Here is a 576,716-nt window from a genome sequence, read left to right as displayed (position 1 = left end):
TTGTTGTTAACACTCAATGAACCGCCAGCACATGCTAAACGCATGGTCAAATCTCTGCTCGTTATCATTTGAATACATGTCAATACATTTGAATATGAAAAGGTTTTTGGCTAAGATGCACATTCGCTGTTTATCTTTTTTCTTTGTTAGATTTCAAATGCCTTTTCGTTTCATCTAGTCTTTTTAAAGTCTATATGAAGGCAGAGGGACCATTTTAACGTTTGATTATTCTATTTACTCTTTACTTTATATTTTACCCGCTAAGATCAGGAAACTATATCGCTCTGAGGTACCTTTTTCTCACAAGGCCTCACGTCACAATTTCGCCAGTCCCAGTCATCAAAACAGAGGTAATTGGCTAAATATCTGGGATTTGCCATATTCACACGTACACAATCAAAGATACTTAAATAACCCCCTTGAATGCCTCCTCAGGAACTTAATTCAATCGTTTTACTTTAGTAGAGTACAAGACGACCACCATTAGAAGACGTTAGTCGATCAACTTTACTTTTCTTAAAATGGCTTTGGTTTGGCCAAGCTCGTGGCATTCCACTTATCTAAAGAAACATTAAATTAGAACAGAGGTAATTAGGCTCACCAAAATCTAGGTTGATCATACACCATTCGCTGATTCTAGACGTGAAATAACTTGTCTCCTCATCCAAGCACACTTGAATTTGATACCAGGTATTAGTCGTCACTAATCTCTGACACAAACTTGTGGAAATATACGAATCCGTTTCTACTTGGGAAAAATAATTGCGGAGTAATTCAGAATGAATTCAAACGTAACAATTTATAATTTCCGTTCAAAGTTCAGAGTTACTGCGTTCTCTGGAATGTTGAATATGAAAAGGTTTTTGTTTCAGGATTGATGAGATGCACGTTACTGTTTCTCTTTTTAGATTTCATTGTCTTGTGATTTATATTGTAGCCACATGGCAATCCTATGCTCCTGTTATGGTTTTACTGCAGCTATATCAAAAATAGCAGAGTTTCCACCAAGGAGACAAACAAATTAAACATAAACACACTTAATATTTAATCCAGTTTACACAAGATACATGGCCTAGCATGCATGGCATCTACAACCTTTTACCTAAGTGTTTCATACAACACTTACAGTAAAGCAATCATGTGTTTTAAAGAATAAACTTAACTAGCCTATGTGCACATTTTAGTTGCAAAAACAACTATAAAGTGTGTTCTATGAGCACAATGTGTTAAGCACAACTACAAATTTGAAAATCCAAACAGAATCATTTCAAACATGAACCATCACATCATCCTGTTTTACTCAACCTTGCTTTTCATAAACAGATGCATCGACTTGTCTTTTCGTTTATCCAATTACATGTTTTCCGATCGTTTACAAACTTAGAATTTTCTTTCTGTTGTTTGCTCATTCTCATCAAGTGTTGCTAGTGTTTCAACAAAGCCAATACAACAATGGCTGATTTTGTCTCAGCACTTCTAAAAAGGCAAAAAGAATTGACTTACCACAACGCCGGAAGAAAGAGAAGATGTTCAAACCTCATGTTGATTTTTAAATCCAAATACTTTGCTGGAATGGACATTGCTCGCCTGTGTTGCGAGATCACGTCGCCAGGTCACCACTTTTGTAAGGCTCACGCTCGATCGGCCCAAAACCGGCATCCAACCAGCGCAGAAGGTCTTTACGTGTTACTGTCCTTTTCTCAAGGCAAAGTATTTTTTGATTAAATGCAATACATTTGAATATGTATTTTCTCATTATTTCATCTGACTCCATAAATGAAAAAGTTTTTTAAGGATATCTGTGCATCATTAAATGTGAGCGAATGTTTGACTATTCCTTTTAACTCTTTAATGAAAATAATGGCAAAGTCGGTTAGAATAGTCAAATGTAACAATTTATTATGTCAGGTAAATGTTTCATGCCAATTTCATAATCAGTTCAAAGATAATCGATACAAGACATCAAATGCTCTGGAATAAGGAGAAGAGATGCGAACCCAACATTAAAATACATGATGCTGAACTCTTTGAGGTCCTTCAACATCATGGGGTCATCTGAGTAACAGAAGGCCCCGACCCAATATTAAGATACATGATGCTAAGAGTTTACTCTTAAGTAAGAGTTACTCTTAGCATCACGGGCCAACTTGAGTTACAAAAAGGCCCCGAACCCTTTGCTACATTCCATTATATAGACAGACCTCTTTCACAAGGAAACATGTACTAACAATGGAAATTTGCATTCAGAGGTTACACCTTTGGGTGTAGGGAGACCATTTGTCTAGAGACCAACCCCTCCTTGTGTGCCAGTTATCCCTAAATTCTTAAAAACCTTATTACCTTTTGTTTTACTTATTTGGGAATGAGACATTTGTACCAGTCGCAATGAGACATTTCAAATGATACTAAATATGTATAATATTCAATGTTAATCATTCACATTAAACCATATATTCTTGGGCGAGTCCTTGGTGATCTTCGCATGGGGGAGAAGGAGAGGGGGATGAGGGAAAGAGATGTAGATTAGGATGACTCTGAGGTGAGACTTTTGTCTCAAAAGTGCACGAGGAGGAGTTCAAATGTTAATTTCCAGAGAGGTCCTTTGTCCTCTCAGCGTCTGGTCGCTCTTCAACCAGACTGTTCAGCATCTCCTAATTTCTCAATTCTTACATTAGATACTAATAGTTAGTTATTAGGTACTAGTACTTATTTTTTAGATACTAGTACCTATTACTAGATACTACTATTTATTCAATAAATACTAGTACTAAATCATTAGATAATAGTACCTATTAAATAGATACTAGTCCTTATTCATTAGCTACAAGTACTTATTCATTTGATACTAGTACCTATTAATTAGATACTAGTACTTATTAATTAGCTACTAGTACTTATTCAGAAGATACTAGTGCCTATTTATTAGACACTAGTATTTATTCCAAATGTTACTAGTAAGATTTTTTATTTTACTAGTAAGATTTTTAATTGAACTCTCCAGTGGCCGTCCATACTATGGCAAGTCGTTTTAACATTTAATCCTTAAAACCTACTAATACTATTTTCATGCTAGTACTTATTTTTTAGATACTAGTATCTATTCCATTAAGTACTAGTACTATGGCAAGCCGTTTTAGCTTAAATTGTACCCAGCGTTACTCGTCGTAATTGCATTTTTACTAGTAAGAATTCAATTAGAGAGCTCTACAATTCAATTCTTACTAGTAGCAATTACAATTAGAGAGCTCTCCAATTCACTTACTACTAGTAAGAATTACAATTACAGAGCTCTCTAATTCAATTATTACTAGTAAGAATTACAATTACAGAGCTCTCTAATCCAATTATTACTAGTAACAATTCCAATTAGAGAGCTCTACAAATGAATTTTTACAAGTCATATGTCTCCATTGACTTCCATTCATTTTTAATTACGGAGCTGTACAATGGAATTGTTACTAGTAAGAATTACAATTAGAGAGCTCTACAATTGAATTGTTACTAGTAAGAATGCAATTGCAGAGCTCTTTAATTCAATTCTTACTAGTAACAATTTAAATAGAGAGCTCTCTAATTCAATTATTACTAGTAAGAATTACAATTACAGAGCTCTCTAAGTCAATTCTTACTAGTAACAATTACAATTAGAGAGCTCTACAAATGAATTTTTACTAGTCGTATGTCTCCATTGACTTCCATTCATTTTTAATTACGGAGCTCTACAATTGAATTCTTACTAGTAAGAATTACAATTAGAGAGCTCTACAATTGAATTGTTACTAGTAAGAATTACAATTAGAGAGCTCTACAATTGAATTGTTACTAGTAAGAATTACAATTAGAGAGCTCTCTAATTCAATTATTACTAGTAACAATTACAATTAGAGAGCTCTCTAATTAAATTCTTACTAGTAAGAATGCAATTACAGAGCTCTCTAATTGAATTTTTACTAGTAAAAATATGAATTTAATATGGCAAGCCGTTTTAGCTTAAATTGTACCCAGCGTTACTCGTCGTAATTGTATTTTTACTAGTAAGAATTCAATTAGAGAGCTCTACAATTCAATTCTTACTAGTAGCAATTACAATTAGAGAGCTCTCCAATTCAATTACTACTAGTAAGAATTACAATTACAGAGCTCTCTAATTCAGTTCTTACTAGTAACAATTCCAATTAGAGAGCTCTACAAATGAATTTTTACAAGTCATATGTCTCCATTGACTTCCATTCATTTTTAATTACGGAGCTGTACAATGGAATTGTTACTAGTAAGAATTACAATTAGAGAGCTCTCCAATTGAATTGTTACTAGTAAGAATGCAATTGCAGAGCTCTTTAATTCAATTCTTACTAGTAACAATTTAAATAGAGAGCTCTCTAATCCAATTATTACTAGTAACAATTCCAATTGGAGAGCTCTCTAATTCAGTTGTTACTAGTAAGAATGTAATTGCAGAGCTCTTTAATTCAATTACAGAGCTCTGCAATTATACATATCTTTAATTCATATTTTTACTAGTAAAAATTCAATTAGAGAGCTCTGTAATTGCATTCTTACTAGTAAGAATTTAATTAGAGAGCTCTCTAATTGTAATTGTTACTAGTAATAATTGAATTAGAGAGCTCTCTAATTGTAATTCTTACTAGTAACAATTCAATTGTAGAGCTCTCTAATTGTAATTCTTACTAGTAACAATTCAATTGTAGAGCTCCGTAATTAAAAATGAATGGAAGTCAATGGAGACATACGACTAGTAAAAATTCATTTGTAGAGCTCTCTAATTGTAATTGTTACTAGTAAGAATTGAATTAGAGAGCTCTGTAATTGTAATTGTTACTAGTAAGAATTGAATTAGAGAGCTCTGTAATTGTAATTCTTACTAGTAATAATTGAATTGGAGAGCTCTCTAATTGTAATTGCTACTAGTAAGAATTGAATTGTAGAGCTCTCTAATATGGCAAGCCGTTTTAGCTTAAATTGTACCCAGCGTTACTCGTCGTAATTGCATTTTTACTAGTAAGAATTCAATTAGAGAGCTCTACAATTCAATTCTTACTAGTAGCAATTACATTTAGAGAGCTCTCCAATTCAATTATTACTAGTAACAATTACAATTATAGAGCTCTCTAATTCAATTATTACTAGTAAGAATTACAATTACAGAGCTCTCTAATTCAATTCTTACTAGTAACAATTACAATTAGAGAGCTCTACAAATGAATTTTTACTAGTCGTATGTCTCCATTGACTTCCATTCATTTTTAATTACGGAGCTCTACAATTGAATTGTTACTGGTAAGAATTACAATTAGAGAGCTCTACAATTGAATTGTTACTAGTAAGAATTACAATTAGAGAGCTCTACATTTGAATTGTTACTAGTAAGAATTACAATTAGAGAGCTCTCTAATTCAATTATTACTAGTAACAATTACAATTAGAGAGCTCTCTAATTAAATTCTTACTAGTAAGAATGCAATTACAGAGCTCTCTAATTGAATTTTTACTAGTAAAAATATGAATTAAAGATATGTATAATTGCAGAGCTCTGTAATTGAATTAAAGAGCTCTGCAATTACATTCTTACTAGTAACAACTGAATTAGAGAGCTCTCTAATTGGAATTGTTACTAGTAATAATTGGATTAGAGAGCTCTCTATTTAAATTGTTACTAGTAAGAATTGAATTAAAGAGCTCTGCAATTGCATTCTTACTAGTAACAATTCAATTGTAGAGCTCTCTAATTGTAATTCTTACTAGTAACAATTCCATTGTACAGCTCCGTAATTAAAAATGAATGGAAGTCAATGGAGACATATGACTTGTAAAAATTAATTTGTAGAGCTCTCTAATTGGAATTGTTACTAGTAAGAACTGAATTAGAGAGCTCTGTAATAGTAATTCTTACTAGTAATAATTTAATTGGAGAGCTCTCTAATTGTAATTGCTACTAGTAAGAATTGAATTGTAGAGCTCTCTAATTGAATTCTTACTAGTAAAAATGCAATTACGACGAGTAACGCTGGGTACAATTTAAGCTAAAACGGCTTGCCATACTCTAATTGAATTCTTACTAGTAAAAATGCAATTACGACGAGTAACGCTGGGTACAATTTAAGCTAAAACGGCTTGCCATATGCCATAGCCTATGGTGACATTTATGGCAAGCCGTTTTAGCTTAAATTGTACCCAGCGTTACTCGTCGTAATTGCATTTTTACTAGTAAGAATTCAATTAGAGAGCTCTACAATTCAATTCTTACTAGTAGCAATTACAATTAGAGAGCTCTCCAATTCAATTATTACTAGTAACAATTACAATTAGAGAGCTCTCTAATTAAATTATTACTAGTAAGAATTACTAATACAGAGCTCTCTAATTCAGTTCTTACTAGTAACAATTCCAATTAGAGAGCTCTACAAATGAATTTTTACAAGTCATATGTCTCCATTGACTTCCATTCATTTTTAATTACGGAGCTGTACAATGGAATTGTTACTAGTAAGAATTACAATTAGAGAGCTCTACAATTGAATTGTTACTAGTAAGAATGCAATTGCAGAGCTCTTTAATTCAATTCTTACTAGTAACAATTTAAATAGAGAGCTCTCTAATCCAATTATTACTAGTAACAATTCCAATTAGAGAGCTCTCTAATTCAGTTGTTACTAGTAAGAATGTAATTGCAGAGCTCTTTAATTCAATTACAGAGCTCTGCAATTATACATATCTTTAATTCATATTTTTACTAGTAAAAATTCAATTAGAGAGCTCTGTAATTGCATTCTTACTAGTAAGAATTTAATTAGAGAGCTCTCTAATTGTAATTGTTACTAGTAATAATTGAATTAGAGAGCTCTCTAATTGTAATTCTTACTAGTAACAATTCAAATGTAGAGCTCTCTAATTAAATTCTTACTAGTAAGAATGCAATTGTAGAGCTCTCTAATTGTAATTCTTACTAGTAACAATTCAATTGTAGAGCTCCGTAATTAAAAATGAATGGAAGTCAATGGAGACATACGACTAGTAAAAATTCATTTGTAGAGCTCTCTAATTGTAATTGTTACTAGTAAGAATTGAATTAGAGAGCTCTGTAATTGTAATTCTTACTAGTAATAATTGAATTAGAGAGCTCTATAATTGTAATTCTTACTAGTAATAATTGAATTGGAGAGCTCTCTAAATGTAATTGCTACTAGTAAGAATTGAATTGTAGAGCTCTCTAATTGAATTCTTACTAGTAAAAATGCAATTACGACGAGTAACGCTGGGTACAATTTAAGCTAAAACGGCTTGCCATAGACATTTCACTAGTGAAAATACAATTACAGATATCAAGAATTACAGTTTTTACTAGTTGAAATTCAATTCTTGATATCTAGAATGAGCATTTTAATTAGTAAAAAAGTAATTGTTGATATCAAAAATTGCCATTGTTACTAGTATAAATCCAATTCCTGATATCAATAATTATAATTTGAACTAGTGAAAATTGAATTGTTGATATCAAGAATTCATATCCTGGAAATTAATAAAAGTTAAAACAGCTTGCCATATTCTGTTACCTCACGTACCCCAGTTTGAGAGCCACTGCCTTAACCCATCTTTGTAAAGCGACCTTGGGTGTTGGAAAGGCACTATATAAATAAAAATCATTATTATTATTATTATTATTATTATAATTATTATTATTATTATTAACCACCCAAACACAATACAAACTGCAGGATACCAGTGCTCTGTGAAAAAGTCAGTAATTATTTAATGCCAATTTTAAAAGGTTGAGGTATTCTTACACAAAAACAAACATTGCACAAATTTTGTATTTGAAATTGAACTTAAACTGTTTAGTTACTTTCTCAGACAGGTGCTTCATATCCCTCACTTCTGTCCTTGCTGGATCTGTCCCCGTTGTTTTAAAAAGTAAAATTGGAAAGCAAAATAAGGCATTAGCATGACCGCATCCAGCTAGCCAGACCTTTGTAGTGTACCAGCTCCGAAAGAAGCCTCGCAGGCTCGCGCACACTGCTTCCCTTTATGTCTGCTTCGCCCATCTCTACTAGAGATAAAATTGCCCATTCAAAATCTTGCCATTCAATTTGCCATTCAAAATCTCTACTAGAGATGACAAGATTTGAGCTCGCTGATTGGCAACTGATTATGTCAAACATTGATTATGTCAAACATAGCGCCTTAGCTTGAATGTGCATTGTGTACTTTTCAATCTAAGGAACTGAAGGGCTGTTGCATCAGATGAATGAGTCACAGATTCCTAAAGGCTATTTGGCTTCAAATTACGTGCAGTACAAGAGTTATATTACTCAGGAACCTGTATTGTTTTTCCATCTTGTTGTACCGAATTTTGCTTGTTCATTTTTCGTACCTCTGTACAGAATACATCCTAGGATACATGACAATGTTTCCATACCATAAAGGTAGGCTACTGTTACTATTTCGTCTATTTTTTTTTTTTTTTTAATTTATGAGTAATTTTCATCACCAGTAGTCCATGAGCCAGGGGGGTTGATCAGTATCATCGGGGGGAGAAATGCTATCATTGTTTTTTGGCAAGGTATACACCCCTAGTATTAGAAAAATCACGATAGCAGTGCCAGCCAGCACAAGTCTTCAAAATAGAATAGAGTGAATAGAATGGAAAAATAGGATGGAGACCTATTAGTTGTAAAAGTCAATAAAGAAACAGGTTGTAAAGTGAATATATTTAATCAAAGACTGGTTTGTATGTTGATGTCCATTATTTTATTATCTAATCATCATCATTTTCCATGTCGTCCTCGTCTTCATCTGAACTTTCTACACAGGTCACCTGGTTTTCACACTCTGTCAGTTTACCCATGTCTGTGCACCTGAGGCCATTTGCAAGACAAATACATTGTGGGAGTGAAAAAAATGTTGTGCAGCTGTAGGCGAGTAGATCCCGGATAGCTTCAGGTGCTGGCTGGCCTTCCATCCAGTGCAGCACCAACTGTTCACCTTCCTCCTCTGTCTCCATCTTCCATCCTCTGCCAACAGGGCTTGGCACTTGTGGGTCCTTTTCTAAACATCTTTTCCAAATACCAGCCTGATAGTTAGCTCACAGTGTGTGTTGCCTCAAGCTATCCTTTTACGGTGGGAGTGGATGACTCTCGATTTCACCTTTCTTTGCACAGAAAAGGTGGTACCTGAGCTTGTTGATCATGGTGGTTGATGCTTTTGGGGCATAGAGGACACATGTAAATGCCTCCAGTTTGTGTCTCAGTTCTGGTGAGAGGCCCAACTTCAAGAATGTGTATTGTGTTTCTTTGTTGTTCATCAGGAGTGTAAGTGCCCTTGTCTTCCCTTTGCCTGCAAAAGCGCTTACAGTGTCACATCCTGTGTAGGCATGCAACCCAATGAGAGCCCGACAAGTGTCCATGCCAACAGTGGCTGCAACCTTCCTGATATCTACCAGCCTTGTACGGGTTCTTGTGCCACACTTCAGGAACAATGGGGCCTCAATCTTGTCACAGAATGCTAAAGACATGATAAAGACATCTGTGTCTTCTGAACAGATAACTATAGATTGGTATCCCTCTCTTGCGGCATGGGCGGCATGGAGAAGTAGTCGTCCATCTGCTTCTTCTTGTTGACATTGAAGAGTTGACACCTCCTCACTGTCTTGATATGTGATTCTGTAACATTTGTCAATCACAGTTGCATATAGAATCTTCTCCTGTAGCTTTTCTCTGTATTCTGGCTTCCTCCATTCATTCACCATAAAGCTATAGAGACTAGTTTTGTTATTGACTTTGGTCAGGAAGTTCCTCCATTGCCTCACCATCTGTGTGCTTGTGATATCCTGCAACTCATGACCAGTCTCTTCACCCCGTAGAGATCTTTGAATAGTTTGCAAGAGGGTGATTATAAACACAACAAGGCTGTGAAAACTACTGATGATGTTCTTAATGACAACTGTCCCATTTAACCACTTGTTAGCAACCGCCTTATGCAAAATCACAAGTAGGGTATTACCGATGCATCGTAGAATAAAATGTGAAAATGTGATTACTTGAGAATGTGTTAAACACAGACCTTGTTTTTAGGCATTTAGCCAAAAACCCACTGACTTTAGGACAATAAAACCGGACTGGGCTAAAATGCTAAATCGTTTCTGGGTTTTGGCCTACAAAAATGCATAGTTCCTGTAGCAGTCTATGTAGAAGTACATGGTTTATTATGGCCTGACATTTCCTGGAATCCACGTTTGGACCCTCACATAATAGGCCGCCATTGGCTGGTGGTGGGTTGTAACAGAATCTGATTCGTTCCTGGATGCCTTGTCCACAGGTGACACTGCACGGGCCCCACTCCTCCCAGTTTGAGTAGCCTCCTGGGACTGCAACAGTACAGAACATGAATTACTCAACAACAACAACAACAATATATATATATAATATTGATGAACTTAATAATATGGTTGTGTACCTCAAATGGGAAGAAACACCCACTGGCGCTGAGCTGTATCTTGACATTTAGCACACCTGTTCGGAGCAATTACTGAGGCGCGTTAGGTTTTTGAGGCTTTATAAAAACATGTTTAAGTGTGGTCGTGTTATTCTCCCTCTACGTGTATTCATGTTCTGTGGGCCATCGGGGTTTCTATTTCCAGTTGCTTTTCCCTGGTGAGTCGCTTGCATAAAGATAAACATGACATAGGCTGTAATAAAATAATTTACCTTGTACTTTCAGGTATATTGTTCTTTCCGCAGTACCTGCCTCACTTTCAGCAACACATCTGCACTCTCCTGAATCTCCAATCTGGAAAACACACATTTATCTCTCAAACACATTTCTATTATCAGAATTTGCAGTGGTGAGCTGGTCAAGAAGCATTTAAAACCTTGAAAAGCCATTCAAATATTATTCAAGCATTTTAACATTGTACCAACATGGTTGACAGATTGCTTGACAACACAGTTGTGGAACATAGCTGTTCCTGCTTAATTCTGTGTTAAACACTGATACGTCCCAGCATCTCCAAGAGTGACCCGAGAGAACTTTAAAGCTCCATTGGAGAGCACCGTCAGTCTATGACCTTAAAACTATCAACACTAAAATATCATGCTAGATCATTTGTTTATCAGATGATCTTTTACTATTATTCTTATCTTCTATTACTATGCATCACACTTTATTTCTTCCTCACAGTATTAATATGACGTGATGTAAAATGGAATGACAGAATGTTGTCTTAGACCTTCTGCTCATGAACATTAATATTTCCTGTTTTATAATGCCATTGATAACTTCCTTTTGCGTTCCCTTTTAAAGATAGATAAGGCTAAATGTATAAAATGTGTAAAAAAAAAATATATTAGCTCTATTATTATATATATTAGATTAGATTAGATTAGATTAGATTCAACTTTATTGTCATTACACAAGTACAGGTACAAGGCAACGAAATGCAGTTTAGGTCTAACCAGAAGTGCAATAGCAGCAAGTGCAGGATATACAGTGGTTCCATAAGTGCAGAACATGGATATGTACTGAATAAATATAGAGTTGAATACTATTATAAACAAAAATTTACAGATAGATTTGTCCTATGAATATAATATACAGATAACTATTACTGTGAACAGAATTTACAGCTAGATATGTACTGAATATAATATACAGATGGCTATTACTATAAACAGAATTTTTACAGATAGATATGTGCTATGAATATATATACAGATGGCTGTCACTATAAGCAGAATGTGAGCATAATATACAGATGGCTATTACTATAAACAGAATTTTTACAGATAGATATGTACTGAATATATATACAGATGGGTGTTACTATAAACAGAATGTGAGCATAATATACAGATGGCTATTACTATAAACAGAATTTTACAGATAGATATGTACTATGAATATATATATACAGATGGGTGTTACTATAAACAGAATGTGAGCATAATATACAGATGGCTATTACTATAAACAGAATTTTACAAAAAGATATATGTATAAGTTAGGCTAAAATGAGCAGTATAACAATGGATTTAAAGTAGTGCAAATAAAGTTTGGACAGAAGCTATCCGAGTGAAAGTGCAGTGGAAGTAATTGCATATTACAGTTAAAGTATGGTATTGCAAATGTATATGTAAACAGTCGGTACTGTAAATAAACAGTCGGCAGTGCAAATTGAGCATATTCCAGTCAAGGTAGTAGTGCAAGATGCATATGTAAACAGTTGTTTCTGTAATAACAGTCAGCAGTGCAAATGAACATTATAGTATTGCAAATAACAAAATGGAGGCAGGTGTGAGGAGGGAGAGGAGAGTCAATCGGTATATGAGGGGAGTGGGATCAATGAGGGTTAGAGTTTAATAAAGAGACAGCTCTGGGGAAAAAACTGTTCTTTAGTCTGCTGGTCCTGGTCCGGAGGCACCTGAAACGCCTGCCGGAGGGCAGGAGAGAAAACAGTCTGTGGGCTGGGTGAGAGGAGTCCTTAAGGATGCTGCGAGCTCGATGCAGACAGCGTTTCCTCTGGATGTGCTCGATGGCAGGTAGTGGAGTCCCAGTGATGCGCTGGGCGGTTTTCACCACCCGCTGCAGTGCCTTGCGCTCTGCAACAGAACAGCTCCCATACCACACTGTAGCACAGTTGGTCAGGATGCTTTCTATTGCACAGCGATAGAAGTTCACCAGGATAGTGGAGGAAAGCTGATTCTTCCTCAGTGTCCTCAGGAAGAAAAGGCGCTGGTGAGCCTTCTTGACCAGGCTGGAGGTGTTGGTTGTCCAGGTCATGTCCGCCGAGATGTGGGTCCCCAGGAACTTGAAACTGGAGACACGCTCAACAGCCATTCCATTGATGTGGATGGTGTCGTGTGTGCCTCTTGACACTTTCCTGAAGTCCACGATGAGCTCCTTCGTTTTGGTGGTGTTGAGGAGCTGGTTATTTTCAGTGCACCATGTGGCCAGGTGCTTGATCTCCTCCCTATAGGCAGTCTCATCGTTGTTGCTGATGAGACCAATCACCGTAGTGTCGTCCGCAAACTTGACGATGGAATTAGATCCGTGCACAGGCTTGCAGTCAGAGGTGAAGAGGGAGTAGAGAAACGGGCTTAGCACACAGCCCTGTGGTACACCAGTGTTGAGTGTGATGGACGTGGAGCAGTTGGAGCCTGATCGAACATTCTGGGGTCTGTTGGTCAAAAAGTCCAAAATCCAGTTGCACATGGAGGTGTTGATGCCCAGGTCTCCAAGTTTGGCTATTAACTTAGTTGGGATGACAGTGTTGAATGCTGAGCTGAAGTCAACAAACAGCATGCGTGCATAAGTGTTCTTATTGTCCAGATGTGTGAGCACAGAGTGCAGTGCCATGGAAACTGCATCCTCTGTGCTCCTATTGCTACGGTAGGCAAACTGGTGTGAGTCCAATGTGGATGGAAGAGAGTCTTTTAGGTGTGCCAGGACCAGCCGCTCAAAGCACTTCATTACGATGGGTGTGAGTGCTACAGGGCGGTAGTCGTTAAGGCACTTCGGGCTGGAGTGTTTTGGCACTGGCACAATGGAAGTGCATTTAAAGCATGTTGGTACAGCTGCTTGGGCAAGAGACAGGTTGAAAATGTCTGTAAAAACCCCAGCGAGCTGCTCCGCACATGCCCTATTAGCTATTATAGGGCACTATAGGGAAGAGAGTCTTTTAGGTGTGCCAGGACCAGCCGCTCAAAGCACTTCATTACGATGGGTGTGAGTGCTACAGGGCGGTAGTCGTTAAGGCACTTCGGGCTGGAGTGTTTTGGCACTGGCACAATGGAAGTGCATTTAAAGCATGTTGGTACAGCTGCTTGGGCAAGAGACAGGTTGAAAATGTCTGTAAAAACCCCAGCGAGCTGCTCCGCACATGCCCTATATAGCTATTAGCTATTAGCTATTATATACCTATTATATATATTAGCTTCTCCGTACATACACAACCACAATGTGCATAAATTCATTACATACACTACCATTCAAATATTTGGGGTCAGTAAAATGTAATTTTATCTTTTAAGAAATAATAGTTTTATTTATCAAGGATGCAGTAAATTAAATCAAAAGTGACAGTAAAGACATTTATGGATATGGATCTCCATGGATCTCCAGACTGAAGATCCATATTGAGGGGTGAGCCGTTCCTTTTCCAGCTCACCTGAGGAGCAGGTATGCCTGTGCTCTCACAACTCAACACTGCCCTCTGACCTGTGACCACTGTCACATTAAAGGGGCCAGGGCTGATCGAGGGCCCAACTGACAGGATAAATAAGGACAAAGAAGGCAGAATTAGTCATGTAGGAGGTTGGTGAAAATGTCATTATGTCTCTTTAGTGCAACCCAAAGAAAGTAAAAGTGTTCTGATCCTGCCTGATTAGATACACTGGAATAGTAACGGCCAGCGTCGGACAGCTGGACTGTCGCAATACGCAAAGAGCCCTCTGACAGCAAGGTCAGTGTGCAGACCTCTCTCTGTGTGCAGGCAGAAATTGAATTCAGTTGGTGGCACTTTGAGATCCAATAAATTAAGGCCAGGATTAAATGCTGCTGTTTACAAACGTGCCTGCCATTGTGAAGTGGGACTGCACCTCCATCTTCCCTCCATAAGACAGATGAGGAAGGCCCTCCCACCACCTCACATGGCAGCACTGTATCCTGATTGACATGTATATGTATATATTTATTTCCTGACTGACTCATTAAGAATTAAATGTGCAGTATGTAATATTCACAGCTATTGTTTGAAATGGGTACTGCTGTCCAAATTCAAAATATCGGAGAGGGTTGTTTCCCTCCGCCCCCTTCTCCTCAGACTCGACGCTCACACGGCTTGCCAGTTTGAGAGCACACAACAGGAACGAGCACAATGGACAATGGAAGGCGACAAGCAATTACACTGTAAATTCATGAGATGATCAATCCACGTTTTAATATGCCTCTGGACATAGAGCTTTTTGGATGGATGCCGAGGCTTTTTAGGTCAGGTAGAATCTGCGATCTTTGACCTAGTTTCTTTGCTGGCTTCCGTGGCTACAATACGCTGTGTTTTCCGCCAGCTGGCAAAAAAAAAAAAAAAAATACGGATATTCCAACACGGAACGCATATTTCAAAGTAGAATAACTTTCTTGTATGTGAACTTAGTATGTTTCCTAAATATCTTAAACATATTATGGTATTTTTGTGATTTAGTATAGTCAAAACGTTACATACAGCACCTTTAACAATTAAATGAAATAAAAATGAAAGCATAAGCACTTGGAATACGGTCTGATTGACTTTTTCACGGTACAGTGCTTTTTGGAGCTTGACAGCCTCTGGACACTTCTCTACCATTCAGAAGTTTGGAGTGTTTGAAGTTTGGACACTGTGAAACTGAAGACTGGAGTAATGAATGCTGAAAATTCTGCTTTACCATCACAGGAATGAATTACCATTTAAAATATATCAAAATAAAAAAACAATTAGTTGTAATAATATTTTTTCTTATTACAATAAATTGTAATAATGATTCACAATACCACTGTTTTTACTGTATTTTTGATCAAATAGATGCAGCCTTGGTGAGTAAAAGAGATTTCTTTCAAAAACATTTAAAAAAAAATCTCACTATTCACTGTTTTCTTATTAGCAATGTTGAAAACAGTAGTGTTGCTTAATATTTTTTTGTTGAAATGAAACGTCCTGGTTGCGTATGCAACGGGAACGGAGGATGTAGTCAACATCAACTGAATGGGGATCACGCTTAGGGAGCCTGTCTTCTTCGTACTACTATTTAATCAAGCAAGCTTGGCGTGCGTGATTACCAATCCGCAGCGCGGGTATAAACATGGAAGTGGACGCATGCACCAGTTGTTTTTTCGCTGTGGAGCCGAGCGGCCGCTGGACTCAACGGTGGTCCAGCAGTAGTGGTGAGGGCAATTCGAACCGGCCTCAAGTGAAACTGGCTTCATGAGAAGGGAGCCCACGAGAAGCAGCGGTTCGACTATAGGTGTCGCCCAGCCCCCAACTCTAGAATATCTGTCAGCGAAGCACTCTGTGTCAACGCCTAGGTGGGAGCCCACACTCACTTCAGAGGAGCTCACCACCTAAGTGGACTTGGCATCTCGGGATTTTCACCAAGATGAAGGCAGCCACCATTCAGTGGACCAACCTCGCTTGGAAACAGCCTTCCCTTCTTGCTGATTTCCTTAACAGAAAAGAGCTGGTCTGAGGTCCTAAGGCTTGCGTTCTGTGCACGTATAATCGCAATGAAGCGAACGGACAGAGAAAGCCAGAGCTGGGTCTGCCCCACCAGTTGCGCGCCCTAACCTCTTCTCGCTGTTATAGCGAACCAAATCAAATGTTTACATTCTCACAAAAAGAACATTCATCCTCCTCTAAATGCAGTACCATTTGCTGTTCTTGTGCCTCAATGCGAGACGCAGCCTGTAATTCTTCAACCATTTGCCACTGGACTCAGGGCATGGCAGGCCAGTGTTGAGTTGGATTTTGAGGATAATAGAACGAGGTTACTCGCTCCAATTCGCTCACAGACCACCCCACTTCATGGGCATGATGCACACATCAGTCCCAGATGTCAGTTCTCATGTCCTCAGAGCCGGAGTACAGTCTTTGCTGGAAAAAATGCGCCATGGAGAAAATTCCCTTGGAACGCAGCGAGTCAGGCTTTTTCAGGTGCTACTTCCTCGTCCCCAAGAAGGATGGTGGCCTCTGAATCACGCCTTCATGAGACGGCCTTTCAGAATGTTAACTATAACACAAATCCTCACGCAAATTTGCCCTGGGGATTGTCACAGTCACAGAACGCTCTTGAGATTCACGTTCGAGGGGGTGGCTTACCAATATACAATCCTACCATTCAGACTGTTTCTAGCTCCACGCACCTTTACGAAATGAGTAGATGCAGCTCTCTTCCCACTGAGACAGAGGGTAGGTCGCATCCTGAATTGCCCAATCGAAGGAGGACCTGTGTGCTCATCATATCCTTTGTTTGCCCTCATGTATATAATCCCCTTGTTTGAGTCTGAAATTTTCATGATTGTCTCAATGATTCATGTTCCTGAATCCTAACATAAATTGTAGTGCTTCTAATGAGGTTGAATGATCTGTAAACAAATATAATAAGTATTTACAATGTAAAAAATATTAATTAGCCTATATAGCACAAAAAAAAGCTCTCTCTATAAATATATATCTATTCGTTAGATAAATTATTAAAATATCATTATGGAAAAGGGTAAGGTGGGACTATGGCTTAGCTTCAAGTAGCCTATAGCATTGAAGAGCTGGGCTGTCCTCAGTTCAAATGAAAGCTGGGTGATCTCATTCTGCACAGTCATTGAACTTCACCGCTGCATCATCATTTATTTGGACTCCGGCCATATCTGTAGGGGAATAATGTAACGTTTTAAAAGTGGCATGCAACAGGTTTTGTTTGCAGATATTAACAATTATAAATGTGCGTGTAAGTGTTAGCGACGTGTATTTAGCGAATTTTGCCTATAAGTGGTTTAATTAGTGGCGGCTGGTGAAAAATATCTTAGGTGGGGCTGTGCTATATTCAGTCAGTTTCAATAGTTTGGTAATCATGGGAGCCAGGTCTTTAAGCGTTGTGACTCCCAGGTTGTGGAATGCTCTTCCTTAAGACATCTGTCAAGCATCCACCCTTCTCAAAAAAACATTTCAAAAAAATAAAAAAATAATTTAAATAACATTTTTTTTTCTCTGAATATTACTCCTCAGCTCACAGTCTGTAAATTCTACCTTATTATATGTTGTTTGTTTGAATCCCTCTTTGTTTGTATCTTTAACATAACTTTGTAAGTGACCTCTGTATTACTTTAAGCCCTCTACAGTCACCTTTTTCAGTAATGGACAACATTTGCCCCCTTAAATTGCACCAAACTCCTGCCAAGTTATTAAAAAGATTAGAAATTATGTAATGAGAAGATATCGAGAGACTAATATTTTTAATACATTAAACCAGGCTAAATTATAATATGGGACAATAAAAATAGGCCAAAAGGGCACCTTTGTGCTTAACATACGCAGTATGCTCCCTAAACGTGAACAACTGGACCATATTCTCAGGAATTCAAATATTGATATATTAGGCCTATCAGAAACTTGGCTTAAAGAATCATCCCCTGAAGCTGGTGTTGTTTTCCCTGACTATAATGTGTTTAGAAGGGACAGAGGTAAAGGAAGAGGTGGGGGTGTACTGCTGTATGTGAAAAATAATTTGAAGTGTTTACAACTAAGTGTGCCAAGTGAGATCAAAATTGAAAATGTTTCAGTTAAAATTTCCCTCTCTGCAGAGATGAGTTTTACTCTGGTTTGCCTTTACCGTCCACCATCAGCCAAAGTTGACTTCTATGAACAACTGCAGGCACTACTTAAACATCATTCAACACACAACAAGTCCAATGAAGTTATTGTAATTGGAGATTTCAATGTGAACTGGGACTGTAAGAAAGATAGGAAAACACTAAAGCATACAATGGACAATCTTAATTTTTCCCAACTTGTTCAGCAACCAACAAGGATTACGAAACACTCTAAAACTAAAATAGATCTACTTTTCAGCAACAGACCTGAAAGGATAATTAGATCATACAATTTCCTGACTGGTCTCTCAGACCATAATATTATACTGTTTTCTAGGAAATTGCCCCAGTCGAGGGTTAATAATGATTTCCTTAACCCCACAAATAACAGGTCTCCTTATGAGTTTATAACAGCCAACGACAAAATGTGGCCACAGCCCTGTCATCACTGGAATGGGATACAATCCTGTATGATGACAATCCTGAATTATGTACCAGTAAATTTATTAAATCTCTGAAGGATGTTATCTCAACCCATTCGAGTAGAGGGATATATAAATGTAAAAAAAAGGTGCCACTTGCCATGGCTGAACAAAGAATGTAAAAATCTAATGTCAGCTAGAGACCTGATATTAAAGCAATTTTTAAAATCAGGTCTAACAACAGACCGTCAAAGGTTTACCCATATGCGAAATAAGGTAACACAGAGTCTGAGACAGGCCAAAGCGAATTTTTTCATTAAAATAATAGAGAATGCAAACGGCAATGGAAAATTAGTATGGCAAAACCTAAACAAACTGCTTGGTCGACATCTAAATAAAAACAATAAGGAAATGGAGCTTCAAATTAATGACTTGATTATTAAAGATCCATTTTCCATAGCCACCAATTTTAACAGTTTCTTTATAAATTCTGTGAAAGAGATTACGCAGCATTTTGATTCATCTCTGTGTTCTGACAATGTCTCTGATCCACATCAGCCTGTATTCAAAATCACTGAAATCTCAGACTATGAAGTAACAAAAATTATTGTTGGCATGAAAAATTCAAAAGCTCTTGATGCATTTGGCCTTAATACACATTTTTTTTAAAGAGTACAAGGATCATCTAATACGTCCAATAACCCATCTTCTTAATATGTCCTTTAACCATTCTATAGTCCCTGCAGATTGGAAAGTGACTGCAGTGACACCAATACTTAAAGGTCCCATGACATGCTACTTTTTGTAGGCTTTAATATAGTCCTTAGTGGTCCTTAGTACTGTATCTGAAATCTCTTTCCAAAAATTCAGCCTCGGTGCAGAATTATAGCCACTACAAGCAAGTCCCAGAATGAGCTTCCTTCAGACGGGCCGTTTCGGTGTCTGTAGCTTTAAATACTAATGAGGAGGAGAAAGGCGGAACAAGGTGGAGGGTGGGTGTGGCCTTGACCATCTTGCGCAACGGTACCATGCATGTTTGTTTATGTTGGATATATTGCAATGGCACGAAGACACGCAGTCGTTCAAGCATTTCAGTTTGACCCAGAATCTGATCTAGATCGAGAAGCAACGGATGAAGAAGTTGCAACTCAGCGGCTCCAGCAGGACGTTTCCGAATGGTTAGTTGAAAATATTATGTCTGGATACGGTACTTTATTCGGATGGTTTACAGTTATCATCATGTAGCTAACGCGAACCTACTGTTGCCTTTTCATGAGAGATCTGTAACGTCTGTAATTTATCTTATTACAATTACATCAAGCTCTGCGATCTTGAAATGCGGATATCGCGCGCGCCATATAACCAACAGGAAAACGGTTATCCAAATAACAAAGAAATGTACAACACTCGCGTTACAGTATGTGTAACTTGATGCTGTCTACCTTTACATTAGCGTAAGTAACTGCATAGCTAATGTGACAGGGAGACACAGCCTATGTGTAAGAAGCTAGGTAACCATAAACAGTAAAGCAACACACTTATATATAATTTGTTGACTTACTTGTCCGACGTTCAGCAAGCCCAGCTCTATATTGACCATTCGATGTTCATTTGTACATCCAATTATTGAGCAAGTATTATGCTTAGCTCGCTCAAAAGCCATGATATCTCTCGTGGACAAACTAAAATCGCGCGCGCGCATTCTACTTCCTAGCTCATTTTCTCATGGGCGAGAAATATTCTCTGGGCGGACAAAGCAGAGAAAGGGGAGGTAACATTTCTCCTTATGACGTCATAAGGAGGAGATTCAAGATCAGCCCGGTTGAGCCTCTATAGCAAAAGCTCGATTTACACCGATTAAAATTTTTAGAAACTTGGGGACCATATACAGGCTAGGGGAACTCATATTAATGTTAAAATACCTCAGAAAGTGGAAATTTCATGTCATGGGACCTTTAAATCAGGTGCTACAACAGACATGTCTAATTATAGACCTATCAGCATACTTCCCGTTATATCAAAAATAGCAGAGAAGTGGGTAGTCAGATAGTTGACGGCTCATCTGGAAAATGTCCAACCTTCACTACATCCATTACAGTTCGGTTTTCGGACCCATCACTCCACCGATAGTGCCCTGTGTGTGTTAACAGAAACTGTTAACTCTGTTCTCTCTTTTTATCAATAACCTACCAAATTCATGTCCAAACGTCTTCTCGCAGATGTATGCGGATGACGCAGTAATTTACACTCAAGCAAAAACCATCTAACAAGCAGCTGCTGATCTCACAGCTGCCCTATCTTATGTGCAGGACTGGCTCAAGAATTCATGCCTCATGTTGAACAACAGAAAAACTGTGTGCATGTACTTCTCAAAACGCCACGTCGAAGTAAGCAGATCAAATGTCTTTCTGAATGGAGAGGAACTTCACCTGGTCTCAGAATTCAAATACCTTGGGGTAGTCCTTGATTCAACACTTTGCTTTAAAAGTCATGTAAAAAAAAAGTAGCAAAGGTTGTCAAATTTAATCTTCAACATTTTTGGCACATTCGAAATAATTTAACTATGGGTGCTGCTAAAACATATTTTTATTCGATGATTATTTCTCATTTTGATTACTGTTTGACTACTTGGTCTCTTGCTTGCCCCACAACACTTAAAACCATAGAAAGTCTATATAAAAAGGCATTAAAAACATTAGATAAAAAACCGCTATCCCACCACCACTGTCAAGTGCTAAAAAAACATAGCTTATTCGATTTTTTAAATATGATTAATTTGAAAATGGTCTGTCTGATATATAAGGTCCTTCACTCCCTCGCTCCGCCACCTCTGAAGGACTTTATTAAATCCAAAGAAAATTCTCTGAGGACCACACGAGCCTCTACTAGAGGAGACTTGATAATACCCAGGCGTACCACCTTCGGTCAGACGGTCCTGTCTGTCCGGGGTGGGAACCTGTGGAATAGTCTTCCTCTAACACTAAGAGAATGTACTACATATAGCTTGTTTAAAGTCCAGGTGAAAAAATGGCTATGGGCAAATCAAAGCTGCACACATTAGTATGTATATTTTATCCTTTTTTAAATTGTTTTACGTTGTAATGTGTAAATGGATGAGTGTTTATGAAGTTGAATGTAGTCTTGTGTGAATATTGTATATGGATTTAGCTCATTTATGAATTGACTGTAGATGTAAATTTTATTTTGCAATGTTTTTGTGAGTTGTGTGATCCTAGCCCGTGGGACTACGGATGGAAATTAGCCCTTGGCTAAAACCCGGCATTTTTACATGCATGTACTCCATGTTATGTTAACCCTCTACTGCATGAATTTTGATGACACATGATAAAAATTATTTCACATCATTTCCTGGCTCATTTGGGAACATTTTATTGATTTATTGAAAAATGTCCCTCCCCCAACCCCCCCACCCCAAAATATTTTTTTGTTGCCTGAGGGCAACGTTATGCAACAATGGTAAAGAATCATAGAGAAAATGATCATTATACAATTCTCAGAGAGCAATACAAAAATAAAAAAAATTATTAAAAAATGTCAAGAAATCATTTAAGTAAAAAGGGAAAAACACTTAAATAACTCTGACTGGCAATCCAATGGACGAGTCTGGGTTTGGCAGGAAAACGGTACTTGCCTGACTGCATTGTGCCAAGTGTAAAGTTTTGTAGAGGGGGGATTATGGTTCGGGGTTGTTTGGTGGAGGGGGGATTATGGTGTGGGGTTGTTTGGTGGAGGGGGGATTATGGTGTGGGGTTGTTTTTCAGGGGTTGGGCTTTGCCCCTTAGGTCCAGTGAAAGGAACTCCTAATGCTTTAGCATACCAAGACAATTTGGACAATTTCATGCTCCCAACTTTGTGGGAACAGTTTGTAGATGGCCCCTTTCTGTTCTAACATGACTGTGGATGCTGCACATTAGTGTCACTTTGGTGACTTTGGGTGTTCCTGTGCACCCAGGAACCCTACATCTTCCCTACTTGTAACACATTATTTGCCATTGTGAGGTATTGTCCAAGACATCCTTGAAAAGTACCCCTTATCGCATAACGTTGCCCTGAGGCAACAAAAAGAAAAACTGAATTTGTGAACATGCAAAATAAAAAGAAATTCACAAAACCTGCCAAAAGGCTTCTCTACACCTTCATACACACACACATATTTTTTATGTACAGTTCATGTCATTTTAAATATGATTACTAAAGCAAATAATCTTGCTTTCATCTCACACCATGTGCTCCTGTGACCATGTGTCAGAAAAGGACGTCCCGCCTTCAAATGGTGCTTGATAGTGACTCCCAAACCTTATTGGACTGTTCTTTGATACTTTTTCAAACATTCTAATTGGTTGCAATCATTTAAAGAAAAATGTGCTGAACACAGGGCTTAAGAAAACTTTCCGTTGCCTGGGGGCAACGCTATGCAGTAGAGGGTTAATTAAAATGCACTGTCCCAATCAAATAAAAATAAAAAAATTAAAAATTAAATCGATATTTCCAGTGCATTTTTTACCTTTACAAATACCTTAATAAAATAAATAATACTTTAAATAAAGAAATGTTCAATAGAGAAATATGCAATGATTGTAAAAACTAAGTGATGCTTTTAAATATTAAATTAAATCCGCCAGTAGGTGGCAGTAAGTCACTGTCTTTATGAGTGAATCATTGACTCACGATTTGTTCAAAGCCGCAGATTCGTTCACAAACACTGCTGTGGCTTTCATTGGAGCTATTGTTTTGTTGCAAAAAATATGGACAATACCGTGTTTAAAATGAACATCACTTAATATTAATACCTATCGTTTGTTGAACTTGTATAAAATCAATGTCACATTTGAAAACGTGTGGATATTCGTATAATGTGTGATCAACATTAAACACAAGAACTCACACAGGGTATGTTTTTGTATCGAAGAGAGTTTGAATCTTAAATCAATCTCTATGCACAGAGATCTGTGTCTCTGTCTATATTTGTTCTTCGTGCTAGTATGTGCTAAATACCCACTTTCAAAAAGGTACATGGACGTGAACGGCAATATAACGCGTTTTACCAAGACAGCAAAAGATGAGGTAATTTGACCGGATGTCACTATTTACGCCATTTTACCGTCTAGAAATACAGGCTCAGTTTTAATGTTATTTTAAGGTGGAGTAGAATTAAATGAACGGCAAAATTCAGCATTTTGTTCGCGAACCCCCTTCTGTCACCTCACGTACCCCAGTTTGAGAGCCACGTACTGCCTTTACCCATCTTTGTAAAGCGACCTTGGGTGTTGAAAAGGCGCTATATAAATAAAAATCATTATTATTATTAAAGCTACACTGTGTGATATTTTCCCCCATCTAGCGGTGAAATTGTGTATGACTTCCCAGTGAATATTAGTTTCTGTTCCTTTCAATTTCGAGGGCGTTTTAACTCCTACGGGGGCCGTATTATTCCAAGATTAACATGGCTTCCAGTTCGACTTCATCCAATTGCGCCTTTAAAACTATCACCTGTGATCCGTCGTAGCACAGATTTATGTTACAAGGTAAACAATACTTTTTCACCATTGACGTGAGGAAAAGTAACGCAAGTTATACTAGAGGTCGTTCTGGCGTTATGCACAACCATGCTATGGTTAGACAAGCAACTATAAAACTTCGAATTTACACCAATAGGCTGAATTACCTGCCGAGAAGAAAGCAGGCAACTTCGGCGTCCGTTTTAAAATCATTGCTCCTCATGAGCTCTTTCCATCTGGGAAAAGTTACTCCAATATTGACTTTGGTTTTGCTGATTTGCCTGTTGCGTTGACGTTTTAATTCTCTCTTTGGCTTCCTTGGCGACTCTGCTACATGGGTCAATATCACTATAAAGTGCCTTTGGTGTCCTCATCAGAATCGCTCAGTCATCATGAACATAATGCAAAATAATGAAATTCTGAGGTTTTATTATAAATAGCCCAACACTTACACACATAAAAGTACAATGATACATCTCTTGAAATGTGTTTTTCTGATTTTATACCATTTTCTTTGATTGGATGTATGTGATTTTGGCATGTCCCACACGCTGCTCAGCTAACTTCAGTGAGTGTAAAAAGTGGTTAAATGACATAAAATTAAAATACTTTTTAAATGTACTTATTGTCCTTAGCAAGTTATTTCATAAAACAAGTCATTTTGATTATTTATATTTTATTTTCATAATAATATTAAGCAGTTTGCATGTGTCCCTGAAATTGCTGTCCACCCTGTCATTATGGGGTAAACGCCCATTTAAGAAACCAACTGATGTACTCAGTGACATCATTTCCCCCATTTGGTCTTTCTTCAGTGGAGGTTAAAACATCTGCAACACACACAATAAGTATCTACACTTATATTTCCTAATTTTCATCATATTGTGTTTGTAGTTGCCTGTTAGAGCTGCAAGCTTAACATGTCCACCCTGTCATTGTGAAATATTAATTAATATAAAAACTTTTCAGAAATTCTAAATATATATTTTAAACAGTGCACAGTCAGCTTCAACAGTGAATCACTTTGCTAATTTGTCCATGACAGGGTGGACATATTTTATCGTTTGCTCTTATATTGTTAGCTTGCAGTTAATTTATAAAAAAGTGCTGGAGCTTGACCAATATGCATTTCTAACAGCCTAATGTCTCCTTAATACAACACATATAAAGTTAAATGGAAAATCTCAGATTTTTTTTAGGGAAATTGTGAAGTCTCAAAGGCACTTTATGGTGATTTTGACCCACATGTCCTCGAGAATAGGTGTGATCCTCCATCAGCAATCTTTCAAATCTGCCGGCAGTCGCGAGTAATCTCCCCCTCGCATTCGTCTCTGTGTCACTGGGTGTAAAGCGCAAAAGGCGAAGCTTGAATTTACAGGTATGTCCCTCTTTGGCTAATGTAGTTTCAAGATGGAGGGGCAACATGGCGACCGGCATTCGAAACCCTCACCCGTATGTACTTTCAATGGCAGATTATAAACTTACGAGAATACTTTATTATTACTTGAAAGCAGTAAATATACATTAATGAGCACATATATTTTTGAAAGAACTAAGTGTTTTTTTGCTAAGAATCAACTAAAAAAATTACACAGTGTAGCTTTAATAATAATAATAGTAAATATAGCTGCAAGCAGCAATTATCGGAATATCACTGACCAGTAAGTGGCGCAATTACAAAATTGATGTGATGCGGTCAGAGTGAAGTTACAATGACACATACAAAGTTTGGTGTCAATATGTCAAGGCATTGCAGAGATAAAGCCGGAATAGTCATTTTGGCATCATGCCTCAACTTTGCTGCTGCGGTATACGAAAACGGTTTAGTCTATCGACACGAAATCCATAACTTTTAGTCGGCACAGTCTGGAGATGATACGATTCGATTTTGGTGAAAATCGTACAAACGGTCTAGGAGGAGTTAGAAAAAGTAAGTATTGAATGAAAATCAAGATGGCGGACAGGAAGTTCGGCCTAATAATGTAAACTTGGAATTCTCGGCATGTTCTCGGCATGACCCAAGGATCTATTAAGACCTATTAAGATCTATAAAAAAAAATGTATGTGTCCTCAGAGTGAGTCCATACAGCTGTGTGTCAATTTTGGTGGAAATATCTCAATTCGCTTCGGAGTTATAGACATTGATATGAAAAAACACTTAAAAAATTACTGACACCTGACTTTGATTGGATTTTACTACCCCTTACTATCAATATTTTCGCATTTGGGCACCAACAAATAGCCAACGACCTATGTTTCAAAACTTCTGACGGTGGTTTCGTCTTGGTCTAACGGTTTCGAAGATATTGTCAAATGTTTTTTAAGTGCTAAATCACAACGCTACACAAACCGTAAGGCAAAACCTAGCATGTTTGGTATCGTTGGACTCGGCAAGGATTCAGTAATCTAATGAGATGACTCCCCTGAAAATCAGTCAACCACAGTCAGAGTTATCAGCATTTTAAATTTTGATTTTACCACTAGGTGGCGCTGGTTCAAAACTTCTCAGGCTCCTTCAGGGATGGATGCTGATGACCAATACCAAGTTCCATACAAATTGTTTAATACAATCTGTTCATGCGTTCTTAAAATACAGCATTTTGGTGCAAAATTCAAAATGGCCGACGCCTAAAACGGTCAATATGGACAAATTGGATATCAGTAGGTGGCGCTGCGCTGAAACGCAGCATGTAGCCTCAGATCATGCTTGTGATGACATGTACCAAGTTTGGTCTGAATACGATAAAGCGTTGCAGAGATACAGCCTTACATCTGTTTTCGCAAGCGCTACGTAAAATTTGTTCATGCGTTTATTGAAAATCTTTTTGTCACCACTGCCTGAAGATGATCTGGTTAAATTTTTGTGCAAATCGGACAAACCGTCTAGGACGAGTTCGAAAAAGTAGGTTTTTTGGACAATTCAAAATGGCGGCCATATTTTTATGCAATCGAATTGTCATGAGCTCAGGAATCAGAGGAAAGGGGAATTTTGTTGATAGGCCTTACGGTTCAAAAGTTATTAACATAAATATGAGTGAAACGTTGGACAGGTGGTGGCGCTAGAGGGAATGAGCACAGATAGATATTCATGGGAATGGCAAAATGTATGGACTTTTTTCTAATTATATTATTCATATCCCAAGTACACTTTCATAGAAGGCCATGAGGGACATGACAAAATAGGTGGTGTCAACTGAAAAAACAAGATAATTTTTAATATAAAGATAATACGTATGTCATTATTTTTAAACTTTATTAAAGGAGACATTTCAATTGATACGAAAAGCTTTTAAAAATAGATTTTGGTGACCCAAAACACTGTAAAAAATTTCTGACCTCTCCAAGTCAAAATTTTCTAGTGACTGGTCACATCTAAATTTTTTAATTGGCCCAAGTGTAATTCTTGTTGCAATAGTCTGTTAACATTGGCTCAATTAGAAATAATACGTCAGACTAATTGAAAAATTTTGATGTGACCAGTCACTAGAAATTTTTGACTTGGGGATGTAATTTTTGTTTACAGTGTAGGTAAAATACACTTAAAAATGTCAGAGGGACTCAAATCATACCGGTTTCGTGGAATGACTCATTTAATGCCAATTTTAAAAGGTTGAGGTATTCTTTCAAAAAAACAAAAAACAAAACAAAAAAACAACTTTGCATTTGAAATTGAACTCAAACTGTTTAGTTACTTTCTCAGACAGGTGCTTCATATCCCTCACTTCTGTCCATGCTGGATCTGTCCCCGTTGTTTTAAAAAGTAAGAATGGAAAGCAAAATAAGGCATCAGCATGACCGCATACAGCTAGCCAGGCCTTTCTGTACCAGCTCCGAGAGAGGCTTGCGCGCAATTCTTCCTTTTATCGCTAGCCTGCTGTCTGAAGCCTTGTTTATACTTTCGCCTGGCTCCACAGCGCGTGTCTCCGCAGACTGCGCGCGCTCCTCCCCAAACGGACGAGGCGTTTATACTCGACACGTTGTGCTATTCTGTGAAACGACAGGGGGCGACTCAAGTCATTGTCCTCTTAACCATCAGGAATCAACGGTGAGGCAGGGGGGGCATCGTGTACTTTTCAATCTAAGGAACTGAAGGGCTGTTGCATCAAATGAATAACAGTAACAGATTCCTAAATGCTCTTTGGCTTCAAATTACGTGCAGTACAAGAGTTACGTGGAACTTAATCACAGGAACCTATTTATTTGTGTTTCCATCTTCTTCATTTTTCGTACCTCTGTACAGAAGACATCCGCTACACGACAACGTTTCCATATCGTAAAGGTACTGTTACTATTTCGTCTATTTTTCTATTTTAATTGAGTAATTATCATCACCCGGGATAATTCTGCAATTTTGTTGACTTAGGTGAGATTAAGGATCGATGCAACTAATGTTTACAGCATATTGAAACGTGTTGAACACTGTTTATTTTTAATTTTTATGTAGGCTTATATAAAGATATTTTGATTAATGAAGTGTGACATAATAAAAATCCTTTTAAAGAGAAATCGGCAACACTTTACAATAAGGTCTCATAATAAATGCATCAGGAAACACGAATTGTAAGCTCGAACAAACTATTTTTACAGCATTTATTAACTTTTCTTGCTGTTAATACAAATGTCCATGCTCATGTTAGTTCACAGTTAATTAATGTTAACAAATAACATTTTTGATTTGTAAAGCACTTGTAGTTAATTAACATTAAGTTTAATAAATGCTGTAGAAGTGTTGTTAATTGTTAGTTCATTTTAAATGATGAAACCTTATAGTGTTACTGAGACATATCTTTTTTAAATCTACTTGTAAATGTAGCCTACTGTTTGTATTCATTTTGGTTTTAAACCAATGTCTATATAGTTTTCTATAAAATGAATGAAGCTAAAATGTGACATTAACCATCAAGTAAAAAATACTTGAGTTAGAGTTGAATTTTGAGATGATTATTAAGATGGGATATTCTATTAGCCTGGAAATCCAGACCTAAATCTAAACTCGCTGAGCAAATTCAACTTCAACGTGAGAACTCTGGATTTACAGGTTACTGATCTGTACAAAACTTGTCTTTCTTCTCAGCCTCTGGTTTTCTTGTCACGTGACAACAAAATAACTTCCTGGTTACATATATGAACTATATTTTAAACATAATTGCTTTACTGTTTATTACATTTTTTTAACTAATAATAATCATAATAATAAATTAAAGCTGCAAGCAGCATTTATCGGGGTTCAAGCAGTCAAGGCCTTTTAAGGCCTTTAAGCACAATAGCATCAAAAGTTATTAAGTTTTATTTAGCAAGCATGTAACCACTGACATACTAGATGGAAAAGACCATTTACAGCCAATACAGGGAATTTACCATAGGAAATATATGGTTTTAAAACTTTTTAACAGTTATAGCGTCACCAATGGTCCGATATCCATAAAACTTTAGATGCTTGTTCAGAATGTTATCTCACATATGCTTTTTGTGAAGTTCTGAGTTTTCATTTAGGATTTATAGGCTTTTTAGTGTGTTTTGCCACGCCAATTTTCTAAATGACCCTGTTATAGCCATCCAAATGCAAAAGTTCAATTTTTTTTTACGCCCATTTTTTTCACCAATTTTTTCTTTTCTTCTTCTTCTTAAAAAAAAACAAACATTCGTTTGTAAGTGTACCTCTTGAATAGCCTTGCAGATTAACGTAACCTGGAAGTAACAATGACATAAACCACTGTATAATCCATAATGAGAGAACAGTGTCTTCAGGAAGTTATTCTTTATTGTTTATCATCAGTCTTCATCAGTTGTTTTACGTGAGATTTTTGTTGTTGTACTTGTTTATTGTTGATAGTACAATGCAAGACCATGACGTACACTATATACTGTCATCTCATAAGAGTGGTTAGTTCAGTTGTGTTTGAACATGAAAATCCGGTTTGATGACCCATGAAAGTGAAATCCCAAACTTTTATTTATACAACATACAGTACAGGCCAAAAGTTTGGAAACATTACTGTTTTTTACGGAGCCCCCCTAGTCCCACTTTGGCAAAAAAAAATTTATTATAACTATCTTGTGGCCTCAAGATAGTAACTCGTGGCCTCAAGATATATCTCGTGGCCTCAAGATAGTATCTCGTGGCCTCAAGATAGTATCTCGTGGCCTCAAGATAGTATCTCGTGGCCTCAAGATACTAACTCGTGGCCTCAAGATAGTAACTCGTGGCCTCAAGATAGTATATCTCGTGGCCTCAAGATAGTAACTCGTGGCCTCAAGATAGTAACTCGTGGCCACGAGAAAGTGAGTTTTTTCAAGGCGAACGTTTCCATGTTAATGTTTCCATGGCGACGCGTCACGCGATTGACCGCAGCCACAATAAAACTGTATGACAGATGTGTCGCTTTTATTTCGCTTTCCTTTTTTATTCAAAATATTCACAAACTTGCTTACCCCCAGCAAGCAATTTCGCGTCTAATAGACGTCTAATAGCCGTCTAAACACAGCCCAGACGTCTAGGCTAAATCGAGGCTAATTTTGGGCTGTCAGTGAAAATCTAATAGACGTCTAAACATAGCCCAAGAATAGACAGCTATTGAATGACTACATATATACGTCTAATAGACGTCTAACCATAGCCCAAGAATAGACAATCAGACAGCTATTGAACGACTATATTTATACGTCCAATAGACGTCTAACCATAGTCCAAGAATAGACAGCTATTGAACGACTATATTTATACGTCCAATAGACGTCTAACCATAGCCCAAGAATAGACTAGTCATCAATTAGACCACTATTAAACGACTACATATATACGTCTAATAGACAGGCAATATGGGTCTAGGCTAAAACAAGGCTTATTTTGGGCTGTCAGTGAAAATCTAATAGACGTCTAACCATAGCCCAAGAATAGACTAGTCATCAATTACACTACATATACATGTAATAGACAACAAAATGAGGCATAAGGATTCTTTTCACTCAAAAATAACAGGTTCTCATAAATGAAAATCCATCCAAACTAATTGAATATAAAGGGATTTATTTTGAACAATTATATAGACAACATTCAAACATAAAAATGAACAAATAAAACATTTGAAAAATATGTAAAACAAATTAAGATATTAAAATTTAATTAACAACTGTTTATTTAGATCCATAACCCCCACCCCCTGCCCTCCCTGGAGCTTGTTTGAAATTATTTGAAATAACGTTTTTTATTTCACATTCCGTAGCTGATGGACAGCTGGTCATCACTGCGTCTGCCAAATGAGAAAAAGGAAAGAATTATTGCTCAAGAAAAGCATTGTTGACAGTCATTTAACTAATTACAGTCAATCACTTTTGCTAGGATGCACACTAGAGCTGGCCAATATAGAGTTACGGAATATAGATTGAGACAATATAATTTATATATCAATATAGACAATTTATATCAATATTATTAATGTCAATAATTGAAAATGTTCGCCTGCATAATGGTGATGCACTAATTATATATACACACACATATATATATATATATATATATATATACACACACACATATATATATATATATACATATACATATATATATATATATGATGACTGACAGACAAGAACAGTTTGACCTAAAAATATCAAAATTGAAACTACTGCAGAAACAAAGACACCTACATCTTGGATGCCCTTAAGGTAAGCTAAAACATACCAAAATTGTATTTCAAAGTGAACTATCCCTATAAATCATTCTTTATCACTTACTCATATAACTCTAATGAACATAAAAAGATACTTATAGGGGTAGTTCACTTAAAAAAAAAAAAAATTACTCACTTTCACTTGGTTCCAAACCTGTATGGCTTTCTTCTGTTGAACACACACAAAAAAATATATATATATTGAAGAATGTTGGTAACAAGACATGTAATGGTAGTCATTGACAAGTGTTCTGTAAATTCAATTGCTGTACTTTGTTGACTGATTGCTGGATAATTTGCAATAAACAGTGTCTTTAAATCAAATAAAGTGGATTACATCACTCCAGTTCTGAGGTTTTTACACTGGCTATCTGTCTGTCAAAGAATTCATGTCAAAATACTACAGCTGGTTATTAAATTAATTAACGTTTTAAGGCCAAAGTAAATTTCTAATCTTCTGATGCATTATGAACCATCCAGAGCAGACCTCTCAGGTCATCTGGGACAGTAGCCAGCTACTTTTATATCTCCAAAGTCAAAACAAAACATGGAGAAGCAGCATTCAGTTTTTATGCACCATATATCTGAAACAAATTCACTGAAAACTGAATGTATGCTGCATCTTTTAATTATTTTAAATCAAGTTGAAAGACTTTACTGTTTGCCACTACCTTTTATTAATTGGAAAGGATTTTTTTTTTATATATATATAATTTCTTTGCATGTTGCTGTTAAGTTTTATGTAAAGTACTTTGAAAATTTGCATTAAATCAAAAACTATTATTTCTTACTCTAATCTAAAAACAAAAATATATTGGTATCTTTAATAATAATAAAAAAATAGTAATGATAAGTTTCATAGTTTCATGCTTACCACCTTGAATTTAGATACATTTTAGATTAAGGGCACACAGTTGCAATAACACATGCAGGTAACGTTAACTTGTTGGAGAAAAATAGTACTCTGCAATGGTAATGTTAAAATGTCACGGTTTCTACACATTATAACAACTAACTAATTTAAATAATGAACATAACAAAAATAACACGCATACTTACAAGATCAAAGTAGAAATTTGCAGGTTTTCAGAGTGTCGCTCGTGCTCTCCGACAGCTGCCTCGTGTAAAATAAAACTGAAAATGGCGGAAATGTTTATAGCGAGATCTGGCTAAAGTAGTCCCAGTAGTCATGTCTCAGTTGCGTTTCGATTGTGCCATCTAGCGGTTGAGAAATGCAATTGCTTTTGATTTAATTTGAAATGATAGATTGTGTATGAATGTTATGTTTATGTGTGACAGCAAACATTAAGCTGTGTGAGCGAAAACATTTTTAAGACTAATATTCTTATACTATATCGCTGGCCTGAATCAGGGCTATAGCCAAGCCGTACGTAGACCAGATTGCCTTGATTTCGCCAGGTGGGCTAAATCAGACTGCATATAGCCCGTCCAATTCGGAGCTAAATCGTGACTACAGATCGACCATGTAGTGAAATGACACATTGAACCTTGTAGATATCATTACCAATGTGAACATGATGGAATATCAACCATTTCATGCACTGCCTGGCAAAAAACTACAATTAATCAATTTTGACTAAAAATGGGCTACAATAGCCGGGTCTGAATAGGCTACGAGCTAAATCGTGGCTACGCACAGCCTACACATATAACATGTAAAATAAAGCAAACCAAACAACTTGTAATCACAGTTGACTTTGCTTACATGATGGAATATCATACATCTCACAAGTTATTTTGGAAAAAAATACATTTATCCAGCCTAAATGTTATTTGGGCTAAAAGTGGGTTACACATAGCCGGACTATATCGGGTCTATATTTAACCTAGACGTTGAAATGACGGCTATTCACAGCCTATAACATGTAGCCTAAAATAAAGTAAGCCAAACAACTTGTAATCACGGTAGACTTTGCTTACATGATGGAATATCATACATCTCACAAGTTATTTTGGAAAAAAATACATTTATCCAGATTAAATGTTATTTGGGCTAAAAGTGGGTTACGCATAGCCGGGTCTGAATACGAGCTAAATCGTGGCTACGCACAGCCTACACATAACATGTAAAATAAAGTAAACCAAACAACTTGTAATCACGGTAGACTTTGCTTACATGATGGAATATCATACATCTCACAAGTTATTTTGGAAAAAAATACATTTATCCAGATTAAATGTTATTTGGGCTAAAAGTGGGTTACACATAGCCGGACTATATCGGGTCTATATTTAACCCAGACGTTGAAAAGACGGCTATTGCTTGCTGGGCCATGTCATCAACTAGCCTATCTGATATTCCGATTCTCACATACGTGTAAGTGAGTGTGTTTAGTCGTTTAAAAACCTTTATAAATAATCTTGATCTATAATAACATGATGGGCGCTGCAATGTTGTCCGTCGGATTTACAGCACGTGAATTCATCAGTTTCTCCCGAAATAAATGCAAGAAAGTGGCCGGTGAACTGAGAAGAATAGAGTAAACTTTATAGTTCCTTGTCTTGCACTATGTTTGTCTTGAATAACACATGTCGGCAAATTATATTTGAATATATTGTTATTGCTGCTTCCACAGACATCAGTGTGTTTTACAAAGTCCAAATGTATTGTTTTACTCGTGCTATGTGTATTTAAATATCTGAAACCAAAAATAAACATTATGAAGTTGAAAAACTGCTTAGTTGTGATGACAGCGCTGAACGTGTCCGACTCTGGCTCGTTTAAAAACCTTTATAAATAATCTTGATCTATAATAACATGAGATGGGCGCTGCAATGTTGTCCTGTCAGTCGGATTTACAGCACGAAATTCATCAGTTTCTCCCGAAATAAATGCAAGAAAGTGGCCGGTGAACTGAGAAGAATAGAGTAAACTTTATAGTTCCTTGTCTTGCACTATGTTTGTCTTGAATAACACATGTCGGCAAATTATATTTGAATAGATTGTTATTGCTGCTTCACAGACATCAGTGTGTTTTACAAACTCCAAATGTATTGTTTTACTCGTGCTTATGTGTATTTAAATATCTGAAACCAAAAATAAACATTATGAAGTTGAAAAAACTGCTTAGTTGTGATGACAGCGCTGAACGCGTCCGACTCTGGCTCAGCGCCAGCCAATGCGCGAAAGCACAGTTTGAATCTGGCAGCACTAAACATTCTAAATGTGGCGCCGTACTCTCAGGGGCTAGTTGATGACATGGTAAGCAAGTTTGTGAATATTTTGAATAAAAAAGGAAAAGCGAAATAAAAGCGACACATCTGTCATACAGTATTATTGTGACGCGTCGCCATGGAAACATTAAAAGGAACGTTCGCCTTGAAAAAACTTACTTTCTCGTGGCCACGAGTTAGTATCTTGAGGCCACGAGTTACTATCTTGAGGCCACGAGTTAGTATCTTGAGGCCACGAGTTAGTATCTTGAGGCCACGAGATATATCTTGAGGCCACGAGTTACTATCTTGAGGCCACGAGTTAGTATCTTGAGGCCACGAGATACTATCTTGAGGCCACGAGTTACTATCTTGAGGCCACGAGTTACTATCTTGAGGCCACAAGATAGTTATAATAATTTTTTTTTGCCAAAGTGGGACTAGGGGGGCTCCGTAGTTTTTAATGTTTTTGAAAGAAGTTTCTTCTGCTCATCAAGCCTGCATTTACAGACCCTTTCCAAAAAATTTGTTCACACGTTTATTGAAAACGGTTTGACGAATAAATTTGAATTCCATATCTGGAATCCCATAGCTGGAAAATGAAGGAAGCATGAAGTGCTCTGAAAATGTCCTGGTAGACGGCTGCGTTGACTCTGGATTTAATAAAGCACAGTGGACCAAAGTCCTCTTTTCTGATGAGAGCAAATTTTGCATCTCATTTGGAAACCAAGGTCCCAGAGTCTGGAGGAAGAATGGAGAGGCACACAATCCAAGATGCTTGAAGTCCAGTGTGAAGTTTCCACAGTCTGTGTTGGTTTGGGGGGCCATGTCATCGGCTGGTGTTGGTCCACTGTGCTGTCCACTCAACGCAGCCGTCTACCAGGACATTTTCAGAGCACTTCATGCTTCCTTCAGCAGACAAGCTTTATGGAGTTGCTGACTTCCTTTTCCAGCAGGATTTGCACCTGCCCACACTGCCAAAATAACCAAAACCTGGTTCAATGACCATGGTATTACTGTGTGATTTCATGTAATATTCAATTTTTTTGAAATCCTGTTTTTCGTGGGTTTTATGAGCTGGAAGCCCAAATTATGTACAAATAAACAACTAAATATTTGAAATCGTTTAAGTTGTGGGCCCTGAATCTATAATCTATGGAAGCTTAACGTTTTGAATGGAATTATGGAAATAAATAAACTTTTCAATGATATTCTAATTTTTTGGAAAGGGTCTGTATTTGATCAAAAATATGATGCAAAGCTGAATTTTCAGGATCATTACTCCAGTCTTCAGTGTCACATGTGACATCCAGTCTATCACATGATCCTTTAGAAATCATTCTAATATTCTGATGTATTATGAGTGTTGGAAACAGTTCTGCTGCCTAATATATTTACTGAATAAAAGGTTAAAAAGAACTGCATTTATTCAAAATTTAAAAATATTTTCTAATAATATAAATCTTCTTTACTATCACTTTTTATCAATTTAACACATCCTTGCTGAATAAAAGTATTGATTTATTTCAAAAAAAGAAAGAAAAAAATTACTGATCCCAAATTACTGACCAGTAGTATTGTTGTTACAAAAGATTTCTATTTTTAAAACATTTGTTTTTTTTATTTTTTTTATTTTTTATTCATCAAAGTATCCTAAAAAAGTATCACAGGTTATGAAAAAATATTAAGCAGCAGAACAGTTTCCAACTTTGATAATGAATCATATTTGAATGATTTCTAAAGGATCATGTGATAGACTGAAGTAATGATCCTGAAAATTCAGCTTTGCATCACAGAAATAAATGATAATTTAAAGTATAATAAATTGAAAACCAATTATTTTAAATTGTAATAATATATCACAATATTACATTTTTTTTCTGAATTTTTGATGCAGGCTTGATGAGCAGAAGAAACCTCTTTCAAAAACATTAAAAATAGTAATGTTTCCAAACTTTTGGCCTGTACTGTATACAAACATAACCAGGGGAAAAAAACATGGTCAAATCTATAAGAAAAAACATTTACAATAACAAAAAAATATTTGTGTACACAGATAGAGAGAAGCACTATATTAAGGTTAAATCATATCTTTAAATTGTCATAAAGCATCATGTTGTGCTTTTTTGTTGTTTATTAGTCTGAGGGATGAAATAAGAGAGTTGAATTCAACAAGGAAACATGTGAATGTCTTTATACCTTTGTTTATTCATATTCTTTGTGTATTTAAGTTAAAGGTATAGCGGAGGATGTTTTACTTCCTGGTGGGTAGTCTAAACAATTGGTCCTCCTAATTGTCAATCATTCTGGTGAATCAATCAAACTTTTCAAAAAGTGGAGAGGGCGGGTCTTATCTAAAATTTGGAAAGATCCTCCGCTATACCTTTAAGAAACCAGTCTGATGCACCTATGAAATTAACAATATGGCCATTTTGGGTGAAAATAAAACTTAAAATAGATGTTGCTTCATTGATGCCCCATTGTGATGTTCCTTCTCCTGTAACCTAAGAGCTTTTGTTTGTTTATTTGTTTTTAACATTTTGCATTTTTTTGACACATTTCTTTGCTTTTTTTCTACAGATGGAAAAATGCAGATTTAAGGCACTTCTTTCACTATCATTTATTGTAACTGTTTTTGGCATACTGGTTTTGGTGTGCATGGACAGTCTTACAAATTACATACACTACACTCCTCCAACAATAAGAGCTCCTCCAACAATAAGAGCTCCTCCAACAATAAGAGCTCCTCCAACAATAAGAGCTTCTCCAACAATAAGAGCTCCTCCAACAATAAGAGCTCCTCCAACAAATAACAAATTCAAAATCCCGGAGGCTTCAAATTCGATAACGCCCATCAATGGCTCAAAGCATTTAATGGTGTCTGCGTTTATCGACCACAGACTGGACGGGGTCATTCGAGTCATCAGCATAATCAACAGAAACAGTCTTCAGCCACTTTACTGTGTTTACTGCAGCACTGAACATGACTGCAGAACTGTTCAGGCAGATGTCCAGATACACACAGACCATTTTAGCTTTCCGTATGGTGCCTCAGATGTGATTTGTAAAGGTAAACACATGCAAAATTCAACACATGTCCTCATACTGTCTCAACTGACCACTGTCCTCAATCTGTCTTCAACTGATGAGAAAGATTCAGTTGACCTAAAGATGGAGTATCTGCCAATTCGAAATAAGGTGGCAAGAGAGACTTTCAAGTTTAACTTCACGATTTGCATCTCCAACCTTTTTGGTGACTACAACAATGTACTGCAGTTTGCTCAAACTATGGAGATGTACAAGCTTCTGGGTGTACAGCATGTGGTCATCTATAAAACGAAATGTGGCCCAGACCTGGAAAAGCTCTTAAAACATTATGAAACAGAGGGGATATTGGAGATTGTTTCATGGCCTATCGACAAGTTTCTGAACCCATCCTCAGGCTGGAACATCGAGACGCACAAGGGCGATGTCCATTATTATGGTCAGTTAGTAACACTCAACGAGTGCATTTACAGGCACATGTATCAATCCAGGTACGTTCTCCTGAACGATATTGATGAGATCATCATGCCGTACAAACACACCAATTTACCATCTCTTATGGAGGATCTTCAGTCTGCTCATCCCAATGTTGGGGTGTTCCTCATAGAGAACCACATATTCCCCAAAACACAGTTTGAGGACAGTGGGAAGTTCAAACGAGCAGAATGGAATAATATTCCTGGTGTCAATATCATGGAGCACATTTACAGAGAGCCTGATCGAAAGAACATTTACAATCCCACAAAGATGATTGTCAACCCAAGGAAGGTGCAGCAAACCTCAGTGCATTCCACTTTGAAAGAAATGGGAGATTGTTACCATGTACCGTTTGATGTATGTAGGATTGTTCATGTGAGAGTCCCACTGCAGGGCCGTCTTACCAAAGACCAACTGTTTGTAGACAAAAGAGTCTGGGACTTTGAGCAAGAACTGATACCGAACGTTGACCAGACGTTGAAGCTTTCTGGTCTTCTGAACGTTTCCAGTTGAAATGTGTGTATTAATGTAAATAAAGCCTTTAACTGTATTGAAATGTTATATTTTCAAATAGGCCTAACTGTAGGTCTACTGAAATTTTTCACTTAAACGTTTAAATGTCATTTTGGTGATCAAATGAGTTTTAAGGGATAAAGTTGACTACTGGGGGACTTTAATATAAACCCAGTTACATGACATAAAAAAAAAAAAAAAATTTTCATGTCAACTAGCTACTCATGGCAGCGCAAAAAGATGATGATGGGGAAATGAAAATGTTTATAGCCACGCACCTAATAACACAATTTGCTGCCACCTGCCCAACACAACAGTGTGTTCAAAGGCGTGCTAATGACAAATAACTTATAATTCTGCAAAATAATGCAGATTTGTAAATCCAGAAATAATAAGCATAAATTACTGAATTTGGGGAAAATTTTAATGTTATATGGATTTGTCAAAAGAAAATATTTTGATACTCCGATACCAGATCTCGATAAAAACAAAAAAAACTAATCTTATGAAAAAGTATCTAAATGGAGAATGTGGATAATATTGGATCTGTATGTTTTAAGGCTTATGTTAAATGCCCTGTGTGATCAAGGCTGTTGAAGATACAAATAGAAACCAGATCAACACTGGATAAATAACCTATTGATATTATATTTGTTTAGAGAAAACAAATGTTGTGTGGATCTCTATGTTTCGGCATAGCTCATTTATGCACAAGCTCTTTGTGAATTATTTTAATTTTTTTAGGTAGATAGACATTATTATTACTATTATATTATTCATCAATTCTACTCTACCAGCCACAGTGAAGTTATGAGGAGTTAGTCATTCATTTTATTCCTTCACACCTGAAAAGTTTTCTAGAAGGTACTTAACTAACAATAAGAGTTAGATTGGCCAAACAAACCTTTCAGCTGTGCTGCCATTCTGGATTGCTGGAGAATAGGATGCAGGAGAAGCACAACACTCTTACTTCAGCAACAAAAGAAACACAAATGTGATGTTTTACTTATTCATATGGTTGAATCGGATCATCAAATGTCAGCAGCAAAGACATTGGTTAATAAAGCGAGATTAAATACATAAAGTATATTTGTATTATTTAACATAATTATTGCAGGATTGTGCAATATTCTGAGTTTGCATTTCACTTTTTTATTCATTTTGAGGAATACTGACTCTGTTTTTGTGATGAGTAAATGCATTCTTACATTAGTGTAGTTTATTGCTACAATAACCATCATGTTTATACAGTGCACGCCGCACACAAACCTCTGCACCTCACAACCAATTTCTCTCAAAATGGGGCCAGAAGAGGTGTTAGTCAATAAATGGGCTTACATTACTTTTTTTTTTTTTTTAAGTAACAGATATTTTCAATTTAAAAGTAATGTGTAAATAGTTACTTGAAAAAAGTAATCTGATTACATAACTCGCATTACTTCAAGACAATCTGCTGAAGTTCAAACTGAGCATCAGGTGATTTACTGTAAGTGACTTTGAACGTGACATGTTCGTTGGTGTCAGACGGGCTTGTCTGAGTGTTTCAGAAACTGCTGATCTGCTGGGGTTTTCAGACGCAACCATAGAGTTGAACTGATTATGGCTGGAAAAGAGAAAATATCCAGTGAGCGGCAGTTGACAAATATGCCTTGACAGCCCAATTGGCCAGGGCTACGTTTCTCAAAAGCATCGTAGGCCTGAATAGATCGTAGAACCTTTACCACCAATGGTTTCTTGAGCATGACATTAAGTTCACTATACTCAACTGGCCTCCACAGTCACCAGAACTCAATCCAAAAGAGCACCTTTGGGATGTGGTGGAATAGGAGATTCGCATCATGGATGTGCAGCCAGCAAATCTGCAGCAACTGTGTGATGCTATCATGTCAATATGGACCAAAATCTCTGTGGAATGTTTCCAGTACCTTGTTGAATATATGCCACACATAATTAATTCTGAAGGCAATATTTATATATTTGTTTTGATTGGTGATCCCAGGAAATGTTAACAAGACTGGATCACATCTCTCTACCATCATCTTCTGAATAGGTTCAACTTCAAACACACTGTCATCATCACAGAGTTCTATTCAATCAGTCTTGTTCAATGGGGACAATAGTAACTTTAAATTATTAACATTTACTTTAGTGGAAGGTAAAAGAGAAGAAAGCTTGTTGACACAAAAATAATAAAGACTGCTGCTGCACACCAAAGGACATGTCAGAAGGCAAACGGAACATATAGGAACATTTCCAACAGGAAGACATAGGCATTCACCTATTTTTTTTACTTCATGTAATTCTAATTGCTTTCCAGCTATTCAAAGGACGTTGTGTGTGTGTATATATATAATCAGAACTGTTTCTACACAAAGACGGAAAGAAAAAACGTCTGCTTCTGTAAAAAGTGGCAACATGTTGAATATTTGAAATTTGCATGTGATTATGTGGTAAAACTGTAATGTTGAATGAGTATGTCTTTAGCAGGCTTGAGTAGACTTTATTGCAAATGTGATTCAAGTGGATTTTTTCTGATGTTCATAAACAACAACATTGAAAAATATAGCCTGCAAGGTATAACTTGTGCACATTTTTGTTTCTTGTGATCTTAAAAACCCTTTCGTCGCAATGCCTGTGCTTATGCTTGTAATACATTTTTATTATGTGCTTATGACTTTTTTTTTTGCAAGACTTTTTTCCACCCATGAGTTGGATCAAATAGTTAAAGGAAAGCAACCACCAAGAACCCATTGATGGGTACTCCTTCAGCACTGCTGGAAAAGCACACTTGTTTGATATTTGTAATCTATGTTGTGGCAAAAACAAGAATTAAACTATCATCCCCAATGCATAAGAGACACCAAGAATCAAATTGTATTTTAAAAGATGTTTATTCTCTTGCAAGAGGCTTAGTCACAAAATCACAGCAGCTACCCCGTGAGACCTGACACACCCAGCCCAGGAAATCCTTCTTCAAGGTCTTTCCTCTGTAGTTTTCCACTCACCCAGCATGGCCAAATCTAGCTGATTTAGAATAGAACGACCCCTCTAACCCCCCTAGGCTAAATTATCTTCCACTGATTTCCGTATACCTGATCACTCTAGATTAAAAGGAAAAAGCTTAGGCTGTTTTGTAAGGATAGGCCCTTAAAGGACAAGTTCGGTATTTTACACTTAAAGCCCTGTTTACAGATCGTATCTGATGAAATAGAACGGTTAAGATTAAAATTTGGACACATGCTGCTGTCCCGAGAATTTTAGGTTTATTTCGCTCCCCCACCCCCCCCCCCACCCCACCCCCACAATGGTTGTCTATATGCACTGGAAGATTCCGTCCTAAAAACACATTAAACTTTCGTTTACAAAGACGTGAAACTCACCGAGTGGTCAGGGGTGTTCACTGATATGTTCCATCAAAAATCACTGAAAAAGATGCATTCCAACAGGTTTTATCGTAGTTTTTGTCCAACTCCATTGACTTAATAGGACGTGCTGTGAGACCGCAGCACCTTTACGGTATTACTCCGCCGCTTCTTCTTCTGCTTCTTCTGTGTATTCAATGAAATGCCCGTGGTTTGCTTGCAATTGGCAAAGGTGCATTATCGCCACCAACTGGGCTGGAGTGTCTATTATTCAAGCTCTCAACGGAAGAATCACAGGTGTGACGCGTTTGGCAAAATAGGTCCACAAAAGCGAAATAAACCTAAAATTCTCGGGACAGGAGCATGTGTCCAAATTTTAATCTTAACCGTTCTATTTCATCAGATACGATCTGTAAACAGGGCTTTAAGTGTAAAATACCGAACTTGTCCTTTAATTATTTGGCAAGCAAGTAAAGCTTTATCTGAAGCCGGACTAAATGAATAAACACTGTTATTGCACTCCCGACACTAGGTCCGACCCTCAGTCACCTCAGTATAAACAAGAAATAGTATAGATTGTATTAGTAGGAAAAACATATCAATTCAACACCCCTGGTTGATTCAACACGCCATACAGAAATACGAAAGAAATAAAAAGTAGATAAAAATCCCTCATTTCAAACCCCGTCCTTGTACGCCACCTCGTAACACGGATGACTGCTGCTTTTAACCCTCTTTACATACTGTATCATCGTCCTCAGAAAATAAGAAAAATAAGAAAAGAAAACATTTGTGTTCACCATTATCATCATCATCAGGATCATTTTCCAATTGAACAGACATCCCTGCTCTCACCAGTCTCTGTACTGAGCTGGAAACACATTTCATAATACATAGCAAGCATAACAATATCGCCAATCCTACTGCTAAAATTGGCAGTACGGTTTGAATCACCCAGTATGCCACCCTCCCCAGAGAGTCATGAACCAACCATCCCATTTGTCATTCGCATACTTCACATCATTGAATAGATTTTCTACTTTTCCTGAAAACATTTGCACAAATCAAATCATTAGATCTATATCAATACTAAGCCCTAGTTTGATTTAATCAAATAAAATCATCAAAATCGTCACAAAACAGATTCTTCTGCTAAACTTAAACCATAAGTTGGTCCACATCCTCCTCCAGGTGTGTTGATCATCTCGTTCGCCCCATGGACATTCCGTATTCACCAGGGTGACTCTTTACGAGTCGTTGCAATGAGCTTTCCCTCGTTGGCAAGGGAGGTACGTTACTAGCACGTCCTTGATCCCTCACTTTATGCTTTGGGTTGGTGTGTGGGGTCGCTGAGGTTGCTGGTGTAGTTTAAGGTGAGATGCTTGGACTTAGGTGTCACATCTCCAACCTTGCAACCTTGTCTTGAGGAGTGAACCATTTCCTGCCTGCTGTCACCTGTGAATGCAGACCCTAAGGATTTTTTTTTGTTTTGTTTTTTGTTAGTGACCGCTTGTCTAGCCGGTCGTCCCTTTTGGTCTGACCTGTGGAATCAACAACCTGAAACATATTATCACCAGATCATTTCTTGCTCACTTTACAAACTGAAACATTATCACTGGATAATTTCTTGCCTACTTAATAGCACTCAGAGTTTTAAGTTATTCACTGCGCGGGTGTGGCCCTGTATCAAAAGTCTGAATGCTCTGTAAAGAAAAACAGATGTCGATGTTATTGTCAGATAGTAAAGTACACATAGTTTATTTTGTCTGCTGTGCTGCCGCGGCCTTCGCTGCCAAATCCTGGCGTTTCCCGTTGTAACAAACCTGGAGTTTCCTGTTGAAACATTTCCTGTTATTAGCACACTTACAGACAGCAATTTTGTTAGGGAGAAGAATGACTTCTTGCAGGGCTTTTTCCCAGTTAAACCCAGTGTCCTCCCAACATTTATTGTCCCACCTGTGCGATGGCTTTCAGCAAATGTGAACCCCTTGGTATGGCAATTGTTACCATCCCCCTTTTGATGCATGATCCAACTCGTGCATCAATTTAACATAAGTGTTTTTTGGTAAACAAAGTTTGCAACACTAACCCAAATGCCGTCCTTCAGCCAAATTTCCCCCAGACATCTTTCTCTGCCTCTGAAACAAAATATTACATTCTTCACTCCAAGCCACAATCTCATCTTCTTATCGAAGTATTTGAAGGGCAGCGGCCCTCAGTCTCACCGCGTATCCTGCTTTTCAGGCCTGTTGTTTGGTCTCTTAAGTCAGTCATCTACAAACATTTTTCAATGTCAAAAGCCGCGTTTCCACCGAAATTACCCGGAACAATTTGTACCAGGAACTTTTTTCAAAGGAACTTTTTTTGCCCCAGACCGGTTGCTTTCTGCGTTTACACCGCGGTCTAAAGTACCGGGAAGGTAAACTGCGCGCAACTGCTCCTCCCAGTCTGCGACGGACATAATCAGTTGCGCCACATTTATAAGTATGGAGGAGATTCAAACTGTGCTGCAGTTATGTAGGCCTATTGGTTTACTAACGAGGTAATTAACAAAACAAAATAGACGAGCACTGATACTAAAGCGTGTTCGGAAAGCTCGTATGCGTATAAAATTAGACAACGTATGTTATCAGTTATTGTGAGATGCCTGGGACGAACGCGAAAAAAAATGTCCTCTTTCGCAAATACACTTAAAAAAAGCCTGAACCCCGTCTATCAATCATAAATAGTGACAGTCTTGTAAATAGTTTTTTGTTACTAACCTAACCTTGCAATAGATGACAATGTGTAAACATAATGACTTAATAATAAAAGCTGTGGCAGAAAAGAGACGAGCACTGATAAAGCGTGTTCAGTAAGCTCGTAATGCTAACGTTAGATATAAAATGTGTATGTTAGCAGCTATTGCGGACATTGACCGTGAGATGGCTGGGACGAACGCGCAGAAAGTTTCCTCTTCCACAAATACCCTTAATAAAGCCTGAAACTCGTCGCCAGTTCACCAGTTTTTTTTTATTAAATTCCATTTGCAGACAGACAACTCTTACTGCATGAAGCCACGACACGAACCGCAATAGATTTTTTTAAAAGGGAGGTTAAAAATAAATAAAATGCTGCGTGGAATCATCCAACCAAAATGCGGCGTGAACACAACCAATCAGCTTGTGCAGCGCACAGGTCCCACCCCTGAAAGTTCCTGAACTTTTAAAAAGTACTACCTCATGAGCAGGGACTATCGGAGGGGGAAATATTTACCCGGAACTTCATTTAGACCCTGGTTCCTGCGGTGTAAACACATCGAGTACCAGCCCAAAGTTCCTAGTTCCTGGGGAAAGTTCCTGCGGTGGAAACGCGGCTAAAGTCATCAATTGTCAGGTCAGGTCGTGGTGTACAGACTTGGTCAATGTCTGTCAAACAACATTCTCAGCCTTTGTTCACTATAATCTACCAGACATCTACAGTATAATCTTGATGACCAATCACCTTAAAGCTTGCCCCATGTTCTGTATTGTCTTTTCATCAGATTTTTGGCTTCTTTAAAATTTGTCATTTGCCTTAACCCATCTGTAAAACACTCATTCCAGAGGTTAATGACACATATACACACTATGGAGACAGAATAGCTCCCCTAAACTAACACATACCCCAAACATGAATTAACACTCATAAAACATACAATGATGTCACCATCCAACACACACACACACGCATACCTGACTATGAACCGCTCATATTCTCATATTCATATCTTTTGGCGTTTACATATTTAAATTTTAAATAAGATTTTAAACTTCACATTTTCCTGTAGCTTTTATCTAATTTTACATGGTCTCTTAACCAGTTTCAAAGCACATCTGTTCATTATTCTTTTTTTTATTAATTTTTTTAGAAAAGTCAGCTGGGTTGTTTTGGTTCATTATCATTCTTTTTCTTCAGCTTGCTTTAGCAGGCTGATAACAGAAAGACAGACAGAGTATCATCCCTTCCTCCACTCAAGCAGTCTCTCTCACTATACACAAATAATCTTTTCAACAGCCTCCTAAGACTGTAACTTAGACAAAATGAAATAATAAATTCATTACAATAACCTTTGATCATTCACCTTTGTTATCCAGACTTTTCTCGAATCTACAAAAGCTCCAGAACCTTTGGACATAGCTGTCTTTACATGTCTTACACATCTATCATTCATATTGGCTAATTTGGTTTTATCATCAACTTAACTCATTACAAAACAAGTACATATTTATTCTCTGGAAGCCGGCTAAATAAGCAAGCACTGTTGCTGTATTCCTAGCATGGGCTAGACCCGCAGTCACTACTCAGATAAATACAGACATCATCTATAATCATAAATACCAGGACATATAGGTTTCTATACATTTTGCTTGCCCATAATGCAACTAATATCATAAAAAGTTTTGTTACTGTCTCCACAACAAATAATTACATTCACCTCATGGTCTCAGCTGGCTCTTGAAAGCCCATTGCAATTAGCTCTTTATCTATAATCTCCATTAGGGTGTTGTCCCCTGGCATAGTTGCAGACACTTGTCACAATGAAAAACAAGCCATCCAATGAATGCGGTTTCTGGTGAGTGGTATGGAGGAACTCACATTTCTGTGTCAGACTGCCGTAACTTCTCACAGCTCATCTCCCCTTAATGATATAATGATTCTGATGGCCTCACAGTCATCCAATCCACTCTCATACCCATCTCACATAAAACATCTCCATTCAGGAGATGCCCAGTGTCGGCGGTTGCCCTCGTTGGCCAAAGAGGATCTTATCCGTCGTTGAGTAATCACTTCGTGCACACTGGTAACCGCTCTTCCCCATAACAGAATCTTTGACATCAGAATTAAACATCTTAAAATCAGCAAAATCGCAATACTGAGATTATACTCAGTGAATTTAGTTATCACAACCGTCTATTCAGTGTAAGTCAAGTTTATTTGTATAGCGCTTTTCACAATACAGATTGTATCAAAGCAGCTTCACAGTATTAAATTAAAATAATACAACAAAGTTTGTTTCAAGAGGAATTTATTGATTGATAAAATTAAATTAAATATCCCCAAAATATCCCCAACTGAGCAAGCCAAAGGCAACAGTGGCAAGGAACCGAAAAACTCCATCAAGTGACCTAATGGTGTCCTAAAACTCCATCAGGTGACCTAATGGAGAAAAAAAACCTTGGGAGAACCCAGGCTCAGTCGGGGGCCAGTTCTCCTCTGGCATTTATGAGCAGTTCTCCTCTGGCATGTACTGTTACATCTGTAGCCGGAGCCATCGGCCCTGTATGGTGGAGACTAAAATGAGACGAAGTTACTGGCCCTGAATTAAACTAGTCAAAAACGTCATTTCTATCCTTTAAGACTTCCTTAAAGTCATTCATTAAAACATTTACAAATTTCCCTTTAAATGTATGAAATCTGAACTGCCTGTAGCATGATTTCTTTTAACATCCCTATGTCTATGGTTTTCAACTAAAACACTGTGCCTTACTATAAATAGCTTATTATCACTTATGACACAGGCTCAGATAACAGCTTTTAGTTGACATTGAATGAGAGAGACTCTGAGGCATTCAGGACTGGTACACTGCACTCTCATCAACTTTTATCATAGTTTCATTTTACTTTCTTTTGACTCTAGCCCAACTTAATACATTTGCCAGAATTGACATGTATTTTCAAACAACCACATTTTATATTTGTCTTTTGCCCACATCAGGGAATGTAGACATTACAAATTTCCACTCAGATCGTGTCTCTGTCGCACTGGCCGTTTCAGCCACAGCACACACCAGATTCAGATAAGCAAACTGTTTCAGCCAATCACAAGCTTATCTTTTGAAAGCAAAACATCAGCTCCTAGTTCTTTCATGGTCAACACTATTCCTCCACGTTCAAAACACTAACAAGCTGTTTGTTTAATCAGATGCCTTTCTACACATTTTACATTTAGCAACTGTTAATCCAATAATACTGCTTCTGCTTATTTGATCAATTCACTTATTCTTTAGACGAACACTTTGATATCGTCATTTAAACACTGATCTACTTTCAAACCCACATTAATACCAGAAATTTCTGTTACTTTCATATTTTCTCACCTTCTGAGTGGCCATTTACAATTAGCCTACTGGCTAAATGGCCCTGCTGACCACAATTAAAACCCCCTCTGTCATCTGGTTCGTGTATCAACTCAACTACAGCAACAGACACCTTGCCTATAGTTTGATCACTGTGAGCTTGCAAACGGCTCCAACTTACTGCACACCCTTGAAGCAGTGTGTCCCAATCAGGAATGTAAACACAGCCACTATAGGAGCCAAAACACTGTACATATTATTTGGGATATGGAATAACCTTATATTTGATTTATAAGGGTTATATTACTACATTAATAGCTTATTGCTAATAGTAGTCAAACATAACTTTATTAAAAGATTATTATTTCTCAGTTATGTTTCTTAGTAATGTTAAGGAGGTTTACAGAAAACGATCATTGATATAATTTGAATTATAAATGCTGTTTTTGTGATTTGGAAACAATGAAAACCATTTTCTGTTTAGCTCAGGGTTTAGGTTGAATTTAGGGCTACCGCCCCACTGACTTTGGACGCTCGGAGCCAGCGGTGAACTAGGACCTGAGCGATATAGTTTTCTTACCGTAGCCTATGGACGTTATATTGTCTTAGAAATATCAGACAGCATTAGTTTTGGTTTAAGAAACATTTATTTTATTACTCCTGTAAAAAGATTTCACTGTGGGACCTGAATAAACGGTCATTTTTTGTTATCCTTTGACATTGGAGTCCAGTGGAGCTTTCTTTTTGCCCTGATACAACGTTCTACGGCACGAGTAACTAACTTTTTTTAAGGGATTGGACTGCTGGCCCTGACAGCCACTGATAAGCAGTTCTCTGTATTCTTTTACAGTCCACCAGTGGCGGATTCAATCACAATAGCCAAATCATAATCTTCATCATTATCATTGGCAGCACATTAATTTTCATTAGCTGCACAGAAAAACACTCAACATATTCTAAGAGGTTTTCACATTGTTTTTATTTAACTTGAAACACATTTGTCCAAGGAAATGATCCCCGACCCATAATTACATTTACTTGCTTTTTTATAATCATCGGAAGCAATACGAGACTAACAATTTTAAATTTTCAGTTTCTTTCTTTGTTTGTAGCCAGTCAAGTTGTTGTTTAAATTTCCTAGTGTCCCACATTAGGAAATGTGGTTTCCAAATCCGGGACAGCATGATCAGCCTAATGTGGGACAGTACTTCAATGAGTCAAAAATGTGTGGTCGGGCATGGTTTGTGGGACAAACATGGTTATTTACATGGTTTTAGTCTTGTAATGCAATATTACAATACTGTTAATGCAGATTTTTACAGTCATGTGAATTTTTTATTCTTGGAGGGTGGTTTGAAGGCTCTTTTTTTGTGTGTATGTGTGCGTGTGTGTGTGTGTGTGTGTGTGTGTGTGTGTGTGTGTGTGTGTGTGTGTGTGTGTGTGTGTGTGTGTGTGTGTGTGTGTGTGTGTGTGTGTGTGTGTGTGTGTGTGTGTGTGTGTGTAAAATGTAGGTACATGACTTAAAATGAAAAATAGCTCTGAATTTAAAAACGCAGTAAAACCAATAAAGCCATTCCACTTTATTTTATGCATCTGATTAATTCAATTAAATGTATTTCAGATCACAATGGCAAAGGTGAGAAAGACAGGGACAGATTGTCAGATGCAGAAAGAGAGGCAGAAACAGGGAAAGGATAAAAGAAAGAAACTATAAAAGAAAAGAGCCATAGAGGAGTATAGGCAGATTGTGGAGGATGGTGGGGTCCCTCAGCTGAGACTGTTGGCCAGGGCATGGAATGTCCCTAAATCTTTTCTCCAGCGAATCTAAAATAAAATAAGATTTTACTATTCTACATGTATAAATGTGATTTTTGGTCTTTTATCATAGATTTTTCAGTGTCCCACATTAGGAAGCTGCAGATTTTCTCAGACGACTTGCAATAAGAGCAATAATATGTCTATAATTTCTCTTATGAATGGGTTATCTGAATTTTCTCTTTTGATTTGATTAGGACACATCCTGTTTTTTGTTTTTGTTTTTTTTAATGGTATTGGGTGTAGATTTAATGTTTTGGTTACACATCACAATATGTCACAGAAGTCTGAAGTGCAAAAAATGTCCCACATTAGGGCAATTCACACCTAATTGCTTTACTGTTAATTACATCTTATTACATCAGTCTTCATCAGTTGTTTTACGTGAGATTTTTTTGTTGTACTTGTTTATTGTTGATAGTACAATGCAAGACCATGACGTACACTACATACTTTCATCTCATAAGAGTGGTTAGTTCAGTTGTGTTTGAACATGAAAATCCGATTTGATGACCCATGAAAGTGAAATCCCAAGCTTTTATTTATTTATTTATTTATTTGTACAACATACAAACATAATCAGGGGGGAAAACATGGTCAAATCTATAAGAAAAAACATTAACAATTACAAAAAATATTTGTGTACACCGACAGAGAAAAGCACTATATTAAGGTTAAATCATATCTTTAAATTGTCATAAAGCATCATGTTGAGCTTTTTTGTTGTTTATTAGTCTGAGGGATGAAATAAGAGAGTTGAATTCAACAAGGAAACACGTGAATGTCTTTATACCTTTGTTTATTCATATTATTTGTGTATTTAAGTTAAGAAACCAGTCTGATGCACCTATGAAATGACCAATATGGTAATTTTGATGAAAATAAAACTTAAAATGGATGTTGTTTCATTGACGCCCCATTGTGATGCTCCTGCTCCTGTAACCTATGAGTTTTTGTTTGTTTGTTTGTTTGTTTTTAACATTTTGCATTGTTTTTGACTAATAAAAATACAGATTTAAGGCACTTCTTTCACTATCATTTATTGTAACTGTTTTTGGCATACTGTTTTTGGTGTGCATGGACAGTCTTACAAATTACAGACCTGGAAAAGCTCTTAAAACATTATGAAACAGAGGGGATATTGGAGATTGTTTCATGGCCTATCGACAAGTTTCTACACCCGTCCTCAGGCTGGAACATCAAGACGCACAAGGGCGATGTCCATTATTATGGTCAGTTAGTAACACTCAACGAGTGCATTTACAGGCACATGTATCAATCCAGGTACATTCCCCTGAACGTTATTGATGAGATCATCATGCCGTACAAACACACCAATTTACCATCTCTTATGGAGGATCTTCAGTCTGCTCATCCCAATGTTGGGGTGCTCCTCATAGAGAACCACATATTCCCCAAAACACAGTTTGAGGACAGTGGGAAGTTCAAACGAGCAGAATGGAATAATATTCCTGGTGTCAATATCATGGAGCACATTTACAGAGAGCCTGATCGAAAGAACATTTACAATCCCACAAAGATGATTGTCAACCCAAGGAAGGTGCAGCAAACCTCAGTGCATTCCACTTTGAAAGAAATGGGAGATTGTTACCATGTACCGTTTGATGTATGAAGGATTGTTCATGTGAGAGTCCCACTGCAGGGCCGTCTTACCAAAGACCAACTGTTTGTAGACAAAAGAGTCTGGGACTTTGAGCAAGAACTGATACCGAACGTTGACCAGACAGTGAAGCTGTCGGGTCTTCTGAAGGTTTCCAGTTGAAATGTTTGTATTCATTCTAAATAAAGCCTTTAACTGTATTGAAATGTTATATTTTCAAATAGGCCTAACTGTAGGCCTATTGAAGTTTTCACTTAAAATAAACCCAGTCACATGACGTTCAGAAACATTTTTCTCTTTCATGTCAACCAGCTACTCATGGCAAAGCAACAGCAAGTTAGTAAAATTAATGTTTATAGCAACATACCTAATGACACATGATTTGTTGCTGCCTGCCCAACACAAGAGTGTGTTCAAAAGGCGTACTTGTGACAAATAAATTATCTTGCAAAATAAAAATAAATAAACTGGAGACTGTGATATGAAAGATTACACTGAGTCAATTAAATGAATCGTTTGAGTCATAAGCCCTCAAACCTGCAGCTGATTCCTGTGGATACTGGATAGCATCATGTCGAGAAGACACTGTGCTCTACAATGTGGAGGTAAAGCCTTTTTTTTTTCACTGCCCAAGGACGAGCATGTGAAGAATCAGTGGTTAAAATTCATCTTTACCACGATACCACAGCAGTATAATCCTAAACTTTTGCTGTGTTCCCTTTATTTTACTGACAGACTGCTTCTCAAATCTCGGAGTTCAATCCAGGATTCGTAAACCCCTTGCTCTTGAAAGATGATGTTCAAAATATTTAGGTTTGAGTTTTATATTGTGTAGGTATCCTGCTTCTGGCTAACTCACATTATTACTGTCTTACAGAAATACTTCTGCTGATCAGTTGTGGGCCACTATTACCTAAACCTGTGTATATTACCGGTAATACAGATTGTCTGTCGTTCTCACTACTTTGAGTAAAGATTAAGCAAGATTTGTTTTACCTAGGCTACGTTTATGTTACATCTATGGAGGACCAAACCTGCAGAAATTAAAAATGAATAAATACATAAATAAATATGCAAAGAAATGTAAAAAAAAAACTAAAATAAATGACTATTTATACTTTTATTTCCCTATTTATGTTTAATTATATATTTTTCCACATTTATTTATTTTTTCATTCATTTATGCATTTATTTATTTCCACTTTCATTTATTTTCACATGTATTTATGTATATATGCATTTATGTCTACATTTATTTATACATTTATTTATTTATACATTTATTTATTAATTCATTTATTGCTCTGATGCTAATGAGGGGGGCGTGTTTTACCTCAGGCATAGCATTCGAGCTCAGAGTGGCAGTGCTGAAGCTTTGAGGCCACAGTGACACCTTGTGGTGTGACCAAACAATACGCAAGAGGTTTGTGGACGTGACTTTACAGGTCATGCAGGAAATAAATGACTTAGAGATGGGCAATATGGCCAAAATCTTATATCACGGTTTATGTCCTTTAATATCACGCTAACTATAGGTTTACCATACATAGGCCTACTCTTTATTCCGGACGTGGCCGTAAAACATCAGTTGGTCGGGATTTCTCAAATGTCTGGGCACACATGAACAGAATCCTCTGATAACAGACACTTTGACACGGAAGCGCGTCATCTTATCCACTATTAACCACATTTATACAACCATGCATTGTAGATCCGTACACAGAAGCAAACTGCATTTTTAATGTATCTTCCAAAGCCAATGTTGACAGCAACAGAAACAAACTTTTCCATAAAGAGGTGATATTTCCGCTATAAATTGATTTCCTTGGGCATTTTTTAAAACATTATCAAATAGTAGGCTATAGGCCTATGCATTTTCATGCAGCCTATAGGCCTAAGTTCTTAATCTTAACTGATCAATTCAGTTAATAAGGCACTAGGCTATATAGGCCTACTAGCCCAGCTAGCAAAAAGTCGTCTATTAGACGTTGAATAGACGTAAATCTTCAACGTCTAATTACGGTCCACTGAAGGTTGAAAAAGAAAATTGAAAAGACGTCAAATTTGTCCGACTTTTCAACATTGAAAACAGGTCAATCTTCAACGTTTACTCGATGCCTATTGACAATTGTCAGTTCTAAAGTCCCAACACATTAACATGCCAAATAACATTTTAGATTAACATATGAATAAAACAAAGCTTTAAAGAGAGAATAGCTTTATTATACTTAAAACAGCACATTTTAAATAAAATATAGGGCAATAAAACACAGATTTCACATTCCAAGAGTCAACACAAAACACAACTCAGAAAATGTACACTAAATGTTCACACTTTGTGACCTCCACCTCCAGCTCTCCCGGGAGCATGTTTAAAGGGGTGGTTTACTGCTTTTTTTCTTTGCATGATTGTGTTTATGGGGTGCAATATAACATGTCTTCGTGTTTCTTTTTGTTTTTTTTGTCTTATTTTTCATAAATTTCACCTTTATTGTAAGCCGCTTTCTCCTCTGTCATTTGAACGACCGGTTGACTTCCTGATTCTATGAAACCACTCCCTCGGAAACAGGCAATGGGCTCAGATTGGTTAGTTGGGCCGGTGTGTTGTAATTGGCTAAACTGCGTAGTGCATGTTGTCCGGAAACTTCACGCCCATTACCTTTACGGGCGAAAGTTGCATGTGCTCCGGTCAAATGTAAATAATGGTGTCAATACTGCCGTATCAGTTTGAGCAGGAATCAGACCCAGAAAGCGGCAATGAAGAGAGTCAAGCAACCTCCGCAAACACGGCTCTTACAAAACGTTTCTGAATGGTACATTTTTTTATTATTATTATTATTATTCTATTCTATTCTATTCTAATCTACTATTATTATTATATAAGAATTTCGATACGCTGTTACTTGAAAATGCTACTGCTGCTTGTTAGCTTTTGAGATACGGTTTTCTCCTGATTAAACATTTAATATAACTGAATAAATGACTGAGTAATACCGTTTTTTAAAGTTATTGTTTTAACTTCAGCAGCTGAAGTTTGCTGTTGCGATTACATATCATTTTTTGAACTTTATACACGTTTGTCTTATACACACAAAATAGCATCGAACTAACTGGCTATAAACAAACAGCGTTGGCATTGGTATACGTTCTTGATCAAATCGAAAAATTACGTCATAAAATATACATGGAAAATACATTTACAAAATTAGTACATAATTACAAATTCAGGTCCAAAATGTTTGTACGTGTAAGTGGCTACTAAAGCCAGCGCTGGCATTTGTTTACGTCCTTGATAAAACTAAAACATTACGTCTGAAATTATACATGCAAACATTATAAAGTCTTACTTACAGGTTGTGGCCCAACAACTGCTGCCTCTGGTTTTAAAGTTGGAACTGCTTCATGTTTTAGCAACAGTTTCTTGTTGAATCCGGCATTGAATTCGTGGAGATTCTGGAAGCTGTCTTCCGTAAAATGCGCAGCACAGAGAGCTATTACGATTGAAATTTTCAGGAACATAATCAAACATAAAGTTTAGCCATTGTTGACGAACTACAGCGTCCGAATGAAGCCCGAACACAGAAGACCTGGCAGCGGGGTGAAAATAACACACTTTCGACGGCATGGCTACAGCTCTCCACTATAGGCCTAACTCTTCCTCTTCGACAAAGCCGCAGAAATATGGCCATGCCCCCTTTTTTGCATGGGTTAGTTACGTATAAAACCCGGGAAGTATCTCGTTGTAGTCCCATTCGAGTCGTTTTTGTAGGCATTAAACTTCCTGATTTTTAAAAGAGGATATCTCTGCTTACGTTGAACTTTCAGCGCAGCAACTTTGCAGATACTGTTCATGCACCAACAGCAACATTACACACCATTTAAAATGAAAAAAGTGAAATCACAATCAACCACCCCTTTAAGTGTCTCAGCCATTGCAGCCCCGATTTCAACTTCTGTGGCAGTTTACTCCCATTTCATTACTGCAGCTGCAAAATAAATATATTAGATGGTGCATGAATAAACCAAAGCTGAAATTAAATAATCTGGCTATCTACGATGTAACATAACTAAAAAATAAATCACAAACAGTTAAACCTTAATGGCTTATTAAAATCCGCATTTTGGGAATTTCACACAGATAGCTAGCTAACAGTCCATCGGTGTGGTGTGTAACGTTACACGTGGTAGCTAGCCGCATAATGTCTAGCTAGTACGTTTACAATCAAAAAGTCAGGTTTGGTTGAAATAAGGTAAACGTTTAATGTTACACTTATTTTGCCATCATAGCTAATTATTTTGTCATAGCTACTTACTTTACACAGCTGCTTTCTGGTGTGAAGAGCTTTCTGGCGGTTGACTTGATGATGGGTGGAAAGATACAGAGCGCGCACTTCCTCTGCTGCATGCATGTTCGTGCGCGCGCCTCATTGCTTCTTCTTCTTTCGGTTTAATGGCGGTTGGCAACTAACTTTAATGGTGCATTACTGCCGCCAGCTGGGGTGTGGTAATTCTTTCCATGTATGAATCCTCATTGCGCGTACAGTTTCAATGTATTTTTTTTTATAACTTTGACGGAATATGTAAAACTCTTTACATTTATTTGAGATAATAATGAACATGGTTTGGTAGTTTGTTTTCTCCGTTGTTTTAGCATGTATAACAGACCATCCTAGCTGTCTTAGATTATCAGTTGAAAACGTACTCGGTTACTAACGTAACCTCGGTTCTCTCTAGAGAGGAAACGAGTACTGCGTAAATCTTACGCTAGGGGAAAATCTCTTTTCCGCGAGATACTGAAGCCAAAAAATTATCCTTAATTTTGAAATAATGTAAAACGCGTTGCGGCAGCATGCAGACACAGGCGAGACGGCTTGTGCGCCTATTGGCTGCCCTGCGGCAACTGCAGCAGCCTATCGATAAGGCCCACTCGTGACGTCAGCTCCAATGGGGGCGCTTCGCGCCCAATACGTCACGTCCCGCCAGAATGGGCGTGGTCTAGGGCTATAAACATAGCTTCGAGAGGCTAGCTCACTGGTTTTTCATCGCCGAAGCGAACCAGAGCGTGTGCAGGCACGGCAAGATACGCAGTACTCGTTTCCTCTCTAGAGAGAACCGAGGTTACGTTAGTAACCGAGTACGTTCTCTTACGAGAGGTACTCTCGTACTGCGTAAATCTTACGCTAGGGGAAACAGTGTAAAACGCCGTGCATGCTAAGATCCAGCACCAAAGTCCCAAGGGCAAGTGCCCGGGCTCATATAGTACATGATCATAATGGACTCACAGAGAGCCCAGGAAAGAGTGGCTAGAATAGCATCATTCCTGTAATAATATAACATCTTATAAGGAGCAGTTATACTGATGATGTGTCGTACAGTCAGGGCGAGTCAGGGCGATCCAACAGCGAGCATTTGCTCAAGCAGTTTCAGTATTCTGGCCCGAACACATCAGGGCAGACAGTACCGATTTTAGACCGAAAGCAGCTTAGCCTGCAAGGCGGGAACCTCTAGGTTATAAAACCTTATAAATGTAGACGGGGAGGCCCAGCCTGCCGCCATACAGATATCTTGCAAGGCAATCCCACTAGACCAAGCCCACGACGAGGCCACGCCTCTCGTGGAGTGTGCTCTGACTCCAAATGGGCACTGTAAGCCCTTAGAGGTATAAGCCAGCGCTATAGCATCAACTATCCAACTGGATAGGCTCTGTTTCGACACGGCAAGTCCCTTAGAACGTCCGTAGAGTGAAAACAAAGAGCTGCTCTGTCTGTCTGAAAACAGACGTGCGAGACACATAAGCTCTTAATGCTCTGACTGGGCAAAGGAGCTTGCGTCTCCTTCCTCGTCAGAGACCGGTAAGGCTGACAGGGAATGACCTGCGCCCTAAACGGTGTGTTGAGGGATTTTGGAACATAACCGTGCTTAGGTTTGAGTATAACTCTTGAGTCATTAGGCCCAAACTCCATACACGTCGCGCTTACTGAGAGCGCGTGTAAGTCCCCTGTGCGCTTCACTGAAGCGAGAGCCAGAAGAAACACTGTCTTGAAAGACAGGTGTTTAAGATCAATCGTCTGTAAAGGCTCGAATGGGTCACCTTTCATGGCTTCCAGCACTGTAGAAAGGTTCCATACAGGGACTGAGGGAGGCCTGGGAGGATTCAGTCTCTTAGCTCCTCTAAGGAAGACGATGACTAAATCGTTCCTTCCTACTGACTGACCCAGCGTTGTTTTTGAGAACGCTGCTATGGCCGCCACATACACTTTGAGCGTGGAAGGGGTCCTGCCCTTGTCCAACAGCTCTTGTAGGAAGGAGAGAACCTCCGTCACCCCACAGTCTAGGGGCGACACGCCACGAGCTGTGCATCAGCTGGAGAACACTGACCATTTCGAGGAATAGAGACGTCGCATAGACGGAGCTCTAGCCTGCGTGATCGTGTTTAACACTCCGCTTGGGGAGGTCAGCGGGTACCCGTTGATGGCCCAAACATGAAGGGACCACAGCTCTGGGCGCGGATGCCAAAACGAGCCCTTGGCCTGAGAGAGGAGGTCCCTCCTCACTGGCACTGGCCATGGGGCAGTGCTTGCTAGCTGCATCAGAACTGGGAACCAGGGTTGGTTTTTCCAGAACGGCGCTACGAGTAGCACTGAGCATCCTTCTCTGATCCGTTCTATCACCTGAGGCAGGAGAAAGACGGGAGGAAAGGCATAGAGCGGGCGGCGGGGCCATACGTGAGCCAGCGCGTCCCTGCTCTTGGAGAAAAATTCCAGACAGTGAGCGTTTTCTTGAGACGCGAACAGGTCTACTTCCGCTCTGCCGAATTTCTTCCACAGCAGCTGGACTGTCTGTGGGTGTAGAGGCCATTCGCCTGTCGGAACATTGTTTCTGGACAGTCTGTCCGGTCCTACGTTCAGGAGCCCTGGCACATGCGCCGCTCTCGGCGAGAGCAGGTTGCGCTGAGCCCACACCAGGAGGCGTTCTGTCAGCCTGTGCAGGTTTCGGGACCTGAGGCCGCCCTGGCGATTTATGTAGGACACCACTGACATGTTGTCCGAGCGGACCAGGACGTGGTGTCCTCGTATTTAGGGACAAAAACGCGTCAGTGCGTTGTCTACTGCCAACATTTCGAGGCAGTTTATGTGTAGAAGCTTCTCCCGTTCTGACCATTGGCCGAAGAACGGTCTGCCCTTGAGCAGTGCTCCCCATCCCAAGGTGGAGGCGTCCGTAGACACTACCTTCACACTCGAGGAAGTCCCCAGGCTAACACCTGATTGGTACAAGTCGTTTGCTTTCCCAGGTTTCAGAGCTGCGATGCATTTCTGATTGACCTTGAGACGAAGCAGACCGGAAGCCCACGCTCGGCACGGTACTCGCGCTTTCAGCCAGAACTGTAGCGGGCGCATGCGAAGCAAGCCCAACGGAAGTACTGATGATGCTGAGGCCATGAGACCTAGCATCCTCTGAAATTTCTTGAGCGGGACAGATGCGCCGCAGCGGAAAGAGCTCGCTGCGCGCTGAATGTCTAGTACGCGCTCTGGTGATAGTCGCGCTATCATAGACAGCGAGTCCAGTTCTGTGCCCAGAAAAGATATTATCTGTCTGGGAGACAGAGAACTCTTCGCCCAATTGACCCAGATTCTCGAGGTGATCGAGCAAAATGGTCCTGTGCTCTATGAGCACCGAGTGAGATTGAGCTAGAATCAGCCAATCGTCCAAGTAGTTCAATACTCGCATGCCCTGTATTTGAAATATGCGTCTTTCAGATCTATTGACACAAACCAATCTCCTCGGCGAATGTGCGTGAGGGTTTTTCTGGTCGTGAGCATTCCGAACTGTTGCTTCGCAAGCACTCTGTTCAGTTGCCTTAGATCTAGTATGGGTCTGAGACCCCCGTCTTTTTTCAGTACCAGGAAGTATCTGCTGTATAGCCCTCCTTCACTCTGAGCTTGAGATAAAGGCTCTATGGCCCCTTTGCTCAACAGTTTCAAAATTTCGGCTCGAAGTAGGTGGTGCTACTTCTGTTTTTACCGTAGCTTCGACGCGCGTCACATAGCGGCGAGGGCGTCGGCGAAACTGTAGCGAATAGCCTCTTTCTATAATGTCTAGCACCCACTTCAAAACCCCCGGGTAGCCTTGCCCATGCATCTGCACGAATGGCTAGGGGCTGAATGCGGAGCGCGCTCTGGTCGCTCAGCGACAGAGGGGCTTCGGTGTGCTGTAACATAAGCGTCGCGCTTCGAGGCAGGGGGCGCGCTGATAACAGCGGGCAGATTGCCCGCGCTCGACTCCTTTGCGGTGGTCAACCGAGAGGGGAGGGCTGGGCGAGTCCCGTAGGACCTGTCATGTCTATGTGTGAATGTGGGCGCGGGATAGCGGGCACATTTACAACACTGAGAGCATTGTCCGCCTGAGCAGAGCGAATGCACGTTGGTTTTGTTTTTACAGAAACCTTGAGATATGCGGAACGTAGTGTTTGTGGGCACTGGGCAGTGGGCACATTTACCACGTTTAATGCGCAATCGACCTGGGTCGATTTCATGTGCGCGAGCCCTGTGTGACGGGCTGTGTTTGTGTGTAGGAATTTCGTCTACATTCGTAACACCATCGGCCGTGGCCGGGACACCAGAAAATACACTCTTATGGGATTTATCTGGGTAGCCGTAAAAGCGGCGTTTGTGTGCAGGCAAGCGGGCTATTTCGCCGACTTGTTTACTGCAGAATACACTGGAACAGTCGCATTTACTGGAACTGAACGAGCGAGAAGTTGCCATAGAAACAGAAAGCGTCAACATGCTGGCGTTTGTTTGCAGGCGTGCGTGTATTACAGCAGGCTTGTTCACAGCAATATTGACATTTCCAGTCGTCTGAACTTCAGAGGCGGAAACCATAGAAACAGAGTTTGGGTGTAGGCGACCGGATTGTACCACGCGCTCGTTGGCTGCAAAATACACATCTGCAGTCGCCTTTTCAGGGAACTGCCAGAGCGAGAATTGACGGCAAAAAGTGTGTTTTGCCGGTAGACCCGGGATTCGATCGCGGGTCTCTCGCGTGAAAATCTGACGATCTACCACTGGACCACAGAGGAAGACACATAGATATTCAGTAGCGCGAGTATTATCAAAGAGCGTCAACATGCTGGCGTTTGTTTGCAGGCGTGCGTGCAAAACAACAGGCTCGCTCACTGCAATATTGACATTTCCAGTCACCTGAACTTAAGAGGGGAATGAGAAATGTGTCAGGAGTGGAGGTCGGCCCGGCCGCAGCGGGGCTAAAAACACCCTATTCTCCTTTCGCCAGTGACGCACGGGAACCATAGAAACGGTGTTTGGGTGCAGGCGAGCGGGTTGTACAGCGCGCTCGTTGGCTGCAAAATGCACATCTGCAGTCGCCTTTCAGGGAACTGACAGAGCGAAGCATTGGCGGCATAATATATCTGCCGTTAGACCGGGATTCGAACCCCGGTCCCTCGTGCGAAAAACCTAAGATTCCGCCACTGAGCCACAGGGGGGGAACACAAAGGTGTATAGATGCATGAGCATATAAGAGAGCGTCAACATGTTTTCTTCGGCGTTTGCTTGCAAGCGTGCGTGTTACAACAGGCTCGTTTGCTGCAATATTGATATTTCCAGTCGCCTAATCAGGGAACTGAGTTGTCTTTTCGCCGGTGAGTGACGCGTGAATGGGGCGCAAGGGCAGGGTAGCTTTCTTGTAACGTAAAGAAAAACTAACCCCGATCGTCCGCTTCCAGCCTCCCTTGTGAACGGCGCAGTTTGCGCGGCTCGAACAGAGGGAGAGAGAAAGCTAGCCCCGTGACCGTCCGCTCCTGACATCCCCTGTGAACGGCGCGGTTTGCGCGGCTCGAACAGAGGGAGAGCAGGTATCATCCCCCAAGCAGGCAAGGCAAGCGGGCGCACCGGCGAGCTTTGCGGGTTGGGGGGGGCGGAGGAGCAGTCTCGGAGAAGGATGCCAGGTGAGTCCTCAGAGTCACCAGGCAGTAACTGGCTCGCAGTGAGGGCGGTCGCCGTCAGCGAGCGCGAGCGCGAGAGCTGCGTGATCCTCAGGAAAGGGGCGTCTTGAAAAAGACGCCCGGCTCTTTTAGTGCAATGAGAGTGTGTGTCGCGGCGGCGAGCACACACACATACACAAAACACAGTAGCAGAGAAAGGATATAACGCCGGATAGCGCAGCAGGAAGGCGACTGAAGGCGGCGCGGCCAGCGGCTTCAGAGTGTCGACTCGTCCCGCTGAAAGGCTTTTTCAGACGGCGCGGCTTCTCTCCGGATCCAGCGATGCGAGAGCTTCGCTGAAGAGATGAAAAATCAGTGAGCTAGCCTCTCGAAGCTATGTTTATAGCCCTAGACCACGCCCATTCTGGCGGGACGTGACGTATTGGGCGCGAAGCGCCCCCATTGGAGCTGACGTCACGAGTGGGCCTTATCGATAGGCTGCTGCAGTTGCCGCAGGGCAGCCAATAGGCGCACAAGCCGCCTCGCCTGTGTCTGCATGCTGCCGCAACGCGTTTTACATTATTTCAAAATTAAGGATAATTTTTTGGCTTCAGTATCTCGCGGAAAAGAGATTTTCCCCTAGCGTAAGATTTACGCAGTACGAGAGTACCTCTCGTAAGAGAACATGTCGTAGATGATCAGTTGAAAACACGTAGTCAAACAGTCCGGCCGAAACTACTTCGTTGAAATCACGTCGTTAACCAGTCCAAGGCGGACCGACTTATTTTCAACCATATTTCAACGTTGAAAGACGGTAATTGTTTACTGGGAGGCTACTTAAAATAAAATCAGTTTCAACAAAATCCATCTTCGCAGTGCAGATGTGGGACGTGCAGACGCTGACTCTGAAGGGCATTAGATATTATTTACAAAGACTGTTAATGCAGAGGAGCCATGGATGCATTTACACTGCAATTACAATTGCATAAATAATGTTATGAGATAAAAAAAAAATTAATATAACATTTTGAATATTTAAATATGAAATGATAGAATCGATGAAATTATACGTTTAAATATGAAACTAAAACAGCCAGTAGGTGGTGCCAAGCTATGGGCTGAAAGGCTGAAATATGTGCCACCAGAAACTGAATTTGAATCATTATATTTGAATTTGAATTGCTAAACTTGAATAATTGCATTGGAAAACTGAATTTGAATCACATAATTTGAAATTGTATTGTTTAATTTGAATAATTGCATTGAAAAACTGAATCTGAATTGTATAATTTGATTGCTCTTCCTTCATCCTCCAACTACCCGGATGTCTGTCACAGTAACTTGAAATTGAATTTAGTGATCTGAATCTGAATTGTGAGAACTGAATGTGAGGATATATAGAGAGTTTAATTTTCAGTGAGGATCAAATTGTATTGGACTTCTTTTCCAAACAAATAAATTCAATTTCAAATTATACAATTCAAATTCAGTTTTTCAATGCAATTATTCAAATTAAACAATACAATTTCAAATTATGTGATTCAAATTCAGTTTTCCAATGCAATTATTCAAGTTTAGCAATTCAAATTCAAATATAATTGATTCAAATTCAGTTTCTGGTGGCACATATTTCAGCCCATACCAAGCCACCGTTTTAACGAGTGAGTTCAATCATTAACTCAGAAGATTCGTTCAAATAGGCTACTGATAGCCTGGATGCCAGCCGAACTTAGCCCCGCCCACAAACATTTTAGGTCGGGAAGTTCGGTCTGGACTTGATCCGTTGAGGCGCTATTATCAGTGGCGGAGACAGGATTTTTTCATAGGGGTGGCCAGGCAAGGGCCAGCAATCAGTCTGGGGTGGCACAGAAATCTTAAATTTTATCATAAAAAATAATTTGATAATGTATTGGACTGTTTTAGTGCCTACACAACTGAATAAAGTTAATTTGTACTTAATTGTAATTGAGATAGTAGTGAATTAGGAATCATGGAATACTGAGTGAATTTTTTTTTTTATTACCCACCACCTCATATTAAAATTAATTAAATAGTAATAAAAGGGCACACACTATAGCTAAAGTTCAACTTGCTCAGTTAGCTTGGTTCTGGTTCTCAAAATATCCAATAGCTTGTTCTACATTGTTGCATCTTCATGGATGAGATAACATGCAGATAAATACTGTAGTCCAAAGATTATTCAACCTTCAATGCGTTTTATATAATTAATGAACTCTTCAACCAATTCTGAGTTTGTCAAAAAAAAGTCTAACTTTCTATATTAGTTGTCAAAATAAATAATTGCAACAGTTCTATCATACCTAAATTAAAAAGGAAAACAAAAGTTCTCTTTTGAATCCCCATGTGCAAGAATGTGAACAAGGCAGAAGTCAACAGCACATAATGTAAAATGTTATGTTTTTCATAATGTAATGTTGCCAGAATGTAAAATTAGTTATTTTATGGATTTAAAAATTATCCATTTTTGTTTGTCCTTTACATATTAACGCAAAATGAATGCCTATCGTCTAGTACAAATGCACAGTGCTCACATTTATTTGGACATCAAAACATTACATATAAGTTTGTGCCATACTGACTTTTGGCCTGACAACATCTCAGCTTTCCGAAGATAGCCAACTGAATAAGGACAACGCCCTTTTCTCAGCATCTGACAGAACTGCCCTTTTTAATTTAGGTATGATAGAACTGTTGCAATTATTTATTTTGACAACTAATATAGAAAGTTAAACTTTTTTTGACAAATTCAGAATTGGTTGAAGAGTTCATTGATATATAAAACGCATTGAAGGTTGAATAATCTTTGGACTACAGTATTTATCTGCATGTTATTTCATCCATGAAGATGCAACAGTGTAGAACAAGCTATTGGATATTTTGAGAACCAGAACCAAGCTAACTGAGCAAGTTGAACTTTAGCTATAGTGTGTGCCCTTTTATTACTATTTAATTCATTTTAATATGAGGTGGTGGGTAATAATAAAAATAAAAAAATTCACTAAGTATTCCATGATTCCTAATTCACTACTATCTCAATTACAATTAAGTACAAATTAACTTTATTCAGTTGTGTAGGCACTAAAACAGTCCAATACATTATCAAATTATTTTTTATGATAAAATAATTAAGAGTTCTGTGCCACCCCAGACTGGTTGCTGGCCCTTGCCTGGCCACCCCTATGAAAAAAATCCTGGCTCCGCCACTAGCTGGATCTGTCCCCGTTGTTTTAAAAAGTAAGAATGGAAAGCAAAATAAGGCATCAGCATGACCGCATACAGCTAGCCAGGCCTTTCTAGTGTAACAGCTCCGAGAGAGGCTTGCGCGCAATTCTTCCTTTTATCGCTAGCCTGCTGTCTGAAGCCTTGTTTATACTTTCGCCTGGCTCCACAGCGCGTGTCTCCGCAGACTGCGCGCGCTCCTCCCCAAACGGACGAGGCGTTTATACTCGACGCGTTGTGCTATTCTGTGAAACGACAGGGGGCGACTCAAGTCATTGTCCTCTTAACCATCAGGAATCAACGGTGAGGCAGGGGGGGCATCGTGTACTTTTCAATCTAAGGAACTGAAGGGCTGTTGCATCAAATGAATAACCGTAACAGATTCCTAAATGCTCTTTGGCTTCAAATTACGTGCAGTACAAGAGTTACGTGGATCTTAATCACAGGAACCTATATTTTGGTTTTCCATCTTGTTCATTTTTCGTACCTCTGTACAGAAGACATCCGCTACAAGACAACGTTTCCGTAAAGGTACTGTTACTATTTAGTCTATTTTTCTATTTTAACTGAGTAATTATCATCACCAGGGATAATTCTGCAATTTTGTTGACTTAGGTGAGATTATCGATGCAACTAATGTTTACAGCATATTGAAACGTGTTGAACACTGTTTATTTTTTATGTAGGCTTTATAAAGATATTTTGATTAATGAAGTGTGAGATGATGAAATCCTTAAATCGGCAACACTTTACAATAAGGTCTCATAATAAATGCATCAGGAAACATGAATTGTAACCTCGAACAAACTATTTTTACAGCATTTATTAACTTTTCTCGCTGTTAATACAAATGTCCATGTTCATGTTAGTTCACTGTTAATTGATGTTAACAAATAACATTTTTGATTTGTAAAACAATTGTAGTTAATTAACATTAAGTTTAATAAATGCTGTAGAAGTGTTGTTAATGGTTAGTTCATATTAAATAATGTTAAATGATGAAACCTTATTGTAAAGTGTTACTGAGACATATATTTTTTTAATCTACTTGTAAATGTAGCCTACTGTTTGTATTCATTTTGGTTTTAAACCAATGTCTATATAGTTTTCTATAAAATTAATGAAGCTAAAATGTGACATTAACCATCAAGTAAAAAATACTTGAGTTAGAGTTGAATTTTGAGATGATTATTAAGATGGGATATTCTATTAGCCTGGAAATCCAGACCTAAATCTAAACTCGCTGAGCAAATTCAACTTCAACGTGAGAACTCTGGATTTACAGGTTACTGATCTGTACAAAACTTGTCTTTCTTCTCAGCCTCTGGTTTTCTAGTCACATGACAACAAAATAGCTTCCTGGTTACATATATTAACTATATTTTAAACATAATTGCTTTACGGTTTATTAAAAAAAAATTAACTAATAATAATCATAATAAATTAAAGCTGCAAGCAGCATTTATCGGGGTTCAAGCAGTTAAGGCCTTTAAGGCCTTTAAGCACAATAGCATCAAAAGTTATTAAGATTTATTTAGCAAGCATGTAACCACTGACATACTAGATGGAAAAGACCATTTACAGCCAATACAGGCAATTTACCATAGGAACTATATGGTTTTAAAACCTTTTAACAATTATAGCACCACCTATGGTCCGATATCCATAAAACTTTAGATGCTTGTTCAGAATGTTATCTCACATATGCTCACCAATTTTTGTGAAGTTCTGAGTTTTCATTTAGGATTTATAGGCTTTTTAGTGTATGCACGCCAATTTTCTAAATGACCCTGTTATAGCCATCCAAATGCAAAAGTTTTTCCAAAAAAAAATCCAAAAAAACACTTTTTTTTTACTCCCATTTTTTTCACAATTTTTTTTCTTTTTTCTTCTTCTTCTTCTTCAAAAAAAACATTCGTCTGTAAGTGTACCTCTTGAATAGCCTTGCAGATTAACGTACCCTGGAAGTAACAATGACACTGTATAGAATCCATAATGAGAGAACAGTGTCTTCAGGAAGTTATTCTTTATTGTTTATCATCAGTCTTCATCAGTTGTTTTACATGAGATTTTTTTGTTGTACTTGTTTATTGTTGATAGTACAATGCAAGACCATGACACTACATACTTTAATCTCATAAGAGTGGTTAGTCCAGTTGTGTTTGAACATGAAAATCCGGTTTGATGACCCATGAAAGTGAAATCCCAAGCTTTTATTTATACAACATGTACAAACATAACCAGGGAAAAAACATGGTCAAATCTATAAGAAAAAACATTTACAATAACAAAAAAAATATTTGTGTACACAGATAGAGAGAAGCACTATATTAAGGTTAAATCATATCTTTAAATTGTCATAAAGCATCATGTTGTGCTTTTTTGTTGTTTATTAGTCTGAGGGATGAAATAAGAGAGTTGAATTCAACAAGGAAACACGTGAATGTCTTTATACCTTTGTTTATTCATATTATTTTAATTTAATATAGTTAAGTTAAGAAACCAGCCTGATGCACCTATGAAATGAACAATATAATTTTTGGTGAAAATAAAACTTAAAATAGATGTTGCTTAATTGACGCCCCATTGTGATGCTCCTCCTCCTGTAACCTAAGAGTTTTTGTTTGTTTGTTTATTTGTTTTTAACATTTTGCTTTGTTTTTTTTCTACAGATGGAAAAATACAGATTTAAGGCACTTCTTTCACTATCATTTATTGTAACTGTTTTTGGCATACTGGTTTTGGTGTGCATGGACAGTCTTACAAATTACATACACTACACTCCTCCAACAATAAGAGCTCCTCCAACAATAAGAGCTTCTCCAACAATAAGAGCTCCTCCAACAATAAGAGCTCCTCCAACAATAAGAGCTCCTCCAACAATAAGAGCTTCTCCAACAATAAGAGCTCCTCCAACAATAAGAGCTCCTCCAACAATAAGAGCTCCTCCAACAATAAGAGCTTCTCCAACAAATAACAAATTCAAAATCCCGGAGGCTTCAAATTCGATAACGCCCATCAATGGCTCAAAGCATTTAATGGTGTCTGCGTTTATCGACCACAGACTGGACGGGGTCATTCGAGTCATCAGCATAATCAACAGAAACAGTCTTCAGCCACTTTACTGTGTTTACTGCAGCACTGAACATGACTGCAGAACTGTTCAGGCAGATGTCCAGATACACACAGACCATTTTAGCTTTCCGTATGGTGCCTCAGATGTGATTTGTAAAGGTAAACACATGCAAAATTCAACACATGTCCTCATACTGTCTCAACTGACCACTGTCCTCAATCTGTCTTCAACTGATGAGAAAGATTCAGTTGACCTAAAGATGGAGTATCTGCCAATTCGAAATAAGGTGGCAAGAGAGACTTTCAAGTTTAACTTCACGATTTGCATCTCCAACCTTTTTGGTGACTACAACAATGTACTGCAGTTTGCTCAAACTATGGAGATGTACAAGCTTCTGGGTGTACAGCATGTGGTCATCTATAAAACGAAATGTGGCCCAGACCTGGAAAAGCTCTTAAAACATTATGAAACAGAGGGGATATTGGAGATTGTTTCATGGCCTATCGACAAGTTTCTGAACCCATCCTCAGGCTGGAACATCGAGACGCACAAGGGCGATGTCCATTATTATGGTCAGTTAGTAACACTCAACGAGTGCATTTACAGGCACATGTATCAATCCAGGTACGTTCTCCTGAACGATATTGATGAGATCATCATGCCGTACAAACACACCAATTTACCATCTCTTATGGAGGATCTTCAGTCTGCTAATCCCAATGTTGGGGTATTCCTCATAGAGAACCACATATTCCCCAAAACACAGTTTGAGGACAGTGGGAAGTTCAAACGAGCAGAATGGAATAATATTCCTGGTGTCAATATCATGGAGCACATTTACAGAGAGCCTGATCGAAAGAACATTTACAATCCCACAAAGATGATTGTTAACCCAAGGAAGGTGCAGCAAACCTCAGTGCATTCCACTTTGAAAGAAATGGGAGGTTGTTACCATGTACCGTTTGATGTATGTAGGATTGTTCATGTGAGAGTCCCACTGCAGGGGCATCTTACCAAAGACCAACTGTTTGTAGACAAAAGAGTCTGGGACTTTGAGCAAGAACTGATACCGAACGTTGACCAGACGTTGAAGCTGTCGGGTCTTCTGAAGATTTCCAGTTGAAATGTGTGTAATGTTAATAAGACCTAGGGCCCTATTTTAACGATCTGAAATGCAAGTATCAAACGCGAAACACAAGTAACTTTGTGGGTGGATCTCGGGCGTTGTTGCTATTATACCAGCAGGATAAAGGACTCTTGCGCCCGACGCAAATCTAAAATGGGTTGGTCTGAAGTAGCTTCATTACTCATAGGTGTGGTTTGGGCGTAACGTGAAATAAACCAATCAGAGCATCATCTCACATTCCCTTTAAGAGCAGGCGCGCTTGTTCCATGGCGGATTGCTATTATAACGGCGGATTCACAGGCGCGCGCCAGGAGCGGTTCACAGCCGAGGAGACCAACGTTCTCGTCAGGACCGTAAAAGACAGAAAAGTGACATTGTATGGGGATGGGAGAAACCCACACAAATTAGCTTCGGTTAAACAGGCGTATAATAATTTTGGTAAATGTGTAAGCTAGATTTATGCCTATTTTTTCACATCTTCATGGACACCACAATGATTTCCTTTATGTGGAATATTTTTCCTTGTAATATGGTTTGCAAAAATGGGAACTGCTGAGTCTGTGTGTAGATGAGAGAAGCAAAGTGTATGCGCGTTGTGCACACGCTACATTATGGCCAAGCATGCGCTCTTAAAATAGAATCTGAACGTGCCACTGAAAACACGCCACTGACTTTAGACTAGGTTTTTTCTGGTCTGTGGCGGAATTGTTTTCTGGAACTGCAAAATAGCACCAGGGAACGTTTGCGCCGAAACACGCCTCCTCTTTTCGCTGAACCGCCCCGGGAGCGCAAGTTCATTGCCTAATTTACCAACGTGTGTCTGTCAAGGGAAAAGTCCACTGTGTGTCGGGTGCAAAATAGGAATGATACATGTGTCGGTGTACAAAGTCAATTGCGCTGGGTGTAAGATAGTATTGAAAAACTGTATTAAATAGTATAAAACAATACTAAACTGTATTGAAATTTTATATTTTCAAATAGGCCTAACTTTAGGCCTATTGAAATGTTTTACTTAATGTACCCCTGTGGTGAAAATCAAGCTTTTAATGTTGTTTATATGTCTATGTGTTGTTTTTAATATGCTTTAAGACAAACCATGTGCAAATACATAAGTCAACATCATTCATGAGTATTTTTTCCTTAAAACTGCAGTGAACCAAAGACAGTCTCAAAAACGAGGTTTGTGAAATCACCTGTGTTTCCTACGTCACAAACTACCTTGTAACCAATCACGTCAATGCGTGATCTTCAAGGAGTGGATCTATGAGCTGGTGTGAGTGATTGGGGGCGGCGCTAATTTGCAGATTCATAGAACCATGTATACTAAATGAGGCAAGGGTGTAGAGCTACATTCAAGCTATTTTAAGTCATGAAGAATTTTTAAGTCATGAAGAACTTCCTCCCGAGGACGGAAGGACTCAAGTCCGATAATTCTGCAAATGGAAACGCGGTGTATTTGATAGTGTCACTCAGCTCGCTCTGGCTATTCCGGTTATCTCTTTATGTATATTTAGGCTACAATAAAACAAAATATGTTATAAACCACCACTCTGCCTCTTTTCATTTTCATTTAAAAAAATCTTAAACATATTAATGGCCACACAAATGTGGTTCAGGCAACGCAATTGATTATCTTCACTGCATATATTTATAACAACACGAAATATAAAACACAACCCTGACTCTTCTTGTTTTCATTTAAAAAATATGATACATAAAAAAACATTATAATATTGATCATTAAAACTGACATTTAGCAAAAAGAGACAGGGTCATTTATAGTGAAGATAATGTAGGAAACATGTATAATAAAATATTTTATATGTTTTAAATATATAAAATAAAATGACATTTAACAAAACCTTTTTTTGTTAAATGTCAGTTCTCTTACGAGAGGTCTCTCGTACTGCGTAAGATATCTTACGCTAGGGGAAAATCGTTTTCCGCGAGATATTGAAGCCAAAAATTATCCTTAATTTTGTAATAATGCAAAACGCGTTGCAGCAGCAATGCAGACATAGGCGAGACAGCTCGCGCGCCTATTGGCTGCTCTGCGGCAACTGCAGCAGCCTATCGAGCGAGGCCTGGCGTGACGTCAGACCCAATCAGGGCACTTCGCGCCCGCTGCGTCACGTCCCGCCGAAATGGGCGTGGTCTAGGCCTATAAATATCGCTCGCAGGCAGCTATTATCTGATTTTTCATCCTTCAAGCGAAGCACACGCATCGCTGGAGCTGGATTAGAAGCCGCGCCGTCTGAAAGAGAGCACCTTCAGCGGGACGAGTCACTGAAGTCGCTGGCCGCGCCGCCTTCCTTGCCTTCCTGCTGCGCTTTCCGGCATTATATCCTTTCTCTGCTACTGTGTTTATGTATGTGTGTGTGCTCGCCGCCGCGACACACACTCCCATTGCACTAAAAGAGCTGGGCGTCTTTTTCAAGACGCCCCTTTTCCTGATCACGCAGCTCTCGCACTCGCTGACGGCGACTGCCCTCACTGCGAGTTAGGTACTGCCTATGGTGACTCTGAGGACTCACCTGGCATCCTTCTCCGAGACTGCTCCTCCGCCCCCCCCCCCCCCCCCCCCCCCCCCCCCCCCCCCCCCCAACCCGCAAAGCTTGCCGGTTCGCCCGCTTGCCTTGCCTGCTTGGGGGACGATACCTGTTCTCCCTCTGTTCGAGCCGCGCACACCGCGCCGCTCACAGAGGATGTCAGGAGCGGGCGGTCACGGGGCTAGCTTTCTCTCTCCCTCTGTTCAAGCCGCGCAAACTGCGCCGCTCACAAGGGAGGCTGGAAGCGGACGGTCGGGGTTAGTTTTTCTTTACGTTATAAGAAAGCTACCCTGCCTTCTGCCCCCATTCATGCGTCACTCACCGGCGAAAGGAGAAAGATGTGTTTTTTAGTCCCTCCGAGGATGGACTGACCTTCAATTTCTCATACATATTCCCAGTTCCCTGATCATGCGACTGGAAATATCAATATTGCAGCAGGCGAGCCTGTTTTAATACAAGCGCGCCTGCAAGCATACGCCGAAGAAAGCATGTGACGCTCTTATATGCTCGTGCATCCGAAAACCTTTGCGTTCCCCCCTGTGGCTCAGTGGCGGAATCATTGGTTTTTCTCACGAGAGACCGGAGTTCGAATCCCGGTCTAGCGGCAGTTAAAATTATGCCGCCAATGCTTCGCTCTGTCAGTTCCCTGAAAAGCGACTGCAGACGTGCATTTTGCAGCCAACGAGCGCGTTGCACAACCCGCTCGCCTGCACCCAAACACCGTTTCTATGGTTTCCGTGCGTCACTGGCGAAAGGAGAAAAGAGCGTTTTCTGGTCCCCCCGCGGACGGACCGACCTCCTCTTTCTCGTACATTTCTCATTCCCCTCTGAAGTTCGGGCGACTGGAAATGTCTGTATTGCAGTGAGCAAGCCTGTTGTAATACACGCATGCCTGCAAACAAACGCCAGCACGTTGACGCTCTCTTATAATACTCGCGCTAACTGAGTTACAATGTGTCTCCCCCTGTGGCCCAGTGGCAGACTCTCAGGTTTTTGCACGCGAGAGACCCGCGTTCGATCCCCGGGTCTACCGGCAGATAAAATTATGCCGTCAATGCTCGCTCTGTCAGTTCCCTGAAAAGGCGACTGCAGATGTGCATTTTGCAGCCAACGAGCGCGTTGCACAACCCGCTCGCCTGCACCCAAACACCGTTTCTATGGTTTCCGTGCGTCACTGGCGAAAGGAGAAAAGAGCGTTTTCTGGTCCCCCCGCGGACGGACCGACCTCCTCTTTCTCGTACATTTCTCATTCCCCTCTGAAGTTCGGGCGACTGGAAATGTCTGTATTGCAGTGAGCAAGCCTGTTGTAATACACGCATGCCTGCAAACAAACGCCAGCACGTTGACGCTCTCTTATAATACTCGCGCTAACTGAGTTACAATGTGTCTCCCCCTGTGGCCCAGTGGCAGACTCTCAGGTTTTTGCACGCGAGAGACCCGCGTTCGATCCCCGGGTCTACCGGCAGATAAAATTATGCCGTCAATGCTCGCTCTGTCAGTTCCCTGAAAAGGCGACTGCAGATGTGTATTTTGCAGCCAACGAGCGCGTTGTACAACCCGCTCGCCTGCACCCAAACACCGTTTCTATGGTGTTCCGTGCGTCACTGGAGTAAGGAAAAAAGGGAGTTTTTCTGGTCCCGCTGCGGACGGACCAACCTCCTTTTTCCTATACATTTCCCATTCCCCTCTGGAATTCAGGCGACTGGAAATGTCAATATTGCAGTGAACAAGCCTGTTGTAATGCACGCAGGCCTGCAATAAACGCCAGCATGTTGACGCTCTGTTTCTATGGCAACTTCTCGCTCGTTCAGTTCCAGTAAATGTGACTGTTCCAGTGTATCCTGCAGTAAACAAGTCGGTTCTGTCACCCGCTTGCCTGCACACAAACGCCGTTTTTACGGCTACCCAGATAAATCCCATAAGTGTGAATTTTTTCTGGTGTCCCGGCCACGGCCGATGGTGCTTTATGTGTAAGAAGAATGCCCACTGCCCAGTGCCCATCTCTACACACAAGCACAGCCCGTCACACAGGGCTCGCGCACATGAATCGGCTCAGACCGATTGCGCTTCAAACATGGTGAATGTGCCCACTAACACCACGTTATGCATGTCTCACGGTTTCTGTAAAAACGAAACCAACGTGCACTCGCTTCACGCAAGCGGACGATGCTTTCGGTGTGATAAATGTGCCCGCTGTCCCGCGCCCACATCCACACATAGACATGACAGTTCCCACGGGAACCGCCCAGCCCTCCCCCTCGCGGTTAACCACCGCAGAGGAGTCGAGCGCGGGCAATCTGCCCGCTGTCATCAGCGCGCCCCATGCCTCAAATGTCACGAGCGACACGCTTGTGTTACAGCACACCGAAGCTTCTCCATCACTGAGCGAGCGGAGCGCGCTTCGTATTCGACCCCTAGCTATCCATGCAGACGCATGGGCAAAGCTACCCGGGGTTTCGAAGTGGGTGCTGAACATTATAGAAAGAGGCTATTCGCTGCAGTTTCGCCGACGCCCTCGCCGCTATGTGGCGCGCGTCGAGACCACGGTAAAAACAGAAGTAGCACATCTACTTCGAGCCGAAGTGACGAAACTATTGAGCAAAGGGGCCATAGAACCTCTCTCTCAAGATCAGAGCGAGGGAGGGCTATACAGCAGATACTTCCTGGTACCGAAAAAAGACGGGGGTCTCAGACCCATACTAGATCTAAGGCAACTGAACAAAGTGCTTGTGAAGCGACAGTTCAGGATGCTCACGACCAGGCAAATCCTTGTGCAGATTCGCCAAGGAGATTGGTTTGTGTCAATAGATCTGAAAGACGCGTATTTTCAAATACAGATAGCGTCACGTCACAGGCGATATTTGAGATTCGCCTTCGAGGGCCAGGCATATCAGTACACAGTCCTGCCGTTCGGTTTGTCCCTAGCACCCCGTACATTTACGAAGTGCATGGATGCGGCGCTCGCACCCCTCAGAATGAGAGGCATGCGAGTGCTGAACTATTTGGACGATTGGCTGATTCTAGCGCAATCTCGCGCAGTGCTCATAGAACACACGACCATTTTACTCGATCACCTCGAGGATTTGGGTCTGAGTGTCAATTGGGCGAAGAGCTCCCTGTCACCCAGTCAGAAAATATCTTTCCTGGGCACAGAACTGGACTCACTATCCATGATAGCGCGACTATCACAACAGCGCGCGGTAGACATTCGACGCACAGCGAACTCTTTTCGCTGCGGCGCGTCTGTCCCGCTCAAGAGATTTCAGAAGATGCTAGGTCTCATGGCCTCAGCATCGTCAGTGCTCCAGCTGGGTCTGCTCCGCATGCGCCCGCTGCAGTTTTGGCTGAAAGCGCGAGTCCCACGCGAAGCGCGGGCATCCGGTTTGCTTCGCCTCAGGGTCAATCAGAAATGCGTTACAGCTCTGAAACCCTGGAAAGCGAACGACTGGTACCAATCAGGTGTAAGCCTGGGGACTTCCTCGAGGGTGAAAGTGGTGTCCACGGACGCGTCCACCTCGGGATGGGGAGCGCTGCTCGAGGGCAGACCGTTCTTCGGCCAGTGGTCAGAACGGGAGAAGCTCCTGCACATAAACTGCCTCGAAATGCTGGCAGTAGACAACGCGCTGACGCGTTTTTGTCCCCAAATAAAAGGTCACCACGTCTTGGTCCGTTCGGACAACATGTCTGTGGTGTCCTACATAAATCGCCAGGGCGGCATCAGATCCGAGAAACTGTACAGGCTGGCAGAACGCCTCCTGGTATGGGCTCAGTGCAACCTGCGCTCGCTCAGAGCAGCGCACGTGCCAGGGATCATGAATATAGGACCAGACAGACTGTCCAGGAACAATGTTCCGGCAGGCGAATGGTCTCTACACCCACAGACAGTCCAACTGCTGTGGAAGAAATTCGGCAGAGCGGAAGTGGACCTGTTTGCGTCTCAAGAAAACGCTCACTGTCAAGAATTTTTTCTCCAAGAGCAGGAGCGCGCTGGCCCATGTGTGGCCCCGCCGCCCGCTCTATGCTTTTCCCCCCGTCTCTCTCCTGCCTCAGGTGATAGAACGGATCAGGGAAGAAGGATGCTCAGTACTGCTGGTAGCACCGTTCTGGAAAAACCAACCTTGGTTCCCAGCCGTGATGCAGTTAGCAAGTACTGCCCCGTGGCCAGTACCAGTGAGGAGAGATCTCCTCTCACAGGCCCGCGGCTCGATCTGGCATCCTCACCCGGAACTATGGTCCCTTCATGTCTGGGCCATCAACGGGTACATGTTGAACTCCCTAAAGGAGTATTAAACACGATCACGCAGGCTAGAGCTCCGTCTACAAGACGACTCTATTCTTCGAAATGGTCAGTGTTTTCGGGCTGGTGCACAGCCCGTGGTGTGTCACCCACAAACTGTGATGTGACGGAGGTGCTTTCCTTCCTACAAGAGCTGTTGGATGGGGGCAGGGCCCCCTCCACGCTCAAAGTTTATGTGGCGGCTATAGCAGCGTTCTCAGAAACAACGCTTGGTCAGTCAATAGGAAGGAACGATTTAGTCATCCGCTTCCTTAGAGGAGCTAAGAGACTGAATCCTCCCAGACCTCCCTCAGTCCCCGTATGGGACCTTTCTACGGTTCTGGAAGCCATGAAAGGTGCGCCATTTGAGCCTTTACAGTCAATCGATTTGAAACACCTGTCTTTCAAAACGGTGTTTTTGCTGGCTCTCGCTTCAGTGAAGCGCATAGGGGATCTGCACGCGCTCTCTGTGAGCGCGGCGTGCATGGAGTTTGGGCCCAATGACTCAAAAGTTATACTCAAACCTAAGCACGGTTATGTTCCAAAATCCCTCAACACACCGTTTAGGGCGCAGATTATCTCTCTGTCAGCCCTACCGGTCCCTGATGAGGAAAGAGACGCGAGCCTCCTTTGCCCAGTCAGGGCATTACGAGCTTATGTGTCTCGCTCGTCTGTTTTCAGACAGACGGAACAGCTCTTTGTTTCGTTTAGCGGACGTTCTAAGGGACTAGCCGCGTCGAAACAGAGCCTATCCAGATGGATAGTTGATGCTATAGCGCTGGCATACGCCTCCAAGGGCATGCAGTGCCCTTTGGGTGTCAGAGCGCATTCCACGAGAGGCATGGCCTCTTCGTGGGCCTGGTCAAGTGGGATTGCCTTGCAAGATATTTGTATGGCGGCAGGCTGGGCCTCCCCGTCTACATTTATAAGGTTTTATAACCTAGAGGTTCCCGCCCTGCAGGCCAGGCTGCTGTCGGTCTAAACTACCAGTATTATCTGACCTGATGCGTTCAGCTCAGAATGCTGCATTTGCTGAGCACAGCTCAATGTTCGACAGTTTAAAGCTGGGCAAACTGTGTAAGACCCACATTTTTCCCCATCAGTTCAGGCCGTACCCCGCCCTGTCTGTATGATGAAATTCGCGTCCCATCGACGCTACTTTATGTGGAAAAGTGAGGCTGCACCCCTCCTTCTTCCCGGACTCTCTGTGAGTTCACTGAGTGATTGTGCACTATATGTACCCCGGGCTTTCGCCCTTGGGTCTTTGGTGTCAGATCTCAGCATGCACAGCGTTTTACATTGGGTCCCCTAGCGTAAGATATCTTACGCAGTACGAGAGACCTCTCGTAAGAGAACGTACTCGGTTACTAACGTAACCTCGGTTCTCTCTAGAAGAGGGAACGAGTACTGCGTATCTTGCCGTGCATGCACACGCTCTGGTTGCTTCGATGATGAAAAACCAGATAATAGCTGCCTGCGAGCGATATTTATAGGCCTAGACCACGCCCATTTCGGCGGGACGTGACGCAGCGGGCGCGAAGTGCCCTGATTGGGTCTGACGTCACGCCAGGCCTCGCTCGATAGGCTGCTGCAGTTGCCGCAGAGCAGCCAATAGGCGCGCGAGCTGTCTCGCCTATGTCTGCATTGCTGCTGCAACGCGTTTTGCATTATTACAAAATTAAGGATAATTTTTGGCTTCAATATCTCGCGGAAAAGGATTTTCCCCTAGCGTAAGATATCTTACGCAGTACTCGTTCCCTCTTCTAGAGAGAACCGAGGTTACGTTAGTAACCGAGTACGTTTTAATGATCAATAATAGCCATTATAAAAGTATAAGTAGCCTAAAAGGTATACAATAATAAAGCAAACGATTCAGTCAAACATAAGTCAGCTCTCTAGGCTAAAGTTAAATAGACTAAATATATAAAGCTATGAAACTTCACTTTGCCCTCAGCCAAAACGTTTTGCCAGGGAACAAATTATAGATTAATGAGACAAATAAAATTAATAAATAAATCGCCCGTTATAGATATACACAAGACGATTTATATCTCATGTAGGGCTGGGGAAAAAATCGATTTGATTTAAAAATCGAGTTGGTAGGTCAAATCGATTCATATGTTCAAAAAATCGATTTTTTAAATTGATTTTTCTCCCCCTCTTCAGTAAGTTAGCCTATAGCGTACAATATACATTTGCCCCCACGGAAGAAAATGTTGAAAAATAACCCCTGAAATGATGACTTCTGGTGAATATTGTGGAAACTAATTGATACATTTAGATAAATATATTTCATACATTATAGCATATTATAATACAACTTAGGCTATATAACTTATTAGGCCTATATGTTTATAGAATAGCAAAGTAGGCCTAATCAATATACAAGACTGAACCACATAGATGTGAAAAATAAAGGCTATCATGATCATTTTGCCAACAATGAACCATGGATTTGTTTAGTTTATAATACGTTTTATTTTTAAAATACAATTGTTAAATACAACATATAACATTGAATGGGGTCATAAAACACCTGTCTGCAGGCAGGAACATGTCATAATCACTTATGAAAAAATGCAGTTCTGTTAGGATCAGCATTAAGTGTATGTAATACAGTGAGCTTGATATTTAATTGTTGAACTTTCCTTACCACTTTAAAATAATGTGCATAAATGTGAATCTCTTAAAATTCTTAAGTCATGCACAGATCCTGTAGCCTAACTACGTCAGACTTCGTACTTCCGCTCAACTTCATTTCGCTTCTGTGCTTAGTCTGAGACAGCGTCATAGAGACAGAGCGCAACGCGTCATAATCTGAAGACCACGCCCACCAAGGGGGAAAACAAACCAACTGTCTCCATTGACTTTACATTGCGAGAGGCTGCCTCCTTGTCATTTCTTGCTTCTAACAAAATACAGAATAATGCCTAAAAGCTGCTATGTGACAAGGTGTACAGCAAACAAGCTAAGAAACCCAGAAATAATTTTTCATAAGCTGTCGACCCCCAAAAACGAGCGTTTGAGGACATAAAAGTGGATACAGGCTGGAACGAATGGGTAAATTGTGGGATCCTGACACTCAGTATGCACTAAAATACACTAAGTGTGCAGTAAGTTAAACATTTGGTCACTGGTGGTGAGTCAAATATCCAAATGTGAGTTTTATATATTATATTTCTGTAAGATAAACGATCCTGTGTTGCCGATTATGGTCTCCTCCAGCGGGTGTACGTTAGTTCTCAGAGTAATGAGACACGTGACGCTCTGTCTCAACTGCCTGTATCCACTTTTATGTCCTAAACACTCGTTTTTTGGGGTCGAGAGCTAATAAAAACTTATTTCTGGGTTTCTTAGCTTGTTTGCTGTACACCTTGTCACACAGCAGCTTTTAGGCATTTTTCTGTCTTTTGTTAGAAGCAAGAAATGACAAGGAGGCAGCCTCTCGCAATGCAAAGTCAATGGAGACGGTTTGATTGTTTTCCCCCTGGGTGTGGGCGTGGCCTAAATACGCTCTGTCTCTATCCGATTGTTAAGTCTGACGTCACGCGTGACGTTTAGCCTTTTCTGGGTCCAAGCGCTCCTCTCGTCCAGAAATAACAATGGTGGAACCTGTAAATTTATTTACGATCACGTCCTTCTTAGTGAGGCACCCTTGGTGGTCGAAAAGGGTTTAAATTCCTTTAACACCAACAGAGTGGTTAGTGTAGCTCATCACTCAGGTGGCATAATTAAGGGTAGAGTCCAGTCATCAATGAAAAAGAAGATTTACGAGGTTGAAGTGAGTTAGCTCGGGACACGGGACACAGCACTGCGGCATTGTAAAAACACTCAATAATAACCAAAACACTAGCGAAAGCGGTAGGTAGGTAGAGAGGACCTGGACTTTGGACCCGGAAAGAGTATTATCGGAGAGTGGTTACGTCACGACTTAACAACCGAATAGCTTTCCGTTTTCCTCCGGCCTGAAAACAGCCGACCAATCAACGAACAGAGGGCGGGCTGAGAGCCGTGACGTAGACGCTGATTGTACCGTGGATGCGTAGATTTACTTCACATAATCTGCAAAAGTCGTTCACAGCCATGTTCACTCCGGTATTTCGCTCGATGGTTTTGTTTTCGCATCATACATGTGTTTACAGTGGAAGTTAGATGCGGCTGAGCCGGGCTGAGCAAAGCAAAGCAAAGTAGCAGAGTTTGGTATTACCAGGCTACAGATCCTGGCCATTTTGCTTTGACATTTGTGATATGGAAGATTTTAGTCAACTGCCTTCTTTTTTTTTTTTTATATAATATTACTAATCTGGAATATTAAAGGTGAACTAAGTAACTTTTTTTACCTTAACTGAACAGCTTCGGAGTCATTGGAATGGTTATATTACTTATTTCGGGTTGAAAATACGCACTTGCAACTTTGAGCCGCTGCGTCAGGAGGTCTCGCGTGATATCAGGTCTCGCGATGTAAACAATTGCTTTACGGCCAAAAGAAATCAGCTAAAATGCTGTCATTATTGCGCTCCCTCACGCTGTCCGAACCCGAATGAAGAAGACGTTTTAAAGAATGTCCCATCTGCTTTGATGTCGTTGATCTACTAGCCTCTGGTGTCTGAGAATCGCCAACGAGTTTTTACAACAGTGTTGTCAAATATCTATTCCGAAGCTGTGGGGGGAGCTCTAGAGAGAAACCTGCGAGCAAAAAGCGAGAATACAGCGAAGAAATCCCGAAGCTACTGAGTGCTGCTTTAAGAATCACAATAGTAACTGGGATGCACATTTACATTGTGAACACCCTTTCTGTTCACATAATCCCCTTCATTGAGGCCTTGATGGCAGTCTATGTTCTAGCCTATAGTCTATGGTACCAATCACGTTAGTGAAGCCTGAGTGACATATACTGTAATCGGCATGGTCATGATTGCATGATCTTCATAAATTATGATAGCCTAAAAAAATGTATGAAAAAAAACTGCTTTACAACATTGGGTCTTAAGTGGCTTGGAAATGCCACAAAAAAACCTAAAACTGTTTTTTAAACCTAAAAGTGCCAGGTAAACTCCGAATGACACGACAGACAGCACTTTCCATCAAGTTCTCCGCATCTCCAATAGTGTAAAGGAAAGAGCCACTCGCAAATAATCTTAGGGCAATGCAAAAAGTTTGTGCTGTAGTTAAAGGCCGACTCCGACAAGTCGAAAATAAATGTGCGTTTCCAACAAATTAATAATGTAAACGACAATCTCACTAGTCACGAGAAAAAAAAATTTGTCGCAGAAAGTGCACTATCACGCTGCGCTGGACTTCCCGTATCAGCTCCGCTTATGAAGCTGCAGTCCTGTTAACATGAAATAAGCCTGCTCCTGAGCAGGTTTAAGCTTGCGCACCTGTTGCTATGACAGCAAGTCCAGGATGAGCGTCGAAGAACCAAACAATCCAAGATCATGCCAAATCACCAACAATCAAATCCAGCTAACTGAATTAGCGACGTACGAAGAACGGGCCCCAGGTGAGTAGGAATCAGTCAACAAACACGGTGAGTAATGACTTCTCCTGTTATTATCACTTGCACACTGTAAAAACTAAAGGAGCCTCAAATATCCTGTCGGATACTCAAGGAACTTCAAAATGTAATTTAAGTGCCTCAAAGCTCTTTCTCCTATAGTAGGGTTACTGGAGGAGCATTGACAATCTTTGAGGTTCTTGCTGGAACTTATGGGATCCTTTAAGCACTTTGTATTTAGTTCAGAGGTTCTGGAGTCACCTTTTCATTACCATGAGACCTCGAAGTGCTTTGGGGGAAAATAGAGGAACTTGAATGCGATAAAATGGTTACTGGAAGATCTTTTAACATTTAAGTGGTTCCTGGAAGATCTCTTATGTTAAAGCCAGCATCTGGAGGAACCCAATGATTCAGTGAGGCCAGAATAAGATTATTATTATCCTATTATTATTATTATAGGCTACTTAAGTTTGATTCAGTATACATGCCCAGGTGAAAAAGACGTAGGCTACTATTAAATGTATTAAAAATGTACTTGAGTGTGATTTTAGTAGGCCTACAATACTTTAATGCATTTGTAATACATTTAACAGTAGCCTACATCTTTTCACCTGGGTAGCTTACATTTATTTAGTATAGGCCTATTTTATTGATTAATTTAAACCTTAAACTACAACACTAAATAATAATAATATTAATAATATGAAGAAGAAGAACCAGAAGTAGTAAAGTTTTAAGTTAAAAGTTTTATTCTGTCACGAAACTGCTGCTCTCGTCGCTTCAGTGATGCTCCGCCTTCTCGCGCACATCAAAGCTCAGCTGATCGTCATTGGGTTTGAAAGTAACGGCTCCTCTCATCAAAGCTTCCGCCGTTTGTTCGGCTCTCCGTTACAAGGTTTGTAAACTCGCCAAATAAATATAAATACAAAGTCTACTCACTAAATCACACATATAAACTAAATTTATTATACAATACTACGTTTTTACAGTGTTTACCACTCGTTTATTGCACAGTATCTGGTATGAAGGTTTTAGCCGCGATGCTAGATACGTTGATCTAATGAACAAATGGAAATTATTGACTTATTGTCTTATGCTGCGTTCACACCGGACGCGAATAGCGCGTCAAATTCGCGTCTACCGCGTCTAGTTTGACGCTTGACCACATGTGTACATTCGCGTGTCAAGAGCGAGATTGACGCGCGTAAAAACAAAAGTTTGAAGCGACATTTACGCGCGTCAGAGGCGAAAGTTTCGAAACCCGTTGGCGGCCATCTTTTTTAGATGTTTATCGAGCATTAGCATTAGCATTAATCGAGAGAGTCACCGCTCGTATATGCTCTGGAGAGCAGAAACAGCTGCGTAGGGGACATCGTCGCTGTACTCGGGTCCACCAGACTCTCCGGAGGGTTTCAGGAGTTTCACAATTTGGTCCAGGACCTAGGTTTGGTGGACCTAACGGTGAGGACGCTGACGAGGACAGCGTAGGCCGTATAAGGCCTCGGCCTCGAGTGGTCGCTGCCTGACGAGCCCGCGCTGTACAGCCCGGCGCGAGGTTCACCCTCGCCCGCACCCACCTAATCTGTCATTTATTTTTGTTTTGATAATAAATGGAGCCAGCCTCCAAAAGTGAAACCTGTCCTGTGATTTTTTTTTTTTAGTTTGTATACACTAAATTGTATTTGTTGTCTTCACATTACATTAATAATGTTTCATATAGATATGGAATAAATTGCATTCAATACAAAATGAGTATCTCTCATATATTGAAATCGAGTTTTTATGTGAAAGATTTGCTTTGTTGTGCATTTTAGTCATATTACAAAATAATGTATTGACATAAACATAAAATAACATTATAAACTGTCACTTCACCACGTGACAGCAGCAAGCAGCTGAAGCAGGCTTCTGATTGGTTAACGCGGCGCGAATTGACGCAGAAGTTCAGATTTTTCAACTCGGGCGGCAGACGCGAATTCGCGTCAAACACGAGAATGCACAAAAAGCACTACATAAAACATTCGCGCGTAACGCGCTTAACGCACCAGACGCTCAATTCGCGCCATCTTGACGCGCGAATGAGGCGTATTCGCGTCTACCGCGCCGCGCTCTACGCCTCATTCGCGCCGCAGGAATTTTTTACGCGCGTAACGCGTCTTTGCATTGACTTAACATTGAAATCACTCGCGCCTGACGCGCAATTCGCGTCCGGTGTGAACGCACCATTAGATTGATTTAGTAATTCAATTCAACATGTACAACTGTGTCTTCAAATTGCTGATATAGCCTAACTAATTTAGCTGATTCCTGCTGTTGTCATTGGCGTTTGTTATGAATAACAAAAGCAGGTTAATATAGTTTGGTCTGTTTTTGTTTAGCCTATGGCCGGTTCAGATTACACGTTTTTAGCCCGATTTTGCCACGATCCGTTTGACTTAGAGTGTCGTGGGAATTCGTATACGACAACGGGCGTCGGGACGCAAGATTCGATCGTTTCATCTCGTATAGTGTGTCATAGCGGGCGACAGCCTACATTGCGTCTGCGATGCTTCACGACACCACGACAAAAAGACTAGCATGTTTAATTTTTTTTTCGGTCCTCCACGACGGGTTCTATCACGTGTGACATTGACCAATAGGAGCACAGAGGCATTTCCATTCACAGCTTTCAAAAATGCCGAAACGAAATAGAGACGATGGTGTTGCTAAGTGGAATTATGAAATGGAGGAAAGGTTCGTGGAGCTGTGGCAACAGTACTCCTGCCTGTATGATGTTTCATCGAGAGAGTACCATGACAGAATTAAAAAAGAAAAATGCTGGTGAAAAATAGCAGAAGTAGGGGAGACCGGGGACAGTTGTAACAGGGGATGGTTGCAACATGTCATTTTTCTCCAGTCAGAAACAAGCTAGAGTGATGACACTCATACTGCATATGCTAGACCCTCCACCCACCAAGAAGACAGTAGACATATTCAACATCTGCTGCTGCATTTATTGAACAAAACTTGTTTTGGAGGTATGAAAGTAAATTTTTTCATGAGATATATTTTTGTCATACTGTCCTGAAATTTTGTATGAATTAATCAAAACTTACTTAGTTTGAATGATTGTTTTGTTGACTTCTAAGTGACATGGTTAGCATGTGTCAGAGTCAGTGTGTCTAGAAGGCATATGATGTTCTGTCATGGCTGATAGGGTTGGGGACGGTTGCAACATGTTATAAATTGCATGTTTAATAAAAGTTTGTTGCATTGCAAATTGCTCAATTCTTCCTGTCTGACACTGAAATATGGAGAGATTGAATAGCATCTGTAACACCTGCACACTGAATTTATGTAGGCCTATGTTCTACACATGAACAAACAAAACTCAATAACTGTTATTTGATAAATATGACTAAATTAATTAATAATAGGCTACAATAATATTATTGAAATAAATAATACTATAATATTATAGTAGGCCTAAAACAGTTAATATTTTCAGAATTCTTTGCTCATTGAGACAAAAAGCTTAAGTTAATTAATGAAATTTAAGGTATTTTTAACATGTTGCAACCGTCCCTGGGTCGGGGTCAGTTGCAACATCTGACTTCTTCCATTTAAATAAATACTGTGAACGATATGTCATATATAATCATCTTTAAATGGTATGAGTAATTAGCAGACAGATGCAAGTTTAATATATACAAATTTGGTTGGTCTAGTCCAAATAGTCTCTGAGTAATTGAGAGAAATGCAAAAAGTGTTGCAACTGTCCCCGGTCTCCCCCTACTTCAGCAACCCGGTGAGTAACTGACTGGAATTAGCATTAAGCTAACTAATCATTCATTAAATTGTACTTCGCTATAGAAACTTGTTTGTGTGAGTGTGATTATGTATGTGTGTAAGAATGCGTATTACGAGTGAGAATGCGTGAGTGTGTGTGAATGAATGAGCGAGCGAGAGTGTGTGTGAATGAGCGAGCGAGCGAGAGTGTTTGTGAAACATATTTTACCTCAAGTTCTCTTTGAAGGATTGACAGTCTGTCCTCTTCATGCAATCCAAGAACGTGTCCATTGTCGGGTTTTCTTTCTTTTTTTATCTTTTTCTGAACACAAGACAGCCAATAGGAAAATCGCGCTTCATCCATTGTTTGTTTACGTTCGTTTCCGGAAGTCAGGCGCTACTAGTTTCGCCTTCACGCGCTACTAGTTTCGCCTTCACGCGCGTCTTCAAAGACGACACGCGATGACTGGTCTGGAAGAAACGTGTAGTCTGACATGGTTCTTGTCCACGACACGACACGATTTTAGGAGTCAAAATCGTGTAATCTGACACAGTGACTATCGCATAAGATAAAAAAAACGTGCAATCTGAACCGGCCAACTTTACTTACTACAGGTGCCCTCATTCTCTCAAATACCATTTTAAAGCCATTTACTGGTCAATAAATATTTGTGAATAATCAGCTTTGTTCTTTTGCAAAAAGAACAAAGCAAAAAAAGAGGAAAAAGCTATTATATGTCTTCAGAAGACTTACAACACAACCCATAACACATGAGTTGTGAACTCATTGATTATTTTTAGGATCTTTTCTGGGACATTTTTGGAGCTTAACCATTTTTACATAAATTGTTGCATTGAATTGAACTATACAAGTGTACATAAGAATGGTTTCATGAATGATTTACAGAATTTCTTTCTGCTGGTGTTTCATGCAGTGAAAGCGAACGGTGACTGGGGTTGCATTATGCCTGAGATCTGCTTTTGGGTTCCACAGACAGAAAGTCAAACAGGTTTGGAACGTCACAAGGCTGAGGAAATTATTTAAATTTGACAACTATCACTTTAATAACCTTATTAACAGTAAATGTTGTACTTTGCAGGGATCTCGGTAAGCTGAAATACAAGTTTGAACAAGAATAAAAATCCTCCTGTAGACCCGAAAATCACTGAAGTGCCTGGACCATCCACCAGAAAAGAGGAAAAACAAACGGAAAACGAATCTGCTGTACCTTTTCACTTTTCTAACTCTGTCCCTTGTGAAGATTTTATTATTGATTGCATTTTATGTTGCAGCGAGTAAAGGTGTGGTCACATTTTTGAATTTCGTGAAATTACACGGGCAAAAAAGTCCATTGACCATTGTCAGCAATGTAGCGACGTAATGTATGAAGCACAGCTCACACAGGAGTCACTTTCAAGCAGCTTTCTGTTGGTCAAATCTAGCAAATTCCAGTGACCAACTTGGTCCCATAGTGACATTTTTGACCACAAACGAAATTGCTGATCGTGTGGATTCTTATTGAAATTACTGGAATTCTGCTTCTCTATCTCTACCTCTACTTCCTCTATCTTGTTTCATGAAAATACTCAACAACCATTTATGAACCCTGTTGATTCAAGTCACACATTTAAGCTTTTCAAAAGGCATAGTGTACATTACAGTCTCCAGTCTAACGGCATCCCAGACTTCAACATTTTATGATTCAAAATAGCTGAATAACTAATCATCAGAGATTTCTGTGTAGAGATAAAGGTTATAGGATCATAATTTTAAGGAATATTACAGCACAATGAGTGCATATCAGCACTGTTTGTTTGTTTTTGGCATCTGATAGAGCTTTTGGACTTGGAAACAGTGATGTCAGACTTACCATCGGACTGAAACACAAATGTTTTAAAGTTAAGTGAAGATGGACATTTTTAATTAGTCAAAATAATAAAAAATTACATTGATTTATTTCGTGGAACATATGTGTTTCCATGCATTTTGTTGAAATGTCTTTTCTTGTACAGCCTATTGCATACACTTGGTTGATTATTCATGTTGCTTATGTATTATACAATTTGTTTGTGTATTCATTGATATTAATCTATAGTTAGCTTTTTTCCCATGTGTGTGGAAGTGTATGTATAAAAATGAATATCAAATATGTAATAAACAATTCTTATTTTGTATTTGTAAATTACATTTAGCGAAGGCTGCAAAGCCGACTCCGTGTTACAAATATGTTAGACCTATCACTTCTGCCACTAAAGATTGCTTTATCAATAATCTTCCTAATCAGTTTCAGCATCCCAGATAGCTTAGAAGAACTTGATATTGAAACAGAAACTTTTAACTCTCTCTTTTCCAGCACTTTAGACACAGTTTCTCCGTTGCGCTTAAAGAAGATTAAAGAAAATAGTCCAACGCCGTGGTACAACGAGCACACTCAGGCCCTTAAGAGAGCAGCCAGAAAAATGGAGCGCAACTGGAAGAAAACAAAACTAGAGGTATTTCACTTTTCATGGAAGGAGAGCTCAATTGCATACAGAGAGGCTTTAAAAGCTGCTAGATCTGCTTATTTTTCAACCCTATTAGAAGAAAATAAACATAATCCTAGGTATTTATTTGAAACAGTGGCTAAACTAACGAAAAAGAAAGCTTCAAACCCAGAAGTTTCCAAGCAACAAAGCAGTAATGACTTTATGAACTTCTTCACTTATAAGATTGATAATATCAGGGACAAAATTATAACTATGCAACCGTCTACTACAGTATCGCATCAGGGAGAGCATTGTAGTCTCCCTGAGGAAAAATTCGATTAATTTATTGCTATAGGAGAGGAAGAATTTTGCAAACTCGTTAATTCATCTAAATTGACAACATGTATGTTAGACCCTATACCGACTAAGCTACTGAAAGAGATGCTTCCAGATGTCATAGATCCTCTTCTTAATATCATTAATTCGTCTTTGTCTCTAGGATACGTACCAAAAACCTTTAAGCTGGCTATGATTAAACCGCTTGTTAAAAAAACGCAACTTGATCATACAAAATTTGTCAATTACAGGCTGATCTCGAATCTGCCTTTTCTGTCAAAGATACTAGAAAAAGCAGTATCCTCACAACTGTGTTCCTTAGAAAGAAATGAGATCTGCGAGGATTTTCAGTCCGGATTTTGACCATACCATAGTACCGAGACAGCTCTCATTAGAGTCACAAATGATTTGCTCTTATCATCCGATCGTGGTTGTATCTCTCTATTGGTGTTATTCGATCTTAGTGCTGCATTTGACACTATTGACCACAACATTCTTTTAAATAGACCTGAACATTATGTTGGCATTAGTGGAATTGCACTAGCATGGTTTAAATCATACTTATCTGACCGTAATCAGTTGGCAGCAGTAAATGAAGAGATGTCTTATCGATCACAAGTTCAGTATGGCGTACCACAAGGCTCAGTACTAGGACCACTGCTGTTCACTCTGTACATTCTACCATTAGGAGATATCATTAGGAAACATGGAATTAGCTTTCACTGTTATGCCGACGATACTCAGCTGTATATTTCTTCAAAACCTAACGAAACCTACCAATTCACAAAATTAACGGAATGCATAGCTGATATAAAAAACTGGATGACTAGTAATTTCCTACTACTAAATTCTGAAAAAACAGAGATTCTAATTATTGGACAAAAAACTTCCACACGTAATAACCTAGAATACTGTCTAACACTTGATGGCTGCTCTGTTAAGTCTTCGTCGTCAGTTAGGAACCTGGGTGTGCTCTTTGATACCAATCTTTCATTTGAAAGTCACGTGTCTAGTATCTGTAAAACCGCATTTTTCCATCTTAAAAATATATCTAAATTACGCCATATGCATTGACAAATGCGGAACAATTAGTTCATGCGTTCATGACCTCAATGCTAGATTATTGTAATGAAGAATCTAGCCTGGCTAACGTCAGACCTCTTTCTCATTGAGACGTGGTCTGGGAACCACATGTTAATTTTCTCGTATTTGAGGCGTGGTTTACGAATGCCCAGAGCCGTTTATTGGGCGCTACGAATGTCTATCAAATGCGCCTGTACGTAGCTCATAGCCAGTCGTTTCAATTATACCAGATGACGTATGTAGAGCGACAGAAATTCGACGAGGAAGAAGACGATGGCTGAAGAAGACTAAACTACTTAGAACACTATCTAAGGCTGCATCGAAAGGTAACTTCGCGTCTGCTGCCATGTTGGATCCATAGATATAAACAAACTGCTTCGGTGTGTCGCATAGACGTCGTCATCGTCTTGCTGCTCCCTCCCCGTTCTGTGATTGGTCCCCTCGCTGAGGCGAAAATCTGGTCCATGGTATCCAGGCTGCCTAGCAGCGTGAATAAAATCGCGCTGCGCTCAAGGCAGCTTGGGGAAACTCAGGCTAACCAGAACCAGGAAGTAGGACCATATTAGCCCTGTTCTGTCAACACTGCATTGGCTCCCTATTAAACATCGTATACATTTTAAAATATTGCTGATTACTTAAAGCACTAAATGGTTTAGCTCCGCAGTACTTAAGCGAGCTCTTAACGCATTATAGTCCTTCACGTCTATTGCGATCTCAAAATTCCGGCCAGTTATAATACCTAGAATATCAAAATCGACTGCTGGCGATTCTATGATCCTTTTCCTATTTAGCACCAAAACTTTGGAACAGTCTTCCTACCATTGTCCGGGAAGCAGACACACTCTGTCAGTTCAAAGCCAGATTAAAGACACATCTCTATGACCTAGCATTCACATAATACATTATAGATTTATATAATCCAATGTTAGGCTGCATAGATTAGGTCAGCCGGAACTGGGAACACTTCCCATAAATCCTGATGTACTCATTACATCATAAGAAGAATGGCATCTACGCTAATTTTAGTGTCTTTGTTTATCCCGAGGTTTTACCGCAGCCTGCCGGATCCAGGCCGTATCCAGATCTGACGAAGGACCTTTGCCTGGACCCGATGACAATGCAGTGCTGAAGTGCCAACTAGTCTCTCCCCTGTGAAGGATCCCTTTCCCACTCTACAGATAAAGCGTTGTGGGGATAATTTCGGTTTCGTGTATCTACCCCGAAGTGATAAAATTCTGTATCAAAATGTTAAGGCCAGACAAGTAGTTTAAGGCTTGGTTTGTTGGGAAGTACAAATCTGCCCACATATATTCAAATAGGCATAACTATAGAATTAATTATTGATGCGCACGTGAGCGCCATCAGCGTTTTATTTTTTACTTAAACAAATACAACATATAACATTCAAAACTTATCGGCTTAGACTGCATTTGAAGAAAAATAAACACAACAGTTTTCTGTAGCCTTGTGTGAACTTATTCAATAGAATTAGACTTCTAGAATGTTCTTTCCAGTGCAAAAAAATTTATTTTTAATTTAATTAGACAACATTTTAAGGAAGTGTAGTGCAAAACAATAATACATAAAAAAACAGCTAATAAAATCTAAAATATTGCACTCAAATACTGCATTCAAGCAATACAACACCTGTATGTATGCACATGGAAAATCTCACAGAAATAAATAAACCTCCAGACTAAGCACATTGTGCAGCTATTTTTTCCATGTGTACTTTTTTTATTTCTTTACAATGTTAGGCTAAACCTGTACTATCTCTTTTAATATAATCACTTTCTTATCAACTATATTTGAGTTTTAAAAATCCACATGATTACATAGCCTACCATATCAGCCTCTGGAGACGTCTGACGGACAAGGAACCTTGACATCGCTCCCTCCTGTGCCCGGACAATTGGCCTTGTATTCATTGTCCGTCTGATCTGATGAGTCTCATTTTTTGCCGCGACATTCAGATGGTAGTCAGAATTTGGTGTAAATAACATGAAATCATTCATCCATCCTGCCTTGTATCAACGGTTCAGTATGCTGGTGGTGGTGTAATGGTGTGGGGGATATTTTATTGGCACACTTTGGTCCCCTTAGTATTGCCATGCCTATCCATTTATGACCAGTGTACCTATCTTCTGATGGCTACTTCCAGCAGGATAACACACCATGTCACAAAGCTCAAATCATCTCAAACTGGTTTCTTGAGCATGACAATGAGTTCACTATACGCAACTGGCCTCCACAGTCACCAGATCTCAATCCAACAGAGCACCATTGGGATGTGGTGGAAAAGGAGATTTGCATCATGGATGTGCAGCCGGCAAATCTGCAGCAACTGTGTGATGCTATCATGTCAATATTTACATGACAGAAGCCAAACAGAACATATAGGAACATTTCCAACAGGAAGACATAGGCATTCACCTAATTTTTAATTTCATGTAATTCTAATTGCTTTCCAGCTATTCAAAGGACATTCAATATATTATATATATATATATATATATATATATATATATCACCCTAATCAGAACTGTTTCTACACAAAGACGGAAAGAAAAAACGTCTGCTTCTGTAAAAAGTGGCAACGTTGAATATTTGAAATTTGTATGTGATTATGTGGTAAAACTAATGTTGAATGAATTAGTATGTCTTTAGAAGGCTTGAGTAGACTTTATTGCAAATGTGATTCAAGTGGATTTTTTTCTGATGTTCATAAACAACAACATTGAAAAATATAGCCTGCAAGGTATAACTTGTGCACATTTTTGTTTCTTGTGATCTTAAAAACCCTTTCATCACAATGCCTGTGCATGCTTGTAATTAATTTTTGTAGAGAAATAAAACGCTAATGTGCTTATGTATGACTTTTTTTTGCAAGATTCTTTTTCACCCATGAGTTGGATCAAATAGTTAAAGGAAAGAAACCACCAAGAACCAATTGATGGGCACTCCTTCAGCTACTTGAGCTAGAACAAATGTGGCTATTAAATAAAAAACATACCCTTTTTTAAAGCAGGAATATCCTAACATATTTTGTGCAACGATTAAAAAGGGATGATGTTTAGGGGTGGTCGTTTAGGGGTGGTCTGCTTGACTAAAATATCTTCTTTTTTTTTTTTTTATAATCTACATTAAAGTTTCAAGGAATCATGAGCAGAAAGGGCACAACTATATTCATGTTCACATACACATAACAAACACACTTGCAGTGATTCATACGCACAGACACTCGTTTACATATAAGAGTACACTCATTAATGTACAAGAACATACCAATACAACGTATGAACAATATTGTTAGGTAAATACATCTAAACATACCAGTAATTAATTTTAATACAAGAAATTAGCCGGTGATCACGTAACGCTGAAACTGAAGTCTAGCCAAAATGTCAGAAATTTTTCTCTGTCTTTTTTTTTCTTCTGATTATTTTTGCAGCAGATTTAATACTGGATGCATGACTAATATCACAAAAATGCAGCAATAACTGCACAACAGTGAAAACAAAAGATTTGAAAGCTACTAAAATATTTTTCAAATAATATTAAAAGGTGCAATGTATTTATTATCTTAATGATAATTCATGAATCCAACATTCCACTCCACAACAGGACACATAAATAGGTGGGAATTGAGTTCATTTACAAATGCTTCTCCTATGTCCCATAAAGCAACAGTACATCAGGGACTGAGTATGCAATCTCGCACACTCAGTAGGGGTATTTAGAAATGGAGATGTAGATAATAAAGATACTCTGGTAGGTTATGCGCCCCTGGTCTGACAGCGTAGTGGCTTGTACTCGAAGTCGCACCAGGCCGGGCCAGTCTAAAGGCTTTACTGTGAAAATGATGCCTCTTCCTGCTTCGTCCTTGATGCTAAATGGCCTCTCTCCATTTTCTCCTCCTTGCTCCAGGATAGTGAAGGATGTGTGGTCTTGGAGAACGCCTGACTCAGAGAAAGCTGACAGACGGGCCACGTTGTGGTGAGCTGGTATGCCCAGAGGAAGAGTGAGGAGCTTGTACTGGAGCAGAGGAAAAGAGCCTGCGGAGCCACAGTCCAGTCTGGAGGTGCAAGGTCTGTAGCAGGTGCTGGGGTCAAAGCAAGACAGCAAATGGTCAATAAGAGTGTCCATGATAAAAAAAAGGAAAAATCTTGTGAAAAAGCATGTGGCAAGTACTTAGAATTGTTCTCTTTGTATTCATGGTCGGTTTTAATATAGTTTTAAAAACATTTACTATTTTTTGGAAAACTTTATGACTAAATGACTAGTGTGTATACAACCATTACTTAAAAAGATTAAATGTCAGTTTTTTGGCGAATCACTATTACTACTACTACTATTAATTACTAATACAGTGACAAATCAAAAAAGGCAATGGTATCTCCTTAGCCAATGATCTGAATTCGTTTTTTACATGCTTTGAGAAGCCAGTTTTAAGCACGGTTATTGAGGGTTTTAAACAAACACTGAGTTTGCATTAAAGTTTGCATATTGTGCTAAAAGAGGCATGGATGATGCAAAACTGTTCCTGATGATATGGGAGGCACTTTTGCCAGACTGTTTGTTGATTTCTCCTCAGCGTTTAACAAATCCCATTATTTTAGCAAAAAAACAACAACAACAACTTGTTAATTAAATTAAAGTCAATCATGGATGAATGATTATAGATTTTGACTTTTTGACTGGAAGGCAGCAAAGGGTCAGGGTAAATGGAGACTTATTGAACACTTTATACATTTATATAGTATACAATATACATTTATTCAACTTTTCAATAATTTCATACTTTTACTCAGGCTTTGAGTAATTACATTACAAACAGTTCTCACCCTGGATTGCGTCCTCTTTGGTAGCTGGTGGGGCAGGGTGTGTCAAGACACTGGTAACCCCCCCGTGTGTTAAAGCACATTTGATTTGGTCCACACTGGACACCTTGCACAGTGCACTCATCAACATCTGCAAGGAAATTCGATTTTCAGGCTGTTTATTGCATGTAAAAAGCGTTATAAATCGGAATCAGTAAATTTATCAGTATCATCAAGCATAAAAAAAATGTTAAAGACTCACCTTTGCATGTTCGGCCATTGGATAAAAGTTGGTATCCTGGCGGACAGGTGCACTGGTAGCTTCCTATTGTGTTTCTGCACTCATGCTGGCAAGGCTTTCTAAATGCACATTCATCGATATCTTTGAAAAAGAAAAAAAAAAAAGAAAAAATCTGTTAAATTACAGTCTTAAATATATGAATTAAAAATGAAGCATAAATAAACCAATAAAATTAAATAAATAAAACAAATAAAAGTTATTATGTTACACACCTATGCAAGTCCCATCCTTGCTGGAATATCCAACTGGGCATTCATGCCTGGGACGACGTGAAGATCCGAGGTGCTCCGGTAAGACTGAGAGGCGAGTGAGGTAAGGTCTCTCTAAAGTGGATACCAGCTGGGGCCGCAGCCTGGCTTGTACCCGAGTACTGTTGGTAAAGATGTGCCCTCTCTCAAGCCCAGCACAAGAGCGACCATCACCCAGAAGAACAGACCCTGGTGGGCACAGACAGCGGAAGCTGCCTGGGACATTACGACACTGAAAAGCACAAGGGCTGGGCACCTGTGCACATTCGTCAATATCTGCAAAGCCAAACATAACTTGAATTAGTCTTACTTCAACAAAGCTGGACATTTACTGTACATGTTAATTTACATAGTTTAACTGTGAGTGTCAGGCAATTCACTGACTTCCATTTCTTTGCTAATATCACATTGCACTGTTAATGTATATGTGTGGCATTCCTTGATTATGTTATGAACTTCACCTAAGCAAGGTCGACCCAAGCCTTGAGAGCGGTAGCCTCGAGGACAAACACATCCATACCCACCAACCGTGTTCTGGCAGATTTGACTGTAGCGACACATGTGACTGCCGTCCTGGCATTCGTCAATGTCTGCGAGCAACAGAAAGGCATGTCTCATTTCAAATATTCCCATTGGTTAACGTAACAGGGTTTTAACTGAGTGGCGTCTTACCCACACACACTCCATTTTCTGCTGTGGTCATGCCAGCTGGGCAGCTGTCAAAACACTGATATCCTCCATCTGTGTTCCGGCACTGCTGGTGTGCTGGACACACGTTCCTCAAACACTCGTTTATATCTGATTATAAACAAGCGTAAATTATTTTAAGCAAAAAACAAGCTTACTAAGCTACAGTATTGATTCTGTTGCTTTCTACTGAGCTCAATATTGCCTGTATCATCCAAAAACATCTATGTATGTGTATTCATTTGAATTTCTGGTTACACTATGTCAATTGTCCATTTTAGACATTCTACTCAACTGTCAACTAACTCTCATTAGAGAGTAGACTGTTAGGTTAAGTTTAGGGTGTTAGGGTTAGGCTTAGTAGAATAAGATGACGTAGTTGCAAAGTTGCTTATAGTCAGTCTGTTGGGGGAGCATCAAAATAAAGTGTTAGCAAAAATTAAGCAGACAGTCTACTAATACTCTAATTAACTTTGTCAACTTTAACATGCCAACTAAATCTCATTATAATTAGTAGAATGTCTAAGGTGGACCATCCAAATAGTGTTACCAAATTTCCTCATAACTGCATTTGAAAATAGAAAATATATGTAAAGAGATAGTTTACCCCCCAACAAAATTCTGTCATAATTTATTCAGCCTTTGATTTTATGTTTCATAGAATGAGATGAGGATCTGTAAATGATGACTGAATGAATTTTCATTTTGGGGTGAACTATCCCTAGTACTTTAAATATGATGTACAATTTTAATATTAGAATTTAATAATATTCAGCTACCAATAAAGTATAATACTCCATATTTTATGCATTTTGCAAAATGTAGAGAACTCCAAAATGTCTATAAAAAAAAGTAAGATTCCACTGTATATTATGTGTCTTTAATTAGGTGTACTTAATTCAAAAAAAAAAAAAAAACTGTCTGCTACAATGTTCTTATTGTGTTCATGCATTGCAAAACCTTTTTACCACCATAGAGGTGGAATACGAGTAAGGTTAGGGACAGATGTCATGGAACTAATAACAATGAACCTGTGAAATTCAATATAGTTTTACAAAGTGACACTGACCCAGGCAGCGATGTCCCACCAGCTGGTATCCTGGGTGACAGGTGCAGCGGAAGGAGCCTAGAGTATTGAAACACTGCTGCTGGCATGGAGACACTGCTGATTCTTGACACTCATCCACATCTGAAGGAAAAGATCTGTCAGTTAACCTTCATCTATGGTCCCTGTATCTAGAACAATTACTTTTACATTCAGTGATGTGATGTACAAACATGATAATATTGAGTTTCATAGTGGAAAACTCAATGAATTTTCAACACATCGTTGACTTGAGGAGTAAATAAAGGAAAAACATTCTCCATCCATTAAACATGCTGGGAGTATGAACCAAATGCTGATACATATAAAAACAGTTCATTTTTTTATTTTATAGTAGTCAAGCTAACCTTCACAGCTGGTGCCAACTAAACTGGGTTTGAAGCCTAGGCCACACTTGGCTTGACAGCGATACGTCCCAACAGTGTTCACACACTGCTGGTTGGGGTGACACAAGTGGGAACCTTGGCTGCATTCGTCAATATCTGAATCCAAACAAAATCACTCAGTACATAACTGTTCTATTTTAAAAAAAAGAAGAAGAAACTAAATCTTCCATAACATTCCAGTTTATTTTGCAGATATCATCTAGGAACCTTTTAACTTTATTATGGATAGTGCCATCAAAATACTGAGTTCTCTTACGAGAGGTACTCTCGTACTGCGTAAATCTTACGCTAGGGGAAAATCTCTTTTCCGCGAGATACTGAAGCCAAAAAATTATCCTTAATTTTGAAATAATGTAAAACGCGTTGCGGCAGCATGCAGACATAGGCGAGACAGCTCGCGCGCCTATTGGCTGCCCTGCGGCAACTGCAGCAGCCTATCGATAAGGCCCTATCGTGACGTCAGCACCAATGGGGGCGCTTCGCGCCCAATACGTCACGTCCCGCCGAAACGGGCGTGGCCTGGGGCTATAAATATAGCATCGAAAGGCTAGCTTACCGATTTTTCATCTCTTCAGCGGAGCTCTCGCATCGCTGGATCCAGAGAGAAGAAGCCGCGCCGTGGAAAAAGCATTCAGCGGGACGAGTTCGGTACCTGGAGTCGCTGGCCGCGCCGCCTTCAACCGCCGTTCCTGCTACGCTATCCGGCGTCATATCCTTTCATTGCATAGTGTGTGCTCGCCGCCGCGACTCACACTCCTTCTCTAAAAGAGCAGAGCGTCTTTTTTAAGATGTCTCGTCCATCCTGTGGCTCGTGCCGAGCCCCACTCAGCGACGGGGACCGCCATGTCATCTGCGTTTCCTGCCTGGGTGAAGGACATGCAGCTCTAGCGCTCGCCGACGGCGGATGCCCTCACTGCGAGCTTATGCCTATGGCGACTCTGAGGACTCGCATGGCAACCTTCCACGAGCCTGCACTTCCCGCTGCGACACCGCGCCGTAAAAAGCGCCGTGCTCAGCGGATCCCTGAGCCTCCCACCGAGAAAAGCTCGCCGGTGCGCCTGCCAGCTTCGCCGTCTGCTTCTCTCGAGTCTCTCACTCCCGGACAGTGGCCGCCGCTGGCCGCCGCTTCCGCCGGAGATGACAAGGAAGAAGCGGCAGTTTTCGAGGAGGACAATTGCTCTATCCTGGCTTCGGACAGTGAGGATTGGGCGAGCTCTGTGGACCTCGCCCCTTCTTCTGCCCGCGAGTCGTCAGGAAAACGGGCCAGTATTGAAGCTGAGCTGATGCGTCTGCTCACACAGGCCACAGAGAGCCTCGGCCTCGAGTGGTCCGCGCCCGCCGAGCCTACACGCAACCGTCTGGACGGTTGTTTCTTACAAGGGGACCGCGTTTCCACGCCCTCAAGACCCGCCCCGTTTCTTCCTGAGCTTCACGAAGAACTGGCAAAGTCTTGGAGCGCCCCTTTCTCAGCCAGGCTGCGCTCCTCTGCTTCAGCGGCATTCTCCGTGGTGGACGGTGCCAAAGACAGAGGATACCTCGCTCTTCCTCTGGTGGAGGAGGCAGTAGCAGCCCATCTTTGCCCGCCCTCTGCTGGACGGCGGACTAAGACGGCGCTACCTTCAAAAGCCTGCCGCGCTACTTCTACCCTGCACAGTCGCGCTTACACCGCCGCTGGGCAGGCTGCATCAGCGCTACACACTATGGCCACTCTGCAGATCTTCCAAGCTAACCTTCTCCGAAAGCTGGACGAGGAAGGCACGGAAGCAGTCAACGTGGCGGATTTAAGGAGCGCTACGGACCTCGCTCTCCGCGCTACAAAATCCGCTGCACAGGCCATAGGGCGGAACATGGCCTCTCTCACCGTTGCTGAGAGACACCTCTGGCTGACGCTTTCAGAAATGCCGGACTCGGAGCGCTCTGTGTTCCTCGACGCCCCCGTTTCTGCTACTGGCCTCTTTGGATCGTCCGTCAAAGATTTCGCGGACAGATTCGCTGAGGTACAAAAGACGTCGCAGGCCATGAAGCACTTCTTGCCAAAGCGCTCTAGCTCCGCATCAGGCCGCTCTAAACAGCCGTCTGCTCGCAGCTCGCAGCCGCCGCCCCCCGCCGCCGCTTCACAGCGTCGACAGGCCCGGGACCAGAGACCACGCTCTCGCTCTGCCGGCCGCCGCCCCCCACAGCGTGGGACTCGGCCGAAGATTGAGATGAAGCCCGAGGCCTCAAAGTCTTCCTAGCCAGCTTAGGAAAACGACGGTGTTCAAGCCCCGCTGCGGCCGGGTTTCCACCAAAACTTCTCGCTCGTCCAGTTCCATTACATGCGACTGTTCCAGTGTACTCTGCAGTAAACAAGTCGGTTACATTACCCGCTTGCCTGTACACAAACGCCGTTTTCACGGCGACCCAGATAAATCCTGTAAAGAGCGTATTTTCTGGTATTCCGGCCACGGCCGACGGTGTTATGAGTGTAGTAAAAATGCCCACTGCCCAGTGCCCATTCCTACACACAGACACAGCCCGCCCCACAGGGCTCACGCACATAAAATCGACTCATGTCGATTGCGCACAGAATGTAGTGAGCGTGCCCACGTCCCAGTGCCCACAAACACTACACGCTACATGTCTCTCGGTTTCTGTAAAAACGAAACCAACACACATACAGCCGACTCAGGTCGATGGTGTTTTCAGTGCAAATGTGCCCGCTGTCCTGCGCCCACATTCACTCACAGACATGACGAATCCCTCGGTTTCCCCCACGCTCGCCGTCTCTCAGCTACCTGCCGTGAGAGAGCCGAGCGCGGGCGAACCGCCCGCTGTGATCAAAACACTCCCCGCCTCGAGCGCTGCAAATGCGGTGTCTATAATACAGCATACCGAAGCTCCCCGGTCGCCACTATGTCACGACCAGAGCTCCGATCTCATTCAACCCTTAGCTATACATGCACATGAGTGGGCAAAGCTTCCCGGTGTATCAGAATGGGTGCTGAACATTATAGAAAGAGGCTATTCGCTACAGTTCGCTCGACGTCCCCGCCGTTGTGCGGCGCGAGTCGAAACCACGGTAGAAAAGGAAGAAGCAAGTGTACTTCGTGCCGAAATTGCGAAACTGTTGAGCAAAGGGGCAATAGAGCCTTTATCTCAAGCTCAGAGCGAAGGGGGGCTATACAGCAGATATTTTCTGGTTCCGAAAAAAGACGGGGGTCTCAGACCCATTCTAGATCTAAGACAACTGAACGAAGCGCTTTCAAAACGCCGGTTCAGAATGCTCACAACCAAGAAAATCCTCGCGCAAATTCGCCACGGGGACTGGTTTGTGTCAATAGATCTGAAAGACGCGTATTTCCAAATACAAATAGCGTCACGTCACAGGCGATTTTTGAGATTCGCCTTCGAGGGCCAGGCTTATCAATACACAGTCCTACCGTTTGGCCTGTCCCTAGCACCCCGTACATTCACGAAGTGCATGGACGCAGCCCTCGCTCCCCTGAAACTTCGGGGAATGCGAGTTTTGAACTACTTGGACGATTGGCTGGTTCTAGCTCAGTCACATACGGAGCTCATAGAACACAGAACCATTTTACTCGAACATCTCGAGAATCTGGGTCTCAAAGTCAACTGGGCGAAAAGTTCACTGTCTCCCAGTCAGAGAATATCTTTTCTGGGCACAGAACTGGACTCGCTGTCAATGACAGCTCAAATATCGCTACAGCGCAGATTGACTATTCAGCGCATGACAGAAACCTTCCGCCGCGGCACTATAGTCCCGCTAAAGAAGTTTCGAAGGATGCTCGGTCTCATGGCAGCAGCATCCACAGTTCTCCAGCTGGGTCTGCTTCGCATGCGCCCACTGCAGTTCTGGCTACAAGCGCGAGTACCGCGTCGAGCGTGGACTTCAGGTCTCTTTCGCCTCAAGGTCGATCAAAAATGCGTCTCAGCACTGATACCCTGGAGAGCGACCGACTGGTACCAGTCAGGTGTAAGCCTGGGGACTTCCTCGAGTGTGAAGGTGGTGTCCACGGACGCCTCCACCTCGGGATGGGGAGCACTGCTCGAGGGCAGACCGTTTTTCGGCCAGTGGTCAGAACGGGAAAAGCTTCTGCACATAAACTGCCTGGAAATGATGGCAGTCGACAACGCGCTGAGGCGCTTTCGTCCCCAAATAGCAGGACACCACGTCTTGGTCCGCTCGGACAACATGTCAGTGGTAGCCTACATAAATCGCCAGGGAGGCATCACATCCCGAAACCTGTACAGGTTAGCGAAAAGCCTCCTGGTATGGGCTCAGCACAATTTGCGCTCGCTCAGGGCAGCGCATGTGCCTGGCCACCTGAATGTGGGACCAGACAGACTGTCCAGGAACAATGTTCCAGCAGGAGAATGGTCACTGCATCCGCAGACAGTCCAACTGCTGTGGCAGACATTCGGCAGAGCAAAGATAGACCTGTTTGCGTCTCAAGAAAACGCTCACTGCCCGGAATTTTTCTCCAAGAGCAGGGATGCGCTGGCCCACGTCTGGCCCCGCTGCCCGCTCTATGCTTTTCCCCCCATCACGCTCCTACCTCAGGTATTAGAGCGGATCAGGGAAAGCAGATGCTCAGTGTTACTGGTTGCTCCGTTCTGGAAGAACCAGGCTTGGTTCCCAGTTCTTATGCAGCTGACGAGCACTGCCCCATGGCCAATACCAGTGAGGAGGGACCTCCTCTCTCAAGCCAGGGGCTCGATCTGGCATCCTCGCCCGGAGCTTTGGTCCCTACATGCGTGGGCCATCAACGGGTACCCTCTGATATCCCAGAGGGAGTGTTAAACACGATCATGCAGGCTAGAGCTCCCTCTACGAGACGGCTCTATTCCTCAAAATGGTCAGTGTTCTCCAGCTGGTGCACAGCACGCGGCTTTTCACCCCTGGACTGTGGAGTGACGGAGGTTCTCTCCTTCCTACAAGAGCTACTGGATGAAGGCAGAGCCCCATCCACGCTCAAAGTCTATGTGGCGGCTATAGCAGCGTTTTCCAAACCAACGCTTGGTCAGTCACTGGGAAGGAACGATCTGGTCATTCGGTTCCTTAGAGGAGCTAAGAGGTTAAATCCTCCCAGACCTCCCTCAGTCCCCATATGGGACCTTTCTACGGTCTTGGAGGCCATGAAGGGTGCCCCATTTGAGCCAATCCAGTCAATAGATATCAAACACTTGTCTTTCAAAACGGTGTTTCTTCTGGCTCTCGCTTCAGTGAAGCGCATAGGGGACTTACAAGCGCTCTCAGTGAGCGCGACGTGTATGGAATTTGGGCCAAATGACTCGAAAGTCATACTCAAACCAAGGCACGGGTACGTCCCTAAATCCCTCAACACACCGTTCAGGGCCCAGGTAATTTCCCTGTCTGCCCTGCCGGTCTCTAACGAGGAGAAGGACGCCAGCTTCCTTTGCCCAGTCAGGGCGTTAAGGGCTTATGTGTCCCGCACGTCTGTTTTCAGACAGACGGAGCAGCTCTTTGTTTCACTCTACGGACGTTCTAAGGGACTCGCCGTGTCGAAACAGAGTCTATCTAGATGGATAGTCGATGCTATAGCGCTGGCTTACACCTCTAAGGGCTTGCAGTGCCCATTAGGTGTCAGAGCGCACTCCACGAGAGGCGTGGCCTCGTCGTGGGCTTGGTCTAGTGGGATTGCCTTGCAAGATATCTGTATGGCGGCAGGCTGGGCCTCCCCGTCTACATTTATAAGGTTTTATAACCTAGAGGTTCCCGCTCTGCAAGCTAAGCTGCTTTCAGTCTAAAAATCGGTACTGTCTGCCCCGAGTGCGTCTGGCCCAGAATACCGAAATGGCTCGAGCAACGCTCGTGTAGATCGCGCAGCTCTATGGGCAGTGTGTAAGACCCACTATATTCATCAGTCCAGGCCGGGGTCGCCCTGACTGAATAAAATACCATCACTATAACTGTTTCTTATAGGATGCTGCATTATAGGAATGATGCTATTCTAGCCACTCTTCCTTGGCTCTCTGTGAGTCACTTATGATCATGTACTACATGAGCCCGGGCACTTGCCCTTGGGACTTTGGTGCTGGATCATAGCATGCACGGCGTTTTACACTGTTTCCCCTAGCGTAAGATTTACGCAGTACGAGAGTACCTCTCGTAAGAGAACGTACTCGGTTACTAATGTAACCTCGGTTCTCTCTAGAGAGGAAACGAGTACTGCGTATCTTGCCGTGCCTGCGCACGCTCCGGTTCGCTCCGGCGATGAAAAACCGGTAAGCTAGCCTTTCGATGCTATATTTATAGCCCCAGGCCACGCCCGTTTCGGCGGGACGTGACGTATTGGGCGCGAAGCGCCCCCATTGGTGCTGACGTCACGATAGGGCCTTATCGATAGGCTGCTGCAGTTGCCGCAGGGCAGCCAATAGGCGCGCGAGCTGTCTCGCCTATGTCTGCATGCTGCCGCAACGCGTTTTACATTATTTCAAAATTAAGGATAATTTTTTGGCTTCAGTATCTCGCGGAAAAGAGATTTTCCCCTAGCGTAAGATTTACGCAGTACTCATTTCCTCTCTAGAGAGAACCGAGGTTACGTTAGTAACCGAGTACGTTTAAGTTAAGCTCAACAGACAGTACAGATGCTTATTTCGTACTGAACCGGAACATCTCCTAAAACAGATCATTTGCATGTGAATTTGACAAAAAGACTAATATAAATTGGAGAATTAATGATTAATATAGATCTGACCATGGCAGGTGTTTGACTCGGTAGAGATGGTGAATCCAGACGGACACGCGCAGGAGAAACCGCCCATGATATTATTACATGAGTGTGAGCAGGGAGAGTCAACAGCACATTCATCCTCATCTAAGAAAAAAAATAAATAAATCATTCTGATCACATTCTGTAACAAGTTTTGTATTAATATAGGTGAAAGAATGTAGTCTTTTATAGCTAGTATGCAGCAGCATATGATTTTTTTGGGAACATACCGGCACAGTAAGATGCCGTGTCCAAGACAAAACCTTTTGGACATGTCTCTCCATCGCCCTCTACACAGAAATGAAACATTGATTATGTAATTTTGAATTGAGCTATGATTTATATTAAAAAAAAGTGTATATTATGAAAACATATTGAAAAACAGTACAATGACCTGACCTGGTATGAGTAAGCTGGCAGTCATCTTGAAATCCAGGTTGAGAGTGAAAAGACTGTAGGTGCCACTAATTCCTGTCAGTCTGAGGAGCTGCAGCAGGGGCCCCTGACGATTCTCTGGCCCCTCAAAAACCACAGAATGATTGCAGCGCAGGGTCATGGGAGCCCCGTCCCATATGTGATTCTGTGAGGACCAGGAATAAAGCTGCCCGGAGCCTGTCTGCACATACGACTCGTCAAACTCCTAATGAAAAGAAGAAAACAAAACAAACTTTATTTTTTGGTTAACTATCCCTTTAAAGGCCAATTCACACTGCACAGACAAACGCCAACAAACACGCTTGTTGGGTTTTGTTGGATTCGGTGTGTTACTCCTGTTGGTGTCTGTTGCCGTTGGTCAGGGAATGTTTTCACCCGACTGAACATGTTCAATCAGTGTTTGTTGGCGTCTGTTGGGGCAGTGTGAACATGACAGTTATTTTTCATACAGTTATAATCCAATGACCAACTCATTTGTTCTTTTGTCAAACAAGAACAAACTTGTTTGTCTTTGCGGTGTGAATTGGCTTCAAGATTGTTTCTAACTACACCCAGGTATTTAGTTCATTATTATGAACTACTTTTCCAACTATATAATGTACATACACTACCGTTCGAAAGTTTAGGGTCAGTAAAAAAAAAAAGTTTTCTGTTTGAAAGAATGAAATTGATGCTTCAATTTAGCAAGGATGCAAATGTATCAAAGTGACAGTAAAAGACATAACATTACAAAAAGATTGTTTATAAAAAAAAAAGCTGTTTATTTAGAAATTTTATATCCATTAAAAAACATTATCATGGCTTCCACAAGTCTTAAGCAGCACAATTTCAATATTGACAATAATAATAAATGTTTCTTGAATACCAAATCAGCATATTAGAATGATTTCTGAAGGATCATGTGACACTGAAGACTGGAGTCTGCTGGAAATTCAGTTGTGCTATCACAAAAATAAATTACATTTTAAAATATATTAAAATAGAAAACATTATTATCTTAAATTATAAAAATATTTCACAAATTATACAATATTTCACAAAATACTGTTATACAGTTTAAATAAGTCAAATAAATGCATAAGAAAAACTCTTAAAACTCTTTAAACGGTTTTGTACCTAAATAAAATCTTACGTCCGTGAGTGTGAAAAACGAACCTGTAGATTGAGATTAGAAGTCATAAGCATAGGAGGAACAAAGCCGTTGATAACAATGTCCACTAAAAGAGTCCCCTCTGCATCCAGACCTCTGGCCACATGAGTCAGCTTTAAGACCTCTCCTGTCATTCCAAGGCAGAAGACACATTCAGTGGGTAGAATCCGAAATGCAGTCACTTAGCAGTAATTCTGTCCCATTTACAACTACAGATATGTTAATTAGGCTCTTCAAAGTAGTATGGAAAGCTGTAACCTGTGTCAAACTCAAGTTGAGATTCCTGTCTGAACTGCCCTTCAGTGAGGGAGAAGCCGTTCTGGGTCTCCGGTGACTGGTACACAGTCGTCCAGTAAATCGGGGCAAATACAGACACCAGTACTCGCAACAAAGGACCTGTAATGCAGGAAGAGTTGAAATTACAAAAAAAAAAAAAAAAAAAAGTGGTTTATTGCATTAATGTAACATGTTTATGGCAGAGAAACAAAAATGGCAATTCAAAGTTGCTGAAAACAGAAATTCTGGTACTTCTTGGATTTCCTTTTCATGTTATCAAGGACCAGGTTCTGCTTACAAACACATTTCATGTTCTTAAGTTCTTAAGTCAATACTTTTTTAATGGCTAGTCACATTTTTGAGCATGTGAATGCTGATTCTTGTCAGCGCTGGATTCTAGTCAGTGCCATTCTAGTTGTTGCAAAAGAAACGATACATAGCTTACATGTCGCATTAAACTAGCAGATTTAAGAATTTTGTAGGCAATTATTTTACAAGTAATTACATGTTTAATCTAGTCTTGCCTGGATCTTTGGTGTAAACTCGTGAACACCTGAACAAAAATCTTGCTTCCAGCGCCCCCCGTTGTTCTCTGAACGCCCCCGTTGAGAATCACTAGATTAGAGTTTGGTTTGGGTTTAGCTTGTACTTATGCATAATTTACTGTTATTACTATAGTAAGTACATGTAACAAGGCCACTGTAAAATAAGTGTTACCAGTTTTTGTTCTAGAAACAGAACAATTAACAAGACGATTACGGGCTATTCATGTATCTGTTGTGACAACACTTCCACAAAACCGAAATACATTTTTACCAACACACCTTCATGATAATTTGTAACTATTTAACATTATGGGGAATTGGGCTTCATTTCTACAATTCTGTCATGACCACTATTGTCAAATACGATTGACAATTAGCATAAAGTTAGGAATGTTTTATTTTTATTTTTTTTATTCGTTTATTTGTCAGGGACAATGCAGCGCACATTATTACATACATAATTATCATAGGCAAAGCCATAACAAAATGTGTAAATGTGTTGCATAAAAGGTTTCTAGACAATAGGCTAATTTGCAACCCCAGTCCCTGGTCAGGCCTTTCTAAAAACATATACCAAATATATAATTTGTAAAAAACTACATAGTGTAAATTACACAATCATGCGACAAATACATTATAAACACTAACATTAACATTTTACACAATCCCGACCACATTACACAAAACAACACATCAAATCCAGCACAGAAAATACATTACAACAAAAATGACTCAATATCCACATATTTGATTTTCTTTCAGCCAGTGTTTCACCTTTCTATTAAATGTTTTCAGGTCGGTTTCTGTTTTTATTTCCGTTGGTAAATCATTCCAAAAATGGGTCCCTATCACTGAAAAACTTGACTGGCCAAAAGTGGCTCCTAGTGGCAACTCTCCTTGTGTTTATTTTTGTCACAAAAGGACAGAGTACGGCTGGAGCTAGATTATTTGTGCATTTAAAAATCAGCTTAAGAAAAGAGAAGGGGTACTAAGGGGGGGGACTATCATGCTTATTTTTCCTAAATCTTTTTTAGTTTTCATTCAAATCAAATTGGACGAATTTATATAAAACATAAAATTGTTATGTTTTCTTCATCGGGTTGCTTTTACTGTTGTCCGAATGACAGTTTCTGCTGTTCTTGTAAGCTTTGAGTGAACATTGCATCGATTAAGCGTGACTGATTGCTTTAGTACACTCAGGCACATGGCCAGGCTACACTGTGAAAACAAATACATAGCAAAGTTCACTCACCAACACTTGGAGGAATGTTTTCCACGTGGGCTTCCAGGGTACTGGTGCCCTCCACGGCATTCTCTGTAATATTGGCCTCTAGAAATGCCACTCCAAATTCCTTCTCATTAACCATGCCAATCAAACTGCCCCGTGTACGCCGCGGAGACTCCCCTACTCGACAGAGAAGAAAGACAGTGTGTCAGGATTCTTGTAGTCTGTAAATAAAATGGCAAGCTTTTCAATCGGCTTAAGTTACGATGAGTAACGGCATACGCTACAGTGAGTGCTTTTGAATATTTTTTGATTCTGACAACAATGGTATTATAAACTACATTTTGGTAGCGTTTTGGGGTTGGATCACTGAAAAAAACACCTACTCGCCACCCACTGACCTAACACATGATTGTTCTGGGACGCGTTATGATGAAAGTGCATCAAAACAAGTGATTCACAAAATGTGCTGCATTGTACCAAAACACACAGATTTATTGCTGTTATCCTTTAATCCCTTAATTAGCTGTACAGATCGAAAGTGGTCACAGGAGACACATTTGAAACATTCTAATATCAGCTGGAAATGGTAATGTGTCTCGGCTGACCACTTGTGATCTGATGACAAAACACATTTTAATGCAAGGTGTAAATTGGATCTAGGAACATCAGGTTCCCTCAACAAAAACCCAATGGGATTTTTCCACAGGCTTTTGGATTATTCTAGAAAATAAGGGTAACACTTTAGTTTAGGGTCCAATTCTCACTATTAACTAGTTGCTCATTAGCATGTATATATATTACTAGGATATTAGCTGTTAATTAGAACTTATAAAGCACATATTAATGTCTTATTCTGGGTAAAATCGTTTCTGGGTTTTGGTCTACAAAAATAAAAATACATGGTCCCTGCAGCAGACTATTAGGATTTAGAAGTACATGGTTAATTATTGTTATTTCCATAAACAGAAATGTACCTGGACATAGTGACGCCTGACATTTCCTGGAATCCACGTTTGGACCCTCACATAAAAGGCCGCCATTGGCTGGTGGTGGGTTGTTACAGAATCTGATTCGTTCCTGGATGCCTTGTCCACAGGTGACACTGCATGGGCCCCACTCCTCCCAGTTTGAGTAGCCTCCTGGGACTAAAACAGTACAGAATATGAATTAAAAAAAAATATATATATTTTATATATATATACATATACAGTATATGTATATATATTGATGAACATAATAATATGGATAAACATGACATAGGCTCTAATAAAATAATTTACCTTGTACTTTCAGAGATATTGTTCTTTCCGTGGTACCTGCCTCACTTTCAGCAACACATCTGTACTCTCCTGAATCTCCAATCTGGAAAACACACACTTATCTCTCAAACACATTTCTATTATCAAAATGTGCAGTGGTGAGGTGGTCAAGGAAGCATTTAAAACCTTGAAAAGCCATTAAAATATTATTCAAGCATTTTAACATTGTACCAACATGGTTGACGGATTGCTTTTGCTCCTCTTTTGTAAGATGCTTTGGATAAAAGCAATAGGCTGTGTGTACACCAAAGTGTTTTTTCTCTAAGGCTAGTGTATTTTTCCAATTGTTCCAGCAGTGTGACAAGGCGCTGAGTTTATATTTCATGCTGAGCGCTGGCCGTTTTTTCGAAAAAAATCTTTGTTGGACACGCAGCCTTAAGCCCAATTTATACTTCTACGTCGAACTCACGCCGTAGCTACGTCGTAGGCTGTGTGTAGCGCGCGTACCCTTCGGCGTACCCTGACGTGCACCTCTCCAAAAATGTAACAAAGCGTCAACTCTACGCGGACACAAGCGCTTTGATTGGTCTGCTAGGACCACTCCCTCGGGTTTCACATGCTCCCTCTGCAAGTGTAATTGCGCGTCAACGCGGACAACGACGCAGAAGTATAAATGAAAACCAACGCGTTGCCTACAGCGTAGAGGCTCCGGCGTAGGTCCGACGCAGAAGTATAAATCAGCCTTTAGTGTAATGAAATACTTTGTAAATGTACCAGAAGTACTAAATAATGTAGCCATTGTTCACAAAGATAATGGGTGGTTACCGTAGCACTGTAAAGAGCCAGAGAGCCATTACGGAGGGGGTGAAACCGCAGAGAGCCAAGTAAGGGCTGGTCATCTTTGTGCCAGCGCAGGGAAGGAACAGGGTCCCCGCTGACAGCACAGTCCAGCATGGCTGCTTTGCCCTGAACTACAGTCTGAGAAGTTTGGGCTTCCCCTCTCAGCGTGGGAGGTTCTGTAGGAACAGGGTATATGCTTAAACTTTCAAACAGTGGCTAGATGTTTAATTTAGAAAAGGTTAATATATTACATTAAACAGCCAGAAGGCATCATCTAGACGCAATCAAACATTACTCAAACTTGAACTGCTTTTCCACACATTATGGATTTTGGATAGGATTTTAAAAAGTATGCATACCTCTGACACGCACAAATGAAAGAGCCCGTATTGATCCAACAGTGTTCTCTGCAATGCAGACGTATGTGCCACCATCACTTACAGTGACATTGTCAATAATCACTGAACTTCTGCCAGATTCATCAACACTTGCACCTGTAGGCGAATATGAGAGCATTCTTGTGATGTTAGAAAAGTAAACTTCAAAGGAAAGAAGAGAAATTCAGACTCTCATACCTGTATAGGGCCTGTTGTTGGCAGTCCAGGATATGGCGGGGGTTGGAGTTCCCTGAGCATGGCAGGATAGGGTAAGACTTTGACCTTTATTCAACGTCACATCACCAGGTAACTCTTTAAAAACAGGTCTCATGTTGACAGACAGGCGAATGTCCCGTCGAGCTATTCCAGCAGTGTTGGTGGCTACACAGGTGAACAGACCTGTATCACCAGGCTGCAAATAGATTGTAACATTATGACTTCATACAAGGGTTATTTTAAATGGGCATGCTGGTCATTTATACCTAATTAAAAACATATACTGACCTCTGCCCTTTCAATAATCAGTTCTCCTGACCTCAGCAAAGTGAACTTGCCAGGCAGGTTTTGCACAAGGATTCCCTGTTTCTCCCAGCTCACCCTGGGCTCTGGAAGACCCTGTACTGCACATGGCAGCAGTGCTTGAAATCCCTGGATGACAGACATCTCTGACTGACCAATAGAAATATGCGGTGGGGCTAAGTGAAGAAGCACATAAAGATATTTATGACCAAAATGTACAATATATCATTAACATGTTTAAAAGTGTAATATATTTAAGCATATATATATATATATATAGATTACAGTGCCAAAAAACATTTTCTTAATGAATATTTTTGTCTATTTATATATTTTTTTTTATGTAGTATAATGTTAATACTCGTTGATTTTCCACATTTACAAAATGTGTTTTGGTTGTTTTAAGCATAAATCTCAAAACACTGCAATTAGCATTAATTATTAATGCTTAAAACAAAAAGATTAGTTCAAAAAAGTTAGTTCAAGGTATATTTCTTATGCAGTTTTGTATAAAGTAAATGTATCTTGTTGTAAGTGTATCAATACCACAAGTGAGAAAGCATGAGGCAAATAAACAAATAAAAGGGGGAAATCCTGTCATTGACTTCATGTGATAGAAAGATATCACAAACAATGATTCTCTTTGTATTGTGCGGAACTCACTTTGCAGAATGAGTCTGACGTCATGGCTGGCTCTACCAACGTTGTTTCGAGCCGAGCAGGAGTAGATTCCTGCATCACTGCGTTGAGTGGCAGTAATGTGCAAGGTGCCGTTGGAGAACAATCTCAAGTGTGTACCTTCCACCACTGGCCTACGCTCCCTGTGCCACGTCACATCTGGCTTTGGCTGACCGTCCGCAGTACAATCCAGACTGACCGGCTGGCCAAGAACTGCCGTGTACTCCAGACGAGGCACAGACAACACTGGAGGAACTGTCATCGAAACAGTGAGATAGTCATTACACAAAGCCACCTTGTGATACTTGCATTGACTAAAACACATGAACATGTAACTGAATCTTTAGTTTGAGGTATAAAGGCAGATTTCCTCCAATAAATGTGACGTACCTTGTAAAATGAGGTGGGTCCTTCCCATAGCTGTTCCTGCTTCATTCTGTGCTAAACACTGATACGTCCCAGCATCTCCAAGAGTGACCCGTGAAAACTTCAAAGCTCCATTGGAGAGCACCGTCAGTCTATGACCTTAAAAAATCAACACTAAAATATCATGCTAGATCATTTGTTTAGCAGATGATCTTTTACTATTATTCTTATCTTCTATTACTATGCATCACACTTTATTTCTTCCTCACAGTATTAATATGACGTGATGTAAAATGGAATGACAGAATGTTGTCTTAGACCTTCTGCTCATGAACATTAATATTTTATAATGCCATTGATAACTTCCTTTTGTGTTCCCTTTTAAAGATAGTCAAGGCTGAATGTATAAAAAAATATATTAGCTCTATTATCATATAAAATTGTTATATTGGCTTCTCCGTACATACACAACCACAATGTGCATAATTTGGTTTAACAGATATGGTTTAATTTTCTATTGTGAAGCTTATAACAGCTTTTTGGAATGTACTACAAATGCATCTCACAGTGTGAGAAGTAAATACTAACTGCGTTATGGAAGATGATCAGATTTCATTTGGCAGCCAGGCAACAGACAAGTCATTGTCTCAAGTCACCATTGTTTGATGTCAAACCTGTCACGAATCCAGATTTAATTACTAGGCTACAACCTAGTAACTAACCGGTTGCCACAGGAATGCCTTCTCGCTGCCATGTAATGGTGGGTCTTGGGAATCCTTGTACTTCACAGGGCAGAACTACCGAGTGATGTAATACCACCTGGACTTCCTCTGCCATGGGTCTGATCTCTGGGGGCTCTAAGAACACAAACCAAATCAAACCATATATATTCTGGTAATCGCATTTACTAAGTGTACTTTTTATTCATCGGATGATTTCATGATTTCACTAATAGTTCTGGATCTAACCTTGCACAGTAAGAGTAACGTGTTTGTAAGCCACTCCAACTGAATTGCGGGCAGAACAGGTATATTTTCCAGCATGACTGGGTGTTGCAGCCAAGATCTCCAGTGCACCTACATCAGGATGAAACAATTACAAACTACTACTACACTGTATAGGTTTAGGAATATCAGTAATAGCTGGAACGTGTAGATTATGGTGGAAGTTTGACTCAGATTCACCTGTGGGCAGCACACGGTAACTGCCACCCCGAGCTCCCAGCTGCATCCAGTTCTTGTTCCAGCTGATGATAGGCTCTGGACGTCCCTTGGCATGACATGGCAACACAACAGGGGACATTTTAACAGCAGTGACACTGCTGCCATCATCTTTAATTACAGGAGGAACTAGAAAAAAACAAAAACAAATAAAAATTCAGTTAATGAATTTGCACAAACATACTGTTAAGTTCACAATATGCTACAGTGTTCAAAAAGAACTAAATTTTTTTTAACAAGTCTCTCTTTGTAAACAGTTTTACTTAAAAAGTGCATTCTTTTATTACAATAAATGCCACTTGGTTAGATTTTTTGTTTGTTATATAATGTAAAAATAGTATCCAAATAGTTTTTGGAGCCAATAGTATATGAGTATGAAAATGTATTTTATGTCTTATCATCCATGAACCTGTTACATAGTACCTTGCAGAATGACCTCTATGACCCTTCGCTCTTCTCCAACCTCATTGGTCACTGTACACTCAAAGTAGCCCTCATCCTCAACAGACGGCGAGGTAATGATCAGAGAGCCAGAAGACATTAACCTTCAAAACAAAATAATGTTGTAAAGATATATTATTATATATTATAAATAAACTGTCAGTGATTAAATTAAATTTGTATTAGTCAATAAATAAATGCTAACAAAAAATAATGAAAATAAAACAAGTGGAATATCATATAAACTATTTTTAAATAAAAAATAAAATAGTATAAATAAACTAAATAAAAAAAACGTAAACAGTAGCACTTCAAACCTGTAAGCTCCAGACTGAAGATCCATATTGAGGGGTGAGCCGTTCCTTTTCCAGCTCACCTGAGGAGCAGGTATGCCTGTGCTCTCACAACTCAACACTGCCCTCTGACCTGTGACCACTGTCACATTAAAGGGGCCAGGGCTGATCGAGGGCCCAACTGACAGGATAAATAAGGACAAAAAAGGCGAATTAGTCATGAAGGAGGTTGGTGAAAACGTCATTATGTCTCTTTAGTGCAACCCAAAGAAAGTAAAAGTGTTCTGCAGTACCGTAGACTTTAAGGTCCATGCCCCGATGGTCTGATCCTGCCTGATTAGATACACTGCAATAGTAACGCCCAGCGTCGGACAGCTGCACTGTCGCAATACGCAAAGAGCCCTCTGACAGCAAGGTGAATCTGTGTGCATGCAGAAACTGAATTGAGTTGGTGGCACTTTGAGAATCAATAAATTAAGGCCAGAATTAAATGCTGCTGTTCACAAACTTGCCTGCCATTGTGAAGTGGGACTGGACCTCCATCTTTCCTCCATAAGACAGATGAGGAAGGCCCTCCCTCCACCTCACACGGCAGCACTGTATCCTGATTGACATGTGCTATGATCAGTGAGCTGCCCTCTCTGATGACCGGCGGCACTAAGTGAACATGATCAATAAGATGTTTATTTCCTGACTGACTCATTAAGAATTAAAGGTGCAGTATGTTATATTGACAGCTAGTGTTTTAAATGGGTACTGCTGTCCAAATTCAAAATATGGGAGAGGGTTGTTTCTCCCTCCTCCTCAGACTCGACGCTCACGCGGGCGCAATGGACAATGGAAGGCGACAAGCACTTACACTGTAAGTCCATGAGTTGATTAATCAGCGTTTTAATATGCCTCTGGACCTAGAGCTTTTTAGATGGATGGCAAGGTTTTTTAGGTCAGGTAGAATCTGTGATCTTTGACCAAGTTTCTTTGCTGGATTCCGTGGCTACAATACGCAGCAGGCAACCCAGGGTTTACTATTTGGTAAATTGGCAGCGGGCGGGATCACACAGACCAAAAAAAAAAAAAAAAAAAGACATTCCGACACGGAACGCATATTTCAAAGTAGAATAACTGGCAGTAGCATTGTTTTTCAGAGAAACGAGTATGTGAACTTAGGATGTTACCTAAATATCTGCAAACATATAATTTATGGTATTTTTGTGCTTTAGTACAATCAAAAAGTTACATACAGCACCTTTAACAATGAAATGAAAGCATAAGGAGTATGCTTGTTATGTCCATGTCCACTATAGTCTGATTGACTATTTTTCACAAAACTTTTTGGAGCTTGACAGCCTCTGCACACTACACAACCATTCAGAAGTTTGGAGTCAGTAAGATTTTGTTTTTAATAAATTAATATTTTTATTCAGCAAGCATTCATTAAATTGATCAAAAGTGACAGTGAAAACATTTATAATGCTACAAAAGATTTCTAATTCAAATAAATACGGTTCTTTTGAACTTTCTATTCATCAAAAAAAAAAGATCTATATGTAAAAAATTTATCACACTTTCCACAAAAATATGAAGCAGCACAAATGTTTTCAACATTGATAACCAGAAGAAATGTTTCTTGAGCACCAAATCAGCATATTAGAAGGATTTCTAAATGACAATTTGACACTGAAGACTGGAGGAATGGATGCTGAAAATTCAGCTTAACCATCACAGGAATAAATGACCATTTAAAATCTATTGAAATAAAAAAAACAATGAGTTGTAATAGTTTTTCTTTTTACATCAAATAAATGCAGCCTAAGAGATTTCTTTCAAAAACATAAAAAAAATCTCACTAACTTATTATTATTCACTGATTTCTTATTATTAGCAATGTTGAAAACGCCTCGGTTACGACTGTAACCTCGGTTCCCTGAAGAGGGAACGAGCGTTGCGTCGAAATTGACGCTATGGGGAACGCTTTGCGTGATGACGTCTTGAAGCACATGTAAAATCAGTCCAATGGTGTGAACGTCAGAGGCGGGTGACGTCACGTACCAGGAAGCTATAAAAGCCAGCCCGAAACAGAAAACGAAAGCTTCGTAGAGTCTGAAGTCGTGCTGACAGGCATGAAGGAGATATGGCAAGGTGACGCAACGCTCGTTCCCTCTTCAGGGAACCGAGGTTACAGTCGTAACCGAGGCGTTCCCTTTCAAGGGAACTCGCGTTGCGTCGAAATTGACGCTATGGGGAACGTCTATACCAACGCCACCATAGCTACAAATGTCTGTCCTGTGTGAAATCAAGTGAGCAGCACTAGGAAGACAAAACCTGAGACCCTGGAGTAGAGTCTAGGTCTAAAGAGTAGAACCTGACGAAGGTGTGCGGTGAGGACCAGCCTGCCGCATCACAAACGTCCTGTAAAGATACTCCTGATAAAAGGGCCTTAGAGGCCGCCATACTCCTAGTAGAGTGCGACCGGACAGCCAAAGGAGAAGGCTGCCCAGCCGCCTCATAAGCAAGTGAGATAGCCTCAACCACCCACTTGCTCATCCTTTGCTTAGACACTGGACCTTCCTTGTTAGGGGACCCAAAGCATACAAACAATTGATCGCTTTTACGCCACAGGGCAGCTCTGTGGACATAAGCGTCTAACGCCCGAACAGGGCAAAGCAAATTATTCGCCTCCTGGTCCGCATTTTGAAAAGGAGGAGGACAGAAGGCCTGCAGAACAATAGGTCTAGCCACATTAGTGGGGACCTTGGGGATATAACCCGGTCTAGGATGAAGAAAAGCTTTAACCATACCCGGAGCAAACTCCAAGCATGACGGAGCAACCGACAATGCTTGGAGATCCCCTATTCTCTTGAGAGAAGAAATGGCGAGAAGGAACAGAGCTTTCAGAGTTAGGAATTTCTCAGGAACCTCCTCGATGGGCTCAAAGGGGGCCAGGGAAAGGCCTTGCAGCGCAATGGACAAATCCAAAGGTGGCAGCCTAGAGCGAACTGCAGGCCTCAGCCTCCAAGTGCCACGAAGGAAACGAGATACCAGAGGGTCTTTCCCCACAGACATTCCACCCAAAGGAATGTGGTAAGCACCTATAGCCGCCACATAAACCTTTAAAGTGGACGGGGTCAGACCTGCAGTGAACCGGTCCTGCAGGAACTCCAGAACTGTACCAATTGGGCAGTTGACTGGATCCAACCGACGGTCACTACACCAAGAAGTGAATACTCTCCACTTCAGGGCATAAAGTTTCCTCGTGGAGGGAGCTCTGGACTGTAGAATGGTCTCAACAACCTCAGTTGGGAGACCTGACTCTATGAGCTGGGCCCCCTCAGAGGCCAAGCCCACAGGTTCCACAGTTCCGGTCGGGGGTGAAAAATCGAGCCCCCTGCTTGGGACAGAAGGTCCCTCCTGACAGGAAGCTCCAGAGGATGCCCGTCGAGGAGGGACACAAGATCGGGAAACCATACTCTGCCCGGCCAGCGCGGGGCTATAAGAAGCAGGCAAACCCGGTCCCTGCGAACTCTCTCCAGAACTCCCGGGAGCAGAGCAACTGGGGGAAAGGCGTACAGACGTAGCCTCGGTCACGTCTGTACCATAGCATCCAGTCCCAGAGGAGCTGGATGCGTGAGGGAGAACCAAAGTGGACAGTGAGACGTCTCTCGAGACGCAAACAGATCCACTTGTGCTTGGCCAAACTCCCTCCATATCAGCTCCACCACCTCGGGGTGGAGCCTCCATTCCCCGGGCCTCGGCCCCTGTCTCGACAGAGTGTCTGCTCCTATATTCTGGACCCCGGGGATGTAGGCTGCCCTGAGTGACAGCAACTTCCCCTGGGACCACAAGAGGATATGGCGTGCCAGATTGGATAATGGGCGCGAGCGCAAACCCCCTTGGTGGTTGATATAGGCGACTACCGACGTGTTGTCCGTATGCACTAACACATGGTGTCCCCTGAGATCTGTGATAAAGCTCCTCAGAGCCCGGAAGACAGCTAACATCTCTAGGCGATTGATATGCCAGGAATGATGATGGTCTTCCCACAGACCTTGAGATGAGCGACCCTCTAGGATCGCTCCCCAACCCGTGAGGGAAGCATCCGTCGTTAGCAGTTTGCGACGACAAGGAGCTCCCAGCACTGGGCCCTGGGACAGGAACCAAGGTTTCTTCCACATAACCAAGGCACGTAGGCATCGCCGCGTGACCTTGATTGTGCGAAATGGGTTGCCCCTCGGGGAAAACCCCCTGGTCCTGAGCCACCACTGCAGGGGCCTCATGTGCAGTAGTCCAAAAGGTATCACGTTGGAAGCTGCTGCCATGAGACCCAACAGTCTCTGGAACTGTTTGACAGTGAGTAGCTGGCCTAGCTTTACACTTTTCACAGCTGCAAGGATGGAATCTATCCGTGGCGGTGACAGGCGCACCTGCATCGACACTGAATCCCAAACCATGCCTAAAAAAGTGGTCCTCTGAAGTGGAGAAAGCACACTCTTCTTGGCGTTCAGCCGTAACCCCAGCTCTTTCATATGGGCGAGGACGACATCTCGATGCCGAATCGCCAACTGATGCGACTGAGCTAAAATCAACCAATCGTCGATGTAGTTCAATATGCGAATACCCTGAAGGCGCAAGGGCACCAGAGCTGCATCCACGCATTTGGTGAAAGTGCGGGGTGATAAAGCCAGGCCGAATGGAAGAACTCGATATTGGTATGCTTTGCCCCCGAAAGCAAACCTCAGGAACTTCCAATAACACGGACGGATGGAAATATGGAAACATGCGTCCTTGAGATCTATCGTGACAAACCAGTCCTCGGACCTGATCTGTGGCACGATTTGTCTCAATGTTAACATTTTGAACTTGAGCTGCATGACTGATTCGTTCAGAACTCGAAGATCTAAAATGGGACGCAATCCCCCGTCCTTCTTTGGAACTATGAAGTACCGGCTGTAAAACCCGGTTTCCCTGTTGGAGGGAGGTACATATTCTATGGTCCCTTTCTCTAACAGAGTGTTTACTTCCTGTTCCATAACCAGAACCTGCTCGGGGCCCACCACTGTGGGCAGGACCCCCATAAACCGAGGTGGGCGTTTCTTGAATTGTATCTGATACCCTTTTTCCACGGTCTGCAGGACCCAACGAGGAACATTTGACAGTAGCTTCCACGCTGTCAAAGTTTCTACTGGAGGTACCAGCCTCTCGAGACTGGTTTCTGGATTTTGTTGCTGTTGAGTAGTCGGTTCGTCGCCCTGTAACGGCGCACCGGCAGGGAACGACCGAACAGACTGCTCTAGCACCCCCCTCAGAGGGGGCGGGCATCCCGAGGCCACTACGTTTCCGGGTGGACCTTGAGATATGTGTTCGCCGGAGACCGCTGCGCCCTGAAACACCGGAGGCGGCAGGGTTGGCAGACCGGTCCCCTGAGGGCACCGAAGAGAGACGGGCACCGTAAAACGAGGTGTTGACCGCTCTGCTTCGGGGGGGACTACCCTCATTTGTCCTGAGCCCTCGGACGTCAGGACTTTTTCCCAGCAGCCTTCTTGGCGGTAATAACGGTCCGCAGATCCGTTTTACCCCTCGAAGACTGCTGGGTTTGAGAGCGCCCTCCGTGTCCCCGAGATTTTTGTGGGGGAGCACGGGAGGAAACGCTCTGTTTCTGAGTGGCACGGTGCTCAGCGCTCTTTTTAGAGGAGTGAGGCTGCTCCCGCTCAGCAGCCTCATAGAAAGAACGGCGGGGGAGAAGTTTCTGAAGTGCAGCTGCCTGTTTTGAAGCTTCTTGAGATTTAGCTACAGCACTATTAACTGCATCTCCAAATAAACCTTCAGTGGAAACCGGTGCATCCAAAAGAACATGTTTTTTTTTGTCCTTTATATCACTTAGGTTGAGCCACAGATGCCTCTCAGTGGCCACCAGGGCTGCCATAGAGCGGCCGATGGATTTAGCCGTCTCCTTGGTGGCCCTGAGAGACAAATCTGTGGCTCTACGCAGTTCGGAAACAGTATCGGGACCAATACCCCCGCCCTCTACAAAATCACCCAATAATTCTGCCTGGTATGCTTGCATTAGGGACATAGTGTGCAAACACGCTGCAGCTTGGCCGCCGGCGGCATAAGCTTTATGAACCAGGGAAGAAGTGAATTTTACTGGTTTGGATGGTAATGCAGGAGCCTTCAGAGAAGATGCCGTTGCTGGAGAGAGATAGCTCGCAAGCGTCTCCTCCACCCTCGGCATCTCCCCATAACCATGCTCTTTATAATTGTGTATAGTGGAGTAGTGGGATGTTTATGCAGTATATACTCTGTATGACACTGGTTTTCCCCACGATCTCGACACCTCAGTGTGGAGATCGGGGAAAAACGGAAGGCTTCTGCGCTGAGGCTGTGCACGAGATGGCAGGAAACGTTCGTCGAGCTTGCTTTTCGAACGAACGCCCTGCCTATCTTCTGGCCACTCAATAGATAATCGCTCGACAGCTCTTGTTACAATATCAAGCAATTCCTCAAACGCATGAGACTGAGGTGGCGAATCCTCAGACTCAGCGTCAATACTAACAACGTCCAACTCCTCAGAGCTGGACAATTGCAGTATTGGTGCCTCCATCGGGGGGGAAGAAACCGCAGCGCGTGCTTCCACACCCTGATGAGAGGCACTGGATCTATCAGAAAGAGGCTGAGATAAGGCAGAGCCCGTCTCAACATCCACTGATAGATCCATTTGCGAACCCCAGGTCTGTGATCGACGCCATGCCTCGGCAGCGGCGGGACCAGAGCCCTGGGGAACGCGATCCTGGTAAAATAAAGCCAGGCGGGATCTGAGCGTACGCATAGGGAGCGCGTCGCAATGCTCACAGTCAGCACCCTCGAGTGCTGACTGGGCATGCTCTTCACCCAAACAAACAACACAAAGAGTGTGAGTGTCCCCACCCGTTAAATAACGCGGGCAGGGGTGAACACACACTCTAAACTGCTGCTGCTTGCTCGCCATAATACTGAATATAATATAATATAGACAGACAACACCAAATAACGAGGACAGATTCACACAGAGCGCAACTGAAGACTCAGAAAGCTTTCGTTTTCTGTTTCGGGCTGGCTTTTATAGCTCCCTGGTACGTGACGTCACCCGCCTCTGACGTTCCGCCACACCATTGGACTGATTTTACATGTGCTTCAAGACGTCATCACGCAAAGCGTTCCCCATAGCGTCAATTTCGACGCAACGCGAGTTCCCTTGAAAGGGAACAGTAGTGTTGCTTAATATTTTTTGTTGAAATGAAACTCAGATATTGTTTTTGATGAAATTCAATAGAACCACATTTATTTGAAACAGAAATCTTTTACTGTGACTTTTGATTAATTTAATGCACCCTTGCTGAATAAATACATTTCCCAATAATTTTTTTTTTTTTTAAATCTTACCCAATATTTTGAACGGTAGTGTATATGCTTTTTATTTTTTTAATCGTTCATATGTGCTTGGTACATCATGAGTGTGAGTGACACAAACTTACAGAGAATCTCTACAGTGAAGAATAGACTGGTGCTACCAGCGATGTTGGTGACCACACAGCTGTACTGTCCACTATCATGGGTCCGGACATCTTGAATTTCCAGATACTGTCCACCAGCAATGGCCTGAATTCGACCTCCCAACTGAGAGAGACAGAAAAGAGAGATTAATGTGATGTAGTAGTTAAAAATACATCCAGGATTTACATTTATCTGCTCTCACCTGTAGTTTGACATCATCCTTGTACCACTCAATCTCTGGTAGAGGGTCACTGTCGGTTTGACATTCCAGTGTCAAGTGACCTTTGGCTGGAACCGATACAGTTCTGATGTCATTAGAGCCAAGAAGAGTGGGTGGAACTGAAAGTGATCAGACAAAACAAATGATTCAGCCTTGTTAGTTCTAGTCTGCACTAAAAAAAAAAAAAAAAAAATCTTAATCAGCATTTCTGTCTTGTTATTTGTATTTCTTCAGTAAAAATATTTAAACAACATTTAAAACAATAAAATGTACTTGGCAAGCAAAACTTGGGTAAATATATTAAGATTTGTTTTCAAACAATATAAGCTACCATTAAAAATTGTGTCTCATGTCAAAAAAACAAACAAACAAACAAACAAACAGTTAAAACAGTAACATCAAGAAATATTACCATTTTAAATAATGGTTCCCTTTCAATTTGGTTCTGTCAGGACCACTACCGTCAAATATGATTGACAATAAGCATACAGTTTGGATTGGCTGTATGGTTCCGTTCTGGGCGAGAATTCCCTGCGCATCCATGCAGCCTAGCATGTTAGATTTTATCGCCTTTTGCACGAATACACATCTCCTTGCTGACTCTGATGACGCTACTCCTCTGTGGCTATCAGGTGAGTCTAAGAGAGCATAATTATTTAAAAAATATATTTTTTCACCGGTGTTTGTTTCAAAATGCCACACATCTGAGCATGTCTCTGGCTGGGGCCGTGTCCATGCCAAGCCGCGTTCAAAGACGGGCACTCTCACTGCAAGTCTCGCCTTGTTGCGTTCACGGACCCCTCTCCTCGTCGCAGGGCTGATGAGCTCAGGCCGGTCCATATCCCACGTGTCTCAGCCTCAGTGCCCATCCAGCACCAGCCGAAAGCGGAGCCAGAAGTCAAGCCTCCGCCTGGCCAAACGCTACCCATTTCTGAAGCGCCAAGGGCCTCGCCCCAACCAAGAGCTGGACCCTGTGCAGCCGAAGCAGTCCTGATGCTTGAGGATAGAGGAGGAAAGGGTTAAGTCACGGTTCTGGGTGCTGGAGACGTTGTGTTTGTTGCTGGTTCAGGGCCCGCCCTACCAGTTACGCGCCAAACCTCTTCTCACAAAAAGATCATTCATCCTCCTCTCAATGCTGTACCATTTGTTGTTCTCCTGCCTCAGTGCGAGACGCACCCTGTAATACTTCAACCATTTGCCACTGGACTCAGGACATGGCAGGCCACTGTCGAGTTGGATTTTGGGGATAATAGAATGAGGTTACCTGCTCCAGTTCGCTCACAGACCAACCTCATTTCATGAGCATGATGTACACTTTGGTCCCAGACGACAGTTTTCATGTCCTCAGAGCCGAAGTACAGAAGAAAATGCCATGGAGAAAATTCCTATGGAATGCAGTGAGTCAGGTTTTTCCAGGCGCTACTTCTCGTCCCCAAGAAGGATGGCAGCCTCAGGCCCACTCTCGATCTGAGATGTCCGAATCGCGCCCTCATGAGACGGCCTTTTAGAATGTTTCGCGTTCGAGGGGGTGGCTTACCAATATACAGTCCTTCCATTCAGACTGTTTCTAGCTCCATGCACCTTTATGAAATGAGTGGATGCAGCTCTCTCCCCACTAAGACAGAGGGGAGTTCGCATCCTGAATTACCTCGACAATTGGAAATGGACAGAGCCCATGTCGAGCTGGCCTGGAGATGATGGCAGTGCTCCTGGCTTTCAAGGATTTTCAGCAGGAGCTCAGGGGGCACCATGTCCTGGTCCGGTCGGACAACGTGACAGTCGTAGCCTATATAAATCTCCAGGGCAGTCTCAGGTACCGTTTTTTTAACAGACTGGTACACCGCCTCCTGCTGTGGGCACAGGACAATCTCCGCTCAATATCAGCTTTGCATGTGGTGGGCTCCATGAACTTGAGAGCAGATATTCTGTCCCGGGACGGACTGCCCCCAGGGGAATGGAGACTCCAGCCCCTGATGGTCTTCATGATTTGGAGCATTTTCGGCCAGGCGGAAGTGGATCTCTTCGCGTCTGAAGAGAATACCAACTGCCCAATATTATTTTTGAAAAAAATACTGCATTGGCCCACAGGTGGCCCCTTTTTCGCCTCCACGCCTTCCCTCCAGTAGCACTACTCCCTCGGGTCATCAGACGAATCAGGGAGGACAGATGCTCGGTCTTACTCGTGGCACCACTCTGGCAGAATCAGCCGTGGTTCCCGGGAATGGTCCAGCTGCTGTCTGACGCACCATGGCCGATCCCTCTGAGAAGGGACCTCCTTTCCCAAGTGAAAGGGTCAATCTCCACCTATGGCCACACGACGAGAGCCTCCAAGCCTCCACCCGGAGAGTCATGAACACGGGCACTAGGGCACCTTCTACCAAGCTTCTTTATAGACAAAATTGGGCCATATTTTCCGGCTGCAGCTCAGCCCAGCTTATTGACCTCATATCCTGTGAGATTGAGTCCATTCTCTCTTTTCTTCAGGAGCTGTTGGATGGCCACTCACGACAGCCGACCTTAGGCCTCTTTTACTAGAGACCGCTTTCCTGCTGAAGCAGTCAAGCAAATTGGTGACCTGCAGGCTCTCTCAGTGGATGCTTCCGGCCTCGAGTTTGGGCCTAACGACAGCAAAGTGGTTCTTAAACCCAGACGAGGCTATATGCCTGAAGTGCTCTCCACGCCCTTTAGAGCATAGGTTACATTTCTGTTTGCTCTTTGATCAGACACCACACCCATAATGCACGGTATGGGCTCCTAGGGCGTACATTGAGCGCTCCACCCAATTCAGGCAATCGGAGCAGCTAAATGTGTGCCTCGGAGGCCGCTCTAAAGGGCTGTTAGTTATGAAGCAGAGACTGTCCCATTGGATAGTGGATGTGATAGCACTAACCTAAACATCCCTGGACTTGCAGTGCCCCATTGGAGTAAGGGGCCACTCCACCAGAGGAATGGCCTCCTCTTGGGCATGGTCAAGCGGAATATCAATGCCCGACATCTGTGCAACGGCCAGCTGGTCCTCTCTGTTTGGGTTCTACAAACTGGACGTCCCAGCCCTTTAGGCATGGGTTCTGTCGGCCTAGACCGGGCTTCACCCGCAGGGGTTTTTCTAAGATAGCAATATCTTCAGACTCCGGTCACCGAACCTGCGCCTGCCATTTCTGGACATTCAAAGTCCTTGCCCCTTCTCACTGACTGTCCCCGCCGGACTACGGCTTCACAGGACGGTTTCTGTTCTGTGCTGGTAACATGGCATTTTGCAGCCGTTCCCCATAGCGTACAGAGAAAATCTCAGATGCAATACGAGTGAACCGAATTGAAAGGGAACGCTCCGCTAACTAATGCTGGGTACACACCAAAAGATTTTTTACATCTTATAAGATTTTCAAAATGTGGACAAAAAATCCTAGATTTAACCGTTTTGCTCCTATTAGTCCATGAGCCAGGGGGGTTGATCGGTATCATTGGGGGGGACAAATGCTATCATTGTTTGGCAAGGTATACACCCCTAGTATTAGAAAAATCACGATAGCAGTGCAGGGGTGGTAGCGAAATCACTTTTTTTCAGCTTATGAAGATACTAACCCCCTAAGATAAATTCTGTTTTTGAAATCTGGTGTATATCTGGTTTAGGCTCATGCTAGGGATATTGTCAATATTCTATAATATGGTACTTGGTATCGTTGGAAAGGGGACCTTTTAGGCTTTCATTTAAGCCCAGATCTGAATCTGTCAGACAAACACAGAGGTCACATGACTTCTTTAAACCAGAAATAACACACATTTTTTCACAATTTCCACAAAAACTGTATGCTTTATTTTATTCCTGTGGCATGAAAGGACACCACGGTATAATATACCCATACTATTTATTTGTGAGAGCCTTAAATTAGACTTGTGCAGCCAGCACAAGCTTTTCCAAATACCAGCCTTATAGTTAGCTTGCAGTGTGTGTTGCCTCAAGCTATCCTTGCACGGTGGGAGTTGATGACTCTCGATTTCACCTTTCTTTTCACAGAAAAGGTGGTACCTGAGCTTGTTGATCATGGTGGTTGATGCTTTTGGGGCATAGAGGACACATGTAAATGCCTCCAGTTTGTTGCGCAGTTCTGGTGAGAGAATTCCTGGCCCAACTTCAAGAATGTGTCTTGTGTTTCTTTGTTGTTCATCAGGAGTGTAAGTGCCCTTGTCTTCCCTTTGCCTGCAAAAGCGCTCACAGTGTCTCATCCTGTGTAGGCATGCAACCCAATGAGAGCCCGACAAGTGTCCATGCCAACAGTGGCTGCAACCTTCCTGATATCTACCAGCCTTGTACGGGTTCTTGTGCCACGCTTTAGGAACAATGGGGCCTCAATCTTGTCACAGAATGCTAAAGACATGATAAAGACATCTGTGTCTTCTGAACAGATAACTATAGAGTGGTATCCCTCTCCTGCGGCATGGGCGGCATGGAGAAGTAGTCGTCCATCTGCTTCTTCTTGTTGACATTGAAGAGTTGACACCTCCTCACTGTCTTGATATGTGATTCTGTAACATTTGTCAATCACAGTTGCATATAGAATCTTCTCCTGTAGCTTTTCTCTGTATTTTGGCTTCATCCATTCATTCACTATGAAGCTAATGAGACTAGTTTTGTTGTTGACTTTGGTCAGGAAGTTCCTCCACTGCCTCACCATCTGTGTGCTTGTGATATCCTGCAACAATTGACCAGTCTCTTCACCCCGTAGAGATCTTTCACTATTTTTGATTGAGTTCTGCTTGTATGTGTCGAACACAACATCTATTCTTCTACTCTGACTGCCTTCCCTCAGAGCCATACCCAGGATTGTTGTGGCAACATCTCTGAAAGTAACATCATCACCTTTCACTCGTTGGACTAAGTTCATCCCATCAACCACTGTGGCAGAGTTTTCTGGGTGCTTTTCCTGTAGTGCTAAATTTTTCTGCAAGGCTGTGGCCAAAGTAGCTTTGTTTTTTTGTTTTTTTTGCCAGAGACATTTTAGGCGGTGCGGCATATTAAATATATTATAAAAAGTTTTTCCGCGTGAGAAATACAATGTGTGGCGAGAGGGCGTGACAAAAGACCGAAATGAGTGACTGACACGTGACACTTGAGAGCCCTGACTGCAAACTGTGGTGTGCCATGATGTGACAAAGACAGCACACCACACACAAACAGATTTTCAACCAGAGTCTCGACTGTGAACACAGGAAATCTCGCAAAATCTCGCGAGACCTCAGAATAAGCATGACGGACGATATGCAGGAAGAAATTGCGATGATAGTGTTTGGAAAGGTTTTACACAACACGTTGTATAAACATTTGTGCTGTTGCCACAAATCAACAAGCTGATCCTCTATTTCTGCTGTCCACATCAATTTCACTTTGTGCTGCGCCATGACTGCGTTTGTTATGCTTCCGTCTTCCATCATCTCGCTTTCTGATTGGTTATTGTTTCATTTCACGTGATAATCTCCAGAGCGTATGTGTCGCATTGTTCCCCCCACACATCAGGATTTCTGATCGTAAATATTAAACATGTTGAATATTTACGATTCGCTATCGGGGCGGCTCCGACGTTCTTCCGATCAGGTTCGGACACTCTTAACACACCTCACACACCAAGGGAAAATCTGATAAGATAATCTGTAGAACCATCAAGATAATCGGGACATAGCTAGGATTGTCGGAAGGGGGGAAATCGGCCCAAAATCAGCCCGATTATCTTTTGGTGTGTACCCAGCATAACGTAATCTTGGTTCCCTGAAATAATGGGAATGACCATTGTGTATTATGCCGTGCTACTGTGCATAAGCAATGTGTAGCAACCACCTGGATGATGCGATGGCAGCCATATTGCACCAGAACGCCCACCACACACTAGCTTGGATCATTCTAATATGCTGACTTGGTGCTCAAGAAACATTTCTTATTATTATCAATGTTGAAAATGGTTGTGCTGCTAAATATTTTTGTGGGAACTGTTAATTACTTTTTTTCAGGATTATTTGATGAATAGAAAGTTCAAAAGAACAGCATTGATTAAAAATATACATCTTTTGTAACATGTAAATGTCTTTACTGTCACTTTTGATCAATTTAATGCATCCTTGCTGAATAACAGTATTAATTTCCTAAAAATAAAATAAAATAAAAATCTTACTGACCTCAAAACTGCAGTGTATCTGTCACATTTTGAGTTTGTTTTTGCTCTGTTTTGTTCATGTCTGTGTTTCTAGGTTAGCTTTCCAGTTTGTTAATTAGTTCAGTTTTCCTCCGTTCCCTGCCTGTTTGTTTCAATGGTTTCTGATTAATTTGAGTGTTAATTTACTCATCAGCTCCTTTTTTGCCGTCATGTATTTAAGCCCCCTAAGTAATTTAAGTAATTATTATTAATTTTTTCCACCATATTTTTATTGTGTGATGCATACAAATTGTAATCTATTTAGTGCTTAAAAAAAAACACATTTTACTCACGCTGTACGCGCACCCAGTGGTTTCTACCATCCTCTCCCGCTGGGCTACTAGCAAGACAGGTATACAGACCTGCGTCCTCCACCTATTCCAAAACATGACAGAACATATTGGCACAATCACAAAGCCACACACAAATGCAAAACAAGCTAAACACCTTCATTTTGAATTACCCTTAAATTCAAAGCACCTGGACTTTGTTGATTCTGAGTAGCTGCCCATCTCTCTCTATTATTGCCATGTTGTCCTGTAGTGGACGCCCATCTTTCAGCCAGCTGAGGGTAGGAGGGGGGAGACCGGTAGCGATACACTCCAGTTCCAGCACACTGTCCACTGCAACCAGCTGCTCCTCAGGGGATGAAGAGCCGGATATCTTTGGGGGCTCTAATATGTGCAAATACATCATCAGATTTAATGCTTACATCAGATTTTATGTATTTTTGCTCCTAAAAGTATTATTGTTTTGGACCCAAAAACCTTCTCTAGTCTCTCATGTTTACATTCATACATCATTTCGATTGCAAATACCTAGGACAGTCAGGTTGAAAGTCTTGGTACTGCTTCCTGCCTGGTTGCTTGCCACACAGCTGTAGAGGCCTCCATCGCTGGGACCCACATCAGAGAGCAGGAAGCGGGTTTCCTGTCCATCGAGGAGAAGATTGCGGTGCAGTGAGAGAGGTTGACCGTCTTTCATCCACAACAAAGTAGGAGGGGGCACACCGCGGGCTTCACAGGTCAGCGTTACCGAAGAGCCCTGGACTACGGCCACCTGCTCAGTTGGCTCTGTGCGCTCAACAGCAGGAGGAGCTGATGAGGGAGACAAACAGCAATGGCTAAAAACATGTAGCTAATTGCTAAATGGAAGTTGCGATCATCTTTTTTCCCTATTGTTACTCAAATCTGAGTGAAATATAAGAAAAACAGGACATGATTTTGAATATTGATTGGATCATTGTTGAATGCTTTTGCTGCGATCTCATGTGCAAGATGCTAGAGGGAGGGGAAGCAATTTTGATGAAAGATAATGAGGGCACATAAACTAATGATGTGCACGGATAAATGATTTATAATAAATTTTGCAATATTTCATAACAAATAAGAATGTCCATTTTGATTTCATGGTGACTTTAAAGTGTCTATTGTGATTAAGTTGTTTCTTTATTCTTTTTATTTATATTTATCAATTAAAAAGATTTCCTGATCTACCTTGCACTTGGAGGTCAAAGTTGAGTTCAGCTAATCCAGCTCGGCTACGTGCCACACAAGTGTAGATGCCAGAATCAGACAGCTGCACCGATGCAATCCTGTGCCGACACAAGGATACAGGACATGTAAAACTAATGTAACTACTGAAAATATCAGATGAATAAAAAAAACTAATGAAAATATCAGAAATCACAGCATTGTCTTTATTCTGTTTGCAAAACTGACCTAAGAACAGAATCTGCAGAGAGCAGGCGTATGCGTGGTGATAGGAGTAAAGGATGACCGTCCCTCAGCCAGCTGATTTGAGGCTGGGGAGTCCCGGTGGCTTTGCACTCCAGTGTGACCACACTGTGCTGGGTGGTGTGCACCTCACGGGGGACGCTGGTCTCCCCACTTATGGAGGGAGGAACTGTAGTGCAAAAAATATGAAAATCAATTCACAGATTTGTGTTGTGCACAATAAACTATACAAAGACAACTGCTCTCACCCAATACAAACAAAGTATAGATTTTGCTCTCTTGGCCAGCGGAGCTGACAGCCAGGCAGGTGTATGTTCCTGAGTCCTCTGGTTTTATATTCAAAAGTGTTAGAGTGCTGCCATCTGGTGAGCTACTGAAATACATGCACACATCAGCAAATCAGTTAGTGCTACCGTGAATCATAAAACAAACATTGTACTTTGACCCGATAAGATGTAAGAATTGAAAAATGAAATTAGTTTTTATAAAGATAATTTTTTCTGATATTAATCTAGATATAAATCTATTTTATTACATATTATATCATATGACATTACATTACATTATACATTGGGATAAAAAAGTCCCACTAGTGATTTGTGTCTATTTTAGCTAAAAATTTTTTAACAAAACAAATAAAATATAAGATTAACAATCAGAGAGAAAGGTGTAAGAAAAGTGTAATTAAACAATTTAATTATTTCTTTCTTTTCAGATTTTTCTAAATGAATTCCTTATTTTTATATTTATAAAAAAGAAATCAACTCTGTGATATAGTTACTCTATATCCTCTTTATATACAGTAAATACTTTTTATACATTATTATATTATATTATCAAATTTTTAGGCAGGCTTTTAAGTGATTGTATTTGTATCCATTCAGTTAAGGTTGTAATGATGATCATTTTTATTTAATGTTGATTGTTTTATTATGTTTTTAAAGTGTCCTTGAGTATCATGTGACATGACATAATATTATATTATTAAAATGAAGAGATTAATGAATCAGTTTAAGAGTCTTACTCTATATGCTCTGTTTGTCCATTCTCAAGAGTCTTTCCATTCTTCAGCCAGCTCACTTTGGGAGTCGGTTTACCCATCACCCGACATTCAAGAGTCAGTTCCTCCCCAACAGGTGCACTGACCTCTGATGGGTGACCAGAATCTACAATGGTGGGTGACGCTGATGGTGCCAAATACATTTGGTTATTTAGAGTTTTACATATCACACGCAGTGTGAATCAAGAAACAGAGATTATTTGAAACAGAGATTATTGATTAAGGCAGTTTTACCATATATAGTAAGTGAGTAGTCTTTTTGTGTCTGCCCTTCACTGTTTTTGGCGATGCAGGTGTAAGTGCCAGCATGAGAAAGCTGCAGAGGGCCTAACTCCAGTCTATTTCCTCTCATTGACCAGTTCCATTGCAAACTGCTTTCTACACATAGAAACAAACAACAAAAACAGCAGCAACATAAATAAAAGCACACTAACACTAACAACACACTGACATCTAAAGGTGTGCGGTATTTAACTGACCAATAGGAGAGCCATCTTTCAGCCAAGCAATGCTTGGCACAGGTACGCCAGAGGCCTCACAGATGAGGGTGATGTGGGAGCCCAAGTTCTGAGTGAGGGTCTCATGAAGAGGGCCCTCCATCACAGGAGGCACTAAAAATGAAAGTTAGCAAAACATCTGAAATTGCTTACAGCACCTGTAAATGTTGTAATGCATATGCAAACAGGGAATATTTACATAAAGGTTGCAGTTATGCTGGATTTTTAGGACTCACCATGGACTGTGACTCTAAAGGTGCGCTCTACTTGACCCGCAATGTTGGACACCTTACAGGAGTACACCCCGCCATCAGCCACCTAAAGAAAAAGTCAGAAACCATGTCAACAAAGCATTAATTATAAATCAACCACTTATACCACATATATTTACACTTAAAGTCACACCATCATTCAAAAGTTCAATAGTAAGAACAGTAATGTTGTTCAATATTATTTCACAATTTTCTGTTTTCTATTGTAATTTATTTTAATATATTAGCAATTACTCCAGTCTTCAGAGTCAAACAATCCTTCAGAAATCAATCTAATATGCTGATTTTCTGCTCAAGAAACATTTCTTATTATTATCAACATTGAAAGCAGGAAACTGTTATACTTTTTTCAGGATTCTTTCATGACTAGAATGTAAAAAAACAAACAATTTATTTGCGATAGAAATCTCCTGACATTGTAGATGTATTTACTGTCACTTTCATCAATTTAATGCATCCTTCATGAATACAAATATGAATAAAAAAAAAATAAAAAATAAAAAACTTTTGAATGGTAGAGTATATGCTATTTAACTGTATATGCATTTAAAGTTGTCTATATATTGGAGTCTCTTATAAAACATTAGTTTCCTCAGTGCTTTCTTACCTGTACACCAACTATCTCTAGCTGCTGGCGCTCTATCCTCAAACCATTTCCAGAAGCCAGCTGAAGTCCATTACGATACCATGTGACCTCTGGTTCAGGGACACCATTGGCTTTACAACGCAGAATAAGCGATGACCCGACCTGTGGTGTCATAACCTCTGATTCTGATTCAATACGTGGCACCAGTGTAGGCAGGGCTAGAAAGGGCCAGATCAAAAAGTGTTCATTGCTATAGTAATCTACTGAAGCAATTAATGAACTGAAAAGCCTATAGACCACTAACCATAAACCGTGAGGAGAATGCTCTTTTGGTCTTGTCCAGCTGAGTTTGTGGCTGTACAGACATATTGGCCAGCATCCTGCTGTCCAGCCCTGGGAAGCTGCAGCATCTGACCACCTTTGGACAGGATGATGGCACATTACATAAATACATGCTTATTGAAGCATTGTTTATAAACACAGAGAGTTACATTTAGACTGCAAATAACCTGGCAGTATGTGGATGCCAGTGGTGAACTCCAGCACCTGCCCATCTTTGGTCCAGATGATGTCAGCAGGTGGGTATGACTGCACATCACACAGCAGAGAGATCATGTGACCCTCCACCACGCTCATATCTTCCTCACGGCGGCCCACAATCCTTGGTGGAACTAACATTAAAGTTTAAAGTTATTTATGCTACATACATATGTATTTTTAACAATGTATTACATTATTTGGTGTTGCATGAACAGATAAGGATGATAGACAATACAGTATACAACCACAATTTACACTGCCATTTAAAAGATTTGTTATGTTTTTCAAAGAAGTTTCTTATGCTAACTAAAGCTGGATTTATCTGATCGAATTGAAATGTTCATATATATATATATATATATGGCTAGAGAATACCCATAATGCACTGTGAGAGTCGTGCGCATCACACATATTTACAGCATCTCACCAGAAGATGGCGCCCTCAGCTGAAGCATTCATCCATCCATTTTCCAAACAGTGGGTACAGCGTAATATCATACAGGTAAAAAATCCTTTTAAATTGATTATTAAATATTTTAGTTTAATTGTTTATACATGCTAGTTTCCAGGACAGAGTTCAAGATAAATCTTTTCATTTAACATATGATTTTGGGTTATTCTATCAAGGATCGCTCTTTAAAGGATGTTGGTTTTATTATACATTTTATTTAATTTTTATGTAAATTTCACATTCATAAATGCAAGTTTACAAAAGGCAAACCTCTTTTTATGGTGCTTGAAAAGGAGATTCAAATATATGTAGATGCGATGTCAAAATCTAAAAATAGTAAAGCAATTAAAACAATTAATATATGCTCCTCCTTTAACATTTTCACATAATATAAAAAATAAAATATAATGAAAGGTGCTGACCTGCAAAGTATATTTTCTGTATTTAAATTGCATTGTAATATCCTATGGAATTGTTATATGTAAAACGTATATCTGTTTGTAAACTGATGATTATGTACCCTCTTTTTTATTATTTATTATTTTTTTATTTTTTTCTATCCCTTTTTCCTTATTTTATCCTTATTTTTTGGTTATATGAAATATGGCACTGTACATGCTACCTGCTGTTGACAATAAAGCATAAAAAAATAAAATAAAATAAAAATCTTTTCATTTCTACTGGAGCAGCCAGTTTGCTAAGTTTCAAAGGATTATTAAGAAGCAGGCACACACTATGCAAATGCAGCAGCCCTTCCATTCACTCCTTCAAGTGGACTTTATTAGTGGAGTAATGTAGGAAATAGTGAATTTCGAAGCCAGCCCTGTAGTTTTCAAATAAGCCTGAAGGACTTAATTAGCTGGATCAGGTGTATTTAATTAGAATTGAAGCTAAAAGGCTTGTTCGACTTCATGCAGCACAGACCGATCGGAGGCTGACTTGAAGCAGTGCATGCAAGTTTCAAATTTTGTCTGACTTGAAACAGTGCCAACTTCATGTCGGTGTGACGTATGGCATCAAAGTGCAACGATTCGAGAGCAGACTGCTGACTCAGCCGAAGCAGCTTCTCCAGAGCGGCTGCACATGCTCTGAAGACGACAGCGGTTCCACGATTGTTTCATGTTTATTCTGACACATTCAGTTCCACTAATGCTCACATATATGTATTTTTGTAACAGTAAAAGCTCTTTTCATGTAGTCGTGATGTTATATTGTGTCATGTTTATGAAATTTATAAAAAAAAGGAGACCCCACTTCATTGCTATTTATATAGTATAGGCATATGTTGAACTTTATTCTTGTTCAAACAGAAGCTGTATTAAGCAGTACATAAAATATTGAATGAAAAGAATATATATAAAAGCGCTGTATTATGCTGCCAGGCCAGTAGTTGGCGATATAACTTTGTAAAGAAACACTACGCACTTTTAGACTGACCACGTAATACGCATGTGCATGACATCACTGTTTACACACATTCACGTTTTTGTAGTTTACACTGAGAAGATAATGGTATCGTTTTCAAAATTTCTATGATACTTTCAAGGCTGAAAATCAAAATTCCCTGATTTTTCATGACTGTGGGAACTCCGTCAATTGCTCCTACCTTGAATAGACAAGCTGTAGAGTCTCTCGACGGCTCCAGCCTTATTCTCCGCCAAACACTGATAACTGGCTGCATCTGACACTTGTACATTCAATATCTACAGAAAAGCACAGGTGAGTTATACAAGATGTCTTGTAGCAAAGCAGCAAAATCTTTTAATTAACCATGTAAGATTAATTTATGATCCATTTAAATGCACATACAAACATAATTCATTGATATTATGTTTAGAAAGAGGAGAATTGGGGTAAAACTGGGCTCATGAACATCACCTCCAGCAGTTTCCCATCCTCAAGTATCTGATGGTGAGGGCCGCTGTAGAGGGGCAGACCATCCTTCAGCCAAGATACAGCTGGAGAGGGGTTTCCTGTGACATCACACCGTAGTGATACAGTGGTGTTGACCACGGCATCCACTTCCTGCATGAACTCGTCAGTCTGACCATCAATCACAGGAGGAACTGCGTAAAATGCACAAAGAGTCACGTTTATGAAGATCATTCATTCTGATTATTAATAAAGCTAACAAATGACGCTCATATATTTGAATGCCATAGAGATCTATCTGTTGGATTTGCTTCCTTACCCAACACCTCCAGGTCATAATGCATTTTGTCTTCTCCAGCTTCATTCACAGCCTGGCAGGTGTATTTCCCAGCATCCTCAATCTGTACTCGTGGGATCTGCAGGACATGCCCTCCTGAAGAGGAACACACAAACAAACAAAAATACTTTATATACACTGTATATATTATAGCTGTCACGTGTATGTTCTGTTTTGGTTTAATTCTAGTTCCTGCTTCCTTTTTCTCAATTTCCTGCCACTGGTTTGTTTCCATGGTTGCTAATTAGTTCCCCACACCGGTTCTATTTCTACGTTGATTACCCAGTTTGAATATAAGCCCTGAGTTCTTCTTAGTTCTTTGTTCTGGATCGTTTATGGTAGAAAAGAAGCACAACATGGTTGTGTTTTTCTTCCTGAAGTTCTCCTATGTGTTTCTGTTGGATTTATTATTAAAGACGGTTTCATTTGATTCCTCAACTTTGCATGCATCATTACAGCCAGCTAATGACAATAGCATTTGCCAATGTTTTTATCTTTAAGACCGAGATGGATTGCATAGTTTGTTTTGAACTACTATAACTAAAAATAACCATGGTGTTAAGATGGTAATACCAAGTAGTTGTTTTTGTTTTACATGTTAATGTGATATACTAATACCAACATAAATACATATAGAAACAAAATAAAAAATGTAGGGTCAGTAAGATTTGTTATTTTTTGAAAGAAATTCATACTTTTATTAAGCAAGAATGAATTAAATTAATCAAAGTAGCAAGTAAAAATAAAGACTTTATATATCAAATAAATGCAGATCTTTTGAACTTTGTATTCAACAAAAAATCCTGAAAAAACTATCATGGTTGCCACAAAAATATTAATCAGCACAACTGTTTCAACATTGACGATAATAATAGGACATTTATAATAATAGGAAATTTATCCGAATATTTATGCATCCGAAATCGCATACTTTCCTACTATATAGTAGGTGAAAAACTGTGTGACAAAAGAAGTCCGAATTCACAGTACTCATAAAACAGAAGGCAACCTCCTTCTTCGAGCAAGATTCTGAAGTGTGGATACGATAAACACTTTACCATCCCATGAGGCCACGGGAGAGGATTTATGAATGGCAGTGAAGCGCTGGTAGGTCACATGATAATGACAACATGGCGAATGTAGTACGTCCAGATTACATTCATACTACACACACTCATACTATATAGAACATTTTTTTTTAGTAATATAGTTATATATATATATAATGCATAAATATAATTTTATAAATAAGTAGGCTACCTACTCAAGAGAGTATTGGACGCAGCCAATGATTTCTGAAGGATCATGTGACACTGAAGACTGGAGTTATGACTGTTGAAAATTCAGCTTTGACATCACAGGAATAAATTAAATAATTTAAAAATATATATAAACAGAGAAAAAATTTTTTTTTAATTGTTATCATATTTCCCAATATTGCTGTTTTTACTGTTTATAGGATATAGAAGTTGTATTAATACTCCATTTCATGTCTAAAACATGCTCTCTGAATTAAATAAAACCTTATATACATCAAGACTTTTTCTTACTTAATTTAATTTAATGCTTATCTGAATCGCTTAGCCAGTCAAGAGGTTTTTATAATCTCATTTAAAGATTTCTGCTGGGAACAGATGCTTATGAAACATTCAACTCATGGTACAAAAGGAACGTTTCACTCCACTCACCAGGTAAAAGCACAACTCCGTCTGAGCTGGTGAGTTGCCGGCCTTGTCTGTACCAACTTAGTCGAGGAGGAGGAATGGCATTGCTCTCGCAGGACAGACTGATGGAGTGTCCCAGGACCACCTCCCGTCTTTCAACCATCCCTTCAGTGCCATCAAGGTCCTCTTCATCCCCCTCTCTTTCTCCCAGTGAGAAACCAGCAGCACCATTTATTACCCGATGAAAGATTGGAGGAACTGAGGAGGTTTGAGAAACAAACATGAAAATCTTAAATAATCAAATACAGCAGTAAAAAATTGTGTATCTGTGTATAATTTGCACTGACCCTGTATAGTGAGGTGGAAGTCTCTCTTATCCTCTCCAGCAGAATTGGTAACCACACATGTGTACTGGCCCTCATGGGATAGCATGGCATTCTCGAAGTGAAGCATGTGACTGTTCACTCTCAGACCGGTGTGTGTATTCCCATTCAATAGCTGTGGAACATGAATAAGAGAGTGTTTTTTCATGACTATTTCATTCATTAATCCTCAAAAGCTGATTAGATGACCCCTGTTGCGATTTCAGGTTCAGCCCCTCCCTGGACATGAGCTGCTGTGGCTCAGAGGAATATTTATTGCTTTAATTTTTTTATTATTTGATTCATTTCTTGAATTAGTTTTAACCAAAGAACAACTAACCAGAGAAGAAAACAAAGAAAAACACTTTGACTTTATGAGTGGCTTTTCGATCGATACAGTCCAACAGCACTCTCAGTCTGTGAATTAGTGGTGGAGATTTTTCATGGACTCTTTGTGCAGGTTACATCGATATGCCAGTAGGTGGTGACAAGTGACTGTCTTTAGAGTGAGTCACTGAGGGGCTGTTTACACCTGGCCACTTCATGCATTTTCTCAGATCGGATAGCTATCTGATTTATCAAAATGATTCCACTTACACCTGGTCACATAAATGTGTTTTCACAAAACAGATATAAATCCGATCTTCAATTCCCACGCTATATGCAGATTTAATGGAGTTAAAGTCACCGAAAGCAACAGATATGAGCTGCATTTTATTTTAAGTCTTTTTTAATGATTAATTAAACCAACTCATTCAAAATTGCTGATTTGTTTTGGACCCACTACTGTTTGTTGTTCAGAGATGCACAACAGTTGATTCTGCTTCAAATTTGTTTGGAAATATTTTAGTTGGAGGAACAAAAAGTAAGTGACTCAATATTATCTCCTTGTTTGTTCACTAACAGCTGAATAAAAGAAATATCATATTCACTATTATGCAGTGTGGTCTAAAAAGAGCTAGTATGGAAGAATCTGAGAGATACTAAACAGATATACGGACCTGTCCATCTTTGAACCATTGTGTGACAGGTTCTGGAAATCCTTTGGCCAGGCATGACAAGATCAGTGTCCCATTAATTCTCACTTTCTCTTCTCTTCTGCCAAAGCTGAGAGTCGTAGAATCCCCCTCTATCTGTGGAGGTACTGAGGAAATGGCACAGCATTAATCTCTGACAAAAACAAACAACATTCAGCCATGAGTCCCATGCCTACCTACCCATAATTCTTAGCGTGTGGTGTCTGTGTGCTGTTCCAGCCGGGTTGGTTGCTCGGCAGGTGTAGGCGCCAGCATCGTCACCACGGGCCGCAGCCACACGCAAAAACTGTCCACCCTGTGTGTATGTGAGTTGAGGGCTGGACACAATGGGCTGGTTGTCCTTTAGCCAAGTGATAGTGGGAAGTGGGATCCCCTCAACTTCACAATGAAGAACTGCAGGGAAGCCCAGAACTACAGTCACCTCCGAATTCTCACCAGAGTCACGAATCATGGGAGCAGCTGTGAAAAGACAGAATAGTGATTAGAATGGAGGATAATGAGGATTAGAATGGAGGATAATGAGGATAATAAGGACAAGGTGGGTGTTTTGAAAACAACGAGGACAAAAATTTCCTAAATAAAGAAATACCTCTTTTTAGTGAATCAAAAAAATAAATATAATAATGATAATAATAGAGCCAAACCAGTGTATTCTGATTCTTGAACAAATTACTCTTATGAGAGTTTTTTTTATTATTATTTTTTTATCAAAAACATACAGCATGACCAGTGTAGTCCAATGACTCGGGTCTTGATTCAGGTCTTTTTAGTAAATAAAAACCATACTGCATGACCAGTGTAGTCTGATTCTTGAATTAATGACTCCTATGATTCAGTTCTTTTTATGGATCGTTTCCACCAGCACAGTAGGCTACAGTACGAAACCCACACAGTAAACAACAATGGAGGACAAACAGCGGATCTTGTTCTTGCTTCTCAGCATGTGGCTCTTTTGTCACAAGACAAAACAAATTGTGTTGCAACGGTATTGTGTTTCGACTGTATATAAAAAAATGGCGCCTCTTGTGTTGTCATTCCCCTCATAGCACATGCAAGTGACGATTCTCTGTCAACCAATCAACGTTCTGCAGTGAGTCTAGCTCCACCCTTTAGGTACCGGACTACTGTGCTAGGTACCCCAACGGAAGAGTCTCAAAAAAGTGGTACGGTTCAGTATTTTGGTACAATTCACAACTTGAAGCCGTAATAATTGCATACCGTACTGCACTGTACCATACCATTCTTGAATTAATGACTTTTACGCGGCAGTTCTTTTTAATGAGTCAAACATATATAGCTTATAATTTGTTGTAATGTCGCATTTAAAGGCCCACTGAAGTGCCTTTGAATGCGCAGCTTTGTATGATGCGTTGACGTAATTTCCACTGAAACAGGAAGCTACGGCTATATTGAATGGCCCCTCCCCCTTTTCAAATAACCAATAGCGTTTAGTTTACCTCACAGTCAGTCTGCAAGTCGTACTTGACAGCACCATGGAAGTGAATCCGAGCGCTGATGATACGTTAGATTCTAGAGAGCATTTGATTGGACAGAAGATGTGATGAGCAGCTGAAGTCCGCAGTGATGTCATAAAAATCCGTGATCCATTTTAACGGAAGTGAGAGATTGTCAATTTTGAATGCTTATATCTCCTAAATGCGAATTTTATCATTGTTCTGGAACAAACCAGCTTGTTCATAACCTTAAGGCTAACATATTCATACTAAAAGCTAAAAAAATAAAATAATTCAGGGGACCTTTAAGGCTTGTAAGAATAATTACATAATAAAAGAATCGTTGATAGAAACTTGTAGGAAACCGTTCAATTACTTATGATACCCATCCCTACCGTTTACCTTGTACATTCAGCCTGAACTGCCGTGTCTGAGTCCCAGCGTTGTTACTGGCCACACACTGATACAGGCCACGATCCCTCGGTCTGACAGACTTCACCCTCAACACCTGCCCCTTCTCCAGAAACTCCACATGAGGGTCTCCATTACGGGATAAAACCCTGAGAGAGAGGGAGGGTATATACAAGCACACATGAGCATAGAAGCTGGAAAAGAGGAGCATGTGAGTATGTGAGTCATTGACTCACTCTCCATCGTGACTCCATTCCACTGTAGGCAGTGGACGGCCGCTAACTCTGCACTGCATGTCCACTTCCTGTCCCGCCATGACGGTCAGTTCCTGCACTCCTGAGGAACCTGAAATTGCTGGTGGAGCTAAATATACATAAGAAAAAATGAGAAATCAACTACAGGGCAGAGTAACTCTAAGGGTGTATTCACACTAGGAAAGTCCGATAGTTCACTTGCTTTGGTCCGGACCAAATACAATGTTGATTTTTTTTGTTTGGTACGGTTCGCTTTCACACTGCTCTTTTTGCAAGTGAACCAAAATTTATAAACAAAACCACATGTGTGCTAAGGTCGTCCATTCATTGGACAGGAATTCTCAAGCAGGGAAAAGCAGGAAGTGCAAAAACAGGATCAGCATGGAGATATTTCGTAATGCAATATTTGTTCTTTTACTGATTTGGAGTTATTCTCTACAAACACAATATGAAGAAACTAATGAGCATCATATGATATGTCATCTATACGATGTTGTAATTAGGATTTTGAGAAGACGTCGATGTGCTGCAAGATGGTTCCGGCGGAGAGAACATGCTTTTAAACTATTTAAGTGCGATAAGACAAAAGAGAACGCTCTGTCTGTGAATGTCCTGATGCGCACACACGACGCGCAGAAAGACGCGCAACAGTATCGTGCGCACAGACAGCGCACCGGAATTCTGTTTCTCTTTCGCGCTTGAACGAACAATAAGACACACCATTATGCTAAAATGTCCGTTTTGTTAAGTATCCTCATAAGAGCAGTCAAATAAAAAGGCGCAGTTTTCTGCAGTTGGGTCGGTTCATGTTCACACCATAAACGAACCGTACCAGAGTTCGTTTGGAACCGTACCGAGACCACCTCTTCAGCTGGGTCTCGGTTCGATTGTTTGGTCCGCACCCGAGTTCGATTGCTGTATTCACACCTGCCCAAAAGGTCCGCACCAAGGGGGGAAACGAACTAGAGTTCGATTCAATCGAACCAAACAAGGCAGGTGTGAATACACCCTAAGGTCATTCTAACAGCATTGGAACAACCCCCCCAAAAAATAAAGGGAGTCAAATGTTACAAGTTAAAGACAAAAACAAAGTCTATTATTTTGCCTAACAACACTTTGTTTTATTTATCTCAAGGTTACTTTAAATTACAATGCCTGTCTATCTATATTTCACCTTGTACTTCAATAGTGTACTCCTTCCTGGCTTCCCCAGCAGAGTTCTGGGCAGTGCAGGAAAAGCGGCCAGCGTGATCATGCTGAACACGATAAATCTTTAAAAGCCTTTTTCCATTCTGCAGATACACCCCTGGGGTCTCCAGTACCTAGAAGCAAAGAGCAGGTAATTGATTTACAAGAGTAGCGGCCAAGACTTGTGATGAATTTCATTGCCACAAGGTGGAACTATGCTACCAGCAGCACACTGGAGGAGAGCCATTCAGTTTGCATTGAAAAACAAAACAAAACAAAACAAAATAACACTTCTTTCTTCTGTTGAACACAAAAGAAGATATTTTGAAGAACTATGGTAACCAAACAGTTGATGATTGCCATTGATTTCCATGTTTTTTTTAAACTTTATTTTCTATACTACTACCGTCATCTGTCTGGTTACATACCAACATTCTTCAAAATACCTTTTTTTTGTGTTCAGCAGAAGAAAAAAACGCATACAAATTTGGAACAACATGAGGGTGGGTGAATGATGACAAAATGGTCATTTTCGGGGGAACTATCCCTTTAATTTTGATTGTTCAGTTGTGGCATTCTGCGGTCAGATAAAATGACTACATATTTATATAACGAAATGTTTATGAAAAATCCCCCTACAAGAGGAAACCTACAGGTCTGTTATCTTTAGTCCAGATAATGGTTGGGTTTGGGGTGCCGAAAGCATCACATCCCAGTGTCAGGGGCTGCTTCAGTGTGACCGTCAGATTCAAATCCTGACCATCGTCTTGGATCTCTGGAGGAACTAGGTTTGTGTAGACACAGAAATCATTCATTATAATTTAATCCATCATTAATATAATTAATTTGACATGTAATCAAGCAATGAAAGACCTTCAAATAAATCTACTGTAAGTACCTACTCTAAAACCAGAAATATGTTTCAATTAGCTCCTACATATATTATACCGGATATATTTAGTATTATCATGAATATTATTAAAGGGATAGTTCACCCAAAAATGTAAATTACCCCATGATTTACTCACCCTCAAGCCATCCTAGGTGTATATGACTTTCTTCTTTCAGACGAATACAGTCGGAGATAAATTAAATAATGACCTGGCTCTTCCAAGCATTATAATGGCAGTGAATAGAGGATGAAATTTTGAAGCCCCAAAAAAAGCATCCATCCATCATAAAATATATCCACAAGGCTCCAGGGGTTAATAAACGCCTTCTGAAGTGAAGCGATGCGTTTGTGTATGAAAAATATCCATTTTAAAATTTTTATAAGCAAAAATAACTAGCTTCAGGCAGACGGCCTACGCAAGTCAATTTATGCCAAAAGAGTAACTCCTGATGCAATGTAGGAGTATCGTGAGCTTTGACACCTCTCGCAGTTCAAACAAATAGGGCTGGGTAACAATATACAGCTCTTCTTCTCTCATATCAAAATCCTCCAACATTTCTCTTTAAAAATTCTCTTTTTAGACCTCTAATTCATGACAGGTGTTTTATTTTGCTCTATCCTCTGCGATTCCGCGTTCCGTCGATACGTCATGCGTCAGGTCAAGGAGTTACTCTTTCGCAGTAAATCGATGCGTACGGACTTCTGTCGGAAGCTAGTTATTTTAGCTTATAAACTTTTAAATATGGATATTTTTCTTACACAAACGCTTCGCTTCAGAAGGCCTTTATTAACCCCCCGGAGCCGTGTGGAGCACTTTTATGATGGATGGATGCACTTTTTTGGGCTTCAAAGTGTCATCCTGTATTCACTGCCATTATAAAGCTTGGAAGAGCCAGGACATTATTTAATATATCTCTGATTGTGTTCATCTGAAAGAAGAAAGTCATCTATTCCTAGGATGGCTTGAGGGTGAGTAAATCATGGGATCATTTTCATTTGTAGGTGAACTAACTCTTTAAAGAGAAAAAGACTGTCATACAGACAAATTTGTAAAACAAATTGCATTACAAACATATTTTTTTTACTCTAAAACAACTACAGTTTCATAATTTTTAATCATTCAAAGTTTTAATATATATATATATATATATATATATATATATATATATATATATATATATATCAAATATATTAAATTATATATAAAATCTAATCAATATAATTTGTTAATCTATTATTAATTAGTATAAACGTAGTATTTATAATTTTATAAATACCATTTTATAATATAAATAATATATTTATATATATTATAATGTTTGTAAATGTGGTTTTATATTTATAATTTGCAGTAGATTATTTTTGTCCTGTGACAGGAATGCTTCATGTAGCTCTTGTTGGGAATCAACAATCTAAATAAGACTAAATAGACATTCATTTCAAATTTATTATAAAGCTTTTGGCCACTGGAAATGCTGCAAGTATCTTACCATTGACCTTCAGCCTGGTCTTCCTCTCCACTGATCCTGCTTCATTAGTGGCCACACACTTGAAGTCTCCACTGTGACTGGCTGAAGCTGAGCCAATCACCAAAGAGCCATCATCACCCAGAGACACACCGTGCTCCGATCGCTCCATATGGATCTCCAGGCCATTTTTGAACCATCGCACCCTAGGAGCAGGAGACCCTAGCCAAGGGATGACAACAGAAAAAGAACAATTGAGAGAGACAGAGATAAACAGTGTGAAAGAGAAGACATCGATCAGAATCAGAATTCCCCACACACACTGAACACACTGAAGTCAGAGCTTAAAAATAAGACCAGATATCCATCCATCTGACAGCAAGACAACAAAGAGCAGAAACAAAGAGGATGCCAGTAAATTTCAGTGTCCTGTCAAACTGTACTTCAAGGTGAAACACCCTGAGTGAAGATGCCAGACACTGTGCCAGAAGAGAACTGATCAAGCGTAGGGAACACAAGATTTATAGCTCAAAGACAAAAGTCTAGAGACTTCAGGACAACAGTAAGGGGAGTAGTTTAAACACACCAATGAGGTCCTATATCAGCCTCCAAGACCCCTTTAACAGATGTGTTATGAACTTTACTAGGTTTAGCTTTAAGTGACGGGGCAGGGGGCAGGGGCTCTTGACCTTGTACTTGTTTTACAGTCATGTCTTAAACCTCCTCAAAAGCCATTTAAGCTGAAATGACAGACACCGAGAAGTGGTTACTTGTGTTTGGTTTCACGCAGAGCACTTTTGATGAAACTCTTCCATGTGACATGCAGAGTCTATAAAATGGTGGAAGGAATATTGTAAGAAAAAAAAGAGGTCCAAAAGTATTTGGACATGTTTGGACGTTCAGACTTAAAGGGATAGTTCACCCAAAAAGTATTCACTCTTCACCAGTATGACTTGCTTTCTTCTGTGACGCTTACGAGAATATACATTGAAGAATGTATCAGTGTTTATCTGTTTATACAACGAAAGTCAGTGTGGTCCAGTCAGTGTAGTTTTGGACCCTATTGACTATCATTGTATGGACAATGCAGGCTCATTGGAATACCGGGCTGGTGACAACATTTCTGAAAAATTACATTACATTGCTTCTTGCACGTTTCACAACACCTTCAAAGTGAAATGTCCAGTGAATGGCTCTAAATGAGCGTTCAGTTTTATCTGATGAACTTGAATCTGGCAACGTTGGTTGCCGTGCGAATCGCAGCAATTCACAAATGAAATGTAAGTGACACTAAAAGGTTAAATCTCTATCGTGTTTGAAATGTATGTACCACCTACACTAAACCTAAACGAGAGTTTAAAAAAGAAGGGAAAATTGACAAAACAATTGAAACATTCTTCAAAATGTCTTATTTTATGTTCCACAAAAGAATGTAAGTCATACAGGTCTGAAACGACATGAGAGTCAGTGAATGATGACAGAAAATATCAAACCAGGAGGCATTCCCTAATGAAAAAAAAGTATACTTTATTGTATTTGAAATATATCCCCTTTTTCAATTGTACATTGCAAACATACTAACAAAAATTGTACTCTCTTTAAATATATTAAAAGTATATTAGCATCATGCTTTTACCTATTTTCACAATACAACTTTTAACACACTTTAAAATAATTGTACTTTAGTATATTTTCTAAAAATATATATTTTAGAAAAATATACTTGATGTGAAAATTCAGTTTATTTTTTAAAAGTGTATTTATTTGCACTTTATTACAAATATATTTTAGGTATATTTTAACTGTGTGCTGGAAATTATCATTGTAACAATGCATTGAAAGTATACTTTCAAAATATATTATAGTATACAATAGTATTTTGTACAAAGTATAGCTACTATAAGCTTTATTTGTCTAATAATGTACATTTGTTATTGAAGACAAAGTATACAATTTGTAGTATTTGGAATAAGCCAAAGGTATTAATGTGCCTATACTTTTTATTCAAATATATCACACCATGATAGCCTCGTGGGCAAGTGCGCCGACGTGCTTCTGGAGACCTGAGTTCGAGTCCCGGCTTGTGGACCTTTCCTGATCCCATCACTCCTCTCTATCTCCCACCTCACTTCCTGTCTAGCTACTGTCCTATCCTAATAAAAGGCGAAAATGGCCAAATTACTTTAAAAAAAAATTATATTTAAGCACACTTATGGTATATTGCTTGTATGTTTCGAAGACACTTGTAATGAATTTGTAATGTACTTGTAACACAAATAAAGTACACTTTAATATCACTAATCAAGCATGTAATTAGTCCCTACACAGGCATAAACTTAAAGTATACTAAGTATACTTGAAGTTGGTCCAATTTAATACACAAAAGTACAATTAATACACTTAATACACTTAAACTAATACACCAATCCATCTCTACAGCACGACTTCACCATCCAGCTAAAGTCATCATTAATCACCCCATCAAGATCGGTCAGAAATCTTGGAGTAACGTTTGATGACCAGCTGACCTTCACAGATCACATTTCAAAGACAGCTCGATCATGCAGGTTTGCACTGCACAACATCAGGAAGATCAGGCCTTTTCTAACTGAGCATGCAACACAACTTATCGTCCAGGCCCTGGTCATCTCTAGGCTTGACTACTGCAATGCTCTTCTGGCTGGACTTCCAGCATGTGCAACCAAACCCCTACAGATGATCCAGAATGCTGCAGCTCGGCTTGTCTTCAACGAGCCCAAGAGGGCCCACGTCACTCCTCTGTTCATCTCTCTGCACTGGCTACCTCTAGCTGCTCGCATCAAGTTCAAGGCACTGACGCTTGCTTACAGAACTATCACAGGCTCAGCTCCCTCCTACTTTCACTCACTCCTACGAGTCTACATCCCTACCAGACACCTACGATCGGTCAATGAGCGACGTCTCGTGGTTCCATCACAGAAAGCCACAAAATCACTTTCCAGAACATTCTCATTCACAGTTCCATGCTGGTGGAACGCTCTCCCCACCCTCATCCGGAATGCAGAATCCCTGACAACATTCAAAAGACAGCTGAAAACCAATCTCTTCCGTGAGCACTTTACCTTATAAAAAAAAAAAAAATAAAAAAAATTTCTTTCCCTTTGAAACATCACTTATCAGGCTTATGCTACTCTGAATAATACCTGAACTTCGTATTTTGAGCACTTCTTGCGTTGTTGTTGCTTTTGCCTCTTTATGATGACTTGCTGAATTCAGTCCTAATTTGTAAGTCGCTTTGGACAAAGGCGTCTGCTAAATGACTAAATGTAAATGTAAATGTAAAGTTATGCTTTACTACAATTTAATTACAACTAAAATATACTTAGTATAAAATTAGTGTCTAGCTGCAAGTATACTTCGCTTTTTTTTTCACCAGGGTTTGCAAATAAATGATGCTGGAGCTTTTCTCAGAACCAACTTTGTTTGAAATAACTTGTAACCAACTGGTACCATCTAAGGTCAAATTGACACAGGTGTCTTATCAGAGTAAGCACAGGTGTAGTTTGTCACATTAACTATGAACTTGATCATTGTTTGACAACCACAAAGTGTATAAATACTTTTTGTCTTCACTTTCTTACAATCTTTTTTTTGGTGAAGTATTTTACTTCAAAAGTGTGTTTGTGCGATCGTATAAATGTCACTTGGTGTAATATTACGTAATTCAAAGACTTTCATACATTTTAAGTGTATCTTAATTGTCCAAATGCTTTTAGGTACACTGTATACAATAAGTCAATTTTTTTTCTGAACAACAAGCCAATCAGAAGTGGAGGGAAGATGCAGAGCAGATGTTTACAGTCATAATGTTTGGATTGATTGTTTTTGTGACTTAAAGAATGATGTGCAGCTGGTCCCGTTTACATTACAGGATAACATTAGGAACAGTTTATTTGTCAGAAATCTCTCGAACAATACTTCAAATGATGCGCGTTATAAAAAGAGGCTTATGTGCGTTCCTTGGGTGGGGTCATGTCTTTCAGTGCGAGCCAGATTAAATGGATCGGTCTGAAAAGGACAGACTTCCTCACTCCTACTCCTTTAGGCACATTTTAAATGTCTTACACACCTGCAGGATTGAGACATTCTATTACAACAAACCAGTATGAATGTTTTGTATAAAGATGTTTAAAAAAATTATTATTTAAGGGCCACTAAAAGCATCAAACAGAATTGCAAAAATAATGATTATTTCCAAACATATAAAAAACATTATGATGCTAGACCGGTGGTTCTCAACCAGGGGGCCGGTGCTCACTATGGGGGCATTCTTAAAATGATTTAAATTTGGTAACATAACCTTAATTAAAATGCTAAAAAGCACAAAAGAAATAAACGGAGCACTTCCAAGAGGGTCCTCACACCATTGGTGCTCGGGCCCTAAATAAAGATCTGGGGCCGGGTTTGGTGTAAGACTTTTTTCAAGCAATAATTGTATCCAACATGGATGCATTAAATTGATCAAAAGTGACAATGAAATTTCTGTTTCAATAAATGTTGTTCTTTTGAACTTTCTATTCATCAAAGAATCCTGATTTCTGAACTATCTCTTTAAAATAATTATATATAGTTTTTATTCATTTCTATTTTAGTTTTATTATTTTAGTTAAACTAAATGGATAAGGCATTAATATGTGCTTTATAAGTACTAATAAACAGCCAATATCCTAGTAATATACATGCTAATAATCTAGTTAACTAGCTAACTAGTTAATAGTGAGAATTGGACCCTAAACTAAAGAGTTACCAAAATGTTTTTTTTAAGGTTTTGATTTAAGTTTTTTAGTTAACTCTAATAACTCTGATCATAACATGATAAGTTCAAATCGACTGTAAAGCTTGTGTTTGGTTTGCTATTTTTCTGTGAAGTGTGATTTTTCGGCACGTCATCTTATTTCACAGACAGACACATTCTCCGAAGCATAATGTTTTCTGTCATCTGCCACCAAACATGCAAGACAGCACAGCCATTTGCACATATTTACAGCCATATCTGTACTAAGTACCTCTCATTAAGAGCAACACAGATGTCTGAAATTCACAGTCACCATAACAACATTAGAGATACAGCACAAATGCAGGAAAACAAACAGCAATTCGGCACAAATTCCAATTAATAGTAAGGATGACTTGACAATCTTTGTTCTGATTCAAGACAGACTGATAACCGCCTCTTTTCTAGCTGTAAAAACGACCCATCAGACCCTGTACTCTCGCTCTTAGCCCTCCTCCTCTCCGCCTGCAACAGTCCCTAATTAGGATTCCTCTCCCAGTGGGCCATCTCATTCAGGAAAGCAGATGTTGCCCACAGAGACAGAGGAGAAGAGTAGTGTTCCAGCTGCTGCTCACACACACACACACACACACACACACACACACACACACACACACACACACACACACACACACACACACACACATCATGTCATATCCGCGACATGCAGGGTTGCCATGGCAGGTTTCCATCAAAACAACACCTATTAGCTTACAGTGTGTACGGGAAGAGCTGGGTATATATCACAGTATAGAGCAGTTCATAAACAGACATAAATTCACACCAAATATCTCTCACTCCAAGCAAGTGAAGGCATTTGACTTCCTCTCCAGGTCTGTTTATGTGAATTGAGTTGTTAAACCTGTACAAAGTGTTACCGAAAGAGGATGTCACCAGCAGCCAAAATGAGGCTGCGCTGAAAAAAGAGACCATATGGTAAGAGACAGCAGAAAAACAAAGAAAAAGACTCCCAAAGAAACCAAGACAGCTTTCAGTACAGCTTTCATCAAATCACTTCCTCACACACACACACATATTTGTTTACTTAGATATCTAAATGGAGTCATACCATAAACTTATTGCTTTTATATAAAGCTAATTATAAGTACTACAGACTGCATTTTATTTTTAGAATTACAAGTATTCCTTTATTTGCTTGCTTGAATTAATGTTACTTCATCATTTGCTAAAATTATTTATATACACTACTGTTCAAAAGTTTGGGGTCATTGTGTTTTTTTGTTTTGTTTGTTTTTCAAATAAATTAAAGGGGACGAATTATGCTCCTTTATACAAGATGCAATGTAAGTCTCAGGTGTCCCAAGAATGTGTCTGTGAAGTATCAGCTCAAAATAATCAATTCTTTTACCATGTTAACATTTTTGAGTTGAAGCAAAAACATGCAATTTTTGTGCATGTATATTTAAATGCAAATGAGCTGCTGCTCTCCGCCCCATCCAGAATAGCGCTGTGCCTTTACAGCTTGTGCTTTGGATACACTGCCAACAACTAACAAAACATCTGTTTGTTTTTCATTATCATCTCTGTCACGATCACACTCACGTGACAATGCAGTTCTTCATCATATCTATCTATCTATCTATCTATCTATCTATCTATCTATCTATCTATATAGAATAAATAGAAATTTCAAAAGAGTATTATATATATATATATATATATATACATACATACATGTTTTCATATTATTTGAATTTGCAGCATGTTTCCATAGCATGCATATAGCATGCTTGTCTATAAACTCACCTCAATTTCAGATCTATTTTGTATGTAATATTTGATACATTCTGCAGCTGAGCCAAAAGTAATGGAAATAAAAGCTGATTTTTTTTTACATAAACCTATGTTCACTGCTGGTTGAGGTGGTTTGGTGCTGGTTTGGTGCTGGTCTTGCTGGTGAACGAGCGCTTGTTCAGCAGCAAAATTAAAAAAGCTGGTAAAGCTGGTTGACAAAAGATGTTTCGCTTGTTAAACAAACTTAGACCACCAACAACTCATGTTTGAATTACATTTAGTCTTTTAGAATACTCTTTTGACTTCCAAAATGATAATAAACCAAACATTAACCCACAGGAGCATAGAAGAAAATACACAACATGTACAGAAATATATCCGAAAACCCAAATCATATGCCGGTGATGACCTAGTTTATGTTATGCTGGTCTCTTCATGACCTACCTCGTGCAGGGCAAGGGATGACCACTCTGCTGTTAGCCACACTCTCAATGATGGTCTCTCCATTTGTCTCAAAATAGGGGCCCTCTGTAACCACATACACATTTCACAAGGTTAAGATAAAAGACCCAAAGCCAAAGGTCAACTTAAGGGTCAAAGAACAGGGATTTGTTTCCATATCCATTGGTGATGCTTACATATAAGTCATGTTTAGTCATCATTTAGATTGGCTAGGGATAATGATTTATTGCCTTCCTAAAATGTTTTGATGAGCAAAGAATTCTTTGTACAATGACAAATGTTCCTAGTTATGCACAACAGACGTACCTAACACTTCCAGGACGATCTCAATGGTATCTTCTCCAGCACTATTCTTGGCTACACAGCTGTACGTCCCGCTGTCCGAGCGCTGGACCGCCTGGATCTTCAGCATCCTGTCACTGCCCACAAGAAGTCTGTTGTGAAACCAGGTGATCTGAGGGCTCGGCTCTCCTTGGACCACACATGGCAACACCACTGTCTGGCCAATCAGAGCTTTAAGAGATGTAGGTCCAGGCTGAATCCTTGGTTTAGCTGTAAGGATAAAACAAGTTAAAAGTCTGGTTTCTTCATTGTTTGGTAGTCAGAAGATTGAGTTCAGTAAGATTTTTTAAAGAAGCCTCTGTATGCTCATTGCTCACCAAAGCTGCATTTATTTAATCAAAAGTGCAGTAAAACAGAAATATTGTGAAATATTATTACAATTTAAAATAAGTGTTTTATTATAGCTGCTTAATTTATTTCTGGTGATATCTTTTTATGTGATTCTGTAATTTCTTTGATTTCATTTATTTTCAAAGTTTTTTCCACAGATAAATCTTGAGATTTTTGGATTGTACCTTGTACTTGCAAATTGTAGGTGAGCGAGACGTTGCCAGCTGGGTTAGCAGCAGAACAGGTGTAGAATTTACTGTCTATCAGCCTGACATCACTAATCTTCAGAGAACCAGACGGCAGAATGGTGAACCTGTGTAAAAAGAGATCAAAGGTCAGGCTCTGAAGTCACAGGAGTTATTTTTAGAGTGAGCATTTCTGTTAAAGAATAATGTTGCATCTCAATTCGACTACTTATACTACGCCCCAAAAATATGTACTCTTTTTGTGAAGAAAAAGTGCATACTTTTGAGTGTGTAGCAGAAGAGTAGATAAGCTTTGGGACATACTATCACATCATAATATTGCTAGTTACATAGTTACGTGCATCCTGTCACCGAAAACCGGCCTGTCAATCATCTTGTCACTGTAAAAACCCTCCACATTTCCCTCCACATCGTTTTATCATGAGATCCCACCCCCTATGGGCAGATTGAAAACATGTGGAACTAGCTCCTACTACTGGCTGTAGTCTCTAGCCTCTGGCCAAAAAAGCCTCCGATGACGCAAAATGATGATTTTTGCATCATCTGAGGTTTTTTTCCAGACACACATGCAGAAATCTCTCGTCTCAGGGGGACTTGAGGGAGGGAAGCACGCTCATTCGAAAATACTACCGGGTTTCTACTGATACAAAGCTTAATGCTAATCGGTGAAGTATCCCTTTAATCCACCTCTCCAGCGCAATGGGTTGTGGGCAATATGGACTTGGACTCACTTGGACTTTTGGCATACTCTTTTAAACATACTATTCTTTGGAACACACTTATTCTAATCTCACATACTATTAAGGATGGATACTATGCACATTGGGACGCAATGTAAGTGTTCTGTATATGAATGTGTGGACTTGTGCATATGCACACAGCTTTCTAACTTGCACAATTGAAACCAATTGAGAAAATCAGCTTGGTTTCATTTGGACTGCAGTCTTTTGAACATTTGCTTAGCAACTTTATTATGGTAACCTAAATACAAATACAACTAATAAATCTGAAACAAAACTACAAGCTACTATATTCAACAAACCCCATTTGGGACAAACTACTCCACCTCCCACAATTTTTCTCACTAGTCTTGCACATGTGAACTAATGAGGTCACTAAACAGTAGATCACCAAGGTCACTAAATAGTGGATCACAGTCAAGATATGTACCCAAGATTGGCTTTACACAGACTATACATAATCATGTGAAAAACAAAAATCAGATCTTTGTTTTAATTATTTCTGATTCTATGCTAGACTAAGCATTAGTCTAGGGGAGATTTTTGACTTTCTCTTTCGTTCTTTCTGTACAAGGCATTATGTCTGCCAACTTGAATATTTATAATGAATATTTCTGAAATAGCATCAGTTTTGAAGTGAGTGTTTCTTTATTTGAGGTCTTAACTGTTTACACTCCAAGGCGTGATCTTCGCTCCTCTGACTCTGGCCTTCTGACTATTCCCTTAACTTTGAGACAGCATAGAAGTAACATTTAAAAGCGCTATATAAAATAAAGTTTATTATTAATATTATTATTATTTCTTCTTTTTTATTTTAACAAACCATTATGATTGGCAACTTGAAAATGTAGTATGAAATGCATTGCATTTGCAATTTGTGCATTTCTTAGCTATACAACTTGCACCTAAAACATGAATGACAAAAAAGATTTAGATTTAGATTTACCTTCTTAAATATATGTGGTTACACAACAATATACAACATTTTATTTTTAGATTAGTTCAAACTCCCCCAGCAAATTCCAACAAACAGCAGATTCTGGATGGATCAGTATGTACACCATGTTGGGGCAGTTTGAACCAGCCTGTAGAAACACATGTGCACACTGGCAGATTTGGACTGTGGGTAATTAGGGTAATCAGGAGTTCCGGTTACGGAATCAGGAGAGAAAGAGAAAGAGAAAGAAAAAAAATGAGAAAGAAGCAAAAAAAAAGGCTCTTTTTAAAAAAAAAAGCAGTTCACACAGTTAAAGCTCCAAACTTTAAGGTTAAAGCAAGCACTGGTGCCCCCTGACATCCCCACAGCCACCCGATTCTAGATTAAACACACTTTCCACACATAATCTTCTTTCCTGTGTGGCAGATGTCTCTGGAGTGGCGTGTTATTCTCGTCAGGCAGACTGAGACGTTGACATGCTGTTTTATGAGACAGGAAGCTCCTGGAGACTCAAACATTATGCAGGCTACACTTCTTCCTATGTGACTATCATTCAAAACACACACACACATTCACAGGTCTGATACCTTGTCTTACCAGGAACAGTGCCTTAATGTTCCAGTAATTCCCAACTTTTACAGACAGACCCTATTACCTAATCCTAAAGCTGTCATCCACTCATCCTTGCAATACCTGTCAACTGCATCCCTCTGACTAATGCCATCAACATTCTTTAGCTCTATCTAAAAACCCCCAGCATGCTCTAATTCTGATCCCTACACCTCTAGCCCCACTGTAATCATCAGTTTACCGTTTCGGAAATACATCAACTTCGGCGTAATGAACTTTACATCTGTTTTCCATTTAACTCCAAGTGATTTTAAACCTTGCACCTCTAACGATTGATAGATGTGAGTCCACAGGACCTTCATAATGACCGGGGTTAAAAAAAAAAATGTTTTTCCAACACGTGCTCTTACAGGTTTTTGATCAGATCTTAATTTGATAAAGCTGAAACCATTAAAGGAATAATCTGGGCACAATAGGTAAGGTGTGATCAGATAAGTAAATGTCAGCAAAAATTTGCATGCAAAATGTTCTATTGTTAACAATGTAGAGATGTAGCTCACAAATAGGTTACTTTCTAACCAAGATGCTTTCTGTTGTTCAAAGAGGAAAAAATCATGTGACCAACTTGAAACTGTTGAAAAATCTGCATGGGGAACTTTTCGCCCTCACGCAAAAGTCCAGATTGCAGCTAGAATGACTATATTTCGCCAGCGAAATTTCACTGAGCAATGGTAAATGTGACATTATTTAAGTTAAAAAAGTTCAGTCAAGGGCATTAACTGATTTTTTTTTGCAATGAGTCTGTTGTTTGATTAACATTAAAATCACAGAGAGCAGATATTGGGTAGAATATTAGGCTGCTGTCAATTTAAGACATAATGCACAGATCCAATACTGATAATGTACACATCACACATACATGTAAAGCTCAGCAGGCAATGAAATGATATCTGCGTTAAACTTATTTAACTCAATTACAGCTGAATGTAATCATACAATTTACTAGCCATTGGCTAATTAAAGACTTTTTTAGTCCCCTCTTGTGAAATTTGGTCCCATACGCAAGTGATTTACTCGCATTGTAGAGGGTTGTGTCTATTTGTGTCTTTTATGTTTGTGAATTGAATCACATGTGATTCTGCTAAATTGCCCTGTGAAAGGACAATAAAGATTTACTCATTCATGTATTGTTTGAGCTGTAAAGCTGTTTATAGGGTTAGTTCACCCAAATATTTTAACACAAATGAAGATCTTTTTAATGAAATCTGAGAGCTTTCTGTCCCTCCATTGACAGCCTACACAAAAAACACTTTTAAGCCCCAGAAAGTAAAAGTAAAGACATCATTGAAGTAATCCATGTGACTCCAGTATTTTAACCTCAGTTTTATGTCTTAACCCACTTTATTTACAAAATATTCATCTCTGACGTGTCATCATTTTAAATTATTGTTTTAGGGTTTACATTTATGTAATCAAGGCAACAAAGTTGTAAAATTGGATATTGTCACAAGGCTGAAGAGGATGAAGATGGTCAACAGGATTATAAAACAAACAAGGTTTTATTAAACTAGATACTAAAAGGTAGCAAACATAATAGCGCGTGTAACGCACACACAAACAACAACCGACAATTAAAGACTGAACACAGAGGAACTAAATACACAGAGGTATCGAACTAAATGATGTGCAGCTGTGGTGGAAGATTAGTGTTCATGGGAACAGATTAATGGCGGGAAACAAAGACAAAGAAACTTGACTGATGACAACAAACTGGAAGTCCATGAAAATAAAACTAAAGATAAGTGAGTCCAGATAACCGTGACTGATATAACCTTGCACAGAAAAGGTTAGTGTGTGTTTTTTTCTCATTAAAATGATGTTAACATGCATATTGTTTATGTCTTATGTCTATACTACTGAAACAGTGAGTACTTTGTAATGTTACGAGTGCCTCATATAACCCAGATTTTTGTAACCCAAATGCTGTTGATTAAACTAAACTTGTATTGAACCCAAAATATTCCTTTAAAAGCAGGCAAAATGTCAACTGTAGCTAGTATGAGACAGTCTTATCTCCATTTACTTTCCTATGTTACATCATTGTACTTTATACAATTAAAAACACTCCAACACTCTCAAACATGAAATGCTGAGACAAGATGCTTGCAGATGAATTGGTTTTAACTTAAGCCAAATAAATGCAAAGCATCAGTCCATCAAGGTGAAATCTAATGTGTCTCCTTTGTAACAGAGCACCAGTGGCTCTTGTTGAAGCCTAGCTGGCTCTTGTTCTTGTCCAGGGGAGTTAGAATGAGGTAAGAGAAGTCAGCTGGGGTGAATTTTGACACAGCTGAAGCCTTTTATAGATGGCTACATCACCACATCAGGGCCCATTTTTTCTCAGCAAGAAAACTTCATCACTCATCAGGACACATTTTTGCCATTTATTATGTAGTATAACACTGCTCTAAAAGCAAATACCGTGCAAATGATTTCGGTTAAAAATACCACATCATTTTTGGCTTTGTGAACCGGGTTTTGTGACATTGTCAAGAGTTAGAAACACAATTAAGGAGCACTTCCATCACATTTGGCCTTTAGTCTTTCAGCATGTTAACTAGGTTTTTTTTGTGTGCAAATCTTTAAATAAAATATTAAAACATACAGAAAAGCAGGCAGCTTTGTGTCCAAACTGTGTCAGAATTGTTTAACATTTCTTTTCACAATTTTGTACCTAAATATTTTTTCTATTATTACACACTTTGGGTAATAATTTGAGTAAATGATGACAGAATTTTAATCTTTGGGTGAAAAAACAAAGTAATAAGAAAGGGTGAATAAATCATGTCAGAATTTAATTGTTTTGATGAACTATTTAGGGTGAATGTTTAGGCACATCAAAACTATTTTTAATATGGGTAAAATATGACAAGTGAGCTCAGCATTTCAGGACAATATGTGGGTTAAATGAGAAAATGTGGAAAAAATACACTACAGTTCAAAAGTTTGGAGTCTATAATATTATTAAATGTTTTTAAACAGGTCTCTTCTGCTCTTATGCGAAGCTGAATTTTCAGCAGCCATTACTCCAGTCTTCAGTGCCACATGATCCTTCAATATGCTGATATGGTGCTCAAGACATATTTTTGTATGATAGTGTATGTTATAATTACCGTAGTCAATTAATGTAATGAATATGGTGTGTGACAGGATTGGTTATTATGATCTTACCAGGCCGTGACAGGAGGTATGGGCTGCCCATTTCTGCTCCAAGTCACCAGAGGTGTAGGACTTCCATGAACTTCACATGGAAGGATGACTTCTGATCCAACCTCAGCTGCCATTTTAACCGTCGCCTTTGACCCATCAACACCAACAATTCGTGGTTTGCCTATCGAAATGAGAGACTCCGTTAGAAAATTCTTAAAAAGCTATTTGTTTTGGAGTAAATCATCAAAAACGACTTATATTCATGAGATTCCTCACTGTTAACACTCAGATGCATCTCTCTGCTGGTGTAGCCCACTGCACTGGTGGCGGTGCAGATATAGACTCCTGCATCTTCTGCCCTGGGACTGGGGATGTACAGACTCCCATCAGCTGCCTCAAGAGGTGCTGATACAGGCCTGTTTGAGGGATCTCGACCCTGGGGAGAGAAGGATATGGCAGATAACCTGAACACCTCGAAACAAGCATTCTGGTCTGAAGGGAAGATTTGAATGCACATCCTGTCCAAAACCTTTGAAGCGGCTTCTCGGGTTACCAGGAATCAGGCATTCCTCATGCATATCCCCCATCCCCTTTTTGCTCTGAAACAAGATGGCTTTAGCAGACCTTCTTTCATGTGACCAGAATAGCAATTTACATGCCTACAGTGGATACTGCGGACAATACACTCCCAATCTATCGTGTTGTGAAACAGCGGTGGAAAACTTAACTTCCCATGACAGGGGCAGGCGGACGTGAGCTTACATCCGTTTGAAAGGCAATTGGGAAAGCAATGCATCAAGGACGAATGGGCTGCATCAGCATTTCTCCTGCTTCCATTAGGCTAAATTATTCCAGCTAACTGTTTCACACAATGCAATCAGTTACTATCTGTCACTGCTGGGATGGTGACACAGCCAGAAGCACTATTACTGAAAATAGGGGCCACAGTAAAGTGATCAGGGTGATGTACCTTGGACCAGATGATGGTGGGTTTGGGGATGCCACTTGGTTCACAGGACAGGGAGATGGGTGTGCCCTCGTTGGCTGTGTAGTGAAGGGGACCAGCCTTGATATCAGGAGGGGCTGGAAAAGTAGGTCAGAATAGCAGCTGTTCACAAGGCCTTAACAACCAGCGGTTCACAATTAGAACTTCGCCAAAGATACTTCACAAGGAATCCAGCTTATCACTTCTAAATATGAATCTCTAATATTAGCACCTATTTCAGCTTCATTAGGGACCACATGAGTTACTGTAATGCCAAAAATTCTTAATATGTGTTTTTGTTTTTCAGTAAAAATAAAAACACGCTTAAGATGGGACTTGTTTAGCCATAAATAAATAGAATATATAAAGCTGTAAATCTATGTATATTCATCTGAACTCTGCAACAAAAAAATCATTTTATTAATCAGTATTTTTGTATGTTTTTCAATAAAAATATTTAAAATAATTTGTTTTCAGAGAATACATACTTAATTGTATTATGTATAAACCTCAATAATGTTTTTACGTTTATGCTTAAAACCTGCCATAAAAAAATAAATAAAAAAATTAAATAAAATATTTGGAGCGTTTATTATGTTATACATTTTTGTTTCTCAAGTAAATTTAAATGTTATATATATATATATATATATATATATATATGAAAATCAATTATACTCAATTGTAAAAATGTCCTGCCCACTAACATTGAACTTCCACTGTGACGGTAATATTGGCTGATCCTGCTACATTGATAGCGGTGCACACGTATGTCCCCGCATCATCAGGTACAGTTCTGTCCACATGTAGACTGCCGTCACTCCTTAGAAAGACTCTTCCACCAACACGCACCTAGAGACAGGATGATCATACAATAAAAACATAAGCATGAACACAACACATACATTTTCCGGTAATTTCGATTTCGCTCCTAAGAAGCGTCTCTCTCGTTACTCACTTGTTTTCCATTGTGCGTCCAGACTCTCTCGGGAAGAGGAATTCCATCTAATAACATACAGGGAAGGTTCAAAGGCTGACCGGTCATCGCTGTGACAGCTGGTGCACCTTGAACTAATAACGGTGGTTCTGTAAACAGGACAGATAATTACAGTGAGACTTTATGGTCAGATTATTTGTGATATTGATGAGAAGAACAGCACATTTCCATACCTAAGCCAGTAACAGTGACTCTAGTTAGTGCCTTGATGGATCCAAACTGGTTTTTGGCCTCGCAAACATAAACACCTTCATCATCAACCCAAACACCTGGAGGGATCAGAACAATGCTGATTAGAACATAAAAGACTCTTTTGTAATGGATCTCATAAACATCTAATTTCATACTTTAGTCATTATCAAACCATTAAGCTTAATTACGGCTTAATTATGTGAAAGAGATGTGATATCAGTAATCAGCTCACATATGGATGTGTTTGTGTGTTTTTGTTTTTGGTAATGGCTTTACTTCATTAATAAAGTGCCATCTTGACCTTAGTATCAAAGAATACAAACAACACAAAACAATCAGTCAACAATGTTACTATTTTAACAAAACACACAAATAATAAGCCACAACCTATAAGATTTTACTCACTCATGACAACACATTTTGAAATCATATAGAAATACAGATAAAGCCGCTCATTTGTAAGAGAGATGCACAATATATACAGTAACCATATCAGTTGTCTTCTGATATTAGAGATTTATCAAGGGAAATGTAGTAACCAATAACAAAATGGATATTTAAATTATGGATGCTCATTTTCCCAATTTTGAACCATTGATCATTTAACACTCACTTTAATATATATACACAAAGTAACATAATTAACAACAAACAATAAAACATTATTATTATTTAATTTAATCTTTTTATAATCTTATAAAAATATTTTTAGTACATTTCATTTTATTTATTTTATAATTTATAATTTATAATATTAAGAATAATAAGAATGTAATAAATAAGAATGTAATAATGCATTCAATTATTATTATTTTTACACTGAGGTTACCTTTGTCAAAATCTAACACAAATTAACATTATTAACAATAAACAATAGCCATAAAAATAATTATTATTATATGAATTTCTTTAGAATATGTCTTACATTTTATAATGTATAATATAAAAACATTATTATTAAATGTAATTAACTTTACAATTATTTAATTATTAATTTAATTAATTATTTTCATGTTATGGCATATTACTGATAAACTGCATTCTTATTTTGTATAAATACATTAAAAATAAAACACTAAAAACTAAAACCAAAATGTGTGTTATTAAATTATTATTAAATGTAATAACTGTTAAATGTAATCTTTAGCAAGTCTCAAAATGAGTATCAACTTATTTTAGTTTTTAGTGATGTATTTATGTATTTATACAAAATAAATGTATTCAGGGAACCATGATTAAAAATTCAGTCATCTGCCATAACATGAAAATAATTATGACATTTTTGTTTTGGATAGAATTTTTTAATTGGCGCATTCCTAATTTTATTTCACGACAGTTTTCTACCTTATGGTTCTATAAAAATGTATGTTACAGATGATGTCTTGAATTTAAAAGTTTACATTTTTTAAAGTAAACTTTAAAAGTAGCCATCTATTATGATTAATGTTTGTTGATGACACACATTTGCAAGCTTGTTAGAGATATTAACCATTTGAGTTTTTAGATTTGTTCAAAACTCGTTCAACTCTTGCCGCTGTTGGGAATTTTGGACTAAACAGAGAATTTATGGCATTGTTGATTTGCTTCTATTTACAACCCAGCTATTAATTCCATTGTGATGACAGTTCTGACTTCATCTGTTATCCACTCTTGTTTGAGACCATTACGCACACACTTTATATACAGCTTATTTGAAACAACAAAACTGTTGTAATGAATATTGTGCAACACTTTGCATGTGTGAAATTTACACAATAGTCATTTGCACACAGTGGTAGCTGTTGAAATGGTTTTAAATAGTATAAATCAATGTTACATGTGGCATTACATTTGTTTGCAAGTATGTGTGTGTTATGTGTATATGCAGTGCTATGTGAGTAAGAATGATCTCAAGTTTTCAGGCCTGTATAAACGCACACACTCTCAAAGGCAGACAGGGACAGCCCAGCAGGGAACAGGGAACATTCTCAGAACTTTGGCAAATGTTCTGGTAAGGTTCTCTTAAAGTTATGAACAAACATTCTTCCAGTAACATTAATTGAATGCTTGTTCAAAGTTGCCTATCTGTCAGTCACTTTTGTGCTGTTGTGTCGAGACTGACATTAGGAGTCACTCTTGGGAGCCCCAAACACCTCTGACGTATTTAAAAAGGTCAATGAAGCAAGTGGAACTTTCATGCCAACCACTTCCCGGACATCTGGGTATAAAAAGAGGCTGGCGTGCTCCACTCATTCAGATTTGTTCTTTGGAGCTGAAGTATCGCATCTCTCAAGCTAAGAGAAGTGAATCCATTCGCATCCACACGCTCCTGGATCAAAGAGCACATATAAGTGCAAGGAGCTCCCCTGGGTGCTTCAGTGGTGGTCTAAAAGAGGCAATTTCCTTGCAAAAAGAGCAACTTCCTCTGAAAGAGCTACATGGAGGATCGCATCATTTTAAAGATGTCGTTCCGTCCGTGTCCTGAGGGCTGTCAATTTCTCTCTCCCTCAGACGGCCACGATCGCTGTTTTCAGTGTCTGGGCCGCGCTCACGTTGAGACAGCATTTCAGAATCAGAATCTGAAAGAGCTTTATTGCGAAGTGTGCTTGCACACACAAGGAATTTTTCTTAGTACTGAAGCTTCCAGTGCACATATACAAATACAACAAGAAACATAGTAATAAGAATGAAAATAGTATAAAAGTATAAGGTCACAGTTGGGTTTAGTCAGAATAAACATTTACAGATTATGAACATATTTACAGTATTTTAAATAGTATGAATAAATATAAATATCACCTGAGTTTAGAAGATATTACACTAAATATTAGTAGCATTATTTGTAGCATTTGTTCATGCTCTCACTGGTCCTTCTACCTTTGGGTATGAGGCCTTGGTGGCGAGCAGTGAGGGCGATACGTTGGTTACAATGGGAGAGTTTCCGGCAGGTGAATCCCATGGGCCTCGTTCCTCAGCATGTTCGTGTCTCCCGGTCGAGTTTCTGGATGAGTCAGGAGGTTCCACCCTGAGGCTGAACTTAATATCTCATTTGGGGCTCGAGAGGAAGATGAGCAGTCAATCGCAGCATCGGAGGGTGGGCTTATGCCTTCCGAGGTGAATGACTCGCCTGGGCTTCCACCCTCGGGTGTGATAACCCAGTCTGAGGCTGACATCAAGATGGCAGCCATGATTGGCCTGGTGGCCAAGAGCATCGGGCTTGAGTTGGACTCCTCCGCCCTGCTCGCGGTTGGATGATTGGTTCCTGGGGTCGGGGGAAAAAAAAGGTAATCTAATTCGGGTGAGGGGACCAATTCCCCTTATGAGGACAAGTCCCCTGAGAATGGGAGACTCTGGGTCACTTACCCTGAGCATTGGAAGGTTGCAAGATAGCGTGAGTGCACTTGCTACTTGGCAAGCAAGAGCCTGCCTGCCTGCATCTGCACCGCCAAAACTCGTAACACAGTTCAGCTGGTTGTTGAGTTTAGTATAGGGACCCTTAAGTCCCGGGTATACTTTAATTTCTGCATCCGGACGCACAGCTTTCAAAGTATACTCAACCACGGATGAGTGCGGATGGTTGAGTTCGACACATGCGCAGTACAATTGATTTTTTATACTCTACAAGACATCAGAGGGCAGCACTGAGTCGTGTCATCAACAGGACATTCGCTCGCCAAGATAGGAGAAGACAATAATTCCACCATTGGAAATATTGCAAACAAACCATTGCAAACCATTCTACCATTGCAAACAAAGTTAAGAAGAAACAACAAGAGAATAAACGCTGATCCAACTCGCCGTCAATTTGTCATATTTTGCTCCTCCTGTGTTGTTTTTGTATCGCACTTTCCGCACTCTTTTTTGATGACAGCACAGTACTGTGTGTATTGCTCCTTTTATACCTGTATGTCCGGGGGAGTGGCTGGCAGGCGAATTCTACTTGCTAATTCTCATTGGTCTTTTCTGAATACGTCAGAGGTGTTTGGGGCTCTCAAGAGCGACCCCTAGTGTCAGGCTCAACACAACGTCTCGTCCCCTCCATCAAGGAACAGAGGTTACAACAGTAACCGAGACACTATCTGGTCTTTAATAATGTTTTCAAAATGTAAATATAAAAACATTATTTATACATAGTTTGTGAAAGTTTTTCTGAAATGTTTTAGTTGTTATTTTTAATCTTACTACTTCTGTTAGAATGTTCAGAGAACATTCAAAATTAACGTTCCCATAATATTAGCAAAATAAACTAAATAGAATATTCCCTTAACATACGCATATCCAAGAGAAAACGTTTTTTAAAAGATTTTTACATACAGAGAACTTTCAGAAAAAACATATTCATGACTTAACGACAGCGTTGCCAAAACGTTCTTAGAACATATTTTTTAATTTACTCAGAATGCTTTTAGTAACCTGGTTAGCTAACAACAAACAAACTGCTCAGTGCTAATACTATAGCAGCCTTCCAATAAAAACATTATAGCCTATAAACATTTAGAGCTACTTTGTCCATATGCAGCTCCCTGTTCTGCCAGAAGCTCCGGCTCAGGCTCAAGAGGCCTGCGGTTTGACTTTTCACCCCACCCAACCCCTGAAGGGGCCGAGGGTGAGGAGACCTTCTCTCAGCCCACTCTCTAAGAGAGGAAGCTCTCAGCTGTACTGTTTCTATTTCTTCTATCGCAGCAGTTGGTTTCAGACCCACCTCCCCTACGTGTCAACACCTAAAATAACATCTTCATTATTCTCCTGTGGGTGGACCATGTCCGTTACATCCTCGCGTTTGGTATCTGGGAGGGATTGTGCTAGCAGACGACCTCCCTAAACATCTATTCAAAGATAGATATAGAAACTCACTCTGGATCTGAAGGGCACCAGAAGGCAGTTGAGAGGTGCCGACTTGGCCAGATGATTTGCCAAAAATGTTGCGTCCGTCCTGGCGTCTCCATGTCAGAGAAGGTGTGGGAAAACCGCGGACGATGCAAGGTAGAGTGATGTCATCACCCACGGCAGCCGTTATGTCCACGGGAGACTCAACGAACACAGGAGCAGCTGCAAAAATAAAAAAGCAAGCCATCAAAACAAAACAAAATGTATTGTAACATTTTGTTTGCTAAAAGAGGACAAAATGTATCGTAACATACAATAAATAATGTTCAGCTCTCCTTCTTTGCAATGTATATATGTTCAAGAATGGCTTTTTATAGTGTTTTTCTAGGGGGTGTTTCTTCACCTCTGCCACTATTTTTTGTAAAGCTGCTTTGAAGTTATATTTATTATAAAAGATGATATACATAATAAATTAATTGGAAATGTTTGTCTTTTAGTGTAATATTAGGGAGTAAAAAATAGGCTTTAAATTTAACAAAGAAAATATTTTCAATTTAAATAATATGTTTTGACTTTAGTACAAATAATACATTTGTTTTGGCTTTAAGCCAACAGTAATTTCATGTTTTGTGTTTTGCATGCACGGTATACATGGGTTGTTATGTATAACTGTCTTTTTTTTTCGTAAGGGAGATATAATCATATTTCGGGTGCCTTACCATTAGAAAGTATGAAAACTCCTGAATTATAGAACAAAGTGAAAATATTCAGATGAAAAAAATGCGCTTTACAACCAACATTCCACTGAACAAATTTATTTCCAACATATTTTTATTTTTTCCACACACATTATATGTAGGATAGTAATTATGACTTAAAGCTGAAGTGTGTCATTTTTACGACGTTAAAATATTTTCTTCCATTCCAGTTTAATATGCAGAAACATTTAACTATGACATCTGTAGGTTGATTCTCCCAAAAAGTTGAAAATACATTGCACTGTTTATTTGCCAATGGTGTGAGTTTGGGAGTGAGACTGACCAATGGAAGTCTGACCAATGGCAGAAAGAGTGAGTGTTCTGGTAACTGCATCATTATTCAACCAAAATTTCTATCATTATTTGTTCAATTACAATTAATGATGCTAGTGGCACATAAATGACACATTTTACTTTTAAGGCAAGTTCTATACAAAGTTATGGTCCCTGTTCTGGATCATTCAAGCATACTCATAAACTGGCCATGAGCTACTTAGAGTCTAAGAATGCTGTCAGGAGCTGTTAAAAGTCCTGTTAAAAACACATTCCCAAATATCAAGTTGAAACCAAATTTTGCTCTCCAAATTTCACACGCTAAAACAGAGCGGGGGAACATTTCCTCTCGCGGTTAAGAAGCCCATGGGCTTATGGGTGTGCTCTGCTTAAAATCAGATAGTTCTGTCCAAGGTTTTTGATTCATGCTATGAACTACATGTGCTTCAAAGGTTTGGAAAAGCAATAGAAATTCTGCGACATTGAGCTCAATAAATAAAAGCCCACATAAAATGAAACTGTTCCGTATAAACTGTACAGTAATATTTATATAGTATAAGCATGTAATGCAGCTGAGGTCTTGTTCTCACCTCCCACCTGCAGTATGACCACAGCAGAGGTGGACCCTGCAATGTTTGAGGCCACACAGGTATACTCTCCAGAATCCAGTTCCTGAGCCCCACGGATCCGCAGCGTTCCACGATGGACATCCTGCTCTGCAAATGGAACTGTTCCCAGATCCAGATCCCCTGAAGACGGATGGTGCAAGAATCAAAGAAAACATACGCCGTTGCTGTAACAACCCACTACACCTAATGCAATATCCTAAACAGACTCAGAAAATTAAAAACAGTCTCTTAACCATGAAGAAATAATATCATGTTGCATTTTCTTTATGCTGATGAATCTTTAATATGTTTCATTTGGTTAAAGTTTGACACATTGTTGTTATAAAATTTTATTTAGTCAGCTACATTTTTATGACAGTTTAGTTAAAAAATACTTTTAAAAATGAATAAATTAGGCAAAAAAATTCATTTTCATCAAAAAACAACAACAAAAATGTAAAAAGATGTGAGGTGTCTTGAGGGTCCATGTATTATCCTTAAGCAGGGTGCACACTGCGATTTATAATTGTCCTTTACGATTGTTTCTTGTCAGACTGTACGAACATGATCATCGCACGAAGATCTCAGTTGTCATTAATGTCAGACTGTACGACAGTCAAGACGCGCTAAAAATGGACGCAGGCAAGAAAACCTGTCAGGAGTTTTACATCATCACGTTCGCTGACAGTGAGCTGCATTATATGCGGGATTGAAATGGTGGCTACAAATAAATCTCTAACCTTAATTTTGGTCATGGCTTGTCTTGAAAAACAAAGACAATTTGACGGTATTCATAGGAGAAGTCACACTGCAGGACTGTGAGTAAAATCTTCTGACACTGCCAGAATTTCGTCTGAGGTAAAAAAAATTATCGCAACGCCCATTAATCGGCTGTCGGTGAACATGTCAAACTACCGATCAAAGACTTCAGATTTTAGCCTAGGATCAGAGGAATCTTTTAGGATTTGCAAAATTTGTCTCAGACGGCAAAATCGTGGCCAAAATCGCTTTACGGCAGTGTTTACCTTTTTGCCATTTTACTGATGGAAGAGGAGTACCAGAGGCCCGACATTCTAGAACGGCATCTTCACCAGCAACGACCATCACCACCTGCTGTACCACTGAGATGCTCGGAGGCTCTGAGACAACAACAAGAGAGAAAGGGATTAAACCTAGCTGTACTTTATGTCATTTTTTTATTACCACACATAAATTGTTTCTACTTCCTGACAGATTTCATTTGAATATCTGTCTATGGTTATGTTTATAATTGAATACTAGCTAACTACTGAATATGTAACATTTTTGTCACATGACCCCATCACATCACCCCATATTTTCTATTTTTAATCTAATGATAAAAAATTAAATATGTGAAAAGGAAAAATGTCTAAAAATTAGGCAGTCTAACCAAATAATGAGTCAAAAAAAAGACTCAAAACTGACATTACTTCTGGTTCATCTATTAAACTTTTCTTTCTTCCTTTAAAAAAATAAATAAATTATTAATACTTTTATTTAGCAAAGATGCATTAAATTGATAAAAAAATTACACATTTATAATGATAGTTTTTTAGTTGATGTAAAAAAAAAAAAAAAACTTTCTATTCATCTTAAACTCCTGAAAAAATATTCATCACAGTTTCCACAAAAACATTAAGCATCGCATTTCCAACACTGATAATAATAATAAGTGTTTCTTGAGCACCAATCTGATTTCTGAAGAATAATGAGACAGTGAAGACTAGAGTAATGGCTGCTGAAAAGTAAGCTTTGCCAACACATACATAAATGATGAATGAATGAATGAATGAATGGATGGATGAACGAATGAATGAATGAATGAATGAACGAATGAATGAATGAATGAATGAATGAACGAATGAATGAATGAATGAATGAATGAATGAATGAATGAATGAATGAATGAATGAATGAATGAATGAACGAATGAATGAATGAATGGATAGATGAATGTATGAATGAATTAATGAATTAATTAACTATATATACTATATACAAACTAAAATTGGATGGATGGATGGATGGATGAATGGATGAATGAATGAATGGATGGATATATGAATGTATGAATGAATGAATGAATGAACTATATATACTATATACAAACTAAAATACAGTAGTCAACATTTGAAGTGGATCAAAAAAGTTCATCAAAGAACGGGTATTGTTCAAAATTCATGTATAACTTTGATGAAAGGTTTTGATCCATTTCAAATGTTGACTACTGCATATTTACTGTATATAGTTGAGCTGAGTTGAGTTGAGTTGAGTATGCCATTTGATTTAAGTATGACATTCTGTGGCTTGAAAAAATTCCACGGAAAGAATTGAGTGCCAAACAGTTTAACAGAAGCAGCTATAGAACATTTTGGTATATTGCATTTGATATGCCTGCCAATACCTAAAATCTCATTTCATTTTAATGCATGCTGTCCTGTCTCTATAAAAGTTATTGTCAGTCAGTTATATATTCCATCTCTAACTCAGTATTATATAAGAATGATTTACTATGTGCACTCATTTCATCAACAGAGCCACTGACTCCAGCACCTGCATAACTGACGGTAACAGACTGAGATGCAGTGCCAGCCTCATTGGTGGCCAGGCACGTATAGTTCCCAGCATCCTCAGGGACAGCTCCTCTGATTTTCAGCATGCCAGACTCAGAGATGCTCAATCTGAAAGCACAGCCAGTGTTATATTAACCAAAGACTGCTGATGTAATGATTATATTACAGAGACCATTGTGTTTAACACTTTTCAAACTGTATTTTCAAACTGAACAGTGTTTTCTTTCCATCAAACTGACTTCTGACTGATCGCAGCATCGAAGCCAGATTTATTCTGATATCTTGACCAAATCTCAGACTGTTAATGGTTTGCGGTCAGTTTATTCAAACAGAAATTAAATATAAATGATCCATTTTAGGAAAGTGGATGAAAAGAACCATCTCAAACAGTGTGTAGATGTATAGTGAGATGAGGGTGGGGGAGATGGTTGACTACCGATGGTGGTTGGATAGAAAGATGTTGCCATGGCTCCAGAAAACCTTTGGAGGAGGGGATCCAGATGCCGAACAGGAGATGCGGACTTCTGCACCCAGAGAGAAGCTTTGTGTCTGAGGGGAGACAACCACAGATGGGGCCTCTGTAAGGGAAACAGAAATAAACTGTGAATCATTGTTTTCAAAGGGATAGTTTGTCCAAAAATGAACATTCTGTCATTATTTACCCACCCTCATGTCGTTCCAAATCAAACCCATTTGCTGTATTCTTTTTTTCCATGGAACATAAAAGAATCTTTACATTCCTTTCTGTACCAGTTCATAGTATGATGAATGATGTGCACCATTCATAATTTAATTGAGATGCCTTCACAATTCAAATTGATATAATGGTAATTATTAACTACAAATAGAAAAAATAAGTTTATAGACTTTACAGATAGATAGATAGATAGATATACAGATAGATAGATAGATAGATAGATAGATAGATAGATAGATAGATAGATAGATAGATAGATAGATAGATAGATAGATAGATAGATAGATAGATAGATAGATAGATAGATAGATAGATAGATAGATAGATTCTATAAATAAAACAACAACAAAAAATTGTAATCAAGGGAAAATAAAAGCCCACACGTTTGGAACGGCATGAGGTAATAAGTAAATCATTTCTATTCCTACACATTACTTGGCAAAAAGCCTTTCAGACGGCAGACATGGCCAAATAGATAATGAAAACTCCACACGCTATATAATAGTAATAATGGTGCAAGTCTAACTGCACATGTTGAAAGTGGCTCACAGTGAGATACACTTCATCCATTTGTTCGGTTATTTGTCTCCAAAAGGAACCGCCAATCTAAAATCACATTAATCTTGCTTATTCGAAACATGCAGGGCTCAATCTTGCTGGCTATGTAGAACTTGCGCTGTGGTTTGGAGAGTTGTGATGGAAAACACATGAGGCTGCAGGAGCTGAGTGTTTGACCAGGTGCTGTAGAATACCTAGGACCACCAGCCATACGACAGCCTGACTCTCTCCATGGGCGTTTGTGGCTCTGCACTGGTAAGGTCCAGCATCCTGGCTGCGAACCCAATTGATCTCCAGAGAGGAATTGGCCAGTACTTTCACCCTTCCTGAGTGGGACGATAAAGCACTACCAGCCAGATACCAGGTCAGATTATGCCGCACAGAGCCTTGAACCTGGCAGGACAGCACTGCCACTGTCCCCGGGGATGAAGTCACATTCACCGGAGGATGCAGAACAGGAGGGGGCTCTACATTAAGAGAAACGATGATGACATGCTTTAAAAGAGATATTAAAATACAATGTATGTGAGGCAACAAATCTCAGTTTAATGTTACCATAGAAGTCAAATACAAGACTTTTTGGCAGTGACTTTTCTCATTTACAATTTCCTTTAATTCTGGAGATTACACCCTCCTTAGCAAGCTGAAGCCTTGTTTATACTTTCACATGACTCTCTGCAGACTGTGCACTTAGTTCACGATGCTCAAGAGGCATTTATACTTGACACGTTCCACATTGAACTATTTTCCGCAACAACAGAAGGTAGTGTGCAGAAAATATTTGCTTAACCAGCAAGAAACAGCTGTTAAAAATAGTATTTACATTTCACATTAACCTTGCCAGAAGAAAAGAAAACTTCATGTTCCCAGTGAACATTAACCTAGCAAGGAAAAAAACAACAAAACAAAACAAAAAAACTAAAAGTAAATTTATTTTCTTACAAAAAGTGGACAAACCAACAAAATACTCTGACTGCGTCTCTAGTTCTAAATTCTTATATTCACAATAATTTTATTATTTTTATATTTCGTATTTATTGAATATATAAATTTTTTCACAAATACATTTCATATATTTTATAATAATAATTTTAGCTTTTATATTTAATATTTAATGAAGAGTTCAGATGCAAAAGCCTCTAAGTGCCATCTGAAATTTTCTTCTAGAATGATCATTTTTATCAAGCTTGTATATTTAAGTTCAGTAATTTCACTTAAATGACAATTCATAGGTCATTTTCATTGCCATTTAAGTGAAATTACTGAACTTAAATATACAAGCTTGCTAAAAATGAGGCTTTTGCATCTGAACCCTTCATATTTAACATTTTAATTTAATTTAATTTAAAGTCGGCAACACCTAAGCTCCAAAATTATCAAAAATATTTATTTTCAAGACAACTATCGCATAGCGTATGTTACGTTTCGAGCACGCAGGCTCTTCATCAGACAAATTGACTACAGATGTGCAACCCTTTATATCTCCAGGTGATCACATGTCCAAACATCATATTACTAACCAATACAAAACAAGAAAAAAGAAAAAAAGAAAAATATATATATACACACCAAAAAATATCTAAAAAACTACATAATACAAAAATTTTCAAAATTCGAGGCACCATTTCGTGTAAGACGGCCAATGTTATTTATATGCTGCGTTGCCCTTGTGGCTTATGTTATATAGGTAAGACTAGTAGACCTTTGAAGAATCGCATTTCTGAACATCGATGTGCAATTAGACACCACGATCCAAAAAGTCCAGTTGCACAGCATTTTGCAGCTTTTAGACATTCAGTCTCTACTCTTCAATACATAGGCATCGAGGTAGTTAAGTATCCACGTCGTGGAGGTGACATTGATAAATTGCTTTTACAGCGTGAGGCTTTTTGGATTTTCACATTAAACACGTTGTCCCCTAGAGGACTTAATGAAGATTTTGATATTCGTCCATTTCTTTGAATTGTTATATATATATGTGTGTGTTTCTCTTTTTTTCTTTTTCTTTTTGTATGTAATACATCAAAGGTTTTGGAGTGATTACTTTAATTTAATTATTTTGATGTATTTGTGCAGGTATCAAGAAAAGTGTTTTTTGAAATGCATATTAATAATGATACTGTTGTATTTCGCATAGTTTTTTAGATATTTTTTTGTGTGTATATATATTTTTTTCTTTTTTTCTTTTTTCTTGTTTTGTATTGGTTAGTAATATGATGTTTGGACATGTGATCACCTGGAGATATAAAGGGTTGCACATCTGTAGTCAATTTGTCTGATGAAGAGCCTGCGTGCTCGAAACGTAACATACGCTATGCGATAGTTGTCTTGAAAATAAATATTTTTGATAATTTTGGAGCTTAGGTGTTGCCGACTTTATATTTTATTCTACTTGTTGGTTTTTTAGTCGAGCACCCTTTTGAGACTGATGTGCGTGCTTTTGTTGCATTTTTTTATTTAATTTAATTTAAAATGTATTTATTTTATATTAATAACTTAATTGTATTTAATTATACAAAAATAATGAATAATTAATATATTTATATTTAATATTTATTTCACATCTAAAATATTTTACATACATTTATTTATTTATTTTATTATAATAATTTTATTAAAACAATTTACTAAAACAGCTGCATTTAGCTGTATCCCCAATTTATTTATTTTTATAAAAATAACAAAACCTTTAAAATAAAATATTTTTCCCCCTTAACCAAGAATTAAATATAAATTATCCATTTTAGTAAAATTGATAAAAATAACCATCTCAAACAGTGGTTAGATGTATAGTGAGATGAGGGAGGGGGAGCTGGTTGACTACCGATGGTGGTTGGATAGAAAGATGTTGCCATCAATTTGCCAATATATATATACTGTATATATATATATATATATATATGCTTCTGAAAACAGAAAACACAGTCTTACACAACGTTGGTTCTGAATGTGTCTTGTTTTGAGGATGTTTAAATATTTTACTGGAAAACAAAATGTGCTGCATGATGGTCCGAAATAGAGCATTGTGAAGCACTGCATGATGGCACTTTTGGCACATGCCCCCTCGTGCTTGTGCGGACGTGTGAAGTATAAACTAGGTTTGAGGGTGTGGGTGTGAATACAAGATTGTGAATGGTGCAGGAAAAAGTATGTAAAATGTGTGTCCATGCAATACCTCTAACAGTGAGTTGCGTGAGAGCTCGTCCCATGCCTGCAGTGCTCTGAGCCACACATTCATATGCTCCCTCATCATCGCCTGAGGCATGTGGAATTTCCCATGATGCTTTAACTGAAGACCTTCAATTACAAAAAAATTAGCAGGTTTAAGTGATGAGTCCAAAAGTGCAGCCTTTGATCACAAACATGCATTTAGCCTACGCAGAAATTCACATAACGTGAATTCACAAATCTCTGATGTCACTAACAACTAGCTTGCACAGAATACCTTTCACTATAAGTCAGTATTATTTCATGTTCAGACTGTAATTCAAAACAGAGTGCCCTTTATAGGGAAATAATTTTTCATGATGACTTTCTTTTGTGCAATACACACAACCCCTGCTGTTCATATTCATTCCAAGATTGATATGTCAGTGAAAGCTCACAAATCCTTCTTGGGTTAGGTTAAATTTCGAATGTAAATGAATGCCCATGTCAGCACATGGTATCAAACGGAGCAAAAAATTACCCCGCAAAAGTTCACTTTAACATCTCCTCCATTATGTTTATTGAAGGCCATATCACAGGAGAGAATGCCTGCAAAAGGGTTTGTACATGTTTGAAATGAGAGAGATATAGATATGCGAGAAAGAGAAAGGCGAGTGGCCTGAAAAGAGGTGCTTAGCCTTTAGAAAATATAAGAGATCGTACAACATTTTATGACAGCTGTTTTATTTTTCACTTAATTTGAGGTTTGCAATTGTTGTTACCCTGTTACCAATATTTGAAACTCATCCAAATGCAATTAAGAAAAAATTATAATAATACAGCTTAAATTAGTGATTTTGTTATTTTCCAGCAATAATTACTAATGAAAAATAAATAAAAAATGAATACAATAAATATCAATTCAACAGATTATGACAAAATTATGGAATAGTTGTATGATTTTAAAGATGATCCTCTGAGGTTGGCCAGGCCAAAAATACAATTTTAAGGAGGAATGCAGCCATTTGAAACTAGCTATGTTTCATGCTAAAAGTACTATAAAAAGAAGAAAAAGGGAAAGATGGAGTAGAGAAAGGGGACAGCAAAAAAAAGAAAAGAAAAAAAGATACTATTTGAGAAGAGCCTCACTCATAGGTTATTTCCTCTCCTATTGTTCTTCCGCCTTTGGTGAATCTCAGTTTATAGGGCAGGTCACTCTCCACAGAGCAGTCAATCATAGCAGGCTGCATGTAGAACCCTCTTATCACAGTGGGCATACTCACCAGTGGAGGCTCTGTAAGGTGAGAGGGGGCCAAAGGTTAAACTGGATCATCACAGCTTGGTTAACAACAACACAACATAAACAATGCCATCTTAAGAAACAAAACAAAACAAAAAGTATTTAAACAGTTTAAACTGTTCAAAGTTCAAACTGAGTCCAGTGGATTTTGAATGCGAACAAAACAAAACAAAACTAAAAAAGTATTTAAACAGTATTTAAACTGTTCAAAGTTCAAACTGAGTCCAGATTTTGAATGCAACTTAAATGCAAACAAAACAAAACAAAACAAAACAAAAATCAAAAGGTATTTAAACAGTTCAAACTGTTCAAAGTTCAGAGTCCAGTGGATTTTGAATGCAACTTGAATGCTAACAAAACAAAACAAAATAAAAAAGTATTTAAACTGTTTAAACTGTTCAAAGTTCAAACTGAGTCCAGTGGATTTTTAATGCGAACAAAACAAAACAAACAAAAAATGTAAAAGTATTTAAACAGTGTTTAAACGGTTCAAAGTGAGTCCAATGGATTTTGAATGCAACTTAAATGCAAACAAAACAAAACAAAACAAAACAAAACAAAAATCAAAAGGTATTTAAACAGTTCAAACTGTTCAAAGTTCAGAGTCCAGTGGATTTTGAATGCAACTTGAATGCTAACAAAACAAAACAAAATAAAAAAGTATTTAAACTGTTTAAACTGTTCAAAGTTCAAACTGAGTCCAGTGGATTTTTAATGCGAACAAAACAAAACAAACAAAAAATGTAAAAGTATTTAAACAGTGTTTAAACGGTTCAAAGTGAGTCCAATGGATTTTGAATGCAACTTAAATGCAAACAAAACAAAACAAAACAAAACCCAGAAAAAAAACACTCATCTGGGATGTTGAAAGAGACTCACCTGGGATGATGTTGGTATATGACACACTAGACAGTCTCTGAAAGTTGTAGCCTTCTCCATCATTTCCAGACACTTTGAGGAAGAAGCTCTGAGAGGGTGTTCGAAACTGCGGGATGCTCCAAATACCTCCTGAGCCTCCATCCCCAGGCAAAGGCACAGGAATGGTACGCAACGAGCGGCCCCCTAAAGATACTAACTCCATATTGGTAACCAGACCTGGAGGCTTCAGACCTGAACACTTCAAAATCACATGAGCGGGTACACCTGGAGGAAAATGGGATACATTTAATATATAATTCTTAATACAGTTAAGGCAGTTCTGGCACAAACTGAGTATTACCCTTTTTCCATCAAAATGTGGCTGAAGCAATTATTAAATGACTGTTTAACATTAAAACAATTATTAATGATATAAATACTAATATATATATATATATATATATATATCATTAGTATTTTTTTTACTATCACTCCAGCATCCAACAGTGGAAAAGGGCTATGTACCAAATGGTGATGTAGTAATACCTTTAATAGGTCTCTCTCTGGTCCTGATGAACTCTGTGACAGGTATACTAGAGAAACCTGCCCTGAAGTCCAAGTTACTCACACCTGTTACTCTGAGTGTGTGTCTCCCACTGCATCCCACCTAGACAAGAGAAAAAGCAGGTTTCAATCACTGACATTTTTCAGAAGGATCTGTTACGTATATACCTACATTTTAAATATGATCTAGCATCACTGTCCAAAGCTTTCAGGTGTTACCTTTAATGTCCATGGTCCAGGTCGAGGGTTCTTTAGGTTGACCACCCGTGCTGAGTTTGGGATGTTGAGCAGTTCTGTTAGACCATGCCTCTCTCCAACTATACGGCCTATAATTATTCAAATAACAATTTAAAAAGGTTTAGTATTAGGGGTCCTTTGCAAAGTACAATAACTTATACTCCTTTGAGTGAAAAGGCATGAACAACCATTCAATACAAAACAATAGCATGTTCCTACCAAGAGGGTCTATGAGCTCAATTTGAGGTGCTGGACCACTCAATGACACAGTGACTTCTTTTAAACTAGGGTCAAAGGGCACCTCCCACTGGGTCTCCTGGGCAGTTTCATGGTCAGATGAAAGAAGGTGGACCTTCATGGCCTGGACAGTTTCCTCAACCCATTTAAGAACCTAAACAAAACCAAATTAATTGTCAAAAGTAGAGAAGAGGTTTCATTGTGTAAAAAAAAAGAAAAGAAAATAACATTATTGGACATTATAAATCTTATTTGTGGAAAAACACAAAGGACAGCTGGGATTTCCATTCACACTTGTATGGGAAGAGCAGCTTAAACATTGCCCTAAATATCTTCTTTTGTGTTCTGCATAAGAAAGAAAGTCATGTCTATGACCAAAAGCTCTGACATGAATCCATTCAAAGATGTTAAATGCAGGCAAGGTAGGATCTCAGTGACATCATCTCTGTTCTGGCAGACTGCCTCACAGAGGTATGTCACAAGCAGATCCTTATTAAACAGTGAGGAAATGAGATCAGATCATCTATCAGACAGAGAATGCAAACTATTCCTGGGCTGACAAGCTATAAAATTCTCAAAGACCAGCACAAACAGTCAAACAGTAAAGGATTGCTTTTCACCCTAAACGATCACAGGGATCACAGTAGATATATTAACAGTACATGGCAAAAAGTACAGGTAATGCATTAGTCATTCTGAATCTGAAACCATTGCAGATGAGACAAGAAGCATCAAAAATAGACATGGAGGGCTTAAAAGTAAAGTAAAAAAAAAAGTTATTTCATCATTTATTTACTCACGCTCATGCCTTTCCAACCCTCTATGACTTTTTCATGGATCACAAAATAAGCAAAAAGAGCAACATAAAAGTATCATGGAAGTGGTCAATATATGCTTCTGAAGTCATATGATAGCTTGTGGAGAACTTACTCAAGTTAAGTTTTTATTCACTAAGTCTTTTCAGCCAGCTGATGCCTTCAGCCTTCTCAGCCATTGGATGCACCACTTTTTTGACACTTTCATGGTGCATTGCATCTTTTAATTTTGTGTTACAAAAGAGAAAGAAAGTCACACAGGTTTATAACAACATGCAGGTGAGTAAATGATGGCAGAATGTTCATTTTTGAGCTATCCCTTTAACCTCATTCATTTTGAATACTGCAAGGTGCACATGAACAAAAAAAAAGCAGAATGTGCACCAGGAGATGATGAGTCTTCTTTGGCCGGTAACGTGAATTTATGTCCATTATCTGACAGAAAAACTGTCTGAATGCACTACAATGATCTGTGAGAAGTCATTTACACTTAACACCAACTTTATGTCCCTTCGACAAACAACTTAAACTGTTTCCTCAGTATTTTTAGATTTCAGCCATTAACTTCTTTAGAGACAGCTGTGTGTATTTGTTCTAAACTTTTTGTATTGACTACAGACATAATGGCTGCTCTGTGTCCATACCACTGAACGAAAACATCACTTCAGTAAGCCCGTGAGAATGACGCTTATTTAACACATCTTTATATATTTAGGAATGAGAGAGAAAATTGGAGCGAGTGTAGCCTTTGATAATTTCATTACTCAGATTCTCCCCTATTTCTTTCTCTCTAGATCTCTCTCACTCTATATGGATGCAGACGGCAGCTGGTTCCTTTCGGAGTTTACAACTGGAAACAGCTGTAATGAGTGCCACATGTGCAACTATCCCCCACAGAGCAGCAAAAAGCTCACCAATGACCTACATCTGCCTCACACCAGTGTCTGTTTCAATGGATGCCTCATGGGACCCGGGAAGATTAAACTAGTAATAGATAACAGACAAAAAGACAGCAGCGGAGGAATATAAGGTTAACTATGTTCAGATAACGGCCTGTGTGTGTCCCGGAAAGGTTTGAAAGCTACCCCTCAAAAGAGAACATCATAGTCAAAAGGATCCTGAAACCATATCCAGTGTGACGAACCTTAATGGGAGGCAACAGACTGGCTTCCTCTGGAAGTTGAACTGTCATGTTTCAAAGATTAGTTGTGGAGGAGTGTTGGTCGGGAAGCATACGTGAAAAGGATGTGGAGGTCAGCTGAGGATCAGGCGAATTCCAACTAAGCACCCACACTGTTTGTATAACTGATGGTTTAAAGGGACAGTTCACCTAAAATAAATAATAAATGACCCAAAAGTCATCAATTACTCACATTCATGTGGTTCCGTGACTTGTTCCTCCGTGGAACACAAGAGGATACAACGTTTAAGAATCAGCTCATAATGAAAGTGAATGCATTCTAAAAAAATGTTGGGTTATGTTTTTAAACCAAATGCTGGGTCATTTTATTGGGTTATTTGTAATATTTTCTATAACGCAGCTGCTGGGTCAATACAAATGATGAACCACCTGAACTGGAACTGGGTCAATGTAACCCAATGTTGTGTAGTCTGTGCAAAACTGTTAAAACGGGATACATTTGTCAATGGTCATTTTGTGTTCTGTTCTGAGAGAAAACTTCTTGAGGGGATATTTCCAGAATGAAATTAAGGTTTGTATTACATTGTATTTCTATCAAATTATTACTGTACAAATAGGAAAACATCTGTAGTCTCACAGTTTACCTTTTTGTTTACGTCACAGCTAACACCTGCTTGGAACTAGCCTTCTACAAACGTAGCATACACCGGATCTACACTAAAAGCGAACAAAGCGCCGGTGCCACCAGGAAGTTTCACTTAAATGTCAGATAGATGAGATGGCACAAGGTAAAGCTGTTTTTGATGTAATTTTTCAAACATGAATATATAAGATTGTCATTTAATGAACTGGAACAGCTTACTGATATAAATTTTCTTTCTATAGATTTTGTATAGAGTATTTTATGATTGTAAAAGACTGACTTGCCATTGAATAAAAAATAGTTTATATTTTATTACTATTCTATTTATATTTTACAATACGTGTAAATAGTAGTAAGATGCTTATAAATAGTGGCAGATACTATTTGCACATCAGTGTTGTTGTACATTAAACTGTATGCAATAATAACAAATATAATGTAAATGATTATATATTTATTAAAATGATATGGATGCCACCTTATTGGGCTAATAAAGCCCTCCCTACACCTACCTCTAAACCTAACCAATAAACACTTTATTATTAAACACACGTTTTTTACCCTTTTCGAATATTTTCAACCTTTTTATTGAAAATAAATACCTTTCCAATTTGATATGTGATGGGAAAAGTGAGTAAAGCGAGTTTGGCAAAAAGCAGATTCGAACTCGGATCAATTTGCATCAGAACTTTTTACCTCATGCCTTACCGCTACTGCTATTGTCAATCTGGCATCTTCCGTAATTTTGTTTGGCCCAACCAGACATCAGTAGGCGGAGTTAGTGTAAATAGCCTCTGCCAAAAAGGCGGGCTATTTGCACTTAGTGTAAATAGACACTCCGTAAAAAATATTGAATATGAACTGCTCCTGTCCTATTTTAATTGTATTATTTAAAATGAAAAGCCTTCAATATCAGTTTACTGACCCAGCACTGTCAAAAAACAACCCAGCAAATGGGTGAATGAACCCAATAAGCTGGGTCAATATAACCCAGCATGTGTGCTGTCCAATATTTACCCAGCTCTGGGTTGCCAAATAACCCAGAAGCATTTTTTTAAGAGTTTGGGGACTCTGAAATGGCAAAAAAGCACCATAAAAGTATCATAAAACTAGTCCATAGCCGCGTTTCCACCGCAGGAACTTTACCCAGGAACTAGGAACTTTGGGCTGGTACTCGATGTGTTTACACCGCAGGAACCAGGGTCTAAATGAAGTTCCGGGTAAATATTTCCCCCTCCGATAGTCCCTGCTCATGAGGTAGTACTTTTTCAAAGTTCAGGAACTTTCAGGGGTGGGACTTGTGCGCTGCACAAGCTGATTGGTTGTGTTCACGCCGCATTTTGGTTGGATGACTCCACGCAGCATTTATTTATTTTTAACATCCCTTTTTTAAAAATCTATTGCGGTTCGTGTTGTGGCTTCATGCAGTAAGAGTTGTCTGTCTGCAAATATGGAATTTAATTAAAAAAACTGGTGGACTGGCGACGAGTTTCAGGCTTAATTAAGAGTATTTGTGGAAGAGGAAATTTTCTGCGCGTTCGTCCCAGCCATCTCACGGTCAATGTCCGCAATAGCTGATAACATACAAATGTTATATCTAACGTTAGCATTACGAGCTTAGCATTACGAGCTTACTGAACACGCTTTATCAGTGCTCGTCTCTTTTCTGCCACAGCTTTTATTATTAAGTCATTATGTTTACACATTGTCATCTATTGCAAGGCACTCCAAACCATCTTACAAATTTACTATAACAGGATTGAAATAGCGCTTGAGGTTAGTAACAAACAACTATTTACAAGACTGTCACTATGTGAATCATGCGATATGATCCCAGTCATCTGAAGCCATGAGTGAAAAAAATACCAGAAATTTAGGAGTTGATTTTTATTATTTTGACAGCCCAAGTCCCTGCATTCACTTTAATGATATGGTAAAGAGCAGCAAGGACATTAATCAACATTTCTTCTTTGGTGCTCTACAGAAGAAAAAAAAGTATTGCAGGTTTAGAATGACATGGTCGAATGCCCCTTTAATGCTCTACTGGAAATATACTGTAGTATAGGGACCCAGGAAACACACATACAACCAAAAAGTGTGCGTTGGATGCACTGTAACTCGCTTTAGATAAAAGTATCTGCCAAATCCGTTAATGTAGGGACCGTTAATGTAGGGACCAAGACAATTAAGTCTTGAACCTAGTTCCGATGATTTTTATTTCATCTATTCACTGGAGAATGTCTAAAACTTGCTTGCCTTTTCCTGTGACACCAAAGCAATAAATTTTTCTTCCTCTCTCAAAGGTGGCCCACAGGTTCTCCATATTACAGACAAGACTTTGGTCACCTATGACAAAAACAGAGCAGGAGATCCAGACTAGACTGGATCTAGTTACACTTGCTCAGACACTCTTGCTGTTAGGTCTGTCCGATTGAAAACACCTGTGGGCAATCTCCATGTGCTAGTTTAAGTGGTGTTGAACCACTTTGACTGTGAATGTGTTCAATTGGATGGAAGTTTTGCATAATAAGCTGTTGCAAAGGTAGAGATACTGTATTAATAATTATAAAACGGATAGTTCCGGTCCTTGATTCTGATTGGTTGAGCCGCGTTCGAAGCCGTTGCAAATTACTCAACAAACATACACCTGTGTACACCGCATTACATTAGTATTACTCCGCTTCACGTCGTGCCTAATAACGCCCCTTAGCTGTTCTAAATGCACTGTAAAACACAGCTTCAAGGGGCTTATTGCTTTAAATTCCCATCCCTCCATTCTCTTTAGTGATTTACATGACATTTTCCATTGTTCAGCTAAAACAATTCATGCATATTTCTGTGACTAGTATTGGATTAGTGAGAATCACTATTGTTAAACTCAGGGGTCTTCATACAGGTCTGTGACCCCAAGGGGTCAACGTCAATCAAATCTATTAAAAAGCTAAAGTTCAGCAAAATTATCTCTATCAATTCAACTAAAAATTTAAATGTAAAGTACAATTACATGATGCCAATGATTTTTAATGGCTTTGCAATGTACAGTCAGCAGCTTTACAATATTTAAATAAATAAATATGATACTATACAGATCTAAATATAGGCCAAGCTTCAAATGCAACACTCAATATGTAACAGGGTGTCCTCCCTCCATCTCTTTATCCACCAACTGAAAAAAGTCCCTGATTTAGTTGTGTTATAAACAACAAGATATTCCATCAATACTAAAGTCGGTTACACTTTATTTTAAGGTGTCCGTGTTACAGTGAAATATACATTTAAGTACTGAGTAATGATAATTAACTACATGGGTTAGGGTTAGGATAAGGGTGTGGTTTGGGGTTAGTTGCATGTAATTATGTACAAATAGCAATTACTATATAGTATGTAACGTGTAACAAGGACACTGTAAAAAAAAGTGTTACCCTAAAGTCTTCTGCCAATAAAGCCTTCTGTCAATAAAGTATCCAAATCTCCACCTTCACCTTGACTTTGGCCGGCCTGGGGTTTCAGCCAAACCATTAGACTCTTTAAAGCACCGACACGCTTTCATAAAGCTTTATCTGCAAATCACTCCAGTGATTAAGCTGAGCACCGTCCTTTGTTTAAGTAGTGCCTCCTCCTTCAGCTCCACAAAGAGCTGTCTGTTGGAGACGTCCAACCTGGACGCTGGACAGGCAGCTGTGCTGGATAGAGCAGGCATGATAGATCATATCCGGGATTACTAAGTAAAATAAGCCCTGCTCTCTCTCTTTGCCCCCTTCCCCTCCCCAAAAAATGACAAAGCGCTGTGTGTATTTGATTTGGCTCTTGCTTATTTAACTCCTATCAGAGAAGAACCATTCAGGGTAGATGTGGAGAGCAATCTTGAGGTTTCTGCGGATTTACGGATTTGCCTTCATTCGTTTTTCAAAATCCCACCCATAGACTAATCAAAAGTAAAAAATGCACCTGACATGGGAGTGTGTTTTCATACTTGGACATAAAATGTCGTAGAATTTAGGAACATGTATTAACTAGGGATGAAGAACACTGGGAAGAACCTGTATGGGGCACTGTGTAACCGAACCATATAAAAGATGTTTAAAATTGACACAAGAAGTTATTTAAGCAGTATATACAGAGAATTTACAGAGCTTAAGGGATTAGTTCAAGGCCAAAGTAGTATACTTTGAAAGGCTGTTTCCGGAGCGGAATGTGGACCTGGGCCTTTAGACTTCTTGGTGAATGTCTGCGGGATGAAAGTAAACTGTCAGAGCTCTAAGAGCAACTGTGTGACCCTGACCTTGAGACCATTCTCACAGAGCAGCAGGGGTGTTGGAGAGTGTTAACAGCTCGAGGTTGCCCAGTCATCCTGAGCGCAGACACTCTCACCAACAGGTACAGGTGGTAAAGCTCTCAAACACAACTACCATCAGCTGACCACCTCCACAGGAGCATAAATCAATTACACACACATATCCAATTACAAATACACATCCGCAAACATGCTTTTCTTTACTTTTCAGGCCTTTTTGCCTTGTTGTCTTATGGATAACTTTTTCCATAGTTGTTGCTGGAAGACTCCGCCTCTGCCATGTCCTGTGTTGACATGCATGATACCACTGTCTCACAAAGAGGAAGGTCTGCTTTATTTCATGTCTCACTATGACCGAACATGCTTCATTTTAGTCTGCATACCATGAAACACAGACTGAAATATGTGCCCTTTCAGATTATTGAGTCAAGTGGATTTTGCATTCAAAACACTGCTGTACAGTAAATGTTGTGGCAGATATAATTCCTTCACATGTCCTTCACATCTGGTCAGTCCATTCAAGTGGCAGCTTTCATCGATCATTTAAACCAGGCCACATTACACACTGAATGAGCACTGTACTTCTAGATAATGGAGTTCTTTTTTTCTTTATTGTGCTTCCAAAAAAATTGCAAGCAAAACAACCAATGTCTTTTTTCCAGAAGAAAAAACGGTTTTTGTGACTTTTTTCTTCTTTTTTTCTTTTTTGTGAATCCAAAAGTTTAAACCCAATGGATAAGCAACAGTTGCTGGTGAATATATAAAAAAAATATTAGTGCTGTAAAATTTATTAATGCTGTCTCGCATCTAACACAAAAGTTTTTGCTTATATATGTGTGTGTATATATTTATATATACAGTATATTATATATATGTGTGTGTATGTGTATGTGTGTGCGTGTGTGTGTGTGTGCGTGTGTGTGTGTGTGTGTGTGTGTGTGTGTGTGTATATATATATATATATATATATATATATATATATATACACACACACATACACAAATATATGATATAAACAAAAACTTTTATGTTAGATGCGATTAATCACGATTAATCGGTTTGACAGCACAAAAAATATATATAAATTGATTAAAAAATAAAACTCTTTTTTTTTATTTTTATTTTTTTGGTGCACAATAAAGACAAAAAAATGATGCCATACTAAACTTACACATCACACCACTCTACTGCCCAATGTGTCTGCAATTTACATACATATGAATGTCATATGAGTTCATGCGTCTCACCTCATTGACTTGCTGTTTGTCCAGGTGAAAGATTTGACCGGAGCTGGTGGCGGCAATCTCCTCGTAGGCTCTGTATCCCGGCTGGGAGCGATCCCCGCAGTCCCCCGTCAACACAAACACAACCTGGATTCAGAGGGGACGTTTATGAGTGTGAGTGTTTGGTTGGGGGGTTGGGTGTTTGGATTAAATGTCAACACTGGGGTATATTCCATGAAGAGCAGATTTTTAAAATGGGCTGTGAGATATTTAGATTTATGGCTTATAATTTCACAACCTGAATATTTAAAGGTGAAGTGTAATTTCTGCAAAAAGGTTTATCAAACTGCCGTCGGTACCTGAGACTGTCGGAGCTGTACTAACTGAAGAACATCTCTTTTCAGGCGATAATCTTTGGCTCTGGCATCTGTGAAAACATAGATGAAGGATCCAGGTAGCGAGACCTCCAGAGCTTTCTTGATGGCCCCAATGCTCATCTCCGGACAATCCCCTCCACCCTGAGAGGGAACAACAAGGCCTTCATCGTTGACATCGACATTTATGCACTGACCAGAGCACAAAAAAGCACATATTGTATTGGCCCGGGTACAAGTTCTAGTACTTACTTTAGAGCCCAAAGGGACAATAAGAACAGACTGCTAATAAAAATTTTGCGCTGAAGACAGATCAAGTGCTGAGATGAGCCAAGATACTCAGCAGAAGCCACAGAGAGCAAATAAGAACACAGAGTACACAATATGATTCGGTGATGATTTATGAAGGAAGAGGCCAACGGCTGCTGTGTCTCTTGCTGCTAAAGAATACAAGTGTAAACACCTGAGTAAAGGTAACTAGGGGGGTCTGGAGGTTGAAGATGAGCGGACGGCAGCATTTTGGATAGAGGAAGCGGATTCTGGCAGAGCAGTGTTTGAGTTGCAGTAATCACCAATAACTAAAGCCAGGTCATCATTTCAGCAAGTTAATGCAGTTTGAGAAATTAAAAATTATGCTAACTGGAGCACAGATTATTTGCAGATGATTTGCATATGTAAACTTGACATTGTATCAATCTATCTCAGTTATTTAGAGTATTATTTATCTAATTTCTATTTTTCATTTAGCAGCGTTGACCAACACTCAAAGTTATTAATAATTTAACTCACAACTTATAAAACTTTAACAAAAAAATGTAATAACACTGTTAAATGTAATCTTCAGCAAATTTCTAAATGAATAATTTTTCACACTGTACATTATAATGTTGTGATGTCTAATTGCCCTTGTAGCACTTACAATGATTGTTTTTTAAAGTGTTTTACGTCTAATTTATTTTGACAAAACAGAATAAAATTTCAACATCGGCCATTCATCAGTTATCAGCCATTAAAATAATTATTGGTATATTGATACTAGCCTGAATTTAAATATCAGTTAATTACTATCAAATAATGTAATCATTCTTAGCACTGCTAAATCCTTATCAAATAACAATTATTAATCTCTATTAAACAAATAAGGTGTTATGAATTATTAATACGTATAAATGGGCGCTATACATTTTAATGATATTCTATAAACATTCTCTGCTCGTCTGTTGTAAGGGGATTTGGGGCTTAAACTTAAAACCAGTTAAACCATTTGAAAATCAGCTTGGGAGAATAGCTAGACCAGCAAACCATAGGTGAATCCCTATTAAATAAATTGCAATTGGGGTTATTTTTCCGCTGAAAAGTTGCTCTTTTATAGTCTGTTGCCCACCTGAACAAACAGCTCTTGAAGATCCTTCTGGAACTTCTTAGGGTCAGTAGTGATGGAAACAGGGCCGATGTCTGGTGAGGAAAAACAAAGAAATCAAGAAGCATCTATTTTACAATATCAACTGTGTGCACAATCTGAAGGTTCAGGTTACCGTCCTTTTGGAACCCTTCATTGAGTGCTTGGAAAGTCTATCACAACACTTCAACAAACAAATCCCTGGGGAGTAGGAGTTTTGAAAAGATTAACCTTCTTCACCCTCATTAATGAATTTGAAACAGTGAGGATTAGGTCCAACTAAAGTCCCTTCCTCAGATACGACCCTACTAACGAGTGTCTCAAGTCTCTTTCTAGATACAGACCCAGCCAACTCCCAATCACGAAACACATTTGTCCCGGATTCTACCTCATCAACATCTGCGGTTACAAATGACTGTCCTGAAACGTTTGACAGCTGAGAAAATAAATGATAGACTATGCAAAATTCCAGCAGTCCTCATGTGATACCAAACTGGGTTCATAACCTCATTCATTAATTTTTTAGGACTGTCATCATCCAGCTAGATAATCTCTGACCTTTTCCCCTTTCTCTACTTTATCTCTCTCCCTTTCTTTTGTCTCAGGATGAATTGTGTCCTCCCTGAATTTGGCATTTATTTGGCCTCACTCAGAATCTGATTGATTAGAGAGCTGAATATACAGCACATGGATGAACCAGCATACACAAAATATATTGTTTATGGTCAGAGTATGGGTCTGATATCCCCACATTATTTATTACTCTGACTTACTTTTAAAGGTTATTAAAAAATATAAGACAAAGAGGAGGATTACAATTTTGACAGTGCTTTGGGAGAATGGACAGAAGAGAAAAATTTGGACCATGTCTGAGGGGTAGTCTGTCTTCTTCTGAGAGCAAATAGGACAGATCAATACACCATTACATGATAATAATAAAAATAAAAAACTTTTAAGTTATGATCTTCAGTACTGAATGCCAACATGAATATGGGTCCTACCCATCCTATGAATCCTGATCCAATGCTGAATCCTATTATATTAGAGTATATTATAAATAATAAAATAACATTATATTAATCATATTTTGTCAACAATAATATTAATATTTTAGAAAAAAAAATCAACAGCATGATTCCCTGGTCTCCCAGCATGGTCAGGCTGTTTTGATGTTTTAAGGGGTTTTGGACATTCTTAAACATAAAACCTGTTATACCCATCTCTAAATCAGCTTGGACTAGCTTAAACCAGCTAAGAACCAACTAAGGTTTTTCAGCTTACTATATTATATATAAACTTGTATTTATGATATTTTATCAACATTAATATCAATATTTTAAAGAATATTTTCTGCTATAAACAAGCTGTTTTGCTGGTTTAGGGATGTTTGGGGCATTAGAAAAACCAGTTAAACCATCTGTAAATCACCTTAGGAGAGCATCAAGCCTAGCTTAAACCAGCCAAGACCAGCAAACCAACTAAGGCTGGTTTAGGTTCCTTATTCATTTTCATCTTCTGCACTTTCTCCATCCCTCTCTCAGCTGTGAGGGGCCATTAAGTTGTGTTGCCTTTCGTCTGTCACCGGCTGTCTTTGTGATCTCAGCGGTTTACAAGGTCCTCAAGGGAACGCTACATTAAAAGGTGAGGGAAGGACTGGCACCATCCCCCCTACCAGTCTAGCACTGACGTCTCTCCTCTGACTGGGGGGCTGGATTGACTCTTCCGGAGAATTGGATGGAGGACTGGGGGTGATTGTGTTAATTACATACTACCAGACAACATGTGCTTCTCATCAGCTCCATGGGCACCCTACCCCCCTAAGGCTAACAGATACTTGGTTTGAACCAGGCTAGATTGTAGTGTACCTGAGAACACAGTGCTCTCGCTGCAGTCTGTAAGCAGATGTGGATTTAAACAGATTTAATGAGCGTGGACAACATACAGTGATAGAAACTGAAAAACGGTGACATGGTTTGAAGATTCACACCAAAGCTATTTGTTTATCTTTTGTTTTATTCCTTTCGTTACATGGGAGCTGTGGGTTGTCAGTTTTTTTTTTTTTTTTTACTATTCCTTCGATTAGTAAATTACATAAAATAATTATAATATTATTATTGTCATGGTGTATAAGTAGTAGGCCTAACTCAGTCATGGCTGATCATGTGATGTTAATGGCGACACCCATGAGGGGGCTACCCGCGACATGAATAATAAAACATCTTCTACATTCTCTAAATTACTTTTCATTTTGTACGGATCACAACCTTTCAGCGGTCCCTGGTGGTGAAAATGTTCCTAGCAGCCCTTGTGAAACACCTTTGTTCAAATTAGTTCATTGACATTAGTGCTTGGCCAAACAAACTTCTCAAAACTTTATCAAGCGTTTCTCCATATGGAACTTAGGCATAGATATTCGATCAGCAGTTATTCATTCTTTGGAATCACTTTCATAAGGCAACGTAACTGACAAGAATGAATTATAATTCACATTAATCATAAGATTGAAACATAGGATTTTGTAATACCTGGATCATGGAAAGGAACCAGCACGAAGTTCCTGATTGGTCTCGTTCTGCGGCTCAGAGTTCTCTCCAGGATCCGAGACGCACCATCTATCACCTGTTTGAGATCGTCATACATAGAGCCGGTAACATCGAAGACAAAGGCCAGTGTTGAAGCGCTGTCATCCGCGCCGGAGTGACTCTTCGTGGGGGGAACGGATGAGGAGCGCGCGCTGATAGTCAGCGCCAAGATGAGGAAATTTGCAAGAAACTTATTCATTCTTGCTTGAAATGCATTAGACCCGTATTTTAAACGTGTCAAACAAACATATGAAGAAGAAAAAAATCACCGTAACATGAATGATAAAAATGTAAGAGATGTAAACCCGATGATTAAGGGAGAAAGATAAAGAAAATCAGTTAATTCCTGAAGAAGAAAAAAAAAACTTGTCCCTGAAATCTTCAATCCAGTCGTTCTTATAAAAGTTCTTATAAAAAGGTCGGTGTAAATAATCCTACTCGCACTGGATAAACGCTACTTGGAGTAAATTCCATATGTCTTGTCCCATCCTTGGCTGAGTTTTGGAGAAAACTTGTAAGAAGCGCGTGGACCCTCTGGAGCTGAACACTGCAGTGTTGGGGAGGGGTGTGAGGAGTCCTTACAACCTGATTTTTTGTGTGTGTAACTTGACCCGACTGTGACTCCCAACCCCAGCCCACATGGCCTGCTCCAGTTTACCAGGGAGCCACTCAAGAAACTCGTGCCAACTGCCATGAGACAGAGATGGAATGGAACTATTGTATATTACAATAACAATGTCTGGAGGAATTGATGGCACTGCATAGTAAAAACGGGCCAAGTTGTCACACGATTTATTCCAGTAAATATGTAGGCTATGAGGTTTGATTTTGAAAGTCAACATATACCTTACACACACCTTAAAGTTTTGGCAACAAGAAAGTGGTTCCACTGTTATTTCCCTCGGAATTTTGTTCATTCAAGGTTCATTCAACACATAATGAAACAATAGCGGAGCATGTTGTCACCAATTAACCTGCCATTAAACCGTTTATTATAGGCTCGTAAACTCAATTTAAACAGTAAAACAATTATGAAACAAAATCATTAATGAAATTATTAACTTATAAATAAATTAATATTTTTTATAAATTAATACATTTATTATATTTGCATGATTTAAAATAACTTACCCTGAGCTGACATTTATGAAAAATGTCCTTGTCCTAAAAACACAGTTCAACTTTTCAAACAAAATAACTGACTTATGTCAGAATATATGCCAGTGTGTTTTTATTGTGTTCACTTGTTAAACACACTAAAAACCACTTTCCATTCCATTGTGGTGTTTAGAGGACAGAATGCACCCAAGTTATTATAATTTAAGAGGTTTTCAAAACTAAAATAAACAATAATATAGAAAACATACATTTCTAAACAACAAGACCTTTGGCTTAAAACATTACAGATACTAAAAGCTTTTGTGACAACTAGCCCCAACCTCCCTGACATTCTTCTCGGGAGTAATATTTAGTGCATGGATGGGTTGAAATAATTTTAGGTTTATTAATAGAGTGAGTTTATACTCAGCTGCCACACGTCTAATAATATACATGCAATTCTCTGGACTCGGTTTAATGTGCGGCATAAATGACAAGGCTCCAGTAGAGGCATCCCAGATGCTTTTTGAAAGGAAAGACTCCGGATACGCCTTCACCCCTTTGTATATCCGGATAAATTATGTTGCTATCAGTAATTCTCAGATACATCAATCAAACCTCATGCAACATTTGGTCATCAAGCATTTATTGTTGCTTTAAATTGATATGGGGGCAGCAAATGCTGTCAAGTTGATAACATAACATTACAAAAAAAGGAAGGAAAGGGGTATGTCAATGACCCTGTTACCTCCGAAATTTCGCAGTTAGTTCTATTTACATGGTAGCCATTATATTTTTCTGGAATTACACCAAAAACTAATAGCATAGGGTTTATGACAGTATACAGATGTTGTTTTTGTGATAATTCGATCTAAAACAAACAAGGCATTTGCTTTCAGGTCAGCACATGGTTGGTCAAATGATCAAGACTCACCCAAATAGCCTTGCCAAATGACACAATGCAATTCAAAGACACTTAACGTAGGAAATGATTTCATCTTTAGGATGGGCATGTCGTTTAAAAAAGTTTGGCCATTGGAGAAGTCTTTACCTAGTATTTTCTGATACCATTCTGATACCATTGATTTATGTTACCATTTACTCACATTCATCTTATTCCAAACCTGTATGACTATTTCTTCTGTGGAAAACAAAAGAAGATATTTTGAAAAAAAATACCTCTATGGTTTTTGTCAATACAAGGAAAGTCAATGGGGTCCAATGTTGTTTTGTTTGGACACCACTGACATTCATTATACAATCAACAAAGTTGAAACATCCTTCAAAATATATTATTTTCTTTTCCAGAAAGAAAGAAAGAAAGAAAGAAAGAAAGAAAGAAAGAAAGAAAGAAAGAAAGAAAGAAAGAAAGAAAGAAAGAAAGAAAGAAAGAAAGAAAGAAAGAAAGAAAGAAAGAAAGTCAGGTTTGTAATGACATAAGTAAATAATCCATTTTGGGTGAACTATCCCTTTTACTTTATAGTGGTTCAAATATTTTATTACTGAGGGCAAAAATGTTAATCGAAAGACAAAAAAAAGTCATCATATTTTCAGTTTACCATTAGAAAAACATTGTCTGTTAAAATGAAATACTCTAACACACTGTTTGCCTGCTTCCGTCCAAGTCTTCTAATTTTTCCAAACAGCTGGTTCATCACCCCGTTGCACTTAACAATGTGGGATAAATAATCCAGACCTCACTGCAAAAAACATGTTTATGACCCTTCATGTAACAATTTGTGCCTGTGCAAAACTTACATTCCTGTCCTCCTCTACTCTCTGTTATTCTCTAGCTTTCCCGTGTGACTAGGGTGTGAAGTCTGTTTTGATTTAGTGCTGTATCTGGAAACTAAGCCTTGGAGCTGAGCGTGAGGTCTGTCTTACTTTAGTCAGGGAGAACCCTTCTAGTTATTGCTGATTCAGAAGCCCCAAATGCCGCGTTGACTGGGCCACCGGCCTTGAGTACCTTGTAATGAAATGGGAGACATGCCATAGATGCACAATGAGAGCTCAATTACAACAGGGCTAGACATAAACTTTCAAGAGGCAAAAACAAGCCATCACAAGACTTTGCTGATACCTAAACCTGTGTGTGGCTTTATGAATTGTTTCAAGACAGTGGTGCCATGCATCCCAAAAAAGAAAGAAACTCCAGTCATGATTAAAATGGTGCTATATATTAAAGGTTTTTAAACTTTCTGATGACAAGGACCCCCAAAAAACAGCTGTATATGTTATACAACCCATTATACTGTGTGATGTCACAGTCATCAGCTCAGTCATCAACTCTGTAACCTGTCTGCACTACACTTCCCAGCATCCCTTCTTGTCCCCACCTGCACTCAGTCAGCCATCACCACACCTGCTGCTGATCATCACCAGATACTGATTCCCTGCACCTGCACTCCCTCATCAAAACAGCCTGTATCAACCTACATCACCCTCACATCAGGGTCTAGTCTTGTCAATTACTACGAATGTAACTGCCCCTGTCTTCCATCTGTCATCCAGATCTCAGTCATCTTGTTCATCCAGCAGAGAATCCACTTTAGTCATCACCTGCTAAGTCTCCATCAAAATTCATCAAGTCACTATCCTCTCACTATCGTCTGGTTCCTGCTGTTGTCCCATCACTCTGCTCAATAAACACTGTTTTCACCTTATCATCTGTCTGGTCCCTTCTGTGAGTGTGACAGAAGACCAGACCACAAAGAAGCACAGGATGGGCATCCTCCTAACCCCAGTGAATCCAGTTAACTTTCTTCTCACCCGCTTTCAAGATGGTCTGCCGATCGAGGACTACGTAGAAGAGTTCCTTGATCACGCGCATGAAGTACCCTGGAACGAGGACACATTAAAGACTGTATTTTGGTGTGGGCTGGACGATCACCTGTATCAGCAAGTTCCTGCAGCTGCAACAACAGGTTCCTTGAAGAGGTACATCGACGATGTTCTATGGTTATGAGGATCGCCTTATACGATAGAGGAATCCACTCCAGAGTCTCGTCCTGCCGAGACCACCCTTCCAGAGCCTCCCAAGATGGTCGCCGCCGTTCCAAAGCCTCATTCCAAGATGGCGGCTGCCATGCCTCCTGAGTCCTCAGTCAAGATGGTCGCTACTACACCTCCTGAGCCCTCAGTCAAGATGGCCGCCACCACGCCTCGGTCCCCTAGCCTTTGCCCCAAGTCTGGAAACAACTCCCGTCTTCACCCTGAGTTCGGAAGCGACTCTAGTCTTCCAACCCTGAACTCCTGCCAAACCTCCCTCTCCCACCTACTCCTGTCTTCCAGCCCCCATCATCTCCACTGTCCACTGTTAGTCCCGCATCTCACCCTCAAAAAAACCTTTGGAGAGGTGGGCTCACTGTGGGACTACCAGCCCTCAGTGCCATCATAGTCAGGGGATCCCTGGGTTTTCACTTCGCCCGCCGAGGCCAGGATTCTAAATCTGCCCATCGTTCCACTGACTCAGCCTTTGCTCCTACCTCCCTCGTCTCCACTGTGGCCCATCAGTGCGCCAGCTCCACCAGGCTCCCTTGTCCCCCGGATCCGCCATGGTCGTTCGTCGACCTGCCCTCACCTCTGGACTGCACTCCTCTGGCTCCACCTCGTTCCTTCGTCCCCTCTGGCTCCGTTGGACTCCTCACTCCCTTCAACTCCTCCTTGGTCCTCTGTCTCTGTCTCCACCGCGCCCTTCTGAGTCCCTGCCTTCACCTCAGTTGCCAGAGCCATCGACTTCCCCATGTCCCTCTGAATCCTCAGGTTCACCATGGCCCGTCAGACCTCCGACTCCACCTTGTCATCCTCTCCCACCGGTTCTGCCTCCATCACTCACTGCCCGGAAGTCCTCAGCCCTTCAGCCTCCATCGGCTCCACCATCACCAGCTAAGTCTCCATCAATATTCAAGTCACCATCGTCTGGTTCCCGCTGTTGTCCCATCACTCTGCTCAAACATTTTTATCTTACTATCTGTCTGTTCCATTCTGTGAGTGTGACAAGACCAGACCACAAAGCACAGGATGGACATCCTCCTAGTAAACCCAGTTAACTTTCTTCTCACCCGCTTTCAAGATGGCCGGCCGATCGAGGACTATGTAGAAGAGTTCCTTGATAACGTGCATTAAGTTCCTGTTGTTGTACCATCACTCTGCTCACACTTCACCTTACCATCTGTCTGCTCCCTTCTGTGAGTGATGTGATAGATTAATTTTTCTACAATGTAATTTCGTTTTTTCCTTTCTGTAAAAATCTGTGGCTGTCAATAGAATACATTTAATTGCTCTAGTGATTAAACATGTTTTGAGCCATTTTAATATATAGTACCTGGCAAAAGTATTCACATCCCTTCCTTTTTTTCACATTATGTTGCTGCCTTATGCTAAACTGCTTTAAATTACTTTTTTCACATCAACCGCACGAGTGCTATTTTTAGACCGCAAGGCCGCGTGACGTCAGCAACGTAAACCGGAAGGGGGTCAACATAGAAGCGCGCTCGCTTATGATTCATGCTAGTACTGCTTGTTTTCTGCCGGTTATCCCTCAAATAAGAACATGGCGAGTAAACACTGCTGCTATGGAACTTGCAGAAACGACTCCAGACACTATGACCGTCCACATATGAAGGATGTATTCTTTATTCGTTTCCCGAAGCCAAAAACCCAGAGGGATAAATGTGAACGATGGGTCAACTTGTGCGGACGTCCAAAAGACCAGTTCAATGCCAGCAACGTGAAACCATTCACCTTCATATGTTGTAACCCCCCAACAACTGTCAGACGTAAGACAACCAGAGGACATAGTATATATGACAGACAGGACATAGGGTGGTAAAAGATAGCTTGTTGAAACTGCAAAATGTCACTGTCAGTGGCGTAAGGCGATGTTTTTTGGGGGAGAAATTCTGTCGATAACAATCTACCTCTGGATCAGGTCGGCTCTTTTTCCCGTCTTTTTCAGCCCTCTACACTCAAGCCATCTCTTCAATTGAATATTTGTATGTTCTTCTACTTCTATACCAGTGAATTTGGCACTGGGGACATCATTCTCGGACAGAGTTAGCAGGTTTAGCTCAGTAGACATCTCGTCCGTAAACTGTTTACATGCGTCTAGCATGAGTGACACGCGCGAGTTTGACCCCCCCCTAGCAACCGTCGCTAGCTTAATGAATATTAATGAGAAAAGGTGACGTATATCGTGCGGTACGCTATTACAAAGCTAAAAAAAAGATTTGTGGTAACTCTGCAAATTTATTAAATAAAAAAAGGAAAAAATTGCATAAGTATGCTTACATTTAGATAAGGAGTATTTCAATTTCGCAGGTTCATCTTTAAGATGTTTTAATTAAATGGACATGATTTGGAAAGGCACACGCTTCTCAAAAAAGGTCAAACAGCTGAATGCATATCAGAGCAAAAACCAAGCCATGAGGTCAAAAGAACTGCCTGTAGAGCTCAGAGACAGGATTGTGACAAGACACAGATCTGGGGAAGACTACAAAAAAAGCATGTAGCCTTATAATTCTTAATGGAAGAAATTTGGAACAAGGAGTCTTCCTAGAGCTGGCCTTCTGGCCAAACTAAGCAATTGATGGAGAAGGGTTTTTGTTAGAATGGTGACCAAGAAGCTGATGGTCACTCTGGTGGAGCTTTATGAACATAATGGAGATTATGAAACTTACAGAAGGACAAACATCACTGCAACACTCTACCGTTCTGGTGTAGACACATGAAAACCCACTTGGAATTTGCACAAAACAAAATGTATGAGCCTCAGTTCCAAGTATCATGTCTGGAGGAAACCAGGCACTGCTCATCACCAGTACCAATACTATCCCAACGATAAAGCGTGGTGGTGGAAGCATCATGCTGTGGGGGTGTTTTTAGTGGCAGGGACTGGGGGACTCGTCAGGGTAGAAGGAAATCTCAACGCAGCAAAATATACAGTATATACTTAATGAAAACCTAGTCCAGAGCATTCAGAACCTCGGACAGGGCAGAGGGTCCAACTTCCAAATGGACAATGACCCTAAGCACACAGCTAAGACAATGCAAGAGTGGCTTATGGACAGAGCATGGGCTCGAAGCCAATCAAACATCTCTGGAGAAACCTGAAAATGGCTGTCCACCGATGTTCCCCATCCAACCTGAGAGGGCTTGAGAGGATCTGCAGAGAAGAATGGTAGAAAATCTCCAAATGCAGATGAGCAAAGCTTGTCACATCATACCTAAAAATACTTGAGGCTGTAAAGGTGCTTCAGTTAAGTTAAGGGTACAAATACTTATGCAATGTATTCATTTTAGTTTTTCCTTTTTAATAAATTTGAAAAGTTGTCACAAATCTGTTTTTTGCTTTGTCATTATGGGGTGAGGAGTGTAGGCTGATGTGAAAAGAAGTCATTTAAAGCCGCTTAGCATAAGGTTGCAAGAAAACAATATGTAAAATGCAAGGCAGTGTATTAAATGCAATATAACTGTACCAGTAAATGAGCAAGTGCAATGCTTTTGTGATTCGATTCTCTAAGACTGGTATATGCAGAGACTGGCGCTCTATTTTATGTGTTTTGTATGGTGAATTTGATTTATACTTCACTTTTGGGTGACAGACTTAATTACATCAGGGATTCATTGACCACAGCAAATTCTTTTGAAAGAGTGCCAGCGAATCCATTCTGCTGATGGAATACAAGGTCTATGCACCTTTGGAATACTGTCCGATTGTGAGCACAACAATTCTACACATACCATACAGTGATGAAAATGGAAGCAGCCATTATTGAAATATCAAAAGGGAAACATCAGATATTAAAACCTCCATCTTACTTACCAACGGCAAATAAAATTAGAGGCAATTATGCAGTGACTCAAATTTAATCATCAGCCAGAGAGCGACTGATAAAAGCATGAGTCCCACTCAAACCCGCCCAGCACATACCGAATTACTTGCTTTGAGAGGAGAATGTCATGGTTCAAGTCTATGGCTTTGTTTGACAGGGAAACGACACAGGAAAAGACAAAGACAGAGGTGTAGTTTAAACTAGCAGATGCTGGACTGTTTGCTTCTCCATTACAGAGGTACTTACATCAGTTCTGAGGTGCAACTGTACAGGAATAACAGTGTAGCATGTTGCTTGGTTACAGTGCCTTGCTTAGGAAGTAGCTTGAGGACTTCGCAATGAGTTTTGCCAGCAATGGATGAGCAGCACACTGTTCACAATGGGAGCTGCATAACACAAATATAATAGATGAATCCCTTTCACATTCATAGTTCCAAAGAAAAAGAAAAAAGGATTAAAGTCTTTCATTCCAAGAGGCTTTTAAAAATGTTGAGGCTTGTAACAGCTGCAATCCATACACTTCAAGGCAAACAAGAAATAAATAAAATATCAGCAGTTTCTTAAATTATACATGAAGAGCCACGTCCACAATATATCAGCAGAGTATGATTAAAAAATATGAAATGTTTACACATATTTACATCTATAATTTAGGTTCGTCAGCGTGCTTTTCTATAACAATCAGTGCCATCCATATAGTCTCCAGTGTGTTTGTTCAGCAGAAAACAAGCATTGTGGAAATCCCATGGAAACCTGCAGTATAGCATTCACACACACACACAACACACACGTTTCAGGATGACAGTGTCTTCTTTTCTGTCATTATTGTATGCCGAAATGTGGTTTGTTGTTGTGAGAAGATAAGGATGAACTCTTCTCTCCAGTACTTCTCAGTCTTAAGTGTCCAGAATGAGAGTTCAAATGAAGAAGACATCTCCTTGCATGGCATTTTGGAATGGCACCACACGGGCTCCTTTGCAGTACCTGTACAACAACCATGAAAAAAAATGCTCACACCAGGTTGGGTAATTTTATTCTAGAAATGGCTCAGTTTCTGTTTATGAGCTGATATTTGAATTGAATTGGTCCCTTTTAACAACAGGATGTTCAAAATGGAATTTAAAAAGGATGAGGAATTTACTTAATTGCAATTCTAAAAAACTAACCACAATACAGAAATTTCATAAGTCCAACACAAATAATAAAGAATAAATAATTACATCATTGATGATTTATCCCCTGTCATATAGAATATCATTTTTTTCTCAACTTGTAAGACATACAACATATTCTTCTTAATATCTCAAAAATTTCAATAGTGTCAAAACAATTTACATTTTTGCATAAAGCACCACAAAATACACACCATTTTAATTTTGAATCTAATCATTATATAGTTCCATTTAATCCTAATAAATATAAAATAATAACACAATTAAATTTTGTTATGTATTCAATCAAAGAACCAATATAAGAAGTCTAAATGTATATAATATAATATAATATAATATAATATAATATAATATAATATAATATAATATAATATAATATAATATAATATAATTAGGGCTGGGAATCAATAACATTTTTTTTACTAATTAATTGCACAATTTGCTGTAATTAATTGCAATTAACTGCATTTCCCCCAAGCTTTTAATCATCAATATTTAAACTTAGAATCACCTAATTAAATTAAACAACACAGGGGAAAAAAGGAAGAGAAAATAGCCCTATATTAAAATAATATTAAACATCAATATATCAATATATTATTCTTTTTCAATAATCAATCAACAATCAATTTTTTTTTTTTTTTTTTTTAATTATCAAAATAAAATATAGTCCTACAAAGCTATTATTACCAGAGCATGTGATCAGAGCAGGTCATTTTACCATTGTTGCCCAGCATGACTATACCAGCTCAGTAGGGCAATTGCAAACAGAAGTGTACTACTGAGAAATATCACTTTTTGAGCGGACTTTGCTTTTCCAGTGCGTGATCGGTACATGACTGGAGGGTTTGGGCCGTTAAGGACAGAGCAGAACGCGCAGCACAAACACGGAGCGGAACATTGAGCAGAGAGCGCAACAGCGCGCCGACACACACACATACACACGGAACGGAAAAGACCCGCTCATGAAAGCTGCGTGAGAATGAAACCTGATCGCCGAACACGGAGGAGCGGGACGGCATATTTTCGGCCTTTTCAATAGCAGCCGCAACAGGAAATCATTCAAATGAGGCAAAAAAAAAGTACTGCGTTAATTTAGTTATTTTTTAACGCGTTAAACATCTCAAATTAATCGCAAAGATTAACGATTAAGATTAAGGTTAATTCCCCCAGCCCTACATATAATATAATATAATATATAATTTTGTACGAGTTAAGTATGGCATAAAGATAATAAATATAAATGTAAATATAATATTAATTAAAAATATGAATTTCATTTCATTTCTTAATTTTGATTTCATTTGAATTTTTTATTCTACTTAAATCCCAATTATAATTGTGCATTCCTTTTGTTATCTCAACTCAAATTCAGTTGAGATTCAGGAATTAAATTCAACTCTGAAAGATGTGCAACATCTGCCTCAGTGCTGTTCTTGTAGGTGTTTATGTACAAAAAAAGGTGGCAATATGAATTCCATGAGGTGAGGTAAGATAAGGCCATTAAATGGACGCACAGTTGACCTTGATGCCAGAAACACATAAATAACAACGATAGTGTCATTCAACCAATTACTGCCTTAACTGAAGTCATCTGTCATTTAGCAAAGGCTATAAAGCTCTAGAACATAAAACGGACGTCCTAAATCTAAAAACAATCACCCAATTTCAATATGATATCTCTTTCTAAATGCTTTTCTAGGCACTCAGTGGCAGATGCTCCAAAATAACTAATTTAAGCATCAAATTTGGACAAACGCCTTGTATTTTGAATGTGTGAGTCTTATCTTTACATTGTCATCAGTAAATAAGTACACTAAAATCAGTTATAAGGATTTAATAAAACCAACAGATAGCCTGAAAGTAGAATACATTTCTATTTCTATATACAACATACCTGTTCCTTAAGGCAAGCTGCTACTATACCAGGCCATCATAGAGTGACAGAGCTTGTACAATCGAGGGATCTGCCTTTGATCCCTCTTGGAACTCCTGTAGGGTCAGCTTCCCATCAGCATTCTGGGTAAACAAACAAACATTGTTTAGAATCACAACTGTCCCAAATGTTGAGTACAAACAACTAGATGTGTTATTTTAAGGCTGTTTGTGGTTTTATGCAGATGCATGGAGGTTTTAAAATAATGTGGAATAGACTTAAAGGTTGTATCTGTTTACAAACTAGAGGATAAAAAAACAGCCATGAGGATTTTCAATTATGCATGAGGAAAAAGCTCTCACACTTTTAAGTTGCTTCCCATGCCCAGCAGGGGGCAAGTGCTAACAGGCTGATCCACTGAGGAAACGTTCATAGCAGAGTAGGCAATGGAAACGCTTTTTTCACCTTATGTGGCTCAGTGTGGTACTTGTTTGAAGAAGCATTAGCAATTATCTAACTCCGGAGAGTAACCATACTCATTCTGATCTGAGATTGCTATGGTGAGAGCATACAATCTCTGTGAACATTCCCCAGCAAGTCCTGATGTCATCTTTCAGGGCTTGAAGTGGGCTTGAGCTGGCATTTATGCTAGGCTCCAATGATAGCGGTAGCGCATGCCACACTGGCGTTTATAGACCCGAGGGCAGCGTTAGTGACGCTAGCTTTACCACAGAAATGAGCTCGTATTCCCTATCCTTGTTCTGTCCTGCACTGGATTAATGATGAGGATGCGGTTAGTAAACTGAATCAGAACTATAAATGAGCAATTTTTCTAAATGGGTTTGGTAATGGGTGATTGCTAATACTGTTGTGCTCGACTGCATAAAAATCCTTAGTTCTAAAGGGATAGTCAACCCACAAATGAAAATTATGTCATCATGTACTCACCCTCAAGGCATTACAAACTTTTATGCATTTCTTTCTTCTGCTGAACACAATAGAAAATATTTTGAAAAACGTTTATAACCAAACACTTTTGGTTTCCATTGACTTTCATTGTATTTTTTGTCCATACAATGGAAGTCAGTGACAACCGAAATTGTTTAGTTACCAACATTCTTTCAATATAATTTATTTTATGTTCCTCAGAAGAAAGTCATACAGGTTTTGATGTACATGATGACAGAATTTTATTTTTGGTTGGACAATCCAAATTGTTTAAAGTTATTTCTTTAAACAAATCCATGAATTAAATATAATAAACAGTCCCCTGCATAATAACATTAATTTTTGGTTTGGATTATTAACTTGATCGGTGAGATTGCAGTCAAAACAAAAATGAACATATCCTTACCTTATCCATCATGGCAAAAATGCGATCCACCCTCTTTTCTGGCGTGTTTTCTTCTTCTGGAAGGTCCACTGTGTTTCCCTAAAACAAATGTAATTAATATATAAGACATCTGAGAGATGTTTTTCTCATTAAATGAATGCCATATGATCCGATTGTAATTACAGCTGAAATAAATGGTGACTTACCACCATCTGATAGATAGCGTCCACGATATTGAGCATTTCATCACGTGTGATAAATCCATCGTTATCAAGATCATAGAGCTTGAAGGCCCCTAAAGCGTGTAACAAGAATCATGGTGAGTGTGTGTAGAAATATTATAGCACTTTTCGTAAATATAGTACAAATATACATTCATCCACATTTTTTTCTTTTTCAAAAAATGGTTGGTATTTAACATTTACATAAAAATCACCAATTTAAGAAGCAATACAGACCAGTGATATTATTAAAACTATAAAAAATTGTTTTCGTTAATCGAAATAAAGCTGAAATAAATTATATTAGATGAAAAACTGAAATGAAAAATATAACTGAAGTAGAATAAGTTTAAGTACTAAAAATACATAAATTAAAACTGAATTAAAACAAATTAAAGCTAAATAGAAATTTATAAAACTAATGAAAATGGCAAAGCATAAAAAGTACTAACTAAAATTTAAATGAAAACTGAAAATATTAAAATAAAAGTTAATAAAAAATATGAATAAATACTATAATAGTATATAAATAATACTAAAACAAGACTTGTAGGATGCTTGGTGTGTGTAGCACAGGGTTTTCATGCTATGTTGATTTTATTTTAGAGGTTATCTAAAGAATAAAATGTGGGATTTGTGCCTAAAATAAAAAATAAAAAAAATCTATAAATAAAGACCATGAAGTGTACTGTACCGAGTGGTCATGTTTAAATTTGCCATAATACATTTCGTTCAACATAGAAAACCCTGAAAAAGCACCAAGAGGCATCTTGTTGGACTTTGAGTTTTGATTATGAATTGAAGTGCAATGTTATCAGAGTGCAGACATGTAAGCTTATCAGCACTGCAATGAATAATGGATGCAGGATTGAGTGATGAAGGCATGCTTTGTATGAGCCAAATCTTTGCACAGCAATTACAGCAGTGAGGAGTGACTCTTTCATCTCGCCATCTATGGCTTTCTCTTCACTCCAGGACTCTGGGACGTCCCACCCATACAGCACTTTTTCATTCCACTCATCTACAACAAAGAGTCCTGCAAAGAGACAATCCTACGACTCATGCAGAGTGCAAACACAGGTCAATGCCTGGGGTGAAGAGTCAACAGAGAAAGAGGGCAGTACCCAACCAGTGTGTAAAAGTGTGGCCACAAAGGTATTCAGACACTTAAACCTTTTTTTTATATATATCTATATTGCTTGGTTTAGTCATGTTCTCTCTTCTGTTTATCCTGTACTGCATGACCAGGTGATCATCGTGTGACTAATTGATTGCTGTTTAAAAGAACTCTGATTGTGTTTGTTACTCACACCCTGATGAACGCTTATTGGCCACAACGCATTTTAGCCACGAAATACTATTTATATATTTTTATATTTTTCTAAAAACTAATATTCGAGTGCCTTGGATTGTTTTTTCTTATGAGTGAAACCATCCCTACACCCAAAGAGCACCGATATACAGAAGTTACACCCCGTGCAGCACTTCTTGCATTCCTTGTATTTACAATAGATATTTTGCTAAGACAAAAAACTTGGTGAACTTTTTCTGGGTCGAGGTGGGGTGGCTGCCGTCCGTGAGGGGATGGAGAAGTTGCCGCCGGAGGCCAGGCCTGCTGCCGTCTGCCATGATGGGGAGGAGCAAGCAGATCGAGGGAACGGGGAGCGAGCTTGCTGTCGGGCCGCTGTAGCTTTTGCTTCCGCTGTAGCTTCCGTCTCCTTTTCTCTCGCCTCATTCTGTCCTGGGCCTGGACTTTTATATGTGTGCAGCAGTCGTCTGTGAGGGGACTCAATGAAACATGGCATGACTGCAACGTCCATGCGCCATTAACAAGAGTGAGGGTTTCTTGGAGATGGGCGAGGAACTGTGGAAGGTGAACCATTGGTGAACCATTTCCCAGAAATGGAAGAGCTTAGTGCGGAAAACCCTATGGTGGAGATGAAGGAGGGAGAAGCCAATGCAGAGCCATGACAGACCTCTTGGGAGGAGCTTTGGAGCAGATCAACAGAGGCGGAGCCTCAACCTTCGAGACCCCGGCAAAGCCTTGAGGGCGACGGTTCATTGTAGACCCAGAAGTTCTAGGCAATGCTGCTGGCTTGAGGGAACGAGGCGAGGGCCTGGCAGAACGGGGTGGCACTGGAGAGAGTGAGGACCAAACAGGAACCTGAGGGAAGGAGGAACCCGGTGAAGCCGAAGGGGTGGAGGGCTGAGGCCCAGCTGAAGGACCGGGCTGACAGGCTGAGGTGGAGTAATGGGACTGGAGGTCCAAGGTGAAGCCAGGGGATCTGCTTCACAGCGACGCACTGGTGTTGAGGGGGTCTGAGGTGGAGCCGACAAGCTGGCGTGGTGGACGTAGCCGAGGAGCTGAGAGGCACCAGCGGGGCAGGTAAGTCAAGGGAATTTGATGGAGCCAGTGGTGAGGATTGCGACAATTGGGTGGGCAGGACATTGGGTGGGACTGGGTTATGTAGTTTTTAGGTTACACATAATGTAGTTATTAGATGTGGTATGCAGCGGACGCAGGCTTGGGCTCTGGTTCTGTGGGAGCATGGGCGTTGTCTTGAGAGTCCTAGAAAGTTGGAGTTGATGGTGGTGTCTTCCTCAATGACTCCCAGGGTGAGGGAAGATCCGCAACCCACAAGGCATAATTGATGAACTCGATGAAAGGAAGATGATCCTCCCTCAACAGCAGCATCTGCCAGATGATGCCATCCATTCTGTTCCAGAAGAGCTGTTTCAAAGTCTCATCGTCCCAGCATGCATCGTAATAGTGTTCCAGGAACTCCTCCACATACTCCTCAAGTGAGCGGCCGATATGTGAGTAGCAGTCCATTTCAAGTTTACTCATTTTGAGGGTTCGTTTTTCTGTCACAAGTATGGTGGTAGATAAGAGATGCATGATGAGATACTTTAATAACCATGACACAAAGAATAATCATGCCACTAAAACATGACGAGAAACGACAGAGGTCTGAACAAAAAAGGGAGTACTTATGCACAGAGAACTAAACAAGACACAGGTGGGATTAATCAGTAACCTATGCAACAAACAGGGAGGATTTAGTAACTATGGAAATGGGAACTAAACTGAAAGGAAACAAAGGAACATAAACAAAAATACAATGGAAAATAACATAACCGTGACAATATGATATAATGTAAAAAATTATATGATAAAGAATTGCTAATAAAAAGCTCCAGCATCATTTGTTTGGAAAAGCCACTTGGTTTAATATTTTATTTAATGAAGTGCATGGATTTTTTAAGTGGAACTTAAGTGTCCAAATATGTTTTGGGGCCACTGTATGTTATCTAGTAAATGAATGTATTAAATTCATTACAGGGATTTAGTATTTTAAGACTTCTTCCTGTTTTATGACACATCTCACAAAGGTATTTCACTGCTTCTGTCGATGACTGATTATCGCTTGAATGGGCTTTTATTAATCAAATACTTGCTTACAGCGAAGCTTTTCATCCAAGGTCCCACGTGAGGTCACAGACAGGGCCTGAATGAACTCTGAGAACTCAATCCGTCCATCCTGTGAAAAAAAAGAAAGATATTTAATTGCCCTGTCATCAAGGTGCCCAAAACCCAGTAACACTTTACACCATGCGATTTTATTAAACTTTGTTGAAATTCATTTCTAAAAGTAGGCCACTAATACATTCAGTAACACTTTACAATAAGGTTCCATTTAACCTAAATTAATTATATTAGTTAACATGAACTAACAATTAACAATACTTCTAAAGCATTTATTAATCTTAGTTAATGTTAATTCCAACATTTACTAATACATTATTTAAATAAAAAGTTTCTGTTAATATTAATGAACCTGAGCTAACATAAACTAGTTAATCAAAATACTGTTCATTGTTAATGTTAACAAAAGATGAATAAATATTGTAACAAATGTATTACTCATTAGTTAATGTTAGTTAATGCATTAACTAATAGGACCTTACTGTAAACTGTTACCATACAGCATTATTAACACTAAATGTTGTGTGCACTAACATTAGATTATACATTATTAACTAACAATGAACAATTAAGAACAAATGCTTGTTCATGGTTTGTTCATGATATCTAATGCACAGCTAATTTGAAAGTATAGAACCTTATTGTAAAGTGTTACCCAGAGGCCTTAGTTGATTGGCAGATTAAAATGGGCCAGTGGACTGCTATTCCTATCCCACCCCCTGCTCTTCCTTGGGGCTACAGGCTGGCACCACTAGCCATTACAAGATGCATTCTGCTGCCAAATATCCAGCAGATACGTTATGACACATTTTCTGATTTGTTATATTTTCTGGTGATATTGAAACCTCTCTAGTCTAGTGCAAGAGAGGTAAGTGAATGCAGTTTCATGTTATTTAGTTTAAAATCTTCCAAAATAATTCTTAAAACCTCAAGGGGTGAAAACGCTCAACTTGCTTGTTCAAACCGTACTCTATTGTGTGAAGTTTTATGATTTACACCTAGGCACTGTGTGTTCTTAAGGAACCTCTGAAGAGGCACTAACAATGACACAGCATTTAGTTCCTATGAATACAATTGTCAAATGAAAGCATTGTTCTACTGGTAAGCTTTCACTCCCAGGCGACCCTGCCTGATTTGCAGTTGTTTATTTATTTTTGCAATATATTATTTCAGACTGTGTCAGTGTCTCGTTTCATCAGAAGCACAACTTCGTTTTCTACTATAAAGCAGCTCACCTCAACGGACTCAACAGTTTCTCCAAAGGAAGTTTGACTTGGCCTGATTTTGTTCGAAATGACGTCACATAAGTTCGTTCTTCGATTTTGCTTTAAGTACTGTGGCCTTAACTATTCCTTATCTAATAAGAACAAGTTATAAACAAGATTTCAACTTGATAACATGCATCAACCGTCCTCCATTTTACTTTACTTTTGTTTGGGAATTAAACATTAAAAAGAAAACTTTGTATGCCAAGATAAACAATAATAGATAATAAATAAAAGAGAAAATTAAGAGAAATTAATTGTAAAAATAGAATAATAATAGAGTATAAGTTCATTTTGAAATTGCTATCATTATGTTATGTAACTCACTACAGTGTGGCTAATGTTCAGGCTTGCTGATGGAATATGAAGCTTACTGAATTCCTCTGTATTACCTCAATCCATTTTTCACTTCTACCTTATGAGTTTTCCAGTCCCTGCTATAGAGCTGAATCTAACATGCAGTGTTAAGTTTCAGTCAAATACAGCCTTGAGGGCCAAAGGTTCAGTTTTTGTCTCACCAGACCACAGAATTTCATTAAACCAAATTGCTGCATTTCCTATACGCCTCGGGCAAACTCTAGGTGACTCAACTTTCTTGCCCTCCTTCCATTTGTGAACTGTATTTGCTTCCATTGTCTCATGCAGTCTTTCAGGGAGAACAATAACAATAGTTAATGTCTTACAATGCTTCCACTATTCTGAGCACTACGTTTTGGAGGACAGCCATGTATTCCATCTTTTATCTCACTTTAAAGGGTGGCTTTCATTGTGCTCTGAGTTGTGTACCACAACGTAAAACATTATTAATTATTTCCTTACAGACTTGCATTTTATATGATCTGCCTGAAATGTTATGTAGTCATAATGGTTTAGTGTTTCCTTGAAACTGCACAAAGTTGGGATCAAGTCAAGTTTATTGTTCCAGCTTATACAAGGTGTTGAGGTTTGGCTCATCACTGTGGCCCCATCAGCCCCTGCTGGTAAATGCTGAAACTACACAATTTGCATACATCACAAATACTTATAGTAATTTATCTTATAGTAGATATTTGACCAGGGCCTGATTTGTTTTGGAGGGCTCTCAAAAGTGTGAAATTGTCTTATATTTTTCCCTGTGTTTTATCTTTCATTGATATGAAGTGGACTGGGAGGAGTTAGCTTCCTCAGATTATGTAGATCAGATCCTGATTCTTATCAATGTTCAAAACAATTGTGCTGTTTAATATTTTTGTGGAAACCATGATACATTTTTTTCAGGATTCTTTGATGAATAGAAAGTTATGAAAATTTGAAAGAGAAATCTACATTATCAACATCGTTACAGTCACTTTTAATAAATATAATCCATCCTTGCAGAATAAAAGTATTAATAATTAAAAAACTTTCTTACCCAAACTTTTGAATGATAGTACAAGCAATTAAATAATTGGGACAAGAGAGCTGCTACTTCAGAAGTATTTCTCATGTCAAGCTGATAAGTTAAACAAATAAACATGAAATATTTTCTATTTCTACATTTTTACATCGTACAGCTAATAAAAAATTGAAAAGGATAACGTAAATGTAATATCATTGAATAAGATTGGTAACACACACTCAAAATACAAAACTCAAGCTGTTGTCAAACTGTTGGAGCACTAATGTCTGGGGTTTGCCTCTTTGACCTCTGTTCTACAGTGAGACTACTGAGTCTGTTCTGTAAGACATTTACTGGAACTCTTAACAAGCTCAGACTGATGCCATCTCCATAACACTGACAATGAGCCGGTGGCTGAAAAAGTGAACCTGAGGTGAAATGCATTGCAGAAAAGTGCAGATTACTAGAAAAGAGCAAAGGCCAGGGCTAATGTGTCTCACTAACAACAGCGGTACCTTTCAAAACCTATAAATTAACTTTAAGGACTTGTCTGACTGTGTGTGTGATCTCTGAAAGTGGTTTTGCTGCCAGACGACTCTTATCTGGCTGGGCTAACTGGCTTCTAATCACATTACAGATTGCACAGATAGCAAAACGAGGCTATTTAATAAATAATTTATAATGGGAACCAAGCACAATTCCCAAGAGAGTGGGAATAATTAACTTTTCACCTCCCATCCATATTCATACGTGTTCTGTTGCAAAGCCTGTTGTCTCTCGCTGTCTGCTGCCTACTTAGACAGCATCCTAACAGTCAACGAACCTTATAAGTGACTGATGTTGAACACTCTACATAGACATCGACTGCAAATATTGCTCTGCATTAGAGACTCGATTTGCAACTGATTGCAATAGTGAGGCAACAGGAATGATGTGAAACGTATAATTATACACAAAAAAATAAGCAACATTTTATATTATATTATTATTTAATATTAATAATAATTCAAATTCAATATTTTAAACAATATTTATATATTAATAAATTAATTATGTATGTTTATAATAAACATTTCTCTTATTTCATTTGCAGAATTAGTTTAAAATCAGCAGCGTTAAGTTGCCTACATTTTGGGACAGCATTCGTGTCGAGAGCTATGATGCACTAGGTTTTGAAACAGAGCACCAGTTTCATTTTTACATAAATGTACACCTATCTGACATTTAACACATATCTTTTTTCCTAGCTCATACACAGAAACACAACTAAAAATGACACTAACATCTGAGCAGAGAGATGGTTCACTCTCACAAGCACCATCCAGTCATTCTTGTCTTCTTCACATGGTCGACTCATGTCAGTATTTTGATCATTGCTGGAACTGTGAATGTATTCCTATGTGTGTATGAAAGTCTGTAAAAAAAGGCATTTATGCAGCAACATAGTGATCTGACGTCATTAATAATTGTTCAGTATGTTCATAATATGGTGCATTATTGCTGTGAAGTGCACACAAATGCTTTTCCATCCAGAATGTTAATTTTTATCAGCAAGAAAATGTTTTTTATACTGTTTAAATTACTTTTCTCTTTTATTTACATATTAATCACTATTATTATTTCATTTTTTTGTTGATGTTCTTTTAATAACTTTGCTCATTTATGTAGTTCATCAGGGCATCTATCAGTAGAAACATGTACTATTCACCAAAAAAAAAAAATTTAACCTGTGACCTTTAGAGATAAAATCACTGTCTGTGTGAACAACATAAGAAAAAGACAGAGAAAGAAAAAGAGATATAGAGAGAATGTCTCCAACCCTAAAGAAAAATCTGTTGTGCAAGACCAAACAGTGATGTGCACTTCACCTTGTTCTCGTCAAAAACATTGAAGACAAATGAGGCGAACTTGGTGGGGTCGCCAAAGGGGAAGAACTGTTTGTAGATCTTCTGGAAACCTGCAGCATCAAGCTGACCACTCGGGCAGTCTTTTATGAAGCCCTTGTACCTGGAAGAGGAGAAACAAAACATTATATTTTCATACGATGTCTTTGAAATCTCTTATATGTTATGGTATCAAGGCACTCATGAAAAGTGGGCAAGAAAGAGAAGACTGATAAGTATGGGAGCACAGCACCTGACTGGTCTGCACGCTAACAAAATAGGCTCATGCCTTTGTAATCTGCCTCCTGCTTCAGGAGATCTCTGAAGTCTGTTCTCTTGCTGACAGTTAGAAATAATTTATGGCTAGATCTGTCAGCTTCCTGAATCCCGCAGTGACTTGAGAATGAGAAGAAACTTTCACAAAACTACAGGTATAAGACTGATGTCTCCTGTCTACTATGACCTGCTGGTCGAACTTTGTCTTCTAGGAGCAAAAAAATATTATTCCGTTATATTTTACTTTTACTTTACTTGAATTATATATATTTAAATAGGCATACGTGACATAATTATATATATATATCACGTATGCCTACTTTGATTATACAAAATGGTTAAAAATGTTTGGGTCAGTTATTTTTTTAGTTTTTTTTATTATTTAATTTTTATTGAAATAAATTAATATTTTAATTCAGCAAGGATGCATTAAACGGATCAAAACTTACAGTCAAAACATTTATAATGTTACAAAAATACTTCTATTTCAAATGCTCTTTGTTCTTTTGAACATTCTATTCATCAAAGTATCCTGAAACTAAAATGTATTACACTTTCCACAAAAATATTCAGCAGCACTTCAAAATTGATTTAAAAAAATATATATACATGTTTTTTTAGCAACAAATCAGCAAACTGGAATGATTTCTGAAGGATCATGTGACACTGAAGACTGGAGTAATGATGCTGAAAATAAAGCTTTGCCATCACAGGAATAATATATATATACTATTATTAGCAATATATATATATATATATATATTCACATTATTGTTGTTCTTACTGTATTTTGTTCAAATAAATGCTGCCTTGGGCATCAGAGACTTCTTTCAAAAACATTTTTAAAAAACAGTCAGTTTTGTTTGAGTTATGTATCTTAGTTTAAGGATGTTTACCTATTTTAAATGGAAAACAAGACAAACTAACAAAGAATATGATTATTTTGCAGTGAATAAAAATGGAAAAGAATATAACTTTTTATTTCCCTTTTCAAGATTTGTTTTTAGATAATCTGTGCAGGACTGGTGAGCTGCATTTCAGGGTACAACAGACCTGCACTTTGAATTATTTAGCTCTCATAAATGCGAATTCCAATCAAGCGTTAATTTTCACCTGTGCAGCTGCCTGTCACACTCAAACGCTGCATTACATTTATAACCACTAATGTCAAGTTCACCCAAGTAGAATGTTAGTGCAGCTTAGCTTATCATAGAATGTGAATTCATGATGTTATGTGATGGAACGTAAAGAGACGCTGGGAAAATTCTGATGGAGATTCAGTGTGGTATAAGTCATAAGTTACCAAACTCTCTCATCAGCCTCTCTCTTACTCAGTTTGTCAATGTTTCTCTCCCTTTCCTAATGATAGGTGGCAGGAACTTCCTTCTTGTAGGAAAGAAGACTCTACTAACATGAGAGCAGGACAAGCGGAAGGCCATATGGGTCTGTTTGCATAGCTGTTTTGGTTTGGACTTATACCAATTTTGGCTCCAGACTCTGATACCTCAATACTAAAATCAGTACCAGACAACTAATAAACAGCCTTAAACAATGGATGAAATAGTAAAATAGGACTGCAGCTGGTTTCCCTGCCAGACCAACTGTAAAGTGCCTCTAAAACAAGCCAACAGACTGCTAAGAGAAGCAGGAAAACTTAAATCTTAAGGGACAGTCACACAACACTCTGACTTCCATTCATATGCATGCAAATGCAGGAGACAGGAAACACAAGCTTGAGCAAATTTCACTGTGCTCCAAAGTTTGATGAACGCTGACTTGCAAATTCGTATCACGTGAAGACGTAGGATTTGCAGTCATGTTAACATAGAAATGCACAAATTACATAGAAATTTGTGTGCTGAAAGTCTACTGTGACTGCGGCTTTAGGCTGATTTAATCAGTTTTATTGTCACCACCTCTGTGCATATGGGCAGAGTATATCGGTCTATTAAAAGCAGAAGACTCCTCAATTTCTTAATGTTACAGAAGTAGCAGACGATCATGTGTTCTGTATTGTGACGTATATCCAAGTGAAACAATTTTTGGATTATTAAAAAAGATCATAATCATTGGTTGTAGATTGGATGGAGGCAGATGTGAATTCAAGCTTGCTGGGATGGTGTTTAAAGGGTTAGTTCACCTAAAAACGAAAATTAGCCCATGATTTACTCAACCTCAAGTCATCCTATGTGTACATGACATTCTTCTTTAAGACAAATACAATCGGAGTTATATTAAAAAAAAATGTCCTGGCTCTTCCAAGCTTTATAATGGGAGTGAATGGCTAGAAAAAATTTGAAGCCCAAAAAAGTGCATCACTTCTCATTTAAGTCCAGCATTTATGTGTTCCAGAGAAAGATTTTGTACACAACCACAAAACCAGTCAAAAATATTTTCTGCCACATGCTCACACAAGCATCTCGCAGAGGGTCATTGGTCTGTATAGCCTCCTGTGGCTTTATGACGCCATCCTCTTGCCACATGCAGAGCAATGCCAACTGTGTAATGTCTCAGCAATTGCCCCATTACACCACAAAAAACACTCAGTCAAGCATAGTCGGATGATTCACAAATCAATTTGGGCTATTTTTAAAGCTTCAAGAAAACAGAAAGGAGAAAATGTTCTCTGTAAGTATGATTCATGCTTCATCCATTCATTGGCAAAGGGGTCTGTAGGTGGTTTGGGAGGGGACTATTGCGCTCTGTCAGTGAGCCCTGAACAACCTGCCACCTCTCAACACACAAACACACACGCACACACACACACACACACACAGAATTCAAACTCTCCACAGTATTATACACAGAGTGAGCACAGAGCAAACGAGAAGGGTAACAGCATTTCGTTCTCGGTTAATCCGACTTGATTGCCGCTTAATTTGAGGGAGCCGCTGTTGTCAAAGCAACGCCTGGTATTTTTTGAAAAGCGAGGAATGCAAAGCACTTACAGTACACTTCAAATATGACGTGCATAAATGCAGCACTAGTTTAAAAAAAAAATCTGATTTCAAATGAAAACAAATTTGCCCCCAAACATTGGCTTTCCTTTAGACAGAATAATGAACTGTAGGAATCTTACATTTCAGTGTCTAAAAGGCACTTTCTAATTTCTAAGAAAAGTCGCCTCGTTCTCTAATTACACATTATTGAACTGTCTGTAAAAGTCCCACTTTTGACTACTATGAATGTCAGCCTATAATATCAGTCCAGACGGTCTGGATCACTGATGTAAAATCAATAATTATATGCCATTTCCCTGCTGAAAAGACCAATATGGTCCAAGCTGTTTTTTTTTTTAAAGGTTTGGTGCAGGTCTAAGTGGCAATATCAAATACTAAGGTTTGATGTCAGTGGGCGTTTGTGGTTTGCATAATCATATTTGATGTAGTCTGGTTATACACTTATTGATAATGAATAAAGGCCTACATTTTTTATGTTTTGTGTTCCATTGACTTTTGATGTATGGAAAAAAAATTGCTGAAACATTCTTCAAAATCAAAATTTATATATGTTTTGTTCCACAGAGTAAACATGAGTGTGAGTAAATAATAACAGAATTTGAGTCAACTACCCTACTCCTCTCCTTGAATCATTTAAAAATGTTAAAAATCAGGTGTTCATCTGAGTGGTCTAAGAGTGGTCTTCAAATGTTCACACTTGAAATGGGAATACACACAAAACAATTGACTATATTCAAGGAGTTGTTGTGGTTGTAATAAAAATAGTAACAAATATACTATATATAACAAATAATGTTAATATTAAAAATAAAAAAATCTGACACAGTCAAGAACATATATGATGACAGCGTATCATTTTTGTAACTTGTTTGTATTCTTGTACACTTACACTCTTTCCTCAATCACTTTTGCTCAATTCTCAAATGAAATTTTTCTCAAAACAATAAGTTCAGATCTATAAACTGGCATTTTGTGCAGTATAGTAAGCAGTCAGTGTCAACAACAAGGTAGTCCAAAAAACGAAATTTGTATAATAACACTCATTCCAGGGTTGACTGCCATGGTGAAAAAACATCTAAACACTTTTCCATGCCATTTAAATATAAAAACTGAAGCTTTAAGCTTTACAATGGACACAAAAGTCTTCTTAAGTCATACAATAAGACCAAAACTTGTTGACACCCAGCTCAGGAGTACGTGGGAGCAATAGCAATGTTTAATTTGTGAGCAAAATGTGAGTCAACTCTTTTGAATTAATCTGCTGCTAAAGATCACAAAACCAGTCTAAATGATTTATTTCACGAATTGAACTGAATAGATTCTCAAGTTCAAATCACTAACTTGTTGATTTGGTTGCAGATCCAGTCCTCCTACTGGAGGGGAAGATTATCTGTGAATAATGACTTAAATTTCAGTCTATTCCCCACATAAAGCTATCAAATGACCTTGTGTGTGTGTATAATTGTTTAGCAAGGCTGCTGACAAAAGCTTCGCCACCTCTGCAGTATATTCAAATACAGACTTTCATTGTGATGTCCAGCACACACACGAGTCCATTACCTCCTGCAGGGGAAGGCAAATGACTAAATTAATCGCTCAGATGTTTTACATTTTACATTTTTATGCATTTGGCAGACACTTTTTTATCCAAAGCGACTTACATTGCATTATCCTATACATTTATACATAGGTATGCCGCATGCGCAATCCCCTGGGATCGAACCCACAACCTTGCATTGTTAACGCAATGCTCTTACCACTGAGCTACAGGAAAGCTTTAGTTGGAAAGAATGTTTTTAGTTGTTTCTCCCAAGGCTGTTGGTTAACCTATGCACAGCCATTAATTCAGCCACTGGACTATTAGCCGCCGCAAGGCAATAGTTGGATGATCAATACACATCAGCGCATATAAAAACGGCCATTTATATGCATATTTAGCGAGTGGAACTCCTGGTTAATACTGGGAATTTTATTTCTGTATGAATTACCAGCGACAGAATGTCTAGGTCTAGTATAAGAGGACAATAAATGCTGTAGCCAATACCGAAGAGAATGCAATCTGCCAGGATAATGTCATAGTTCTCTAATTCATTTTGAGATCAGGGAGGAAGATGGTCATGTCAGTTTCATTACATTTCAGCTCTGAGATTGAAAGACAAAGATTAAAATCACAATCACACAAAAAAGATTAGCCTCAAACATGCCTGACAGTCCGTTCACTGACCATCAGATGAATATTGCTAACTGGTTCAAAACTGCCAGTTCCACATGCTTTATCCAACTCCTGGAAGTAAACACCGTTTTTAGCAATAAACTTAAGAGGACACCTTAATAGCAATTTAACTAGATATCCATGACCAGAACTGTCTAATCTGCGTTGTTTTGTGTGAAATAACTTGACCTTATTACTTTTGAACTGACAGAATTTCTTCTAAAAGTTATTCTGTCCAATTAGTTACAGACATTGCTGTGCCATTATTCAAACACTATAATGTGTTTTGTGTGTGTGTGTGTGTGTGTGTGTGTGTGTGTGTGTGTGTGTGTGTGTGTGTGTGTGTGTGTGTGTGTGTGTGTGTGTGTGTGTGTGTGTGTGTGTGTGTGTGTGTGTGTGTGTGTGTGTGTGTGTGTGTCAATATTTTAAATGACTCATGTCATGAGTCATTGAACAAACATCAACAGTCATGTGAAAAAGAAAGTACACCCACTTTGAATTCTACTGTTTTACGTTTCAGGACATACAAAAAAAAAACCATATGGTCCTTAGTAGGTCTTAAAATTAGGTAAATACAACATCAGATGAATAACAACACGACATATTACACAGTGTCATTTTTTATTTAACAAAAACCAGGCCAAAATGGAGAATCCATGTGTGACAAACTAAGTACACTCTTACTGATTCCATTGGAATTAAGAGGGTAAGTAGAAGTCGGACACTGCTAATCAAATGCCTTTGATTAATTGATCATCAGCAAGTGTGATCACCTCTATAAAAGCAGAAGTTTTGGCAGTTTGCTGGTCTAGAGCATTCAGGTGTGTGTTAACACAATGCCAAGGAGGAAAGACATCAGCGATGATCTAAGAAAAGCCATTGTTGCAGCCCATCAATCTGGAAAGGGTTAAAATGCCATTTTTAAACAATTTGAAGTCCATCATTCTACAGTGAGAAAGATTATTCACAAGTGGAAAACATTCACGGCAGTTGCAAAACTTTCCAGGATTGGACGTCCCAGAAAATTCACCCAAAGGTCAGACTGTGCACTGTTCAGAGAAGTCGCAAACCACCCAAGAAATACATCTCAGACTCTACAGGCCTCAGTTAACATGTTAAATGTTAAAGTTCATGACAGTATAATGAAAAATACTGAACAAGTGTGTCTTGTTTGGAAGGGTTGCCAAGAGAAAGCCTCTTCTCTCTAAAAAGAACATGGCAGAACGGCTTAGGTTTGCAAAGTTGCAATTGAACAAACCACAAGACTTCTGGAACAATGTCCTTTGGACAGTCGAGACCAAAGTGGAGATGTTTGGCCAGAATATACAGTGCCATGTTTGGTGAAAACCAAACACAGCCTATCAGCCCAAACACCTTATACCAACTGTCAAGCACTGTGGTGGAGGGTGATGATTTGGGATTGTTTTTCAGCCACAGGACCTGGGCACCTTGCAGTCATTGAGTCAACCATAAAGTATTCTAGAGTCAAATGTGAGGCAATCTGTCCAACAGCTAAAGCTTGGACAAAATTGGGTCAAGCAACAGGAAAATGACCTTAAGAGAGCTGTGCATAAACAAATACCCACAAATCTCAATGAACTGAAGCAGTATTGTAAAGAAGAGCGGGACAAAATTCCTCCACAACGATGTGAGAGACTGATAAAGCCATACAGAAAGTGATTACTTCAAGTTATTGCTTCTAAAGGTGGTTCTACAAGCTATTGAATCATTGGGTGCAGTTAGATTTCTCCATTTTGGCTTTATTTTTGTTAAATAAATAATAACACAGAGTAATATGACTCATGTGTTAAAGACCTGCCAAGGACCAGATGATTTTTATTATGTCCTGAAAAGTAAAACCACAGAGTTCTAAGAGGGAGTACTTTCTTTTTCACATGACTGTATATACTGTTTAAAAGTTTGGGGGGTCTTTTTTTCTGAAAGAAACTAAAACTTTTATTCAGCAAGGATACATTATATTGATCAAAAGTGAAAGTAAAGACATTTATAATAGATTAATTCATTTAATATTTAATGTTTTTCTTTTGAACTTTCTATTCATCAAAGACTTGTATCATGTAAAATGTATCATGGTTTCTACAAAAATATTAAGCAGCACAACTGCATAATGATAATGCAACATTGATAATAATAAAAGTTCATAAATTACATTTTAAAATAGATTAATACAGAGAACTGTAATTATTTATATAAAACTAATAATATTTCACAGTATTACAGTTTTACTATATTTTTGATCAAATAAATGCAGACTTGGTGAACATAAGAGACTTGTGTATATAGTATGCATGGTAATACTTGTAGGTTTTTACATCTATATATACAGTATATATACACACACTTCTGCTAAAACCATGAAAATAAAAGCATCTTTTTGCACCTTCAGCTCTGTGTTACTTTAATGACATCATTCACCCTCAGGAAGGATCCTTAAAGGAATGATGGGTACTGAAAAGGCAACGGTACAGAACTCTGATAGGCGGAGTGAGATCTTAGTCAGGAAATTCAAAAGCACCTAAGCTCACGTCCCACTGCAGCCTCACGTCCTTCCTCACTGGTTTTAAGTCTACCAGCAGCAGCAGCAGAAATGAGTCAACAATTTAGCCTGGCAAACACCCAGGGACACACAGTGCCAGGGCTGGACTGACCTTGGGCATGCCAGTAAAAGTGCCAGCACAGACTGACGTTAAGTGAGGTGTGCCAAACTACACACTCCTGCTCGCTGACATTTGGGCAAATTAATGGAAGGACGGACTAAAGTTACTGTCAAATCTGTGTTTCAAAGACACTGAGATTTTTCCCCTGGGAAGCAAAACTACCAAATGATGAGAGGAAATACAAAATGATGCTGTGATGGCCAAAGCAGATGGAGATATAAAAGCATGATGTACCCAGTGTGCCAAAAAAGACGATAGGATAGGAGAGGAGAGGAGAGGAGAGGAGAGGAGAGGAGAGGAGAGGAGAGGAGAGGAGAGGAGAGGAGAGGAGAGGAGAGGAGAGGAGAGGAGAGGAGAGGAGAGGAGAGGAGAGGAGAGGAACTATACAACTATATGTGTAGGATGAACGAAGGATGGACGAAGGATGGACGATAGATAGACAGACAGACAGACAGACAGATAGACACATAGAAAGATAGACAGACACATAGAAAAATGCATAGATAAACTTACCATTGCTGAACCTCTTTCTCTGTAACTGTAGGGGAAATAGGAGAGAACACAATTAACAAATTATTGAATTAAAGGCTAAAGTAAAATACAACAGATTTGTCAGGCAAACATGATCAATATAGTTTCCTTCTGGAATGCGCAATATTAATACTTTTTACAGTCTCATTTGATAGTTTTTATTTTTATTTTTTTATTTATCTAATTAAAGGGGAACCACCTTTGCAAGCGTGACATGTGCAGGGGTGGAAAATCAGTGTCTATTGGACATGGTGACAAGCAGTGTTGGGCAAGTTACTTAAAAAAAGTAATTAGTTATAGTTACTAGTTACTTCTCACAAAAAGTAACTGCGTTAGTAACTGAATTACATCATTACAAAAGTAACTAATTACCAGGGAAAGTAACTATTGCGTTACTTAAAAAAAAAAAAAAAAGTTTAAATATAAGAAATTTATTGGATACCCCCAATATCAAAATGAAATTGACACTAAATAGAACATCTTATTATTATAAAACATTGTACACTAATCTACACTATTTTAATGTTGCTGTGGGACAATGTGAGAGACACCTATTAACTTAAATATTAAAATATTATCATTACTATAGTGCAACAATAAAACAATAGATGGTTTAGAACTTTTAATATTTATTGCACAGACCACAACTGGCCAACAAATAAGTCTAAAAATAAATTATGCTTCTTAAGAAATGTACCAAAAATAAATAAATAGTAGCCTAATAAAAATATACATACACATACACTAGTGCATATAATTAAAATGATAAAACTCACACACCTTTACAACTGGTAGACATTCTGTATAGCCTACTTGAAGTATTTTCTTCCTCACAATAGTAAGTTTAACAAAAAGTGCTTTCAATATAATACTGAACAATGTATCAACATAAATAATAATAATACAATATAATCTTTTTGGGGTTTATTTTTATAACCTACAGAGAACGTCATCATCAGAGGTTATTTTAGCCAAATTCTAGTCGTGTTTGCCGCACGTGCTCACAACCGTCAAACAAATATGTTTGAACGTTCCCTGCAGGTTATTTTGGAGTTTATGTTATATAAACTAATTAAAACATTGCATATGATACCAATATGTTACAGAGATTATTCTAATGCTGATATGTGTAATTTATTTATAAATAAAGTATTTATGCTCTGATACATTCGGTCACTGTCGCGCACTGTCGAGCGCGTTCTCGGACACACTCGGCCTCTCTCGCGCACTGTCGAGCGCGTTCTTGGACACACTCGGTCTCTCTCGCGCACTGTCGAGCGCGTTCTCGGACACACTCGGTCTCTCTCGTGCACTGTCGAGCACGCTCGCGGCATTCGCCTCGTTTTTGTCGAGTCCCGCGCCTCATAAACACTCACACACCAGAGAAAAAACTTTGCAGCTCCTATGGCTGAGAGAGAGCCTACTCGGATGAAAACCGCTTCAGTGAGCTCAATTAAAGTAACGCCGCATTTTTATTGACAGTAACGGTAACGGCGTTGTAATGGAGGAAGCAGTAATTAGTTAGATTACTCGTTACTGAAAAAAATAACGCCGTTAGTAACGCCGTTTATTTATAACGCCGTTATTCCCATCACTGGTGACAAGACACTACTAACAAAGGGGGGTACTTTTTTGAGTGGATTTTGTACTAGTTACTTTATGTACCTTTGCTGACATTTTTCATACTCTAACAACAACATTACACACTAAAGAACATATGGGGGGGGGGGGGGGGGGGGGGGCCTTTAACTAACCAACTATCAGAAGCAAGGGAGGCAAGAAGCAAACGTGGCAGTGCCTCCTCAAAACAAAACTGGACAAAAAAAATCCACAGAAAATGGAGCAAATAAAACAATGCAAATATTATGAAACATGACATTAAAATTTTTTTTAATAAATCATAAAGTGACATACTAAAAAGTATATTGTGGTCCTAGAGTTGTTTCTACTCTTAACAGTGCAGCTGGACAGCCGGTAAGTCCATTTTATGTTCTCGGTTCCGTTTTCTGTAAAGTGTGTGGCTGTAGTAAGCACATGTCACAGAAGACTGAGAGCAGTAAACAGTCTTTTAATAAATCCAACAGAAACAAAACTCGGGAGATAAAGCAAATATGACACAGACCACTGAACAAAGGAAACTGAGGACTTAAATACAAGGGAGAACTAATGAACTGAACAGAAACAGGTGAATAATGAATTAGGAGCTATGGAAACTAATAATCACAGGGAACACAGGCAAATTAGAAAAGTGAATTGTTAGTAAAAGTTTGCATTGGAACTTTTGATTCTCCCTCGTCTTCTTCTGCCTGCACCACACCGTGACAGAAGATCGGACCGACCAAAATGGATGATAGGGTTAAAATGATTGTCATGGCTCAGGAGAGCCAAAACTTTTTTTCATTTGTTAAGGATTTTTGCCACCTTGCCGTCACCAGCACCCTCGATGACGTGAGCCTGAGCACCTTGTTCCAGATCTGGGCCACATTCAACCATCAAATCGACCTCGCAGACACTACCGGACTGGACTGGAGGGAGACTGTCATCCGGTGTCTGGAGAGCATCGTACCTCGATCCGGAAAACAGCCAGACCCAAGGCTTTTTCACGTCATGCCCACCATGCCTGAGTCCTCATCTTCAGCCAAGATGGCCGCCGCCTCACCGCTTGAGCCCTCAGCCAAGATGGCCGCCGCCTCGCTGATACCTTTTCCTGTTCCCCGTTCTGTTCTTAGACCTGTTCCTGCCCCAAGGACTGTCCATTTTCCCAGACCTGTTCCTGCCCCAAGGACTGTCCATATTCCCAGACCTGTTCTGTCCCTGTTCCAGTCTCGTTCCGCTGAGACCGCCCGTCCAGAGTCTCGTCCCGCCGCGACCACCCTGCCTGAGTCTTCTGTCCCCGAGCCTGAATCTGAATCTGTTCCTGAGCCTGTATTTGAATCTGTTCCTGTAGTATCTGAATCTGTTCCGGTTGTATCTGAATCTGTTCCCGAGCCTGAGTCAGTTCCCGAGCCTGAACCTGAGTCTGTCCCCGAGCCAGAATCGGTTCCAGAATTCCCACCCAGCCTCCCTCTCCCACCTCCTCTCAACCCTTCTTCCGCCACTGCCTGTCAGCCCCTAAGCTCCTCTAACCACCTTCGGGGAGGTGGGGTCGCCAGCCTGGTTAGTGGGTCCCCGGTCTCTGCCTCTTATCTCCGTGACCAGGACTCTACCTCGGCCCGTCAATCCATCCCGCCAGGCTCCCTCGTCGGCCTGCCCTCGCCTCGTGACTAAACGCCTTTGGCTTCGCTCGTCCCTTCGTCCCTCTGGCTCCGTTGGGCTCCTTACTTCCTCCAGCTCCACCTTTGTCCTCTGTCGCTCCGGCTTCACCGCGGCCTTCTGGATCCCTGCCTGCGCCTCGGTCGCCAGAGCCATCGGCATCGCCATGTCCCTCGGGATCCTCAGCGTCGCCCTGGCTCATCGGCTCTCCGGCTCCATCCGGGTCTCCTCCCGGATGAAAAGGGCATCCCACCTGCTCCGCCCCCGTCAGTCGGCCCCCTGGAGTTGTCAGCCCTGCCTCCACCATGGCTCCTCCCTCCGCCGGCTCCGCCCTGGCCGCCTGCACAGCCTTCTCCGCCCTGGTCCCTCCTGCCTTCTGTCTGCCCTTCACCTGCTCTTCATCCTCCTCCTGAGTCCCCTCCCTCCGCAGTTGGTCTATCTATGGCGCGAGGACGCGCCTACCGGGAGGGGGGAGTACTGTCTCATGCCAGTGTTTGTTTGTATTAGTCGCATGTCTTCCTTTGTTCTGTTTTCCCACCACTCATTTGATTCCATGACAACCTTTATCACTTAATTTGTATCATCTGTGTTTAGTCATCATCTAGGCTATGTCACCTGTGTTCTGTTAATCAGTTTTTGTATTTAGTTCCATTCTGTTCAGTCAGTCTTCGTCCGATCTCCGTCCTACTAAGTGTGTGTGAACCTTCTGCCTGTCTGTTCCTGTTTGAATTATATAGTAAAAGTTTGCATTGGAACTTTTGCATTGGAACGATTCTCCTTCGTCTTCTACCTGCACCACACCGTGACAGTATAATACTGCGTGCCTCTCAGATTTAATCAAAAATATCTTAATTTGTGTTCCGAAGATGAATGAAAGTCTTATGGGGTTGGAACAACATGAGGGTGAGTAATTACTGACAGAATTTTCATTTTTGGGTGAACTAACCCTTTAATCAAAGGCCTCGCCACCTCATACAGTTATAAGATTTATATACAAAATAAACCACTTTTATGATTTATTTTCACACAAAATCTGTTGCTCCATAAATGTTCAATATACACAAACTGTATTTCTTTTTTTCTGCAATCATGCACTATGGATTGCCCCATTGTACCCTGGGTCAGGGTGCATATAATTTTAAATTAATTCAAATTAATAACATTTAATCTACTAAATTAACATATTACATTAACAGCCCCATATTACATTATTTATCGATTAAATCGTAATACTGTAGTTTCTTACAAATTAAACAAATTAAAAAGTATTCTTGTTTTCACTAAGCAAATCCTCCTGTTCTCCCTGGGCATCCCACCTCTTTAGAACAGGCAAGTATATTTGACTGATTGAGTACAGACGTGGGCAACCTCATAAACAGGGCAGGGATTTGTCAAAAATACACGTTCCTTCATGTAACAGATGTCATTCTGGATAAAGCATTATAAGGAGTAGGCTATATGAAACTGTACCCACACAACCCTAGTGCTGAGATAGCACAGTTGTTGCTGGGAAACAGCAGTAACCTAGAAGCTTGAAAACAATGACCAAAAAACGTAACCAACACAATGACACAACACATAGCCAGAAACAGGATGTCAAATCCAGCACAACATGGGTTTAGTTTAGATATGCCAAATGCATGCAGCGCATTAAAAAAATTATACATTTACTTATTCTGTCATGTTTGACTACTTTCTATTTAATTGGTTAGGGAATTAATTGTTTGTTGATAAATCATTAACAGCAAAATATGGCTGTTTATTCAGTGAGGGGCTTAAGTCTATAACAGAGGCAGGAAAAGTATTTGACGATTCGAGTGGGCAATGTCTGTCTCATTCTATCTCTCTTAAACCTCCTTTGGGAATGTTTGTGAGAAAAAGATGAAGAGAAAGCGAGTAAGAGATTAAGAGAGACAAAAGCTGTGTCTGAAATCGCTCCCTATCCACTATATAGTGCACTATTTAGGGTGTCGGCCATTTTGTAGTGGTGTCCGCATTCTGAGTGAACGACATCATTCCCTACATTCGTTCACTACTTTTACCCACAATCCTCTCTGAATTCGAGTGTACATCCGATGTACACTTGCTGAGACACTATTTCCCACAATCCAACACGATAAGGCGATAGAGCGCGAATGAAAAATAAATATGACGGACAGCAACAATGTCACCATGGCAACGGCGCACGCGAGATAGAAAACAATCATTTGAAGGACACTTAACAATCATTTGACTGACTGGAAACCCCTCGAAAGTAATGAAAGTAATGTTTAAATAACGGAAGTTTTTTTTTTTTGACAGTTTTATGTATTTATTTATTTATATACCGTTATATCTATATTTGAATAAACAAATGTGTTGTGTACTGTTTTGTTCTCTTTTATTTTCACATATAAATGTAAAAAGTAAATAAATATGACAAGCAAGTCTTTTTTTTTTTATCAAATAACGCAATAAACGTGAAAAATACATACATACAATTGTTACATACAATTCATACAGCCAAAAAAGGAAATATCAAAGATGGGTAAGTAATGTTTATGACGAAATTGTCCGAGCTCTCTGGCGCGTGATAATTATGTCAGCATCCGAATTCGCTCACTCATTTTCGTTCACTCTTTGCTGATGTAGTGCACTCAACTGCCATTCACTATGTAGGGATTAGTGAATGAGTGAACGAGTGAGCGGTTTCAGACACAGCTAAAGTATAAGAGACGTGGACACCTTGTGTCTGGAAAAACAGTTAGAACTCTCTTGGTTATTCATAAAGCACACTGAGATACCGTGAACAGAGCTTGCTGCATGGAATATTGTCTCCCACAATGCAATGTGCTCAACTTTCCTTTCCAATGTGACAGATGAGCCAAAAGTAATATCACCCACAATTTGACAGCTCTTTCTTGATTCCTATTCACAGCCTGAAAATTTTGTGTTACTTTTGGATAACCTGAATGGCTTATGAAAACTAGAGAGACATGCTCCAAACAGACGTATACCAAGAGTGTGTGAGATAGTTGTTGACGAAATGCAAACCATTGAGACAATTTGTGCTTATTCATTTTAGAGGGATCAAAAATCTGAACACAAACTTAACAGACATCTCAAACTAATTTAGTATGTGTTTTAATGCAGATTGTTATTGGTCGCTTTACATGTTAGTCAGAAGGCCTCTTCCTACCTAAGTGGGCGATCCTTTACCAATTGAAGAAACTATAGAGCCAATCCATTATGCCGTCACTCAATAGTCAGGCCTTGCTGGCCAACTAGTCAGACATGTTTTTGTATAAAGTTATGTCACTTACACTATTTTCACAATTACATAATGATTATTCATGAGTTTTCACTGCAAAACAACAACAAGCAAATTGGAATTGTTGAGAAAAGCCACAGCCAACTGTGATTTTGGGCAGCAATGATTAGAAATAAGCTTGGCGAAATCCTTCTGGGACTGCTGTAGTCAACAAATGATGCATCTAATCCTGCCCTAAGAAAAATCGACCAGATGGAGGCATTTTAGTAGGATGTTATGCAAACATTGGACTCGAACCTGCCTTGATGTCCTCTTACCAGTATTCTGCCTGAGAAGTCAACATTTTTCAGGTTTCAGACACAGCCAATGTGTGCAGACCGTCCTGTCACTATTAAACATTAACATTTGCATGTCTAAAACGTTACACATTTTTAAATGGTTTGCTGAGTGGAAATTGAGTGAACTCATGTTGGATTCTTGTTTTATACCAAAACCACTCAAACAACCGTCATTCCATATTATGAATGTCTTTTTCTGCTTCTGCAGCCAAACTCTCTTTGTGCTAAGACCACTAATTGCTTGGAAACCACACAGTGGCAAGATCTTTTCAGATATTGTGATGTGCCTCCTTGCAAAATCACAGGAACTCATTGTTGAGGCGGATTGTTCTGATGGGGTTACACAAATCATTTGTATTTCAAGCTTTGGAAAAAGAGATTTAGAAAAGCGTGACGGAGAAGGAAATGACTGGCACACAGCACAAATAACTGTGAGCAATTAAAGGAACATTTTACCCAAACAATGAAAATACTTTGCAACCCAGTATGATTTACTGATTTTTATGCAGTTAAAAAAATCTTAAAATCACAAATCTTGTGACTTCAGGACACCTAGTGTTCGCTCACACTTGTAGTTCGACACACACACAAAAGGTAAGGTCACAACCTAATTGGACAGCTTTTATGATGTGTATTTTACAACTGAACTTACTCTGAACATCCAAAACATTGCCAAAATACACTTGTTATATGTGTGTACATATGAGGTGGTATTTTTCTAAACTGCACCAGGTATTCCTCTGTTACACACACAAATGAAGATCTACTGCAAGGAAACACGGTTCTCACGCCTGAACCGAACTGTAATGGGCAACATTGCTCTAATGATGAGAAGATCCTTGAGCATTCTGTCTTTTTTAGCGCTGCATCTTGTGACATCACATCCCGTTTTTGTGATTTAGATGTCTTTGGTCCATGCTGTGTTCATATTTCAGTCAAACTGCACCAGAGAACATTTGAAAATGGACTGAAAATATGGGTCTTGGTCTGCTTGTCTGGTGCACACCAGGATTCAGATAGAAGCGTTAACACATACTTAAATGCAATCGAACCAGAGTTTGTTTTAATCAAACCAAACCTGCCAAGTATGAACACACCCCATAGAATATAGGAAACAACTAATTTATTTGCACTATACTTTTAGGATAGATTTAAGGTCCTTTTGTGTTTTGTTTAGTTTTTTAAGCTTGAGAACTCCAGTCCTTTTTCATTGTTACTGCACAGAAAGAGTGACCCGTGTATGATTCAAAATGTATTGAGTTCAACAGAAGAAGGCATATGAGGTCATATGAGGCCATGAGAGTGAGTAAATGATGATAGAATGTTCATTTGGTTCATTCTGGTAAATTAGTCCTTTAAGAGTTCACACACTCGTTTTTCATTTGAACTATATAGCCACTAAAACTCTGAAGGGAACCTAAAATGTCAATTGTATGCAAATCTCCAAACTGAAAGGGCAAAACTTTAATGGGGCTATTGCGCTACTGCTCTAAGCGCTTAAGGATCTCTCCAAAGAAAGCGCTACTGGAGCCTAATACTTCAGTGAGATGTGAGCTGGCAATGAAATGGCTGTGATATAGGCCTTAGTTTAAATTTGCTTCATTAAATCATTCAGGTCTCTAATGCCCACGTTCTTTGAAGCTACAATTCTCCATAGAGCTGCTACAATAGCTTACATTCGATCAATACCAAGAGATATGTCTTCCATGAAATAATCTAATGATTGCTATGAAAATGCCATCAACCAATGTTACATAACCCGACAGAAGAGATATGCCTCATATTTGTAGTTAAATTCCATGGCAAATCTGTTTTACAACACTGAATAGGCGAGCCAGTGAGCTGATTGATCAAGTTCTTCCTGGCAGAACGAAAATTCTTCTGCCTACATTAAAATCTAGTCTGTATTCATGCAGATTCCCTTTGCTCTTCGCCACACAAAAAAAAGAAAAAAAAACTCAATCATGTAGCCCACTCATGAGAAATAAACACTTGCAGCAGCAAGCCTCCACAGCTGTAAAACAAGTTAAGCTGTCCTTTAATTGCCATAAACATGTGCAAAATACAGACATGAAACGGCTGAAACTGTAGATTTAATCAGTCGGTTACATCTGGGATGGCAATGAAGAGAGAGAGAGAGACCGAGGCCAGCTGTTAAATTTGTGGGGGGAAAAAAAGAAAAAAAGAAATAGAAACAGTGTATGGAACTGATGATTTTTCAGCTTCTTAAACATGTTTTACATACAATATTTGCTTATTATCCAGCCCAGATTTACATGGATAAATCATGGTGAATCAATATAAACCAGCTTAGTGGTTTCTTAGTTAAAATGACTTTCAGACTAAACTGCGACTACAAAGACTAAAGACTTCCCAAGTGAAATAGAGATAAGCCAATTTATGTTTAGTGTTCCAATATTCAGAGAGTACTTTATTTTTGCCTTTGTGAAAAAATAAAGCTCTTATCCTCACCAAGGTTGCATTTATTTAACCAAAAATGTTATTTATTAATGTGACGGCAAAGGTGAATTTTCATCAATCCTCCAGTCTTCAGTGTCACATGCTCCTTCAGAAATCATTATATGCCGATTTGCTACTCAAAAAAACATTTATTATTATTATCAATATTAAAAACAGTTTTTGCTGATTACAATTTTTGTGGAAACATTAACAATGATACCATTCAAACATTTGTGGTAAGATTAAAAAAAGAGAGAAATAAAAAAAAAATTTCATCAAGGATGCATTAAATTGATCAGAAGTGACAGTGAAGACATTTATGTTACAAAACATTTCTAATAAAACAATTATTTAATAAATGTAATGTAATAAATGCAAATAAATGCCATTCATTGAACTTTCTATCCATCAAAGAATCCTGAAAAAAGTATCACGCTTTCCAGAAAAATATTAAGCAGCACAACTGATTTTAACATTTATAGAAATAAGCAATGTTTCTTGAGCACCAAATCAGCATATTAGAATAATTTCTGAAGGATCGTGTGACACTGAAGACTGGTATGGCTGCTAATTCAGCTTTGCAATCACAGGAATAAATTATATTTAAAAATATTAGGCGGTGGAAGCGCACATAACATTCTCAATGGAAACTACTCAATGTAGAGCTTTGTTCAAAGATCTTGTGGAATTTATTGAAAGACAGGTTGGCATCCTAATGGATCCTTTGTTTGGTGATAGGGATTTGCCAATTATCACGAGACCTGTTAATAGACCAAGGCTATGTCCAGAAGGCAGAGTTAAAGGAAACATATTTGCCACTAACGTTGCACCAGTGGAATCTGGGGAAACCTCTAAGAATATGAGGACAGAATTGCCACCAAACAATTCTAAAGTGATTCTATTATGTGTGTGGTGTGCTAAGCATCATGTATTGGAGTACTGTCAACAATTCAAAAGGAAGAATCAAAGGGAAAAGATGGACTTTCTAAAGGAGAAAGAGCTTTGCTTTGGTTGCTTAAGTGCTGGGCGCATGAGTCGTAATTGTGGCAAGCGGCTGACTTGTAGGATATGTAGTCAGCACTATCCCACTGTGCTTCATGTTGACAGCTATACAGCCAATTCAGAGGAGGCGGAGGTATGCAAATTCTTAGGAACTGCTGAAACATGTGGTCATACAGGGGCCGGAAAAGATCGCTGTCTGCTTTCTATCTTACCAGTTCAAGTCAAGGCCAGTGAAGGAGATCAGATAATCCAAACGTATGCATTCCTGGATCCTGGCAGTTCTGCGACTTTTTGTACAGAAAGTCTTATGCAGCGGCTTAATCTTTCTGGTAGAGGAACTCCGTTTCTGTTACAAACTATGGAACAGGAAAGAGTTGTATCAGCATACGCACTCTCAGGTTTGGAAGTATCTGCTATTGATGGTAACATCTTATATCAGCTTCCACAGACGCTCACACAGAAACAAATGCCTGTAAGTTCTGACAACATTGTGTCTAAAGGAAATTTGTCTAAGTGGACGCTCATAAGATGTTGGAGCCTTGGGAAGTCATAAACAGCCATGGGGATGGCCCTTATGCTATGAGAACGGCATTAGTTTGGGTCATCAATGGTCCTTTGCATGCAGGCAGCTTTGAGGCTGAAGACTGTTCTGCGTTAAAAGGATTTCTGTGTGTAGATTGGAGGAGATGTTGTTAAAACAATACAACCATGACTTCAATGAGTGAGCTGCAGAAGAGCAAGGATTGTCAAGAGAGGCTATTAGGTTTTTGGAGATTGCAGAGAGTTCTGCCAAGCTTCAGGACAATCATTATGCCTTGAAGTTGCCATTTAAAAAGGAAAATGTGTATCTTCCTAACAATTTCTCTGTGGCAAAACAGCAGGAAAATTCAAAGAACGGCAACAGCGAACACAAAAGCTCTTCAGAGAAGAAGCATCGAGAGATAGAAAAAGAGCAACTTGCTTAAGTTTATACTTATAAAGAAAAGCGAAAGGAAGTTCCATAGTTCTGATGGGAAATATCAAGATAAATAGAATGACTTTGTAAGAACACCGTCAACTAAAGTGGAAGAGGATAATGGCTATCATCACTCCATCAAACTTGAGAAGTCACTCAAGAGAGAGCGGGATGAAGATGAGTAACACAAGCCCAAAAAGGTAAAAGTGAAGAATGAGAAGAAGAAAAGGAAAAAAATGGAAAGAAAGATACCACTGGAAGGAAAAAGAAAGCCAAAAAAGATGGTTCCAAATGGAAGTTTCTGGAACATAAAGGTCCTGTTTTCCCCCGCCATATGAACCCCTGCCAGGCTATATCATGTTTTATTATGATGATTCACATAAACACAAGGACAAACATAAAGACCAGTGTTATTGACAGGCCTGTAGGAAAGCTTTGTTTTTTACACAAGTCTATGGGCTAAGGAGTTTTGTTATAAGCATCATGTGTGTTTATTGTGCTCACTATTTGTATTTATGAGTGACTCTTTGTTATGTGTTGGGAATTGGTATGTTTGATTCATCCCAATTAGGGGCCGGTATGTAAGAGCCATTTTGTCTTTATTTAAATTTTGTTATGTAAGTGTGTGTCCAGTAGGGGTCTTTGACCGCTACGCTATGCTATGCCAAGCTAAGTTATGCTATGCCACGCTGTGCAAGAGGAAATCTGTACTGGTGAAGGACTTGGAACTGTGGATTTATTGACTGTTTGTTGGACTCTTGCTTACCAGAAATTAAGACCAGGCAGTCACGGTAAAATAAATCTACAATGTAAGCATATTAACCTGTGTGTGGACATTGCAGTGAATAACAACCCGTGCGTGCGCGTCCATTAACAAGCACTGTCATAATTTGCAATAGATAAGCCAATCATAATTTGCAATATTACTGTACTTTTTGATATATTTTTTAGATACATTTTTATCAACATCGTTCTTTCCTGATCATCCTATACTGCAAAAACAAGTGTATTTAAAGCCTGAATGTTCCATTCTCAAGCTTTACTTCACCTTCTTACAGTAGTCACAGACAATAGAGCTAAGGCAACCCTAAAAATAGACAATTGAAGACTTCTTTCTGATTAAAACGTAATTTCAAGCCGAGCACATAGAAACTTGAAAGACGTGGAGGAACAAAGGGAGAAGAAACCGATAAAGGTTACAAATGGGGATAGAAAAAAAAAAAGAGGCAAAAGATAAGGGACTGCTAAGGAAAGAGAGGGGTAGGTAAGAGCGATACATGGATAGAAGGAGAAATGCAATGTCCTTCATTGCAAAGCAGAGCTGATAAGGCCTTAATTACAGTATTCCATTCCATGCTCACAGAGAGGCAATTAAATGGGACAGAGCATGACAAGAAATGGGACAGAGCATGACAAGAAAGAAAGAATGAAAGAGAAAGAAAGAAAACGAGGGGCATGAAGTTCATCCCAGCATGGAGGCACATTTCCCTGCATGCTGCAATTTCCTGCCCAGCGCCTTTCCATGTGGCGCCCACCACTGAGCCCAATGCACAGCACACACCATCATTAGGAAGCCATTGGCTGTCACTTCCCATTCTTTATCTGCATGACTTCAAACCAGCACTGCCTACTTTACCGCATTTAGGCTTATTAATACAGACAGTATTTACTAACAGTGTCTTGGATTCTTTTTATAAGTTTGATGAAAATAGATCTGTTTTATATCGGGCTTCCTAAATCTCCTTTAATAAATGAATGGTCAGGTGAGGTATTTGCTATTTGTTATTGCACACTAAAAAAATCTGGGTTGTTTCAACCCATGTTTGGGTCAAATAGGGACGAACCCAAACGTTGGTTTTGTCCATATTTGACCCAATCATGGGTTGAAACAGTAATGTTACATACGTAGATTAATTTTGCTGTAAATCTATGTAAATACTGAGTAACATTTTAAATTTCTATTGAAGCTTATACAGGTGTGCACTGGTTACACTGGTATGTAAAAATGTGCATACTTTTGCACTACTCTTTTTATAGTAAAAATAGTGGGAGTAATGTGTTCACAATGAAAATTCCAAAAAGAAAAAGCACTTCAAATAACTGGATGAAATTAACCGAAAATCACCAAGTATGGAATGTTAAACACTTCGTGCACTCAACTGTCGCAGCTTTCCTTACATAGCGGAGGGAGAGGTGCTATCAGACGACAAAATAACCCTTATAATTTAGGGGCCGTTTACACGACAGCGTTTTCAACTAAAAACAGAAAACGTTTTATGTGTTTTGACCGTTCATTTAGATGACAACAGCGTTTTGGGAGGCTGAAAACAGGTTTCAAAGTGCAAGTTAAAAAAAATATATATAACATTCGATAACATTAGCATCTCTGTGTAAACTACAAAAACGCGAACTTGTGAATACGATGACGTCATGCACATGCTTATATTACAAAAGGACTTGCAAAGAGCAAAAGACAGCTTCCATAGATTAGCCAATAGCAAAACTTGTTTCATAATATTCTGGATGGCAACAGTTGCTAAAGTATGATTTGGTTGATATGTTTTTTATGCCAGTACATAGCAATTAAGAGAAATATACTGTGACCGAGAGAGCTCAACGCGCTGCAACTGAAGAAAACGTATGTACATAGAAAAAACACCAGCACATTCATAAAACATCTTCATCAGTTTGTAAATAATAAATAAATGGTAAAATCTTAATTATTTGAACATCCTGATCATATGCATGTTGTGAGTATTTGCAGCGCGTTTCTGTAATTGTTTACGTTGTGAGTATTTGCAGCGGGTTTCTGTATATAGTTGCATTGTGAGTATTTGCAGCGCATTTGTTGTCAAACTAATGAAGATGTTTTCTTAATTTGCTGGTGTTTTTTTTTTCTTTCTATTTGCATGCATTTTCTTCAGTTGCAGCATGCTGAGCTGTGCTATTTGCAGCGGGTTTCTGTTTTTAGTTGCATTGAGAGTATCTGCAGCGCGTTTCTGTATTTGGTTGCTATGTGAGTATTTGCAGCGCATGTGTTGTCAAACTGATGAAGATGTTGTCTTAATTTGCTGGTGGTTTTTTCTATTTGCATGCATTTTCTTTAATTGCAGTGTTGAGCTTTCTCGGCCACCGTAGAAATGTGATGAATAACAATTGATTTCCATTAAAAAAAAAGTAGCAAACTAATGAATTGTGTTAACAGTGTGTCCTTAGTTTTAGTCCATTCTGTTGTCATTTCACTGCGCTAGTTTTAGAATCAAATCAATGTGTTTACATATATAGCCTATGCATCCATGGAAACACAATTTGCTTCACTGGCAGAGAGCAAGCTTTCAGATATCTCTCTGGGCAACCACCAGCCTGATTGCATATCTCAAGACCGACCAATTTGCATATTCATAAAGCTTGAGTCCCAATTGGCGGGCTTTTAAAACATGCTGATTTGGCCCACTTCCAGGCATCTGCTAATCACAATTTGCAATGTCACGAGAATTGTGATTTCTTGTGATAAAACATATGTGGTATCAGCCGCAGGATCTTGATTACAGTTTAACAATGTTTTCCAACAACTTAGCTAATTTTTCTCCACTATTAATTAGTGCATGTGCTGGACCCAAGTGGATAACAGATAAATACAAATCACTTTTAATATAGCCAACATGGCCTTTTCACTCAAAAGCTGAAAAAATAAAGATCACGGTAACAATGCAGAACAAATTAACACTTATAAAAACAGCTTCTTTTTTTTTTTTACATACACTTTTTTTTTTTTTTTTATAGGTTTTTATTGGCATCTGTGGTTCCATGAAGAACCTTAAAGGTGCAGTAGGACAGCCTCCTGAAAGCATGAACGAGCACAGCCCAGAAGACCGGAGACGTTACTGCAATACATCATGTGTCATTCACCGGTGAGAAAAATTTACAGTAAAGTGAATAACAGTACTACAATACCAAACGTAAACAACTTCTTAAAAACGGAATTAGATGCAGCAAGTTTTCGGGTTTTTTAACTAGCAAAACTTATCAGAGTATTTTAATATTTCTTGCATGCCAGGGGTTCCACGATGAGAGTCTGGATGTGGTTGCTGCTTGCCTGCCATTCTCGCTCTGTCTGCACAGCGTATGTGAACGCGCTGTTGACTTATGTCTGCGTAAACAGCCTGCGCAGTGGTATGCAAACACACATTGACCGACAGGGAACACATGCTATAGGACTGTTCTGACCGAACGAAACGATTGAACGAACATTATATGGTCCTACGCCTTCCACAGACGACATATACATTTAGACCCCTTAACAGAGTGATTGCTATCAGGATATGAGGAGACTTTCAACAAGCTTAACAAAAAAACAATTTCTGCAGAGAATCACCTACGGCACCTTTAAACATCCACGGAACCTTTCCATTCCACAAAAGGTTCTTTATAGTGGAACAAGGTTATTCAGATTATTAAAAAAAAGTTCCAAGGAAGGCTATTTGGGGAACCCAAATTGGTTCTTTAAAGGCATCATTATAGGGAGAGAAAAAAAAACTTTTGGAGCCTTTATTTTTAAGGGTGTAATCAGAAAGTACTTACAGTATGTCTTCCTGGTCAGGTCCTCCACCACCTCTGGTTTGAGCTTGCTGTTTGATTTCCCCATGCTCTCCAGACCTCCTCCAGATAGTTTGTGTGGTCCAGCGTGGAGCTGAGGTATACCTGAACTCCTTACCACTTAAGGCAGAATCTTAGAGACCCAAATACATCAACAAAGTGAAAAACAGATCAGCACTGCCAACAAATCCAAGGAAATCCATCCATTGTGAATTTTCCTCTCCTTTTTTCGACTTTGTGGGTTGTTGTAGATCTAAAGTCACTGTTAGGATCCCTCTTACTCAGCAGGTCTCTCAAAAATCCATCCTCAATTACGGCCGCCTCTGACAAGTATCAATCCTCAAAAAAAAAAGCCCATTCATTCGGCTGCCATCATGAGTACGAGTCTCAGATGCTAACCGTATTCAGTCTGATTCTTCAGTGGAGAAAGCAAGGCTTTGAAATGTATCAAAGTGCCAATGGTTACAAGAGACCCTTCGCCCGCTGCGTTCTGCCTGCTCTCTCACTCACACTTGAGCGCCAGTTCTCTCTGGCTCTCCACCCACCCTCCCTCTCCTCTTTTTCTTTTTCTTTTTACTCCCTCCCTACGCCTGTCTTGTTAGCTCTGATAGACTCTTAAAGGAGATCCCTTGCTCTAGTTGTCTTGGCAGCTGAGATGAGGGGTTTAGTAAAATTTAAAAAGAAGGACAAACTTATTCCTGCTTATTTTTAGCATTTCACGCTTTGATGTCATTCTGGTAGAAGCCAACAGGATCTACAATAATACTAAACCCTGGCTGTGATTATTGAGTGCAAATATTGTAAAGATGACAAAAAAGCTAGATCGAAATCATATGGTGAACAGGGCTGCTCAGATCCTCCGTCACTGACAACATCAGACAATACATGGAAGCTGGAGATAACCAATTTTTCAGTGTCTCAGTCAGCTGATGGCACTCTATCTGACAAAAGACATTCACCTTCTCCTAGTAACCGCTGTTTGCTTATCTCCAGGCCTGTTCTTCCTCACACCTTCTGTAGTTCAAAGCAGCAACTTTTGTTCGCCAAGGTCTGGTTGTCCAGAGAAACCTCCAAACACTGCAGGAACAAACAGCAACAAGGTCAGACTGCATTGGAGGATAACAACAGTGTCATGAGACCAGCAATCTTGATAGACCCACAGAGAGATGAGGGGGAAATCGCTGACTACACACTCTACATGCAAATAACTCTCACACTTGACTTTCATGAGAATGATTTTATCCCTCAGCCTGTGTAAGGATGGCACAATGCACTGTTCCTCTGCCAGCACTGCAAGTGCATCGATATCCTAAACCGGGGTCATACTGAATTAGTCAAATTATGTTAGAAGCAGTCTGAAGGATTCTATATTTGGTTAAAAGTCGTAGAGTTCAGTTACTGATTTAGCTACAGTATGTTTAAAACAATAAAATGTTGCTTGTTCTGGGAGCTAAGAGGTGATAAACAATCATGAATCAGATATTAATGCAAAAAAAAAAACACAACAAAAAAAACATTGGTATGTATAACTATTTAACTAGGCTAAACGAAAGAGAAAAATCTTCCTCTGATCTTGTTATCAGTAACTGGGGGTACTTTGAAATGTTTTGAATCAAGGCACAGAACACAAAAATAGTTCACATAAAATAATTTCACACATGCCAACCAAAACAAGTGGTGAGACCAAATATTACATTATAGTCTCAATGCAACACTGAGCACCAAAGCTAATAACCTCCTTACATCTGCTACAATCACTTTAAACTCCTTACAGTGTGTGATAACTGCCGGCACAATCCATAAAATGCTGGAACAATCTTGTAGCCGGGTGAAGAGATCTTCGCCTTATTAACTGAGAAAGAGAAATATAGCCTAATAAATAGCTATATTTCTTTATAAAGCATGTAAATATTGTGCATCTTTCATTTCTGTGACATCGGGGAGAAATAATAAAACTAAAGAAGTCAACATAGCTGACTTGCTGTTTTGTTTTTTTTAGGTTAAGCAATATGGGTTTGCAATGGCCATTTAGTGATACCAATATCTAGAAAACGCAATGGCTTACGCCGATATAGCATACACAATATATTTTAATGATAATAAATGGGGTTTACACAAATATGTATGCAATACAAAAACGGAAATGTCATTGCAAAAGGTTTAGCAAGTCTATACACTTCCCTTTCAAAAGTGCTGCGCAAGCGCTTTGGGAATGCATCTTTGTATGACCACCAGCTGTGAATTATGTGTGTGACACGTCACACGTGTGTGTGACAAGCTCTCCCTTTCTCCTCTCACTCTTGTAAAAAGAAAATGAGCAACGTGCAAGGTAAAAGAGGTGTGTGTCTCCGTGTTCATGGCCATGCCTAAATTCATGACACATCAGTTTTTTAACATAATAAAGCAATTATGGTGAGGTGACGTTACAATTTTACTTCAATGTTATACTATGGCATATTTTGCACAATATCTGCAATCCTAATGACATCTAAATAAATAAACGACAAAACTGTATTATACTGTCTGAAGAACATACTACATTGTGATTTATAGTTCGGCTATAGTAGCCTAGCCTAAATAAGGTAACGTTAACTTAGCCTATTTTTGCTGAATAGCCTAACTTACTTGGCCTATATACCATGGTAATTTTGTTGGAAGGGGCGCTCTCATGCTGAAGTCTGGGATTTGACTGAACAACAACCCGAGGTTTATTGATGAAACGATGTATGTTTACACTTTTACAGTCATTAAAACGATAATACCTTAAGGGACACGTTTTAACAGGTGTTCCAGCGACCGCTATCACATCAACTGCTACATAGTGAACAAACGTTATCTTTAAAACATAGCCTAACTGGAGTGAATACCGCTACCTCGTATTTTCTTTGAAAGCTTAAACTTTTTAGCTGTTAAACTTGATAGATGACTTGTAACCATACGAACTCTACCAGCACGGTGAATAAGGGCATCTTGCCATCCAAGCTACGTGTCGTCCTTCTCCAGTGTCTATCTGTTGAAACGCAAGGTTTTTTGAATGAAAGTCGACGTCATATGACACTTACCGAGACGTTTCTTCTTCATAGATCGTCAAGCATGTGTTTGGCTTTCCTCCTGCTCTCTCTGAGTATTTGTAGTCAGACGGGAATTTTCCCGCAGACTCTCCAGAGGCTGGACAAACTAAACTCACCACTCTCCATTAACCCCTGTGCTTCTCTTGGTGTGGAGAACCTTCACTTCTTCATAGGGGACTTTTAAATGCTATAATAAAAATAGTAATAATATACAGTGTGTGTGTGTGTGTGTGTGTGTATATATTTATATATATATATAAAACAAAACAAAAAAATCTTCTTTTTTTTTTTTTAGCCCTGTGGCCCAGCAAATGCTGCTCACCTCTTGCTGAGAACCATCTGTCTGTCTGTAACCTGGATAAAAAAAGAAGAAAAGAGAGAGACCTACATAGCCACACCAGGAAATCAGGTTAAGCTGCTATTTAATACAGGACAAAAATGTCTCATCCTATGCCTTGCTTATTAGGCTTCAAAATATTCAGATAATGAGAGAGGACTGTCACCTATGTGTTTAATAGGCTATATCATACAGTCTTACTCTTGCATAAGCAAGTGTTGTGAATTATTGTGTCAAAATAAGCATAAATTACACCACTATTCTGTGTTATAGTGTATAACATGTAAGGCAAATGAATGCGTAAATTAAACCTATGAGAAGATTGACTTTAAGTATACCTTTTATTATTCATGTATTCATTTTTTCCTTTGAAACTTTTTTTTTTCAATATGACTAAAACGAAAGGTAGGGTAGAGTGGGGGGAAAGATAGATCACTTAAGTTAGATCACTTATGGTAAAATCCGATTTCTCTCAGGTCAGGTACGTTGCCAGTGTAAGATTCACAGTGAATACTTCACTCTTGTCAATTTATAGCAACAACAAAAACATATATTGACTTTATCTAATTGGTTATTTTGGGAAAAAAGTGTGTGTGTGTGTGTGTGTGTGTGTGTGTGTGTGTGTGTGTGTGTGTGTGTGTGTGTGTGTGTGTGTGTGTGTGTGTGTGTGTGTGTGTGTGTGTGTGTGTGTGTGTGTGTGTGTGTGTGTGTGTACTACATGAGCCATGAATATAAATGCAAACTTGTCCAGATTAGTGGAAAATGCTATTATTATGGCTTAAATTCAAAGCAACATACTAATTGCATGATTTTAAAGTAGCAGCAGATGCCCAAACATGGATGAGCTAAAGCTATTTCATAACACCTCCTACTGTAGCATCTTGAGAATGAACGTACGTTTTGGCTCCCTGTTTATAGGAAAGCCATTTAGTAACACTGAGGGGCTGCACAGCAGCCTGTGAAGTTACAACTGCCAAGCCATGTGTACTGTGTAAAGGATTCCAGCCCCTTTGCCAAGTTCACAGTTATATTTACAAATGCACCCTCATTTATATTTTTAATTGCTATTCAAGATTGCCTGTGCCATTAAGGATTCCACAGATTCTAATTTTACACAGATTCTAAATTTACTGTTTACTGTATAATGGTTACGTGGAGCAATACAGTTCAATGGAAAAGAATAGGAGGTCTACAATGGAATATTGTCATTTGTATACCTGTACTTTATTTTTCTATTTTTCTATAATAGGTGCAAACTTATTTATCACTTTTGCTGCTCTCTGATGTAAATAAAAACATCCTGCTCTTAATTCCCATGAATTTTAAATGTTTATACCCAAACGCATCAGGTCAAATGATGAAATGCATTTTAAAATTATGCTATCTGCTATTTGAAGAAGACTGTTTTATTGTTTTTGAATGATTAGAGCAGATGTATCCCATGATTACTGGGGAAACAGGCACGGCAGAGGATATTGCCACCCTAACTTACAATAAATGACCTTTTTTTTAAACCCTTGTACATTTATCATTTCCGAAAGCTTGAGTGCTGGCTGCAACTGTTCCAACAACATCTGTTTTGGCCTGTGTTGGAGATTCATTCTAGAAAAAGTCACTGTGAGTTACTGAGTTTTCTTTTTTTATTTATTTTTTATTTTATTTTATTTTTTACATTAGTCTAAGCTTTTATCTTCTGACTGAAATCTAATAGGTTTAAATTTTACCCAAACTATCTATTCAATTCATTCTCTCCCTATTAAAATGTGCTAGGCCTTTGCATATCCATTATATGCTATATTTCGAGCCTGCATGTGTTGCATTTTTTACTGTTTTTATTTATTGTTTATTTTATGTGCCATCTAAAGCCAGTTGCCTTAGAATTCGAATTTTATTCTTACAGTCGGCCTGTTAAAAGAAATAAAAATGGATTTCTCATAAAACATAAAACACTATAATTGGACAGAAAGAAGCTTTGTAAACTTCAATATTAATTGAAGTCGTTGAACTTCGCAGGACATAACAGATGGTCACTTCTCCAACTAGGTTGCATTTTAATGTGTATCAACAGCACCCCCTAAAGGTCTTACGTTACACATATTGTTCGGTGTTTTTTGGCTTTTACTTATTTATTTATACATATGGGCTGTTGACATGAAATACCAGGGATAGATGACATGCCCTGTGGTGTGATATAGCCTACTATAGGCTACTCAATTTAAAATTGTATATGCCAATCTTTTTTTATGACCTCATATTAATTGAGGCTTATAGACAGTTTGTACTGGTTAAGGCAAAATGTTATATATATATATATATATACAGTTTTAAAGAAATGGAGCCGAAGATAGACACTTTCTCCTAAAAAATCGTATATTATTTTAACCTGTTGAAAGCATTATAATCATTATATCATTATAATATTTAATTTAATTTTATCAATCAATAAATTCCTCTTGAAACAAACTTTATTGTATTATTTTAATTTAATACTGTGAAGCTGCTTTGATACAATCTGTATTGTGAAAAGCGCTATACAAATAAACTTGACTTGACTTGACTTGACTTAATCAAATAATGTTGTCAACTATTGCTATCAATTTAAGCGTTTTAAAATTACAGCACCATCTATTATGTCGTTCATAATTTCTATATAAATAATTTAAATGACTATATAAGATCTTCGTTAAAAAAAAAAAAAAAAAAAAAAAACTCTCATATGGTCTAAACTCTTATTTTGAAACGCAAAAGCTGGATATGACCGGAAATGATCCACGGTTTCGTTTCGTGGATTCGTCTTTTACATATTCGTTAATAGAAATCGCTTATTTTGAAAATTATACAAGCAACAAATAGAGACATATGTCAAAGTAGATTATCACATGTTGAGATTAAATTTTAAATACTCGTTTGGATGCTTAAACAGTTACGCACAATATCTGTGTGATCTGGCTACCTGCATTCTTCACATTTGACAAAGTTAAGGAGAGTTTACTGATATTAAAACTACCACAGGATCTCATAAAATGTAAACAATCGGGCCGATGGAGAGAGTAAACGTCATTTGAGCCATGTCGTCGTAAGTAACTGTTACCGTAATTTTAACTTGTACGTCCTCGTAGAAATCGAAATGACAACTTTTAACCAGTTGGGCATCTCCAAAGTCACGTGTCAATGCACGCACGAGCGCAAAGCACGAACCAATGAATAAATAATAGATTTAAAAGAATTCCTGATGTATGAGTTGTGGCTTTGCAAAACCCCATAATGCTTTATGGCGCCAGAGAAAGAATCATGATCTGCCCATTCTCGGTACTTTTTGGTACTAGTTCACCCCCGAAATGACAGTTCTGCCATTATTTACTCAATTATTTCACTTGAATAGAGATTGTAATTTAAGATTGTTCATCACATAGTCATAGCACTATTGTGTGTTTTTTATTTATTTTATTGTATTATTATTGTACAGTTCTAACGATGTGTCGAAGAGTGCAGAAAAAGTGTGGGGGGAAAACATGAGCTCTGATGAAGAGGTGGCGGCTGCATCCAGACCTTATTTTATAGGGAAGAAAGAAAACGTCATTCAAGCCAGACGAGTGCTGAAGTCAGTTGGTGGAAGAGATGTTCTAGTGATGTACCACCAGGGGGACTTCTATGCTATTGATGCACGTTGCTACCGTAAGCTTCTGCATGCTACCATGAAATCAAAATGTACAATTATTGTTTGTTCGGGATTATATTTCTTAAATGATTTATTGTTAGAGGGCATCATTTGTGCCCTTGTAAACTTTAATCAGAATAACGTCCCTTTCTTGCTATGACATCTCTTCTTTGATTACGTGTTTACTGGCATGAAGGCGGGACAACCTGTCACTCACATGAGATCACAGCAATAGCAAACCACAACCATCCAATCAATTCAGGATGGACAAAATCGAGTACCGCCCTACATGTTATTCCAATCCCATATCATTTTCTTTACCTTAACCTCACCATACTCAAATAGTGTTTCATTCTTTTATTTACTCAGATTTTATACAGATTGAAGGCCATGCGCGTCCTCCCACCCTCATTCATATTTGACATTATCAGACATATTATGTTTACATTACACTGCTTTTATGCTTTCCATTATGCTTTTATTTTGTTGCAGACTCTGGAGGTCCACTTCAGGAAGGAGATATAGAGGTGGGTTGTTGTAAAGCCTTTCATCAGGCAATTTCTCTTCCTATTTATATCTGTATGCCACAAATCTGCTTCAACTTTAAATTTTCTCTTTTGCCACTGAAGGACTTTGATGGACGGCCATGCATAGTGTGCCCATGGCATAAGTATAAAATTACATTAGATGAGGGTGAGGGTCTCTATCAGGCAGTGGACCCTTCTGTGAAGCCTCTGAAACCAACTTGGTGCTCTAAAGGCATTAAACAAAGGATCCACACAGTGACGGAGTCTAATGGAGACGTGTTCCTCACCTTAAACAACTCACCAGGGGCCATTGACTCTGATTACTATCAAACTGAGAAATATAGAGACACCATCTTGAAAGAAGGCCGGAAGAAAACAAACTGACCTCACAGGAAGAGACATGAGATGGGTGAGTGTCTGCTCTGATCAGCTGAAGGCTTTGAATGTGTTTTCATCTATCACTGCTGGAAAATCTAGTTAAGTTGTTTTAAGATGGTCTAGCTTGTCTATGCTGTTCATTAGCTCAAGTTGACTGCAGTCAGCATGTTTCAAAAACCAGCTTGACCACCTTGGTATGGTAGTCTACCAACTATAAACTAGTTACAGTGTCCCAGAACACAGCTAACAGTTCAGTTGTTCAGTCTTTCCAGCAGGGGTGTCAGATTCAGTCTCTGATCTTAAAGTCCTTTTTAAAACTGGTCTGGGAGTTTTTCTAATGCACTCTGGTGCTTTCCAAGTACTTTTTAAGTGTTCTTGCTTAATGGACAGTTTATTTATTTATCTTTTGATAGAATTTTCATAAATGCTTAAATGATGTAAAAAAATATAGAGATATCATTAAATCACAGTATCAGATCACTTGTATGCAATCTCATGGAATTCCTTGCTTTTATTCCTCAGATTTTCTTTTGGTTTGGTGACAGGTGCACAGACAGAAAAAGACATTTAGTGGAAGAGACACCTAAAAAAGTTTCTTTCCCAAGGGGGATTTTCGCTGGTTTTTTAATTTTTTTTATGGAAAGGTTTCATGGATGTTGAAGGTTCTTCTTGGAAGCATAGATGCCAAAAAAGAACAATTATTTTTAGGAGTAATGTTAATGAAAAGTAGATATACTGTAGCTCATAACTGTAAATATAAAAGTAAATACAGCTCATAACTGTTTATTCATGTGTTACTTTTTGTTATTAACCAAATTTAAATAATGTCAAGACATCATCAATTCTTCTTTCAAAATGTGTTTAGTCTCACCCTGATTCACTGGGGTAAGCCTTTTACAAGTGTTTATATTTCACATACGTCACTCGCCTGTAGGTACCCTTATGAAAAGAAAATATATTTCCCAATAAATGAATGATCAATATATTAAATTATATATTATTATATATATATATAATTATATATTGTGTTAATATATTACAATATATTGAATATTACATAAGGAAATTCCACTTTTTATATATTGAAAAATATGTGACAATATATTTACTAATATATCATAATGCATGTCATTTTATATTCAGTATAACACTTCATAATATATAGATGTATTCTTGTATATATGATCAGAGATGGTACTGCATGTATAATATAATATTGCAGATATATTTACTCATGCATTATAAACAAACATATATAGAGAAATATATAATGTAATATATTTCTTATATATTTTAATTATTTACATTATTAATGTTCCATATTTTCAAGCTAATAAACAAAAGCACAAGCACACCTGCATGTTTTAAAGTATTTAGCCAAGAGACTATCACTGTGCTGAGGAGTGCACAGCCATTACTAATATAGTACTAATATAGTAATTATAGTCATGATGATATTAGGCCAAGTCAACTGAACCACAGGCTCTATACTCTGCAGCACAATGGTAACCCCAAAAACTCAGACATACCAGAAAACCTTTTAAATTCCAAAATAATTGAACACTAACAGATCTCCCCTATATTAATATTGAGCAAAACACATCAAATAACACTTAATTTTAACATTTTCTCTCTCTTAAGAGAGAAGCAAAGCATGCTGGGAACCAGAAAACTGTTGTAACTCATTCCATGAATGTGTGTGTGTATATATATAAATGTGTGTGAACATACATTCACATTTATATGGGAACATGTATGTGCAATATATACACAATAAAGAATACAACTTTATGAATATTACATGTAATGCTATTTTTGTCTTCATTTATAATAAATATTTTATTTATACATATATTATTGATGCATATATTGCAGTATATTGAAAAATGTATGCACTAGTTTCCCCATGGAAATGTATTATGTAATATATCGCATTATATTTTGCAGTATATTTCCATATATTTTTGTTCCGTAAAGGTTTAATCTCTCTCTCTTTGGCCAGAATATCAGATATTTTAAAAAATGCAACGCTTGACCATATAAGACTGGGAATCGTCTTGATAACTTTTGTAACGTCATTAATTTAAAAATACCTGTGTTCCCAATATTGCACTTGTGCCCAGATGACATCATTCTTGAATTTCCATATCCATCCACAACAGAGCCGAAACACAACCAAAACAATGTTCTTTCGCAAAATGCATGCAGTTTTGTTTTTAACCGCTAGAGGGCCAAAATACGTAGTGTAACATTTAAATAAAGAATATCAACAGTACTTGCTTAGATTCTGGTTTCAGTACCTTTAATTAATATTTTTCGATTTGTGAACAGGAGGGCGGTCTTAGGAGCTAGTGGGGGTTCGATGTAAGTGCTGTCTACTGAGTTAGGGTTAGTGATGACAGTTTGTGAAGGTGGGGTGAGTCAGGGGGTCAAAGGTGACTTGAAAAAAATGAGGAACCAATGATGGATGTGAACGTGGGTGTTTGAATGAGAGAAAGGGGTTCGTAATAGTGTAAATAGGAGTGGTTAAGTTAGCCTTGGGGGTGGCAGAGTGCTTATGTAGATAACATTCCACAGCAACACCATTTACCAAATTAGATCTGTAGTTAAATTACAAAATAGGATAAAAAGCAGAAAGTAATTTCTTTTCTATTAAGCAGGTTTGATGAAAGGAAATCTCACCCAGTGAATAGATGCACATTATAGAACTCAGTATTTTTTTATTTGTTCATGTTTTAAGAACATCCAGTAATGCTAGCAACTTAAACTCACCTTAAAATAAATGCATAGCCTACTTTTTTGTTTAACCCAAAGACTGCAAGTTTAAACAAACTTTTCTTCAATCCTCAGGGGGTAACGCATGTAAAATGACACCGCTGCAATTTAGGCTTCACTCTTCAGGGGTCGAAGGCTTCAAGATGTAACCTTTTACTCCTGCCACTCATGCAGAAGCTTGCTGTGAAGACCAGGTTTCCGTAACAAATTACCTGTTTAAAAATGTCTAAATGACCATGCAAGGCAATACTGTAAGTGGTACAGATAAACACAAAAGATAAATATATATATATATATATATATATATATATATATATATATATATATTGATATTGAATGTGATACTTCATTCCTTAAAATGAGAACATATGCCCTAAATACAGCTCTAAATATCTTTTGATGAGCGTTTGAATTCATTGTTGAGAAATAAAATTGTGTTCTTTCATTAACCTGAGAAGTGATGATTTGGAAAGCAATATTCTAGTATTTGTTATTAGTTCAGATGTGATTTTGTCTACATTCTTTGCTATTTCCTGTTTTTAGATTTGATATTGCAAATTTTTAAAAGTGGGTGTTTAGAGAGAAGAAAAAAGTCTTGTTTAAATAAACCATCTTGCTTTAAAATCTTGTTTCAATGTTTAAATGAAACCGATATAACAAAATATTATTTGTCATGGCCCAAATGTATAAAGTACGTAAAGTTTTTAACCTTTGACTGAATCCTTATCTGTCTTGATCTATAAAGCCCCAAGTAATGGCATTCAGTTCCCAGCTGTACCTATGAAAACAATCTACTGATTCCAACAAAGTTTCTAGACAAAACTTCCATTTTCAGTTCACTAAACCAGGCTGTCTTTATTTTCAAATGAACATGTTGGTCATCTACACAGTTTAAAGGGATAGTTGGCCCAAAAATTTAATTAGCCCATGATTTACTCACCCTCAAGTCATCCTAGGCATATGACATTCTTCTTTCAGACAAATACAATCGGAGTTCTATTTAAACATGCCCTGGCTCTTCCAAGCTTTACAATGGCAGTGAATCGACGTTTCTGTTTTGAAGTCTATAAAAGTGCATCCATCCATGATCAAATTAATCCACATGGCTCTGGAGGGTTAAATAAAGGCCTTCTGAAGTGAAGACATATGATGTAAGATGTAGGAGTATCGTAAGCTTTGACGCCTCTCGCGGTTCAAACAAACAGGGCTGGGCATCAAGCTCCTCCGACATTTCTCTTTAAAAATTGTCGTTTTAGACTTCTAATTTGTGACTGGTGTTTTGTTTTGCTCTTTCCTCTGCGCTTCCGAGTTCGTCAATACGTCATGCCATGCGTCAGGTCAAGGGTTACTCTTTCACCGTAAATCGATGCTTATGGCTGTCTGCCGGAAGCTAGTTATTTTAGTCGATAAAGTTTTAAATATGGATATTTTTATTACTAGAAAGCATCGCTTCACTTCAGAAGGCCTTTATTAACCCCCGGAGCCGTGTGGAGCACTTTTATGATGGATAGATGGACAAAACAGAAACGGCCATTCACTGCCATTATAAAGCATGGAAGAGCCAGGACATTTTTTTTTATATATAACTTTGATTGTTTTTGTCTGAAAGAAGAATGCCATATACACCTAGGATGACTTGAGGGTGAGTAAATCATGGGATCATTTTCATTTTTGGGTGAACTAACCCTTTAAATGACTGACAAGATAGATCACGTCAACCATTTCTTTTTAGTCATTCATGTCAGAAAAATTAGGTTGCAGTTGGCATAAAATGTTTATCACTTTACAGTTGAGTATCTACAACACAGTATGTAAAATGAAATGTGTATGATTTCCACATCTGTCATACAGTTAGTATGTATGGATGCTCTGTTTTACTTTTACCAGGTCTGCCAGTTATGTAACTCAACCTATCACAGCTCAACTCTAGTTCTTCAGGCACGTGCTTTCTCTGCAAGGGGTATTTGAATGAATGCGTGTGTGTGTATGGTGGCTGGAAGAAGAGAGCAGGAATGTGTGTATATTCCAGACTGGAAACTTTGTGCATTGGCTCCATCTAAGATTTTCATGTGTAGATAAACCAGAATCTTAATCACGTTTGTTTGCTAAACTTATGGGTTATAGTACACATGTATTTGTATTTATAGGCCTAATTAAAAACAAATAGTCAGTTGCATATATTCACACTATATTCGTGCTGAATATATGCAATTATTACAATAATGTAGGAATGTGGAAGAGTCTTGATAAATAAGTAAAGCACAGACCTTCCTACTATAGCCTATTTCAAACCATTTTCAATCTTATAGTGGAATAACGGGTAACACTATTTTACAGTGTCCTTGTTATACATTACACTACTATAATAATAATAAATTATGCATATTCTAATTAGCCTACATGCAATAGTGTTGGGTGTAATGTATTACTGAGTAATTAATTACCGTAATTTGATTACTTTTCCAATGAAAAGTAAAGTAAGGAATAACTATTTTTCTGTAATTTAATTACAGTTTCTTCTGATGTAATTGCATTAAATACTATATAAACTATATAACAATTTTATATAAAACAATAGTGAATTCAACATCAAAATCGTATGTCTAATGTTATGTATGTTGTCTTTGTACTTAAAAACATGTATAATTAGGCTACACTGTAACTGGACACCTAAAAATAAAAGTGTAACCGAGAAACGTTAAAACGTCGAATCGGAGTTGGCAAAAAAAAATGTTATGCAACCTTGCAAAGAGCTGTGGGGTCTGCCCACTTCATGTCATGATGATCATGAAGACTGATGTGTAGGTGCGTGGACTTCCCCCTATAGGCAGACAGAGATGAAAAAAACAACGCGCCTTTAAATAGAACCATATTGTCATTCTGACTGCTGTTATCTGACTGCAACAGTGGCGACGGATCCGCTCGTCGCCTCACCGAACAAATACACTTTATATTCTTTCATACAGTAGGCTATATTCTAGGCTATAGTAAACATGCCTAGCAAGAGAAAGAAGAACAAACGCCGAATGAGAAGAGTGGTGAGTACATTTACTTTCACACTTGTCTTTATTCAGAGTCCTGCAAGCAAATTATGATGTTATTTTTATAGCGTCCAAACTGATCCCTGTTTTCTAGTTTGATCTGGGAGCTTTACTTGGGCTTTACATTGTTTTTAAATAAACGATAGCATAATTCATTTTTAGAGTTTCTCCAATTATGTTGTTTATTTAGCATATTATTACTATCGTTGCCTACTAGAGGAGTTACATTTAGTAAGATGACGACATAGGTTTATCATTTTCTGTTCTCAGACCATTGGTTCATGTCCATATGAAGAATTAGTTGGTTTAGATTTTTTTTCTGACATTAATTTACTTTTAGTTGATTATTTGAACTGTCGATACATGCAACACATCGAGCGGGGGTATATTTTATAGTAGGGGGTGTGTCCCATATAGGAACCAGTAGAGATGCAGCCGAATTGCTCACATCCCACTTTATCTCTAATAATAATAGATAGATAGATAGATAGATAGATAGATAGATAGATAGATAGATAGATAGATAGATAGATATGCAAATATTTTAAGTGTGATTTTTTTTTTTTTTTTTTTTTTTTTTGGTCTACTTTAGGGATAACTAAAGTAGACCAACAGGTTATTAATAAACATATTGTCCTGGACATTTTTTTTTTTTTTTGCTTGGATTGTGTATTAGAATTATAATTTTCAGATTTGATTGCCCCTTCTACACTTTGCCTGATAATAATAATACCAGAATCATAATTAATATCTGTTTCACATATAGAGTGTTATTGGTTTGTTTTGTGGTCCTTTTTTCTTTGTTCTGTGCAACAAACCAAATCATGCCTTTTGACTCCACCCCCAAAAACTTATAAGGACTTTGTTGATTTTGGCATATCCCTTGGGCCAGTCTGATTCCAAACATGGTTGAAGGCACATTCCTACAAAGACAGTTGGTCCAGAGACCACCACAATTATTATTAATAATAAAAAAAAAAAAAAAAAAATGTATCGATTGGTTTTGTCCCATTATGACTGTCCCGTTATAAATCCATTGATTTTTAATAAGTGTATTTTTGAAAGGTGATTTAGTTTACATTCTGTCATTGCAAAGGAATGTTGCACAATATTGACCATGCCTCACCACTCTAAGACATATTTGTCCTCTGTGACCAGTGACATAATGAAATACACACAGTTTGTGCATCTGAACACTGAACTCTTTGTTTGAATTTTACAGCAGTTTTTTTTTAAGTGCATATCATTAAAATCTCACCCTTTTCATTCTGCTTAGCTGAACATGTAACCGATTAATGCTCAGTTGCTGTCCCAAAAGTTGCAGTCATATCAACTGAAATGCCTTTCACACAAGTACAGAAATAGAGGGGTATCTATTATCTCTCTAGCTGTTAAGCTCTCCCCCCCAAGATACAGCTGGTCCTAAACAGGGCACATTTCACTGTCTCTAATCATGCAGTCAAATAAGAAATGGTGAGTACTGGGGGGTGAGCGCATTCCAACACTCTGTTTGTTGCTTGCCAGCACTTCAAAACAGAAGAAACGTCTTTTTAAAGTCAGCTGCCAGGGCCAATTAATTCAATTTTTGCAGCTGTAGGCTCATGCAAATGCATCTTTCAGGTTTTTTTCTGTTTGCGTTAGAATGAACAACCTAAAATGTGCTTTTTTCCTAAACACCTCCTCTGTTCCCCCAAACGCCAGACTGTTTATTCTGTTATGCTGGCCTGTTTCATGAACTTGGGCCCAAGTTTTGCCTGATTTGGCTTTGTCAGTGCTGATGCTGATCTTCACACATGGTTGCATAATTTGGCCTTAACTGTGCTGGCAACTGTACACCCCATACGTGCACAATGGGTGCTTAAATTCTTTTGAGGCCTATGTAAACCGCACTGGCCAGCCCCTGCTTTTGGATAATGAAGCTGTGAGTGTGATTATAATGCGATTATGGTTCCATTATGATGCGATTAGCATTTTTGTCTGTTCTGTTTAGCCCCATCCAGAGCTCCGAGGGGTGCTGACTCTTTCAGCTCGCTTGACTAGACATGTCAGAATCAATTGGATTCAGCCATTTTTTGCCATTACACAGCCAACTTTTGTTAACTTATGTAAGCTCTCAGGGAAGTCGTTAAACCCTGTCTAATACCATTATGTGCTCAACTGAACTAAAGATAAAAATAAATAGGTTCTGATTTCAAATCTCAACTATTTCTCATTACTTCATTTGTTTTGAGCAGCAGGCCCAGAGAAGGGCCCTGGAGGAACAATATGCCTCTTCTGGAAAGGGAACCCCAGGAGTGTGTGCTGTCTCTGCCCCAGTTCCTGCAAGGGTTCCAGTTGCTAAAACTCCAGAGAGTCCTGTTTCGGTTCCAATTCCCCTGGCGGTTATCGCTCCAGTTGATGTTCCCGCTAAAGTTCCTCCTGCAGAACCGGTTGTGTTAGAGGTCCCAGTAACGGATGCTGTTAAAGACGAAGTGGACCTAGGACAAAGCCTAGTGGGACCCCCTGCAGAAGAGCCAGCTGTTATTGAGGAAGATGAAAGTGTCACCGTTCCAGTATCAGAGGTAATGTGAATGTGAACCGCCTTTTTTGAGGTTAATTATATTTGATAATTATTAAGTGCACAGAGAAATTCGTGGGAATTAGCAATCATTACAGTGGACTCAAGGAGTATGTAATTCATCATGCAGATGTTACTGTTGTGACCAATATTAAAGTATGGGCCTGATAGTAATGGCTTCTTACAGCCTGGATGGAATATGGGGGTGTGGTCACGTATGCAATGTAGGGGGGTGAATATATTAGTAAGTGAACATAGTGTACAGCATGCCTGGAGCCACAGCAGACTGTTCCAAACTGCTGTTTTATTGAAAATGAGATCATAAGCTTTTCTGAATCCTGCTTCCTTTTTAGGAACAGTATTTAAACTTGTTGTCATTGAACACTAGTTGGTTCAGTAGGATTTTAACTGGTGGCCTGTGTTGAATATTTGAGATTAGATATCCACACATACTGTGTCTGTAGAGACTCTGCTGTATGTGAGCAGGGCTCCCGATAAGGGGGGACAACTAGACCTTTTGTCCTGGGCACAGGCTTGAGGTGGGGCCTATAAAGCGATTGCAGTTTCAACCGAAGGGGACAAGGGAACACGATTCAACCAATGAAACCCCGGAAAGTAATTGTGCTGAGTAGAATGATGATGAAGTTTTTGTACCAAGCCCAGCAATTACGTAAAAGTCATGTTTACCGTTTTTCTGCGAATTTCCGTGACTAAAATCAAGTCGATGCCATAGGAATCCACTCAATCAGGAATTTCACGTGGGGGCAAATATTTCCCCATCTACATTTTGCAACAGTTTCAAGTTGGTCGCATTCATTTTTCCTCTTTGACCAACAGAAAGCTGCTTGGTTTAAAAATGTGACTTCTGTTTGAGTTGAGTGTGCATCATTGCTACATTATTAACAATGGACAATGGACAACATTTACTGAAGTGACTGCAACTGCTAACAGGCTTGCACTTTTACACTGACAGATTTTCTGCTGCATAAACAGAGCTGCACCTCTTAAATAAAGAGATTTTAGCATTACTACATTGCATATTTTCTTTGATAATGGCCATAAATGAGTGCCACTGAGAATTATTAAAAACTTGATGCTCATGAAATCCAATTTACCTGAGGAGTGGAACCACATTTATTTTCAAATAGAAGTCTAATCTAACCGAACCCAAACTGCAAATGTAGACAGAAAGTCCTTTTTTATCGGTTCATCACGCTGTTCCATTATTATATGTTGCTTTATACAAGCCTGTATTGTAAAATATAAATATTTAAAAGTATATTATTTTATAAATTAAATGCATTATATTAATATATGTTTTATATATCAAATACATTCTTTTAAAATGCATTTTCAACATGTTTACTTATAAGTTAAGAAAGTTCTGCTTAACATGTCTCTACTTTCTATGTTGCATCTGTGATGGCTCATGTGCGAAGTGTGACATCAGCAGATGTCTGTTTTCTGACATTATTGTGCATACATACATGTACAAATATGCAAGCTGACACTCTCCCCAAACAAAACCTTAATATATAGTCACTCCTCAACCTCCTGCGCCTCACCCTCCCCCCCTGTTTTTTGAAGAGAAGCCAAGCCCTTAAAGCCCACCCTTCTTTTCCTGTGAGCTCTGCTTCAGCCTCTCCTCTCCCTTCACAGACATCACAAGTGCTTGGGTTGGACATCCACACACTGAGAGTGGCACAGGGCAGGGCGAGTGAGAAAGACACATACCCTTGCAGTGAGTGTCAGGTTAAGGTCTGAGTTTTTACTGGAGTGTCAGGTCTGTGTCGCCATGGGGCTCATTCTCAGTTGGCTTCGAGGCCCTCGGGAGCCCTTTGACTTGCTGGATGTCTCTGTGGAAACGCAGGTGAGCTCCCACCTCAATGGATGGAGGCTTGTTGAAGGGAAGTTTAGCTGAGGGAGAAAGAACATTTTGTACTGTCTGTGTCAACCCCCCCGCCTCCCCCCTCCCCCCTTCTAGCTTTTTTTCTCTTTGTATTTTTGTAGGGGCCATGTGGGTGTTGCATTGGCTGGTGTGTTATACATTGTGGAGGAGGAGCTTAAATATTTTATGTGAGTTTTTCTGAATGCACATTGGTGGGTGGAGTCGAGGAATGTGCTTAGGTTGGGTACATGGCCTAGTCATGCATGCTAATGAGGGGTTGTGGCACGTTTTTCTTATTTGGTGATAAATTGTTGAGTGTAGGGATTGCCTAGTAAAATTAGATCTGTAAAAGCAATTTTTTTGTTATTAATCATTTGCATTTTTTAAATTTTTTTATTATTGTTATTTAATCTGTTGAAGAAAGAGAATGTGAAACATATCTGACTGAGGGCTCATTTATAACCACGTGCACACATGGTCAGCTCTGAGGAGGCGTGGTGGCCAACAGAATCTCCATTGTCTTTTTTAACAACAATCTTTGTGACAACAGTTGTATGTGTTACTGTGTAAGTCTTTGTGTGGTTTACACAATACTTTTAAGTTAAATGTCATTCTGCAGATGGGGAATCTATGATGTGAGCATACATTAAATGCTTTACCATGGTTATTATAGTTTTGAGTTTAATTCAGTTTTATCTAATTTAGTTTTAATTTTCCCTCTGTCACCCTCTGTTGGTTTTATTTTTTTCATAGTTTTGTAGTATTTTTTAGGGGTGCCAGAGTTAATGCCGTAACACATTCTCAGCTGAGTCTAGTGTTATTGCTGTCTAGTGGCATTTTCATGCTTATTTTTATGCATATTTTATGCATGAAACTAAACAAAAATACATTACTCACTTGCATTTAGTTATGTATTGGTGCATTTAGATATGCATTTAGTAGCTTTTATTTCGATTTCAGTTAAGAAGTTTTTATTTAGTTTTCGTTAATACACTGTCAAGTCAAGTTTATTTGTATAGCACTTTTCACAATACAGATTGTATCAAAGCAGCTTCACAGTATTAAATTAAAATAAAACAACAAAGTTTGTTTCAAGAGGAATTTATTGATTGATAAAATTAAATTAAATATCCCCAAAATATCCCCAACTGAGCAAGCCAAAGGCAACAGTGGCAAGGAACCGAAAAACTCCATCAAGTGACCTAATGGAGAAAAAAAACCTTGGGAGAACTCAGGCTCAGTCGGGGGCCAGTTCTCCTCTGGCATTTATGAGCTAGAGGCCGGATTGTAGTTTGAACTGTAGGATTATATGAATGCCTGGCTGAAGAAATGCGACTTTAATCTAGTTTTAAACTGGGAGAGCGAGTCTGAGCAACGAACAGTATCAGGAAGACTATTCCAGAGTTTTGGAGCCAAATGTGAAAACGCTCTCCCTCCTTTGGTGGTTCTGGATATCCTAGGTATGACCAAAAGCCTTGAATTTAGTGATCTTAAAGAGCGCGATGGATTATAGGGCGATAGAAGATCCGTTAAATAGACTGGAGCTAAGCCGTTTAGGGCTTTATAAGTCAGTAGCAATACCTTGTAATTAATACGGAACTTTATAGGTAACCAATGCAATGATGATGATAAAATCGGTGTTATATGATCATATTTTCTTGATCTCGTAAGAACTCTAGCGGCGGCACTGTGCTCTATTTATATTTATATCTCAAAAATTGTTTATATGAAATAATGTAATATGTGTATATGTAATAGATTAAACTATATAGAACACTTTTTGTGACTTAAATGTTTGCAGTGGCATTGAAAGATTTGCACAACTGCATTCATTTTCATCCATTTTTGCTCATTGTTCTTCAATTTTAGCCAGTCTCATTACAACCTTAAAGAGGTACTTCACTGGCAAAATGGGCTTTCAATAAGACTTGGCTGCCTATACAGTAGAAAATCGATTTAAAAAGAACATTCAAATCAGTGCTACCTGACTAGAGAAAAATGGCAGTGGTATTCCCTTTTGCCAAATAGGTAGAAAAACTTCAACATCCATAATGCACTGGGCATGTTGCTTTCCAAGGCCACTCCCACCAGTCTACTATGGATACGCTTACCAGAGTCAAATACCGCCTTGCTTTTGTAGAAAATACTCCTCAGCAAACTTTTAGTCATAATGGTGTCGACTTGTACCTTGTACCTAAAAAACTACAGATCTGTCTGTTCCGACCAACCCACTGAAGGAAAACACTGTTGCGTACAAGAAAGAAACTATTGCCATAGTGTTCCATTGTACTATAATGCTGTTTAAAGAGTAGACAAAGTACGATACAATTTTCAGTGATAAACCTACCCTTACAAAAACTGTTCTGTTAACAACCCTTTTTTTTTCGATAATCCGACTGTTTGTGGGCAGGGATTAAAAAATGCGGAAGTACAATTCTGTAGTTTTTCACGAAAGCCCTGGAGTTTTGCGTCACCCGAGCCGGCAGATTTTTTAAACGTGAAATTCTGTCCAGGTAAAACAAAGAATGAGTAAACATTGTTCATTTACATACACTACTGACATTGTAACAATCCAAAGCGGGTTGAAAATCGGCAAATTCATACTTTAAGTGAGGCCCACGAAAAGAGAAACTTTATTTCCATATGCTGATACGTATGGAAGCCACACAAGAAAAGAAAAGTCATAATTATGACTTTGGTAAAAGTCATAATTATGACATAAAAGTCTAAGTGATGACTTTTTTACCCTTAAATGTAAGAGAATTTTATATTATTGCGACAGGTAAAGATCCATCCATGTCTCTAAAGACCCGTAACGTAATAATGATTGGTGAAAGATTCATGGCCAATCATACATATTCGGGTCTTTAGGGGGCCGGATCTATATCTAACATGGATGGATCTCTACCTGTCCCAATAATATAAAATTCTCTTGATATTAGAGTAACAATTACAGTTACAGAAGAGTCAAATAAAGCTTTGTTACCTTTTGGAGCTTGGAAGGGTTCAGTTTGAGTAGATGTTTTATACCATCATCACTGTACTCATCAGAGCTCATTTCCCAGTACATTCAGCATCTGGCTCATATTTGCCATCTCAAACATATTTTCAAAACTATCATTTTCAACATCTTCAAAATCAATATTTTGATCGCTGACAGCTTCTTCACCAGATCCACCATCTAGTGACAGTGACACTAATATTTGATTGTGTTCAGTACAAAAGAAAGAACACAATAAATCTGGGGCTCTGTGGAAGCAAAAGAAGTGAATGATGGAGAGATGAGATAAATGTTAGAGAACTTACAGACACGTACATGACCCTACTTTACCACAGAGTTTAATAAATATGAAATGTTTTAGACACAATCCATCCGGTTTAGAAAATGCTGCAAAATCTTCTTTCGTTAAGGCCTTCAGATCCATCTTTGCATCGTTAGAAAAGTCCTGTCCATTCGTTTTATCTCGCACTCGCCGATGCACTCCGGTCCTGTGTGCTGATAGGGGGAGAAACACGAGTATAGACACACGCTACTGCTTGATTTACTCAGTGTTGACCTAAATAAGGAAGTTCTCCAAGAGAAAGGCATGTTTGCTCCATTGTTTATTACCTAAACATGACGTTTGTAGGCCGTTTTAATTAGGATACACACATTTATCCTGCACCTCTTTGGATGAAATTAGAAGACTCTGCAGTAAATTGCTGATGATACTTCCTATTCTTTTGTTTATATGAGTGAAACGTCACTTCTTAATTGTGTATCAGACAATTTAATTGAATTGCACTTCTTCAGTTATCAAAGATTCAATTATAGTTGTGCAGAAAAAATATACTTACCTTGTCGTTAGTGACCCATACAATGTTTTGTAAAAAATGAATAGGAAAACAGGCATTCTTTTATATTATTAATTTTTTATATAATTTTTTATATATTGTTTATAATGAATTGATTGAGGAATACTAAGAAGGTTGATGTCAAACTTTAAAAAATGAATGAGGAGGAGAGTGAATGACGTCCAGGGTCACTAGACCCAAGGTATGTGTTTAAGGGTTAATGTCATAAATATGACTACTTAGTATCTCATAATTATGAGATTAGAATTGAATGTCATAAAATGCCTTTTAATTCATTATTTAGGATATTCATAATTATGATTTCCCAAACATGACTTCCATAGAAACATGCACTGTACAGTTGCATACATTTCAAATCAAAACAGTGGGAGAACTCAGGACAGTCTGGCACACTTTGTTTCTTAAATTTGCCATGGAAGATTTTGTTCTGCTACCACAGGGGACGTTTGAATCACATGGAGCACTGTGTATGTAGAGCGCATCAATATTAAACCTTATTCAATATTTCAACAACACGGCATATGTTGTACTCACATGTTACACTTTTCTCTGCAATAAACATGCATAATTAACATATAGCATTGTAAATTATCCCCCTGTTTCTCACCATATGGTAGTGTCACTTCGTCTAAAAAAATGTTTGGTTAGAAAGTCTTGTTGGAACTGACATCTCAAGTATTATTATCTTCATTATTAAGTATTATAATATAGTTTAAGATACTTTATTGCAGACAATTGTAACACAATTAATCTTTAGTGTTATGTGGAGCTTTACATTTTGTTATTACTGTCTTTTTCAGACCATATCATCTATAGTTGAGCCAGTGTCCAGCCCTGCAGAAACTGAGGTATGGTAATATGCTATATCCCATCAGTCCTCAGCAATTCAACCAGTGTATATCTATCAACACCTTTGCCTTTGGCCATTCGCACTAATGGGCTGGTAAAGGTGTTTTTCCTAATTACTAGGCCTCCAGCGCCACACCTTACCTTTCAGGGTGCATTTATGTGCTTTTTCTCATAACTTTGCTTTATGAGGTGTAAAGAAAGCCACATATTTTTTTTTTTTTTTTTTTTTTACTAATAAAGACACTAGCTTTACACAAATATCCATGCATATAGAATGCATAATATAAATGAGGCTTTGTATTGGGTTAGAAATTTAAATGATGTTTTTGAATTAAGTATTAAAGGAATTTACTAAAGGAATCTGTTCTTTCTTTTTTTTTTTTTTTTTATACTATGACCTTTTCAAAACATGCTATTCACAGATCCAGTTTGAGGACACTACAGCTGTAGCCACAGAGGTATATATATGTGATGATAATCATTCTTTGTTGGTGTCATACTATATTTTTTTGACTACCAGAAAGCAAAATTAAAATGTTCCTTTATTAACAAAATGTTATTAAATCAATAGAAATGCTTCAAGGATTGTAAGGGCTTTGCTAAATACATTTATGTTGTGTTCAACAAATTATCTTACACTACCATTCAAAAGTTTGGGTTCAGTAATACTTTTATTCAGCAAGAATGTTTTAAATTGATCAAAAGAGACAGTAAATACTTTTAAATTGTTACAAAAAATCCATTTCAAATGAAATAAACATTAATAAGAAATGTTTCTTAAGCACCAAATTAGCAAATGATTTCTGAAGGATCACAGGAATAAATTGCATGTTAAAAAATAGGCCTATAAAAACAGTCAGTTTAAATCTTAATATTTAACAATATTACTGTTTTTACGGGGGGGGGGGGGGTCAAATAAATGCGGCCTTACTGAACATAAGAGACTTCTTTTAAAAACTACTTTTTAATGGTAGTGTAAAACCTTGATGTATTGTACTATTTAAAGTACAAGAATTGTAAACATGTGACCATTGAGCTTGTTTGTACATTATGTATTGCATGTTTTCTTGTCTTTATATGATGTTCTGGTACAGACGTATGTTTTACCTCAACTTGTCGAGACGGTTGACACCGAGCGTGAAGTTGAAGCTGAGCTTCCTGCTAAGGATCCTGTGGTAGAGGTGCCAGTGCCAGTGCCAGCTAAGGATCCTGTGGTAGAGGTGCCAGTGCCAGCTAAGGATCCTGTGGTAGAGGTGCCAGTGCCAGTGCCAGCTAAGGATCCTGTGGTAGAGGTGCCAGTGCCAGCTAAGGATCCTGTGGTAGATGTGCCAGTGCCAGTGCCAGCTAAGGATCCTGTGGTAGAGGTGCCAGTGCCAGCTAAGGATCCTGGGGTAGAGGTGCCAGTGCCAGCTAAGGATCCTGTGGTAGAGGTGCCAGTGCCAGAGGAGACTGAGGTGACTACAGCTGAAACTGTTGCTGCAGTTGAAACTGTGACAGAAACAGTTGTAACCGAAGTTGAGCCTGTTGCCGACGTCGCAGTGGAAGTCGACGGGCGTGTTGTCGGGGTCGTGGGAGAGCCTGCCATCGAAGCTGAAGCCATAACTGTTGAAACTGAGCCTGCTGAAGTCCACAGACTCGCAGAAGTCACGGAGGTGCCTGACACAATACATCTTCATGGCACATTGCAATGGACTCTTTGCATGAGTTAATTTGCATGCACAACAGGTGACTTTGTCTTGTCAGTTCTGTGCACTTGTTTGGATAATTGGGCATGACATGAGCCTCACTCTTCCCATTCTTTTTTTTAATTCCCTTGGACAGTTCGGTCCATGATTTTCAGGCACACTAAACTAACTAGTGCTAGAAAATAGCAATTTTTTAAATATGATTTCTCCTCCTTTCCTACAGGATGTACATGTTGAGCCTGAACCAGAAGAGTTTCCAGTGGTAAGTTCATTTGATTTGATTTTAGTCTCTTTTTTTTCTTTTTTTTTGCTCTTTTTTTTTCATTTTTGGGAATAGTTCAGCCAAAAATATTGAAAATTCTGTCATTGTTAACTGTGAGGAACCAGAAGTGGGGGCGGTTTCAGAATCCATTTACGGGAAGTTTATTAAACAAAGACAAATCCACAGTATGGATTAAAAGTGTCTGCAAAATGAATAAACGTAAATGTAAATCCAAACAGTGAGACAGAGCGGCATAGTCGACGAGGCAGGCAAAAGTCCAGTAACATGTGGAACAGTCCAACCAGGCAAACAAAACAGAACATTAATCCACAAAACAGGCACAAAGGTAATGGAACGAGAATCAAAACAGCAGGCAATGAAAACGCTTGGTAAGGCAGTGTGAAAACTGGCAATACTTCAGATTGAATTCAGGCAAGGCAAGGCTTTAAAGGCCCCCTGAAATCAAAATGTATATGTTAGCCTTAAGGTTATGAATAAGTTGGTGTGTTCCAAAACAATGACAAAATTCGCATTTAGGAGATATAAGCGTTCAAAACTTCTTATTTTCCAGTATAAAGGCGTTCTTATTTTCCAGTATAAATATCAATGTCAGAAAAATAAACTTAATTCAAAGGTAAACCGATTATTTTTCTGACCCCATTGGCAGATATTTTTTCTTGTTTTAAGCAAAAACTCACTTCATTTTGATACATTTGAAATAAAAAATAACATTGGGTGTCATTTTGCTTCTTAAGTAAATGCATTTTTGCACATTTGCAGTGTAGGGCTTTCTTTCTTCTATGGAACACAAACACAGATGTATCTCAGTTTTTGTGTCTGCATAATAAAAGTCAGAGGGGCTCAATGTTGTTGACAAAAAAACAGCTAAAACATTCTTCAAAATATCTTAATTTGAAACAAGAAAGTCATACCTGTATAACTTTCTTTCTTCTGTGGGACATAAAAGCAGATGTGTATCATTGTTTTTGTCCATAAAGTTAAAGTCAAAGGGGCCTATGTTTTTTTGGACCACATTGACTTTTACTGTATGGACAAAAAGCATTCCTCTGAACATTTTTCTAAATATCTTATTTTCTGTTCTGCTGAAGAAAGTCAGTCAGATAGCTTTGGAACAACTAACATGATGATGATTAAAAATGCCAGATTTTTTTAACTATCCATAAAGTAAAACGTTCCTTTGTAGTGGTGAAGAATTCACTTCAAGAACATTGCACTTCAATAACATTTGCAATGCATGCCAAGGGGCATAAAAAATAACTTGCATTCCTTTCATTAGGAAGCTGCAGTACCTACAGAAGCTTTAGTGGAACCAGAGCCTGAGCAGAAGCATCACACACTCCCATTGGAGGAACCTACGGTATAAAACTACTTTTTATTAACTCCTTTTGTGGGATCATCTCAAGCATTTCTGCTCAAAATCCTTTTAGATTGAAGTTTAATTTTAAACATGGTCTTTTGCCCTCGGGTTTTCACATGCTGAAGCCTTTGGTCGAGTCCACTAGTGACCCCATCGCTGAAGAATTTGTTGTGAACGAGACAGTCGTAGCTGTTGCCACAACTGTCGCAGAGGAACAGGTGAGCAGTTGGACACACCTACAATGTGCACATCAGGCGTTAAATTCTATTACCTACTTGGATGGCTCTAAATAGAAAATATGGCCTTTTCCCATAGATTCCTGAAACAACAACAGATGCCCCTGAGGTTCCATCAGAGACACTGGCAGAAACGATTCCTGCTCCTGAGCCTCTGCCTGTACCTGTAGCAAAGGAGATTATACAAGTGAGCTTTTAACTTTTAAAATGGTTAACATGCCTGCACATACACAAACACACACACACATAAATATATATATATATATATATATATATATATATATATATATATATATATATATAATTTGAAGCTTTTTGTATTTTAGTGTTCTCTGACTATAAAATTCAACATATACTGTGTATATATACATTTCAGGCTCAAGATGAATTCATGGCACGAGTAGAAACTGAATCCATAAAGGTATTCTTCCCTCAGTAGTTATATTTTTGTTGTTTAAAAAAAAAAAAAAATATATATATATATGTATGTGTGTGTGTGTTTGTGTGTGTGTAAAGTTTGGGATCTGTAAGAATTTTTTTTTAAGTAAAAACAGAAATATTGTGAAATATTATAAAAATTATATTTGAATATATTTTATAATGTAATTTATTCAGCATCATTACTCCAGTCTTCAGTGTCACATGATCCTTCAGAAATCATTCTAATATGCTGATTTGGTGTTCAAGAAACAAATCATGAAACTTGTTATTAGCTAATAGCAATGTTGAAAGTGGTTGTGCTGCTTAATAATTTTGGGGAACCCCTGATATTTTTAGTTTCAGGATTTTTAGTTTCAGAAAGTTCAAAAGAACAGCATTTATATGAAATAGGAATCTTCTGTAACATTATAAACTTCTTTACTGTCATTTTCGGTCAATTGAACGTATCCTTGCTGAATAAAACTATTAATTTCTTTAAAAGAAAATAAATTGTTTTACTGGCCCCACACATATGAATGTTAGTGTGCATAATTTGAAGATGAAAATTTAAAAACAAGTTGAAGAACAAAAGACCTGGGCCCGTATTCATAAAGATTCTAAGAATCCTCTAAGAAAACTCTTAATTTAGCTTAAAAACTTTTATGTAGGAGTCTTAGCTTAAAAGCGATTCGGGACCGATCTGAGAGCAACTCTGAGTAAGGAAAAGACAAAAACTTTCATCTTAGTAAGGAGGCGGGGTTGACCCCGTTGCTATGTATGACACAATCTTTTGAAGACTGTGATTGGTTGGTTGTCCAAGAAAAAAAAAAAAGTGATTTTAAGTATAGGGTCTATTCTAAGCCTTCACTTTGAAATTACATGCGTAATTTTTTCCTATTTGACCGTTCTCACACACACACACACACACACACACACACACACACACACACACACACACACACACACACACACATTATATATGTGTATATAAATCCTTTTTTTTTTTTTTTACCATGCAGTTAATTTCCTATAAGGTATTTGATTGGAAAGAGTGGAACATTTTTTATCATTCTAAGCCAATTACACTGATTTGCTGGCATGTCTATTTAAGTGGTGGTTTGAATGTTGGTTTGAATGTTGGTTTTAATGTATCAAACATGGAATTTTCCCAGTTGCCAAATATCGTAATGTAGTGATTACTTTCATTTCTGGCGCTATGGCATTTCTGTGCTGTTTCGGAGATGTTAGCGTGTCTCTAATAAGATCAGTCACAAACATGATCCCTGCACGATCTAATCTATAGCGTCTTATTACCTCACTGTTATTCATTGTCTGCAACACATTTCTTCTCCCTCTTCGTCTTTCTGCCATTTTCACCTCTGCTAAAGAAACTCTTAAGCCTCTTAAAAGTCCTCGTCCATGCTCCTAACAATTTTGACCTTAAGACCTCTTTTAAGGGTTAAGATGCTTTCTGAATTACTTTTTTCTTTACTAGGATTTTTTCTTTAATTTTAAGAGTAAACGCCCACATTTCTAAGAATTTTCTTAGAATTTTGTCACTAGGAGCTACTCTTTGCATTAAGATTCTTTATGAATACGGGCCCTGAATATTAGGGGAGAGAATTTTCCTAATGAGCTCAAAGGACATTATTGAATGCAATCACTCTAAACTGCTGATAAACATAATTTGAAGCTTTTTGTATTTTAGTGTTCTCTGACTATAAAATTCAACATATACTGTGTATATATATTATACATTTCAGGCTCAAGATGAATTCATGGCACAAGTAGAAACTGAAACCATAAAGGTATTCTTCCCTCAGTAGTTATCTTTTTGTTGTTTAAAATACTATGTTACCACCACTACCAATACATAGTATTTGTTTTAGTTAATGTTGTTTCTTATTTACATAGGACTTGGCAGTGACTGGTAGCCTAACTGTGGAAGCCATCAATGGATGTCTGGGAGCTACTGAAGTTGCAATTGAAGGTTAAAATGCCTATGGTGAGAATGAGAAGCTCTTAAATAATTTGAATCAATTTAAACATTAACGAATGAAATAAGGTTCATGAACCAAGGGAACAATAAAACATCTGTTGTCTTTGTTTTACAGTTGGCTGAAACATCATGAAACATTGCAAAGTGCCTTAATGTGCTGATCGTCATCGAAAATATGACAAGGTTGTGTGGCTGTTCTTCGCTGGTGGAGTTTTTCCGAGCTTCTAATATTCTTCAGTTTCCATATGCATGTACAGTAGATTTGCAGGTGTTATACATTGCATACTTAGTAAAGTAAAATGAAGGGGTGTTGCAAATTTCTATGTTACTTGGATAATTTTGTAATGGAGAATGAATACTAGTTGTATTTGTTTAATTTGATAAAGCGATTTGGAATGGAGTGCTTCCTCAATAGAGCACAATTTCATACTATACCATTACCACATCTTCTGTGCCCCCTCAACCATTCACATGTGCCTTTCTCCAAATGACAAATAAAGGGAGTTTGAAAAACGTTTTGTCTCCCCCAAAAATTGTTGTATGCATTTAGAATGAAAATACAGATTAAATGTCATTGAAACTGTATGGGATGCAAAATCTTGATTTATAAAGTGAAGCAAAATAACCCTTGAGCAACTGGGGATTCACTTTAGTTTATCTATCAGGGCAATACATTTTAAAGACACATTATCCTATTATTAAGGTAAATTAATGAAAACTGCCCATTTATAAGAGTAATGACAATGATGTGCAAGAGGGCCCATGGTAAACTTTTCCCAACTGTCATTTGAAGTGAAATCCACTCAATCACCTCTATTTCATGTTAAATAATGTTTGAAATGTAAATAGAATTCATAGAATTATTAAAGAAAAACTCAATGAATAATAATAATAATTTGATTGTTAAACAAAAACACCAGCAAAAACAAGGGGGACATTTTGGTGGAAAGTTACCAGTAGCCTATTAAAATTCTTCATGGAGACATTTAAGGTTAATTTTAGAGTATGGATTGGAGCAGCAGCAATTCCAGTTCCCGCTAGTGATGAATAGGTCAGGAACGATTCGTTCACTTTAATATGACTCGGGACTACCGAGTTGTCTCTTTTAGAGTGATTCGTTCATTTTGTGTTTACTGCGAATGCGCAACATCTTATGGTTTCTGTAAAGGAAACCGAAATTATTAGTTTATCTCGAGTCTTCAGGTTCGGGTCCGACTCCGAGTCTTTCATTCTTCCTGTCAGTCCCATAGAGACTATGCTGTCAGTACCGGAAATGATAAATGATTTGTTCATCTCTCGAATTTTCGGGTTTGGGTCCGAGTCTTTCGTTCTCCCTGTCATTCCCATAGAAACTATGCAATCAGTAGTCTACCGGAAAGAGAAATGTTCACCTTCTGGTCTGATTCTTCTGAGTCTTTAGGCATGTTTGAGATGCGCCTTAAAGTAGGTGAGAGTAGCCTACATCACATAACCCATATCGCACTGTCAGAGAGTTTTACTGTCTATTATTGCACCGCGAGGAGGCGAAGATCGAGGAGTGAGGAAGCTTCCTGAGGTGTCATTCCGGGGATCAAGTATCATGCGGAAGTGTTTTATCGACTATAAACGTGTAACGCTACGTTCTCCTCCCTCTTCACATCGGTCACAATCATTTTAATTTATACTTTACTTTTGCAGTTAATATAAACCACACATCTCACATATTTCAACAGGGTATCTTGCTTTATTATTATTATTTATTATACATTTCTTAAATAACCAAACTAAAACAACATAAGGGCAGATCTTTTAAGCGCTGGTGATGACGCTGTCACTTCAAGTGATCAAGTATTCCAATGTATAAAAAAGCTTTCATTAAATTCCTCCGTCCTCATTTTCTTACCTTGCAGCCTTCCCTCGCATCCTACAGGGGGTGGAGTTGAGACACGAGGAAAGGAAGCGAGGAAAGGAAACGAGGATGCACAATGCACAAATAAGAATTGAGAAGCACCCCCGGTGTCCTGACATTAGGCTTGTCTGAGATGCGCCTAGCCTCGCCTGAAATGTATGCGAGAGTAGGCGGCTGCAGTGAGGCGAGGAGTGAAAAAAGCGCAGGAAAGACGGTCAGTTCTCTCTCCTCGCAGTGGATCTGACACCTGTGAGATCAAAGATGGATAGCGCGGGATTCACGCTCGTGCACAGTGTGGCTAATAAACTGGATGTAATTTAAGTTCTATTGCTTTTATTTGAAAATAATTATAATGAACAAGACACCCATTTAATAACATACCAAAGTGTTTATCAATCATTTTTACTTTAAGTACAGACATGTTTTATATTTGTATAAATATGACAACAATCAAATAACCCATAGATCACACTGTCAGAGAGTTTGGGAATACTAGCACATAATTTATACACATAAAAACATGAAATCAGAGTTTTAAAATCAAACAGTTTAAAAGAGAACAATACGGTTGTTTAACAAGGTTGCAGACAGACAGATGAAGATCAGGGTAAAGTTGAAATGCAGGGTTTAATAATAATACAACAGGCAAAATAACAGAAGGTAATAGCAACACATTCACAAATGCACTCGAGCCCGACGCTTTCAGCGGCCCAGGAAAGCTGAGTCTTCATCCCCGGAGGACTCTAGCTCCCCCTCCGATAGCAAACTCTCGAGGCGTTTGGGACTGGTATATCCAATGTATCCAATGATGTCGGTCCCTGCGGCTGTGAAAATGTTGCTAGTGGTCTCAGCGCTGTCAAGTCCGGTGGTCTCAAGTGTGGTGGTCTCAGCACTACCAAGTCCGCTGGTCCCATGTGTGATGGTCCAGAGTCGGCGATCCCAGTGCTTCCAAGTCCGGTGGTCTCAGAAGTCCTTTCACCATCGGCTGTGCTTCCTGTGATGGCCACTGCCTTCTTGTGTGTTTGGGCCACACAATGCTCTACAGCTCCTACCGAGGCTGTGGCGGTGTCCTCTACAGCGCCTTCTGAGGCGGTGGCGTCTACTTGTGAAATCTCTGCCCTATTACGGCTATAGAGGGTGTCTCTGAACTCTTGGTCTGCCCTGTTAGGGCCAAGGAGCCCATGATCCATGGTCTTGTCATGTGGTCCCTTTGTTTCATGTGTCATGTTTTATTGGTTTCATTGTGTTCATTGCTTTCAGGTTTGTCTTATGTCACTTGTGTATTTATAGCCCTCATGTTACCATTGTCTTTGGTCTAGCTTCGTTCTATGTAACTAGTTGTTGGTAAGTTTCTGTATATGGTTCATGTATGTTCTAGTCAAGTCATGTTAAGTTAAGTTAAACTCATGTCATTGTTTGATTCTGTACTCTGTTCCCATTGTTAAATAAAATTGCACTTGGGTTCATTTCAACTCTGCTTGCCTTCAGGACTATATGTTATAGGCATATTTAAATTTATGGGTCTCACTTTATGCTTAAATTAATCATTTGATACAATGCGATTATTACATGTTTTTACATTGTACTTCTATTTCAAAAATACAGGTGTAATTAATTTATGTAATTACATCTAATTACACGGTTGACCCTTCCCTTACATCTTAACCAACTTTAAACTTACCCATTTCACCAAACCTGTCCCTAACCTACCAGAATCCCTCATCAGTAGCAGCAAAAGTGATTAGTCATTTATTTAAAAATGAGTCATTTATCCTACCTTCTGATCAAAATCCTGACAAGGAAACAAATAGGGAGGTCATAAAACTTGTATTGTGAGTTATTAGTTTCCTCCTATAGTACAAAAGTTGAGGCTTCACTTAAAAGTGTCTGCAGTCAGACAGTCAGCATGAATCTTCTCTCTTAATAAATAAAATATCACAAGCTGAAACTGGACACCAAATCAAGGTAAGACCTAATTTATGATGTTTTTCCTCCAGATACAGTAAATTTAATCAAACAACCTATCAATTATAATGAATGGTGGAGGAATATGGTGACTCTGTTAAATGTTCTCTTATAATTGCTTCAACAATCAACAACTTAAGTTCCATCCCAATCATTTTATACGGTAATCATATTGTGTATGTGTGCAAGTACAGGTATCACTGTCAAGATTGTTTGCTTCAAAATAATCTGTTTACATTCCCATTTATTCAGAGGAAATAATCTCATAAATAATGCATATTTAAATGCCATTAGCAGGTTAGAACTTTGGTAGAACAAGTTAGAACTTGTTTTTAAGTCATTTAGAAGGCAGTGAATGGATTCACACAAGTAAAAATGAAAAGCATTTTTCTTTCTTTTGGCAAACTTATAACCAAATTTAAATGATTAATTATTTAAATTATTAAGATCTATAAAGTTATTAGGCTTATAAAGAAAGATATAAACATAACCCACCCATTTAAAAAAAAATTATTATTCTTTTTTCTTTCCTCCACACAGGCATGGAACCTGTTATGATGAAACTGAGAATCATAATCATGTTGTATGTGGCTTCTTCATTGGAAATACAAAGCATGAGTCATGCACAGACAGTGAGTGAGGAAGCGCTTGGAGTAGATAAGTGGCATATGATGCTGGTAAGTAAGCTTAATGGAATGCAACACAGAACTTGCTTGTTTTCTTTGTTTGCATTTAGCACTGATAAACCACATTTTTAATCAGGGTGAAGTCAAAACCATCTTTGCAGTTATTTGACATATGCACTCTTTTCCTTATCTAGAATGCGTTGATTTCACTGATAGAGATGTAGACACATTTTGCTACTGATAAACTTAAAAAACATTCTGTGTTTTTCCCTCTAAATTCCAGCCACCTTACATGGATGAAAGTGGAAATAACTTAAAACAAGAAGGACAGGGTGAGTGTTAATGAAAGATATGGGTGGGTTGCCCAACTAAGTTAAGCTTCTGATTTAGTGCTTTTTAGTGCTTAGATTATTAAACAATTATTCATCGAAAGAACAATATATTTCATAAAACACTGTAAAAAATATTTGGTAAAAAAGCAAAGAAACACAAGGCATTGAGATTTTTATATAATCTCAGAAATTGTGGAAGAAAACATTTTCAACTAGATTTGTATTTCATTTTGATGGGGGCCTTAAAGAAAGTAAAATGAGATTTAGACATATTGTAAACCTAAATATAGACAGAGAGACAAAGGGAGAGAGACACAATGTAGTATCCAACTTACAAATTGATTTTTACTATGAAATTGTTACGTCAGGAACGAGGACACAATATGCAAGTAAAAGCGCTTTATTAATAGTCAATTATGTTGATGAAGATGATGATGATGATGAATAATCCAGGGTGATGCAGGCGGTGGCGCAGGGACTTCGATGGTCAGACACGGATTGATGAATGAAGTGCAGCGTGCTCTGATGAGTGATGACGTGATCCAGACATGAAACGTAATCCAACACGACGTGAAACCGGAACACAGGAACTCAAGACGGGACACGAGGCACGGGAACAGGAACAGACAACACAGAGACTTCATGCAACGATCTGACAAGGAGATGAGAAAGCAGTGAGCATATATAGGAGATGAGATGAGTGGCAGCTGGTGATGATGATTGATTGCAGCTGGGTACTGATCAACAGTAATGATCCGGACACACCCACTCACACACACACATGTAAACAACAAAGCACGAGACTAGAGAGACATTGGATCTATGAACCGTGACAGTACCCCTCCCCCTAGGAACGCCTCCTGGCGTTCCCAGGTCCCCTTACCTGCCGATTGTAATCATCGATAAGGGAGTGATCCAGAATGTCTCTAGCCGGTACCCAACTTCTCTCCTCTGGACCGTAACCTTCCCAGTCCACCAAGTACTGGAATCCGCGTCCCCTCCGCCTTGAGTCCAGCACACGATTGACCGAATAAGTGGGTTCCCCATCTACGAGTCGCGGCGGGGGAGGAACCGGGATTGGCGGATTAATACGAGAATGAAATACGGGTTTAATTTTGGATACATGAAAGACGGGGTGAATCCTCCTGTACGCTGGAGGTAGGTTGAGGCGGACTGCCACCGGACTAATGATCTTGGTGACAGTAAACGGGCCAATGAATTTGGGAGCAAGTTTATTAGACACGGAACGGAGAGGAATGTTCTTGGTAGAAAGCCACACTTTTTGACCAGCGACGTATACGGGAGGCCTAGACCGGTGGCGATCGGCTTTGGCCTTGGTGCGCAACCCCACCTGGAGTAGAGTCTCACGGGCTCTAGTCCACGTGCGGTGACACCTCTGGACGAAGGCGTGAGCGGAGGGGACCGCGACTTCGGATTCCAGACTAGGAAAAATTGGTGGCTGGTACCCTACGCTACACTCAAACGGAGATAGGCCCGTAGATGACACTGGCAACGTGTTGTGGGCGTACTCCACCATAGAAAGTTGTTGACTCCACGAGGAAGGATTCTTGGAAACCAAACATCGTAACGTTCTTTCCAAATCCTGGTTGGCTCTCTCAGTTTGGCCATTGCTCTGGGGGTGGAACCCTGAGGACAAACTGACAGTCGCCCCCAGAAGCTTACAAAATTCTCGCCAAAATTTGGACACAAACTGGGGTCCCCTGTCAGAAACCACGTCCATCGGGAGGCCATGTAACCGAAAGACGTGGTCAACGACAGTCACCGCTGTCTCCTTGGCTGAGGGTAATTTGGGCAAGGGAATGAAATGGGCCGCCTTCGAGAACCGGTCCACCACAGTCAAAACTACTGTGTGACCCTGAGAGGGTGGGAGGGCGGTAACAAAATCTAGAGCGATATGGGACCAGGGTCTCGAAGGGACCGGCAGCGGTTGGAGTAACCCATCTGGGGGTCGATTGGAAGTTTTACCAGTGGCACAAACTGAGCAAGCCAAAACAAAATTGTGAATGTCACGAGCCATGAGAGGCCACCAGAATCGTTGCTTGACTAAAAATCTAGTGCGACTGACTCCTGGATGACAAGCCACATTGGAAGAATGCCCCCACTGAATGACGCTGGACCTCAGACCCTCAGGCACAAATAAACGATTCGGTGGGCAACCGACCGGAGGCGTTACCCCTTCTAAGGCCTTCTTGACCTTCGATTCGACCTCCCATACGAGTGTGGAGATGAATAGAGTCTCTGGTAAAATGCACTCGGGAGTAGACGGGCGTTCGGAACGATCAAAAATGCGCGATAAAGAATCGGGTTTGATGTTTTTAGAACCCGGGCGGTACGAGAGAGTAAAATCAAAACGACCGAAAAAAAGTGCCCACCGAGCCTGCCTGGAGTTCAATCTTTTAGCAGTCCGAATGTATTCTAAGTTCTTGTGATCGGTCCAAACGATAAAAGGTACCCCCGACCCTTCTAACCAGTGCCGCCACTCTTCCAATGCTAACTTGACTGCCAACAACTCTCTGTTCCCAATGTCATAATTACGTTCGGCAGGAGATAGACGATGAGACAAAAACGCGCAAGGATGCATCTTGTCGTCTGAGAGAGAGCGCTGGGATAACACTGCTCCTACCCCCACCTCTGACGCATCGACCTCCACCACGAACTGACGTGATGGATCAGGGGTTGTCAGAATGGGGGCTGAAACGAAGCAACCCTTCAGTTTGGCAAACGCAGCCTCGGCTGCGTCTGACCACCTGAACGTCGTTCTGGGGGAGGTCAAGGCGGTCAGAGGTGCGGCTAGTTGGCTGAAGTTGCGAATAAAACGCCGGTAGAAATTGGCGAACCCCAGAAATCTCAGTAGGGCCTTACGAGACTCTGGACTTGGCCACTCTACCACAGCCTTGATCTTCTCAGGATCCATGCGCATTCCCTCAACCGACACGATGTACCCTAGGAATGGAACAGACTGTGCATGAAAATCGCATTTCTCCGCCTTGACAAAAAGCCCATTCTCTAGCAACCTCTGAAGCACTCGTCGGACGTGCTGCACGTGTTCCTGGAGAGAAGAAGAAAAAATCAGTATGTCGTCCAGGTAGACATAAATGAACTGATCTATCATATCTCGCAGCACGTCATTGACGAGTGCCTGGAAGACCGCTGGACTGTTGGAAAGCCCGAAAGGCATAACCAAGTATTCAAAGTGTCCCCTGGGGGTGTTAAACGCGGTCTTCCACTCATCCCCCTCCCTGATGCGGACCAAATGATAAGCATTACGTAAATCCAATTTTGTGAAGATGGACGCTCCCTGCAACCTCTCGAAGGCTGAAGACATCAACGGTAAAGGATAAGTATTCTTTACTGTGATGTTGTTCAACCCCCGGTAGTCAATACAAGGTCGCAGAGATCCGTCCTTCTTCCCCACAAAAAAGAACCCCGCCCCCGCTGGAGAAGAGGAAGGGCGGATGAACCCGGTTGCTAGAGAATCAGAAATATATTTCTCCATAGCCTCCCTCTCTGGTGTCGAGAGTGAATATAACTTGCCCTTGGGCGGAGCCGTACCTGGTAATAAGTCTATGGCACAGTCATAGGGACAATGCGGAGGGAGAGAAGCAGCCCGAGACTTACTGAACACCTCCTTCAGGTCCAGGTACTCCGCGGGCACGTTAGACAGATCCACTGCCTCCTCCTGCAACACAGGGACAGAAACAGACGGACAGGCAGACAATAGACAAGACTTATGACACTGATTACTCCACGAAGACACAGACTTGAGCTGCCAGTCCACTTTAGGGTTGTGACGGGTGAGCCAAGGGTGACCAAGGACAATGGGTGCAAGGGGAGTGTCCAGGATATAGAAAGAGATGATCTCGGTGTGGTTGCCTGATGTGATGAGGGTGATGTCTTCTGTGGCAAAAGTGATGGTGGGAAGTTCTTGTCCATTAAGTGCGTGTACAGCAATCTGATGTGTGAGGGGTTTGAGGGGAATCTTGAATTGACGTGCAAATGAGTGATCCATGAAATTGCCTTCTGCCCCGGAGTCCAAGAGTGCTTGACAGTCGTGAGTGAGTGTTGACCATCTCAGTCTTACCGGAAGGAGGGTAGATGTTGATGAGGTCTTCTCGGCGGAGATCCCACCCGATAGTAGCCTCATACTTACTATCGGGCTTGGCCTTTTTACCGGACAGTTGTAAGCATAGTGTCCGGCTCCTCCACAGTATAGGCAAAGGCCCTGGGACCTCCGCCTTTCCCTCTCCTCCCGGGAAAGCCGAGCTCGACCCACCTGCATGGGCTCGTGATCGTCGACGGGGCTGACCGCGTCCCCGCCTCCAAATCGTGGACCCTCGGCACCCGCCAGAGGGCGTCTACTCGTGGCGTGACCTCCAACTCGGGATAGTCGAGCATCAACTCTGAGGGCTAAAGCGATGAGTTCATTAAGAGATTGAGGCAGGTCCAAAGCATAGATCTCTCTTTGGACGCGGTCAGCCAGCCCATGCAGGAACATGTCCCACTGCGCCTCCTCGTTCCATCTGCTCTCCGCTGCTAGGGTCCGGAACTCGATCGAAAAGTCTGACACTGATCTCTCTCCTTGACGTAAATCAGCCAGCATTCTAGCAGCTTCTCTTCCGCCGACCGCCCGGTTGAAAACTCTTCATTTCAGCGGAGAGCTCCTGGAACGAGGCGCAGCACGGATCTTCATTCTCCCACACCGCCGTTCCCCATAACGCCGCTTTCCCAGTCAGGAGGGTGAGTACGAAGGCGACCTTGGATCGCTCGGTCTGGAAAGTCTTGGGTTGAAGAGAAAAATGCATGGAACACCGGGTTAGAAAAGCTCTGCAAAATGTTGGATCACCTGAATAGGACTCTGGGGCTGGTAGGCGTGGCTCCGACTGGGATGGGCTCTCCGATGGTGTGGGGGGAACGAACGGTGTGGGCGGCGCAGTGGGAGCTCGTAACTGTTGGATCTGCTGGGTGAGCTCGGACACCTGCGCCACTAACGCCTGAACAGCACAACCAGTATCGTTTGAATTCTTCTCTTGAATGTCCAGACGAGCCATACTATTACTCAAACATTCTTCCATGGTCGGCGCTGATGTACTTGCTGTATCCATCCTTGGTCAGATCGTTCTGTTACGTCAGGAACGAGGACACAATATGCAAGTAAAAGCGCTTTATTAATAGTCAATTATGTTGATGAAGATGATGATGATGATGATGATGAATAATCCAGGGTGATGCAGGCGGTGGCGCAGGGACTTCGATGGTCAGACACGGATTGATGAATGAAGTGCAGCGTGCTCTGATGAGTGATGACGTGATCCAGACATGAAACGTAATCCAACACGACGTGAAACCGGAACACAGGAACTCAAGACGGGACACGAGGCACGGGAACAGGAACAGACAACACAGAGACTTCATGCAACGATCTGACAAGGAGATGAGAAAGCAGTGAGAATATATAGGAGATGAGATGAGTGGCAGCTGGTGATGATGATTGATTGCAGCTGGGTACTGATCAACAGTAATGATCCGGACACACCCACTCACACACTCACACACACATGTAAACAACAAAGCACGAGACTAGAGAGAGACATTGGATCTATGAACCGTGACAGAAATTAGTAAATGAACTATAGTAACTCAGTGTTTTAAAGAAATATTAACATTTTAACTTTTATTTTAACTTTAATATGAATTTTAACAGCGTATTTGGCATGTTAATTACCACAAAAAAGTATTTCAATTTGACGCCCAGGTTCCAATGATGTTCCAATGAGTATAGAAAATGTATGAATGCCTCTTTTTATTAAGATTTCTTCTTCGTTTTTGGCAGTGAATTGGAAATCATTCAAATACTTGATCAGCATCAAAATAAATTCTTCAAGGGTAATGGTACAGGATCGCTTGAGGACACTTCTTCAAGGGCACTCATTTCCGTATAGCGTCAGCCAAAATGTCATCGTAACCAGTATGAATCTCAGAACAAGTAAGACTCTTCAGTAATATTGTTCTTTATAAATTATAATGCTAAAATAGTAGAATACTAATACTAAATACAGTTACTCTAAAAATGACATACAGTGTACAAATATACCATATACTGTACAGTATACCAGAAGAAAAGAAAAACAGACGTTTAAATGTGTGCTATCAGGAAGCATTCCATAATACTGGATATTAAATACTGATCTATATTTCACAGCTCCTCCTCTAAAACTGTTCAAATACACAACTGACATAAAAATCAATGCTTCAAGAGAAGGAGTGATAGAACAATTGAGGGACCTGATGCGTGAACAGAAATTTCCTATGTGCATCAAGAAAAGCATGAAAATCTCCAGTGCAAAAATCTCTACTGGTAAGTCAATTATATATGGACTAATAACGTTCTGTCTACATTAATCTGATACGGTATACCTACATATACCTAATTAATTTTCAGTGTGTCTCTCAAATTCGAGCAAAACTGAATGCAAGTGTGAGAATCAATACGCTTGGTCTTCTGAACAATGCTCTAAACATGGCGTTTGCGGCCACAGTCAAAATGGTACGTGTGGATGCATCGCTTCTCTTCCAACTGACGGGGCGTTCTGCCGGCCACCACCTGGTAAAGAGTCTCTCTTTATTTCAAATCTAAGTTGGAGATTGGTGTGATCGTTAAGTCTGATGCAGTTTATGACCGGTGTATTATTTTCGTCTTTTCTTAATGTTTGCAGCTCCGCTAAAGTCATTCAAATACACCATTGACATTAAAATCAATGCTTCAGAAGAAGCCGTGATAGAGCGCTTGAGGGCGTTGATTCGTGGACAGAAATTCCCCATATGTGTCAAGAAAGGCATGAAAATCTCCAGTGCAAACGTCACTACAGGTAAGAGAAGTATAAATGGAGTAATACCGTTTTGTCCACATTAATCAGTTCTTCAACATTAATCAACATTAATAAATTATTCAATTATTATTATAAAGTATTCCTATGTGTGTACTCCAAATTTTTTATTATTTCTTTAAATTTCAGTGTGTCTCTCAAATTTGAGCAAAACTGAATGCAAGTGTGAGAATCAATACTCTTGGCCCTCTGAACAATGCTCTAAACATGGCGTTTGCGGCCACAGTCAAAATGGTACGTGTGGATGCATCGCTTCTCTTCCAACTGACGGGGCGTTCTGCCGGCCACCACCTGGTAAAGAGTCTCTCTTTATTTCAAATCCAAGTTGACGGTTAGTGTGATCTTAAAGTCTGATGCAGTTTATGACTGTTCGAATATTTTTGTCTTTTCTTAATGTTTGCAGCTCCACTAAAGTCATTCAAATACACCATTGACATAAAAATCAATGCTTCAAAAGAAGCCGTGATAGAGCGCTTGAGGGCGTTGATTCGTGGACAGAAATACCCCATGTGTGTCAAGAAAGGCATGAAAATCTCCAGTGCAAACATCACTACAGGTAAAAGAAGTTTAAGCCGAATAATGCCGTTCTGTCCACATTCACCAGAAAAATTCTTTATTAAATCATTCACCAGAAAAATAATTTATATTATAATTATTTGTTTAATTTTCAGTGTGTCTCTCAAATTCGAGCAAAACTAAATGCAAGTGTGAGAATCAATACTCTTGGCCCTCTGAACAATGCTCTAAACATGGCGTTTGCGGCCACAGTCAAAATGGTAAATGTAGATGCATCACTTCTCTTCCAACTGACGGGTCGTTCTGCCGGCCACCACCTGGTAAAGAGTCTCTCTTTATTTCAAATCCAAGTTGACATTTGGCATGATTGTAAAGTCTGATGCAGTTTTTGACAGGTCGATTATTAAAATTTTTGCCTATTTTTTGTAGCTCCACTAAAGTCATTCAAATACACCATTGACATTAAAATCAATGCTTCAGAAGAAGCCGTGATAGAGCGCTTGAGGATGTTGATTCGTGGACAGAAATTCCCCATGTGTGTCAAGAAAGGCATGAAAATATCCAGTGCAAACGTCACTACAGGTAAGAGAAATATAAGCGGAATAATGCTGTTCTGTCCACATCCACCAGAATTCTTTTTTTTCCGTGTTTCCTCTAAAATCGCAATTATTTGTTTAATTTTCAGTTTGTCTATCAAATTTGAGCAAAACTGAATGCAAGTGTGAGAATCAATACTCTTGGCCCTCTGAACAATGCTCTAAACATAGCGTTTGCGGCCACAGTCAAAATGGTACGTGTGGATGCATCACTTCTCTTCCAACTGACGGGGCGTTCTGCCGGCCACCACCTGGTAAAGAGTCTCTCTTTATTTCAAATCTAAGTTGGAGATTGGTGTGATCGTAAAGTCTGATGCAGTTTATGACCGGTGTATTATTTTCGTCTTTTCTTAATGTTTGCAGCTCCACTAAAGTCATTCAAATACACCATTGACATTAAAATCAATGCTTCAAAAGAAGCCGTGATAGAGCGCTTGAGGGCGTTGATTCGTGGACAGAAATTCCCCATATGTGTCAAGAAAGGCATGAAAATCTCCAGTGCAAACATCACTACAGGTAAGAGAAGTATAAATGGAGTAATACCGTTTTGTCCACATTAATCAGTTATTCAACATTAATCAACATTAATAAATTATTCAATTATTATTATAAAGTATTCCTATGTGTCTACTCCAAAATCTTAATTATTTCTTTAATTTTCAGTGTGTATGTCAAATTCGAGCAAAACTGAATGCAAGTGTGAGAATCAATACGCTTGGTCCTCTGAACAATGCTCTAAACATGGCGTTTGCGGCCACAGTGAAAATGGTACGTGTGGATGCATCGCTTCTCTTCCAACTGACGGGGCGTTCTGCCGGCCACCACCTGGTAAAGAGTCTCTCTTTATTTCAAATCCAAGTTGGAGATTGGTGTGATTGTAAAGTCTGATGCAGTTTATGACTGTTCAAATATTTTTGTCTTTTCTTAATGTTTGTAGCTCCACTAAAGTCATTCAAATACACCATTGACATAAAAATCAATGCTTCAGAAGAAGCCGTGATAGAGCGCTTGAGGGCGTTGATTCGTGGACAGAAATTCCCCATGTGTGTCAAGAAAGGCATGAAAATCTCCAGTGCAAATGTCACTACAGGTAAGAGAAGTATAAGCGGAATAATGCTGTTCTGTCCACATTCACCAGAATTTTTTTTTTTTCATGTTTCCTCTAAAATCGCAATTATTTGTTTAATTTTCAGTGTGTCTGTCAAATTTGAGCAAAACTGAATGCAAGTGTGAGAATCAATACGCTTGGTCCTCTGAACAATGCTCTAAACATGGCGTTTGCGGCCACAGTGAAAATGGTACGTGTGGATGCATCACTTCTCTTCCAACTGACGGGGCGTTCTGCCGGCCACCACCTGGTAAAGAGTCTCTCTTTATTTCAAATCCAAGTTGACATTTGGCATGATTGTAAAGTCTGATGCAGTTTTTGACAGCTCGATTATTTAAATTTTTTCCTATTTTTTGTAGCTTCTCTGAAATTGTTCAAATATACCATTGACATTAAAATCAATGCTTCAAGAGAAGCTGTGATAGAACGCTTGAGGGCGTTGATTCGTGGACAGAAATTCCCCATGTGTGTCAAGAAAGGCATGAAAATCTCCAGTGCAAACGTCACTACAGGTAAAAGAAGTTTAAGCCGAATAATGCCGTTCTGTCCACATTCACCAGAAAAATTCTTTATTAAATCATTCACCAGAAAAATAATTTATATTATAATTATTTGTTTAATTTTCAGTGTGTCTCTCAAATTCGAGCAAAACTAAATGCAAGTGTGAGAATCAATACTCTTGGCCCTCTGAACAATGCTCTAAACATGGCGTTTGCGGCCACAGTCAAAATGGTAAATGTAGATGCATCACTTCTCTTCCAACTGAAGGAGCGTTCTGCCGGCCACCACCTGGTAAAGAGTCTCTCTTTATTTCAAATCTAAGTTGGAGATTGGTGTGATCGTAAAGTCTGATGCAGTTTATGACCGGTGTATTATTTTCGTCTTTTTTTAATGTTTGCAGCTCCGCTAAAGTCATTCAAATATACCATTGACATAAAAATCAATGCTTCAAAAGAAGCCGTGATAGAGCGCTTGAGGGCGTTGATTCGTGGACAGAAATACCCCATGTGTGTCAAGAAAGGCATGAATATCTCCAATGCAAACATCACTACAGGTAAGAGAAGTATAAGCAGAGTAATACCTTTGTGTTCACATTAATCCTGTAAATTATTCCCGTGTTTCCTCCAAAATGTTAATAATTTGTTCCATTTTCAGTCTGTCTCTCAAATTCGAGCAAAACTGAATGCAAGTGTGAGAATCAATACTCTTGGCCCTCTGAACAATGCTCTAAACATGGCGTTTGCGGCCACAGTCAAAATGGTAAATGTAGATGCATCACCTCTCTTCCAACTGATGGAGCGTTCTGCCGGCCACCACCTGGTAAAGAGTCTCTCTTTATTTCAAATCCAAGTTGGAGATTGGTGTGATTGTAAAGTCTGATGCAGTTTATGACTGTTCAAATATTTTTGTCTTTTCTTAATGTTTGTAGCTCCACTAAAGTCATTCAAATACACCATTGACATAAAAATCAATGCTTCAGAAGAAGCCGTGATAGAGCGCTTGAGGGCGTTGATTCGTGGACAGAAATTCCCCATGTGTGTCAAGAAAGGCATGAAAATCTCCAGTGCAAACATCACTACAGGTAAGAGAAGTATAAGCGGAATAATGCCGTTCTGTCCACATCCACCAGAATTCTTTTTTTTCCGCGTTTCCTCTAAAATCGCAATTATTTGTTTAATTTTCAGTGTGTCTATCAAATTTGAGCAAAACTGAATGCAAGTGTGAGAATCAATACTCTTGGTCCTCTGAACAATGCTCTAAACATGGCGTTTGCGGCCACAGTCAAAATGGTACGTGTGGATGCATCGCTTCTCTTCCAACTGACGGGGCGTTCTGCCGGCCACCACCTGGTAAAGAGTCTCTCTTTATTTCAAATCTAAGTTGGAAATTGGTGTGATCGTAAAGTCTGATGCAGTTTATGACCGGTGTATTATTTTCGTCTTTTCTTAATGTTTGCAGCTCCGCTAAAGTCATTCAAATACACCATTGACATTAAAATCAATGCTTCAGAAGAAGCCGTGATAGAGCGCTTGAGGATGTTGATTCGTGGACAGAAATTCCCCATGTGTGTCAAGAAAGGCATGAAAATCTCCAGTGCAAACGTCACTACAGGTAAGAGAAATATAAGCGGAATAATGCTGTTCTGTCCACATTCACCAGAATTTTTTTTTTCATGTTTCCTCTAAAATCGCAATTATTTGTTTAATTTTCAGTGTGTCTGTCAAATTTGAGCAAAACTGAATGCAAGTGTGAGAATCAATACGCTTGGCCCTCTGAACAATGCTCTAAACATGGCGTTTGCGGCCAAAGTCAAAATGGTACGTGTGGATGCATCGCTTCTCTTCCAACTGACGGGGCGTTCTGCCGGCCACCACCTGGTAAAGAGTCTCTCTTTATTGCAAATCCAAGTTGACGATTAGTGTGATCTTAAAGTCTGATGCAGTTTATGACTGTTCGAGTATTTTTGTCTTTTTTAAATATTTGCAGCTCCACTAAAGTCATTCAAATACACCATTGACATTAAAATCAATGCTTCAAAAGAAGCCGTGATAGAGCGCTTGAGGGCGTTGATTCGTGGACAGAAATTCCCCATGTGTGTCAAGAAAGGCATGAAAATCTCCAGTGCAAACATCACTACAGGTAAGAGAAATATAAGCGGAATAATGCTGTTCTGTCCACATTCACCAGAATTTTTTTTTTCATGTTTCCTCTAAAATCGCAATTATTTGTTTAATTTTCAGTGTGTCTGTCAAATTTGAGCAAAACTGAATGCAAGTGTGAGAATCAATACGCTTGGTCCTCTAAACAATGCTCTAAACATGGCGTTTGCGGCCACAGTCAAAATAGTACGTGTGGATGCATCGCTTCTCTTCCAACTGACGGGGCGTTCTGCCGGCCACCACCTGGTAAAGAGTCTCTCTTTATTTCAAATCCAAGTTGACATTTGGCATGATTGTAAAGTCTGATGCAGTTTTTGACAGCTCGATTATTTAAATTTTTTCCTATTTTTTGTAGCTTCTCTGAAATTGTTCAAATACACCATTGACATTAAAATCAATGCTTCAAGAGAAGCCGTGATAGAGCGCTTGAGGGCGTTGATTCGTGGACAGAAATTCCCCATGTGTGTCAAGAAAGGCATGAAAATCTCCAGTGCAAACGTCACTACAGGTAAGAGAAATATAAGCAGAGTAATACCTTTGTGTTCACATTAATCCTATCAATTATTCCTGTGTTTCCTCCAAAATTTTTATCATTTGTTCCATTTTCAGTCTGTCTCTCAAATTCGAGCAAAACTAAATGCAAGTGTGAGAATCAATATGCTTGGTCCTCTGAACAATGCTCTAAACATGGCGTTTGCGGCCACAGTCAAAATGGTACGTGTGGATGCATCGCTTCTCTTCCAACTGACGGGGCGTTCTGCCGGCCACCACCTGGTAAAGAGTCTCTCTTTATTTCAAATCTAAGTTGGAGATTGGTGTGATCGTAAAGTCTGATGCAGTTTATGACCGGTGTATTATTTTCGTCTTTTCTTAATGTTTGCAGCTCCACTAAAGTCATTCAAATACACCATTGACATAAAAATCAATGCTTCAGAAGAAGCCGTGATAGAGCGCTTGAGGGCGTTGATTCGTGGACAGAAATTCCCCATATGTGTCAAGAAAGGCATGAAAATCTCCAGTGCAAACATCACTACTGGTAAGAGAAGTTTAAGCCGAATAATACCGTTCTGTCCACATTCACCAGAAAAATTCTTTATTAAATCATTCACCAGAAAAATAATTTATATTTTAATAATTTGTTTAATTTTCAGTGTGTCTCTCAAATTCGAGCAAAACTAAATGCAAGTGTGAGAATCAATACTCTTGGCCCTCTGAACAATGCTCTAAACATGGCGTTTGCGGCCACAGTCAAAATGGTAAATGTAGATGCATCACTTCTCTTCCAACTGACGGGGCGTTCTGCCGGCCACCACCTGGTAAAGAGTCTCTCTTTATTTCAAATCTAAGTTGGAGATTGGTGTGATCGTAAAGTCTGATGCAGTTTATGACCGGTGTATTATTTTCGTCTTTTCTTAATGTTTGCAGCTCCACTAAAGTCATTCAAATACACCATTGACATTAAAATCAATGCTTCAAAAGAAGCCGTGATAGAGCGCTTGAGGGCGTTGATTCGTGGACAGAAATTCCCCATGTGTGTCAAGAAAGGCATGAAAATCTCCAGTGCAAACATCACTACAGGTAAGAGAAATATAAGCGGAATAATGCCGTTCTGTCCACATCCACCAGAATTCTTTTTTTTCCGCGTTTCCTCTAAAATCGCAATTATTTGTTTAATTTTCAGTGTGTCTATCAAATTTGAGCAAAACTGAATGCAAGTGTGAGAATCAATATGCTTGGTCCTCTAAACAATGCTCTAAACATGGCGTTTGCGGCCACAGTCAAAATGGTACGTGTGGATGCATCGCTTCTCTTCCAACTGACGGGGCGTTCTGCCAGCCACCACCTGGTAAAGAGTCTCTCTTTATTTCAAATCTAAGTTGGAAATTGGTGTGATCGTAAAGTCTGATGCAGTTTATGACCAGTGTATTATTTTCGTATTTTCTTAATGTTTGCAGCTCCGCTAAAGTCATTCAAATACACCATTGACATAAAAATCAATGCTTCAAAAGAAGCCGTGATAGAGCGCTTGAGGATGTTGATTCGTGGACAGAAATTCCCCATGTGTGTCAAGAAAGGCATGAAAATCTCCAGTGCAAACATCACTACAGGTAAGAGAAGTATAAGCAGAGTAATACCTTTGTGTTCACATTAATCCTATCAATTATTCCTGTGTTTCCTCCAAAATTTTTATAATTTGTTCCATTTTCAGTCTGTCTCTCAAATTCGAGCAAAACTAAATGCAAGTGTGAGAATCAATACTCTTGGTCCTCTGAACAATGCTCTAAACATGGCGTTTGCGGCCACAGTCAAAATGGTACGTGTGGATGCATCGCTTCTCTTCCAACTGACGGGGCGTTCTGCCAGCCACCACCTGGTAAAGAGTCTCTCTTTATTTCAAATCTAAGTTGGAGATTGGTGTGATCGTAAAGTCTGATGCAGTTTATGACCGGTGTATTATTTTCGTCTTTTCTTAATGTTTGCAGCTCCGCTAAAGTCATTCAAATACACCATTGGCATAAAAATCAATGCTTCAGAAGAAGCCGTGATAGAGCGCTTGAGGGCGTTGATTCGTGGACAGAAATTCCCCATATGTGTCAAGAAAGGCATGAAAATCTCCAGTGCAAACATCACTACTGGTAAGAGAAGTTTAAGCCGAATAATACCGTTCTGTCCACATTCACCAGAAAAATTCTTTATTAAATCATTCACCAGAAAAATAATTTATATTTTAATAATTTGTTTAATTTTCAGTGTGTCTCTCAAATTCGAGCAAAACTAAATGCAAGTGTGAGAATCAATACTCTTGGCCCTCTGAACAATGCTCTAAACATGGCGTTTGCGGCCACAGTCAAAATGGTAAATGTAGATGCATCACTTCTCTTCCAACTGACGGGGCGTTCTGCCGGCCACCACCTGGTAAAGAGTCTCTCTTTATTTCAAATCTAAGTTGGAGATTGGTGTGATCGTAAAGTCTGATGCAGTTTATGACCGGTGTATTATTTTCGTCTTTTCTTAATGTTTGCAGCTCCACTAAAGTCATTCAAATACACCATTGACATTAAAATCAATGCTTCAGAAGAAGCCGTGATAGAGCGCTTGAGGGCGTTGATTCGTGGACAGAAATTCCCCATATGTGTCAAGAAAGGCATGAAAATATCCAGTGCAAATGTCACTACAGGTAAGAGAAATATAAGCGGAATAATGCTGTTCTGTCCACATTCACCAGAATTCTTTTTTTTCCGTGTTTCCTCTAAAATCGCAATTATTTGTTTAATTTTCAGTTTGTCTATCAAATTTGAGCAAAACTGAATGCAAGTGTGAGAATCAATACGCTTGGCCCTCTGAACAATGCTCTAAACATGGCGTTTGCGGCCAAAGTCAAAATGGTACGTGTGGATGCATCGCTTCTCTTCCAACTGACGGGGCGTTCTGCCGGCCACCACCTGGTAAAGAGTCTCTCTTTATTGCAAATCCAAGTTGACGATTAGTGTGATCTTAAAGTCTGATGCAGTTTATGACTGTTCGAGTATTTTTGTCTTTTTTAAATATTTGCAGCTCCACTAAAGTCATTCAAATACACCATTGACATTAAAATCAATGCTTCAAAAGAAGCCGTGATAGAGCGCTTGAGGGCGTTGATTCGTGGACAGAAATTCCCCATGTGTGTCAAGAAAGGCATGAAAATATCCAGTGCAAATGTCACTACAGGTAAGAGAAATATAAGCGGAATAATGCCGTTCTGTCCACATCCACCAGAATTCTTTTTTTTCCGCGTTTCCTCTAAAATCGCAATTATTTGTTTAATTTTCAGTGTGTCTATCAAATTTGAGCAAAACTGAATGCAAGTGTGAGAATCAATATGCTTGGTCCTCTGAACAATGCTCTAAACATGGCGTTTGCGGCCACAGTCAAAATGGTACGTGTGGATGCATCGCTTCTCTTCCAACTGACGGGGCGTTCTGCCAGCCACCACCTGGTAAAGAGTCTCTCTTTATTTCAAATCTAAGTTGGAAATTGGTGTGATCGTAAAGTCTGATGCAGTTTATGACCGGTGTATTATTTTCGTCTTTTCTTAATGTTTGCAGCTCCGCTAAAGTCATTCAAATACACCATTGACATTAAAATCAATGCTTCAGAAGAAGCCGTGATAGAGCGCTTGAGGATGTTGATTCGTGGACAGAAATTCCCCATGTGTGTCAAGAAAGGCATGAAAATCTCCAGTGCAAACGTCACTACAGGTAAGAGAAGTATAAGCGGAATAATGCTGTTCTGTCCACATTCACCAGAATTTTTTTTTTCATGTTTCCTCTAAAATCGCAATTATTTGTTTAATTTTCAGTGTGTCTGTCAAATTTGAGCAAAACTGAATGCAAGTGTGAGAATCAATACTCTTGGCCCTCTGAACAATGCTCTAAACATGGCGTTTGCGGCCACAGTCAAAATGGTACGTGTGGATGCATCGCTTCTCTTCCAACTGACGGGGCGTTCTGCCGGCCACCACCTGGTAAAGAGTCTCTCTTTATTTCAAATCCAAGTTGACATTTGGCATGATTGTAAAGTCTGATGCAGTTTTTGACAGCTCGATTATTTAAATTTTTTCCTATTTTTTGTAGCTTCTCTGAAATTGTTCAAATACACCATTGACATTAAAATCAATGCTTCAAGAGAAGCCGTGATAGAGCGCTTGAGGGCGTTGATTCGTGGACAGAAATTCCCCATGTGTGTCAAGAAAGGCATGAAAATCTCCAGTGCAAACATCACTACAGGTAAGAGAAGTATAAGCAGAGTAATACCTTTGTGTTCACATTAATCCTATCAATTATTCCTGTGTTTCCTCCAAAATTTTTATAATTTGTTCCATTTTCAGTCTGTCTCTCAAATTCGAGCAAAACTAAATGCAAGTGTGAGAATCAATACTCTTGGTCCTCTGAACAATGCTCTAAACATGGCGTTTGCGGCCACAGTCAAAATGGTACGTGTGGATGCATCGCTTCTCTTCCAACTGACGGGGCGTTCTGCCAGCCACCACCTGGTAAAGAGTCTCTCTTTATTTCAAATCTAAGTTGGAGATTGGTGTGATCGTAAAGTCTGATGCAGTTTATGACCGGTGTATTATTTTCGTCTTTTCTTAATGTTTGCAGCTCCACTAAAGTCATTCAAATACACCATTGACATTAAAATCAATGCTTCAGAAGAAGCCGTGATAGAGCGCTTGAGGGCGTTGATTCGTGGACAGAAATTCCCCATATGTGTCAAGAAAGGCATGAAAATATCCAGTGCAAATGTCACTACAGGTAAGAGAAATATAAGCGGAATAATGCTGTTCTGTCCACATTCACCAGAATTCTTTTTTTTCCGTGTTTCCTCTAAAATCGCAATTATTTGTTTAATTTTCAGTTTGTCTATCAAATTTGAGCAAAACTGAATGCAAGTGTGAGAATCAATATGCTTGGTCCTCTGAACAATGCTCTAAACATGGCGTTTGCGGCCACAGTCAAAATGGTACGTGTGGATGCATCGCTTCTCTTCCAACTGACGGGGCGTTCTGCCAGCCACCACCTGGTAAAGAGTCTCTCTTTATTTCAAATCTAAGTTGGAAATTGGTGTGATCGTAAAGTCTGATGCAGTTTATGACCGGTGTATTGTTTTCGTCTTTTCTTAATGTTTGCAGCTCCGCTAAAGTCATTCAAATACACCATTGACATTAAAATCAATGCTTCAGAAGAAGCCGTGATAGAGCGCTTGAGGATGTTGATTCGTGGACAGAAATTCCCCATGTGTGTCAAGAAAGGCATGAAAATCTCCAGTGCAAACATCACTACAGGTAAGAGAAGTATAAGCGGAATAATGCTGTTCTGTCCACATTCACCAGAATTTTTTTTTTCATGTTTCCTCTAAAATCGCAATTATTTGTTTAATTTTCAGTGTGTCTGTCAAATTTGAGCAAAACTGAATGCAAGTGTGAGAATCAATACGCTTGGTCCTCTGAACAATGCTCTAAACATGGCGTTTGCGGCCACAGTCAAAATGGTACGTGTGGATGCATCGCTTCTCTTCCAACTGACGGGGCGTTCTGCCGGCCACCACCTGGTAAAGAGTCTCTCTTTATTTCAAATCCAAGTTGACATTTGGCATGATTGTAAAGTCTGATGCAGTTTTTGACAGCTCGATTATTTAAATGTTTTCCTATTTTTTGTAGCTTATCTGAAATTGTTCAAATACACCATTGACATTAAAATCAATGCTTCAAGAGAAGCCGTGATAGAGCGCTTGAGGGCGTTGATTCGTGGACAGAAATACCCCATGTGTGTCAAGAAAGGCATGAAAATCTCCAGTGCAAACATCACTACAGGTAAGAGAAGTATAAGCAGAGTAATACCTTTGTGTTCACATTAATCCTATCAATTATTCCTGTGTTTCCTCCAAAATTTTTATAATTTGTTCCATTTTCAGTCTGTCTCTCAAATTCGAGCAAAACTAAATGCAAGTGTGAGAATCAATACGCTTGGCCCTCTGAACAATGCTCTAAACATGGCGTTTGCGGCCACAGTCAAAATGGTACGTGTGGATGCATAGCTTCTCTTCCAACTGACGGGGCGTTCTGCCGGCCACCACCTGGTAAAGAGTCTCTCTTTATTTCAAATCTAAGTTGGAGATTGGTGTGATCGTAAAGTCTGATGCAGTTTATGTATTATTATTATTATTATGTGTATTATTTTCGTCTTTTCTTAATGTTTGCAGCTCCACTAAAGTCATTCAAATACACCATTGACATAAAAATCAATGCTTCAGAAGAAGCCGTGATAGAGCGCTTGAGGGCGTTGATTCGTGGACAGAAATTCCCCATGTGTGTCAAGAAAGGCATGAAAATCTCCAGTGCAAACATCACTACTGGTAAGAGAAGTATAAATGGAGAAATACCATTTTGTCCACATTAATCAGTTATTCAACATTAATCAACATTAATAAATTATTCAATTATTATTATAAATTATTCCTATGTGTGTACTCCAAAATCTTAATTATTTCTTTAATTTTCAGTGTGTCTCTCAAATTCGAGCAAAACTGAGTGCAAGTGTGAGAATCAATACTCTTGGCCCTCTGAACAATGCTCTAAACATAGCGTTTGCGGCCACAGTCAAAATGGTACGTGTGGATGCATCGCTTCTCTTCCAACTGAAGGAGCGTTCTGCCGGCCACCACCTGGTAAAGAGTCTCTCTTTATTTCAAATCTAAGTTGGAGATTGGTGTGATCGTAAAGTCTGATGCAGTTTATGACCGGTGTATTATTTTCGTCTTTTCTTAATGTTTGCAGCTCCACTAAAGTCATTCAAATACACCATTGACATTAAAATCAATGCTTCAGAAGAAGCCGTGATAGAGCGCTTGAGGGCGTTGATTCGTGGACAGAAATTCCCCATATGTGTCAAGAAAGGCATGAAAATATCCAGTGCAAATGTCACTACAGGTAAGAGAAGTATAAGCGGAATAATGCTGTTCTGTCCACATTCACCAGAATTCTTTTTTTTTCGTGTTTCCTCTAAAATCGCAATTATTTGTTTAATTTTCAGTTTGTCTCTCAAATTTGAGCAAAACTGAATGCAAGTGTGAGAATCAATACTCTTGGTCCTCTGAACAATGCTCTAAACATGGCGTTTGCGGCCACAGTCAAAATGGTAAATGTAGATGCATCACCTCTCTTCCAACTGATGGAGCGTTCTGCCGGCCACCACCTGGTAAAGAGTCTCCCTTCATTTCAAATCCAAGTTGACGATTAGTGTGATCTTAAAGTCTGATGCAGTTTATGACTGTTCGAGTATTTTTGTCTTTTTTAAATATTTGCAGCTCCACTAAAGTCATTCAAATACACCATTGACATTAAAATCAATGCTTCAAAAGAAGCCGTGATAGAGCGCTTGAGGATGTTGATTTGTGGACAGAAATTCCCCATATGTGTCAAGAAAGGCATGAAAATCTCCAGTGCAAATGTCACTACAGGTAAGAGAAGTATAAGCGGAATAATGCTGTTCTGTCCACATTCACCAGAATTCTTTTTTTTTCATGTTTTCTCTAAAATCGCAATTATTTGTTTAATTTTCAGTTTGTCTATCAAATTTGAGCAAAACTGAATGCAAGTGTGAGAATCAATACGCTTGGCCCTCTGAACAATGCTCTAAACATGGCGTTTGCGGCCACAGTCAAAATGGTACGTGTGGATGCATCGCTTCTCTTACAACTGACGGGGCGTTCTGCCGGCCACCACCTGGTAAAGAGTCTCTCTTTATTTCAAATCTAAGTTGGAGATTGTGGTTATCGTAAAGTCTGATGCAGTTTATGACCGGTGTATTATTTTCGTCTTTTCTTAATGTTTGCAGCTCCACTAAAGTCATTCAAATACACCATTGACATAAAAATCAATGCTTCAGAAGAAGCCGTGATAGAGCGCTTGAGGGCGTTGATTCGTGGACAGAAATTCCCCATGTGTGTCAAGAAAGGCATGAAAATCTCCAGTGCATACATCACTACAGGTAAGAGAAGTATAAATGGAGTAATACCGTTTTGTCCACATTAATCAGTTATTCAACATTAATCAACATTAATAAATTATTCAATTATTATTATAAAGTATTCCTATCTATCTACTCCAAAATCTTAATTATTTCTTTAATTTTCAGTGTGTCTGTCAAATTCGAGCAAAACCGAGTGCAAGTGTGAGAATCAATACTCTTGGTCCTCTGAACAATGCTCTAAACATGGCGTTTGCGGCCACAGTCAAAATGGTACGTGTGGATGCATCGCTTCTCTTCCAACTGACGGGGCGTTCTGCCGGCCACCACCTGGTAAAGAGTCTCTCTTTATTTCAAATCTAAGTTGGAGATTGTGGTTATCGTAAAGTCTGATGCAGTTTATGACCGGTGTATTATTTTCGTCTTTTCTTAATGTTTGCAGCTCCACTAAAGTCATTCAAATACACCATTGACATAAAAATCAATGCTTCAGAAGAAGCCGTGATAGAGCGCTTGAGGGCGTTGATTCGTGGACAGAAATTCCCCATGTGTGTCAAGAAAGGCATGAAAATCTCCAGTGCAAACATCACTACAGGTAAGAGAAGTATAAATGGAGTAATACCGTTTTGTCCACATTAATCAGTTATTCAACATTAATCAACATTAATAAATTATTCAATTATTATTATAAAGTATTCCTATCTATCTACTCCAAAATCTTAATTATTTCTTTAATTTTCAGTGTGTCTGTCAAATTCGAGCAAAACCGAGTGCAAGTGTGAGAATCAATACTCTTGGTCCTCTGAACAATGCTCTAAACATGGCGTTTGCGGCCACAGTCAAAATGGTACGTGTGGATGCATCGCTTCTCTTCCAACTGACGGGGCGTTCTGCCGGCCACCACCTGGTAAAGAGTCTCTCTTTATTTCAAATCTAAGTTGGAGATTGGTGTGATCGTAAAGTCTGATGCAGTTTATGACCAGTGTATTATTTTCGTCTTTTCTTAATGTTTGCAGCTCCGCTAAAGTCATTCAAATATACCATTGACATAAAAATCAATGCTTCAAAAGAAGCCGTGATAGAGCGCTTGAGGGCGTTGATTCGTGGACAGAAATACCCCATGTGTGTCAAGAAAGGCATGAAAATCTCCAATGCAAACATCACTACAGGTAAGAGAAGTATAAGCAGAGTTATACCTTTGTGTTCACATTAATCCTATAAATTATTCCTGTGTTTCCTCCAAAATGTTAATCATTTGTTCCATTTTCAGTCTGTCTCTCAAATTCGAGCAAAACTGAATGCAAGTGTGAGAATCAATACTCTTGGCCCTCTGAACAATGCTCTAAACATGGCGTTTGCGGCCACAGTCAAAATGGTACGTGTGGATGCATCGCTTCTCTTCCAACTGAAGGAGCGTTCTGCCGGCCACCACCTGGTAAAGAGTCTCTCTTTATTTCAAATCTAAGTTGGAGATTGGTGTGATCGTAAAGTCTGATGCAGTTTATGACCGGTGTATTATTTTCGTCTTTTTTTAATGTTTGCAGCTCCACTAAAGTCATTCAAATACACCATTGACATAAAAATCAATGCTTCAGAAGAAGCCGTGATAGAGCGCTTGAGGGCGTTGATTCATGGACAGAAATTCCCCATATGTGTCAAGAAAGGCATGAAAATCTCCAGTGCAAACGTCACTACAGGTAAGAGAAGTTTAAGCCGAATAATACCGTTCTGTCCACATTCACCAGAAAAATTCTTTTTTTAAATCATTCACCAGAAAAATAATTTATATTTTAATAATTTGTTTAATTTTCAGTGTGTCTCTCAAATTCGAGCAAAACTAAATGCAAGTGTGAGAATCAATACGCTTGGTCCTCTGAACAATGCTCTAAACATGGCGTTTGCGGCCACAGTCAAAATGGTACGTGTGGATGCATCGCTTCTCTTCCAACTGACGGGGCGTTCTGCCGGCCACCACCTGGTAAAGAGTCTCTCTTTATTTCAAATCCAAGTTGGAGATTTGTGTGATTGTAAAGTCTGATGCAGTTTATGACTGTTCAAATATTTTTGTCTTTTCTTAATGTTTGTAGCTCCACTAAAGTCATTCAAATACACCATTGACATAAAAATCAATGCTTCAGAAGAAGCCGTGATAGAGCGCTTGAGGGCGTTGATTCGTGGACAGAAATTCCCCATGTGTGTCAAGAAAGGCATGAAAATCTCCAGTGCAAACATCACTACAGGTAAGAGAAATATAAGCGGAATAATGCCGTTCTGTCCACATCCACCAGAATTCTTTTTTTTCCGCGTTTCCTCTAAAATCGCAATTATTTGTTTAATTTTCAGTGTGTCTATCAAATTTGAGCAAAACTGAATGCAAGTGTGAGAATCAATATGCTTGGTCCTCTGAACAATGCTCTAAACATGGCGTTTGCGGCCACAGTCAAAATGGTACGTGTGGATGCATCGCTTCTCTTCCAACTGACGGGGCGTTCTGCCGGCCACCACCTGGTAAAGAGTCTCTCTTTATTTCAAATCCAAGTTGACATTTGGCATGATTGTAAAGTCTGATGCAGTTTTTGACAGCTCGATTATTTAAATTTTTTCCTATTTTTTGTAGCTTCTCTGAAATTGTTCAAATACACCATTGACATTAAAATCAATGCTTCAAGAGAAGCCGTGATAGAGCGCTTGAGGGCGTTGATTCGTGGACAGAAATTCCCCATGTGTGTCAAGAAAGGCATGAAAATCTCCAGTGCAAACGTCACTACAGGTAAGAGAAGTATAAGCAGAGTAATACCTTTGTGTTCACATTAATCCTATCAATTATTCCTGTGTTTCCTCCAAAATTTTTATCATTTGTTCCATTTTCAGTCTGTCTCTCAAATTCGAGCAAAACTAAATGCAAGTGTGAGAATCAATACTCTTGGTCCTCTGAACAATGCTCTAAACATGACGTTTGCGGCCACAGTCAAAATGGTACGTGTGGATGCATCGCTTCTCTTCCAACTGACGGGGCGTTCTGCCGGCCACAACCTGGTAAAGAGTCTCTCTTTATTTCAAATCTAAGTTGGAGATTGGTGTGATCGTAAAGTCTGATGCAGTTTATGACCGGTGTATTATTTTCGTCTTTTCTTAATGTTTGCAGCTCCACTAAAGTCATTCAAATACACCATTGACATAAAAATCAATGCTTCAGAAGAAGCCGTGATAGAGCGCTTGAGGGCGTTGATTCGTGGACAGAAATTCCCCATATGTGTCAAGAAAGGCATGAAAATCTCCAGTGCAAACATCACTACTGGTAAGAGAAGTTTAAGCCGAATAATACTGTTCTGTCCACATTCACCAGAAAAATTCTTTATTAAATCATTCACCAGAAAAATAATTTATATTTTAATAATTTGTTTAATTTTCAGTGTGTCTCTCAAATTCGAGCAAAACTAAATGCAAGTGTGAGAATCAATACTCTTGGCCCTCTGAACAATGCTCTAAACATGGCGTTTGCGGCCACAGTCAAAATGGTAAATGTAGATGCATCACTTCTCTTCCAACTGACGGGGCGTTCTGCCGGCCACCACCTGGTAAAGAGTCTCTCTTTATTTCAAATCTAAGTTGGAGATTGGTGTGATCGTAAAGTCTGATGCAGTTTATGACCGGTGTATTATTTTCGTCTTTTCTTAATGTTTGCAGCTCCACTAAAGTCATTCAAATACACCATTGACATTAAAATCAATGCTTCAGAAGAAGCCGTGATAGAGCGCTTGAGGATGTTGATTCGTGGACAGAAATTCCCCATGTGTGTCAAGAAAGGCATGAAAATATCCAGTGCAAATGTCACTACAGGTAAGAGAAATATAAGCGGAATAATGCTGTTCTGTCCACATTCACCAGAATTCTTTTTTTTCCGTGTTTCCTCTAAAATCGCAATTATTTGTTTAATTTTCAGTTTGTCTATCAAATTTGAGCAAAACTGAATGCAAGTGTGAGAATCAATACGCTTGGCCCTCTGAACAATGCTCTAAACATGGCGTTTGCGGCCACAGTCAAAATGGTACGTGTGGATGCATCGCTTCTCTTCCAACTGACGGGGCGTTCTGCCGGCCACCACCTGGTAAAGAGTCTCTCTTTATTTCAAATCCAAGTTGACGATTAGTGTGATCTTAAAGTCTGATGCAGTTTATGACTGTTCGAGTATTTTTGTCTTTTTTAAATATTTGCAGCTCCACTAAAGTCATTCAAATACACCATTGACATTAAAATCAATGCTTCAAAAGAAGCCGTGATAGAGCGCTTGAGGATGTTGATTCGTGGACAGAAATTCCCCATATGTGTCAAGAAAGGCATGAAAATCTTCAGTGCAAACATCACTACAGGTAAGAGAAGTATAAGCCGAATAATGCTGTTCTGTCCACATTCACCAGACATTTTTTTTTTTCATGTTTCCTCTAAAATCGCAATTATTTGTTTAATTTTCAGTGTGTCTGTCAAATTTGAGCAAAACTGAATGCAAGTGTGAGAATCAATACTCTTGGCCCTCTGAACAATGCTCTAAACATGGCGTTTGCGGCCACAGTCAAAATGGTACGTGTGGATGCATCGCTTCTCTTCCAACTGACGGGGCGTTCTGCCGGCCACCACCTGGTAAAGAGTCTCTCTTTATTTCAAATCTAAGTTGGAGATTGGTGTGATCGTAAAGTCTGATGCAGTTTATGACCGGTGTATTATTTTCGTCTTTTTTTTAATGTTTGCAGCTCCGCTAAAGTCATTCAAATACACCATTGACATTAAAATCAATGCTTCAAAAGAAGCCGTGATAGAGCGCTTGAGGGCGTTGATTCGTGGACAGAAATTCCCCATGTGTGTCAAGAAAGGCATGAAAATCTCCAGTGCAAACATCACTACAGGTAAGAGAAGTATAAGCAGAGTAATACCTTTGTGTTCACATTAATCCTATAAATTATTCCTGTGTTTCCTCCAAAATGTTAATAATTTGTTCCATTTTCAGTCTGTCTCTCAAATTCGAGCAAAACTGAATGCAAGTGTGAGAATCAATACGCTTGGTCCTCTGAACAATGCTCTAAACATGGCGTTTGCGGCCACAGTCAAAATGGTACGTGTGGATGCATCGCTTCTCTTCCAACTGACGGGGCGTTCTGCCGGCCACCACCTGGTAAAGAGTCTCTCTTTATTTCAAATCCAAGTTGACATTTGGCATGATTGTAAAGTCTGATGCAGTTTTTGACAGCTCGATTATTTAAATTTTTTCCTATTTTTTGTAGCTTCTCTGAAATTGTTCAAATACACCATTGACATTAAAATCAATGCTTCAAGAGAAGCCGTGATAGAGCGCTTGAGGGCGTTGATTCGTGGACAGAAATTCCCCATGTGTGTCAAGAAAGGCATGAAAATATCCAGTGCAAACGTCACTACAGGTAAGAGAAGTATAAGCAGAGTAATACCTTTGTGTTCACATTAATCCTATCAATTATTCCTGTGTTTCCTCCAAAATTTTTATCATTTGTTCCATTTTCAGTCTGTCTCTCAAATTCGAGCAAAACTAAATGCAAGTGTGAGAATCAATACTCTTGGTCCTCTGAACAATGCTCTAAACATGGCGTTTGCGGCCACAGTCAAAATGGTACGTGTGGATGCATCGTTTCTCTTCCAACTGACGGGGCGTTCTGCCGGCCACCACCTGGTAAAGAGTCTCTCTTTATTTCAAATCTAAGTTGGAGATTGGTGTGATCGTAAAGTCTGATGCAGTTTATGTATTATTATTATTATTATTATTATGTGTATTATTTTCGTCTTTTCTTAATGTTTGCAGCTCCACTAAAGTCATTCAAATACACCATTGACATAAAAATCAATGCTTCAGAAGAAGCCGTGATAGAGCGCTTGAGGGCGTTGATTCGTGGACAGAAATTCCCCATGTGTGTCAAGAAAGGCATGAAAATCTCCAGTGCAAACATCACTACTGGTAAGAGAAGTATAAATGGAGAAATACCATTTTGTCCACATTAATCAGTTATTCAACATTAATCAACATTAATAAATTATTCAATTATTATTATAAATTATTCCTATGTGTGTACTCCAAAATCTTAATTATTTCTTTAATTTTCAGTGTGTCTCTCAAATTCGAGCAAAACTGAGTGCAAGTGTGAGAATCAATACGCTTGGCCCTCTGAACAATGCTCTAAACATGGCGTTTGCGGCCACAGTCAAAATGGTACGTGTGGATGCATCACTTCTCTTCCAACTGACGGGGCGTTCTGCCGGCCACCACCTGGTAAAGAGTCTCTCTTTATTTCAAATCCAAGTTGACGATTAGTGTGATCTGATGCTGCGTTCCAGGCAGGTTTTTGAGCACGTAAATCACGACTTCAAACCACGACTCACGACTCACGACTTTGTAGCGTTCCAGGCCAGTCACGCCAAACTACCTGAGCGCAAGGAATTGTGGTAGCTAGATGTAAACATTGTATGCCAATTTCGCTATGCTGAGAAATTGTACGTTACATATATATATTTTTTTTTTCATTAACATGATCAATGCTGTCAAGTTCAGGTTTACGTCACCTTAACATTTCCATGCGGCAATACACTTTCACGACATACTTATTGTTTCAGACACATAACATTGTAATACATAATCGTGTGTGTATTATTATAATTATTATTATATTATTATTAATTTTACTGCAACGTTATATTGTCCTAAAGTGTATTCTCACCGTGTACCGCCTGCAGAAACACTGCATCCGTAGGGGCTGCCATTGTTGTTTTGTATGGTTTCGCGGGCTATGTGACGTCAGAGCTCGTAACTGGGAGTACATCGATCTAGTACGAGTTCACGGGTGGGAAGTCACGGGTTTGACTGCCGTTCCAGTGCACTTTCACGGGTATAAGGTTGGAAAAACACGGGTTACAGGTTGCCTGGAACGCACCATTAAAGTCTGATGCAGTTTATGACTGTTCGAATATTTTTGTCTTTTCTTAATGTTTGCAGCTCCACTAAAGTCATTCAAATACACCATTGACATTAAAATCAATGCTTCAGAAGAAGCCGTGATAGAGCGCTTGAGGGCGTTGATTCGTGGACAGAAATTCCCCATATGTGTCAAGAAAGGCATGAAAATCTCCAATGCAAACATCACTACAGGTAAGAGAAGTATAAGCAGAGTAATACCTTGGTGTTCACATTAATCCTATCAATTATTCCTCTGTGTTTCCTCCAAAATTTTAATAATTTGTTCCATTTTCAGTCTGTCTCTCAAATTCGAGCAAAATTGAATGCAAGTGTGAGAATCAATACTCTTGGCCCTCTGAACAATGCTCTAAACATGGCGTTTGCGGCCACAGTCAAAATGGTAAATGTGGATGCATCTCTTCTCTTCCAACTGAAGGAGCGTTCTGCCGGCCACCACCTGGTAAAGAGTCTCTCTTTATTTCAAATCTATGTTGACATTTGGCATGATTGTAAAGTCTGATGCAGTTTTTGACAGGTCGATTATTTTCACTCTTGCCTATTTTTTATAGCTTCGCTGAAATTGTTCAAATACACCATTGACATTAAAATCAATGCTTCAAGAGAAGCTGTGATAGAGCGCTTGAGGGCGTTGATTCGTGTACAGAAATTCCCCATGTGTGTCAAGAAAGGCATGAAAATATCCAGTGCAAACGTCACTACAGGTAAGAGAAATATAAGCGGAATAATGCTGTTCTGTCCACATTCACCAGAATTCTTTTTTTTTCGTGTTTCCTCTAAAATCGCAATTATTTGTTTAATTTTCAGTGTGTCTGTCAAATTTGAGCAAAACTGAATGCAAGTGTGAGAATCAATACGCTTGGCCCTCTGAACAATGCTCTAAACATGGCGTTTGCGGCCACAGTCAAAATGGTACGTGTGGATGCATCGCTTCTCTTCCAACTGACGGGGCGTTCTGCCGGCCACCACCTGGTAAAGAGTCTCTCTTTATTTCAAATCTAAGTTGGAGATTGGTGTGATCTTAAAGTCTGATGCAGTTTATGACCGGTGTATTATTTTCGTCTTTTCTTAATGTTTGCAGCTCCACTAAAGTCATTCAAATACACCATTGACATTAAAATCAATGCTTCAAAAGAAGCCGTGATAGAGCGCTTGAGGGCGTTGATTCGTGGACAGAAATTCCCCATGTGTGTCAAGAAAGGCATGAAAATCTCCAGTGCAAACATCACTACAGGTAAGAGAAGTATAAGCAGAGTAATACCGTTTTGTCCACATTAATCAGTTATTCAACATTAATCAACATTAATAAATTATTCAATTATTATTATAAATTATTCCTATGTGTTTACTCCAAAATTTTAATCATTTGTTCCATTTTCAGTCTGTCTCTCAAATTTGAGCAAAACTGAATGCAAGTGTGAGAATCAATACTCTTGGTCCTCTGAACAATGCTCTAAACATGGCGTTTGCGGCCACAGTCAAAATGGTACGTGTGGATGCATCACTTCACTTCCAACTGAAGGAGCGTTCTGCCGGCCACCACCTGGTAAAGAGTCTCTCTTTATTTCAAATCTAAGTTGGAGATTGGTGTGATCGTAAAGTCTGATGCAGTTTATGACCAGTGTATTATTTTCGTCTTTTCTTAATGTTTGCAGCTCCGCTAAAGTCATTCAAATACACCATTGACATTAAAATCAATGCTTCAAAAGAAGCCGTGATAGAGCGCTTGAGGGCGTTGATTCGTGGACAGAAATTCCCCATATGTGTCAAGAAAGGCATGAAAATCTCCAGTGCAAACGTCACTACAGGTAAAAGTATAGGTTTAATTTTTTTATTAAAGTGTCTTGCACTTACATGCCCAGCCCAAATAGGCTTAAAAGACACTATTGACATAAAACAAACATCATACAGAAAGATGACCATCATACAAAGTACATAGGAAGATGACCATCATACAAAGTACATTACCATCATTTTCACAATATAAACAAACAAAACACTGTCAATTTAGGTCAGGATATAAATTCCTTTGCCTAAGTTTCCACGCCTTTTCCACATATCTAGCCAAATTTCATTTTCAAATAGCCAGCTCAACATATCCCCATCTGTCATCCAAAACAAATCAGGCTTTTTATGTTGAATTCTCTCAAACATACCCATTCTTAAATCATGATATACAGGACAAAAAAAAAAAAAAATGCCATTCATCCTCAATGACCCTTAAATCACACAAAACACATAATCTGTCCTCTTCTGGGACACCTTTATAGCGTCCCACCTCGATCTGCAAGGGCAACACCCCTGCTCTGAGCTGGGCACACAAAGACCTCTGTAATCTAGTTAACCAACATTTAACATAAGGCTCTGTGGAGTAATCATTTTTAAAGTGAACATAGCTTCTCAATTTGGGCTTATTTAACACCTGCCATTGCCATTGCTCTTTATATGAATTAAACAAAAACTGTCTGACCTGAGATATATCACATTGTAAATTATTTGTAAATATATACTGTGCTTTCTACTGAGAGTATTCCAAAGACCTCCATTGACCAGGGGTAGTTGTGAGCTTTATCCCAATCAAAAACTTTCCGAGTAAGTCTATCTTCAGGTAATCTAATAAGACGATTCCATAATCTTATTACTTCCGCCTTTTGTTTCACCATACAAGGCTCCCAACCCATATCTCCCTCTAGCGCAGCTCTAGTAGTGAACCTGTGCACTCCAAGAAAACACCTCATGGCCCTGCTCTGCAATCTATTACATTCAGGAGCATCTTCGAAGCCCCAGACCCCAGCTGCATAAAACAAAATAGATCCCACCATACTGTCAAAGAGCTGGGTAAATGTTAAAAAACTTATTTCAGGGCAAAGCTTCATCCTATTAATAACGGCTCCCAGGGCCCTCCCTGCAGACTCAGACAAAACCCTTCTACCTTCTGAAAATGTCATAGTTTCGTGAAAAAGAAAACCAAGATATTTATAAGTTCTGGAGTACATAAGCTGTGTTTCTCCAAAAAAGAAATCAAATTCACTGCGTGACACAGATGGTTTTCTAAAATGGACTACTTGTGTTTTATCCACATTTATAAAAAGTCTCCATTTATTGCACCAATCCTTCATAATGCCCAACATTCTTTGTAGTTAAGTTTCTTCATCTGTGCAAACAACAATATCATCTGCATATAATAAAATACTGAGGTTAAAGCCATCAATGTCTATACCCAAATTTGCTAACTTTATCTCTTGAGCCAGAGCATTCACAAAAAGCGCAAAAAGAGTGGGTGAAAGAACATCTCCCTGCTTGACCCCAAATGGAGTGGGAAACCATCCTGTCCTCATGTCATTAATCTGCACACAGGCCACTGGAGCCTTGTACAGAGCTCTGATGGAATTATACAGGTGACCTGTAATACCAATAGAAAGTAACTTATATTTCAAAAGATCTCTGTTAACCCAATCAAAAGCTTTTTTTAAATCAACAAAACAAACAAAAGTACTTTTGTTTTCCTGCAACCTTGCTCTAATGACAGATGATAAAACATAAATATGATCAATACATGCTCTGTGTTTTCTAAACCCATTCTGTTCATCCACCAAAATTCCATTAATTGCAATATATTCACTGAGTCGGTTGTTAAGAATACCAGAAAACACTTTACATGCTGTACTTAGCAAACTTATTCCTCTATAATTCAAAGGTACTCTTGGGTCAGCCTGTGTGGTCTTTGGAATAGGCTTAATGATCGAACTATACCACACCGAGGGAACAGTCCCACTCTTAAAGCAATATTGGAATAACATGTGCAGAGTATTTAACAGCTTGGGGCATTTAAGAACCTCATTAGAAAGTTCATCCACACCTACAGCTTTATAAGGTTTGGTTCTATCAATTGCCTTCTGAACTTCTTCTAAGGAAATATCATTGTTTAGCACACTACTAAAATACGGTGTTTCCAACATAACATATCCAACTTCAAGTAGATATTTTAATTTACATATCTCAGCTAGAAATGCATCATTAAACTGATGAGAGCTAGAACAAGTGTACAAGTCTCTGTAATCTTTCTCCCATCTATCCAATATTTTGTCTGTCTCGAATACAGACCCCCCACTTTCTGTGACTATTTCAAGTGGAATTAATTTATTTCTCTTTGGACCAAGCTTGTTTATTTCTTTCCAAAAACGCTGTGGATTAGTATTTTGAAAAATCTTCATTTCAAGAGCTTTACCTCTCCTATAACGCCTTTTATACAGTCTAAGTTTTTTATCAAAATCATATTGACAGGTTTTAAATATATCGTGCAAGTTCTTCCTTAAAACAGGCTCCTTGCATTTTAAATATCTTTTCTCAGCCACATGGAGATTTGACCAAATATTATGTAATTCGTTATTCCAAAAAGATTGTTTAATTCGATACCATTTCTTGTGGGCCCGTTTTCCATACAGTTTTGACCCATATTGACTCATTTCCCCATGTAAAACCCCACAGAAAAGCTCATAGCAACAATCAACATTATCCTGTGCTTTCCCCACCTTTGTCCAGTTGTACTATAACATTTTTTAGGGCTCCATCAGAAGTTTCAGACATGAGAAAATTGTCCTTGAGCTTTCTTATTGGTTGTTTACAAAGTAGTGTAATATCGGCACTATTTATAAACATCTCTGCTGTTTGAAAACGTAAATAAAGCATGGAGTGATCAGGGGGTCTACACCTCTCATCTATTAGCCCTCGGGACCCAGTTCTTTCCAATAATTCAAATGGAGTGAATACTTTAAATTCACTACATGTTCTTAAATCTTCAAGTCTCGTCACAATATAATCAACTACCGCCTTACCCCTAAGAGAAATAGATGTGAAATGATCAATTATTCTTCCATTAACCACACAGCATTTCAACTCTTTAGGGAAATCAATCAAACTTTCCCCATGCTTGTTCAGGCCCGAGTCCAACACCACTCTAGGACTAATATCATCCTCGTCGACATAGTCTCTGTGGTGCGCAACACGACTATTCAGATCCCCACAAATATAAACAGAATCAGCCTCAACCGTAAAAATCAAAGACAATAAGTGTGCATAAAAAAGGTCAGCATTACGGCCCCATGTCGAAGTTTCAGGAGACAAATAACATGAAATCAAAATAAATGAATATTGTGCTCGAACCGCAAACACAGAATTCCGTCATAAGTCTTGTCCTCAATCGTTACAGAAAAGTTGTCCAAAATTGTTTTTTTGATAAATACACCCACACCCCCAGAGGCTTTGACAGCTTTTTTATGAGCAACACGAGTATGTCCAATCCAACTGTATCCATGAAGCTCAGGTAAGAGCGGACAAATGAGTCTCATTTAATGAAATAATTCCTGGCTCAAACGAAAGAAGCAGTTGCGCTCTTAGCTTACTATTTGCAAGCGTCCATCCATTAACGTTCCAATGAACTAAGGCAATATAATCCGTACTTACAGGCTGGGCATGAAGTCTTCAAACCGAAGGCTGTGGTGTCGATCCCGCCGTGCCCCTGGCTTGACCACGCTTTACTAGCCGTCCGTTGTTGGCCAAATAGTAGTCTTTAGCAGCTGGGATCTCTCTAAGCAGAGTCCTAAGATTGAATTCCATGAGACGCTCAGCGTGTGATTTCGCTGACAAAACATACACCCTTCGGTAACTTTCATTGTCCTTGAGTTTAGGCCGCCACCGAAGCACAGCCACCTTCTCCGGCGTTGTCTCGAGTTCCACTCTGATGAGTCCCGGCTTTCGCCCTTGCGCCCTCATGCGCTCCACGGCCACAATTTTTGGCACCGGCTCACAGTCCATTCCCTCGCACAGCAGAGTTTTTACTTTGGCCTCAACATCTTCTCCCTCCGTTTGCGACAGTCCCACAATTACCAACGACACGTCAGGATCAAACTGCCTACCCTTAGCTTTTTTCTCATTCATTTTAGTTTCAATCTGATCCATTCTGGAACAGAGAATTCCCACTTCCAGATCCAATGCGTGTTGCATCTCCTTGACTGCTTTAGCCACCTCTCGCTTGAATGCTTCTTTACTCTCACTATTAAGTTTTTCCATGGACTCACGTAGACTTTCCATTTTGTCATTCATTTGTTTTTCAATTGTAGTCTGCATAGTGTCCATTTTTGCGCTAAGCGCACGTAGTTCATTCATTAAAGCCGCGTGGTCGCTATCGGCGTCTTTCTTACGGTGTCTAGTACTATCAGCCATCTTTCGTAAGAATGTTGAACTGTCTACAGGTAAAAGTATAAATGGAGTAATACCGTTTTGTCCACATTAATCAGTTATTCAACATTAATCAACATTAATAAATTATTCTATTATTATAAATTATTCCTATGTATGTAGTCCAAAATCTTCATTATTTCTGTAATTTTCAGTGTGTATGTCAAATTCGAGCAAAACTGAATGCAAGTGTGAGAATCAATACGCTTGGTCCTCTGAACAATGCTCTAAACATGGCGTTTGCGGCCACAGTCAAAATGGTACGTGTGGATGCATCGCTTCTCTTCCAACTGAAGGAGCGTTCTGCCGGCCACCACCTGGTAAAGAGTCTCTCTTTATTTCAAATCCAAGTTGACGGTTAGTGTGATCTTAAAGTCTGATGCAGTTTATGACTGTTCGGATATTTTTGTCTTTTCTTATGTTTGCAGCTCCACTTAAGTCATTCAAATACACCATTGACATTAAAATCAATGCTTCAAGCGAAGCTGTGATAGAGCGCTTGAGGGCGTTGATTCATGGACAGAAATTCCCCATATGTGTCGAGAAAGGCATGAAAATCTCCAGTGCAAACGTCACTACAGGTAAGAGAAGTATAAGCGGAATAATGCTGTTCTGTCCATATTCACCAGAAATTTTTTTTTTTATGTGTATCCTCTAAAATCTTAATTATTTGTTTAATTTTCAGTGTGTCTATCAAATTTGAGCAAAACTGAATGCAAGTGTGAGAATCAATACGCTTGGTCCTCTGAACAATGCTCTAAACATGGCGTTTGCGGCCACAGTGAAAATGGTACGTGTGGATGCATCGCTTCTCTTCCAACTGACGGGTCGTTCTGCCGGCCACCACCTGGTAAAGAGTCTCTCTTTATTTTGAAATCCAAGTTGACAATTGGTGTGATTGTAAAGTCTGATGCAGTTTTTGACCGCTCAGTTATTTTTGTTTTTGCCTTATTTTTGCAGCTCCACTAAAGTCGTTCAAATACACCATTGACATTAAAATCAATGCTTCAAGAGAAGCCGTGATAGAGCGCTTGAGGGCGTTGATTCGTGGACAGAAATTCCCCATATGTGTCAAGAAAGGCATGAAAATCTCCAGTGCAAACGTCACTACAGGTAAGAGAAGTATAAGTGGAATAATGCCATTCCACATAAATCTGCTGAGTTATTCCTACATTTGAGCTCCAAAATCTTAATCTTTTGTTTCAATTTCAGTGTTCAAAAAAAGTCTGTTAACACTTTAGTTTAGGTCCAATTCTCACAATTAACTAGTTGCTTATTAAAGGTGCTCTAAGCGATGTTGGGTGACGTCACTTCTTGTTGACGTTCGAAGTATTGTCAAACAAAATGGAGGCTAGCTCGACCCTCCCTCCTCCTTATCCCATCCCCCCACCCCCCTCCCTTCCATGCTTCCTTTTCCCTCTTCTTTGCTATTTGTTCATCGGAACGTCGTCTCTTTGGTCGTTGTTGTTGTCGTTGTCTAGGACATCTATCCTCTAGCTAACTTCCCTCTTCATGCTTCGCTCTCCTCCACTCCCCACACCCCCCTTCATGTGCACGCGCACTAACCCCCAACCCCCACCCCCAAATCATTCTTGTCGAATGTCGGTTATTGGCTGGAACACTGTTTGTTATGTTTCATGGTGCAGGTTGGCCCAGTTTGTTTTTGTTGCCGTTTGTGGAGCCAGGGCTGTCTACTGTTTTTTTACAGTGTGTTCAGGGGACAGGCAGCTAGCGGATAGTGAGGAGATGTTTGCTCTATGTGACAAAAAAAAAAATGTTTAGCCTAAAGAACACGTGACATCGCTTAGAGCAGTGGTTTTCAAACTGTGGGTCGCGAGCCGCGACCCACTTGTGGGTCACACAGTGAGAAAAGGTGGGTCGCACAAAGGCACTTAGCTGCAGCTAAATTTACGTTACGGTGAGTGAAACAAAACCAGTCCGATTAATGACCAAACGACTATGAGTTTTAGCGCCCGCCAAAGTGTTATTTGATCGCTGAGTAATGTAGATGAACTGCTGCGCTTGTGACAGAGTCACAGTGCATGTTTAACTGAAAGAACGAGCGAGCAGAGAGAGTAGGCTACTCGGTCGCGCGCGCGCTCTCTCTCTCTCTTCGGAGCCAGGCGAAAGTGTAAAAAAGACTTCACCGTCTCCAAACTAAGCGCTGTCCTGCTCTCTCTCCCTCGCACATATTAATCAAAATAAATCGACACGGTGGTAAAAGGTCGGAAGACCAAAGTTTCATGTGGAGCATTCGGAGATTTTTTTTTTCTTCCTCAATTACCGCTGGGTGTAAATTGTGCTAAATAAGTTGTTGCCTTATCTTCTCTGAAAAGCGTCCCAGACATTCAGCTGACATAAAACAACACTTCAATTAAACGAAAAAAAACTATCCAGTGATGAAATGTTTTCTGTGTTGACACAAATCTTGGCTGTCTATGTCCTAACTGCTGGGATAATCACACAACGCGCACGACATGTCCAATTCGCGAACTAATGACTCCTTTGAACGATTCATTTTAATGAATGGACAACTGATCTTTCAAGCGGGAAGGAAGTCGACCGGAAGTTGAAGCCGGCCGCGTGCCACCATCTTGTAGCAGAACTTCACCTGCTGTTAGCATCCCATTGACTCCCATTCATTTTGGCGTCACTTTGACAGCGAATAACTTTACATCTGAGGCGTTTGAAGACTTGAAGACATTTGTCCATTATTTATTTCTAAAGAAACACGACAATGTATAAAATGCTCCATTACCTTGTAGCTTACGTTATGGCCCCGTAAAAACAGTTTTTGTAAAAGTAGGCTAACGATTGCGTCATAACCACACGACTCTCTGTCGCACAGTAGAGAGATTACCGTATGGACAGGAGGAGAAGCTCACGGGCAATCGGGGGGACGTGGAGGCAAAGTGACAAAATAATTAATCAGAATACCTAGCAAAAGTTTCTCCTGCTTCTAGCTCATGGACACCTCCTACTCACGCTCTCCGTCTCTGCAAGATTCGGAAGGGAATGATTCAGATTTCTCATGCCACAGCCACTAGAAGACAGACGGGTTGCTCACGTCACATCTACGTCGTCAAGCTCAGTTTGAGTCTGCGCGTCAGGAACGGAAGTCCTAAAAAATCGCTGAAAATGGGCTTCACTTGTCTCAATTGAGTTCTAATGAGATGACTCTGTCCATTTCTTATACTGTCTATGGATCTTTCCAACAGTGAACTCAGGAGACGTCTGAATCAGTAACACTTTACAATAAAGTTCTATTTATTACATAAAAAGTACAGTTTGCTTACTCAAGCTTTAAAATAAATAAAACCCCTTGTTTTTTTTTGAAAAGCATATGACTACATTTTTCCACACAGTGCTATCAAGAATCGATGAGAATCATTAAAGAATCGGATCGATAATCAGAATCGTCAGTGGCATTATTATTATTGATAAAATCTTATCATTTCCCATCCCTATGTGAAGACGGTAAAATTATAATCAAACATTAAAGAACATACAGTACATGTTTTTAAAAGTTTTTTTAAGAGTTAAAAGTTTAAAATATTTTGCTAACATGAAGGCTTGTCACTGTCAGTCTTTTTACATCAGTGCAAAACTAGGGAATGCAGATTAAGACCATCAAGCATCCATTGATTAATCCCATGGCATGTAGAAAAAAAATGTGCGACCAAATCATGCTGGTGCGACCAACTGATAAAGTTGGTAGCACCAGTGCAAGTGGGTCTTGAGATTGATTATACTTGTCTAGGTGGGTCCTAGAACTAAAAAGTTTTGGAACCCCTGGCTTAGAGCACCTTTAACATGCATATTACTAGGATATTGGCTTTTTATTAGTACTTATAGAGCACATATTAATGCCTTATTCTGCATGACCATATTCTACATCCCTTAGTCACCCAATACCTAAACTTAAAAACTACCTTACTAACTATTAATAAAGCAGTAATTAGGAGGTTAATGAGGCAAAAGTCAAAGATAATAGTTAGTTAATAGTGAGAATTGTACCCTATTCTAAAGTGGGACTTAAAAAAATCTATACTGACAATTAGTGTGATCATAGAGTTTTTGACCAGTCGATTATTTTTGTCACCCTCTAGTAAAGAAGCCTCTCTATATTACTATTCAAAACTGACAAATAATGTGATCGTTAAGTGTTGTGCAGTTTGTAGCTTTTACATCCAATTACATGAAAGCCATCTGGTATTTTTTCACCTGGTTCCTATCATAGGACATAGGACTACTGTTTAGTGGAACACTAATTCAGCTTTTGTTAATATTACTTGTATTTATTTTGATAGACAGCAGTGTTTACATTGATGAATAGTATTTGACAAAGTAATGTAATCAGATTAATTTATATATTTGCTTATCATAGGCTGCCCCATACCTTCAACCACAATCCCAAACACAAGTGTATCTTCAACATCTACACCATCAGTGCCATCAACAAAAAATACAGGTATTACTTTTTGCAACGAGCTTGCAACATACACAATATGTTAATTTGTAAATTTGACTTAATTTTTTTACCATTTCAGAAGTGTTTTTAGTAGGTGCTCACAATGGTTACTTTGTTCCCTAGTTGTCAGGCGTTAATTGTGTTTCTTAGAAAACTGATAATTGGTGAAGAATTACAAGTGGTCTGCTAGTACATACATTTTTTCTTAATAAAATGTAAAAAAAACTTCACATTATATATGTAAATGTAAAAAACACATCAGAGCTTATTAACGTTTTATAATAAGAGCTTATTAATTTATTAACACTCTTATCAACGTTTTCTATTACAATTTTAGGTTTCGTTCTTAGACAGTGATGTATTTTTAAAAAAAGAAAAAGAAAAAAAAGTTCAAATGAATTGAATCCGATTAATCAGTCCTTGCTTTTTTGCAGATGTTACCACCCTTACAACATTGATCCCAAACACAACTCGTGAAGTAACATCAATAACAAGTCTTCCATCATCCACTCCAGTTGCAGAAACGACAAGTGATCATACAATTCTATTTACCTGGCATATTCACCAACAAATAAAATCTTTAAAGATGTCTTTAGCACTTACCATGTTTACATATTGTTTAGTAGTTGCCTGACAATATGAATTCCTTATCTCAGTTTAAATTTGATTTTTGATTTTGTAGATGTCACAAGCCTTTTAACCCTGATCCCAAACACAACTGACAGTACAACAATAACTAGTGCTCCAGCATCTACTCCAACAGTCGAAACAACGAGTAAGTGATCATAAAATGTTATTTTCATGGCATTATCACCAACAACTAAAATCTTCAGAGATGTGTTTAGCACATACCATGTTTCATTTTTGTCCAGTAGTTGCCAGAAGATATTCATTACCTCTTTTTGATTTTGTAGATGTTACAAGCCGTTCAACCCTGATCCCAAACACAACAATAACTAGTGCTCAAGCATCTACTCCAACAGTAGAAACAAGTAATTATATGATTTTATTTAAATGGCATCATCACCAACAACTAAAGCCTTCAGAACAAATACCATGTTTACTTATTGTTCAATAGTTGCCTGACAATATTAATTACTTCTCATGTCTGTTTGAATTAGATTTTTGATTTTGTAGATCTTACAACATGCAAGATATTCATTACTTCTTTTTGATTTTGTAGATGTTACAAGCCTTTCAACCCTGATTCCAAACACAACTGACAGTACAACAATAACAAGTGCGTCAGGATCTACTCCAACAGTACAAACAAGTAAGCGATCATATAATTTTATTTACATGGCATCATCACCAACAACTAAAGCATTTAGAGATGTGTTTAGCACATACCATGTTTCATTTTTAATCAGTAGTTCCAGAAGAAGATATTCATTACCTGTTTTTGATTTTGTAGATATTACAAGCCGTTCAACCCTTATCCCGAACACAACTGGCAGTACAACAATAACTAGCACTCCAGCATCTACTCCAACAGTACAAACAAGTAAGTGATCATATAATGTTATTTACATGGTACGTCACCAAAAACCAAAACCTTCAAAGATTCGTTTATTACGATTCACTTACCATGTTTACTTATTGTTCAGTAGTTGCCAGAAGAAATTCATTACCTTTTTGATTTTTGATTTTGTAGATGTTACAAGCCGTTCAACCCTGATCACAAACACAACTGACAGTACAACAATAACTAGTGCTCCAGCATCTACTCCAACAGTACAAACAAGTAAGCAATCATATAATTTTATTTAAATTGCATCGTCACCAACATCTAAAGCATTTAGAGATGTGTTTAGCACATACCATGATTCATTTTTGTTCAGTTGTTGCCAGAAGATATTCATTACCTCTTTGATTTTGTAGATGTTACAAGCCGTTCAACCCTGATCCCAAACACAACTGACAGTACAACAATAACTAGTGCTCCAGCATCTACTCCAACAGTACAAACAACAAGTAATCATATGATTTTATTTAAATGGCATCATCACCAACATCTAAAGCCTTCAGAGATGTGTTTAGCACATACCATGTTTACTTATTGTTCAGTTGTTGCCAGAAAATATTGATTACTTCTCATGTCAGTTTGAATTAGATTTTTTTTTTATCTTACAACATGCAAGTTATTCATTACTTCTTTTTGATTTTGTAGATGTTACAAGCCTTTCAACCCTGATCCCGAACACAACTGGCAGTACAACAATAACTAGTGCTCCAGCATCTACTCCAACAGTACCAACAAGTAAGCAATCATATAATTTTATTTAAATTGCATCGTCACCAACATCTAAAGCCTTTAGTGATGTGTTTAGCACATACCATGATTAATTTTTGTTCAGAAGTTGCCAGAAGATATTAATTATCTCTTTGATTTTGTAGATGTTACAAGCCGTTCAACCCTGATCCCGAACACAACTGACAGTACAACAATAACTAGTGCTCCAGCATCTACTCCAACAGTTGAAACACCAAGTGATCATAACATTTTGTTTACATGGCATCATGACCAACAACTAAAATCTTCAGAGATGTTTAGCACCTACAGTACCATGTTTCATTTTTAATCAGTAGTTGCCAGCAGAAGATATTCATTACCTGTTTTTGATTTTGTAGATATTACAAGCCGTTCAACCCTGATCCCGAACACAACTGGCAGTACAACAATAACTAGCACTCCAGCATCTACTCCAACAGTACAAACAAGTAAGTGATGATAAAATGTTATTTACATGGTACGTCACCAAAAACCAAAACCTTCAGAGATGTGTTTATCACGATTCACTTACCATGTTTACTTATTGTTCAGTAGTTGCCAGAAGAAATTCATTACCTTTTTGATTTTTGATTTTGTAGATGTTACAAGCCGTTCAACCCTGATCACAAACACAACTGACAATACAACAATAACTAGTGCTCCAGCATCTACTCCAACAGTACAAACAACAAGTAATCATATGATTTTATTTAAATGGCATCATCACCCACATCTAAAGCCTTCAGAGATGTTTAGCACATACCATGTCTACTTATTGTTCAGTAGTTGATAGATAATATAAATTGCTTCTCATGTCTGTTTGAATTAGATTTTTTATATTTTTCTAGATCTTACAACCTGCACAATATTCATTCTTTTTGATTTTGTAGATGTTACAAGCCTTTCAACCCTGATCCCGAACACAACTGACAGTACAACAATAACAAGTGCGTCAGCATCTACTCCAACAGTACAAACAAGTAAGCGATCATATAATTTTATTGAAATGGCATCATCAACATCTAAAGCCTTCAGAGATGTGTTTAGCACATACCATATTTACTTACTGTTCAGTTGTTGCCAGAAAATATTGATTACTTCTCATGTCTGTTTGAATTAGATTTTGTTTTATCTTACAACATGCAAGTTATTCATAACTTCTTTTTGATTTTGTAGATGTTACAAGCCTTTCAACCCTGATCCCGAACACAACTGACAGTACAACAATAACTAGTGCTCCAGCATCTACTCCAACATTACAAACAACAAGTAATCATATAATTGTATTTAAATGGCATCATCAACAACTAAAGCCTTCAGAGATGTGTTTAGCACATACCATGATTAATTTTTGTTCAGTAGTTGCCAGAAGAAATTCATTACCTTTTTGATTTTTGATTTTGTAGATGTTACAAGCCGTTCAACCCTGATCACAAACACAACTGACAGTACAACAATAACTAGTGCTCCAGCATCTATTCCAACAGTACAAACAACAAGTAATCATATGATTTTATTTAAATGGAATCATCACCAACAACTAAAGCCTTCAGAGATGTGTTTAGCACATACCATGTTTACTTATTGTTCAGTAGTTGCTTGACAATATTAATTACTTCTCATGTCAGTTTGAATTAGATTTTTGATTTATTTATTTTTTGATCTTATAGCATGCACAATATTCATTCTTTTTGATTTTGTAGATGTTACAAGCCTTTCAACCCTGATCCCGAACACAACTGACAGTACAACAATAACTAGTGCTCCAGCATCTACTCCAACAGTACAAACAAGTAAGTGATGATAAAATGTTATTTACACGGTATGTCACCAAAAACCAAAACCTTCAGAGATGTGTTTATCACGATTCACTTACCATGTTTACTTATTGTTCAGTAGTTTCCAGAAGAAATTCATTACCTTTTTGATTTTTGATTTTGTAGATGTTACAAGCCGTTCAACCCTGATCACAAACACAACTGACAGTACAACAATAACTAGTGCTCCAGCATCTACTCCAACAGTACAAACAAGTAAGTGATCATATAATTTTATTTAAATTGCATCGTCACCAACATCTAAAGCATTTAGAGATGTGTTTAGCACATACCATGATTCATTTTTGTTCAGTAGTTGCCAGAAGATATTCATTACCTCTTTGATTTTGTAGATGTTACAAGCCGTTCAACCCTGATCCCGAACACAACTGACAGTACAACAATAACTAGTGCTCCAGCATCTACTCCAACAGTACAAACAAGTAAGTGATGATAAAATGTTATTTACATGGTACGTCACCAAAAACCAAAACCTTCAGAGATTGGTTTATCACGATTCACTTACCATGTTTACTTATTGTTCAGTAGTTGCCAGAAGAAATTCATTACCTTTTTGATTTTTGATTTTGTAGATGTTACAAGCCGTTCAACCCTGATCACAAACACAACTGACAGTACAACAATAACTAGTGCTCCAGCATCTACTCCAACAGTACAAACAAGTAAGTGATCATATAATTTTATTTAAATTGCATCGTCACCAACATCTAAAGCATTTAGAGATGTGTTTAGCACATACCATGATTCATTTTTGTTCAGTAGTTGCCAGAAGATATTCATTACCTCTTTGATTTTGTAGATGTTACAAGCCGTTCAACCCTGATCCCGAACACAACTGACAGTACAACAATAACTAGTGCTCCAGCATTTACTCCAACAGTACAAACAACAAGTAATCATATGATTTTATTTAAATGGCATCATCACCCACATCTAAAGCCTTCAGAGATGTTTAGCACATACCATGTCTACTTATTGTTCAGTAGTTGATAGACAATATAAATTGCTTCTCATGTCTGTTTGAATTAGATTTTTTATATTTTTCTAGATCTTACAACCTGCACAATATTCATTCTTTTTGATTTTGTAGATGTTACAAGCCTTTCAACCCTGATCCCGAACACAACTGACAGTACAACAATAACTAGTGCTCCAGCATCTACTCCAACAGTACAAACAAGTAAGTGATGATAAAATGTTATTTAAAAGGTGCGTCACCAAAAACCAAAACCTTAAGAGATGTGTTTATCACGATTCACTTACCATGTTTACTTATTGTTCAGTAGTTTCCAGAAGAAATTCATTACCTTTTTGATTTTTGATTTTGTAGATGTTACAAGCCGTTCAACCCTGATCACAAACACAACTGACAGTACAACAATAACTAGTGCTCCAGCATCTATTCCAACAGTACAAACAACAAGTAATCATATAATTGTATTTAAATGGCATCATCACCAACATCTAAAGCATTTAGAGATGTGTTTAGCACATACCATGATTCATTTTTGTTCAGTAGTTGCCAGAAGATATTCATTACCTCTTTGATTTTGTAGATGTTACAAGCCGTTCAACCCTGATCCCAAACACAAATGACAGTACAACAATAACTAGTGCTCCAGCATCTACTCCAACAGTACAAACAAGTAAGTGATGATAAAATGTTATTTACATGGTACGTCACCAAAAACCAAAACCTTCAGAGATTCGTTTATCACGATTCACTTACCATGTTTACTTATTGTTCAGTAGTTGCCAGAAGAAATTCATTACCTTTTTGATTTTTGATTTTGTAGATGTTACAAGCCGTTCAACACTGATCACAAACACAACTGACAGTACAACAATAACCAGTGCGTCAGCATCTACTCCAACAGTACAAACAACAAGTAATCATATAATTTTATTTAAATGGAATCATCACCAACAACTAAAGCCTTCAGAGATGTGTTTAGCACATACCATGTTTACTTATTGTTCAGTAGTTGCTTGACAATTTTAATTACTTCTCATGTCAGTTTGAATTAGATTTTTAATTTTTTTATTTTTTTAGATCTTATAGCATGCACAATATTCATTATTTTTGATTTTGTAGATGTTACAAGCCTTTCAACCCTGATCCCGAACACAACTGACAGTACAACAATAACTAGTGCTCCAGCATCTACTCCAACAGTACAAACAACAAGTAATCATATGATTTTATTTAAATGGCTTCATCACCAACAACTAAAACCTTTAGAGATGAGTTTATCACTTACCATGTTTACTTATTGTTAGTTGCCAGAAGATATACATTACCTCTATTTGATTTTGTAGATGTTACAAGCCGTTCAACCCTGATCCCAAACACAACTGACAGTACAACAATAGCAAGCACTCCAGCATCTACTCCAAAAGTAGAAACAAGTAAGTGATTATATAATTGTATTCTTTGTCACCAACAACTAGAATCTTAAAAGATTTTAGCCTTTCAACCCTGATCCCTAAACACAACTGACAGTACAACAGTAAGAGGTGCTTTATCTACTCCAATAACAAAAAAAAACATGTGATCATACAAAGCTTTCAATAGGTTTGTTATATGTATGACAAGTTTGCTTTGGTTATAGTATAGGTTTTACTTTATTGAACTCTACCACAATTGTATCAACAGCAATTATTAGTGCTACAACAAAACCGGCAATTCGTGTAAAAATACTGGAGTTCTGGTTTAATATACTGTAATACATACATATTACATACTCACACAACTAAAATCAGCTGCAGTGTTTAGCAGTGCTCCACATTTAAAGATTAGATTAGTGTTAGAAGCCTAGATTCTTAAACACTATGTTTCCATTTGAACAAATGTCTTGTTTTCACAAATATTAAGTGACCTACAATCCTAATTAAACAGGCAGCAACAAAACTTGAAAGAACACTTTGGTATCAGCTTGTTAGTGTTGCTAGACAAAGGTGTAAGAAGCAGCCTTTTGGAGTGTTGGGCAGGGCTGTTTAGCTCAACAACTAAAACCTTCAGATATGTGTTTAGCACTTACCATGTTTACATATTGTTTAGTAGTTGTTGGATGATTATTAATTACTTCTCATCTCAGTTTAAATTAGATTTTTGATTTTGTAGATGTTACAAGCCTTTCAACCCTGATCCCAGACACATTTGCATGTTCCACTCTCCCAAACGTACGGGTATAAAAGGAGATGCCGTGCATCAACTCATTCAGACTTGTTCTTCAGAGCAATTTGTATGTGTTTACAACCATCGTTCATTTCATTCACATCTATACAAGGGAATCTTCTACCAAAGCTGGTGTACACGGCGCATTGCAGTGGTCTCTCTCCCCCCTCTCTAAGGCACAGATAAGTGCAGAGAGCTCCCCTGGGCGCTTCAGCAATAAAAGAGCAGATTTCCCTAAAAGAGCAAATGCAGACAGAAAATTTCTTTTTAAAGTTGCCTTCAAGCCTTTGTGTTTCTGGATGCGGTCCGTACCTCTCATCCTCGAACGGCCATGATTGCTGTCTTAAGTTTTTGGGCCGTACCCACACTGAGACAGCGTTTGTTGATGGTTCATGTCCTCACTGGGAGAACATGACCATGGCAACGTTGCACTCACAATTCTCTTTTCTGGTTTGAGAGAGTCACCTCAGTTGCTCCTCTTCCCGGTCTTTCTGCTATGCACAACAATAGGCAGCAACAATGGAAGCCTTTCCGCCAGGTCAATCTCCACGGACCTCCAATTATTTGTCACAAACGTTCCGCCCAGTCAAGGCCACCTCCGCCCTTGCATGCCATGTCGATCCTGCATGTCCAAAGCTCTCATTCCCTGGGTCTGCAGCTCAGGCATACTGGATGCGAGATTGTCGCCTCCTCATCTTTGGCCTCGACTCACACAAAGCTCCACACAGGTCAGTGCAGCACGTTCAGCGCTTCCCAACCCATCATGCTGGCACAACAGGACAGCCAGATTCGGCTATGCAATTCAGTTCGCCAGGCATCCGCCCAGGTTCAACAGTGTCCTTTTTACTTTGGTGTCAGGCAAAGATGCCCCTGTCTTGACACAACGTCTTGTTCCCTCTATCAGGGAAGTTACAGTAGTAACCGAGACTTTCACTAGTTACCAGACTATCCTTAATTCTTGACCATCAAGCTTGTACTTATCTGATCATCAAAACCTTTGCTTTTCATAGAGTTTACTATCCCTTCGGCCCCAAACACAACTGAGAGCACAACAGCCGTGACAAGTGCACTGATGTCTACCTCAACAACAGTAACAAGTAGGTGATCCTACAAACCTCTTCATGTAGGACAAATGTTTCTGTGTGTGCTAAATCAGACTCCAGTTTATTTATTTTTTGTTTATTTCACATTATTTTTCTTATTTGTATTGATTGTAAATGTGTTTTTAAAATGTTAATTCCCCACAACAAATGCACTTACATTTCCAAATGATTTTATGATGTGAAATTAATGTAAACACAGTCAATTATGTGTTGGAAAGCACAAAAACATCTGATATGTTAAAATAGATCTGTGCATAAATGCGAATGCAACTTATTAGATCTGCTGTTATCTATTATGTTATCAGTAATACTCAAATGGCAATAATGGCAATAATGCTGAGAAAAAGTGAAAATCAGTGTGGCTGGAAACAAACTTGAGCTGACATGCTCTCTAGTTACCTCAGGCATCCTGAGATAAAGCAAATGGAAAATAATTAACGTAGCTGCTATTCATAACATTAAGTAAAGATAATCATGTGCATTTGATCTGATATAACTGGAGTGCAAGGTTATGATATGCATTATGTGAATGCTTAGCTAAAGAGATGTGTCTTTAATCTAGATTTAAACTGTGAGTCTGAGCCCCAAACATTATCAGGAAGGCTATTCCAGAGTTTAGGAGCCAAATGCAAAATGCTCTCCCTCCTTTAGTGGACCTTGGTAATACCAAAAGCCCAGAGGTTTGTCACCTTACACAGCATATGATGGATTGTAGGGAGATAGAAGATTGGTTAAATACACAGAACCTAACCGTTTAGGGCCTTATAGGCCAGAAGCAATATTTTATAATTGATAAGGAATTTAAAGGTGCTGTATGTAACTTTTTTCTCTACTAAGCATACCATAATATGTTTGCAGATATTTAGGAAACATGCTAAGTTCACATACTTGTTTCTCTGAAAAACACTTCTACAGTCCGTTATTTTACTTATTATTTTACACGTTCCGTGTTGTCAGTCGGTTTTTGTTTTGGTCTGTGTGATCTCGCCCACTGCCAGTTCACCCAATAGTATTTCGACACCCCGGGATGCCAGTTGGCAGGAAGCTGTCATTCTCACTAGCTGTCATTCTTACAGACAGCACCTTTAATAGGTGATCAGTGTAGAAATTATAAAATTGGAGTTATATGATCATATTTTCTTGACCTAGTAAGAACTCTAGCAGCTGCATTTTGGTTTAATTGTAGCTTGTTTATTGAGGATGCAGAGCAACCACATACGTTGTAAGGCATTACACTAATCTAGTCTTGAGGTCATGAATGCGTGAACTAACTTTTCTACATCAGAAACAGATAGCATGTTCTGTAGCTTAGCGATGTTTCTGAGGTGGAAGAAGGCTGTTTTTGTAAGACATGATTTTCGAAAGACAATCATATGCTGTCTAATATAACACCCAGGTCTTTAACTGTAGAGGATGAAGTAACAGTACATCGTTCTAAATGCAAATTGTATTCTAAGAGATGCTGTGTACACATTTTTGGTCCAGTAAGTAAAATCTCAGTCTTATCTGAATTTAACAGAAGAAAATTACAGGTCATCCAATATTTTATATCTTTAACACACTCTGCAAACTTGGATCATTTAGAGATTTCATCTGGTCTGAAATATAAGTATCATCGGCACAACAGTGGAAACTAATTCCATGTTTTCTTATAATATTACCAAGTGGCAGTATATATATTGAAAATAGCAAAGGGCCTAACACAGATCCTTGTGGCACTAGTATATATTTTCCCCTGTTTAAATAGACAAAATGGTAACGGTCTGATAGATACTATCTAAAAACCACCTTAATGCCTGTCCCTGAATACCAGTGTAATTTTGTAGTCGATCAAAGAGTATTTTATGATCTATAGTGTCGAACGCAGCACTAAGACCAAGTAAAACTAGTATTGAGATACAGCCTTGGTTAGAAGCTTGAAATCATTTGTATTTTTAAAGAGCACAGTTTTCATGTGCTATGATGGGGCTGAATCCAGATTGAAATTTTTCATAGATATAATTTTTTGCAAGGAGCACAATTGAGCGGACAACTTTTTCTAGTATTTCAGGCATAAATGGAAGATTTGAAATGGGTCTGTAATTTGCTTAATCATTTGGATCTAATTGTGGTATCTTGGACCTGTTTACACCTGGTCATTTCATGCGTTTTTAATGATCGGATAGCTATGATTTGTTAAAACGTGCCATTTACATTTGCCCACATAAAACAAATATAAATCCGATCTTCAATTCCCGCGCTATATGCGGAGTTCACGTCAGCGAAAGAAACAGATTAGCTGCATTTTATTTATCATCAGCTAATTTCAAGATGAATTATTATTTTCTATGAATGATGTCAACATTGTTGATTCTTATTAGTGGTAGAGAGAGACTTTACATTTTAAATGCATACAACCTCTAAATGCAGATTTTGTCTTTGTTCTGGAGCACAAACATATTCATACTAACAGCTAGAAAACTTCAATTTTAATTTCAGGGGGACAAAATTTTACTTTAAGTTTGTAATTACATATTTAATATATGGAATGTACTTATTTTAATGGAAAAATAAACCCTCTATTCTTAGGTCAATCTACCACAACAAAACCACCAACAACTGTACCTACAACAAAAGCAACAACAGCTCTACTAACAACAAATCCACCAACAGCTCCGCCACCAACAACAAAACCAGTAACAACAAAGCCACCAACAACAAAACCAATAACAACAAAGCCACCAATAGCAACACCGGTAACAATACCAACAACAACACCGTTTGGTAAGTACTGATTACACCAAAGGAAATCTAAAGACAAAGAAGTTTACTCCATTATGAATGTCATGAAAACATAATGGGCCCTATTTTAACGATCTGAAACGCAAGTGTCAAGCGCAAAGCGCAAGTAACTTTGTGGGCGGGTCTCGGCGCTGTTGCTATTTTCCCAGCGGGATAAATGACTCTTGCACCAGGCGCAAATCTAAAATGGGTTGGTCTGAAGTAGCTTCATTATTCATAGGTGTGGTTTGGGCGTAACGTGAAATAAACCAATCAGAGCGTCATCGTACATTCCCTTTAAGAGCAGACGCGCTTTTTCCATAGCGGATTGCTATTGTAACGGCGGATTTGCCAGGCGCGCGCCAGGAGCGGTTCACAGCCGAGGAGACCGACGTTCTCGTCAGGGCCGTAAAAGAGAGAAGTTTGAAATGGAGAAACCCACCCAAATTAACTTCGGTTAAACAGGCGTATGATAATTTGGGTAAATGTGTAAGCTAGATGTATGCTTTTATAATAAATTGTCTATCTATCTATCTATCTATCTATCTATCTATCTATCTATCTATCTATCTATCTATCTATCTATCTATCTATCTATCTATCTATCTATCTATCTATCGTAATAATGTATGATTTGCAAAAATGAAAACTGCTGCTTCTGTGTAGATGAGAGAATCAAAGTGCGCGTTGTGCACTGCACGCTACATTGATTATGGCCAAGCATGTGCCCTTAAAATAGCATATGAATAACATGTGCAGCGCGCCACTGACTTTAAACAATTTTTTCCTGGTTAGTGGCGCAATTGTTTTCTAAACCTGCAAAATAGCATGAGGGAACGTTTGCGCCGGAACACCTCTTTGCGCTGAACCGCCCCCGGGAGCGCAAGTGTATTTCCTAACTTACCGACGTGCGTCTGTGGAGGGAAAAGTCCGCTTTGCGCGGGTGCAAAATAGGAATGATACATGCGTCGGTGTACAAAGTCACTTGCGCTGGGTGCAAGATAGGGCCCAATGCCTGAAATCAAAAAGATTTCTGAAATGAAAATTGGGTGCTTTGTTGGTGCAGAGATTTTTTTAATTGAATATTAATTTGATATCAATTTTCACACTCAGTTGTCTGACTGTGAGAGGTAAATCTGGCAGTCTCAGGAAATATCATAATCTAAGACAACCCATTTTGTGTCACTTTTGACTAAATGTTAAAGATTTGTCATTGAGCAACATACAGAAGCATCACATAAGCCACTTTCTCTAGCAGAAACCTAAGTGTAGTAAACCTGAAAATTATTTTAACAGGGTCAGAAAATTAAATGAAATTTTGTATGCAACATCTTTCACCATAATTCTGAGTGAGTATAAGGGCAATATATTGGAAAAAAATGTCCGCCATCGTTCAGTCAGTTTCAACAGCTATATCTATGAGATCAATATGGTAAAGATCAATATTACATTTAGTAATACTTGTTTGCAAATCTCAGTTATAACTTATGGCCTAATGGGGTTATGGTCTTTTCATGCTTATAAAATCTGCTTGTATCAACATTTTGTTATTGCTTTTTCTTTTTCTTTTACTCCAGTAAAACGTCAGATATCACTGTCAATAGACGAGATTTTTGATGCAAGCCTGAATAATCCGAACACTGGCAAATTCAAGAAATACAAATCAGATATTGAGAAAGCAGTAAGTGTTCAATAAAAACATCTTGTACCAAATGTAATTTAAATTAAATATAATCAATGTTCTTGTGTTAGGGTATTAATTCAGCCATTTAGTAAAATTATCATGTGTTTTACTCTAGTTTCATTTGTCAAGAGACTGTAATTAGATGAATGTAAAGAGAAAAGTGCTTGACATTTTAACATTTATAAACAAAAACTGTAAGAACATCATTGTAATAACACAATATAAAAATATATATATATATGACACAGCTTTGTCTCATGTAGATCGAAAGCAGCTACAAGGGTGTAAAAGGTTTCATTTCTGCTACTGTCACTGGTTTTAGGTATGATATTTTTTCTCCCTAAGATTTTTGCTTTGAAATGCTCATTGTACTTTTGTTAGTTCAAATGCATAATAGACATTTTCTCGTATCTTTTTGTGTTTGATCAGGCCTGGAAGTGTGATAGTAGACTTCTTTATTACGTCAGCTGAGGTGATACAGATTACTGGGGAGATAAACCAAGCAATTTCCAAAAACATGAAAGACGCCAATTTCATTGTTGATCCAACTTCAGTCGCTGAAACCGGTAAAAGATTATGCTGTACTTTTCTAAAGAACAAATATGCAAAATGATGTCAGATATGCTAGAGACAAAAGACATGTTGTTGTTCAATAACCAGTATATTTCAAAATAAAATTTTTTAAACATGTAAACACAGCAGTGTTTGTAGTATATGCTTTCTTGGAGCTCTAACATGTCCATATCTGTCCTTGTATGTTCCAGATAACACAAACCTGCGACCAAGAGATCCTGTTTTTCCTGAACAAGATATAATACTCTCCTGCCCTGCCACCAACGTCCTTGGAAATGTAGACTGGAAATTTCAAGGAGAAATCGTACAGCAAAGCAGTCGTTATAAGTTTTCATTAGATCGTCTCAACCTCACTGTCAAGAGTGTTACCATCAGAGATAACGGTGAGTCTTTGCTCCCATGGCAGATCAAAGCTGCTGAAATATATAGTATATTATCTCAATCACAAAAGAAACAGCAACATAAATGTAGCTCCCTCTATCTTCCTCCACTGTCGGCGCTCCTCTGGTGTGCTTCACAGGTGTCAATCATTTGCACTCATTCCTCTTGTCTCTCTCTCACAGCTCTCGGCCCCGCTATGCTTGGCACAATTCAAATCATTTTTTTTAAATAAAAATTTCCATCTGAATATCCAATTAATCCAAAAACAAATCGACAGATTAATCGATTTTCAAAATCATTTTTAAATGTAGATCTTCTAGAAACTCTGTTTTAACCATTCTCATGTCTTTGAAACTGAAATTAAATGTTTTTCTGTTTTTGCAGGTCGTTACGAATGTGTGTACAATACAACCACAGGGCTGCATATTACTTGGGACAGGATTGACTACATTAAGCCATATCCTAGTATGCAAGTACCTACTAATAAGACATACAAATGTGAAAAGCAGTTGGTTGAGCTCGTCTGCTGTGTGCATTCTGATTACTCCATTCAGTGGGTGCAGGACACAAAAATGCTGAGTAGCAGTAAGTATCAGAAATGGAAACAGTCCTTTTGTAATTTTACAAATTCAGTCTTAAAACCGCAATGGGACAATTTTATTTATTTATTTTAATTGAAGTATGTTATTAGCCACATCTGTGATGTCTTTCATCTGCATCTTGTATTTCCAGAAGCGGATTCACTGAAATGTATTACACAACAGTTTAATATCTTGAGTGAAAGTTCATGTGTGAAAAATAGCATATTCACCTGCAAATTGGACAATACAGATCTACATAGATTCTCATACAGCTCAAGGGCTGTGGAACTAATTTTTTACAGCCCTCTACCCTCAGACAGCAGTAAGTTCAAATTCTGTTTCCACCAATTCTGGGCCGTCATTGAAATTCACAGGGTCCAGAGAACCATAGATGTGGTGCCTTAGTGGTGCTCGCTTTCATTCACCCACAATGACATATAAACTCATATAAAATATTATGTTTTATAAATCTGTTATTAGTATATACATAATTTTCTGCCTCTTTTCATAGCTGTCACATGCTCTGATAAAGTATATGGTTTTGGAAAATTTGGTGATCCGCCTGCGGTGGGAGACTGTGAGAACAATAAAGTTGGCTTCAGAGAAGGAGTGTGTCAATCCAATGGCTTTTGGAAAACTGTAAAGGACAACTGTGTTCTTCGTATCATTGATGCACTGGAACAGGAATCAAAGGTTTGCTTTTCAGTTTTACTGCCTGCCATGTTGCTTATGTAACACCTCCGGTCCTTCTCGACCCGCTCCAAACGGGTCTACTGAAGTAGAAAGACAAATAGTGTTCTCTTGTAAAACTCCAATAATCATTGTTTTATTTAAAACTTCTAAAAGGTCTTTTTTAAGTGTATCCAATTTTTGTAAATACTTGTATGTTGAGTAGATCTGACAGACGAAATAGGGAAAGTGATATTTGTTAATGACACAATTATAGCTCAATCCGGGAATTCAGACTCCACTTGCAAAATACAGCAAATTCTTTACTTTTCTTTTTTTTGCTTAAACCTTTTTTTTGTTTTCTTTTTCAAAAGGTTGTGGATCCTGCAACTTTAACAGATTTTGTGATTAAAGTGAAAAATGCCACCACAATCAATAGCGGAGACGTAGTTCAATCTCAAGCTACAGTTTCGACAATTGTGGGAATACTAAACAATATTGCAGGCGTCTCCCAAACTTTTATGCTGGATGAAGTTGTGTTAACGGTAAGCTCAAATTTATTGCTGTTATACTTTGTTACTTGCATGACTGTATTGCTGCAGTTCTATTTAGGCCACACACCTGTTGACATGAGATTTTAAAGTGGAAGTGTCAATGGATCAATAGTATTTTTCATTTCATGCAGGTGTCTTGTCTTTAGAAGAGAAACTGCAAAAGCTAAAAATAAGCCTCTAATATGTATTTTTAGGTTATCTAAATGTGATGCCTTTTAACATTTTCCAATCTTACATCATTTATCTTCCAGAGTTTCCTCAATATCGTGGATGTCATTTCATCAGAGTCATCGAAACTTGTATGGGTAGAGTTAAATTCAAATGCCGCAAGCAAAGGCAACAGCTCTCAACTCCTGAATTCCATTGAAAATGTTATAAAAGCGACATCAGACACAAATTTCAACATAACGAGTCCATCCAACTCATTCCTGTTCAGAAAAGTAACAACATCCGTTGACTTTAGGGATGTATTGAGGCTCAACTCAACCGCTGAAATATTCATCCCAGATATTACATCCACTAATAAAAATGTTACCATCACAGCAGTGGCCTTCTCTTCCTTGGGCAACGTTATGCCTGCAAGAAATTTTACAGATAACCTAAATGAGACTGAAAATGTCATCAATGGACTCATTGTTGTAGTGAATACAAGCAAACCTATCAACAACATAGAGCTGAGCTTTGAAAAACTTGGTAATACGGTAGCTCGAAACAATAATTCAGTAAAATTAGGGAAACCTCAATGTGCTTTCTGGGAATTTAACCTTTTTAATAGGACTGGAGGATGGGACTCAACAGGATGTGAGGTCAAACAGATAAACGACATTGTCACTTGTCATTGTAATCACACCACTTCATTTTCAATATTGATGTCCCCTGATGATGCTCCTGAAGATCTTGCTCCTGATGATCTTGCCTTGTCTGTCATTACGTACGTTGGTGTTGCTATTTCGATTGCCAGCTTGGTTGTGTGCCTGATCATCGAAATGATCATCTGGAAGGAAATATCCAAAAACTCTACGTCATATATGCGGCATGTATCCTTAGTCAATATTGCTCTTTCTCTCCTGATCGCTGACATATGCTTCATTATCGGGGCTGCTATCGCAAAGCCCGGGGAGGACTATATTAACTCGTGTAGCGCTGCAGTGTTTTTCACCCACTTCTTCTACCTGGCCCTCTTCTTCTGGATGATGGTCTCAGCCCTTCTGCTCCTCTACCGCACCATCGCGGTTTTCGCTCCGATTTCCACATCGGTAATGATGGCGGTTGCCTTTGTCGTGGGCTATGGCGCACCTCTCCTCATCTCAGTTATTACCGTCGCCTCCACCGCCGGAAGTCAAAAATACGTCACACAGAATGGGACATGCTGGCTGAAATGGGACATTTCCAGGACCCTTCTGGCTTTTGTCATACCAGCTCTGGTCATCGTGGTTGTCAATATTATTGTCGTGATTATAGTCATGGTGAAAATGCTCAGGGAAAGAGTGGGAGAGAGCAGCAGAGATGAAAAGAACATCTTGGTGGTCATTCTCAGAAGTGTGGCCATTTTGACGCCCCTCTTCGGCATCACATGGGGTCTCGGATTGGGCATTATGATACAGCCTAAAGCTGTGGCCCTCCACTACTTGTTTACAATCTTCAACTCCTTTCAGGTATAAATGATCACTTAGATATAAATCTTAAGAATCGATTCATTTAAAGATATTCTTGGTTCAGTAGTGAAGCTCAATTATCTATCTAGTGTTGATTACCACAAAAATACATTTCAAGCTTACTGTGAGGCATGTACTGTGGAAGTGAATGGACCAATCCATAAAGGTACAAATATTCACAGTTTAAAAAGTATAGCTACAAGATGTAAACAATATGAGTGTTAAAGGGATAGTTTGCCCAAAAATGAACATTTTGTCATCACTTACTCACCCTCAAGTTGTTCCAAACTTGTTTGTGTTTCTTTCTTCTGCTGAACACAAAAGAAGATATTTTAAAGAATGTTGGTAATCAAAGAGTTGACGGTAGCCATTGACTTTCATAGTAGTTAAAAAAAATACTATGGAAGTCAATAGGGCCCAGTAACTGTCTGGTTACCTTTTTTTTTTTATATATATTCTTTTGTGTTCTACAGAAGAAAGAAATTCATACAGGTTTGGAACAACTTGAGGGTGAGTAAGTGATGACAATTAAAATTTTTGGGTGAACTAACCCTTTAACATGATAGTGTGAAAAAATCTTTTGTGTTAAGCTATATCGTGGTTTACACCTTTGTTGACATGATAACATGACAATGCTGTAAACCCTAAAACCCTAAAACAAATGCTAAAATGATTTAAACAACTTCAATCAAATTGGCATGCCTCCGTCCAATCAACAACCGATAGATTGAGTCCCTACCCTACATTTTTTTCTATTTTCATAATTCATTACACTCAGATGTCGCTTCATCGCAACTTTAAAGAATTCAACATTATGCCACAAATGCTTGTACTGAACCTGGAATATTCCTTCAAAGATTCATACATTTCACATTCAAACATTATTACAATTTATTAGATAAAAACAACAACTAACTCGTATGGCCTGTTCACTAATTTCAGGGCTTCTTAATATTGGTCCTTGGATTATTGGTGGAAAAGAGGGTAAGAGCTGAGTTTCTTGCTTTATGAGCTGTTCTTGACATTACGTTCTAATTATTTGTTGTCTGAGACGCTTTATTTTTTCCCAAAAGGTTCGGCAGACACTTAAAGCGAGATTCTCTAGACTCACTGGACCCCGTGCCTCACATGTAAACACATTTTCCTCATTTGTTTCCTTCAAGTTTTTCATGCAAAAATGTTTATTGAAAACACAATGCCATCTTTCCTATCATAGAGCTATGATGTCTATACCCACAGCAGTTCTTCCAACAGAACGACTCTCACAGATGTTTTCAACACCATTCTGAGAAGAGGGAGGAGTAAGTTGAATGTCAATGTTCTGCACTCTATGTTGATTTCTGGTGCATATTGCCTGAACTTTTATTGTAATGATCTTATGTTTTACAGATGCTGGGGAAAATATAAACTCCTCACACAGCTCCCATAGGTTTCTGAACACTTAGCCGGACAGAGAGACAGACGGCTTAATTTCCTGTTTGAATGCTTCTCTATCGCAGTGCCGCAGGCACAACTTCTTTTTGAGAGTGTTTGATTTCTGTATTCTATATTCTGTATAACTTGAATATTCAGTACTTTACTGTTTTCTATTGGTCAACCAGATTGGCCAAGTTAAATTAAAAACATCTATTTTTGATCTGTACACGCTGTTTTATGAAAATGGAAATTAAATTCTGGTTTCTGTTTGAACACTGTTTAGTTTATCCTTCCTCTCTATTAAATGCATCAATGAATAACACTTGTTTCAAATGTCATTATTAGGGGTGCTTGCCAAATCAAGCATCCTGATTATTTTGAGGGAAATCTTTTTAGAAGAGAGAAAAACATTAATCCTACATAATGATTTTTTTATTAAAACAATAAGGCATGCTTTTCTTTTTCTTTTTTTCCTCAAGGAACTCACGGCTTGAAACTTCTCTTTAATCCCAATTTGGTAACACTTTATAATAACGGCATGCTATGAATCATTAGTTAAGCATTAGTAAATAGTTAATTCATTATTTATAAAGCATTAATAGAAATTAATAAGCAGTTTATGAATACAGCTATAAATGCTTTATTCTTGATTTATAAGCATAAGTATAATGTGTTTAATAATTGTATTTTCATACTTTATTAATGATCAATTTATCATTTTTAAATGATTACATTATTTACAAACCTGTTATTTAGGAGTTGTCATTGGTTCATAAAATAATTTAGAAAGTGCAAGTAAATGTTTAATAAACTATTTAAATGTATATTTATACATATTATTAAGACATATAGTAATAGTTGCTCAGTGTGTTAGTAAATGCTTTATTAACACGTATTCCTACTGTAATTCATGATTAATTAAGGTAGTTATAAAACATTTAGTAGGGGTCACTGTTTGAGAAAAACGGAAACTGCATAGTGTGCCTTTAATAAGAGGCAAAAGAGTAATCCAGGGAACAGGCAAGAAATCCAAAAAACCAAGAGACATGAAAACAGGGAAAACGCTCAGAAATGCAGTGTGACCCAAGCGGCAACCTCCCCGTCTCTCTCTTGAAACCAACACGGAAGTGAGTTAAACTGCAATTCATTAACTGGCCGCTTGGGCTGGCTGCAGAAGCGAGTCAAATCTGTATCTCCCCCATGTTAAAATTACCAACTTTACAGCGGAAAAAAACATGTTTACAGCCTGGATCTCTATGTGGCTTTGGTCTATACAGCTAATTTTGCCCTTCATAACAACTGTGAGGGGGGTGAATTTTTTTATAACTCATCCGTTTAGTTGATTAATATTTAAAGTTCTGCATAATTAAGGGTGTGGCCACTTGAGTGACAGATGGATTCCCGCTGATGTCATTGCTAGCTGTTTGTCTGCTGTTGTTACTACTAGCCGTCACTTCACCTCAGCAAATTTTAGCTGCTGAACTTGCCATCTCTGCAGTGTTTTGTGCTTTTTTCCGGGATTATTTCTTACAATTTAATACACCCATTACTTCGCCCACGGCTTAGGATTCCGTCGTTGTCGTCGAGTATCGTTCGAGAGAACAACCAGCACTGTATTTCAGTTGTTTTCCTCTGTGAACATGCACTAATGGATGTCTGACAATTTCGTAGCTTTTTGGAGTTTTCAGATTTAAAAACGTCAATAAAGGCTCGTTCGTTCTGCTCTCACGGAACAGATAGATTATAATATGCTTAAGTACCGTCAGATGAAATCCTGCAGGTGTCGGTGCTTTCTCCGTCCATGCAATAAATGCACATCCATGAATGAGCGCGGATTTTCTAGCGCATTTACTTGAACTTCATAGGCAATATATCTATGGTTTAACCCATTTGAGAGGCGGCCAAAATCAGAATTTAAAATGGACTGAATAAGCTCATCTCTACGAACTTGAGCGATGCCGCGCTGACGGACCATAGACTATAAAAAGAGAGTGACTGACATGTAACGTTAAGCACATAAATCACTGTCACACACACACTCTCAGAGTAATATTAAGTTACTGCATAATACATTTTCAACTAGCAGAATAGTACAGAATCATATTAGCAAGGCTCCTCAGCTCCACTCCCGCCCCGCCTCTTTGCCTATTTTCTGTTATCCGGGAGTGACGCAAGGCCAAGATGGCGATGGCCGGCTCCGCCTACTTTAGGCTTCAAAAATGCTCTTCAGAAACCTACGGGTGACGTCACGGACACTACGTCCATATTTTTTTTACAGTCTATGAGTGTGACACAAACAAGACTTCGCGGTGAGTGAATGAATGAACATGGTATAAATAGACAGACTAACAGGATGAGACAGGTGAATGCAATCAGTGAATGAGGTACAGGTGAATGTGATCAGTGATAAGTGATGATGAGTCCGGGCAGTGAGTTATGGGAAATGTAGTTTGTGAGTGAAACATGATAGTCTGGTGTGGAGTGCCCTCTGGAGGCTTTCAAGGGCACTCCAGCTGGTTATCGTTACACTAACAATACAATATATATGGTATGATTTTTACCCCTTCAGCATATTGACACAAATGATAATGAAGTAAAGCGATCCATTTGCTTCTCTGTTCTGTAGCTTTCGACAGTCTGTAAAAATATACCTCGGCTTTCTTGTCAAATCTAGTTGTACTGTCAATCTCAAAGCTCTTTTCCATTTTAGATCGGTTTTGTGTGTTTTTCACGGCATTTTGCTGAAAACAAATGCTACCGCTCAGTCTTTTTGCCACTTAGTGGGCATAACCGCAGTCACTCCGGCCGACGGTGACATCACACGCATAACCTCTATTCTAGCATTTATGCTGTGAGTAAACCAGTTTTGTCAGTGGATTTTTTTTTTTTTTTTTCACAGTTCGGCAGACAGAAGTCCTGTGCAATTTTGTATATTTGACAGTGAGGAGACTGACTGGCCATCTATCACAACATTCATTACTGAGAACCTTTTGTAAAATAAATGATTTTTCAATAAATACTGTTAATAATTGCATCCTTTTCTTTCACCATTGCTTTATACCAATGTTTTTCCTTTGTCTTATATAACTTTATTAATTTGAGTTTAATCAACTTAAATCATTTACGGCAATCGGTTTCCTAAAACCATTTGAGTAGCTATTTAGTTGTTAAGACTTGATTAGATTTATTAAATTAACTCAAACCAGTTAGTTTAAATGGTTTAAATAACTTTAAAAGTTTAATGGAATGAACTTAAAATATTCAAGTTACATATACTCAAAATGATTGACTAAACCAACACTAAATTATAAGTGAATATGACTCAATATAGATAAGTTCACAAAACTCATATGTATTTATTTTTAAACTTAAATGGTTTGCCGCAATCAGTTTCCTCAGTCGGTTTGAGATAACTTCTTGTGTTTTACAGGCGATCTCCCAAATTCATATAGAGTAGATTAACTTTTAATTTTGATGGTTTTATGTTCTCTGCAACTAATAATTGACCGTACTTTATGGTTGACACAAACAATCTTAATTTAATTTTCAAATTGTTTTTAATTATTATATTATATTATATTAAACTACCGGTCAAAGTCCGAAGGAGATTTCTTTAAAGTTTTGAAAGTCCCTTATGTTCACCAAGGCTGCATTTATTTGATAAAAAAAACAGTAAAATTTGTGAATGAAATATTTACAATTTAAAATAACTTTTATATTTAAATATATTTTAATATATATATATTCCTGTGATGGCAAAGCGGATTTTTATTATTGGTATTATTTTATGATTTCATGAAGCCATTTTTGACCCTCACGGGACCAGAGGAAACCATATGGACCGTGGACAGCTTTATTAGTTCCTTAATGACAAAGGATGTTCTGATAATTATCTTTTAAATGTATATGATATCTGTGTCTGTTTGTGTGCACATCCTTTTTTTTTTTTGCCTTATTTTTAGGCTAAATATTGAAAACATTACAAATTTTAAAACAGGAAACCAATTTTATAGTAAAGGCAATGAAATGTGCAATCCAAACATATTAGTATGTAGTTCTGTATCACTGTTGTGTCTAAAGGATGTACCTGTGTAATCAATCCTCAAATTTCTTATCTTAATAAAAATGGTTTATTTCACTGTGCTGTCTTTGGAATTTTTTCTTTTAGCAACTCACTTCAAATGTAGTTTATTTGAAGTGAGTGCACTTCAAATACTTCTGGAAGTATTTTTTCCATTAATTTTTTTATTAAAAATACTTAAATGTAAAAAAAAAAAAAAATGTATGGAAAAAATACTTCCAGAACCAACGCCACTGAAAAAGTGGCCAGGCACTAATGCACCAAGAGAGAAAACCCTGTCGGAACAACATTGTGTTCCATAAAAGAAAGATAAACTACATGTGCAGAATTTAAAAAAAGTTTCTGTTAAAGTATTATAAGTAATGAACCAAACCAACCAGCTATGAAGTGAATCATAACGTCACAAACTTTGATTTAAAGCAAAAAAGTATTTGAAAATTAGACAAAAATGCAAAGGTACAAGACCGGGTACATAACGGCTTTAGTGAGGAAAAGAACTACAATCCCACGAAGCATTATGAACAAATCTTTAAGTATTTTGAGGGCATAGGGAGACTGACTTGATAACATCATTCATAGTGCTTCATGGGAGTGAGGAGAGCTAAAGAGCTCTTTAGAGGTGTCGCGGTTCTCTGATTGGTGGAATTTTCTGTACAGAAATCACCCTGAAATTATGGGTAATGTAAATTATGTAAAAAATAAAGTTTATTTGAAAATACAGCAACATATTAATATGTGTAAAACTGGAATAATTAGCAAATTAACAAAATGGTCGAAAGACTGATAGAGAAGTTAACAAGACTGACTTTGTTCTGCCTTAACTCATTCTTCATTTTCACAATGGCAATTTTACAAAAAGGCAACTGAGTTAAAATAAAAAAAAAAATTTACATTATGACTGTCTGCAATCTCCTGGAGGGTTATAAAATGGAATACCACATCTTCTAATGGTAATTTAATTCCCATTGAGGAAAGTTGTACCATGTGCAAGTTGAAACATTTTGTTTAGGGTTGTATGTCTTCCATTTGAATTGTATATCACATATTTTTATACATATAGTTTCTTATAAAGCTATCTGCCCCTTTTAGGTAACCCAGCTTTATTTCCTCCCCAAAGCCAAATTTGGCGTTTGGACCTTGTCTGCAGGTGAATCACAAGCTGATTATTTGGGTTTCAAATATTAAATGGAGGGCCTTATAGTGTAACTCTACTTTGAGATGTCACTTACCTGTTATTACTTACCTGGTGAAACTGGTTAAACGAGAGGCTTAATATCTCTAGAACTGAAGCATAATAGGAATGGTTAATGTTTCCAAATGATCACGTTTCCCTGATAAAAACAACACATTGTGTTTATTTTCAGAAACATTTTGTTTTTAATGTGGCACACAGGTGTATATATAAATTGGCTGGAACTTCTTTGGCAACTGTGGCATGAACCTCTGCACCATTGGGAGGAAACTTTGTGGTCATGTCAGGAACCTCTGGAAAGCTTAGCAACCTGAGCTTCTTTGACACGGAGCTCTAGAACCGAAGCAGGGACTGGAGTTGCAGCAGAATGAACCTTCACAGTGATTTTTGTGGAGCCTCGGCAGGTTTTGGAGCAGCAGTGACAGGAAACTATGGCTGTCTTCACTGGGAATTCTGGAGCAGCCCTGACAGGATCTCTGGGCCCAAGGCAGCTGAGAAAGAGAGCTATGTGAAACCCCATCTCTGGGACCCAGATGCCAGTGGTAGAAACTTCTAGGGCGGCAGGGTGAGGAACTTGTGGGATGGGCTGAACAGAGAGCTCTGGGTGACTCCATTGTTAAAAAATATGATTGGATGGAGCAGTACTTAAAGGGATAGTTCACTTTGAAATTAATTTTTGGTATGTTTTAGCTTACCTCAAGGGCATCCAAGATGTAGGTGTCTTTTTTTCCGCAGTAGTTTCAATTTTGATATTTTTAGGTCAAACCGTTCTTGTCTGTCAGTCATATAATGCAGGTCTATGGTCACGGTCTCAAAACACAAGCACAGAGTCCAAATTAAAACAATTCCCCGTCGTCCAAATTAAACAATTCCCCATCGTAAGTACACATTGACGAGCGGTTTGTGTGAGAAAACGAACAGTATTTATATCGTTTTTACCTCTTATACGCAGACATGTCCGAGTGATCTGATCTGACGTGTACGCAGACTGGTGCATAGAAATATACACTAGATGTCGCCTTAAAGACATTCGTTCCAATGAACTGCCGTAGACAAGGCGACATCTAGTGTGTATATATCTATGCACCAGTCTGCGTACACGTCAGATCAGATCACTCGGACATGTCTGCGTATAAGAGGTAAAAAACTATATAAATACTGTTCGTTTTCTCACACAAACCGCTCGTTTCGTGTCTTAGGCCATCAATGTGTACTTACGATGGGGAATTGTTTAATTTGGACGACGGGGAATTGTTTTAATTTGGACTCTGTGCTTGTGTTTTGAGACCGTGACCATAGACCTGCATTATATGACTGACAGACAAGAACGGTTTGACCTAAAAATATCAAAATTGAAACTACTGCGGAAAAAAAGACACCTACATCTTGGATGCCCTTGAGGTAAGCTCAAACATACCAAAAATGAATTTCAAAGTGAACTATCCCTTTAACTAAAACTAAATGAACTATTTACAATATACATCCCTAGGCGAGTAGTTCCGCAAGACGCTAAAACTACCACCTCAAGCCAAGGCGCCAGACGCAACCGAGGCCTGCCAGCCCCGCAAGACGCTGAGGCTGGAGAGATGGAGGGGCTAACTTAACTAAGTAATACTAAACTAACTATTTACAATATGTACACATCCCTAGGCAAGTAGTTCTGCAAGACGCTAAAACTACTGCCTCAAGCCAAGGCGCCAGACGCAACCGAGGCCTGCCAGCCCCGCAAGACGCTGAGGCTGGAGAGATGGAGGGGTCATCTGTGTCAGCCCGCCAGACGCAAGGCTAAACCCTCTTCATGACCTGAAACACAATTAGAAAGCATTTTTCATTAGGTATAAAAATACATCTGTGCCATGTATAAGGATTCAGTATATGACAGTTACAGCAGGTACTGAATGGTAATGTAAAGAAGCTGATGTCCATAATCAAGCCAAATTAACAAATAGCTTTCAAAATCATTTTAGCTTGTCTTAGACTCAGTACCTTGAACCAGTCATGGGAGAGCATCTCATCCAGTGGAAATGGATTGGGATGGTCAGGCTAGAAGAATGACAGTTTTTATTATTGTTAGATATAGGATTGGTTTCTCAAATAAGGATTTAGCCCAGTCTGTCTTTCTATTGAAATATTTGCACTCAGTGATTTACATAAAAATGTTATAAATTGCAAACATAGAGAGCACAGTCTACGTACAAGGCTGTTGTATAGCTGGTTATTTGCCATACTTTCACATGAAATGTTAATAGGGAAATATATTTGTAATATTTGTACTTTTAAAATGTCATTTGTCGCATGACTATTTAAGAGAACTGCAAAAAAAGCCAAATGGTGATTTAAAATTATGGAGGAAAAAAATAAAAACGAAAAGAAACCTTACAGCAGTATCAGCTGCATTATTTAAAACATATGCTTTTCTATATACATATTCACTTTCAGAGTGTGTGTGTGTGTGTGTGTGTGTGTGTGTGTGTGTGTGTGTGTGTGTGTGTGTGTGTGTGTGTGTGTGTGTGTGTGTGTGTGTGTGTGTGTGTGTGTGTGTGTGTGTGTTATATTTTATGTCAGACAGTAAACTCACCCTCGATCCTCACGATCTTGTCACAGTCCAGCTGTCTCAGCAGATGTGATCCAGTGTCACCTGGTGATGAACTGGCTGGACTGTCCTGATCTTGAGGCTTGACGTACACCACTTGCTGGTTTTTGGCAGTGGGGGGGACTTCAGGACTACTGGAAGGAGGTTCCTGACGATCACTATCCTCTGCAGTAAAGATGATGTCCTGCAAAGAAATCTGATCTAAAGAGAGGAATATCAACCACAAGCTTGTTTTTAATCATCCGCCACATCTTCAAACTATATTTAATCTATATTCAAACATTTATCACATCGTGGAATAAATTCATTTATCTGACTTTTTATAATGTGTGATGGTTTTATTTTATTTTATATTGTGAGTATGATTGGCCCCGATCACACCTGATTTTCAACTTGTTTCCTCGCGTTTTACCGCGGGTTACCAGGAGCTTAACGACTTCACGAACCAACTACCACAATTTTAACAGAAAGTAAATAAAGTTAATAAAAGGCTGATTTGATGTTTACTTGACTGACAGCACAGCTGTTTCGGTGGTTGCCTAGCAACCTAAAAAAAAAAACACTCGCGCACACACATTTTCGTGTGATCGAAAGAGTAAAAAAAGAATAAAAGAGTGTTTTATAAGAGTGTAATATAGAGTTTGTGTTGTTCAGAGCTCATTATTTACCATCAGTACACCTGGATGGGGCCTCATAGGTGTCCTGGTCCACCTCACACTGCTCCACCTGCTCACCCTGAGCTTTTGTGGATTTGGGGCGAGCCGAACAAAAGAAAAAAGAGGCAAACCTCCGAAACGTCCTCTTTTTCTGCCCCTTATTCTTTTTTTTCTCTGTCCCCCTCTCCTTTCTCACCGCCTCACCGATGCCCACAGTCGTCTCGTTAGGACGAGGATGGAGCTCCGCCTTGTGGTCGGTGGGTGTCAGTGTTGTTCGGGGATTTATCCCGTGCACACACTCACCTCCTCCCTCAACTCCCACTCTATGAAATTGTCGCTGTCCCATAATCAACACTATAAACCGCTATCAACAACTGCAAACACACCGCAGAAACTGCAAAAACACTGTTGATATCTGTACTCCTTACTCGCTACAAAGTGATCAGGGAGTTTCACGCTTTTATATTGTCCTCAACATTCTATGTCCTCTATGATGTCATAAGGGCAGATTCTCAGATTCTCTAGTGATGCCATTGATATACACTACCGTTAAAAAGTTTGGGGTCAGTAAGATTTTTAATGTTTCTCAAAGAAGTATCTTCTGCTCACCAAGGCTGCTTTTATTTGATTAAAAATACAAACAAAAACAATATTGTGAAATATTATTCCAATTTAAAACAGCTGTTTTCTATGTGAATATACAGTAAAGTGTAATTTATTCCTGTGATCAAAGCTGAATTTTCAGCATCATTACTCCAGTCTTCAGTGTCACATGATCCTTCAGAAATCATTCTGATGATTTGATGCTCAAGAAACATTTATGATTATTATCAATGTTGAAAACAGTTATTTACATTTTTATTTCATGATGCTATGATGAATAGAAAGTTCAAAAGAACAGCATTTATCTTGAAATCTAAAGCTTTTGTAACATTAAACACTACCGTTAAAAAGTTTGGGGTCAGTAAGAATTTTTATTTTATTTTTGGGGGAAATAAATCAAATAAATCAATACTTTTATTCATCAAGGATGAGTTAAACTGATCAAAAGTTACAGTAAAGACATTTATAATGTTAGAAAATATTCTATTTTAAATAAATGCTGTTCTTTTGAACTTTCTATTCTTCAAAGAATTTTGAAATAAAATTGTACACAACTATTTTGATGTGTAATGTAATGTAAAGTAATGATGCTGAAAATTCAGCTTTGATCACAGGAATAAATTACAGTTTAAAATATTAAAATAGAAAACAGTCATTTTAAATTGTCATAATATTTCACAATATTACAGTTTTTTTTATTATTGTTTTTTATCAAATAAATGCAGCCTTGGTGAGCAGAAGATACTTCTTTTAAAAACATTTAAAAATCTTACTGACCCCAAACTTTTGAACGGTAGTGTATGTGTATGGGTTTGTAAAGTATTTAGGTATTAAGATCGCATTAAAACATACATAATGCATACAGCAGTGGTCAATGATTTCAGGCCAATGAAAATGTAGGGTCAAAAAAAAAAAATCCCCTCTGCTCTGGACATCACTTTTTAAAATATCATATTTTTTTCACCTGTTTATATATATTTGATATTGACTTTACATATTCACAGTTGGTTAAAAGTAATTGCAAGAATGGCTCAGAGAAATTAGTTCTGAAAGAGCTCTTGTGTCATTTGTTTGCAGATGCCACTTGGTTGGATAATTTATCCAGTGAAATTACATACATTTTAAGTGTGGGTGAATTGTCCAAACTTTTTGAGGCCACACAGGACAAGTCGCCTAGCTCTTAGGCTATATGAATGTATTCCGGAATGTATTTATCCAACAGCTAGGCCTATTACAAAAATATGATATTTGGGATTTTAGTTAAAAGGCCAGAATTCAGAAAAAATGTGACAACTTCTCAAACATGAATACAACTAGACTCACTGGACTATGCCATATAGGCTAATTCAGATTTAATGTTCCTAATCTTCAGATGTGAGTATATTTCAGGTTTGAATGTCCCTATTGCTCATTCTCTTTCCTTTTTTTGACTCATTGAAACTTTGGTCACTGGTCTTTAGATGATTAGCCTTTCATTCACCTGAAGTGACTGGTGGGAAGTAGTTGTGTTTTTTCTCACATGAGGGTAGCAGACATCGTTTTCATTATGAAAACCAGTGTGCGTCCTATGCAGTCAGCCACTGCAAATATAGGCTACTTCACAGAGTAGATTTGTTTTTTTGGAACAAAACTGGGGGCAAACGGAGTTTTTTTTTTTTTTTTTGCCTTTCTTTGCACTATCAACATCTGAAAAGGTCGTGAAATGTTATCTGTTTAAAAATAGTATTGATAGACCTACAAAGATTTATTGTGTTTAAATAATTTTTACACAAGTTACAGTCAGTGGCATAATTTGTCACCAACCAACTATTTTGCCCCTAGTCAACAATTTAGTTTTTAAGAGTAGGCTACTTGTTTTCTATGGAGACGACACGTCAATATCAGTAGATTATAGTTGATGCTTGAAATGAGACGTGAAGAACCGCGGCTCTTTGAAATGAACTGTTCGAAAGAACCGATTCGCGGGAGTAGGACTTCACAAGTGCACGAGCTGGGCAGGCCTCGCGCCAAAATGATTTCGTCGCAATAAACAAATATTTGTATAATGCTAAATATTTAATACGGGATAAAACCACAGATACATCTTTGTACATCTCTGACGCAATTTTGTACTGTATAAGCACCATTTGATACGTAAATGAATGACCTTGTACAATTAACTAGCAAAGTTAATTTAGCCCGCAAATCTTAAAAAAAAAAAACAGCTTGACCGTTAACGTTATATACAAACTCATTATAGAAACATTTTAGTTCATATTTCTACCATACTTTTCTTTTTGATCTAAGTTGAATGAGTGAGTACAAACAAATTGTCATCGAGTCGACGCAATAAACACTGTAACGTCAAATCTTTATGAGAAACCAGACCCGCCAATACAGATGATATCCATATAACGTAAAAGATGAATTAATAGTAATAATTTTCATTTTTACACAATAATATTGCTACACCCCTCAGACAGTGTGAGGAGTGAGTGTGTCAAAATGGAGGAAACAAAACCAGAAAACAAACGCAGGTAGGATTTACTGTCACATTATGAATTCCTATGTTACTTGGTTAATAAGAGTTGGGTCAGTCTAAGTCTTCCATCTACTATCTACAATCTAGATAATACAATTACTTGCCATTTATTATTTCCAGAGAGCTCCTTGTATATAAATCTGGCTAATAATTGAAAAACTAATTATCTGCTAGTACAGGACTTTGCTGCAGTTAGTGTAATTCAGGTTACTGGAGACTGAAATCAAAGCAGACATCTGTCTCTCTGTGTTTCTGCAGGCTGTCTCTCCGTGCCTGTTTAATCAAAGGAAGAGGAGCAGGCTGCCTTTGACATCTAATCCCTCTGAGAGTGAGCATGTTTCCAAGTGAAGAAGAGTTACAAGTGGATGAGCTCTCCCATTCAGAGATCAGGGCTTATGTGGAGGGCTCAGCTCATACTCCCCCCAGTTCCAGACCACAATTCGACATCAAGCTGAAGGTGGAGAACCTTGCAGTAAGTTGGGGAAATACATTCAAATGCACTCTTTATCATTTAATTTTAATTTGATCATTTAATTTGTATGTCTATCTTTTTTTTCCTCATATGAGCATTACATTGTTGTACACTTACCCAGCTGACTACCCGAAAGTGTTGCCAGGTATTACTGTCTGGTATTTAAATATTTTGAGTTTCCAATTCATATTTTTCATAAGCTGTTTTTATTGATTGTTTACTCAGTGGCGTACTTGAATACACACTGACAGTTCCTATTGGACTTTCTATGATAATTTGATAATAGTCCTGAAGGATTCTAGTGGGATCAAACCCAGACAGCAACATAGTGTCGTCCCACATCTGGTACGTCTGGTTACTTCCGGTTTCTGGACTGGCTGCAGTAACACGTCTCTGTCCATGCGGGGGCGCTCGCAGGCGAGTGCAGAATGAATGGAGGTCTATGGCGCTATACCCCTCAAATTCCACTTTTCTCAGGATATCATTTTTTGTCTAGTCATTTGAATGTTGTATTCGAAAGGAGATGCAAAGAAATTACACACTGCTGGGTGTTCGATTTTTTAGAGTTACTTATTTGCTTTAAAAAGTCTTTTAAAATGTCAATGACGTCATACACATCGTACGACCAGAGATACTGCTTTACGGCAATCCTTCAGTCACTGGTGCTTTCGCGCTCTGCACTTTCTTTTCTCTCGAGGCATCGACAACACAGCTGACACAGGTAAATACACGTGCTAGAAGAGTTTTTGTTTTGTTTGTTTCTGGTCCCGCTTCGGATGCCACGATGCCATCAAGCGGTATTTCTGGTCGTAATCAGTCCTTCACTGACCAATCAGCATTCATTAGCAGAATTCTAGCGTGTTATGGGCAACAACAACTCAACCTGTAAGAAATCGAAAGGACATAAGTACTCGTTCATTCAACTTTCGACCTATAACCCATGTTGCAAAACCTACAATCAAATCTGAGATTTCTCAACGGCAATCGGGTGAAAGAGACAAATTTAGCCGTCTAGCCCCATAGACTCCCATTCAGTCTGCACTCGCCTGCGATCACCTCCAGTGGAATTCTAATGGAACTGCAACCAAGATCGATACAATGGGGCTAATAGGAAGTGCCAAGGCTCTCCGTAGACGGGCTCTGCTATCTCCCAGTTTTCCTCCGACCTGAAAACAGACGGCCAATCAACGAACAGAGGGCGGGCTGAGAGCCGTGACGTAGACGCTGATTGTACCGTGGATGCGTAGATTTACTTCACATAATCTGCAAAAGTCGTTCACAGCCATGTTCACTCCGGTATTTCGCTCGATGGTTTTGTTTTCGCATCATACATGTGTTTACAGTGGAAGTTAGATGCGGCTGAGCCAGCGCATAACACACGTCATAACCAAACGTAATGTGATTGGCTTACGGGTAACCAATGATTTTAAACTTCAGACAAGCGCGCCAAACACTGTTGTCGTGCAAATGAACGGCCAGAGCGCATTAAAAGTTTTCAGTTTTCAGTTAAAGGGATATTTCACTGCTGGAAAGATGAATGTGTATTTAAATAGTCATTTATAAAAGTTGGTGCCTTCTAGACTGGGAAAAGCCAAAATTTTTATTTTTGGCTCATGTGGATGAAAGACAACAACTCCCAGAATGCACTTGCTGCCCTACAAGGCCACTCCCAAGCCACGCCTACCGGTCACAGAGGGCAGTATCGGAAGAAATGATACAACTAGGCTACTAGTTGACTCGAAACTGAAAAGACGCCGTTTTATCGTGAGATCCCAACGCATTCTCATCCTTTGGCGTCATAATACTGACGCTTTTGACATTTCGTCTACATCGAACGCACATGGCACCCTTTAGCGTCAATATGAGACGCACAGAGCTTTGTTCGGTTATGGGTAGGTTTAGGTATAGTGTAGGGATAGGGTTAGACCGCTAGGAGGCGCCTTCTGGCCCATTTCTATCTGCGTCTCATATTGACGCTGGAGATCCCCTATGGGCGGGTTGAAAACATGCGAACTAGCTCCTACTACTGGCTGTAGTCTCTCGCCTCTGGCCAAAAAAGCCTCCGATGACGCAAAATGACGATTATCTGAGGTTGATTGCCACCTCTCAATGCAGGTTTGAGAGGTGGCGCCCCTAAAAAATCTCGCGAGAATCATGACTTGCTTTACGGCACGATGTCACATACATCAACAACAAATGAAGCAGCCTCTATGGAAGACACTAGCACGCATTTCAGACTTGAATCATGGCAGAGTCGACGAAGAAAATGAAGAAAACGCGGTCGGAAGAGTGCAGAGACGGCTCTACGTGAGTGGTATTTACGACAGTAACGTTAAATACATGTACTCCACAGCGACTCAGTTAACTTTTTTTGTGAGCTCATCTGAAGTGAGGACTATTTTGAGATTTAAAGGCTCAGATATCTTTTGCACTGCTGTTCTCTAAGGTTTTAAAGTTAGTACTGAGGTAGTTTTGACACTGTGAAATATATTTATTGTTTTAATAAAAAAAAAGAAAGAAATTTTACAGAAATGTATTTTTATATAGATTGCAGAGGCTTAGTTTCATTTTACTGCACAGTTATGTTTTCTGTAAAAAATTTATTTTCTATGACATTGAAGAGGTTTATTTTTCATTTTATATCAAGTTACCAGTAGTACAGTTACATTTTTTGCATCTTCAAATAAATATTTCTGTTCTGTATCACTCTGTGTTGTGTTTGTTTTCTTTTTCTGTTTAGAAGTAAACTGAGCCTTTAAGTCTCCTCTGTAAAAGCTTTACGAGGCGTAAATAGTCCTCACTTTAGATTAGCTCAAAAAAACTTAACTGACAACTACTAAATGTTTTATAACTACCTGAATTAATCATGAATTACAGTAGGACTACGTGTTAATAAAGCATTTATTAACACACTGACTGAGTAACTATTACTATATGTCTAAATAAGATGTATAAATGTGCCTTGTTTATTTATCATTTACTTGCACTTTCTAAATGATTTTATGAACCACGGACAACTCCTAAATAACAGGTTTGTAAATAATGTAATACTTATTTTAGAAATGGTAAATTGATCATTAATAAAGTATGAAAATACAATTATTAAACACATTATAGATATGCTTATAAGTCAAGAATAAAGCATTTATAGCTCTATCTATCTATCTATCTATCTATCTATCTATCTATCTATCTATCTATCTATCTATCTACTGCTTAACTAATGATTCATAGCATGCAGTTATTATAAAGTGTTACCCACAATGGTAGAGTTTAATGTGAATAATGTTTGAGCTGAGTTTAGTAAGTTCATCTCTACATTAATACAGCAGTAATTTCAAACAAAATACATTTGCATTCATTTTTTTATTTTAGGAGCAAATTTTATACAAATCTGTCAATAAATAAACATCTTATACAAATACATTATGGTTTAGATATTATATTTAGCAGTTTAATATGCTAATTGTGAAATAAATATCCTACCTATGTGCGCTTACACAGTACATTCATTACTGAGGCAGCGTATGACATTTGCTTATGGATAAACAGAAATTCATCTGATTGATAGTTTTACATGCAGTTTCTTTTAACCATTTCAAATAAAAGTAAATGATAAACAATGTTACAGTGCTCATGTTACAGTATAATTACAAGTATCGAGTAGCACTCGACGCATGTAATTCATATAAAATTACTTTGTTGAACAACCTGCATTTTCCAACTGTGATTGCTGTAGTAATTTATTACATTAATAAGTCATTTGCGGATCATGGAGAACGTAATGTATCACACAGTGTTTATTTGCCGTTCTCGCTCTGTCCTCTAGAGGGAGCTGTGCCTCTATGTCAGTCTGGTCTGTCTTGCTTGAAGAGTTTCGTCCTTCTTCCGGTCTTGGTCCTAACTTTAGGAGCATTAATCATATCTAGCTCAATAAATTAAACAGAGCTTTCAGAGCCATAGTTTTTGTAGGGTAGTGATGACTTCCGACACCTGTGAGGTACAAGAAAATAATATTTAATCATCATTCATACCGTGAATGCACTATAGTTACGTAATAATATTGCAAATAAACAAAGCATTTGTTACTTGTATGATAAAAGACTAAATGCTGTATTCCGGATTTTACCTTTTCCGTAAGCAGAAGTACATCAGTCCAATGATGGCTCCCAGTAATAAAACTACACCACAGCTAATTCCAATGAGTTCTTCAGGACTTGAAAACTGGTGGCTGTCCAAAAGTAAATGTTCACAGCGCACACCACTGTACATGTGATTGCACCTAAAAACAGTGGAAATCATGTTTGTCAGGAAGGTCTCAGGATGTAGGAATCATTTTTAACAGTATAAAAAGGGCTTGTTGACTAGAATTATTGTCCTTAACTAAAAAATGCATTTGTTTACTCAGAATTTGCAGGTAAATTTCACAAATAGAAATAGCAAGTAACACTGAAATAGTATTTTCTTGCAAACATACACCAATAATCTGCTTTATTTACATCTTCTAAAAAAAATTTTTTTAATAGAGTATGTTGATTCTTAGTATAAAAAGAAAATTTGGGTGGGACATTTCCAAAGGAACATCCCATTTTGTAAATATCTACAAGGCTGTATTTACATCACAGCCACAACCCAAGCTTTGCAACTTGCTAGTTTGCTAATTAAACAAACATGAACCAGAAAATCAAGGGTTCATCAGGTTCAAATTGATGTGGTCTTTAATTTATGATTATAGATGAGCTGATTTTGGTGGCTGGTCTCACCGGCAGATGGGGGTTTCCAGTTCGGTGGAGTAGGAACACACACCATTGAAACAGAATCCCTCATGTTCTGGACTGCAGGGCGTTTGAATGGCCAAAACCCGTGGTTGCTCTTCACTACCTACTGATAGACACACACACCCAGACAGTTTTACTGGATACACGTGAAAGGACTGTGAGTTTAACTGACAGGTATTTAGACTTGTGTCCACATGCCAAAGAACCTGCATTCTTAGCACAATGCATATTTAAGTGACATGTTTGCATATTTCATACACTAAAGTTCTGATATGAGATTAAACAACAGTCTTTTGAACAATTTAGCACCTGAAATATTAAGAACGACTACACAGGAATCAATATATAAAAGGTATTTTAATAATATTTCACAATATTTTGGTTTTTACTTGGACTTCTTTCAAAAACATTAATGGTAACACTTAACAATATGGTTTATTAGTTAACATTAGTTAACTACCTTAGTTAACATGAACTAAGAATGAACAATACTTCTTAAGCATTTATTAATCTTACTTAATATTACATGAGCAAACTATGAACAGCTGTATTTTTATTAACAAAGATTAATAAACACTGTAACAAATGTATTGCTCATTGTTAGTTCATGCTAGTTAATATATTAACTAATGTTAACAAATGAACCTTAAAGTGTTACCACATTGATATTATAATCTTTTTTAGGGGTACTTACCACCATGTGTTATGTTGTATTGGAGCACATCATCTGAAATCTCCTTAGAGTCTCCAAGTCCAGAGAAGAGGACTAACACCATCAATCCAAGTACTGATGGAGTTTTAACAATACATTGAAGTTACTATAAATGTCACATTTATTGTCTTTAATAGAAAACAATACATTCGTTGTAAGATCCTAAAAAGTATATTCGGACTCACCCTGATAGTGCAAACCCCTTTTATCCACTTGTGTCATGCTGTGGCCCAAGTACTGATTTGATTTGAGATTCTGGGTCTGTTCGGCTTTCGTCAAACTTCTGCGGCTCTCCGGATGAAAGGATTTTCCTCACAATTTATATCATCCTTATCCTTTTGTTCGTCACTAATGGTAGCCAATCATTTGAACAGGTTACAGGAAGTGCAGAGAATGCAGACTCTTTTAGGCATAACCTGTATTGCTCTGTGTCACTTCCTTGTCCACAGGCAAACAGCGTGCACAGACATGTTGGTTTTTTTTTTTTAAGTGACCAAAGTATTTGCCAGCAGCTGCAAAAACAGACTCTTAGCTACAAGAAAAGTCTAATAACAGATAAAAAGTATTAGTTTAAGTGTTAAATCTGTTTTACAGACTGTCATGTTGCACTACCCTCCTGAACCATAATGAATAGCCAGGGGTATTCCAAAAGTAGCATCCCATTTTTACGTTTTTCTTCTTTTTCTGAGTGTTACTCTTTATTATTATTATTATTATTATTAATTATAATTAGTTATTAATTCATTTGTATCTTTCTAAACACTGCAGTCTACATTATGTTTGATTGTTACTGGTAATTAGACATCATATTTAGCTGTTGGACGCACAAAATTGGCAAGACCCTTGGGACATTGAAAAAACAAAACATGTTTGATCATTGTTTTGAACTGAAAAGCAGTCATTTATTATTTTAAAGCATGTATGTGGGAGGACACAATTTAGCAATGATTAAACAAATATTTGAATGATTTTAGAAAATAATCAAGAGTTACTTCCATCTCACCAGCAAATTGGATGTTAAGTATCAAATAAACGCGATTCGAAATTATTTGCATAGAGATTTCTCTAACTTCTAATAAAAATAAAATAAAAATTATAATCAGATGAGGATTTGATATGTTTGGTACATTATCCATCGCAATGTTTTTACACAAAAAAGGTTTTCACCCTATTGTTCATCTTTCAAGATTACACTTTAAAGGGAAAGTTATGTCGTCATTTGTTCACCCTTATGTCAATAAAAACCTTCTTTCTTCTGCAGAACACAAAAGATATTTTGAAGGATGTTGGTAACCAAACCATTTTTTGTTATTGGCTTCCATTTTGTGGACAAAAAAAACAAAACAATATCTTCTCAAAATATCTTTTGTTTAGCCAGTTTCACAGAGAATAGTCCCTCTCAGACTAAAATGCATGTTTGACCTGTTTTAACTGAAAGCAACTTGCACTGGCATATCTTGAAATATATCAGTGCCATTGTTTTGTCTCAGGATGCACATCAGTCGTTTTTTTTTTTTCTAAGGCACGTTTAAAAAAGCTACTTAAATCCCCTAACTGAACTAAGGCCTATTCCTGGCTTAATCTAAGATCTGTCTGATCTGCCTTTATGTTCTACAGATACAGGTTCTACAGATACAGATACGAGTCATACAGGTTTGAAACAATCTAAGTGTGAGGAAATGATGACATAAATGTCATTTTGGGGTGAACTATCCCTAAAATTTCCAAGCTACAAGAACATTTTCAGTAACACTTTTAATGTTTTAATGGTCCTCTTCAGAGATTCTAATTAATTAACTTTGCAACTACTTATCATCTTATTCTACTAACTCAAACCTAACAGTCTACTAATACCCATAAATGAGAGTTAGTTGACATGTATAGTTGAAAAGTTGGCACAAACTACTTTGACATTACTTTAAATGCATTTTTATGTTTCACAGCCTTTTTATAGGGCAAAATATGTCCACCTTATAAAATGTTATAGGGAAGCATCGATATATTTAATTCAATGTTTTGTTTTATTGGCAGTCTGGATGTAAAGGATCCAAAATGCAAAAAAATAATAAAGAAACTGTTTGATGAAAAGAACATGCCATAAATAAAGAAATAAAATAATATTAAATATTTGATGGCGATAAAAATTATAAATACGAGCTATATATACAAAAACACCCATTTCTGCATAATAAACTATATGTATAAATAATACCTTAAATAGGTAAAGGAATAAATGCATATTAAATACAGCAGCATCCTTATGTTATTTTTTGCCATTTTGTTGCTCTGAATTCAAATGACATTGTTAAAATAACTTCCTGAGAAAACGTGTTAATATCCTTTAATACGTCTCCCTCAGTGTGGACAGATTCATCTGTGGGATATCTGAGAACCATCCATTACCCTGCCGTGAGGCCACCTGTTGAGCAGCCGATCAAGTGCTACCGAAACTCTAAAAGACTTCCGTCTCCACTGATGCATTGTCAGGGAGGTAATATTACACAAGCATGATAAAACCCATTTTTCTCGGGAAAATAATAACACTGTAGCAAGGGCAACGGCGAGGAGGCAACTCTCTATAATAAAAGAATTAGGGTGGAGTTCCTGTCACAGACATGCATGGCTGCCGAGCCAGCTAGAAGAGCCTGTTACAGCTTGTGGATGGGCAGGGAAGGAAGTTGTAGGGGAAGCTTGCAGGGGCTTGTGTTTATAATCAAGATATGGACCAATAGTGGCAATTAAAGTATCAAGACGGTGAAGTGCTTGCATCTTGTCCACCTATAATGACCGGTTTTGTGAGTGCTCAGTATGTCGGGGCATTTTTGGCAGCTGTGACTGTGTTTTTCATCACCATGGCTATGGTCATTGGGCCGACTCCTCCAGGCACAGGAGTGATGAATCCAGCCTTCTCTTTCACAGCTGATTAGAGAGACAAAAAACAAACCACATCTTAAATAACACTGACAACTCTGCCTGAGCCAAGTATTTCTTTTATACTTCTAAGAGAGAATAAACTATAAATTGCGTTGCTAAGCGGATACTGTAGCCAACGAACACACAATGAACTTGAAACAGAGCCTAGAGGGATTGAGAAATGATATTAGATGCATCGAATGACGTTCATCCAGAATTCTTCTTCATTTTAAAGGAATAAATCACTTGAAAAATGAAATTCTGACATTCCATTTCCAAGCCCATTTGACTTTCTCACTTCCTTTTGAAGAAAGCTTTGTGTGAGGAGAAGTCTGAATTATAAATTGTTATTGACGGCAAACCTTGGCATCCACCATAGTCTAATTTATGGACAAATCCTTTTAAATCAAATCTTTTCAATAAATCAGCTGACTCACGGTTCACAAATTTTTTATGGCTCAAATCACCCATTTCCTTCACTTCAGGTGAAGACAGGTATGTACTATTTCACATGAAGCCACATACACAATAATAAAAGGGTGTGCTCGCTTAGGCAGTTAGGTGATTTTAAGTGATCTGAAATGTGTCACTTTGGTTTTCAGCGGCATTGCATAGATTGTCATTTTTACATTAAAGGGGTCATGAACTGGATGGTTTTTTTGTTTGTTTTAATTTTATAATGTTCTCTGAGATCCACTTATGATGTTATCATATTTTTTTACATCATAATTTAGTAATAGTAAATATAGCTATTTAAAAATAGCTATTTTCTATCCTGTTTTTGACCCTGTCTTTCAAACACTCTGTTTTGATGGGTGTGCCGAATTTTCAAAGTCCCCGCCATTACACGTGTGGAATTGTTCTGAAAACTTACGATGTTGAAAAAATATCTCGTTACATACAGTAGTTGAAATATTTGCCAACAATGTGAAACATTTATTTGTAGTACATATTATGCACATGACGTGCTTTATTAGTTGTGGCAAAAAAAGTTTAAGTATAGCCTACTTAGAGTTACTACCATTATAGTCGACAAATGATAACTTACAGTGTTTTGTATAAACGGAATTATGAATGAATGTACCAATATTTTTCACACTGTCATTCTTATAGGCTATTCATAGTTCATCCTTTTTGATAAAGTGAAAAACGTATACATCGTCATTTCCAGTCTCGTGTAATGAAACATGTTGTGATGTCTTACTGATGACAAAACAGAAGATGTCGCTCACTGAAGCTTTTATTCAGGATTACAGCGAACGGCTTCAATTCAAACAATTACAAAAGCAGCGTTCTCTATGTGCTTTCTTCCCTATCTGATAATCCAATGCATTAACCCAATAAATGCAACAGAAAAGGAAAGAACAGCAAATCACAACTATTCTGTTTAACTGTGGCGCTACAGTATAAATACTCAGTACAGAATCGATCTGTAACAGACAAAGCAATAGTGACACATGGTTGAAAATAAACAGTTACTCAAACTTGTGTATTGCAACATTACTGTCGGATTCAATGTAGTCGTCGACTCGTCGCTGCATCATCTTATGAAAAGCCTGCGTCGAACTGTGTCTTTGTCTAAAAATGAATCCGCAGTAAAATTAAGTGAACAAACGAATAGTGTCTTATTGATGCAATCTGACAGTAACTTCATTAAAAATATAGTTTGTCTATGCTTTCTTAATGTTAGGATCACAAGGATGGCAATGCAAAGACTGTTTTTCCACAACTTGGCCACTTCAAAACGTCTTGTGATCCTCAGCGGCATCTCTATGGTTTTGTTACTGGAGTAATCCTGTGTTTGCATCTGTCTCGTATTTACTACTTTGTTAATTACTACTACTGGTGTGCATGAATCAGTTGCCGGGGCTAAAGAGGCAATGATGTAGAAGTAGGCGTTGATCTTCTTCTGAGGCGGTCTTTCATTGCACTATGATGTAATAATGTGACAAAAACCAAAACGAGCCATTTTCTGAGCTTGGTTTCTATTAAAGGTATAGTGGAGGATCTTTCCGAATTTTATATAAGACCCGCCCTCTCCACTTTTTGAATAAGTTTGATTGATTCACCAGAATGATTGACAATTAAGAGGACCAATAGTATAGGTGATCCACCCGGAAGTAAAAAATCCTCCGCTATACCTTTAAAGCTGTTTTTGGACTAATGAGGAAGTTTTGAGTTCTGAAACTTAGGCTACATAATATTTTTTATTGTACAATGACCTCTTATATGTCAAAAGATAAAGGAAAATTTGATTCCGCAATTCATGACCCCTTTAAAGTTGCAAAAGTTCTGATATGATTTATCGAGTTCATTTTTTACATCACAAAAAAACAGCTGTTTTAACAGGGGTGTGTAGACTTTTTAAATCCACTGTAACTGAAATAAAATAAGCTGAAATACTAAAATGACTTAAACTAAAATAAGAATCAATTAAAGATAAATAGAAATATTAAATTTAAATGACAAAAGCACATAATAAAATGACAAAAATATGAATGCTACAGTATAATAGTATTTAAATAATTCTAAGAAAAAAACGGAACCAAATTCTAAAGCAGTCTTGTGTCATATACCTTCAAAATCCACATCTCCAACAAGACGAAGTTTACCAGTGACAGGGTCCTGCATGCGGTTGATGCCGACATCAATCACCGCAGCTCCTTCTTTTACCATATCTGCCGTTATTAAGTGAGGAACACCTGTTGTTACAAATTTAAATAGGCTGTTCAAAAAGACACACTCTAAAGTACACAATATTTTCTTTATCTTATTAAAATATTAATATTTATACATAGTCTAAATTTTTTGATAAAATACAGATCATGTTCAAACTCATTCCAACCTCATTAGTTTTGTATTTCTGTAAAAATAAGTGCACATCTGACTTAATATTATGTTACATAACCAAAGTCTAAGCAAGGGATAATATAGTCAGCTAGTCATTATTACAAAATGAACGACAACAAAGTACAGTTCTTATCTTATCCTGAAGGCGTTTATTTTGAGATAATGACCAGCTTAATGTACATTATCCCACTTATTACATGACTACTTACCAAATAAATAAATACATGGACGTAATAATAAACTAACAAATTAAAAAGTTTAGTAGTAATTACACAAAAATATCTGACCGCGGAATGCAGCTATTGACCAATAAGAATCAAGTATTTTAGATGGCCGTGCAATAATATTACAAAAAAACCTGACCTGCAGCCGCAATCACAATGTCAGCCAGACTGGCAAGTTCCTTCAGTCGTGGTAGAGGAGTGCATCTGTGAGCCATGATAACTGTGGCATCACCTGGGAGATATATACACATCAGAATTATGTCATCATTGAATGCACTGTAGTAGGCCTTAATGTGAACATCACATACTATACATCATGATTGTGAATGTAGGCTTTGTTTCCTGTACATCATTCGTGTATATATTTAGCAAATAATTAAAAGTGCACTCTATTTTTTTCCACATTAAAGTGCCCATATTATCCTATTTTAAAGGTTCCTAATTTTGTTTTAAAAGTGTCTCCTACAATAGATTTATATGCATCAAAGGTATTAAAAAAACACTACTTTTCTCATAATATGCCTTGTACATCATCTTATTTCTAAGATGTAGGCCCAATCCTATAGCCAAAGAAGACCATATAGGCTGCCACTATGCAAATCTGTTCCATTGTTACATAGATATGTAACAGGAAGTGAGACTGGAATTGCTGATGACTCATTTCGGCAGTTCAGAATAGATTACTCTTTTTAGGAGACAATAACTTTAGTGTTCATGCACTTTGATCTTTAAAACTTTGCAGACCTTTTACATTCACAAACAGCTATATTACACACAGCATGAAAGGTTGGACTAATATTTGAAAAAAACATAATAGGAGCACTTTAATATCTAAAAATCTTCCTAATAAAAGCTGTTTTATTTTAAATGGAGTTGATCATGGCGTGACTAGTACAATACTAATCACTTTATCTCAGTAAACCCGTAATTAAAAAACAGATTTCACAAGGAAATACTACTTTCACTAGTTAAATACTGTAGTTCTGATCTAAAATCTGACTGCCATGCACAATGTTTTAAACATTTCATTAGCATTTAATGCTGTGCAGGCACCAGAAAATTCATTCCACTTACATTTTTTTGGTTCATGACACATATTCGCTTAAAAAAAATTTAATGGTGGGTGGTTTCTGTCCACCAGCAAGATTACGAAATTCCTAAGCAGACATTCCCAGAATGCGTAACTGTATATTTCCACATAAACCAAAAAGCTTTGAAATTTGGCTAATTACAGGTTTCATTCTGTGGAATTGACTACTACTGTGTGCAAGTAAGCTTATACTGTATTACTGTATAACTACAATCTTAATTATAATGCAATGATCATCACTGTCACAGGACCTCATCATTAGACATATCTGCTCAAAAAAAAAAAAAAAGTTCTTCAGGTAATCCCAATTTCACTTTTTTACTTTTAAGGCTGTGAGTCACACATAAGAAGGAAGCAAAACGTATTCAGGGCTGCTTCCCTCATTGTGTAAAGAATTTCTTACATGTTAGAGCACAAACCTACAATCAAAATGATTGATTTCACAACTCAATTGAAGCATACCTTGCATTTCACCTGTTGAAATCATCTTGCACAAACATAACCTTAATCTTTGATATCTAAAAAAATGATTCCCTTCTAGCAATTATACAGTTCCAGAAAAAAAAGCATCCGGTCTCTCATTTTCCTTTATTCCAAGAAGCAATATTTTTTTAAATGTTACAACTTTAAACTCCACTTGAGTTTAAACCTGAACTGACCATGTTATTGGAGATATGCCAATGCTAGTGATGATCCAATAAAAAATTAAATACTTTTTTTTTTTTAAACCTACTCAAAATTATTTAAGCATGTACAATATTCGAATCATTGTTTAGTACAATGCATTGCAAAATAATAGACATTTTAAAATAAAGAACATGTCTTTATTTCTATTCTATTTTTCACATGAAGTATAAGGGTTTTAAAACCTATTATATATTTGGTAACACTTTACAATAAATGTATCATTTGTTAACATTAGTTAATGCATTAGTTAACATGCACTGTAAACCCGAATAAGTTGGCAAAACTCAAAAATCTAGGTAATCAGTTACATCAAAAGTTAAAAAATTTACACTTCAAGAAAACAGAACTGGCAGATTATTATTTTATACTCATACATTTTAATTACTCTTAACTTGAAATATTTTAGTAATCTAATTCATACATTTAACTTAAAATTATCATGTAATCTCACCTTAGAAACTATTAGTAGTGGAAACTTAGCTAGCTTTAACTAGCTAAATCAGTAAATACTAACTTGCTAATTGGTAATAAGCTTTAATAGCATTAGCATAGCAGAGCAATTGCTGAATAAGTACGGCAATATATAAAATGTAACAAATATCTGTTCTGAAACCAAGGAATACTCACCATAACAGAAACTCTTCTAAATTAGCATAGCTAAACATAAACACAACTAAATTATATAAAACATTATATAACACTTAATTTCAGCATGTACTCTCCCTTTCGTGTGTCATGGCAAAGCATGCTGGGAAATAAAAATCCCAGCCCAGTCTGCATTAAAAAAGACAAGTTCATAAAACTCAAAACAATGAAACAATTCAGATTACTTAAAATGTGTCAGTTTTGTGAACTCAAAATAAAAAGAAAGTTCTAAATAATCATAAAAGTTAATTTGCTTGAAGTAATTTGTTTAATTTAAGTTTACCCCTACTCAAACCAATTAATTATTTTGAGCATTAGGGTTTACAGAACTAACTAGAAATATATTTTTACAGCATTTATTAACCTTTGTTAATGTTAGTTAATACAAATACAATTATTCTGTGTTTGTTCATGTAAGTTCATGGTTCATTAACTATTAACAGACACGATTGTTAATAAATTCTTAAGTTAACAAATGAAACCTTAGTGTAAATCTAGTTTAAATAATATATTATATATCTAGATGGTTAAGCACGAAAGCCGGTTAGTTTTCCATTAATGCATGAGAAGGTTATTACAGGTTACTAGTAAAATGTCAACATTTATTTTTGATAGTAATGATGTGACTGCTTGCATCACCAGCAGTTACAGCCAGGGTTCATTCTGTGAATTTGTCATTTGCAAGGATCTCACTCCCCTTCAACAAGCAAGGTGACTGGGTTGTTGGTTTATTGATCGAAATTCTGAAAATGTGCCTTTTGAAATCGTCACAATGACAAAACAGCTAAATAAAAACAGACCATTTTGCTTTTCGCAGAATGATCAGTGTTTGCAGTAACTACTTGTACTTTCAAACCAAACATGGTTGATAAATAACAACGCTACAGTCTAGACATAAAATCTAGCTTTGAAAAAAAAAATCTCATTGCAACTGGGGCATCTAGGGCTTTCTCTTGCAGCCTTATATTTAGGAAATATAATTATTGGTGTAATTTATTTAACTTAAAAGTTCATGAATCTTGTAACAAGAAAAATGATTGTTTATCAGGTTATCATTAAAGCCGGCATGACAGTAAGGACCCTGGCTCATTGGGACACTGATGACTCTATTTCCAGCGACGTGACAACGTCCTTATTGTACATTATTACTAATACTGGCATTATGAACATATCTATGAACTGATATCTTTCTAACATTGTTTTTTATGTTATTTAAAGCACTGATAAATACTTCACTTGTTACATTTACGTGCAACATTTTTTCAGCCGTAAATAAATTATAAATGTTAGCTAGATTATGTTTATTACCTGTCTATCGATGTATGTTTATGCTGGTTTGTATTTTTTTAAAACATCTATTGCTTGTCATTATGTGTGGTGAGTTGGCTCACGTGTTTTATGCTTCAGAACTTGCGTTAAGGGAACATATGAGCATTGATGCTCCCTGGTTTTCACAGTGCATTGTGAGACTTTTTAGGAAGTGAACGATTCAGTCCTTAAAGGACAAGTTCGGTATTTTACACTTAAAGCCCTGTTTACAGATCGTATCTGATGAAATAGAACGGTTAAGATTAAAATTTGGGGGGGAGCGAAATAAACCTAAAATTCTCGGGACAGCAGCATGTGTCCAAATTTTTATCTTAACCGTTCTATTTCATCAGATACGATCTGTAAACAGGGCTTTAAGTGTAAAATACCGAACTTGTCCTTTAAAGTAACTGACTCCCAGATCAGTGCCCTTACTACTGAACTAGGTTGATTGAGACTGAAGGGGGTGGATTGGAATCCACTGCTGCTTCAATGTATATGAGTGATTATAATCAAGGTATTAATCAATATTTTTCCTTCTAAATATCACATGAGTTGAATGACTTCTCTGGAGATTTTACTTTGTTATAGAAGTTACCAGTGTGATCACTGAAATGTTCTTTACATGTATTCTCTAATGTCAGTATTTGATATCTGAATGCAGTAACAGTGCTTGATTATTTAGCCCGGCTTCCAGAAATGAAATAGGGACTTGTTTTGTGTTTGAGAAAGGTCTTATAGGGACAAATAGGGGTCATTGAAGCCAATAGTTTAAGGGGCCATTTCTTTGTTAAAGCCTTACTTTCCAGTTAGATTAAAGTGTAGTTCTCCTTGAGCGAAAGAACGCATTATCTTGATGTTTTGAGACGACTCTCCTGTTTATAATTAGAGCCTGGCCAAATCCAACCTTGGAAAAGCTGTGTCGGTGTGTGTGTTAGTCTTCTTGGTTGCAGGTTAAGGAACCACTGGCACTATTGGAGATTGACTGAGTTGTTGTTCGGGACATGTTGGCGCCCAGCAACCCAAATCTGCGACCAGGAAGGTCACGACGTGCCTAACTTCAGGGTCCAAGTGTCAGCTGCATAATCAATGGAGATATGCTTCAATCTATCAGTATATGTGTGGAAAATTACTATGTTAATCTATTTCTTAGCCAATCAGAAACTGCAACTTGAAGCAATGACGTAGCTTAGACCTTGGAAATGGTATAATTGCTGTGATCTTTGTAACTATTAGCGGGGTGGCCTACAAACTCCTGTGTGAGTCTTGAAGCTGACTTCTGCTGATGAAACTGCAAACTATCTTCAGTAAAACTTTTCTTCAATTTATTATAATTCTGACTCCGGGTCTTCTTTCAAACATCTGGTCCTTGGGTCCTAAACTGTTAACCCCTAACAAGACGGTGCGTCTTTTTTTGCCTATTGTGCCATATATCCAAGTGAAATGACAAGAAAAACTGTAGGGCAGGATTTGATTTTGTCCATCAGGAATTGATTGGATCCTTGGAGTATTGCGGTTTGCTATTGCTGTGATCTCATGTGAGTGACAGGTTGTCCCAGCCTCATACCAGTAAACACATCATCAGAGAAGAGAAGAGATGTTGTTGCAGGAGGGAGGGGAAGTTATTTTGATTAAAGATAATGAGGACACGTGAATTAAAAAATTATAATAATAATGTGCACAGATAAATCATTTATAATAACTATTGCAATATTCCATAAAAAAAAAAAAATTATATATTGATTTCATGGTGACTTTAAGTATAATGTAATATGAATTGTAGGATGCTACTTGCCATACAACTTAAGTACAATTCAAGAGTGTGTGTCCACGGCACATGTATTTATACTCAGGAAAACAACAATAAAAAAATACCTGTTTATCTGCAGGCAATTACAAAATAAAAATATGGAAATTACACTAATCTCACCTCCGGGCCGTTCATGGTTTCTATCCGAATGCAGAAGCATTGCAATAGGCATTCCTACATTCTTGGAGCGTCCAACAACAAGCACATTTCTTCCAACTGTTTCAATGCCTGAACAAAAAAAGGAGACATAGAATTTGAGTAAACATTATTAACTTACTTTTCACAAATGCCCATGTCATGTAAAACCCTAAAAATACAGATACAATTGCAAAACAATATTTTCAAACGTGTAAGTAATATAAACGGACATCAGGTACTGTTTTTACACCTGCTGCTAACTAATGTAATCATATACAGCCCAATAACATCTCTGCTAGGGATGCAATATGAGAGGGCTGAGAAAGTGACTATTTACATCTTCAAGAAAATTTGAATCTCAATTCTTTGAAAGCTGACCCGTTCTTCTGATGATTTCCCACACTGCCGCTGCTGTGGCTGGCACCATGCACCTCTGGTCCAAGCAGAGCTTCCCAATGTTTACTATGTGGAATCCATCAACATCTTTTTCTGGGGCAACAGCATTGCATATGGCTCTCTCGTTGATGTGCTCTGACAGATACATTCAAGAAATTTATCACAATTGCGAATCTGAACCAGATAAATTCAGCATGCTGTTTTTATTATACCAAAGGAAATAACTGTAACATTTTTGGAAAAGCAACACGCTAAATTCTCTAAATACAGGGTATATACAGGAATCATGGAATTAAATTGAATACCTTTTAAGAACTTTTTTAAGACCCCTTCCATACATTTTAAGACCTCATCGCCACTTAAAGTTTTAACCGTTACATCGGGGACACCTTACATTTATATATTGATTGTAAGATAGCACAACTAAACAGTCTTAGTTTGTGATAACTCCTTATCAATGCAACATAATTCAGAAGGGTGGGAACGAAGCACAAGATAATTAATTGAGTGACTAACCCAATGCAAGGTTTATTAGAAAGAGAAACCAGAATTAGACTATTCTAATATACTATACTATTCGAATTTTACTACGTTGCTTTGCTGGCCGTAAATGCTGTGAATCCATGATAAATCCCAAGCACTAACTCGCAGTTATAATTAAATCCACTTGGTGGCGCTTTGGAGCGTGTTGATTGTATTTGATGACATAATGTCGTCGTCTGCACCTATTGTTTAATGTTTTCAACTAAAATAAAACCTTAATATGTAACGTAAGCTTGTTGTTATTTTGCATTTCCCCATTAGTCGAAAATGTTGTTTAACAACCGGGCGTGAAGGGACATATGCTCTATCACGCAGCAGTGCAGTCAGGCAGTGAGCGCGGTAACCGATGACGTCATATCTAGCGGGATTCCATTAGTAAACTACACAGAATCCCACTATTCGCCAACGAGTAAATTCAGGCAAATTTTAGCATACAACCTATTTGGACAAACATAACGAAATACAAAATGTAATTCCTTGGAAAATGGCATTTAAGACTTTTAAATACTTTTTAAGGGCCTTAATTTTCTTTAAATTGATTTATCAAATTTTAATACTTTTTAAGACCTCGCAAATACCCTGAAATAGACTTTAATAACACAACACTTTAAATAAGATAATAACCGACAAGGGACTAAACAAAACAGGGAGTTTAAATACAAGACGAACTAAATGACTGACAGGTGATGATCATGCATAACATAGAAACAAACGAGGAGATAATCAGTAACCAAAACAGAACAGAGCAGAGAAATAGGAACTAAACAAATCACAACAATACATCAAAATAAGAGTCCTAGTCCATGACAATAACTGTAGCACTTTCACCATTAGGTTTTGTATGTTTATAATTACTGAACAATTATTTACCATTAGCAGTTTCACATAATACCTGGAAGAGGGAGTTGAACCAGCAACCCACTGATGCTTTTTTCTCTGTTGAATTTGTCAATCAATTCCAACATCTCATCCTGAGAGACTGATGATGGCCTGGAGATTGTACTGCTTGACATGCCTTTTAAACAAGTACCATTAGTATGGAAGAAAATGAATGCCAAATTTATTTGAAACAAAAAAGCTTGTTGAATTGCACTAATAATAACCGTGCTTGCATTTGAATGCACCCTAATATGAATGCAACTTAAACACTCTCGGTCTTCCGCACTTTCGTGACATAATGCCGCTTTGACCGTCAATACGCTGATTTCACGCAGCCGCCATTTTGAAATCGAAAGTGAGGCTCCGGTGGGAAGAACCCCGGAAGTAAAGATAAACAACAATGCCTTGGATTACCAACCTGAAGCTGCTGCTGCGATTTACACTATTGGATGTTAATATTCAATATAGGATATGTATATAGTTCATTCCTGCTTCTTTTTTTACATTCTGAATTATATATAAAAAAAATATTTTATTTATAAATGAATTTCACTGTATATAGTCTAAGTATGAAAGAAATGTATGTACATTTTTAGAATTGACACAACATCATTAAACACAACAATATGCCATCGCATTCACGACTCTCCTGTGATTAAAGGCGACACTTCCGGTTTTCTTCCCACCGGAGCCTCGCTTTCGATTTCAAAATAACGGCTGCGTGAAATCAGCTTATGACGGTCAGGAAGAAGTCTGCTGTGGAGCTCACCCAATATGCCCATCGAGGACGCATATCGACTGCAAAGGGGCCGCTGAGCACCCTTTTGAAACCTAAAATGACTAAATGCGACTAAATGATACTAAACGCTGCGCACAAGGCATCCATTGTTAGACCGAAAGTGCATTTGAAGTGTGCCATTTGGGACAGGGCCATTCATTCATAAAAACGGATTTAGAGAAATGGAGCAAGCAGTAAGTATGTGATGATTATCAGACAGTCTCTGGATGGACTGTCTCTAAAGTTACATACGTATTCTTACGCATTTGAAGAGAATGATTTAATAAAACCAATTGTAAAGTGTTCATGTAGGTGTCAGGCATGATGCACAACTTTTAGAATCTTGATATTTAATCAAATAAACTGTCTAATCATAAACTGTGATCATCACATATACTTACCGTTTGAGTCATTTCTGTAAATCCTTTTTTGTGAATGAATGACTCTCTCTAACTGTTGCTTCTGTCTTCGTCAACACGTGCGCCACCTGCTGGTGAGATCAACTAACAGCTGATGGAGATCATGCATTTGTACTCTACTGCTATTCCTGCTGTTCCCAGATGTGGAACGCTGAATTTTCTGTCGAATTTGAACCACTGAATTTCTGGAAGTGAATTTGTAAATGCTAAATAAAATGGAAATGGAAAATTAATGCAAATGAAATCTGAAAGGTGAATATGGATTATTGAATTTTTAATAGGCTAATGAAAATGTGTGTGACATACTTTGAATTGAATATAAATTTAATATATGACCCTGTTGAATTTCTGCCCATAAAAATGCAATGCCTATTTTTATCAATAAGTGCAACTCAACAAGCTTTTTTGTTTCAAACAACTTTGGTATTAATTTTCTTCCATACATTTGAAAAAGACATTAGTTAAAATATGCTTCATATTGTAATGTAAAATCACAGTGACTTCATGTAACATTCTATTTTCAAACATCCACAATTAACATAAGCATATTTATGCAAATAAAGTTGTCTACTTTTGAAAGCCACTCAAATTCTTTATATCAGTGGTTCTCAAACTTTTTGACTCAATATTTTTTTGTCATTTCTAAGATGTGGCTGCAAGAGGGAGGGGAGGTTATTTTAATTATGAGGGCACATGAATTGTAAAAAATAATGATGTGCAGTTGAGCACGGATAAATCATTTGTGATAAATATTGCAATATTACGTTAAAAAAGTTTCATGGTGACATTAAAGGGATACTTCACCGATTAGCATTAAGCTTTGTATCAGCAGAAACCCGGTAGTATTTTCGAATGACCGTGCTTCCCTCCCTCATGTCCCCCTGAGAGGAGAGATTTCTGTATTGTTTGCCTGGAAAAAAAACTCAGATGGCGCAAAAATCTTCATTTTGCGTCATCGGAGGCTTTTTTGGCCAGAGGCTAGACGAGAGACTACAGCCAGTAGTAGGAGCTAGTTCGCATGTTTTCAACGCGCCCATAGGGGGTGAGATCTCACGATAAAACGGCGTCTTTTCAGTTTCAAGTCAACTAGTAGCCTAGTTGTATAATTTCTTCCGATACTGCCCTCTGTGACTGGTAGGCTTGGCTTGGGAGTGGCCTCGTAGGGCAGTGAAGCAAGTGCATTCTGGGAGTTGTTGTCTTTCATCCACATGAGCCAAAAAATAAATAAAAATCTGTCTTTTCTCAGTCTAGAAGGCACCAACTTCTAAAATAATTTCACATTTCTACTACATAAATGACCCATTTTAAATACACTTTCATCTTTCCAGCGGTGAAATATCCCTTTAAGGCTTATTGGGGCCTCCCCCTCCTTGAAATGTGACAGTCCCACTCCCACTTGTCCCTGGTTGAGAACCACTGCTTTAAAATGCTGAAGTTTACGCTGACTTTGTGTTTTGCTCACCAAGCAGTGAAGCCGTCCGGGTTTTGTTTCTCACATAAGTGTGGCTGGCGTGATCATTTCCCACCAGGATAACACTCAGATGGGGTCTCCTGTTGCCTTGGGCCACTAGTTTTGCTATATCACTCTGGATTTCTTTATGGATATGCCGAGCAAGTTCTGTCCCTGAGACCACAGTGGCAACATATCTGTGACAAACATTAACATATGTAACAAAACATCGCGCAAGACATATGGAAGAAGAGGTATCCACTAAATTAAACCCGTTATAATGCATGATCTACAATGTATTTAAAAACCTGCTTGAGTATCAGTAACTTAGACAGTGTCAATGACACCCACATGGTGGCGGAATATTCAAACGTAAGAAATGTATTTGCCGAATGAATGACCTTCTGAAACAATGACTATATGCCCTGTGTGTCCTGTTTATATTGATACAGGCTAAAACATTTTTTTTTAAATAAACGTTTATGTGCTGCTCGGTAAGAAAACACGCGTGCTTTGTTTATAAACGCATGCAACCTTTGTTTATCTGAACCAGGGGGGAAATACAGTCCTAACCTTTTCAGTGACTGACAAAAAGGGCTTCTCCGGTTGACTGTTTTCAGGTTAATCCATCGTTTTGATCGCCGACAATGCTGAAAATATGATGTTAAAGTCTGTATTCTAATGTAATTTACTGTTAATGCAGTGGGAGCTGCCATAGTAACTGATCACCTGCTCCTCCTCACAGCTCGCGCGTCTCGACGCGTCACACTAACAACAAAACGATTTCCGGTTCTGTTTTAAACACGTAAAACGTCTCCAAAACACAATTTATGCTTGTGTCACTTTGTGATATAAAACTCTAACATCAAAATAATAATTTAATGAATGCACGTCTATAAACCTACCAGGAAATTTAGTAAAATCGGATCTAAAAGCCAGCACAGATCTTTACACAGTCAGAGCAGACAGAAAGCAAGGCATGTGATATACAGATCGTGTATATAAATATCCTTATTCTTTTTAAAGATTACAATATATTCTGAATATATTCTAACCCAAAATGATACAGTTTTAAGTCAAGTTTTGTTTTGTAGATCATTTCAGTCTTAAATTAGATTATTTAGCCTATTCATTTAAACTTATATTAGAATCTATGGGTTTAAAATATTTTAATCATTTGCATGACATGGAGTTCACAATTTAAAATTCTCTCATATTTCCATGTTTTCCATGACTGTGGGAAACTATCATTTTACCTAAACTTTTCTTTTGCTTCTTGCACTTTTCCTTGAGGAAATGCAAATCTGGATTGCATTATGTGTTGAAACTCAATAGGCCTTCAGTGTTCACTTTCCAGGCCATTTACCAAAGAGTAAAACCTTGCATGAAACAAGGATTAGTAGCCTAAAATTTTAAATCTGTTTGTTGCTCTAAAATAAAACGTGAGTGCTAAATATAGATTTTAAAGAAAATGGGGAAAATAGAATGATCCAGGTTTGTAAATGTGTTTGACCTGTAACACTAACCCAAATGTATTGTTGCATAACAGGGTAAATTGAAATATATCCATCCCCCTGAAACAAGCGTGTTGTGCAATGCTATTTTAGAATTGCAGATGTTTTATATATATAATTTATAAATTATCATTGAGTTTGTTATAATTTTTATTCATATTTTCAATCAGTTTTTATTTATATTTTAATTTTAGTTTAAGTTTTAGTAATTTTGTTGTGTGTTTTTGTTCTATCGTTTTTTTATGTATATATAGTTTTAATTAATTTTATTTTTATTTTTTGTTAAGTAGGCTACATCAAGTTAAATGAAATTAAAATGAGAATTTTTTTTTATATTTTATTTTATATTTTATTTTATTTCAGTAAATGTTTATTTAATTTAAAGTAGCCTAATAAAAAACAAATGTTATGGTTTTAGTTTTAGTTAACCATAATAAACCTGGTGCACAGATTCATATCTGTCACATTCTATAAGCTTGCATGAGATACAATTTAGCCTAAAGCATAACTGTTGCAGGAAATGCTACATTTATTAGTCTGTTTTGATGAAACACGAACTAAATTAATGGGTCAATATTTTTGATGTCCAAATGTCCAACTTCTATGCCACAGACAGAAAGTGGCCGATGAATAATGTGTTTTTGTTAAGCTCTATAGCTCTTTAGTATGCAGCCCTTGTCTTATGCACAGGCTTCATCAGGGCGTTTTCTAAAAGAGAATCCACTATATAAATGGAGGGAGGGGGCCAAGCTTTTTATATGACCCACTTGGATTTCACCAACATCCAGTAGCTAGTTCTAATTTTATGTTTGTCAAAATCATCTAAGACAAAGTTTGTCATCTTGACACTTCTGGCCAATAGCTGCCGTGTAATGTTTCATCGCATAAGACCTCTGTTGTCCTATGATGAAGAAATTAGTCGTTTAGCCTAAACAACTTGTGAATGTAGGTACATATTTTGGTAATTTCAAACATATCTCTGTGTGACTTTACCCCAATGAATATTTCTCAGAGAAGGTTTGTTTTTTAAAGTTCTTAGAAGTGTTGACAATATGTTAACCTAAACCTTTACATTTCCAACATTACTGAGATTTCATTGAATAGCCTTGACCACATCTCAAAGTTTATTATTATTGAGAAGAACAATAATAATCAAGTTAAGAAGTGTTGTTAATATGGAAGATAGTTTTTTAAATAGCCTATGATGATATTTAATCTTCTAAAAAAAAAATCTAAAAAGCGAAATTCATTATTAGCCTAATTTTTGGGGTAAAAACTCAATAAAACTCCACTACCATAAATTCAGTACAATTTAGACAAAAAAATATATGATCATATTGCAATTTTAGTTTGGCGTGACAGAATTCAGGACAGTTTTGTACAACGTTTTTGAAATAACAACCAACAAACAAAATCCAAAACCTAGAAAGAGCCCCGTCTCCCCTGCATTGTAAAATCTGAACAACATGCCCCAATAGACTTTGAAACATAAACATCGCATGTTTGTCTATATTTGTAAACAAGCACAGTCATGTGCAGTGCTGATGACTCGTTAACCGTTGGTATGGTATGCTCCGTGCGTCAGTCACAGCACGAGACCCGGGAGGCATAGGGTTAACAGTGGCGTGAGAAAAGAATGTGTGCCAGTCTTTGACAAACTTACAACTCATTCAAACGTATATGCCACGCCCTCAGCGTAGACGCAGGGGCTTGACCAATTAGAGAGAAAGAATTTTGTCGTCGATATCTGCCGATGGTCAGATGACTGAAAAAAACTATTTAAAACTCTAATGAGCAACCTGATACAGGTTCATATACTTTCCTGGCACCTCTCAGTGAAGGATTAATTCGTAAAACTTCCTCAGTTACTAAAGTTTGTCAAAATAATAACTAAAGTATTTTACAGCTCTGAACATTATGTTAGAAAAATCTATAAGAATCGCAATTTGCTTGTGTTTTATCCTGTGCCATTCATTCAGTGCCATAGCTGCTGCGCCCGGCGAGAACGCTCACTCGAAAGGTAAGAGGACTCTTTTAAGTCTTTAGTTTACTAAATAATTGCTGTTAACGGATTTTCAATACTAAGCGTTTACTTTAGTGTGCAAAATTTCCTCATTGTTTAATATTTTTAAGCTTTTCTGTTTACAATCATTCTCTTCGCGGACAATGGCCAACAGTCCCGATTTCATTCAAACTGTAATTGAGAAACGCGTTTTTCTCACATTCTCAAAATGACTACGTGAATGAACCTGTCAATGAAAAAGAATATGGCAAGCCGTTTTAGCTTAAATTGTACCCAGCGTTACTCGTCGTAATTGCATTTTTACTAGTAAGAATTCAATTAGAGAGCTCTACAATTCAATTCTTACTAGTAGCAATTACAATTAGAGAGCTCTCCAATTCAATTACTACTAGTAAGAATTACAATTACAGAGCTCTCTAATTCAATTATTACTAGTAAGAATTACAATTACAGAGCTCTCTAATTCAGTTCTTACTAGTAACAATTCCAATTAGAGAGCTCTACAAATGAATTTTTACAAGTCATATGTCTCCATTGACTTCCATTCATTTTTAATTACGGAGCTGTACAATGGAATTGTTACTAGTAAGAATTACAATTAGAGAGCTCTACAACTGAATTGTTACTAGTAAGAATGCAATTGCAGAGCTCTTTAATTCAATTCTTACTAGTAACAATTTAAATAGAGAGCTCTCTAATCCAATTCTTACTAGTAACAATTCCAATTAGAGAGCTCTCTAATTCAGTTGTTACTAGTAAGAATGTAATTGCAGAGCTCTTTAATTCAATTACAGAGCTCTGCAATTATACATATCTTTAATTCATATTTTTACTAGTAAAAATTCAATTAGAGAGCTCTGTAATTGCATTCTTACTAGTAAGAATTTAATTTGAGAGCTCTCTAATTGTAATTGTTACTAGTAATAATTCAATTGTAGAGCTCTCTAATTGTAATTCTTACTAGTAACAATTCAATTGTAGAGCTCTCTAATTGTAATTCTTACTAGTAACAATTCAATTGTAGAGCTCTCTAATTGTAATTCTTACTAGTAACAATTCAATTGTAGAGCTCCGTAATTAAAAATGAATGGAAGTCAATGGAGACATACGACTAGTAAAAATTCATTTGTAGAGCTCTCTAATTGTAATTGTTACTAGTAAGAATTGAATTAGAGAGCTCTGTAATTGTAATTCTTACTAGTAATAATTGAATTAGAGAGCTCTATAATTGTAATTCTTACTAGTAATAATTGAATTGGAGAGCTCTCTAATTGTAATTGCTACTAGTAAGAATTGAATTGTAGAGCTCTCTAATTGAATTCTTACTAGTAAAAATGCAATTACGACGAGTAACGCTGGGTACAATTTAAGCTAAAACAGCTTGCCATAAAAGAAAAAAACTTAAATGAATGACATGAAAGTTTAAATATCCGCTTTCTTTGACGTGTCGGTGACTCACAAAAGCAAAACCCGGACAATCCACTTTCTTTAGGATGTGCCCTTTAAACAAACGTCCAGACAAGTCCACGTTTTATCACCGATCTGCCGCGTTGTCGACCGCAATGACTTTGTGCTGGAAACTATATGACTTTTAAACGACTTGCCTGCATGAGCGGGGGGTTTAAAAAATTAATAAATAAAGTAATTATTACTTTAACGTTTGTGAACAATGAACGTTTGGAATACCGGTGGAGCGCCTTAACATAATTTGTTAAAAAGTGTTACTCCGTGTTTTTGCTCGATTTGATGTAAAGGTACCATATTTTATAACAGTAAGTTTTAAACATTAACTTCATGCATGTATGTAATACACACACACACACACCTTATGACAATTAACCATGGTTTTATTATGGTAAAAGTTTAACCATGTTTTTTAGTGGATCAGTTACCATTTGTATAGCCACAGTTTTACTACAAATACTATGGTAAGTGTATCAAAACCATGGTTAATTTGTGGTTACCATGGTTTAACTACAATAACATGTTTTTTTGGTTTTATTTGTAGTAAAACCATGGTTAATTTTCGTAAGGTGTGTGTGTGTGTATACAGTGGATCAAAACCTTTCATCAAAGTTATACATGAATTTTTAACAAAACCTGTTCTTGTCTTAGGACAACTTTGAGTTTGAACTTTTCTGATCCACTTCAAATATTGTGTGTATAACACATACACACACCTTACGAAAATTAACCATGGTTTTACTACGAATAAAACCAAAAAAACGATGTTACACGCATGCATGCTACACACACACACCAAAATATAGGCTAACAACAACTCGAAAAACAAAAGACCCCCTGTTTTTAAGCATTAGTCTTGTAATACAAAGATGCGAAGAATTACGACATTTACACAAAGATGTACAACTTCTATCACCTCAGGAGGATAATGTATATGATTTCACCCCTGTAGCTCATTTCTAATTGGTTAAACTGATGGTGTTTAAACACTCCAGCAACTCTTCAGCCCAAGTAAGGGAAGAAAGACCATGGTTTTATCTTCTTGATACTGCGTGGGCTGTTTGTACACTCTTACATCCCAAATCAAGACTATATTTGGCATTCTTATACTGGTCAACTGGTTCAGAGAAAACAAGTTCTGCGCTCTCTACAGTCGCTCAATTGTTCAAGCTAGTCATTAAAACGAGATGTTGTCACAAGACTTGCCATGAATGAACTCAAGCTCAACACCTTATGAAACAAATAAGCTCTTTGAAATGCCTTAAGCTCTATTTTTCCAATATTACATGTTTTAGAGATTTTACATAAACCCAATTCATCATTTTACTCCTCCTCCTAGATGATGCAAAAGACAACTTCTCTATGGATTCTGTGCGACTTCATGACCGAATCAAGTACAACATGCGAAAGTCTTTTGATCTTGAGGATGACGGCTGTTACCTCCACCCTGGGAAAAAGGAAAGCATTGAGAAGTGTGGCTTCAATGCCACAGTCAAGACCATTCTCATCATCCACGGCTGGACGGTGAGACATTCCAGATTGTCATGTGCCTATTCGACTCTTAAAAATGTTGACACCCAAGCCTCCACAGCCTTAATCTTCAGAAGGTTCCAAATATTTTATCTTTGAAACAATGATGGAGGTTTACCAGAAACTTTCTTTAATGTAGCAATACATTCACTTCTCAGGTGTAAAGTGAATATTGGAATTTCACACATGATTGCTGGAACTTTGCTGGTTTGGTTTGGTAAAGGGTATGTTATCTTTTACAGATGAGTGGGATGTTTGAGAGCTGGATGCACAAGCTGGTGGCTGCTGTTCAGAGGCGAGAGTCTGAGGCTAATGTGGTGGTGGTCAATTGGCTGGAACTGGCCCACCAACTTTACCCTGATGCCGTCAACCATACCCACCGGGTTGGGCAGAGCGTCGCTACCCTTTTGGACTGGCTCCAGGTACGTCTATATTACACATCCCGCTGGGTGTGTTTTTCTCTTTGTGTGTATTTGAGAGAACTGGCAACCGTGAAAACTCTGCTTGTGGCCTTATACATTGGTTCTTTGTTGGTATTATTCAGCTTTTCTCAGGACAGCAGATGTCCTGGTGAAGTACAATTAGTCTTTTCCAGATGGGTCTGTTTAGTTTTTTGTTGTTGTTTGAGATGTTGGGAATTAGCCCATGGCATTATGGGTGTTCTCATGGAACAATACATATTCATGCATCAAAGCTGGGTTCCTTAGACTCTGAGGAACTCTACAAAGCAAAGATGCAAGCAGTGTAAATGAGCAGCTTGAACATATTAACCCCCCAACACAAGCACACAGATGCCCCAGCTGGCACTGAGCATGGCACAGCAATCGTGCAAAAAGCATAATGACTTCTTTACAACTCAAAGCTGCTCTCATCAGCCTTGTGGCGTCTAAAAAATCTTTTCCCTCAGATAAAGTTTATAGCACATTTTATATTTTGAAGGAAGTTAGACAAAGCACACAAATAAATAATTTATACTGAACAATAATATTTACTATTATTAATATCTGTTTTGCAGGATCTAAAAAAACTGTTTAGAAATGTACCTATTGGATAGTTAATTTCTTTTTAGAAAATTTCACCTTCTGAATTTAGTTGGATGAAGCAAGCAAATAAATATTTTGCCTATTTCATTTAAATAAGTTTTAGAATTTTTAATTTAGTTACATGAAAGAAAGAAATAACAATAAATAAGAAAAATAATTAATACAATTATATTATTCTATTTAATACTTATTAACAATAATAATAATAATAATAATAATAATATTTTTTAAATTGAATGTATGTCTATATTTGATAGGAAGAAGAGAAGCTACAGCTTGAGGACGTGCACATGATTGGATACAGTCTTGGGGCTCATGTTGCTGGATATGCTGGAACGTTTGTAAAAGGGAATATTGGACGTATAACTGGTGAGGTTTTTTCTTTTTTCTTTTCAAAACAAAGCTTTGGAATTGCTTAGTCTTTTTGCACACATTGAGGCCTAAATATCTAAATCTCTGTCCTTTTTGAACAGGTTTAGATCCAGCTGGCCCCATGTTCGAGGGGACGGAGTCCCATAAGCGGCTTTCTCCGGATGATGCAGACTTTGTCGATGTCCTGCACACATACACACGGGGAGCTTTGGGAGTCAGTATTGGGATCCAGGAGCCAATTGGGCACATTGATATATATCCCAATGGTGGGGATGTACAACCAGGCTGTTCTTTAGGAGATGTGCTATCCACTGCTGCTGCAGGAAGTAAGTTCTTCAGTTTTGTTGCTGTTTTGGCAATTTCCAATTCTCTTTTCATGGTTGCAAACCATCATTTGACCACATCTGTCTTGTCACCACACAGACTTTGTGGAAGTCATGAAGTGTGAGCATGAGCGGGCAGTGCATCTCTTTGTGGACTCCCTCATGAACAAGGACCACGTGAGCTACGCCTTTCAATGTACCGACCCTGATCGCTTCAAGAAGGGCATTTGTCTCAGCTGCAGGAAGAACCGCTGCAACAGCATTGGTTACAACTCCAAGAAAATGCGTAAGAGGAGAAACAGCAAGATGTACCTGAAGACTCGCGCGGACACGCCTTTTGGCGGTAAGTAATTATAGCGTCCTTTCAAAGTCACATACTGTAATGATGAGTCACTTTGCTTGTTGCAATATTAAACTGGTTCTTTTCTCTACAGGTTACCACTACCAGATGAAGATGCATGTGTTCGACAGGAAGAATGCAGATTCAGATCCCACTTTCTACGTCAAACTACACGGATCCCATAATGATACCAATAACCTCAGCGTAGACATGTAAGAAGCTCATGATTAAGATTATATTGCAAAAATATTCTCCAATTTTGAATGTGAAAGCAACTTCAGTAAGGTTCAAATCTGACCTGGCATCTCTTTTCACAGTGCTGAAGGAGTTGGTCTGAACCTCACAAACACATTTCTCGTCTTCACGGAAGATGACATCGGTGACCTGCTAAAAATTTCACTTCGCTGGGAAGGCCCTTCCGAATCCTGGACGTCCATAATGAAATACATGAAGTCATCATTATGGTCCTGGTCGAGTAAACGGGACAAAGTTTTGGAGGTTCGGAGGATCAGAGTCAAAGCAGGAGAAACGCAGAAGAAGTAAGTCTTGGAGCTCATTGGTTGCGAATTTGTGAAATGACTAATTTTACACCTTTTTTGTTTTTGTTCTTTGTTTGTTAATATTGTAATATTGTTTCTTTCACAGGTTCACCTTCTGTACTGAGGAGACTGAGATCTCGCCAGGGCAAGAGATTACATTTGTTAAATGTCGTGATGGGTGGGAAGTAAAACCTAGGAAACGGTATGTATGTATGCATGTCGACTATTCACATTATGCATTATTGTGTGTATGTATATATATATATATATTCAGTTCAGCCCCAAACTATATGTTTAACTTGTGTATCTATGCACAAGTTATTTACAAATATAAATATAATTATATTATAATGCGTATGTATGTAAGTAAATGTGTATGTTTATATTAATATTTATTCATTCAGTTCAGCCCCAAACTATATGTTTAACTTGTGTATCTATGCACAAGTTATTTACAAATATAAATATTATATTATAATGCGTATGTATGTATGTATGTAAGTAAATATGTGTATGTTTATATTAATATTTATTCATTTTTGCAGATTGCACTACTGAGAGGAAGCACTGTTACCCAGGGACCCAAGGTGGCACAGGGCCTGAGCACTTTTGTTTGATTTGGTACACATTTTGTGGGATAAGGCACCATATCTGTTTCGGTGAGTAGAACACAACTCGTGCTGCTCATGGCCAGCTCAGATGGGTGATGATTGCTGGTTACTGGACTTGCTCAGGGCATTTTCTTTTTCTACCAGTGGGCTGTTTTGGATGGTTTGAGATTCTAGGTCTTCATCTTTTGATACTATTTGTATGTTTTCTATTGTTGCATTCAGAACATCCGTTTTATGGATCTCAGACTCTTCCTTAACAACGCAATGCTTGTTATATATATTTTTGTAAGTTTTTAATTTATGAAGAAAACAAAAAAAGCACTGTAAAACCAAGCTTATTTATCAACCTAATGCACACCTTGTACCAAGGCATAAATTAATTCTCTCTCAAGTTGTCTGGTGACCACTTTTACATGTGTATGTGTCTGTGGATTTCAATAGAAGGATTTTATGTGAATTCACAGTATTATTTAAGGTCAGAAGAATGGAGAGAGCCGTTCTGTTTGTCTTCGTAAAAATGTTGCACATTTTTGTGCCTTGTTTTGTACATGTTTTGTACATGTTTTGTGTATATAATGTTTATATAAAATGTAAGAATAATTTGTAATAAAATTACCTTGGATCCACTTGTCGTTTATAGATGTTATTGGTATGATGCATTCTATTAACAAATGTGTTTTGAAAGGATGGTGTGGTATTAATACTATTCATTTTGAATGCTGAGTATTACTTTTGCATAATACTTTTGTATAACTTACAGTATGCTGATTTGCATTTATGCATCTTGAGTATAAAATATGCCATAATCCAGAGTCTGTCAATTTGCTTGCCTAAGGAACAGCCTCTGTGACGGAATGGTAGTGAAAAGTGACATAGCAACTTCAGCTTGTAAATTATCTAATGTCATTCCAAACCGGTGTGACTGACTTTCTTCCGTGGAAGACAAAAGAAGAATTCATAAACCTTGCTAGTTGCTCTTTGAAATTACAGAGGACTGAAGACCACAATCTTCTAAAAGATTTAAAAGCATCATGAATGTGGTTCACATTCAGAATCTTGCTATATATCCTGCATCAGTGAGTTAAACCTGATCATGTATCAGACTGGTTTTGTGAACTGGATCTGTCCTGAAAAGATCCAACTCAGAAGAATGATTTGTTCATGAATCAAACATTGCATTTACTATACTTTTATGGTGGTTTAGCATCCTTTTTGATACTTGAAAACTTCAAGAAGACCCCCATTCATTGAAACAGCACGGAAAAGAACAGAGTGGTCATCCAAGTTTCTTCTTCTATAGGAAATTAAGTCGTACATGTTTGGAAAAAACATGCCCCACGCCTTGGGACCAGTCCTTATCAGCAGCCATAAATACTAATAGTATCTCTTTTTTTTTTTTTGAAGGAATAAATAGACTAGAAATAGTCTAGAGTTTTACTAGAAGTTTCCTTCTCTTCAGAGGAGTGATCTAGAATCTTCTTGCAGTGCTGTTTGTGTGTGCTGCTTTCAGGAATGCTAAACCAGTTAAGTATTTCTGGAGAAAAACCTCTCAGGAATGTTGAAATCTTACCGGACGATTTATCAGTTACTAGTGTAAAAGGAAGCGTCAAGACACCAAAGAAATAATTGTGAATGAGGTGATGAGAAACCGGAAATATCTGTTATCTGACACAATGGTTTCAGTGGATAATGCTGATACGTTACAGTAGGAACATTCTCACTGCATCTCCAAGCAAATGACGTATAATTTATATCAGAGTAAATCTTTTCCTATATGATAATTAGGAAATACACATGGAAAGTCGAACCCTGAACCTAACCGTAACACATGTAGTTACTTTATTTTACAAAGTAGTGCACGTACTGTAAAATAAAGTGGTTAAGCAATGAGAACGGTTTGCCCCAACGGTGGAAAAACACTGGCTCATCAAGAAGAGCACGTCACGTAGGGGAGAGCGGGGCACAACCTAACGCTTTTTGACTGTCTCAGTTTGTGTAAACCTTCAGAGTGTTTCTTTTTTCCTTCATCAATTTCACACATGTATAGTACAATTATGTGGGTTTGTTTTATTAATACAGTGTATACTTTTTTCTTGATTTACCCCAAAAGAATAGAAGTGAACTGTGACAACATGCCCCAGAGGTGGGGTACATTGTAACATGTAAGGGGCACATAGTAACATGGCCATATGACTGATTAAAATGTTATCTGATCAAAAACTCAAATACAAGACAAACTAAAATATTTTCTCAATAAAATACAATTATTAACTTTTTCATATAAAATAATGCTATTTTTTAATAATAAAAAAATTAACTAATTTTTGAGTTTAACAACAAACACACCGTAAAACACAGCTAGACAGCTACTGTAGTTCAAAACATATAATAATTAATAATTTCTGAACATTGACTCAGTCTTTATTCACCTTTCTCCTCAATGTTTCTCAATATAATTCATAAAAGTATAGAATAGAATAGCATTGTTCTAATAGGGGCATTGTTCTAATAACGTTCCCCATCTGCGCAACTGATTTAAACCTAGTGTCTTCTGCTAGTTAGCGAAGCATTAAAGAATTATCTCAACTGTTAAATTTACTTTTGCTATAATTAAATAAATGTTTAGTGATATCTTCCAAATATTTCTGAATTTTTTTCTCTATATTGTGTTGATATGGCAACTAGTACATACATACACTAAGTTTCATCATGCTAGCATGTGTGGAAGTATTTGAGAAACAAGTGTATTACAACTAGCCCGCATTAGTTTGTGCCCCGCTCACCCCTATGTCAGCGGTCAGACAATGTCAGGCACCCTTGAGATAAAGCTTGCTAATGTAATTGTTGACAAAACATGCAGTGCTCGTGTGATGTATAGGTTATAAGCAGAACATGCTCCATGACTGCATACCCTTTGATGGCAGAGAGCAGAATGTTCCATTCAACCTTCTCCGAATGCTTTGTTTCGTCATGCAACAGGCCGTTGTGCAAACACAAGAGACCTCCTTGTCCAGCTGTGCAGCATGTGCCTTAAGCAGAACTGACCTGCCGAGAAACACATGTTCTCATTGTCATTTTAAACCTGTGAACGTGTACACAACATATTGATTGACTGGTAGTAATGCTACTCAAGTAACTATTCAAACACAATGCACTTGGCACGTTACCTATTGCTCAATGTACATTATGTGGGTGCAGAATGATGTATGAAGGAGATTATTGATGAATAATTATTCTTTGTGCTGTATATATTACATCTGATGGCTGTAATAAGGCGCACTACGAAAGGAATAGGGAAACAAAAATGTCTTTATTAAATCTACACAGAACACTCAGGAGATTGAAGCAGAAGGACGTAACTTAACCACATAAACAATGACAACAAAGGACACAGAACTAAGGAAACTTTGTGCTTAAATACGTGCATGGGGAACATAATCAAGGTGAACAGAAACAGGTGTAGGGAAACTAACTAAAACTCAGGCAGGCAAAACAGGAACAGAACTTTTTTTATATTGCCTTTTTTTTCAGTTTTAGATAGATTTAGTTTTTATTTATTTTCGGTTAATCATTTTTAAACTTAAAGCTGCAGTACGTAGTTTTTCCTCTTTGTCGCCATCTCTGTTCGAAATCTGCAACTGCAGGTATTCGCGGAATTATCAACTTTACGTGTGTTGTGCCTCGGCACTAGCCTGGTTGACACCAGACCCTTCTCAGTTGTAACTGAGAGTGGGTCTGGGGAAGGTTCATTCACAGCCCATTTCCAAAGGGGCGTCACCAACGGACGTCGCTCAAATTCCTCTGGGCGCAATTGGATAGACCTAAAACCAATCAGAGTGATCGTCATCGTGTAAAGCCCGCCTAAACGTTTGTGATTGGTGCCTCGATTTGGAAAAATTGGAAATGGGTGTGAATGGGCTCTTGACCAGATGGACTTGCAGAGCAAATCTCAAATTTTTTCGGAAGTTCGTCAGGGTTTTCCCAGGCTACCTCGGCACGGCACAGCGCGGATGAATCCAATGTTTTGAGGAGAATGTGCGGCTGTCAGTCACCGTGACGGTGTGGATACTGTCATTCGGAATCACAGATTCGACTTTTTGGAAGTATGACCAACATAAGAATTTTCACCGGAAAATGTCATCTGAACAAGTAACATCCACTTTTGTTCTGACCAACTAAGGGGAAAAAAGCATTGCAGTAAATCGCGCTGATTAAATCTAACGATCGCTTATCATATGACGTCAAACTGTGCAAATTAGACTTTGTTCTCAAATTGTTAATGTTAACAACATCAGCATTGCATGACTACATTTCATGTGTATTAGGGCTACCTGTAGTTCAGTACTCTGTAACTGTATGAATTAAGCGAACAAGTGCGCTACTGTTACATAATTGAACCATTGAAATGTCTTACCTGTGCAGCAGAAAAAAAGCCGTCTCTGCGTCCGTTTCGAACCCCTTCAAAACAGGGAGTTCACGCCACCTTTCAAAAGCCCTTCCGATATTTATCCTTGTTTTCGCATGGGCCCGGGTGCAGTCTCTTTTTTTCTGTAGCCACTCTGAAGTCTTTTGCATTTTACAACAGGTGAATCTCCAGTTGTCACTGGTGATTGATTTGAACCTTTCTGGATCCGCCATCAAATTGAAAAGTTTAATTATATCAAGTGCTGTGAGAAAAGGCTATAAATCTCCACCTCTAACCCCCTCACACACAATAGCCTATACTAGCTGAGACACCTTCTTTATGTGTACAGATGTGACTTAATGACGCAAAGACATGCTCGGATTTCCCGTGGAAATCGTACTCGGTTACTAACGTAACCTCGGTTCTCTCTAGAAGAGGGAACGAGTACTGCGTAAGATATCTTACGCTAGGGGGAAAATCCTTTTCCGCGAGATATTGAAGCCAAAAATTATCCTTAATTTTGTAATAATGCAAAACGCGTTGCAGCAGCAATGCAGACATAGGCGAGACAGCTCGCGCGCCTATTGGCTGCTCTGCGGCAACTGCAGCAGCCTATCGAGCGAGGCCTGGCGTGACGTCAGACCCAATCAGGGCACTTCGCGCCCGCTGCGTCACGTCCCGCCGAAATGGGCGTGGTCTAGGCCTATAAATATCGCTCGCAGGCAGCTATTATCTGGTTTTTCATCATCGAAGCAACCAGAGCGTGTGCATGCACGGCAAGATACGCAGTACTCGTTCCCTCTTCTAGAGAGAACCGAGGTTACGTTAGTAACCGAGTACGTTCTCTTACGAGAGGTCTCTCGTACTGCGTAAGATATCTTACGCTAGGGGACCCAATGTAAAACGCCGTGCATGCTGAGATCTGACACCAAAGACCCAAGGGCGAAAGCCCGGGGTACATATAGTGCACAATCACTCAGTGAACTCACAGAGAGTCCGGGAAGAAGGAGGGGTGCAGCCTCACTTTTCCACATAAAGTAGCGTCGAAGGGACGCAAATTTCATCATACAGACAGGGCGGGGTACGGCCTGAACTGATGGGAAAAAATGTGGGTCTTACACAGTTTGCCCAGCTTTAAACTGTCGAAAATTGAGCTGTGCTCAGTAAACGCAGCATTCTGAGCTGAACGCATCAGGTCAGATAATACTGGTAGTTTAGACCGACAGCAGCCTGGCCTGCAGGGCGGGAACCTCTAGGTTATAAAACCTTATAAATGTAGACGGGGAGGCCCAGCCTGCCGCCATACAAATATCTTGCAAGGCAATCCCACTTGACCAGGCCCACGAAGAGGCCATGCCTCTTGTGGAATGCGCTCTGACACCCAAAGGGCACTGCATGCCCTTGGAGGCGTATGCCAGCGCTATAGCATCAACTATCCATCTGGATAGGCTCTGTTTCGACGCGGCTAGTCCCTTAGAACGTCCGCTAAACGAAACAAAGAGCTGTTCCGTCTGTCTGAAAACAGACGAGCGAGACACATAAGCTCGTAATGCCCTGACTGGGCAAAGGAGGCTCGCGTCTCTTTCCTCATCAGGGACCGGTAGGGCTGACAGAGAGATAATCTGCGCCCTAAACGGTGTGTTGAGGGATTTTGGAACATAACCGTGCTTAGGTTTGAGTATAACTTTTGAGTCATTGGGCCCAAACTCCATGCACGCCGCGCTCACAGAGAGCGCGTGCAGATCCCCTATGCGCTTCACTGAAGCGAGAGCCAGCAAAAACACCGTTTTGAAAGACAGGTGTTTCAAATCGATTGACTGTAAAGGCTCAAATGGCGCACCTTTCACGGCTTCCAGAACCGTAGAAAGGTCCCATACGGGGACTGAGGGAGGTCTGGGAGGATTCAGTCTCTTAGCTCCTCTAAGGAAGCGGATGACTAAATCGTTCCTTCCTATTGACTGACCAAGCGTTGTTTCTGAGAACGCTGCTATAGCCGCCACATAAACTTTGAGCGTGGAGGGGGCCCTGCCCCCATCCAACAGCTCTTGTAGGAAGGAAAGCACCTCCGTCACATCACAGTTTGTGGGTGACACACCACGGGCTGTGCACCAGCCCGAAAACACTGACCATTTCGAAGAATAGAGTCGTCTTGTAGACGGAGCTCTAGCCTGCGTGATCGTGTTTAATACTCCTTTAGGGAGTCCAACATGTACCCGTTGATGGCCCAGACATGAAGGGACCATAGTTCCGGGTGAGGATGCCAGATCGAGCCGCGGGCCTGTGAGAGGAGATCTCTCCTCACTGGTACTGGCCACGGGGCAGTACTTGCTAACTGCATCACGGCTGGGAACCAAGGTTGGTTTTTCCAGAACGGTGCTACCAGCAGTACTGAGCATCCTTCTTCCCTGATCCGTTCTATCACCTGAGGCAGGAGAGAGACGGGGGGAAAAGCATAGAGCGGGCGGCGGGGCCACACATGGGCCAGCGCGCTCCTGCTCTTGGAGAAAAATTCTTGACAGTGAGCGTTTTCTTGAGACGCAAACAGGTCCACTTCCGCTCTGCCGAATTTCTTCCACAGCAGTTGGACTGTCTGTGGGTGTAGAGACCATTCGCCTGCCGGAACATTGTTCCTGGACAGTCTGTCTGGTCCTATATTCATGATCCCTGGCACGTGCGCTGCTCTGAGCGAGCGCAGGTTGCACTGAGCCCATACCAGGAGGCGTTCTGCCAGCCTGTACAGTTTCTCGGATCTGATGCCGCCCTGGCGATTTATGTAGGACACCACAGACATGTTGTCCGAACGGACCAAGACGTGGTGACCTTTTATTTGGGGACAAAAACGCGTCAGTGCGTTGTCTACTGCCAGCATTTCGAGGCAGTTTATGTGCAGGAGCTTCTCCCGTTCTGACCACTGGCCGAAGAACGGTCTGCCCTCGAGCAGCGCTCCCCATCCCGAGGTGGACGCGTCCGTGGACACCACTTTCACCCTCGGGGAAGTCCCCAGGCTTACACCTGATTGGTACCAGTCGTTCGCTTTCCAGGGTTTCAGAGCTGTAACGCATTTCTGATTGACCCTGAGGCGAAGCAAACCGGGTGCCCACGCTTCGCGTGGGACTCGCGCTTTCAGCCAAAACTGCAGCGGGCGCATGCGGAGCAGACCCAGCTGGAGCACTGACGATGCTGAGGCCATGAGACCTAGCATCTTCTGAAATCTCTTGAGCGGGACAGACGCGCCGCAGCGAAAAGAGTTCGCTGTGCGTCGAATGTCTACCGCGCGCTGTTGTGATAGTCGCGCTATCATGGATAGTGAGTCCGGTTCTGTGCCCAGGAAAGATATTTTCTGACTGGGAGACAGGGAGCTCTTCGCCCAATTGACACTCAGACCCAAATCCTCGAGGTGATCGAGTAAAATGGTCGTGTGTTCTATGAGCACTGCGCGAGATTGCGCTAGAATCAGCCAATCGTCCAAATAGTTCAGCACTCGCATGCCTCTCATTCTGAGGGGTGCGAGCGCCGCATCCATGCACTTCGTAAATGTACGGGGTGCTAGGGACAAACCGAACGGCAGGACTGTGTACTGATATGCCTGGCCCTCGAAGGCGAATCTCAAATATCGCCTGTGACGTGACGCTATCTGTATTTGAAAACACGCGTCTTTCAGATCTATTGACACAAACCAATCTCCTTGGCGAATCTGCACAAGGATTTGCCTGGTCGTGAGCATCCTGAACTGTCGCTTCACAAGCACTTTGTTCAGTTGCCTTAGATCTAGTATGGGTCTGAGACCCCCGTCTTTTTTCGGTACCAGGAAGTATCTGCTGTATAGCCCTCCCTCGCTCTGATCTTGAGAGAGAGGTTCTATGGCCCCTTTGCTCAATAGTTTCGTCACCTCGGCTCGAAGTAGATGTGCTACTTCTGTTTTTACCGTTGTCTCGACGCGCGCCACATAGCGGCGAGGGCGTCGGCGAAACTGCAGCGAATAGCCTCTTTCTATAATGTTCAGCACCCACTTCGAAACCCCGGGTAGCTTTGCCCATGCGTCTGCATGGATAGCTAGGGGTCGAATACGAAGCGCGCTCCGCTCGCTCAGCGATGGAGAAGCTTCGGTGTGCTGTAACACAAGCGTGTCGCTCGTGACATTTGAGGCATGGGGCGCGCTGATGACAGCGGGCAGATTGCCCGCGCTCGACTCCTCTGCGGTGGTTAACCGCGAGGGGGAGGGCTGGGCGGTTCCCGTGGGAACTGTCATGTCTATGTGTGGATGTGGGCGCGGGACAGCGGGCACATTTATCACACCGAAAGCATCGTTCGCTTGCGTGAAGCGAGTGCACGTTGGTTTCGTTTTTACAGAAACCGTGAGACATGCATAACGTGGTGTTAGTGGGCACATTCACCATGTTTGAAGCGCAATCGGTCTGAGCCGATTCATGTGCGCGAGCCCTGTGTGACGGGCTGTGCTTGTGTGTAGAGATGGGCACTGGGCAGTGGGCATTCTTCTTACACATAAAGCACCATCGGCCGTGGCCGGGACACCAGAAAAAATTCACACTTATGGGATTTATCTGGGTAGCCGTAAAAACGGCGTTTGTGTGCAGGCAAGCGGGTGACAGAACCGACTTGTTTACTGCAGGATACACTGGAACAGTCACATTTACTGGAACTGAACGAGCGAGAAGTTGCCATAGAAACAGAGAGCGTCAACATGCTGGCGTTTATTGCAGGCCTGCGTGCATTACAACAGGCTTGTTCACTGCAATATTGACATTTCCAGTCGCCTGAATTCCAGAGGGGAATGGGAAATGTATAGGAAAAAGGAGGTTGGTCCGTCCGCAGCGGGACCAGAAAAACTCCCTTTTTTCCTTACGCCAGTGACGCACGGAACACCATAGAAACGGTGTTTGGGTGCAGGCGAGCGGGTTGTACAACGCGCTCGTTGGCTGCAAAATACACATCTGCAGTCGCCTTTTCAGGGAACTGACAGAGCGAGCATTGACGGCATAATTTTATCTGCCGGTAGACCCGGGGATCGAACGCGGGTCTCTCGCGTGCAAAAGCCTGAGAGTCTGCCACTGGGCCACAGGGGGAGACACATTGTAACTCAGTTAGCGCGAGTATTATAAGAGAGCGTCAACGTGCTGGCGTTTGTTTGCAGGCATGCGTGTATTACAACAGGCTTGCTCACTGCAATACAGACATTTCCAGTCGCCCGAACTTCAGAGGGGAATGAGAAATGTACGAGAAAGAGGAGGTCGGTCCATCCGCGGGGGGACCAGAAAACGCTCTTTTCTCCTTTCGCCAGTGACGCACGGAAACCATAGAAACGGTGTTTGGGTGCAGGCGAGCGGGTTGTGCAACGCGCTCGTTGGCTGCAAAATGCACGTCTGCAGTCGCTTTTCAGGGAACTGACAGAGCGAAGCATTGGCGGCATAATTTTAACTGCCGCTAGACCGGGATTCGAACTCCGGTCTCTCGTGGGAAAAACCAATGATTCCGCCACTGAGCCACAGGGGGGGAACGCAAAGGTTTTCGGATGCACGAGCATATAAGAGCGTCACATGCTTTCTTCGGCGTATGCTTGCAGGCGCGCTTGTATTAAAACAGGCTCGCCTGCTGCAATATTGATATTTCCAGTCGCACGATCAGGGAACTGGGAATATGTATGAGAAATTGAAGGTCAGTCCATCCTCGGAGGGACTAAAAAACACATCTTTCTCCTTTCGCCGGTGAGTGACGCATGAATGGGGCGCAGAAGGCAGGGTAGCTTTCTTATAACGTAAAGAAAAACTAACCCCGACCGTCCGCTTCCAGCCTCCCTTGTGAGCGGCGCAGTTTGCGCGGCTTGAACAGAGGGAGAGAGAAAGCTAGCCCCGTGACCGCCCGCTCCTGACATCCTCTGTGAGCGGCGCGGTGTGCGCGGCTCGAACAGAGGGAGAACAGGTATCGTCCCCCAAGCAGGCAAGGCAAGCGGGCGAACCGGCAAGCTTTGCGGGTTGGGGGGGGGGCGGAGGAGCAGTCTCGGAGAAGGATGCCAGGTGAGTCCTCAGAGTCACCATAGGCAGTACCTAACTCGCAGTGAGGGCAGTCGCCGTCAGCGAGTGCGAGAGCTGCGTGATCAGGAAAAGGGGCGTCTTGAAAAAGACGCCCAGCTCTTTTAGTGCAATGGGAGTGTGTGTCGCGGCGGCGAGCACACACACATACATAAACACAGTAGCAGAGAAAGGATATAATGCCGGAAAGCGCAGCAGGAAGGCAAGGAAGGCGGCGCGGCCAGCGACTTCAGTGACTCGTCCCGCTGAAGGTGCTCTCTCTCGACGGCGCGGCTTCTAATCCAGCTCCAGCGATGCGTGTGCTTCGCTTGAAGGATGAAAAATCAGATAATAGCTGCCTGCGAGCGATATTTATAGGCCTAGACCACGCCCATTTCGGCGGGACGTGACGCAGCGGGCGCGAAGTGCCCTGATTGGGTCTGACGTCACGCCAGGCCTCGCTCGATAGGCTGCTGCAGTTGCCGCAGAGCAGCCAATAGGCGCGCGAGCTGTCTCGCCTATGTCTGCATTGCTGCTGCAACGCGTTTTGCATTATTACAAAATTAAGGATAATTTTTGGCTTCAATATCTCGCGGAAAAGGATTTTCCCCCTAGCGTAAGATATCTTACGCAGTACGAGAGACCTCTCGTAAGAGAACCACCAGTATCACTGGAATTAAAAACATTATTACAAGCTTACCGTTTTGAATCGAGCTACAGCAAGATAGTTTTGAACACTGGCTGGTTATGTATTTGCTAAAAAAAATATTTTGGATAATCTTTTAACCAAAAAAGTTACGGACTGCAGCTTTAACTCAACTTAAACTTATTTCAGTTTATTGCCAATGCAACATTTCTAATTTACGATTAGTTTGAGTTTTTATTTCAGCTTTATTTCAATTAACAGAAATGTTTTTAATAGTTTTACTGCTAGTTTTAGTTAACGATAATAATCCTGCTGTATCAGATAATTTAACTTACATGTACAGTGGCGCCAAATTATGTTTGGAATTTTTTTTAAATTGAATTGAATCAGTTACATACTGTATAGCCTAATAGAAAGCATAATCAAGACATATGAAGGGTTAGATAGTGTCAATTCAGTGGCCCTGAAGTGGCTGTTATCACCTCATTAAGTTGTGAATGTGGTGATAAGTAAAAGGAAATAGCTTTTATCTGACAGAGGTGTCACCTTTCTGATAAGACTGATATATTGCATCATTCACATTAGTGTAATGTATCTCCATGTGAATTACATACCACACTATACTGTATGTAAGTCTATAACTTTTGTAATGTTTTTTATACATTTTATTTTATAATTCATTTTAGGGACATTTTCATTTTGACAAACAACAACAATCAAAAAATAATTTATGCCTGGCATAGACTATGACCGTGGATTACATGTTAATATACTGTGTTTGGATTTTCACTCTGTCTGCTGAATGCTGTCTCACCACCACAACCAAATCATTACACTTTCATAATTTTTATAGGCTGTCACTTTATTATCACTTGTCATTATTATTATTATTAATAGTATTATTATTAAATAAAAAATGGCCAAGTGAAAGTAGGCAATGACGTCTTTAAAACAGATTGTTCACAAGAATAGGAAAATAGATTTTGGAATGTGGGTGTGTGAAAAAGAACCTGAATGTCAGTAGGGTGTGAGAATTATATATGGATTCTTGCACAAAATACTTGTATCCTTTGTGCCTCTTTACATATACGTAATGTAAAAAAAAAAAAAAATTATTTACTAAAGAAATAATAATGAAAAAAAGTTCATTGTTTTAATAAAGTGAAAGTATGGCAAAGACTTTTCTTGCGAAATAGAAATTTATTCAAGCATGTTTCTCCACAGTTTCTTCAGTTCATTGAACCCGCCTGAGCGGTTCTCGAAACTAAGTGTAACAGTCATGTATCATGTTGCTTTCTGTAAGTCAAGTACAAACAAGCAAATATTTAATTCCTCTATAAACTTCTGGGAATCACAGCTGTCGTCTCCCCCTCACCAGAGGGTTTTTATTTGATTTTCTCGAACCTGCTTACCTATGAGCACAGCCTTAGATCTTTCAGATGGTGAAGGTTGATTATATTATCCAGCATGGTGTAAATTTCAAAAGTCTATTTATAAGGATATTTTGTACATTCATCCTGTTTTGGCCACCTGTATCTAAAATCTAAGTTCGTGTTAACACTCCTTACAGTGATTCTGTCAAGTCAGATTGAGTCATTCTCTCACCCGGCTCTACTAACACTTCCTTATAGCACATGCATTATTCTCTGCTTAGAGTTGAATTACATGCAACTCTAAGCAGAGTTGCATTAACACGGTTAAAAAAAAAAATGAAGAAAAGAAATGGCAAGTATCACATTAAATGAAATGTGAAATTTTGAAATAGAAAGACTGAAATAGAGTTCTTGTAAAACATACTCCAATACACTGTAAAAATGATCAATAAGTTATGACAACATATGTTTTTTTATTGCTTTAACTCATCAAAATAAGTTAAGCAATTTTCAACTCGTTTTATAAGTAAAACAAGATTCAACTCATTTTGTTTAAGTCAGTTTAATTTAATTTCAATTTAAATTACTTAAACATCCACTTTTGATTGTAGACAGCAACTTTTTTTTTACAGTGTAATTTTTGTTTTATTTACAACTTTGAAAAAATATTTTTAGAGTGTGCTAGTGTTTAAGATTCTAAAGTAAAAAATTTTAGACAAATTATAAGACGGAAAGTTTTGATTGGACGAGCTGCACTTGAAGCTATAAACTGAGCTCACTTATACACCGAGCTGCTATAGTGCTTGGCAACCATAAACAGCCTATAGTATTAGAATAATATTTTCAGCTTTTTACTTTGACAAAAAACATAATAAAGGCAAAAATGCAGGCAGAAAACAAAAACAGTGAGAAAACAAAAGCAACAGATTTGCACACATTACAAAGACAAAACCGAACAAAGGTCTAAACTAAACTCACGGCTTAAATACACAAGATAATGAGTAATTCAGCTAGATAACAAATAATGAGTGATAAACAACTAGGTAAAAAATAATGAGTGAGAACATGGGAAACATTGGAAACAGGAACAGATTACATGAAAACAAGGTGATACAAACTAAAAGTCCATAAAACATAATGAAAACCCATGGTTGCGTTCTACTCCAAATTTGTATGCCCTTCACTCGCTAAGTTCCCTCCATCTTGTGGACTCGGATGTGTTGCTTATGTTGCACAAGTGCCCACTACTGGCGGAACTCTTTCATGAGGTTTAAATGTAACGCACTAAGCCCTCGATCACTTGGAATTCACTATGGAGCTGATTTATTATTTAAATCCCTTTTTAATTATGAATTTGTTTTATGCACCATTCTATACGCATATAAGTTGTTGGAGAAAATATCTAAAATCCTATAGAAATGTGAGCTGTTGGAGAAAAATAAAATTTACACAAATGGAAAAAATATATATCAATAGTATAAACTTTGGCTGTGAACATAAGATGGCTACAAGTATTAAGCGATTAAATCTCAACGTAATTAATATATCATATACTGTTATGCAATTAATTCTCAAAATAATTAATATATCATAGATTTTAAGTGCGATCTGCAGTGACATCTCAATCAAGCTGAATTGTCGGACATAGAGCTGCTTGAAGTGTACATCAGATTAGACTCGCTCCCTCTGTCAAAACTAAGGGGTCGAGGGCCTATCCACCTAAACTTCCCTCACCCACCTGACAAAGTGGAACAAACTTCAAAATGGCAGAGATTCCCCTGAGGCGAAGTTGGCGAGTGTATGTCTAAGCGAAGTGGAATGCACCCTAAAATCCCCCTTCCCAGAATGCCGTAAACAGAAATGAAATCTAAGTGCATGGAGGGGGGAAGAGTGGGTGCGTTTATCTCAACTTTCAGACATACACTCGCAAACTTCCCAAAACACTTCCCCTCGGTGGAATCCCCATCGCCATTTTGAAGTGTGTTAAACTTCGCCAAGTGGACGAAGTATATTAACATATTAATATATTTGTGATTTATTTAAAATGATGACAATACAATAATAAACTATTACTGTGTTTACAAAAACAGTCAGCTTAAGGTAGCTACAAGTATTAAATGCGGTTAATTGTCAAAATAATGCCAATATCTCACGCTAGATTTGTGTGGGGTGGAAGTGAAGGGGTGGATTGGAATCCACTGCTGCTTCAATGTATATGTAATGAGTGATTATAATCAAGGTATTGATCAATATTTTTCCTTCTAAATATCAAATGAGTTGAATGACTTCTCCGGAGATTTTACTTTGTTATAAAAGTTACCAGTGTGATCACTGAAATGTTCTTTACATGTATTCTTTAATGTCAGTATTTGATTTCTGAATGCAGTAAAAGTGCTTGCTTATTTATCCTGGCTTCCAGAAATGAAATAGGGACTTGTTTTGTGTTTGAGAAAGGTCTTCAACGTGTTAAAACAAATAGGGGTCATTGAAGTTTACAGTTTAAGGGACCATTTCTCAGTTAAAGCCTTACTTTCCATTTAGACTAAAGTTTCCTATATCCTTGAGAGAAAGAACTTGTTATCTTGATGTTTTGAGACGAGACTCCTGTTTATAGTTAGAGCCTGGCCAAATCCAACCTTGGAACCGTGTCGGTGTGTGTGTTAGTCTTCTTGGTTACAGGTTGACTGAGTTGTTGTTCGGGACATGTTGGCACCCAGCAACCCAAATCTGCGACCTGGAAGGTCACGACGTGCCTAACTTCAGGGTCCGAGTGTCAGCTGCATAATCTATGGAGATATGCTTCAGTCTATCTGTATATGTGTGGAAAACTATGTTTATCTATTTCTTAGCCAATGAGAATCATTCAACCTGTAAGCAATGACGTAGCTTAGACCTTGGAAACGGTATAACTGCTGTGATCTTTGTAACTGTAAGCGGGGTGGCCTACGAACTCCTGTGTGAGTCTTGTAGCTGACTTCTGCTGATGAAACTGCAAACTATCTCCAGTCAAACTTTTCTTCAATTTATTATAATTCTGACTCCGGGTCTTCTTTCAAACATCTGGTCCTTGGATCCTAAACTGTATAACAGAAGTAAATTAAGCCCAATCTGCTGTGACATCACAATCGTGCATTGTGATCTATGGATCTGCCTGAAGTGTACATGTTGAGTAGACTCGCTCCCTCTGTCAGAATCGAAGGGGTCGAGGGTCTGTCCAAATAAACTTCCCTCACCAAATGGACAAAGTTAAATGCACTTCAAAATGACGGTGGGGATTCCCCCGAGGGGAAGTACTTAGGGAAGTTTGCGACTGTATTGCTGTGTCCCAATTCTGAGGCAGCATCCTTCGAAGGCCACGAAGATCGGAAGGAGCATTGTTAAATAGTACGGTCTAGCCTACGGAGGATTGTTCTGTGACAGTTTCCTTTGACGAGCGGCAGTAACATTTGTAATGGACTTTTTGGAAAGTTATATTAAACTGTCTGAAAACAAAACAGGGTTCACAAACTCAAAAGTAAAAAAAAAAAAAGTTTAAATGTTCACCATGTTCCATTTCTGTAATATATAATAAAGAGTATAAACTATACATAATCGCATCTTAAGCCACGTTTTCAACCAAAATTACCCAGAACAATTTGTCCCAGGAACTTTTTTTCCCCCAGACATGTTGCTGTCTGTGTTTCCATCGCGATCTAAAGTACCGTGAAGACTATACAATTTAGTCTGGTAACGTAGGCCTGCGCATGACTTTCCAGTTCCATTTTGTCCTCCGCATATAAGCTTAATAAAGCCTGAACCTCGTCGTTGGTCCATCGGTCGTATTTTTTTAACTCCATTGTTGATTCAAATAGCAAACAACTCTTACTGCACGCATCGCAACAGACTTGAAATAAAATGCTGTGTGGAGTCAACCAATCAAAATGCTGCATGAACTCAACCAATCAGCATGTTCAGCACCCAAGTCCCACCCCCGAAAGTTTCTGAACTTTGAAAAAGTACTACCTCGCGAGCAGGGACTTTCTGAGGGGGGGATTTTTACCCAAAACTTGATTTAGACACTGGTCCCTTGTAACGTCTTATCTGGTTTTGGTTTTGTTTCATGCTCTTGTTTCATGTTTCCTGTTGTCATGTGATTCCCTGTTATAGTCATGTTATCCTGCCATGTTCCCTTGTCTGATATTGTCATTGGTTCATTGTTTCATTGTTCACAGGTGTCCCTTGTCTAGTCATTAGTCCTTGTGTATTTAAGCCCTCATGTTTGCCATGTGTCCTTGTCAAGTATTGTTTGTGTAACCACTGTTGGTAAGTGTGCATGTGCATGTGCATGTGCATGTGCATGTGCATGTGCATGTGCATGTGCATGTGCATGTGCATGTGCATGTGCATGTGCATGTGCATGTGCATGTGCATGTGCATGTGCATGTGCATGTGCATGTGCATGTGCATGTGCATGTGCATGTTCTAAAACTGCACTTGGATTCTCTACAAAATTGCCTTCAGTGGACATCCTTACATCCCTATGGTCGAAACACACTGAGTACCACCCCAAAGTGCTATGGAAAGTTCCTGCGGTGGAAACGGGGCTTTAGTAATATATGTCAACATTTGAACCGCTTTAAAGGTTTTTTGTTTGTTCAGTTTTTTACATTTGTTTCGTAATATTAGATATTTGGGTAAGCTAAAACCCAATATGTTTAAAAGTGTAAATGGCAATTTCTCTCAAAGAAATCTTGTCACTGGCGCGCAATGAATTCTAGGGTAGGATCCATCTGTTGTATCCTCAATTTCACAGAAAACGAAGGACGCATTTGGAGGCTGCATTTGAAGGTGCCTTCGAATTGGGACAGCCTTTATCATACCGCGGTGACGCAATCAGCAAATGCGCCCTTCAACGGTTGCAGCCTCTCAATTGGGACACAGCATATGTCTAAAAGTGGATTTAAACGCAGCCCAAGGAGGAGATGCTTGAGGGAGGAGCCAGAAAGGAGGCGACGGATCTACCTATATAAGTTAATCAAGTAAAAATATTTCAAGAAATATAAACACTAAATACATAACTGGAGTACGTTACAAGTTCAAAATCATTATGTACTCACTTGGGAAAACCCCATAAATGGGAAAACCCTTCTGCAGAGTAGTTGACAATTCAGTCCAACTCCTTATCAAAGATATTCCCAATCAGTTACAGCAGATTGATTAATGCAGATTGTCTGTCGTTCTTACTACTTTGAGCAATAGTAAAGGATTGAGCAAGATTTATTTTGCAAACTTTAATGTTACATCAGTGATTCACGTTAGTGCTGGGCTAACGTATGCGCTGTTATTGATACAGTTCCCGCATGTGCACTGCAATAAATTAGAAATATACACATCGGTTTGTTGATGAACATACACTTGTTAATGCTGATGGTAAGGAATTACAGGTGCAACATCTCATAATGTACGTCAAACTAAGTAGTGTATCACTGTGAAACGTCCTGCTCAAGTCATTCTTGCCATGGAGATTCAGGTTGAATAACTAGTTCTTCCAATGTTTCATCATCGGACATAATTATGCTAAAACTGACGCCCTCATTACTGTCTTTACAGTGTACAATCGCTGTGCTTTAGGAAATCTCTGGAGCTTAAGTTCAGTTATGGTAATGGAAGTTTTGTTTCCGACAAGCACTGTAAGCTGTTAGACCAATTGTAACAGACTGGGTCAACTGGCCAATCAGAGCAGAGCAGGCTCATGGAAAGGCGGGATTTAGAGAGATTGAATCATCTGACCAGTAGTTTGAGAATCATTGAAAAATGTGGTGATGTGCATGATAAAATTAAAGTGTTTTTTGACCTTTAATGCATGTAACCTGTTGTAGGAGATCTCCAAAGTAAAATTAGGAAACTTTAAAATAGCATAATAGGGGCACTTTAAAATTGAGTCCTGAACATTATTTTCTAAGAGTGTAGTGCTATTGTCGCCATTTTATAAAAGGTGTTCACAATGCAAAACCTCTTACCCATGTTACAATCTTTGTAATGAACAGCCTCTTGTGGTATCACTTTAGTGTACCACAACCGTGACAAGAGTCAGTAAAGGCCATTATTATGTTAGCAATGCATTGTTTAAAATCCTGTGTGTCTTCATGCCTTACGAAAGCCACAACTGTCTAGATTTTATGTGCGAAACATCTTGCAGTTCACTCCTACAGTGTTACAGAGATCTATGTGTGAGTCTGAACAATACCAGATTCAAAACCATCTCTTTGTTCATTCAAACGAATGGAGTCTCCCAGGCTTCATAAAACTAAATTATACTTTGTCCCATTCGTGCTGTGAGACTTTCTCATGGGAAACAAGTGGAGGACATAAAGAATGTTAAAAGAAATCCTTTTGAATAGAAGATGTTTTGGAATGATTTATATAAACAGGCCTTCAATAACTATCATAAGAAACAAAATCTTTCACAATTTGACCTCTTAAATGTGGTTGAAATATGGTAAAATTGCAAAGATCCTGTGGCTGTGTACTTAAAATAGACTTAAAATTAACTTTTAAAGGAGATATTGCTTCAGAAACCAAGATAAAATATACTGTACAGTACATGCATGGATCAAATGTCTAAAGTTGCATCAGAGTTAATAGGAAAGTTTCAGTTCCATACAGGGGGTGGCAAAGGAAGAACTGATAACTGATCAAGAAAACCCTGCTCAATTACTTCCAGTAAAGCATTTAACCTTGAATACAACAGAGGAATGTCTGTGTACTCAGTGTACTAAATGCACATGGAGTGTACAAGCACGTTCAGAATCATCCCTAACAGTTACAGAACATTTCAGGAATTTCTCAGGTATCCGTGGAATGCCTGAAAGAAGCGTGTAAAAAGAAGTCCTAGTGATGACAAGCACTGGATCCAGAAGTTGTAGTTTAATCACAATTGCTAGCGCACCTTTCTCGAATGGATCCATGGATCATTTTGTCATTGTATTTCTACTGATGATGATGATGATGATGATGATAATAATTGATACATTATATATATATATATATATATATATATATATATATATATATATATATATAGAGAGAGAGAGAGAGAGAGAGAGAGAGAGAGAGAGAGATTAGAGAGAAAATTGTTAGGTTATGGAACAATATGTATCTTGCTCAAGAAGTTTTGGTTTTCAGACTTTGTGGCACATGCCCACGGTTGATGATTATATGTAGGAGTATCTGGTATGGGTAGATGATGCGATTAACACCTTTGGTTAATCCACCTACAAAAGACCTTTTAAAAAGTTGGAAATAAAAGAAAGGCCCTCCCTTTCTGAAAGATTTTGTCTTTTTGCAACATTTTGCAGATGCCACCAAAGATACTGTCTCTAATGCAATAAAACCATGTTCATATGTATAATGTTTACATGTGAATATGTTGTCTGGATATGTTTGTTTTACACTTTTAGAGGGTGTCGTTTTCTTTATTTAGTATTATTTTGAAGAACTTTACAAAATGTGTGATTACTCTTGAATGTTTGATGAGTGTAAATGATTATAGTGGAATGAGGTGATTTCGAGAAATGTTTCTGGGGTTTTAATGCATGATGGAAGAGTGTGTCAAGCTGAGAGTTGGAAACCGCAACTGTGGGAAGAATTTGGGAAAAGTGTACTCAGTAATCAGGAATGCATGTTTGAATTGTGAAGAAAAAAATAAAATTCCCTCTTAGCTGTAAATGTGAATCAGCATGATTCAGCCCCCCACTTTTGGACAAGGTTTGCCCACCACTTTTGGACAAATCGTATTGTCATTGATAGGCGGTAAACTCTGGAATAGCTTGCCCCTTCCAATAAAAGAGTGTCCTACATTCAACACCTTTAAAACTCACTTAAAACAGTGGCTCCAGAGACCCAGAGATGTACTCACTTTTAACTGTCACACATTTATCACCCACACACTTTCACTGTTAAATGAAATGCAGTATAGAGGTGGACAAACAATGTCTTTGTCATCATGTATTTTTGTTTTGTTTTGTTTGTTTGTTTTGTCAATGTATACAATATTGTTTTGTTATAGTGAATGAATGCTGTATGATTGTTGGCTGCTTTTATGTTAGCCTTATGTTACCGGCCTAGGGACTGCAGATGAAAAGTAGTTATTTTGACTAATTCTGGCATATTTACATGGTGTATTTTTATACAACAATGTTCATGAATATGTATGGTCCCTATCATAAAAATCAATAAATACAAACATTGCCTTTCACATTCACTCAGAGTCCCATTGAGTAGACATTCACTCAGACATTCACTCAGAGTCCCTTCTGAATTAAATGATTACAGCTGTGGGAGCCCATTATGGATAATAATTGCCACATGAGATGGTACAGAGTAAATCACTACGAATCACACTCAAAGCAAACACTACTCCTAGATGTTTGGGAGTCAAATCGTTGTCTTATGACTCCTCTTTTCTTTACTGTAAATCACAAGGGCCTAAATCCCACTGAAGGTAGACTTTTCCCACAGACATCAAAGTGAGATTGCCCCTTCTCACCCTAGCATGGCGGGACAGTGAAATAGGGGTTGCAGCAAGCTTTCTCATCTGAAAACTGGCATGGAAACCGCAGACCTCTCCAGAAAGCTAAGTTACAAGGGAACCGTTTTTTCACTTGTTGGAATGCATGAATACATACAAGTGTTTTATTGTTTTAGGAGATTTCATTGTGTAAGAGTGTACAATGTGGCCTATTCTGAAGTTCTGCAGAAGTGTTTCACAAAGTAGACAGACACAGACAATAGACAGCTAGATAGATAGATAGATAGATAGATAGATAGATAGATAGATAGATAGATAGATAGATAGATAGATAGATAGATAGATAGATAGAATTATCTTGGTCTGGTTTATTACACCCTCTGGACATTTCAAGTAGGCAATTAAAACATTACTTATAAAAGCCTGCAGGGCACTGCAAGCCATTCGAATGAAATGATTCAAAATAAACATTCTAATCAGAATTTGGACAGATTAGATAAATAGATAACAGAACCGATTTTTGATAGTGTCATACTGCCTATTGCCTTATGTGTAGACTCACCCCCCTAAACCTCACTCCCATCCGGGTCACTGCACAAATGTAACCCCTCATGTCCTACTCGTCCCACTCTGTGCGAACCTCGAATCCACGTTGCAGGCATGGGAGGTGGGCGAGCTAACAAGGACGCTAAAGACAGCAGCCTCTAGTGTCACTATAGTGCACCTCTTGAGGCCAGGGGAGTGAGGTTCGGCGAGTAACTACAGCCAAGGTTTGGCATAAACGTCCTTTAGAAGGTCTACATGTAGAGTTCTGTAGAAGCATCCTTCATGTCCACAGAAACACCCCAGACAGCGACATAGTGTCGGCCCAGATCCGGCTCACATCTGGTACGCGTTGAATCCACATGTACCAGATGTGGCCCGGACCTGGGCCGACACTATGTTGCTGTCTGGGACACCTAATGACGCATGTTGGGCGCCTTCCCCTCAATTTAATTATTTAAAAAAGAGAGTTAAAGTTCTGGATTCACTTTAACTCTCTTCATTTTGAACACTAAAAACACAATAACTGAGAGCTCAGAAAAGTCATGTATAATGGTGTCAGAACTGACTAACTCAGAACTGTTCAATATCACTGCCCCTGAAAAACCAGCAAGAATGAAAGAGAATCTGAATAAAGAGAGAGAGACATACATGCAGCATTGGAAAGAACAAACCAAAGAGCCAAGTCATCTCCAATTTTATCTGAGACTAAACAGAGAATCTCGTCTCAGTCAGGAATATAACACACAGACATTTCTAAGTACAGACTGAGTGACCACCAGCTGGCCAGATGACATAAGAAGACATGGTTACCCAGAAGAGTGAATCTGCAATGAATGTAGATCAGGAGCAGTTGAGACTGTGGCATATACTCTCTCCTCCTCCATCCTTAAGAGACTCACTGTACAGTAAAATACAGCAGACCATTCCTGAGTTCTAGTCACTCCATGAAAATGATGAATTTAAAATGGTGAAGGCACTGAGTGAACACATCTGCATTATAGTATTAATATGCTTTTTGTTTGTTTGTTTGTTTTTGTTTTGCTTTGTGCAATGCTTTGGCAATATGTAGCCTACCTACGTAGGCGTCATGCCAATGAAGCAATATGAATTGAATTGAAGATAAAAATGAAAGAATGAAAGAGAAAATGAGAGGTGGCATAACAAACGTCTTCACGTACGTTAACCGTTTCTGTGGGTGTGAAGTGAACTATTAAAATAGTATTTATAAAAATAATGTGAGCTGGAAAAAAATTTAAATACGCCCTGTTGATTGGTCCACAGCAGCTGCATGATTCTGCCTTGATTCTGATTGGCTGAGAGTGAGATGGTCTCACCTTAAACTGGGTTACTTGAGTTCAGTGACATTCAACAAACGTGATGTGCGTGGCTTTGCGTTTTACGAGCCGCTCTGTTTATGGAAGGATTTTCTTCGGAGAAACACGCGTCTCTTCAGTTCACAGGCTGGCGCACATATAATAGAGTTTGATTATTGCCGAGCTGAATTTGATCTCATCAGTTCTCAGTCTGTTGGACAGCGTTTGCCTTCTCATAGTAAATTCTGCTGAACTTGGACATTCTCGCGCAGTTGCCATGGGCCGTCCTCAGACCGGACACCGACTGGCGAGGTCACCGTTAAAAACCCCCTGACCTCCTCATAAAACAGCAGGCTGGCATCAGGTGTCATGCTAATTAACGTTCTGTTTCAGCAGAAATTTGGCACTCTGTTTATGGCAATAATATATATAGAGTAGTAGTATTGTATTACATGGTGTTTTTAAGCCCTACACAACATTTGATTTTTCTCTCCAAGATATCTATAGCCTACTTCTTTCTTTCATCTATATCTGGAGTTTTCCCTGCATCTTTGATAAATGAATCGACTTTATGTAAGAGTGTAAATAATAATAGTCATGTAACATCAAGCTTAAGCTGAACAAAGCCTATTGTATTTACAGCAATTCACCCAGATTTAGGCAGGAGATGTTCTGACTGTGATTTTGGTATGTACCCACACATCCTCATACAGAAAATAGAGAAAAAGTACTGGACTTTCCCCATTTCTGTTAAAAACAAGCTGTGGGTTACCACATAGGCCTAGTCATTTTTTTCATTTCACCACGTCTCTCTGTAGTGACAATACTATTCCAAAACAATATCAACATGTAGGCTAGGCTAGCCTACTATTGATAATATTATTCATAATAAATCTAACATTATTATTTTTAAATATAATTTTTTATAATTACACAGCTCTTGCATGGAACTCTAAATGGGGCAGGCTGATAGGTCTTTAACTTATTTGGTAGCAATCATGTCATTATCTAGCACAACTGATTGGTTGCTGTTGCTTCAGTGGCCAATGAGCTTGCTGCACAAACATTCAAATACTTGGCATTGTTTGCTGTTATCAGTCTGCAGCACGCTTTCAGAACCCTCCTTCTTCCCCAGCTCCACCTATATAGATCTGCTATGGGGGTTAATTCATGTATGTTACATGTGCAGCAGCAGAAGCATGTCTTACATGCTCGCAGCAGCATGTCTGTGAATGTATTGACAGTAGAAAGTTTCGGTACTTGCTCTGCAGCAGCAACAGCAACAGCAGCATATCAGATCTATTCCAACCCGATCTCACAGCAACACTCGTACGAATTCAGACGATTTTTGCTAAATCGTACATATTTTATGAGTTGCCCAATTCGTACAAATGACTACCCCTGACCCCGCCCCTAAACCTACCTATCACTTGGGTTTAGACAAATCGTACGAATTCGTTCGACCTCATCTGTATTAGCCACTATAATTAGCCACTATAATTGGTCTTGAGATAGCGTTGTCTATTCCACCAAGACCAAATACATTAACATTGCCATAACCACCATGCCAATCTCTATTACCTATACCAATCTCCTGAGAGTTGTCATGACAGAATAACTATTATTATATAATAGTCATTGGTTCAAATAATGTTGTATTTAATATTGATTTGATTTCATGGGCAATGGATTTAATTGATATATTATTTAAAGTAATTGATGAAATTCAAGTTTCATTTTTCACAAATTTACAAACTGCATTGTGATTTGGTTAGAAGTAAAACTATATGCCCCCATAAAGGTCCATTCTAGGGTGTAAATATTGCCCCATTCATACCAAATTTCTGACTCTTGTTTCATTATTTGCATGACCCACTTACATTTTCACTATATTTAATCTGATGTTCCTTCCAAGGTAGGGCCTATAATACCAGTAATTGGGAAATTTGGTGACACATAATGATTATTCAGTTGGCCTGTCTTTGCACAGCTTCAGACCACCCACAGTCTGTTAGCCAATAGTTTGGCTATGCAAGACAACTCAAACCCTAACCGCACAGCTAGTGTCTGTGGGTGATTTTGGGTCAGTGCCTTTGGTTGCTGTGCATGAGTAACCCCTTTACCGCATTCTGCAAGTAATTGCAGAGTGAACTTTTACGGTGTTTGTGCGTCATCTGCTGGACAATAAATGCAACTCATTTAATATTCTCAATTTAATATTGTAACAAGCTTCGGTGTCATTAATAATAAATCTTTGTTTACACAATGTGTTTCAACATTTTCTAAATTATGTGAACTAAAATACACAACATGTATTTACCATAAAGCATTATTGTTTTTATTATTAGGTATTAAAAACGACAAGAAAACATAAAAGAGGTATTTGTTCATAGTCAGAATATAGCCTATAGCTAATAACACGGGTAACATTGCAAGGGGAAATCGTTTTACCTAAATGCAATACCATAGGCTCATTTAAAAAATATGAGTTGTTTTTTTTTCCCAAAGTGCCCATTTGTGTATGGTATTTATCCAAAATAATATACAGGCTATTTTCATACAACATGTTCCAGTGTTCTCGCTATCTTTTACCACAGAATTCACATGTGTTTAAGGCTATATTTAACTTCATAATCACTTTTTTTAATGAAGAAAATCAAAAATAATAGGAAAGATAGTCCCTCTATTTAATATCTACAAAGGACAAGTTCAAAACAACCTTTTCCTCAGATAACCAAACTTTATAATCACTTAATTTTGTTATTAGCCTATTTATTTAAGCTAATTTATATTTTATCAAGAAAACCTCAAATATTCAAGACAGCATTCAAATTACAATCAACTTACTCAACATTATAACAGGGGCTTAGTCTCAAAATTAAATAATCACTTAAATGTTGTCACTTCAAATGTTTGGACGTGCGATGACGTCATTTTAGTGCGACAGCAGCCACTGTGGATGGCGCCATCCTCATCACAACGTGATAGCGGTGTTTAGAGGCGACTGCAAACTGTTTTCATCTCACCCGGCATTGACATATTTGCGGAAGGTACGTCAACAAGATCTTCGGCTTGAGGGGATGTTTTAGGTCTCATAACTCCTCCAGCTAAAGTAATTCGTGATGTTAAATACTCCACTTTAGTCCGTAGGCCGACATGCGTTACAGTCAGGTTACAGTAGAGTATATTAGCTAACATACCGAGCTACATACTAGATGTTTCTCTGCTTTTGTTCGTGTGTGGATATTTCATATCACTGGGATGAAATCATATTCTAAAAGACTGATCATAATTCGCTTCATTTGGGCTTTATTTTAGCAAATGACAGTTGACAGATTTGCCAGTATGATTATAAGAATGATTGACATGTTTCCATATAGCCTAATCTTATGCTGTTAATTTGTTATAGTAACGATGCATACACTCGAGCCATTCTTTATTTCACAGATCATGTAATGTTTACAGTTTAAGGGTTTATAAACAGGCCGAGAAGAAGCTCTAAGACGATCATAATCATGCTGGTACTACAGAATGAATCCATAATGCAGATATATCCACATGCACGTGGACAATGCATCATTCCTGATCGGTTGTGTTATTGACCTGATCTCGAGGGTTCAAGGTTGATGATAGCTATATTATAATGCAATATGTTTTGGTTTTGGGTGAGCAAAGACGTGTCTATTTCATGTTTACATATTATATTCAGTCCACGTGTAATCTGGTATCAGGGATTTGACTCTAAATCTATTCAGATTTTGTGGGTGTGTTTTAAGAGCACACATAGAGAATGTATTGACTGTTGATGCTGTCAGACCTTTTCACTGAGAGCAATTATAGATCGATATATCAGCCACAGTTTGAATTAATTGATTTGAATTATTTGATTATTCGCATAGGATGGTAACCATTTGGTCATTGAACAGAAACTGAACATTAGTTGTTCCTTTTCTGTCAGTTCCAAAATCTACAAATAGCCTTTTGAGTGGTATTAAACATTTAGTTCGAATTTTTTTTGTAATGTATGATAGAATATTGTGTATATAATGTGTTAAATAAGTGCATTTAATGTCAGCAATTGTTGTGAATATTATTTATACTACCTTTCAAACATTTGGGCTCAGTAAGATTTTGTTACATAGCCTATTTTTTTTTTTTTAAGAGCAAGGCTGCATTTATAGTAAAAATAGAGTAAAAACAGTAATGTGAAATATTTGTATGATTTTAAAAGAACAGTTTTATATTTTAAAATGTTATTTATTCCTTTGATGGCAAAGCTGAATTTTCAGCATCATCACTCCAGTCTTCAGTGTCCCATGATCCTTCAGAAATCATAATATGCTGATTTCTCAAGAAATCTTTCTTCTTCTTCATCATAATCTTGATCTTATTATTAATGTTGAAACAGTTGTCCTGCTTAATATTTTTGTGGAAACCATGATGCATGTTTTTCAGGATTTTTTGATTAATAGAAAGTCAAAAGACCAGCATTTATTTGAAATAGAAATGTTTTATTATACATTTTATTATTACTGTCACTTTTGATCAATTTCATGCATTCTTTCTGATTGAAAGTATTTTTGTCAAAGCTGTAGCCTATGTATTATGCATATAGTTTTCTTGTATAATTAAATTTGTTTCATATGGTCCTTACAAAGCATTTTATTTATTCAGAACACCGTCAATGGAGAGACATTTTGTCCCCCAGAATGGTATTTGTATGGCGTCCGCCAGCAAGGGCTGATTTGTCTCTTGTGTTGTGGTGTGGCTTCGTAATGTTTGACATGTATCTACTTCTGATCACAGCTTAACTCATGTCTTAAAGGCTAGTGAAATATGTCACTATACCTCAAATCCATGTGACATTCTGCTCGGTTGCCTGAACCCTTTGACCTTGTTGTTCTCAGTTGCTCTTCCCAGATCTGAACCTGCATGGGATAGTTTGCATTGTTTATTACCTGTTCTAACAATGGGTATATAATACAGGGAAGCAGACAGATTAATAAATTGGCTGTTTGCACAGACTTTTTTTTCCTTTCTTTTATTTGAAATCAGATGTGATTGCTAGAAAGGTGTAGTTGAGTCCTTACACACAAGATTGCCTGGAACGAACACATCGCAGCTGGCAACCTTCCGCTTGAAACACCTTTAAACACGCTTGCAGTGCAGTTGCACTTATCGCTCTAATAACTATGAGATTGTACTTCAAGCATTGATGCTTACAACTATGTGACTTACAAAATGCTTTTGAGCTCATAATTTAAAATGCACAGCATCTGTGTTGTGTTTACCAGTAATTAAAAATAAAAATGGGACTCATTTCTACCACAGCATGGATGTCATTTAAGTGGCTACTTTCTGTTTGTCCATGAGATGGGAAAGTTCTAAAGCCATCTGCTGTACTTTGGCATTATTTAGGACAGGACTTGAAAAACATTGATGGTGTTTTTGCTTTGCAACAATAGGGGGCAGAGTTGCACAGCAAAGTTTTTCCAACTTGATGTTATTTAATTTTCTTTGGCTAGAATAAAATAAAACAAGCCTGGGTTCATTATGCAGATTTCACTATAGCAGTAAGAATGGCTCAAGGTCAAGACTTTAGGAACAGTTGACATTGTTGTAACTTACCTGAGCAGGTAGACGGCCCAATGTTCAGAAAACTCCTACAGGTCCTGAAAATTCTTCCGGTTTTCAGCATCTTTAGCATATTTGAAATCCTTTTTTTTTGCTTAAATATATATATTTTTTCATTTACTACTGCCCTTTGGAAGCAACAGAAGATACATAGGCTAGCCTACATGTTTCCCGGAAGACAGATTAAGTACAATTTACATTGATCTTCAAATTCAAAAAGTTTTCACCCCCCGTCACTTAATGGATCGTGTTCCTTCTTGAGCATCAGTTAATGTTTGAACTTTTTTAATAGTTGTGTTTGAGTCCATGAAGGATTTTTCTGAAGAACATTGGGCAGTTTAACTGTTCAGGACAAACAAGAGACTCAAGAACAACCATCACAAAACTAAAATACGGTCGTGGATCATCCAGATAACGATGCACAGTATTAAGAATAATACATCAACTTTTGAATGGGACATTTTTTATAAATTAAGCTTTTTCTTTATTCATTTGTGGTTGTTTTTTTGTCTTGTGGACCACATGTAAACATCTTTTATGTAAAATAACTTATTCAGGACAGTACTAAACAAAAAATAACATGCATTTTGTATGATCCCTCTTATTTTATTAAATTATTCACATTTTTACAAATTCTGCAAGAGGTTCACAAGCTCACACAAGTCATGTGTGTGTATTTATTTATATATATATATATATATTAATTAGGGATGGGCATTTTTGTCAATTTCTTATTTTGATCATTGATAGGTCTCAAAACGAGTAAGTACTCGGAGGGAGGGGCTTGTTCGGGGAGGGGGCGGGGCGAAACCAAAATGTTATTTTACAGTATATTGGCTAAAATTACACTTTAATCAGAGTAAAACTGACTTAAATTACTAAACAACACCTGATTGATGAATTCTGAATACAATTTAAAGGATATGTTCATCATCACACATGATACTTTTAGGCTACTTTATTCAACAGTAAATAAAACGTTCTCTTCAGTGTAGAGATACAGCTAATACAGCATCATATTTTAACTGTGCTTATGAAACAACGACAAAAACGAACAGCTTCGTTTTTTTCAAAGCTAAAGGAAAAAAGTTGAACAAGTGTAACTAACAAACGACTGCTATGGGTAAATAAAACAGACAGAATCATTTATTAAAAACAACAACAACAACAACAACAAAAAAAACATCCTGTATAGGCCTATTTACCACGACTGATGAAACTTAAACATAGGCTACAGCCTACATATTGTTGTTCAAAATGATAAGTTGGTCTACGTGCTCAGGTGAGAGGCGTGTGCGGACGCTGGAAAAAGCGCGCTCCGCTGGAACAGATATCGCAGTAACAGAAGGCCTACCACTGAACAATGATGCTCAGCTTTGTAAGCCGATTCTCATTTACCTTCCACCACAGTAGAGGGTCCTGGTTTACAGAAATGCATGGCTCACTGAATAAAGGTAACTGAATAAATCGAGTAAAGGGTTCGATTTGAGTATCACGCGAACAAAATCACTCCAACTGTCTTGCACAATGTGACGTTAAACTGGGGCTCAACGTAATTCATCAAATCTTTAAACCCTTCTCCTTCGACGAAACGAATGGGCAGCAAATCTTTCGCTATCATTTAGGTGATTAGTTGTGTCATCTTCCCCTCTGCGTTGCTTTTCTGTCTGACGGTAAAAGATGCAATGCTCGTCTGAGTTGCGTCTTTGGTGGTATCAGAACACATTTTATGTTTAAATACTAGATGATAACGCATTGTACGTACTTGTGGTAGATTTGTGTGACAGCTTGGCACTGCATATTTTGCACTGAACTGTTTTTTCATCTATTTTGTCGAAGTGAAGCCAGACATCACGTGACTTCTGAAGCTATTTTCTCTGTTTTTCGGTTTGGACTTTGGACCGCGCTCTGGCAACGCTAACCAATCAGAGCTCAAGATGTCGCCCAAAATGCTGCAAAAAAAAAAAAAAAACTCAGATCACCGTGTTTATGATCGATCGTCGCTGTCACGTTCGAGTACTCGAGTGATTGAGTATATGATAACTCAACGTTACTAAAGTACAGGCTGTAGTGAATGTGTGGTCGCGAGTAAACTGCTATTATTCTAATCTAAGTATTTCATGAAAGCAAAGGACTCTGGTGGGTAGCATTGTTAACTTAGGCTTTTCAAGAATCCAGTCTAATAAGATGATAAATGAGCCGTATCGTGTGCTGTGTTTGTGTTTGCAGCTTTACCTAATGGACATCCAGAGCGGCAGCTCGGTGGTGCTGCAGGTTTTGACCCAGGCCACCAGTCAGGACACAGCTGTGCTAAAGCCTGCAGAGGAGCAGCTTCGCCAATGGGAGACCCAGCCTGGCTTCTACTCAGTGCTGCTGGTGAGAATCTGCTCAGTTTAGGGGCACGATGCAACAAAATAACTGTCTGAATATACATTGGGTTGTGTGTTGAATTTACATATTTTTATTATGTACATCAGTCCAACATGAGTCAATTAAATTATCCAAACATAATTTGTTGACTTAATTTCAACATCACAGAAAGAGGTCATTTTAAAGTGACTCAAAGTAGTATCAAAGTGATTTTATATGTTTCCCTGACAGGTTTAATTCATTCATTATCATATTTTGTTTTGTTTTGTTAAATTACTAATTTATAAGATTGTACTAGCTAGCTAACAATAGCACATATTAGCATGCTAAGTGCTAAGCATTAAACGCTCCTTGAGAAAAGTAGTAATGACATGCGCTGTATCAAAATGCTCCACTCTTTTCCACAATAAAAAACAACATTTTGTAATATAAACAGTGTAATATAAATGGTGTAATGTAAACGTTGCTTACAATTCCAATATAATTGAACTTAAACACTATAATGTCTCCGCCTTTTCTCATCTTGCTCAAAAACGCATAAAATAACACTTAATTTCAACGTTTAACTCTCCTCAATAAGTCCCAAGCAAATCATGCTGGGAACTACAGTTTCAGCAGAAATCATTTCCGATGGTTCACATTCACCCTAAATAATTGAATCTAGTAGATTGCACATTTTAGAGAATTACATTCATCGAAAGCAAAGAAATCAATTTTAGAAGAGAGACGCAATTTTGTTGCATTGATCGCAAATAATAAGATTGAGTAGATCCAATATGTTTTCCTATTTTTTTATTAAGTTTGTAGTTCAATGTTTTATGAGGCTTTTTCCTTCTTATTTCTGTGATGCATTTAAACTGGGGCTGGTGGTATGCCCAAAATCTAATTTCTTGGTCATTTTAAATCAAGCAAAGCTTCTTTGCATATTAATTCAAACTGATGTGCTGCTACAGATCTAAGTATATTGACTGTTTGACATTGATTTCAAATGTGGCTTATCCAGTCAGATTTATAATGATTTACTTTGAATCTTTTATCAAAGATTTTGTATTGATGCCAGACTTGTCATTTGTTTGTTTTGAATAACCTTACCTGTTGGTTTGTCCAAAATTCCAAATAAAAAATAAATAGATCAAATTAAATGAAATAATTTTTAAAGTAAAGTCACTCATTTGTTTATGATATTGGTCATATTATTGCCCACCCCTAGAGCTAGACTCCACCTTCTGTTTTAACCTGCCTCACGTTTTCACTGAGGTTAGAATAATGTGGCCATTCCTATTGTGCAGTAACTTTTTTGAATATATGTGTGTGTAAATATTTTAGGGCTGTCACGATTCCTCGATTAAATGAGAGTACTTGATTTTTAAAAAGTCCTAGATTGCAATTTACCTGTGAGTAACCGGCAAAATACCAGAAGTGGCGCATTTCATGGATAAGAATCCATGAACTGCATTATCAAACTGTAGTCTAAGGCTGTACGATGTATTAAAACCATTTGAAAACAATTCTATAGCATAGTGCTATTGTGAATTCACAAAGGCTGCAATTCAATGAAATAAATATATGCCCTGCGGGTTTTAAAATATATGTGCTTTATTTACATGTGTGTAGGTTACGTGCATCTCAGAGCAGCTCCATTCACAGTAAATGCTGCTCCACATTAACTGTTATCATTTACATGCGTGGAGCGTCTCAAACTCAATCTCTGAATATGCTGTGAGTTTGGGTTGCTTAAAACGTTCATCTGTGAACGCAATGTGTGCCATTTCGTCAAATTTGAAAGAAAAATCATTTATAAACCTACACCAACAGTAGAATACATCAATGTTTCTTAATATGCAAACTGTTTCCCTCGCTCTGAGTTTGCATGTTTTGATGTCCACATATTCTTGTTTAAGAAATTGCATCGTAAAGAAGTCGCCAAATACTGTATTAAAGATTAAGTGAACATTTAAACTAAATGTTGTATGGCTAATATTAAACAAGGATTTAATCTGCTGTAAAGTGTAACACCAGGCTGCTGGCGCCCTCTGCAGGCATTTGTTATAATACAATGTACACAAGTTGATTGTTTATTATGTGTATTATTTTATGTATTTTAACAGTGTTGCTCTATAAAACCATATGATTACTTGCTTTTAATACTTTATTATTATTACCTTACAATAACATTCTATATGTATTTTAAGTAATTTTAAAGGCTATTGCTCACTTAGGTCTATTTTTATTACCACAAAAAAATTAATAAAATTTGATTACTCGATTAATCGTCAAAATACAGATTACTCAATTACATAAATAATCGTTAGTGACAGCCCTAATATATATGTTGTCTCAGGTACTTAAACTTGCCTGACAGTATTAACCATTGCCTAACTTAATAATCAGTTATTTTTGTTTTTTAAACCATCTTTTAAAAGTTTTGCTCTGCAGATTTCAGTGATTTTAAACACAGAAGTTGGGAAAAAGTGAGGCAAACTAAAGAACATCACATAATTTGTCAAATACATTAATACTACTTACTGATGTTTGTTGTTTTCCTGCCAAAATTATGTCATTAATGTACTAGATGTTACCAATTAAAAGGATATTGAAAAATATGAATTATACTAAAATATTAAAAACTATTTTAAAATCAAATAAATGAGTAAAGTAAAGAAGAAATAAAAAAACATGGAATATTTCTTAGTAAATTATTTTATTATTAAAAGTAAAAAAAGTTAAACGTTGTTTTTACTTCAATATGAAAATAAAACTACCGAACTACCTTAAAAATAAATTCAAGTTTAATATTTTATCCTATATGATAAGACACGAAAATAAATTGTGTTGTAGAAATGACCCTTTCTAGAGGTTTTTTTTTTTAAGTCTTGGTCGCTGAGCCGTGACATTGAGGAAGATTTTGTTGGAGGCTGTTCTGTGCTCTGAGTCTGCACTGAGGGGTGATGGTGATCCACCTGATCTATGGGCCGACATCCACACCAGATGGCCATTAGCTGCCATGACTCATTTTGCATTTCATGCCATGCCACTGTTTTATTTACAAAATAAAAAATTAAGCTTTTTAAAGCAATGAAATATGCAACAGTTCTTAAGGGATGTCAAGGGCTGCCAGTGATGACAAACCAAACAACGGTGTTCTAAGTGGTCCAGGAGGGCATTGATTCTGCATACTGAACCCAAATAATTTTCATAATAATATGCAGTTCATGCAATTTTTGATTTTTTCCATCCTCTGCACTGGCACATGGGCTAATTTATTTAAAATGAGCAATAAATATTTTATACTTCATACTGGTTGTAGATGAATTAGTAATGACCTTTGAGCTGCACAGAGGTTAAAGGCTTCTGAATGCAGGGGGTATAATTCTGTTACATGTCATGGCCTATCTCCTTACAAACGGCCTGAGTTGTTTCCATAAACCAATTTTTATGTACATTTTGGGGTTCGCTTAAAAAAAAAAACCTGAATGGAAATGCCAAGATGTGCATAAAAAATGTATTCACTCAATTGAGGCTGATACCTTTTTTTTTTATCCGATAAAAAGACGTACATTAACTACGATGGAAACACATCTACTGAATAAATCCCTCAATGCGCAACAAAAAACTCGCGTGACTTTGCCTCAACAGTGGATGTGATTGGATGACTGGACTAACCAGCGGACTAATTTCATTGCACAGCATCTCAAATGTTGGTTTGATCATTCTGAAATGTCTGAGCCAAAGTCTGTCATTAAAATGATTTGGTATAATGACCTCCCAGAAGCATCTCACACGAATGCGTTACCAAACACCAGGCACCCGCCTACGAATGCAAGATAACGTGTGTGTTATCGTCCCCTCCACGCTGCTGGACATTGTTGATTATTTTAAATCAACCCAAAAAACACCGGTCTCGAACACCGATCCCCTGGCATGCGAGGCGAGTGCACTAACAATGATGCTAAATACTGCTTTCACTAGCAGTCATCAGCGCGACTCTCACTAGCTGGCCTCTGTTACGCACGCAATCCAAGAGTGGAGTTCAGTTTATCATAGCAGATGCGCAAAAATAAAAACGAAAAATAAAGGGCAGAAGATGAACGAATGAAAAGGAATCGCCAAAAATGAACGTACAGTACACAATAGTAATTTCAAACAAGTTGTTTGTTGTTTGTTGTTTGTAGCCAACAGCACAGCAGCTCCAGACAAATAATGACACTCAAACCAAAGCCCGTCTACGGAAAGCCTGTTCACTCCAATGCCCTATTAAGTCCTATCGGTTGTAGTTCCAATCAGAGTTCCACTGGGGGCGCTCGCCATGAGTGCAAAATGAATGGGAGTCAATGGGGCTAGACGGCTAAATTTGTCTCTTTCACCCGATTGCCGTTGAGAAATCTCAGATTTGATTGTAGGTTTTGCAAGTTCAACATGGGTTATAGATCGAAAGTTGAATGAACGAGTACTTATGTCCTTTCGATTTCCTACAGGTTGAGTTGTTGTTGCCCATAACACGCTAGCATTCTGCTAATGAATGCTGATTGGTCAGTTAAGGACTGATTACGACCAGAGATACCGCTTGATGGCATCGTGCCATCCGAAGCGGGACCAGAAACAAACAAAACAAAAACTCTTCTAGCACGTGTATTTACCTGTGTCAGCTGTGTTGTCGATGCCTCGAGAGAAAAGAAAGTGCAGAGCGCGAAAGCACCAAAGTGACTGAAGGATTGCCATGAAGCAGTATCTCTGGTCGTACGATGTGTATGACGTCATTGACATTTTGAAAGACTTTTTGAAGCAAATAAGTGACTCTAAAAAATCTAACACCAAGCAATGTGTAATTTCTTTGCGTCCCCTTTCGAAAACAACATTCAAATTACTAGACACAAAATTATATCCTGAGAAAAGTGGATTTTGAGGGGTATAACGCCATAGACCTCCATTCATTCTGCACTCGTCCTGTGAGCGCCCTCATATGGAACAAGAGTGGAACTGCAACCGGAAGTTTATTGAGTGGCACTTCTCCCCTCATTAGACTTTCTCTGCTCAAACCCAGTGTTACTCACGTGTGGAGCGGAATCAAAGCAACCTCCATGGCTGTTTTCAGGCCTTCCCGCTTGGCTCTCTCCAGCACTAGGAAGCTTTTCTTATATCAACGCGGGTCCTAAAGCTAATTACTGATTAGCCCAGTCATAACCCTTCATTTTCCAGTGATTTCTTCTGAGCTTTTCTCTTTTGTATTGTGTTTCTATTTCTGCAGTCTTTCTTCAAATTTCCCTCTTGCTCGTTCTCTCTCCTCCACCGTCATACGCCCCCTAATGCTGATTGGCTATACATGTTTGTTGTTGTTTGTTCGTGTGTCGGTCCGACTAACTTCCAAACAGCGTTTTTCAAATACCGCTTGCCCCAGCTTTAAAGTAATACAGTATAAAATAACTTGCATATAATCTTAACTGTGTAAATGAAATAGATTAATCATTATTAAAGTTACAAAAACTATTCAGTCAAGAGCAGTCATTTCCTTGTCTTTTGTTGTTTGATTAACATTAAAAACGCAGACAGCAGGAATATTAGGCAGCTGTCACTTTAAGACATAATGCACTGATCCAGTACACTGATAGTGATACACACGTTTTGTCTTTCTCGGCTCTTTACGTTAACTTAAGATATAACCTACTATGCTAGGATACTCCCCAAGACGGGCATGTTGACACATTTTGTGTGAATCTGTCTGTTCAAGCGCAAGACTTGAAAGAGAACTCAATATTTGTTCTCTGTCTGACACGTGGCTTTGGATGAGTGCACAAACAAATCTTCCTACAGCGCACCAGAGTTCTCTTTCGTTGAGTTCGGTCTTCTTGCGCTTAATTGGCAAGGCTTAAATGAGTTTAGTTTAAACACAGAAAGCAATGTGTACTGTTTAGGTCTCACGTGCTATCAACACCCGGGTGATGACGGTATAAATGACTGGTGATATTAGCATACGACACTCGCATCGAACTAAGTTTAGAGGAAGCCAGAATTTATATCAATCGACAGAAACATACATTAGCCTAATTCTTTTTTACACAAACCATATTATAGATGCAAATGCATTGTCAGATTTTTGGCGAACCGCGGTGCAAGTGCATGTCGATCCATGGATGGAGAATGGTACAATCCGTTTTTTATTTTACTGAGAACCTTTACACCCATATTTATGATATCAATGCTAAGCTAGTAGTCTAAGCTGATAGTTTGCTAATTGAAAACACAAAGGAAGAGAAATGTTTCATTTGAATGGTAACGTTCACTAATTTTATGAGATAAATAATGTAAAAGACATGGGTATATTTTTGTGATTAAGAATAAATGTGCTGTAAAGTGATTTTCTATCATTTCTAATCATAAACTGAATAAAGTATAAATAAAACGGTACCCATAAAAACGATCCAAATGAAAAAAGGATCTTGCACAACATGGTATTGTTACTTACACTTACCTTTTCTGCTATGTCCAAAAATATTTGGTGAAATATATGTTGTGGAAGTAGGTCAACCAGAGTAAAAGAGACATTTTATATCTAGGATTACGATTCAAAATTTTAAGTGCTTCTTTAACCCATTGGTGGTGCTTTGGGTTTGAAAGTCCAAGTCTAAAATTCATCCTGCAATGATCATTAGGCCGTCTTAATTTCTAAATTGAGCGTGCAGCTATGAATTTGTGGGTGCAAACTGAGAGTAAAGATTGCAAAATAGTTGGCTCTGTTTATCAAACTTTGAAAAAAAAAAAAAAAACTTCTACATGGCCTAAGGGCAGCTTCATACTTTTGACATCCCTATTCAGGACCAAAAAAAAAAATTCTTCAGGATTTGCAGAAATCTGCTCTAGTGCCGTGTATGACTCAATCGTCTCTCTCTCTTTCAGAGAATGAGGTGTCTGTGGACCCTCAGGCTCAGCCAGTACAACCACTCTCGTCCCCTGAGGGGGGCTCAGTATGACCCCTGTAGTCATACACCACTGGCTATGGTTGTGTAGATGTCCTCTCAAATCCTTTAAGCCCTCAAATTTGGCACAGACTTCTTCGTTGGTGAGGTTTAGCATGAAATAGGATTGCAAAGGAACGGAACCCAATCCTACGTATCAGCAGAGTTTTTCCTTCAACGACTTCTGCAGGTGTCAACTTCGACTGCAGTGCTATAAGAATGTCTGTCACGTCCCATCAGCCTCTCTTATCTGTTTGTGTTTGAGCCAACCTGCTGTCACTCGGTCTGTCACCCAAAGAAATAAGCCCCATTTGTATGGATTCGCGTTTAGCTTATTTGTCTACCCAAATGGTGCTTTCAGTGACCTTGAGGTGAATTACTCGGAGGCGGCGAGTCAATTTTTCAGAGTCATGTTTATTTGTCAGCTGTCTGTTGATATGATATTCACCTGTCACATTTTGAAAGCAATAAGCATTCTTTTGCATCACAGTGTCATGTAATTCGGCGCTTGTTTTTTTTTTTTATGCAACAGACTTCTTCCTCACGGTTATCCTCGGTGAATTATTGCACTGTGCTCATCGTCTTATGGACTCTAATCTGGCTGAGTGGAATGAGCCCCGGTCTCTGAGCAGTCGAGCATTGAGGCTTTGGGTTACGGTGGCCCTGCGTCAGAGCCTGGCGGAGCTGCTCCCTCTTGAACACAGCTGCTACTACATATTTATCAATGAGAATTAGCTCTCCGTGGCCTGCTTCTCGCTCCCTGCGCTCTTATTCCAGACATGGCATGCTGGATTAAATCCCGAAACTCACTCTACAGTGGAATAGCCTTTAATTATTCAGTGTTGGACTTTAGCCTCACTAACCTAACTTGCCTCACCTCACCTCAGGAAATGCACGAATACACCGTTTTTTCACATTGTGGTGTTTTTTTTTTAAAGGTAAAGTGTGTATTTTCTGCGTCACTAGTGGCACTAAATGAAAGTAAAAAAAAAAAAAAAAGACTTTATAAAAAATGTGTTTAAAAAAAAAGAACACTCCGCCAAATTTATTAAGAGACCATGGCTGTGGCGAAACATATTATATTGACATATAATCATATATTGTGCTTTTTTTTTTTCTCTCACAATAATCTGTTGATAATTGAATGGTTTGTACTTGCACTGCCAACATATTAGCACAAATGTATTTTTATATTAACTAGAAATATTTATATTGTTTCTTTGCTGTGTGTGTGTTTGTGTGTATATATACACAAAATTTTGGGGCCATTTTATTGATTTGTTTTTTGGAAAGAAATTAACATTTTTAATCAGCAAGCATGCATTCAATTAATGAAAGATGATTCGATTTCAAATGAATGCAGCCTCGGTGTAAGCATAAATGACTTGCCCCAAATGTTAGAATGATTTTGGCCTGTTGTGAGTTACAGAATAAAGCATGACAATTCAAACTTTTCACTTCACCCCAAAGTTTTTTTTTGATTGTTTTGGGGTTTTTAGGTCTAATATCTCTTCTCTTTGATCTTGCTCAGAGCATCTTCAATAATCACTTGCTGGACGTCAATGTGAGATGGCTTGCTGTCCTTTATTTCAAGAACGGTATTGATCGTTACTGGAGAAGAGTCGCACCCCAGTAAGTACATCTGATTCTTCATCACCATTTCTAGACTTTTCTATCAAGGCTGTTACTTTAACTGAGAGATGAGCGTGATGTTATTTTCAGAGATGTCTTCATCGCCCACATAGAACCATTATCACATTTACGTCAAAGCAGCCCAGCAATATCCAAACTAATAAATGCCCATTAAGTACATCACTGTCTAATGTAAAATTACAATGATTTCTCTCATAACTAATTTAGTGATAGCTAGAACTGCACTGATTAAAATCCAGGTTCCTTTCAAAATTATTCATTTGAAATGCGTTTTGTTTTGTATATGAACAACTAGTGGTGTCTAAGCCTTCATACTAGTCATATTCATTTAGCAGAACAGCATTTTGTCCTGATGTCGTAGGTTTTGGTTGTTATTTGAAATTTTGGTCTTAATTTATTCTGAAGCAATATTTTCATCAGTGTTTTATCAGCTTTTACATTCTTAAATCTGCTTTTTTTTTTTTGATTTACCCAGTGTTATTTACCTTTATATAGGCAATTTTTTTTAGCCTTATTAAATGTATGCTAATGTCAAATTCTTACATTTGATCTCTAAATTGAATTATAATAACAAGACACTATAGTCGTTACCAATCGTATGAAATAATTTACACTGCAAAATTATAACTGCAATGAATAATGTTATGAAATGAATGCAACATTTTTTAATATACAAATAAGAAGCGTTGGAAAAAATGCAATGATACTTTTAAACATGAATCTAAACTGCCAGTAGGTGGCGGCAAGTCACTTAATGAGTGAGTCATTGAATCATTCATTCAACCTATTCGTTCAAAATGCTGAATGTTGCTTTGAGAATGTGCAATAGTTCTGCTATGATCTTTGTTTGGAACTATTTTCTATTTGGTAAAATAGAACAAGAACAGTCAATATTCTGTCTAAAATGTAAGTACTTGTTTATTGAACTAAAATCTACGTAACATTTGCAATCATTATGGTAATATTCGGAAAAACAGCTCAGTAGGTTGTTATGTTTCTTAACTATGTTGTAAATCAAACTAAATATTTAGAATTTTTACCTTAGTATGTTTCTTCTGTGAGTTTCTTTATGTGTGTTGTTACGCTCATTTCTTTTGATTTCTCCACAAAATCCTCTCTTAAAGAGACAGGCAGCGTGAGCCTCAACAGCACGACCTTGTTACCAGAAATACACTATCTATTATCGATCGCTGTTTACACTGAATGCAATAAAATCTGAATCATTCTCGTGTTTAGATGTTTCCCTAGTTATTTTTTTGTCACTGAAGATTTAATCAGGCTATTGTCCGGTCCGGTCTAGTAAAATTCTCTTTCACTTGCCCCTTCAAAAAATCCACCTGTCCCGGATAAGAGGACAAGCATTAATGTTGAGCCCTGATTTCAATATTAGTAATGTTATTAGGTCCATAGACAACTATAAACAGACAAATAACAAACAATAAAGAATTTGCAATATTGAATTAATGGTGCAGGGCTTTCACTGAGGTTAGTTACCACCTGAGGAGCATAAATCCTCTTTGTGTGTGTGTGTGTGTGCGCGCATATGAGTGAGTGAAGAACGACGCACAGGGCTTACATCGACTGTGTTGACATGAATACTCACCAAGATAGACATGTTTACACATTTCTGTGTGCGTTTGACCATTTAGGTGCCCAACCAAAGACAAAAAAAAGTCTATTATGCTTGTCCTATTCCTCTTGGTGCACGCACACAGAAAGCATCCTGTCAGTAGGGGATTCAGTTCTCTTTTGCGGCTTTTTGGACTTTTAATATTTATTTTTTAAATCAAGCACATCATGCTCTTTACTTTACATTTATAGGATTTATAGGTCTCTGCTGCAAAAGCGAAATTACCCTGTGAAATGTCTCTTGGCACAGCAGAGCACTCGTTTCAATAAAAGGATATGATTCAGTTTTCAGTTTAAATTTCCGCTGCTGTTCTAACAATCTTTCTTTTTGCGGTTACCACAAACAAGCTGTTTGAATCTGAGTGCAGGAGCTCTAGGTTACCATAGATAAGTAAGTGTTTTGTCTTCGATTGCTGTCGTGACATTCGCAAACAGCACTGAACACACACTTTGGCTGGTACAACTTGTAATATACCGTATATTATTATTCCTAAACTTTTCATTAACTTTGGTATGCTATACATCAAAGGAACTGTAATTGACTGCTTTTTCTGCAGAATGCTGATGTCTTGTAGGGATGTACTCGAGTACTCAGATATGACAGTGACGATCGTTCATGAAAACGATGATCGCCGTGACTAAAAAATATATAATATTTTTCTGATTGTTTTTTGCGACATTTTGGGTGGTTCCTGATGTCTGATTGGTTAAGGTTTGGACTGCATGCAATCCAGACTGGCGAAATAAAGTGAAACTAAGGATTTGAAAGTGCGCAGTGATGCCCTGGAATCGTCATATTTTTTTCAACAGGCCTACATTTTAATCAAAATCGTTTCTCGTCATAGCTTTGAAAACATGCAGGGATTTCTGGAATAATCAAGTAGAAAATACAGTTAAGTTGAAGTTCTGCAGCGCCAATCTGCAATATAAATAACATAATGAGAACACTATAGAATGTTGTGAATTCTTTATGCTTTCGTTGCCTGTGCTTCAGCACGTTGTTACGAGAAGAGCGCATCCACAATGGGAGTAACACTTTCTGGCTAGCTCTTAACTAGTTAAAGTTTGCATTTGCGTCTTTTGTATCCAGAATATCTGATTAAACTCATATAGGATGTGTCATATAGAACAGGCTTCAGTTTACTGTTGTACATTGACTCTTCAGCTTCATCTCATGCAGCTGCTATTCCTTTTAGAGTTTTAATCAAAATTATTCAACCCCCATTGTAAATCAGGTTTATTGACACAATTGACAGACTTTCAGCTGTTTGCAATGAACAAATGAAACAAAAGTAATTGACACAGCTCAACACAACAATTGGTTCAAGTGGTTTCCCCAAATTTGAACTTTTAATGACTTCTGCAGTCTCAAAATTATTCAACCCCCTGAATAGAATCCCTCACAACAGTCCAAATCTGCAAAACAGGTGTTTTCTTAAGCACACCTGATGCTACTAATCAAGGGCTTCATTAGTTGCACCATGTGTGCTTGAGCTAGAACACATGAAAGTCAAAAGAATGGTCCAAAAAGTTAAAAAGATATCGTCACCCTTCACAAACAAGGAACATGATTAAAAAAAAGATGGTGAAGGCACTAAATGTTCCTAGAGACACCATTGGAAGCATAGTTCACAAGTTCCAAGTTAAAGGAACAGTGGTTACACTACCTGGACAGGGCAGAAAAAGGAAGCTATCAATGGCTGCAACCAGATTTCTGAGAAGGCAGATTCAGAAAACCCATCGAGTGACTGCAAAAGACCTGCAGCACGACTTGGTGGCAACAGGCACTGAGGTTTCAGCTTGCACGTTAAGACATGTACTTTTCGCATTGCGGTCTCCAAGATGTACACCCCTACCTACTGAACCCAAAAGCACAAGAAAAGTGAGATCCAATTAGCTCAAAATCATACAAATAAGCCACAGAAGTTTTGGGATTCTGTCCTGTGGAGAGATGAAACAAAACTGGAACTTTTCGGCCCTATGGATCAGCGGTATGTCTGGAGGAAGAATAATTTAGCATATGCTGAAAAGAACAATCTGTCTACAGTTAAGCATGGTGAGGCTTGGTGATGCTCTGGGGCTGATTTGCATCCTTTTGGCACAGCTGTAGATGTTTCTTTTTGAAAACTCTCATTATTGATAATCTAGCAGTTATTTTTCTAGTCATATTTTCTTATTTTGATAGACATATTTGCATGTCATATTTTTATTTGTCAATTCAAATTTTCGTAAGCACGTTTTATATATATATAAAAAAAAAAAAACTGAACACGCCCACCCCTACACAAGCCCCGCCCCCTGAGTACTCATACATCTTTTTTAGATCAATCAATCAAAATCAGATGATTTCTGTCAAAGAGCCAGGTGTGGCTCACAAGCCATAGGTTACCAACCGCTGTTCTAGCCTATAACTTGATCTGTTGCCAGAGGATTGCATTAAAATGATCCGATTGGCTAACATCCGCGGGCAGTGTTTGGATTATTTTTTTGGTTTGTGTTTACAGAGCCTGGGGTGATGTGCTGTAGAAAGTGTTGTTTCTTAGGACTCCTATTTCAGTGATTTCTGTCAGATAGTAGGAACGTTGTGAATGTTCATGGTCCTGCAAAAATACTGCTTGCAGCATTAAATTTGTATGGTATTATTAATGTGTTCTGTATTAAGTAGGGCTCGTTATTGCTATAACTACCTCACGATATTATAGACGTCATGATACATCAATATTATTGTAACTATTATACACAAATGCATAACGATCGATGCATTGCAATTGTAATTGGATCATAATTGAAATGTGAGAGAACCGTTTCAGTCTCTCATACTATTCGTTCCAATTATTGGAAATGATATGCTTGAATGCATTAAAAAAACATTAATATAAGGACCTGAAGTATCGATGCGGTATTGTGAGAAATAGAATTACAATGTAAGATTGTATCAGACAGCACAGTCCCAGTATCAAGTGTCCAGCATAACTGCAGCTCTTTAAAACCTATGTGTGTGGTTGCTCTGTCGTTTTGTCCTCCGGCCTTCAGAGGTGACAGACCAGCTGATTCAGTTTAGTGCTTCTGTCACCTGTGGCCTCCAGTGAACATCTAATTAATTTTAGGCTGTTGCCCTGCTGTAATTCACTAACTCTTCAGTCAGATTCTGGTTAGTTAGTGAACCGCTGGAGATTTCCACTCAGCTGAACAAAAGTGCTCAGTCCTCGAAGGATTTATTTTCTCTCAGACATCTTAGAACAATCTGTACTGGTGTTTTAATGCTATTGTCGCTGCGTTCAGTGTTCAGTGTCTTTAAGATTTTTGCATGTTTTTGAAAAGTTTCTTATGCTCACCAAGGTTGCAGTTATTTAATTAAATATTAGAGTAAAAACAGTACAATTGTGAAATATTTATGATTTAAAATTATTTTTTTCTATTTGACTATATTTTAAAATGTAATTTATTCCTGTGATTTTCAGCATCGTTACTCCGGTCTTGACACATGATCCTTTAGAAATCATTCTAAGTCCAAAAGGACAGCATTTAATTGAAATAGAAATATTTTGTAACATTACAAATGTGTTTACTGTCACTTTTGAACAATTTAATTAATCTTTGAGTAAAGGCCTGATTTACTAAATGGGGCAAATTAGCATGAGAGCGCAATTTAAAAAAACGCAGATGGGATTGGAAAGTTCTGCGGGCGATTTACTGACAACGCTCAAATTAAATAACACAGACGAAGTCAGATCATTTCCGTAATGACCATCGCAATCCACCAAGATCAGCACATCTGGTTTACGACATGCTTTTTTGGGGGCATTAAATAATGGCGCAAATACCAGTACATTGACTAGCGCAAACCTTAGTAAATCACCTATCATGACTCATTTAAATACTCTCCTCCCATAAATGTTGTGTCTGAATGGAAAACTCCTACAAATGCATATGCAATAAGGTCAGCCGCAAAAATAACCCTGTCCACGCCTTGTCTCAGCGCTAATTTTTTCTAAATCCTAACAGTAGTTTTTTTTTTATGCCAAAAGAGGGTTTGCACTGGCACAAACTGTTAGTAAATCTGTCCCTAAAACTATTAATTTATCAATATGTATCAAATGCTATGAGATTCATACATTTTTAAATGTGGCAGAAGTGTCCAAATACTTTTTGGGTCCACAGTTTTGCTTTGTTTCAGAGACACTAGATTCAGTATCGACAACTTCCTTTCTACCTCTTACACTCTGTACTTCTCTCTTTTTCTTCAGTGCTCTCTCAGAAGAAGAGAAGTCAACCCTTCGTGCAGGCCTCATCACTAATTTTAATGAGCCGGTCAACCAGGTTAGTGTACACATACGGTTACACACACACAGACACAGACACACAGACACACCACTCGAAGAGAAATGCAGTTCATTCCCTGACCATATGCTCTACCTGTTCTGTTTATGATCAGTCGACATAAAAATGAACTACCAGTCATGATTGAGTACCATTAAACTCTTCTGTTTAGTGGAGAGTCTGATCTGTGATTCTAGTGAAAGATCAATGGGCTTGGAGTCAAAAAGCACTTAAAGTCTGTGCTGTAATGTGTTGTTGAGGAATGCTGGAGACATTGATTTTTTTGGGCAGTTTTATATATTGCATCAATTCAACCCTTAAGTTTGAATAAAGCCTGAATCATTATAAGAAAAGTCATTATAATAAAGTGGAGTGACATCCATGGATTTGATTCAACATCTGCTCTTCTTTTAATATCTTTGCTCATTTCATATTTAGATGCAGTTTTAACTAATAACTCTTGTGGTAATTGATAATGTAAGTTAAGGAGAATGTAACGTTTTGATTATTTGTTGATGTTGATTTCGAGGCATTGTGGAGGATAGCACAGTCAATTATATTGACAAGTTAAAAATAGATAAATGCATCTTTTAAACATGAATTTATCATAATATTTTTCTCATTTGCTACGTATTTTTTTTACTGCATTTATTTCTGTATTTTGCAGGGTTTTTATTAATGGGTTGGTATTGGACACGGTTTAGTTTATTACTGGCTAATGACTGTGCTCAATTCTTGTTGTGGAGTAACGTCACATGCACATTCAAATTAATTGTAGGCTTAAAAGTGCTTTCTTATTATAGACCATGGCTGACACTGCACACATATCTAGAGACTTAAGTGAATGAAGATGTAGTACACAAACACTGCCTTTTTATTTCCAAATTGGATGACGAAGTGGAAACAAAATGTGAAAATACAAATGAAAATACATTTATAGAAGCATGTTTCCACCAGGTAAAAAAAAAGAAAAAGGAAATTGTGACTTTTTAATCTCTCTTTTCAATTCTGAATTGCTATTGCCAGTTTGCAAGCGATTCTTACTTTTTTTCTCAGAATTGTGAGATATAAACTTAATTTTTTCTTACAATTGCAAGTTTATATTTCGCAATTCTGAGAAAATAGCTGATAATTCTGACTTTTTCTTGCAATTGCGACTTTGCGAGTTTATATCTCACAATTCTGAGAATTGTGAACAATTGCAATAATTCATTTATTTTCTCTGGTTTTTATTCGGTAGCTGAACTGGTAGTAGGACACACCACTATCAACACCAAGGTCATGGGTCTAATTACCAGGAAACGCGCATAATAGTGAAATGTATACATTAAATGCATTGTAAGTTACTTTGAAAAGAGGAGTATGCTAAATGCATATTTGTAAAGGAGAATTTATTTTGATATGTACAGAGTGTGCCACCAATATTTCCAATTACAAAACAGATCACTATAATGGAACATTTTGGAACTTTGGTCTAATTTGCAAGTATAATCTTGGTTAGAACATTGCTGTGTAATTTGCATTGAGTGTGAGATAATCAGAACAGATTACTGTTTTGCCAAAAACATACACAAAACAAAATACGTACACGAAAACAATTGTGCATCACACACCGTTTTTTTTCATAGTTTCTGCCACAGAAACCATTGGTTACCCGTCTCATCCAGAATTCAGTATTTTTGGCCTACAAATCCTTCTTTAATATAAATATATGTTAATGAAACATTATTATTATTAATTAGATTCATGACAATTTAGGACATTGAGGTGGATGCACCACTTCCAGTTATCAGTGGCTGATGAATGTTTTTATTCTAGCAAATAATTCTAAAATGTGTACATTTGACCTGATTCTCCCTCAGTAGTGAATATTTGGTTACATGTAAATATGGTGTGAGAATTATAAGTCGTCTCCTTCATTTCAGCCATCATTTCAAAGAGGTTTGATTGCTTAAATTGCTGCTTTAATGGTGGTAACACTTCTGCATTTTGGGATATTGGATTCATTAATTTAATTAAAATGGTTAATTTAAATCTCATAACCGTTTGAGACATGTTTGAAAGGGCTAAATGCCCACAGGATGTGAGGACTGTTACTTCAGTAGTTGTTAATTTCACATTTAAAAGAATATTGATATATTCACACCGGCAGCTGTGACTGAAATCTGCTACTGGACGTGTCCTTGAAATCCCTTTAAAGTTGCTTTTGTATTGCAGATCGCCACCCAGATAGCAGTGCTGATCGCTAAAGTGGCACGCCTGGACTGTCCTCGGCAGTGGCCCGAGCTGATCCCTATTCTGCTGGAGTCTGTGAAGATTCAGGACAGTCTTCAGCAGCACAGAGCCCTGCTCACATTCTATCACGTCACCAAGACTCTGGCCTCCAAACGCCTCGCCACCGATAGGAGACTCTTCCAGGATGTGAGTAGAGCCCTCATGCTCCTTACCACCTTCTGTGTTATTTTCTGCGCAACCTTATACCTGCTGGTCAAGGTTATTATGTGTCGCTTTAAGGGGATAATTTTCAGTGAAATATTGATTAATTTTTTAATTAGTTTATTATGTAAGAAGAAAGAGACCACAGAGAGAAATTAAACTAGTACTATGTAGGTAAATTGGTTGCCTTGGACAATGGTCAAATGCGATTGACAAATCAAAATAAAATATTTCTTAGAGCGCCGCTGAAATTTTTAAATGTAACCCAAAAAGGAAATTAATTTAATGTTAAAGCATCATGGAAATTCTCAAAGTTAAAATATGACTCCAAAACCAGCTCTAAAATGTGCTTTTAAAGGAGTCATGACCTGTAATTTTCACTTTTCCAGGAGAATCAATGTATGTTATGATTGCCTAACGATTATACACTGGCCGGGAAGCCGATATTTAAAAGTGAAGCGTTTGTTTACCCCTGGGTTCGTAAACCAGCCCACGTGCACGCGCACTCAAATACGAGATTTTAATTTCTGCCCCGACTTGACGTCAAGACGGGGCAGTATATACCATATATGGACACCGCAGACCTATGCTGCAGGAAGCCCGCCCTGCCCCTCTCCCCTCATATTCAGTCGCGAAAGATGCAGAAACGTCGTGCACACGTGAGGTGCTCTGTTGTTGACTGCCAGAATCAAATGTGTTTTCTCTCCCAAGAACGGACCAAGCTGTCAGGGACCAGTGGATTAAATTCATTTTTAATGACGCGGTTCCTACAACTTCCCACTGGCTTAACGTTAGGTGTCTGTGTTAATCATTTTACGCCAGAATCGTTCATATATTATACATGTATATTATTTAACTATGACACCATATAATTGTATTGATTTTTTTATAGAATAGATAAGGATAGATAAATAAAACAAACAGTCAAGTAATAATAAACATAAAGAAAAAGATCACGTTACATGTCTGTAGAAGAAAAATATTGAATGTCTAAAAAACCACAACGTGAAACAAGGCAAAAACACCATATGATAGCAAACGTTGATCTCAATAACCACTGTAAGCTGATAAAAAAAAGTAGACTACATCTCCGTTAATGTAATCTACATTAAATAAAAGGTAGCCTATAATGTATGTCTCAGTCAAAATGATTGTCTTTACCATTCAGAGACATCTTGATGTAGACGTCCTTCCATCGACTCTACATCTTCCCTTTCCAGCTCAGGTTCAGAGTCTGGCTCATACATATACGGTTGAATTCCGTAGGTCGCGGCCAGGTCGGATTCATTCACATCTTGCACCATGATATCATTTTGGAATGATATGCTGAAGTTACCTGCGGTGTCAACCCCCCTCCTTCCTGCCACCAATCAACGCGCCACTCATTTGCATTATAAAAATGACCGTCCACGACAGCCAAAATATCGCATCAGATCTCGCGAGACAATAATGCCTTCAGAAATAAGGGTCAGAGGAGCTCTGTGTTTATTTTATTTCAACTTTTCTTTTTTAGAAGGGCCTGAAAGACTATAATAGAGCGTGGGGATCCAAGGTAATACTAGGTTATGACTCCTTTAAGTGAAATTTAATTCTTGTCTAGTAATCACAACTGGAAAAATTAATGAAAATGAATTTGTTAAAATGTTTGGGAAGCCTGTTACTCTTATGGTTCCTAAATAATGTTGTTATAAAAAGGGTCCTATTTTGCCCTTTTTCAAATTCTTGATTTTGTTTTTGGGGTCTACTAGAATAGGTTTTCATGATTAAATGTTCAAAAATCACATTATTTTTCACATAACATAACACATAACTCTTCCATGTCTGTCAGTAATGCTCTGTTTAGTCTCTATGAAGACCCTGCTTCTGAAATGCGCAATGTGCTCTGATTGGTCGGCTGGACCAGTGTGTTGTGATTGGTCAACTGCTTCGAACGTGTTTTGGAAATGTCATTCCCGTTACCATAACCGTGAGTTTCAACACACTATGAACGCAACTCAACCAGGCATCAGCCTTTTTTTTGCTCATGACTTTGGTGGGAGTAATTATAAATAAGGAATTTTGTGATGTGTATGTTCTCGGAAAAAAAACTCAAGACTATGAGTTCATAAACCTGAGATCAGGGAGTTCATAAACCTGAGATCTTGAATAACTCTCTTTGGAGTGGACTTTTTGTTTTGTGACTTTGCAGATTTTTGCAACATTATTATTATCATTATTCATATTTATTGTTATTATTAATAATAACATATTAATAATAATAATTAATAATTATTAATAATAACAACAACAGTAATCATTTGTTTTTTTACTATTGTAGGGACGCACCGATATGAATATTTTGTCCTATACCTATAAATGATAATTCTTTATATTTGAAAGTCGATAACCGAAAAATTGGCCGATAAATCTAAATGCTAATTTTTATATAATTTTTAAGAGCCTGATTACAAAACCAAAAATCTCCTCAGTAAAAGCCATGTCCCAAGCACACAATTATAATGTTCTCATTAGAATTTTATGTAGCCAATATGACAGACTTGCATGTTGTGCTTAACTGTATTTTCAATCAGTGGTTTCAATCATATTTCAAGCAATTCAAAACCATCATGGTGAAAAGTGCACATCTGAAGTGTCTCAGCTGAAAGAAATAATCCATAATTTATCGGCTTTAATATATCAGCCAAATTTTCTAATCAGGCCGATAACAATATATTTAAAAATGAACATACCGATACCTATATGGTGGCCGATATGTTGTGCATCCCTATACTATTGTTTTAATGTATGCCTTTAATGAATGCATTCAGGTAATAAACAAAGAATGATGATAAAAATAAATAAAACTTTGACACCATTATGTGTGTCCAATTAAACATGGCCAATTAAAGATGAAAACAGGTGGCTTTTAGTATTCTGTGTTTGTTGGGCATGACACCCGGATGTTATGCTGGTTTTATTCCAAAGAGCTTTCTGCTCTCATTATTTTCCTCTCCCTTTTCCACCTTATTTTTTTAGAGATCGTCTTAGCAACTTTCAATGACATGGACTATCATTCGTCATTTTACCCGCTCTACAAGCACCTGCCTCTAGGAGCCACTGTTAAGCTGCGCACATGCTCACCCTCTGCCCCAGTTCACTGAGCCTCACAGGAGATGTATGAGCACTCCTGTGTGAAATATCAGCAGATGTTTTGACTTCAAGCTGCATCACATTTTTCCCTCCCTTCTACATTTTACTGACGTTCTGACTGGCCGCTAGAATTGCGGAGATAAGACACCTGTGCCATACCAAGTTGCAGGGAGACTCGTAATTTTGACAAGTGATTTATCACTGGCATTTGTTCATGGTAATGCAGGTCCTTTTCTCTCCACTAAGAAATACTTTTCATTTGACCCCTGCAAACACTTTTCTTAACGTCACAACCAGTCGACAGTGAAGAGCTTCCTCAGAACAGTGATTCCCAACCAGGACATTATTTTGCTTTTGCTTTTTTAAAACCTGTAAAGCAGAAATCACGACTCAATTAGTTCTTGTTTATAAATAATTTCACTATTAATTCTTTCTCTAGCACATTTCTGCATGACTTCCCCCTGAAGCCCTAAAAGCTCATGCACTTCATTAAAGAAAGAAACTAATTGGAAAGTCTTTCTTCTACAGTATCTGTAATTTTAAGTGAATTAGGCTATTGTAATATTTGCTACTTTATTATAATGAATAACAATACTGAATAATATACTAAATGAATGTGGCTGTCTTGGGTACAAGACAGAACAGTTCGGAAACAATAGCTTCAAAATCTAATGGCTAATAAGGATTTTGTTTAATTAAAAACATTTTTTTTTGTCCTATTTCTCCTTTTATGTAGAACAAAATTAATAAAAAAATTCTGCCGCAAAATTTTATTAAACATAATTATTTAAAGAGATACAGTAGTTCACCCAACAATGGCTATATTTTGAGAAAAGTTTCCATATAAATGGAAAAACTCTTTGAATTTCTGAATTTCTTCTGTGGAACATAAAATAACATATTTTGAAAAATGTTGGCAACCAAACAGTTTTGGAGATTTGGTGAACTATCCCTTTAAGTGCAAACTGCAAAGCCATACAGGTTTGGAAGGACATTATAGTGAGTAAATGATCACAGAATTTGTATTTTTTACTTGAATGTCACTTTAAGGCTGCTGTTTGAGATTCTGTTTGGACTTTAGAGGACAGGTTACTTTTCATATAGACTAATAAAGCACTGTCCATGGCTCACTGTAATAAAGGAAGATTAATGACTAGTGGGTGTGAGCAGGCTAACAAGACAGAATTGAGTGTCCATATGGGGACTATAGTCATCAGCCATAGTCGTAAACAGATCTGATTTTATTGTGTAGGCATAAGGCTCACCGCCAGCGTTATATTAGCCTTGAAGTTTTTAGAGAGGAAATCCGTGACTCACTAATTCAAAATGTGCTTCAGCACATCAGTGGAGCAACACATTATGTGGCATATATGAATGCGCCATGAGTTTTCATGACATGATGAATCTAAAGGTGTGACTGATATGACAAGCACTTGGATGAGAGGAGCTTGTGTGTTTGTCACATGGGATCTCCTGTGATTGTTGATGATCAGCAAGTAGGTTACATGCACAGTTATAACATGGTCTCGAATAATTTAAAGGGGTCATGAACTGTATTTTTTCTTTGATGTCCACTTTATAATGTCATCAAGTTTTTTCCATCAAAAAACGTCCTAATTTAGTAGTAATAGGCTATTTTCTATCCTGCTTTTGGTCCTCTCTTTGTAACACTCAGTTTTGAAAGGCATGCCGCATTCAAGACTTGGAAGTAAATGCACACTGCTGTGATTGGGTGACAGTTTTGCATGAAATAATTTTCAATATCCCCGTCATTACACGTGTGAAATGCTGAAAAAATGGCAACCGGTGAAATTCATCCATAAGCATTTGTGCCAGAATCTGATCCCGATTTAGAAGACAACGAACCTACACCTCAAATCTCAAGGACACTCCAGTCTGCGACAGCGTGGTAATTAATCATCTTATTTATATGTATTCCTTATCCTCCTTATGGATTTGTGATTTCATTATATTAGTGTTTAAAACAAAGACGTGTTTATTTCATTGAAACGTTTGGCAACTGTGAAACATAAGCCGCTTTTCCTTCGTTGGGATGAACGGTTCTAAGAACGGTAAGGAATATTCCAGTTATATCTCAACTTGAGCCTGGTACGTTCCCGGCCCGGAATTCTCAGCATGGTCATGTTAACCGCGCTGAACTGTGCTGGTAGAATGCGTGAAGTGACGTTGCCACTCAGGATTGGTTGTTATCAGCCCCACAGTGGAAACAAAACCATATGTGTACCGCCTGGGCCAGATCGGCACGGAATGGAACGTTCTATCGTTTTGTTGCTGGAGTAATCCTGTGTTTGTGTATCTCTCGTATTCACTTACCTCCTATTACATGTGTGTGACTAGGCTGGTGGGGCTAATGAGGCAATGATGTAGAAGGCAGCGTTGATCCTTCTGTTCGCACTGACGTCATACTGCGAGAAAATTGCTTTGGTAGCTTGGTTTCAATGAAAGCTGTTTTTGGACTAACAAAGAAGTTTTGAGTTCTGAAACTTGCAAGATATTTTAATGACTGCTTATATGTCAAAATTTGATTTCTCAATTCATGACACCTTTAAAAATGGATTTCAGAGTTTACTTTAAATATAAGTTATATTGCTTGTTAACAATACAAGTTGTTAGGAGAAATATTTTCTCTCAATATCATGACATTGTTTGGATAAAAAGAGTATTTTGTATATATATTTTTTTTTCCTCAGCAGTGCTTCAACTCAATGACAGTTGCTGTTTTGATGTCCAGGCCACACAACAAGTGTGCAAACTGTGTTTTTAAAAATGTTTGTCTCTGTTTTGAATGGGCATTTACAGAAAGAAAACATGTCTAAAGTTGTACAGTGTGGAGCTGTCAGTGGTTTATATAATTGGTCTCTGAGTGCAAGGATGATATAAAAGCATAACAGTTGCAAAGCAGAGCAAAAAGTAGTGAAATGAAAAACAATACATTTTCATAGTTCATAGTGATTTGTTTGTTTTTTTGTTGCTTTTTTTGTTTGTTTTTCTTTGCTTTTTAGCCATTGTCGCAAAACAAACAGGGCATAGACGTGGATCAGGCTGACTGTAAGTTACACTATATTTTTCATTAATCCGCAATATATATTTCTATATTTATCTGTGTAATAGGGATGTCAATTTTCACAAATTCCCATGATCGATCGTCGTTTAAATTAACGATCAATTAATCGATTAATCGTTAGCCTTAATACTGCGATATGCGTCTACTGCAGTGGCTATGACAGCATGACAGGGGCTACAAATGCTGCGCAAAACGCTATGTTCCTCACCAAATCAATTAGAATGGTTTTAAATATAAATAAAGGGCTAGTAGGATTGTAAAATGTTTCGATGTGATTGATAATTAAATGAATTATTTAATAATCAAATATAACTACTAATACAACGTCTCACCAACGCCGCCTCATATGCGCTTAGAATGTGTGACTGTTGTGGACGCGCTCTTCCTGGGACAACTGCACGCGCTGAATGAATCTGCTACCGTTAAACTGGAGCACTTTGCTAGCACGTTATTTATCTAAAAGAAACGCATCCTATATGAGATTAATCAGATATATTCAAAATAAACATAATATTACAAATGATATCTGCACAAAATGACGCAAATTCATGCACAAGTGAACTTGAACTAAGTTACGTGCCATTCATTCAGAACTACTCATGTTGTGGACGCGCTCTTCCTGGAGCAACGCGACACGGCAACTAAACCCAAATAATTCACAATGTTTTATTACAATATTGTTCTCTTTATAATGTTATGCAATATTACTGTCCCAATAGTCATTATTAGTCGTGCACTGCCGTTTGAGCTGCGCGCGCTGAAGCTGACGCTTTACTACAGAGTTAATTCTTAACCAAATGCATCCAATATGAGATACATCAGATATAGATAGGCCTACAGAAAATAAACAGTATTACAACTTACATTTGCACAAAACAAAAGGCTGCGAATGCACACGCAAACTTATAGTCATGATGAAGGTGTAAAATGGTCCCAAACATAACTCCGGCGCGCTCGCTTTACATGTTTCGCGGTTGAGCAGCGCGCACGCGCATGAAGACCTGCTTAATCGATGATCGATAAGTTGTATCGATTAAATGTATTATCGACAATTAATTGATCGTCGATTAATCGTTGACATCCCTACTGTGTAACAAAGCAAATTAAATCTATATTATCAAATGGCTTGTGTTTTGAATTAAATCAAGCAAAAACTTCTTGCTCTTTTGCACTTGATGTGAACAAACCTTAAAATGGAGTTAGTGTTTTAAAGTAATTTACTGGTACAATGATATCATGTGACATATTTTCATTATGCTTCCCATCTGGTAAGAGATATGCCATAGTAAATCCCAGAGCGCTTATCCGTAGACGTTGTGGCTCCTGATCCCCACAGCATCGTTTAATATTCAACAAGTGTTCACTTGCTTTTAGAGGCTCCTGGAGCTCAGTATAATTCTCCAGTGGTTGTGTTGTAATGAGACATGCCAGGTGCTTTGCTGTTGATAATTCCCAAGTTTGGAGGCCCAATATACCTCAAAGCTCCAGAACTGATATTTCATATTTAGGCTAGGCACTGAACACCTGTCATATGCATGTTTAATTGTGTGTGCATGTGACAATATTCATCTGGAGGTGGAGATTGTATGTAAACTGCAGCTGCATGCTGTATTCCTCAATATTTGGCAACTTGAGCAAAGTTGCTTGTATTCTTTTTTCTAGCGATTGAAACGGCACAGATCAAGTGTCTTCTGTTAAACACTGAAAAGTTTGCAGCGAGCCTCTGTGTATCGTCAGGAATTAGCACAAATTATCCCACCTGTCTTTGTTGAAAAGTTTCTTCAAATTGACTGGTCCAAAAAAATTTAGTATTTTGCGAAAGTCTGCTTGGATATAAAGATGATGGATTTGCTTTTCTCACCACACCAATGTTAGCAGTTTGTTTCAGGTAGTTTTGAGTCACTTTGTGGATTTATTTGCTAATAAACTTTAAGAAGTGAAATCTGCCTCTTTGTTGTAAAGCTACACATAGCGTGAAATTGTTTTTGAAAAATAGCGTGTTTTTTCCTTCAACCTCTCTTAAAGGCTTTGAGCCATTTTTCTGGTATGTCTTTTGTCTGATAAATTGCGTTTATTGAGTGCTAGAGTGAATTCACAACCTAGGTAAGGAATAGGAGAGATAAAATAAATCGTCATCAATGGGAGAAATCATACCAACCTTGAGCACCGTTGAAACTATCAGGTACGCTTCCAGTATTTTATGTCAAAGAAATTCTTGATGTGCAGAGGCCAAAAGTGGTGTTCGGTTTTATCAGGAATTATTCATCGTAGTATTCGGGTAAATAATATCCTAACATCCTAATAATAATAATAATAATAATAATAATAATAATAATAATAATAAATTTTATTTGGAAAAGCGCCTTTCAAGGTACCCAAGGACACTGTACAGTTTGATAGGCAGAGACAAGGGAAATATAAAAACAAAAACATAAAGAACATACAGGGTTTAAAATGTTATCATGCATACACAAAACATAGAAATACACTGCGCACAAGGTGTAAAATCAGATCAATCAAGTCAAATTATGGGACTGCAGAAAAGCTAGGCTAAAAAGATGGGTTTTTAATTTAGTTTTAAAAGTGGATAAACCTGTGCATTGGCGCAACTCAAGTGGCAGAGCATTCCACAATTTGGGGCCTACCACGCTGAACGCCCTGTCGCCCATGGTGCGGAGGCGAGATGTGGGGACGTATAAGAGGCATGTATCAGTAGAACGAAGGGTGCGTGAGGTCGTGTATGGGGTGAGGAGATCAGATAGGTAAGATGGGGCTAGGTTATGTAGGGATTTGTAGACAAGTAGAAGGTTTTTATAGTGTATGCGATAGTGGACAGGAAGCCAGTGTAATTGCTGAAGGATAGGGGTAATGTGATCCCAGGGCCGTGTCCGGGTGAGTAGTCTTGCCGCCGAATTTTGAATTTTGAATAATTATAACATAAATTGAATAATCAAATACAACAACAGTCTGCATGAATTAAATATATAATGAGTCTTATTAAAGTTACTGAAGTTTTCATTTAAGAGCACTGAGAGATTGTTTGATTAACATTAATGGCAGCAGGTATATTAGGCTGCTGTCACTTTAAGACCTAACACATGGATCCAATATATACTGATACACATCTGATTTTCTCCCAATTGTTTACGTTCACTTAAGACATAACCAACTGTGTTTATATGAATATTTGCCAAGACAGGTGTTTTAACAGTTTTCTGTGTATTTGACCATTTCGGTCAAGAAAGTTGTAATGGGAACAGGGTGAGTTGAGAGTACTCTTTTATGGCTTAATTATGTGCTTTTAATAACTCTTTTTAATATCAAGCACATCCTGCAGTTTAGTAGCCTGACGTCGTCATACTCAGATTCTAGTCAGAATGTGAGTCTGATACTGCTCCATTGAGCTTTGATTATGGGGCGTGTTTCAACCGAACCAGGAAGGAAAATGCCTCTGCACTCAATTGGATAGACCTATAACCAATCAGAGCAACGGAGTACGTGATGTATGTTTTTCATTCATGTTTCCGATCGACAAATGCCTTGATCGTGGTTCTCTGTTCCTCTTTTAAAATGAATGCGCTGTCGATATCTTCTATAACAGACGCGATAGCGGAATCTACACATAATGTTTTATAAACAAAGTTAGAGAGGAGCACGTTCAAATAATCAATCCAATCAACTTGTCATCAAACAATGACCGTCTGGTCTACACTATCAGCATGAGAGGAAGCATATATTTATTCACTTTGTCAACTCACCTAACATTCCATGACAGATTTCAGCATCCCTCCACTCACTCTCGGCCTGTTCTTCCACAGCCTGGAATACGGGGGGAGCACTTTGGGTTCGGGCCGAATACCGAGCCCGCCCTCTCCTCGGACAGCACGCCAAATATGCATTTATTCTATCTGACTTATTTGTAAGTGTGAACTCGTGAAATAACAATTCTCCAGCGGCAGTCATCTGTGTTGTAAACGAATTCAACCCAAGCGCTCGTTGGTGACGTGGATGATTACGTTACGTTGCTCATCTATCCATCATCGTATAAAGCCCGCCCTGACAATTTGATTGTCCCGAACAAATTTTGTTCGGGCATAATAGCTCCTCAACGGAACGAGTCCAGACCGAACTTCCCGACCAAAAAATTTTGTGGGCGGGGCTAAGTTCGGCTGGCATCCAGGCTAGCTGTTTAGCAAAAGTAAACTGCAATCACGTTAGCTGATATGGATGCTAAGTACAGAAAAGTATTTATCTTATTGGAAGCACTTCTCCTATATTTTGTCATATTAGTGATATTATGCTGCTTTTGTGCCATTAAAACAAACACTGTAACTATTTTCTTTGTGCAGATAATTCAAAATTTGGGAGCTGTGACATCACTTTCCACCCCATGTATTTTAAATCGTTCCAAACTGGTGTCATTCATTTGTGCTCAATTTATACCAGTTTGTGCCATTTAATGAAACTGGATGGGATCTTAAGCTAGCTCGCTATTGCTAGCCTCTTCGAAATTGCTTACCCTACCTTTAATCTGCTGAATGATTGAAACATTTCAAGACTCACACCTTGCTGTCAATCCCTAACAGTGACTATGTATGCGCAGCCATCATGGACATTCGTATTGCTTATTTTAATTCTTGTTAGTATTTTTTTAAATTGGTATTTTATGAGAAAATGTTTGAATAAAACATTAAAAGATTAATGGCAGAAGTTACGGGAGGTTAACAAAAGGATTAATCGACTGGCCAGAAAATAATTAGATCAATCTTAGAAATAATCAATAGATTAATCGACTAGTAAAAAAAAAAAAAAAAAAAAAAAAAAATCGATAGATTAATCGATCATCAAAATAATCGGTAGTTACAGCCCTAGTTCTAGTCATCTAATGGCACCAGAAGCAGGCCACTGTTGAACTTAACATTTACCATGGAGTATATCCATTCAAGTCAGACCAACAATTTAAAAAAACTTTCCCTGACCTCAATTTTGGGCGAGGGCAACTGGCACCGAACAGCTCCTCATCCTCACTGCTAGTCTTCAATTGTGATTATTTTCTCTGTCAGTTTCAGAAGTTGATGTCAGTGCTGCCACACACATTTGTTGGGAAAACTCTTCACTGTAAATCCACCGTGTAGAAATGTTCAAGTTTCCATTAAGAGGCCACACTTAGTTTTAAAGTTTACTTATTATATACTGTGCTAAATTAGTTTGCAGAGACAGGAAATAATTAGTTTGTGCGGATCCCTCCATCTGACCCATAGCATGACATGAACTACTGTTTCTGTTAATGGTCATTTCATGTTTTGTTCAGTGTTCTCAATGTGCTCTGTAATGATTTGATTTTGCAGAACTCTTCTAAAAACAAGACATGTTTTAAAGGCAAGACATTTATATTAAAAGATTAGAATAAAATGTTTCCATGGTAATTTGGTCATTATTGTACATTAAGCACATGGTATGTTTCTCATAATATCCCTAATGTGAACATATGCGCTCTCAGATGATTATTACAGCTGTACCTTCACTCTGGCTTTTGGTAATTGCTAATTATTTCACCTGTTGCTAGGCTGTCTTGTCAATATAAATGCACAAATAACAACAAAAAATCCCTCATGCTATTGGAGAGTAAAAAAAAAAAAAAACTGTGTTTTTCACGGTCTACACATCATTTGCTCTTATGATAACTATCATTTGCCACCTGGTCTTTCCAGCAGTTGCTACATTTGCAAATGGCAAATAACTATGTTGAGCCTTTTGGTAAATGTAAACAGCATATGCTGTGTAGATCAAAATTTCAATACTAATTGTGCAGAAAAAAGTGTTGTCTTTGGATGCACAAATTGGAAACCTTTGGCATATTCTACAGATGGTCTTTTATCTCTAAAATGAGGATGTTGACGTCTTTCAGAACAAGAGCATTTGCATTTTGCAATATCAAATAGCAGTGGACTGATTGAGGTAGAAGAGCTATGCGCTTCTGTTGCATTTGAAAATATGGATAATAAATGAGTGTCGTGTGATGGACTTCTAAAATAATGCGGCAAAGGCACCTCTCCTGGAGATTTATTTTATAGTGTTCCAGTTATGTGAGGTTTATACTTGTCAAACATTTAAATACTTGAATATGTAATATTTAAATATAATTAGATATTATTTAATAAAATTAATTATTAATTGTAATGTAAGTTGATATAATTGAATTATTTATTTAAAATTTTGTATATTTACTAGGGGTGTAACGATACGCGTATTCGTATCGAACCGTTCGGTACGAGGCTTTCGGTTCGGTTTTCGGTACGCATTACGTACCGAACGGTTCGTTGGACCATTTTTTCTGCCGACCAAAATTTCGTTATTTCAAATGAAGGCGCGTCGCGGGTGGCAAGCGCGCTCATAGAGGCTGGCGCGACCACAACATCAACTGGCAAATGCAATGTAAGGAACGAAACTGAGCTACTCTTATTGTGTTTGTGTGGACCGTTTATCAGTTTTGACCTGTGAAGCGGGACTCGCGAGCCCTATGCGCGAGCCTGATCAAGCAACACCACACAGCGCTAAGAGATCCAGACCATAAAGACAGCATTTGAATTTCAAATGCTTTTTGAATTCACCACAGCAGTAATAACATCGCTGCGAGATCTAGTGAGAAACATGCACATTTCTCTGTTATTAACGGATCAAACAGCGCTGACGTGGAATCCAGGAAGAAACATCGTGCCATGAATGAACTGGCCGGAGTCCACAGATCAGCAACATTCACCGTGGAATGGATTTGCTGTAGTAACACTAACTGCAAGGTATGGAAGTTCGTCAGGAATAGTGGGCTATAATGCTTTCAAGTAACATTACGTCTGTTTTATTTTGACATTATGAATACAATTGCTGCCCTCAAATGTTAATCTGAACTAAAAATAAACCTTTGTTTATTATAACTAGCCTACTACTACAATATTACATTTCATTTTGTCCAAAGAGCTGTTTTGTTTTATATGCTCATAAGAAGAGTCAAGTATAGCTCCATTATTGCTCAGTAAAAAAAGCAACAAAAATAAATAAATAAAAAAAATCATACTTTATGATGTTAGTTTCATTAAATAAAAAAAAATAATAAAAAAATAATTCAAGGAAATTTCTCTGGCATTTATTTATTTTTGCTGTAGCCTATGGAAAACGTACCGAACCGAACCGTACCGAACCGTGACACAAGTGTATCGTATCGAACCGAACCGTGAATTTTGTGAACCGTTACACCCCTAATATTTACATGAGTGATTATTATCATTTATTAATAAGATTAATGAATGCAAAGAGATCTCCTGATCTTTATTTGCTGGTGATCTCATATATTTTATTTATTTATTTATTTATTTATTTATTTATTTATTTATTTATTTATTTATTTATTTATTTATTTATTTATTTATTTATTTATTTATTTATTTATTTATCACTGTCCTTTTTTTGGAAGAAGAGACCAGATCCTTTAGCGGTGCCCCTGCAATATACGCAGTTGTCTCCAATGCAATGTGCAAAACCATATGGAAATTTATGTATGCAGTTCCCAAGGTCACTTTTCAATGCATAGAAATCCTTTTTTATTCTCCTGTCCATTGTAGACAATTTCTGTTTCCTGCGTTCACCAACTAGGCCTAGCCTATCCATGTACAAGATGTTCTGCCTGTAGCGACATGCCAAGTGTGTGTTTGTGTCTTTTGTAACACTATGGCTTTTGCAGTGGTGTAAATGATGTGCCACATGTGCAAGACCAAAGTATGTCCAGGGAAATACAGTATACTGTGTTCACAAGCTCATGTGTTAGAGGATCACTGACAGCAGATTAATATGATCCTGTTGAATTGGATTTGACAGAGGAAACAGTTCTGTGACCTTAATCGAAAGACATTGATTGCTTCTAAGAAAGTGTGTGATAAGAATATAGATGTTGTTTTTATGTGAAGTATAGCTAAATAAATATTGATTTTGCTGCCTCTTTGTGATCTTACCATTGGAAACGTACAGAACAAGCAGTATAAACACCAATGCAACACCTTTGAGTTCTAATGTAATGTGTAGAAATGCACTTTCCATGTGCAGCCTAAAAGTTAACCATCACTTAATCTCTCTACTTTTTGATTCTTCCAGATTGTTCATACAAAGTGGAGACTAAGAATTTTTTTTCCCAGAGCGCTGTGGGTATCACTCATGCAGTAAATTGTCATGTCCACATCGGTCACTGTGGTTTGCCTTTTTACATGCAGACGGAGGTGATTGGAGGTTCTCGTTGTGGTGATTATTAGTCTTCGGGGATTATTAGTCTCCAATTTGAATAATCAACATCAACATTCCGCTTGCCGTCGCCATGCTACTGTTTGACGGTGCGTGTCGACTGGCACGAAGTGAGCGAAGCAGAGCGAGCGTTTTCAATTCATTCCTATGGAAGTTGAGCTTCCACTAGGAATGAACTGAAAACGCTCGCTCTGCTTCGTGCCAGTGTTCACGCACCGCCCATAACCGTTCCATAACATCCCTACTTTCTAGGCATACTAGAAACTTCCAGGCAGTTGTGTTGAGGCAAGTTGGAGCTAAACTCTGCAGGACAGTGGCCTTCCAGGACCAAGTTTGGACACCCCATCCAATTTGTAATTTATGGTTTCAGAAGGGTACTTGCGAGCTCCCTCTTTGTTGCCGATATGCTCCCTAAAAACTCTGAATCTACAGATTCAGAGACAGTCAAAGCAGCAATATGTCATGAAAGTGGACTTGGTGGAAGATCGTGAGGGCTTAGGGTGTGTAATAATAGGCTATTTCAGCCGCACACCGGTTACATCACTTGCCCACCGCGGCACCGCCCCCCCAGTGTCGTTTTGATTTTTATAGTAATAAAAATAATTTAGTTCAGTTAGAGAACAGACACTACAACTAAAAGTTAAGTGTGTCTGCTCAGTTCAGCGTGAGCCGAACTAGAGTCGCAGCACAGATCAGCAGCAGGAGTCAGATTTCATTTATTACGCGACGAGAGTGAGGCAGGGTGACTGACAAGACGATGGCAGAAGATTCAGTTTCAAAGCGAAGTAGTTCTGTTTTTAATGTAAGCGAGTTTATCATTGTACTGTTTTGTTGTGGTGTTTTTCATTAATAATAATAATGAACGCACCATTCAAGCAATTGCGGCACCCGAATTGGCGCTAATTTGAAAGCGAAAGTAAAATGCACACGGCCCCACGGACATTCATAAGCCATTTAAAAGCGAGGTGGAAAAAGAGGGAAAAACGTCATAAAGTTGATTAACTGGTGGGAAAATTTCCTCACTGTCACATCCCTAGTTTTGAATGACATGAGGGTTACTATATGATGACAGAATTTTTATTATTGGTTATATATATTAATAGCTAGATAGAAAATGTCATTCACACGTATTCATACCTGGTATAAGAGGGTTGCCATTGCCAACCTTAATCCCCCCCGCCCATCCCCCACCTCTTTTCACTGACCATTTGTTTAAAAAGAAAAACATATTTTCACACCAATTTTTTTTCACCCTGTTCATGTAAAGTGCCATATCCTTTTGTCACACCTTTTAATGCTTATAACACTATGCATCTTTTTTTGTGCATCCGACTTTTTGTAAGATGTACCGAAACGGGTCATCCATTTTCACTTTTTATACTTCTCTCATGGGGATTCAGCCAAGAACATTGCCATAGTGATAAGAAGGCCAAACCCCAGTCATTGTAGATGTGTGCCTGTTCTAGGTATAGACCGCAAATTGCTTTCTTTACAACCACACTGTGACACACCCCTTCTATAATATGTTAGTAGAATATGATGCTTTTCTCCATGAAGTGCATTCTAATTACATTTTTTCTAATAACAGCTGCCTTAGTGATTTAATTGTACTTTCTTTCAGGTAGTCATCATTGTGTTGATTCCTCCCTTGAAAATGCCATTTATCATTATACACAAAGTCATTTATTATGCAACTCATATATGTAATTAATGCTAATCATCATCTGTTATGCAAAACAGAAAACAGATTGAGTTTTTGTTCATGTCAGGCAGCTCCTCTGAAGTGCTCTTCAAGAAAAGCATTCTGTGCCGCAGTCTTTGATGACATGGTCGCGTCCTCTCTGGTGGTTTGAGAATATCTTTGAATGAACCGTGGAAGATATAACTGCTGACGTCTCACTGTCCTTAAGCTATGAAGATTTTTTTTTTCTCTGTGCGCTGGATGATTTTGTAATGTGAACTGTATGAATCACAGTTGTCTTCATAGTGTGTGTTGGTTGTTTGGTTGGCCAGTTTTTTTGTGTTACAGATGCATTTTTTTGTCATTCTGAGATGTTTCTATTTTGGCTTTCCCCATAATGGAGGTTTATGTTAATGCTGTAATGCCTGAAATAAATTGGGCTTTAAAATAATAACTGCCCTTAATAAATATTTGGGTGCTGCTGAGTGAATGTTGATCTCATTTGTTTATTATTACAAAATAAACCCCTTCAGGTTTGTAGACGATCACCCTGTCAGGATTCATTTTGAATTAACGTGCGGCTGACTGTGTGTTATTCTGCTAATTACACAGCTGCTTACCAAATGAATAAATAGGCTACACGGGCATTAAATAATTCAATAATTAAAATAACCCACACTTTTATTGAAAGTAACACACTAAAATTGACAGAATTGATATTAAATATCAATATATTATTCTTTATTCAATTCTATGCAGCAGATCAATTCTATTAAATCAGGTTTAACAGATTTATTTATTGACCAATTATCCAAATAATGTCTAGTCCTGCAAAGCTATTATTATCAGAGTATGTGAGCAGAGCTTTTTTTTTTCTCTCTCTTTCGGCCCCCCCAAAAAAAACGTAAATGATTTTCGGACGATAATTTTCGGCGGACGAAATTTCGATGAGTCCCTACTCTTTAGTGCACTAAAGTAAAGTTAGTGTAGTGGGCGCTTCAAATCAAAGATTCACTGAAGCGGCTAAGACTTTTAGCATATCTGCCAAATATTTCCATCAAATCGTAGCTCTGTCCTATGCGAATGCCCCCTAAGAAATGGTTACAAAATGCTAATTTAGTCCCTCTGTTATTGTGCTTCTGTTTTTTTTCTTTTTTTTCTTAGCTGGCATCAAGCATCTATAGCTTTGCCTGCTCTCTGTGGAATCATCACACGGACACATTCCTACAGCAGATCTACGCTGGAGACCAACAAACTGCTCTTAGCTCCCTGGAGCGTACTCTGCTCTCTCTGAAAGGTACACACACACACACACACACACACACACACACACACACACACACGCATGCACGCACGGCCAGTGCTGAAACACTTATTGCTTCTTAGAAAATTTCTCAGCCTATGACTGCAGATTACAGACTTAAGCAGACTATACATGAAAGCACAGACACTGGTTGAGTTGATGTTGCAAACCACTTACTGCTCTCGCTGGATAATTTTAGTAGCTTTAAGCCCTCTGCAATCAAACATGAACAGGGAGTTAGGCTTAAAATCTGAAACGGTACTGCTAATTTGAATTAGCCTACTGGGCTGCTTGTCAGGCACACTCAACAGCATTGAAGGGTTAGTTAATAATAGTTAATGCTGTTAGTTTAGTAGTTTATATTACAGTTTATCAATTATGTCGTTCCAAACCTGTAAGACTTTCTGACCCTCCATTGACAGCTACGCAACTACCACTTTGACGTTTTAAAGTTCATAAAGAGATCGTAAAACTAATCCATATGAATTGAGCGGTTTAGTCCAAATTTTCTGAAGAGACTTGATTGCTTTGTATGATGAACAGATCTAGTTTGGCTTTTATTCACTTATAAACATTGATCAGCGAGCATAAACAGAAGCTCAACCGAACTGGCTTGACGCGCGAGAACAAACCTCATTGGAGATTGTGGAAGCTCAAATGTGCTGCATAACAGGAGAATGAAACTCATTGGTTCTTGCTGAAGCTCAAACGTGATGCGTAACACATGAGAATAAACCTCATTGGTTCTTGAAGAAGCTCAAATGTGCTGCATAACACGAGAATAAACCTCATTGGTTCTTGCTGAAGATCAAACGTGCTTCGTAACACACAAGAATGAACCTCATTGGTTTTTGCTGAAGCTCAATCGTGCTGCGTAACACATGAGAATGAACTCATTGGTTCTTGCGGAAGCTCAAACTTGCTGTGTAACAGGAGAATGAACCTCATTGGTTCTCGGCATGTCAAGTGAACATGCTTTAGCTTCCATTCACCACAATGTGAGTTGATGAATGTTTATTTGTGAATAAAAGCCAAAGTTAAATCTGTTCATCTTAGTTCATCATCAAGCGATCAAGTCTCTTCAGAAAATTTGGACTAAACTGCTCAATTCATATGGATTAGTTTTACGATCTCTTTATGAACTGTTTGAAGCGTCAGAGTGGTCATAGCTGTCAATGGAGGGACAGAAAGCTCTCAGATTTTATCAAAAAGATCTTCATTTGTGCTTCGAAGATGAATGAAAGTCTTACGGGGTTGGTACGACATGAGGGTTAGTAAATAATGACAGAATTTTTTTTTTTTTTACCATTTGTTTAATGTATAATAAAAACACTTTTTGTGAGAAAATAGAAAGCAGTATTTTGCACCCAAACGTAGGTGAATAATGAATTAACGAATCAATCCACTACCATTCATTTTCTAAATGTAACATTTTTCAATCTTATAATAAACATGGCTATATATTTAATTAATAATAATGCCAAGAAGTCTTTTTTTAATTACTTTTTATTACTTCACTTGAATAATTACTTTATTTATATTTATACTTGTATTATTATAAGAATAGCTTTTATGGCTATTAACTGAGAGCTATTAACTATATTTATTGAGCAGTAGCATCTATGGTTATATTAAATTAAGGCTTTTTCTTCTGCCTCATTCAGCGTACATGGTAATATTACTCGGTACTAGTAATTTAATTAGTAAATAAAATCTTTAAGATCTAATGGTTTTGTATGCATTGTTTTGTTCCTCTTGCAGTTATTCGGAAGCTTACGGTGCATGGATTCATTGAGCCACATAACAACATGGAAATCATGGTGAGCTCTTGAGTATTACAAAAAATACATGGTGTATCATAATTCATATAGGGGCCATTCTAAAGAGTTGGTGCTAACTGCTGTCCCACAACCAAAAAACATTTAAGTATTCAAATCTTTCTCATATCTGTCAAAACCCACAATAATACTTAAAGTATCAGTAAGCTTTATGTGTATGTGTATGTGTATGTGTATGTGTATGTGTATGTGTATGTGTATGTGTATGTGTATGTGTATGTGTATGTGTGTGTGTATGCAGGGGCGTAGCACAAGATCCCGGGCCCTATGCATAGGCAGTCCTGATGGGCCCCCATGTTCCTCAAAAAAATAAATATAAAAATAATATGGCCTCTGCACACATGAATCTGTAGATCTAGATATTTATAGCGTAATAACTATTAACTATAATGCTTAGAGTAGCCTGATAACTTGTCATGTGTGCACACACATTTCAAACCTCCTTTCAACATTCTCTAGCCTACTTTACTGTGGTTACTAAGTTTAAGCTAAATTATATTAAACTTTTTTTTTTTTTTATAACACCCAACGTAGGCGATATAATTGCTAATTATTGCTGATTTTAGATATTATAGCCTATTAATTTAAAATTAAACAGGTTTCAATTTAGGCTATTATAATGGTGTGTTGTTTGCAAACAGCATTGTTAGTGTACAGTTTATTTATTTAACCTCAGTTTACATGTATAACCAAATTATCATCTGAAAGTGTATGTTCTGCTCTTTCAATGGGTCGTCTCAGTTCATTTTTAGCACCAACGTTCGCGGAGATATTCAAGCAGTTTAGCACTATAGATTTCGTGTTCTAGATTGTGCTCACCTTTCTTTGAAAATAAGTCAGTTACCAATTGTTTCCCCTCATTTTGTTTTCTTTCCTTCTAATGTCGTTCCTTTCATTTTGGGTGGCCTGATTTGGCTTTCTTTGAGAAAGTTATTTCTACCGCAGAAGTTTGCACTCCACCAGATGCACTAACTAACATAAACAAAATGCGTGCAGATGGACTAAACCATTTGGCGGATTAGCAAGGGGTGGGACCAGTCAGTCAATCAACCAAGTAATTCAGCCAATACACTAACTTTACATTTCATCTGACATTCATTATGAAATTTAATTAGGAAATGAAAATATCCAGGTAACAGTAAATATATTCCAGACTTTTCAAGGGCCCTCTCTCACCTTGGGGCCCTAGTAATCAGTACTGGTTTTACCCCCAGTCCGACGCCCCTGTCTGTCTGTTTGTCTGTCTGTCCATCTGTCCATCTATCCATCTATCCATCTATCCATCTATCCTCTATCAATCTATCAATCTATCTTCTAATCTATCTAGAAACATGGGATGTTTTGTCAAAAATACAGTAAATTGAATTATCAGCTAAGATGTTATGATAGTTCAATGTAAAATACAAAAATATATTTACAAGGTAGATGTAAACAAAATCTTAATAGGCCAATATAATCCTTCTTATTAAATTATATATTATTGTGTTTCGGTAGTGACGTGAGGAGAGGACAAATATTCCAAAACTGAAAATACAATATGAGAATTAACTGCACAATTACTAGAAATGTGTACCGTACCTTGGATATTATACAATTTGCATAAATAAAAAATTTGTGGGAATTCTTTTTTATTTTTTTTCAAGATGTTTCCAACTCTGACTTTGAACCAATTCTGCAGAATGGCCCATATAATAGCAAAGACATACAGAATGCCATTTGCACTTCAGCATTTCAGTATTGTGGAAACAGTATTTGTTTGCAAGTAAAATCAACCTGAGGGTTATGATGTTGGTGTTCTGACATTAAAAATAAATCATTGCTCATAAATGAGATTCTTATTCTCAAGTGGAAGTTAGGGGTTGAGAAAAAAAAAAGGTCAGTGTGAATATTTAATACATTACATATATCCTGAGGTAGTTGTGCATAAAACATTAGAAAATCCCTCCTTTAAACGCGACATTTTCTGCCTTGCTTTGACACGTAAGAAATAATAGTGATTTATTTGTTCACTTTGTTGTATTTAAATGGGTTAAATGAGAGTTTCGTCTCGATGTAATCTGGATACGAGGAGAATTCTCTGGCACAAAGCACATGCTGAAATGCAGTTAGCCTCTGCAGGAAGCCCATATGGTGCCTTCATCTCTTAATGCATCTGTGGGAGTTGGTATATCAGAGATAATATTCAAATTACATTGTTATGATCCTTCCTAAACCTTAATGAGTCTTAAAAAAAAAAAAAAAAAAATTGGCAGGAAACAATGACTCGAAGAAAATGTTTTGTAGCTTTGTTGGTGCAGTGCATCAATGAAGAAATGATTTGATGTAATAGATGTTACACTGAGATTTAAAATGTATTTGTCTCAAAGGACAGTTAGGATTACTTCATAATACACAAACTGTCTATATATAGTATATGAGGGTATTTCTGTATAGTAGGACTGGGTGATGCATATCGGATATTCACAGTGTATTCAAAATGAATATGACGTCTCCATTTCTTCCCTTTCTGCTTTAAAGAGGACCCCAAGTTTTTTTTTATTAAACCCCTGATCCTGCAGTCCATTTGTTGGACTGTCAGGACGACTAAATCGTTGGAGCCTATGCAACTGACATTTTGTATTTGAGCTTATTAGTTACGGTAAGGGAAAAGATGATGGCACCATTATTGATCCCTTCTGGAGGTAAGACAACTCAAAAGAGAATATTTTCATTGAGATGCTGCCTCTGGCTATCAATCAGCCACCAAAGCTACAGAGAAACCGTGTTCTCCCGGAAGAACAGTAGCTCTGTTGTCTCTCTGGAGTCTTTTGGACTTTAATATTGTCTTTCAGCTCAAAGCCAGAGAGTCGCTGGCATAAAATATCCAGCTTTTTCCCAATCCTCTTCATGCTCGTTGCTTCATCACTATCAAACACAGAGCATCTTCAGTCTACCTTTGAATGATGTCCAGTGTCCGAAGTGGACTTCACAGGGTGTTCAGCTACCAGTGAGATTCTCATTACAGGGAGTTTATATGTTAGCCTCAGCAAATGGCATAAGAAACAAGTGAACATCAGTTTATTACATAAAAGGCAGTCGAGAAGGAAACATCGCTTTCGCCATTCGCCACAGATATGGCGTGCCGCAGATGAGTAGTTGAGTATCTCTTCAGCAAGCCGCCGTGCAAACTGAGGCAAATTAAACTGAAAGTTCATCATAATTAAAAGGAAACCGACTAAATGATCTTACCAGTGCTGATGCTGCTCTCTCTCCTATTGCAGTCTTTGATCAATGAAATACAGCTCATAACTGTTGCTTTCACTGACGTGAACTCAAATTCAAGTTACATTTTTGCATATAGCATGGGAATTAAAGTTTGGATTAATATTTGTTTGTGGAAACACATTTATGTAGCTATCAATCAGTAAACACGCATGAAGTGACCAGGTTAAAATAGGACCAATCACACATTAAAGTGTAACCAAAAATGTAAAGTGTTTTTTTTTTTTTTTTTACTAATGATTACTTGTATCTAAAAATAAATCAAGTGATTGTATTATATATTTATATATCATTTTATTTTTTACATTTTTTTTCCTTTATTTAAATTATATAAAACCTAATGTTTATTTAGGCTATATATAAAAAATAAATAATAAATAATTAAGCTACTATTTATACTAATGTATTCTTTATTTAAAAAAATTGCTAAATGTATATATTGATGTATTTTATACATTTATATGAAGTATGATATTTTATTATATATTGCTTTTTTATTTATACTTTTATATACGTGAATGCTGTCTGTGTTTGATGTTACTGTACATGGGTTTGCAGATTGGTGTTTTTTTTTATACTGCTTCTTTGTGTGTGTACTGCAGCTTAAGGCATAGAATAAATGAACGTACTTTAATATGTACACAGTTGCTTTTTCACTTCATTTATACCTCTAAAGAGACAGTCAGTTATCCCATTATTTATAGTGCTAGCAGCAAATGAACTGCTGTAATTTACTGTGTGTGGTGCAGAAATTTCCATCTGCCAGCAGAGTGTAACTTTTGTCCTGTGTTGATCAAACTGGTTCCATTTATTTAACGACCGTTCTAGGATTGTATCCTGGCACGACAGGCACTCTCTAAATCTCTCCTCCGACGCCCCACGTAAACAGCCTGTCCTTCCCCAGCCTGAGTTAAGATTGCCTGGGGCTTCCTGCCAAATCTGCCTTCAACATAAAAACCTAGATATTGTCAGCGGCATGATTTCAAAGTCGCTAACCACACCTGATACCGATGTTTCATTTGCTATCTGTGTCTCCTTCCCTAGGGCTTCCTCAATGCAGTGTTCGAGAGGCTAAAGCAGTTTCTAGAATGCTGTGAGTATTACATGTTTTTTTTCTTTTCTAATTCCAATAGTGTAACACCATTTTTGGGATTGTTTTTCAGTTTTTTTCTATATGGTGTTTTCTAAAGTGTTTTCTCTTGTTTCAAATACATTTGTCATTAATTTTCTTCCATATTTTTCCATCGACATAGGAATTTATGCTTTATAATAGTCCTTTATGATCGTTGCTTGTCAGACTGTACGAACATGATCCCCGCTGTAAGCTGTCAACACTGTAGGATCTCAGTTGTCATTAATGTCAACTCGCTCTGTGTTTAACATCATCAATCTGTGACACATTCAATGGCTGTGTACTGCATTTACATGCAGGATAAAAAATTGTGGCTAGCAAACAAAAACAGTCTCTAGCGTTAATTTTCATCATGGCTTTTCTTAAAAAAGAAAACTTGGGGGAAAACGAAGATGTGTGTGTGGAGTTAAAGTGAAGTGGTGGTTTGTTGTCTCAAGTCACTAATTGTGTTCTCCGCTCCTATTGGTTTTTGATTTGACGGTTGTCGTAGGGGAAGCCACACTGCAGGACTGTGCGTCAAATCTTCTGACAATGGTAGAATTTCGTCTGAGGTCAAATTTGATCGCATTGGTCATTAATCGGCTGTCGGCGAACATGTCAAACGAGCGACTTCTGATTTTGGCCTAGGATCAGAGGAATCTTTTAGGATTCACAAAATTTGTTTCAAACGGCCAAATCGTGGCCAAAATCGTACTGTGTGAACTTGGCTTTAGTAAATCTTATGACTTGTAAACACAAGTAATGTGTAAACACTCTACCTTTCAAAAGTTTGAGGTTGGTAAGATAATGTTTTTGAAAAAAATATTGTATGCTCACCAAGGCTGCATTTATTTGATCAAAAATACAGTAAAGAATTAGGCTACTTGCATGACAGGAGTATTCGCATGTAAAGATACTTGATTTTAAACATATTTAGTACTATTCATTTCTTTGTGTAAAACTTTTTACAAATCACTGAGAACTAGGGTGACCAAAAATCCTTTTTAAATTTTAAATTTAAATTAAAAAAGATTTTAAAATCCTACCCAATGGTTGAAAAGAAAGGAGTAAACACGGTCACTTGTTGTGGCGGCTGTCAATCAATATGTAGAGCGGTGATTCGTTCCATGTGTTCCCTGTCAGAAAACAAATGGATAATTTGGTGAATACATTTTTTAATTTAACAGAATTGATCAACTTTTTGCCTGCTGTGGTTGTTTTAATTCACATCCATTCTAAAAATATGAAAGTTTTTGGTTTAATATATTCTTAATATATAAGACTGTCAGTGATCAAATATCATGTTGTTTTATTTGTTCATTATTTTGTTGGATTTTAGTTGGACTTGGTCAGAACTGTTTCAAAAATAGTGATCTGCATGATGCCTGCTGCCTTCGGGCTCAGCGATGTTGAATTTAAATAACGTAACATATTACAATGTGATGTAATGGTATTTTTTATCAGCTGAAAGGCAGAATACAAATGTTTGTATTAAGTTAGATAGACATTATATAACAGTTTCAGGTTATGTTTTAATGTTGGTAACATGTCCCACATTTTCCCACACAAACTTATAAACGTCCCACGTTTGGTTTGTTTGATGGTGGTCACCCTACTGAGAACACCTTTAAAGACTTTTCCCCATGATTTACTGTTAGACTTGTTTTTTGCCAATTCAATTTTATTCAAAGCTATTCCCATTTTGAAAATAAAGTGGTGTGATATTATAGTGGAATTGGATTTAGAGGACTTAGAGGATTTAGAACAATCTAAGGAGAAATGAACATTTGATTTTGCTTGTAGGAGTTTTTAATCCTCAGCCCATTCAGAGATAACAGCCACATTTTATGGTTACAGAGTTCATTATCTGTTATTGAGTGAAGCAAAGACATGTTCCTGTTCATTTTTGACTGTCAATTTAAGTCAGATACCCATCTACTTTTTTTTAATCACTATTATAGGCCTACATTACTATATTCCTGTTTCAGACTGTGCATTTTGAAATTGTACAGGTTCGTTGTGCTTCAATATTATCTTTTCTTTAGTTTAATCCAAAATAATACTATAAGTGGGTTTGTATGAAAAGTACTTTTAGATATTTCTGATTGAGATCACAAGGTTAATTCTGATGGACTGCCATTCTTTATTGCTAGAGTATAGAGTGCATAGTCAAAGGCCAAACTAATTTATTTTTGAAAGATCACCACTTCAAAGGCTCCAACTAAATTTCTGCTAAAGCAGAAGACAATAATGCCAAATCTGCATGGTTTCACCTGGAGACACTCTGCCTGCTTTTCCCAGGCTTGTCGTTGCATGAGTTATATGTCATCAGATGAGACAGAAGCAAGCTGTTATCTACTGGTGATATCGCAGGCAATATGTTCTTCTGGCTGGGCCGCAGGTCAGGTTTCATTCGGCCTGTTGGTATTTCGGCGTGGATGAGAAACTTAGTTTATGAGCAAACAGAATTTGAAATATCAACTCTGGGCCAGATAAGGTCCTCCAAATAATCCAGGCTTTTTTGTTCTATTCATTTCTTCATTTCTCTCCGCACCGAGAAATTGATGCCCAATCCCCTTGAAAGGTTACCCTGCTCTATCACACTGTATCACGCTGTCCTGAGTGTTGCCTTGCAAGGAAACAGATTAGTCTCTGCGGTTTGGCTGCTGAGAGGAATTATTTTTTCTTTTTTTGGCTTTCGTTTGACTGATTTAGTATGGATTGTTTCCGCCACATAGAAAATTATTGCGAAAACTTGATAACTCACAATTGCGAGTTTATATCACAATTCGTAGAAACAAAAAAGTCTGAATTGCGAGATACAAACTCTTAATTGTGAGAAAAAAGTCAGAATTGTGAGTTCATATACATATAACTAACAACTGCGAGTTTATATCCTGAAATTCTGAGCAAAAAAAGTCAGAATCGTGAGATTTTGGCCTTGTTTCACAGGCAGGGCTTAGATTAAGCCAGGATTAGGCCTTAGTTCAGTTGGGGCATTTCGGTTTATAAACATGCCTTAGAAAGTAAACATTACTGGTGTGAATCTTGAGATAAAACAATGGCACTGACATCTTTTAAGAATCTTTATTCTTAAGATAAGTTATTTTAGTTAAAACAGCTCAAACATGCATTTTAGTCCATGACTATCTTAAACCTTGTATGTGAAACCGGGGGTTTAACTCTCAATTGCAAGTTATAAAGTCTGAATTGCAAGATATAAACTCAAAGAAAAAAGTAAATTGTTAGATAAGTCACAATTACTTTTTAGATTTTTTATTCTGTGGCAGAAACAAGCTTCCATAGATTTAGACATTATGATCAATCACAGTAGATTCGTACTATGTGTAAAATACATTTGATGGCACAATTCACCTTTACAATGAAAATTTTTACACATTTGCACGTCCTCGTGTTGTTAGACCAAAACCTCAGTGATTTACTTTCTTTTGTGCAAAACATGAATGATTTTTGGCACCTCTTTTCCATAAAGGCTAATGAAGGTGAATAAAGACTGAGAATGTCAAGCTCCAAAATGACAAAAAGGCACTATAAAAATATTATAAAAAGTAGTTCAGACACCTTGTGCGCTGTGTCTGTGAAGCAAACCGGCAAACAAAAAGCTAACAAAGTCTATAATCACAGGCAATCTTCTCCTCAAGTGAGCAAATCATAGAAAACTGGATCAGTGTAATTTCTGAACAGATCATTCAGATAGGTTTTGAACTATCATAAATGTGCTTAGAAGAGATAGATTCGATTTTCAGTGGATAACATCTTGAATATCGGTCTGTTCCTTATACAGTTGGTACTGCACACGCATCATATGGGCACCTTTTATGATTTTTTTTTTTTTTTTATAGTGCTTTTTGTCATAGAAGTTTTAAAGCAACATGAGGATGATTAAATAATGATAACATGCAAGGAAACTGAAGCATATGTTTTCAGCCTTTCCATCTACTTTTTGCAGGCCGGCAAGTTGGTCCAGGCAGTCTTTGCAGAGAAAAGCTTGAGAAGACCATCATTTTGTTCACCAAAGTTGTAAGTCTAAAAGTTCAGTCAATTAAGAGGGAAAAAGAAATAATCTGGGCACTTTTACTTGAGATGTTATGGGCCATGCTGAACTCCTGAACTGTGGTTTAACTTCATGTTTAATGCTCTCTGCTAGTTGCTGGACTTCCTGGAATATCACCCGTGGCCTTTCATCCCCCTTATTCAGCGATCGCTGGAGTTCGCGGTCAGCTACGTGTTCACCGAGGCTGGCGAGGGTGTTGTTTTTGAGCGTTTTATTGTACAGTGCATGAACCTCATCAAGATGATTGTTAAAAACGATGCCTACAAACCTGCCAAGAACATTGAAGGTAGGCAGCACATCAGCAGCAATGACTTTAGTAATGACTTTGGCATGGCGAGCCTCCATTTTAAAGTTCTAGCTTATTCGAAATTGGAAATGGATAACAGCCTTTTAACTCATCAAGGACATTTCAGAGTTGGTAGAGGGCAAAAGCGAACCAATGAGATGTTTCATAATAAAATCTGGCTGTTCAGTCATGACTAAGGTTCCCTAGATAGAGATTGAAGTAAACTGATATAAAAATGCCTCCCGTTATATTGTTTTATTGCCTTACTAATGGACCGCAGGAGCACATGAGACATTTTAATGAATGATCTAATATCTTGAACATTACTATATGGATAATTGTATATTGAAGTGATGTTCCAATATGTATTCCAGACAGTAAACCAGAGAGCCTGGAGGCACATAAAATTAAGACTTCATTCTTTACACACCAAACTCTGACGGAGATCGGCAGGAGACTGGTATCCAAATACTTTCTGCTGACAGAGGAAGAGCTAACCATGTGGGAAGAAGACCCAGAGAGTTTTGGTAAATGTGAATTATGAAATCAATAACATATCTAAAGTTGTAAAACTTCTTGTTTTTGTTTTTCTGGGCTGTTTGCCATTTAATCAGAGAGAGACAGTAGAGATGGGGAGAAGAAATGATACACGAGAGAGAATCTATCTGGAAACCCAAATGTTAACTGCTAGGTCACATGACCGAAAAAACAAAACTGATGTTAAGCTGGAACATGTTTCAAATGATAAGCCATGTTTGCATTCAATGAATGATATATGAACTCTTGGATTTCCTTCCCCACAGAGGGTTCTTCTGGTCCGGACTAAAAAAGAAAATAATATATTCAGTCCTGGTTCACTTAGCGTTAGAGTATTTTGCGACGGAATTTAACAAACAATGCTGTGTTCTAGGCTGAATGCGCCCGTTGTGTGTGCGTACATATGATGGTATTTTGAGCAGCTGAGAACTCGTAAAGAGTTCATAAAATGTAAAGGAGTCAAATCAGTTGCAACAATTCCTCCGTTGCACACAAACAAAGATCTGCTGCAAGGTGACAGTGTTTCTGATGCCTTTACTGAACTGTAATGGGCAACGTAGCTCCTATGATGAGAAAAAATGGGTATGCTTCAGCATTCTGTCCTTTTTAGGGTGATTTAGATGTCTTTGATTAGTGTTGCGTTCATATTCCATTCGAACCAAACACCAGAGTTCGTTTGGATGCAAACTAAGACCCATATTTTCAGCTATCTCGTTCTGCTTGTTTGGTGCGCACAAGGATTCGGGTGGCAGCGTTCGCACTTGTTCAAATGAACCACATTTACAGAGCAATTTCACCCAAAAATCATTTGCTCACCGTCAAGTTGCTCCAAATCTGTATGAGTTTCTTCTGTTGAACACAAAAGAAGATATTTCGAAAAACGTCGGTAACCAGACAGTTGTTTGTAGCCATTGACTTCCATTGTATTTTTTTCCTACTATGGAAGTCAATGGCTACCGTCAACTGTCTGGTTGCTGACGTTTTTCCAAAATATCATCTTTTGTGTCCAACTGAAGAAACTCATACAGATTTGGAGCAACTTGACGGTGAGCAAATGATGACATCATTTTCATTTGAATTGAGCTATACCTTTAATTTACGTGATGTTCAAATACTAAAAATCGCCATTCTAAAATCCCACAGGACATTCTTTTCTGGGTTTTAGGGCTTCAAAATGAACCACACTGTTGCATGATTCCTTAATCATGACCATATATGGCTCAACCTGAATGTATGAATCACTGAGGTGAAAGTGGCTATGACAACAGATGTACTACCCATGAACTTGAAGTCATGAAGCTGCCCTTTTTTGTCACTTATCTGAGCCCTCCATTGTGTCATGTCCAGAGATACTGAACCGTACCTGCTGCATTAATTTAAGATGTAATTTATTTCAAGGAAATGAGCTTCACAAAGTACAGTTGGCCGTAATTTAAAATCTCTTGGTGTACTTTGCTGGTGTCATTTTCTAATGTATATTGCCGTGGTCCAGTGATTTTTTTTTTTTTTTTTTTTTTTCTGGCATAGGCAATGCCAGTTGTTGAATCGTCCAGGGGTCTGGCTGTCAAGGCAGCGTAATTGCGATTAATTCAGTGACTCAGCAGCAGACGGAATTGTTCTGGCCTGTTGATGACCAACCCTTAGGAACATAAGGTGTCTAGAGATGATAGAGAAGGCGAAATTATCACTTTAATGACCTGCTCTTTAATTGGATCATGGGAGGAGAGAATCCTGCCACATTCATTGTGTGGAACCAGGATATGATTTCTCATAAAGGCTACCTGATTGATAGAAAAAAAAAATCTTTCATAAGTTGTGAAGGTTGAAAGTGTAGTTCATCAAACCAACGAAAATTCTCTTATCGTTTACTCACCTTTGTGTTATTCCAAACTGGAACAGTTTTTGAAGAATATCCAGGCTACTCTTTTCAATATAATGAAAATGTATGTGGACTGGGAATGTCAAGCTCTAAAATGACAAGGAATCACCATAAAAGAATCATAAAAATGATCTAATTGAAATTCAGCTCACTTACTCAATGGTCCAGTCAAAAGGGTTAACAGCCTTTGGAGTGGAAGATTGTCAGTGAATGATGACTAACATTTTGCTCTGTTTGTCACAGTCAAGTCAAGTCAAGTTAAGTTTATTTGTATAGCGCTTTTCACAATACAGATTGTATCAAAGCAGCTTCACAGTATTAAATTAAAATAATACAACAAAGTTTTTTTCAAGAGGAATTTATTAATTGATAAAATTAAATTAAATATCCCCAAAATATCCCCAACTGAGCAAGCCAAAGGCAACAGTGGCAAGGAACCGAAAAACTCCATCAAGTGACCTAATGGTGTCCTAAAACTCCATCAGGTGACCTAATGGAGAAAAAAAACCTTGGGAGAACCCAGGCTCAGTCGGGGGCCAGTTCTCCTCTGGCATTTATGAGCTAGAGGCCGGATTGTAGTTTGAACTGTAGGATTATATGAATGCCTGGCTGAAGAGATGCGACTTTAATCTAGTTTTAAACTGGGAGAGCGAGTCTGAGCAACGAACAGTATCAGGAAGACTATTCCAGAGTTTTGGAGCCAAATGTGAAAACGCTCTCCCTCCTTTGGTGGTTCTGGATATCCTAGGTATGACCAAAAGCCTTGAATTTAGTGATCTTAAAGAGCGCGATGGATTATAGGGTGATAGAAGATCCGTTAAATAGACTGGAGCTAAGCCGTTTAGGGCTTTGTAAGTCAGTAGCAATACCTTGTAATTAATACGGAACTTTATAGGTAACCAATGCAGTGATGATAAAATCGGTGTTATATGATCATATTTTCTTGATCTCGTAAGAACTCTAGCAGCGGCATTTTGGACTAACTGTAGCTTGTTTATTGAGGATGCAGGACACCCAGCTAATAAAGCATTACAGTAATCCAGTCTCGAGGTCATGAATGCATGAACTAACTTTTCTGCATCAGAAACTGATAGCATATTACGTAGCTTAGCAATGTTTCTAAGGTGGAAAAAGGCTGTTTTTGTAACATATGAAATATGATTTTCAAAAGACAGGTTGCAATCGAGTATAACACCCTGGGCCCGTATTCATAAAGAATCTTAATGCAAAGAGTAGCTCCTTGTGACAAAATTCTAAGAAAATTCTTAGAAATGTGGGCGTTTACTCTTAAAATTAAAGAAAAAATCCTAGTAAAGAAAAAAGTAATTCAGAAAGCATCTTAACCCTTAAAAGAGGTCTTAAGCTCAAAATTGTTAGGAGCACGGACGAGGACTTTTAAGAGGCTTAAGAGTTTCTTTAGCAGAGGAGAAAATGGCAGAAAGACGAAGAGGGAGAAGAAATGTGTTGCAGACAATGAATAACAGTGAGTTAATAAGACGCTATAGATTAGATCGTGCAGGGATCATGTTTGTGACTGATCTTATTGGAGACACGCTAACATCTCTGATACAGCACAGCGCCAGAAATGAAAGTAATCACTACATTACGATATTTGGCAACTGGGAAAATTCCATGTTTGATACATTAAAACCAACATTCAAACCACCACTTAAATAGACATGCCAGCAATCAGTGTAATTGGAAAGAGTGGAACAATTTTTATCATTCTAAGCCAATCAAATACCTTATAGGAAATTAACAGCATGGTAAAAAAAAAAAAAAAAAGGATTTATATACACATATAAAATGTGTGTGTGTGTGTGTGTGAGAACGGTCAAATAGGAAAAATTACGCATGTAATTTCAAAGTGAAGGCTTAGAATAGACCCTATACTTAAAATCACTTTTTTTTTTTTTTTTTTCTTGGACAACCAACCAATCACAGTCTTCAAAAGATTGTGTCATACATAGCAACGGGGTCAACCCCGCCTCCTTACTAAGATGAAAGTTTTTGTCTTTTCCTTACTCAGAGTTGCTCTCAGATCGGTCCCGAATCGCTTTTAAGCTAAGACTCCTACGTAAAAGTTTTTAAGCTAAATTAAGAGTTTTCTTAGAGGATTCTTAGAATCTTTATGAATACGGGCCCAGGTCTTTTACTATAGAGGATAAAGTAACAGGACATCCTATGATGTTAAAGTTGTATTGTGCGATGTTTTGTGGGCGGTTTTTTGAACCGATAAGTATCATATGGCTTTAGTATCACAAAGCTATCATATGGCTTTAAATGACTTGGAATATTGTGCACAAGTAGGATGATTTTGCTTTTTGAAGCTTGACAGCCTCAGTCCTCCTTCAGTCCTATTATATTGAATAGAGTGGACAGGACATTTTTCAACAAAGTCATAGGGGTTTGTAATGACATGAAGATGAATAACTGGCTGAATTTTTATTTTTGGGTGAACTATCCATTTAAAGTGCATGATATATGTTGTGACAAGTTGTGTTTAATGTTATTTCTTTCTTCAGCTGTGGAAGAGACAGGTGGTGACTCCTGGAAGTATAGTTTGCGGGTAAGTGTTCTCTCTCTATGAAATTTAGTTTGACTGATTTCATAATTATCATTTCTAAAACTGCTTTTTGCATATGCAACATTTCCATTGCCCGTCTTTTGGTGAACTGCCTTACAGAAAGATGTATTCCAAGGTCAATGGACTTGTAAGTAAATGCAAAGCGACCAAGTTAAAAGGAACCAGGGGTCTGTAACATTTCTATGGAATTTACATAGGGGGCCCGTGACTCTACAGGGTCATTTGTTACTGCCCTCATGCGACTTGATTTGCATTACATCTGGCTGCCTACTTAATGTGGCTTTTATGTCCTGGCTTTAAAATGACATTGGCTGACTTATAACCTCATGCGAAATGCGTTTTACATCATTTGTCATTTACTCGCTGAAAGACACCGCTGTGGAATCACTTCACCTTCAGGTAATTTCGAAAGGGAATGTCTTAATTATGCATTAGGCTTAAATGTTTATTGTCCTCTGAATGCAAATATTTATAAGCAATATGACTGTTGCACATCTGTCTAGCAGTGAATCTCAACTCGGTGGTTACAACTCAAAAATGTGCCACATGTCTGTTATGATTGTGTTGTGGATAGAAAAAAAATAACAGTGCTTAATTCAAATAATTAATTATAACTTAAAATTTTATTGTAAAACCTAATTGTGTGTTAAGATAGCAAAGATGTATCAAGTATCAAGTGTAGACAGCATCGCTCATTATAATGGCTTATATTGTCTTTTGTTGCGCCGCTTGTGTCCGGTGCATATGTTTATTTAATTAAATCACAGCCTTTCTGATGTGATAATCTCACTAAGCCATATCACAATTTTGGTTTTTATTTTAATTAATCGTACAGCATTTCTTGGTAGAAGCTAAAATCTAAAATGAAGTCTTTTTTTTTCCTGTGATACTTTTGTGACACTTTTCTCTTGGCACACTTTGTAAAGGTGTGATGTTTGACTTCCTTGTTTTCACTGGGAGGTCAGTGTCCCTGCCTGTAATATTAGATGCTGAAGGCCACTGTGTCTGGTCTCGCACCCTGACCCCTTCTTCATTGCACACTATTGATTGTTTTTGGCAAGAATGATGGATACCACAGAAAACCAGATGGTTTGCCTTCCATGTGTTTGTGTTGGTGGGTAAATGTTTGTGTTGAAATGTTGTTCCTGCATCGAATGCTCCCTCACATTTTGTTTCTTTCTGTCTTTACAGCCGTGCACGGAAGTGCTTTTCTTGGACATTTTCCACAACTACAGTCAAACTTTGACACCAGTACTATTGGAGATGGTGCAGAATCTTCAAGGTTGGTTTTATTTGATGTCTTGACGAATATTACATCAACTCCATCTAGGGTTGGAAAATTGTAGCGAAATAATGAATCAAGTTAATTCTTTCAGTACTTTAAGAGTAGTTAGACATAACTGTTCACTTAAATATAAGCATATTAACAAAACAATGGCAGTTTTATTTATTTGTTTTAATGATTTCATTGAATTTATTTGATTTGATGTTCAAGATAACTGATTCACTTAGTAAGTGAGTCATCAGACTGATTTAAACTGATAATAATGAGTTGGAGACTGGTTTTAGTCTTTTTGAAGTTTATTAAATATTTTTGAGATTTTGAGTATTTAAAAAGAACTAGTTCATAAGAGTCATTCTAGAATCTGACTAAAGAGTGAGGATGTTTTGCCTCTGGATCAGTTTATGAATGTAGATGCTAAGAAACATTATCAGAATTAAGCCTATTGAAAATCATTTGGTCATTTTATAGATAAATAAATAAATTCTGCTTGATTTCCAACCCTAACTAAATCTCTGCTGGACAAACAGCTTATTGGTTTGTTTCCCAACCTTGCCAATCTAGTTATTCTGTTCTTTTTTTAAAGATTTTAAAGTGGCTTTGGAAAGCTAAACCAGCTCAATACACCTATGACCTGGTTTTACTACCAGGAGATTGGTAGTAAAGGGGGTACAGGAGATCTTACTAATGAAGATTCATTACATTTATTAACAGATAAAAGTGAGCATTTTCATTCATGACTCCTGGCATTCAAGGACACAAATAAATTATACAATAATTTATAAATAAATTATACAAGTCAATAAATAAATAAATAATAGACAATAAATTAGACAAGTCAAAGCTTTGAATGTGATGATTAAAGAATCGCTGATCAAATGAAACTCTGGTTAAATGAGCTGTCATTATGTTGTGATAATGAAAGAAATGTCACATCTGGAGCAGGAGTAGTTGAGAACATGGTGAAAAAAAAGGATTCTTTTATAAACTGAAGGTGATTTATCACCAGTTAACACTGCAGGTCCCTTTTTATCTATAGTAATTAACATGTTCGCTTCTTACATGAAATATTTTGAAAAGCCGTTCATGTGTTCTACAAGAGTAGGCACTGAAAATGTGTTTGAATGCCACACGGTTTTTACAGAAGCTCTTTTTGAAGTGTTTCAGCATGGAAGTGCTCTCATTTCTGGCTTCCTGCTGACATTAGCTGGATTGATAGGCTGGGTTGACACCAAATGACACATGCCATCAGTTCTTCAAAGCTCTTTTTGTTTCCAAATGAGGGATTTTCTGTAACTTTTTTTGTGAGGGGGAAAAACTGACAAAGTCACCCGGGGTTCTACTTTAGATGTGGACTTTTTTGATTATAGCCCTGCAGGGCAAATGTCACCTTTATAAAGCACACCCTGCTAAGCTGAAGCGTGTCCACCGCTAGTGCTCCTCTTAAAGCCACGTGTAGCAATTAAGCTCGCACTTTCAGACAAATACAAGGACCATCTGACAAGCGTTACGCTCTCATTGCTTTTGATCTGGCTCCCTAATTAATTAGTGAATGACTCAAATGAGCTTTATGTGTAAATTAGTTGATTAAAATGTACTATCATGATTAAATTAGGATGATGTGCTAACTGCTAAATGGTATTCTTATGGACATTCATATAAGAATCTTTGAGTGTTTTGACGTGGAATTTAGGTTTGGCACATTTTTATCATTATTACATTTCCATGTTTTACTAAATTGAAAGATGACAAATAGGTTTTTTTGCACATCATGTATCATTATAGTGTGAAGTCATTATAAAAACACACATTCCGATGATGATTCTCATAATGACCCCTCAGTTAATTTCCTAGTTGTGTCATTGTTTTTCTCTTGAGCATTTTCTGTGTTCTAATTATACATGGACAATAAGGAGCGTCGGCCCCTCATTGTCGCTTTGGAATGGCTAATTGTGATTGGCTTAGGGAAATGGGATGAAAGTTTTAGTTGTTTATTTTATTACATGCTTTGCTGCTTTTACTACTGCTTGCAAAGTGGTTAAGTCACAATTATTACAGATGTATAAAGGGCTAGATGTTTCCAACAGGCCTAAAGCACATTGTGTGCAGGTTTCGAGGAGGGAAAAATATCACAATGCTTGCTTTCTCTCTCTCAGGCCCCAGTAATGTTGAGGACCCAGTGCAGATGCTCATGAAGGATGCAGGTACCATCATGCATTACTTACCCTTATACACAACCATCACATCAGAGACTTAAGATAGGGCAGTCAAAAAGTATTTTAAAAATGTAAATAGCAAAAAAGAGACGTTTTGGTGTAAAATGAAGAATAAATATTTAATGTTTCTGCTCTAGATTCTGCACTATTATTAAATCTAGTATTATATACACATGTATATATGCTGTATTATTCTGCTACCTCTTTACATGAAGGTCAGTCTAAGTTAAAGACCTATATTTATTTTCTGGTTAGCACACGAGTAGTGTAGCATACAATCTTTATTTATTTATAAAAAAAAAAGTATAATTTATTGTGGTTGTACAGCTGCTACAGCACTAAAGTCAACTGTTGTGTTTATTGTATATGCTTAATACATATTTATATCCATCAGTGTATTTATTATGTTATATTTATAATTTTTTACTTTCCAATTGTTATAAGTAATATATAATATAATCAATATATAAAAATTTTGTACTAGATCAATAATTAAATGTATTCATTCATATTTACAGTGGGTGTGCGTATACACGTGTGTGTATATATATGTGTGTAAAAAAAAAAAAAAAAATATATATATATATATATGGATAGATAAGATAATTTTTTTACTAGATCACTATATATGCAAATATATGCAAAACTGACACGGACTATGTATACATCTTTGTACGAAAATCGAGTTTTTAACTTTTAAATTAAATGTTAACTTGTGCAAAAATCGATTGTTTCTCTTTGCAGTGTACAACGCCGTTGGGTTAGCCGCTTATGAATTGTTTGACAATGTGGATTTTGATCAGTGGTTCAAGAACCAACTCCTAGGGGAGCTACAAGTCAGCCATAACAGGTATGATCTAACAAACATCATTAATCTCCTAAAAGCCATTTATACATTCATAAACCTTTGTAAAGAACACTTGATAATGGAATGTCTGTGCAGTATGACATTTCACATCAACAAACTAAACATCTTAAGCACTGTTTTCTGTAGATGAAATGATATTCACTTCTATTATTCCAGGAAGTGATGTCACTCAACAGGTGCATTCAAAGAAGCGCCTGTGTGCAGTGACGGGGTCTAACCCTCTTACAGATAAAAGACTAAAGCTTTCTCTCAGAAGTTTTTTTTTTTATTGCATTACTCCTCTGTGAGCTCAGATAGGCAATTTATCAAAAAGAATGTGGGATGAATCCCAGAACCTTCAAGTTTCTTTCTGTTTCCTATGATTGTTTCTGGAAAACTAGGTTGGTTACATAAAGGTGTACACATTTTAATAACTCTATTTTTGGGGGGGGGGATTTTTGGCCTCAGGAGTTTAAAATTGTGCAGGATAACATCAAATGCTGAATGCAGACAACCCCTGGAAAGAGCTGATATCTTTCACTTTTCCTCAAGTCTTAAGAACAGCACAAATATATCAAGATTTAGATAAACCTCTCAGACGGGAGCCTAGATAATCTTTACACTGCGCCTCAATGACATTTGCTGCCTCCTTACAATGGCAGTATTATATGAAGGTAAAAGAGTAGCAAAACTCGAGAGCATGTAGATGTGAATTTGAGAACTTGTACAATAAATATTCGTACTTGTACGTGCACATTTACACTCACAGCTCCAATGTGAAAACCTGTCAAATAAAAATCTGAAGTTGAATGTTGAAATTTGCATTTGCAGACAATAGTCACAAACCTGTATTCTGAATTTGAAGCTGCAGACAAGTAGTCACAAATGTGTAAAATGCCATTCACAGAAATACAATGACAGACACAAACTTGTAATATATATTTGCATTTAATCTTACATTCACATTCGCAGAACAACCTCAATTAGGTACTTGCAACTTCTCAAATCTGTCACTGCAATTTCAGATTTTCATGCCTTGACTTTTGCTACTCTTTTTGCGATATATCAGGTGCAAAACTAACTTGAGCACTTGAAACTCAGTGGCGGCGAGAGAGAAAGGGGGCGGGAGCCGTTCAAAGGAGCCGTTTTATTGGTTGGCGCCTAGCCAATGAAATGGGACTTCTATTGTACGCGATGATGTCACGAAACCCTCATCTGCTTTTCTGTAGTATGCATTATTAGCTTGGTGTTTTCTGAGTTTGATAATATCATTTATTCCTTTTAATATCAGTCTAATGCATTAAGCCATGTTGACGTTTCAGTGCACGCGGGTTTCGTGACATCATCCCGTACAATAGAAGTCCCATTTCATTGGCTAGGCGCCAACCAATAAAACGGCTCCTTTGAACACCCCCGCTCCCGCCCCATTTCTCTCTCGCCCCCACTGAGTTTCAAGTGCACAAGTTAGTTTTGCACCTGATATATCGCGAAAAGAGTAGCAAAAGTCAAGCCGCGAAATCTGAAATTGCAGTGACAGATTTGAGAAGTTGCAAGTGCACAATTGAGGTTGTTCTGCGAATGTGAATGTAAGATTAAATGCAAATATATCTTACAAGTTTGTGTCTGTCATTGTATTTCTGTGAATGGCATTTTACACATTTCTGACTACTTGTCTGCAGCTTCAAATTCAGAATACAGGTTTGTGACTATTGTCTGCGAGTGCAAATTTCAACATTCAACTTCAGATTTTTATTTTACAGGTTTTCACATTGGAGCTGTGAGTGTAAATGTGCACATACAAGTACGAATATTTATTGTACAAGTTCTCAAATTCACATCTACGTGCTCTCGAGTTTTGCTACTCTTTTACCTTCATAGTATTATATCAGCTGTAGTTGATGGATTGGTTAAATAATGTTCTTCTGGGAGACTCCTGCGGTGGACTTGATGAGGTCAAGAGAGTTTGGAAGATATGTGGTATCAGATATGTAAAATAAATGTCGTGGAGAGAAAGGTGTTGAAATATTCATTGAAGGCCATGGGGGTTAAGGAAAGAAACTTTGGATTTAAAGGAAAGAAAAAGAAAAGGGATTTGGACATGTCGCTTCGAAAAATGGAGCTTAAGTATGTTCAGAAGTGCTGGGGAAAATGACTTGACAAACTGCTCTTAATTTACAGTAGTTAAACTACCCCTTCGAAGTAGTTAGATACACTTCAAGATTTTCTACATTTAACAATGCCTCCTATGGATCTAAAACCAATAATGCATTCCTATATGAATAGCAAATGGCAAACAGAGTAGGATCTATATACCATGTATAAACTCCATGAAATCAGCCCTGTAATGTTGAGAGAAGAATTAATTTTCAAACCGATGGGACCAGATTGTTTGGTAACACTTTAGTTTAGGGTCCGATTCTCACTATTATCTAGTTTCTTATTAGCATGCATATTACTTGGATATTGGCTGTTTATTAGTGCATATAAATGGTGTTAGGGGTAACTCATTACAAGTAACTTGAATTTTGTAATCAGATTACTTTTTCAAGTAACTAGTAAAGTTACACATTACTTTTAAAAAACAAAATATCTGAGTTACTTTTCAAATAAGTAACGCAAGTTACTTTGTTTTCCCATTTATTGACTGACTCTTGTCCTCATGTTGAGACAAATTGAAGTGCAGAGGTGTTGTGTGTGAACAATGGTTATTGTAGTTCTAGACTAAACGTGAGCGTGCATTTACTTATCTCACTTGCACAAAAAAAGATGAAAAAAACTTCCAACACTGCGTATAAAGCACATATTAATGCCTTATTCTGCATGACCATATTCTAGATCCCTTAATCCTACCCAATACCTAAACTTAACAACTACCATACTAACTATTAATACACAGTAATTAGCAGTTTATTGAGGCAAAAATCATAGTTAATAGTTAGTTAATTATGAGAATTGGACCCTAAACTAAAGCGTAACCGATTGTTTATACCCGTTGGCGAATATGCCATTCCAGGATGACACACAAGTTTTTAATATTAGAAGAAGATCCATCAACATGTTTTTTTCTGTCAAAACCCTTTATCCCTGAAGCATGTTTTATTAGATTGAGCTGGTTTTAACCCTGTGTAAACCTTTTTTTTACTCCATTAACACTCTAGAAGAAATGTTTTAACCAAATACAGTTTTTAGCAAAAATAGATTGTAAAAACCTGATATAGTTTTACCATAAATCTTCTCGCCAAGAAAATAGCCAGAGAAGCTGGCATGGTGTTAAACAAACAAACAAACAAACTTAACAATATTCTACATTTATTATAATCTTGTTTTTTAGCATTTTGTCATGTCAAAAAAAAATTTGTTAAACTTTAAAAGATGTGTCTTTCAGGATTGTATCTCTGATCATATCATACATTTGGCCAATTATTGTACCGTAATAAATATTTTAATGTTTTGAATTGAAAAGCAAGATGTAAAGTCCTGCAGAGACTCAATTGGACCATTTAAATATTTTTTTGGTTTTTTTTAACTGGTTCAACTGGCTGAATAAACAGATTTATTAGAATGAATTGTTCTCCTAAAATGCCCACTTTCCGTCACTTAACTGTATATTCATACAAAATATAGTGACGTAGTGGCCGCAGCGATTAGTTTTTAGAAAAGGAGCTCATTCCTTAAAGATAATTTTGTGCTGCTAAGAAATGTAGTTTGTTTTTACTTTTTGTAATTTACTCCCCAACACTGCTGTGCAATGCCTGATGTCGTTTTTATGTTTTGGTGACAGTTCTGTGGGAGGACAGATACAAAATTAAAAGAGGTAATGAAGATTGTGACTCTACACAAAGCATCATTTGTTACTTTAGAGAGAGAGAGAAAGAGAGAGAGAAGAGATGAAAAACAGACCTCTGTTGTGGAAGATCTCATTATGATCGCATTTGAAACCATGACCGCCAGTTTCTCCTTCCATTTTGCTTTTGTACGTCTGTTTCTCCCTCCTATTGAGTTAGGAGAGTGGGATTTAAACTTAATTTGCATATTTCATAACATTGATGTTGGCATTTAAAGACTCCATGAAATTAAAACTTAGGTTTTCTTAGGTCATCTACACCACCGTTTAAAAGTTTGCAGTCAGTAAAAAAATTTATTGAAAGAAATTAAAAGTTTTATTCAGCAAGGATGCATTAAAATGATCAAAGGTAAATAGATAGATATTTATAATGTCACCAAAAGTTTTGTATAATTCTTTTGAACTTTCTATTCATCAAAGAATCCTGAAAAAAGTGACAGTTTGCGCAAAAATATTACGCAGCACAGCTGTTTTCAACATTCATAATGATAAGAAATGTTTCTTGAGCACCAAATCAGCATATTAGAATGATTTCTGAAGGATCATGTGACACTGAAGACTGGAGTAATGATGCTGAAACATTCAGCTTTGCCATCACAGGAATACATGACCTTTTAATATGGAATTGTAATATTTCACAATATTACTGTTTATTCTGTATTTGTGATCAAATAAATGCAGCCTTGGTAAGCATAAGATACCTCAAAATCATTAAAATATTACAGATTCCAAAGTTGTGAACAGTACTGTATATGCAAGCATATCTATAAATGGTAGCAAAAGTACATTTGAGCGGATATACCCATTTTTTCCTGTAAAATGAAACAAAGATATTGATGACTCATTCTGCACTACATCAATTTGTGTAATTAATTCTTCAAAGTGTCCTGACCAAACTTAGTTTCAATACAAAATACTTCAAAAAATGCCAGAAAACTGGTGATTTCATGGGTCTTTAAAGAAAGAGAGAGACGAAGTCATGAATTTCCAAATTCTACATTTGTTTGTAACCATCCACGTGTTTTATTCTTGTTAGCTTACGCATAACATGCCCGAGAGTTTGCTACGGACGATGTATGTGCAAATATGTGCTTGTCGGTAGGCTTTTGCGCAGCTCCAGAGGGGATCAGTCAACCACTCGAATGTGTGTGTTTTCATGTTCATTGAGGCGGTCTCTTGACAGAGCAAGCAAATGTACGCTTGCCACTCTTTAATCAGGCACATTTGTCACTGTCATGATGAGACAGTGTGCCTGAGAAAGCCTCCGAGGGATTTTCAGAGATACATATGAGTAACCCTGGTGCTGACATCTGCCATCTGTGCCTTGAGCTTTGGGATTTGACTAGTTTATATTCAGCTGGAAGTTACCAATATGCATTATACCTTGGTAATTTGTCCTCATTACATGTTATGAGAAACGCCTGCAAATTCCTTGACCTTGTGCACTTTCATTTCTCCTGACTGGCATCCCTCCAGACCCTCCCATTGATTCATCACTTCATTTGACCTACCGTGTCACAAAGTCGAGACTCTTGCGCTTTGCCTTGACAGACAGATTATCTTAGCGCTGATCTTGTGCCTCAGGGGTCAAAAAGGGCAGCTACGCTGGACAGGTGTTGCTAAAGTCTGGATCGATTGGCTGAAGAAGCCTGTTGCATCCGTCTTCACCATTTACAAAAACTCTGTCATGTTCTTTCTCCGCCTTTAGCAGGACATGGTGAACTATTACCTCCCATAGATGGATTATGGCCTGGGACATTGGGGACATTGCAACAGGCTGCTGAGAGGCCTGACACCTGAATAAAAGACACTGGAGTACATATAAATAGACACATGTGCCAGTATTTTTTTTAAATACAATAAATGCATTTAAAAATCAAAGATGCATAGTAAATGACTAAATTAAATGACATAATGAATAACAAAAAATTTGGTTGAGGCGTAAAATTAGTGCATTAAGTGTGGAAGGGCTGGGTATAGATGCAGATTTATGGATTCGTACCTGTTCATATTCACAAACTCTTAGATTCAGATTTTGATTCCATATGAGTCATTTCCTATTAATGTGTGTATATTTTAGTTATATCGGTTTTGCTAGCAAATGTATGAAATTCTGTCTCTACTAATGTTGTATATTTACACAAGGCAGTCTTTCATACTGATTCAAATGGTAACCTGTCTTTTTTAATTGTCACTAAAAGAAACTAACCGGTACATAAGTAATTTGTTCATAAATTGGACTACACTGATTGTGCTGTATTTGTTTGATACATTAACACGAAAAGGCTCGTATTGTGAGAATCATTTGTTTGTGAATTGCTCTACACAGGTCATGCTGTATATTTTTGATTCACTAATCTGAATTGGCTCATACTGTAAGAGTATGTTTGTGAATTAGACCACTAGTCGCCTTGTATGTTTTTAATTCACTAACACAAACAGGCTCATAAGAGTAATTTTTGGGGTAAATCAGGCTACACTGGTTGTATTGTATGTCTGTTTTTGCGTACAGCTCTTGTGAACCTAAAATAGATTTCTTGCCGTTCTTTCACAAACTAAAATCCGTCTTTGCTTCCTCCACTCTGAGAGTTCTTGGAAGCAGGCGTCCTTTCATTGTCCTAGCTGGGTCGTGTCCTCTGGTGCACTGGAGAATCAGGCCAGTGCTCAGCGACCCTCGCCACATGCCAGACTCTATAGCGTTTCAAATACATTGCAGCAGCCACACTGCAGGCGAGCTCTGAGAGCAGCAGCATGTGTGATGATGATGGTCAACGTGCGATTCGCAGCAGCATGAAATGACCTTTTCATCTCAGAGCTTCAGTGTGGCAGCTGTGGTGCCAGTTTAGCTTTGGGGGACTAAACTGTGTTGAGTGTTAAGTCACAGATGTTACCTCATCCCAAACACACACTAAGGGTTATGATTTGACCCATTACTTATGTTTATGCAGTGTGGTAAATTTGCATAGCCATCAAAATACACCAGTTCCAGTTGGATTGGATGGGCACTACAACATTTTTGGGAAGTTAGTCGGGAATTAAAGTTTATAGAGGCATGTCTGCAATGAAAAAATAAATAAAAAATAACTCAGAAATTGCTAGTATGTTTCACAAGTAATTACAAAGAAATGGCTAGTAACACATTGAGTAATGTGGGAGGATTTCTTGGAATGTGTGAGGCCTCTGGCTGCGACGTTCTGAATATACTGGAGCTTATTTAGTGTTGTAGTGGCTATGCCAAAAAAGAGAGAATAACAGTAGTCTAAGTGGGAAGTAATAAAAAGCATGAACTAGGGTCTCAACGTCATGCTATTTAAGAAAGGATGTAAATGAGCAATATTCCAGAGGTTGAAAAAGGATATGGTCAAATGAGATATGGGATAGAAATAGAGGGAAGAATCAAATTATACCCAGGTTTTTAACAGTGGTGGAAGGTTGAACTAGCATGCCATATTTAATGCAGATTTGTATAGCTCAATATGGTCTATAAGCAGTAAAATGCACACTTGCTGGTTTTCCTGTAGAGGTGTTCAAGGTGATAGCCAACAGTATTCAAGCTGCGAAGTGCAGGAGTAAACCAGGGAGATGTGTGTGTAGAATGCGTAAGTCTACTTTTAAGGGGGCCTGAATAACAAGGGCAGTGGAAATGGAGGTATCATATTTGGCAAGGATATCAGTAGAGCTAGTATGTTCAGTAATGGCAGAAAGGTGAGTTTGTACAGATGTGGAAAACCAGAAAACCATTACTGGAAAATCCAGTGATGGATTCACAAAGATGAGGTTATGGTAAGTTATGATGGATGGGCTGCATTTTGGTTAGACGGCATTTTATTGTCTGAGCGGGTGATTCTTAAGAATAAATAGCAGACTAGATTTTATTCTGATAGTCAAAGTCCGGGGTGTCCGATTGCTCAACTAAAACTTTGCCATGGATATTCAGTTATAAATATCAGGTCTTTGTATGCTCTCAAACTGAATACTGTATGCACATTAGCAAAAGAGTGACAGTAAAATTGTTTTGGGTTCCTTTGTTTCTCTTCATGTTTGCTTCATTTTAATGGTTTGTTGCTCATTAGAGGTGTGTAATTGAAGAAGTGTTGCTATGTTTTGTGTATATGTGAAAGAGACGCAGCATGGCAGAGCTCATTTATGATGACTCAGCTATTTGAAAGCAGTAATGTACTTGAAACAATGTTTTCATTACCAGTCCCCCTGCTGAAGGTCTAATTGTCATTGTATATGACAACTTAGTGTTCAGATACTTCCATCTTTTCAATGCTCAAGTGTTCATGGCAAACTTGAGAGAGACAGCCCACAAGATTCAGTCTCCTTTATAGAGCTTCGCTTCCGTACCCTTCTTTTTGACACAGACAAGACTGAGGTTATCAGCAGTCTTTGAGTGACGTCCCCTGCCATGGTCTGTTTTGACGTGTCTGAGCTGCAGCCACTTGACAGCAGCCCTCTTTAAAATCAATCATTAACTGTGAATAGAGGCAGAGTATTATTGTCAGCACCTTTCAGGCCTACTAGAATATATTTATTTTTATGAAGTGATTCAAATACTAAATAGCAGAATTTGAATTCTGTGGCACCCGCACATACATACATGAACGTATGCAACTAGAGGTCATAACTAAATCACAAAATTACATTTCCAATGCGACACAGTCACGGCTCTCTGATACATTTAATAGTCCTTTCACTAATTGCACAATGGCAGGAACTCTGTCCTCTTTTTAAATTTGTAAAATGTGTTTTTCACAGTAATAATATGAAGATGGTCCTTGGGGACCATACTGTGAAAACCCCTTGAGTCTTTCCTTTTGGGATTGACGTTTTAATTTTTTTGAAAGATTGATCAGAACTTTGGCAAAAAACTTGCATGAAGCTCATATGGTGATTCATTAAACGCTTTTAGACACTGCCTCAGGCACGCATACAAACTTTATGATGCATATTACCAAACAAACAACACAAGCAACTTCCTACTACTGGGGATTTTATTCTGGATGTGTGTGTATAATTTGTCCTATAGGAATTATTTCATTTGCAACACAAAGGTCTGAATTGGGTTCATTTTTCATGTTGTCAAGCTGTCATTTCAATGTAATCGAATACATAAATTAAATTCAGTAGAATTATACACACACACACACACACACACACACACTGCCGTTAAAAAGGTTTGGGATCGGTATTATTTTTTATGTTTTTAAAAGTAGTCTCTTATGCTCACCAAGGCTGCATTTATTTGATTAAAAAAGACACACAAAAAAACAGTGATATTGTTAAATATTATGACTTCTAAATTATTTTCTATTTGAATATATTTCAATGTTGTTGTTTTTTAATATATTGTAATTTATTCCTGTAATGCAAAGCTGAATTTTCAGCATCATTACTCCAGTCTTCAGTGTCACATGATACTTCAGGAATCATTCTAATGTGCTGATTTGATGCTCAAAAAAACTATATATATATATATATATATATATATATATATATATATATATATATGTATATATATGTATATATATGTGTATATATGTGTGTGTATATATATATATATATATATATATATATATATATATATATATATATGTGTGTGTGTATATATGTATATATATGTGTGTATATATGTATATATGTATATGTGTGTGTGTGTGTGTGTGTGTTTAAATGTGTAAATTACATTACATTAAAATTGTATACATTTTAATATTTTTAAAAAATATATATAATTTAGAGAGATTGTTTAAATGCCCAGCCTAACTTTAAGGAATTTTGTGTCTATGGCTTATTTTTTGTACCTCATGCTATCAGCCCCTCTCGTCCTTTCCTGTATTCATTTACTTCATAACCTTGTTGCCAAACTCCATATTAGATTCCTATTAAAAATGAATTAAAATGATTTAAAAGGAAAATGAGGTCTCTCTGGAGACTCCTTACACTGAGTGTACATGAAGCTAAAGTGCCTTCGTCAGCAGGCTTGTTTACCTTTATTTGCATGTTTATGTGCTACGCTGTTTACCATTGAGAGTAATCATTGGTTACATGTCATTTAGCAGATGCTTTGTAGAGCAAACACAATGTTTACCTTAGAGTGGACTCATTATAACTCGCAGCTTGGCTAATATATTTGCTCTCTGTGGAGTGACCTTTATATTTAACGTAATGAGGTGCTGGTGATATTAGTATTGGTAGTTTCGGGTGTGATGCTGAAGTTTTTATCACCATTGGCTCTAATTACTCTGTCGCTCACTGGCAAGCAGACGAAAGCAGCTTAAACCCCTGGCACGCTCACTTACTTTTTATCAACGCCACTGGCACCGCAGCCTGTTTCTCTAGAGATATTTTCTTCAAATAAAGCCTTGAAATGATGCCTCTCTTTTATTCTCTCTAGTGACCTGAGAGAACCCCAGGGCTCAGAGTCATGCCTGCTTTGCTTTTGGGAACCAATAATGCAAAAAACATTTCAATTTTGACTAGTTTTTGGTGGAGAATGCGGATTCTTTACAAAAGCGAACACCCCTGCCCCCTTTTATTACTGTTATTATTTTGAATATCCTCTGTATTTATTCTTAACATCTATAATATTTATGGGCACACATCCATAAAGTTATTCTGAGACCTAAAATATAACAGCCAGCTGTAAGATGTCTAGCATGCATTTTGGGAGCGAAAAGGAGAGTGAGAATTATTGACAAACATAAATGGATGTACAAATGTGTAAAAGCGACAAACTAATATTTAAAAGTTATCAACCTACACTTTGCAATTTATCCTTCAGTCATTAGTCGCATTTTGTCGTGAACAAAAATGAAAATGATTTTATTAAAGTGTTAGTAGACAAGAGAGAGCAGAACAAAATAGCAAGAAAAAATGTACAGTATGTTCCAAATATTATCAAGCGCACATGCACGTTCCACAAGTACGTACACGATCTTGATCGGGAAGTGATTTGCATTTCAGTGTGACTAATGAATAAATCTAACATTAATTATGAAAAATTAAACATTTATTAGGCTATTGAGTGGGCAAAAATATTAAGGTGCCCTCGGCTGCACTGCTGTATACCTTTTGTAACTCTTGAATACATTTCTGAATGCACTTTAGTTGTTTAATCTCAGCACATAGAGAGATCTGTAGGCATTCTGTAGGTGGAGTGCATTCAGTCACTCGTGAGCATGATTTTAAAATAATTTGCACTTTAATAAAGCAGAATGATAGGAATATTTCGAACATGTAGGATTAGTATACTTTTTTTTATTATAAATGAGCCCCCAGTGTTTTATTTTGTACTTGTGCCAGCTTTTCTTTCTTTCATTCCTTTTTTTCTGAACATAAAGTTACTGCAAAGAAAGTTTTTGCCTTTTGAATACTAACCTCATGTAATTTTTCCTCCCGGGAACAGAAACCTGCAAGTTTTTCTGTATTCATGGAAATGAGAACTGTTTAAGGTTTGCTGAATTCAGGATTTGAGGAGTAAAAGACCATTTCAGGACATTATCTCCCTATTGTGTTTTACACCTGCAATTCAGAACCTTAACTTCTCAGATAAAAGAAGCTTTTTAAAAGATGTTAAGCCATTAACAGCACAATGCACAGGGAATGCTGATTTGGCTCATTTTGCTTTTTAGGTACAAGTTGATCAGAAGGCGGGTGATCTGGCTGATTGGACAATGGATCTCGGTCAAGTTCAAGCCGGATCTACGGCCCCTGCTCTACGAGGTCATCCTCAGTCTCATGCAGGACCCCGATCTTGTGGTATGTGAAGCTTACAGGATGTCCAGGTTTCTTAAAGGGATATTTCAGCCAAAAACTAATAATCTGTCATCATTTACTCACCCTTATGTCATTACAATGAATGTGGACTGATGGTTTCTAGCTTCAAAAAGGACACAAGCACCATAAAAGTATAAAACAATGTGAAATATTAGATTATTCATTGGAAAACTGTTTTAGCAGTCCTTGCCACGTTGATGAGAGAGGTAGCAAAGTCTGGCTCACACAACTGGTCTAAGCTTTAGTTCCCATTGTAATTGCACGGATGAGAGCGCCACACACGCATTCTGTTAAATTTCTACCTTAGTCTTCCTCAAAAGAATTCAGCATCTTAATTTCTGCATGATGTCTATTCAATCATTTTCATTATTAATTAGTATGTTAAGTATAAGAATCCCCAATCAAACTGATGACTACACACCAGAGCTGGTCCGAATACCATTTTTTGAGCTTCGAAGCTTCGGTAGTAATGAACATCAAATATTCAAAGCTTCGGAGAGAGGGTGCTGAACATATTCTTCTCTCTAATAAAAGCAGGAATCTCTATGTGTCTGTATGTCCGTTTGCATTTTGATTATTTCGAGAACCGTTCATCCAATCGACTTCACAAAGGAGTGCAGTGTCGCATTTGGTGCAATATAGATGGGCACGCGAGACGTGACACATTCAGAATTAATAAACTTTTAGTAAACTACAGAACAGCGCGAGCGGGAAGCGGCGCACCTCACGCGGGCAGGACTTATGCTCCGAGAACGGATACTGCACTAATGATATAAAACACACACAGGTCTGTTAAATTAAGCAATACTTTTAAGGTAGTCTATTTTTCTGACTAACAAATTACTGACACAGTAAAGGGTAGATTTTAAATAAAGAAAAACTAAAGTCAAATAAAGAAAAAACGAAATTTAAATAAAGAAAAATGAAATTTAAATAAAGAAAAAAGAAATTAAGTTAAATTAAAAACTAGATTAATTTAGATTGATAATAACGGGTAAAAAGGCTAATACATTTTGTTTCTATTATTCTATTTTCCACAATGTCAAAGCAACTCAGCTTAACCCAAGCTCAGGCATGCACTTCGGTCCATAAAAACTCTGCTGTTCTGCGCTCTTCTATTTCTAGCATGCACGCGTTTTCCGCGTGGCTCGAGCCGCGCCTGAGTCTCACGCAGGCAGTGTGCAAACTCCAACCTGTTAACATGGGAGCCGAAATAAAAACGGACACGCCACGCAGCCAGTGTGTCGCCGGCCTTATTCAAGCGCGAATGAGAACCGTTTCGCGGGGGATCCCAGGTGTGCAAAAAAAAACAAAAAACGAATATTCGAATGTCAAATTTTCACATCGAATACCAACCCACCGAACGAATAATCGAATATTCGAATATTCGGGTCCAGCCCTACTACACACCATACGTAGATGTGATACTATTATAGTTTTTATCAAAATGATTAGCTTTTATTTTTAAATTTGTTTTTTTATTTTATGTGCTTTTGTAATTTTGTTGAATCAGTTTTTGTTCTTTTTTAATATTTCTATTCATTTATTTTATTTTTTATTTTTTATTTTTTCAGTTAGTTGCCAAGGCCACTTTTCCCAAAAAAATTTGTAAATACTTTTTTAATCAAATGTTTTATATTTTATATCATTTTATTTCAGATCTATTTCAATTTAAAAAAAAAAGTTTTTAGTTTTAGTTAACGATAATAACCCTGATGTGATGTTGTGCAAGAGAGCAATTATGAATTCCCAATGAGCATTACCAATTATTGACTTGCTTTCTTTGCATTGAAAGTCTGGACAAATCGCCCCTTGGTTTGAAATCAATATTGTCTTCCCCAATTAGGGATGCTTGAGGTCTCTGATGACCCTCGTTGTGTCTCGGTAAATAATTAGAGGCCATCATTAGATGCCAACTTATGAACAATAGCATTAATCAGCATCACCAGTGGCTAATCGCTAATACCACTGCGTGAGCAAAGGCACCCTCCAGCCTGCAGCTTAGCCTCGGTTCATTCAAAATCAGTTTCATGTGCAGTTTGTGCACTGCGAGAACCTTTTTGCCTTACAGTCATTTTGTATTCATTTGCTGTTCAGTAGCCTGAGTTTTCTGATCGGATTTTCAGATATGTATGTTTATGCAGTTAAATGCATTGACAGAATTGACTTTTTTTTTTTTTTTTTTTGATAGGTTGGGTCAGGGCAATTAGCTTATTTTAGAGGTGTTTCGTTAAGATAAGTTAATTTGGAGACTACTTTTTCAAAGGGATTTATCCTGCTGACGGCATTAGCATGCTGTTCTTTCATTGTGCTAGCAGTGACTTGTTAGCGTGGTAAAACTCAAAAATTCTCTAAATCTCACCATTAAAGCACAGCTTCTATACTCATCAGAGCAGCGCTGTCGTAACACATTCAGACAGTTTCTGTCTGACTTCAAATAACTAGCTGTGAGCAATGTTCTCATTATTTTACATAATCTGTAGCTCCACTTTTTGTGGAGACTGTGATAGACTAAATATCAGTAATCTTTTATTGCACAAGACTATTCATTTGTTGAATATCCTAAAGTTATTGTATTGAAGAGCTTTGTAGTCTGCACAGTTTCTTAATCGTTGGTATTTTTGCTCAACTGATTGAGGTCTTGGCCGTCTTTGCAGTTGTGATTCTCTCAAACTTTTAAAAATGTGATTCTCTCAAACTTTTAAAAATGTGTCTCAAGCTGCTTGAAAATATGTCGTTTAGAACATCTAGAATATTATCTTTTGAAGTTTTTAAGTATATGGTAAAAATATATTTATATGCTAGCAAGTAGGATGTCAACAATGGCTATTGGAGTTCATCATATGCATACAGATGTTTGTGAAAATCCCTTCTCGGTGCCGTTATCGGAGTCTGAAATAGAATGGAGGCTTTATCAGCTGGCAGAGTGGACACGTTCAGTCGGTGATGGAAAATTATCAGTGAAGTGTTTTGGGATTTCTTCAAACATTCAAGGCGAAGGACGATCCACAAATCATTTTCATTTCCATCAACCTGATTGGAATTTTGATTGCTGTCGCTGGCTACAAAATGATGTATTTTTAAAATGGGGATGGTAGCATAAAATAATCCAAGCATTTTATCTAGGTTTAACTCATACTTGTTGTCCATTCCTGGCTTGATTACATTTACATTTAAGGCGTTGATTACGGCACAGTTTGCACCTCTGTCGTCGTCATACTGGTGGTTAAAGTTATTGCTGTGCAGCGCTTAGCATGAAAATGAATATGTACTAAGGGAGGACAGTAATCTTACATTACTGTATGAACAGTTTTATATCATGGTAACTCCATAAATCACAATGTACTTATTTTTGCAAGAATTTAAATGTGGTATAGTAGGGTCCAAAAGTCTAAAACTACTAGTGCGAATGCTGCTTTATTTATTTGAAATTGTATTATTGACACAATTTAAATAAAATAAAATAAATGTCAAATAAATTTATAGCAGTGTTATTTAAGTTATTATTTTTGTCTTATTATAGTTTTGTTATTATTTTGAATTGGCTTTTATTTTAATATTTTCAGTTTTCGCGTTAATTTTAGTTGAATGTTTAGTCATTTTTGTTATGTGCTTTTGTCATTTTAGTCTTTATATATATATATATATATATATATATATATATATATATATGTGTATATATGTGTATATATATGTGTGTATATATATATACAAATCAAAAGACGCATCTGACCTGAGTATGTATCAATTTCTCCTCTCCTCCTTTTCTGTCGATGTTCATGCTGCAAAATCTTCATACTTCCACAACAAGATCAACAGCTCCTCCAACACACGACTACTCTTCAAGACATTCAACTCTCTCCTCTGTCCACCTACACCACCACCTGCCTCCTCCTTAACTGCTGACGATTTTGCGCACTTCTTCACCAAGAAAACAACAGCTATCAGCAGTCAATTCTCAGCTCCACACACACAGGAACCCAGACCGACCCCTTCCACAGCCAATATCCCTCTGTCCTCCTTTTCTTCGCTAACCGAGGAAGAAGTATCTACACTTCTCCTCTCCAGTCACCCTACCACCTGCCCGCTTGACCCCATCCCCTCACACCTTCTACAAGCCATCTCTCCCACACTTCTACCATCACTCACACACATCATCAACTCATCCCTCCATACTGGCACCTTCCCTACAGCATTCAAGCAGGCTCGGGTTACTCCACTGCTCAAAAAACCAACGCTAAACACATCATTTGTAGACAATTACAGACCTATCTCTCTCCTACCATTCATTGCGAAGACACTTGAAAGAGCTGTCTTCAACCAACTAACATCCTTCTTGTCTCTAAACAACCAGCTGGATGTCAACCAATCTGGCTTCAAGAAAGGACACTCAACTGAGACTGCATTACTGTCAGTCACAGAAGCCCTACGGATCGCAAAAGCTGCTTCCAAATCTTCAGTCCTCATTCTCCTGGATCTGTCTGCTGCCTTCGACACGGTGAATCATCAGATCCTTATGTCCACCCTCTCATCACTGGGCATCACAGGAACTTCACTCCACTGGTTTGAGTCCTATCTCACAGGTAGGTCCTTCAAGGTCGCATGGAGAGGTGAGGTATCCAGAGCACATCAGCTGACCACAGGGGTTCCCCAGGGTTCAGTTCTTGGTCCCCTCCTCTTCTCCATCTACACCACATCACTGGGACACATCATACAGGCACACGGTTTTTCCTACCACTGCTATGCTGATGACACGCAGCTCTTCCTCTCCTTTCAACCAGATGATCCCACAGTAGCTGCACGGGTCTCAAGCTGTCTGGCGGACATCTCCACATGGATGAAGGAACATCACCTGCAGCTCAACCTGGCAAAGACTGAGCTTCTCGTCCTCCCTGCCAATCCGTCTCTACAGCACGACTTCACCATCCAGCTAGAGTCATCATTAATCACCCCATCAAGATCGGTCAGAAATCTTGGAGTAACGTTTGATGACCAGCTGACCTTCACAGATCACATTTCAAAGACAGCTCGATCATGCAGGTTTGCACTGCACAACATCAGGAAAATCAGGCCTTTCCTAACTGAGCATGCAACACAACTCATCGTCCAGGCCCTGGTCATCTCTAGGCTTGACTACTGCAATGCTCTTCTGGCTGGACTTCCAGCATGTGCAACCAAAACCCTACAGATGATTCAGAATGCTGCAGCTCGTCTTATCTTCAACGAGCCCAAGAGGGCCCACGTCACTCCTCTGTTCATCTCTCTGCACTGGCTACCTCTCGCTGCTCGCATCAAGTTCAAGGCACTGACGCTTGCTTACAGAACTATCACAGGCTCAGCTCCCTCCTACTTTCACTCACTCCTACGAGTCTACATCCCTACCAGACACCTACGATCGGTCAACGAGCGACGTCTCGTGGTTCCATCACAGAAAGCCACAAAATCACTTTCCAGAACATTCTCATTCACAGTTCCATGCTGGTGGAACGCTCTCCCCACCCTCATCCGGAATGCAGAATCCCTGACAACATTCAAAAGACAGCTGAAAACCAATCTCTTCCGTGAGCACTTAACCTTATAGAAAAAAAAAAAAAAAAAAAAAAAAAAAAAAAAAAAAAAGTTTTCCTTTCCCTTTGTAACATCACTTATCAGGCTTATACTACTCTGAATAATACCTGAACTTCGTACTTTGAGCACTTCTTGCGTTGTTGTTGCTTTTGCCTCTTTATGATGACTCGCTGAATTTTGTCCTAATCTGTAAGTCGCTTTGGAGAAAGGCGTCTGCTAAATGACTAAATGTAAATGTAATGTAAATATATGTGTATATATATGTGTGTATATATATATATATATATATATATATATATATATATATATTCAGGTTTAATCTATTTTATTTCATGTATTTTTTTATGTATTTCCAGTTTTAGTTTATTGCCAAGGGAACATTTCTAATTTTCATTTAGTTAATTTGAACTAATATTTCTATTTTATTTGACTTTAGCTTTATTTCAATTGATTTAATTGTTTTTAATAGATGTAGTTTTAGTTCGCGATAATAACCCTGATTTATACTGTAGGTTTAAATTACATTTCAAATTCTAGATCATTCGGTGTGGATTCCTTTGTACATAAAAATAAGTAATGCCTAATACATTAAGACATATTTTTTAATGCATAATGTATAATCTTTGTGCAATCTGCTTTGCATTGTTCAAGCATCTCATTTGCATTGTTCAAGCATCTCATAATAATAGATTTGTTTTACTTATTTGGGACACGTCCTATTCCGTATTTCTATACTACATGTTTCTTCATTACTTTCATATAACATGTAAACAGTGTAACGCACTCCTGCTCCTTGATAATTCATGTGGATATTTCTAGCATCGCGCTCTTTACGCCGTCATACTGCCCAACCCTAACATGCACTTATTTATTCATTGATATGTTCATTGTATTTATGGAAGTCGGTGTAGTGTGTACCAAGGCCGTTGAGCGGCCCACTCTCTCATGTCATATCGCCTCTGCAGGCTCCACAGGCTCAGTAGAACCAGTTTAAATATTTAAGTTGTGGAGATGACAGACCATTAGCATGCTGTTCAAATGTATGAGAGCTCCCGGCCGAGCGCGCTCGCTTGGGTGTTTGTGTATGTATTTACGTGCGTGCCACAGGAAATTGAAGTCAGACACCGTGGGAACGAGGCAAACCATGGGCTCACCAAACACCATTAACTCTCTTTCAGCTGTGCAGCTGCTAGGTACGTGTGACAGGGAATCCAAATAAAGTTTACCTGTTTGTTATTAGCTTATAAAACCGAGTAAAAACACAGCTCCATTTCACTCAGCGAACCCGTCCAGGGAGGGAATGGCAAACAAACAAGTATTATTGAACGATGGAAAATGAGACAAACTGGGAATGCTGAATGCCGGTAATATATTAATTTAATGTATTTCACATTTCATCCTAAACATGTCAGGCATAGAAATATTGTCCCGTCTCAGGGTGAGTCTCAGTTGGCAACAGGGCAATCTTGATGTAAAGCCTTAGGCATTTATAGCCTTTCATCAGTATTACGTCTTATTACGCGTTAATTTTTGGTTTCTTTCTTTTGGAGCAATATAGTTCTGTTGTAGCATTAAAGGGATAGTTCACCCAAAAATAAAACTTGTACTGACCTTTATGGCATTCCAAATGTGAATGACTTACTACACGTTTGGAACTACATGTTTTTCTATGGAACACAAAAGAAGATATTTTAAACAATGTATTTTGTGTCAAGTTTTTTTTTTTTTTTTAATGCAATGAGAGTTATTGGGGTCCAATTTTGCTGTTTTGATCCAATTATAGTTTTTCCCACAGAATTTTGTGGGACTATAAGGGGGTTGACCTCAGAAGAAAATTGGATATTTTAAAGTTAAATGCATTAATATGGTGCACTTTGGGAGCACAATTATGTCCTCCAACCCCTTTTGGAGCGGTGGACTTAAAGACTAGCAAATAATACCAGTTTCAGCAGCAATCGTTCTCCCCTCTGCCATGTTTAAAGTTTATGGCCCACTTAACTCAGGACTTTGGGTATCACAATTACCCCCAAGCTTCCCAGTGGTAAATATGTCTTGAGAGGGCAATTTTTAGCTAGCAAACTAGTGTTTGCGATAATTCCGATAGCACGTGAAGGCAGCATAAGCCGCACTGAAAACGCTTGAAAACACCAGATCATGAGCTGCCTGTGTGTAAGACACAGAATTTTACATTTTTTGGTGAGCAAACCCTTTAAATGTAACCATTATCTACAGTTCATTTTCTTATCTGTAAAACGCTTAATATTCACTTTATTGAGCCAGCAAGCAGACTGAATGGATAGTTTACTTTCTGTGCACATTTGCAGACTCTACCTTCGTGCTTTTCCACAAACGCTCGTCGTCTGAGCATGGTGAGCCGTCAGCGCTCTAGAGGTGCTGTCATGTCAGTGTGCAGACTCGCAGCTTGAGTAGACTTGACAGTTGCCTCGGGCCTGAAGGCTCCAGGCAAAGACAAACTACTCTTACACAGCTTCAACATAACAACTCTGGAGATTTTACCCTCCTGCTTATAAAACAACCCATTGGTCATTTCTTGGGTTCAATTAAAGCTCCTCAAGCCTTCGAAATTCATTATAGGCCAGTCATCCACCATTCAAATAATGACATGTTGTGGTCTGTGTTGCTTTAATTTCAGTGCAAGAAGTTGCAGATTTGAACTTTGTGTGAGTGGCAATTTTTTTAACAACCAATTAAAATGGCATTTGTTTGTCAAAATGTATGTTTACCAAGAACATTTTATTTGTGTCCTATCCAAGGGGTTTTGGTTAAGCACAGCTTTCAAGGACTGAGATTATAGTAAGAAATAATACATCTTAAATAATAGATTTGAAAATATGATACATTTTCACATGCCTTGGCCTTTTTATATTATGTAGGAAAAGTTTAAATTGTTTCTCCAAAATGGTCTTGTCCAGTATATAATCTGAATGGTGTTGAAATAAATAAAATTGTCAGATGCTGACACATTTGATTTGAATAGATAATTAATATTAAATTAAAACATTATTTCACAAAATTGCTGTTTTTTTTTTTTTACAGAATTTTTCATCAAATAAATATAGCTTTGGTGAGAATAAGAGACTTCTTTCAAAAGCATTAAAAAATGTTTTAACTTTTGACCAGGTGTATATATTTTTTAGCTAACATTTAAATCTTTTAAAAAAAAAAATTATATTGTAATACTTTCACATTGAAACTCAAATAATGTAGAAACAATATAAAGACAGTATATTTTACATCTTTTTTTAAGGGCATCTTTTTTTTCTAAGCACAATGAATGAAGGTCAGTATCATTTCTGCCCTGCAAAAAAGATTTTTTATTGTTTATGTTGTTTTTGACCCATGTAACCTTGTAAACAGTGCTTTAAGATTTTCAGTTAGGTCTAACAAATAAATGTACAGAAATGTAATAATCAAACACTGCACAGTCTTCCTAAATCAAAGTCAGTTATTTTGTCTTTGCCTTTTTTCTTTGATTAACATTAATGACAGTTACTTTAAGACCTGATGCACATGATGCAGATCTAACACGCATCCTGTTTTCTCACAACTCTATTCATTTAACACTTTTTAACTCCTCTAAGACTGTGCTTACCAGGATACTCGACAAAACTGGAATTTTGACATAATTTTGTTTGTTTTTGTTTGTTCAAGCACGAAAGAGAACTCAATGCTGGCAATGACAGCTGGCATGCCGTCTGGTTTCGGCGTTTGTTCACAGAAAGCCGCTTTACAGACAGCACTCCAGTATAGATTTGAGTTCTTTTTTGCATCTTATCGCACTTGAGTGGTTTAATGACACTTGAATCAATGATAATACGATTATATAGCACAGCCAAAGGATGACAATAAATAAACGGATTGCGTAATTGCGTTTTAAAATATTTTTAAAGTGTTAAATGGGAGAAAAACAAATGTATGTAAAATGAACACGTTAATTTTGAGAGCTTTGATTAATTATTGAGATGGTTTTGATCTGAATGGATGTCAGCTGTGTTCTTTTAATTATTGACCTCTATCCTAGGCACAACAAGAAAGCGTGTCAATAACACTGTATGTCTAGGTAATGTGAAGAATGTGCAGCGTTTGGCCTGTTCAGAAATGAGCTCTCATGCCTCCAGGATCTTTCAACACAGTGGTAGATCATTTATCTTATATGTTTCAACATTGCCCGAACTCTATTATGCAAAGGAAATGAGATCGGGCTACTTCTATTTCATGGTTTGTCAGCTTGAAAAGAATAGACTAATCGCTTTCATATGAACACACCCTCATACATATATACAGCTTGTATTTGCAAATACTGTACTGCTCCTTCGCTTGCACTGCTGTTACTAGGGGAAAACTACCTCCTCTTTAATGTTTTGACATCTGATATACATGAAGATAAGTCCAAAAGAAGCATTGTGATGAAATAATCGATTTTAATAAAAAAAATTAAAAACTTAACATTAAGTTATTAACTGCGTTTAGAAGAAAAAACTAAATAATGTGTATTGAGTTGTTTGAGCTACTTTAGATGAAATCGCTAAATACCAGGAAACTGGTATTTTATTTGCCAGGGGCTGACTTTATTTTTTTTTTAAATATATATTAAAAATAAAAATAAATTGATTGATTTCAACTTGTATCTTTGGATGATCACTTTAAAACTTTACATTTAACAAAAAAATTATTTTGTGTTTATCGTTGTCCCAGATTCAGACTTTCAATATATAAATAGAATTCTAGAATTCTATCAAATTGTTAATTTTATTATAGTTATAAAATGTATTTATTTATATTTAAATTAATTTATGATATAATTATTATATATTATAATAATAATATATGATATAATGATATAATTAATAACTTTTAACAATAAGTTCCCATTTGCTAATGTTATAGGTAATGCATTAACTAACATTAATGAGCAATTCATTTGTTAGAGTATTTATTAATCTTTATTAAATGCAGCCATTTATAGTTCATGTTAGCTTAGGTCTATTAAATATTAACACAATTTTTTATTTATTTTGATAAAGTATTTTTAATTGCTGACATTAACTAAGATTACTAAATGCTTTTGAAGTATTTTCAGTGTTAGTTCATGTTTCCTAATGTAGTCAATGAATGCTAAAGTATTACCATATCATTTTAAATATAATTTCAATATTTATTTTTTGCCACTGTTACAATTAAGAGAGTTCCTAACTTTTGGCACATACTTTGCCTGTAAGGTTGCGTCTCTAAAGCAAGAAGTATTTATGGTGTTTTTTTTTTATTATAAATAGTATTTTAGAATTTCCAGTTTTCTCAAATACTTTGTATTATATTATTGTATATGTTCAAAACACAAAAACTATTGCCAAAACAAAACACTGTGAACAATGAACAGAGTGCATGGATATGTGTTTGCGTGGGAAGTCTTGTGGGGGAATTACCTTGGCAGCTGTGTCTTCAGCGATTGCTTGTGGAGACTAATAGCTATTATTCACCTATCTCCATTCAGACGAGCCGAAGAAAGCAGGATTAGATGCTCATATCCATATCGGGGACAAGCTGAGCAGGCTGATAACAGTGATGCAGGCAGACCCGTACTGATGGGCCGCTCTGGTTGGCCAGGTGGCACGTGGACTCGTCCGACATCCGCAGGCTGGCATATACCTTGTTAAAGGGTTCCTGTCACAGAATCCCATCTCCTCGCTCATAATTCCCTCATATCTGCTGGGTGGGCGCTCTGTACTCTGGCAGGGAGCAGAGTGCTTTATTTTCAGCCGGTGTTTGATGTTTTACGCTGCGGATGCCTCTGAGAGAGAGGAGGCAGCCCTGCTTATCTCTGCTTTTAATCCTTGTGTAGAATATGTAAGCCCTCCTAAACCCATTTCAATGACGATGGATTGAATTCGGGAACTGACGATATTGTTTCTGTTAGTTACATTGCTTTACAGTCTGTAGCTATGAAAATGCTTAGAAAATAGCAGGTTTTTGTGTGTCTTAATTGGTTGCCTAAATACTGTAGGAGCGTAAAAGACGTGCAAACTGTACCCCCTGTGCGGCGCTTCTCTTACAGTCTTCCAGCTTTAGCCTTCTATGCCGTATAAAATTATTTTCATGATTTGTCACAACTTTTTTTTTCTTTTCTCAAATCCACTTTGATAATTAATGTGGTTCAGATAGCATGCTATTTTGAGTTTCTGTTGATTACACCAATCTCCTTCATTGTATTAACTACAATTTTTTATTTAAATTAAATCAAACTTTTAAGGCAACCAGGCAACTTTAAGTTAAATCAACAATATATTTTAGTATAGAGACTCACACTGACAGTTGCTGTATCTGAAATCACACACTTTTGTTCATCACTTTAAGTCATCCTTGTTAAAGTGTAATTATACAATTATGGACTTATAATTATGGAGTAATATTAATGAACAACTTGTACTTATGGTTTAGATTTAGGGTTAGTTGCATATAATTATGCGTAATTTACTGTTTTACCTATGAATACATGTAAGATGTGTAACTAGGACACAAAGTGTTACCTATAATTTACACAGATGTGGTAAAACAGATATAAAACAACTTGCCGATATTATAATCCTGGCCGATACAGATAAACTGATAATTGTATTCCGCTAGAAGTGTGTAGTGCTGTTTGGGTTCTGCAGAGACATTGTCCTCTGCCTGTATTATTTTATTTTATTGTTCTAATGCCATGCTTGGGACATTTCTGGTCTGCAGCCTTTGGCCAGTGGGCATGTCTGAAGCTCTATGAAGCTCCGCTAAGTTGTCATGTCTCGACACAAAAACAATTTGCTGACTGCTATCTATAACTCAACAGATTGCTAGGGATTGTAATTACGTTTTAATGATGACACGTAATTATTGTTTATTAGCAAGCTAGACTGAAGATGGCTGAACTCACTCGCAAATTACTGCCAGTCATTAACGTAACGGTTTGTACTTATACAGAGAAGCCACAAAAAAAAAGTCACAATATATGCACAATATTTGACAAAATTTGAAAAAAACTCATTACTCATCTTCCCACGGGTAGGTTGGGCTTTGGTTGGATTGTATGTGTTCTGATGTCAGAGACAGGGGGCGTGGCTTCTGGCAGTGTTCCAGCCTTGAGGAGGGGCCATACTGTGCATTATAATTAATTTATTAATCAAAAATAAAGAAGGCATTTTAAATTCTATAAGTGATTTTAGGTATCATAGCATTATAATGTGCAGTATAAAAAGGATATTTAATTTGAGATTTGCTAAAGAGGACTTTTAACAGCGTTAGTAAATTACGTGTTTTAAAGATGAACTTTAACTCTATTTAACGGATCTTCTATCACCCTATAATCTATCGCGCTCTTTAAGATCACTAAATTCAAGGCTTTTGGTCATACCTAGGATATCCAGAACCACCAAAGGAGGGAGAGCATTTTCACATTTGGCTCCAAAACTCTGGAATAGTCTTCCTGATACTGTTCGTTGCTCAGACTCGCTCTCCCAGTTTAAAACTAGATTAAAGTCGCATCTCTTCAGCCAGGCATTCATATAATCCTACAGTTCAAACTACAATCCGGCCTCTAGCTCATAAATGCCAGAGGAGAACTGGCCCCCGACTGAGCCTGGGCTCTCCCAAGGTTTTTTTTTCTCCATTAGGTCACCTGATGGAGTTTTAGGACACCATTAGGTCACTTGATGGAGTTTTTCGGTTCCTTGCCACTGTTGCCTTTGGCTTGCTCAGTTGGGGATATTTTGGGGATATTTAATTAAATTTTATCAATCAATAAATTCCTCTTGGAAAAAACTTTGTTGTATTATTTTAATTTAATACTGTGAAGCTGCTTTGATACAATCTGTATTGTGAAAAGCGCTATACAAATAAACTTGACTTGACTTGACTTGACTTTAATTGAACGTTAAATAAACAGCAAATGTAATATAAAGTTTACATAAAAATAGAGAAAATTAGCATTTAATGTACAACATAGTCTGTTACTGATAAATGTAAAAAAAAAAATCAAATCGATCAATGACTGATATGGTATGATGTTTATTTTGCATACATAAGTTGACATACTGCTTTTTTTTCTATATACAGTACAAAAACAAAGTGGCTGAAAGTGAGAGTTTCCAGCATTTCTATTAACATGACAGAGATCGTTTTTGATATACTGGAGCAAAGCAGCTGTCAGTAAGAACGGACTTTTAATGGAAGGATTATTCAGAGACGAATCAGACCAATCAGTAGTTAAGATGTCTTTCTTGTCCATTTCGGTCTTTGTCCGTTCACTACTTAATAAATGCATTGCTTCAGGCCCTTGGCTATTTCTCAGAAAATTGCTTGATCATTAAGTTTGATGTGTTGGGGAAATTTCATAATCTCCTGCTATTGCTCGTTCTAAACCTGTTTGTGGAGCGCAGCATGCTGTCCCATCAGCCTGTGTAATAGATCATTTTGAGAGGGTGTTGGGGTCTGTCATTAGCCACCTGCTTGAGTCACACTCTTTATGCAATCCTTGCTAAACACCCTCAGGCTCCTCTGTTATCCCGTACCGGCAAGACCTTTTAATGATGTTAATTTTGTTTTGGTTACAGGCTAACTCTCAAGATTTATATGTTGAGGAAACTTGAGTAGGCTTAGAGGTCTCTTGTCGACATGTACCACACTGATTTAAGGTGAAATGAATGGCTGTCCTTTAAAAGAGTTCTTTGGAGGTGAAGCTTGTAATATAGTTTTTCCTAGCTCAGTTTGATATGCAGGGATTTTTTATATGATTTTTTTTCCAAACCGTGGTACTTTTTTTCAGGATTCTTGGATGAACAAAGTTCAAAGAACAGCATTTATTTTAAATATAAATTTGTTGTGACATTATACATTTCAATATCGTCACATTTCAAAAAAAAAAAAAAACTTTTAACCTGTGTGTTTGTAAACACTTGTCAAGATTCCTACAGTGATGCAAATGAATGGACATTTTACACTGCTGGAAAATGTAAAATGTTTTAGTTATGGCAGCTTTCATACATTTCATTAGATATTTAATTTTAAAAAAAACTGTAATACAGAACCAGTGGAAAACTGAAGTCATAAAAACAAAAAAATCTTAAAGCCAAGGAAAAAGAATGGAAATTATTAATATAAATGTTCTTGATATAAATTAATGAACCAGTGAAAACATCTTGGAAATGCCTTGGTCAGAAGGTCATTATTTCCATTACATTTGGTGGCACTGGTGGTGTGGGACATTCTCCCATTAAAATTTCATACTTCACAGATCAGATCACGCTTTATTAATTTTTGCATAATAATGAAAATTTTCTCTGTTTTAGGTTCGCATCGAAACGGCCACAACTCTAAAGCTGGATATCCTTTTCTCTGAGTGATGCTGAGCCTGTGGCAGCTTCCAGTCTTTACACCAGAGTGGTCATTTGTCAACTAATTAAATGCATTTAAGCACACTTGTAATTAGTTTGCATATTAACCCATAGCCATTCCCACTTGTTTGCGTATGATTACTTGAATCACTTTCATCCTCATTCATCTTCATGTCTGATAATCAGGTGTGTATTTAAGAGCTCATTGTAGTCATTACACTTAACTCAGCCTCACCCGTCGATGACTTTGAGTTCAGAACTGAGCAATTCTTACCGGTAAGATGGTTGTTTTGAACATTTGACATAATTACATTTCATTTATTGATTTAAAGGCCTTCATTAACATCTATTTTATTCCTCTTCAGTACTTGGAGTCTATTTTCGGCCTGTTGTTCCAGCTGTTGCAACAGGTCAATGAATGCGACACCAAAATGCAAGTTCTCCACGTTATTTCTTGCGTCATCGAAAGAGTCAGCATCCAGGTGAGCTTCAGTCACCCTGAGAGGTCAAATGATGTCTTTCAAACACAGAGGGTGCAATCTTTATCCCCTGGGGTCACATTCTATTTAAAACGCTAGTATTTGTTGTTTTTGCACACTGAAAGACACATATTCATGTCATGTCATGTCATGACCAAACCATGCTGACTGAGGACAAGGCCACGACCTGCTTGAAAATGACCTTTTATTGCGTGAGCCTTGACTCTGAGCCATTTGAAGAATGATAGTTATATTAATCATGGTAGAATACAAAGATTCATGATTTAAGCTTTGTTAGGTCAAACATAAATTACAAAGGGTCATACCGTGTAAAGTGGAAGCTTTTTGAGAAGTAATCTTCTGTATAAATGTTGTGCAGCACAGGAGTTATTAAATGCCCTCTTCAATGATTCAATGCTCCACTGTGTATACTCAGCTTAAAGTTTAGTCAAATTTTTTATTTTAAAATCTTCTAGTTTGCACAGGTATTCACAGTCCTCCCTGAAAGGAAAGTTAAATGGATTTATTAATGCCTTTTTACATGTGCCTTCTGAAATGTGGCATTTAGCATCTTTCTGACATTAGATGAATACGTCGACACAGTTTATGCGTCAGCAGGGTTTGAAATTAACACCCGCCAAATGCGGGTAAAAATCAACTGTGGCGGGTAACACTGTCAAATCATTAACCAATTTGGCCTGTTACTTTATTATATTTACTCACTTTGCTGGGGAAGTTCGTGTAAGCCAAATCTGCGCAGATTTAACGCAAATACTCAACTCCTGAGTCATCGTGATATATTAAATACAGCGTATTGCTGTATTTAATATATATGCATATCTAGCTTACTTGAACAAACCCGTCACTACGCAACAGATAACGGCACGCGATTAATTTGCACTGAAGCGAAGATAAAAAATAAAAAAACAATAATGTGGCAATACTTCCAGAGTTCACTCAGTTCACATGCAAAGACCGATGTGAAAAACAGCACTTCCTTACTGATACAGCTGAAGATGAGAGCTCGGAGGACATTAAGCATTTGGTTAACTGAAAAGACATTGTAATTTTCCAACATCCTTCAATTTTAGCAGACCCTGGCTTATCCTTAGACCACAGGTTTGTTTTGTTCCGCATGGTATGTGATGTTTCACCAAAAAAAAAACATCTTTTGGTGAAAAGGATGAGGATGAAAAAGGAAGGGAGGAGATGGCTAGACAGGATTTTGGTTGAATAAGAAATGAATGTATGAAATACAAATTTTATTAAAAAAATATATAAGCTGTGACGTAGTTAATCTGGTCTATTTTTTATTTTTTTTGGCTAGTAGAAGTTCTGAATGGCCGGCAAATTAATTTAGTAGCCAAATTAGCCAGTGAGTGACAAAGTTCATTTCAAACCCAATCAGTGATGCCTGTTGGGTGATTAGAAATGTAAAACTGGGCCAATTCAGTTATGGAGAGGTAAAGGAGAATGTATTAATCCTAAACAACTGAAGAACTAACAATATAGGAGTAAAACATATGAAAATTCCTTTTCTGTTCCCGTTTCTGCAAATCTTTCTGAAGGATCCTAATTTTAGGGATATGCAGCATTTTGAGAGGGAAAAAATATATAGGTGTGAATATCTCTGATTATTTCAGTCCAGTTTTGGGGCTCAAAATAAAAAATAAATAAAGGCCATTGTGTTAGAAAGTTTAAATTAGAAAGTTGCCTTGTGAGAAAGTCACACTGTGAGAAAGTCACACTGTGAGATATAAAATCACAATTAAAAGAAATAATTAAAATCTTTTAAAGCTGCTTCGCCCTCAGAGTAAAAAAAAATTGAAACCGTTAATTGCAAAGTTATTTCTCCCAATTGCAAGATCTAAAGTGGTGTGAAATAAAGTTGCAATTAACATTTTAAGGCGGGAACGTCGTCATTAGGTTTGAATTGTTTCTGCAGCACATTTGGTTTGTTTATTTCACATGGAATGTTGTTGTGTCTTAAAGGCACAGCAGCACAAACAAAACCCAAAACCTCTATGGTATGATCCTTGTCAAGCCCTAGTTTTGTTATGCTGCATCACTTACAGTGCAGACAGAGCTTAAAAGTAAAAGATATTAATTGACTGAGTAATCAGATTATTTCACAAAATTGTTTGCAATTATCTTAGTCATATATACACATTTGTGTGTGTGTGTGTGTGTATAATTTAATCATGACATGCAAATACTGTTATCACTTATTGGTGCATAGTGACAGACTGTTTGCGGCATATTTAAACTTTGTTTTCCTTTTAACAGAAATTTAAAAAAATATATATGGTAAAGAAAATAGTAATAATAAATGTTTATTTTTATTTATACATTTTATAAATATAAATTAAGAATTTGACATGGTTGTCAGACCATATTTTTAACACTGTATAAATGGGTCATAACAATATTGTTTTGAACAATTATGTTTCAGAGAAGTTCAAAGAAAAATTTAGTAAAAACTAATAGTAATAATAATAATAATATTAATAATAATAATGGTGTTGATGATTATATAGACTATTATTCAAAGTTATTTTTCATATTTAATTAATAATTTGACATTCACTCATTATTTTTTACATAGTATAAATTGGTCACCTGCCTATATGTTTCTCTCAATAGAGGATCATCATATTTGAGTATCATTGCGATCAGACAGTTTAAAAACTCCATAACTGTAATTGTTGGTTTCTGCAGTTTTAAAATCAAATGACAGCCATCATTAGAATTACCAGGTCACTCCTGCTTTAAAGTGTAATCACATTTTTAGAGGCTCTTTGAAGCTGACCTGTTTTCTGATTTTTCTTTTTAATTAATCTATTAAAGCATTCAGCCTCAAAAAAAAAAAAAAAAAAAGTTTTTCATTTGTTTGTGTGCTCCTTTGCAATTAAGATCAGTGCTTTACTTTTCCCCTTTTCTCTTCTAGATTCGACCGTACGTGGGCTGCTTGGTTCAGTACCTTCCTCTTCTTTGGAAGCAGTCAGAAGAACACAACATGCTCCGCTGTGCCATTCTCACTACCCTCATCCATCTCGTACAGGTACGGCATACCCACGGGGCCAAGAATGAAACCGATAACGAGCCTTTGAAATGGTCGGGTCGGGTGTTTAGCATTCTGTTTGTGTTTCAAGTGCTAACTTGGACGTGATGTGTGTACCACCACCGGTTTTCACCGTCGTCGTCTGTTGATATGAACAAATGCCCTCCAGCCATGGTTTTGCAGAAGACCTTTATTTAAGTACGAAACACTTCATCCTTTCCTGCTGTGAGCATATGAACACACATGCGAACAGGAGCTTGTTATTGATGGGTGTATTTGAAAATTGCCACAGTGCTTCTCCATCTTCCTCCACATGGGATCCTGCAAGCTGCTCTTTTTATCCTGTCTTTTTTTTTTTTTTTTGCTCTATGAATCAGGAGCAGTTTCTGTGTCACTCCGGCCCCTGAGGAGATGAGTGACACTCACATTTAAACCATCCAGAGGCTGCAGTAGCTGGATATCTGGAGCTTGGTTTAACTGAGAGCTCCATTGAGCAACACTTTGCTGATGCAGGAACACCAACATTTTATAAAATAAAATTTTGACTAAATGGATCCTGGGTTATGCATACTGCATACTGGGTTGTGACTCTTGGAGATTGCCTAAGGGGACGTTTACACGACAACGATGTACTTAAAATGGAAACGTTTTTTTTCCTTTGTGTTTTTTGCGTATAGACGACAACATTGACAAAACGATCCTTCATTCACACAGACCTGCGAAAACGACTCAAAGCTCTCTATTATGCATGTCAGGCCAGTAGTTGGTGATGTCACTTTGTAAAGAAAAATGACTCGCCTAATTAATACATGTGAATGAAGTCACCGGTTTTCACAAATTCACGTTTTTGTAGTTTACACAAAGACGATAATGGTATCGTTTTCAAAAACATACACTTTGAAACCCTTTTTGAAACGGTACCTGAGCTCTTAATGTTGAGTTTTGGTTATTTTGGTCTCTCTCATAACCAGACTTTTGACTAAACTTCTAAAGTTCAATATCCACATTGCACCTTGTTTTGGCCAGGAAGACACTATATGACTGACATGCAATGCAAGCTACCAAAATTCTACCATATATATATATATATATGTATATATATATATATATGTATATATATATATATATATATGTGTGTATATGTATTTTTTTTTGTGTGTGTGTCATTAGAGAAGGATTTGTCTGTAATATACTGTTTATTAAAATAATTATTAACATTTAAATGTATTTAGTTATTTAAACCCTTTATAATTAAATAATTGTTAGTATTTACATTAAATAATGACTAAATATTAAATTGATATTATTATTTACCAATTACAGAATTATGAAAGAAATTTATTTGCCATTTATTAATTATATTTATTAACTAAATAATTATTTAATTATAAAAATACATTTAAATAACGGCACATTTAAGTTGATAATTATTAAATATAATTATTAAAAATTATTTAAGTATAAAAATAATTTAAATCTTGGTGAATTTAAATAAGAAATCATATTGAGCAAATTGATTGATTAGAGAACTCTTTATGGCAAATGTAATGCCAAAATTGGGTCAAAGCCGGATTGGGTCTCACATAGCCAGTGTCCACATTTTATCTTGTTTTGGCCAGGAAGACAATATATGACTGACATTTTTTTTTATTATATATGGAATTGTCTGGAATATACTGTGATCATTTAAGTAATTATTCGTTTAATATTGGAATTTATTTGTTTCTATATTGAGCAGAGCTCAGCCAAAGTCACTTCGAAGTTGTGCATCTTTGTAAGTGGAGCCGAGAGTGAAACATGGGCACTGAACAAGGAGGGACAGGGCAGCATTTATTTTTCGCCTTTTTTCTCTTTCGGCCAAAAGTCGAAAATGGCATTTATTTCATAGTTCATTTCATAAATATTCTTCTGAGGAGAGTTATTGAGCAATCATCAGCTTGAATGAGCTGGTCTTTGTGTTTAAAAGTGCTCTTTTGTTCAGTCACCACATCTTGCATATTAACTTTCTCGCTCACGTTAAAGGCCCTTTCATTACAGCGTCTTCAGTTCTTGTAAATCAGAGGCACATGAATCAGTTTAAAAGATCGGCCAAGGCTTGGCTGAAATTTGCATACTTCCAAAAATCCGAAACTTGTGCCAGCTTAGTTGACCAGCACTCATTAATCTTTTCTTCTTTTTTTTTTTTTTGCTAAGTCCTTAGATTTGCATATTAAAATGCCAGCAGTCCTTCCGGAAACTATCTTTTGTTTGGATATCTCACCACCCGCCATCAGCAGTTTGCTATTAACCTTGCATTTATTTGTGTTTTCTGTGGCCTCCTCTTCTAGCCATATGGTATCACAGCTGCTGCTATCCAGCTTGGCACAGAATGCTGAAGAGACAATATTACCAGTGAACATTCAAAGTCAATCATCCCTAAATGGCCCCATCATGGGTCCATCCCCAAAAGCATATTTCTGACAGATGCTCCAGAATGGATGCTCTCTTTATTGCACACTTGGATATGATTTGTTGACCTGCAGAGGCTAAATTTTCTTGGCCTGCAAAATTGGCCGTTGTCATTGGAGCTTTTGTTTGGAATTTGGAATGTTTGGAAACTTTTTTGGTAAACTAGAATGTTTTTTTGTGAATTAGTTGGAATTTGTCTTTGGTAAATGAGTCTATATCTGATTTTTGTGGTTGTATCGTATTACACCAGGGTTAGTCAAGCCAAGTTCCAACACATCTGTCTGTAATTTTCAAGTAATCCTGAACACCTTGACTGGTTTAGATGTGTATGCTGGAAGCTGGCTCTCCAACAGCAGGGTTGGTTACCCCTGGTATCCACCTTAATTTTCAAAACAGATGTGGCTATTTCCTCTCAATGTGCAATACTTATATTGTCTCTGTTGGGTGGAAACTGTGATTCTATATATGGACAGGTACTTGCAAGTCATTATATTATGAACATTTTACCTGCATTACGTTTTCAGCAACTTACAGGTTATAATGTAGCTGTGGTCGCTCTGTTTTTTTTTTCATATGGCCAAAGTCTCATGTAAAGGGAATAGTGTTTTGCACTGGTTATATATTTAGTGTTACTTGAGTAAAGATAATGCTGTGCTTATTTAAAGAACCAGTTCTTTATTTGCCCTTTCATTGCAAGCAAAGCAGAGACGGTCCAAACTGCGTGAAGAAGCACTTCATTAGTGATAGAGGCGAATTGGAGTTATAATGTTTGACCAACAGTTTGAGGAGCCAATTGAGTTATGAGGTTCAGTCTCAAGCTGTTTTTAATATGTTTTATTGAATATTTGCAAAATATTTTGAAAAACACAAACCCAAGTTCCTCGTCTCTTTTCTTTCGTTATGGCTTTTCGTGTCTGTGGTGTGTGTCCTTGGCTTCTGTTTGTTGTTTTTCATCACTGGCCCATTGACAGTAACAAAGCTTCACCTGGATTCTACAGATGGTACAGCTCTACCTTCTCTGAGCCCCCTAGAGCTCTCCATCTGTGATTTTGATGGACAGCTCTGAATCAGCAGACCGCTGAAGGCAGTCATGCCCTGAACTTAAGAGCCCTTTGTGGTGGTCTATGTGATGAGCCCTCATCAGTCAGATGCTGAGAGGACATATCTCTCCCAGGGGATAGCGAGGCTCGCTCAAGACCAGGCCCTTGAATGAACCAAGAAAACACACAGCCGCTGGTGTATTCCTGATATCCCCTTACTGACACAATATCACACCTGCCGCAATTCAGACAGAAAATTATTATTTTTGCTCGGTTGTAAGAAACTCATTTTGGCAGCGCTCCTTATCTTGACAACCTGTTATCACATTTTTATCTGAATACAAATGTGGGGTTTTTTTTGGGCTGCATCTTCATTGTACAACTGTTAGGAATCTATAACATAGCTAATGTTCAGGGCTTTTACATTGTTTTATTTTCATTCTGATAAAGTTAAGCGATCAGTTTTTCCCAGATATTATTGGCTGAAATATTGTTTTGTGTTGTCCAGGGCCTGGGAGCGGAAAGCAAGAATCTCTATCCCTTCCTCTTACCTGTTATCCAGCTCAGCACAGATGTTTCGCAGCCCCCTCATGTTTACCTGCTGGAAGATGGTCTGGAGCTCTGGTAAGTCTCCAAAAATGTATCTGTGCCAAAGGTTTAAACTATGAATAAAAGTTTCAACTCCATTTCTAGGTCATTATGCCTTTTGTACACTTTCCGTCAAAAGTCTGGACACCCCGACTGGCTTAGAGGTTTATGCTTTAATGGTTGAAATGGTTTTGAAGACAAATATGAATTGTGCCTATACCTACATATGAATGTATGTCTTTTTAAAACTGTTTTTATTTTTTTGGACTAGTGAAAGAAAAGCAGTAGACAAGTGTCAATATATATTCAGTAGTCTTTACAAAGCTTCCTTAGTGAATTGAGTGGTGCAGGTATGAGGTCAGGTATGAGGTCATCAACTGGCAGTTAGCATCACGCTGGTTCCCTCGACAAAAAATAGAATTTTCCCACAGGCTTTTGGTTTATCGCTAAAAACAAGCTCTGTAATCAACAAAAGTTTATAATACTTGCACGTTTTGTCCATCAAGATAATTATCGCAGATGAACACAACTTTTATGAATTTCGAAGCTTAAATGCAGTTGCCAGAAGTAAAAAGCTAAAGGTAGGCTATAAACGAACTACGACACTGTCCCATGAATTCAACGCCACCATCACTAAGCTTCCGTCAACTCTTTCAGTTTTAATCTAAAAACATTTTTCCAGAACTTTTGAATTAGAATAGTTTTTAAGAGCACAATTATAAGCATAATGATGCTGTAAAAGCGGACTGAGCTTATCTTTTCACCTTGATGACATTTAATCTCCTTGACAGTCTCTGTAGTCCCATTTATAGCCACTTGCTAGCAACCGCCTTTTCAAGACACGTAACAGCTTAAAGAAATCACAAGTGGGGTAATATTGATGTATTTTATGTCGAAGAATAAAACGTGAAAGTGTATTGAGCTTGTGTTCACCACAGACCTTATTTCAGGCATTTAACCAAAACCCATTCAAAAAAACCCATTGACTTCGGAAAGATGGAACCGTAAGTGCTAAAATGCTAACTCGCTTCCGCGTTTTGGCCTTCAAAGTGATGTCATACCTGCACCACTCTATAGAACATGGCATTGGTTGAGAGTCTGCAGAGCTGTAACAAATTTTTATTAATTTTTTTTGCCAAAATCAAATTTGAGTGTGAGCAGGTCACGGTCCGAACTGACCCGCTTGCACAAAAGAACAATAACAAAGACGGCATGCAACACGGAATTATACGGAAGTAAACACAGAGGTTATTTAAGTCAGCATATACACCTTCATTTATAAAGTGATGTGCCATGGCCGGAAGCCAGTGAATTTGTGCACAGCCGATAATGAGGATACAAAGAGAAAATGTTTTCTTGTTTAGGTTTTCCAAGTTTGGCTAAGCAAGCTGTCACTGTAATACATTTAAATATAACTGCTCACTGTCCCTCCACTGAATAACTTCACTGCTCTCTCTCCATATTCACTGAGTGACCAAAAATCTACCAGTTTGTAAAGTCTTTTGAGTGACTCCCATCAGCACAGAATTGTGACACATGTTGATCTAGAGTGGCGTAAAAGTCGCATGAATTCTGATGTGACTGTTCAGACTGAGGTCGCATTGCAAAACATCACACCTGTATCTGATTTAGGACTACATATGGAAGCAGTGTTCACACTGTTATGAAATAAACAGATCTGTGTCACAAATGTGCACAAAAAAAGCCTCTGCGGTCTGAACATAGCCTAGTTGGAGCTCTAGCACCCAGGGCATCGTACTTATCGTTGATATTGTTAAGTTTTGTTTTTAATGCACCAAAGCTTTATAGATACATCAGTTTACAATAAAATTCAAAATGGCTAACAGGCAATGTGGTTGACCTTGAATATGACTGGTCATTGTACTTCGTTTGACCTTAGGAATCTCTAGAGGTTTGACTTAAGGCCATATGATTAGAAAAGCTATTGACAAATTGAACAATTAGTACAATTTCCTAAACTTCACAGGCATCTTTAAACCCTCAGGGCATTGACTCTTACCAGATGTTGAAATTATTACCAAGATTCAGCCTCATATCTGTTCATATCTTCCAAATAGAAAGTAATGCTAAAATAAAGTTGTAAACCAACAGGTAGCAATAAAGTACACAATATTGGATGATCGATTTAGTGGAGATTGAAAAAGACAGTTTCTACAGTGGTGATGAGTTATAAGAAAATGAAAAAGTCAAACTTTGAGTGGTAGAGCACTGTTCTCCAGCATTGGGCTGCCATATACAGTATTAATACAAAAGGAGGCACAAGTAACAAGTAGTGTGTCCACTGTCCAAACATGAGTGGTAGTTTTTATTATATTCTCACTTGTCTCTCTATATATTCTGCTTTCCATATACGGTCACAATTTTATTTTATGTCTGTCTATCTATATATCAGCAGGATCCCATATCTGATCTGATCTCAATTCACTTCAAGAGTGGTTTTATCTCATCTCATCTCGTGCTTCTACAGAGAGACTGAATTCTATAATATGCAGAATGAGGAATTTTATTATTATTATTATAATATATATAAATTTTTTTTAGATTCAAGTGTTTGTTTTTTTCATTGCCCTAAAGACCCCACATGAATTTGACGTCACATTTCACCCAACAAGTTCAAATCTGTCATAAAATGCAACAAAAACTATATGTGAGTCATGTGGCTGTTTCACCTCTGTACTCCACGCTGCTCAGCGATGCCAGTGGTGAGGGCAGCACAGAATAATGTGGCACATATTCTCCTCGGGCTCTTATGCTGTTTTGTGCGCTGTGTGATTTCAACTGTGCAGCTGGCCACCATGGTGAACATAAGGATAGGACAAATTTCCAGCTTTCTGTCAGCTCTCTTCAAACTGCTAGCTTGCTGCTCACCGTTGTAGAAGAAAGTCAACTAGAGGCATCGACATCGCCATAGCAATTGAATTGGCCTCCTTTCAGTTATTTATAATGGAATTAGCCACAACCTTACTGGAAGTTGGATTGAAATGACTGGAAGACGAATTTCATACAAATGTCTGGAAAATAAAGTGCACTTACATTCTGATTCACAAAATGTATTACATTTCATGAAATGTACGCTACCGTTAAAAAGTGTAGAGTCAGTGATTTATTTTTTATTTTTTAGAATTTACTATAATTATTAAGCACAGATGCATTACATTTATCGAAAGTGGCTGCAAAGACTTTTTCATTGTCATAAAAAAATATTTCAAATCAGTGCTGTTCTCTTTAACTTTCTATTCATCAAAGAATCCTTAAAAAAAATTATCACGGCTTTCAGAATAATAAGAATAGTAAGAAATGTTTCTTAAGCACAAAATCAGCAAATGATTTCTGAAGGATCATGTGACACTGAAGACTGGAGTAATGACTGCTGAAAAGTCAGCTTTGCATCACAGGAATAAATTACATTAAGTTGTAATAATATTTCTGTTTACTGTATTTTCTGATCAAATAAATGTAGCCTTGTTGAGCATCTTTCAAAAGCATTAAAATGTCTCACCGACCAAACTTTTGAACACTAGTGTATGTAACGAAATACACATTTCTAGACTTTCAAGCCTTTTTAAACTCGTTTTATTTTTCTAGTAGTTTACTATCTCAATTCAAAATCTGAAATTTTGATTATTTCAGATTTTCAATTTCAAATAGCGTATAACTGTGAAAAATAGGGTATTTCATTTCTTGACAGTTTTGTATTAACAAATTAACATTATCATGTAAAATATCACATGGTTTTTTATATGGGTTGACAGTTACTCAATTCATGACTAAGGATATGAGTGTCACATTTCTTCTTTGTTCAAGGTATTCCTAACCTCAGGAATACAGCTAAAGCATTGCACTTGTATTAACTGCCCTCAATCTAAATGGGATCCCAGTTAGTGGCTCTTTCACTCCTGTCAACCACTGACACACGTAATGCTTAAAGGATTTGTGTGACAAATTGCCTGTCCAGATGCGAATGATAGCATGAATCATTGGAGTTGGGCCTCGGAGGATCCGGGCCAGCACTTTTTTTATGCAAGTGCCCCATATTACACTTGCTGTCAAGCGACAAGACAACGCTGAGTCAGGAGAAATCTTACGCATAAATTAATTTATCTTCAGCTCCGGGTTTTGAACCGCTTGTCCTACATTCCGATCGATATTGTCTGTGATAATAAGCTCAACCCTCCTTTGTATTTATAGATTTATTCTGTAGTGCTGTAATTCATACACTTTTTATCTTTTTCTCCTTTCTGAGTGAATTTCTCTCTGTTCTGTCAGTCTTCTCATTCTCTTCGCTCATCTCTTTGAAGAATGTAAACCCCCCCCCCCCAATCCCCTTCAAGGCTTCAGACTCTCTCTCTCTCGGTTTGTTGTTCTTCCCCGCTGTCCATTTATCATTTTCTCTGAGTCACTCTATCTCTCTTGGATCAAGACAAAGAGAGTCACTCTGTACAATAACCCAACCTGCACAAAGACTCCTCTGTAGCCTCTGGATCAAATATAGCAGCACTTCAACAAATTTAGCAGCATCCATTCATTTTCTGCAATGCTTTTATAAAAGATCACCTGTTTTGTTTAAAGATGGAAGATGCTCAGCTTGAAGCCACCCTTTTTATGAATTGGTGCCATGGAGTGTTTCCATGGACACTAAAAGCATAGTTCTTTCATTGTAAGATTACTATTATATTACTAATGTCATGATGATCAAGTAACATCTTTGACTGAAAAAAGGTGTTGCATTTTAAATGAAGGCTGTTTAAATGGGATGATCTTTTTCTTCACTCAGGTTTGTGACTTTAGAGAACAGCCCTGCCATCACCCCTGAGCTTCTGAGGATCTTCCAGAATATGTATGCCCTACTTGGTAAGTAGATGCCTCTGAATTAGTTTTTTCTTAAGTGTCCAGTTTCTTTTTTTTTAATTACACATCTAGCTAAAAGCCAGTGCCTTTTTGCAACTTTGCTTTCCATTTGTTACTCCGATACCACAGCAAAAAACTACTAGCCTAACTAATAAAGTTAAAACATTATTAAAGGCAAATGAACAGACAGTAAAAAGAACAAATTTTGTGCACCAATTACAAGCATAGATAAATACAACATCATAAAGTTACAAAAAATGCAAGGTCTTACTGTAGAATTAATTTCGGGTTCAGAAATGTAATAATTAAATGTAAAAACACTATTCACTGTTTAAATTTAATATAGATAATTTTTTTGTTAAAGATGTGTTTTGTTGTTCGATTAACATGACAGACAACATTAGGTATATATATATATAAGTTGCTGTCACTTTAAGACAACATGCACGCACAGATCCAGTACAACGAGACACATCCGATTTCTTTCTCAACTTGTTCACTTAAGACATAACCGATTGTGTTTACGAGAATACTTGCCGAGATGGGTATTTTGACATAATTTGTGTGTATGTGTCCATCCAAGTGCATGGGGAAACGAAAGAGGAATCAGTTCGGAGTTTGCACGCTATCTGAAACGCGCCTCTCTCTCTCTGTGTGCGCACAGATAACAGCGCACGATACAAAATTGAATTCTCTTTTGCGTCATCTAGTGCTGGAATGGTCTTCAAATCTTTTGAATGTGTAAACTAGCAAGAAAAAACACACGTTCAAATGATAACCTTTCACTCTATTGCGGTTAAACTTTGATCCGCAATTGATCCGCGAATCACTTGTGTGCCGAACCGCGGGGCCTGGTCCGTACAGATCAACAACGATCCGTTTAACCCCTAGGATCAAACTAAAAGCCATTTTTACTGTCGAATGGCCCTGAAATGCAATTTCCAGAGCAGAACTTAATTCATCCTCTTCAATTTTCTCAATTATTGTTGGCAGAATATTAACTAGGTTGACCTCAATCCTGTAGTCTAATGGGTTTTAAAAATTTCAAGTCAGATTGGTTGTCAATCAGCAGCTTACTTATGTAGTTCTTTTATTCATGTGGGTGAGCAGAGGCCAATTTCATATTCTAGTTGATAGTTGTTGAGCTCTTTATTCTGCTCCGTTAGATCCCTTTAGTGGTTGTCTCTTTCACTTTTATCTTTAATTCACTTAAATGGTATTTTGGTTGTAATTGGACTGTTTCTCAGACGTGAATACGATGATTTTCAGACCGACTGAGGCAACACAAAAATTGCTGGTTTTGCTTCCCTGGAGTTGTATTAGAATGAGATAATTAACGGTTTGATTGGGGCTTAAATATGCTTGCATCACCGCCTCCTAGCCTCTGGGAAATGTCACACAGAAGTGTTTCGCTGGATAGAGACCGTTCAAGCGTAAGGCCAACACCTCTCATAACCTTAGATGGTTGGAAAGATGCGTAGCCGTCGGAGTCGAGGGATGATCGAGGTCAGTACGAGAGAGAGAATAAGAGAAAGCGTTATATTAAAGCATCTGCCGGTCCATTGAAATGCAAAGAGAGGCAGCTGATTGAAGTGATTTTTCCATTTGCATGCTCATTTCTCCTATCCTCGTCTCTTTCAGGTGCTGATGGTAATATTAGCACAAGGGCCTGTTAAGACTCAGTCTCTTTCATCCATTCTTCGGGGAGATAGTTAAAAAAAAAAAAAAATTCTCTGCATGGAATGGAATGAGGATGGCCTCTGACCGGAAATTAGTCTGTATCATCTAGAGATTTTGAAAGTACTGGTACAAACTTGATACTAAAATAGAAAAAATATAGCCTATCAACAATAAGCACCAAGCCGACAGTTGGCCGTTTTTGAGCATCGGTCGGCTTAGTTTTTTCCGGTGTATTCCACACCGTTGGCTCTAGTCAGATGCTTTTTTGGGGGCCAATTCAGCAAGTTGAATGCACATCAGTGCCTTCGTTTAGAGAGAACCCTGATTGGCTTTTCAGCTTCTCGAACGAGTCCGTGCACGAGAATAAAAACGAAAGTGATGAAAGAAGTCAAGACTGTACAAACTGAAGGCTATTAAAATTTTACATCATCTTACCTTAGCATTCAAATGCACGAATATATTCATAATAACTTCAGCCGACTGGAATGAAGAAAGTGATCAGCATGATTGATTTTCAAAATGTTAAGCAAGCACTGCTTTCTTTACGGTTTATATCTGCAGTCCTAGTTTCGGTTTCCCCTTTTGAATGGTGAAAATAGGCTTGATACCTGCTGATATAGACAGTTATTTCCTTACACGCAGGCACAGAACGCCCATGCTAGTTGACCATCGGCAGAAGACCTTTTGGTGTTTTCAAGAGCAGCTTTTTGGCAGAGACAAGGCTTTTAGTCTTTCTACAGAGTTATTGGTCATAACAAAAAAATTGCTTATTGGTGGCTTTTGAGTAGTCGGTGTTCAGAACTGGTGTTTAGAATCATGAATTTCGCTGGTATTGATAATGACTACATTTTGGTATTGTGACAACCCTAGTTTAATCTCAGTGACTGAATGTTTTTTTTTTCTCTGAAATCTGGTATTCATAGCAGTATGTCTTTTACAAATGCAAAGTGGGACACGAGAGGTGGAAAAACGTAACTCCCTTTGACAGAATGTGAAAAATGAAAAAGTTTCAGGTTGTCGCCTGCAGCCAGCGCTCTTGCGATCGCAGCGCACCGTTCAGGCCAGCTTATCTGCCTGGATGATGAAATCTCATCTGTGTTCTTAGCGCTGTTCGACAGGGGAGGAGAGGTCTCGCTGTGTGCCAAACAGCTCACTTCCCTCATCTCTCACTGCTCGCAGCTCCTCACCTGCTGAGGTCTGGGATGAGAGGCTCCTGCTACAGCCCTCCTGCTGACTACACTACTGTCTTTCTCTGATTCTGGAGCGTGTTCGTGAGGCGGAGCTGATTTACCGTGGCGCTGCCATTTGCTTCCTGTTACAGTGAAATAGCTTTAGCCCTTTAAGCCCTGAAGGCATTTTTAGAGTGACATACACAAAAGTAAAGACTCATAACTCCAAAACTGTAGCAAGGAGAGGCAAATGGTAGGTATCGTTTGATAGAACACTTTTAGAAATGTTTAGAAAATTTTTTTTAGATTTGGACATTCTCATGCTGAGTAACTGCGGATAAAAGACAAATACAAGTGTGCTCAAGGGCAACTTTACATATCTATCTCATTTGACATGTAGTAACTAGGAGGTAGGAGGACAATTCTTTCTTTCTTTCTTTCTTTTTTTTGTGAAGTTCCCCTACATGTGAACTGCATCTGGATAAAATGTTATGGTGATAGCATAAACATATGCTATGTGACAGCACTTAGGAGTTAATCAAATTGGCTATACGCATTGTAAACTTTTAAATGACACCTATTTTGTGTTGATCATCTTTGCTCACTCCTTTGAAGGTATCTCAAGTAAAACGGCTCAATATTTAACAAAGCACATACAAAAGACCTGAACTGGAAGTGATCTTGAACTTACAAAAGTTCTTTGAAAGTTCCCATTTCATGTTGTTAAGATACAACATATTAGTTAAGGAAGTTGAGTTGCGACTTAGTTAGCTTCTACTCAGCACAGTACAATCAGGGATTGAGTTTTTGAAAAATGAATAGAAAATTGTAGAACCTCCTAACACATTTATTATTAATTGTAATGTATAATGTTCTCTGAATGGCACTATTCATTTTGTTGGGTTGGTGCTTTACACATTTACTCTGCGCCATCAGACCTGTGAACTGCAGTGACTTTTCCCTTAACCGGCTTGGGGGTTAGAGCCTGTAATGGAAATGTTGACACTGGGTTTAATAAGATTTTCAGAAATGTAATGAACTTCTCTGTTTGTGCCAGCAGAGCTTTATTAGCAGTGTAAATACTCCTACTTATTCTCACACATACACAACAGAAATCCCATAATAAGTCAACTTAGGGCCATGAGATTTTCCTTTTAAATGCCAGAGATGGTTTGCAGTGGATTTAATAACCTAACAAAACTTCCTACCCATTTCAATAGCACCGGTGAGTGTCTGAAATGCCATCGGGCTGATGCCGAAGCCAGTTTGCTTTACTTACAGCAGTTCACAGTGGCAGGAAAGTCATTGCTTTTTCAAGAAATATGTTTCTATGGTGAGTTATTTCACTGTTACTGATGGCAGCGGTTGATGATCTTGACAGCGCTGGAATTGTCCCTCCCTCACAGTTTTATCAGACCCTGCAGTAGAAACGCTCACTGAATTGTCTTTTTTTGTTGTTGACCCCAGCAGCAAAAACCCATAGAATATCTTAAACCATATGTGACTTCACCTCATAGATGTTTCAACGACCCTTTGACTGACTTGTTTTCAGTGGAAGAGGTGGAAGAATATTTCTTGTCTGCTGGAGTGTTAGTCTGTCTCACTTGAAACTGCTGAGCGTGCCCTTGTGTGTGTTTTTCTTCCAGGACAAGTAATGAGGCCCGTTGTTCCTAAAATGCTGAGAAATGCTTTTCAGGTTGTAGATATGCTGTTTGTCTGGATTTCATCTGATCAAGGGATGCTCTATCTGCCTCTTTGACTGTCTCTTTGGTGAATCTCCTGACATTTAAAAAAAAGAAGTGCCTAGATGCTCTGGCTGTTAGTAGTATTTACCGGCTGTGTCAAAGAGTCGTAGCCACAAGCCTTCAGCAAAGATCAGAAAGATGCCCGCGAGAGATGCTAGTAATGGAGCGGCATCTACATTTCATAACAATCCCTTAGAGGCAAAAATAAATAAAGCGTATTTTCTTTAAGAACTAAACTTTCAGAAGCGCCACTCGAACAAATATCAACATGGGGCTGTGTACAAAGTCGGAATCTTTAGGACTACCACTGGTTATGTGAAAACAAAATGCAATTCCGTTTTTTAAACCTCAGGAGACACGATTATTAATAGAGCTGTGGGGTACAAGCGCTTTTATGATGCATCAGTTTGTATGTCTGTCTATCTTTCTATGTATCTGTCTGTCATTCTATGTATTAGTTTGTCTGTATTTATCCATCCATCATCCATCCATCTCTCTTTTTCTCTATCTGTCTTTCAGTCATTCTGTTTATCTGTTTGTCCTTCCGTCCATCTGTCTACATTCTTTGTCTGTCTTTTCATTCTTTGATGAAAAGAAAGTTCAAAAGAACAGCATTTATTTGAAATAGTAGGCACTTTTAATGTTACAAAAGATTCTGTCACTTGATCAATTTAATGCATCCTTTCTGAATAAAATTATTTATAAATGTTTCTTTCTTCTTCTTTCTTACTTTTGAACAGTAGTGTTATAATGTTACAAAAGCTTTTCCATTTCAGAAAAATGCTGTTCTTTTGAACTTACTATTCATCAAATAATACAGATTTTTTTTTTTTACTTAACTGTTTTCAACATTGATGATAATAAGAACTGTTTCTTGAGCAGCAAATCAACATATTAGAATGATTTCCGAAGGATCATGTGACACTGAAGACTGGAGTAATGATGCTGAAAATTCAGCTTTGATCACAGGAATAAATTACATTTTAAAATGTTCAAATATTAAACAGTTATTTTAAATTGTATTAATATTTCACAAAATTATTATTATTTTTTTTTTGTATTTTTAATTCAATAAATGCAGCCTTGGTGAGCATAAGAGACTTATTTTAAAAACATAAAAAATTGTACTGATCCCAAACTTTTGAACGGTAGTGTGTGTGTGTGTGTATGTGTATGTGTATATATATATATATATATATATATATATATATATATATATATATATATATATATATATATATACACATATATATATATATATATATATATATATATATATATACATATATATATATATATATACACATATATATACACACACACACACACACACACACACACACACACACACACACACACACACACACACACAGAGAAGACATACTTTTGGCATCCCTGCTCACAAATTTAGTTTTAAAGTGTCATCTTTCTTAAAAGGCCTCTTAATTCAGTAAATAATTAAATGGTTAAATCACGGTTAAATTAAAGGTTAAGATCTTTACCATGTTTTTACAAAACTCTTTCAGTCTTATTTGTTTCCAGTCACAAGATCTTACTTACAGTAAGAATAAATTTGAATGAATTAAAATCTCTACTCTGAGAAATCTGTGATGTCTTTCGTCTTGTGTGTCCTGTATGTCTATTCATAACAATAGACTGTACAGGGAGGAAAGTCTATAATCATCAAAACAATGATGGCAATAGTTGAAAATCTGGATCAATTTAATGTCGTACTGGGAGAAATATAGTTTTTATCAAAGATTTCATCTCTGAATGAAAAGATTACTGTGCTTCCTATCAGTTGAACATGCACTTATAATATGCAGAGACGAGTTTAAAAAACAAAATAAAACAAAACACAAACTGCCTAACATTATGCCCTTTAGCTTGTCATGAAAAGCATGAAAAAGTCTTTGTGGTTTCAACACTATGTGCTTAAAAGCGCTGGCAAGGAAACAATTGAGAGCGTCACACCATACATATTGAAATGCAATTTACATAATTTTCTCTACAAAAGAAATTTTTCGCACACAGGTGGAGCTCTTCACAGGGTACATCTAATTTTCTACTTCAGTTAAATTAATGTAGCATTATCATCACCTCTGTGAAAGCCGCTGGATACATATGTAAAGCTTCTGGTCTGTTAACAGTGATGGCAAGTTTCTCCCTGTTAGCTTGTTTGAGTTTCTTTTATAAATGTGGCTTCATGTTGACCAGACCAGTCTTAAAACCTGACACGGATTTTCTTATGTACATTGATTTCATTGATATTTCGAATTGTTAAGCTAATATGTTTACTCTTAATGTATAACATTTGGTTCGTTGCCTCAAGCTATTGCTTAGATGTGACCTTTTTCGAAATAATTTAATGACAAAAATCCACTGAGGCTTGGGCTGGTTCTTCGAGAGGTTATATCGCTTTTCTTGATTTAATGTTAGTGGGAAAGAATGGCAGCCATGTGAAATTTATTGAGTTGTTTATTTTGTTTCATTTTCACATCTAAATGCATTATCAGTGCCCTGCACACATCTGTTCAGCTGACAGGTTTTGTTTTTTTTTGCCTTCATGCCTTTGGCCCTTGGCCGTCTGCACTCTTGAGAACTCAACAATTCTGAAGGCCTCAGCTCTTAATGTCTTAATGAAGCAAGGAACAATGGCTGAATATTAAAAGCATGTTAGCTGGCACGAGGGATGAAATTGAGATTTGTTTCACTTCGGTGCACAAGGAAGACCTTGTATCTATCCCTCATTGTCCTTAAGCATTTAAACAGTCACATAGCTTAATAGTAAGCACTATTCAGGGTTTTTTTTTTTTTCATGAAAATTCCACTACTACTTTTTCAGCTATTATTAAATAGTAATAAAAAATTCTTGCAAATTTAAGTCTAATATTTAATATAATTAACTATATTAAATAAAGGCACTCACCTTTTTGGCATTGCGGTACGGATTGATTATGAGTGAAGTCGAATGGATTAACATTTTTCTTTATTTAAACTTCAGAAATTATACACTCACCTAAAGGATTATTAGGAACACCTGTTCAATTACTCATTAATGCAATTATCTCCTGAACTCCAAACTGAATGTCAGAATGGGAAAGAAAGGTGATTTAAGCAATTTTGAGCTTGGCATGGTTGTTGGTGCCAGACGGGCCGGTCTGAGTATTTCACAATCTGCTCAGTTACTGGGATTTTCACGCACAACCATTTCTAGGGTTTACAAAGAATGGTGTGAAAAGGGAAAAACATCCAGTATGCGGCAGTCCTGTGGGCGAAAATGCCTTGTTGATGCTAGAGGTCAGAGGAGAATGGGCCGACTGATTCAAGCTGATAGAAGAGCAACTTTGACTGAAATAACCACTCGTTACAACCGAGGTATGCAGCAAAGCATTTGTGAAGCCACAACACGCACAACCTTGAGGCGGATGGGCTAAAACAGCAGAAGACCCCACTGGGTACCACTCATCTCCACTACAAATAGGAAAAAGAGGCTACAATTTGCACGAGCTCACCAAAATTGGACAGTTGAAGACTGGAAAAATGTTGCCTGGTCTGATGAGTCTCGATTTCTGTTGAGACATTCAGATGGTAGAGTCAGAATTTGGCGTAAACAGAATGAGAACATGGATCCATCATGCCTTGTTACCACTGTGCAGGCTGGTGGTGGTGGTGTAATGGTGTGGGGGATGTTTTCTTGGCACACTTTAGGCCCCTTAGTGCCAATTGGGCATCGTTTAAATGCCACGGCCTACCTGAGCATTGTTTCTGACCATGTCCATCCCTTTATGACCACCATGTACCCATCCTCTGATGGCTACTTCCAGCAGGATAATGCACCATGTCACAAAGCTCGAATCATTTCAAATTGGTTTCTTGAACATGACAATGAGTTCACTGTACTAAAATGGCCCCCACAGTCACCAGATCTCAACCCAATAGAGCATCTTTGGGATGTGGTGGAACGGGGAGCTTTGTGCCCTGGATGTGCATCCCACAAATCTCCATCAACTGCAAGATGCTATCCTATCAATCTGGGCCAACATTTCTAAAGAATGCTTTCAGCACCTTTAGTAGAATGAAGGCAGTTCTGAAGGCGAAAAGGGGGTCAAACACAGTATTAGTATGGTGTTCCTAATAACCCTTTAGGTGAGTGTATGTGCTTTTGTAAACATTTATATGATGCCTTTCCCATCCTGAAGATTGCTTTAAAAATTAGATTAAAACAATGAGTTAAAACCATTTATCTATTTCTTTCCTTCATTTTATGTATTTTAAAGCTTCGTTGCATTCATTTCTAATGTTTTTTAAGTGTCTCACGCCATGAGTTAAGTTATTAACACAAGACATTGTGCTAAGTTAAGTTAATAGTTTTAAAAACATTTTATTTTAATCCATTGCTCTCTGGCCAGCCATTTTGTATGTGTCTGTCTGCATCCTAAGAAATGATTTGGGGTCAGGTGAACGCGTAAGTCAGCTATTTGTTCAGGCGAACTAGTCAGGTTTAAAATATGTAGTTGTACTTGTTTCTGTTGCAGTGCTGCTAATATTGTTGGCTCATGTCTGATAATTACCTGCTCTTTTTCACATTTGTAATCTACGTTCAATTAAGTGTCCAGTAAATGTATAAAAGTTTTTCTACTCTTCACATTATATTGAAGATTTTTTTTCACCAGTAATGCATTTTCCTTAAGATTTAAGTACTTAAAAGAAAGAAGTTCATAGTTAAATGGTAAAGGCCATTTAATTGCCATTCAGGTTTCTTATAAAGCCTATATAAAACTGAAAAAAAAAAAAAGAGTTGAAATAGATTTGAATAGCAGCATGTTTAATCATGCCTTAATGGAGTGGTCATTATATTCTCAGAGGGAGCCCGGTTTAGTCAGAGCAAGATTAGCTTATAATTCTGTCTGACTGCATTAGTCCAAGAATTCCCAGCTAATTATTATATTTGAATTCAAACTCCACAAATGTTCATTTTACAGTTCCCTGTGGCATCAATAATAGATTTCAGAGAATCTTAGCACTTTGTTCTTTCCCAGAAAACAACGTCTATAATACTCAGATTTAGTTTTGGTGGTCCTCCATGGCATCTTTACAATAAGTGATGTAAAAGGATGGCAATGAATGTAGACATTACGATTGTGTTTGCTTGTAAGTGGTTTTATTTTGATTTATACAGTATGAGTGCCATTGTCACGCTTAAATTGACGTCACACTGTGAGACATTGCCAGCTTTTTCGATCTCAAAAACAAGCTTTGAAAGAGATGATGAATGGCAAGACTGTTAACAATGCATATCTGATATTAATTGTAATGTATAATATTCTCTGAATGGTGTTTGGTTTGGCTGATTTAATCTGTGCAACCAGACCTTCAAAATGACATGGGAATCAGCATTTTTCCATTATGAGCTCTAACTCCATGTGGCCTTCTGAAATGTTGACACTTAGCTTAATAAGGTTTTCAGGAATGTAATTAACTTCTCAATTTGCGACAGCAGAAATTAATTAGTGGTGTAAATACTCCTGCTATGGCATTAGGAATAAATTTAACACTTCAGAGTTTAGCCTAAAGAAAACCAAAGCAAGTCTTTACAAAAACTATGGTAATAGTGGGCAGAGATGTTATTGTTGTTTTTGCCTTTAATTGGTGCTATTTTGATTTATATGGGGGTGTTTTTATTTATTTATTTTTATTTACAGCACGTTTATGCCTTCGGGTTATTTTTATTCTTAAGTTATTACATCTAAAAAAAAACTAAAAACATTTCAATATTTATTGAGTGGCAATGATTTATAAAAAAAAATAAAATCATAAGCATTGATTGTCCCACAACTGTCATTTTCATTAACAGAATGCTATTAAACACAATATAATTTGAAATATGATAGAAATTGCTTTCACACAAAAAAAATACTATTTTATTTACTTTTTATTTTTAAAAATACTTTTTTGATGTTAAACAAGAATGAAAGCGTGGCTGTGAGGGATGGACATCTCTCAGTGGGTTGTACTGTTATTTAATGTGTTTTTGGATTGTTCTGCTGATGAAACACTGCAAAAATATCTTTCTGAGAAATTTCAGTAGGAAAAAAAACTCCAGTCAATATGAGCTGTGGAAAATAATAAGTGATCTAGGAGCTTTATATAGCTTTTTACAGCGGATGCCATTGAAAACACGGTAATTCTGTCCCTCACAACCTCGCTTTCATACCTGTCATGATGCTGCTCTGAGGTCTATTGACGTCACTTTGACGGAAATCACAGCATCAGACCTCCACTTATATTCATTATGCCGGTTCATATATTAAATCAGATTTGTTTACCCATAGTCTAAAAAATCACTGCTGACTAATTGCGAAATAGCAGGATTGTAAGTATGTTCCCTGTTGCAGATTCAAGTTCTTTTTCCCTCAATCTTATTTTCAGTTGTTCAGCTCATTGTGTATCTGTGTAATAACAGTGCGCATGAAACACTTGTTACGGTGCTCTAGAGGCTGAGCAGAGCTGCCGTTCTTCTGATGACATCAATATTCATGAACTGCACGAGATGGTATAAATTAAATTGTTTCGTACCTCATCATCGTTAGATGTCTGCAAATCACGGCGAGGGGAAGCGGGGGAGCTTCAGAAACTATTTCATTTATTTATTGTAAAATGGGAACGATTTAAATTTTATTCAAATGATTTGAAATCCAAGCAGTCTGCGGACTGCGTTCCCATGATAGTGCGGTATGAAGAGGAAGCGTAAAGTGCTCTTGTACAGGAAATGGACCACTCAACACAGTTGAACAAATCCCATTTCTGAGAAACCAGCTGCTTTATCTGAACAGTGTCAGGGTATATATGCTTGCGTGTGTGTGTGTGTGTATATATATATATATATATATATATATATATATATACACACACACACGTACACACACATAGATATACATATACAGTGGGCAGAACAAGTATTTGATACACTGCCGATTTTGCAGGTTTACCCACTTACAAAGCATGTAGAAGTCATAGGTAAGGCCATTGCACACTGAGTCCGAAATTCGCATCCGAAATTTTCGCACGTTAAAAAAAATATTCGACCTCACGTTATGTCAATCATGCTTGCACACTGTCTACGAAACTTTCGTCCGTAATAAAAAAATTCGGATCGGGTTCGATTTTCTGCGTTTTTCGCATCCACAGCCAGTATTTTGAGAGGTTTTTTGGACAATTCAGAGCCACCGTACAAGCGAACGACAAAATCCACAATGGATTGAGCAGCCAATTCGATTACTAATCATGTATTATTTGGGTATAAAATATAACCTGCATACAGCTGTTCTGTCTGCCCAGCGCTTCCGCCGGCCGTGTGTGTGTGTGTTTGTGTGTGTGTGTGTGTGTTCGCGCGCGCGCCCATACCTTAGACATACTGCCAGTGTCTTTTCAGGATCGATTGGTTCACGGAAATTGGTGGTCTTCTTTTTGGCTCCAGTATCGCTAGCAAAGCATCAAACTGTTCCACTGACATTCTGAGGTAAATATTGAATCGTTTGGGATAATTTCGCAACTCCTTGATAAGGAGGTGAAACTCCTTCCTCTCGGCGCAATCTCAGGATTGGATGGACCCAATATTTCCTCTTTCTTTTTCTCTTTTTAAGAAGAAAGAGGGCAACAAAAACAAAATCATCCTCACTGCTTGACGAATCCATTTTGTATTTTTTGCGTTTTTTCCAGCAAAGGTTTAATAAATACGCATCGGACTCAGTGTGCAAGGTTTCTGTGCGTGACGAATTTTAAGGCTGACGAACACGAAAAAACGCATACCAAAATTTCGGACTCAGTGTGCAATGGCCTGTACTCTTCAACTGTGAGTGACGGAATCTAAAACAAAAATCCAGAAAACCACATTGTATGATTTTTAAGTAATTAATTTGGTCAATTCAATGACTGCAAGGTTCCCAGGTCCTGTGGCTGCAAAACAAGCCAAATATCATCAACCCTCTTTCAGCGTGATGGACACTTTGTATGATGTGTTTGGGCTAGTTTTCGCCAAACGTGGCGCTGTGCATTATAGCCAAAAATCTCCATTTTGGTATCATCTGTCCAAAGAACATTGTTCCAGAAGTCTTGTGGTTTGTTCAGATGCAACTTAGCAAACCAAGGCATGCTGCCATGTTCTTTTTAGAGAGAAGATGCTTTCTCCTTGCAACCCTTGCAAACATGCCATACTTGTCCCGTATTTTTCTAATTGGACTGCCATGAATTTTAAAATGTTAACTGAGGCCCGTAGAGTCTGAGATGTAGTTTTGCGACTTCTCTGAACAGTGCACGGTCTGACCTTGGGCTGAATTTGCTGGGGTCTCCACTCCTGGGAAGATTGCCAACTGCCGTGAATGTTTTCTACTTGTGAATAATCTTTCTCACTGTAGAATGATGGACTTCAAATTGTTTGAAAATGCCATTTTAACCCTTTCCAGATTGATAGGCAGCAACAATGGCTTCTCTAAGAACATTGTCCCAATGTCTTTCCTCCTTGGCATTGTGTTAACACACACCTGAATGCTCTAGACCAGCAAACTGCCAAAACTTCTGCTTTTATAGAGGTGATCACACTTGCTGATGATCAATTAATCAAAGGCATTTGATTAGCAGTGTATGACTTCTACTTACCCTCTTAATTCCAATGGAATCAGTAAGAGTGTACTTAGTTTGTCACACATGGCTTTTTCATTTTGGCCTAGTTTTTTGTAAAAATAAATAATGACATGGTGTAATATCCCGTGTATGTGTACATACATGTATGTGTGTGTGCATATGTCTGTCCACACAACTGAATGGATGGATTCCTTAAAAAAAGCCACTGGATTTTCACTGGCGATTTGTGTGTTTTTCTGTCCATCCTGTAGATGAAGGGGTTTGTGATGTTGCGTTTGAACTTAACCAGCTCAGAAAAGCAATTTTATCTTCAGATCATCAGATGAGGATGGCAGTAGTGCTGTGTGTGTCACCGAGAGGTTGTGCAGAATGGAGACCCTCTTGACCTTAGAAAAGTACAAAACACGCTGCGGTTCCAGGCACAATTGAAGCAGTGATTCTGCCATCTCTCATTACTGTTAACAATATAAGGGTCAGCCCATCCTAAAGCCCTTGGAATTCACCCCAAATCCTATTCAGCCTTTGAGACATTTTGCACCATTTTTTTCAGCTGAGGTCGACCTTGGCTTTGTGCAAGGTCGTCTGCAAAGGGAAGCCGGGACAGTTGGCCTTCGCAGTGTCCTGATTTTCACAGTAACCAACTGAAAATATATAAAAGTCCTGTTTAACAGGATAAAGGCCACAAGTCAAGCTCAATAAGATCAGCTTCATCTAATTGAAAAAAAAAAAAACTGTCAAGGTGATTTTTGGATTCCATAGCAACTGTAGCAATGAATAGCAAGATAAGCAGTAGATGAGTGGCTTCCTCCTTGTTCATTGTTGTGCCAATGTGTATTGATATAATAATTACTGTAATTGCTGTATGATTATCTCTCTACTTAAAGCTTAGTGTACTGTAACCTTATTTTATGCACTTCACTAGTACTCCAACGGGAAAATAGAGAAATTTGAACAAGGGCTAATCAAAATTAATTATTTGATCAAATGTACAGTAGATGGGTTCAATAAATGCATCTAACAATATTTTGCTCAAGCATTAACTGTTCATCTTTTTTTAATTGTTTTAATATATATATACACACTCACAAATATATACATACATACTCCTGGACATAAAACAATGGCTAAACACAAAGCATTTAATTTTCTTAACTACAAACTATTGGTCAGGAAATTATAAAAATGTCTGCTATCTCAGAAAAACATCAGAGACAGAATGTGTTTGGCAGAATATGGGAAGTTTTATTCGGCGTGGTTCAGCAGAGTTGTGTGGAGTGAAGAATCACAATGAAACACGAGTTGCATGGTGATGCTCCAGAGCGGTGTCTTTGAAAATCTGGTGAGAAATATATAAATAAATGTATCTCTATTACAAGTGAAGCATGGAGGAAGAGACTGTGTCATTGTTTATCAGTGAGCTACTTCACTGTGAAAAGTCATTTAATGCTTTGGAGAACAAGAGAATATTGCAGAATGGCTTGCTTCCCACAAATGAAAAGTTGTTATCTGAAGAAGAATGATCAAATGTTATTTTTCAACAAGACAATGCTCTTGTCCAAATTGCGAAGACAACCCAGAAGTGGCTTGAGAACATGTTTTGGTCTGAGTCCAGATTTGAACCACAAATAGTGAATATTTGGTCTCGCATTAAGCTCGGATGAACACTCATGAGCTTTTCTAAGCCATTAACATTGAGTGGAAAAACACTGACTCTGTCTGCAAATTGGGGAAGGCTATTCTGTGCGAAGTTACTTTATCTACAGTATTTGTGCAAGTCTTGGTAATTCCCTGACCAGTGACCAATCAGAATCAAGTATTTCACAGAGCCGTGTAATAAGTGAAGGTAATGTTTGCCACTGCAGTTATTATCTTGTCTTCTATAAAGGAGTGTGAGTTATCGATGAGTCAGAGTAGCAGTGTTTTAAAGTTGTCTGTGCTCCAGACTGCTGTTTTGTTATATGAAATGTCTTTCCACATACCGCTTCTGTCTCCCTCACTGCTGGTGTTCATGTTCTCTCCCAACTGTTATTTTTCTCTTAGATATTACTCTTGTGATATTGCTTCACCCTGGTTTCATTCTTATTTTGTTTCTCTATTTCAGAACTGAGCTCGGAGAATGTGCGCACTTGCTTTCAGATCATCAATGCCTACATTTATCTCTCTGCTACAGATTTCTTACAGGTAGGAGTAAAAACGGCTTCAAATAAGAGGAAATTCAAAGAAAATTGGAATGACTGTGTGAACGTAACCTTATTTGCACTTTACTCAAAAGAAATAAATCTTAACGGACTACTGTGTGTGTGTGTGTGTGTGTGTGTGTGTGTGTGTGTGTGTGTGTGTGTGTGTGTGTGTGTGTGTGTGTGTGTGTGTGTGTGTGTGTGTGTGTGTGTGTGTGTGTGTGTGAGATGTTTCAGTTTTAATTATTGTGTATAATCAGTGACTTCTACAGGATCATTCCTGTTTGGAGGATCATTTAAGCCCTGTAACGAAAAAAATAAGAATACATTAGTAAACGACTTTCAAACTTAGGCAATGTATAAATTCTAAGTAAGTTATGTACACGACAATGAGTAAACGAACAGGATGTGTAACATTATGTTAATAAAAAGCTAAAGTTAGCTTATATGAGGATGGTAACGTTAATTTAGTTCATTTCAATTTTTTTTAGTACCCTCTTTTGGTTGGAAAAATTGACTGCACCTGTTTTTTACATTTTATTACAACTAACGGAATGAAATATTTTAACAAACCATTATTTAAATTAAACCCAGACTAACACCACAGAACAACTTAGAATTAATTAAATCCATTGCTAATTCATAATGATGTTTATGTTGTCATTTTCCCATCAAAAATGGTGTTGCTTTCTGGAGAAATTATGTTATTTGTCTAATAAACCGCCTGTTGTTATTTAAATTAACTAAATGGATTAAGTGGGATATTTCTAAGATGTATTGTTGGGAAACTTGTAATTGTAAAAATGCTAAAACATTTGAAATATTTCTCATAAAATATAAAAAAAAATAAATAGAAGTTGATGGAAAAAAGGGCAACAGTCTCTCAAACTAAAGCAGCAAAATCATTTAAAATGTGTTCATCCACGTGTTCACTTAATTGTGGTAATATGATAAAATAAAACTAAATATTTTCATCTTTTTTTAATAACATGTCAATATTTTATCCAATACAATAAAGCCTGTTTTATGCTTCTGCGTCGAATCGACGGCGTACCCCCGCGGACCCCTCTGCGTCGACGCGAACCTCGACGCGACCCCTCCGCCGTAGCTCGACGTGCACCTCCAAAAAATTGTAACTACGCGTCGCGGTGACGCAGACCGCAGGGGCTGTGATTGGTCAGATTATACATCATTTCCGGAGTGTAGCTTTTCCGGTTTCCCCCTCCCGCTTTAAAGCCTCAAGTGTTCACAAGATGTTGTATGAGACTGAACATTTGCACCCTCATACTGATAATTATAATACACTTATAAAGACAGTAAATAAAGAATTAGTAAAACTAAAAATATGGATGGATATTAATAAATTATCTTTGAATTTAAATAAAACGAAGGTAATGATGTTTGGTAATTATAAAGAAAACGCAGAAATATTATTAAGTATTGATGGTGTTGCATTAGAAATAGTAGGGATACTCCACTTTAAAGTGAAAATTCTGTCATCATATACTCACCCTCATGTTGTTTCAAACCTGTATGAATTTCTTTCTTCTGCTGAACAGAAAGGAAGATATTTAGAAGAATGTCAGTAACCAGACAGTGTTTGGGTCCCATTGACTTCCATAGTAGGAAAAAATATAATATGGAAGTCAATGAGACCCAGAAACTGCCTGGTTACTGACATTCTTCTAAATATCTTCCTTTCTGTTCAGAAGAAGAAAGAAATTCATACAGGTTTGAAACAACATGAGGGTGAGAATATGATGACAGAATTTTCATTTTAAAGTGGAGTATCCCTTTAAGCTGGAAACCACACATCAGATACATACAAGGTAAAGTATCTAAAAGTATTTCTATAATTAATAAAGTGAAATGTCTTGGAATATAATATACTCATTGTATAGAAATGTGTGGCAATAATTATAAAAGTTCACTACATACCCTCTAAACATTTTTATACTGCTCAATTCTTGTATAAAGCCCACAAAAATATATGCATATGTATATGGGTGATAAACTGTTTTTTTTATTGTGTTATACACTACTGGTCAAAAGTTTTAGATCGGTAAGATTTTTAATGTTTTTAAAAGAAGTCTCTTCTGCTCACCAAGGCTGTGTTTAGTATATAAAAAACAATAAAACAAAACATATTTTATGACAATTTAAAATGACTGTTTTCTATTTTAATATATTTTAAAGTGTAATTTATTCCTGTGATCAAAGCTGAATTTTCAGCATCATTACTCCAGTCTTCAGTGTCACATGATCCTTCAGAAATCACTCTAATATGATGATTTGATGCTCAAGAAACATTTATGATTATTATCAATGTTGAAAACAGTTATTTACATTTCTATTTCATGATGCTATGATGAATAGAAAGTTTAAAAGAACAGCATTTATCTGAAACTGAAAGCTTTTGAAACATTAAACACTACCCTTCAAAAGTTTGGGGACAATAAGAATTTTAATTTTATTTAGGGGGGAAAGAAATAAATTAAATCAATACTTTTATTCATGAAGGATGAGTTAAACTGATCAAAAGTTACAGTAAAGACATTTATAATGTTAGAAAATATAGGAAAGAGATTCGCGAACCACACCACCCCCCTAGCGTTCTGGCGGTGAAATGCACCGCGATGCAACGCAACCCGACGCAGAACCATAAAACAGTCACGACGCCGTTGGAGTGACGGCGTAGCTACGCCGTGGAGTTGACGCAGAAGCATAATGAGGCCTTAAGAATACAGTACATGTACTTCATAACAGAAATGATTGTGCCCTGTTTTTACACACACTCTCTCTCTCTCTCTCTCTCTCTCTCTCTCTCTCTCTCTCTCTCTCTCTCTCTCTCTCTCTCTCTCTCTCGCTCTCTCGCTCTCTCGCTCTCTCGCTCTCTCTCTCTCTCTCTCTCTCTCTCTCTCTCTCTCTCTCTCTCTCTCTCTCTCTCTCTCTCTCTAGAACTATGCTGAAGCTCTCTGCAGATCTTTCTGTGAACTTCTGAGAGACATCACCACAGAAGGGCAGGTCCAGGTTTTGAAGGTACGACTCGATCCCTAACACTCTTTCGCAAACAGCCTCATCCATCCTTCCTCGCACGGCTGTTTTGTGCTTGTCTTCTTGACGCTCTGTATTGAAATGAAGTGCCCTGACACTGCTGCAGAGTAATGACTAGAGAACCCGTTCCTCAACTCTGTCATTTTGGTTTTGAGTAGACCACAGTCAGCTCAGCTTCTTTCTTTTTTTTTTTTAAGCCAATCTCAACTTTGCTTGCTTTACCTTATGCACTAAAGCTCTTAGATCTGACAGAAGAGGTGCGCTCTTTGACATCGCCCTCCGTTTTTCAAACACTTCTCGTTTCCAGACCAACAGTTGGGGTGGATTTCTACTTTGAAGAAACGGTGAAAGCACTATTTGCAGGACCCTGCTATTTTATTTTTGACCATTCTAATTAATTAATTTAGCCATGTGACCATTTGGACCTTGTAGCACAGATAATTATCTTGCAGGGGTCAAACTGCAAGAAGCCTGTCTGATGTGGGCTTCAAAGCGAGCTTCTTGTCCGCACTGCAGTGCCGGTCCTCTCTGGAGGTGGAGAGACAGAGTGGCTGTCAGGATGCTGCCATTACAGATAAAGCTTTTCGCTTTGGCCTCCAGCTGCTCCTTCATAGGTTAGCAGATGCTCATCGGAGACCCCAAGCCAATTTGGAGAATAAAACGTTCTCCGCGCCCCCACAGGAAGAGCTGGAATGCATTACCAGAGGTTTTGGATATTTGTTTTTTATGTTAGCATTGTATTGTGACTGCATCATTGTTCTGTCATCTCTTCAGGGTATACTGTGAAACTTTTCTAATTAACTTTAATCATTTTTCTCTGTAGATCCTAAGTAGCATAGAGCGCAGGTGTGCACACATCTACGCGCTCTGCGTCTTGCGTTGTGCCAACAGGCAGCATCTTTCCACTAGAGTGAAGGCAACTTTAATTGGAAAAAACGAGCCCAAGGTTATCTGAGACATACACTTGTTTTGTGCCTTTTGATGGTGGGAATCTGCGTCTACAAGACGGTTGTTGAAAATAACAAGTATTGGCATGCTAGGTGGGAAATCCACAGCATTCTCAACTTGCTTGCATTGAATCCCTGTATACAGCATTATACTTTCAGAACCAATTATGGTGGTCGTTTTGTTCCCAACATGTCTTTTTATTTTTTGTCTTTTACAGAAAAAAAAGAAAGAAAAAAAAACATATTAAAAGCAGAGTTGTTTAATTCTCTGATGAATAATTTAGCATCTTCCCCCCCCCCCCCCCCCCCATATTGTTCCACTTTATATTCTTCCCACGGTGAAACTCAAAATGATATTTTTGGCACAATGTCCAAGCTCCTCTTTCCCATACTCCGAAAGTTAATGGTGATTTAGAGCTCCACATACGAGTTTGCTACAAATACGACTGCAAATGAGATTTGAAAGAGATGACAAATTGTAACATTAGCAGTGAACAGCTTGCATTACAGTTCAAAAGTTTGTGGTCTGGAAGATTTTGTTAATGTTTTTGAAAAGTCTCACTCACCAAGGCTGCATTTATTTGATAAAAAAATACAGTAAAAACAGGAATATTGTGAAATATTGTGAAATATTACAATTTAAAATAACTATTTTTATGTATTGTAAAATGTTATTTATTACTGTGGCGGCAAAGCAAAGTTTTCAGCTTTTTTTGTTGAATAGGTGCTCAAAAAACATTTCTGATTATTATCAATGTTAAAAATAGTTTTGCTATGTAATATTTTTGTGGAAACTGTGTCAGATTTCTTTGATAAATAAATAGAAAGTTCAAAAGAAAAGTATTTATTTCAAACTGAAATCTTTTGTAACATTATAAATGTCTTTACTAAAAAAATCTTACTGAACTTTTGAATGGTGGTATGAATTCAGTATGTTTCTCATTCGAAGATAGCAATTATTTTTTTCTACATTTACATTTAATCATTTAGCAGATAAATTTTTTTTATCCAAAGCGACTTACAAATGAGGAGAACAATAGAAGCAATCCGGGCTGGATTTCCAGATAACGTTGTCTCTTAGCGTGCTACGAAGACTCTAACTTAACTAAAGGTTTATCATTTCTAGGCGTGTTCTCCGAACCATACCTTAGGAAGTTGCTTAAGATATACCTTCTTACGTGCGATGGTGCTGAATTGGTTGATATCGATGGCTTGAGAATCAATTATTCACTCATGCAGGGGATGCTTCACTGCATGAGAAAGTGGTGTTTTTTTAATAAAAGAATCACTTCAGAAATAGTTGAAATTGCATTTATTAGGACTCATGGGATATTATAAAAAAAATAGCCTAGCCTACATATTTTAAAATTGTCATATATTGCTGCCATAATAACGGCCCATTTCAAATGTTTACGTTCTTTCTTCTCTTTCCTATTTTTGTTCGCTGAGGTGGAGCTGTGATGAAATATTGTTCTTGTAATACTTTCCAGCATTTCAGTAATAAAAGTGTACATCGTACGTACGGTACTCGAGTCGGCAGTGATCAAAAAGGATTTAAACAGTGAATTTTTGAAGTGATCTCTTCTTGTAAACTCAGAGATGTGGATTCGGACGGCAATTAAATCACCACAAGACAGAAAACAGAAGGTCATTCGACCGGGGATTTTTACTCGGGTGGTGGGAGAAAAACACTGACATTCTGGAATACAGATTGCAATAAAATCACGGACTGTGTTTGAAAATACCGTACGACCCCATGAGAAACAATTAGCGTCTTATAGTGTAAGAATAGTGCTTAACTGGCAGTAGCCTATATGCTTTCACTGGCCTTTGAAAGGGCTCCGTGGACGGCGCCATCTTTGATTTAGCACAACTATTCGCTGTATCGCTGCCATAGTTTGAACAAACTCCCCACCACAATTATTCCCTTAATAGACTCCTATGCCTTTAATGCCTAATGGTTTGCCAGCTGATGTACCCTTGGATAATATAATAAAAAATCTATGACAATTGTATTCTTTGCATGAATACACTTGAATTAGCCTAATTGAACACTGGGTGTATTACAACTTCAGAATTATATTCGTATAGACTGTCAACAGTAATAAGGTATAGCTAAGAGTGGTCCAGACCAACCTTTCGAACGTATGACTTGCAGAAGGTGTACTTAACTAAGTACGGGAAACGCGTATTAACTATAAAGTACAGCTTAAGGTATAACTTAAGAACGACGTAGCGTTAAGAAGGTTTCGGGAAATCCAGCCCAGACCAACAAGAGGGCAGCAGTATACAAGTGCTGTAACAAGTCTCAGTTAGTCTAGCACAGTACACATAGCAAGTTTTATTTATTTAAATCAGAAAAAAAAAAAATATATATATATATAGAATAGAAAAGGTAAATGCTTTCTACCCTTTTTGAATCTTGAACATATAATTTACCATCCAGTTTTGTTGAATGGAAAAGAGAAGCAAGGACATTCTGCTTCATATCTCTCTTTTGTGTACAATAATACAGCTTTGGAATGAGTAAATAACTAATTGTTCATTGAATGGTTGATCTGTTAACATTTAATGAGTTTGTACGTATCAAACAACCTTTCAGACTTGCTCCTCTCCGTTTGCTTCTCTACATGGGAACTGTTCTGAATGCATTGAAGCAACTGTGTAGGCAGTGATAGTCTCAGACGTGTGGGAAGCCATTCGATTAACCTCACAGAGCATTCTCTGCCTTCTTACACCACAGGTAGCATGTTTGGCACGTAAATCATCACCAATCACCCATGGACAACAGCTTTGTAACGCCCTAATTAACTGTTCATTTATATTAGCAGTATCTGGAGGCACTACTTTCACTTTATTGATGTTTTTAATTAATCTTCTCAGTAAAATGTGTTTGGAGAGATGTCAGTTAAGTCAAAGGCTAAAGGACAATGAGAGATGACAGGCCATTTAACTCTCCTATGGTGTACACGATTCAAGGACTATACAGTTCATGTCATTTCATGACAGAGTCAAGAGGAACTAATTTTAAGGTACTTCTGTAAAGAGTACTCAAAAATCAGACAGAGATGTTGCTCACCGTGTGAATAGGATTTGTCAGGCTTAAGAGGATAGTTCAGCTAAAAATTAAAAGAATTTCATCATTTATTCACCCTCATGTTGTTGCAAATTTTTGTTTCTGTGGAAGAAAAGTACAATCTGTTCTCAACTTTTCTATTCAATTGCAATGAGAATTAAAGCTTCCAAGCTTTAAAATGGACACAAAAGCACCATAAAAGTCTTTACTGTCAGTTTTATTGATCAATATTATTATTTTCTGTAAATAAAACTGAATGGTAGTGTAAATTCGGTATGTTCTGAAGTAAATTCAGAAGATTTGTAAAATAGTGCACAAGGTTTGAAAGTGAGTAAATGAAACTACATTTCCTTTTTAAGGAAACTTGCATGAAACTAGGGCAGCATGTCAGGCTAGTTTGAATGATTTCAGTGAGGTTTAGGAAAATGTTTTTGGCCTTCTATCCACCCTGGCCAGGACGTCTGCTGGGAAACATGTGGTAGTTTGTGATTGATTTGAAGAGCAAACCGTGCAATTGGAGCCAAGTACAAGTGGGAGCCCGTAGGGGCATCCTTGGATGCTCACACACACACACACTGACCACCGGCCTGCATACTGTCAGTGCCCAGATCCTTCCTTTGAGAAACATTCTTACAGCTGCTTTTACCAGAACTGATGTGGTTAGTGCATCTCTATATGATGGAATGTAAAAGAAATTTAAAAGGTAATGCTCTGTCAACAGTTGTAGCATGAAGTCGATTACCACAAGAAATCATTTTGACTCATCCCTTTTTTATTTTTACAGGGTGTTCTTAATGTAAAAATAAGTCCTTAATTTGCATTAAAATGTCTTAAATCCATGTTTCAGGGGTCATGTTTCAGTGAAGAATTATATTTTATTTTCGCTTGTTGCTTTTTGAAATCACAAAACCGTGTCACTGTGTTGCACATGAGCGTACAGTGTTTTAGAGCGGCTCGGTTCACAGTAAATGCCGGTCCACACAAACTCTATCACTGCCTTTGCTGTGAGTTTGAGTTCCTTATAACATGCATTTAGAACACGGCATGCTAGATTTACTTTGTTTTTTTACATTAGCGTAATCTAAAAAGTTATTGTGTGCAGAGGTTTACAGAATTTAGTTTGAGGCGAGTTAAAAACTATTACAAACTAAGCAGTTATCTTCCTGCAGCTTTACATCAAATTTCCCAAAAGTCCCAGTGTAATGTATATGAATTTTTCTTTTCTTTTTTCAGAGCAGTATTAATATTAAAAAATTTTGTTTTTTATTCGTTTTCTTCTTTTTAAAAAACTTAAAGGACATTTATAACACTATTTCATGTATTATTACCCAGGCATTAAATGACAAAAAAAAAGTACAGCTGCTGATTGAGAGATGGTAAATTTGGCATCTTTCTCCCTTCTGAATGCCATAATCCAGCAGTTTTTTCCACTCGCTCACTCTTTCTCTCTGATTGGGCAGACCAAAACGTAAGTCGTAGAGACTTTGAGGGATGGTAGTAGTACCCTCTCCGTCTACAACGTCACCAAGGCTTGCCCCAATCGGCTTGATGATTAATCAACTCCTAGACCGCTCGGCGCAGACTCAAGTGTCTTATTCCTTTGCAACCCTTGACTCAAGGCAGACAAAACACGTTACAGATTCAATGGTTGAAATGTTATGGTAAAAAAAAAAAAAAAAAAGATACTTTTGTGAGCTAGAACTAGTTTTTTCGTCCGATCTGAACCAGACCGGTGCAGAAAAATTATCTGGAGTCTCTGGTGTTCATAACTATCAAAAAGTAAAAAAAATTGATTGACGTCCATGACGGGACACCAAAACGTTCGAAGTGGGCTTTGTCACTTTACTAAGACTGCTATCCCTCTTGAACGGAATGAGATAATCTCACCAAACTCGATACACCTATGAATGAGCTAGTTTGTGGTTGCGTGAAAAAGGTGGTGCTATAGAATGGAATAAAAACACGAAAACATCTATATCTTCGCAACAGTCTGTCCGATTGACTTGAAAACTGCCATGAGGTGTCTTTGTCCCAAGTGCCGTGATTGTCTTGGAGGACATTCGCGTATCTTGAAAAATATGGCCGCCGCGTATTTTCCATAAAAAAACGGTGCTGACATGGCTTAGAGCAATTTACTGCTACTATTACTATTGCTAAAAATGAACAAATTCAACAAAATAATTTCCTGTGTTGATCAACTTTATGCTACAATTGAGATTAAAAAGAATTAAACATGTATGGAACCCTGATCAAGACGTTTTCTTATCTTTGCATGAAATAGTCAATGGAAGTAAATGGAAGTCAAAATGACTCGAAAGTGGTGTAATTCCGATAGCAGTCTGGAAAGACTTTGCCAGCTCAAGCTTTCTACTCCATCATGCATGGCTGTAATCCAGACACATTACTTTATACATGTTGTTTGTAGATCACCCTCTGAAGTCAGTTAAGTAAAGTTCTGCCCCATGTGCCAGGATGTTTGTGCACCAGCAGCTTGAAGAAGAAAAATGAAAACAGGAGCGCACCTTCAGGGAGCGGTTCATCCTGCATCCTGTCAAAGTGAGGGTGGAACAGGAGGTTAATGGCCTTGGGCTGCCAAGATCCCTTCTCAAACCAATACATAGTCTGACAACAGAATTCACACAATTACAAGCTTCTCTTCCTGTCTTTCAGAGCGACAAGGCAATTTGAGATTATTGAAAATTATTTGGTTGTCCTCAAGGTCAGAATTGTGCAGCGGGGCTTCAATCTGATTTTGCTGGTGATGTAATATTAAACATGGTGATTCAATATGCTTTTTATTTGGCCATTACGTTTCCTAAAGGCAATGCCTGTAGGCTTGTTCCAGGGCTTCTCCTTCTCGATTCACGAGTATGATGGTGTTCAGAAATATTAATATAGTCCCTGTGGTTTGATTCCTGCAAGAAGCGAGACTTGTACCACCACCACTGTGCCCTTGAACAAGGCATATGACCCTGATGTTCTGATTGACAGATTCAACATCTCTTTTTTATGTTTGGGGTTCCTAAGACCTCAGTACTGCAAATAAAATTAGTTTGGGGATTTAAAAAAAAATAACATTGATTTATTTCCATTTCAAAAATCGCCATGTGGTATTGCACTAATTTTACAATTTGCTTATAAAAACATGTAGGCTATATGCATGTAGATACTGTATATTAGATGTTTGTTGTGTACTTTGTAGGGTTTTTTTTTTTTTTTTGGCTGTTTGTTTTTCCCTACTTTTTTTGAAAGACGTGTGCATGCATTTGTATCTATTGTGTGTGTATGCCCACAGTTGTTCTTAATTGCTGTACAAAATAAAATACCAATTAAAAAGTAGGTTGCTGTTTGTTTATGCCATATATTTATATATCATAAAATATTATATTGAATAAATACATACATTTTAAATCAATTTAAATAAAACTTCACCCAATCCATGTGGAAAACATGTTATAGTTTTTCAAGAAAAACATAATATAGTAACAGTGTTATGATTTCACAGTAGAACATCTAACCGAGGGATTTAAAGATGAGAATTCAAATCACTCACCACCCGATTCCTGCTTATAAGATCCATCAGCCTTTTACTATGATTCAGTCACTATGTATCCTCTCTTCCAAAACTTCTTTCTAGTCCCATTTACCTGTTTTCCACAGCTTTAAAATGAGTTTGATCTTCCGCAATCCTCAAATGTTTTAACTATTTGATTTCCATCTGTTGTGTAACTCCTTGAGCACTTGGGGATTCTAGGCAATTATACTTTCCATTTCTACTCATGCCCACTTTCCGTTTTTGTGGTATATTTTCTGCAGTGATCAATTCATTCTCTTTCCCTTTGCTTCTTGCAGGTTGTTGAAATTGCCATCAAAGTAAGTCCTATATTAGGCTCCCATATGTTTCAGCCTCTTCTGCCAGCTGTGTTACAGGGGATTGTCGAAGGAGAAGTGAGTTTGAACATAGTATAGTTTATTACAGTATTCATCTTGCACTAACCTAATTTCAGTGAAACTCCACTGTTTCCAGTTTTCAATGTTTGCACATACTTGTGTGTTTGACTGCAGAGGTATCCTGTGGTTATGTCTACATACCTCGGGGTGATGGGTCGGATTCTCCTGCAGAATTCAGGCTTTTTTACATCACTTCTCACTCAGATGGCTGTGGAATTCAACCAGGAGGTGAGGATGACTGCCAGGCCACCAGCGTTTGCTTGCCTGATAGAGAGGGAATTTTAAAATGGATTGTTCTGATGCAAAACATCTGTTCCCTTAGCTGTATATCATTGAATTATTTCATTGAATTATTGTTAATTAATTATTATATTTATTATTTTCACTCAGGTTTTAGTTTTTTTACTTAAGTGAAAATAAAAAGGATTTTTTTTTATTTATTTTTTTATTAGCTGAAATAAATTTCAGTTTTTAATTTCAGTTCATTCTTATTTTATTTGTAAGTAATAAAAATGTTTTTTAAGGTTTTAGTTCATCACACATACATACATACATGCATACATGCATGCATACATGCATACATACATGGCTTGACATTAACGTTTTTGCTCAGCAGCCACTGTGGCTAGTGGTTTTCCAAAGTTAGTAGCCACTCAGCATTTTCACAGACCACAATATTGACCTCGATACCATAAGGAAAAAATGCCATATAGATATTGTTAATATTTCCTTATAATTTGGCAGCATATTAGGCTGCTGTCACTTTAAGACCTGACACACTGATCCATAATACTGTTAAACGTGTTTTCTTTCTCAACTGTTTACGTTCACTTAAAACATAACTAACTGTGTTTACGTGAATACTTGCCAAGACTGGCATTTTGACATTATTTTTGTTTGTATTTGACTGTTTAAGTGCAATAAGCAGCGAAAAAGAACTCAATTTAGTAATGAGAGGCAGCTTTATTTATGCACATATGCGGGAATAAGTAAAATTATGTGAAATCCCACGCCAAAATTCAAGCTCTGTAACACCAACAATATTAATCCGTAGTAAATATAACAAGTGAGTGAGGGGAGGCGGGTTTGTGTGTCAACTTGCTGTCGGAGAGATGAGAGAGTGAGAAAGAGCTATATTTTTCACAACACTACATTGCACTTAGTTTTTTATTTCAGATGCCTTTTTAAAAGACTACAATTGAAAAATATATCAAATTCAACCCTGCCAAAGTAAGAGTCACTGCGTTACATGCCACTGCTATATTTACCTTTATGTCAAGGTCAAATAGACTGAAGCAAAAAATCAACCAACAAACTAAAAATTCTCAAGCCTGGCCTAGTTTTCTTTCTCTGTGCAGCGTATCTTTAGTTGTGTTTGTGGGAGCTGATCGTACTGTAATTTGGTCCCAGTGGACCCGAATGCTTTGCTGAGCCGCCCACACAGAATCATTCCCTTTAAACCCTGGGCCATATATCCCCGCTGAAAATCGAACTCATTTGCACTATTGTAGTCTCAGCATATATCAGTATTCTCCTTAATTTCCTCAATCCCAGAAATATCTTTCCCGCAGAGACCCCTTTATTATTTACAGTCTCAGCCAAGCAACTTCAAAGACGGAGGTTTTTATATATTCGGGTCGACGTACCCTAATGTTTAACTCTTATCTTATGAAGGATGTATTAATCTTGTTCCCAGTGTGCCTCACTTACCTGTGCACAGCTAAATTCTAAATGAGAATTATATGAACAAGATTGTTTATCATGGCGATCTCTGCTTCCCAGGCAGACCAGCTCTTGGGGAGTATGATTGAGATGTGGGTGGACCGCATGGACAACATCACCCAGCCTGACAGGAGAAAGCTCTCTGCCCTGGCGCTCCTGGCGCTTTTACCGTCTGACAACAGGTTCGTCATCTTATAAACACTGCTGGAGAATCCTATCACATTTGCATGCAAATGCCTGAAGCTGATATTGTAGATGTCATCAGCAAGCTGTACAAATGAAAGCATTTATACAAATCATTTGACATTCACCACAGAGCCAAAACGAATGAAAAATCTCTTCATAATGGTGACTTGTCGGGAGAAATGGCATGTTGGTATTAGCTACGTCAGCAGTTCGGATGTCAGTGATAGCCCCATTATCACCCCTCTTGTCACATTGTGAGATAGCCTGTAAGTTATAGCTATTATGTTTCAAGGTTCCATTTGCATCTAATTGAGATGTCAGGTGTTGTAAAAGGGAGTCAGTCATTTTGCCTATAATATTACAAGTAATTTAAGTTTCCATGGCTCATAGTTCAATATTTTTTTACTACTGATGTAATAGAATAGAAACGAACCAAGCAAATGACTACCCATTTTTTTAAGTATAGAGGGCAAGAGTGATCATGAACCAAACTCAGGGAACACTATTTTAAGGTGACAATAGTTTCACGTTACTACATGTACTTTAGTAATAACTGTAAATTATGCATAATAACAAGTAGGGCTGGGTATCGAGTTCGATACTTTTTTTTAGCACTGACCGAATTGCCTTGATGCCTTAGGACCCTATCTTGCACCCAGCGCAATTGACTTTGTACACCGACGCATGTATCATTCCTATTTTGCACCCGCGCAAAGCAGACTTTTCACTCCACAGAAGCACGTCGGTTAACTAAGAAATACACTTGCGCTCCCGGGGGCGGTTCAGCGCAAAGAGGAGGCGTGTTCCGGCGCAAACGTTCCTTCATGCTATTTTGCAGGTTTAGAAAACAATTGCGCCACTAACCAGGAAAAAATTGTTTAAAGTCAGTGGCGCGTTGCGCATGTTATTCATATGCTATTTTAAGGGTGCATGCTTGGCCATAATCAATGTAGCGTGCAGTGCACAACGCGCACTTTGATTCTCTCATCTACACAGAAGCAGCAGTTTTCATTTTTGCAAATCATACATTATTACGATAGATAGATAGATAGATAGATAGATAGATAGATAGATAGATAGATAGATAGATAGATAGATAGATAGATAGACAATTTATTATAAAAGCATACATCTAACTTACACATTTACCCAAATTATCATACGCCTGTTTAACCGAAGTTAATTTGGGTGGGTTTCTCCAAATCCGCCGTTATAATAGGAATCCGCTTTAGAACAAGCGCGCCTGCTCTTAAAGGGAATGTGAGATGACGCTCTGATTGGTTTATTTCACGTTATGCCCAAACCACACCTATGAATAATGAAGTTACTTCAGACCAACCCCTTTTAGATTTGCGCCGGGCGCAAGAGGCATTTATCCCGCCGGGAAAATTGCGCTTTGCGCTTGACACTTGCGTTTCAGATCGTTAAAATAGGGCCCATAGAGTATCAAAACATTTCTTGTCATTCGGTACCAAATTTCGATACCTAAGGGGTTAATCTCGTCAATGTCAGTGAGGAAAAACACTAGTTTACGTCGGTTAAGCCCAGAGACATGGCTCACATGTGAGGCTTTAGTGTGAAAGTGTCCCAACCCCCGTTGATGGAAAAGATATGGAAAAGATCAGAATCGTGGCTATTCACCAGGCTCGATGCCAATAGTGCGCAATGCTATATTTGCGACAAAATAATTGCTGGCAAGAAACACGAAAAATCTGATGACTAAGGCAAGCTTTATGCGTGCACAGGAGCGGGAGGCATATATTCTGCCCCCTAGTATCCTTTATGAGTCTTTGAGTGTAAAAAAAGTCAACAAACTGAAAAAATAAAAACAATGTTTTGGTTTTTTTGGTAATATGTAATGTAATATTGTTTTTCATAAAATTGGTATCGAAAAAAGTATCCTTCACGAACCGGTATCGAAGTCAAGGTATCGATTTTTTTATTTTACGATACCCAGCCCTAATTACAAGTAACTAAACCAAACCTTAACCATAACTTTATAAGTATGTAGTTAGTTAATATTACTCAGTACTTACTGTATTTGACTAAGTGCAATGTAACTCTGTCACTAGTGTAACCGAAACCAACTTTGATTAGAAGCACATAAGTATTTGAGAATCAGAGAAAGATACAACAGAACATATTGTGTGCTAAATGTCTTTTATGATATAATGAACTTCTCATTCCATGATGCTTTGCAAATTAATTGAATCATAAACAATGGACTTTTAGTCATTGATTATAAGTATAAAATACAATATACTTAAGTTTATTGCAAAAAATTATAATTTATAAAAAAAAAAGATGTAAGTTGTATGAAAGTGTAGATTCTGGTAGCTTGTTTCCACCACTGAATAAAATAATTTAAGTAATTGCAACTTTTTATCTCACAATTCGCAATTACGAGTTTACGTCTCACAAGTTTGACTTTTTTCTCAGAATTGTGTGATATAAAGTCGCAATTATGAGATAAAGTCAGAATTGCGAGATATAAACTTGCAAGGAAAAAAGTCTTTATTTCTCACAATTGCGAGCATATATTTCACAATTTTTACTTTATAAGTCACAGTTGTGAGTATATATCTCGCAATTCTAACTAATTGAATGCGAGTTTATATTATCTTTATTTATGGAGATATATTTACGTATTAAGGTTCAGCCACATTTGCCGTTGTGCAGTGAATTTTTGCAGTTGGGAAAATTGGGAATTTTCTTGTGAGGTCGGAAGATTCGCCCACACAGATTTCACAAATTGGTCTTGCAGATTTGCCACGTTGACCAACAAAAAGCAAAAAGGACTTTCTGTGAGCAGATTTTTTTTCTGTTTCTTTTTGCTCTCAAAAAAATTAATTAGATGTTACTATGAGTAATGTTTTAAATAAGGTTTTCTGCAGAATAACACATCTGCTTGAGTCACTTCTCTTCAGTCTTTTCAACTGGGCATACATGATCCTGGCAGTGACGTTGAAACTCAAAATAGCATCAAGGGAAGTGATGCACTTAGTTGCCTCCACAACACACATCCTAAATACAAGTGCAAATAATGCAGTAACATACAATGAGGTGGAAATTTGCATGATTTTTTTTTCTTTCTTTCTGGGAAACAGTGCCAAGCATTCTGCACCGCATCACAACATATTTTTCTATGCAATGTGGCACAGTGATTAACAAGAAAAATTTAAAATTCATGTCAAAAGGTTGCTAACCCCTGGCCATTTTAAAGACCAGACAATCTGACCAGTCATAATGCTTTTGTACCATGTGCAGGCTATCAGGGGAAGAGAAATGGTACAGAAATTCATGATTGACGCACATTCACATTTCTCATTACAATATAAATATTCAATCCAGCCGCTTGAAAACACTTGAGCATGTCTCTGCATGCAGGCTCATGTTTGGACCGTACAACACACACTTCCTTTTCTGAAGGGTGGCCGGTCATCTACAAAATATTTCACTCTCTGGATTTATCCTATCTATCGTACTTTATGTGTCCACATTTTATATGCATGTATCTGTCTGTATATGTGGCCATCTTGAAATTTTGTATTATGGAATTGCGTTCGGACCGGTGAAATCGATTGTGGTGCCGCTGCAGGTCTGTAGTCACCTTATTTCATTGAGATTGATCTTACGGGTCATTGTTCTATGAGATCAATAATGGCATCGATACCAGTGTCCTTCATTGTCAATCTCCCTCCCACCCAAAGAAATGATTAACTGGCAACAATGATAGCTCCATCATGGCCTTGTTTTCCATTTGCAGTTGTCAGGGCTTTACTGTGATGCGCAGGAGGCTCCCAGTGCGGCTTAAGCCTGAGTCTTGGGAGAGAGAGTGGGATAGCCATGCATTATCACGCTTGTAGAGACAGCCTGGATCCATGAGCGATATCTCTGAGCCTCAGTCTCTGAAGCTCAGGAACACGATGTTGTTTTCTCCATTATTGCCACATCTTGCTTTCTGCTCGTATCTAAACCAGTGTCAGAATTGATCTTTTCCATTACTTTTGCAGGCAGGGTATGAATGCACAGTCATTCAATAAATAAGCTAGATTGCAATTACGACCGCTACCGTTTTTAACTGATCATGAAAGCATTATTCCAACATTTTATTTAGAGGTACCGCATGAAAAGACATCAGCTCATTAGTGATTAAGGTATTTTAATGAATATTCTATTAATCAACATTAAGAATTGCAATTACACTTCAAGAGCGATAAATGACAGTGTTAATTTTTGTCATAATTGTGTACTATACCTCTATTTCAGTTTTTTATTATATTAAATTACTAATTTACTAATAAATATGATGCTTGTCATAAATATACATATGTCAAATAACACATTTTAATTCTGAATAATTAGATTTAAAATTATTGCCTAAACATTTAAATAATGCTGTAGATTTTTACATATTCTGAATAAGAGGGTTCGGTTCGTACAAGGTGTATAAAGTGCTTGAAGTACTTGAATTTGACTTTTTTACAGTTAAGTCCTGGAAAACCCTTGAAAACATCCATATTTTTGAAGAGATACTTGAAAAGTGCTTGAACTATTGACATACAATGTATATTAAATTAGTGTTTCAGTTTTTAGGAAAAAAAACACAAATTTTCATGCAAAATTAACACATTAAGTATATGATATAGCTTTCATTCTTCAGGTCAATCATATATTCATGGGGGGAAAGCGATATCTTTGATAGTATCCTTTCAATGGTTTAGGTGATTTCCCATGCCTGACAGCGCTGGTCAATGGATTGATCTCTATGTAGCGAAACGTCGGATACCTTATAACTGTAATTCGAGTAAAAAATAAATAAATAATAAAGATATTGTTTGATAAGTGTTGGTTGTTGTCCTTGAAATAAAAAAAAAAGGTAGTGCTTGAAAGTCCTGGAATTTCATTTTACAGAATCTGTATAAACCCTGGAATAAAAAGTTTTTAGCTGGAGAGTAATAAACATAATAATATGAACAATGATGCCTGAGCAAACACCAAACAGCCCTAGAACAGAATTTTCAAATATAAATACACTAGCGTAAAAAATTTTGGGGCGTTTTTTAATTTATTATTATTTGTTTTTTTTACTTTGATTCTGCAAGAATGCATTAAATTCATCAAAAGTGACAGTAAAGATGTTTATAATAAAGATGTTTAAACTTTATATTCATCCAAGAGTCCTGAAAAAAATGACTGGTTAATGGTTTTCACAAAAACAAAGCAGCACGGCTGTTTTCAACATTGATAATAAAAATAAGAAATGTTTCTTGAACCGCAAATTAGCATATTGTAACACTGAAGACTGGAGTAATGATGCTGAAGTAAATTCAGGTTTGCCATCACAGGAATAGATTACATTTTTACATTTATTAAAATCGAAAACAGTTATTTTAAATTGTACAAATATTTCACAATAGTAAAGCTTTAATTGTAGTTTTGATAAAAAATATAAGAATAAAAAATAAAAAAATAAATTTTACCTTACTTATGAATGGTAGTGTAAAATCGATATTACAAATCATTCTTGCCTTTCATTTCACCTTAATTTATGACCCTGATCCAAACAGGGAATTTTCTGTCTGGTGTGCCTTAAAATACAATTTTAATAATTGTGATACTACAATATTGCAATATACAGACTTATTTTGTGGAGGAATTGTGCTCCGCCAGTCAACAATCGTCCATATTCAGGTGCCTTTTCGTTTCTTTATACGTGTGTGTCTTGAACGACGCAGAGAAAATTATGAAAGCTGACTCTGAAAGGATATTTAGCTGTGCCGAGAGGCTTCCATGAAATGAGGCCCAGCATATTAATTTTCAAATGCATTCAGGGTGCTATGAATGGCATTTTCTGATCCTGCCATTACTATTCTATTTGCTGTGTTCTGACTCACTCTGAATAAACACCTGTGGGCTCACAGCAATGCCAAAGGCACTGAATGTTTCTTCTCTGAGGTGCAATACGTCACAAACAATTTCACCCCTTAATGAAGTATAACCACGTTGATGACAGCAATGAAACGATACAGATTTGTCTCTGCTTCAGTCATTTGGAGAGCGCGGAATCAACAGATGATGATAATAATGATGTAATGATCTCTGTGCATACAGCCTGGCCCAAAAAAATGGGAGAGGGATATGCAGATTTTCGTTTTCATTTCTACACATGCACAAATAGAACCGTCCAGAGTGTTTTCAACCAGCTGCCTTTGGAATAATGATGTTGGAGTTTGCCAGAACATTTAGACAGTGTAGAGCAATCCTGCTTGCTTGATTACAGTTGGAATACATATTCATAAAGAAAGCCATGTGATTTAGACTCTGGTTAATTTATCACTAATTTCAAGTAGCATAACCACAAGACATGTTTCACAGGTAAATAGATTCAGCTTTTTCTTTCCATTCTTTGACAAGGTTTCAATCTTTCAATCAATAATCTTCCTTTTTGATGTGTCATAATTGTGCAGCTCTATTTCAGAGGATTTTTTTAGTTTATTGGTCTTTTTTTAATAAAAAAAAGCAGTGTCATTGATTCATATAAATACTTCACTTTAATAGAGAAATTATATTATAACAGTCAAGACCTGTCAGTGATGCTGTTACTATGATTTCACATTTAAAAGCACAGTAGCTAAAACACGGCATATTCTAATTCTAAAGGTCAAATGTCTGAGGGTCCAGCCTCAACTTTTATATATAAGTATATTTGATTTTGATCCTTTTATAAAGACTTTACAGTAGTCTTACATGAATGCAATTCTTCTGATATTTTGTCCCATAAAAAAATGTTTTCTGCTAGTTTAATTGTCCAAAAGTGCCGGTATAAGCATTATTAGGTAGTATACAGACCTCTTTTTCAGGTCCAAGCAGAGTGATAAGAAATCTTTAATATGATGCATCTGATCAATAGCACAGCTCTTGTAGCTCTAATATTGTCTTGTTGAGATAAGATTGCCTCCTACCCTGTATTATGCTACACAAAAATGTAATATTACGGCTGTAAGCTTTAATAAATGTATAGCTGAGGTAGGTATTTAGCTAGCTTTGGTGCTTGCCAGGTTTGTTTGTAGCTGACTTACAGGGTGTCTTCCGGCAAAATGCTAATTAGCTTTTTTACAGTATATATTCTAATATATGCTTAGCATGACACATTTTGAGTTATTTAAAACTGTTTTAGTCATCAGTTTTGAATGGTGAAGTGCAGAATTTTACTTTTATGTAGTAAAAATGAATGAAAACGTAGATAAAATATGATGTGAACACCTCGTTTTGGATTAAGTAATTCCCCAGTACTGGGGTGCAGATGGGTAATAGGCAGGCACACTTCGTATCACAATCGTAATTTCATACCACCCGTCTTTCATTTCTGACCAATTTGTTGTTATTAAGTCATATCGGCTGTGCCCCTCTCCCTTAGCAGCCTCAGTACCTCATCTTCTTCCAAAGCAGAGATGTGATTGCTGCTCTAGAAATGGTATCGACTAGTTCATTTCGCCGAGCAGTGTTTTTGAGATTTAGGACTGACCTTCCTTATCTTGCTTTTCATTGAATGCTGCATATGAGCAGATCCGAGGCGGAGGAAGAATCTTCACAGGGTTCTAAGTAGACAGTCGAGGGATCTTGTGTGTTCCAGATCTATGAGTGACGAATGAAGCCATTTTTATCAGACATTGGGGGCTTATATTGAAGGCTGTGATGGAAAGGGCCAAACACAGGATAGAAGAGAAATGGGAAGGTGCTGGGAAGGTCAAGACCCTAGGATGTTTTCATTCTTACAGGGATAGTTGGGATATCAGGGATAAAAGAAGTGACAATTTTGTCATTATTTACTCTCTCATATCTTACGATACCCATATGAATGGATTTCTTCCATGGAATGCAAAAGGAGATGTTTAGTGCTGAATGTCAGAGCTCCTCTTTTACACAGTACATTTAAAGTGAAAGGTGACGACAGCTGTGAATGATGAATACAATTTCAGTCAAGCACAAATCTATCATATGGCTTCAGAAGACTTGGAATATAGTGCACAAGTCGAATGATTCAAGGTTATTATTGTTAAATAAAACTTTAAAAAATTATAACTGTTGTCTTTGCAAGTAATTGAAATAAGTTGAATCTCTAAAATTACTAATAAAATAGCAATGTTTAAAAAATATATAAAAATTACTATTACAAAAAATAAAATGAACATGAAAATGTAAAAAATAAAAGCAAATCCCAAAAATAACAAAAACTATAATAGTATATAAATAATACTAAACGAGCACTTTTTTTTGTGTTTTTATTTTTACTGGAGCTTTCACTGTATGGAAAAGAGCAGCTCAGGCGTTTGTCTAAACTTCTCCATTTGTGGTCCACAAAAGAAAGTCATGCAGTATGTGTTTGGAATGACATGATGAGGGTTGTAAATTATGACTGAATTTACATTTTTGGGTAAATTATTCCTTTTGTATTCCTTGTCATATGACTGTGAAAAGGAGAGATTGTCCTTCATAAAGTGCTAACTTTTGTTACATAAAAGAAAGCATAAAGAACATCTGCATTAAGGGTTTAATAATCTAATGACATTCAAGATTTATTGGCATGTTTAGATCCCCTGAGTGTAGTTTGGATTCTAACACTCAGCCAGACTGAGTATTTCTTCTTGAATGATTGTTCCTTGCATAAAGGTTTTGTGAGTGCAAGCTATTTCCAGACTGAAAATCTCAATACCCATGGGCAAGGATGTCGAAAATACCGGTGCTTTGCAACCAAGTCAGTGCTAAAACTTAACTTAATAAAAAAATGTAACAATAGCAGTCTTTCTAAAGTTTAGCTAGGCGAGTATCAACTCCATACCCACGCGCTGTCAGACTGACAGGTGACTGCCTTTGAACGCTTACATGCGTATTTGCCTGCATGCAAAGGCATTTCTTATTTGAAATAGCTGTCTTGGTGTGGCATTAATAAAAATAAAGATAATGAAGTTTACTTAATTGAGAAATACTTGAAGGCTATTGTTTTATGCCATTTGTTTATACAGTACGTTTTAACTAAATTAATATTTTGAATAGCGTATTACTTTGTTGTGGTATCGAAACTGTTTTTGAGTATTGTGAAATTTCACTCCCTTTGGTTCTGACTACTAAAACTTCCACCATGACATCCCTGCTCACAGGCTTGTGAAGACACCCTAGAACATCTTTCTGTCACAGTGGTGTCATTACTCACAACATGGTTCTCTGAATGTTGGAATGCTGTGTTCGTTCTCTGAATAACGTTTTTTCCACTGCAATCATTTTTCAGCGTGATCCAGGACAAGTTCTGCGGGATCATTAACATCAGCGTGGAGGCGCTGCACGATGTTATGACAGAAGACCCTGAGACGGCTACCTTCAAAGAGTAAGTTTGATTCTCTCTTTTTGATGACACTTCTCCACAGAGGCATTTTGTCTGCCTAATGACCTGGAAAAACTGGTGGACAAGGGCACACGCTGTCATGGCAGGGTTTCATGAAACAAATGCTCAACATTAAGAGAAGTGATCGTGATGTGCGTCACAATGTTTGTATTTGTTAGATTATATATTATTATAGCAGGTTACGTGTGTGTGTGTATTAGTGCTGTCAATCACACACAAAAAAATTTAACTAGATTAATCACACATTTTTTTCTGTGATTAATTGCGATTAAAACACTTAAGCTTTTAGGCGTTTTTAATATATTTTATAATGTAATCATTTCACAGTTAATCGCCAAATTAATGTTGAAACTACTTAAAGACAGTATATTTTTAAGTACTTGTTTAATGGCATCTTTTTATGAATAAAGGCTAGTATCACTGATACTTATACAGCTATATGTCTAACAGGTAGGAAATGTACAGAAATTGAATAAAGTTATCAAACAGTCTGCACTGCATAAATTAAATATAGTTGGTACCTTTGTTCTTTGATTAACTTTAATGACAGACAGCATTATTGGCTGCTGCCGCTTTAAGACCTTGACACCCGTCTCATTTTCTCACAACTCTTTCCATTCATTTAAGACTTTATTTAACTCATTTAAGACTACTTTTGAGGATACTTGACAAAATGGACATTTTGACATAATTGTGTTTTACTGTTTGTAAAGCGTGAAAGATAACTATACTTGCGTGCTCTTTTGTGTGCATTGTGTGTGTCACACAGACAGGATATTCACAGTTCTCTTTTTTTTTCTTGTCGCGTTTGAATGGTTTAAAAGCATTTGCATGAATAAGAGCGTGAACACTTATGTAACGCTAGCCAAAGGATGACACAAAAAACTGATGCTGTGTTAATTGCGTTAAATAGTAAACATTAATTAAAAAGCATTAAACTGGAAAAAAATTATTGCATGCGTTAACATTGACGGCACTAATATATATATTATATATATGAGGCTCTTAATGCATTGTGTTTCCTTCTGGAGCATCAGTGAATGTTTGAACCTTTTTTAATAGTTGTGTTTGAGTCCCTCAATTGTCCTCAGTTTGAAAAGATGTATCTCAAAATCATACAGTTACTGCTGGAAAGGGTTAAAATATACAAAAGATGCTGGAAAACTGAAGAATTTGCAGGACCTGGTCAGCTAACTCTTTGCCATTAAGTGCCACAACCCCTCTTTCATTAACTTGCACAGTTCAATTCTCACACCTTAATCATATTTAAAACTCCTACCTTAATAAAACAAGCTGTATTACTTAAAGTAATGATTACCTGGAAATGTAGATCTGTTTTCTGGCACACATATGCCATAGGTTGCCGACCCCTGGTATACAGTATGTTTGTTTTATGTATACGTTTGGGTTGTGTGTATAAAGCTGGTCATGAAATGTGAATGATGCTGTGAGGTTAGAAATATTTTATGACTTCAGGATGTGGTGCTATACCCTTATGTTCATCTCCTGAGGCATTTTATCATTTCCTCACACATACTTCAGTGAGGTGTCAAAAGAGTATTCATAAATGCAGTGAGAGATTACACAGCTGCTGGAAAATGGGGGAAAATGGCACATTTTAGAAATGTAGGAAAGTGAAAGTGTAACATGAATGTAATTTCTCTCCTTTCTTTGCACACACACACACACACTTCACAATCTTACTCACTTTCTCCGGCTTGCCTGTCCTCTAGCTGCATGCTGATGAGCCACTTTGAAGAGCCGAAGCTGACAGATGACGAAGAACCCCCAACAGAACAGGACAAGAGGAGGAAACAGGTGAGTTTCACCCCGGCTCAAAGGTCACAGATGTTACACTCGCCTATTCATGACAGATGTCACAGAGTGGCTGTTATTGATTAGTTATAGTGGGTGTTGATTGGAATAGTACATTAAAACTGATTGGACAAATAGAACTGGCTGCATTGCTACTTCAGTTCACAAACAAAGGGGTCAAAAGGTGTTAATGTGTTGAGAAATCTCAACTTCTCATGAACAAGCTTGATGAACATCCAACTTATCCTAAGGATAAGGGTCTAAAGGTTCAATTTTCTCACGGCTCACTATATGCTTCTGTCCTGAGGTTATGGTCCTGGGGCCTGATTCACGAAAATCCCCTTCAGAAAGAAGTTAGGAAAATTCTTAAGATAAATTCTAAGAAGTTTCATAAGAATGTTGCTATGTGCAATTCTTGAAAAATTCCTCATAAGTTCTTCAGTATTTTCTTAAGAACACCCACATTTATTTCTTAATAAGAAAATGAAAGGCTTTTGTACGACTGGCTTGACGGGAGTTAATCACTCATCATTTTGAAAACAAAATATTCTTGTCTTCTTTCTTAAGACAAAAAATAAGAAGAAATTGGCAGTTAAGAAGAATGTTTCATGAATCCAGCCTCGGTTCAATAAATACTTGTCAGTAAGTCATTTTTATGGATGCACCAGTTAGATTAATTGGAGGCCAATATCGATAACCGATATTTTAACACCATACTCTGGAATTCATTTTTTATTTTTTTTTGTACAGAGATACAATTTTTCAACATGATATTTGTTTGGTAGCACTTTACAGTAAGGTCCCATCAGTTAATGCATCACAGGATTCCTTCTATGCGGTTTGAAGTATAGAATTTGATTTGAGTAATTTACAGGTCTGCACAAGTATGGAAAACTGGCTATACTATAATTGAGTCTCTTCTGAATGAATGTGCGTGTGCCACTTAAACATGCAACAGATAAGGGAGCAAACGATCATATAAATCAGACTTTGCTGATCGTGCAACATCAAACCACATTTACAGTATCTAACCAATGTGTCAGAGATGAATATGCGCAGGTTTTAAAACATTTGAGGTTTCTTCTTATCATTTAAGCATGTTATCACTTGAAGAAAACCCCCCAAAAAAAACATAAACTAAAAATATTTAGGGATACCGAATATTATGCTGAAGAATCATTTATGTTAAATATGGTCTGAAAAGTCTACAGAGGTTTGGAAATTTGAGTATATAAAAAGTATATAATTAATACATTTATTACAGTAATTATTCATACTTGTTAATGTTAGCTTCCATTAAAGTCCATTAAATAATACTTACACACAACGTTTGATTTTAATAATGAATTAGTGAATGCTAAAATTAACATTAAATAAGATTAATAAATGCTTTAGAAGTATTTTTAACTGTTAGTTAATGTTCACAAATGGAAAGTTAGAAATTAGATGAACCATGGTACAAAAGTGCCATATGGTGGGTGGCAAACTGTGTTTTGTTGTTTTGCTGCTTTTTTTATGGGAACTGTCTCACCCATAGTGTTTAGATAAAATCTGTAATGAGAGAATAAAATGCCATTGCTGTGTTTTGGAGAGAATTGTGGTGAAATCTCAGTCTGTCTTTTCCTAATGTTATTTTTGTGTAACACCCACATGAGCATGTTTCAGCTGAGTGGGGCTCCTGATAGAAACTCTGCCAACAACAATAGCTTCCAAACAACAGTTGAAAATGATCAAATCAATCATGTGAAGTGCAGTAGTTCAAGGTTTTTTTTTTGTTTTTTTTCAAGTAGTTCGGTTTTAAGTGAGTAATTTCTCTTAATTGTCTGTATGATAAAACGGCTCTGGTGGTTTATGATACTTTCAGCCGCTTACTGGTTTGAAATTAAGCACATTTTTGAGCTTGCAAGTGGCAACCTTTTCTCACTGGTCTTATATGACGGGGTTTTTTTTTTGTTTGAGAATGACGTGGGATGATCCTCAGTACCAGAGTACTCGAAAATGACAGCTGTGACTAATCAAAACACAACTCCGGGGGATTCATTTTTCTGTTTTTGATGGGATGCAGCATAGTTTTTGATGATATTTTGCTTTTGCGGACTACAATTTGCATCATTACTGAAAACAGAGGCCAAAGCGTTCATAGCGTTTACCCAGAGTGCTTTCTAGTGTTTCAAAAAAGATAGTCAGAGTGCAACTGAATGATACTGAACGCAGATGCTCATTTATTGTTTTTAGGCAAAAAAAAAAAAAAACGTGCCACAAGATGCAAAAAAACCCCAGTAAGATATGATGCAACAACCAAAGGGGCCGTTCACATAGAACACATTTTGTTTGAAAATGTGAGATGCAGGGTAGTGTAAAAATGCTAACTTTATTTTAATTTAAATTTTAAATTTTAAATTACATTTTTTTGCACTTTAGAACATGCAGCTAAAATAGGTAATTTTCTATAGTAAGACTGTTTTGACAGGTTTTTGTTCCTATCTTTTTTTTTCTTCAACTCTATTATTAATTTTGTCCAAAAAAAATGCACAAGAGCAATACAAATACAGAAGTATTATTAAATAAATACAATAAATAAATAATAAATAAAAATAGATAACATATGTTCAATTATTTATGTATACATAAAATATATATACATACCAATACATACATATACGTGACAATATAACAATAATGATAATAGATGAAGCAATGTAACCTTGCTTTCACTTGAAATGTGTCCCCACATTAAGTCCTTGAATTTGAGCGTATTGGATCCGGAAAATCTTTGAAAGGTCCTTGAATTTGAAGTTAACCAAGGTGTGGGAACCCTGCTTGTAGTAGATGGCACACAGCTCTTTGTGTAAAATGATGCTATTGGTCACTGCGATGTCCAGAAGGTGCTGGAAAATGTTTGTGTACCACTTCCGCGTGTTACGGTGCAACAAGCATGTTGTGTACTGAACTCCCTACAGGAGTAGGTTTGAGTCATTTTGAAGAGTTACGGTAACATGAATATAGCCTGTTTGGATGTGTCCGCGACTACACACCTGGTTTAATGGTGTTAACTTCTATATTTTATTTTTAACTTTATTTTAACTTGAGTGCCATTTCTTTAGAACTAGTTTCTTTAGTGTCGTGCGTGAGATGCTGCAAAATATGCAACACGTGAGCGCAATGATTTAAAAGCTTCTGTCTAGCTCATGTTTAAATAGAAAAACAAGGGAAATACAGCGCAGTGGAATGCAGAAAAACGGCCCCTAAGACATCCATTGGCCAATAATTAAACAATTGCGCAGATGGACACCACCACCTCCAATTTGTCTGTCAAGTGCTCAAGTAGACAAAATGACCAAAATATTCCTCCCTAATAAGCAGTCTCACGCCTACGTCCCCGAAAGACTGAAATGCTTCAAGTAGGAGGGATGAGATTGACATGTTATTATCCAAGTTGCATTAGTGGCATGATATAACCACTTAGACACCATGGAACTCAAATAAGTTCGTTTTTGTCCCATTTTTATGTATTTAGGCAAAAAAAAATGTTTTGCTGCCTTACATTTTTAAGAACAATCAACTTGGTTTAAGTCTTTACAACTTAAATTACATTAAACTGACTTTAAAAAAATTGTTGAATCTTGTATAACATAAAAAAAAGTTATTTTGGTGAGTTAAACCAATGTAAAAAGATATGTTGAACTTATTGATCATATAATCTTTTTATCGGACACATACCTGGAACGCTTTGACATGGAAGTGGTATATTAAATTACGTTAGTGTTCCTGCAGAAAGTCGTGGAGTGTTCAGAGCAGTTTCGAAGGAGGACCGGAGTTCATATTGCAGCGAGAGAGGAAACTAATCGAGGGAATGGACACAGCGAGCAATCAGTCCGCACATAACAGGCGGTGGGGTGCCCAACAGACAGTAGATAAAGTCAAAGAGATGTATTACGCTACAAATCTACACTGACACAGGGAAGGTGCAAGTTCCCCCTGGTTAATGATGCACAAAATGGATTAAAAGGAAAAATGTTCTTTTTTTTTATCACTTTTCCCAGCATGAAGCAGGTTTAGATTTAAAAGGTTTTATTTCAAATCATCGCAGCCATTTAACCACCCAACTGTCATGATGTTACGGACAGGGTGATATTTGTGCAGTCAGTCCCGCACAAAATTGGTGCCAGCGGATTTTGACAGCGGGATAGTTCTGAAATAGGGGCGGCATTAACCTTGTTTAACCTTGTTTCCCAAACTGGTTAAACTGTCATTCTGTTGCAACTGATGTGTAGTGTGCATCATTGCCATTATAAAAAGAAATGGAACTGAAATGGTTTCCCCTTGGTGTGTTTATAGGCATTCGGCCCTCTGGCATCTTTTGTAATTTATAATAAAGCTCTTTAGTTTTTGTATTCCATCCTGACTCAGTGAAAGTAAATATAGATTGTGTAATTAAGAAGATGGTTTTGCTTACACTCATTCATACTGACAAGTAGCATCCAAGACGGCATATGGCATCTCAGGGCTATTTATTTGAAGTGGATTAGTCATTTTTTTTGATGATGTGAACAGGATAGGTTAAATATGCTTAATCTTTTACTGTTGATGCTGCCTCTTACATTAGTGTCTCTGTCATAGTCAAACTCAATACTAAGGCTCATCCCTGCCGCCTTTTTTCTTGTCAGTGCCTCTCATTATTTGTTTGTATGCTTCAGGGTTTGAAGGTCAATCAAAACAAGAATACAGAATTAAAACCGTTTGCTTTCCGGGATGCGATATTGCATAACCCGGATCCATCTATTTAGTAAGCACATTTCACTCTGATTTATTACCAGTGAATCCCAGGGTGTGACAGTCAGCCTGTTAAATGTCTTTTTTATTTAATGCTGCTCTGAGCGAAACGCTCCTAATTTCACACACTTTTAATTTTTCACTTTTCATTGACCTGTGGTGGTGGGGGTGAAAAAATGTGATTGTTTTAAATTATTGGCTCTTGGTATTGTCTGCATTCAAATGTGTTATGGCGTTGTTTAGACTTGCTACAGAAGCCTACACTGCCATTTGGGGTCGGTAAGATTTTTGAAATGTTTTTATCTGGCTCTGTAGGCATCATTGTCCGACTCAGGATCGAACATATAAGGCTGAACATCGCTACTGACAGTTTCTGACCTTTTAAGTGTGTGAGATTGTCCTTTTATGTTGTTGCATGGGCTCTTGAAGCTCCGCCCTCTTCTTGAAAGGGGCCCGGGAGCACCAGCTCATTTGCCTTTAAAGGGACATGCACAAAAACTGTGTTTGTTTGCTCACCCCCAAAAAGGGGCAATTTTAACATGCTATAAAAATGGTCTGTGGGGTATTTTGAGCTAAAACCTCACATACACACTCTGGGGACATCAGAGACTTATTTTACATCTTGTAAAAAGGGGCAGTCCACTGTCCCCTTTAAGGCTGGATTTATTTGAACAGTAATATTGTACAATATTATTAGAATTTTAAAAATATTATGTAATTTATTCCTGTGATGGCAAATCTGGATTTTCAGCACCATTGCTCCAGTCTTCAGTGTCACATGATTCTTCAGAAATCATTCTAATATGCTGATTTGATGCATAATAACATTTCTTATCAATTTTGATGCTGCTTAATATTTTAGTTGTAACCGTGATACAATAATTTTTTCTTGATACATTGATGAATAGAAAGTTCAAAAGAACATCTAAAAGAAATCTTTTGTAGCATTATAAATGTTTTTAGGGCACAATTTAAGGCATTCTTGCTGAATAAAAGTACTTACTGATCCCAAACTAAATGGCAAAATATATTTTCCCCCAATGATTCTAACTTATTATCCAGTGGAAATAACTTATTGAGAGGAATTAACCTGTGACAGGGTTTTTTTTTATTTATTTTTTTATTAAGTTTACTTTGGTGAAATTACTAACACTTGTTAGCCTGGGTTTCCCCATGCTGCCTTGTGCGCAGCGCGATTTTATTCACGCTGCTAGGCAGCCTGGATTCCATGGACCAGATTTTCGCCTCAGCGAGGGGACCAATCACAGAACGGTAATTCTGCAGCAAGACGATGACGACGTCTATGCGACACACCGAAGCAGTTTGTTTATATCTATGGATCTAACATGGCATCAGACGCAAAGTTACCTTTCGATGCAGCCTTAGATAGTGTTCTAAGTAGTTTAGAACGCAAGTTTATTTCGTCGTCTTCCTCGTCGAATTTCTGTCGCTCTACATACGTCATCTGGTATAATTGAAACGATTGGCTATGAGCTACGTACAGGCGCATATGATAGACATTCGTAGCGCCCAATAAACGGCTCTGGGCATTCGTAAACCACACCTCAAATACGAGAAAATGAACATGTGGTTCCCAGACCACGTCTCAATGAGAAAGAGGTCTGACGTTTGCCACTTGTTGCACAACATTCAAATATTTGATAACCTTTAGTGTAAGTTTTTTTTTTTTTTTTTTATCATTAATGTTAACATATTAGATGGTTGCATTATCATATTATTATTAAGGGAATCAAAACTAAATTAGAACTCAAAATTGTGTTTGACAATCATCAGTAATGTATTCAGCTCAAGATTTCAGGGTTTTTTGCAAATCACAAAAAAATACAATGATTATGAAATAATGACAGTTTTCTTCAGTATGCCTATGAAAACTTTCAAGCCGGGCCTCATGCCGTTAGTCTAATTAGATTATTATGTGATTGTTATCATAGCATAATAGTAATATGCTAATTTGGACTGGACAGCAAGGGAGAGGAAGATGGCACATGAGAGAAAAAGACATTCACACTGCTTTGGCACAATGAAGAATAATGTTTATAGTAGGACTTAAATGGTCATTTTGTCTTTTATATATTTTGCTTTTTAATGGACCTAATGACTGTTTTGGTGGGTATCATCAGAGTTCTCTTGTAAGACCCTTGTTAAATTACTTGAAACTTTTTTCATTTGTTTACATACCCTTGTGTCATTCCAAAACCATATATGCTACAATTGTTTTCTGTGGAATACCAAATGAAAAACTTTGGGTTGTAGTTCTAGTCTTTTAAATACATAAACCAAATAAGTTGGTTTCCAATCAACATTCACTGCGGCTTTAACTTTATTTGGATGGTTTTGTTTGTCACCGTTCTGTATTTTCTGTAGTTCCATGCAACCATTTTAAAGGTCTTTGACCTTTTCCACACCTAAATGAAGAGCTCTCAGCATGTCTCAGACAGCTTAACCTTCAGTTTGTTGATTGGACCATACTGAGAACCCTCTCAAGCGTTCTATACTCTCTTCTGTTTTCCGTGGCCACGCATTAGCGGCGCTAGCATAACAGCACTCTGTCCTCTAGAGGTGCCTCTTAGGATCGAGCAGCACTTCTCTTTCCTCAAGTGACTGAGAGGATTGTGTCAGTGGTGCTTTGAGTCAAGTTGATAAGTGGTGTCGGACACATTTTTGCTTCATTTATTGGAAGCATCATGCAAGGCTGATCTCTTTCTTGTGTTTCTCACATTTAAAGGGTGTGTTTAATTCATTGGTGACAGACGGAGTCTCTGGTATCCAGTAAGTAGCTCTCAGCAGAGTGTTTCCACTAGAGTCACGATTGACTCTTAATCTCAAATTGCCCCATGGGAAGCTTTCGTGCAATTGGCAAATAAGCATTAGCTTAAAATGCATATGTCATGTTGTTAGTCACATGATCTACTAGCGTCAGTTGCGTCGCTTCACTGCCATTCATAAATCCTCACCAGTGACCTCATGGGATAGTAAAGTTTCCATCGAATGCGCACTTCAGAATCTAGGTGGAAGTAATAGCTCATCCAGGGATTTTTCAGTCTAAACCCCGGCTAAAGTCGCAGAATCTAATAATGAGATTAAGACCGTCAAAGTAGTCATAGCCATAAAAATGACGAAAACAGGTCATTTGTGTTTATTGCTCTAAAAAAAGATAGATTATTCCAAGGGTTTTGAGATACAGTACCGACATTTTCATTTATAACATGATAAATACTGAAATTAATCATTTTATTGAGACTACGTTTTATTATTTTGTGCAAAACAATACCAGAAGTTGGCTTCCTAAACATTGATTTCAGTTGTGTCTGGGTTTACTTTCAGCACAGAAACACCTGCTGATTCTTGTATCATTCGGTTCAGAAACATCTTTTCTACAATTACAAGTTGCAAACAGACCTTAATATCAATCCGCACGAAAGACAATCATGGCAGTCTCTGTGATGACTAGAGCTGTGAATATAATAGTTTATATAATCGTTAGGGTAAATAATATATAATAATAATTATATATATATATATATATATATATATATATATATATATATATATATATAGTTGTGTATGTCCTTCAGAAGTAAAGCACTTGCGTCTGATGTTTCGGTTTCAAATCAAGCTCTTATATGGTCCTCCCCATTTGTTTCAATGTTTCACGCTTTTTGGACATGCACATCATAATAAATCGACTTGTTTCACAAAACTTTAAACATTTTCCTGTAAATGTGTCATATATCACTGAAAATCTCAGCTTTAATATGGTGTATGGCACATAGTCAGGATAATTCTGGTTAAAATGTGTTGCAGATTTAAAAATAAGCTTGTTTTTACATTGGAATTTCTCAAAAACTTGAGTTCAGCAAATTTTGTACATGGTCTTAGTCAGTATTAAAGAGATCAAGGTTAAATTTTCACAGAATGTTCTTTACATTATGTAGGATGATTTTATGTAGAAAACAGTGAATCACAAAAAAGATATATTTTAGCTGGGTTTTCCCAGTTTCACAGGCTCACATATTAGGGACTCAGGGAGTTATTTAATTTTGGGCACAGAACAGAAATAGAGGGTTGTTTAAAATGTGCTCTGTTGGTGTGCCTCCAAGAACAGTTGGGGAACACTGTGCTAAGTGGCTTATGGGGGAGAATGAGGAAAGTGAATCTAGCGAACAGTGAATATTTTTTGTCATGTGACAATTTATTTATTTATTCAATAAATTTTTTTATTTGTGACCTTTTTTTAAACTTAATACATTTAAAAAAAAAATTTTTAGAAAGTTGTCACCTCAATCTAGCTGAGAGTGCATAATTTTTGTCATGACAATCAATTTATATAAATATTTTATTTAATATATTTTTACATGTAGTTTCTTATTTCTAAGGTCCTGTGTTATAGTTTTTTTTATTCGTTTTTTTTTTATATATATATTTTTTAGGTATTTTTTTGTTTAAGTCCTGTGTTATAGAAGCTTCTAATTTCAGCAGACATGCTGTAATATAATTAGGTTTAATAGCTTTACAATTTAAGTTAAAATTGGTACCGCTTACCCCACGATCACGTACCTAATTGATAAACAATTAGTTCTATCCACTTTTTCTTTCAGTTTAAGTAATTATTTTCAGTCTGTAATCTCTTTTTTCTGTAGTAGCAGAGTTTTTTGTTATGCTGCTGCCGTGCCAAAAATGCAAATTTTGACCTTTCGTAATCTCCTGCTTCAGGGGTATATTTAGTCTCGAGAAATTTCAAATAACGGTGTTAAATCTTGAATGTTAACTTCATCTAGACCTTTGAAATGGCCTGATTAGCTTTTTCCCTATGTAAAGCACAGTTGTGGGGAAAGGAAATATAATCCAGATTATATTTTATGATATACTGAGTTCATTTTGACAGTGAATCTCTTCGGAGAAGTGATATCAATTTCTAATGTGTGAAGAGAGAAGCATCTATCTTTTGTAAGTTATTTTATTTTTGCTGTTTTCTTTGTTTCGGACAATTCGGTAGTATAATTTATAAATGAGTGTTGCATATAAGATGTCAGACTTGAAGTTTCTCTCTTCTGATCGGACAGTTAGAGCGAAAGGGGATGGTATTTGATGTACTCTTGTTTTAATTAGCATTTATTTCTGGTTTCAAAATGCACACCACGCTGTATATTACCTGTCATTCATTTTCACTTAAATAGTAATGCTTTTACGTTTGATGACATATCCTCGGAAAAACTCCTGAGATCCAAAAGCTAATGCCAGTGCATTGCACTTACCTATGATGACTAGGCCGTAATATTTGAATTCATGATTGGTTTACTGCTAAATTAAAATTAAAAAGAATTTTATTCATAAGAATGTTTTGTGAATCCATCCTCAATAATGTTGTCAGTTCAGCTTAAATGGATACAATTTATAACAGCCTCATGACATAAAAAAAATCAGCATAGCTGCAATTCAGCATTTGTCATTGACTCCATGTTAAACATGGATACAACATTGTGAAAAGCAGTTTCCTCTCCAAAGGCTTTAAGACTACAGCAGCCTTTCACTTGGAGAATTCCCTTCATTATTAAATGATCCGGCGCTGTGACACGTCTGTCAGCGGGAGATATTAAAGTCACTGGCCCGAGTAGGGCCACCCGCTACTCCTTTCCCTTCTGTGTGACCCAACAGATTAAAGAAAAGCCATTGCTTGTCAAGAACACAGAGGAAGACAATGTCGCTCACAGAAGAGGATGATGGTTGATTCTGAATGACTGAATGCACAATTTGTATGGGAAAGCGCCGCTTACATTTAGTCCATGGCTACTTTGAGTGACTTGATCAGGCTTAAAACTCTAATTAGAAATTCATGAAGCATGGCTCCATCTCTTTGATCCACTCCCTCATTACCAGCCCAGCAAAGTGGATGCAAAGCACACCATTAATATCATTTAGAGTCTATTTTAAGAGCCTGAGGAAGTGCAGAGTAAGCAAACGTGGGCTTAACCTTTCAGACAACTTTGTAAGGTAAGGCAGGATTTATTGGCAACTCGGGAAGTAAATTACAGCTGCCCCATCATCCCTGAAAATTTTGATCTACATAAACAGTGAGGTTGACCTTTCCTTTTGGAAAATGGATTTATGGATTGGCTTTTAATACCTTACAGTACTAGTCAGTACAGCTATAGTTAGTGGCCGTACAATTGCTTTAAAGGTTTAGTTCACCCAAAAATGAAAATTCTGTCAGTAATTACTCACCCTCATGTTGTTCCAACCCCGTAAGACCTTCGTTCATCTTAGGAACACAAATTAAGATATTTTTGATTAAATCTGAGAGCTGGATCACTGCTCCATAGGCTTCTAAGGCATTATAACTTTCTGGCCTAGAAAATGCATTAAAGACATCGTTAATATAGTCCAAGTGACTACAGTGGCTCAATCTTAAGTTTATAAAGCGACGAGAATACTTTTTGTGCGAAAAAATAAAATAAATAAAATAACGACTTTATTCCACTATTCATTTCCTTCTCTCTGGGCCTCGAGTTTTTTCACGTAGTATAACTGTGCAGCGCTTCTGTGTTGTACGTCACACGTAGGCTCACTATTGGCCGAAGCTGGTCATGTGTGTGATGCGTGTGACGTACAACACAGATGCGCTCCGCAGTTATACTACGTGAAAAAAAAAAAACTCGAGGCCCAGAGAGAAGGAAATGAATAGTGGAATAAAGTCGGGTTTTTTTTGTTGTTTTTTCGCACAAAAAGTATTTTCGTCACTTTATAAACTTAAGATTGAGCCACTGTAGTCACTTGGACTATATTAACGATGTCTTTAATACATTTTCTGGGCCAGCAATTTATAATGCCTTAGAAGCCTATAAGGAGGAGTGAGCCAGCTCTCAGATTTAATCAAAAATATCTTAATTTGTGTTCCGAAGATGAACGAAGGTCTTACGGGGTTGGAACAATATGAGGGTGAGTAATTACTGACAGAATTTACATTTTTGGGTGAACTAACCCTTTAAGGTTTAAACCAAAGTGCAGAGTGCCCAGATGTAGTTTCGTTTGTGCAATACTGATAATATTTTTTTGAATAAATTACTAAATTATTTCTTGTTAATAAGACAATGGAGAAAAAAAAGTAAGATCATGACTAAATTGTGAAGATGGTTAGTTAATATTGAGTCCATCCTAAATATGAATATAATCTTTAATAAATATAAATGTATTGAAATAATATACATTTAGTAAAATATCAATACATAAATATTAACATGGTTATATAATATAATATAATATTATATAGCATAATAAAAAAGCTATAAAAATATTTTTATGGCCAATTTATTTGGCTCATCATAATTTCGACTCCTAAAAGTCATGCTCTTGGGAAATGCCTTCTAAATTGCTGAAATTGCACTAGGAGATTACATGCAGATGAAGTTATGCATAATAAAAAGGTTTTGTAATCTACATTTTGGTTATTTTTTGGAGGAGACAGAATGGGGATGAAAGTTTGTACAGTACAAATGGTAACTTGTTTTTCATAAACTGAACAAGTATTTGTAAATTATACAGGGGGGGTGGGGGGATAAATCGAGAAACTTGCGTGTGCAAAATCTGCAGCAGAGATTTTAATGCATGAGATTTGAATGAACATTGATTGTAGCGTATTAGAGACTGAGATTTTGAGATTGTGTTGGACACCAAATGGTTCTGCAGTGATTGTCTTATAGCTGAGATGTCTTTTCTTTTCTGGAGTAGACACTTGATGGCTATATGAGAGAGAGCCCATAATATGATTTTCTCTAATGGCTTTTCTTTTACAAATGTATATAAATGATTTTGTTTTTGTTGTTTTCCCTGAGACTGAAACTGTTGCTTATATGTTTCAAAATCTTCTTTATCTTCTGCACCCCAACAGCCCCATCAGTTCCCTTTCATATACACTAAACCAAAAATATCTTCCTATTAACACTTACTACTATTCCTACTACTATTATTAATCATCTGTTTTACAAACATTAAAGGGATGGTTTGGAGTAAAATCAACCTAGGGTCCTTTGCACCATGACACCGAGCCAAACACCCCCACAGAAGCCTTTTTTCCCTTGGTTGAACATTTTTAAAGTTAAAGTTTATTTCGAGATATCAGCCGAATGGCTTAGTGCAGGCGCTATTGGCTCCAAATTTGTATCTCGTAAATTACCCCACTAATAATGCCCAGAATGGTACCAAACTTCTACAGTAGTACAAATAGGTTCTGTACTCATAAAACGAGGCATTGGAAAGTTTGTTAGTACATCAGGCAGAAAGCGATGCATAAGGATGTAGTGTAACAACGCCCAGTTCCAGGAATGCACTAATATTTTGTTGGTAGCACCAGTTTATAACAATTATTAGTTAACACTAAGTTGTCAACACTTCGGAAAAAATTATAATTTGTCGTTACACTACATCCTTATGCATCGCTTTCTGTCAGGACTTTTACGTGCTTTTCCCAAGTCACTGAAGTGACCTCGACGATCGGGTTAGCGGTAGCATGAGCCGTCAGGCAAGTGGTATTTAAATAAACTCCTGATGTACTTACAAACTTTCCAATGCCTCGTTTTATGAGTACAGAACCTAGTTGTACTACTGTAGAAGTTTGGTACCATTCTGGGCATTATTAGTGGGGTAATTTACGAGATACAAATTTGGAGCCATTAGCGTCTGCACTAAGCCATTTGGCTGATTTCTCTAAATAAGCTCTAACTTTAATAATGTTCAACCAAGGGAAAAAAGGCTTCTGGGGGGGTGTTTGGCTCGATGTCATGGTGCAAAGGACCCTAGGTTGATTTTACTCCGAACCATCCCTTTAACGAGAAAATAAGGTCTTTTTTATTCTTAAAGTGTGAAAAGGTGTCACGTTGGGCTTCATTTATGAAAAATTAGCAGAATAATTTCCTGTGGATATATACGTAAAACTATTCTTGCTTAAATGTTTGCAATCAAATCACTGGGAAGATTTACACAGCAAGGTATTTATGAATGATTTGCACAGAAATGCATACAGTCTTTCATGAATATGGCACATTATTTTTTTTACGATAGAAAGAAACTGAAAAAAAATCGTGACAGTTTTAATCTGATAACTCTTATATAGATGACAGAGGAGGCTTGAAGAAACCTACCTGGAGAAAAGCTGTTTTAAACGCTAAGGGTGGACACACCAAATATTAATTTGATTTAGTTAATAGAAGTTAGTTGTTAAATACAATCTAGGCAAAATGTTGCAAGTACCCACTGGGGTGCTCACAGTACATGAACTTATAGGTTTTTTCCTACTCTAGACATTTCTAGCTATTATCAAATTTCTAACTTCCTGACTAATTGTCTGTTTAACATATTCTAGTGTAGTAATGTTCTTAATGAAAGTTATTATACAGTGTTACTAAGTAAATCTTTATTTTTTTTTTACTTTAAAGTCTATGTGGGGGATTCCTGAAGACACTGGAAAAGGAGATCAAGGGTCCAGTCAAGCTTAAATATAGATGACTGCCTTTACTTTTAAGTAAAGTTGAGATTGAATATTGGCATTTACACATCTGGTCTTCAAAGTTTTTGACTTTATTCAGGAAAATCCTTTAAAAGTTCATGGCGGCTCGAGCAGGATTTCTTCCAGAGGCCTCTCTGCTTTATAGTACTGGCTTGGCTCAGAATAATACTTCAAAGTTCCTTTTTGGAGTGCCTTTTTCCTTAAACCCATCCTTGTTTTTCAACAAAATCCTTCAATTGTTCAAGGTCCCGGTGCTTCCTGTGTCTAACTGCCACTTAGGTCTCAACAATTTATGGTCTTGGAGGTTTCGATTAAGCAGAATGATCCATGTCCTACAAAAGGAACCATTTTGATGACTTTGAGGGCAGATTTCACTCCATAAACTAACTCATTTTTCTTAGAGATAATAACACCCTTTGAAATTCAGGGTCTTTCCTGTGTGAGAGCTGACAATGCTGCTTCATATTGTCATCCGATCTGCATGTTTAGCTGCAGATGCTTGTGTTTTTTGTGTATCACAATTGCATCTAGTGATCTCATATCATTGCACTTAATTTCATCCACTCATAAAAGAATCTTCAGTTGTTTTTAATGCTACCAATGACAATGAACAGGTCTATAATCCCTCAAAGCTCATGAATGCTGCTTGGAGTGAGTGGTGGAATTTAAAACCACATTTTATTTTTACATTTTTTGAAGCTGTCCAGTTGCAATTGATAGACGTATTGATTGTGCTCCAAGGAAAGCATCAAGGTTACATCGGATCACTGGAGAGATCTGATTTAGTCTATGTACAATTTTGTTTGACTACCAAGGTCACAAGCAGCACCATTTATCTATTGATTCCTATGTTTCAACTTTGATACTGTAACTATAAGGCCGTTCCTTAAAAGGCACCGCATGATGCACCTTTCCCCTGGTCATGGGTTAGTATTTTAGCTATTTTTACATTACCAGCAATATAGTTTTTCTTCTTTCTTTTTCTAATAAACAGGGTACAACGGGGCTAAAGAAACACCCTAACAAAAATGTGCTTTTCACTACTCTCGAAGTGAATGATTGTGAAAAAAATATATACAGTATGTTTGTATTGAACATTTATGGAGCAACATATTTTGAGTAAAAATAATTCTTAAAAGTGGTTTATTTTGTTTAAAAATCGTATAAATGTATGAGGTGGCAAGGTGGACGTTTTACCCCACACACGGCATATTTGCATAAGTGAATAACTGTGCATAACGAATTAAGTTGAATGTGCATACCTGACAAAGCATAAATCTGTATTCAGATATCAGAAGAATCATTTTGACATTTGAAATACAAATGCTGAGGTGTTTCACCCATCAGCTGATTTGATATTCGCTACTGTAACGAAGATGAACATAGCTTTTAAAAAGCAGTGAAAATCTCCGATTTGAACAAATAACTTTTTAAATGTCTAGAACGTTTGCGTTGTAAGAATGTAGAGGGAGACTTATAAAAACACTGACTCGTTAGGTAATGTTTTCTCATTAAAATCAGATGATTTCCTATCAATTCAAAATAATGTGAGGGTATACTTGGGAATACCAATATGGCAGCATGGTGGCTTCATTTTTTATGGCGTCATGAGCAATCCAGTAATTTATATAGATCAGTGCAATATTTCTGTTATAAATGCAGTCTTGGTGAGCATAAGAGACTTCTTTTAAAAACATAAAAAATTCTTACAGACCCCAAACTTTTGAACGGTATAATAATATTTATCTAAGTGGTAATATAATATTAGTAATATAATAATAATACTATAAGATGCTACATTGAGTCCTTAGAGTGTACCTTTAAACTCCTCAGAAGAGCCTTGGTTTTAAAACACTGTGATTCATTCAGCATGTTGCATCGTGAGTCTGACTCTGAAATGTTAAAATGTCATCTGGTGTAATTGGGTTATAGTTTGTTTAGTGTATATTACTGTGTGTATTGCCAGCAGTGTCAATGCAGTTCTCTGTGAAATCAATCCATTATGACTTGTAAATTCACTTGGGAAGAAAAATAAGATGCTATTAAGGCTAAATCCCTCTGGACTAAATATGTCAAGAGCTCACACAGTCCATTAGGTTTAAACATGGGGAAATATTATATCATTGTTTTCTGAGACACCTTTTCTTTCTTTTTTAATTTTATATATATATATATATATATATATATATATATATATATATATATATATATATATATATATATATATATATATATATATATATATATATATACAGTGAGGAAAATAAGTATTTGGACACCCTGCTATTTTGCAAGTTCTCCCACTTAAAAATCATGGAGAGGTCTGAAATTGTCATCGTAGGTGCATGTCCACTGTGAGAGACATAATCAAAAAAAAAATAATCCAGAAATCACAATGTATGATTTTTTAACTATTTATTTGTATGATACAGCTGCAAATAAGTATTTGAACACCTGAGAAAATCAATGTTAATAATATGGTACAGTAGCCTTTGTTTGCAATTACAGAGGTCAAACGTTTCCTGTAGTTTTTCACCAGGTTTGCACACACTGCAGGAGGGATTTTGGCCCACTCCTCCACACAGATCTTCTCTAGATCAGTCAGGTTTCTGGGCTGTCGCTGAGAGACACGGAGTTTGAGCTCCCTCCAAAGATTCTCTATTGGGTTTAGGTCTGGAGACTGGCTAGGCCACGCCAGAACCTTGATATGCTTCTTACAGAGCCACTTCTTGGTTATCCTGGCTGAGTGCTTCAGGTCATTGTCATGTTGGAAGACCCAGCCTCGACCCATCTTCAATGCTCTAACTGAGGGAAGGAGGTTGTTCCCCAAAATCTCGCAATACATGGCCCCGGTCATTCTCTCCTTAATACAGTGCAGTCGCCCTGTCCCATGTGCAGAAAAACACCCCCAAAGCATGATGCTACCACCCCCATGCTTCACAGTAGGGATGGTGTTCTTGGGATGGTACTCATCATTCTTCTTCCTCCAAACACGTTTAGTGGAATTATGACCAAAAAGTTCTATTTTGGTCTCATCTGACCACATGACTTTCTCCCATGACTCCTCTGGATCATCCAAATGGTCATTGGCAAACTTAAGACGGGCCTTGACATGCGCTGGCTTGAGCAGGGGGACCTTGCGTGCGCTGCAGGATTTTAATCCATGACGGCATGGTGTGTTACTAATGGTTTTCTTTGAGACTGTGGTCCCAGCTCTCTTCAGGTCATTGACCAGGTCCTGCCGTGTAGTTCTGGGCTCTGATCCCTCATCTTCCTCATGATCATTGATATCCCACGAGTTGAGATCTTGCATGGTGCCCCAGACCGAGGGAGATTGACCGTCATCTTGAACTTCTTCCATTTTCTAATAATTGCACCAACTGTTGTTGCCTTCTCACCAAGCTGCTTGCCTATTGTCCTGTAGCCTATCCCAGCCTTGTGCAGGTCTACAATTTTATCCCTGATGTCCTTACACAGCTCTCTGGTCTTGGCCATTGTGGAGAGGTTGGAGTCTGTTTGATTGAGTGTGTGGACAGGTGTCTTGTATACAGGCAACGAGTTCAAACAGGTGCAGTTAAAGTCCCTGTAAAGTCAAAATTAAGTATGTGTTCTGAGTTTGTCACACCACAGAAAAATGTGTTATTAGCCACCCAGTCAAATTTGAATGAAAAAAAAAGCCGGCAAGTACATAAAATAAGCTATCAAAATCTTGAAAAAATTAGCAGGAGTCTCTGCTCTCAAACGCTGGGGGCGTGTCCGCTGGCTGCGCTGAAACCACGCCCACTCGCGGGAAAGCTGCCGTCGCCACACTCAACTTTCTGTCACCGCTACAGCCGGAATGGATGCTCCTAGCAGCTTAATTGTTTTTACAAAGCCATGCATGTTCGAGCCTGGACTACCTACTATAATTATAACATAAGCACACAAGGCAACTTACACTCATTGGTGGGCACGCACTGCCAACGATGGCACCAGTTGTCGGCGCGACGGGAGGATGAAGGCCGAGGCGAGAGATAGTCGGCTCGGACCCATTCACCAGTAACAGCGGATTATCAGTGAATCCCAGTTGTCTCCGACGAAAGTTTATAAAACTATCCCGTGTAAAATGATCACTACAGAGGCAGGTTTTGGCGGTGATCCTCAGCTCTCCATCAAGGTGGCTCTTCACAAAATTAATCCACCTCTTGTTGATGTGATACGTTAGTTTTTCGGAAATTTAAATAAGGACACTGATCTGTTTTGTACGTGATCGCATCCAGGTTACATGCATTTCCGTGATGAGGCATAGCTAGCTAGCAAACTGTAGGCTGTAGTAACCATAGATATCATATAAAGCCTTTATATGATATCTATGGTAGTAACTAACAGTACTGACAGTAACTCGCGATCGGCAAACTGATGTGAATGTGCTCTATTTATATTGTTAGGGGAGGGGACAGCGTCAGGGGCTCCAGTGCGTCATCAAGTAGGGGCGTGTCCAGGAGCTCAGGGGCTTCAGTGCGTCATCGAGCCCCCGTTTTAGCCCCGCCCAAAAAATCCGGAAAACAGCAATGGTGAAAAACTGTTTAACGGTCTAACTCCACAATTCAGTACTTCACAGTTCACAGTCTTTGTAATATGTTTTAGCAAAACATTTCTAACATCTCTAATGTGTTTAGAATTTTTTTTTAGAATTGCCTTTACAGGGACTTTAATACAGGTAATGAGTGGAGAACAGGAGGGCTTCTTAAAGAAAAACTAACAGGTCTGTGAGAGCCGGAATTCTTACTGGTTGGTAGGTGATCAAATACTTATGTCATGCAATAAAATGCAAATTATTTATTTAAAAATCATACAATGTGATTTTATTTTTAGATTGCCAAAACCACACTGCTTCGGGTTCTTGTTTTAAACTTCACAGAGTCACGGCGCTTTTGACTCACTAGCCTACACTATAACACACAATAGTTGTGAAATAATTCTTTGACCACACTGCATCCGGTGTATTCAGTTACTTTAGAATTTCCTCAGAACTACTTTAGAAAAAACCAATTTCCTCAGAACTACTTTAGAAACAACCAATCTAATATAACTTTGCCACCACACTACTTCGGATTGATTCAATTACTTTAGAATCTTAACAGAATTATAAGAGACCAACACCAAGTTTCAGTTACTTTAGAAACTTTACACTTAAGCACTTTGTTTCAGTTACTTTAGAAACAACAATTCCAATACAACTCTGCCACCACACTGTTTCGGGCTGATTCAGTTCCGTTAGAATCTTAAACAAAATTGTACGGAATAGGCTTAACAACTCCTCCTATAACACACAATAGTTGTGAAATAATTCTGTGACCACACTGCGTCGGGTCTATTTAGTTAGTTTAAAATTTCCTCAGAACTATAACAACTTTCACAATCAGTTTCAAGTATGTTAGAAACATACACATTTGTTTCAGTTACTTTAGAAACAACCAATCTAATATAACTCTGCCACCACACTACTTCGGGTTGATTCAATTACTTTAGAATCTTAACAGAATTATTAGAAACCAACACCAAGTTTCAGTTACTCTAGTAACTTTACACTTAAGCACTTTGTTTCAGTTACTTTAGAAACAACAATTCCAATACAACTCTGCTACCACACTGTTTCGGGCTGATTCAGTTACGTTAGATTCTTAAACAAAATTGTAATAAACCAAATTCTCTTCTGTCCTTTCTAGATTTTTTAAAACGAGTGGGTTTCCTGACAAAAAACAGCATAAATGAAAGAAAACACTATTCTCTTACCTTTCCTCACTTTTTGTTGGAAATTCCTTGATGGGTGGCTCGCCAATGTAAGAAAAAATGATGTGGACGTCGAAGATCTCAAAAATGAAGTTTATTACAGCATAGCAGTGGCAAGGTACACGAAGCACCTTGGGTTCACCGGCGTCAGAATCAACACAGAACATCCAAATCTTAAACCTTTTATCCTGTTCTTAATGTAAATTAAGTTGATCTTGTTGCAACAGCTGTGGTCTGTATGTTAATGAAGTTGTGACACCCCATTGTCTGAGAAAGTTCTCTGTGTCCCACACCCAGTCCCATTCTACAATTGACTACCATTTGTTCAGGATGTGATCAACCCAAATGGTGAAGAAACAATATAACTTGACTTTCTTTCATCTCTATGATAATTATGCCATTTTGGGGATGAGCTCATTCTAAAATATATTTTGGAGTGGAATCTGGGTCGAGGCAGACTACAATTTCTTACTATATATATATATATATATATATATACATACATACATACTAGGGCTGGGCAAAAAAATCGATTTTTCGATTAATCGTTTTTTAAAATGTGGTCGATTCAAAATCGATTCTCAAACGCCAAGAATCGATTTTTTTCCATCTTTATGTATTAGTTTTCCTCCACTGTTCATAGGCTTGCAAACTAAATTTTATAGCTAATGCTGTGAGATTTTATGGTAGTTTTATCTAAATCATAAAATAACCTCAATTAGTGCTGCACGTTTAATCATATCGCAATCGCTATGACAAGCCTATACGCAATTAGGCTATATGACCAAAATGCTGCCAAAATGCTGTCGTGACTGTGACAGAAAAACTTGCGATGATATCGTGCGTGCGCACAAGACAGCACAGAATAGAATTATCTTTCGCGCTTGAACGAAGAACACACACAATTATGCCAAAATGTATTTTTGTCGAGTATCTTTATAACATAAGAGCAGTCTTATGACGAACGTGAAGAGTTGTGCCTCGTGAGAGAATGAGTCCGCGTGTGAGTTCCGCGTCTCTGTCAACAGCGGCTGGTCTTAAAGGGACAGTACACTGTAGCCACTAATTATCTCTGTCATTTAAGTTAATCAAAGAACAAAGAGAACAGAGAAAAACACTCACTGCTCTTGAATAAAGAACTTTTGTAACTTTGATTAGTCAATATATAATTTATAATTAATGCAACACAGACTGTTTGATAATTTTATTCAATTTCTGTATGGCCTAGCTGTTAGACAGGAAGGGCACATATTATATTATATGCAACGTTTTTATATGTGGGTTTATGTGAGGATTGTTAACCTGTTTGATCAAGACAGACTGTTCTGACTTGTCCAATTTTCAGCATCAATTTTTCATCTTGCATCAAAATCCTGTCTATTCATTGTATGCATTTGAAATATAGAGTTGGGTTCTGTTTTAATGTACCCAAGTGTACCTAAAATAAAAAGAGTTTAATATACAGGTTTGTAGCTCTTAATTTCTTTTTATTAATTAAACACTTGAAAACTTGTTCACTTTTTTTTCTTTTCTTTTTCTTTTTTTAATAAATATAGGATTTGTATTTAATATGCATTGAGTGAGTCGAATCGAAATTAATTTAGAATCGAAATTGGAAAAATCGAATCGAAAATCGAATCGAGAATCGAAATCGAATCGAATTAGAGCTTGCGAATCGAAATCGAATCGAATTGTAACATCTGAATCGATACCCAGCCCTAATACATACATACACACACACACACACACACACACACACACACACACACACACACATATATATATATATATTAGGGATGTCCCGATACCACTTTTTCACTTCCGATACCGATGCCGCAGCTTTGGCTATTTGCCGATACCGATATCAATCCGATATTTTTATTTTATTCTTGAACTAATATTACTAATATATGGAAAATATATGGAAGCACTTTGCACAATTAGCCACATAAAAACATCTCACTCAAATGGAGAACAAATACTTCTCCATATAGTCCACAACAACAGTTGATAATGAAAGACTGCCACCCTTTATTCAAAAGACCTTGAGATATGTTTGGTCACCTGAATGAATTTAAAATTAATTTGCTATATTTCAGATCAATATATTTGTTTCCTAAAAATTGTAATTAACTTTAACTTTATTCTCATCTGAATTATAAATAACTTATTTCTGTATAAAATAATACTACCATTAAAAACATGATTTGATTTTCTGTTTTATTCAATGTAGAATGTGTAACTCGTAGCAATGTTGTAACAATGTAACAATGCAATGTTGTAACATTGTAACAATGTAGATCGAGCCTTTGCCATCGCTGCCCCCACCCTTTGGAACTCACTCCCCATCCACATCAGAAACTCGGACTCACTGACCACCTACAAAAACCTGCTCAAAACTCACCTGTTTCAGCTCGCCTACAATCTACAGTAGCACTCTCATTTTTTGTTTGTTTTTGTTTGTTTGTTTCTTTTGTAAAGCGTCTTTGCGTTCCTTGAAAAGCGCTATATAAAACTTATGCATTATTATTATTATTATTATTAACTTAAAAATAAACAGATTTGTGCTGTTTTAGGACAAGAAATGAAAACCAATGCAATATGATGAATGTCCAAAAGATGAGATCATTTTTGCTTTTAAACTGTGTGTGTGTGTGTGTGTGTGTGTGTGTGTGTGTGTGTGTGTGTGTGTGTGTGTGTGTGTGTGTGTGTGTGTGTGTGTGTGTGTGTGTGTGTGTGTGTGTGTGTGTGTGTGTGTGTGTGTGTGTGTGTGTGTGTGTGTGTGTGATTTTGGGTGACAGTCAGTTTGACAAGAGTTTACAGTTTGACAAAAGCACAATGTTGTGTTTTACACAAATATAAGTAGGCTAAACACTTTTTGCAGTTTTAATGATGTCCTGTATGAAAATGACGGAGTATGTTTTTATGTTTCCACTGTTCGATCGCGCCCGTGCCTCTCTCTCTCTGACACACACACACACACACACCAGCATTGCAATCTTGACATCGCAGCCTGTTCATTTTGCTGCGTTCACACCAAACGCGAATAGAACGTCAAATTCGTGTCTATCGCGTCTAGTTCGATGCTTGAACAGTTTGAATCCATTCGCGCGTCCAAAGCGAATAGGACGCGCCGCGCGCGCATAATGATAAAGTGAACGTTTGAAGCGATATATAGACGCGCGTTCAGAGCTAAGGCGGGGCTACAGATTAGGTGTCCCTATAAGAACCCGCATATGCGCGTATCTAACAGTTAGTTCCGTATTACAATAATTAATGTGCACGCGAGTTTTATTTATTTTTATACCGTGTATTCTCTGTGTAAATCCATGCACCGAACGTACGTTCAGTACGAATACGCACCGTTCCACCCCTAATGGGTATCGGATCATAGGTATCGGATAATTTTTTTTCTCCCCTCCGATATCCGATCTAGCGTTTTGGGCCAGTATCGGCACGATACCGATGCCGTGGATCGGATCGGGACATCCCTAATATATATACACATACATACAGTGGGGAGAACAAGTATTTGATACACTGTCGATTTTCCTACCAGGTTTTCCTACTTACAAAGCATGTAGAGGTCTGTCATTTTTATCATAGGTACACTTACTGTGAGAGAACAAAAATCCAGAAAATCACATTGTATGATTTTAAAATAATTAATTTGCATTTTATTGCATGACATAAGTATTTGATCACCTACCAACCAGTAAGAATTCCGGCTCTCACAGACCTGTTAGTTTTTCTTTAAGAAGCCCTCCTGTTCTCCACTCATTACCTGTATTAACTGCACCTGTTTGAACTCATTACTGTATAAAAGACACCTGTCCACACACTCAATCAAACAGACTCCAACCTCTCCACAATGGCCAAGACCAGAGAGCTGTGTAAGGACATCAGGGATAAAATTGTAGACCTACACAAGGCTGGGATAGGCTACAGGACAATAGGCAAGTAGCTTGGTGAGAAGGCAACAACTGTTGGCGCAATTATTAGAAAATGGAAGAAGTTCAAGATGACGGTCAATCTCCCTTGGTCTGGGGCACCATGCAAGATCTCACCTCGTGGGATATCAATGATCATGAGGAAGATGAGGGATCACCCCAGAACTACACGGCAGGACCTGGTCAATGACCTGAAGAGAGCTGGGACCACAGTCTCAAAGAAAACCATTAACACACTACGCCGTCATGGATTAAAATCCTGCAGCGCACGCAAGGTCCCCCTGCTCAAGCCAGCGCATGTCCAGGCCCGTCTGAAGTTTGCCAATGACCATCTGGATGATCCAGAGGAGGAATGGGAGAAGGTCATGTGGTCTGATGAGACAAAAATAGAGCTTTTTGGTCTAAACTCCACTCGCCGTGTTTGGAGGAAGGAGGAGGATGAGTACAACCCCAAGAAAACCATCCCAACCGTGAAGCATGGAGGTCGAAACATCATTCTTTGGGGATACTTTTCTGCAAAGGGGACAGGACGACTGCACCGTATTGAGGGGAGGATGGATGAGGCCATGTATAGTGAGATCTTGGCCAACAACCTCCTTCCCTCAGTAAGAACATTGAAGATGGGTCGTGGCTGGGTCTTTCAGCATGACAACGACCCGAAACACACAGCCAGGGCAACTAAAGGCCAATTTATACTTCTGCGTTGGGTGCGCGTACCCTTCGCCGTACCCTGACGCGCACCTCCTCAAAAATGTAACTACGCGTCGCGGCGACGCGGACCGCAAGATCTGTGATTGGTCGGCTGGATAGCATCGCGTTTCCTCCTACGCATTTCCGGAATCATCTTCTGCACTCTGCACCGCCCGCCCGCCCGCCATTTTTAAATTCCGAAGATCATTGAAGAGCCATGGAAATAGACCAAGTGACCGAGAGATTGCTTGAAGAAGTGCGGAAATACAGCCATCTGTATGACTCCTTCAGTCGCCATTGCTCGTAGAAACCTAAACTCAAAACAGCCGCGAGGAATGTAAACACAGTGGAACATTAAAACCCACCCGCGCCAACTAGCGTTTCGGCGGTGTAACTGCAGAGCAACACAGACATTCGCAGAAGTATAAACGCTCACGACGCCGTCGCCTACGTGCGTAGCCTACGACGTACACCACGGCGTACACTCGACGCAGAAGTATAAATTGGCCTTAAGGAGTGGCTCCGTAAGAAGCATCTCAAGGTCCTGGAGTGGCCTAGCCAGTCTCCAGGCCTGAACCCAGTAGAAAATCTTTGGAGGGAGCTGAAAGTCCGTATTGCCCAGGGGCAGCCCCGAAACTTGAAGTATCTGGAGAAGGTCTGTATGGAGGAGTGGGCCAAAATCCCTGCTGCACTGTGTGCAAACCTGCTCAAGAACTACAGGAAACGTATGATCTCTGTAATTGCAAACAAAGGTTTCTGTACCAAATATGAAGTTCTGCTTTTCTGATGTATCAAATACTTATGTCATGCAATAAAATGCAAATTAATTACTTAAAAATCATACAATGTGATTTTCTGGATTTTTGTTTTAGATTCCGTCACTCACAGTTGAAGAGTACCTATGATAAAAATGACAGACTTCTACATGCTTTGTAAGTGTGAAAACCGGCAAAATCGGCAGTGTATCAAATACTTGTTCTCCCCACTGTGTGTGTGTGTATATATATATATATATATATATATATATTTATATATACTGTATATTACTTTTACAGCACTTCGCAAAAGTCTTAGGCACATTAGTATTTTCACCCTAAATCATTTCCAAACATTCCTTTTGCCATTAATTGAAATAATCCATTGAGATTATTATAATTATATCGACACAGAGATCTGGTCACATCATCATCGAATCTTTCTGGGATTGCACAAAGAAACAGAAAAAACTGAGACTAAATCCAGAAAAACTGTGGCAACTTTTCCAAGACACTTGAAGTTAGTGGTGGGGATCTTTCAGCGACTTCAATGCAGGTTACATCAGTCAATTAAAAAATGCTGATTGACTGAAACAAGGATTTGAACTTTTCACACCCTCTTGAGCGAGGCTAAACTGAAAAGCGGCGTGGCGCGGGGTTACGCTGAATCTGACGCTTCACTTCATAGAGAACAATGCATTGACCAGGGCTGACGCCTGTCATGTTAAATCCCCTTAACCATTGAAAGGATGCTACTACAAAAATATTGTTAGTGCATTAAATTATCAGTGCACACTGGCATGGCAAATTTATTTATCATTTTTTACAAAATTATTACTTGACCTAGAGAAAGAAAGCTATACCAGATGCAGGTAATCACACGCGCTCTCTCATAATACTCTATTCAGTAATACTATTTACTGAAGCAGGCTATTTTTCTTGTTGCTAGTTCTAAAGTGACATTTTCGATTTGGCAACGGATGCTTGGGCTCAACTATTAAACTGTTAATCAAGCCGTGACTACGAGTGTGGGGAAAATAACCATCACTTTTACCCTTTTAATCAAACGTTGAGCTGCAAACTTCACAGACACAAGGTTCTTTGCTTCCACATCCTGCATGTTGTCAGAATCGTGAAAAAAGAATCCTACAAAATTATTGGGGGCACAAATGAGAATGACACTTCTGATCTGATGGTTGGGAATCAGATGAATCAGTGATCAAACATCTCAGGGGAAGATGTAAGCACTGGGGCAAAGCTTTCTGTGCAAATGTCTCAGGGAGGGTAAATGTTGAGTCTTGTGTTTTACACCAATATTATGTGGAGAGAGAGACTCTGTGTTAGACATTTGTCATATTTAACCTTTTTGGAGGATATTACAATTTGCAGATGGTGGCATTTGAAATCATTAAATCCAAAAGTACTGCGGAAAATTACTTTTTGTTCCTCTTTTATTTTTCATAAAATGTAGCTGCCAGAGTTAATTTAGTGTGAATTATAAGTATAATCACCAAAGATCACAGCTGGCATTGTTAATGCTCATCACATTGACAGATGTACGCTCCATGACACATCTTAATGTTTTTTTAAATAAACGTATAATGTATTAATGCGATGTTTATGCAATATTTACAACTATAACATTGCTGTTGAGGTTTACTGAAAGCATCAAGTGCCAATACATCAATCAGCATGTGTCAAAGAGAGGGTTGAAATTACACCATCCTAAATAGACTTCCCTAAATGTTACATTTAATTAGAGTTTTCCGGTCATTTGATGCGTAATAGAGCTTAAAACATCAAATTAATATATATGCAGCGATGCTAATTTTAATTTCTCTCTCTCTCTCTCTCTCTCTCTCTCTCTCTCTCTCTCTCTCTCTCTCTCTCTCTCTCTCTCTCTCTCTCTCTCTCTCTCTCTCTCTCTCTCTCTCTCTCTCTCTCTTTCTCTCTCTCTCTCTCTCTCTTTCTCTCTCTCTCTCTCTCTCTCTCAGCTTGACTAAATACCCCTAAAAATATACAAGTATTTTAAAATATTCCTATAGATAGTTAATTTGAGTAATTTTATCAATAAATCCTAATAATGTATTGTTTTCCTGTGTATGACAGAAAGAGAGTGTGACACTTCTTTGTCTACGCAATGGAATCCAAAGTCAATTAATGAATTCATCTTAATGAGGATGGGGACGTCAGCCCTTTGTTTTAGCACAGTCGGCCACAGCAGTGATTAGCATATAAATACTGAGAGGGAATCGATGTCTTGTATTTTCATTTCTGTCTTCAGGAGTTAAGTCACATTTGATTAAACTCAGATCAATGCCTTTTCTTTTACACCAAGAAAATTCCTTCACAATTGTCTGCAGACATCTCAATGTCTCTGTCACCAACAAATGTGCTGAACAGATATAGATGTCAAGTAGATTTGACTTATTAAAAGGGAGAACAGAAAACAATTCTTAGGATCATGTTCCAGCATTGACAAGGTTTTGCACTTGTATTTCTTTATATCCACAAATCTTACATTAATAATTTAAACACATTTATTTATGTTCCTCTTTGAAGAGAATTGCTCTTGGAATTGCTCCGTTTATTATTATTCCGCTTCTTCGAAATGAATCACATTTTTGAGGGCCTAAACATGCTGGCGAAAATGTACATCTTGATATGGGTTCAGAATTAGGTGTGGCAAAATGGCTCGATATCGCCACCTATAAAATTTCAACGAATTGCCCCTCCCACTACGTTTCACGGACGCTTACGAAATTCGGTATATACATGTGACGTCCCAATACCTATAAAAAAGTATCTTGGGGCGAAGTCCTAAACGCAACATGAAGTCAGCTGTTTTTAATTTCCTCTGTGATTTTTGTACAGTTCCCTTTTAGTCGCTCACGTTCGACATAATGTCAACGTGACAATGTAATTCGGATCACTTCAGGGAGCCCTATCATCTTTGAGTGTCTTCAGAATGAGCCAATGACCATTGGCATGCGTGAATCGCATCACGCGCCCCGCAGCGCGGGAATAAACAGGAAGCGGGCGCACGCACACATTGTCTTTCACTTCAAAGCTTCCTGTTCATATCTGAACTCTACGGACTGCTACTGAGTGTTGAAGACTCTCTAAATGGTGTAGGTGTGACGGCGCGTGCAGCGAGTGGCCGCGAACATTTCTATGTTCAACAACTTGAGCTTGTGCATTTCTCTTTCTCTTTTAGCCTTTCTAAGAGCTTGTGTCGGTTCGGGGGGCGTTTCCCTCGGTGTACACAGCGGCCATTCCCTGGGTTCCTCAGCACTTTGAGAGTTAGTGGAAAGAGTCTTTTTTCTTTTTTCTTCACAAAAGAGCAACACAGGCGTGACATTGTGTCCTTTTCAGGCCTGTGCGTTTCTGGATGCGGTCGTTCCCTGGCGCCAGCAGACTGCCACAATAAATGCAATTCGTGTTTGGGCATTCAGCACGCTGAGGCAGCTTTTGTGAATAGTTCATGTTCCCATTACGGGAATATGACTATGGCCGCGTTAAAATCGAGACTCACTTACCTCAAGGCAGGTGCAGTCCCCTCGCCTATGCCCCGATCTAGTGTCTATTCTGCACCACAGAATAGGCCTACTTCGGCGCTTAGCCAGGGTGATCTGAGGATTACCGTGAGGGCTTCCCCGCCGAGGCAATCTCCGTGGGCCCCTCACACCTCACAAACACGGCCGCCACGGGAGCTTCCAAAAGAACGTGCTGGCCCTTCTCATGAACGACCAGTCGTGTCTTTTGGGGCTGTATCAACAGTATCAACTTGAAGAAACAGCAGTTGAGGCCAGAAGAGAAGAGAGGGAAGGGCTAGTGAAGAGGCCCTTTAAAGCTTGACAAAGGTCACGCCTTGCAGGGCTGGCTCAACCAATAAGAAAGGGGGAATTTCTGAGCGGGAGTTTCCTCTGTGGGGAGGATTTATGACGCTATCTCAAGTGTGTTTAGACATCTGCCTTACCTTTTTTCTGTTCATTAATGCTCAGATAGATATAACACACCCACACTGCATTCTAAGAGAAGGTGATGTACATCAAAGTGTGAGTCATTAAATGAGGATTAATTAGATAGGAGACATGATACAGGTGAGGTTACATTGACCGTTGGTTGGTTGTATAATAAAATACATACCATAGTATATACATAATAGTACACAAGACAGTAAATCATTCACACAGTTTCTGGGATGCATGTTCATTTATAGATCAGTTCGTCTATGATTAATGCAGCAAAGTCTGTATTAAAGATTGTTTCTGTCTTCCCATTGTCTCTCTCTTGAGCATGTGGCCACATTCTTTTAACACCAATAAAACCAACTTATCTGATCGTGGTCATGGTAACTAGGACTTTCTTGCCCTTTTTGGGGGGATGGGACCACAGATCCCAGAGTGAAGTTTAAAGATTTTTTGGTACATATACCAAATAATTGTGTCTGATTTGTCTCAGTCGTTACAACGCCTTGACCTTAAAAATACTTTTGTTTCAGGTTTTCATTAGTTTTTTTAGCATTTGTTTTTGTTGTTGTCATTTTACTTCGTTTTTTCAAACTTTTAGACATTTTATTATATGATCCATCATTCTAATGCTGTATATTGTATTTCATATATTTTTATCTTTGTATGATCCCTTCTTTGTGACAGCTTTAAGTGTTTTATTTCACTGCAGTTCCATATCCTTATATTGAAGTAATCCATTCTCACTTATAAACTAACTCTGCAATGGACTTATTCTGAAAGCCTAGTTCTCTAGAATATATATATATATATTACACTGGCATCCCATAACACACATTCTGTATGACTTTATGAAGTGTGAGCTAGTGCTTGTTGTTCCAAGTTTAAAATAAGGCCTAAAACTAAATATTTTTTATTAAATAAAACATAAATTGTTGTGTTTATTTTATGATGTTAGTGATTTTTTTTTTTTTTTTAACCCTGCGTTACCAAAATTGGGATGTATCTAAATACATTAAAACCCTGGTTTGTGTTTTTATTTATTTATTTGTATTAATTTATATTTAAAGTCGGCATGAAATCAAATTTGTCAAATCTTCTTTTTATATGTAATATTGTAGTGTTTATTATAAATGATTTATCTGTGCACTTCATTATTTTTTAAAAAGTTAATTTACCCTTATAATCTTTAATCAAATACATTACCCTTCCCTCCCCCCTCGAAACGACCTCTCTTCTCTTTCGGTCACGTGCCATGGCGAAAGGGTGCGGCCAGAGCCGATGAGGGTGCGGCTATCGGTGTCTGTCTCGTTTTGAGCGTTTTGAGTCAAGTCAAGTTATCAGTCAAGTTCACCCTCGAGAGCATCTCGAAGAGTCCGAATGGTAGGCTATCTATCTTATCTAAATCTAGTTATTTACTTATCGGACACGTCGAGATGCTCTCGATGGTGAACTTGACTGATAACTTGACTTGACTCATCTTGGTTCGCGGAAGGCTCATATAACGTTAAATATGGGCTGATTCCTGCCTGAAAATGTAGCTGCTCGTCCTCGTTCTCGTCGCCGGGCTCCTCAATAAAAAAATCCTTCATGGGAGAGTAACGGTGGGGAGTCCGGTGGAGAGAAATCCTCCACAACTGAATGTAAACTGGCATTCAAATCTGCCTCCATTTTGTTTGCAACGCCCCACCTCCAACGATCCAATCAATTCCCGAAGGACGAAATCAAGCCCCGCCCTACATTTTTTTTCTAATTTCAGAAGCCGTTTCACTCGGATATACGTCACAACAGGGAAAAAAATGACAATCTCAACTTCCGTTTCATGCCGACTTTAATGTAATTTTCTAAGTTAAGCTGTCGCACAGCATAGATTTGGGACAAACTATTGTTTTATAGCTACTGCTAAACTTATTTCTCATACATTAAAAGGAAGATATTATAAAAATTAACTGGGTTTAATCATTTAGCTTAAATTAAAAAGTAAGAAATACTTTGTAAGCACAGTAAGCAATGTTTCTGAAACACCTTGATTGCCGTCTCAAGTTTTCTTCCAGGAACGTACACGTCACACTGTTCCCTTTTTTAAATAATTCCCGCCCAAGGCATGCGCAAAAAAAATTGTAGTAACTTGAAATTTGTGATTATGGTAAGGGCCGTGACATCTCTGTCATTTAATTGAATAATTTAATTGAATTGAATCGGTTGACCAATCGCAACATACTGGTCCAGCCGACCAATCAGAGCACATTGCGCTTTTCAGAAAAAGGGGCTTCAGAGAGACTGGAACTAAACCGAGCATTACTGACAGACTGTGAAAAGAGGTGCTGCAATAATGCAAAATATGTGAAAAAGTGTTTTCTAACATTCAAGTATGAAAACCTATTCCAGTAGACCCCAAAAACAAAATCAAGACTTTGTAAAAGGGCATAATATGGCCTCTTTAAGAAAAAAATTAAAGTAATGGGGCACCAGAGTTCATTTGCTATCCTCATCAGGGTGGGAATTATACCGCGGCCACGCGGCCATGGCCGCCGTTGCCCTACACTTTGGCCTTCATGCCCCGTGAAAAAAAAATCATCGTACGGCCACAGTGGCCTGTGTGCCCTGGCCCTGTCCAAGTTCCATGTATAAAGCACCAGTGCGGCATAGTGGGCTTGCTTTGAATTACAGCGAGCCACCCAAGTAGTCTCTGAACTTCAATTAGTTTGTGGATTCGCGCAGGTGCAGTGTAGGGCTGGGCGATATAAAAAAAAATTGCGCTGTGATCCTTGCTCCCCGCGCCTCCTTTTCCACTCTGCGTGCGTGTTTAGAGCATATGTTATGAGAGGCGAATCATGACTACTTCAGAAAACCCAGCACAATAGGAACTACCAGGCAGTGACATAAGTGTACGCTGAGATAAAGTTTTTCACCTCAGAAAAACTGACTTTCTTGTCCTGTCAGCCGTTATCCTGTACTCGTAGCGCACACTCTTCAATTGCACGCGCAAATGCGACGGCGCGCGCGCGCGCTGTATCGCCTCACTGATCAAGTGCAAAAGAAACTACGAGCATGCAACGCCGTTACGTTGTAAATTACACTAAATAAAAGTAATGCAGGTATGATTTTCATTCTATTCTATTTACCAGCAGTTTCCATGTTTCATTAACAGTTATTGTTAATATTGTGTATTTTTTCTTTGTGTTATTTTTTATATTTTTAAATGACTGTAGTGGCTCATACCAACATTGTATTAACAAAAACTAGTTTGGGACTGCTATTTAATAACTTTAGCATAGGCCTAATGTTTATTTATTAGTACTAGTCTTTACTATTAGTCATATTCTTACAATTTATGTTATATATATATATATGTATATGTATGTATATATATAGGCAAATTATAACATGTTTGACACAAAATTTGTTTATAGCCTATATTGAATGTAAACTTTGATAATCATAATTAATAACTCACATTCTCACATGATATAGAGGACTGAATGAATATTTTGAATGCTTTTATTGGCATTTGTGTTGTTTCTGAATGCTTTTATTGGCATTTATGTTGTTTCTATTGTTGTGTGAGGGTGTATACCTTCTGGATGTAATGGCGCTTGGTGCCTTGGTGCCCCCCCAAAAAAAGAAAAGGTGGAGGCCAAATGGCCTTGCCCCGAAAATTACATAATTCCCACCCTGATCCTCATACTATGTTTTTTTTCTTTTTCTTCCTCTATAGCTGGCTCTTGAGGACCCTGTGCACAGTGTCTCTCTTCAGCAGTTTGTCTATGAGAAGCTGAAGGCTCAGCAGATGTTGATGGGAGACCAGAGCTTCCAGGCTCTTATGGAGACGGTGGATACGGAGATTGTGCGACAGTTGCAAGAGTTTATCCAGGGCATGTAAGGATAAGACGACAGCAGACTGTTAAAACCAGTCCTGAGACCAGAGATGCCAACCTTTTAATGATACCCCAGAGAAAAGAGCTTCCATATTTTTTAAACACACACTTTCTTTTTCTTCCTCAAACACACCTTTTTCAAAGTTTGAGACGGGGCAGAAATCTACTTAGACTGAAAAAGAGACACTTTAAAAAGAATGAATTAAATATTGTGAATCAACTTTTTGTAATGGGAAAAGTGTTTGAAAGCGCCATTTAAAGGGCCCAAGCAGTGTTTACACTGAGTCTTCATATAAAAAGTTGTAATTTTTGTATTTATGTAAAATACACTGCATGACAACATTACTTTTTTTTCCCCTTGGGTGGCTTTTCCCAATCACGTTTACTCCTAGATCGGTATATCAGGAACTACTGAAAAGTCATTAACATTTTTGATATCAGATACACATAATGGTAAATGAATGGATGTAAATGTTAAACTTCCCATAACTATTGCTGCTAATGCTCCAACACTGCACCTCTCATATGAGGTTCACAGGAGATCAGAATAACCAAATACATCAGTTTAATTAAACAAATGTCTATTTAAATCACAAGTACAGTGCAAATGTATGAGTGAATATTCTTACTGCCGTAGCAAGCTTACTTTATTTTTTAAGGTCACGCAATACGTGCTTATACATTTATGGAAATGTTTTTGGTTGAAAATGGGATATTAAGAAGCACAGTCATACAGAAGAACGACTGTCACTGTGAAATGATTTTTGAGTCTGAAAAAAAGCCTTATGCTTTAAGCCTTATTTATCCACCACTAACACACCTGATATTGTATCTCACATCTGGAATGACATGCATATGTTACATTGTAGCACATTTCGCTCTGTAGTTTTATTTTCACATATGAGCCCTATTTTTTCATTGATGCAGCTTCAATAAAGTTCAGTACAGTCTAAAAATCTCACTTTGTTGGCTTGCTTGTATAAATCCTAATGGTGGACATTTTCTGACTGCATGACCCTAACGCCAATCAGGGACAGTCAGAGCTGAGCTTTTTAGTGTATTATTAAAAATAGCTCTTATAATGAAATAAAGCACAAAAACAAAACTAAACACACTTGAGTAAATAGTATAAGTAGTTTTGGCCTGGCAGCTTCCAACGATCTCCCTTTTCCCACCATTTGAAAGCCCACACTTTCGTGCTGATGTAATAACCAGAAACTGTCCCTGGTGGCAAGATGTGTGAATCAGGTCCAATTAAATGTGGCATTTCTTGAATTACTGTTATTATTTACGTCTCTCAATATCATCCTCCGTATTTGCCAAGTTTCTTGCAAGTCTGGTTACTACGTGATTTTAAAGCGGAAGTCTTAAGTGGTGCTAGTTATGTGGGGGGGGGGAAGACTCACTTCAGTCATTTTTTTTACTGTACCCTTGCATAAAAATACCATATATGTTTAGATGTTTAGAAAACATGCCAAGTTCACATACTTGTTTCTCTGAAAAACTTATTCTACTTATTCTACTTTAAAATGTGCGTTCAGTGTCGGAATATCTGTTTTTGTCTGTGTGATTCTGCACACTGCCAATTTATCCAATAGTATTTCGACACCCGGGGTTACAAGTTGGTAGAAAACACTGTGCATTGCTGCCATGTATACCAGCAAAAAAAACTGGGTCAGAGATCCATCTAAAAATTTCTGTGACCAGAAGCATATTAAAACGCAGATAAATCAACTCATGAACTTACGGTTACGGTAAGGTGCATTCCATTGCCAATTGCGCTCGTTCCTTTGGCGTATCCTCAATCTGGCAACCCGCATCTGATGAGGAGGGGTTGGGAAATGACACTCCCCAATATTTTGAATTTGGACTGCAGTACCAATTTCAACCGCTAGCTAGCAATATTACATACATTCTTTCATTAACCATTTCAGTCGCATCCGACTCTTGGTGATTCTATGGTCAATCTTCTGCTTTACATGAGAAACTGTCCATGAATTTACTTGTAAGTGATTTTTCCGGGGTAGGTTGCCAGGTTGCCTCCCCATTACATGGCTTGGGACTCACACACACACACACACACACACACACACACACATGCATTCCAACATATGGACATTAAGCATATCCAATTCACCTATACTGCATGTTTTTGGATTGTGGGGGAAACAGGAGCACCCTGAGAACACCCACGCAGACACAGGGAGAACAAACAAACTTAGAACACCTCCTTGTTAGGCGACAGTGCTACCCATTGTGAGCCACTGTCACCCAAATATTACATACTGCACCTTTTAAAGTGTGATGTGTTTATAAAGTGGCTTTGTAGGCAAAATGGTTACTGAAATTCAAGCAAACTCTCAACCACCCCCCTCCCTCTCTCCCTCCCTCTCTCTCTCTCTCCCTCCCTCTCTCCCTTTGCTAGATCACTTCCATCGTTTAATAGGCCTGGCATCAAAGTCCTAAACTATTAGTCTCAAGCTCACTCACCCACGGGCCGCCCACAGTCTGTTCACTGACCGCCTGATTGCACAGAAAAATGGCTATTTTAGAAAACTATGAGATAATCTTTTGGGAGAATAGAAGTTCACCATTCGTGGACTGGGACTGTTACACCATTATTTGAATCAGAAATATGCAAAAACTAGCTAAATAACTCTCAGATAAACCAACATTTTTAAGAAAAATATTGCATGCTTATATTAACAGTATATTTATGACCAGAAAAAGTTTCATTTGGACCTCGAATTCATTCAAATTATTAAGATTGCCTGTCTGGATGTGTATCCATTTATGCATACAAGGATATTGTTGACTGATGTCCCATAAAACTAACATGGCAGCTGAACCTTTTTGTTTAATAAAGCAGAATATGGAGCTGACAGCGTACATTCACTCACACATATCCAGTAAATGATTTCTGAACATTTCCGTTTTGGTTCTCACAGCAACTGACTCATGATAAGTCAAAATCAAAAGCACAATAAAAAAACAACAGTAGTTGAACACTGTGCTGTACAAAACCATGCTAAAAAATAGACATAAAAATGAATATCAATAATTTAAACCGCAATGCAATGAGGAGGAGAGTATCAAAACACAAATAAGTAATGGAGCCTTAAACTCTAGGGACCTGGGCAAAAAGAGAGATTTTTAATTCTAATCTGAGAGAAACTGGAAGACTATTCAACAGTTTTGGCCCAACACTGGAAAAAGCACAGTCACCCTTCAACTTGAATCTAGATCTCGCTCTGAAGACCTCAGAGATCTAACGGATATATCTGGATTTAAAAGATCACAGAGATATATAGTAGTCGATCCAGTCAGAGCTTTAAAAACAAAAAGTAAAATTTTAAACTCAATTCTGTAACAGACCGGCAGCCAGTGCTAAGAGCATAATACTGGCGAGATATGATCAAATATCCGGGTGCCAGTCAGAAGTCTGGTCGCTGCATTTTGAATCATCTGAAGACAATTTATATTTGATTCGACTTTATACAGAGAGAATTGCAAAAAAGAAGAAACTCTTAGCTTTTGATAGCGATCTTAATTGGAAAAAAAAATATTGGACTACAGAATTGATCTGTTTATCAAATGTAAGTGCAGAATCGAAGACACCACCCACATTTTTCACAGAAGGTTTTACATAGGAGTCCAGATCTCCCAAAATCACAATCAGAGGTGCCTGAAGGCCCACGATGACCTCAGTTTTGTTCTTATAAAAAAAACTAAAAAAAACTAAAGATAACCAATATCAGATGCATAACTAGTGATCGTAAGCCTTTTGTCATTTTTCATAGAGAAGGTAGATTTGGGTGCCATCAGCATAAAAATGAAATGACACCTCATGCTTGGTAAAATGGACCCCCAAAGGAATATATATAACGCATATATAACAAGAACAAAACGGGGGCCAAAATTGAGCCCTGAGGAACTCCAAAATGCAGGGCATAGCTAGATGTAGAAAAAACATCAAGACAAACAGAAAAGGTTCTGTCATTATGATAAGTTTTAAACCAGTCAAAAGCACAAACTTTAATACCCACACATTGGTAAAGACGTGAAATAAGGATTCTATGATCAATAGAGTCCCCCGAGTCTACAGATTCTCAAAAATACTATTTTCAAAAAACTCTGCAGTTGTACTAAAACAGCCTTTTCTAAGGCTTTTGAAAGAAAATATAGATTTGAAATGGGTCTATAATTTGATAGGATGGTTGGGTCAAGATTCGATTTTTTTTAAACATTCTTTAGGTATTTTGGAACAGTCACTGTAGGAAGAGACTTATTGGAACGATGTCTTGTGGACGTGATAGGTTTTAGCTGCTTAATTATATCATGGAAAGAGTTCAAAGAGATTGTCTGGAATTCATTGAAAGTTGAAATACAAATAGGGGGAATGGACAAATAAAAATGTGGAGGTATAATATGCTGATATGATATGTCGATTTATTTATTTTTTTATCTGTAAAGAACTTAAGGACGCTGTCACATTCCGCAGCTGATGCATTAAAATAAAACCGCACCAGTTGGACTTACAACAGAATCTAGAATAGTAAAAAGGGTTTTAGGTTTGTGACAGTTTTTAGCTATAATATCTGAGAAATTTTGAGATTTTGCAGCTTTAACTTTTTTGGTACCAGATTAATGACTCGTGCAGTATTTAAAGGACACTTATAATTTATCTTTTTCCCACTTCTGTTCAGCTCTACGACATACCTGTCTAAGATCTTGTGTCATGCTAGATAACCAAGGTTCAGGTTTAAATTGTAGTCGTTGTTCTCTCAGTGGAGCCACAGAATTCAAGATGTCATTACAGATGGAGTTTAACAACATAAGATGTTCATCTACATTTGAAATATTTGAAGGGGAATCACGATTATACATTTGACAAGCCTCTTTGAAATGCACAGAAAAGTCAGCACTAGATGAAGAACTGAAAAAAACGAGTCAGCAATACAAGATCTAAGGTATGGCCATGTTTGTGAGTTGGACCAGTTACCACTTTGGTTAACTCTTTTGATTTTTCCCGACTAATAAAATCCTTGGCCAGGGAGTTTAACTTACAACAAACATGAATGTTAAAATCCCCTACAATAAAAAGCCTATTATATTTAAGAACAGCGGCAACTAAGAAATTTGAGAACTCTTTTGAAAAGTCCATATGAGGTTTTAGGCGATAAACCACACGTTGTGTGTTATTCAACTGAACTAGAAGTACTTCAAAACTTGAGAAAGATTCAGTCTTAAGAGTTCGACAACAGAAGCTGTTTCTGAACACGGATGCCAGTCCACCGCCCCTGGCAGGGAGTCTATAGCAGTTCAAAAAAGAACAGTTTGTGGGCACAAGTTCAGAGAAGTGGTTTGTATCCCCGCATTCAGCCAAGTCTCTGTAACTAACAGAAAATCCAGTTCATTAGACGTTAAGAAATCTTACAAAATAAATGTCTTGTTTACAAACGATCTTGCATTTACCAATCCAGTGTCGGTCCTCCCTATACAGGAAGGGTGGCCCCCGAACCACTCTTGCTCTCAAAAATTATTTAATGACTAGGGCTGTGCGATTAATTGAATTTTAGTTTCACAACGCTGTCGCCCTTCCTGCATAACATCCAAATCAGTCAAATCATGTAACGTGACCAGGGGCGTCGGACTGGGGGGATAAAGGGTACCGAGTTCCCAGGGCCCGAGGCAGGGGGGGGCCCTTAGAAGTCAGTTTTCTATACATACATATACATGCACTAACATTTGTATAGCATTTATGTACAAATAAAAAAGTTCCTGTGCAAAACTAAACTTGTAGTTAGGCACTGGTTTGGTATAAAAAAGTCATTTTCATGCTGTGCAGGGCCCCACCACCCCTCTCGAATGAATGTAAATGGTACGACTCGCAGGTCAGGTGCTTCTGCTACGGACCCGCGGTGAATCAGTTGATGAGAGACAGGAGGAGCTGGAGTGAGCTGTGATAGGAACTAGGAAGACAGGGGAAGAGTCATGTTTTTCCTTAAGAAAGGAAAATAAGGGGCTCAAAAACGAAAAGAAAAGAAGATTAAAGAGAGAAAGGCAAATGAGGGCAAGCAGTTGCTCACTCAGTTTTTTTTAAAAGAAAGGTGAGCTCCAAATGCATCATCGAGCATTGACATTGTTTTAACATAAATATCTACTCCAGGTAGAATAGCATACATTTATGTTCGTACTCTGTTTGAATAATATACCAATACTTTAGTTTATAGTATCACACAGGGATGCAAACATGCAGCGCGCTTTTCGGCGCCTCGCGCTTTTTTCACGTCAGTTTGGGTGACAAAGTCATCTGAGGCCATTCCATAGCTTAATGTGAGGGACAGATGTCGTATTACATCATTAAAGTTTACGGAAACTCGTTTTCCCTCCTCTGCGGCTGTCAATCTCCATTCAGTAACAGCTAACTAACGTTATTCAAACAGCGCGCGCGCCTCTGTCGGTTACTGCAGGATGCACGGTAAAACTCTCTCCAATATGATATATTAACATTATAATGCTTGATCTGTAGAGAAAAGGCTGTGGATTTGCATAAAATGACTTTATTTTGTTGGAGTTTGTTGCTGTTTTTAAACGACTCGCTACCGTGTGCCTGTTAGATCACAAACAGCACAAAGACTATGAATCGGCATCAAACGCACAATAACTGGAATTTAAAACTGAAGAAACAAATGATCAATAAACTGTTGGACGGATAAACACTAGGATTTGTGTGCTCGACATGTCTTCGCTTTGTGCCGTGAACTTTTAAATGCACACTTGCTGTGACTCCATGTCGCTTTGAGCACATCATTCTGCACCCGCGATGCGCATACGCGCTCTGTTTTGAAGCGTTTCATATTATCATGGTTTTGCGCACTGAAAGATTATTAAAAGCCTATATTTTTTTATACCTAGCCTGCTCAATGCATTTAAAATAAGCATAATTTAATTGTGTATTATTTCTGTGTAGTGTAGCGTAGGCTATATAAATACACTTCTAAATTCTTGACATTAATATATAAATATAAAATTGAGAAATGTATGATTGCCTAATTGAATTTTATACTAATAGTACTAATAGCAATTTGTTTTTATTAACGTGTAGATTTGATAAAATTACTGTGCAGATTTTTTCAAGAATTACTTTTTGCTGCTGATTTATAGGCCTACACTCAATAAGTTTAATAAAAATACATAATAATACATTTATGTAATATTTAAAGGTGTTAACCGTAATCTTACACTGCAAAAATCAGATGTTTACATGAAAACACTGTATATTTCCCTCCGTTGTCAAAATCTAACACCCGCAAAAACACAGATCGTTAGCGCCTATTTTACCGCATTGCTATGCAAATTAGCTTGCGCACGCTCTTACATTAAGTATGACTAATTTTAAAAACGTAATTCAAATGTCTAGTTTGGCGGTTAGTGTACCCTGTGATTCTATAGTCTGCATTTATTTTAAACAGACAAATAATCATCAATTAACTTGTACTTTTGACAATAAAACAAAAATATATTAATCAGAGTGTGGCTTATTTTGTTTACATTTTAAGTGTTTTTATGATAAAAATGCAATACCCCACCCATTGGTATCACTATGGTATTTGGTACGGGGGCCCAGCAAGATGGTTTGTACCCAGGGCCCAAAATTTGGTGCTACGCCCCTGAACGTGACTGTCGCGACATACAGTCTCCTGCCGGACGTGCACGATACTAAAATGGACAGATACACCAAAAACAAAAATAATTCAAATTGTCCGTCATGGCGAGTTTTCACTAAAACGCAGTCAGTTATGTCTTAAAGGACAAGTTCGGTATTTTACACTTAAAGCCCTGTTTACAGATCGTATCTGATGAAATAGAACGGTTAAGATAAAAATTTGGACACATGCTGCTGTCCCGAGAATTTTAGGTTTATTTCGCTTCCCCCCACCACCCCCACAATGGTTGTCTATATGCACTGGAAGATTCTGTCCTAAAAACACATTAAACTTTCGTTTACAAAGACGTGAAACTCACCGAGTGGTCAGGGGTGTTCACTGATATGTTCACTCAAAAATCGCTGAAAAAGATGCATTCCAACAGGTTTTATCATAGTTTTTGTCCAACTCCATTGACTTAATAGGACGTGCTGTGAGACCGCAGCACCTTTACGGTATTACTCCGCCGCTTCTTCTTCTGCTTCTTCTGTGTATTCAATGAAATGCCCGTGGTTTGCTTGCAATTGGCAAAGGTGCATTATCGCCACCAACTGGGCTGGAGTGTCTATTATTCAAGCTCTCAACGGAAGAATCACGGGTGTGACGCGTTTGGCAAAATAGGTCCACAAAAGCGAAATAAACCTAAAATTCTCGGGACAGGAGCATGTGTCCAAATTTTTATCTTAACCGTTCTATTTCATCAGATACGATCTGTAAACAGGGCTTTAAGTGTAAAATACCGAACTTGTCCTTTAAGTGAACTTAAACAATTGGGAAGGTAATCGAATGCTTGTCAGTTGCGTATATTAGATCTGTGCATTTGGTCTTAAAGTGACTGCAGCCTAATAAACCTGCTGCTGTCTGTGTCATTTAATGTTAATCAAACAGCAAAAGAAAATGAGAGAATCATTCACTGCTTTTTATTTTATTGATAATTTTTTACTGAACTCAGCCAGAGGGCTGGGACCCACTAGGGGGGCTCAGCACAGTTCCAAGGGGGCCGCATGGTGATTTAAAATGATTTCAAAATATGCTTGAGAAATCAATAAAAAAATCAAGACATTCATTTAAGAACCAAGGTTCCCACAGTCTTGGAAAAGCTGCATATGTGAGGGAATTTGTGTGATTCCTAGAACTGGAAAATCAAGGAGATGAATGAAATATTAAAAAGTTGTGTAAATTTCGACAGTGAATATATACTATAAAGAAATATTTTTCAAAGTTGTAAGTGAAACAAAGAATATTGGAGTAAGTTTGGCAAGACAGTATTTTATTCTTTCTACTTTTCATGTTTAATTTAAATGTTACTTGCTGTGTCTTTGTAATTAATTGTGAAGTTTACAAAAAAATTCTGTGAAAATTGTTTCTACACCAAATAGTTTTTAGTGTAATTTAAAATATATATATTTTCTAGTTAAAGCTCTAAAATATTATTTTAAAATAATTTTCTGAGAAATTGGTATTTGTGAGTAAAAAAAATAAATATCAGTTCTTCTTTTTTCAATTACGGAATTTACTTAAATTATTTCCATATATTAATACAAAAAGTAAAAACAAGCAGCTTTTTCATTACAGCAGAAGAACCAGAAATACAGTATTTTAGCCTACATGTTGGGCCTTTGAATATCGTCTTTGGCAATCGAGGGACTTGGAATCAAAAAGGCTGAAAGGTGAGAACCAATGCTGTAAAATACGGTTTGCATGTTGCGGATAGCAACTAATTCGGTTTCGCACATTTTATGCGATTGATGTAACAAAAAACAGTTCAGGGCAAGCTTCCTCATCACACTGATAAGGAGACATTCTGCGTCAGTACTACAAAAAAATAACAAGAAATGAGGACAGATTGACTTTAGAATGTATAGGAGATAATTATGATATAATTAAATCCCCCTCTGGGCACACAAGCACTGAACAACAAGCATCTTATACGAGCACTCGGTTCAGTTCCCACAATGCAGTGCTTTGTTGCTATATTAAGACTGACTTCAGTGTGAGGCAATCACTTGAGAATGATGACTTGGGAATCAATGCTTGATGGTGGACCTTAGCATTCCAGTTCATCTAGATTATAAGAGTTTACTCAATGGTAAATACTGTTATCAATTAAGTGAAGTGTTCGACCCGTCGCCCTGATCGTTTAAGGGAGCAGTTCAAGTGTACATTGATCTGCCGCAGGCTGAGACTAATGCGGAAAGTGCTTATTTATCATGTGAGATGGGAAGATAGTTGTGTCTCTTATATAAGGTGATTATCTACTGTTCTCTCTTGTAAGCACACCATGTGATTTTTAATAGCATGTTTATTTATACAATTACTAAAACCCTTTGCGAAGTTCAGGAAACCATACTGTAAAAAAAACAAAAAAAAACCACAAATTGTAGATCACGGAGCCTGATGATGGAAAATATATTTTAATGCTTTTGCATTCTCCTGTGAAACTTTGCGTTTGCTCGCAAAACTTTTGAGTTCTTTTGAGAATGTGAAAGTGTTGAAATACATTTTTTCCATTACCATGTCCCTTTAGGGGCTCTGTAGTTCATCATAAAAAATGGTACAAAAGCTGTGGTACTAATATGTGTCATGTACCATTTAGGGCTAAATAATGTACAACAATTTGCCGTTTGAAAGGGTACTACCCCAATGACAGATTTTGTACCTTTTTTCTGAGTGTGAAAATATGTCGGGTTGCACTTTATTTTACAGAAGTGCACTTTCAATGTACTTACAGTGTACTTACCAAGTAAGTACTAAATAATATAAGGTGACTAAATGGTTTATGGTTAAGTTCAGAACTCGTACCTAGTAATTGCCCAGTTATTGTAATCACTACAATATGTATGCAGTATGTATGCGAAACAGGACTGTAAAATAAGGTGCTACTGTATATCGACATTCAGACAAGTTTCTGGCCCATCTCCACCTCACAGCTTACCCTCGTTTCCCGTCGTGTTGCTTGTTACAGCTGCCTATTTAAATCAATTATTGGGACAGTGCTAAATAAACAGATCTAAATTGCTTGACAAGTGTAGTCAAATATTTAAACAGATTTCATTCAACTGGAGTAAAAATTGTCCAGAATTTGAGTTAAAAGTGACAGGCATTGGCAGGATCAGATTTGTAAGGGAGGTTGGTGCCAAGGGAGATTTATGTGAAATAGAACATTCCGGTAGACTCTAGTTAGACACACAGCAATCCTATTGTTGTGGTATTGACTGAACATATTTCACACTGGAAATCACTTTCAGCACATATGGGTTTTACTTGAAACTGTTTTTAGAGCAAAAAGTAATATGTTGTCTCTATATAAAAAAGCAAACCTTTTTGCCCAAAGGGATCAACAACAGCTCACTCTGGGCTAGTCGGGTCAGTAGTTCAAATTTTACTTGCCCTGCCGATGGTTTCACATTTAATTTTTTAGAAACCTATATTTATGACTTTACAAAAAGAGAAACAGTTTACATCATATAATTTTTATTGCAGTTACAGTTATAATTCCTAAGCAATTTTGCGGGAAAATAAACAAACCCTTGCTACACTACGGACTTCCAGAATCTGTTCTTTGTCTGAGGAAATGTTTTCTTTTGTTTCATTGCTGTCATTGATATGCAGATGCTACTCAATTGTATCTCTATCCTCCGTTCTGTCTTCGCAAATGCAATCTCTCAGCATGCCTCTCTGATATAGCCTATCAAACTGGCTGCCTACTCATCACCTCAAGCCTAATCTTGACAATACTGAGTTTCTTTTCTTTTTTTTCCTCACCAAATCTCTCAATGTCCTAGTTGAAGGTCACATAGCTGTTGCCTCAAGGTGTGCAAAAATGCTTGATGTCTATAGATGACCTTTGAAAAAGTAGCTTGCCACGCTACAAACTGCTCATATGAATATGGGGACCTACAGACACAGAAAGTTCAGATAATTAAAAAAATCTAAATTTGAACTTATGATTAACATTTTTATTTAATTTCACATGTTAGTAGTCGAACCAATCTTTTTTCTTTTCTTTTTTCGGTCATACTAATAGTCCTAGATAAAGCTATTCTAGCTCGCCTTCGTCCGCGTACGTGTGTATACAAAGGACCCGGTATACTTCATTTTCTGCGTTCCGCTCTGTCTTGCGCACAGTTGAGCGCGAGCGCACTACCTGGTGGATTTTGTTTTCAAGCGCTCAAGTCACTCGCACATGCGCTGTTGTAGGCGCACCGTCTGCGCGGTCACAAAAATTGCCGTCGTCTGTGGACCCTCCTGAATCCTGATGATGAAAATTACGTCACGTGGACGGTATTACTTTGGTATACTTTGGACGGTATACAGCAGAAGTATACTTTGGGCTTAATTTGGACATCGGCGTTGTGCGCAATTTGCGCATGTCCCAAAAGACGCAGAGAAGAGGCACTGAAAAAGCTTCGCTGTTTTGGAAACAATTTACTTATTACTTACTACTACAACTTACAACCAGCTCTTACTTACTACCAACACTAGTATTAATCACTTCTCTTCCTAAACTGCTCTCCGAGTCCAAAAAGACTTCATTGGCGCTGCTCATTGGTGGAGTGAATTCCTAATAACAATGCAAAATAGGTGACTTGCTGTACCAGACAAAAGTTTTGAAAAGACAGTATTTTGAAGCCAGTTGTTAAAGATAAGCGTCAGGTAACCTATTTTTATAGGTTAATGTTGACTCAAATGTAATTTTTTAAAGCCTGTTTTGTCTGACAATGCAGGATTGCATAGAAGCACAAACAAAGCTTTCATTGTGACAGAAAAGTTGCTCTCTTTTATCCATTTGAGTGTCAAATCAATTTAAAGTTTCTAAACTTGGCTCGCAGACGTGGGAGGCTAGAACTAAGTATTCCAGTCTGTTCATGCACATGCGTTTGAAAAAGAAGCTGTAGCGAGGCTAAAGACAGATGTTTTCTCCTTTAGGCTCAATTTACGTTCAATAAAAAAATCTAGG

The 576,716-nt window shown here is 38.2% G+C and overlaps 15 protein-coding genes and 5 long non-coding RNA genes across 47 annotated transcripts; 12 read left to right on the top strand and 8 right to left on the bottom strand.

Moving 5' to 3' along the window:
- Window positions 1–6,166: 6,166 nt before the first annotated feature.
- Window positions 6,167–28,200, bottom strand: LOC309512444 (uncharacterized protein). 5 transcript variants are annotated; one of them, XM_082188049.1, is made up of 6 exons: window positions 27,982–28,200; window positions 16,906–17,406; window positions 10,722–10,803; window positions 10,471–10,526; window positions 10,262–10,381; window positions 6,167–9,881 (listed from the first exon to the last, which is right to left on the bottom strand). In XM_082188049.1, the coding sequence occupies exons 2-6, from the start codon at window positions 17,056–17,058 to the stop codon at window positions 9,867–9,869; spliced, it is 426 nt and encodes a 141-aa protein (XP_082044175.1). In that variant the 5' UTR covers window positions 17,059–17,406; window positions 27,982–28,200; the 3' UTR covers window positions 6,167–9,866. The 5 variants fall into 5 exon arrangements, with proteins under 5 accessions (XP_082044175.1, XP_082044173.1, XP_082044176.1 ...); XM_082188047.1 differs by lacking the exon at window positions 16,906–17,406 and having other exon boundaries at window positions 10,471–10,803; XM_082188050.1 differs by lacking the exon at window positions 16,906–17,406 and having other exon boundaries at window positions 6,167–10,381.
- A 96-nt stretch (window positions 28,201–28,296) lies between these two features.
- Window positions 28,297–39,205, top strand: LOC309512430 (uncharacterized protein). Its single transcript, XM_082188012.1, has 2 exons — window positions 28,297–28,568; window positions 37,714–39,205. The coding sequence occupies exon 2, from the start codon at window positions 37,714–37,716 to the stop codon at window positions 39,166–39,168; it is 1,455 nt and encodes a 484-aa protein (XP_082044138.1). The 5' UTR covers window positions 28,297–28,568; the 3' UTR covers window positions 39,169–39,205.
- Window positions 39,206–39,370: 165 nt separating this feature from the next.
- Window positions 39,371–188,572, bottom strand: hmcn2 (hemicentin 2). Its single transcript, XM_082187968.1, has 82 exons — window positions 187,928–188,572; window positions 185,388–185,458; window positions 183,989–184,147; window positions 183,654–183,776; window positions 175,496–175,667; window positions 175,259–175,365; window positions 175,022–175,142; window positions 174,497–174,760; window positions 173,467–173,611; window positions 172,346–172,467; window positions 169,365–169,637; window positions 168,352–168,493; window positions 167,896–168,023; window positions 166,347–166,460; window positions 165,304–165,462; window positions 163,710–163,904; window positions 158,858–158,953; window positions 158,646–158,773; window positions 158,395–158,539; window positions 157,673–157,785; window positions 156,979–157,138; window positions 156,724–156,883; window positions 151,225–151,352; window positions 150,674–150,919; window positions 150,350–150,433; window positions 143,362–143,559; window positions 141,633–141,763; window positions 140,966–141,113; window positions 139,774–139,900; window positions 139,529–139,686; window positions 137,853–138,131; window positions 137,637–137,779; window positions 136,621–136,771; window positions 136,298–136,531; window positions 134,592–134,705; window positions 134,279–134,466; window positions 134,007–134,103; window positions 131,919–132,080; window positions 131,714–131,827; window positions 131,431–131,627; window positions 130,788–130,869; window positions 130,534–130,665; window positions 130,289–130,432; window positions 130,019–130,178; window positions 129,243–129,367; window positions 128,980–129,163; window positions 128,755–128,852; window positions 128,077–128,355; window positions 127,739–127,932; window positions 127,552–127,633; window positions 121,059–121,195; window positions 120,838–120,979; window positions 113,842–113,986; window positions 113,623–113,750; window positions 113,354–113,510; window positions 113,019–113,140; window positions 112,560–112,724; window positions 112,344–112,451; window positions 112,098–112,232; window positions 111,400–111,534; window positions 110,995–111,264; window positions 110,317–110,507; window positions 110,011–110,224; window positions 109,795–109,929; window positions 109,421–109,611; window positions 108,617–108,698; window positions 108,311–108,481; window positions 107,361–107,513; window positions 105,546–105,683; window positions 105,293–105,414; window positions 104,102–104,342; window positions 103,933–103,992; window positions 103,688–103,807; window positions 96,930–97,064; window positions 96,547–96,666; window positions 95,463–95,588; window positions 95,252–95,380; window positions 94,755–95,066; window positions 94,504–94,623; window positions 94,266–94,392; window positions 91,855–93,523; window positions 39,371–41,446 (listed from the first exon to the last, which is right to left on the bottom strand). The coding sequence occupies exons 1-81, from the start codon at window positions 188,181–188,183 to the stop codon at window positions 93,145–93,147; spliced, it is 12,642 nt and encodes a 4,213-aa protein (XP_082044094.1). The 5' UTR covers window positions 188,184–188,572; the 3' UTR covers window positions 39,371–41,446; window positions 91,855–93,144.
- On the top strand, window positions 50,869–52,587 carry LOC309512812 (uncharacterized protein; the record flags this gene model as incomplete). Its single annotated transcript, XM_082188542.1, is given in 3 exon segments — window positions 50,869–50,914; window positions 51,529–52,073; window positions 52,077–52,587. Coding segments are annotated over 3 exon segments (741 nt in total). The 3' UTR covers window positions 52,227–52,587.
- Window positions 65,461–71,093, top strand: LOC309512426 (uncharacterized protein). Its single transcript, XM_082187995.1, has 2 exons — window positions 65,461–65,775; window positions 67,917–71,093. The coding sequence occupies exon 2, from the start codon at window positions 67,917–67,919 to the stop codon at window positions 69,441–69,443; it is 1,527 nt and encodes a 508-aa protein (XP_082044121.1). The 5' UTR covers window positions 65,461–65,775; the 3' UTR covers window positions 69,444–71,093.
- Window positions 84,712–89,695, top strand: LOC309512452. Its single transcript, XR_014211030.1, has 2 exons — window positions 84,712–86,546; window positions 86,637–89,695. It is a non-coding gene; the product is annotated as an uncharacterized lncRNA (long non-coding RNA).
- Window positions 188,573–194,294: 5,722 nt separating the features above from the next.
- On the bottom strand, window positions 194,295–236,229 carry ncs1b (neuronal calcium sensor 1b). Of its 7 annotated transcripts, XM_082188059.1 has the most exons (11): window positions 236,082–236,218; window positions 234,792–234,871; window positions 233,979–234,096; window positions 233,005–233,152; window positions 217,149–217,173; window positions 208,495–208,633; window positions 203,981–204,059; window positions 200,503–200,591; window positions 200,318–200,395; window positions 198,985–199,106; window positions 195,262–196,899 (listed from the first exon to the last, which is right to left on the bottom strand). In XM_082188059.1, the coding sequence occupies exons 4-10, from the start codon at window positions 233,066–233,068 to the stop codon at window positions 199,008–199,010; spliced, it is 573 nt and encodes a 190-aa protein (XP_082044185.1). In that variant the 5' UTR covers window positions 233,069–233,152; window positions 233,979–234,096; window positions 234,792–234,871; window positions 236,082–236,218; the 3' UTR covers window positions 195,262–196,899; window positions 198,985–199,007. The 7 variants fall into 7 exon arrangements, 5 of the variants coding, with proteins under 5 accessions (XP_082044185.1, XP_082044183.1, XP_082044182.1 ...); XR_014210983.1 differs by lacking the exon at window positions 234,792–234,871 and adding an exon at window positions 194,295–195,245 and having other exon boundaries at window positions 196,162–196,899; window positions 233,005–234,096; window positions 236,082–236,229; XR_014210984.1 differs by lacking the exon at window positions 234,792–234,871 and having other exon boundaries at window positions 195,262–196,301; window positions 196,557–196,899; window positions 233,005–234,096; window positions 236,082–236,229.
- A 2,924-nt stretch (window positions 236,230–239,153) lies between these two features.
- Window positions 239,154–244,047, top strand: LOC309512450 (Rieske domain-containing protein-like). Of its 3 annotated transcripts, XR_014211029.1 has the most exons (6): window positions 239,155–239,503; window positions 239,894–240,102; window positions 240,578–240,612; window positions 240,715–241,021; window positions 241,513–241,609; window positions 243,841–244,047. XR_014211029.1 is itself a non-coding variant. In XM_082188061.1 (5 exons), the coding sequence occupies exons 1-4, from the start codon at window positions 239,496–239,498 to the stop codon at window positions 240,994–240,996; spliced, it is 534 nt and encodes a 177-aa protein (XP_082044187.1). In that variant the 5' UTR covers window positions 239,154–239,495; the 3' UTR covers window positions 240,997–241,021; window positions 243,841–244,047. The 3 variants fall into 3 exon arrangements, 2 of the variants coding, with proteins under 2 accessions (XP_082044187.1, XP_082044186.1); XM_082188061.1 differs by lacking the exon at window positions 241,513–241,609 and having other exon boundaries at window positions 239,154–239,503; XM_082188060.1 differs by lacking the exon at window positions 243,841–244,047 and having other exon boundaries at window positions 241,513–242,790.
- A 2,123-nt stretch (window positions 244,048–246,170) lies between these two features.
- Window positions 246,171–262,450, top strand: LOC309512428 (uncharacterized protein). Of its 13 annotated transcripts, XM_082188010.1 has the most exons (15): window positions 246,171–246,803; window positions 249,041–249,367; window positions 255,907–255,954; window positions 256,378–256,413; window positions 257,050–257,175; window positions 257,209–257,280; window positions 257,353–257,607; window positions 257,864–257,902; window positions 259,200–259,280; window positions 259,406–259,498; window positions 259,596–259,703; window positions 259,893–259,937; window positions 261,700–261,744; window positions 261,851–261,941; window positions 262,051–262,450. In XM_082188010.1, the coding sequence occupies exons 1-14, from the start codon at window positions 246,759–246,761 to the stop codon at window positions 261,929–261,931; spliced, it is 1,401 nt and encodes a 466-aa protein (XP_082044136.1). In that variant the 5' UTR covers window positions 246,171–246,758; the 3' UTR covers window positions 261,932–261,941; window positions 262,051–262,450. The 13 variants fall into 13 exon arrangements, with proteins under 13 accessions (XP_082044136.1, XP_082044134.1, XP_082044135.1 ...); XM_082188008.1 differs by having other exon boundaries at window positions 246,174–246,803; window positions 257,050–257,280; XM_082188003.1 differs by having other exon boundaries at window positions 246,176–246,803; window positions 257,209–257,607.
- A 3,177-nt stretch (window positions 262,451–265,627) lies between these two features.
- On the top strand, window positions 265,628–273,939 carry LOC309512411. 2 transcript variants are annotated; one of them, XR_014210981.1, is made up of 6 exons: window positions 265,628–265,788; window positions 266,329–266,465; window positions 266,698–266,746; window positions 272,598–272,750; window positions 272,967–273,122; window positions 273,207–273,356. It is a non-coding gene; the product is annotated as an uncharacterized lncRNA (long non-coding RNA). The 2 variants fall into 2 exon arrangements; XR_014210980.1 differs by lacking the exon at window positions 273,207–273,356 and adding an exon at window positions 273,781–273,939 and having other exon boundaries at window positions 265,631–265,788.
- Window positions 273,940–300,813: 26,874 nt separating this feature from the next.
- Window positions 300,814–308,942, top strand: LOC309512849 (uncharacterized protein; the record flags this gene model as incomplete). The annotated part of the gene is made up of 19 exons (XM_082188571.1): window positions 300,814–300,844; window positions 300,949–301,113; window positions 301,224–301,376; window positions 304,651–304,734; window positions 305,169–305,264; window positions 305,417–305,509; window positions 305,649–305,726; window positions 305,918–306,007; window positions 306,149–306,238; window positions 306,389–306,478; window positions 306,616–306,708; window positions 306,905–306,994; window positions 307,132–307,224; window positions 307,366–307,455; window positions 307,606–307,698; window positions 307,897–307,986; window positions 308,183–308,275; window positions 308,413–308,505; window positions 308,710–308,942. The coding sequence occupies 19 exons, from the start codon at window positions 300,814–300,816 to the stop codon at window positions 308,805–308,807; spliced, it is 1,803 nt and encodes a 600-aa protein (XP_082044697.1). The 3' UTR covers window positions 308,808–308,942.
- Window positions 308,943–309,182: 240 nt separating this feature from the next.
- On the top strand, window positions 309,183–323,718 carry LOC309512415 (adhesion G-protein coupled receptor F1-like). The gene is made up of 23 exons (XM_082187979.1): window positions 309,183–309,266; window positions 309,417–309,506; window positions 309,935–310,024; window positions 310,175–310,267; window positions 310,401–310,490; window positions 310,641–310,733; window positions 310,940–311,032; window positions 311,164–311,253; window positions 313,033–313,119; window positions 315,694–315,888; window positions 317,463–317,566; window positions 317,833–317,891; window positions 317,999–318,135; window positions 318,334–318,525; window positions 318,908–319,108; window positions 319,256–319,426; window positions 319,616–319,797; window positions 320,148–320,318; window positions 320,579–321,982; window positions 322,925–322,966; window positions 323,056–323,112; window positions 323,199–323,283; window positions 323,372–323,718. Exons 9-23 carry the CDS (start codon window positions 313,095–313,097, stop codon window positions 323,425–323,427), a joined length of 3,081 nt encoding a protein of 1,026 aa, XP_082044105.1. The 5' UTR covers window positions 309,183–309,266; window positions 309,417–309,506; window positions 309,935–310,024; window positions 310,175–310,267; window positions 310,401–310,490; window positions 310,641–310,733; window positions 310,940–311,032; window positions 311,164–311,253; window positions 313,033–313,094; the 3' UTR covers window positions 323,428–323,718.
- Window positions 323,719–328,799: 5,081 nt separating this feature from the next.
- LOC309513251 (uncharacterized protein) lies at window positions 328,800–332,271 on the bottom strand. Its single transcript, XM_082189022.1, has 5 exons — window positions 331,933–332,271; window positions 331,250–331,465; window positions 330,658–330,714; window positions 330,130–330,474; window positions 328,800–329,279 (listed from the first exon to the last, which is right to left on the bottom strand). The coding sequence occupies exons 1-3, from the start codon at window positions 332,264–332,266 to the stop codon at window positions 330,710–330,712; spliced, it is 555 nt and encodes a 184-aa protein (XP_082045148.1). The 5' UTR covers window positions 332,267–332,271; the 3' UTR covers window positions 328,800–329,279; window positions 330,130–330,474; window positions 330,658–330,709.
- A 6,592-nt stretch (window positions 332,272–338,863) lies between these two features.
- On the bottom strand, window positions 338,864–341,349 carry epgn (epithelial mitogen homolog (mouse)). 2 transcript variants are annotated; one of them, XM_082188062.1, is made up of 5 exons: window positions 341,192–341,349; window positions 340,989–341,081; window positions 340,280–340,400; window positions 339,646–339,798; window positions 338,864–339,509 (listed from the first exon to the last, which is right to left on the bottom strand). In XM_082188062.1, exons 1-5 carry the CDS (start codon window positions 341,226–341,228, stop codon window positions 339,455–339,457), a joined length of 459 nt encoding a protein of 152 aa, XP_082044188.1. In that variant the 5' UTR covers window positions 341,229–341,349; the 3' UTR covers window positions 338,864–339,454. The 2 variants fall into 2 exon arrangements, with proteins under 2 accessions (XP_082044188.1, XP_082044189.1); XM_082188063.1 differs by having other exon boundaries at window positions 340,280–340,397.
- Window positions 341,350–341,394: 45 nt separating this feature from the next.
- On the bottom strand, window positions 341,395–357,951 carry mthfd2l (methylenetetrahydrofolate dehydrogenase (NADP+ dependent) 2 like). Of its 2 annotated transcripts, XM_082188045.1 has the most exons (9): window positions 357,710–357,951; window positions 357,149–357,333; window positions 354,503–354,625; window positions 353,050–353,202; window positions 352,654–352,761; window positions 347,133–347,225; window positions 346,496–346,621; window positions 343,858–343,925; window positions 341,395–341,518 (listed from the first exon to the last, which is right to left on the bottom strand). In XM_082188045.1, exons 1-9 carry the CDS (start codon window positions 357,850–357,852, stop codon window positions 341,492–341,494), a joined length of 1,026 nt encoding a protein of 341 aa, XP_082044171.1. In that variant the 5' UTR covers window positions 357,853–357,951; the 3' UTR covers window positions 341,395–341,491. The 2 variants fall into 2 exon arrangements, with proteins under 2 accessions (XP_082044171.1, XP_082044170.1); XM_082188044.1 differs by lacking the exon at window positions 341,395–341,518 and having other exon boundaries at window positions 341,549–343,925; window positions 357,710–357,949.
- A 2,485-nt stretch (window positions 357,952–360,436) lies between these two features.
- Window positions 360,437–367,521, top strand: lipg (lipase, endothelial). The gene is made up of 10 exons (XM_082188649.1): window positions 360,437–360,670; window positions 363,477–363,661; window positions 363,910–364,089; window positions 364,968–365,079; window positions 365,184–365,408; window positions 365,506–365,748; window positions 365,840–365,957; window positions 366,063–366,284; window positions 366,391–366,486; window positions 366,830–367,521. Exons 1-10 carry the CDS (start codon window positions 360,568–360,570, stop codon window positions 366,840–366,842), a joined length of 1,497 nt encoding a protein of 498 aa, XP_082044775.1. The 5' UTR covers window positions 360,437–360,567; the 3' UTR covers window positions 366,843–367,521.
- A 25,103-nt stretch (window positions 367,522–392,624) lies between these two features.
- On the top strand, window positions 392,625–565,005 carry ipo11 (importin 11). The gene is made up of 30 exons (XM_082187980.1): window positions 392,625–392,763; window positions 397,577–397,723; window positions 406,199–406,299; window positions 412,197–412,269; window positions 414,487–414,690; window positions 432,051–432,183; window positions 433,951–434,009; window positions 438,333–438,381; window positions 442,370–442,440; window positions 442,568–442,760; window positions 443,135–443,287; window positions 447,702–447,745; window positions 448,955–449,045; window positions 451,202–451,249; window positions 452,006–452,111; window positions 463,590–463,716; window positions 478,641–478,674; window positions 478,921–478,961; window positions 479,051–479,167; window positions 482,112–482,225; window positions 486,222–486,337; window positions 491,097–491,173; window positions 506,509–506,588; window positions 509,543–509,623; window positions 517,514–517,609; window positions 517,727–517,840; window positions 519,395–519,516; window positions 528,810–528,905; window positions 530,657–530,741; window positions 563,888–565,005. Exons 2-30 carry the CDS (start codon window positions 397,586–397,588, stop codon window positions 564,050–564,052), a joined length of 2,928 nt encoding a protein of 975 aa, XP_082044106.1. The 5' UTR covers window positions 392,625–392,763; window positions 397,577–397,585; the 3' UTR covers window positions 564,053–565,005.
- LOC309512410 lies at window positions 420,851–423,228 on the bottom strand. Its single transcript, XR_014210979.1, has 2 exons — window positions 421,517–423,228; window positions 420,851–421,486 (listed from the first exon to the last, which is right to left on the bottom strand). It is a non-coding gene; the product is annotated as an uncharacterized lncRNA (long non-coding RNA).
- LOC309511918 lies at window positions 469,913–473,899 on the bottom strand. The gene is made up of 2 exons (XR_014210824.1): window positions 472,934–473,899; window positions 469,913–472,844 (listed from the first exon to the last, which is right to left on the bottom strand). It is a non-coding gene; the product is annotated as an uncharacterized lncRNA (long non-coding RNA).
- On the top strand, window positions 509,630–511,408 carry LOC309512456. Its single transcript, XR_014211035.1, has 2 exons — window positions 509,630–510,344; window positions 510,462–511,408. It is a non-coding gene; the product is annotated as an uncharacterized lncRNA (long non-coding RNA).
- Window positions 565,006–576,716: the final 11,711 nt, after the last annotated feature.

Source organism: Leuciscus leuciscus, assembly GCF_965113295.1.
Source record: "Leuciscus leuciscus genome assembly, chromosome: 13".
NCBI lineage: Eukaryota > Metazoa > Chordata > Actinopteri > Cypriniformes > Leuciscidae > Leuciscus > Leuciscus leuciscus.
Note: the sequence above shows the minus strand (reverse complement) of the source record. Positions and strands in the feature narration are given on the sequence as shown.

Excerpts from the sequence above, each read along its gene's own strand:
- LOC309512444 (XM_082188047.1), bottom strand. The coding sequence starts at position 10,517 with ATGTCAAGATACAGCTCAGCGCCAGTGGGTGTTTCTTCCCATTTGAG. Across the intron at positions 10,382-10,470 it reads GGTGTTTCTTCCCATTTGAG|TCCCAGGAGGCTACTCAAAC; the intron begins GTACACAACCAT and ends GTACTGTTGCAG. Across the intron at positions 9,882-10,261 it reads AGCCAATGGCGGCCTATTAT|ATCTCTACGGGGTGAAGAGA; the intron begins GTGAGGGTCCAA and ends AACTATTCAAAG.
- LOC309512430 (XM_082188012.1), top strand. The coding sequence starts at position 37,714 with ATGGAAAAATGCAGATTTAAGGCACTTCTTTCACTATCATTTATTGTA.
- LOC309512426 (XM_082187995.1), top strand. The coding sequence starts at position 67,917 with ATGGAAAAATACAGATTTAAGGCACTTCTTTCACTATCATTTATTGTA.
- hmcn2 (XM_082187968.1), bottom strand. The coding sequence starts at position 188,183 with ATGAATAAGTTTCTTGCAAATTTCCTCATCTTGGCGCTGACTATCAGC. Across the intron at positions 103,808-103,932 it reads CACGGCATCTTACTGTGCCG|ATGAGGATGAATGTGCTGTT; the intron begins GTATGTTCCCAA and ends TTTTTTTCTTAG. Across the intron at positions 94,393-94,503 it reads CAATGGCCGAACATGCAAAG|ATGTTGATGAGTGCACTGTG; the intron begins GTGAGTCTTTAA and ends ATTTCCTTGCAG.
- ncs1b (XM_082188055.1), bottom strand. The coding sequence starts at position 233,068 with ATGGGGAAATCAAACAGCAAGCTCAAACCAGAGGTGGTGGAGGACCTG. Across the intron at positions 217,174-233,004 it reads CCTGACCAGGAAGACATACT|TTACAGAGAAAGAGGTTCAG; the intron begins GTAAGTACTTTC and ends TTTCCCCTACAG. Across the intron at positions 204,060-208,494 it reads ATGTTTTTGACGAGAACAAG|GATGGACGGATTGAGTTCTC; the intron begins GTGAAGTGCACA and ends TTTTTTTCACAG.
- LOC309512450 (XM_082188061.1), top strand. Across the intron at positions 240,103-240,577 it reads TATTGATGCACGTTGCTACC|ACTCTGGAGGTCCACTTCAG; the intron begins GTAAGCTTCTGC and ends ATTTTGTTGCAG. Across the intron at positions 240,613-240,714 it reads TTCAGGAAGGAGATATAGAG|GACTTTGATGGACGGCCATG; the intron begins GTGGGTTGTTGT and ends TTGCCACTGAAG.
- LOC309512428 (XM_082187998.1), top strand. The coding sequence starts at position 246,759 with ATGCCTAGCAAGAGAAAGAAGAACAAACGCCGAATGAGAAGAGTG. Across the intron at positions 256,414-257,049 it reads CTACAGCTGTAGCCACAGAG|ACGTATGTTTTACCTCAACT; the intron begins GTATATATATGT and ends GTTCTGGTACAG. Across the intron at positions 259,281-259,405 it reads TCCCATTGGAGGAACCTACG|CCTTTGGTCGAGTCCACTAG; the intron begins GTATAAAACTAC and ends CACATGCTGAAG.
- LOC309512415 (XM_082187979.1), top strand. The coding sequence starts at position 313,095 with ATGTCTACCTCAACAACAGTAACAA. Across the intron at positions 319,109-319,255 it reads CACAAAAATGCTGAGTAGCA|AAGCGGATTCACTGAAATGT; the intron begins GTAAGTATCAGA and ends TTGTATTTCCAG. Across the intron at positions 323,284-323,371 it reads CATTCTGAGAAGAGGGAGGA|ATGCTGGGGAAAATATAAAC; the intron begins GTAAGTTGAATG and ends TATGTTTTACAG.
- LOC309513251 (XM_082189022.1), bottom strand. The coding sequence starts at position 332,266 with ATGGGACAGCGACAATTTCATAGAGTGGGAGTTGAGGGAGGAGGTGAG. Across the intron at positions 331,466-331,932 it reads CCCATCCAGGTGTACTGATG|ATCAGATTTCTTTGCAGGAC; the intron begins GTAAATAATGAG and ends TCCTCTCTTTAG.
- epgn (XM_082188062.1), bottom strand. The coding sequence starts at position 341,228 with ATGACACAAGTGGATAAAAGGGGTTTGCACTATCAGG. Across the intron at positions 340,401-340,988 it reads ATACAACATAACACATGGTG|TAGGTAGTGAAGAGCAACCA; the intron begins GTAAGTACCCCT and ends TGTGTCTATCAG. Across the intron at positions 339,510-339,645 it reads TACTTCTGCTTACGGAAAAG|GTGTCGGAAGTCATCACTAC; the intron begins GTAAAATCCGGA and ends TGTACCTCACAG.
- mthfd2l (XM_082188044.1), bottom strand. The coding sequence starts at position 357,852 with ATGGCAGCTCCCACTGCATTAACAGTAAATTACATTAGAATACAGACT. Across the intron at positions 357,334-357,709 it reads TTTTGTCAGTCACTGAAAAG|ATATGTTGCCACTGTGGTCT; the intron begins GTTAGGACTGTA and ends TGTTTGTCACAG. Across the intron at positions 352,762-353,049 it reads GGAAATCATCAGAAGAACGG|GCATTGAAACAGTTGGAAGA; the intron begins GTCAGCTTTCAA and ends TTTTTTGTTCAG.
- lipg (XM_082188649.1), top strand. The coding sequence starts at position 360,568 with ATGTTAGAAAAATCTATAAGAATCGCAATTTGCTTGTGTTTTATCCTG. Across the intron at positions 365,749-365,839 it reads CGCGGACACGCCTTTTGGCG|GTTACCACTACCAGATGAAG; the intron begins GTAAGTAATTAT and ends TTTTCTCTACAG. Across the intron at positions 365,958-366,062 it reads AATAACCTCAGCGTAGACAT|TGCTGAAGGAGTTGGTCTGA; the intron begins GTAAGAAGCTCA and ends CTCTTTTCACAG.
- ipo11 (XM_082187980.1), top strand. The coding sequence starts at position 397,586 with ATGGACATCCAGAGCGGCAGCTCGGTGGTGCTGCAGGTTTTGACCCAG. Across the intron at positions 397,724-406,198 it reads GCTTCTACTCAGTGCTGCTG|AGCATCTTCAATAATCACTT; the intron begins GTGAGAATCTGC and ends GATCTTGCTCAG. Across the intron at positions 519,517-528,809 it reads CTTTTACCGTCTGACAACAG|CGTGATCCAGGACAAGTTCT; the intron begins GTTCGTCATCTT and ends ATCATTTTTCAG.